Here is a 567,034-nt window from a genome sequence, read left to right on the forward strand (position 1 = left end):
GGCCTAAGAAATATCGGAATTACCGACTTATTTTAATTAAAATCTTTGTAAATGTATAATTATATTTCGCATGAATGGCTACTTAATAAATGTTTTAAAAAATGGTCTATCTACCTCCTTCCATTTTCAAGAAGGAACTTTCAAGAAAAGCTGGACATGGTTAAGAAAGTTATGGCAGTTGATAAATGCAATTTTCATAAATAATGTTGCGCTTCTATGAGATTGTTAGTGATGCTTTTGTGTGTCGCAGCTGTAGCTGCAGAGTAAACAGACTTGTGCAGATTTTATTTCTTCACAAAAGGCATTCATTCTGGCCATACAAGTGTCTGTCTGGAATGCAACAGCTCTTTATACTTTTTTTCTTCTTAATAGTTTCTTTAAATTGTCAATATGTCACTCTTGAGGAATGATTGACTCCACACGGTTCTCATTCCTGGGAGTCAACGACTGATGCTTCGTGCTGGTGGTCCGGGTTCCATTATTGTGTGTCGATCATTGATATAATTGCGAGTCTTAATTTGACATGGCTGCTGATTAAACGCTGGTTGTGTTTTGTTGTTTGTGTTGACTTTACTAACTTGCGATGCAGGGAGTCTGTATGGTTGCCATAGGAACCACACATACTCGTAGTCGGAGTGATATTTTCAGTGATGCGCTGATGTTTGTTTGCTCATTTGATGATGCTCTCAACATCTTATTGACCTTATTGAACAGTTCAAGGTCGGATGTACCCGGTGTATAAATAACCTTTATTGATGGATTCATTCAAACGAGCATCACTGAAGGCGTATATGTGAAATGCACAGAAGGCCACTGCATAATACCATTTATTTTTTCCTGTAGGTTTTTCCATCATAATAAAGCCACTTTAAAATTGGGTACTGCTTTCTTTCGGCTCATAACGGTTTACATTGCATGATCCCTTAGGGAAAACCCACCTATGGTTTAGTGTGAACGCATTCATCCGAATTGGTTTCACAGTCGCATGAAAAAAATAGGTTTTCTTTTTATTATTGTCTTTAATTGTTTTGTTGTGAAAAATGTGTATCTAATGAAGCAGCATATTGAACTCTGTCTTCCACTTATTTGTTGTCGCCGGTTTCTCCCTTAAAAGACTCTCCCTGTTGTTTCACCCCATTTTACTGCTGGTCAACTTAATGGGCCTCTAACCTAGTGTCAGTGTGCTGTGAACACCCTCACCGCGACTATTCCCTTTCCAATTATGCCTGTGTGTGTCCAGGCCGGTGCGAGTCCCTCTGAAACGTAGCCCGGGGTTCTCTCTCCGCGACTGCCATTATTGCGGTTAATGAGCAAGATAATGAGATTCACACAAAAGCAAACATGTGGCATCAGATTGCCCATCGCGAGCACAAGCGTGAACATGATATTAAAAGATATGACAATCAAACGTTCCCACGGGGGGGGGGGGGGGGGGGGGATCCCGGAGTTCCAATCAGGGGGATTATTGGTGACTTAAGAGATTCCTTGATTTGATACCGCGAGTCTCTTTTGTGAGGTGCTGATGCCGGCGCGATATTTATCAAATCCTCTTCAGTCGCTGGATTTTCTCACCACTTAAGTCATCAAAAATCTTTTTTATATCATTATATTATGATATTATCTCTTATATAGTCATCTTCTTCTCTTTAGTCTTCTCAAGATACAGTCTAATCCAACTACTAGAGGCACGAGACAAAGGACCCTGGATTGTCTTAAAATAATAATTGTATAAAGAACATGTCATGTATGATTCGTTAGGATCAGGGTTAGGGTTATGTTTAGGGGATGAGATTTAGGGCGAGGTTTAGGGTTATGATTAGAGTTAGATTTAGAGGTAGGTAAGGGTAGGAGTTGAAGTCAGGGCTTGATAAGGTAAAGATATAGGATTAGTGTTGAAATCAGGATTAGGTTAAGGGCTACATTAATGGTTAGTTTTAGAGTTGGGGCTAGGATTAGGGTTGAAGTTAGGGTTAGGTTTAGGGCTAAACAAGGCTTATGATTAGAGTTAGGGGTAAAATCAGGGTTAACGTAAGGGTAAGGTTAAGGACTAGTTTTAGGGTTATGCTTTGATATAGGGCTTGGATAAGATTTGAAGTTATGGTTAGTTTTAAGTCTACGCTCAGGGTATATGTTTAGAGTTAGGGCAAAAATTAGGGTTGAAGTTAGGGTTAGGTTCAGAACTAGGTTCAGGGTATATGGTAAGAGTAAGGCCTTTGATTAGGATCGCCGTTAGGTTGAGGTTAAGGGCTAGGTTTATAGTTGTGATTAGAGTTAGGGCTAGTATTAGGGTTGAAATCAGGATAAGATAAAGGCCTTTCTCAGGGTTAGTCTTAGAGTTAGGGCTAGGATTAGGGTTGACGTTGGTGTTAGATTAAGGGCTAGGTTCAAGGTTATTATTATAGTTGGGGCCAAGATTATGGTTGACGTGGGTGTTAGGTTTAGAACTAGGTTCAACCTAATCCTAGGTCTTACTCTAACCATTTAGAGTAAGACCTAGGATTAGGGTTGACGTTAGGGTGAGGTTAAGGGCTAGGTTTATAGTTATGATTAGAGTAAGGGCTAGGATTAGGGTTGACGTTGGTGTTAGATTAAGTGCTAGGTTCAGTATAAGAGTTGGGGCCAAGATTATGGTTGAAGTGAGGGTTAGGTTAAGAACTAGGTTCACCCTAATCCTAGGCCTTACTCAAACCATATATGGTAAGGGTGAGGTTAAGGGCTATGTTTATTGTTATGATTAGAGTAAGGGCTAGGACTAGTGTTGAAATCAGGATTAGGTAAAGGGCTAGGTTCAGAGTTATGTTTAACTTGGGTAAGGGATTAGGGTTGAATTTGGGACTAGATAGGTTTAGAGTTAAGATGAGCAGAGAGTTCTATAGTTCCAAATAGGTACACCCTGAATTGAGTAAAATGAAAAATCAAGTTTAATCCACAGTGTTTCTTCCACATATAAGTGTTTTTAAAATTAAGATTCATCTTAATGTTTCGTCTGGTGTGGAGTTGTCTGTTTGTATTTTCTTTGACATGGAAACTCCACCTTTCGCCCTATGTTGCTGGGATCGGCTTCACCCTATCCTGGAATTTGTGAACAAGAGACACAAAACATGAAAACAAAACATTGTGAAACTGTACATTGCATTGAAGATTTGAAAATGTAAAATTTTGAAGAACATCTACCCTACCTTTGAGCACGGAACTGTTAGGCGAAGACAGTGTGGCTTATCTGCCGAGTCAGTCCTTCCCGCGCCGTGAGACGCTTTCACAGTTTGGAGAGGAACTGACACTGCAGCATTCACACACTCAGCCACTTAGTCTCTGTCACATCCTCTCACGAAGTGCCCGCGAACGCACACATCTTCAGCGCCACACAAACACACGTCGACAGCGACTGTCAATCTTTGCAAACACTTTTGTTTCCCCCTTCGCACGCTTTAAAAATCCTCGCCGCGGCGCGTATAAAGACCGAACTGACAAGTTATTATCACATTGTGTTTTGTAAATTACAGACGTTAACAAGAGAAGGCAAACATCAGGAAGATGGAGAGATGGAACAACCAGAAAGAGAGGGAGAAGCGGCTTCTCAAGACTATTTTTTCAACGTAAAATTAAGGGAAATTGAAGCGTGTTTACGTTCACGTGCCTATTGTGTGCTTTTAATTTGGGGTCAAAGATAAGGATAGCGAGGAACGGAGCTTTCATAATTGGAGGAAGTGCTGCTGGCGCTGATCAGACAGGTGGTCTTTGTGAGCTGGAGACAGACAGAAGAACGAGTCGGGATGAACAATGGGAGCAATTTGAGCAATCAGAATAACATTTGCAGATGACGCACGGAAGATATTCATGGGAAAATGCCAGGAACGCTTTCGTTATATAGGATGTTTAAACTCATTAGTTTTCTAAATAGAACTACTTATGTGCCGTTGTTTGTAAAAAACATGCAATTAAATGTTATTTTCTCATTGAAAAATATTTATTTTCTCATCCTTTTTATGTATATTTTCTGTAGTTTAATTCTGAATTAATCTTTTATTTGAGGGCTGAGGTTCAAATAAGGATTTTCTTTTTTTGGTTTAGGGTCATGTCCAGGGCTAGGATCGGGGTTAGGGTCTGGATTATGGGTTCATATAGGGTTAGAATTATAGGTTAGGATTATATATTAGGGTTAGGATAATGGGTTTGAGGCAGAGTTAGGATTATGTATTAGGGTTTGGATTGGGGTTTAGGATTATCAATTAGGGTTATTGTATAAGGGTAGGGATGGGATTAGAGTTGGAGTTAGGGTTACAGATAAGTGTTAGGATTATGGTTTAAGGGTTTGGGTTAGGATTGCGGGTCAGGATTGTGGGTCAGGATTAGAATTGTGAGTCAGGATTAGGATTATGGGTTACATTTATGGTAAGGGTCAGAGTTTGGTTATTTTTTATAGTCATGACCAGTTCAATGATAAGAGTTGAGATTAGAGTTAAATTTGGGACTATGGTTAGATTTAGTGTTAGGGTAAGGGTTAGGGTAAGGGCGAGGGTAACGTTCAGGCTAAGGAGCATTTTAAAATAAATTGTTTTACGTATAATATAATCATATATACAATTTTAATTGAAATTGAATTGAATTGATGGCAGATAGCAATGTTTTCTTATTTTTTCTTAATATTATGTTTAGATAATTATTATTTTTTTCATTCCATTATACAAATGTATATATAAATATTAATTTATTATGTTATAATCGATAAAACTATTGGCGCACATATAATAACAAATTCATATTTTTAGTTTTCATTCATTTTAATTTGACAGACAAGAAATATTTATAAAAGGAAGAAAAAAATATGGACAACCCAAAATAATAAAAAGGTAAAAAAAAATTCCTGTTAGTAAAGTCAACACTTGTAGCACCAGCGCCTCATTTATAATTCCAACCGAAATATGCGAAAGCTGAAAGACGAATTTTTCTATTTTTCAATCGAAGCAACGTTTTAGTTTTTGTTTATTAAAATAACTAACACAGTGACAAACTGTTTTGTATTGTCTTTTAATGTCTTTTCTTGGACATCATTGGGGGTCTGGTCTTCGACCTGCTAAAAATAAAAAGCTCAGACGTCTTCCTAGTCGCTGGTGGTCTCTTATTGAATCATTTGGAAACTTCTTGGAAACCATTTAGTTATTTAATTATTTATTTTTTATCATCAACTGATATGGCATCAGCGGAAGTCGTAATGATTGTGAGAGACCGAAAAGTCTTCTTTCAACACTCTTTTATCTGATCAATGATGAATCTACAAGGAAAGACTAGTTTGACTCACACATCCTAACTCTAAGAACAAAGTATTTTTATTGTGACACTGAATAAGCCAACGTTCCTCATTACGCGTCCTCAATAAATAAAACAGCGTCAGCGGCGGATTTAATTTGTTCACAAGCGCTGATGCTGATTGGTGTGAAGAATATTAAGGCACGTTTTCACCCGTGTTAACGCAGGAGTTGGCCGAGGATCTTCGTGTACAGATGAGCTGTAATGTGTCACAAGTGCTTTCAAAGAGAGGGGCAGGAAGTAGAGCCCAAATAAATCAACAGCTAAATATCCAAATGTTTCCATCTGCACTTCAGATCGTCAGCCCGATCCCGTCTCTGCCAGCTCGTAAAAGAAGAGCCGATAATGAGCAAGTAGTAGCGACGCACATCTGGAGCAAACATATGGACGTCTCCGGTGATAGCGAACCGACAGACCATAATTCGCCGAGACTTTCAGTGGTGGCTAAGCAACAGCTGCGGCCAGTGCACACAATTGTCGTCGACTCCAGCAATAAAATACAATTAACACTCACACTTCTGTCGCTTTCATGGAAACAGCTGAGAAAACCTTCCACAACCTTTTCTGGTTTTACGACCTTGACTTGTTGTAGTTTGTTTTGAATTTATCTGTCAGTAGTTTCTTTAAAGAATTGACAAAAATAATCATTTTGCAACAGCATCACAGATTTTTAATAAATATGTACATGATTAATACATGAATGATCCTCTCTAGATTTAAAAAAAATTAAACTTCAAAGAAAGAGAATATGAATTAAAATACTACGGTTACCAAATTCAAAACTGTCAAAAGTAGGTCACATTGTCACAGACATGATCACCGACTTCCTGTTCCTGTTCCTGTTTTTTTGTTTTTTTTCTTCACATTTGATAACCTGAGTTTGGTCTGTTCGTTGATGTTGTTGAGTCATTGTTTCCTGGGTCAATGTACAATACTTATATATAGTATTAAACTGGAATATGACGTATATTTCGTGCTGTCTGATTAGTAACCAGTAATCGAATATTTTCACAATATTGCGGTTTGACCTCCGAGACAACAGGTGGCACTGTGATGAAAAATTTGAAATGCAGCGTCAAAATGTATTTGTTAGCCGACGATGTATTGTTGTTCTCTCCACCTCACGACATATCACGACATGTCAACTCTTGGAGCCTCATAACTCATCCTTGAGATCTTAATGCAGGCCATTACAGAGTTTATTTCACTTTGAATTAACACAAATTTGACTTAAATACGCTAAAAACCTTCATTAATATGGAGAGACTGACATAAATACAGACACAATCATTGGTGATGGTCTATGATAAAGGCTTCATTCAGATCAAGCTAAATAAAAAAGAAACCAATAAGACCATGAAAATAATTTCATACTGTATAATAAAAACTAACGTGCAGTTTTACCTCTGAGTTAAAGGTACTTGAGCCTCTCAACAAGGATTTTATTCTCTATTAATGAAGAATAATAAAAGCAATTGAAACGATTAATAACGAGCCAATAAAGAACAGTCTAATAAGAATCATATAAATTAGCTTTAATAATAAAATATGTGTAAAAAAATATGGTTTAACTCAAATAAACGCTTTATTCTGAGTCGATTATCGACTTAAAAATGTTAGATTTTCCCCGCAGGCTTCCCCGTGACTCGGCACGATGGGACGATGAACATCTCATTCACCAGAGAAACGACCGTCTGACTCACGGGACGTTAAAAATCATCTCCTTTCAGCCCTTTTTTATGCCACAATTGGGGTCGTTACCTCACATTTTGGGACATACGCTTCCACCACCGCGGTGGAACTACAGGGGCTTGAAGAGTTTATGACGGGAGACACTTTTACTGCCTCTGTCATGTTTCCAGCACTGTTAGATTTTATGTCCGACCTGACAGCTTAACAGGGTGTTCTGATCTATGGACTCCCTGCTGTGCGGCGGGTCTCCGTGAATTAAGTGATGATATTCCTGCAGAGATGGAAACATCAGACCGCCGGAGAAGGAGGAGCCCCCCCGTGACACCCTCTTTTAAGAGACTTCACTCTCACTTCTAGACTGTATTTGTCCACCATGGAAGTCTCGTTGTCCTTTGTTCTGCTGTTACATCCTTCAGACTATTCCCCTCCCCCCCTTGATATCACCTGATATCAGCAGATTCCTGAACTTTGTTTTTCCTCATTCCACCACACAGGCCGTCTAGCTTTGTACTCCCCCCCCCATCCTTTCTTCCCTCCTCCTCCCTCCTTCTTCCACTTTCTCATTTTCTCAATTCGTCTCACTGTGTCCTTTCTCCTCACTGTCTCGCCAGAAAGTCACAATATGTCTGCTTCTCCAGCGCCGCATCGACCAGTAACCGGAAACAAAATCATTAAAGTCCCTTTGGTTTGGAGCGACAAACGTAACCAGCGAGTGTCTCTCGTGTCCTTAACTGTCAGCAGGGCAGGGAGGGGGGAGAAGGATTACAATTGCAGATGAAGCAAATACACGGGCCGGTTTTTAGTGTTTAAATGTTGATGCAGAAATGTCAGGGTAACATGATTGTGTTGATGCTTCTCCTGCCTCTGGTATCTGGGCCAGCAGCTGTTGTAAATCTGGGCTAGTTTCAGGAGCTGGCCGTGGTGCTGATTTTGTCCAAGCAAACAGGATGATTGCTGCCGCTGTCCAGAATCTCAGTCATCGATCGCGACTGTCCTGAGCCTCACATCGAGCACATTCAGCCGTGTTGCTGTTTTTTTTTTCTTCTAATAATTATTTTAAAAGGCAAAGAATTTGAAGACACAATTTTCCTGACTCGCTCACATTTTAAATGTTGAAGTCTTTCTCTCCAAGATGCAGTAAGTCTCTCATCATGACCATGTTTTCAACTAAGTACTTTAGAAAGTACTCCCCCGTCTGAAATCTCAGCGAACTAGAGGTTACGAGAGCGGAGTCCATTATGACGTAATAATGGCTTCACGCAGCCAGCTGTAATGATGCCCCGCTTTGATTATACGACGAGTGCCTAGGAGTTGAAGACTTCTGTAATTGATGGGAATTTTTTCAAAACATTTCAATATTTAATATTTAAATATTTCAATGAAAAGAGAGTTTTGTACAAACAGACACATACTGATGATACAATAGAGTCCAACATCTATTTAAGAAACACTTAAATTAACACATTAGTTGAGCTTTAAGGCTGTAAACTTAGACAGAAAAAAAGGCATTAGAGATCGTAAGCCACAACTATTTTACTTGCAAAGAGAGTTTAATACAGAACCTTCTCATCGATTGTCCTGTTTCTACTCAAAAGACTTTCATCGATCCGGTCACAATTTATAGTCCATCGTAAGTTATTGTACATTCGACAGATGAGGACGATATTAAAACTAGAACAACACAGACTGGAATAAATTACAGCTGGACTTCAATGAAGTTTAAAAGGATATTGTGTCTCGTCTTGTCTCGGTAAAGAAAATACGTGTCATTCGCAAAATTCTCACACATTTTATTTTCAACGGAGACCAAGCATTGTTTTAAAAAAACAAGCGATGATTAACATGCAAATATCTTTGGTTAAGCTAATTTGACAACACAATAGCTAAGACATTTTCCATCTACGTTGAACAGTTATTAGCTACCATAAGCTAACCCTTTGTACGTCCTCGATTAGAATCTCGCTGTTCCGCTTCATAACGCCGTATGTGAGGATGGCTCCGCCCACCGTGAGTAGGAACCAGGGCTAGTAGAAACACTACACAACTGGGTCGAAGTGAGAGGAGTATTGTTGGAAATGTGTTGCTGAAAAGCGCCATTAGTCCTCCTGTCAATCTGGGAGGACAATCTTGAGATCTCCACAACAAAGACCAGATCAGAAACACACTATAATCGAACCTGGACGAGAACACAGCCGCGACACGTTTGAAGAAAAAGCTTCAGAAAGATCCACACACATAGTTACCTTTAATCCACTTCTTAACTTTGATGGCAGCTGCTGTGTGGACTATTCCTGTATCTAGGTCAGGTGGCACTTAGTGAGTCACCTCATGACTTTGATTGCCAGAGGAGAAAAGGCCGTTGATCACCATCCTCGTTTCATTCAATCCATCATCGGAAAATATCGGCGCTGGAGGGACCTGCTGTTAGAGATGGCAAATGTTCAGGAGGTCTGGAACTCTGTGTCTCTTCAGGTGACACACACACACACACACACACACACACACACACACACACACACACACACACACACACACACACACACACACACACACACACACACACACACACACACACACACACACACACACACACACACACACACACACACACACACACACACACACACACACACACACACACACACACACACACACACATGTTTTTTAATTTCTCTCTGTTGGCAAAGAAAAAAAACTTTAGAAAAACAAAACAACTGTAAAAGGAAAAGTTGATAAGAAAGTAAGATATTGTCAAATGATATTGTCGCTAAACTGTAATTACATTTGTGTTTTTTAATATTTTATACATTTAACCAATTGCTTGTAAAACCTCCATGTGCTGCTTTTAATACTAAACTACAGTGGCCCTGAAGGTAAAAAAAAACAAAACATAAAATGACTTTACATTTATTGACTTTTTTCTAAATCGACTGACAAGTTTTTGTTTTTTACTCACTAGACACTGATGGGAGTAGGCCGTGATGCGGTGCCCCGCCATCACATATCCGGACCTGGGATTTAACCTGCAACTTTTAAGGATAAACGCTAATCATTTTTACTAAGTATTTTCGATAATATGCAAACTTATATAGAAAAATAAAAATACTTTCATCTGATCCAGGTGACAGAAAGTAGTCACTTTTGAATATCTCAAGACTCTGCTAGAGTTATTGTTCAGCTGAATCTCAGAATCAGTGTCAAAGAACCACACTTCCCAGAGTGCACCAGCAGCAGCAAACCAGCTGCTTAAGTCATTGGCACTAATGTGCAGCATCTGTGAACTTTGAACTCATGGAGGTTCTCAGTCAGTCAGAAAGAGAAGACGCTCCAAGTTCACAATGGCTTCAGTCCAAAGACGCCAATGGTCGGTGAAATGTTTTATTTACTTTGATTGTGTTTGAAATGCTTCTGAGATGTTCAAATTTATGTTTAACTGCAGTAAATATTAGTGAAGGAACACATTGCAGCATTTACTATATGGATGTTGTGATTAATGGGTTTTGCTAAAATAACATTTCATTTGAGTTTGGACAATTCATGAAATTAGATTTAGTGCTTGTTGATTCATTTAAAATATTTGAATATGTTTAAATTAATCTAAAATATTAGAATGTTTAAATTAATTCAAAATGTTTGAATGTTTAAGGTAATTTAAAATGAATTTAGAATGTTTAATTTAAATGGATAATTAAAATGTTTGAGTCGTCCTTGTGTCCTTTGGAACCTGAACAAGAGGTGGACTTGACAAACTTCATAATGCCAGAAGTTGAGAACCCATAGGTGGCGCTAACTCTTACTTTACTTCTAGATCACCAGTCTCTGAGTTATCTGAGGATATCTAAACACAAGTGTAATGAAACTTATTTTGTATATTTGACTTCATTTCATTGTAATTTTGGCCTTTGGCAGGGGTTTGTGCCGTTTCAATGCTAATTAAGAGCTAACAGAAATCGGGAGAATATTCATCTCATGGTCTTTTATCTATTTTTAAACCGCATTAATTAATCCGATCTACTTATAATCCTGTTCTTACACGTTTCATCTTAGCAATACCTCTGATGTCACAGCTCCAATCGTAACTCAACACTCTCCTTCCAAAGGTCATAGAGTTTGGAGATGACATACAGGTATAATAAGACTGACCTTTGTTTTCCACGATGTAAACTTTCTGAAAAATGTTTTCTTCATGCAGGAAATCCTTCTGATCAGAACATATGTTCTCTTCATCTCTTCAAGATAAACCTTGTCTCAGAACCAGGCAGAAGAAAAACGAGGAAAGTCGCACGTTTTTTTTTTCCTCTAATAACATCGATACATGTTCTGTCGTTTGTGGCTCGACAACTTCACACAATCGTGTGTTTTAATTTGAACACTCGCTTGAATTAAAGTGGAAATCGTGTTTGCTTTTCATGCCGAACATAAGTTAATATGTATTTGTAATGTGAGGCAGAGGAGCTTTAACGCAGCCTCATTAGATCTCCATTAATGAGCCACCTGCTGTTCTTTTCTTCGTCTAATGTTCGGGAAAAAATGATCCTGAAAGTCTTTTTGTTCTCAATGTTTTTCTACACAAAACAATGTTTCTATGGTGATACTTCAACAACACCAGCCTAATTACGGTGTATTCATCACTGTCGGAGAACAATCTAAACATCTCGTGAATCAGCCGAGCGCGAACGCGCCATCGAAGATCCGCTGGAATATTTTTTATTTTATTTTAAAGCATTTGCGATACTAGAAGAATAAATCAATAGCATGATTTAATCACTGCAATTATTCATCTTGTCAGGCCAGGATGAAAAGAGCTTCAATCGTTTTCTTGTTGGACAGTTTCTGTGTCACAAACATGTTATTAGAAGAAGCCCAAATGTTTTTGAGCCACTTCTGGAAAAACTCATTTTACGTCTTCCTCTCACTGTGTAGCTGTTTCAAACCAATAATAAACTGGACACACTTGACTCACATACAAGATATTACCCCGACGACCCGAAAACAAATGTGTTTGTCAAATCCCTTGTGTCGTCTCAGGGTCAATATGACCCGAAGCCCTGACAAACAAATGTGTTTGTGGTATCCCTTGTGTCGTCTCTGTGCCTGGGTGAAATCGATTCAGTGGTCGTTCACCTTGACCCTGAGACGACACAAGGGATACCACAAACACATTGGTTTTTGAGGTTTTCAGTTTTATCTTGACCTTTAAAGTATATACTTTATTGAATATTGTTTTGATTGTTTAAGCGCTTTGTGACCCTGGTATGGAAAAGCGCTATATAAATAAAAATGACTTACTTACTTACATACTTGACCCCCATCGAGGACTTGTTCTCGCCTGATCCTGTTTTTCATGGATGTAAGGATGGATAAAAACTAGATACTTTTTTATGCGTAAATAATTCTACTCTGGCTCGAGAACATCTTGGAGATGCTCGTTGAGACATCACTGGGAAAATAGATAAATGATTATTAATTGCAATACATCCAAGTTTGACATCATCATGATTTGATTAGATTTTTTATTTTTTATTGACATATATGTTTTTAATTGAAATCTTTTTTTTTTTACTGTTTCTACATAATTTAGGCATTTCTTTTTACAGTATACAGTATTATATTTTGTTTTAAAAACAGTCTCATTTATATATTCATATTTTTATTTTTTGTTTGTTACGTTAATGTATTTACTGTATATTAACCCTTGTGTTAAACTTAATGGTAAATTCCCCAAACGCCATTTAATAGGACGCTTGGCTTTCAATTTAAATAAACGCTCGGCTTTGAAGTCAAGAGAATTGAATCAGTTGAATCCTTGTAATCCTTTACGATCACAGTCTATACTGTTTAAATCCATGTTTGCTAATTATTTTAAAATTATTTTTTAGTTAATTCATCTTTTTTCTATATCCATTGATCGCTTAAAACGAATTAAGATTTTCCGCCAATTGAAACTTTTGAGATCATTAAATATGGCAGGTTAAATATTTTGAATATATAGATTGAAAATTAAAACATAGTATTTCATCTATGACTCTTATGTCGTTGTCAACAGGTTTATGAAGCTATAAATCAATATTCATCCACAATCGATGACTGCCATAGATCTAGAGGATCTAGACCCACAAAATATCACAATAATTCAATATAGACTTGTTGAGAAATTAATAATTAAATCATATATTTTAACTTAAACTTCATATGTGTGTCAAGAATGCTGATGGCATATGGAATAACCAGTAGCCAATTGAATGAGTTTCTCTTTTGGGTTTATTTACTTGTAAATCTGACACTTAAGGAGTCAGTGCCTCACCAACCTCACCGCACTGGTGTTATCTCAGGGTCAAGGTGACCCGGTCGGCCAAAAACAAATGTGTTTGTGGTATCCCTTGTGTTGTATGCACATATTTGTTTTTGTTTTCAGGCCTTTGGGTCATCTTGACCCTGACATAACACAAGGATTAATTAATTAACAAATGTAAAACGACGCATCACTGTTTTTTACTATACGAATAATTGTATTTATTATGTTATAATATTATACATTTTTTTGCACATAATTGTAAAAGGTTAATTGACACATACTTTCAAAAACTGTTGGACATAATAGACATAAGAGTCTTTTTCTGTGATTATTTCCCATAAAAAAAAAATCAATTTTAACACTTTCAGGTCAGCGATGACACTTTAAAAACCATCCTCAGTTCAAGGTTAAATCCATCAACTCGTCACTAAAACACTAGATAACAGAGATTTAAGAACAAATGAAGAGCGAACACTCGCGACTAGTCGTTGTGAAAGTGTTTCTCGGCCACTGCTGTCAGAATACATACAGTATATTTGAACTGAGCTGAAATTGACTTCAAATTAAAAAAGCTAATATCCTGCACCGGGGTTGCAGCTCCGACAACGAGGCGACGCAAAAAACACGTGTTCTCCTTTCATCCCCGTGAATTGAAGGGGTTACGGTTTGATTCCCGCCAGAGAAAACTGTTGCCAATTTTCTCCCTCCGTGGCTTTTAAGTTCCTAATAGATAATTCTCTCAACTCTCAACTCATCATCCCGCCGACAATGTCCAGTCGAGCGGCAAGCGCTCAAACACAAAAGGGCAAATCCATTTTCTGGCGAAGAGAGTGTCGGTACGTTCCGAAGGACCATCGCGGCGGAATAAAAGCCTCTCCTTCCTGTTGTCGTGGCGGATGTCGATCATCGGTGGGAAAAATATGCGACGGTTATCTTAAGAGCACAACGGTAAAGTGAAGAAAGTAAATAATGGATCAGCGGGTTTTCTTCGGGAAGATAAGTCACGGAGGGTTTGGAAATGAGTCGGAAACATCGTGGCGTTAAATGAAGTGAATACAATTTCCACTGCTGACGCCGTGAGTTACAGTGTGAACGCCCGGAATGAGTTACACTGGAATTGACTCGCCGTGCATGACACGAGTCATTTCTGTCCATTAAGTAACTCAGTGATCAGTTTAGTGAATTCACTTCAGTCGATGTCACAATTTTCTTCAGGGCCGGCGCCAGGTGACACACACACACACACATGCACACACACACGTGCGCGTCGGGCGTCAAGCTGAATAAAGTGCAATGACAGCTGGGTAAAATTGCAGCGATAAATCATTTGTCAGTCGGCTCTAAATTCTATCTGCCAGCCATACATGCATCTGTCGCGCCGCCTCACACACACACATTCATATTCCTGGATGGATCTGTCACTGATATTGCCGCCACACTGACACATTCTCCCTCATAAACACGTTAAGTCAATTGCTCTGTTTTGGTGGATGCACAAAGCTGCTCGCTGAGCAAGTTTCCTTGAGAGAGAAGCAGTTTTTTTTTAATGTATTTTCGCCATTTTTTGTTGTTGTTGTTGCTGCTGCTGCTGCTGCTGGGATTAATCAAGTTGAATAACATGTTTAGTAATTAAACTCTTCTAAATATTAGGATTTAATTAAAGTTTATAAGCGTCAATAGAAAATGTTCTAAATGTCAAAATTTAATTTTTGTTCTTATTGAAATGGTTGTTTGACTTATTTTTTGTTTTAATAATTGAGTTCAATAATATGTAAATATTGAAAGGTGAAATTCCGTTTATAAAAGTTGAATTCGGTTTTCTTTTTAAATGTAGTATTTTCAAAATGGTTGAGTATTTTTTTTGGAGTACTTTGATGAAATATTTGATAAAGTAAAGAGGTTTAAACATTTTGTTTTTCAAATATTGTAATTAAAAAATTGAAATCTTTTAAAAATCAACATTTTTTTTATTTAATTTGATTCCAATTATTAAAAAAAAAAGAAGTTTAAATTCAATATATTTAAATTAATTCTCTTTTAAATTTAATGTATAATGTTGGAGCCACCAGTCAGTACCAAACCAGTACCGAGCTGCTTGATCAAATTTTCGGCCAATCATGCGATGCGCAGACGATCATGTGACGCCGTACAAGCCCTATTACACCAACATTTTATATTGAATTTAAAAGGCTAAATGTTTTTAATTAATGAACTTAGAACATTTATTATTGAATTATCTGAATAAGAATATCCAACTCTATGTGTAAAAATAAATTTGTTCATTTTGAAAATATAATAATATAATTAAATTATTAAAAAACGAATTCGAAATTTCAAATTATTGACTTCAATGATTTAAAAACATAAATCAATGCTTAAAAAATGTAAAATAAATGTTAAATTTGTTGAAAATTCTGATGGTATATAAGAGGATTTCTGTTTCCATCTGTCCAATAAAAGAATCACTGAAACATGGAGGTGTGATATGGTCTGGAAACATTTGTCTCCAGTAAAAGCAGAGCGATGGGGCTGAAAGCGCCGCCATCCATCACAGGGAGCGGCTGGTAAATGGCTGATGTAATTCAGTTTCACGTGAGCGGCCATTGAAGGGAGTGTCACCGACAACATTATCTTGATATACACAGCGGGATTCCAGAGCACGCCTGTGCAGGACGTGTCTTTAGGAGGGAAAGATGGCGTGTTAGCACCGCAGGCTAGCAAGCTAATGCTAGCTCGGCTAAGCTACGTTCAATTATTATATCTTGATAACTCAAACTTTTCAAGAGTAAAACCTTAATCGAAAAGATTCTATTAATTTATCAAATGTTTTATATAAGATAAATGAACAATATGCTGAAAATGATTAAAAAAAACAACATGATAACTAAATACGAAAATAAAAGACAATAAAAAAGGTTTGTAAACATAATCATCAATCATGTCCTATTATTATTATTATATCATTTTTACAAGTTGTCTTAAAACTATTTAATTATTGTATAGAAATAAAAAGGTTCAGCTTAATGAATAAAGCCCTACGTTTTTTTTTTTAATTCAGTTTTTTTCATAAAATGGAAATTGAATGGAACTTACATTAAAATAATGTAAGTTCATAAATTAAATTAAATTAGATTATTGATTAATGTAAAAATACATTTTAAATCTATTTCGTATTTATTCATTTTAGATATTTCAATTTCGAATAAAATCTTTTTTAAATTTTATCGTCATTTACTGTTTTATTGTTTTATTTTTTATTAATAATTGTACTGCTAGTATCAGTAGTGGTAGAATTGTAACTAGCTGAAAACAAAAACAACTAAAAAAAATGAAAATATAGAAAAGTAAAAAATCCAGTTTACTTTTGAATATGACAAATAAACAACGTTAGATACATTATTTGTTTTCCAATAAGGTGAGATGAATGTTATATGATCACATACGTATCTGAAATCTTATTCTTCACGATAATCAAAAAAAAAACATAATTCAATTTGAATTGTTTTTATGGGTCATTTCTTAATTATTTTTCTGAAAATATTGGGGGATAAAAAACAAAGTACAGAAAAGACAACAACAATAATTATATAAAATACATGGTTATAATAAAGAATGAATAAAATAAACTTTTTTTTTTACTACTGGGTCTTTAGTCATCACTGAATGTCGCAAACAAAACAAAAACGGAGAAAAGTGTATGATCTGAGTTTATACAGTGTATGATCTGAGTTAATACAGTGTATGATCTGAGTTAATACAGTATATGATCTGAGTTAATACAGTATATGATCTGAGTTAATACAGTGTTTGATCTGAGTTAATACAGTATATGATCTGAGTTAATACAGTATATGATCTGAGTTAATACGGTGTTTGATCTGAGTTAATACAGTATATGATCTGAGTTTATACAGTGTATGATCTGAGTTAATACAGTATATGATCTGAGTTAATACAGTGTATGATCTGAGTTAATACAGTGTTTGATCTGAGTTAATACAGTATATGATCTGAGTTTATACAGTGTATGATCTGAGTTAATACAGTGTATGATCTGAGTTAATACAGTATATGATCTGAGTTAATACAGTGTTTGATCTGAGTTAATACAGTATATGATCTGAGTTTATACAGTGTATGATCTGAGTTAATACAGTGTATGATCTGAGTTAATACAGTGTTTGATCTGAGTTAATACAGTGTATGATCTGAGTTTATACAGTGTATGATCTGAGTTAATACAGTGTTTGATCTGAGTTAATACAGTATATGATCTGAGTTTATACAGTGTATGATCTGAGTTAATACAGTGTATGATCTGAGTTAATACAGTGTTTGATCTGAGTTAATACAGTATATGATCTGAGTTTATACAGTGTATGATCTGAGTTAATACAGTGTATGATCTGAGTTAATACAGTGTTTGATCTGAGTTAATACAGTATATGATCCGAGTTTATACAGTGTATGATCTGAGTTAATACAGTGTATGATCTGAGTTAATACAGTATATGATCTGAGTTAATACAGTATATGATTTGAGTTAATACAGTGTTTGATCTGAGTTAATACAGTGTATGATCTGAGTTAATACAGTATATGATCTGAGTTAATACAGTGTTTGATCTGAGTTAATACAGTATATGATCTGAGTTAATACAGTATATGATCTGAGTTAATACAGTGTATGATCTGAGTTAATACAGTATATGATCTGAGTTAATACAGTGTATGATCTGAGTTAATACAGTGTATGATCTGAGTTAATACAGTGTATGATCTGAGTTAATACAGTGTATGATCTGAGTTAATACAGTATATGATCTGAGTTAATACAGAATATGATCTGAAGACGAAACACTAGAAAACAACATGAAAAGACAATAAGAAGAGGTTGAAGGGATTCAAAAGTAAGAAACTGCAGTTGTTTTCTACAAAAGGAAGAACAATGAAGACGAACAACAAGTCTTGAGATAAACTCTCGGCTCGGTGCCAAAGCTGTTTGCTGGGCGACTGCCAACCGGTATGTTTATGAAGACATGAGTCTTGTAAACGCTGGATGTAAACGGAAGAGTTCATGTGAGCGAGCGGAGGTGTTGACCGAGCGTTCACCTTCTCGAGGCCAAAAAACAAACAACCAAGAGAGCTAAGAACCAACTTGAACCAGGGAATGCATAAAGTTATTCTGGTTTATTGAATATCTAAGGTATTCCTCTGATATTCACACTCCACCTGTGTGTTGTTTTTGTTAGCTTGTTAGCTCCTTAGCATGTTAGCATGTTAGCTTATTATTAACAAAATAGCATTGACAAAAAGGACTTTATTCTTGGGTCCATCGCTAGAAGTGGCTACTAAAATAAATTAATTCATAAAGTGTATGATGTGAGCAAGTAAACAAGCTTTATTTTATTTTATTTTCCATATTTTGCTTTAATTTCAGCTAGCTTACAATGATACCACTTCTGCTGCTACTAGTCACAATATTCATAATAATTATTAAAATGAACAGTAAATGGCGATAAATACAACAATAATAATGCTTAAAATATAAAAAATATATATATATAAAAGTATGTGAAATTAAAAGATCTTAAACATTAACAAAATTTGAAACTTTGTTTTTTTTTAATTAATTATCTAATTAAATTAAATGTATTATCTGTGTTTGTCTCTGTGTTGTCTTGACCTTTTAAGTATATCTTTTATTGAGTATTGTTTTGGTTGTTTAAGTGCTTTGTGACCCTGGTCTAGAAAAGCGCTCTATAGATATAAATTACTTACTTACTAACTAACTTATATTTGATTGAATGTAATTTCCAAAAAATAGTTATTTTATAACCAAAATATGAAAATAAAAAAACAATTTTGTTGATAATAAGTATTAACCTTTAGGGCTACATTCATTAATATTTGTTCTATAAAAGAATTAAATAACTTAAGACAAACAAAATTAAATATGATTATTAGCTAATGAGTCAAAAAGAGAAAACTTCATTTATAAAGTCGTGGCTTCTGAAACAGGAGACTCAACCTCATCAGTTTAATTGATTTATTTGTTTTAACTATTAAAGGTAAACCATTCCCTCAACATAAACTCACTGAGACAGTGTTTCCTGTCTGTGTAGCATGTTAGCATTTTAGCTCCTGCTACAAACAAGCTTCAAATATAGACTTGTTTCTTTTTTCTAGGAACAATTTCTCATGTCGAGGCTTTAATACAAGATGGATGTTCCAGACGAGCAGTTTGGAAGTGTTTGGATGTTTTTAAGTGTGTGTTTTTGAAGATGAACATGACAACTACTGAGCACCAGTTGCTACATTAAAATAAACTTTCCCTTTAAGATCAGGAACATCCTTTTTCAAGTTTGACATGATTCACTTTGCTAGAGTTCAAAAACCACTTTATTTGTTTTAATTCTTGTTGGATACGCTTTTTAAGAAGCCGTGTTTCTTTTCTCCTGCCTCGCGAGTTCATCGACCTCTGATGCAACTATAATAAATAAGCTGGTTTCACTTCAATCAATTAGCTTTTATGTTTTAAGTGCACAAGTGCATTTTCTATTCATCTGTAGTTCTTATAAGCACTTTCATGTCTGCTCTTTGTTCATTTGTGGAGACGCTTTTTTCAGAAGAAAATGACCTTTAAGAACCTCCATTAGTGAGAAGCAAAATCTTGACAGTTTTTCACTAAACACAAATATCTGTTGACTTGAGCGAGAACGTGACTTGTATAAAAGGCATTTTGAGGTTGTTTGTGTAAAAAACATAATGAACTATCAAAGATGGTCAGACTCAACCACCATTAAATTAAAATGTTTTTTTGAAAAGATATAATCCATTTTTTTTTCTAAACCCTGTACTTGATGATGTTGCCAAATCTTAGCAGCTTTTCCTTTGAAAGGAAAACTGGGAAAAACAAGTTTAAGAAACAGAAAATGATGACGAAGTAAAAAGAAAAAGTGCTTCTGTTTATCATTTTCAACTATTTCTTTTAATGTTTTGTTGATTCAAAACAAGCTTTGGTTACTAGTTGAAGCGTTATTATTTTATTACTATAAAAAAAAACTATTAAGCTAAGCTAATGCTAATTGCTAAGCTAACCTTTTCCTCTTTTCTTTCTTCTCTTGTTGTGACCTTTGATGATTAAGAACTAACATACGTTTATCTTTTTTTTAAAACTTTTAAACATCATTAGACCCATATCCAGACCATTAATGAGACTTTTTTAGAAAGAAATATGACAACAAACTTTTATGCGGATGGTTCCTTTATTACTTGATGAAAAAGTGATTTAGTCACAGTTTTTAGTGGTTTAAACCGAATATTAAGCCGTTTTTTATCAGGCACTTTAAGTCGCAAAATGATCATAGAATACTCTTAAAATATCCAAAAAATTCAAAATACATGACCACAAAAACATTTAATTTATTCTATATTTATTTATTCTTTATGTAAAAGTTAATAACATCAATTATTTAAAAAATAATAATTCAAATTACAATAAATACTTTAGATTTAATAAGGAAAGAGATTTAATAATTGTAAAATAAAATATTGGCTGTGAATATTTTTTTTAACCACAATCTTAAAGCCTCAAAAACATGTCTGCTCCAAATTCCAGAATCCGTTGCTTCCGTCCCAGAATATAAATGACCGCGTGGAGTTTGACTTCTGCTCAAAATGAAAACATACTCTGCATATATTTATATTTTCAGAGAGATTTTTTTTTTGTTTGAAACTTTGTCCAGGTCAACGTATTCGACCTCGTTATCTTCCCCTTCCACGAGCGATGACCCCGGCAGACGTCGGCAGCTCTCGAGTTTCTGCATCTTCAGTTCCGACTTCCCGATCCCCGTCTGAGACCTTCTCTTGAAGCAGGAGGGATGAGGCGTCTCAGAGGATCAGAGCACCAAAGCTGTCGAGCGCCTCGGTCAACGAGGTCGCATTACCATGTGAACTCCCCGAGACACTCTGGGAAAAAAAGTTGAGAGATGTTTCTCCACTTTTTGTTTTTTGAAAATCAATGATTCATCTTTTTGTAATTCCATCGCTGTAATCACTTTCCCATCTCATTACGGAAAGCTGTCCGAGTTCATCCAGGGAAAGGGCTTCTGTTGTTTCTTTTAAATCGGCCATTAGACGACTCACCGAGAAATGTCTTATAAAGTCGAACTGTTGCTTCGGTTCTTCTTCTCCAATCGAGCAGGTCACGGATTAGCATCTCCGCGGCGTTGCTGACCTCGGCACGACTGAGTGGGATTTTCCGAGCTTCCGTTTGAATCGCTGGTGGGCAGCGTTCGGGTCGTTTCGTTTGACTCGGTTTTGTTTTTTGAAATAATAACTCTTTTGCTTTGTAGGTGTTTGTAGGTTCGGATCGCCAGAAGCTAACAAACGCTGGTCGAAATTAAAATTTTCTTTTAATCAGATGCTTGAATTCTAATCAGAGATTATTTTTTTTTAACAGACGGTCGGAGCGAATTATTATTTTTTTTCTTCCTCCTCCCACTGACTCCCCATCTGTCTCGCCCTCGTCACTCTAACCCCATGGTCGCCCGGAGAGACTCGGGGCGCCTCTGCCCACGGTCGGTCCTCGCGGCCCGGGGAAAGGTATCCGTGACCCGCATCTCTCCCGCCGCTCGCCTCTTGGATCCACATCAGATATTCCAGCGTTTTCATTTGTTGGCCCTTCACTTTAAAAAAAAAAGGGGGAAAACTTACTCCCCCCCCCCCAGTGGCGTCACAAATCGCCGGCTCATTTCTGAGGGTTCACGAGGAGAAGCCATCTGCTCCACAAAAAAAAACGCCGCCGCCGGATCGAGGACGACGAATGCAAACCCGTGCGCCTTCGTATAGTGTGTGTCGGAGGTGTTGTCGGAACATCTGGCTCTGATTTGTCGTAACATCAGCGAAGCTCTGGCTCGTCTTGTCGGGTCAGTTTGACCTGCCAAGTTTAGAATAAAAGCTCGAGCCGCCAGGAGGAGAGAGAGAGAGACTTTGCTGCCAGAATTAGCGTAGCTTGTGTAACACAAAGAATTTGAAGCTCAATTAATGTGAAAACCCAACTCTCCTGACTCACTCGCATGTTTTAAATGTTGAAGTCTCTCCAAGATACAGTAAGTCTTTCATTATGACCATGTTTTCAACTTTAAAAGTTATAATTATTATAAAGTTCTCTCCCGTCTGAAATTTCAGCGAACATGAGGTCAAAATTCTACTTTGTTTCTGCTTTGTTTATACATCGAGTCCCTTGGGGGTGTAGACTTCCGGGACTCATGATACTTGTTGTTACTGTTTGACCAATCACAGCAGAGTGGGTGTGGTTATTGTAAACAAGATTTCATCTCCAGAAAAACAAAGTGTTTTCTAGTGGGCGGGGCTTAAGTAATTACTAATCATTGTAAATCCTAATGTAAATATTACAATAGAGTACACTAGAGTCAAGCATCTATTTAGGACACACTTGAATCAACATGTTAGTTGCTCTTTAATAACAGGTTCTTCATTCTTCATTCACTTCAGTTCAGATCATAGATTCCAGGCAGTGGATTTTAAGCATCGTCTGCATTTTCTTTGAGAATAAGAATCGATCTGTTCCTCTTATTAATATCTAAAAAAACCATCTTGTTTGATCAGCAAAAATGGTAATAGTTCGATCATAAATTAAAAAATGTTTAATTATAGTTGAAAAAACAGTTTGATAACAGATAAAAACTGTTTTATTTTAGTTGAAAATGGTTTGATTATAGTTTAAAATGGTTTGATTAAATATGAAAACAGTTGAATAACAGATGAAAACTGTTTTATTTTAGTTGAAAATGGTTTGATTATAGTTTAAAATGGTTTGATTAAATATGAAAACAGTTGAATAACAGATGAAAACTGTTTTATTTTAGTTGAAAATGGTTTGATTATAGTTTAAAATGGTTTGATTAAATATTAAAACAGTTGAATAACAGATGAAAACTGTTTTATTTTAGTTGAAAATAGTTTGATTACATATGAAAACAGTTTAATAACAGATAAAACCTTTTTTATTTTAGTTGAAAATTGTTTGATTACAATTAAAAATGGTTTGATTACATATGAAAACAGTTTAATAACAGATGAAAACAGATTTATTTTAGTTGAAAATGGTTTGATTAAATATGAAAACAGTTGAATAACAGATGAAAACTGTTTTATTTTAGTTGAAAATGGTTTGATTATAGTTTAAAATGGTTTGATTAAATATGAAAACAGTTGAATAACAGATGAAAAATGTTTTATTTTAGTTGAAAATGGTTTGATTAAATATGAAAACAGTTGAATAACAGATGAAAACTGTGTCGATCAAAGTTACAGTTGAATCTTTTCATACTTAAGTTGACAAATATTTAATTACAGCTAAAAAACGTTTCATTAAATTTGAAAATTGCTTGATTTGAGCTAAAACATATTATATTACAGTTGATTATTTGGTTGGAGCTCAATCTTTTAGGTTGATTTTTGAAAATTGTTTGATCAAAGCTTAGGATTTTATACTATAGTATATTGTATTTGAAAATTGTTTTACTGCAGTTGCAAACTGTTAGATCTAAAGTTGAAAATGTATGTGTATAATAGATACGACACATAAATCATTCCACGTGTCAAGCTGTGTGAAGCAAATATACTGTAAACCGAAAGCCACTTAAAAAACGACTTCACTATTCATTGACTGAGTACAGTTTTCACAGCTAATGCACGACTTTTCAAAACTCACTCGGGAAAGTATGTAATTGAATTACTGTGGCTGGTCCAGTGAATCAAACATCAGTATTTTCCTTCTGTGCTGCGAGTGAAGCCGTGAAGAACCTCCTCCATGTTCTCAAGAAAACGTCTGCTGCCATTTTTTTAAAAAATTTAAGAGCCGAACACGAGCGGCTTAACGTTGTCAAACACCATCAACCTAAAGAGTGGAGAAGTAGTTGAAGCTATAATCTGACACTCGTGGCCTTTGATCAAAGCAGAGAAAAACGTCCATCAGCAGTTCAGCAGCGACGAGAGATAGCAATAATAAAGAGCGGAACCGGAGAAGGAGGAGAGGAGAAACACATGGAAATAGAAAGCGCTGACAGTGACAGGAGTGAGAGACACAAACTGGATAAACGTAGGCAAGAGGAGGAGGAAGATGAAAGCAGTTAGCGGCACGACGGAAGGAGGACAGAAAGGAGAGAGGGAACCGATTGGAAGTGACAGGAGGAGAGAAGGCGAATCACAGGCTGGAGGAAAGCTGAGACTCAAACAGTGAAATACAGTGAGCGGCGACAAGGTCATCGACGCTGAATCAAAGTTTGGTTAAAAAAAAAAAAAAAAAGTGTCACGAATCACAAACAAACGACCGAGGCTCAAGATTTTTTTTGTTGGCTCACCTTCACAAATCCTCCCTGGCGAGGAAAAAAAAGCTTGCGACGGTGAAATTGTTTTTCTGCTCCGCGAAGGGCAAGTAGCATAACGTGGGTTAGTGGAACATTCACAGGTGTTTCCATCACTTCAGAGGACACTTGGTTTTTATTAACATTCCATCTAAGATACACAGACTTAGTCTCAGGTTTATCTATCTTTAAAACTCAATTACACAATATGGAATTTTACTTTTTTTACTGATGTATTTACAGTAAACTCAAATACAAAAAAAGAGTTTATTTTAATGTATTATGTTAACTTTTTCTACCTAATGGGTTTTTTTCAGTTTATAATAAAAGTAAGATAGTATTTTTATTTTAAATTTTAAATTAAATTAAATAAAATTAAGATTATTTTATACATAATTGAATATTATGTCAACTTTTACCAACTGATTTAAAAAGGTAATTTCAGTTTAAACAAACATAAAAAATAAGACATTTTATTTATTTTAAACTAACAACTATATATAGGCCTACACTAAAAAAAAAGCAACTCAATGAAATTAGGATTATTTTATACATAATTAAATATTATGTCAACTTTTCCCACCTGATCTTAAAAGGATATTTCAGTGTAAACAAACATAAAAAATAAGACATTTTATTTATTTTAAACTAACAACTATATATAGGCCTACACTAAAAAAAAAGCAACTCAATGAAATTAGGATTATTTTATACATAATTAAATATTATGTCAACTTTTCCCACCTGATCTTAAAAGGATATTTCAGTGTAAACAAACATAAAAAATAAGACATTTTATTTATTTTAAACTAACAACTATATATAGGCCTACACTAAAAAAAAAAGCAACTCAATGAAATTAGGATTATTTTATACATAATTAAATATTATGTCAACTTTTCCCACCTGATCTTAAAAGGATATTTCAGTTTAAACAAACATAAAAAATAAGACATTTTATTTATTTTAAACTAACAACTATATATAGGCCTACACTAAAAAAAAAAGCAACTCAATGAAATTAGGATTATTTTATACATAATTAAATATTATGTCAACTTTTCCCACCTGATCTTAAAAGGATATTTCAGTGTAAACAAACATAAAAAATAAGACATTTTATTTATTTTAAACTAACAACTATATATAGGCCTACACTAAAAAAAAAGCAACTCAATGAAATTAGGATTATTTTATACATAATTGAATATTATGTCAACTTTTCCCACCTGATCTTAAAAGGATATTTCAGTGTAAACAAACATAAAAATCAATATAGTATTTTATTTATTTATTTTAAATGTACAACTTTATGTAGGTCTGCACTCGAAAAAATTGATACTCAATAAAAAAGCGAGTTCACTTGAACATTTTATATATAATTGAGTATTTTGTCAACTTTTTCCACCTGATTTTAAAAGGTTATTTCAGTGTAAAAAAATAAAAAAATTAAGATGTTTTATTAATTTATTTTAAACTTACAACTATATATAGGCCTACACTAAAAAAATGAAACTCAATAAATTAAGATTGTTTTATACTTAATTGAATATTTTGTCAACTTTTCCCACCTTATTTTAATAGGTTATTTCGGTTAAAAAAAAACATAAAATCAAGATGGTATTTTATTTATTTTGAACTAACAACTATATATAGGCCTACATTGAATATTGTATCATATAAAAAGAGTTTGGGACGCGGGTGTTGGATCAGCAGTAACCGTCAATCAAAAATGTGGTTAAAACGATCACCTTTCTCTGAGAACCCACAAGATGGCCGCCCTGGTACATACTACACATCCCAAGATGCATCACTCACTCAACAGGTGCAGGTGGTTAACAACTGATTGGAAGTTTTTAAAAGGTGTGGTTAAGACAAGATCCCATGAGAGCAAGAAGAAGGAAATCATCAAACCGGTGAGTACCTTTGTCGTTCTTCCTTTCAAAGAGAACGTTTGATATCTTAAAGGCTTGTTTAAAGCTTATTAAAACACTTTTGAAGACACAATAACACCATGAACTATGAACTATTATGACGGTTCCCTTGAAAGGCGTCATCAGATCTTCAACTTTCAACTCTATCTTCTACTTTAATACTTCTTAAAACTTCTGATACTCATCCAAAAATGTCCGCCCTGTCGTCTCTCCACCCGTCCAAAACATCCCCACCAACTTGAAAACTTTTCCACATCTTTTCCCTCTTGCATGTTCCTGACGTACTTCTTTCTTGTCGCTCCCAGTGGAAGTCTCTAAAGCGCCGTCGTTGAGCTTCCTTCTCACTCCAGCTGCGACTCTTATGTCACAGATCAAACCTCAAACGCTCGTTTGCAGGGAAACGTGTCGAGCAACAGGTGATTAGATCTTCAGGCGAGGAGCTGGAGTTCCATCTAGATTTAAGAATACCTGAGGGACCTTTGAACCTCTGACGGTTGCCTTAAGAACCAGCAAAAATGAATTTGGTGTCTGAAATGAATCATGGGACTTTTTATGTAACCCCCGTATTCACCTTTACCCCCCCTTTTTTCTTTGCACGTGTAATTTGTTACGTTAATCTTGTAAACTAAAGTATTTTAATACGTTGGCACTTTACTGCATTAAAAACTTCATTGACACAGTCATGGAAGCCTTTATTGTGAAGGTCCAGCTGATAGAGATAAAAAACCACTGGACCCATTTCTGTCGTAACATCTGTCCATTGAGTCGGAAGCAGCTGTCAATCAAAACAGCTGACTCGACGTAGGGTCACCAAAACGTGTGAATTATGAATTCAAAGCAATTGAATGACTGCAAATATGGTTTTATTTTGAAAATGTACACAATTCCCACTGTTCTCTCACTTGTATCTTATTTTATGTCAAATAAAGAAAAGTGAAATGAGCTCCTTGGCAGAGGTATGCAAGTAGTTTTCCAGTTGTAACTCATACATTTAAATTTAAATTACATTTTGTGAATGAGTGCACGAATGTTCCTTCCCAGGTGCAAAACAAATAGACTCAAGGACTCATTCATTCCTCGGGCTATTAAATTGTACAATTCTGAGTTCGGGGCAGGAGTGGAGTGAAAGTATCTGGATGTTCTGTTCTATGTTAGTCTTTGTATCCTTTGTCTTTGTTGTTTTTCTTTCTATGTTCTTTGTCTTTATCTTTAGACTTGGATTGTATCATCTTGTCATCTTGTTCTTTCTCTATGTTCTTGTTCTTATTTTATTTTGATTTATTTTTTATCTTTTATAAAAAATTGCTGTATGTATTGGCTATTGGAAAAAAACAATTTCCCGAAGGAGACCTCCTGAGGGATCAATAAAGTTTTACCTTACCTTACCTTACCATACCTTATATTTTTTCTTTTGTTTCTCAAATGTCACGCCATCTTTTGCTTCGAGTTATTCATGCTAAAACTGATGCTTTTATTTTGTAGGAAGTAGTCTTTTGGTTTTCCTTTTATAAATGGATTTTTAAAACAATTTTCTGCTGCAGTATTTATTATGAAAGCATGTTTTTTTATGACACATTTTAGTCATCAACTGATTCTGTTGAATCCCTGCTGTCCTGAAGAGAAAAGGCCGGCCAGAGGAAGGGGCGTAGACGCTCAGGTCGTAGTCTGGGCGACCGTCTGCTGCTCCACGGCGACTGCCAAGACCCTCTGCTTATTTTTTTTTTCGGGAGCTCCCCTCAGCGGGATTTTCATTATTTTCGTTGGCTTGTCTTCCAACCACACGCTGACTCCAGATGAAGACGCTTTGTTCGTTTTCATTACGGCGTGTTTGTGCGCTCCGGTCCACACCAGATTGTTGTCCTTGTTAGGAGTCGTCACGCTTAATTTCCTGGCTCCATAATAAAGACCCAGCGGTAGTTTTTTTCTTTTTTTTTTTTTTTTTTCAAGGGCACGTTTTAAAAACCGCAGACGAATCATCACCTCTTTGTTATTAAAGTATTTGCTGAAGATGGGGGTCACAGGCGCTTAAAGGTCGGAGCCATTAATGGGTCATTCCACCAAAACGGTGTCTTTTTTTTTTTCTCCTTTTTTTAATGACTAGTAATTTATTATAACCTCCCTGTAATGGAAAAGATACGCTTCATTTAAGACATAATGTATTTAATCTTACGTTTCCTTGTCATCTAAATGGGATTGATTTGCTTAATGGGAGATTTAGAGGATTTAAATTTGAAGATACAAAGTGTTTATGATTTGTTGCTTTTATATATTAGCTTAGCTTAGCATGAGTAGCATTCATGATTTTTTTTTTTTATTAAAGACCTTTATTGCCAGTGATGTAAAGATAACGTAGGGATGTTTTGTGCTGACAATACAGAATGAAAGGATGACAAAAATAAAACGCACACAAAATAAGCAATAGAAAAAACTAAACCATGCACCAAGGCTCGACTATGCAAAAAACAAAACAAATTGAAGCCTTTTCGATTCAATATTAATTTTTTTAAAGCCTTTTATAAATTCAATATTAAAACATTTGAAGCTTTTTGAATTAAATCCTAATTTTTTTTAAAGCCTTTTAAATTCAATATTTAAAAAATTGAAGCCTTTTAAAATCAATATTAAAAAACTTTGAAGCCTTTTGAATTCAATATTAAAAAATGTGATGCCTTTTAAATTAAATATACAAAAATGTGAAGCCTTTTAAATTAAATATAAAATAATTGAAGCCTTTTGAATTCAATATTAAAGAATTTGAAGCCTTTTGCAGTCAATCAAATTCTTTAATATTGAAAGGATACAAAAAATATTGAACTATTGAAATTAAAAATGTATAAAGTCAACCTTTCAATATTATGATGGCACTGATGCACTTCACAGAATCAAATTCCTTGCCCTTTAAACTCTATTAAAACTTTTAATAAACCTATGTTTAATAACATTATCTCTAATCCTTCATCTTTTTAAGTCACCATTTCAACATGAACATTGATCCGTTTTGATCTAACCGCTCGGCCGGTCACTTAAAATGACTTGGATGCCCCAAATTGGCCCCAGGACCATGAGTTTGATATGTACTATATAAGGGATTTCCTGACATTAGTAAATGTTCTCTCCTATCGAGCTACAAAAGGTATATCTAAATACACGTTTGTATTTTCAGTGGCTCGTGAAATGGACCGAAATACCTGATGTATATATGAGAGCAAATGAATATTCTCAATCTCAATGTGAAACACATTTGAACGGCGACACGAGGAAAATAGTTCCCACAGACGTTTTCACGGCTCATTGACTTCCTGTCGCAGTGTTTACGACTCACTGTGTCGGACACCGGCTAAAAAGCTCGGAGCACCTCAAGGGCATCGCGCTAATCAATACGGGCAGAAGCAGACTGTAATAATCCGGCACTGACATATTCTGGGATGTTTAATTTGTACACGAGTGCACTGGAAACCTTGCCTGGCGCGGCTTTAATTTCATCATGTTGACAATAGGTGAGGCTGATTAGATCACTTGTTCTCTGAAGGAGGATCAGCGCCGCCTCAAGAATAGAGAACTTTAATATAGGACGTATTTTTGTCTTCCCTCCCGTTTCTGCCGCCGCAATATGGGAAATGATTGAATTCTACCGTCACTCATAATGGCGTCGACAATCAGATGCGCTTTCGCTCGCTTGTAATAATGCAAACCGGCATCTCTGGATCTTCTTTGAGGACAACAAATGAGTCGAGGAAGAGGCTGTTGAACATGGTTATTACAAAACCGCTCGCAAGCTCCGAGGAGCTGTTGATTTGATCGAAGTGTTTGGGTGGAGGTTGCAAACTTGTGTGTTCTTGAGACGTCTTTTTACTATTGTCAAAATCATACTAGTGTCTCCAGTTGGACACATTTAATATTTTACTAAACTGTCTTTGACAAGAAGTATTACTATCAATTTGTTGTCTTTAAAACCTCAGTTTTACCGTCATGGGAAGTCTCTGTGTGATGGTTGACATCCACAATCTCTGCTCCTTATCTTATCTTAATCACTGACATCTTTATAGGTCACAGAGTAAGATGTCATGCTCACACATTGAAGTGAAGTGAGATGAATGTAAATTTGGTTTTAAAAAGATCATTTTTGCCAAGCTAAATTTAAAAAGAAATCCAGAAATTCTCAGTGTGGAACTTTCATTGATTGAGGAAATATTGATTTGGATTGAACTGTGAAGTTTATTTGAAAATGGAAAAGAAAATAATCTGTTGAATCCACTAAGACTGTCCAGTCTCACTCAGGATATCAACATTGATCGTCATCGATTCCAAGACACAGTATGAGCTTGTCTTGACTCTAGTGGGTTGTGTATCCACATGATTCCTACTCGCCATCCAACATGGCGCCGCCAAACTTTGAGGCAATTTTAATAATAATAATAACAATAATACATTTTAAGTTAAAAGAAAAACAAGGGATGCAGACAGGAAGCACTCTGGGTAAGTACTTCCTGTCTGCATCGTTTGTTAAAACCCTTTAAACAATGTTCTTAAGCGTGTCTTTTTAGACGAAGATAACGGAGCTCCAGTCGCTACATTAAAATGAACAAACATTAATGTCTATAATAACAGGAAAAGCAACAGATTACTCTGAAATTAATCTCAACCTCTACATGAGTAGAAAATGAGTCACTTTTGGGTGAACTACTTTAAGTTGCAGTTGTTTAACAAAAAATTGTGTATGAAATCAACTCTTTGGCAGATGTATGCGCTGTTTCAGTGCCTTTCATGGTGTATAATGATCGTTGCGATTTGGTGTCTTTACCCTAGAGTCGTGGCTGGATAATAACTTTACTATAGTTGCACATCTTTACTCCTCTTAACGGAGAAAAGTATCCTCGTGCGGTCGAGGAAGTGGAAGCGCCGACACAAAATGAAAAGCCCGGTGACAACCGTGATGCAGCGTCTCCTCGCTCTGCAGGGTGAAAATGGGCTCCGTTTAGCCTTTTTTTTCCCCCCAACAACAGGAAGCACTTAGAGGGAAATGGTTATGAGTAGAAACTGCAGCGCAAATGATGGGCTGCTCCAGGACCGGCTCCTGACAACCTGGCATTGAGCCGCTCAGATGATTCATATTTACGCCTCAGAGGCAGATGTAGAGGAAGAAGTGCAGCTTCACTTCAGTCCAATAAGAGACATGGAAGCGTCTTTGGGAGCCACAGGTATCATTAATTCATGTTTATTACAGGTTGTTCTTCGATGGGATCATGAAAGGAAGAGGACGGTGATCAGAGGTCATCTTGATCTCACCGTGAGTTACCGTGAGAAGAGCCAGCTTTTCTTTTAATTCCTCTCTTTTCTCATCTTTATTGGCCTCTTATTGGTCCTCGGGGGGTGTCTTCGCTTATAACTCGTCCGCCGCACTTTTTTTTATCGCCACCTTGGATTTATTTTGGCAGCGACTCGGAGTTCCCTGGTTTCCTGTAATGAAAAGAAAGATGCGAGGTCAAGCCGTTTTGATGATGAGACGACTCTACTCGCTAATGACGGCGACCAAACCCCGAGGCTGAGGCCGGGGTTCACGCTGAGACACCGGTTTATCAGCGGGAGTCTTTCACTCTCTCACTGTCGCTTCGTCCAACACGACACCAGGGTCTTGGAGAAAGAATGTCTCGGAGAGGTGGGTGGATGGACTCTGGGGTTTTGCTCACGAGTGAGGGGAAGAGTGAAGCTTATGATCTCTAATCATAGAGATGGTTAGATAGATGGACATTATTGATATCTCTTGAGGTCTCCATCGGGAATTTGTTTTTCCAGCTCACAGCAACACAGACGATAGATTCATAAAACAAGAACGAAGTGCAATAAAAAGAAAGTTCAAGACGACACAATCTGAATCTGAAGATAAAGAAAATATATCGAAGAGAAAGTATACAAATATTAACATGGAATATCATCTTTTCACTCCACTCCTGCCCCAAAACTCAGCATTAAACAGCCTAATGGCACGAGGAATGAATGAGTCCCTGAGTCTATTAGTGTTGCCACTAATGGTATTTAACATAATCACTGGGCACATGACAGACACTGCATTTATGTCCCTTATAAGGTCAAAATAAATTCATAAAAGCCTACGTTGTATACATTTTTTGACTTATTTTGGACCTTTTTTAATAATTACAAATTGATCATTTTTATTCATTTCCAATGTATATTTTTCATGATTAAGTTCCTCTTAAAGTGAATTTAAAGAAGGCGAAAATACCTGAAAATTGTGTTATTTTAGCTGTTATTTGCATTTAATAAAATATATCAAATGCAAAACCTATTTATGTCTTTGATCTACAGTATACTTTCTAATATTTGTGACCCTGGTCTAGAAAGGCGCTATATAAATAGAGATTATTATTAATATCCTAATCATTTACTACGGCACCTTTAAAAACAATATATTATGATAAAATAAAGTCTTGTAATTTATTTTTCTTCCCCTTTTACGAGGCCTCGTCTCTTTCAACAACCATGTTATTTGTACATTTGTTGCTGCTATAGCATAGATACATTGACTTTTTAAAAATCTCAGATCTCTAATATTTACGTAAAGTAAAAGTCAAAATGTAACCGTGGAATCCAAATAAAATCTTCGGTATTTAGTTCCTAATAATAAAGCAAACGTCATTCAAGGCTGAAGAACAGCATGCAAGATTAAAATAATTTCTAAAATCTTAATCTGTGACCAATGATATTTGAAACCACTTACACATCCCAAGTTTTATCTTTTTCTCCCCAAAAAACCCTCTTAATTCCAAAGCAGATTGTTCCTTTTAATCTGTGGAGTCTCTGCTAGTCGGAGCTTCTATTAGAGGATCGGCTGAAATGCTGACTCCTAACTCCAGTTTTCCATCAGGCCCGGAATCTTTATTGCATCTCTTATCTTGTTTCCTTCCTGTTAGCGTCAAATGAAGACATAAAAGCCAGACGCATACCACGGCTGGTAAATCTGCCATTTAATCCTTTTATTTATTTATTTTTTGTCATAAAAGTTTCATCAAACTTTCAAATTAAAGATCAATAAACTATTGATTCAAAAGATGTTTGAGGGTTTTATTGGATTCCTCGTGAATCCACGTCCATTAAAACGGTTCCCGTGACGACATCCAGCTCCGAAGGACGACTTTCGTTTTTATTCCTCTATGATTATTCAGTTTATCTTTGTTTTATACACCCGTATTTCTTCATCCCCTTCTTTTCATTTCTCAAATGCTCACGTAAAAATCCTGCCCTCCCTCGCTCGGCGCCGTCTCTCCTCGCGTCCTGAGAGGAGGTAATTGAATTTCTCTCCCAGAGCGACTCACATCAGCGCAGACAATTTAGACATTGCCAAGCAGCATGTAATAGACGTGGATGGCATCACGTCGGCTTAGGACCACAATTAACTACTGCTGAACACAAGATGCTCGGAGCCTGACAAAGAAGCGGCGGAAATAAATACGACGCCGTCGCTCCTGTTCGCTCCTCAACACCTCGTGTTTGACGGAGGAGATGTCAGGAGAAGCTTCTCAGACTTGGGTCCATCATTTGAGATGTTTAAATACTGCTGTTAGGAATATTTTACCAGTTTAAACATTGACTCTAGACTAGACAAGAAATGGTAACTTCTTATGCAAGTACTTCAAAAAGGTTTTATTTTACTGGACGACCAATACGATCATACTGAGAGGCTGTCAAATGCATCATGGGAACATAAAAAAATGGAGACTGATGTTAAAACGTGTAGTCGGAAAAAGGTTTTTGGATCGCAACCCAACCTTGGATGAGCGATGGATGATTGATGGCTGGATTTAAATTCGCAACATTCAGATGAAGTATTATTATTGTTATTTTATGGTGCATAATCAAAGTTATTGGGTAAAATACAATAAATAATACTGGTTTTAAAGTAAGATTTTACTAAAATATGAATTATAATAGTCATTGGGTATAATACAATAATGTTTCAAAGTTAGATTTACAATACATAATGTTTTACATGTTTTAAAGTTAGATTTTACTAAAATATCATGAATAGTCACACTGTAGAAATGATTGGGTAAAATACAAGAAATAATAAATGTTTTAGTTTGATATTTTCTAAAATAGTTATAATACTTATTGGGTAAAATATATTGTTTTACAAATCGATTTTACTAAAACATCATAAATTATAATACTTATTGGGTAAAATATATTGTTTTACAGTTGGCTTTTACTAAAATATCATGAATTATAATATTAATTGGGTAAAATATATTGTTTTAGAGTTAGATTTTATTAAAATATCATGAATAAAACCAGAAATAAACTGGAAAAACGACTTCATCTGACAAGAAAATGCGGGGCATTGTTGTATTATCAGTGTATTTATAAAAAAAATCAAGAACATTCATACAAAATATGCATCTTTTGGTACTGGAAAGCTCCAGATCAACTGCCACATATGGCCCTCAGGCCACACAATTTCTCGACATGCTTGGATCAAAATACACTAGTGGCCACAATAACTGGACCAAACCAAATTTATATCCTTCGTTTTTTGGGGCTGATAATAATCCATCTTATCTTAAGCACCAACACCTTTTATAGTTAAAAATATCAACTTCAACAATTGAAGCCAACCTTGCAACAGACCACAAAGAAAACCCAAGATTTATTTGCAAAAACTTTTGAGACACTTTGTTTCCAAATAGTGACGAAAAAAACAGCAAAAACTTATAATATAAAATCTTGTAAATGTTCTCATCCCATAACTGCAGGAGCAATCTTGTAATTTTTTCCTGTTCTGGTGAATCATCGATTGTGAGCTTTTAAGGGTCGACTCTGAAGTAGATGAATCACGAGCCTCAATACTAACGTCGGGGCGGAATCTTCCAGCTCGTGAATAAATGCTCTCCGAGGCATTTATGGATGAAGCTGCTGCAGGATGTAACACGCCTCCCGCTTCTATTGATCCCGCACAAGTGGAAGAAATTTTAAAACAATTGCCATCACTGACCTGATTTGCATTGATCAACTTTGAGAAGCAGATTTTTTTTTTTTCTTTGAGCTCATCTGTTGATGAAAGTAGTGACGCGTTCATGAGGATCCTGTTGGTTAATCATTCAGTTTTGAAGAAGAGTTTGTGTTAATAAAGTTCTGCTTGAATATCTTACTAAACTGAGTTAATGAAGTCGGTCTCCTGCGATGCATGTTCCTCCTGATGGGAATAATCATCTGCTGCTACTTTTTTAATTCCTCACCCTCAAAACTCAAAGTTCTGACTCAACAAATGAAAGAAAATCACTTTTTTTTTGTATTTCAATTGTGAGTTTCCACCCGCAGAGAAGCCAAGGTATCGTTTTCTCCCTGAAAAGTCTTTACGTGAAACTGTATTTCCCGGTAGGACTTTGGGAAGCGAACGAGGAACGTTTATGAAAACGGATGAAGGGAAGTGGGTGTGTCCAAATCGAGTGAGGGGCAGCGGAGGAGGGACCAGGTGGGTGATGGAAGTGGAATTACAGGAGCGTCTACCGAGGGGAAGCGCAATTCTTTCCTTGTGAGAAATCGATTGATTGTGTTTTCCTTTTCCCCGACTTGAGGAATGGTGTCGAAGAAACGCAGCCTACAGACGAACCAGAGTTTGTTTTTTGATGCTCAAAACAAACTTAAACTGTCATTAAAAAGGGAATAAAACCATTTATTTTCACTTAAACTCAACCGCTTCACTGTCGATTGATTTTAAAACCATGAAACAAAGGCAACGTATCAAAGATGATTCTTTTTTTTCCAGTACCTGCTCCCTGCTGGTGTTCCTACAACAAAAAAAACAGGTTGATTCAGTCGAGGTATTTTTGTTCAACTTCTCGTCTGCTTTGATTGATGAAAGTGTAACCTTGTAAAACAAGAAAAGAACAAAAAACAAAAAATGTTGGTTGCCAGATTGAAGATGTTGCAACATAAATGGTTGGAAGCTGCTGCTTTTTTAACGATAAGACTTTAGAGATTTTACAGGACATCAAAGTAACTTCAAAAAATCATGGAAAAGCACAAATAAAAGTGTCTTAAGATGTTTCTTGAAGGAGTCAAACACAAAGGAAGATCGTTCCAAAGTTTAGGAGCAACAGTCTGGAAGGATTTCCTCTGGTCCTGAAGTGGGTTCAGGAACCATCAGTAGATTCTGATCCACAGACCTCAGAGCCCGAGCTGGGGTGTAAGTCTGGATCAGATCAGTGATGTAAGGAGGAGCCTGACCATGAATAGATCTGAAAGTAAGAACCAGAATTTTAAAGTTGATCCTGAAAGAAACTGGAAGCCAGTGAAGAGATTTAAGGATCGAAGAAATGTGAGTTCTTCTACTAGAGCGGCTCAGAATTCTCGCTGCAGAGTTTTGTATTAACTGCAGGCGAAGCAGATCCTTCTTGTTTAAACACTAAAATAAACTCTTAAAAGAGTCTAAATGACACAAACACATGGATTACAAGCTCCAGATCATGTTGTGACAACATTTTCCTAAGTTTAGAGTTTTTTCTCAGTTGAAGGAAACAGTTTCTGGATAGTTTTCTGCAGTGTTGAACTAGATACTTGTATTTGATTACAGAATAAACCAAACAATATGTATGTTTTATTGTTGTGTGTTTATTAATTAATTTTTTTTTTAAGTATTATAGTCTAAAAAGAAGAGTTTAATAGTTATGAAGGAAGAATGTTACATGATTGAAATAACGGAAGAAAAAACTATTGATTTGTTTTCGGTTTCACTCAGACAGAGTCTAAATACAGATGAAAATAAAAGAGTTAGAAAGGTCAGAGTTGAAGATGTCTTCAGTATCAGAAATCAGTTTCTACTCCCACATACTGTGAACATAAGCAGCTCAATTATCCAGAGATTGAAGACGTTTTAAAGAAAAAAAGTTTGAATCAACGTATCTGGAAATGATGGAATCAATAACCTTTTTTGGCAAAAAGCAGTTTTCTAGATTGTAAATGTGTCTCGGCATCACCTCGGTGTCATCAGGGGTCCCTCCTCGGCACAGAGGCGTTATGGAAATGTAATGTGTGGGGTTTGTGGTCGTCTGGCTGGAGCAGAGACCATTCATCATTAGAGTTTTGACACTCGAGTCCAGCACAAGGACTGACGCGAGGCACAGCAGACGGTGAACTCCCTGATGTTTGGAAAACACACACACACCTACACACACACCTACACACACACACACACACAAGGTACTTCAGGTGCAAATGCATTTAAGCAGAGATAATGTAAAGGAAAAGACTCCAGGACTATATTTATTGTGATAATCTTTCAACTTTATCCTCCAGCTCTGAGACTGTCGCCAGGACATGGTTCCCTCGTCACAGTGTTCCCTCGTCACAGTGTTCCCTCGTCACAGTGTTCCCTCTGAAGAGAGCAGGATGGAGTCAACGAGCACTTTGTCTGGTACAACATGATTCATTATGTAAACAGAAGGTTCAGCTCCTCGATCTTTATTTATGAAAGTATTAGGATTTGAATAGACTCATCCAGACAAGTTGCTGTTTGATGATCTAAATATGCAACTTTAACCTTCGCCTGAAGAATAAAGAAATAAAATATAAAGCAAAATTAATGAAGGGTTAGACTACATAAATCAATATTCACTTTTTAACAGTGTTTTTAAAAATTAATTAAATTAAAATAAAAATACATTTTAAATAAATTATGTTTTCGGTGAAGTATTTCATATAATATTCTGAATGAAATTAGTTTAATTTAATAATTGGTTGTAATTATTATCTATTTTTTTTCAGCTCTCGCTCAAATATATATGTACATGTGAATGTATTTAGTTTGCCAAATATTTGCTAACAAGCCAATGATAAAGTAATGGATCCCCCGAAATTCAAATTCCATTCATTTTCTACTCACCCTCACTACTGCGATTGAAAACACTCTCTTCGATTAGAGATGATTTGTTTTCTTCTGACCATGTAGACCAGACGTTACTCACCGCTTGTTACCGTGAGCAGCACTCAGGGCACTGAGAGATACTGAATATGCTTTTTAAAGAAGTAACAAAAGTTAATTTCTGTGTTTTGCTAATGCTCAGGATAATGTTAAACATGTCAATTTTTTTTTTTTTTACAAGTTAATACATTTTTAGTGTTATAGGCCAAACGGATGTTCAAATGGCAGAGCTCACTTTTCTTTTTCCGAGAAGACGAACTTAAAAACATCCAAAAACTTCCAGAAATATTTCAGAAAAAAAAATGCAATATGTCTATATTTTAAACTTTTCGGTTAAATATGAGCAAAAATTGAATTTTGGGTGAACTACGCCTTAAATCAAACAAATAAGAGACTACAAAATGCCCGATAGTGATGCTTCCAACACATTCAAAGCAACTTTTAGTCCTGGAAATGTTACTGTTGAATAATGTTGAATAATAGATGGATGGATAGATACATGGATCGATTTATTATTTTTCGTAAAAAGTGTATTCTCTTCCAAGATTTTGTGGACGCAGATGTTGGCAGGGATACAAATCCATGATGGAATAGCTCCTTCAGAATAGTTTTATTTAATTATTCAAGAAAAACTGCATTCACTTTCACAGAACTTTGGTCGGTAAAACCAACTCATCTTTCAATACAAATAGAAATCCAGGCTTTCCAGGAAGTCAGGGAAGAGTTATTTCTCTAGATGGACGGATAGATGGATGGATGGATGATGGATAGACTATAATTTGATTTTAACGTTTAACAAATTGTAAATTAGATTCTAAAGGTGAATCAACAACCCAATAATATTGACATTATTGCACGGCTTTATTTAAAAAACCCAAAATAAAATAAAATTGTGGCTTTAAAACTTAAGTACTTGTCAAGGCACAGACACTGTTTCTGGTCAACATTTGTATTGGTTTACAGTTTACACGGGTTGTGGGACTAAATACATTTTTATTTCATGTTTTCAAGATCTAATGTTTGAGCCATTTTCATAGTTTTCTTTTGCTCATCCACTGATGGCCCTGAAGAAGACTCAAAGTATGGTTCCAGGCGAAGAGAAATTGACTGATGCATCTCCAGGAACAAATAAATAAACGTTCATGTGCCGAGTTTCTCCTCTTCCACTCCAATCATCCGCTTGAGTCCTGGCCGACACGCTGACCTTTACTTACATTATCTGCCATCATTTCTCCATAAAGCACAGATTTATCACTGGACTGAATGCCAGGCTCCTAAAAAATCCCCTTCTCTTAGTCATTCTCTTATCTGTCCTTCACCATCATTTCCCCCTCTCCTCCTCATCCCTCCATTGCTCGCCGTACTGGTGCCAGGAAGGCGTCCGACGGCGGAGAAGGTCAGAATCGTTAGCGGCGCGATAATAGACAATGTAAATTAGTGGCTAAATGGAGAATTAAAATATAACTCAATGTCATGAGCTAATGTAAATTGTCCTCCTGCATATGTGCTCGGAATAACTCGGGTTTTTTTTGCACAAAATAAACAAGGGACGTGTGCAGATAAGAAACATGGAGTGACGAGAGAAAAAAAAAAATAACGTGAAATTCAGTTTTCTCTTCGCACTTTCAGTTGATTTTAAAGGCAAGCAGGAGCTGAAATCCAATAACTGGTGTTGAGAAATGAAAAAAAACCCACAATAAACTTCCACGGGATGTTTAAAAAAAATGAATAAAAAAGTCATTTGTTATAACTGGTTTTGCTTCTTGGTACGGAGGTGATTTTACTTTAATGGCATCAACATTGTTGCTCAAAAGGTATATTTGCAAATAATTTAAAATAAAATAAAAACTATAGATCTACAAACTTTGGGTGAAAATATTTGCATGTAAAACATTTACTTAATATGTTTAAAATAAACAAATTGTATGTATCTGATGAATAAGCTAAAACTTGAAAAAAAAAAAGATTGAAATTGTGTTTTATTGTTCAATTTATTGTTTATTCAAATAACCTTTTAACTGTTGTATTTAATATTAATATGTATTGTTGAGGGAAATGTTTGGAAAGAATGTTAATTTAATTCCTTATTTTTAAGTATAGTTTATATACTATATATTATTTTCTTTTAAATAACTGCAGAATTTTTGTTATTATCGTTCTATAGATCTTCTAAACAAGAAAGAGCCGTCTCGCCTGCAGTTTATACAAAACTGCAGCTAGAATTCTGACCCGCTCTAGTAGAAGAACTCACATTTCTCCGATCCTTTAAATCTCTTCACTGGCTTCCAGTTTCTTTCAGCATCAACTTTAAAATTCTGGTTCTTACTTTCAGATCTATTCATGGTCAGGCTCCTCCTTACATCAGTGATCTGATCCAGCCTTACACCCCAGCTCGGGCTCTGAGGTCTGTGGATCAGAATCTACTGATGGTTCTTGAACACGGATCAGGACCAGAGGAGAGAAATCTTTTCAGGTTGTTGCTCCTAAGATTTGGAACAATCTTCCTCTGTGTTTGATGATCTACTGACTCCTTCAAGAAACATCTTAAGACATTTTTATTTGTGCTTTTCCATGATTTTCAGGGACTCCTATGTTTGTCTTATGTGTCTTGGCCTTTTATAGTATATAGTATTGATTTTGATTGTTAAAGCGCTTTGTGAACCTGGTCTAGAAAGACACTTTACAAATAACCTTAACTTACTTACTTACTTATTAAGTACAAATCTCTTTTTTCTTTTCTAAAGGTTGTGTTTGTTTTATTTATATTCTCTTAATGCAGTATTTCATGTTTTCATTCCTAGTAACGGCTGGTCTGTTTTTTTTTGTTTTTTTTTAATTGAAGCCGTCTTGCATTTTTCAAATCATCCCCGTAGAGCACAGACGTTATCAATGACCTTTAAAAAATCTCGTCTGGAATGCGTTTCAGCGCCACAGATCAAATTCACCTTGAATCAAAAAAAAAAAGAAAAAAAGTCTGCGACAGCTACTAAAAAAGTTAAAAAGGAAGTTGATCAAAGTGGTTTTATGGGCGTCTCGGCATCAATCTGTGCGCCGTGAAATCAAAGGTTGCATCTCAAGTGGACGGACACACGTGTCGTCTTGTTCGCCCGTAATTGAAACATGTTCGCTCTTCCCTGCAGTCGGAGACTCCGTTCATAACCTTGATTAATGAGGGACAAAGACGGAGCACGATTACATGCATATTGACTCTAAATCTCCGGCATCAGGCGGACCTCAGCTCTCCTGATTGAAAGTCATTTACAGTAATTAGCGCTGATGGTTGTGCAGAGGGGAATGAAACGGCTTCAAGGGCATGCAGTCATATTTTTATTGATTCCTCTTCTGTCTCTTATTTATCAACCGGATGGTTTGCTTGTGGCGCTGAGAGGCTCATGAGACGCTCAAATACTGGAACTCTAGACTCTCTGTGTTTGTACCTGAAGCGCTGACGGTAGCTCGGGCAACGTAGGTCTTTGTTGCCGTTTCCACTTTTATTACGACAAAAAAAAGAAGGTATATTTACCAACAGGAAGTTCTTTCCTTCAACATCAGTTCTACTCTTATTTATATGTGTTTATTATCTTAATAAGTCACCACGTCAACATGAGCTTTATACCATTTTCATGTGATCCATAAAGTTTATCCTCCCATGTTAAGCCAACAGACGGGCCATGAAAAATGACTTGTAAGGCCAGAGTTTGGCCCCCAAGCCATGACCTTACATAGGTTCATGTGTTTAAATACACTGTTTTGGAAACGTACTTTATATCAAGTTTCCTTTTTTCTTAATATAAATATATAAACAAGACCTACAAAGTGTTAGAGGATTAATTTAACCTCAGAATCTACTGTATCTACTCGCTAAGTTAGCAATAATACTGTTTAATTTTAATGTACTTCTCTCAATATAACTCCGGGACAGACAAAAAAGTATAGTGTTGTATATTATGGTTGTAAAAACTTGTAAAACTTAAAGTATTGATACTAAAATTACACTTAAATTGTACCCCGAGACCATACTCGTTTTCAAAAGTATCCATAACCTCAAACGATTGTTCCAATTGTTATTGTTTATTTTATTCAGTCCATTTTTTTGAAGTACCTCAGAATAGTAGTCACAGTTTCTTTTTGCAAAACTGTTTTTTATTTTGAATACATGACCTGTGTTTCTGTTATTTGATGTTGTAACAGAGGTTATTTTTGCATTTCTCTTGTTATAAACATTTTAATTTTAATTAATTTTATTCTTGAATGATATTGAGTATCTAATATTTTCCCCAAGTATCAGTATGAAGTTAAACATTTTTACAATGAAATTGAAAAAACATTGCTATTTCTATATGAGATTTTCTAAACATGGCAAATTGACCATGTTCCTAGTAAAGTATACATATATATATTATTATTATTTATTGTTTTTTCAGAGGTCATGACCTTAATTCTTCCAATCCATAGTAGAATTATCATGATGTCAGTAGTTATTAATCTTTTTGGTTGAACCTAAAATCTCACTTTGTGTCCACTTTTGATATTTGTTTTCTTTTTCTTCTTCCATTCAGAGCAGTAGGGTTTAAACTCTCTGTGACGAATGGTGTTAAAGATAGGATGGCTCAGTAGGAAGTAAAATGGTGTCAACGAGTGAGGGACTTAAGCATGAATATGTCTGTGAAATAACAATAATAATCATATATTTAACTGCACTTTATCCGACAGGCTTGAGTTTGAAGATCCAGTTTAAGTGTTTCTTCTCCAGCATGAGTTAACAAGTCAGGAAAAAGAAGAACACACTGATGCACAGCAGGAAACTGATTTAGTGTTGTCGGGAACAATTTGATATGTAAATATTTCCGCTCACTTCAAAAGTGCTGACAACCTGCTGTACGTGCGTTTCACTGTCTTTGAGGAGACGAAAGTGTTGTTTAAAAAAAAATTGCAATTGTGTCTCCAACTTAATTAACAGATTCCACTGACGTGCAAACTTGACTGTAAACACGACACCGTGTTGGAAACACAAAGAAAATCTAATTAGAAAATGTAATAGAAAAATGTGATTGTGCTTTAAAGTGGAACATCATGAAAGAAAAAAACCTTTGAATTTTTAGGCGCTGCTTTAAAAAATAGCAAAATAAAGTCTTTCTTGCTTCCAAAATAAAGTCGGCCAGTTCAGCCAGTGAAAATGCAGCGTTCTGGAAACTTATTGTGATGAGACCACGCCCCTTTTTTGCGCATTAAAAGGATCAAAAATACCATTTTTCATTCGGTTTAAGTCAATTTATTTGTTTTTTGGTGGATGTGTACATGACTTTCAAGTGGACTCTGAACTCAGAGGTAACATCCTAGTTTTAAAAAGTCAAATCCATAGTTTATTTTGTGACATCCTGTACAACTTGGGGCTAAAAAAGACAACCAGTAAAAACACAAAAAAACACAAATGCATCTAAGAACAATCGCCAGTTAAATGGTATGTTTTTTTAGACTGTGGGAGGAAACCAGAGTGCACAGGCGCCACTGGGACAAGGACCCAATCTGGAACCTCCTTCGTGACCCTTCTTTCAATCACCAAACCCATCGTTCGTCTCCTTCTCTAATCGACTTGTACGACTCAAACATCATGACCAGAGTCCACGTGTTCGTCTCAGTGTCATAGAATGAAATTTAAAACCTATTAATAAAATACTCGCCCGACAATGACGGATGGAAGACATGATGGTCACATTATTGGAATCCACGCCCGTCAAGATATAACCCCTGATTTAGCTCATCGCCACAGATCTGTTACACATCCGACTTCTAATCTCTTCAATTTATGTCCCTGCTTTACTTCTGTGTTCTTGCCCTCTAAACCCCCCCCCCACACCCACCCTCTGTTGCCTGCGTCTTCCTCCACTTATGGACGTCTGCATAATGCATGAGTCCATCTAAGGAGACGGACTGGAGGTGCTTAGCAGCGTGATTAATTCTGGACTTTATCAAATTACATTCCTTATCAACTCTTTGCTGCGAGACAGATCTTCAGACCAAAAACACGCACAGATGGAACACACAATCATGCAGCTTCCTCTTTTTCCTTTTGTGTGTGTGTGTGTGTGTGTGTGTGTGTGTGTGTGTGTGTGTGTGTGTGTGTGTGTGTGTGTGTGTGTGTGTGTGTGTGTGTGTGTGTGTGTGTGTGTGTGTGTGTGTGTGTGTGTGTGTGTGTGTGTGTGTGTGTGTGTGTGTGTGTGTGTGTGTGTGTGTGGATAACAAGTACACAGATAACAAATCCAAGAATCATCCATATTGTCAAAGGCAAGTAATCAAGCATATAATATGATAAGGCCAACATTTTGAGTGATGTGGAAACCTTTTTTTTTTTCTTCTTTTTTTTACTTTAAATTTGTTTTTTTGTCTGTTTATTTAACATTTAGTGAACCAAGAACAGACATCACAGGTAAAAATAATACAAGTACAAACACAAGACAAAATAAAAGATGGTACAAAACCAAAGATTATGAACAACAATCTCTGTTAGTCCAATTTACTTGTCATATTTATTTAATTTATGTCACATTCGTGTCTAAACAAGAAGGATCTGTCTCGCGTGCAGTTAATACAAAACTCTGCAGCAAGAATTCTGACCTGCTCTAGTAGAAGAACTCACATTTCTCCGATCCTTAAAACTCTTCACTGACTGCCAGTTTCTTACAGGATCCATTTAAAAATATTCCAATTTATTTTCTTGTGTTTGTTTCTATGTTTTCTTCGCCTTTTAAAGTATGCATTTTATATTTTTGTTTTTTTAATATTATGTTAAAGAGCTGTGTGACCCTGGTCTGAGAAAAGAGCTTATAATTTCTTACCTGCTTACTTGCATATATTTATTCTCCAATTTTCCTGTGAGTTCCAGCTTTAGGAAAAGGTTAATTTCCTCCATTTGGTGAAACTCCACGGTGCGTCCACGCTTCCCTAATGATTTGTTTTTTTGTTTAGTTTTTTTGCAGAAAGTGTCAAAACCTTGAATATATAAACATTACTTTTTTGAAGGTTTAAGGGAATGTGGCGTAACAAACATGAGGGTCTCTAGAGAATTTACTACTGAGGATGTTTTCTAGTGCGTTTATAACATTGACCTGGAATAGTTGAACCTTAGTACGAGTCCAAATTACACAAGAATGATTTCAAAATTTCTGACCACATTCTCTCCAGCTGTGTTGCTGCTTCCCCTAATAGTTTACCCTTGGAAATCTGATTAAAACCAAATTCCCTTCCATTCTATGCTGGGTTCATGGTGCTTTTTTAAAATTTAATTTAGCTTCTCAGGGCCAACTTTGTCCAACCCAAGAGTGATATCGTTTTGAGTGACTCAGACATTTCTCCTTATCTAACTAGCTTTCTTTCTTTTAACCATAACTAGTTAGTGAGCAGCTGATTTTGTGGGATTAAAGGTTTAAATGTACAACTCAAAGAAAGAAGCCAATGACTTCAGTGGAGGTTTTTCCTCCGAGTGAATATGACCCGGACTAGCTGTTCCTTTGACTAAGCTTTGTTTAAAAAAAGATGGATTGACATTCCTGCAGAGAAACACTTTGAATTGATCATAGAATACATCTGTATAATCAGTTTAACTTAAGTTTTCTAACTTGATTTATTATTAGAAATATCTATATTTAAGTATTTGCCCTTTAAGAACAATAATCTATGGATTCAGGTTTGTTTTTTTACTTGATTTAAGATGAATTATTGCTAAAACAAAACCTCAAGTATTTCCCCTCAATTAAATAAATTCTTAATGATCAGGCGTTAGCATCATAATCCAACCTTTCCGCATGCTAACATCAAAACACACTCTTGCTGTATATTAGCTGACTTTTTGTGGTTTACTTTTCCTACTTGTTTTTTTCTTGACTATAACTGTTGTTTTCCTCTTGACTGCATCTGATTCAAATATTTGTGGTAAGCTAACCTCCTGAAAGCTAAGCTACGACCTACTAACACGTTAAGCTAAGTTGCTTACATGAAGAACTCTTCATTGTTCAGTCTAGAGTTATTAAACACTGGTTACTAACAATAAAGGCGACAAACTTTATAATTAAAATGTTTATAGCTAATTCTCAGTTAATTATAAAGTTAGCTATGTTACCTTTAGCCAACTTGCATAACTGTCGCTACAAGTTTGTTAGACGAAGACAAAAATATGTCAAATGTATAAAGTCACTGCAAATGTCAAATACATTTTTTTTTATAGCAATATACAACAAAGTATCAGTAAATAACCTTTATGGTCATAACAAAGCTCTCAATTTCCTGTTAAACTGGACGAAAATATTTACCATTTAGCATAACATTTAGCTTTTCTGAGTCAGATACGATGTTGGTATGATGTCACTATTACAAAATTCTTTGTTTTTTTCATCACCAAATTTGGCCCTTCCTAATATTGCATCATTATTTCATGATTATTTACTAAATAAAGTTTTGACACATTTCTTTTTAAGATTAATAGGGCATAAATATAAAAACTAAGAGACTTTTAACAGTAACCAAAAATGTCTGCAAAACACTTGTAAACATTGTTATTGTTGGCATGGTTTAGACAACAATAGTTTTGCCAAGAACCCGTTGGTTCAATCCCTGCTCTGTGCAATACGCTGCGTCGCGGCCTACTCCCATCTGTGTGCATGATTTAATGACACATGTAAACATGTGAAGTACTATTTTAGCAGAGATGGCGACCATTTGCAACGTATAAAACTTTATTTAGAGGGAAAGGATTGTTAAAAATGTCAGATGCACTGAGAGAAACTTGTTTTATTCAAACTTTTAATTAACCAGTTTTCCAAATTGGTGGGTGTCCCTTTACTTTAACACCAGCCTTGATACATCGTACAGTACGTTTGTTTATTCTACTACTTTTTAATTTCCACTGATGGGATAAATGATGATGAGAAATACTTAAAAAAAAGAAGCTTTTTCCCAAACTGAAGAGATAATTTAAAAGCCGAATGATGTCGTACGCCATAATTGAATATAATGAGCCACCAGGCTTCACACTCAAGAAGCCACCGATTCTAATGCGAACCGATTATCAACACCACTGGCAGGAATAGTCAAGTCCTCGCCAAGAAATCTTCACAGCTCGGCTCCTTAATTTTTTTTTGGTTGCTAGGTAACATGCATTCGCTGCGCCGCGATGTCGAGTGAGCAGTGATATGTATTTGTAATACTTGTGCCTCGTAAGTATTGGCCGTAAAAGATGATATTTAACCTGCAAAAAAAGCCCCTTCTGTGCTGATTTATTTCAGCCTCTTGTGTTTGTTGATGTTCCGTAAAAGCACAAACCTCCACTCGAATATCTCGGTTCTACTCCTGTGAGCGTGGAACGTTGACTTTGGAAAAGAGCGGTAAAAACCCACTAGAGCTGAAAATGAGTTATTGTGCATCACAATTTCCTCTTCAAAGTATTTTGGCTTTAAGCGTCAATAATTAATATTCCCCATTTAAAGAGGTGCCAGGTTTGATTTATAGCTGTGAAGGTGCAGCGAGTGAATCTATCCGGGTGGCATTTCTGTGCATTTTCACTGAAGCTCTTTTTCGTTTCATAAAAAATACAATGTTTTACTGACACAGTTTGATGCAACAAGAAACGGAAGAAATAATGAAGTAAATCTTACAACACAAAAGATGGAATCATACAAATTATATTCTTTACTATTCAGTAATTCAGTGTTAGAAAGTTTGAATCCCATTATTTACTTGTATTCCCTTTTTCAAAAGCCTGGAAGGTAGCATCTTGACGTTGGATCTATTATAACTGCCTCTATCTTAGTGACCTTAGAGCAGTGATTCCCAACCTGTGGGCCGTGAAGGTATTGCAAATGGGCCACACAATTTTTTCCAAAAAGGTAATTTTTTTGTGGGAAGGTGGATGTAATTATATAAAAATAAAAAATACATATAATGATGTTTTAAATGTTGAAACTTGTTAAGTTAAAAGGATATTAAACATTTTCAAAAATGATTAGTATTATACGAGTATTATTCATGTGACAAGGAAATGAGAACGCATTATAATACCTTCGTATTTATGGGGTCGGAGGTGGGCCGCAAAGGTTTTTGAGACTTAAAAGTCGGCCCTGAGTTGGAAAAGGTTGAGGAACACTGCCTTAGATGATGCTAAACTGAAGATACGTGCTGTGTCTCAAATCACATACTTGTGTACATAAACATATTTTTTTTAGTGCATAAGTGAGTCTCAATTCTTAGTTATGCGAGATGTAGTGCGCCATGCACACTAAACTAGCGTACTCAAACGCCAACAAAACTGAGTATGAATCGATGGACACGTTCTACACTAAACAGCCGCCATCATGGTGACGTTGAAATTGTAAAGGGAAGTTACGTCATATATATATATATATATATATATATATATATATATATATATATTACTGTATATACACACACAAACATAGTCGATAGTGTTCCTACAGCTGGTTGAAATCATCCTTAAATAGTAGTAGAAGAAGAAGCTGTCGCGTTATTTCCGGTTAGTGTGTAGCGGCAGTGTTTGATTTGAGACATACTATCTGTGGAGAATTAGTTACTAGTTAGTACGTACGCTATCTTGATGCATACTAACCGCCAGTGCACTAGCAAGAGAATTAGCGATTTGAGACACGGCAACGGTTTTCACCAATCGAAACAAGTTTTCAAGTTGTTTTTCATTGTGTTATTACTGTTGTTTTGTGGTAAAATTAGTGTTTTCTTGAGACATTTACGACGGTATCTGCACCATAGACTGGTTGTCAGTGACGTATCTTCCGTTTAGCGTCATCTACGTCACTAAGATGGCGGCCGTTGAGGGTGGAAAGTGTCCATCGATCCACACTTAGTTGTGTGGGCGTTTTAGTACGCCAAGTGCATGGCATTTTCGCACACTGCTCAATGTGGATGCACTTGTGTATTCGAAATATGAAGTGTGCGCTTGAGGACACACTTCAGTTAATGGCGGCCATTTTGAGCCGAAGAAGAAGTGCACTGTCTACATATAGATGTATAAAAGATTAAATTAAACTTGAGCTAACGCAAAAACGGACATATTAGCCGAGACATTGCTGTCGAGTCACATCTTTGATTCCATTGCTTTAAGATTATTTGAGATCGATTCTAAAGTGTTAACTTAAAACAGTTGAGACATTTTCGGTGGAATGTTGTTGTTACACCGAGAGGATCTAAACGTTGCCCCCACATCCACTCCCCAAGTCCACCCCTTTTTTTTCTCCTCCTGTCCTCATCCGTGTTATCAGTGCGGGTGCAGGCACGAGGACCGCCTGCGAAGACGAGCACACAGGACTTTAACTGCCAGCCTTCCCTTTCCCCCTCGCTCTCCTTTCTCTCTGTTCTTTCAGCTGGAGGTCGAACATCATCAGGGGGTGCGATTCACTGCGATAAATCGTCTCCGGCAAACAAAAAGGGGTGCGCGCACACTTCTGAGCCTCATCTCCGAGAAAACACATGAAAAGTCGTCTTGAAGAATTTGTCACACATTCGCGGCTGCTGACATTTTCAAACACTTGAGTCTCACTGACGGGCGAGGAAACCAAATCCAATATTTTGTTTAGTTTCGAGTGTAGCTGCTGTCTTTTGCCATCACGGGATTGGGGATTGTGCGACTGCAGGATTATGGATGAGATTCTTCTGTTTCCATGAAATAAAGTTTAAGATGTGATTTAAACTTTTTGTTGAGGTGAATAATAATTTATTTTGAGCATTGGTAACACAAAGTTTAGCAAAACAATTTCAGGATTCTACCCTTCCTACCCACGCTTAAGCATCGAGGGACCGCAGTCCTCGCTGTTAGATTCAAAATTATTATACACTATACGTATACGCCATACTTAAATGAATGCTAAAAAGATAATCAAAATATAAAGTATAAATTACTAGCTTCATCTAAAGGCTTAAAAGTTTGAATACACATTCAAAATCAACATTTCCCTCAGACTGATTTGCACTGTTTTCAAGGCAAGCTTGGAACAGACGTAGAGTCATGACAACGGTTATTTGAATGTCTTTGTCTGCCTTGGGTCGTGGATTAAAAGAACGAAACAGGGACACACCTGTGAGGGGGGGACTAGGAGACAGAAACCCCCACCGGAGAACATTTGAATGATTAGAAAAGGAAACAAAGTAGAAAAGACTCTCCACAGGATATCGTGACACAGGGAGTTTGAAGGAACCAATAGGGCGATAGGGGGAGGACCTCCCGGCCCGGAACATTGCCTTAAATATAGCGATCTTTCTATCGTTCTGGACCGTCTTTCCCGGAGCTATTGACCTGTAGAGCTGCCGACAAAGAGCGCGTCCGATCGATCGTAAAAGCTTGTATCTTTGTTTGTCTTTCTTGCGGCGAATAAACGACCCGTTACACTCTGCATTGACCTTTTCTCTCCATAAAGCAAAGTATAAGACCCGGACGTGACGTCGTGTTTGAGCGACGGAAACGGACTCAGTTTTAATCGTTTTATCGCCAAGCAGCTCTTTCATACCCACCATGTCGGATCAAAACAGAATTTTTAAAACATTACATTCTTAATGACACTGTAAAATATTATAACAATAAGGTTAACGGTTTAAGTTATAAGTTCATGGTTTTAACACGGGTTAGTGCAGTTGTCAGGAGACTGATTCTGATTGGATGTGCTACAGGAAGTGTTTTATCTGGGTCAAAGTGAGTTGCTTTGGTTGTTAAAGTTCAACTAATGTGTTGATTGAATAGATGTTGGACTCTATTGTATCATCAGTATGTGACTGTTTGTATAAAACTCTCTTTTCATTGAAATATTTACATTAGAAATGATCTTAAACCCCACCCACTGAAAAATACTTTGTTTTTTTGAAGATAAAATCTTGTTTTCCATATCCAGACCCACTCTGCTGTGATTGGTCAAGCATCGAGGTTTGTCACTGTGCATCATCAATCCTGGAAGTCTCCACCTCCAAGGAACTCATTGTATAAGCAAAGCGGGGGCGTGATTACAGCTGGCTGGTGGAGGAGTGAAGATTAAACTAAACTAATAAAAATGTGAAATAATGAGCAAATAAACAGACTTGAGCTATGATTGACCAATAGAGACTTGAGCCGTGAACATATCAAACATGTATCTGAGTGAAGAAATATTAAAATGATAAACAGTGAAACCCACTCCTGTGACTAAGACGTAAAAACAGATGATGTGTTGGAAAATAAGCGACCACTTTTCTCTTGGTAATCACCTTCCAATTATGCTTTGTTGTTGGTCCCTGTATTCACGGGCGATTATGGAAATGAACCCACTGTAGATGAATAAGAATCAACGGCAGGATCGACGTAATCCTGAAAACAACTTTACCTTAATCGTACATTATATTTTCTCCACATGGAATTGTTCTCTTGTTGTTGGAATTGTTCTCTTGTCTCGGTGGTTTTGAATATATAATCATTGTGTGACATTACGGTTTAAACGTCGGTTAACAATGTTTTTACATACATTATACCTTGTATGAGAATTGAAAAGAGCGAGTTTGTTCTGAGAACACAATGTTCAAGTGTGTGTTTAGAACATGTATCTGTTTTCCTATTACACTAGAAAAGAAAAACACTGGTTAAAAAAGAACCCGATTGAATAAATAAGTCAACTTATCCCAGACTTTCAACAGTGCATGTTACTTATTTTTAATTAATTGATTTTAATTATTTATCTTTAGACTTGGATTGTATCACCTTGTTCTTTCTCTTTATTTATCTTTGTTCTGGTTCTTATTTTTAGGAATTATTGCTGTGTCTAATTGGAAAAAAAAACTATTAAAATTAAAGTTCTACCTAACCTAACCTAATTATAATGATTTTAAAAAACATTGAAAATGACACATGACCTGTTGAGAATGTCTCTCTCGCTCTTGCAGTACAAACTGAAAATGCTTGTGAAGCAGATAATCGAGTAAAGTGATTAAAAAAAACATGAATATTTGCCATTTTTAAAAGAATCTGATCTTGATTCAGTCACGCTGTTTAGGATGGAACATATGGTTCAGAGGAAGTGGAAAATCACAGTCTTAATCATTAAGAACACAGATTTGAAATGCACTTTAAGTCCTTCCAAAATGTCCCCCTTAAGAGAAACGTGTTTGTAGCACAACATTAAACACTAAAAGTCCTGCTAAGTGTGTTACGAATGAGGTTCTGCACCGACACTGTCTCGTTCTCCGTGATGGATGATTTGCTAACTCGGACCATGATCACATAAGACCAGTGTTATCCTGCCCTCAAGAAAAAAAAAAACCCTCTCCAGGAGACGTCCATTTTTAATGATCAGCCTCATTATGTCATAAGAGTGTCCAGAACACTGAGTCATGCGTCTGCTGAAGCCTCCCCATCACTCACACATGTTATAATCTTATTTTTAAATCAGCCTTTTTTTCATGCTCGTCTGCTAAAAACCTGCTCTTGTTTTCCGCGGCGGTGGTTTTGTCCCCAGGATATTCCTGTACTATATTTCTGCTTCTTTCCTGAACCAGATGAAAACCGTCTGCTTTCTTTTTTCAATGGCGGTTCTGTAGAATGAGCCACATTCGTGTCAGCACAAAAGCAGCTGACATTTTCACTTCAACAATCCAAGATCTTTGACTTGTCTGGCAGCATAAAGAGGATACTGTTTGAGCCCAAGGATATGTTTTGTCGGGTCCAACTATAATGCATGTCTGGTCAGATTCTATAACTTAAATTGCAATTCAAGACTTAAGAGATCTGTACGAATCTCTAAATGTATTATAAAATAAAATGAATAAAACACTATACAGATAGAGTTGGATAACCAGGTAATTTGGGTCATTGCTGTTGTTAATGTCAGATATAGTTTGACAATAATGAGCTTCCTGTTTTAGGAATAGTCTTATTTGTCACAAAAAACTGTACACAAAAAAACAAAATAACAAAAAGTACTTGTAGGAAAAAAAAACCCACATGAACCAATAAAGATGAAACCTGAAACCAAAAACAATCGGAGGATGAAATGCACCAAAAATATCTACTAAATACAATTCAAAAGTAGTTGTAACAAGCATACGGCACAAAAACAATTGCGTTATTTAATAATGAATTAATAAGTAAGTAAGTAATTTATAATATGAGACCGTTACGAGCATAGGAGTAAGGACAATCCTGACACTGCGGACTGGAACCAATTGCATTAAAATAGCTTGTGGTCTGGATTATTGATTTGAGATATTTTCTTTTAAACTGTCAAGTTAACATTCGGGGAGGATACGATGCAGGAGTGACACAATGAAAGTAAACACAAACATGGACTATTACATCAAAGAAACTTGCATTTTTGGACAGACCCTGAAGTCATCTTTGTTTGGAAACGATTTTAAAAAATGCTATTCTGGAGGTGAATCAATGGTGGAACTGTACTGTTCTCTTGCCAACTATGGAGTACCAGGACTAGTTTATAAAAAAAATGAAAGGATGAAAACCTCCCCATTCATGTCTTTGTTTTGGTAATGAAAAAAGCTAAGGTCAAAATAACACAGAAGTAAAGGTAAAAACTGACTTTGTACCGATTTTTTATTTCAAGTTTCAAACATTGTTGTGCCGACAATACCCATCATTGATTTTGGGGGGAAGCTGGAATTCTATTCAAACATATAAATGGAGAAAGATTTCAGAGAATGTTTTGGGGAATTTAAGTTTCTAAATGAAAACCTATTGTCCCTGGTGGACGCCTGGTTGGGACGGACGTCGGCTGTTTTAATATCTAACGCGCGAATGTTCCTTTCAACTCTACAAAACCCCAAAGGTTTAAATCATGACTTTCGATTGTATGACTTGGTTGCTGTGTCAGGCTTTGGTGACCTTTGACCCTGAAACAGAGTTGTAGAATTAACTTTGAATCTCCTTATTTGAACATGGATTATCGTCGTATGCTGGGGTCAAAGGTTACTAATTAACTTGTGTGTGTTCTAGGATTGTGTTTGCCAAGGATACATCTGTAAAATCACAAGATTTTGTTTTTATTGACTTTTCTTTTTCCTTTTGACAATTTTTAAAAATCGTTGTTTTACATAATACTGCTTGATTTCTATCATTAGGGGGAACACAATTAAATAATGTGTTATTATTTAGTTGTTATTGGCTTCATGAAGAATTCTCCCAAACTTTTTTCCTCTTATTTTGAATCATCTTTTTAAAGGACAGATGTTAGAAGAGCTCAGATTGGTGGGGTGCATCCGGGGGTACCTGCCACTCGTGTGTGTGTGTGTGTGTGTGTGAACCCCACAGAGGGAAAACTGCACTTTTAATTGGTAGTTAGAGAAAAGCGTCCGCCTGGTAACCACCGCCAGAGAAGAAAATGTCTCTTTAACAGCCAGGTAGACGACTCTCCTGATCTCAAACTCTGATTCATCAAAGCAGCCTTCAGAGACAATAGCACCTCTTTACTGGGTCGCCTTAAAATGCGCGACTGTAAATCGCGATTCTCAGGCACTATAAGTGTCACGACTAAATATATACGTCGGGAAAAAAGCCTCTGAGATTATCCGTAGAGGAAGTAAAAGAGCAAATCTCTCACATTTGTTTCTTGTAGACTCCGACAATTCAATAAAAACAACTTTAGATGAATTCATTTAACCGTTCAGAGGCTTGGAATCAAATAAAAAGTTAAATCCAATTAGTAGCATCTGATTAGTTATTACAAGATGTTGTTCAGGAAACTTAATTCAATTGTCTAAAACCAAAACGATTCTCCCACGGCTTGCTCGCCACTAAGCAAAGGCAGAAAATATTGCAACAATAAAGGGATTTATTGTCTCTGCCAAAGGGTTGCAGAGGTCGTTCTTGTGGACGCACAAATTTGTAAATGGATTGTCATGACGTTTGTAGGATTCGGGGACAATCAGGATGACCTAGAAGGGTTTTTTTTTGGTGTTTTTCGGTGGATTTCTGTATTTTCATTATGTATTGTCAAAATCCATTAATGTTGAAAGCTACTTACACTCTGCTTTTGTCGAAAACAACAAAATAAATGTAATACAAATAAAATGACTTAAATGGTTGATGGTCAAACTTCACTCATTTTCTACATAACATGTCGACTCAGGGTTGGAATTATTTTCTTGAGTAAACTATTACTTTATTGAATTATAGGCAAACATGTTTGATCATTTTAATGTAGCGACTGGAGCTCAGTTGTGATCTTCTTAATCTTTGTTCAAAAACACAAACTTAAAAAAACCTCCAAATACCTCTATACTGCTCGTCTGTAACGTCCATTTTGTATTGAGGCCTCGACATTAGGAATTGTTCCCAAAAAAATTAAACAAGTCTGTATTTTAAGCTTGTTTTAAGAGGAATTCTGTGCACTGACACTTGCTATTTGTTTGAATGAGGAAAGATGTAAGGCAGCAGATGAAAGACTGGGATCTTAAGCTGCAAATAAACTTAAAATATACAAAATTATTCAATTATTTTCCGAACAATTCCTAATGTTGAGGCTTCAATACAGAATGGACGTTACAGACGAGCAGTATGAAGGTATTTGGATGTTTTTAAGTGTCTTTTTGGACGAAGATTAAGACGAAGACAACTGAGCTTTAGTCGTTACATTAAAATGAACAAACATTTGTGTTTATAACTCGGAACTAAAGAAGAGATTACTGTGAAAATAATCCCAACCCTTGGTTGACATGAGGGAGAGTAGAAACTATCACTTTATCTTTCATGTTACTCTGATGATCAAATGTGTTGATGTCGATACATCCTAGAGGTACCATTTGTAAACTTACAATATAGAACCATATACACAGATTTTTTTTCATTTGATTATATTTTTTTTATGTAAAAAGTCAGGTAAAAGGACCACCTTGGCAGAAGTATATGCTGTCTTGGTTGCTGTTGATGTTTTTCAATAAAAGGGATTCTATGATTGTTTTAATTCCATGAAATGCTCATAGTTTAGTTAATTTTAGTTAAACTTTTTAATATAGTTGTAGTGAATATTTGCATTCATGATCTCGGCTCTAGAATGTTAATCCATCTAAAGTAAACTTTAGAGTAATGTTTATTGCCTGTCATTTAAAAACTGTTGTCGTCCCAAGTACGTACTGCACGGGCAGAACATTTTTGTTGTTGCATTTTTAAGACGGAAAACACTAGACTATTGCGTTTTTGGATTCACCTGAATTGACTTGATATCAATGCTACCATTTGGATGAACTAGGGCAACAATAAATCATCTGACTTTCATAACAGGAAGTCGAGTCTAAAGAAGATCACCTAAAGAAAAATAAAATGACATCCTCAGATTAGCTTTAGTCTTCCATAAAAAATTCACTTGTTTATCATTCATTCCAATACATTTTTTTTTTAATATTCCAAAGAAAAATATTTCTATTGCTTTACCATTTTAAATATAATGAATGAAATGCAAACATTTATTTCAAAGATATTTTTGGCATTTTTATTAAGCCATAAAATAAGTTAAAACTTTCATATTATTTATTATTTTTGTTATTGATATAAAAGCACTACAAAAATACATGACAAATACCCATAACATGATAGAAAATTATTATTATAATCCGTATTACATTAAATTCTTATTGATATCCCCCCCTTAAGCCAATATTGACTGAATAAATGTCTATCAAAGATGGCTCTTCAAGACTCATCAGTGGGTTAAATGAATGTATTTATAAATAAATGCTAAGTTTGTGTCTACCTTGGTGTTAAACGGACTCAATCAAACCTGCTGTAACCAACTCGACCTCACGCTTGACCCTGTGTTTTTAGGGCGATTTTATTCATGACCCACTTTGACACTCGCACTGTATTTTCAATTAAAGGCGGGAGAAACAATGATATCGATTTTCATTGCGGATCATTTGAATTTCACCCTCCAATTCTCCTCCTGCAGAATCTCATCTTCCCGCGATGAACAAAAGCATCCTAATGCGTTCAGGTTTCCACATTAAGCTGCTTCATTTAATACCCAGGGTTCATTTCCTGCACCCGATTGTAGAAGCCCTTGTTGCTCGCACCACCCAATTTGAGTTTCCCTATTAATGCGACGCCAGTAAATACACATAATGTAATTATTCTGAATAATGAGTGGTGTTTGCATTTATTTGTACTCCCGTGTACATTTATCTCACGGACGCCGCCTGTATAGATGCAAATATGACTTTAATTTTCTGCCGCAGTGGCACACTCCACTTTTTTTTTTCCTTTTCTCCAAGCCTTGAAAAGACTGCACTTGTGCTTTGAATTAGCATTTTTGTGAATGCTCACTATTCGCCAGCCAGCAGTAGAAAAAAAAATGCAAACTCTGTGGCATTTTCAATCAGGGTGGAGATGTTTCATTACTGTTGCGTTCTGTGTTTATCGCGACCGTTAAGTAGACAGAGGGGATGGATATAAATAAATAAAAAAAAATTTGTTCCAAATGTTTCCTTCTATTTAAAAAAAAAAGATTCTTGTCGCAACAGTTATTTGACAACCTGCGAAATAAGCGGACAGTTTCGTATTAGTCATGAAGTGTCTTTGCTCTCGTGACGACTGAAGTGATGCAATTCCGTACAGTTTTTTTTCTTCCCGAGGGTGGATTCAGTAGGAGAACTGTCATGGTAATTTCCATACAGCAAACAAACATTTTTCTTTGTACCCTCCTCGGTAATCTGCACTACGGAGATATTGCATTCGTAATATTTCCTGGTTTCTGTTGCCGATTTTAGTAAACAAGCCAGACCCCTCATCACATGAATATCAAAGGGAATTTTCAATCGTATGCAAAAAAAAAAAGAGGTGTCGTATCCAGAGCCTCCGTATGTAAAATGTATGACATAAGTGTAATCAACGACTGCAATGGTTTTGTATTGCAAAGTGTCTGATTAAATGTGTTTTTAAGAAGTACATGAAAGCTCTGCTTATAATGGGCATGTCAAATGAAGTGGCAGTGATGCCCAGCGGGGGGTGAAGGAGGGGTGATTACTTTTCTTCTTTTTTTTTTTTTTTTCCTGCATGTTGGACAAATATGTGTACAGTATGAAAATCAGGTTCTTCTGTAGTTCACACAAGTCGGTGCCGAAAAAGAAAACTGCAACGTTTGCAGTCCGTCTGTACTCTAAACTTGGATATGCAGACTCCAGAACTGGCTTGATTTAGAAGCGCCAGAGTTCAGAAGCAAGTTTTAGATGCCAACTTTGTGAATAGTGGCTCAAATTAGTATTTTTTTTCTAAAGGGAGTATAGACTTTACTTTGAGATGTGAAAGAGTCGCTAGCCAGTATAGATAGGGTCTGGTTAGTACCTCCGAGGTGGGTCTATTCCAGATGTGTGTATTGGCAATAATCTGTTGATGCGTAACGCAATACAGGAGCAACAAAACTATATTTTGTGATACAATAAAAAACAAGGATATTGTTCTAGTATCATCAAGTGCTTGACTCTGGTGTTGTGGGATTTACAGACGACATTGACGAAGTCGTAACTGTTTTCGAAACCAAAATATGTCCAAATTTGGCTGTATCCTCTTGTCCTCAGTCCCCACCAGGATCTCACGGGATTTCAGTCTTTCTTAAGCTCGGGAGGATGGATTGATTGTTATCCAGCGGCCAATGTTTTAGTTGTAACACAAATAAACAAATGCTAAAAATAGTTGCACGTTAATTGTAATTTAAAAAGAAAATTGTTATTATTTTCTATTTTATACAAACTTAATTGAAATACAAACTATACAACAACTGTGACTAAAATTAATATAATAATAATTATAATAATATGAAATGTATATGCGTGTATATATTTATATCCGAAACTTAACTTTAATTTCTATATGCATTTCCTGAAGTTTAGAAACTGAAATGTTTTGCATTTTTGAACTCCACCCAAGGGTTCATTTTTCATTCAAATTGATAATTTGCCAAAAATTAAATGAATTTTGTGCAGGACAAAAATTAAGTAAATATAACTCGAGTGACTTTGAAACTGAGCATCCCAGCATGCATTGCGGGGCTAAATGCATCCAATGACCTACTGTTTGTACTTGTTATCCATAACATTTGTGATGTACTAAGTGTATTATGGAGTAAAATCTTACTTATTCTTAGTATTGTAGTGTTTTAAAGGGTAGTGGTTTAAGTTAAACTTGATTCTCAGCCTTTTTTTTCTGTGTTTTATGTTAATTTTCAAGCTGAACTGGTGAGATTTCATTTTAAATGCTGTATAAAGATATTACATCGAAGCTCGACTCCTGAATCTGCTCTCTAGGTCGAGTCACACTTTTTCCGCGGACGTTATGTTATGGAAGAAGACATTTATAAATAAATAAAGAGAAGTTTATATCGCTCTAAATGTCAGGATGCTTGTAACCGATGGGCACTCGGTGTCACTTGTGCATTCGTCTGGAGAGATCGTCGCTGACACAGTGACAGACGGTGTCACCAGAGCCAACCTTTCTCATGTGCCATGTTGCTCAGCTATGCTGCTGAACATGTCAGAGCTTCCATCGCTTCGCTTATGTGACACTTGCTGCTACTTTGTGTGGAAGCGTGTGTGTGTGTGTGTGTGTGTCTGTGTGTGCGTGTGTGTGTCTTCCTCTAATAGTGACAGTGTGAAAGTTCATGGCGACGTTGGTCAAGCACTGACAGTTTTGAGATTCCCTTAAGAAGCTCATGCAAAGTCTGACACTTGCTGGAGATTCTTTGATGCAGTAAAATCTTCTGTGGATTTAAATGTATGTGGAATCTTTGTATGGAACAAAAAAATAAACCAAACGCCTTCATGTATTTACAATTCCTTTCAAGAAAAGAAAGCAAACACAAGTAAAAAATACATTTGATTTCATCCACCGTTGGTTTCTTTGGTGCATTTTCTTATAGATGAAGATCTTTGATTTATATCTTTAAAAAAAAAAAAAGGATTATATTTCAGGCTGTTCACAAGTTTTTCTTTATACCTGCTCGAGGCGTTGGATGAAAAAAAACATGATTTTCTTTTTTGTTTTTAATCTTCTTAACAGGAGTAAACAACACGCTTGAGGTATATCTTTGGTTCATATACCAGAGAGTTTCCGTCTACATGATGTGAATTATTTTATATTTAATTATTCATAAGCGTCAACACAACATTAAATTCTCTCGTTTCTCCTTCTGGTCTATAACCCGGCGAATAAACTGTCCTTGGTTTATAGTGATTTCATGGTAGAAAAAAAATGCCGGAAGGCGTTATTTGTCAGTTCCATTCTCTGGTTGTGGTCAAAGACTTTCCATACTGGGGTCTCTCCAGGGAAATTCCCTCCTGACAGGTGTGCATCAGTGGATCCACTCATATGGAGACGACACTCGCGACGCAGGATTGGTTGACAAGGTCGGGCCGTATTCGCCCGTAGGCCTCGCGATACGTGATACAAAATGCATCTCTGCCTTCGGTTGTGGATATTTTGAAGGTCTAGCTGTTGACTCGATAGTGTTAGCGCTTGCTAATAAACAGTAAGAGCAATATCTTCATTTAGATTTACATATCAACTTCTTTATTTTTTAAATACCAATTTGGTATATATAGAAGTGTTAGCATGGAAAAGAAAAACTTACTTTCAGCTTTTAGTTTTTGTTTTGAGGATCATTTTAATGGTGAAATGTATAGAAAAAAAACACATTATTACTGCCAAGTTTCAGGCTTTCAGTGATATAGTCATACAATCTCAGCCATTCTCACACCACACTACACACTTGACATTTCTCACACTTACATTTACCCAATAAATGCTTAATTTATCTCATGATTATAAACTTTTGTACTTCAATCCAGCCAATCACGGACGGCACCAACCAATATAAACCAATCAGAAGCAACACAAGGCGAGTCTTGGCGCCACATCGTACTCAAGCTCTTCGTGGTTCGGGTTTTTTCAGTCATGATTCGCACAATCTGAATGTACTCTTTAAACTTCACGATAAATTCTCAAACGGCATGCAGAAGGATGAAATTAACTTTAAAAAAATGTTTTTATCAAGAGCGTGGCAACAGGGCAACGTTCTGTCTGCCATGTAATCTATCATTGTCGCGGTTATACTGTATATTTTTTGTTATTATTCATTTATTTATCTATCTTTCCATTGTTTAAAACCAATTTCTGCTTTTTAGTAGGTTTCAGAAAGTGCAAGGGATGACAAAGTATAAAAAATGTTGATCAAAGGAAATAACACAATGAAAAGGATACAAAGGAAAAAGGATACAAAGATTAACATAGAATAGAATACATCGTACCTTCACTACTAAAGAAAATAACATAACATTTATTTTGTCCAATTTTATAGAAATTAAGAGTTAAAACGTCACATTTTAGCCCTGACTAGTATATCTCATTGTTAAAGTTACAATCAATGACTTCAATAGATTTCTTCCAGAGGACATGGGCTATTATCCCAGAGACTATCATAATTTAAAATGGAAATTTAGAGAAACTGTTGATTAAATAATCATTTTATCCATCTTGGTCATACGACATTGTCAAAGATGATGGTTTATTCTGCTATAGCTGTCATGGAGGTGAGAAAATCAGTCTTGCAAATCATATGAATCAACATTTAGAAAGGCCAATTTTTATTTTTTTGCCGAGCAAGTTATGACGCTCAAATCTCACTCTTGTCATTTTCTGAAACTTTTCATCCCTGTCATTATCGTAAAAAAAAATACTCAACGTATTGTAGTGGAGTTTGTACCTGTCTATGAAGGAACAATTTCAAATATACACGTGGAGACAAAGTCACAAGTTCATTTTTACGTACGCTCTCCTGAGTGTGTACTCGAGGACCAGCAGTGAGTCACAAGATTTAACATTTGAAGAACGAATTGTTCGTCTCTAAAGTAAACAGAAAGTGATCGGAAGGGGAATCGTGAAACAGACGCAGGAGAACAATATGTTCTCTGCTGATTAAATCCCTCGACTTACTGTTGAGCCTCACTTTTAATTAAATATATACATAATTTTAATCATAATCACTAAAGGTGTCGCATCAAAGGGCTTTATTTTCTTGATACTAATGTGACGTCTTGTCCACAGCTCTTTTCTTCTATGTGTAAAAATGCAACATAATTGATGGACCTCGATGTCGGTTCATCTGGTCTGATATTGTGAATTCATAAATGTATAACACGACACATTTTTAGATCAGACGTTCTTCAGTTCTTCAGCCGCTCGACTCTGTTGAAACTTTAACCTGTTTCTGTGATGCAGAGCTAATTTCTATTTTGGCAGCGAGCACAGCAAGTGGGAAGTACATTCTGACCTGTTTGGTTGATTTCACACTCGGCATGAGTGTTCCCTTGATGTAATTGGATATATTACGCTTATGTTATGAAATGTTCTTATGTTGGATGAAATCATTTCTGTTTAATGAAAAAAAAAAAGTGTCAAAGGCCTGAATTTATCAAATAGTTTTGCCACAAAATAGTTCAATCCACCATGGATTCTATAATTTATCGATTCATTTTCTCTGCCAAGGAGATTTTTTTGAGTTATTTTGCTAACTGACAAACACTGGCAGAGTCTTCTGATGGGATTGAAACGTAGACTTTTGATCAAGGAACCTGAAATTTGAGTGTGTTCTGTATTTATTTCTGTGATTATGTACGTTTTGAAGGTTTCACTTTTCACTTGTATGGCTGCTATGCGCTGCTGAATTAAATTGGCTGTACAGGGCAAAACTTGGATGTGACTTTACTAAAATTGTTCAATCAGATTTTATTTGGCGATACAATAGTTATTCTGATACAGGGACAATATAACTATATTGCCGTAATGTAGGAATAAAGAAATTAATTCGTAAATTCAAAGCATTGTTTTAAAACGAAAATATGTCATCGGTCTCAGTCATCGGTGGGATCTCGTGGTATTTCTTTGTTACTTTAACTTCGGAAGACATAATGAGTGTCGCCATCGAGCGGCCAGAAGTTTTCAACACAAAAAAAATGAACAAACGCTGTGAATATCTGTATTTTTAATTGTGAACGTACATACATTATTAAACTGTAAACCTTTCAAATAACTATGATAAAAATAAAATATTATTTGAAAACAAATAAAAAGAAGATTAATTAATACAAAAAAAAAATCCAATACCGTGCTGTCAAATATCAGAACAGTATTGTGGGAAAAAAAATGCGGTATATTGCGGCGTCCATATTTTCTAACACCCCTACTGACAGCCCAAATTTTTTTTTAAGATACAAGGTCGTTGGCAGAAGTATGGGCTGTTTTGGTGCTTTTCCATTTTTAAGAAAGACAAATATTCCAGTGCCAGCCTTTTAAAACTAGCATAACTTGGACCAACATTTAACAAAATCATGTTTAGTTGCCCCAGATTGTATGACACAAACTCAAATTATATTGAGGGTCGTGTTGGTTTCCTGAAGTATAAAGTTGGCAGTTATTAAGATGAGGAACAGAGATTATAGACAAATATAAAGAACATTAAAAAAGGTAAAATTGAGGTAGATGGGAATTTGATAATTACTGTAAAATACAGTTTATAAATATCAAATTTCTTCTGCCACGCGACCAAGGGTATTATAAGGGTTCCCATTAAACATATAAACATACTCTGTTCAGCTACATCTTGTCTTTGTCTTAGTTCTTTAGACTGCAGTGACTAATTCGTTCCTTTTTTTATCCTGGAACCTTAAGCATTTTTAACCCTTTTGTCTTTTTCAAGGAAACAATTTATGTTTTTGATTTGTTTCAAGGATATATATTCCTTTAAAGCACGCTATTACAATTTTGCACAACAGTGACTCTTAGTAACATTTATTCCCACATTATAAACACACATTATAAGTCTTCACCATCTCAATGGTTTCCCATCCACTTAGACTTGCTCCAAATAAGTAACTTTCCTGACGCACAAACTGAAAGATGGTTGAGGGCAGCTGTCAAGGCCACTGGCGCTTTTACCGAGCCTGATAAACACTGCAGTCATTGACTTCATGATTCATTCACATAATGAATTGGAGACCTTCAAGTCAATCGGCATATTTTTTTTTTGCTCGTCGCGGTAGCTGCAGTCGGATTCCATTTGTTGGTCGACCACCGCAGGCACATTTCTGATGGCAACACAAACTGTCTGACTGTGAGCTGGAAAGGATTCTCAGATTCCAATATGTTTCCTCTGTCACATTAGCAAATCTCCAACCAGTATCTTTTCCAGTCAGTGGGATGCATAATCCTTCCATCTGGTCCTCAGTCTGTCCCTGGTCTGGACACGCATGGCAGGTGACGAGACGCTCGACTTATTAGACGGACAAATTATGTCCACATGAATCACCGACATTTTCACGTACGTCATTGACTCGAACCCTCGATATCAAGGCAGAAGCTTCAACTTCCACCCAACTAGCCATCAAAGTATCTAGTCTTTCTTGTCAGAAATGCACAAGACAGGCGCAAAGAAATATTCAAAATAGAATCCATACCATTGATTGGGTTTGAAGCCTGCGGGCGGTGTGTCTTTGTAGGGGTGACGATTTACACTTCAACGCAGTCGATCAATAGTTCCGGTCGTGACTTTTAACATTTGCTCTTAACGCCGACTGCATGTCTCCTTTTAACTGCCTGACTTTCTATTTTCGGATCATGCACCGTTTGCTTGAACCAGCGTCATTTCTGGTGTTAAACAACAGTTGCATGTGACAGTTGCTAAAACAGGTTAACATCTTCACACTCATTTAACAACAATGTCCAACAGTTTCTTTTCTCGTGTCAAGAAAATAAGTTTTGTTTTACAGGCTGCATCAGTTGAGGGTGAGCGTAGGGCTGCTGACTCTTTGATTTAGAGTCTTCAATACCTTCTCACATACTCAGTTATTCAACTGTTGTCTGCGGTTAACACTACCTTGCATGAATTCAGGATTGTGCACATTTCTTTTGTACAAGGATTATGTCGTTTCAACCTTTTTAGTTGATTTTATAGTATAAACCATGTTTTCAGTGTTTACCTTAATTTAAAAACAGGAAGACTACTTAATCAAGAGAGTTCACGTTTTCTGAGTAATATATATTGTATGTATATAAAGATGAATGGATAACTGAATGGATGGATGGCTAGATGGATGTATAGTTAGATGAATAACTGGATGAAGGGATCAATAGTAAGAGGAATAGCTAGAGGAAGGGATAGCTAGATGGATCATTGGATGAATGGATGGATAACTAGATTAATAACTGGATGATTGGATGGGTAGCTTTAGGAATAACTGGATGGATAGATAGCTAGACGAATAAATAAATGGATCAATATCTAGATGAATAACTGAATGAAGGTATGGATAGTTGGATCAATGACTAGATGGGTTGATGGCTAGATACTTTGATGGCTAGATGGGTGGATAGCTAGATGTATCATTGGTTGAATGGATGGATAACTTGATTTATAACTGAATGAATGGATGGATACTAGAGGAAACATTGGATGAAGGTATGGATAGTTGGATCAATAGCTAGATGGATTGATATCTAGGTGAATAATTGGATGGATGAATGGATGGATAGCTAGATAATCATTGGAAGAATGGATGGATAGCTAGAATAATAATTGAATGGATGGATAGCTATATGAATCGTTGGATGAATGGATGGATAGCTAGAATAATAACTGGATGGATGAATGGATGGGTAGCTAAATTAATGATAAGATGGATGAATGAATGGATGGATTTTTAGATTAATAATTTGGAGGATGGATGGATGGATGGATAGTTGGATGAATCATAGGATAAATGAATGAATGGATAACTAGATTAATAACTTAATAAATATGAATAATTTGAAGGATGGATGTACAGTATATCTAGATGAAAAATTGAATGGATGAATGGATGGATAACTGGATGAATGGATGGATAACTGGATGAATGGATGGATAGCTGGAGGGATGGAAAGCTAGATTTCGTTTCTCTTTATTTGTTTGTTCTTAGAGCAGGTAAAAGCTGAATAAATTACCTGATGAACAAAAGAACAACTGAGATCTTAGCAGAAATATTAACCTTTAATTTGTGGAGTTGAATAATAGATGCACGTTTTTTAAAAACAAAATTTGTGTTAGCAAACGTGTCAAGGAAAGCCAAGGACTTTAAAAACACTTCAACAACCATGTTGTTGAAAAAACAGAGTAATTTTTCTTAGTCATTCCCATCAATTGTAAACTTCTTGAAGCGCTATTAAGGTTGCACTCCCACCAGGAAAGGTTGATTAAAGTGTGTAAAAAGCGCCAGCGTCTCCTCCCCACTCCGCCACTGGCCTGCACTCATCCACTCTGAATCTAACAGAATAATTACAGTAATGTCCTGAAGTTGGATGACATCACACCATCTTGAAGCGGAGAACAAAAACAACCGAATGATAAAATCAATCAGGAGGAACTTTGGTGAACATTTCGACTGGTGCTCTTTTTTTTGTCTGAAATTTGTAGGATTAACTTAGTGGACCATGTTTGAAGCGATAACGGTGCAGAAGAGAGATTTTAACAGGTTGTTACACACTTCAAGCGTCACTCTGCCTTACGTTTATTACTTATTCTATTGCTATTTGAGAATTGGCACCAACATACCGACAGTAGCACTGATTGAGGCGGTAGAAACAAGACCAAAAGTGCCAAATTTTGGGTTATTTTCTAGCTACCCTGCTAAAATAAATGTTTAGAATCAGAAAATCAACATGTATCTAAAAATACAGTCATATCATTGATTTGAATAACTTGCACTACGCATCCGGACCTAAATAATGCATCCTAATGTATACACATAATTTAGCCCCAAAATTGTACTTGCAGAATGCAACTCAAAGTCTAATGCACTAAATCGTAAGACAATTCTTACCGAACGCAACTGAGTCAATGGGTATTTTTGAAGCATCGTTGTGTACTTTTGGACAAAACGATGCTTCAAAAATACCTATTTGATGACGATATCAAATTAAAAAGCAACACAAAACTCATCTCTATTGATAACACAACAATGCCAATTGGTCGACGTCGACTTTACAACCAGCTACACGCACACGACTTGATATCACTTTGTTAAATTGAAACTTTTCCATTTTTCAATGACTTTTTTCAATGAATTGGAAGCTATGTTTCCCTCTAGTTTACTTTCCTGGTCTCACTCCATCCCGAGAAGGTCCGCGAGCAAGTATTATATATTTCCATGTTTATTTCTTCTCGTCCCTGGTTTGCATATCTTTAGCCTCCAGCCAACTGTTGTTAATTAGGTAAACAGGTAATTCCCTGAACAACCCAAATGATCCGCCTTTTTCTGCATGAAATTGTGCACGTTCATTTACGCGAGGCAAAACTCCAGCGCGTCCTCGGCATAAACCGGAGTGTAGGTTTGACTTCCTGCGACTGTTGGGATCTCAAGAAAAAACAAATAGACGCGTGAGGAATAACACACGGTGAATTAATAGATAAAGATAAATTCAAGAGGAGCAGAAAACGCCACATTCCCTCTGTGTGTGTCGGGTTCACTGGTGTGTGACATGTCTGTCCCGGCGGAGGCATCTTCCCCTTCCACATTTTCACCGTTCTTTCTCACTTTGGTCTTATATCGTCGACTTGCTGAGCTGTCATTTCCACCCTTTCTGTCACCCGCCTTTCTATAAATACCAGCCTCGCTCCCCTCAACACTGACTGATCAGCATATTCAGAACGTTGTTCCAATAAATCTCCACAATTCTATCTTCTCCAGTATATACTTTATCTCCACCGTTCACTACTAGGTGTATGTATTTTTTTTTAGTATTGTCGAGTACTTGACTTGAGTTTACAGACCACATGACTCTTGATGAAGTCGTAACTGCTTTAATTTGTTTTCTAATTAAATACTCCAAACATCAGCTTCAAAAGCTGCCAAAGTCAACTGTATCCTCTCGTCCCCAGTTAACGCCAGGATCTACTGGGATTGTTACTTTAGCCACAGTGGATGTAATGACTGCTGCCATCTAGTGTCTGGAAGTTTAATTACAACACAAAAATAAACAAAAGCTGTGTTAATTGTGCACTTTTAAAAATTCAATACATTGCTGTTGACTATCAAAATAGTATCTTGAAAAAATATTGCAATATCTTTTATTTATTTATTTACATACCTTCACCTGTGACAAAAAGAGAGGGAGGGGAAAAAAGTCACGGGGTAAATAAGTAAATAAGAAAGTACTTAATAAAAGTATCTTGACCATCACATAGTTTCAGTAAAATAGTTTCAGAGATTTTACAGTTTTAGTCAACTATTACTTTTCATCTTTATGGTTTTACTAGCAAGTATTTACACGGTTTGTTCATTTTCGTGTAGTAATTAAACTTCTGGATGCTAGATGCTGGCATATATTATGTCCTCTGCAGCTAAAGGAACAATACAAACCTGAAAAATCCTGGAGATTTATATTTCAAATAAGTGTTTAAAACTAAAATAATTTAATTTAAATTTGTTTTCTAATTAAATATGTCCAAACATCAGCTTCAAAAGCTGCCAAAGTCAACTGTATCCTCTCGTCCCCAGTTAACGCCAGGATCTACTGGGATTGTTACTTGAGCCACAGTGGATGTAATGACTGCTGCCATCTGGTGTCTGAAAGTTTAATTACAACACAAAAATAAACAAAAGCTGTGTTAATTGTGCACTTTTAAAAATTCAATACATTGCTGTTGACTATCAAAATAGTATCTTGAAAAAATATTGCAATATCTTTTATTTATTTATTTACATACCTTCACCCGTGACAAAAAGAGAGGGAGGGGAAAAAAGTCACGGGGTAAATAAGTAAATAAGAAAGTAATTAATAAAAGTATTGGGTTCGTCCAGTGATGATTTTCAATTTATTATTTTAAAAAGATTTAATGCGATTATTCATTCACTCATTCACTCAAATACCCCAATATTTAAGTGTATCAACATTTTCTTACACCACTATTCACCACTATAACTAAAATAAATTGTTGATTTAAATGTATTTAATGGATATTGTGGAGGTTAAAAAGAAGATTTCATCAGATAATAATAATAAACAACATGTCAGTATATTAACATTTTTAAAAATACAGCAGCTGGTGTTTTTTAATTGACATAACATTTATATTTGTACGTATAAATAGCTTTACTTAATCATTTTTAACTTCAAATAATCTACAAATACAAACCTTCATTACTTTTCTTGTCGTACTTTGATTAAGAAAATCCGATTGAATGATGCCAAGGCTGCAGATGTTCTACAAGTATTAATAGTTAAAAAATTTAAAAAGGAGTTATTCATGTACTTTCTCCCAATGTCATCCAATTATTTTATTTTTTTAGATAAAGTATTTACTGATAAGAAAATGATCTTATCTGAAAAAAAGAAAAGTTAAATTAAATATGAACATCATGAACACTAGTCCGATCCTTCAGCAGAGTATTGATCCATGTTCATCCCCGAGATGTGAGGAAAACCTTTTAGGACGTTTTAATCGGGTGAGAAAAGGGTTGTGTGAGGGGAGGCGACGAGTGGGAGGTCCAGGAACAAAGATTTTAAAAATTCATGACCAAATCCGTCACCGTCTCTGTCAGACGGACTTTCAGTCTTCTTCAGCTGAAAGACGATAATGCGGGTGATCTTCAGAGGACTAGATTGAAGCCGGCTGTCAATCATCTCTGAGGAGTCGCTGAAGTCTTCCTTCATGTGCTGGAATACTCTTTGACAACTAAACATCCTCACAAGAGGATTATTGGAAGACTTTATCACTTACTCGCTTAATCTGCGTCACTCTGACTGTAGGTGTGTAGTTGTGTGCGGCACTACACTTCCCTTTGTGTTAATTCGCCTCTTTAAAGTTTGTGTTATTGTCTTGCGACTTTTAATGGATTTATTTGCTTCTGTGTCGAGCTGTAAGGAGTTGCAGAAGAATGAGATAATCTCAGATTAACGTGAAAAGAAGAAGCGGTGAAAGATTATGTGGCGACATCTTGACTGATTAAATATATTCATTCTTGTTTACAGCTTCAAATCTTAAATCTCCAAAATGCTGAGAGATTTTCCCTTCAAATCAACTTTCTATAGTGTTTCAATGGGATTAAATAACTATTTAAAATCTCCTGAATTAGTGACTTAACTTAAAAAAAAAGACCCAATGTTTGTTTTTCAACAGTCAGATGTCAAGAGTGGCTTTGCTTCAAAACTTAAAAATTTGTGTTTAACAAGTTCTATTCAAGTTTTACAAATATTTTTCCATTAAAATGTGACAATCCTACAACATGTTGATTTATTCTTGGTTTAATCTCACCTTGAATTGCTTCTTGACCATCACATAGTTTCAGTAAAATAGTTTCAGGGATTTTACAGTTTTAGTCAACTATTACTTTTCATCTTTATGGTTTTACTAGCAAGTATTTACACGGTTTGTTCATTTTCGTGTAGTAATTAAACTTCTGGATGCTAGATGCTGGCATATATTATGTCCTCTGCAGCTAAAGGAACAATACAAACCTGAAAAATCCTGGAGATTTATATTTCAAATACGTGTGTTTAAAACTAGAATAATTTATTTATATTAACATGCAAATATTCACAATTATTGTCATTACGTCCTCCACAACTGAAGGAACAATGAAATGAATGGGCAATGACTGAGGACGAGAGGATACAGTGACTCCAGCAGCTTTTAAAGCTGATGTTTTCACATATTTTGGTTTCAAAAACAAATGAAAGCAGTTACGACTTCTTCAAGAGTCATGTGGTCTGTAAATACTGCAACAGCATAGTCAAGTACTGGACAATACTACAAATATATCATTGTTCTTAGAATATCGCATTTCATTGTGCTATTTTTTTGATGTCACTGTATTTCATACCCCTGTATCGTGATGTGTTTTTGTTGTAAATAAAACCTTCTGAGAGATTAAACTTTAAACTTTGAAAAAGGTTTCTGATCTTTTATAGTCACTATAAGTGATACATTTTAGTCCATCATAGTGTGAGGTTGTGTTCAGTCTCTTCTTTTTCTCCATCAGTGAACATGAACTATAACTATTCAATGGAGGTTTATCTACTTTAAAGTTTCCACTCAACACATTTTTAAGATTTCTTGTTTATGTTTTACTGAAAGTGACTTTAACAAAATAATTATTCGTGAATATTATGATATTAAAGTTTAATTGGCTGTCTTTAAAGTGGGAAATCTTTGAAAAAACTCTCATAGTTATATCTTTAATCATAGAATTCTGAGAATGGGAGAGAAATCTGACAGTAGGTTTGACTTTACTTCTAGAATGACTTAAATTTAAAGTGAAGGTTCTAAGATTTAAGAGGGATTCTGGAGAAAGTGTGAGTGTATAGCTAGACTTTATTCTTAAAGTTATTATTTCACTTTCTTTGCTCTCAGAATCACTTCAGAATCTTAAATCTTAGAATCCTCACTATAGATTTAAGATATAATTTAAATAAGTAAAGTGACTCAAGTGTGAATTTTGTAAAGATTCATTTAAATTATTCATTTAAATTTTTAGAATAACATAAGAACTTTGTTCTCGGAATTCACACATTAAAGTATTTATTATCTGAGAATTCTGAGAATTAAGTTAGAATTCTGACTCTAGACTCTGAGATTAAGATAGTTAAATTCTGAAAATAGGTGAAAACTCTATTACTAGAGTTGAGAGTTTTAGATTAGAGTTTGGCGGCAGTAGCCAAGTTAAAGGATAATGTTATTCTATGTTAATCTTTGTATCATTTTCTTTGTCATTTCCTTTGATCTATGTTCTTTATATTTGCACTTTGTCATCCCTTGCACTTTGGAATTTGGAATGCTCCTCTGTAAATACAACACTAATAGACTCAGGGGCTCGTTCTTTCCTGCTGCTATTAGACTGTTAATGTTTGTATCTTTTACTTTGCATCATTTCCTTTGATCCATGTTCTTTATATTTGCACTTTGTCATCCCTTGCGCTTTGTTCTTTTTTATTTGCACTTTGTCATCCCGTGAGCTTTGTTCTATTATTTGCACTTTGTTCTTATGAAACTATCGTCTGCTGTGCTCCGGAAACCCTCTATACCAAAGGAGATCTCCAGAGGGAATAATAAAGTATGTCTAATCTAATCTAATGTAATTAAGTTAGAATTCTGAGATCTTTTTTCTTATCACTGATTCTAACCCTATTTTATATTAATTAATGAACTTACTACCTAAACTTGAATACAATTGTTTTAGGACGATTTCAATTAAAAAAACAGTTTTGCATTTGTTATTAACATTGCTATTATCTTATTGCTAAATAAACAATAGAATAAATCCGAGCCTATTTCCTAAGACGTGCGGCAACAGAAACGCGGTTGAGAAACAATCAATTAACCCACCAGCCAGTGTAGCAACGCTGCGATTGCGGCTCATCAATCTCCAGTCAGCGGGAGATTTGACAGTCCAACCATAAAGTGCAGCGAAGGAGTCGTTGGGAAAAAAAAGTCTCTCGTTATCTGGACACACAAACATCTCCGCGGGCCGGCCTGAAGGACGCCTGATTGTGGACATGAAAAATGAGTTTCTCAAGGTTAAATACACAAATGCCCGAAAAAGGAATGTGTGCACGACCAGCGCGGAGGCGGGACCTGGAGGTGACCAGATGGAGGGGGAAAAAAAGTTTTTTTGCCAAAACGTGATCACATTCAAGTAGTTTTTTTTGTCAAGAAGTGACACATTTATAACAGGGACAAATGCAGAGCTCAGAACACTGCTGTCATGGAAACCAACCCACTCACCATATTTTTCCTCCGTCTTCACATGTTGATATGCTCAGGTTTAAGCATGTGCTAAAAAAAAAGAAAAAGAAAGGAGTCATTGACTTCACCATGGGCTTCATATTTATAATTAACCGACTCGGATGATATGGTTACCATAGTAACAAGTCATTCTCGCAGCAACATGGCCATTAGTGATTCTGTAACGTATTATTTTTCTCATTAACAATCTTGTTTAAATTTAAACCACTTGTAGAGATCAATCACACCAAAATTCAAACTTCACTCATTTTCTACTCGCCCTCATGTCGACTAAGGGTTGGGATTATTTTCAGAGTGTTCCTTTTTAGAGTTATAGACCAAGATGTATGTTTATTTTGATGTAGCGACCGGAGCTCAGTTGTCATGTCCAAAGAGACACTTAAAAACATCCAAAAACCTTCGTACTGCTGGTTTGTAACGTCCACTTTTTTTGAAGCTTTCAAGTTAGAAATTCTTCCTGAAAAATACAGTTTAAAATAAAAGTCTATATGTTAGGATTGTTTTTAACGTATGTTGCTAGGCTAGCTGCTAGGCCAGCTTCATCTTTGTCCAAAAATACACTATTAAAAACATCTAAAAACCTTCATACGTCTGTAACATCCATCTTGTATTGTTGTAGTTTTTTCTGGAAAAACTTCAACTTGTCTTCATTTTAAGTTTGTTTGTAGCAGAAGTTAAAACAATTATACGCAACACAAACAGGAAGTACTCCGGGTGAATATTGCTAGCACTTCCTGTAGTCGGTAGACTTGAAGCGCTTGTGATATCTACCCAGAGTACTTCATTTTCATGTAGCATGTGTCTTTTTTAGAAGAAGATGAAGCTGGCCTAGCAACAAACGCTAAAAACTAGCTCAAAATATAGAGTTGCTATTTTATTTTTTTCAGGAAGAATTTCTTATGTCAATACAATACAAGATGGACCTTACAGACAAGCAGTATGAAGGTATTTGGATGTTTTTAATCGTGTCTTTTTGGACGAAGATGAAGCTGGCCTAGCAGCTAGCCTAGCAGTATATGCTAAATACTAGCTCAAAATATAGAGTTGTTTATTTCATTTTTGAGGAAGAATTTCTTAAGTCAAACCTTCAATACAAGATGGATGTTACAGACGAGCAGTACAGAGGTATTTGGTTGTTTTTAATCTTGTCTTTTTGGACGAAGATGTAGCTGGCCTGGCAGCTAGCATAGCAAAATACGCTATAAACTAGCTCAAAATATAGAGTTGTTTATTTCATTTTTGAGGAAGAATTTCTTAAGTCAAACCTTCAATACAAGATGGATGTTACAGACGAGCAGTACGGAGGTATTTGGATGTTTTTAATCTTGTCTTTTTGGACGAAGATGAAGCTGGCCTGGCAGCTAGCATAGCAACATATGCTAAAAACAAGCTTAAAAGATAGACTAGAAAGAATTTCTTATGTCAAAGCTTCAATACAAGTTATTTTGAAAGTATATTTTTGGACAAAGACAACTGAGCTCCAGTCACTACATTAAAATGAACAAATCTTTTCGCCTTTAACTCTAAAAAAGGAACAGATTACTCTGAAAATAATCCCAACTCTTAGTCGACATGAAGGCGAGTAGAAAATGAGCGTAGTTAGAATTGTGTGTTAACTATCATTATCAGATGAAAAGTTGCAAACAATATTTGCACGAGTCATTAAAAACGTCAACTTTTCTTGCATTATACATCGGAACATGATGGAGGGAACTATGCGTTGAATAAATGAAGCAGTTGCTAGTTTCAATTATTTATACGTACGATGATGATAATCAAATTTATCCTCCACTCCGGCTGATTGCAATCACTCCAATGCCTCGACATTAGCTCTTAGACAAATGCAACAGGAATCTAATGGAATGTCGTCGCTAGCTTTACACGAGACGCTCCACTTTACCGACTCCACTTCTGCGTCAGCTCGTCTCTTTCTTCCTTCCGTCCATCCTCAGACGTTCCTTTTTCTTCTTTGTAGAATCCCAGCTGAAAGATATTAAACGTTGTCCTGGACCACTTTAATCAACTAAAAAAAACAAAAAAAAACTCAACTACTCTTGCAAAGTGGTCGAAAATAAAGTTTCCGATGCGGAATAACGCTGTCATTTAAAGAGAAAATGTGATTTAAAAAGTATTCTCTAATTTTTTTTTCACTCTCTGGAATTGAAAGGATAATGTCCCATAATGATCTACAGAAGATTGACAGTTGCAAGTAGATCAGGAACATATTCAACTAACAGTTACCTTTTTTTTATTTATGTTTGGCAATTCATCAGTTACCTCCAAACTATTTAAACTGAAAAAGTGCCTAAAGAAAACTTTTTTTCCTCTTCAAAATAAAAAAACAAATGTTTCACTTTGAACATTTAAACTGAATTGTGACCTAGTTGTGTCCCGTAAGTTTTATTTTGGCGCTAAAATTTGTTCCATTCTAACAGACTTTGTCACCTTCTGTCAGTTTAATTTTGAGGCTAAATTGTGAGCAGGAGGAGGCGAGTTAAAGATTGAACCAAAATAAAACATAATTTGTGTCTATATTTTTACATTTTTGGGGGGTTTATTTTGAATGTGAAACATCTTTAGTTATTGGTAACCAAACTTGAATTCAAACTTTTGACGCACGACATACGTGTATCTTTTTTTCCCATATTTTCTAAAGTGTTCATTTTTGGTCGCAGGGGCAGCACTCTAAGAAAAGAACTCTGGATTCTACTCTACCCAGAAACCTGGGTAAACAGATGCGTAAAAAAAAACAAAATAAAAATTTGTTTTTGTTTTTTTCTTCAAAATAAAAGCATTTGTTACACTTTGAACATTTGAACTCCATTGTCCCAGACTTGGATTCAGCCGCGTTCTGTCAGTATAATTTTGGTGCCTAAATTTTTAAAATTTCAACAGATTTTGTGTCACATTCTGTCAGTTTACTAAATTCTGTGAATACAAAATGGCACGCCAGACGAATAAAACATAGTTTGTGTGTATAGTATTGAATATTTGTTGGAACTGATTCATCAACCCCTGACTCTATTGTCTGATCTCAACTTTATTGAAGTCATTGAAGTCATCCTTAATTAATTACATTTAAAAAAGTATTTTATTTCAAATTTTACCCTGAAAGAAATCTTTAGTTATTGATAGCCAAACTTGAATTCCAACTTTTAATTGACTGAAGGTATTTTTGACGTCACTCCAGTCAACTGACGGTCAATATCCTTATATACACGAATACAAAATGGTCATTGTTGCTTTGAACCATATGTTGTTCAAAACAAATGTCGTCAAATAAAATGTTAAAGTTAAATGTACGAGAAGAAGTCTTGAAGAAGAAGAAGAAGGAGGTCTTGTTGCACTTTTAAAATTGGATACATGTTTTTCGGGCGGCGACTGAACTGCGGTAAACACGGCGGCGCACGTGTGAATGGCGTCTATAATTAAGTGCAGCAGCCAATAACTCTCACAATTACAACTGTCGTCGAATGCATCCATTACAACTCAAATGTCAAGCGTATCCTCGGGGCTTCTGAGCCTCTCGGGAAATTAACATTCACTTCGATAAATCCAGACGTTTGCGATTTTGACAAAGATACACTCGCGACTCGTATATAAATCACATGGTTACGAGTCTATTTCCTGTCAGGGTGAGGGCACGCTTCCTGTTGGTGGAAGAGAGGAGGTCAGAGGTCAAGAGTCTGGTTCACATCACCAACTCTCTTCTACTGTCACTGTGCAACTTCTCTGTGTGGAAACCAGACTTTTTTCCAAGATGTTTTTATCTCCTCGGGCTAAACCACCATCATGATGGAGTAAATCAGTGGTCCCGCCTTAAATCAAATAAGTAAAGTAATAGATTATTAAATGAAGAAATGTAGAAGAACTGCTGGGATCTATCTTCAACTTCCTCCATGGACATTCCTAACTTGATTTATCTTTGTCAGAATTATATCTTGACTATGACTTGACTTATGTGATAGATTGTGGAGAAAAAAAGGGGTTTTTCACTGCTTCATATCCAAGTATATGGTTGAACAGTTGTTCCTCTCACCACTATCTTGTGTTCATGTGCCTTCTTATCTCCACGACCTCTGAACCTTCAACCTTCTATGTTGGCGAGCGCAGGCGTGTCCAGCTTTCATCTCCACACGGGTGTAGAAACGCCTTCGAGATGTTTGTCAAGTGATCATTAACGGAGTTTTCTTCCCATTCGAAAAAATCCATTATTGTAAGAGATACAAGAAATGTATATTTGTATAATTAGCTTTCTTTGTTCTGAGGCAGATTTGTTTGGAATTGTGGTTGTTTTTTATTGGGTAAACCTGATTATTTCTTTTTTTTCATTTTGTAATATGTACTTATTAGTGTGTAAACTGCTCTTATTAAACTGCACTTATTAGTGTGTAAACTGCTCTTATTAAACTGCACTTATTAGTGTGTAAACTGCTCTTATTAAACTGCTCTTATTAGTGTGTAAACTGCTCTTATTAAACTGCACTTATTAGTGTGTAAACTGCTCTTATTAAACTGCACTTATTAGTGTGTAAACTGCTCTTATTAAACTGCACTTATTAGTGTGTAAACTGCACTTATTAAACTGCACTTATTAGTGTGTAAACTGCACTTATTAAACTGCACTTATTAGTGTGTAAACTGCACTTATTAAACTGCACTTATTAGTGTGTAAACTGCACTTATTAAACTGCACTTATTAGTGTGTAAACTGCTCTTATTAAACTGCACTTATTAGTGTGTAAACTGCTCTTATTAAACTGCACTTATTAGTGTGTAAACTGCTCTTATTAAACTGCACTTATTAGTGTGTAAACTGCTCTTATTAAACTGCACTTATTAGTGTGTAAACTGCTCTTATTAAACTGCACTTATTAGTGTGTAAACTGCTCTTATTAAACTGCACTTATTAGTGTGTAAACTGCTCTTATTAAACTGCACTTATTAGTGTGTAAACTGCTCTTATTAAACTGCACTTATTAGTGTGTAAACTGCACTTATTAAACTGCACTTATTAAACTGCACTTAGTGTGTAAACTGCCCTTTTTAGTCTGTAAACTGAACTTATTAGTGTGTAAACTGCTCTTATTAAACTGAACTTATTAGTGTGTAAACTGCGCTTATTAGTCTGTAAACCGCACTTATAAGTGTATAAATTGCGTTTAGTGTGTAAATTCCACTTATCAGTGAATAAACTGCATTTATCAGTGTAAAAACTGCACTTAATAGTGTATAAACTGCACTTATCAGTGAATAAACTGCACTTATTTGTGGTTATCGTAGTGGTTTTCAAAGCAAGTCAGCTGGACTAGAGTTCTAGGAAGACGTTCCACGTCTCATCTGACAAGTTTCTTCAGTTCCAAATAAGCCTGAGTTTCCTAATATTTAATTGATTCTTGTCCTGTTCTTCAAGACTTTAGCTACAGTGATTTTATTTTTGGTGCCAATTGTGATGGAGAGTTGTCAGTGTGGAAAACTTACCATGTATTGATACTAAATAGGTTGTTTAAACACACCATATATTGCATTTAATACAACCCAACAAAAATAACTTTTGAAAATGTAATGATGATTACAAGCCAAAAACATATGGAGGTTTGTCTTAATATCCATCTAACCTCACGGCATCTGCCTATGAAGCCCCGACACCAGGATAATAACCAAAGCTGTAATTATACGGCTGCTCCTGTACGTAGTATCAGATGAGAACCACGTTGTGTAATCCATGGTATACATGGCAGCGATGCCTTCAGGTCTTCTCCGAGCTTTTTTCCAAATGAGTCTGGCTGCTGCCGGGACGCCGTGCACTCTGACACAGATGCACAGACTGTCGGGCTGAGTCACTAGTCTGGTCCTGCGAAGTGCTGATAACAGAATTCGCTTCGGTCCCCTTCGGAGAGAGAGCGTCCACGCATGTGTGCGCTTGTGTGTGTGTGTGTGTGTGTGTGTGCTTTGACCTTCACGTACACAGAGGCAGTTTGGATATAATTAGTGAAAAGTGAAGGCCGGAGACGTTTCGGAAACTGGGCGAGGATGCACACGAAGCGTGTTTCAGTAAACATGTTTTGCCTCGTGCGGCGCTGGGAGGGCTAATCTTTTAAGGGGCTTGAGAAGCTTCGGATCCGAGGACAGAAGACGCAGGTGAAGCGGGGATACAGATGTTGGTGAAGAACATCTTTGTCTGGCGTTTTCTACATGAAATGTAGCGAGTTGAACCATTTGTTGCCTTTTAATTTCAGTTTCCTAGACGACGTGCTCAAAGTTCGATTTGTAAGCCGGTTGAGATTCTGCGATGTTAGAGTTCAGATCTGGAAAGAAAACAATTATTTAGTTTCTTTTCTTGGATTGTTTTTCAATTTAGGAGGATTTTTTTGTGTTGTGTTTGTGATTAGGACTGGGTTTCACTTTCTATTTCGATTCCTCAGGAAAGAATTTGCGTACAGAATCTGATCATTCATTAGTTCATTTTCTACCGCTTTATCCTTAACCGGGGTCTATGGGGAACTGTAGCCTATCCCAGTATCATAGGGTGAGAGGCAGGGGACACCCTGGACAGGATGCCAGTCTGTCGCAGGGCACACACAAAGACAGACAACCGTTCACTCATATCTATAGACTATTTCCCAAAGTTATCAATCAACCTCTGTATGTTTTTGGACTGTGGGAGGAAACCGGAGTGCCTGGAGTAAACCCACGCAACACGGGGAAAACATACAAACTCCACGCAGAAAGGTTGACTCGGCCTGGAATCGAACCGGCAACCTTCTTGTTGTGAGGCGACCGCGCTAACCACCGTAATTACGAACATATCTCAAATCTTTTACAACGTACTCCCACCGTCCCCTAAATCTTAAACAGCAGTTCTACTTCATGCATGCTCTGCCCTCTATGGGATCGTCACTATAGGTTAGCTCCTGAGGCAACCCTTAGAAACAGCCTGTAGAGGGCAGAGTATGCATGAAGTATAACAACAGTTCTAAAAGTCTAAAAGTGTACTTTATTGTCGTTGCTTTTTACTTAATGAACAGCTGTTTGGAGCCTTCGTTTTCCACTCTCGAGCAATGGTGTGAATTGTCATCCTGGTTGTCCGCGGAGAATCGCCTGGTAACCCCAGTGAATTCCCTCTTTTTTTTCCTTTGGTTTTGTCCAAGACAGCTGGTTGTCGGAAACCTTTTTACCAAGTGTGTTCAATTTCCTGTCCTACTAATGACTATATAGGGCACACGGTGGCGTAGTGGTTAGTGCAAACCGCCTCCCAGAAAGAAAGTTGCGAGAGCAATACCTAACTGCAGGCACTCCGGTTTCCACTGTCCAAAAACAACAAGAGGTCAAAGGAGAAGGCAAAAATTGTCGATGAGGGTGAGTGAAAAGGGTGTCTCCATGTTTTCATGCAACAGATTGGTGACCTCTCCAGGGTGTCCCCCGCCTCTCGCCCCCACAACCCCTCTAACGGGAATCGGTAACGTCAGTCAAAGCAATTACACGAAAAGTGGAAGGCAAAATAGAACCAGAGCCATTCCAGACAAGAAAGATCGAATGAAGATAAAAGTGGATGAAGTCCAATAAGAAGAGTTTCCTTTGGGGAAAAAGTGTCACTGAACCGTTCTCGATGACTCCCCCTGTAAAAAGCGCCGGGGCCGTCTACTCCGGACCGTCTGCCATTTTTACCGGCGAAGGTTGAGCCCAATAATTCATCTCGACTCCCCGAAGAATTGTCAGTCACTCACGCTTTCAGCACCGTAACATACCAATTTGTATGAATGGAAACTTCAAAACTACCTTTTTTTTTCCGTAACTTTCTATCTCCAAAAAGATCCATAAAGACATTTAATGCAATACAAGGGAGTGTTTCAGCTTCTTCTTCTAGGGCCGGCGACATTAATCACACCAAGAGCCGTTCAGGACTGAACATTCCTACGAATCCTCGCTTGAAGTTGCAAACTTCAGAACGACTGGTAACGTCTTTTTCTTCACTTTCCGCTAATTTTAATCACATTCTATAGACGACCTGCTGGTTTCTCATTAGCCGGGCTCGCTAGTAAAATGCAAGATCACTCCGTTTAGTAATGAAGAAGAAGCTTGTGCCTTTAACATCTGCTATTTTCATAACGGATAATTGCTCAGAGGAGGATAAGAAAGTGTGGCGTTGCTTTAATCAGCTGCTATGCAGTGAGGTTTTAATAACTTTCCTGATGGATAGCATTGACGTTTTTAGAAGTTCCTTTCTTTAACTGACCCCTACACTGTAAATTAGAATAAATCCCATTACTCTAACATCGAATATTAACTTCTAATTTAGGGAAGATATGCCAGAAAGTTGACCACATTCATTTAAATTACCCTTTTTTTCCCACTGATGACTTAAACTGTTTGTAGAAAATGAACAGACTTAACATTAGTTGAATAAATCATTTTTTTTATTTAATACACTTTAGCCTTTTTTTAAAATATATATTAACAACGCTGTCAGATCAAAACTTATATTTACCAAACTCTCCGTTATAGTAAGTGACTTTAGTTGTCATGTAATATCTTTGAATTTAATTTTTAATTATCTGTGTTTGTCCTCGTCTATAAAATATTCACCTAATTCCTTTCTTTCAGCATCTTCTCTTTATAAATGTCGACATGTTCCTTATCTTATCTCATTGTAGTCACTCTAGATAACAAACGTACTTTGATGAGGACTTTTTTTCTTTCTTTTTCCTTTGTCCTTTGTCTGAATATGTATCTTTATCAATTTTCATTTGTTTTATTATAATAGGTTTGTAACTATATTTATTGACATTATTAGTTTGTTTTATTTAAGTAAATGCATCTTTTTTTTATTCCCACCTCTCCCTCTTTTTTACTGTTTTTTTGTCCTTGTATATATATTTTTAGTTATTATAATCTTTTATTATATTTTGGCTCATCTCTCTTTTAGCTCTTGACGGCCCCTCATAGCAGTCACAGCATATAATGTGGCCCCCGGACTATATATAATCTCCTACCTTTTGCTATAAAAGTTCAAACAAAAACTAAACGGAATCGCATTTATATTGGAATCTTATGAATATAATTTAGAAGTATTTCTTTCGCTTTGAAAATGGTAAAACATGGAGTAGTCTTTTGGTTTTCGACACGAAAAACCTGCAGTCTTTGTCTTTTTATTTCTGTGTAAATTAAAGTAAGAGCACAATAAAACTTTTGTCTTGACCTTGTATCTCATTACAACTCTTTCTTCAAACTCTTTGGTTCAACAATTTATATGTGCAGTAATACCATGTTTAGTACATATTCATACACATATAGTCCTGCACCGTTGATCGCACACAAACAAAAAATACATCAAAACCTGCAGCTCGATCGGACTCGCACTGCTATTGTTTTTCTCACCAGAATATAAGTATTTCACGACGTAAGTCTGCGTTAAATTTCCCATAAGGAATGAACGGGACAAGGTCGATAAAGTTTTTCAAAAATCTCCTGCTCTGACATACGTTCACGTAGAATCACCATTTTAACTTTAAAATGTAGATAAAAGTCCAAATTATCAACGTGTGATTTGACTCTTTTGTAACTTTTGTAGTTTTTCCGTCAAGGGACAAAGCGCTCAGTCCATTGTTGCGATTTTTCCCCAGCAGGGAATTGTCTAGTCTATAATAATAATAATACCTACAAATACGTTTGCATTTTTTCAGACTCACACAGTGTCATTTAACTCTGTTAAGTCGCTGCAACTAAAAAGCAATTTTACCTTCAAGATTCATAAAGTATTCCTGATCTGATTTTTCTCCTCGACCAACAACTATTGAATAAGACGCTGGTTCTGATCCAACCTGTTGTGACCAAGACATTGTGAAAAGTTCGGTAATAACCAGGTTAAAAAAAAAAAAACGGGTTCGTTATTTTTCTCCACCGCTGCAATAATCTCTCACTTAAAGACTCTTATGGACTCAGAACTCGCCCTCGTGTGAACCGTATACGTTCTCCGATGCCGGCGATCTTCTTTTCTTCCGAAAAAAACGGACCCGAAACCTACGAGCTGAATAAATTCACTCGGCCTAATTCGGCATGACTCAGCAGTGGAGCCACCAAATTTGCCTGATTCCTGAATTCCAAAGCAGCGGTGCTTTTCCACTTTGCTAAAAAGGCTCCACGGATACACAGCGTGTTCTCTGATAACCAACACCCTCTTCTTCCTCCAGGCGGAATGGGTGAGAAAGGGAGAGAGCAGAGGGAGGAGAGAGAGCCAGGCAAACATCCAAATGTGTTCTTCTGTCAGCGCCAATGAAAGAAGCCCCATATTCTTTGATCACACAGCCCGTGTTAGATTTTTGAAATAGCTCAAAGCCTTATCTGTTCGTGCACAAACATACACATCCTGGCAGCAGTGTCACAGACACACAAGCGTGTGTGTAAATAAACATTAAATACACAACATTAAAAAATACTTTAGAGTAGATTTAAATGGTCTTGAATACTCGAGAAATATCGTCTAAAAAACAACTTGTTCCGTCATCACTTCATGTCTGACTTCTGGTTTTAAGGTGAGAAGTCCAGGATCTGGTGAGACTTTTAAAAAAAGAGCTGCACAAGCGTCTGATCCCGGCTTTGTGTCGACTGCTGACTCTTTCTGGGTCGATGTGTTTTTTTGTTTTTTTTGCCGGCCCCGGATGTTGAGACTCAGCAGAGGCTCGTTCTGGTTTCTGAGTCAAGAAGTTGCAGCGACAAGTTTTTTTGGTCTTTTCAAAACGGGTCTTATAGAAACTGAAAGTTGCACTTTAAGGATCACATTGAAACATATTAAAGAGACATGATCCTTGTTTATAGTCGGACTCATTCGCGCTGTGGAAAAGAGAGACTATGGTTTTTGCTGTGACGATATATTATTAAAACATACACTGTTTTATTTGTTTTCTACTTCCTCACACTTTCTTCTACTGTTTATTGTCTTTATATTTATTATTATTTAAACAATTGTGATGTTTCTGTTTGGAAAATTCTAATTTTACAGGGAAGAATCCAGGATAATTAATCATAACTAGTATTTAAATTAAATAAATATATTTTTCAAATGTATACATTGAATTTAATTTTAATGTAATATTAATTGCTTTTTGTGACTTCTTGTTGTCCTTAAGTTACAGACTCAAAATTAAAATAAAAAAGTTCTGACTGCAAATTAGAAAAAGTCTTCAAAATGGGAATTAATCATATTAAAAGTACTGTGAAAGTGCAAACTTCTGCTAAGGATATTAATTAGGGGTTCAAGAAATATTGATATGGCGATAAGATCTTGATATTCTTTTCCATTATTCGGTAAAGATCCACAGGTTCGACAGTATTCTATCGATTATTACATTTTACTTTTTAAATTATGATATTTTTTATTTGGTTTTTGGCTTGAAAAATAAGTTACCATCATTCTTTTATGGTTTATAGTTCAATACATTTTGTAAAATAAAATCGTTTTTACAACGAATGTTCAAATTTTCACAGCGTCTGTTCCTTTTTGTGTTGCAATTTATCTTTCGGTCCCTAGATGGCGTCAGTCTTTACTTCCTCTGCAGCTAAATGAACATTAAATCCGGCGATGACTGAGGACGAGAGGATACAGTCGACTCCAGCAGCTTTTAAAGCTGATGTTTGGACATATTTTGGTTTCAAAACAAATGAAAGTAGTTACAACTTTGTCAAGAGTCATGTGGTCTGTAAATTCTGCAAGACCAGAGTCAAGTACTTGACAATACTACAAATATATCCTAGTTCTTACAGTATTATAATATATTGTATTGTTGCTCCTGTATCGCAAAATGAATGCCGATACACCTATCTAATCGTACTCTGAGGAATTTGATTGAATCAGAAAATATTGTACATTATGTTTTCAAATGTTGCCTACAGTGGGAAGAATGGCCAAAAATAATGAGACAAGATTTGGGACAAATTTGTTGGTAATAAATTACGAAACCGTTCGTGGAGTTTAATGACACGTGTTCGTGTTCGGCCACAAATCACTGACGGTCTGAGAGTTTTTTTTCACTCTTTGTCGCGTCGTTTGAGGAGTCATTGGACTGATGTGTTGATCCGTCCAAGAGAATCACACACACACACACACACACACACACACACACACACACACACACACACACACACACACACACACACACACACACACACACACACACACACACACACACACACAAATAAGTCGACACAAGGACGGTTGTGTAGCGCTCAAATGACCGTGAAATCGTCATGACTGGTGGGGATGAGGAAGTAGGCATTAAAGCGAGAAGGTGGGAGTGAAGAAGAGCAGGAAAGGGAGAGAGACCTGGAGGGAAGCGATGCAGTGAAAGACAACAGGGAGAGTGGAGGAGGAGGAGGAAGTGGGGAAAGAGAAAGAAGGAAAAAAACCACCGTTTATGACGGTGAGAGGGAGAACTCTGTAGTGTGGCTCCGGGCACCAGCGTTCTGTTGGCATCTTTATCTGCTAAATGCACTTTTGATGTCACGCCACACATGTTCGGGAAATTACTTTTAAAAGCCGTTTTAGATGATGAGAAGAAAGGGACCGAGATAGGGGTTCTATTTTTAATGATGGAGCGGCCAGATTTCAAGGGTGTGCTGCTTGGCCCAGATAAATGCTCTTTCTGCCACTTATTGTATTCTATCTTTTCACGCTTTTCCCTCATTACTCAACTTTCTTCTATTCTCTGACCGGGCTTCTCTGTCTTTGGTCGTCAGACTCTTTTTGTGAATCCATCTTAAGATAACGTGGTTGAACCTTGACACGGGGGCTCCTACGTCTGTCACACAAGGGGTCACAAATCTTTAGTCCTTTGGTCATAGGCTGACAAAAGATTGACGAATATTCTTTTTATTTTCCTCATCAAATTTCTTTCCTTTAACCTCAGTTTTAGTTGTATTGGAATTCTCTGTTTATGGACGGATAAACTTTTTTAATTTGAATTTTGAATTTTTTTTTATTGTAATGTTTTTGTTTTTAGTAATTTAATTCAATAATTTCTATCTTGAACGGTTTACTTTTTTGGTATAATTGAATAGAAAATATTTCCAAAAGTCCTTAAAATTTAAATATTTTAATTCCAACAATTATAAAATACATTTTCTATATACTGTATATATATATATTTTTAATTTCTTATCAAACAATCATTATTTAACTATAATCCAACAATAATTTTCAACTCAAATAAAAAAATGTTCAACTATAATCCAAAAATGTTACTGAAACCGTTCAGATTTCAACTGAAATCCAAAAATGTTCAACTATGATCAAACAATTTTAACTGAAATCAAACAATTTTCAACTGAAATCAAACAATTTTCTCTGAAATCCCACAATTTTCAACTGTAATCCAACAGTCTGAAAAAGCTCTATACAAATAAAAATTACTTACTTACTTACAATTTTCAACTAACTCAACTTTTTGAATTAATATTTTGAATCTTGAATTTTTTTAATTGTAATTTTGTTATTTTCAGTAATTGAATTCAATAATTTCTATCCTGAATAGTTGACTGTTGGGATAATTGAATAGAAAATATTTTCAAAACTTGCTTAAAATTTAAATATTTTAATTCCAACAATTAAAAAATAACTTTTTCTATTTTTTCTGCCAATCATCATGTAGGATCCAAAGCAGTATTTACTGGTGACACTATTATACGCTCATGATTGTATTGAGTTCAAAAGTAAAAAAAAAAAAAGGTTGAGTTAAGAAAATGTAATTTTTAATTACTGGAATTGGAATATATACATAAATTAAGAAAATATTTGTTTTTATTTTTTATATTCAACCGTTCAATATTAGAATTATTGATCCAATTATTTAAAAATATATAATAATTGAATTATTAAAAAAAAAAAAGCTATAAAAAAGCTTTAAAAAATCAATATTTCAATAAAAAAATTAAAATAAAAGTTTCAACATTTGAGATGTTAAATCCAAGCATTCTATATTATGATTACACTGAGATAATTCCACATCCGTGCCTTAACTTATCTTAACATTTGGCATCTATTGAGGTCAAAAGCATAAACATTCATCTACTATAACTTTCATAAAACCATCCTAACCACATAAAAGGACCTGTTGAACCCAATTTGGCCCCCGGACCTCAATACTTACAAAGACAACCAGTTATTGATGACTTCCTGAATCCCGTTCTGTCAAGGTTTCTTCCCGAGGCAGGAGTTGTGTGTTGTTGCACAGATGTTGCACACTGTTGTGGATAAAAGCTACTTGATAAGCAGCCTCAGGCAGAATGATTGAAGAATGTATAAATAACCTTTACACACATTACATTCTCACATCTGGCAGATCCCTCTGGACCAGAACCAGCAGACACTCGAGAAGCATCTTCTCCTCAGCCTACACGTAATGAACATTTAATTGCACCACCTTTGTGGACCACGCGTGTTTATACATATGTAAATATAATGTGTAGAAATGTTGTTTTTGTTCCTTCATATCCCTTGTGATCTTGCCTTGTTATTCCACTTGTCTTCACACTGCTGTGAGGATGAGTCAGGAGCATGGTTTTGTTGCTTCAGAAGAAGAAAAGCAAACAAACTAACAGTTTAAGTCATTCACGTGTCGTACACGTCAGTCACATACAGATGTAGAATCTTATCTAGTGTAACCACAATCAATTTAACTATTGTACACTTGTGTCAGACACCATTTTGTTTTAGTTATTCAAACAATTTCCATCTGTAATCCATCAATTTTCAACTGAATTCCAACAAGTCTCCACTATAATCCAACAATTTAACTGAAATCCAACAATTTTCAACTATAATCCAACAATTTAACTGAAATCCAACAATGTTCAACTATAATCAAACCTTTTCAACTGAAATCCAACAATTTCCAATTTTAATCCAAACATTTTCAACTATAATAAAACAATTTTCAACTGTAACCCAACAATTTAACTGAAATCCAACAATTTTCAACTATAATCAAACAATTTAACTGTCATCCAACAATTTTCAACTATAATCCAACAATTTAACTGAAATCCAACAATTTTCAACTATAATCAAACCTTTTCAACTGAAATCAAACAATTTTCAAATCTAATCAAACAATTTTGAAACCATAATCCAACAATTTAACTGTAATCCAACAATTTTCAACTAAAAAAATACAAAAATTTCCAATTTTAATCCAAACATTTTCAACTATAATAAAACAATTTTTAACTGTAACCCAACAATTTTCAAATCTAATCAAACAATTGTCAACCATAATCCAACAATTTAACTGTAATCCAACAATTTTCAACCATAATCCAACAATTTAACTGTAATCCAACAATTTTCAACTATAATCAAACCTTTTCAACTGAAATCCAACAATTTTCAAATCTAATCAAACAATTTTCAACCATAATCCAACAATTTAACTGTAATCCAACAATTTTCAACTATAATCAAACCTTTTCAACTGAAATCAAACAATTTTCAAATCTAATCAAACAATTTTCAAATCTAATCAAACAATCTTCAACCATAATTCAACAATTTAACTGTAATCCAACAATTTTCAACTGAAATCCAAAAATTGTCAACTGAATTCCAACAATTTTCAACTATAATCAAACCTTTTCAACTGAAATCCAACAATTGTCCACTGCAACCCAACAGTTTTCAACTGTACTAAAACAATTTTCAACTAATCCAGCAGTTCTCAGACATAATCCAACAATCTTCAGACGTAATTAAACAATTTTCAACACTAACCCAACAATTTTCAAATCTAATCAAACAATTTAACTGAAATCCTTCAATTTTCAACTGAATTCCAACAAGTCTCCACTATAATCCAACAATTTAACTGAAATCCAACAATTTTCAACCATAATCCAACAATTTAACTGTAATCCAACAATTTTCAACTATAATCAAACCTTTTCAACTGAGATCCAACAATTTTCAAATCGAATCAAACAATTTTCAACCATAATCCAACAATTTAACTGTAATCCAACAATTTTCAACTACAATCAATCCTTTTCAACTGAAATCCAACAATTTCCAATTTGAATCCAAACATTTTCAACTATAACAAAACAATTTTCAACTGTAACCCAACAATTTAACTGTAATCCAACAATTTTCAACTGAAATCCAAAAATTGTCAACTGAATTCCAACAATTTTCAACTATAATCCAAAAATTTCTAACTATAATCAAACCTTTTCAACTGAAATCCAACAATTGTCCACTGCAACCCAACAGTTTTCAACTGTACTAAAACAATTTTCAACTAATCCAGCAGTTCTCAGACATAATCCAACAATTTTCAGACGTAATTAAACAATTTTCAACTGTAACCCAACAATTTTCAAATCGAATCCAACAATTTAACTGAAATCCAACAATTTTCAACTATAATCAAACCTTTTCAACTGAAATCCAACAATTTTCAAATCTAATCAAACAATTTTCAACCATAATCCAACAATTTAACTGTAATCCAACAATTTTCAACTATAATCAATCCTTTTCAACTGAAATCCAACAATTTCCAATTTGAATCCAAACATTTTTAACTATAACAAAACAATTTTCAACTGTAACCCAACAATTTAACTGTAATCCAACAATTTTCAACTGAAATCCAAAAATTGTCAACTGAATTCCAACAATTTTCAACTATAATCCAAAAATTTCTAACTATAATCAAACCTTTTCAACTGAAATCCAACAATTGTCCACTGCAACCCAACAGTTTTCAACTGTACTAAAACAATTTTCAACTAATCCAGCAGTTCTCAGACATAATCCAACAATTTTCAGACGTAATTAAACAATTTTCAACTGTAACCCAACAATTTTCAAATCTAATCAAACAATTTAACTGAAATCCTTCCATTTTCAACTGAAATCCTTCAATTTTCATCTATAATCAAACAAATTTAAACTGAAATCAAACAATTGTCAGCAGTAATCAAACCAGCAGAAAGTGCAATATTTTTCATTATCAATTCTACTGTGTATTTCTACTTTTCTATTATTTAAATGTATCTATGAGTCCATCAGATGAATTTGGGAGACGACATAAGAGACATTAAGATCAGGAGGACACATAAAAACACAGGATTATATCGTTGACTAAATAAATGCTGACACAGACGAATGAATCTGATCTAATAATCTAATAATTAATATTATCATTACATTTATTGGAGGTTTTTTTTACCCACCTTTGCGCCCCCTTATGATTGGCTAGAGAACTCTCTATGTTTTAGAAAATATATAGACTATATATATATATCAATGGGTACATTGAAAAGTCCATTCTTTCATTCATACACAATAACAAACGCACATAATTTTAGAGCTAATGTTAGGATTATAATAACGTGATTGTACGCGGTTAAATGCATCAGCGTGTAATTTCATTACGGCGAGCTTTTAAGGGAACAATCTAATTCTGATTTCATTATGTTGCCTTGTAACAAATGTTTCTGAGCACAGCGATGCCTGAAAGTGCTTCAGCCCCTCAAGCATCACACACACACACACACGCACACACACACACATGCACAGCAGGAGTGTCGCCATCGTCGCCGCGACGACCAGCTTCCCTCCATCTGCATGCGGACTCAGCAACATGGCCGTCACTTAAACCTCTATCCGCCATCTTGAACGGGCAATAACGGGGAAAACTTTTTAATGGCCTTCCCGGATCGTTGTCTCGTTCACCACACGGTCATAAAGAATCGCAAACACAAGAATGTACACGCCCGGTCCAGCGGCAACTTATCCGTCAGTCCTGACCTCGACCACGGATACACACTGATCACCCGCTAGTGGAAAAATCCAGCAGCTTCTGGCTGGTTGGTTGATAAGGGGGTCCCATGTTGGTCTTGAATCCGGGCTCCTCCAGGAGATGGTTGGCAGCACAAGAAAGAGGCTTCGTTACACAACATGGACACATATTATTCCCTGTAAATAGTCACAAAAAACAAATACTGTCCCATTGTACCACAAAAACATATACATATTTAAAGACTGCGATGTATAGCAGGGGCGACGAACTTAATCACGAGAGTTGAAAATACTTTAGTCATACTTTAACAGGAAGTAGGAGCCTGATTGTGACGTTGTATTTTTATTTTTGGAGACTATGAATATCTAGTACTTTTGTTTACCAAACACATATTCAACACCAGTTTAATCCTCCAAGTCATACTTGTTCGTGACTGTTTTTGTCATCAATTATCTTATCTAAGCCATGATTGTCATCATAACAATAATTGTTAGTCACATTTTATTTGATTGGCCATTAACTTATTTTTGTATATGATTATTGTTGGACAATGTATTATTATCTTGCATTTATGCACTTTATTAACGTGTATAACAAAGCATTTTTACGTTTTAATTTATTTAATCTCTAAATTCTAATCAAAACATTTTTTTATCTGTATTTTTACAATAATATGTATATTCCTAGACACATTTCAAATGTTTTCTTCTTTTAAACACTTGTGTTTAACTGATGTCAAATAATTTTCAACTGAAATTAAACCGTTTTTAACTGATATCAAACCATTTTCAACTGATATTAAACCATTTTAAACTGATATCAAGCAATTTTAAACTCCAACCCATGAACTTTCAACTGTAACCCAACAATTTTCAAATCTTATCAAACAGTTTTCAACTATAATCCAACAATTTTCAACTGAAATCCGAAAATATTTAACTATATTCCAACAATTTCACTGAAATCCCACACTTTTCTACTGAATTTCAACAATGTTCAACTATAATCAGACAATTTAACTGAATTCCAACAATTTTCAACTGTATTCCAACAATTTTAAAATCGAATTAAAAAAAAATCAACTATAATCAAACACTTTTCAACTGTATTTCATCAATTTTCAACTGTATTCCAACATTTTTTCAAATTGAATCCAACAATTTTCAAATGAAATCCAAAAAATTTCAACTGAATTCCAATTATTTCCATCTATAATCCAACTATTTTTAACTATAATCCAACAATTTTCAACTGAAATCCATTTCTGCCTTGTATTCATACTTTTCTATTGCTCTGAACTGAGTATTTCCTTCATTCTTAGACATTTATATAAGTTTCTCTCCACATCTGAGGGATTTTGTCGTCAAATAAATGCTGACACAGAACTCAACGTATGAATCTCATGTATTCGTTATTTTTTTCTTCCTCTAAACACACATTTATCACATGGTTTTCCACCTGATACACTTTTGCTCGTTCATCTCTGTCAACGTTGGTGTTAAAACGTCCTCAGATGTTCCTTCAAAAAAACACTTTTTTAGCTATTTTTACATTTGAGGCGACGTCTCTCCTTGACTCTGCCGACACACCGGGCCAGGAATCCGGCTTTATAGGTAGGAGGAGACTCTTCTTCTGGTGGTTCCGTTACGTAACGCTTGCACGACCCTTTCATCACATTGACTTTCACTTTGCAGAGCCGCTATGTCAAATGCAAGTGTGTGGAGATCGATTTCATCGCAGGGATGTAGAGTTTGCCGAGTGATTTTACATGTTTGAACTCGTTCCTTCTTTAATCATGCGTCTGTATTTAAGATAAAAATACATTTTTCTGTGCATTTCTATGTTCCTTAAGATGTTTAAACGTGTCTTTAGGGAGGAGCTGAAGGTTCTAATGGTAGCATTTATATGAGGGTCTGTTACGAAATCTATTTCCTGTTTTCGTACTTTTGTGTAGCTGCTTTGTGGTCGATTGAAAATGACTAGTGATGTGTTTTAGTCGCCGTTGTGATCATCGAGTGGAACAAAAAGCAGGAAATGAGAATAAGTGATGGATTTTTAAGTGGGCGAGAGGTTGTGGGTTCAACTCCATTTGCGGTGCTGTGTGAGCGAAGAAATAGGGAAACATTGAAAGATGTTAATTTCTTCTGGATGCTAACACGTCAGATGTAACTAGCTAAACATGCTAGCACGTGGTTTATGGGGACCATATTGTAATGTAGGGACTGTGTCTCTGCATAATACTGTAGACCAACTTTAAACAGTTGCATGTGAGATGTTGTCCCTCTTAGCAACACTCTGTAAAGGTGACCCGAAAATCAACATGACGAGCTCCCATAAGGCTTTGCTGCCCAGCCATCCCATTACAACTGACGATAGCTCCAGTATTTACTAAAGGTGTTATCAAATATTGATACAGGAATATAGTGCACTATAGATATAAAATATTTGTATAGTATTTTTTTTGTACAATAGCGTCTATAAAATGAAATCATTCAATCATTATTTATTTTATACAATTACCATGCAAAAACTCACAGCGTTTGTTCATTGTTGTGTAGCAATAAAACGGGAGGATACAGTTGACTCCAGTAACTTTTAAAGTTGATGTTAAGACGTATTTAAAACGAATAAAAGCAGGAACAACTTCGTCAAGAGTCATGTGGTTTGAGTCAAGTACTCTGAAATACGACAAATATATCCTTGTTCCTGCTGTAACGTATTGTATCGTTGTCGTTGTAACGTGATACGTATAGTATCGCCAGATTATTGTTCTAGAATTTTACCAAACAAGTTCAATGGTTCAGATGGAAAGTGGTTCTAAATGAGATTCTAAAGACTGTACTACTCCAGGGTTTCTAATGTTTGTATGACTTGTAGAGAAATATTACATGGTATTTGTTCATAATCTTAACATGAATAAGGAAATATTTAAGATCATCATTTTGTTACATGTTTTTTCTTTTCATTTTGTTGTTGACAAAACAACAAGCCTGGTTAAAGTGATGGTTCACCCAAATTTCAGATTTCCCTCATTTTCTACTTGACTATAAATTGGGATTATTTTAAGAGTACTCTGAGCATTGTTGTGTATCAATCCAAAAAGGAACAACTTCCCTTGCCCCAAAAAGACACTTGAAAAAACATTGAAATAGCTCCATACTATACAGTCCATCTTGTTGAGACATCTCAACGAGAGGTTTGCTGCCTGTTAGCATATAAGCCTTTTAGCTTCGGATATTACACGTTTAAAATATTGAGGGAAATTTTGAAACAATTCCCCATGTCGAGGCTTCAATACAAGATCGAAGTGACAGACGAGTATTATGGAGGTATTTTGATGTTTTAAAGTGTCTTTTTGGATGAAGAAAAGTGAGAATTGAGCCAACAATTACTCACCAATGAGGACTAATAGAGCATTTGTATCGGTGAACTATCACTTTATCAATCCTTTTTAGGAATTCAGAATTTGGTCACCCTAATGTAGCTGCAAATGTATTATTCATTTATCAGTTTTTTTGTTGTCGTTACGTCAACAACAACACTTTGAATATCCACCTGATTCAACTCGGGTTGCTTCGTAGATGATGTTCAAACGGCAGCTGAAAGTACCGCAGGGTATTTTATGAAGTGCTCACGGGTCGACAGCTGACATGAACCTTAACCTTACACCTCCTTTAGAATTCAAGCAGACTCACACTTGTGCACGCACACACACACACACACACACACACACACACACACACACACACACACAGAGTGTCAGGGGCCACGGACACGCCGTCTCTCGGCGTCGCCGACACATGGCGATGGCGCTCTTTGAAGAGCGGAGCAGTTGCCAGTAATGTAATGCAGGGTCCCGTTAAGTAGCTGCAAACTGTTTGCTTTCATCTCCGGAGGAAACAGATGAGGAGATAGAAAGATGTGAAAAGGGAAAAAGAAACATCAAGACAAGTCTTATCTCCAAACCGCCAGGTTTTCTCCAACTGTTTTACCAACTGTTTCCACCCAAAACACAGAGCGCCGCATTATCTATTGACTCGCAATCATTTCTGCGAGGGAGGAGAAAAAGAAAAAATGCTTCTATTATCCCGAGAACATCATCAAAATTGAGGAATCGCGCGAAAAAGAGGCGTCGACGGAACGTGGATATCGGCGTCTGCAATAAGAGTTGACGACCTTGATTGGTTATCGATCGCTCCGTGGCACCCGCTTGCTTGAAGTCAAATTTATTATGGATTAAAGTGAAAGTATTCACCTGAGAAAACCTCCGAAAAAAGGAGATGTTGAAGATTGGACGCCGTCTTTAAACAGGCAACAACAATCTCTCCTGGAATGTCTTCTCTCTGGGTTATCAGTTGGAGTTTCCAAAACAACATGCTCGACCTTCACCACCCGAGGAAAAGCGGCGAAGGAGGCGCAGATGGAGAAATAATCGAAAGGTGACGTTGTCGGGTTGTGGCAAAAAATATCAGACTTCGCTGCTCGGTAGAAAAAAGTCGCAATTAAAAATATCTAAGGTTTCTGATTTGAGTTACAGTGAGACCCACAGATGAAAGTGGGCCAAAGATGACAGTGAGAGTCGTGCGGCTCACCATCTGCTGCTTGATGATGATGACGTTGATGTTTGTGTTCTTTAAACTGTTTAATACAGAGGCCCAGAATTAAACCAAATTTACACTAAAACATGAATCACAATTTCCTGAAACTAATGAACACACTCTGAAACATATTTATAATCTTCGAAACACATTTACAAACTCGTAAACTCATTTACAATCTCCGGAAAACATTTAAAAACTCTGTAACACACAAACCCTGAAAGACACTGAGAAACTTTAAAACACATTTACAAAATCTCAAACACATTTACAAACTTTCAAACACATCTTTAAACTCTGAAACACATTGAAAAACTCTGAAACACATTGGAAACTCTAAAACACATTTACAAACTCTGAAATACATTTACAAACTCTGAAACACACAAACTCTGAAACACACTCAGAAACTCTGAAACACAATTACAATCTCCGAAACACATTTACAAACTCGTAAACTCATTTACAATCTCCGGAAAAACATTTAAAAACTCTGTAACACACAAACCCTGAAAGACACTGAGAAACTCTAAAACACGTTTAAAAACTCTCAAACACATTTACAAAATCTCAAACACATTTACAATCTCCGGAAAACATTTAAAAACTCTCAAACACATTTACAAACTGTCAAACACATTTACAAAATCTCAAACACATTTACAAACTTTCAAACACATCTATAAACTGTGAAACACATTGAAAAACTCTGAAACACATTGGAAACTCTAAAACACATTTACAAACTCTGAAATACATTTACAAACTCTGAAACAAATTTACAAACTCTGAAACAAATTTACAATCTCCATTCACATTTGCAAACTCTGAAACACACAAACTCTGAAACACACTCAGAAACACAATTACAATCTCCGAAACACATTTACAAACTCGTAAACTGATTTAAAAACTCTGAAGCAAATTTACACACTATGAAAGCATTTAAAAACTCTGTAATTGCATTTCAGAGTTTTTAAATGCATTTCAATCTCCGAAACACATTTACAAACTCTGACACAAATTTACAATCTCCATTCAGATTTGCAAACTCTGAAACACACAAACTCTGAAACACACTCAAAAACTCCGAAACACATTTCCAAACTCTAAAACGCATTTACAAACACTGAAACACATTTGCAACTCTTAAAACACTTACTTTAAAACAAATGTCAACACCCTGAAACAAACTTAGAACTTTTCCATCCAACTTTTCGTTAGTTGCTTTCTTCTTCTCCTTCTTAGATTCGAAGGCTTTGCTTGTGCTCTTTTAGCTGTGCTTCGTTGTCCTCTTGTAGCAATATGACACTATGAGGACCCTACGAGACTTATGATAATAACTGAAATCAGACATATTAAACATAAATGATTTAACATTAAAAAATAAAATCAAGGATTTCAGCATTAATACGCCTGCATCTCATTTTAGTTGACATGAAAATATCATCTACTGTGTTTGGAAAAACTCAAAAGTTAAAATGAGGAATAAAATACCAATTTATACCAACGTCTCTATTGTAACATGTTAGTCATATTTGATTTTTTTCCCCCCCAGTCTAAGACAGAAGTGTCGCAGTGGAATTCTAATTATGAAATGACATCATTACCGGACTCGGCTGGAATCACAGTTGTAATTAAGTGTGATTTGGGGGATCCTGGAGTGTTCATGAATTAATGATGATCTAATCAGCAAACACTCGAGGTGACGGCGACGACTCTGACATTCATGAGGAGGACGGAACTGATTTTCATGCAACGCATCTGCATCTGCAGTGGCCTCGAGTGATTAACCGGATCTTAATGACATAAAAACATTATTTTTCTGATTCTATTTTAGACGTACTGAATGTTAATAACGTGGTCGGGTCCCTCTGAATCTTTGCCAGGACAGACCGGCTTTAGAAGGACACACACACACACGGACACACACTATTTCAAGTGGCAGTTGTAAAAGTACAAGAGTATTTCTCGGGGGAAATTCGGCATGAAAGAAAGTGATAGTGTGACATGCTTAGCTCCGACCAAACAGCATTAACCTCTCACAGGTAACACTCACGCTCCTCTCCAGAATCAGCATTAAGCCGCTTTCACACCGCGTGAGGACTTTAATGCTTTTTGACACTTGCTGTCAAACATGTTTTTTATGATTTCACCGGTTGATTCAGGATGTTATCAGACACAACGTCGCCTTGTTGTGATGATGATCAAGATCTGGGCTCATGGGGGAGAAGTCTTCTTTAGAGCTTCAATACATTATGATAGAAATCTTCATGTATTTATCTTTATTTTATGACTTTTATTTATCACGATGAAGCTTCTTGATTCATCAGAAGTATATAAAAAAAGCTTTTATCCCGGCGACGTCCAAACATTGGGGGGTCGTGGCAGACTGTGTGGACAGATGGAGGGCGGATCTCAAGTTAAAGTCGGACTTTAAAAAAAAACAACAAAAAAACATGGCCTTCGTTGGGATCTTTAATCTCTTTAGTCTCGACTAGAAAGCTTTTGTTTCTTCAATCGCTGTTTTGTTTCCTCTGAACATTGTCATTTCATTTTTTTTTTTCCACACATTTTTAAAACTTTCAAAAATGTTGATTGTCATTCCCTGCTGAGCTCCTGCTTGGCTGCCTCCCCACTCTCTCTCCTTAGCTCTGTGTAATGATGTAAAAACTTCTTTTTTTTGGTCTTTCGTATCATGTTGTGAATGTCTGAGCGTTCTCTTGCAACAGCAACAGGAGACTGTAATGATCACACATGCTAATGAAACTGTAATTACACAATCGCAGGTTTGTTTAGACGCTGATAAGCAGTGGAGGCCACACGGCAATTGTGTTGTTTTTACGAGGTAGATGTGCGTGATTTATGGCGGCAATACTCCAGTAGAGAAGCTTCCATTGGGATGTCAGGCTGGACTGTGTAGACCTGGGTTCACCGAACCTTCTGGCAACATGAGAGTGGCCCACGGACTTCGTTCTAAAATGTAAAGTTGGATTTTTTGTTCCTGATCCAGTAAAATCATGTAATTTTTTTTGTAAATGACCAATATTGCAAGGGTCTTAAAACAACAAACAGTGATACTTGGACTTACAAGTCACCAGTCCAGGGTAATTGGCTGTTTCAATCTTTAGACACCTTCCCCCCGTGCGACCCAGCCGGGTCAGACCCTGGCTTGTATCCCCCCACTGATCCCTCCCGATAGATCCACAGCTAGGTCTTAACCCTAACCCCTAACCTCAAGGATGTTCTTGGTGGCGTTCCTCGATCGCAGTACTTTAATTCCAATCCAGTTTAAACACTTGCTGTAGTGAGTGACCTATGGAAAAACTCTCCAACCAACTTCAAAAAAGGTTCTTAGGAACGGGTCTTTCAAGGCATTGCTTTTGGTACTATGGGGTAAACTCCTGGTTTTTTAACCCTCTTGCGCTCACTAGCTTCATCAATCCCATCCTCCCTTTGGACTGTTATTCCCAGTAGCACGACATGCTTGGTTTACTCTGATGTGAAGACCATACCTGGACAAAATGAAGTGGTAGCAATGTTGACCAGGTTCTTGACTTCAAGGGTCAACTTGGTCATGGTAGTCTTGAGTGGTAGCTAGGATCCTACTTTAAGAGTTGGTCCATTGGTTAGCCGTCTGTCCTACTCTGATGAAGAGGGTTGACTGACTGGGAGCGACCTGGGAGTTTCTGTTTTGTATCGTTGTGCAAATGGACAAAGGACAAAAGGAAATGGTTAAAGCCTTTAAGGTGGGTTAAGGGAAAATGCATACAAAAAACAAGCGGAGTTAAATACACTGAGACCCTTCTTGACTTATAATTTCTACCAAAATATGTAACTTTAAAAATATTTTGTAAATGGGTTACAGAGTTTGTAAATGTGTTTTAGAGTTTGTAAATGTGTTTTAGAGTTTGTAAATGTGTTTCAGAGTTTGTAAATGTGTTTCAGAGTTGATACATGTGTTTCAGAGTTTTTAAATGCATTTTAGAGTTGGTAAATGCGTTTCAGAGTTTGTAAATATGTTTTAGAGTTGTGAATGCGTTTCAGAGTTTGTAAATGTGTTTTGGAGTTTGTAAATGTGTTTCAGAGTTGATACGTGTGTTTCAGAGTTTGTAAATGTGTTTCAGAGTTTGTAAATGTGTTTCAGAGTTTGTAAATGTGTTTTAGAGTTTGTAAATGTGTTTCAGAGTTTGTAAATGTGTTTCGGAGTTTGAAAATGTGTTTTAGAGTTTGTAAATGTGTTTTAGAGTTTGTAAATGTGTTTCAGAGTTTGTAAATGTGTTTCGGAGTTTGAAAATGTGTTTTAGAGTTTGTAAATGTGTTTCAGAGTTTGTAAATGTGTTTCGGAGTTTGAAAATGTGTTTTAGAGTTTGTAAATGTGTTTTAGAGTTTGTAAATGTGTTTCAGAGTTTGTAAATGTGTTTTAGAGTTTGTAAATGCGTTTCAGAGTTTGTAAATGTGTTTCGGAGTTTGTAAATGTGTTTCAGAGTTTGTAAATGTGTTTTAGAGTTTGTAAATGCGTTACAGAGTTTGTAAATGTGTTTTGGAGTTTGTAAATGTGTTTCAGAGTTGATACGTGTGTTTCAGAGTTTGTAAATGTGTTTCAGAGTTTGTAAATGTGTTTCAGAGTTTGTAAATGTGTTTTAGAGTTTGTAAATGCGTTTCAGAGTTTGTAAATGTGTTTCGGAGTTTGAAAATGTGTTTTAGAGTTTGTAAATGTGTTTTAGAGTTTGTAAATGCGTTTCAGAGTTTGTAAATGTGTTTCAGAGTTTGTAAATGTGTTTCAGAGTTTGTAAATGCGTTTTAGAGTTTGTAAATGTGTTTCAGAGTTTGTAAATGCGTTTTAGAGTTTTTAAATGCGTTTTAGAGTTTGTAAATGCGTTTTAGAGTTTTTAAATGTGTTTCAGAGTTTGTAAATGCGTTTTAGAGTTTGTAAATGCGTTTCAGAGTTTGTAAATGCGTTTTAGAGTTTGTAAATGCGTTTTAGAGTTTGTAAATGCGTTTTAGAGTTTTTAAATGTGTTTCAGAGTTTGTAAATGTGCTTCATAGTTTGTACATGTGCTTCAGAGTTTATAAGTGCGTTTCAGAGTTTTCACATGCATTTCAGAGTTGTAAAATGCGTTTCAGAGTTTGTAAATGCGTTAGGGTGTTGGAAATGTGTTTCAGAGTTTATAAATGCCTTTTAGAGTTTGTTAATGTGTTTCAAGAAATTGTCATTATGTTTTAGTGTAAATTTGTTTAACAATTCCAGGCCAGTATATTAAACAGTTAAAAAGACCGGCTCTGACACAGTTCATTTTGATTCCTCTTTAATGGCGTCTGGTACTTTTTAGACCTGGACGTCGCGCCTGACAAGCGGGTACAAGTCAACTACTTATTCCCGTCAACTCAGACTTTGGATTTTTTTTTCATTTTTATTTAATAGTTAAAAGGCAAATATATATTTTTTTTAACATAGCAATAAGTAGATCTCTGTAATTGAGCCATTGAAAAATGTTGCTACATTTACCTCGATCGCTTGAAAACACAATTTTCTTCAGGTTTATTGTTTCAAGAATCACGTTTTATAATATTTATTCATGTACAGGAGCCAGTTAATTTGTCAATAACTGATTTAGTGAGAATGAAAAAAATCCTTGACCAGCAGAAGTAAGTCCCTGTGAGCAGTCCGAAACCAGGGAAAAAAGTATCCTCTACCAGACGCTTTAAACTGTCCGTTGATCATCCAAACGATGGAATTCCACTCTGGCGGCAGGGAGGTGTGAAAACCTCACGGAATCGAAAGTGAGCGACAGAATCCGAGACTCGGTAATATAGTCTTCGGCGTGTGCTATTTGTGTGTCATCAGTGTCTCGTCTCTATAAATAAATGAAAACCAACAGCTGTTGACTGATGGCCCGAACACAACTTTAAAACTATTTTAGTCGTTTCTTCTCCTCACTTTACATTTCTGAAGTATTTCCTGACAAAAGGTTTTTGATTCTCCTCGCGAAGTCGTTTGTTGTCGAACACGTTGTCTCTGTCAAGATGCATTGTGTCACCGTGTCTTTTGTCAGCCTTTTAAAGCTGATTTGACGTTTTTCTTTTTGTTTTTCTTTTTGTGAATGCAGCTCAGATGTTGGAGGCTCGGAGAGTTTCATTACTCATTTTGTGCAATTAACGTCGCGGGGAATAAGACTTGGACGAGAAACTTTAATCACGAAATGTATCCAGGATTGATTTTCTTTTTTTTTTCCACATACTTGACTCGCCATCATTGTAGCATTTTTTAAAGCATTGCAGCCATTATTGAATTAGTGCCTTTGTTTTAATGACAATCGTGTAATTCTGAGTTTTACTGCTCATGAGGTCACGCTCGGACGGACGGAGGGATTTTTCAATTTCATTTATTCATGTTCGTCCCCGACAAATCCTCCCGTGTGTGTGTGTGTGTGTGTGTGTGTGTGTGTCCTGGGAAACAATTCAATTTGATGACTCTGATATTTGTCCTGCACATATCTGTCCATCTGCCTCGCTCCGGGTTTTTCTTCATCCACTTTTGCTCTGGTGTTCCTGCCGGCGCGCCGGGGCCATCGCGGGGGTCAGCCAGAGCTTTCTAGGGAATAAGGTTGTCACTAGACATCACCAAACGTCCTGTAATTTCTTTCTAAATCAAAACTGATATGAAAAGACTCATCTTGAAAAGAAAAAAAGCTTCACAGATGACGGTTACACAAAAAAAAAACTGTCTACCTGTGTGTGTGTGTGTCCTTCCCCGCCTCACCCCCCCCCCTCGCCTCTAATCCACTGGAATGGAGCCGGATATGAGATTAGGAAATTATAGATGTGATTATTCGTCCCTCCAGACAGACATGGACTCGCTGATTAAAACAAAAGTGGGGCCATTATACAAGTGCATGAAAAGGTTCAAGTTAGTCGCCCCTGTGGGTGCAACTATGTGGGTGAGCTCATCACCGGGTGTTTATGGCTCCACGGGTACAGAGAGCGAGTCGAGAAGAATCTGTTTCTGTTCCTGCCTGTAATGATGTCTAACCATCGCTGGTGGATACATTGTTGCCTTCACAGGTGACGCCAGGACTCGAAGGGTTTGTTTTTCATGTCTATGGCTTTAGTCATTTGTGCCCATTGAGGTCAGTCCGTGGAGAATCATTTGCCTTCATATTTGAAGCTTAGGTTGGTAACTTTTCTACGCTTTTTGTTTTAAACATCTTGAGAATTAATAAATATCTTTATTATATCTCATGATTAACCACTAAGTACAGGAGGAGGTTTTGAAGGAGATTTTTGTCCAGGTTTTATGTTGATGTTTGAGAAACCAACCCAAAAAAAACAACATATTTTTGTAGTAATATTAGGGAAGTTTAAATTAAAATAAAGAGGTAAAAATAAAGGAATAGATGTTTATTTATTACTCCTAATGCTTGCTGTGTGTAAACATGGCATTAGACAATTTGTATTTTGGATTATTGTAATAAGTAAGTAAGTAATATTTATTTATATAGCGCTTTTCGAGACCAAGGTCACAAAGCGCTTAAACAATCAAAACAATACTCAAAAAAGTACATACTTTAAAGATCAAGATAATACTGAGAACAACACAGGAGTTCAAGAAATTCAAGGAAAAGCCTGAACAAATAGAAACGTCTTAAGATGTTTCTTAAAGGAGTCAGTAGATCCATCAAGCGCAAATAGTTACTATTGATATTACTTATTCAACTTCTTTGACCTTTGTAGTCTTTTTCTTTCTCTCTTTATTTTATTGGTCCTCTAGTGAGTATTATTATAAATTTAAAAATGTTTAAAATATATTTTAAAAATTGTATTTCATATCACCTTGTAAATAAAATATAAGTAGTCTAATAAATTTATACTACGTCAAAAATGTATTACAATGTTTCTGTTGTTACAATAGTTATTTTAAGTTTTTTATGCTTTTCAACACACAAAGCGCTTTACACCCATTCACACACACAATCCCTTACTGATGGCAGTAGGCTGCGATGCAGTGATCCGTCTGCTGAACCATCAGGACAGATTAGCAGGTTCTCAATTTCATTAGGAGCCGGGATTGAACCGACAACTTCTCAGGCCACTACACCGTCAGAGCTTTCTGTAATACTTTAATTTGATTTTTGTGTTTTAATTGTTGCTGTTGGTTCATTAAAAAAACAGCATGCTGTATATTTTCAAACAGGGTCATTTGGTGAATCAATTAGATTGGTTGGTATTGTTCCATCTCGATCCACAATGTTTTAGAAGTGTCATTAGCTTCTAAGTTATGATGCTAACACTCTTGACCTGTTCAGAAAAGTGGAAAATAGAGATTTAAGTACCCGAGAATGTTAAAATCATGTGAATGGTGGTATAGGGGTTGAGATTCTGTACCTTAAGTCCTCAAGATGCGAGTTTGAGTCCCATCGAGGGAATCTATTTCCCTTTTTCTGCAGTGAGCAAAATCAATTCTTGAATTATGACTTGTTTTATTGATTTGTCGTCGTGTTTAGTTATTTGAACTGAACTTCTTGGCGAAGGCATGAGCTCTCTCAGTCCTTTTCCAGTGAAATAACTATCATATAATGTTGATACTGAAGAGGCGGTGGTGTCAGGACTGCAGACTGTTGATCTAGGGCTTCCAACTAGAAAGGTTGGATCTTGTTCTTGACTTGGCTAACCTTTGCTAGCACATGTTTTATGATAAAGACCGGACGTCACTCATGAAACTGGACCTGGGTTTCACGCTTTATCACAAGGGGCCACGGTTGAGTCCAAAGTCTAAAACGTGTCTCAAACATTTTGTTTCAAGCTTCTCGAAGACATTTAAATGGTTCAAGCCTCGTTGGAAATCTTTGCAATAGTTTAGACCTACTTTCCAAAATGGCAGTTTGAGGAGTTTCTGCAGTCGTTTCCGAACATTATACAATATCTTTTTTTGTTGACGTAATGATCTGCTTTTATCCTCCTCAAAGCAAGAGGGCTGTCTATTGTAGTCGAGCTCTTCCGCGCCCTCAGTATTTCATTAGCTCAATCCCACGTCTTCAGCGATCTCCTCCACGGCTCTTATTATCTCCCGGGCTTTGAAGCTCCAGGTGACACCGAGAGGTAACCAAGAGTCTTCCTTAGCGGAGATACCTGCTGTATCTCTGATGCCGAGACGCAGGAAGACGTGCCGCTTGAATTGGATTGATGTGTGACTGGTTCAAAGACTATTTGTGTGTTTGACAAAAAACCCTCTGAGGGTTAGTAAAAGTTGAGGGTGTAGACAGACACAAACAGACCCACTTCATGACAGGTGTAGAAGTTTGGCTCCATATGTATTGTTTATGTCGGGTCACAGTAACTGGAGAAGGATGTAAAGCGTTCAAGGAAGTGCTACACGTGTTTTATTCTCCACAAACCTTTTTGCTACTCGTTTGGTGGAACCATCTGGTCAAAACCTTTGTAGCTAATCTAAGTAGGTAATTCTACATGGTTTTTATGTACTCTGACCGACGAACATCTCATGATAACTCATTAAGAAGCTTAAAGTGAACATCACGTCGGCCATTTCCATTATGTTGATGAATGTGTGGAGAAAAAGAGCGATAGATTTAAACCGTAAGTCACTATGGTTAATTAACCAAAGATGCATTTTTTCATTAAGCTTTCTTCAGTAAAAAGCAAAAGTTTAGCTTTGAATTACATTTTTGTTTGTGTAGATCCAAATAAATGTATGCAATTAAAGTTTTTGTTGTAGTTTGTCCTACATTTTTTCCCACTTAAACATATGGTATAAAAAAATATTGGAAAAATATTGGAAAATAAATGACACTGTACTCCAGAAATCGGCGAGAAAACTTCCAGGCTAACTTCCACTATGACGATGACTGAGCTATTATGCAATGAGTGGTACGAGTTCATCATGGCTCTTCTGAAGACCAGGGAAGGACATTGTGTAGTTTTTTTTTTTTCTGATAATAGTATCGAACCTTTGACACATTACTGGTGTCTGAAACTATTCCGGTGCAAAAAGAGTGGATTCTATCAACATGGAGATGTATTTTTAAAACATGGCTTGTACTTTTCCAAATGTTAAATCATGATTTTTAATACTAAAAAAATGGAACTAAAATCTTTTCTGGTTGCTCTTGATATACTACCATTAAGGTCCTAAGTATCCGTATCCATTCTTACTGTAAAAGGCTCTTCTTCAGGTGCTTAAGTGAAGGTGAACCACCATCTGGCAATGAAACACTGTCTTGTTAGATAAGATAACAGACTTGTCGTTTGATAATCTTATATTATTGTGCAATTACAGAATTTAATTCCCATAAACAATCCCTCACATTTTATTGAATCCCTTGTTAGCTACGTAGAGTTGTACAGCTTACATTTACAAATTTGCGACTAACCTACGTGCTTTTCTTTTGAGTTGGATTTCTGTGAAATCAATGAGTCCGTCGACGAGCCACGTTTGATGTTGATGCCATTAACACATTTTTCCTAAGATATATTCCACTTCATAGTGATAAAAACTAAAAAAAAAAAGAGCTCATTGTAACAAACAGAAAATCCCACCAGAACCGACTGTTGCAAGTGCTGATCCATATCAAGTGCGCCATATGTTTCTCGTGGAACTTATTGCTTTCGCATTCCCAATAAAGTGGAAGAATAAAAAGGCTTTTACAGGTCCCAGCGGGCGGCAGCGACTTCCACTCCTAGTCGCCGAGCCGTCGGCCTGCTGTGGTGACAAATGGCACCGAGCATATATTTTACTATTGCCATTTACAACACATGATCCGTGGCTGAGGTGCTCAAACCACTGTGCGGGGTCTTTAAAAACTGCATTCGCTGAAGACATTTTTAACTGAATTCAGAGCAAACTTAAAGGCTTCAAATACAAAAAAAAAAGTGAAGTTCATGCCCACAGCAACGTACATGATGGAGAAGAAGTCATTGGTGATTCCAGGTTAAGAGATGTGCGTCTTGTCGTGCGCTACTTCATTTTTATTTACTGCACTAATACAATATTCAGATTCAGAAGGTCCCCTGGTTCCACTTCACATACATGGATGATTTCCCATCGCCTGAAGCGCCATTGATATTTGTGTGCCTCTGTTTAATTATAAAGGTGAAGGACGTTGCCTCCTAAAAAGCCTGGGGTCCTTTTCTGAAAAAAAAAAAAATCTAAAAAGAAATCAAAAGTGTTTACCTCTAGATACGAAGCGATTGGATGATGGGAAAATGTCTCTTCATTTTGGTTTCTGAGAAATAAATCTATTTTTGCAGCGGCCAGATCCTAAAAAAAAATCTGTTTTTTGTGTCATTTCATGAGAAAAAATATCCTCAAAATCTTGTTTATTTGATAGGATCAAATCAGTTGATTGAAAAGTAACACATATAGATGTATGTAAATATATATGGATGAATGGATTGATAACCACATTTAAAATGAATGGTATATTTGCTAGCTTAGCTCGGAGGTTAACATTTTTACTTTTTATTTTTGTAAACATGTTGTAGATTTATACCGAAATTATGTTAGTATTAAACTGTTTCCTGCAATGGATTAGCAACCCATTTCAGGCGTCTTTTTACTAACTAGGATACTCTCCTAAAAACAGAAAATGAATAAATAAGTTCTTAAACAATTCATTGCATTGTTTTCATGGAATGATCCTAGTTTTTCATTTAATACTCAACATTTGCTTGAGTATTAGAATTGATCTATTGTCCAATTGAAAGTTTGTGTTTGAATCTTGTGTTTTAACAATGTGTTGAAAAATAATAATAATATAATAAATAAGTTAAACAGACGGTAAACGCAAACCTTAACAATATTAAATCATATTAAACTCTTCTTTATATATAAACACTAATGTTAGTAAATAATGATGTTCTATGTATGACAGTTGTGCATATATATACATGTATTTGTTTTGAAATATAATTTTTTCATTTTTTTATCACAAGTTTCAATATGTATTTGCATATTATATAGATATATTTCTCAAAAACATACCTAATTCTCAAACTCTAGCAACATTTATTTCATATTTAATATGTTTTGTATAACACAACTATCTGTGTATGTGTATACATTAAGTCATTCTATTTTTTTTTTAAACTGTATTTTTATTTATGTTTAATGTGACACTTATGTACCTAATCGAATTTCTAACTGGTGTAACCTTCCACCAATAGTGGCAATAAAAAGAACTCTGATGTAACTATTCTTTACATCCTTGCAAGTGCGTGTGTGGCCGACAGGGGGCACTCGTCGGGCGGTTTTTGGGTCTCATGGTTGCGCTCGACTGTGCACAAGAGTTGGAATAAAAAAAAAGGTGCAAACGTGTAAAATACCATCAGATGAGCGCGTCAAAGTATGGCTGCGAACATGTCAAAATAAAACCATTTAAAAGATGTTTTAATGGGATGTTTCTGTTATTATGGGATGTTAAGATGAAGACCTGAAGCGGACTTTATTTGACAGTATTTTGGTGTTTATCTTGAAGTGAGCCGGGAGGAGAGAGACGAGGAGAGGAGAGGGAGAAAGTAACCAGAGGGCGGTGGCATTTCAGTGCGTGAGAGACGGAGGGAAGAAGAGGAGAAAGAAACCTCTCAGTGTCCAGACCAGCAGCAGCAGCAGCAGCTCCTCTCTGCGCCTCCTCCTCTACCTGCGCCTCCTCGCACGGACCTGGACTCCCCAGAACCGCAGGGCGTTTGGACCGCTTTTTTTTTTTACGCACCTTTGGTGGTGGAGGAGGGAAAGAAGCTCTGATTTTCCTCCACCCGTGGACCCGTGGGAGTGTTGTGGCGTGTTTCTATGCGCAGCGTGTCATGTGGAAAAGTGGACTGAGAAGTGGAATAGCCCTCGGAGGTTGGAGCGGGGTGAGGATGTGCGCCACGCCGGGACTCCTGCTCCTTCTCCTGGCGCTCACAGGCTCCGGACTCGCCCAAGGTAAGACCCCCCCCTCCCCAAAAAAAAATAAAAAATAAACAAATAAAATGTTGACCCCCCCCTCCCACGAGTGGGACATGTTTTACGTTTGCAAGTCAAGCGCATCTTTCACGGTTTCATTCAGTGGTTTTTACGCGCAAAAAAAAAGCAAAGTGCGCAATGATTCCGCGTCTCCAACCGCAACTTCTAACTCGGTCATGACACACAAGTGGAGACACATGAGGTCTTGTGTGGAGGAGCTGTTGAATAAACCAAACAACTCATCACACACACAAAAAACACGTGGATTTGAGCCCAAAGAAGAAACTGGTTCAATATTTATTTATGAAAGCTTTTATTGTGGTAACAGAAGGAATGGAACTGTTACTAGTGTGGATATAACTTATCCAAATATTCTCCCATAAGTCATTAAAATTAATAAATAAATGTATGAGTAGCTTCTTAAATGAATATTAATTTCTTTATCTTTTCTTGCTGCTTTATTTTAACGACTGGTTTGCTGCTTTAGTCATTTATATAATCTTAACTTCAAATATAAAATAAATATCACTTGATATTTCGCATTTACCGTCAAATCATGACTAAATAAGTCGCTCATAACTCAAGTTAAACCCTAAATAAGCAGGTTTCGAGATCATGAGCCATCACTATTTTAGTTCAGTCGCCACGTCCCGTAATAATAAAAAAACAAAACCCCAAGCAGCCACTTCACAACATGACGACAAACAAAACAATCCGCAACAAAGTCATAATCAAACGTTTACTTATGTAAACATTTTTTTCCAATATAGCATCCGCTGCCGCCCAGTTTTCCAACCACCCGCTCCACTGTTGACCAAGTATATGTTTACGACCTAAAGTGGCTGTCAAGGGTTAAACTAGCATGATGGCTAATGTGTTTTCCCTGTCGCGGCGGCGGTAAATAGACGAGTGACACGGAATCTTCCAGCAAGTCACAGGGTCGAACCGAAGGTCTTTAATCATCATTATTTATTTATTTATTTGATTATTTAATTCTGTCTCAGAGCTTCATCTTCAGTCACGACTTCATTAATGGTTCCAGTGTCTGGGAGCGAGGGCTTGATCTCTGAGGTTGACCCACATTATCCCACGTTTGACCTCCACTGATTTACTTATTCTTCGCTACCATTTCATTTTTTTTTTTTTTTTTTTGGAAAACCTCCAGAGGTTTCCTCGTCTCCTCGGCTCTAAATTGGAATTGATGTTGCTGATTGGCCTGAGGTTTTTCATGCCGAATTTGGTCAGTAATTGGACATGAATCCGCCGCCGCCGCACGTGGCCCCTGCAGGGGAAGCTTCGCTTCAGCCCCCGCCGGCTTCATATCGACCATTTCTTTTATGGTTTACCGATCGATAGGTTGCGTTATAATCCGCAGGCTTTTTTTAATTTTAATTTTTTTTTCATTTCTCAGGAGTCCCGGTTTAATCGGTGAAAAGTGTTTTTTTTTCGGAGGGAAGAGGATGAAGAAATAAAAGCTTCTCTTCACCAGACTCGTCCATTTAGCTTCTCGCGCTGATGCAAACAGCCTGACTCATTGCTCTGAAGTTGTCAGTCTGAGCGTGTGTGTGCGTGTGTGTGCGTGTGTGTGTGTGTGTGTGTGTGTGTGTGTGTGGAGTCGATCCTTTAGTCGCCCTGTTGAATGGGGAAGATACACAAACACCATGTTCTAACTGGCGGGTGTTTTTTTTTTGTGTGTGTTTAGTTGAGCCTCTGTGCAGCTGCGCGTCCGTCACTTTACAACCGATTGGATTGACGTCCACGACCCAAAGCTGCTTTGGTTTCCATTATTTCTAGTTCAATAATTGTTTGCAGTTTTCTTAAAGAATACGTCTGTTTGAAGACTAGTGATGTTAACTAAAAAAGCACTGAGACGGGGCATAACACTGCCAAGGAGCTAATTAAATCAGATCTACAGAGCAATTTCTATGATGAATGTATTTGACTATATCCCGACCAGGAGTCAAACTTGAGTCAAAGTTGTCGCGACAGTCAGACAGAAGTTGATTTATTTTAGTGGTTCCATTGTAAGCTGTAAGCTTTTATAGCAGCTAGAAACCATACATGTTAAAATAAGAGATAAATCCAGATGGGACCTCGGAACCTTGACCTATTATCTCCATTTTCTGAAAGTTAAACCGACTTCCACTTTGGATCCCAACCAGACGAACATGACAATCGCATCATGAGTGAAATATTTTCATTGTATCATGAACTAGAAATTGTGTTTGTAGTTTTCTAAAAATACATGTTTAGTTTAGAACTTGTCAAAGTATGGGTTGAGGGCCAAATGTGATCCTCTTGAAGTCGGATAAAACATTAAACCTGATGTAAAAAAGTTTTGTTGAGAAAGCTAATCAATAATAATCTGAATTATTATCCATTTTTCACGCTCATCCTTTTATTTAAAGCAGTTTTTCCTACAAATTAATAAAAATAAACCATTTATAGAATTAAAAAAAGTGCCTATATATCATATTTTTCATGATCCCCTATAGTTATTTATTGTATTTTACTCATAATATTTAATACAATTAACATAAAATGAAAAAATATACGCTAACATTTAAACTTAAGCATAGTTTTCTCAAATCCTTTTGAGTTCCCATGATTATAAGAATAAACAATAGTTCCACAGTTGTATTTTAAACAGTTTTGGCATTATGAGAATAATAATATTTGTCCAAGTATTCAACCAAAAGTCAAAACATAATAAAAAAAAATCCTACTAAACTTTGTCCACTGTTCGTCTCTATCTTTTCGTCATATTTCGAGTGCAAACAAGTAGCAGAATTCAAATCAAAAGTATTTCACACATCACAAACTGAAACTAATTCAGTGCAATAAACATTGAATATTTTTTTATGGTGCATGTCGGTCCGTTTAGGAGTCTCGCATGCCCTCACATCGAGACAAGGGTGTAAGTGGAGACCCTCTAATGCCAGTCTGAGTGCATGTATCGGCCTTCAACATCAGCCCCCCCCGCCCTCTACTCTCCCGGCCTGTTAAAAAGCTATTAGCTAAGCTCCTCTCCATCTGATCCACAATGAATTGAGTGTGGAGATCATGTGAAAATCCTGAAAGTCCGATTGTTGGTGATTAAGCCCGAGCTCGGGCTCAAGCCCGGACTCCAGCACTTCAGCTGTTCCAGGGCGACGCTGGAGAACATTTGGCAGTCTCGGCCATTACCTTCCCGGTCACTTGGGCTTCTCGGGGTCTGGTTACAAGACATTAATAATCCCGCAGTTTACAAATTAATCCCTCTGAGAAAACGGGGCTAACTGAAGGAAGAATGTGTGTGTGTGTCGGCAGGTTTTGTAGGTGGGTGTTGGATTGTAGGTGTGTATGTGTGAATCTTGTTGTGCAGAGGTGTGAAGATGAGCCGAGAAAAAACCTTCCTGTGGGTGTGATGTGTTCGGATGATTCCCAGTGGCCTCCTGTGGGTGCCAGCTCCTCTTTACACGCAGAAGATTGTGATGCACGTGTGCGCACTTGACATTAAGGGTGTGTTTTGGGGCAACGGTACGATTATATATCGTCATAGGAACAAGGATGGTTTTGTAGTATTGTCGAGTACTTGACTCTGGTGTTACAAACCACGTGACTCTTGACGAAGTCGTAACTGCTTTTGTTTGTTTTGAAACCAAAATATGTCCAAACATCATCTTTAAAAGCTGCTGGAATCGACTGTATCCTCTCGTCCTCAGTCTCGGACTGCTTATTTGCAACACAAACATGAACAAACTCTGTAAAGCAAATTTCATACAGTGCTGTTGACTATCGATTCAGTATCCTGGAAAATAATATTGCGATGTTTCGGTGTATAAATATTTTCTCACACCCCCACACCTCCGCACACAAGTAACGCATCAGGTCAGATCAGGTTCTTCTGTGTCTTGGTGTTGTTGTTGTCGTTGTCGATACATTGGCAACAATACGATATATCGTGATACTGTAGTAACAAGGATATATTTGTTGTATTTTCAAGTACTTGACTCTAATCTACGAATCGAATCTCGAATCTACAGACCAAATGACTCTTGCTTTCATTTGTTTTGAAACCAAAATATGTCCTAACATCAGCTTTAAAAGATGCTTGAATTGACTGTATCCTCTCGTCCTCAGTGGACAAACTATGTCCAAACATCCGATTTAAAAGCCGCTGGAGTCTACTGTAGCCTCTCGTCCTTAGTAACTCCCGGGATTTCGTTGTTGCTTTAGCTGGGGAGGACATAATGACTGCTGCCATCTAGTGGCCGAAACTTCAAATCCTGTGTATTTTATACACACTTTATTAAAATATATAAACACAGTAAATACAGTGCCGTTGGCTATCGATACAGTATTGTTGAAAATAATATTGCAATATTTCGGGGTATCAGTATTTTCCTCGCACACCAGCGATGCCCCGGCGCAGATCAGAAGGTGTCGTGCTGTGTGTTTGTGTGTCAATCTGTGTGCGTTTGTGTTGTGTTCATCTGCCATTATACAGCCCGCGCTCCCATGCTGCCTTCCATTCTGCTCTGATCCTGCCCCATGATGCACTGCAGTCCTTCAGGGTTCAAAGCCGGTCGGGGTGAGAGGGGGGCGGGGCGGGGCGGGGGGACAGCTGGGAAGTATTGGAACCAAAAAACGGGGCCCCTGTTCCATCGGGTTCCTCGCACGGGGTCAGGGGGAAAAAAACAAAAAATATGATTGGTTGTTTTATTTATACTAACACGTTGGGACGGATGTGTCGGAGGTTTGTAGGAGGGATGCGATGAAACGGGTGAAGACGTGGGAGAGCGAGATCTCTCTGGGTGGTTCGTACCGGCTTTGATCACTTCACTTGGACTCGACGGGCTGACTGTCGTGACAACGTTCGCACACACTGTCACACAATAGTGTGTTGCCGCATTCTCACAATTCAGTATTCCGTGTGTGTGTGTGTGTGTGTGCATGCTTGGGCAGGAGTGTGTGAAAGGAAGTCTTTGACTGTGTCTCTGGAGGTTTTGTAAAAAAAAAAAGACCCTCCCGCTGCTACTAGACGCCCAGTGATGGCAGATTTCCCTCACCCCTCTGCGCCTCACCCGCTCTCTCCATTTTCTCTCCCCCGGCCCTTGCTCGCTCGCTCGTCCAACATTTGCCAGACTTACCCTGTGACCAATAAAGCAACATTTTCTCTTTTCTTTCTGGTCTATTTCTTTAAACGGAGGCTCCTCCAGTTCACTCCGAGCGGTTAAAGAGATTTGTGATTCCCTCTCCCTGACACTCGGCTGCACTTTATCCCGCTTTATTCGTGTAGTTCTTTTGGAAAATCTTTCCGGCAAAAAAAAAATAAGAGAAAATTTGTCTATTTGAAGGCCAATGTTCTGTTGAAGGACGTTTATTTCTATAGAAAACTACAAGTATTTTCCCTCCTCTGTCGGTCTTTTGCTTCATTTTGGAGACATCGTGACTATTTCTATATTTTAGTTTAGAAATAGGTTTTATATTCAGTCAAACTTTGTCCATTTCTTTTAAGGAAATGAAAAAAAACGGAACTAAAATACACACTTGAATGTAGTCGTTTTCTTCGTGTGAAAAAACATCAATTAATTAAAAAAATAATTAAATATGTAACTATAAGTCCAGAATATAGAAATATAAGTACAAATAAAGCTTAAAAAGAGGTAATTTTAAAAGGAAGTTAAAAAAAATCTCTCTCTATATATATATATATGTATTAATTTCTTACCCCTTTTTAACTGTTGCAAATTCCAAAAATATTTCTAAACCAATATTCATATAAATACATGATATACAAGCACCTATTTAATACATACTCCTTCTACATAATATAATATCTATTTAGAGATATACATAAATACAATAATAGTACATAAAAATCCATATAAAAAGACAATTCATCACAGCATTATATCTTTCTACAGTACATCTTTATTATTACATTATATAACATGACGCATATGCATTTATTAAGCATTTTTATCCCCGTAAATAATGTTGCTAACTTAAATAAACAGATGATGATGAAAGTCAAAAATAAATTAAAAAAAACATTCCTTTCTAAAGAAAAATTGTTATTGTAAACAATATAAACCTCATCATTGTCCTTTTAAATAAATAAACTGAAACTGAATCAGGGAAATTTTAAATCAATAATAAATGAGCAAATTTCAAGTAAATACGGTTAAATTCTAAATAAAAAAAAGTATGAATAAAATGAAAAAAACAACAACCACAAAGTACATTTCTGTATGAGGTAATACAGAGTTCTTGAACTTATGGCACTTATAGTAGAAAATAAATAATTAGCTTTAAAAAACGCTGCATGCTAACTTTAGCGTAGCTAGCCTCCTCTTGTGGTCGGTCTTTTAGTTCTGGAATAAACTGTTTTTTTTATTTTTATTTTCAATTAACCTTTTAGTTGGAGAAGTGTGTCACTTTTTCTTTTACTCTTTATTTATTCAATCAGAGTTGGAGTCAAATATTCCAGCTAGCCGGGGGAATTAATTCAGCATAACTCTAGCTTCAAACATCTGTGTAGCGCATTTTTCTTTTTCGATTTCCGCCCTGTTCACTTCGCTTCTTTAGAGATTTTATTTTCCCGGAGATCGGGAAGTAAATAGAAATAAAGGCCACGACTTGTGCTCTGCAGTGTTGGACCGTGGGCTGTTGGAAGTGTATAATAGGCCATTGATTGGAGGAAATGGCATTCTGTCAGACAAGCCTCACCACGGGCACAAATAAAGACGCACAAACATCCACACACACACTCACACACACACACACACACACTCACACACACACACTATCTCGCTAAGACAAAAGGGCTGGAAATGAGAGCCTCAAATGAGGTTTTGGGTTTCTCAGGCCATGAAAAATTCATAATTCCAGATCTTAACATGAAACTCTAGAAGGAATTAGGCCTAACGGCGGGAGACGCTGGGAATCGGTTTCAGAACATTTAGCTCCACTTCTCTTCCATTACACCCCAACACTGACTCACTTATTGACACAAAGACACAAATGCATTCTCAGAGTTCACGTTTGGGTTTATTTTTTGTATTTGTGTCCCAGAAAACTGCAGTGAAAGAAGCACTTTTTAGTAGGAACATCACCATAATGCTAGAAGCTAATGAAAAATGCTATTGTATTTTTTTTATTATTTATTAAATTGATGCAAGTGTAGATCGCTGAGACACAAAATTCAATACACAACTTTAGCACAATACACACTATAAAAGGGGTGTAAATGGGCCAATAATGAATCCAATTCAACTTATTTTTATAAACTTTTGGATATTTGTAGCATGTTAGCATGACGTTAGCATTGACTCTAACAAACCACAGAAATAGATTTTTTGATATGATTCATACATTGCAATAACACAAGCACTATATTGGAGGTTTTAACTTCTTAACATTGTCAACAAATATGACACAATTATCTCAGTTCAAATATTCAATAATATTTAGAAATATGTGATGGTTAATCAGGGACATAAGTCTGATTTAAGGTGTTTGATTTAAGGTTGTGAAAATTGTTGCAGTACATTATGGGACAATCTTCTACAAACTGATGAGACTCAAGTCATTGAGTTTACTCCGTTCCTAGAGTTGAATCTCAAACATATTTAAATAACAAATTGATATTAAGCAGAATCAGTATTTGAATCCAGTAACATCAAGATTTTAGAAAAATCGTCTGGATCCACTTTGTTTTTACATTGTTTTACTTAAGATTTATACCTCAGAATTTGGTGATAAATAATGAATTGAAGTTATTTTCAGGAATATGGACATTTTCTGCCAAAAAATTCGAAAAACGATAATAAACCAAACCGAATAGAGATACAAGTAAATATATCTATTTTCCACTTGCTATATAAATTATAAAATGATCATTAATTTTTTCTTTTCTTGTTCTTATTTTTATTATTTATTTTTATTTAATTATTTTTATTTTTTATGAATAATCGTCTGTATTGCTGTGTCTAATTGGAAAAAACAATTTCCCGAGGGAGGGATCAATAAAGTTCTACCTAACCTAACCTAATTTGTTAGTTTTTAAGTTTTTAAAGTATTTATTATGAAAAAATAAATATATTATCTTGTCTAAAGATGAAAATTCCCAATTTGCCAACTATGTGGTTATATTTGCAAAAGATCGATCCACCTTTAAATAAACTTATTCCCAGTATATTTAGATAAAGAACACCATCATTTATTTGTTGATTTTTTTGTCTTGTCTGTACTGATTTATAATGATTATTCCATATTTTAAATTGATGTCACTTCCCATGTCATTTATGGAACGTGGCCGTGAAACAAACGTGCCTCAAACCCGTCACACACAGAGCCTGTAAGAACTATTTTGGTTCCACCGGCGAAGTGGGTTGAGTTGGATCCGTGCGTAGAGTAGACGCCACTCGGTGCCAGGGAACAGACTCACAGTCCGTGGATCTGTTTCACTCTCTTGTCCATTGTCCCCATTTTCGCTCTCCAATTTTCTTGGTGTCCTGCTTTTGTCTGCCATCTGCTATCTATTCTTGTGGCGAAATCCCTGCTCGTATCTTGTTGTTTTTTTTTTTTCCAACCCGCCATCAGTTTTTTTCCCCCGACAAAAAACCCCGAAGACACATTTGAGCCGCTGGACCGGCTTATGAAGCAGCAGGACGTGAATGTGTTTTTATCAAAGACGCTCCATGTTAACCAGGCCGTCACCCCGGGGGACACCATGTCGCCCCCCCACACACACACACATGATACCCCAGAAGACAGACGAGTGGGTGACAGGAAGACAGGTAGATGGATTGACTTTCTCGACGACACCAGCTGGTTCGCAGACGGACACTTCATGGTCAATATCGTCTTTCATTCGCTTCTTTAAAAGCCTCCGCAGAACGAGCGGCGAAAAATATGAATTACTTTGAACTTTAGGAGGTTCTGTGCGAGGAAATCTACTTCTGCCGCCTCAGCTTTATCTTCAGTCCTATCTCGTACGAGACACTTGGTTTGGATTCATGCCAGAGAAGCAATCTGCTGCACTTCCACACTCTTGCTTCAGGCACTCGTTTTTTAAAAAAAAAAGAAGACAATTTTATTAAAAGACAAACTTAAAAATATACTTAAAAATAATGTACTTTTGATTTAATTATTCTTTGTTTCTTATGATTCTTTTTATTGTTCCGCACTTTTATTTATTTCTATCGGCTGATGTTAGCGTCTAATTAAAACTCAACATTTATTCATAATTCATGTTGGTTAATTCCAGCCCATTAAAGATGAAGGCTTGTTATTTATTTATTTTGTTTTAATGGCGCAACATTTGGAAAGTTTTGAAGCGAAGGAAATTCATTCTTAATAATGGATTATAAGGATAGTACCATGTGTGTTCATTTTTTAATTGGTTTCATTCTCATTCTCAGTGAATTTGTTTTAACAGCTACAGCTACATTTTTTTTTTTAACTCTAGACAATTTGTTTTTTGTCTATTTAAACAACTGTGTTTTGTCAAGAATCTGGGGAAACTTATCCCGATACTTGTGTAGTATTGTCGAGTACTTGACTCTGGTGTTGCAGTATTTACAGGCCACATGACTCTTGACAAAGTCGTAACTGATTTTATTTGTTTTGAAACCAAAATATGTCCAAAACATCAGCTTTTAAAGCTGCTGGAGTCGACTGTATCCTCTCGTCCCCAGTCATCACCGGGCTCTTACAGGATTTTGTTAAGCTGCGGAGGAAGTAATTGATGCCCAGAAGTTTAACTGTTACATAAATATGAAAACACGAGAATTAATTTATTGTATATAAAATAAATAATTGAAATATTGTATTTTATACACACTTTATTGAAACATAAACCATAGAATATTCATGGTTACACACAAAATATGTGAATACAGTGCTTTGGAATATCAATACAGTATCGTGGAAAAGATTAGCGTGATGTATTGCCATATCTATATATTTTAAAACCCCCACTTTCAAATGAACCAAATTATTACCTGTAATTAAACATTTCTTATCTTTATTTAAACTGTTGTCAAACGTTTTTACACCGTAAATAATCACTATATCTCCGCAAATATGGACAAAACACATTTATATAATATAGGTCAGTATATTGTATTGAAGTTATTTGTTTTTAATTAAGCAAAATTCACTAATAATCTGATGGTATATATATAGTTATTTGTGTATTTATGTATTGAATTTAGAGATTATGCTTTTACAAAGGCAACACTTTTTCTAGTTTAATATGAAATTGTTACCATTTTAACACTGAAAAGTTGAACTAATCGCATGTAAATGACTGTTTATTTATGTGGAATGATGTGTTCTTGAACACACACTTATAAACTCTATACACTCTACTATATACTTCACGACAATGGGGGGAAAAAGCAGTAGGTTTAAGGGCACACGCGACGAACAGATGGTTTCTGGGTGTTTTTGGCCGAGCGCGTTGTTTGTTGGAGTCTTGTGCTATCATGAATTTGTAATTAAGCCTCTTGTGTCGCGACACGACCGGGGGGCTCACGGGCTCGGACCCCGGGTCCCTTTTTTATTTTTCTGTCTCCGCTGAGAGATGTTTGTGTACATTGTCTAGTTGTAAGGGTGAGGACAAAAAAAGGGGGGAGGCGGGGGGAGGGACAACAAAACAAAGTGAGTCAATGTGACCAAACTTGGACACAATGAAAAATGGAGTTGAGAATGAAGTGGAGGGACGACGTCTGAGGAAAGGAATGAATGGGTTTTTTTTTTTTTTTTTTTTTTCCTTCTTGGGCAATTTGACTTTCACGCTCTTTTTTTTAATGGGAGACAAAGACACACTGTAAAATGTAAAAGCCCTTTCAACTTGTGGTTGAGACGAGGAGGAGGAGGAGGAGGAGGAAGGTGTAAGCAAGGCTGTGTTTGCTAGGATGAGACTCACCCCTCTATCTTTCACCGCTACCTTCTCTCCTCCTCCTCCTCCCCCCTTCGCTCGCTCTCTCGTCTTACATCTCCGTCCTTCTCCTGCCCGACTCATTTTCTAGCCCGTCTTTCTCTCAGCGCCCGAACATATTCTGGTAATATCACGGTCCATCTGAGGCTGGATGTAAAAACCTGAAACCATAATTGCTATAATCACCACTGTAACGTTTTACCTCCAAGGCGTCCATTTGCACTGTACACACTCGCAGACACACAATGTCTAGCTTTTCTTGAAAGACTACTTTGTAATTTGCTACCTTGTGGGGGGAGAAACGGATTTAGAATTAGCTGAAAAAGTTTTTTTTTTGTTGCTTGTTCTGCTTCTGCTGTAGACATGATGTAATGTTCTGTACCGTAGCTCTGGAAAAAGTTTCACAAATATAAACACAAACAGGAAAACATGATTTGAAGTGGTATTACTCGCTCTAATGTCCACTAAATTGGGATTATTTTCAGAGTATTCAGTTCTTTTATTCCCTAGTCGATATGATGGTGAGTAGAAAATTAGGGGAAAATTTGAATTACTTCAAGGATCTCTCTAAAAACCACTTGGAAAGTTTTCCAAGGGTTATAAAAATATATATATTATCTATTGTCACTAGTATCTCTGATTACTAAGCACAAATGACTTCACAAACGACAGTAATAGGTAAAAAAAAAAAACATTCGCTGGAAGGGGTCTGTATCCTCTCGTCCTCAGTCAATGCTGGGATCTTGCAGGATTTCAAAGTTCCTCTAGCTGCAGTGGACGTGATAAAAGCGGCCATCTAGAGGACAGAAGATAAATTGCAACACACAAATGAACAAATGCTGTTAGAATTACCATGTTAATTGTCAATTTAAAAAAATTGAATTATTTTATCTTGCGTAATAGAAAAATAGAATAGAAAACATAAAATATCTACAGTAAGATGTAACATATGATTTACAAGCCAAAAATAAAATCTAAAAAGGTTATTGCGACCGTCATGAGTGAGTAAAGAAAATTAGGATTTTTTTTTGGTGAACTATCACTTTAAGAACAGCTTAAAAAGTTTTAAAGGTTTTATCTGTATTTAATCTGTCACTAGTGTCTCTGATGACTAAGCACAAATGACTTCACAAATGACAGTAATAACGACAGCTGGAGTACAAAAAAAGATTCCTGTATCCTCTCGTCCTCAGTCATCCGGGATCAAACAGGACAGATTCCATCTAGCGACCGAATATATCGAATTGAAACACAAAAATGAAGAAACTTCGTATGATACTTTTTTTTTTTGTTTTAAATGTAATTATTTTATTTTAAATTACACTTAATTGAACTGTAAACAATAAAATAAATAAAATAAATGTCTCTATAAATGTCTTAGACCATTTTTTAAACCCTTAAAAAAAAGTGTTGTTACCGACTTTCACTAATGTCTCCGATAACTAACCACCATTGACTTCACAAACTACAGAACCAAATCAAAAAGACAACAAAAATGTGCCTGACTAGCAACTCTTGTTCATCTAACTCTTGTCTTGAGAGGTTTATCGTATTGAACCGGACGAGAGATCGGAAAAAGATGCTGAGTCATCATGGGAAAGTCGGCAATAGACACACTTAAGGTAATTTTTCTCGACTGAATATCAATAACAGGAAAACATTCCGCTCTCCCCGATGTGTTAAATCTGTATTACATTCCAAAAGTTTTAACTCCGTCAGATTCCACACAAAAGAACGTATTGACAAATAAATCCAGCAGAGAAATGTCTTACTTTCATGCACTTCCTTATTCTCTTTTCTTCTCCCCCAGTTTAAAAAACATATCCCAGCCTGACCTGGTGTGAGGGATTGGACTGTGAGTCAGAGTATCTTTTATTTACTCTCTCTGTATCGCCTCATGAAAAATGCATCGCTGTATTCTACAAGGGTTTACTGTTTACAAAAGTTGCCTTTAAAAAAAAGTTTCTGTTCTGGGCCACAAGGCTGGGCGTGATTTCCTGACAGTTTTGTCTCGACACATTTTTCGCACAACTGAGGTTTTGGTCTTTGGAAAGAGTACAATAAAAAATGTCTTAAATATTTTTGCTGTTTGATTAAACGGTGTCTGGTGCTGGATTAGTAACAATGTTACTGCAAATATTCATGTATAATGTTTGTATTTCTAATGACATAAATATATTGTACATTAAGGACAATCATTGTAGCACCCAAACTAGTTCAAACCGGTTTGTTCGCAGTGTTATCAAGACGTATCAATAGGAACTTGTATGGAAAGTGTGTTTTGGAGGATAAAAATGTCAAATATGTACCGTCTTTTTCTTAGCTCTTTAAATGATACGTATTTATTTTTATGTTTACTGTATTTTTCGGACTCCAAGTATTAATGACAATGGCTCGTTCTTAAGGACGTAAGAAGGCTCTTAAGAAGAGTTTGGCTAAGATGCGTTTCCCTGGTGGGTACCTTCTTAGCAGAACCTTAAGATCAAGCCAAAGATCCTTCGTAAGAAGCTCTTAGTGATCTTCATAAGGTGTACCCTCTCTGAGGTCGAGACAGATATTTGTTTTGAATTGAACAAGAGTATTAATTAATAAAAGACATTTCCTTGACCCCACTTTATCACTAAGCATTTGGTCGCTAAGAAGGCTTTTAAGAGAGACTTTTTGAAAGATCTTCTTAAGCTAAGAGCGACTCTGGAAAGTACATCCTTCTTTCACCGGGTTATAGTCTATTGAATGACGTACTATTGATTCGTTATTGTTAACCAAAATAATATTTTTAGACTATACTAATCCTTCCTCCATTTCCATACCATTGATTTATTTATGTTGAATTATCTGGCAACTGTTCAAATCCTACGTTTTACTGCTTAAATAATGGCCTTAATTTAGTAAACTGCTTCATTATCATGTCAGTCCTTGTACGGGCTCAGATATGCTGATACTTATACTGATTTTTCTGGAGTAATATTTCGGAGCCTTACGTCGTTATAGCTTACCAAAGTTAAACTATAACATTTTTAATGGTTTTTAAGTTCTATATATCGCATAAAATGGGTTTGAGATTAGTAATCATAACCAGAATTAATTAATAAGATTCAATGGATTTTATCGCATATTGACGATTTTTGAAAAAAATCTTAAATTCCGAAAAAAAATGGTACTTTCTGAAATGATGGCTTGTATCGCATGTGTCTCCCATGGTTAAAAACTAGAATAAACAGAATTCTTTATATAAACTTTTTTTTAGATTATCCGCTCAATCTTAGTAACTCACTCGCAATCTGTGGTCCAGCCCACCACACTACACCACTCTTCTATACAAACTTAGTAAATCAGCCCCTGAAAAGTTTTCAAGAAAGAAAGATGGTGGATGGTTCCGATGAAACATAAACATACCTACGAAGTGATTACAACGGGAAGATGGACGCGTCTTTCTACAGCGAGCCGCATTTGTCGGAATTATGAACGCCGTAACGACCGCCTGGACGGCGGAGGTGAGTCGGGAGACGGATATTATCGACATAAAAGTCCCTGGGAAAAAATGGTCAATGATGACATCGATAATTTGAAATGGCAGCGAGACTGGAGGGAAGAGCAAAGAGGGAGAAAATTACAACATCAAACCAGAAGTCGAGGCTGGAAATGGAGTCTTGACATCCATTAAAGAAATGACTTCACGTCATCCCGTCTTTCTCATTCTGCCATTTATTGCAAACAAATTCAGCTGAAAGAGTGATTTAAGCACCGGGGAGGTTGAAAACCATGTGTTGTTAAAGTGACATATGAATATAAGACGCCGGCTTGAAGTTGAAAAATAGCCAAAAAGTGTGAAGAATTATTCATTTTCTGTTTTGTTGTTTTGTGCTTTTTAATCTCCTTTATTCTTTCTCTGGCTTTTGATTGTTTGTTTTAGAAATGAAAATGTTCATTAAACTTTAATTAAAGAGTAACTAGTCAACAAAAGAAATGGATCAATTCATAAAATCGTCTGACATGGAAAATAAATGAAAAAAAACAAGTTTTAATAAAAATAATTTGTAATTCCTAGTATCAACCCGCGCAGCTTCACGGCTCTTTTAAACGGCGTATCTAAGCGCTTACACGATTCTTCTCCGGGTAAACAAAGCAAACGCTGAAGTGTGACCAGATAGCTGCGTAAAAAATCGCTTTGGATTATGTTGTGTTGTTCACCAGACATTGTGTAAAAAAGTGTTATTGTCGCTGCCCAACAATGTAACTTTACAGGGCATCCATAAAAGTAGGGAACAGTATCCCATTTTCTTTTGTTATTATGATGTGTTTTTTATCTATTTGTCTTCCCCGGCTGCTTGTGCGCCGACAGCCTGTTTTGTTTTAGTGCTTTTCAGCTGTTAGAAAGAAATGCTTTGACTTGATTTCATGTATTTTTTTCAAACAAAAATCTGATTTTGCACGCATCTTTTTCGAGGATGAATAGTGTATTTTGTTTTTGATACATTTTATATACTGTACATGTATATAAATATGTTAAAAAAAACGATTTTTGGGCCTTCAGATGATATTTTATTTTCATCATAGATCTATTTTGGTTCATTAATATTCATCTAAATGTGTTTACAATATAAGAATAATAATGTGTTTGTTCAGTTTTGTGTTATAATTAAACTTCAGGCCACTAGATGGCAGCAATCCTGCGAGATCCCGGTGATGACTGAGGACAAGAGGATACAGCCCACTCCAGCTGTTTTAAAAGCTGATGTTTGGGATTATTTTGGTTTTCAGTTCTATTAATTCAACCAAAAAAGAGTGGAACAATCACAAGATGTCAGTAGAATTTTGTGAAATACTAAAATCGTGTATGAATGATTTCACATTGAATCGTATCGTGAGCTAAATACATCGTACGAAAACATATTGGGAGCATTTGGCTACAGCCTTTACTATCAAACATCATCAAATTCAAACTGAAGGTTTCATGGATCATGTTTTTTTGGGGGTAGAACTCTCATATCAAATTCATTTCATCACAGGATCAACATTTGTTTGAATCAAAGAAAGTCCACGGCAGACAGACGTCTCATGAAATTCTAAGACTTTCAGATTATAATCACTTTTTTTTCTTCTTTTTTTTGCCTCCTGCTGTGATCTGAGCGCTGATGAAATCTGCATGTAACTCCACATGTTTGATCTGAAGACGAGCGATAATGTCGCAGGATTAAAAGGTTAATGGATTGTTAAGTTACTTTTTTAATCGCTGCGATGTTTCAACGATCTCTTTAAAGGCAACTTTACTTTGTGTCGACAGGATCAAAAGGTGGTTTTGAAGCTCAGGTAACCTTTCCAGGAACAATTTTTTAGTTGATGTATATTTGAGTTTTGGTTATCTTTTACACGCTCCACGAGGAGACCCGTTGCCAGTACATTGCGAGAGCCTAGTTTCCAAAATCTGGTGTTGTTTGCCTTCATTTTCACGGGCACATTAACTTCTATAGCACATCTGGTTGAGCGAGACAGTTCGTGTAAACTGGCTCCTGGTTTGAGCGACATGTGGTGAAATCTGCCTGCCAAACTGGGCAACTTTATTCCCTGTTGAACACCGTGACACGAGGGGTTTTCGGCCACGGCTGCCAGAAAAGCTTCAATGAGTGCATAATGGGTGTTTTGGCAGTTGTTTCACCGGAACGCAAAGACACCTCGTGTTTGTAAAGGCTTGTAGCCAATCAACGGAGAGATATGTTCCATTCTGATTAGATTTAATGGAGTGGTTTATATGAAGATTTATTTTTATATGTTAGGAACTAAGTTTTTTTTTTTTTACCTTGTTTGTGTTTTACCGCCCACTATAAACAGTTATATTTCACCTTTTTATCCAGAGTTTTCTACTATTTATTTAAAAAAAAACAATTGTTTACCCCAATCACACCCATTTTGCTTTGATTGTTCAAGCACCAAGGTTTGTCACTGTGCGTCATAAATCCCGTAAGTCTCCACCTCTAACGGACTCGGTGTATAAACAAAGCGGGGCGTGATTACAGCTGTCTGGAGGAGGAGTGAAGCCATTATAAATCATAATGGACTCTGCTTTTGTAACCTCTCCTTCGCTGAGATTTCAGACGGGGGAGAACTTTATAAAGTAATACGTTCAAAACATCGTCATAAATCCTCACTATTAAAAATGATAATAAAAACACTTAAAATCTATATATATTTATTAGCTGTTAATACCCACCGGTGAATCCGGTTAATAGATTGCTTTAGTAAGAACACAACAAAAATTACTTGAATGAAAATTGACAAACATATACATATAAAAAGGATGATAAAAATAATATATGTTAAATGAATAATCTAAAGAGTCTTTGAAGAGAGAAGGGGAGGAAATACAGATGGATTATTGATCTAATCAATTTCAAAAAGGGTCTGAATGATGTCAAATGTTCCTTATTTATGTATTAACTATGGAACACATTTAATAAAAATTCAACATATATATTTACTACATGGAATCTTGTTTTTTTTATCATTATGTTGCTACTATTGGGCTGTTTTTAATGCTGTTTTTAATGTTCCTTGAGACACTGAATTTCTAAACGGTGCTATATAACTACAATTATTACTATTGGTATTATAAAATTTTCACAGGGGTCTTCAGACTTACGACTATTTTCCAACACAAGTTTTTATAGTGTTTTTCTGCGCCCCTTCTCCCCTCTTTTCTATGATCTGATCAAGTTTCCATCTCTCATAAAATCGCTTCAGTGAGAGGTCTGTTGTCTACATGCTAATCTTTTAGTCATTCTCTCAAGCAGTACGAGACTCTTCATACATGTGCACATGTCTTCGTCATATTGTCTTCATTGAGATATGACGTGGGAGGTTTTCGGTTTTGGTCCTGGTCCAAGCTATGAAAGTCGGTCTTAACTTAAGCTCCCGCTCTCTGGATGGTTTCATCGCGCGGCGTTATTGTCTTCTTGTGGTCTCTGTGATGTGTTTGCTGTGCTCGTCTTTACTCGCTCACATTTTGCTTGTAAATAATACAGTGGAATTCCGGCAGCTGGATACAATTTCATCTTCGCTGGATGTGTCTCCACGAAGCCGTGAGTGCACAACAAACCATGTGCCCCTCATCTGTGACTTGTATGTGAATGATGTCATAATTCCGCGGTGAAGTCTCTCCGTGGGTTTATGAATCGGGAACATCTTAGGCTTCAGAGTCGCAGCAGGGTTATTCCACCACATCAAGAGGACATGAAGTTTGTTTCTCTTGGCTTCGCTCTGTTGTTTTTTCCCTCGCTTTGTCTTTCACTTTTGCACAGTCAGGTCCATATCCTCTTTACAGCCTCTCATCTTTCACGATTGGTGCCAGAACTCCTTCCTTCCTCCCCTTGTCGTTCCCGGGGTAAGCAGAGATTCCATCTTTGAACCAAAACCTACACGGAGGAAGGCTTTGTTCAACTATTTGAAGTCCCCCTTTTTCCCCTCCATTTTAGTTCTGAGAAACATCATCCGCATCCAAGCCAGAGTTTGAAAAAGTATCTTCAAGCAGCGACTGAAACCGAACAATTCCCAGAGCCTCCACCGGCTCCTCGCTATCCTGGTGCTGTTGCATGGTTGATTGGTGTGTTTGTGTTTTGTGTGTTTCTCTGGGTGTTTGGTGGATCACAGGCCACTGCAGGGGGTCCTGTGTAAAAAAAAATGAGAGCAGCAACAATAAGAGGTTTTAGTCAAATCAAGACTGACTTCTTGATGGGGTTTCAAAAATGGCTCAGTAGACGTGTCGTTGCCAAGCGGTTTAACTAGTCCTTGGAGGACCTGGAAGACTTTCTGTGGATAATCACCACACTAGAGGAGCGTATCTATACATTCTGTGCAGGACAATAGTTGATGGTGCCAAGACTACTCTAATCTCACATTACCTTATGACAGGGCTGTCAAACACTATCACAAAAGGCACCAAAATCTCAAAGGGGTAGTTTTACCTGAAAGCAAGTAAGAGTCTTATGATTTTGATATTGTCTTTTTATTCTTTTGGGCCCAATTTTACTCAATTATCTCTGTGTATGTTCCCTTTCTCGAAACAAAATCCTTTCCCTTTCAATATCAGTTTACTCTTTTGGTTGGCATCCATAATCTCTGTCCCTTATCTTATCTTAAATTTACTGAGAAAAATCTCAGAATTTAGGAAAATGGTGTCAACACGATTTAAATCTTATAATCCATGCATTTTTGTCTTCTGGTTTAGACTATTGTAACAGTTTAGTTTCTAAACAAGAAGGAGCTGTCTCGCCTGCTGTTAATACAAAACTGTTAATACAGAATTCTGACCTGCTCTAGTAGAAGAACTCACATTTTCCCGATCCTTAAATCATTTCACTGGCTGCCAGTTTCTTTCATTATTTATTTAACTATTCTGGTTCTTACTTTCAGATCTATTCATGGTCAGGCTCCTCCTTACATCAGTGATCTGATCCAGCCTTACACCCCAGCTCGGGCTCTTAGGTCTGTGGATCAGAATCTACTGCAAGTACTTACAGAGGAGAGAAATCCTTCAAGACTGTTGCTCCTAAGCTTTGGAACGATCTTCCTCTCCCTTTCCCTTTACTTATTTACTTACTTACTTAAACTACATCATTTTTATAGGTCAACATGTCAACATGAATAGTACATTGATACTTTGATTTACAAACAATTGTCCCTTTTTTTCCAACTGTTAACTACTTTTTTTCACCAAGTTATTTCAGGCACTTTACCAGTTCCTGTGTCTGAATTAACATGTATTATCGCGACCACTCAAAGTCACCTCGGAATCCGCAGTCTCTACATTCGTCGGATAATTAGGCTGAAACCGTAATCCAGAAATATCCCATCTCCCCTTAGGTCTGACTTGAAGGGATGTTTTCCTGCAGCGTCTTTCTTTCAGGATTTTGCTTTAGTTCCTTATCACGTCCGAGTCAGATGACATCAGTTTACTTATATATGTGATTTTAAATGTGATCATTAAAGGCAATTATGACCAGTTCTTATAAGTTGTTTTTTTAGTTTAATGCACTTTAAAACCCCCAAATCACTTTAACTGACGCATTAAATAATTAAATTCCTGTTCTGGAGGCGTGGCCTATGGGGAGAGTCTAATGAAAGTTGTTGAATTTTCAAGATCACCCAGTCGGACTTCGCCCTTTAGGCTCTTTCCAACCGGGACCCTTAAGAACGAGGTTAAGTTTGGGGAAACGAGTATCTAGAAACTGTCTTTGGGTTTTAGTGTGTGTCTTAATTCAGAGCTGCTGGTCCAGGTACAGTTCGCTAACATCGCCCGAAGTCGATTCTCGCAACGAAGACTCTTTAATCTGGCGAAACAGAAACAGAGCGTTTGTGACCGACAATCAATCCTGTGGCAGATATTCTCGTCCCCCAATGTCACATAGAATAAGTTAATAAAGCAACACACAGACCCACAAAGACACACGCTTACACACCATACATCTGCTTAAGTGGACATTTAATCATCGGGGACCTTTCCCTCTCGCCGGCTCCATCGAGTGGGTCAGACGGGCGTGTGCACACACCAGCAGAGGCCCGCGAAACACTATTGATTCTCGGTGTTGTTTTTGTGCCGTTCGTTAAACAAGACAGTAATAATGGAGCAACATTGTTTAGTCCGCTTATTGAACCGTGACTCACTAACATTGATTGTTGTCTTCAGGTGTGTGTGTGTGTGGACAGTGTTTGTACTTTGTTTGTGTTGGACCATTGTTGAGTGTATTAGTGTAGTATCTCACATCTTTCATGAACCTCTACATATCATGGTGTTCTGCTCATTATTTCAGACCATTTAAGTGAAGAAGCAAAATATGTGTAGAAACCCATTATCTTCATCTTTAGTACTTCACAAGTACTTAAGGTACTTGTATTATTATCCACTCAGCTAGTTAGTCTTTACAGCTTTAATATTTCTCACTCAATTAATGGTGTCTACAATCCCATATGTTAGCAGTGTGGTCATACAACACTTGGGCTTTTGCATTGATTCCGGCTTAAAGCGAAACTAATGTGTTCATTTAAGTGAGTCTTAAATAGATTTTTGACTCTATTGTGTCATCAGTATGTGTCTGTTTGTACAAAACTCTAATTCATTGAAATAGTTACATTAGAAAATGTACTTGTGTACTAGCTCACTGAAAACTGTCTTCCAGGAAATTGAATCTTGTTTACCATAACCACACCCACTCTGCCGTGATTGGTCGAGCATCGATGTTTTTCCTCGCACGTGATCAATCCCTGAAGTCTCCACCTCAAAGGGACTCTTTGTATGAACAAAGCAGGGTGAGATTACAACTGGTTGGAGGAGGAGTAAAGCCATTATTGCGTCATGATGGACTTCACTCCCGTAACCTCTCATTCGCCAAGATTTCAGACGGGGCAGAATTCTATAAAGTAAGAGAACTTTATAAAGTTCATGATGAGAGACTTACTGCATCTTAGAGAAGAAGACTTTAACATTTAAAACATGTGAGTGAGTCAGGAGAGTTGGGTTTTCACATGAGTTGCTTTTTAATGTGTATTTCTTTCTATAATCTCAGAGAATGAGTTCAGTTTGATGTTCCGTTGACTGGATTCTTTCATGATGTTGCTGTTGTCATTAAAATATAATCTTTTTTTTTTTTTTTTAAACACTCCACTTCTTACCCGAAGTAGCTGGGATAGCTTCCAGCCCTCCCTTGACCCCAATAGCGAAATGTAATTGAAAAAGGTTTTATAAACTCCGTATCCACGGCAGAGGTGTCAAACTCAATCACACAAGGAGGGAAAATATTTTAGAACTCGATTCTCCATACTGTCTTTAACGGGGAGTATCAAATTCCCATCAACCTCAGTAACATCTACTGTCATCAAATGACTTGGCACGGCCACATTTGTCTTCTAGTGACCGTTGAAACCTTGATGTCAATGTAGACATTTTCCCAGGCCTTGTGCCTGTGATTCTATTCTGGGTCCTGTCGGTCCATGTCGGCTGCTTTAGAAACAGAAAAAAAAAGCCTGAGGTAACCCATAAATTAGACGCAAGAATGGTCGCTTAAATGATCATAATGAATCATTTCAGAATGTGGTCGTAAGTGTATGTTTACTCCACTTGTCAATCATGAAGTTCCTTTTTTTTCCCAAAACCACATCAGACTCGGTCCAGTACAGCAGCACATTTATAATTCAAAGACGTGTAGAAGTCTTATAGCCATTTGAGGTTATTAAACTGGAAAGTACACACTTCAATCTATTCATCAGACTCAATACACTTGTGTTTTCCATGATGTTACACAACATAATGTCATTTAAAAGCTGCCTTGCCTACAGTTCCACATGCAGCCATGAATTATTCATCGGGGCGTAATATTGAAAATGGGCATTTGTTACCGTGCCAGACTGCGTTTGAAAGAAGTCGAACTGAATGCTTTGGCATCTGCTGCTGAATTATCAAGATGTTGTTGAATTGACACTGAGTGTTTCCGATTTTAGCTTCACTTAATGTAGTAAACAGGGACTTGAATACACTGAGGATGTTTAAAAACAATTGGGTTTTTTTCTTGGATTAGCAGGCTTCGTGGTGTTTTTTTTTCTTCACATTTGCATATTCTGGGCTTTTGTAAAATGTATTTATGTTTTTTTCAGCTTTTTGTATATAGTGTACAAACAGTGATGCAAGTAGTGGGAAGTATGGGCTGCGATGTAAATATATTCACAGTTTTCACTGAACTGTAATGTGATTTTCTCTTGAGCACTTGCCAATAAAACTATGTATTTATTTTTTTCCAACTTGAAATAATACAACAGCTGCCTCTAAAAGAATCAGACTAGACTGAAGACTTGCTTAGGAAAATATACTATCATTTATAAATGTAGTTTTACAGTCTAAGGTAAACAAGTTGTTGTTTTTAGTGTGTTTTTCTTATTCTTACAATGCAGCTTACAAACCAAAGTTCTACTTTTTAATTCAATTTTATTTAAAGTATCATATCATAGCAAAGTTATCTCAAGAAACTACAGTTTAGGTAAGACTATATGGGGGAAAAGAAAATATAGAAAAATGGATAGATGGAGATCTCCTTCAGGAAATTGGGTTTCTAGTTTACAGCGAATAAATAACAATAAGTGACAGTGGTGTGGAAAAACTTAATTTTAGAAGGCAGAAACCTCAAGCAGAACCAGACTCAGTGTTGATGGCCTCCTGCTGTGACCGGCTGGGGGGATGCACAGGTAGACAGTAGGATGGAGAAAAGGGAGAAGGGAAATAAAGGGAGAGAAGAGAAGCAGTAAAGAAGTAAAAAGTACTCACTTTAACACCACCAACTATAACTCAACCATAACTACACCAGGTAACTATAATTGTTAGTAGTAAAGGTGACGAATCTCTTATTAAAAGTTTAATAATTAATCTAAATGTTTTTCTCTTTCTTAATGATAATGACTAATAAATGTCACAGTTGTGAGGTCGAAGGTCGCAGGACTGATATACTGTATTTACAATAAGGAATAAACGTAAAAATAATCCCAAATCACCCTTGAATAAGAATATTCAGTCATTTTTTTAAATTTGTCTTCGTAACCTGGAAACGAAAAGTGCAATATTTCGATTTTACCTACAATTTTTGTGATATTTTTTCCTTTATTCCATAAAGGGGTGTGTGTCTATTGCCGTGTTGTGTGTCCAATTTTTTTTACTTACTTACTTTTTCCCCTAGAAACTATCCTAACTATCCTATGACTGGGATTCAAACCCCAGACCTGCCACATGGACTGTGTTGCAACAAAACCCCTCAACATGATGAGCTTAACAAAGACAATAAACCTCCAACAGTCGCCCCCTTAACAGCTCCAAACATCCAAAACAGCATCGGCGTGTCGTCGGCGTACAGACTTACAAACTAAAAAAAACGCCGAAGTCAGCGCTTCTCTAACAAGTTGATCTAATAACCATCCCTCGCCGAGACTCCGTCTCCGCATCCTCGGTCCTGCAGCCACGCCGAGGCCACGGGCGACATCTCCAGAGAGGATGTTGTCTGCGAGAGTGAATATGCAAGAAGTGTGTGTGTTTGCGCGAGACACGCCGCAGATCGCATGTACCCCCCGTTCTTCAAACTCTCTAATTGGGACACGGCTTCTGTCTTCGCTGTGCACAAACCATTTTGATGCCGGTCCCACATGAGCATGGCTGTAAATCTTGATAATGGTATTAAGCTCGTCCGGGCTGGTCTGGGATTTGGGCCTGTCGTGCGTGGAAGCATATAAACACACTTGTTATGTAGTTGTGATGTATACTGTTCGTTGTGTTACAGCGAGTTCTGAACTTATGTTGTTTTGAGCTGATATAATTGAATTCAGCACATGATCAAAGATGGTTTTGAGCTCACTCTAGCGCGGTAACTAATTTATCTTTGAGTCAAATTTATAATGACACTGGTGCCTTTGAGCGCCGGAACATGTTCTTTTTGGTGAAGAGTGACACAAACATGGCTATTGTTCTGTCATTAGGCAGATGTATGGAAAATTACACTTCACAGAGACGACTTTCATTACATGCTGCGGTATTAGACATGACTATATCGACATTAATATTTAGTCACCATTTTTTGAAGACTGGAACAGCATCAATACAAACATTCAAGTTGTAAAACCTTTAAAAAACTATGAAAAAAATCATTGCTTCTCAAAGAAAATGCAACTTGTAGCTACTTTGCTGTGCAATGTTTTAGTAATCCACGCTCTATGCTCTATGTGCCTCAGTTCTATGCTCTATACTACCCATGCTCCATCCCAGGTGTGTGAGGGAGAGGTACCGCAGGTCCTTCCTCCCTGCTGCCATCAGACTCCTCAACAAGAACACACCAAGATAAATATTTAACTGCACCTTTCTTGTTATTTTTGTAAATATAATTGTGAATATATAATATATTGCAGATTTATTTTCTATTCTATTTAGATTTTCTTTCTTTTTCTTTTTATTATTTTTTATTTCTGGGTGTTTTATTTTCTTGGTATATTGCTCTGGCTGTTGTTGAACCGAATTTCCCCTCGCGGGACAAATAAAGGATTCTGAATTCTGAATTCTACTGAATATTTTATCGATTAATCCAGTGATCTGATAGATTTTTGTTGTTTTGTAGTTGTTGTTTCTGGGTCAAGGTGACCCGGAGGCCTGAAAGAACAGATGTGTTTGCGGTTATTTTAGGGCGTCCGGGTCATCTTGGCCCCCAAATAACAAGAGTCAAAATATACCAAATTTTTTTATGACAAATGACTTGGAAAAAACACAGATAACTCAACATCTGTCCAGTATTTATGAGCATAAGGAGTGAATCAAGAAAAAAGGAAAACATTCATCTCAACTTGACCATCGTATTTACTTGGTTTCAAAGTGGATTTTAAGAAATACACCGTATTTTCGGACTATAAAATGAAAGTTTTAAGGCACTACATGAACAGATGGGTCTATTTTCGTACATAAGCCTTTTTTAAATATTGAATTCTTTCACAACTGCTCTATTCCCATGTTTTATAGAGTTTGAAATCCACTTGAAAGTATTTCTGTAAAGAGGTGCTATTTTGTCCTTGAACACACACTGTTAGTCTTCTTAGCTAATCGAAATCATACCAAAACATTTTGTCATATTTTTAAACACCTTGTACCTCCTTAAACTGGTTTCAGGTCAGTAAGCACAGCCAGTATTAATACATAGGGTCACTAGATAACAAAGCACAAAGACAATTTAAAGAAAATTGAAGTAGAAAAATATCGTATTTAAAGTGTCCTGGAAAAAAAACGAGATGTCTCTTTAATGAGGGAACTTCCTCAGCGGCAATTTAAACTTAAAAATAAATCAAATACTCCTTTTTTGTTACCCAGTGTTACCCAATGTCAAAGTGTCATATGGTTTGATTAAACTCGCTATTTAATTTTAAATTGAAAGAGTTTGAGTTCCTCACAGGTCTGTGTCTGAGAGACGGTGTATCGTCTCCAGCTCTGGCAATTACCTTCAGTGAGGACCATGTTCTCTCTCTCGTAGATACCTGGTTTAGCATGTCAGGCCACGTGGGCGCCTGGGAAGTTGCTTCTGCCAGCAGAATCAGTGTTGCCTGTCGGGGAAGAACGATCGGAGAGAGAAGGTTAATGTGGGATTGTGCGAGAACAAGATCCCCTCGTGGAGCTGATGAGAGGTTTTTTTTTGCTCCTGGAAATGACCGAGAATCTGTCACGACCCCCCTACTGTTCTGCAGTTGCATGAGTTAATTCACTACCACCGTTGAAGCTCCTATAGTATCTTCGATAGATGATCCGGAGGGAAGAAGACGCGTCGGTGACGGGACTTTCCTCAAAGGTTCTTGAGTTCAATCCCTTTCTGACGGGGTCACAGACAACCCAGCCGGTCTGACATTTCCAAGTCTTGATTTCACATCCCATTCCAGACACTGGCTGTAGATATTGAAGTTTTTTTCACTGCAGTTTGAATCGCTAAAACAATGTATCTGAATTAAAAATAAAAAAAGAATTCATCTGAAAATCAGTACAAAATAATCATTATAATGTAACGACACATTAATTGGTTGGTTTTCTCGACCACTTTCACGCTCTGAAGTCAAATAATCTGCCGCCGCTGTCACCTAATCTGCCTGAAAATTGCCAGATATGCATTCCAAGTCCGTATACCATCAGACAACACGCTCATTTTCCAGTGCATTAAAAAGTCAGTGGGCTGTTTCGCCGCATCGCCCTCGGCACTCCGTCTTCTCCACTCGCGGCAAATGCAAATGTTGTGCCAGCCAAGTGCAGTAAAAGCTAATGAGAGTAATAGTGTCTTGTGTACTTCAGTCAGGAACTCAACATAAAGGGGATTTGTGGAGGTTAGGCGCTCTGTAATAAAGAGGAATAGATGCCTCTGGCTGCTCTGGCTTTGGCTCACATTATGTCTCTTGGAGAAAATGGAAAATGTTATGATGCCGAGGCAGAAGACGACACCCGGACTAATGGCTACAGGAGAATTACTAAGTGACATTCTCAACGGGAGGGTGGAGTACGATGGATATGTTGATACAATATAGATTTTGCTCATTCTAGTGGAAGAAAAAACATATTTTTTAGTTAAAAGAGAAGTAGATGGAGTGCACGAATGCTCCTCCCATGATGCAACACTAATAGACTCAGGGACTCATTCATTCCTCGTGCTATTAGGAGTGAGTGAGAGTATAATGTATTTTATTCTATGTTAATCTTTGTATCCTTTCTCCTTTGTATCCTTGTCTATGCGGTATTTCCTTTGATCCTTGCACTTTTTCATTCATTGCACTTTCTTTTTTTCTTTGCACTTTGTTCTTGTTCTTATGAAACTTGCCGTACATAACTGGAAACCCAATTTCCTGAAGAAGATCTTCACAGGGATTAATAAAGGAAATGAATTTAGTGACACTGTTACCAGTCATTACTTTAACCATCAGAACAGTTAAGAGTTTTGTAAAAACTACTTAACAACGACATGTAGACATCTGTAGACGTTAACATTAAAAAAGTTATATTTTTATAAATTCATGAGAATCAGGCTCCACAACAAGAATAGAAAACAATCCCTGTGGAATTTAACAACGATGTGAACTGATTTATGGTTGAGTCAAGAAATGTGTTGAATAAATACATTATAAAACATCAAATCGATTAAAAGAAAACATGTAACACTATAAAATATTGCAGGTCATCAATAATCATATGAAAGTCAGCAACATGGATCCACATTCATACTTTTTCAATTAGTTTACAGTATAAATCTCATAATAACTATTATTTTCTTCAATCCTTTCAAAAGTATTTTAATCATATTGCAACAAAATGAACAATGCTTGACCAAACCCAAAATCAAGGTAATGCCTAAAACGAAAAGTTTATTTATTTATTTTTTATTACCGTTGGATTTGTGGTTTTGACTTTGTAAATTATCATGATTATTATTTGGACAGAATAATAAATAAAATGAAGTTCAAAACCAATTGTTTTGTTGTCAAACTTTACTTATTACCTTGAAGATACCACAATATTTTCTCTGTAGGCATAATATAATTATTTATTAAGAAAAAATGGTCAACTTTTTGGTGTTAAAAGTATTTTCGGATGGAAATGTAAAATGCACTAATATTAAAAAAAAGACTAAATTACTGAAGCTTCATCAGGAGAAATTGAAACATTTAATTGAATCATTAAAACTATTTTTTTTGTTTCTTTTTACTAAAATGAAATTGACCCAAATGAACAAACACCTCCAAGATAGAAACACTTTCCAATATAATGATATTTTTGGACAATAACGTTGTCATCTCACTGTTTCTAGTCTGGATTTGATTTAAGGTTTATTCAACTGGACGCTGTGATAAGGCTTTAATAGATGGTGCAACCAAAGATACAAGTGAACGGCATCATGGGACAATTTTGTCATCGTAAAAAGCTTTATTCATAAGAAGTAGAGACGACACAGGAAAGTCTAGCCCAGCAGCACTTCTTACACAACACCTATCAGCTACTGCGGTAATTGCGTCTTATTAGTGTCAAGCAACTTAAAATAAATATATTTAGTTTTGCTGCACAAACACTATCCCGGAGTATCTTTAAATTGCATCTCGTGTGGTTATAAAAGCCAGTGTGAGAGCAGGAGAAGCGTTTTACGAAGGCAGGCACTTAACCATGGAGATAAATGCACACAACCTTCTTGCAATTCTCCGTAATTCCTCTCCTTAACAAATTGTCAGCGAGTTTAGAGTTTGTTAGGGGAAACGAGGGGGGATTTAATCGTTGTGACACCAGGAGGGGAATCTAATAAGGGAAACACCGGTGGGGCTTGTTTAATGATTTTCTCCTTTAGCCTTTTTCAATTAGGGAACCTTGCTGGGATTTTCTGCTGAGTCGGAAGTTCATTTCTCTACTTCTGCCTGAACTGTAAAGGTGATCCTGAAGTTTTGGTTTCACGTCACAACATAATCGTTTCAACCGAACCTGGCGTTTGAGAAAAAGCCTTTCAATGTTTTCCAGCTGAATTGACCTTCTCGTGACATTTGCGTTTGACTGTAGTCGCTTCAGACGCCACCGTAGGCTCCTAGACGTACAATATAACGTCGGGAGTGTTTTGTGTCAATATTTTAGGATTTTTTTTTAGCTTTAGCCTAAAAAAAACCATCAGAAATAAATGTATTTTTCTGAGCATTGTATAGGAAAAGTTGTCTTATGAGCTCAGACACCTGGCAGGTCTCGATTGGTTCCATTATTGTTACTGTAATTATTATTATTATTATTATCCACTATTAGTTCAATTATTTTTACAATTGTTTAATTGTAAAAGTACATTTAAAAAAATAATTTTAGCACAACAATTTCTCAGTCATTATTGTTACGAATTAACAATTTTAAATGACTCCTTTTTTTTTTTTTACATTAATCTTGTATTTAACTTTGTGAAGAATTGACATTGCCATTCGTAAATTGATTTTTTTATATATATTCACAGGGTACAATTTAGGGATCAAATATTAAAATCACATTATAATAATATTCAGGTAATACAAACTTTTTATGGTGTTCATTTGATGATTGAATTTGAAGCCGTCACAGTTTTAGGGCGTTTTCAGTCAATATGGCGAGAAATATAGATTTTATTTTTAAATAATTGAATAAAATACTTTCTATATTGAAAATTTGAATTACTTTGTATTGAATAATGAATTACATAAATTGAATATTTTCAAAATTAATATTTTTTTGTTTCATATTGTTGGGAAATTACAATTGTATTGTATTCAATCATCTAAAATAAGCAGACATTTCAAATAATCACTTGATTAAAATGTTACGTTTAATATTTTGCTGAATTTAAATACTAATTCCAATAATCCAATAATAGCTAAACGTTTGACCAAGTACTTTTGCTAATGTCTTGTGGCAACGATATACCCGCATTTTATATTATATTTTAAAAGGCTTGACTTTTAAAAATAATGCATTTAAAAGACAATAAATTAACATAATATATATTTAAAAGTCTATACATGTAATAAAAAATGCATTCGTTTGTAAGATATTGGATTTTTTAATGAATTCAACTATTCAAAAGCAAAAACTAATGTATTTGTTAAATAAAAAAAAATGAAATATGCAAATTATTGAATTAAATTATTCAAAAACAAATAATTGAATACTCCAAAAAAAAAAAAGGAATGTAAAATTCAACCATTCAATCCACTGATGACACTTCATCCTTGTTAACGTTGATAAAACACACTTTTAAGGGGAAATAATGACTCGCACATCGTCACAACATGCTATGCTAACATTAAGGAAGTATTTATTAAACTCCAGAATTCAATAATACTTTTAATTTATGTTTTTTTTGTCTTCAAATGAGACAATGAACTACTTTCCTATGGAACATTGACCTTCTGTTGTTCTCTAGGTCAAATGACTTCTGGCTCACTGAGCAACTGGTACTTGCCACGGCCTGCTTTTACCCCAGCAACACCACCCCCCCCCCCTCCATATGTAGCCCATACCCCGAAGACGTGGTCGACTTGCGTGTCTAGACTTCAACTCGTATACGTCTTCCTCCGCTTTACTTTAGGTGACAGGACTCTCCTGCATGTGTGGCGAAGAGAGACTAACCAGGGGGGGTTTTATTTATTTTTCCTCTGCACTGAGGAGATGCAAGGAGTCGCTGTAGGACAGAAGTTTGTTTTTAATGTCACTAATGCGAGAATAGTTTTAGGTGGAGAATAAATAACAAGGTTGGAACTGAAAAGGAGAAGGATGCTGTAGTGTGTCCTGGATAAAAAAGGGCAATGGCTCGGAGACAAAGACGGAGTAAAGAGGCACTCAAGGATGAAGGAGGATGCTCTTCTCAGGAAAGAGCAGCGCCGTCTAACAGTCTGCTGCCCTAAATTACTAACATTTCCCCCCAAATTATCCAACCCTTTTCCCTGTTGTTCTCTTCCGAGAAAAGCAAATGTCAAAAGAATAAAATGACCGCTTTTAATATTTAAAAAAGTTTCAAGAGCAGAGAAGGAGAAAGTGCTGAGACTGACTTTATAAAATGCATTTCTGCTGATCATAAAAGTAGAAAAAAAAACTATGATCAACCATTAGCTGGTGTCAGTCAGCAGTGGAACGACAGTCAGAAGATCGATGGTCTTCACTGATGAAGAAGGAACTTTTTTCCTGAGACACGTCATCCAGTTCCTCTCCGGTCGAGGTTCTCAAAAACAATAATTGAATTTGGTTTCATTAAGCCCGGCTTGTGATTACATTTGTATTTTCTATCCAGTCTTCAAAATACCTTCCATGTTGGAATAAACAAAAACAAATCACCCAGGTTAAGCCATTTGAAAGATAAGAGATACAAGCAAACTAATTTTCTTTTTTCTTTTCTAAACCGCAGGAATGAATTATATTTTGTATTATCCTTTTCTGACCTTTTCTGGTGTTATTTTCATCGCAGGATAAACTGCATTTTAGGAGTATTAATAAATAATATATATAAATGTAGAGTATTTGTTTTTCACACTTTTTTTGTTTTTCATTAAAGAAAATTCATCCACTTTTTATATATGATATATTTATACATCGTTTTTTCTTACAGTAACTATCTCCAATATGCAGTAATTGCACTCGAATTAAAAATACCGTCTTCTCTCTATTTTCTATTTTTACCGGTTGCCAAGCAACTGCCTTTGCGTTACCTGTTTTTCACTATTGTTATTTTTCTGTGCATTGACGATAAAAGAAAGTCTATTTATGATTTTTGTTCTTAACTTTTATAATTTAATTGGAGATTGTTATTTTGATTTTGTAAAAAATCTACTTCAAGTCTAGGATCAAGTCTATACTTAAGAAAAATAAAAGCTTTGACAGTTTTGTATAAAAAATATTTTTGGATTATTATTCTTTGTGCAATTTTTACCGACACTGAAAATTAGTTTATACATCAGGGGTGTTAACGTCTTAGTCGTGGACCATAGAAAATAAATGACTAAAACTTTCTTTAACAGGAAGTATGAATCCGATTCTGCATAATCAATACTTCTTAAAATCACAACATCATCAGTTTAATTCTCATTGCAATTCTTTGTATAATCCTTGACTCGTTCTTTAAACTATCTTTATTGAACTAAAGATCTAAAACGTTTCTGTCCGGTCACGATAAAAACAAAAGATTTAGCTTCTGGTCCTGGAGGTCGACCCATGATTCACGGTGACATTGAAACCTTGGTTTCGTAGACTGACCCGTTGACGTCCTTCCTCAGGGGGGGAGCGTCTGGTCTTGTGACAGTTTTTCTCTCTGGTCTCGTCACATGAAAGTCGCTGAAATGTAAGACCGTGTTCTACAAGTCGTCCCCTTTTTATTTTTTTCTCGCTTTTTTGTCCGCCTGTCGACATATTTCGTTCCTCCTCAGTCCAGCCTCCCCCTGAATTCAAAGGGAAGGGTTTGGGCAACAGTTAGTCAATCGTTCTGTTCCACAGAGGGAGTGCGGAATAACGAGCACTGCCGGTGGATAATGGTCATGATTTAGCTCCGCAGTCAAAAGGTTACACCGCTCTTGCCTGGGAATGAATGGACGTAATAAGATACCCCCTCGGATAAGTGAGTCTCACATGGACTGCAGTGCTCCTGAACCCCAAACGCCTCGTTGTGAGAGTTATTTTCACTTCCAATGGGAAGCTCAGTTCTTCAGGACAGGAAACGATTTCATTGAAGGATACGCACTTAAAAAGACTCACTGGAACTTTCCAGCAAAAAAAAACAAAAACCTACTGGATTGTAAAGAAAACTCTGATTTCCCTTTAAATCGAATCACAAACGTTAAGCTGCAGAGTCGTTGACCGGAGTTTTACGAGCGTCCTGGGAGGCATCGCGAGAGGAAGGTGAAGACGGGAGTGTCGATGGCTTCCTCGGACGCGCTCGTGGCTCATCTGGGAATGGATGGAAACTAAAGTTGCCTCCTGTGGCGAAGAGAAGAAAGTTTTGAGAAATCATCAGAGTCGAATAATCTATAGTCAATCCAGAATAATAATAGTCAATCCAGCCAGACTCCGCCCCCAAGGGACTTGTTGTATTAACAAAGCGTTTGTGATTACAACTGGCTGAAGAGGAGTGAAGCCATTAATACGTCATAATATACTATGCTTTGGTAACCTCTCATTTGTCGAGATTTCAGACAGGCTTTGTGACCCTGGTCTAGAAAGATGCTTTAAAAATAACCATTACTTATTAAATTAAAAGGGTTGCCCTGCAAGCAAAACTCTGGTGATAGGAGCTGAGATCGGACAGGTTGAATTGGGCGATGAACACTGGCTCATCATTTAGTCTACAGAGGCTAGTACGTGCTTTCTTGTCCAACAATTCCACCAAGGCCAGTATTTTGCTGGTTTACAGGAATATAATCAAAAGGTACAGTGCAGTGTATTGTGTGTTCTGATAGTGAAATTAGAGTTTGAGACCCAAGACTTGAGTTGAACCTGGCTGTGTTTGTGAATTCCGTACTCTGTAGCCAGCCTCTAGTGGACACTCGAGGAACTGTTTTTTCTACTTCCACATTGGCTCCACTTTTAAATACCAGATGTCATACCTTAGTGCCATTTCTAGCTAGCGGCTCTTTTGTAATAAATATGTTAGCTGTTATTTTATATAAGCGTTAGTTAGTTCACCCAAAATTCTAATTTTATTTTCCTCTCACCCTAATGTTGACTTAATATTGGGATTTATTTGGGAATGTTTACCTGGAATACTTTTTTCTGTGTAGAATGTTGGCCAAAACACATAATATAGTCCAGTAAAAAAGGCTAAAATATAAACTTTACTGATTTTTCTAGCACAATACCTCATGTCGAGGCTTCAATACAATAGGCGTTACAGACGAGCAGTATGGAAGTAATTAAGTGTCTTTTTGGACAAAATTGAAGACAAAAGTAACTGAGAATCAGTAGCTACATAAAAAACTCATGCATTTTTACCCATAACTCTAAAATGGAACGGATTACTTGGATTACTCTAAGTAGAACTAAATATATAAATATTATTCTGCTTATCATGACGTTGTCATCGGAAACATGACCATATTTATTGTAACCTTTTACCCAAGGACTGAAGATAAAAACGTACAAGGGTTGACAAAGACACAAAGAAGAGATAGCGTCAAAAGTACTTGGATGGTTTTTGGCCCTGAATCAAAATGCTGACTTAAGATTGTTTTGCCTCCAGTTTGAAAGATACGGTTTGCTGAAGTCAAGCCATCAAAGTAATTTACAATACAGTCAAACTACCTTTTTCTATAGAGCAAGCTTAATGTAAATGGCTTTAAGTTGTCAAGAAAAGTTTATACCTCCTTCTTTCAGTTCATCCGTTGACTTAAGTGCTAGTACTTAAGGTGCCTTAAATCTTGACGTGAACGTCTGAGTAGTTTTCGGCCTCAGTCTTTGAATATCCAAGATCCCTCTGGCTCTGAGCAGGACGTGAAATAATATCCAAGATGGATTTCCATCCACTGTTCTGCATTCTACCACTAATGACCCCGTCTAAGTCGTCCAGGTGTGTCACTCCTGGTACTTCCCCCGAGCCTGAAAAACAACTGGGTGTAGCTCGTCTTGACTAATATTCGGGTGACTCGCGTGGATTGGGAGTGTCTCACGAGGGAATACGTGTAGTTAAAACATATATAAAGTTAACGTTTCCCCTCCAGTACTTGAGCAATAATTACTGTTCTTCATCTCTAAGCTCCTGCTTTTATGGACCCGGTGTGCAAAGCCGCCCTCTAAACACTTACCGGTCCTCCAGCCTCAGAAGTTTACGCAGGAATAACACGACGCGTGCCAATAAATGTGTAAGTTGCAGCCGTAATCAAGTGGAAATCCAATCGTGTCCTCCAGCTACATGTTGAGTCGGGTTGTTCGCCCATTGATTCCATTAGCTATTTCTGTGTGTTCCTGGCTCGTGTGGCTTTACACGTCTTGTATTTCCATCCCGTGTATGATTTTTGTGTGTTGACATGCGGTAATGATTACATGTATATTTCCGTGCCGCTGTGCTGGAGTTTGTTATTTGAAACACATGTTTTCTTTGTCCCTCTGTTGGCTACTGTGGAATCTGAGAGGGTGGTACAGTACACACCCACCCACCCACACACAAACACACACACACACACACACACACACACCCTTAAACACGATGGTAGCTTCTATGGAGTCAACCCTAATTAATGCCACATTATATATTTCCAAGCCGACCTCTCTGACTGTATATATATACAGTACATACGTATATTCTTTCCTCAGTAGCTCGCTGCAGTGCAATCGAATTTCCTTCATGACTCAAAAAAGAAATGCAATTCAACGCCAATTTGTGGTATTATATTGCAACATTGGGGACTTTGTGTAATTGAAATAATTTCATGACTCCATCTGTTATGCAAAACAAACTTTTTTGGGAACAATGGAGAATCGAGGAAAGGCGTCACACAACCATAACAACATCACATTGGCAGGAACAATAGGCAGAACATAACAAGAGTGAGTCAAACTATTGTGTACAGTAAAGCTGTGGCGTTCCAAGATGTCGGAACAATTCCAGGGGATTTCGAGCGAGACACACTCTATCGGACTTTAAATCAGTCTATGCTATATTATTGAATGTTTTTCTTAAAGAAGTTTTGAGTTATTATGAAGGGCTAACAAGCTAATATACGAAGAAATAAATATATCTTACTCAAAGTTCCCAAGTAGAATGATGAAACCTTTTTTTGGGGTGTTGGGGCTAAACTGATGGAAGTAATGTCTGGATCTGTTCAACTTGGTTCGTTCAATGACAATGTAATGAAAAAAGTAATTTAATTGGATATTCTTTAACTAAAACTAATATAAATAGCCCAAAAACATATTAATGTCGTCAAATGTATACATAAGGAAATGATGATTGAATAGTGAATAGTATTAAAAATATTAGTGAAGTTTTGACTTTATAAGAGAAGAACATTCTAATGCTAATGCTACGATAACTCCATAACAAGCTAATGACCCTCCATGTGGTTAAGACTCTGACACTTAAGCGATGGGTCTTGATCAGCCAAGATTTTTTTTGTTTGTTTTTTTTGGTAAGTGAGCCTAAACAATTTTTCAACCATACTTGCAACAAACATGCATTTAAGGTTTTCGGTAAGGTCATAAGGGCATGATTTAGTCCCAAGTTTCCTTAGCCTTTTAGTGTATTCGGATGTCAATTACTTTAATGGACATTTGAAGATTTATTTTTTATTTGTTCCATAAGACTCCACTGTGGTATTTTTGTTTAATTTAACCGCTAACTGTGCTCACAATTTAAACTGAAAGTAGTCTGTTTCTTTTTAGAGTTATAGACAAAAATGTTTGTTTATGCTAACGTAGCGACTGGAACTCAGGTTCATTTTCGTCCAAAAAGACAAACTTAAAAACATCTAAATACACTCGTACTGCTCGTTTGTAATGTCCATCCTGTATTGAAGTCTCGACAAGAGGAATTTAAAAAAAACAAACAACTTAAACAAGTATATTTTCAGCTTGTTTGTAGCAGAAGCTAAAAGGCTAACTTGCTTCACATACAGGAACTACTCTGGTTAAGTATCGTGAGGACCTCCAGTCTACTGTAAACACTCTTGTCTACTTGAAGCGTTTATTTTTCTTGTTTTTTACGTGTTAAATTGTTTATCGTAGCTGTTGAATAAACTTTACAGTCAGTGAACCCAACAGTTGACTCTGCTGGAGGGGAAGAAAAAGATAAAAGATGTGTGATATCTCAGCCAACTTGATGTCAGTGATGTTAACTTTATGGACTTTAATATGGTGCATTATTCATCGAACATTTCTTTTACTAAAGCAAAATGAAATGTAAAAGAGCGCCTTGACTAAAAAAAAAGTACAAGGGAACGAGTGGAGAGGTTGAATAAATCAATCACCACATTAAGGATGAAAAACAACTTCAGTCGTAACTTTCAAAACTTCAATGACTTTTTGCTTCACTTTTGCTTCACTTTCTCAGTTTACGTGTCGGTTCAAAAATCCAAACTTTCTCTTCTCTCATCTCTCTTCATGTCATTTATTGATGCATGTTTGAAAACACTTTGACAAGATCAGCTGCCTAGTCAGACAAAATGCAAATATCTCCTCCCTCCATGTGTCAGCGCGAGTGTTGGAGAGCGAGCCGGAGACATGTTTAGGATTCAAATGGGCAGCCGGTGCTGATCCAATTAGTCCGACTGTCTTCTCTCCTTTGACATTTTTCTTCATTTCTCACATTCCTTTTATGCTGCGTCTCCCTCTATCTCTCCCTCTTATATATTTTCAGCTACCAGCTTAAAAAAAAGCTTTCATTCATAGACTTTCTCCTCAGTGTAGCTGTGACTCATGTCTTAAAAACACTCTTCAAAAACCTACTGGCCGCGGATCAATCTTGTCTCAGAACTCGGATGGAAGTCGATCTAAAGATTAATCTTCGCACATATTGCTCCCCAGTGTTTATTTCTGATCAGCATCCGAGCAAAGTGCTGCTTCTAATATGCAAAGAATCGAGTATGCATAAACATCCCATCACTGTCTTCCCAGCGACTCCGCCGTACAGCCCGGGTCCTGTCACATGATTGACAGGCCAGACAGCCAATTATAGAAGCCGAGGAAATGAAGAAAACATGTAGCAGCGGGGGGTTCGTGTCGCCTCATGAATAAAACATCAGAAAACTGCTGTATGTTTTTTATTTTGTTTGTGTTTCTCGTTGGCTTGTTTCGGCATGTCTTAGACTGGCTGACAAACAAAGGGGCGGAGAGGTTGTTCAGAAATCACACAAGACAGTCTGGCAACGATATAATAAAGGAAATAATTTAATAATTTATTATATTATTCTGCAGATGCACAAAGGCACAGTGGTAGCGTTGGGGAAGCCAACGGTGCAGATGGGATAGTTTAGGGATGTCAAACTCAATCACAAAAGATGCCAAAATCTTTTAGCACTTTTGGGCGCGGGCCCAACTAAATGGGTATTAGGATTCTGGTTTTCATATTTCCTTTTCAGTCTTTTAATGATCAATTTATCTTAATTATCTCTGTTTGTCCTTCACCAAACACATTCCTAACATCAGTTCTTATATTAAACAGAGACATGTTTATAGGTCACCATATCAACACGAACATTAATCTACTTTAATTCAGAGTAAACCATCAGGTAGGCCCCGCTAATGGACTTGTTTTTTCATGGGGTGAACATAGTTGGCCTGTTGGGTAATGTTTGACTCAGCCCTGGATATGTCAGAGTGACTTCGTACTGCTGTAAGGATTTGTATTGTTTTGCTGTTTTTTGATTTCAGTACAGTACTTTCAAAAACACCGGTCTTTGGCTAGGCACACAAAGACATACAACCATTTACACACAAACTTATACCTAAGGACAATTTCCCCAAATTCCCAACCAACATCTGTTAGTTTTTGGAATGTGGGAGGAAACCGGAGTAAACCCACACAACACAGGGAGAACATACAATCTCCACACAGAAAGGTAATTTTTGTGATGCAATTAGACGTCAGGCCACTAGATGGCAGCAGTCATTACGTCCTCAGCTGCTAAAGGAACAATGAAATCCCAGCGACGACTGAGAATGAGAGGATGCAGTCAGCATATAAAGCTGATGTTTGGACAAATAATGGCAAGATGTCACTAAATCTGAAAACTATGCAATTGTATCAAAGTATATCTATTGAATCGTATCGAGCACCGAACATGTTCTATTGAATAGTATTGTTAGCTAAATATACTGTAAAGAATCTAGAGATTAGTGTATTTCTACAGCCCTAGTTAGAACTAGGGTTGGGTAACAAAATTCAGTTCTTTCGTGGAACCATCCTTCAGTTGTATCATTGCCACATTTCGCTACACAGGCATCATCAAAACATGTGGATTTTTTGTCATATCTATTGAAAAAGGTTTTTTTTTTAAAGAGTCATGCAAGCGGTATTAGTACTGTTATGTAATATATTGACCCCCTGCCATAGTCAGACGTCAGTTTTAGACTTCCCTACTATCAACGCCTACAGTTCATGTAAGTTATCTATCTTGCATACGCTAAAAAAAAATGATAGCTGAAGTCATATTTATATAACAATGTTAATTCAATTTCCAAAAATAGAAATTCGATATCACACCCGGCGCGTCACTTTCACTTCTTAACACTCCCTAATATCTGTTCTGTGGAATCCTTTGATGCCTGTAAACTGTTCAATGCCATCAACACCTTCTCTGGAGGCGAGGCCAAGACTTAATTGTAATCCAGCCGTAAAGATGAGACGCAGCTGGGGAACTCCGCACCAAATAACCGTTAAGTGAGAGCTCAAGCAAAGGAAGGAATGCTTTGGAAGAATGTCTGAGATCACTCAGCCACAAACCACAGGTTTACCAAAGGGGACAGCCGCCTTCACCCAACCTCCTCCTCCTCTTCCTCCTCTTTCTTGCTCTCTTTCCCGCCTGTTGTTCCTGCCTTTCTTCAACATGACCCCCACATCCAGGCCACTAAAAGAGGGGGGACTCAGGACACACACCAGTGCTCATATGGCAGCACTTAGTTGGCCATTTGAAATGTTACCCCACCCCAAGGGCAGTTCCAGTCAAGAGTGCCCACACAGAGTGGACCTTAAAACAATTTCGTGAAAAAGTTCGAGCCCTCGGGTGCTTTAAAAAAAAAAAGACCCACATTATCCAATGTCAACCTTCTAGAGTGGACAAAGGAGAGAAAATCCGCTCTAGATATTCTGATTTAGACCATTAGAGACCTCGAGGCGACTGATATTTAGTGGACGATATGTTTATCTCGGTCGAAGCACAATTACGAAAGAAAGAAGTGACTCTACATGCAGGAAAAGTCTTGCCCTTGATGCTTCTGTCTTGGATGATTCTGGAGGTGATGGACGTCTGACTTGAGGTCCATCTGTCCCCGTTCATCATGGACCACTTTCCCCCAAGATGCAACATTTATAGACTCAGGGACTCGTTCATTCCTCGTGCTATTAGACTGTAGTTCCGGGGCAGGAGCGGAATGAAAGGATGATGTTACTCTATGTTAACCTTTGTATCCTTTTCTTTGTGATATTTCCTTTGATCGATGTTCTTTATACTTGCACTTTTTTTGTTTTATTTGCACTTTGTTCTTGTTTTATGAAACTATCATCTGCTGTGAACTGAAACCCAATTTCCCGAACGAGCCCTCCAGAGGGATTAATAAAGTATATGTAATCTAATCCTAATCTAATCTAATCTGTACAATGGGAAAATGTTATCACAGCATAATCTGGAGTTTATAATCCATGCGTTTGTGTCTTCTCGTCTGGACTATTGCAACAGTTTTCATGTCAAAACAAGAAGGATCTGTCTCGCCTACAGTTGATACAAAACTCAAAAGTAGAAGAACTCACATTTCTCTGATCTTTACACCCCAGCTCGGGCTCTGAGGTCTGTGGATAAGAATCTACTGATGGTTCCTGAACACGGTTCAGGACCAGAGGAGAGAAATCCTTCCAGTCTGTTGCTCCTAAGCTTAGGAACTATCTTCCTCTCTCTTTGCGCTTGATGATCTACTGACTCCTTCAAGAAACATCTTAAGACCTTTTTATCTGTGCTTTTCCTTTATTATCTGAGACTCATGTGTTTGTCTTGGTAGAGTCTTGACATTTTAAGTATATATTTTATTGGGTATTTTTTAAAAAATCTTTTAAGCACTTTGTGTGACCCTGGTCTAGACAATGGCTCTACAAATATTACTTATAGTACTCTATACAACAATAATGGAAACGGATTATTTGCAAAGCATTTACCACCAGAAATATAATTTATATTCTTGGTAATTGTCCAATTTCTCTTCTTTAACTTTTACAACCAGAAACAAATCACTCTGCCACACTAGCAAGTAAGACAAAGTAACTGACCTGTAAAGATTTACTCGTACAGCGTAGCCGTGCTTGCTAACAGCTATTGCGGCGGCGGCGAGGAAGATGGAGACGGGGTGTCCGGGTGTGCAGGAGAGAGAGACCAAGCAGGCGGAAGAAAACGCAGGCGGACTGAAGCGAAGTGTAATCAAGAGAAAAGAGATAACTTACACGATGTTATCACATAATACCCCATTATGGTTTTACTGGTCATCTGTGAGAACCCTAATCAGAACTTCTGCCACATTTATGTCTTTACTTCCTCTTCATTATAGTAATAATACATGTTTTATCGACATGCTGATATCTTCCCCTCTCAGCAGAAAACCATTCACGAGTGTTATTTCATTATTTACCCCCCTGTTGCTTGGTAACCGATGCAATATAGACAGTCAACAGTTCATTGCTGTCAAGGGTTTCTCCCCAAAAAACTGCAGTCAAGTTAAAAAAAAAGAAAAAAGGGAGATGTTACGAAGCTTCAAGGACGCAAAAAGGAAAATGGGTTGAAGGTACTTCAGGGATTCGATTGATGATAACAACACTTTTTTAGTGGAGAATTATATTCCCAGATACAGAAGTCTTCATTTAAACACGCCCGACAGAAACGTAAACTCTTCACCTCTTTAACTATTGTTCTGCGCATTGTCTTCTGTCTCCGTTTAATCGTTTCATCGCTCGCTGATGATTTATTCTTAATAAACGTTTCCGTTTTCCAGTCTCCCCGACCTGGAAATAAGATGGATTAAGTGCATCTTCCGTTTGTATTTTCTTTAAACCAGTAAAACATTCATATAATGACTTCTTCTCTTCACCGTCTCGCTAATTCCTTTACTTTTTGTGTAACTTCCACCTTACACGACGGCCTGGTCGTAACGTTACGAGGCTGTCGAGCTGGATATTTTTAATCGCATCGTCACGACGCTGCCACTTGAAAATGGGTACAAGAGCACACATGGGGATTTGGAAAGTGGATTTGGACATTTGCTCGTCTTCTGAGCACTTAAAAAAAAAAAAAAAAGGATTCCACAAGGAGAAAAAAAGAGCTGAGAGAAGGAAATGGATTGGGATACAGTAGAGGAGGGGGAAGAGGATGATGCATGTGTCTGTGGAAGGATGCTTGAAGAATTGTTCCGGTTGCTGCTCATACACTTTTCTAGTCTTGCATAAACTACTTGAGATCATTAAATCTCATTTTTTCTTCCGCCGTCGATGATCAACCCATGCTGCGATGTCCCCGTGGGTTAAGCGAGAGGGCATATACCAGTTAATAAATCTTCGTTTCCTCTTCTACATCCTGCTGTGCTCCTCAAATATTTCCACTTGTATCTCAGAGTGAGTTCTATGAACATAACTGGCATAGCAGTGATTGTTTGTGAGCAAAAACATGAGCTAAGCTAACTATTTCTACGCAGTCTTTGTGTAGATGGATAAAATATCTTTACTTCTGTTTTTGAAAGGTGAATTTTATGATTGATCTTAAGTGCTTCTCTATGTCTGAGGCTGTGGTTCTTAGCAGGAACTCGAATGGAGAAGAATTTATCTTTAACAATGCTAAATAATAGCAGCTACGTAGCTCTATTGTCGCTTGTCACTAGCGAGGCCCCACACCCAGAGGTTGCCATCAATTGCGTTTATGAAAGATTTTATAAAATGTCTAACGTTCTATAATTATGTAATGTTTTGAAGTTGTTGCTTTAAATCCGTCTGAAATATGGGCAAACGAGAGGTTACGAGAGCGGCGTCCATTATGATGTAATAATGGTCTTCACTCCTCCTCCAGCCAGCTGTAATCACTCCCTGCTTTGTTTATACAACGAGTCCCTTGGAGGTGAAGACTTCCGGGATTGATGACGCGTGGTGACAAAACTCTATGTTTGACCAATCACAGCAGAGTAGGTGTGGTTATGGTAAACACGGTTTCATCTCCATAAAAATGAAGAGCTTTCAGTGGGCGGGGCTTAAACACATTTTCTAATGTATATATTTCAATGAAAAGAGAGTTTTGGAGAAACAGACACATGCTGATGATACAATAAAGTCCAACATCTATTTAAGACTCACTTAAATCAACACATTAGTTGACTTTTAACAAACAGATGATATTCTTCCTTTGAAAAACGAGGCACATTTCGTTCGGAAATGTCTTTGGCCTCTGAAAGTGGATCATAAATAGGACATTTGTGATTATTTTGCTCGTAATTCAACACAATTTGAACCTTTACAACATGTCTAGGTCATCAATGGAACAAACTAACTTGAAATATTTTCAATATATTATCTAGAAGTCGATGCTTTATAAACGAGTTAACTGTGTACTAAAATCTTTAGAGCAACATGAATCTTGTCGGTTTCTTTCCTTTTTTCCCTTATTTCTTATTTTTAAGAGGAATCCAACACTCTGTTCATCCCCAGCAGGTGTCGAAACAATCCAGGTCCGGCCTGAGATAAATTACTTTTAATTTATTTATGTATATTTTCCCTTTTATGACCATATAGCACTAGTGTCTCCTCCCGACGTGCTGCAGTGCGGGGACGGAATAATGAACCTCCATATGTTCAGATAAATGACAATGACATACTCGCTCATATTTTTAACTGTCGGAGCGAGTCTCTCGTCACACCTCTCCTCTTCATTTTCGTCTTCACTGATAAGCCGGAGCCACCACCGGCGCTCTCTTCTCTCCGACTGACCTCCTATAGGCACAAACGACACCGAATCCTCGCGCTGTGCAGCAAAGAAATCTCCTTCCATCGGCGCTCTCTCTACACACTTAACCCCATTAGCTACCCTCCAGTTAACTTGTCATTTTAAGTTAGCGCTCACACGCCCGCTCGTCTACACGCTCTCTAGACGTCATCCAACCTGACAGGTGGACGTCGATGAATATTTATCTCCACAAAGAAGAAACCGACTCGATCAAAAAGTTCTCTTTACGTGTTTAAAGTTAACCACGGCAAACAACACACCTTTAAACCGCTTTTTCTGATTCTCGCCTCGCTTCGAAACTCAACCCCCGAGAGGAAACGTCCTCCTCGCATTTGAAAAAAAAAAAGAACATTTTTATCATCTCTTCCTGCGTTTTTCTTTGACATTTTCTAAAGTACTTTTCTGTCGAAATAGTGCTGCAATATTTATCTGCTCTGGGGAGACATTTGTCGCTCACAATGGTAGCGCAGAATGGAGGTTTGGAAGCCGTGTGATGTCCCCCGGATACAAAATAACGGGCATTTCTCACTGGCGTCGAAACCCACACCGGAGACGGGACCGGCCTCCGCTCAATCTGTTTCTATTGACGGTAACCATACACTTCAAATAATGGCTGCACATTCATTGAATGGATTCCATTACAGATTGAGATGATAATGTAAAGGATGGTGGGAATACAGACACGCACACAAGTGTTGTGCGAGTGTAATTTATATCACCGCCAGAGGAAAACGCACAATCGCAGCAGCGGAATCACATCAGGGCTGACAAGGTAATACAGTAGAATCTCAGAAGAAATACATGGCGACGGCCGTTAGTCCTCGGAAGGAAGCGGGAGAAACACAAATATTTATTACACTAAACACCCATTAGTTATTGCTTTTATCTGATTTACACAAAATATATATTGTTAACACATGGTATACCACACACATTTATTTTCGAGCCACCGGGTCATCTTGACCCAGAGACAACTCAAGAGGTACTACAAAAGCATTTGTTTTCGAGGCACCGGATCATCTTGACCCATAGACAACACAAGGGATACCACATACACATATGTTTTCGAGTGACCGGATCATCTTGACCCAGAGACAACACATGGGATACCAAAAACACATTTCTTTTCGAGCCACCGGGTCATCTTGACCCAGAGACAACTCAAGAGGTACTACAAAAACATTTGTTTTCGAGGCACCGGATCATCTTGACCCATAGACGACACAAGGGATACCACAAACACATTTTTTTTTTCGAGCCACCGGGTCATCTTTACCAAGAGACAACACAAGGGATACAACAAACACATTTGCTTTCAAGCCACAGGGTCGTATTGACCCAGAGACGACAAGAGATACTACAGAATCATTTGTTTTCGAGCAACAGGGTCATCTTGACCCAGAGACAACACAAGGGATACCACAAGCAAATTTGTTTTCGAGCCACCGGGTCATCTTGACCCGGAGACAACACAAGGGATACCGAAAAACATTTTTTTGTTCAAGCCACCAGGTCATCTTGACCCATAGACAACACAAGGGACAGCAAAAACGCTACACTAAACATCGGATTTACACAAAATATATATTGTTAACACATGGTATACCACACACATTTCTTTTCGAGCCACCGGGTCATCTTGACTCAGGGACAACTCAAGAGTTACTACAAAAGCATTTGTTTTCAAGCCACCGGGTCATATTGACCCAGAGACGACACAAGAGATACTACAGAATCATTTGTTTTCGAGCAACAGGGTCATCTTTACCCAGAGACAACACAAGGGATAACACAAACACATTTGTTTTCGAGCCACCGGGTCATCTTGACCCAGAGACAACACAAGGGATACCGAAAACAATTTTTTGTTCGAGTCACCAGGTCATCTTGACCCATAGACAAGACAAGGGATACCACAAACACATTTGTTTTCGAGCCACCGGGTCATCTTGACCCAGAGACAACACAAGGGACAGCAAAAACGCTACACTAAACACCCATTAGTTATTGCTTTTATCGGATTTACACAAAATACATATTGTTGTTGCTCTTTAACACAAGTTTTGTTTGTGGCGTTTTTGTCAAAAGGGCGATGGAGTTGAAGTTTTCCTAAATGTAATCAAAACTTAATTCGGTGTTTGCCGCGTGAATAAGGAGAGCGAATGTTTCTTTATGAGCAAAGTAGTTTGGTTTTTATACACCGCATCGGAATGTTGGGGAATAAAGAAGTGAGCACGGTTAGCCAAGAAGGAATAATGGGATTTCTGTACTTTTTTTTATACTTGAGTGTTGATCTGCTGTGCAGGGAGTTTTTTTTTTGGCTGCGTACGATTCCACAAGGATATCTTTAGTTTCTTAGCTTACAAAGACGGCTGGAGTCACATCCAGGGCAGCAATAGTTTTCACTCACATATATTAAAGAAGGAATGTATTTTTCAAAATTCTTAAAACCTAATTATCATCTCTTTAAAGTAATGTTTGAGCTTAATAATCGTAAAATTAGCTTCTCTCCTAAAACTGATGGTTTCCGAACCATAACAAGCCTTGTATTTAGAACATTTTTTTGTTTTGAGTTGATGAATAAATAGTGATGGAAATGTTTTTTGTCGCAGCTCACCTTAACCTGACCTCATTCAATCTTAAGGTGCATACATTATAAGGTTCATACCTCTGCCAAGCAGCTCATTTAGTTTAGTACAACAGCTAAAACAATCAAATGCATTTTCCCATAATTATGGAATGTTTTGGTTTATAGTAAAAAAAACAAAACCACACAGTTGGCACTGAAGGTTTAATATTTCTCCCAGCATGATAAACTTAAGATTTATTTCTTTAACCCTATTATATAAGGGTCAAGGTGACCCAGGCTTCCAGAAATACAGATGCCGTGGTGGAGGTCATTCACCTTGACCCAAAGACAACACAAGGGATACCACAAACACATTTGTTTTCAAGCAACAGGGTCATCTTTACCCAGAGACAACACAAGGGATACCACATACACATTTGTTTTCGAGGGACCGGGTCATCTTGACCCAGAGACAACAGATGGGATACCAAAACACATTTCTTTTCGAGCCACCGGGTCATCTTGACCCACAGAGAACTCAAGAAGCAATATAAAAGCATTTGTTTTCGAGGCACCGGATCATCTTGACCCATAGACAACACAAGGGATACCACAAACAGATTTTTTTTCGAGCATCAGGGTCATCTTTACCAAGAGACAACACAAGGGATACAACAAACACATTTGTTTTCAAGGCACCAGGTCATATTGACCCAGAGACAACACAAGAGGTACTACAGAATAATTTGTTTTCGAGCAACAGGGTCATCTTTACCCAGAGACAACACAAGGGATACCACAAACACATTTGTTTTCGAGCGACCGGGTCATCTTGACACAGAGACAACACAAGGGATACCAAAAACACATTTATTTTCGAGCCGCCGGGTCATCTTGACCCATAGCCAAGACAAGGGACAGCAAAAACGCATTTGTTTTCGAGCCGCCGAGGCATCTTGAACCAGCGACAACACAAAGGATTCCACAAACACATTTGTTTTCAAGCCGCCGGGTCATCTTGACCCAGTTACAACACAAGGGTTATGAAGTTTAAATGTTCTCCAGTGTTTGTGTGGGTTAACTCTGAACACTACAGTTTCCTGTACACATACAGAGGTTAAAGAAGTACTTTCAATTTTCTAAAGATGTGAAAGTGTTTAAGTAGTTTGTTGTTTCTGGGAGAGGGTGGTGCCTCTCGCCCTAAGTAGCTGGGATAGAAACCTATTCAAAAGAAAATAAACAAATGAAAAACAAACCGGTTCTGATCCATTTGTGTTATCTTTCTTTTTATTAACAGCGCTGTTGTCATGTTTTCCATCAGAATAGAAGTACTTTTTGAGACGGATTCAAAAACACTTACTATTGTTGAAGCACCACAAACATGGAGGTAATATCATCATTTTTCTCAGACAGTCGACCTCAAGTCCTCCCCGTCTGGAGCGTTCATAGAGACGTATTCTCGTGAGCGAGGCTTCCTGATGAGGCCTGTCAGTGCGAGGCTCATTTTTCTGCTCGGACCAGAGACGGTGTCAGGTGAGATGATCCTCTCAGCGAAGGAACAGCAGGTGCAGAGAATCCATGTGGGCGTCGGGTAGAATAACGTCTTGTGCGAACATAAGAGCCTGATCCGTTGATACCTCAGTAGACGAGTAATATAATCAGTACTGGCAGCTTCTGAATACACGTTTAGCAAAGACGTAATGATAATTATCACAACAGGTTGTTTTGTATGAATGTATTTTGGTTCCTTGAGGTTGAAAAGTAGAACAAAAAATGAACAGTGACACTTTGTTATGATCAGGGTTGTCTTAAGACCCGATACTTTAGTACTTATAACTGGGTTTTTGTCATTTGTTTGCACATTTACAAGACAATCTATTCAGTTTGTTATTATACCTGAAGGCTGCTTAAAGTACTGAATGTTTAATAGTTGTTCGATATGTTTTTTATTTGCGAATATTTAGGGAAAGAAATGTTTTCTTCACCACCTTTTGAATGTTAAATATTCATTTTTTTTGTTATTTAATTGAGTACTTTTCTTTAAACTTTAATATCCAAAGGTATGCGTTTGGGTCTTCTCGTTTAGACTATTGCAAGAGTTTATTTTCGTGTCTTAACAAGAAGGAGTTGTCTCGCCTGCAGTTAATACAAAACTGTGCAGCGAGAATTCTGACCCGCTCTAGTAGAAGAACTCACATTTCTCCGATCCTTAGATCTCTTCACTGTCAATTTCTTTCAGGATCAACTTTAAAAAATCTGGTTTTTACTCTCAGATCTATTCATGGTCAGACTCCTCTTAAATATCCAAAGTTATCAAAGTATTGAAACAAATTCTGGTATTGGATCGAATACTGAAATGTTAGTATCGCGACAACCCTAATTACTAACACGAAGAATGAATGCAACACTAATAGACTCAGGGACTCATTCATTTCTCGTGCTATTGGATTGTTTAATTCTGAGTTTGGGGACAAGAGTGGAGTGAAAAGATGATTCTATTACATGTTAGTCTTTGTATCCTTTTCTTTTATCTATGTTATTCATACTTAGATTTTGTTATCTTGCGCTTTGTTCTTTTTATTGCTTTAACTGTCGTATCTTATGCATATAAAGATACAAATAAATGACCTACAATATCTGTTTAGTGGTAGTTGTGAGATCATATCTTTGGTTAAATAGTATCTTGTTAATAAAAATAGTTTGTGTAAGAGATTAAAGAAGCCAGAATGATTTGTATTTCCATGTCATCGGCCTCTTCCTCACATTTGAACTCTTGTTCCTTCTCACTGGGAATTTCTTCTTCAAATAAAATGCCATCTGGATGAGTGTAATGATGCATTCAGCCGCCCCGACACCAGGCTACAAATTTCCCTTTGGTTAATTGCCATAAACTCATTTCTTCATTCCAGTCGTCCATTAGTGTTCACTGTATCTGATTCTTTCTTCTTCTTTTTTTTTTGCTTCCTCCCTTATTTTAGTGGAGTCTAAAATGTTTATTTGTGTTTGCTTCCCGGGGCCTTGACTTTCTTGTAATTGGTTTGAACTGATTCACGTCGATGTTTGGCCCTCGAATAGAATTGATCTGAACCGAAATGATGTCTTTCATCTCCGTTTATATTGTTTTCATTAAATGTTTCTACGTGTAAATGACAATCTTTCCAGGAGGTCTCTTTGGTTCAACTTGTTAATTTTCGGCTCAAAGTGCAGCTGAAACAAAAAGCAAATATTCATAGACTTTAAAAAAAAAATAGAAGTAGATACTGTGTCTAGACCACTTTAGAAAGTACCTGGAATGAACTCTGGTAATGAAACCTATTGACTGCGTTACAGTGTAATTCTACCTGTAGACTGGCAGGTATTATTCAAAGATCGACACCAACCGATGTGAAACACGTGGGGGGAAAAAAAGGAAACTTAACAATAAAATGAAAAGTCAAGGCGAGAGAATGAAAGTTACAGAGCAGACGATTCATCAGATCAATATTTTTTACGTCTTTCATAAAAAAGATTTTTCTTTTCTTCTTTTTTTTTCCCATTTCGATCCAACAAAAGAGACCTTTATCTGTTACAGACATTTACATCATCCACACCATCTCGACAGCTGCAGACTCTCAGGCTGATTTTGCTATTTGGAAGGAGGTGCAAAGAGAAGGACCCCCTAAAAAAAACTACATTAGGTCAAATTCAATGAAATGAAAGCCTATTTAATACACATTAAAATAAGGTTTCGCATCTTTTAGCAAATATAAGGCACATAATCCACTTGATCTTCTTGCCTCTCTCTTCCTCTGCCGAGGTTTTTGTTTTATCATACATTTTTCTTTGTTATTTATATGTTTGTTTGAGTCATTTCTATTGTTTCCTTCAGACTCTAACTTAAGCAGACACCGGGTACTTTAGCTGGTAGCTATAAAACTAAGCAGTGTTGTATTTTAAAGTGTCATTTTTTTTTACACTGGTTACCTAAATCTACATTTGACGATTTTATTCCACCATTATTTTGGACAAAACGCAAATCTACGATTGTCTGAGCAACATTTGTTTGAATTAATGCGACTTTTAGGATAAGATCATCTTTTATTTGTCCCACAGTCGGAACATTTTTACAATATGAGCAGCAAAAATCTTTGAATTGAATTAGGTTTATCTTTTTATTGCAATAATATTGAGACCATCAATTACATTTATGTGATTTACTGAACCAGGAGCAAAGAAGTGAAACGACCAGAAAAGAAAAAGTGGATAAGAATCAAAGAATTGCAAATTCTGGATAAATCTTCTGAAGGTAACATTTAATAATTAATCATGAACCTCAAAGGGATCATAATCCTTTAATTTTCAAGATAAACCTTGTTTTTCTTGCTCATTTTTTAAGCTTGTGAATCAAAATATCACAGCAGAGAAGCTAAAGTCTCAAATATTTAATTCATTTTGCTTCTCATGTCCTCACCAACAAAGATCTGCCGGTTTGATATTTACTTTATGCCGTCCTCATCCTCCACACTCTTTTATTTCGGCTTCTCGCAGAATACAATAGAACGCTCATCTCTCAACAACCTGTCTTCACGATAAATCCTCCTAAAAACACTTGTTTGAAGATGACAAATTGGCATAATTATCTCTACAAATACATGTTCTCCCACCATCTTGTATAAAATCTCCTCCTCCTCTTCAGACGGTAATAGTTAGAAATAAGTTTTTCCAAGTCTTTTCTTCCGACGAGCCATTTGCGAATTCTCCATGAGACAAACATCAAAGTTCTTCTAAACCACTTTACCATTACACGAGAGAAGAAGAAGAGCTTAAACAGAGGATCCATGAATTCACTTTAAAGTCTGAGAGCTCAATAAAACATTTGAACTTTAAGATGCGAACATATTATATTATTTTCTGTATTTGCTGTCTTTGAAAGAAACCGTTGGATTATTTTGGTGCTTATTGTGTTGCCCTCTAAGTACATAGAGAAGGGAATTGAAAACTTTAACTCATTACGATCTATCACATGAAGAGTGATGGATTAAACCCACAACATACAAGAGACGAGATTGGTTACAGGATATTACGATGTATTTATACTTTCATTTACTTCCTCCTATTACCTTAAATTTGTCGCGGTGGCTGGAGCTAGACGGGACCGGTCATTGGTCTAACACACGAATCACAGTCGCAAACTAAACCCCAACTCGTTTAATTTCTACCCATCAACTCACTTGTTTACGTCTTTTCTAAAGATTACGTCGGTTTTGTCCGATAGGTTCGTCTGGTGCGGCGCCAGCTGGTTCATTTTCCATACATCACCTCCATAATGAGCGTTAAAAACCAGTGTCCACATGGGAAATCCATTTTCAGTTATAGTCTCATTACAATTCAAGTTAATACCCGCCTTGAACTGAGACGTAATGAGCCGCTGACTCGCAAAGATAATGGATGTTTATGAACGACCACTAACTGAAGTCGCCTGCAGTCGAGCAACTGCGCTTAAATGTGTAGATTACTTTTTTTAAAACGACAAAGCATTAGGCGATATTTTATTTCTTTTTAAGGAATTGCAACTTTTGCTCACTTTTTACTTTAATTTTCCTTTTCGTATTGTACTTTTCCCCGAAATTTGAGGGCAACGTAAACATTTTCAGTGAAAACCAGACCTGATTTTTAAATACATTTAAAATAAATCCTTGTGCAACAACATAACATTGACAAATAATCACAGGAAAGGCACATGTTTCATATAATGACCCCGTTGCCTGTACCACAGAAATGTCTTTGTTCATTCTAGCTTGGATTCTCCTTCCTTTCTGACATTTTCTTACACAAAAAACATTGTTGCCCGGATAATGATGAAGCTGCACACGGATCAGTTTCTTTTGTCTGTTTCTTTGTTGTTTAATTCTATTTATACAAGTAAAGTCGTGACAAACCTCAGTCCAGGGACACGATAAAGACCTTTTACTGGTTGGAAAATTAATCAATTGGCTTTTCTATTTTCATTCAGCTTCTGTCATTGCTTAATAATTTCATTGGCTCAGTCAGCTCTCAATTAAAAGAGTTTTGAACATGGCTGGATTAAATGGATGAAAGGTTCTGACCTAAATGTGCGACGGCCCACCAGGTTTTTGCCCGATGGTTCCAATTACCGGTCCCGCCCCGCGACTCTGGACCTTCAAAATGTAGCTTTTTTTCATCCTTGGTTTGAAGTAAGTGAAACGAGATGAATGTGTTTGTATAATTATGCTGGTTATGAAGTGAATTTTGACGAGTTAAAAGTGAAAATTTACCTTTTTTTTTTTAGCATAAAAAATCTTCTCTGGTCCAACTTGACAACTTATCTTTATCCAGTTTAAAGTGCAACTAATATGAAAACCCAACTCACCTCACATGTTTAAAATGTTAAAGTCTTCCTCTCCAAGATGCAGTAAGTCTCTTATCAGGACCATGTTTTGAACTAATTACTTTATAAAGTTCTCCCCCGTCTGAAATCTTGGCGAACGAGAGGTTACGAGAGCGGAGTCCATTATGACATAAAAACGGCTTCACTCATCCTCCAGCCAGCTGTAATCCCGCCCACTTTGTTTATACAACAAGGCCCTTGGAGGTGGAGACTTATGGGATTGGACAAACCTCAATGTTTGACCAATCACAGCTGAGTGGGCGTGGCTAAGGTAAATAAGATATAATCTCCAGAAAAAAAGTGTTTTCAGTGGGCTGGGCTAAAGCAGATTTTTTTTAATGTAAATATTTCATTTAAAAGGGAGTTTTGTACAAACACATACTTTAAGAGAAACTTAAATCAACACATTAGTTGCCCAAGTGTCGTTTCAATAGTTCAAAATGTTGATTATATAAACATTAAAATACCAGGAGCAGGATTTATGTGAGTACTTTGTGTGAAACAGTTTGAGATTTTTGCTAAAAAAAACACCTCAGTTATTTATCTCAACTTTTCTAACGGCACACTTTTGCATCTGGCTGTGACGTTGATATTCGTACGCGTCTGACTTATAGCATACTTTTACATTTAATGCTTCCCAGGCCTTTGGTCGGATGAACAAGCGTTTATCTGGAGTGGCATAAAAAACATTATCCTCGATGTATCTTTCACCCGTGAAAGTGCCCGTCTGTACCGACTGAAGTGGAATGAGTGAGTTCTTTCATCAGGTTTTTAGAAAAAAACATCCTGGCTTTTGGCAAAAAAAAGAAGTTTTTTTTGTGTGTGTGTATTCAAGGGGTGTGCGGTGAGGGTGTAAAATAAACACAAACTCACTTCTTATTTAGTTCTGGCCCGCCACACAGGGCAGCCTGCCCAAAGTCAAAACTGGAGGCAAAGTTTGGTTGTTAAAGCATAGAGTGAATACACAAATAATAACACGGTGGACAGAACCTCAGTGTTCAGTCACCCGGGCCTAGACGGCACGTCCTGGTCCAGTCGCAAACCAGCATATCTGTAAACGACACGAGCTTCATGACCGGTTGAGATAATGAGCGCTTCCATGCGACGACCGGGATCGTACGAAACCAAAGCACTCTAATTGGGCTTTTCCATAAGTTTCCCTGCAGCCTGAAAAAAAAAAAAAAAAAGCCAGAAGAAGACTTTCTATTCCAGGGAGAAAGGTCACTTGAATTGTCCAAATTAGAAGTAGAATGTCTCCGAGCGTGGTTTGATGTTATCGCTGAAGACCGTGTCTGACTCGACAGGGTAACGCACTTCATGCACCACAACACAATAAAAAGGTACCGGGTGTGCAAAATGGCCGTAATTGGCCTCAAAGCAATTACCAAGAAGCATAATTGGCTTCAGAGCGATCAACAAGGCGGCTGTCATTAAGTGCGAGCAGGCGCCAGCACGCCCGCGACACTGCTTATCTCTCGCTTTATCTGATGCCTCCGACCCGCCGTCTGAGCCGCCGTTACGAGGCGGTCAACGCGGTACTGAGGGTGCGGAGTTGGTTAAAAAACGTCTTCAATCACTTTAACTGGCAAGTATTTATTTTCTTTTGATGACGATTTACTTTATTAATTTTTATGATTGATTCTAGATTATAATGTCAAATAAATTTTGATTTAAAGAGTACAAAATATCGTAGTTGTTTTTTCTTTGTCCTCGACGAATCGTCCAACCGTCTGACTTTTAACAAGGGAAGTCCAAACAAACAGAAGCTGAAAATATAAAGCATCCATTTCTTCAACCAGTTCAACACAACTTCAGAGACGTCTTCACGGACATACAACAAAAAACTATTTTAGTATTTAAGAATTTAAGGCATTTATTAGATTCGTTTTGGATTTTACCTTCTTTGGTTGAATTATGTCGTTTAAAATGGATCCAATAGACCACATCAAATCCTCTAGAGGGCCACACTTGGCCCCCGGGCCGCACTTGCCTGAATTTCTTTATCTCTATCTCCAAATTTCTTCATTTGAAATGTCTACTGTATCTAGATAGATGGATGGATGGGTTGATGGATGGATGGATGGATGGATGGATACCTTGTTCTACAGGTTTTCAAAATATTTTTCGCTCAAAATAGTTAAACAGGTATTTGTTTTTTTGGAGGAAGTTCGTCAATTTGGCTCAAGTCGCAACATTAAAATTAACTATTTTCTATAACTATATATATATATATAGACTATAACTCTAAAAAGGAACAGATTATTTTGAAAACAGTCTACATGGGTTAGAAGTTTGGCTGAACTATCCCTTGAACGTGCATCTTGGTTACACAAAGTCGGAGGAATACAGCGTACCACCCTTGGAAGTGGACAAAGAACAAGTTGTACCTGTGATATACTAGAGACGCCACATAGCTCCACTCGTTTATAAGTGTGACCGGGAGAAGAAAAAAGGACAGAAGAAATGCTATCAGAGGGAACAAAAAAAAAAAAGAAAAAAGCAATGTCGCCCCCTTGATCGAGTTCAAACAGCTGATTTCCATCTCTCGCACTCACGACTCTCTGTGTGCGAACTAATCACAAAAGTGACCCGAGGGGGAAACATTCCCAACACGGCTCACCCTCGTTCTACCTTTCAGTCCCCACTCAGGTCGTTCGAGTCAATGTATGCACACTTACAGTTCCTGTTTTTGTCCCTTTGAAATGAAACTGCTCTGCTTTCATTCTCTGATGTTCCACCTTCTATAGGATTTATTCTGCTTTTGTTTCCATAAAAGTCTTTATCTCCTGCACCGTTTATCAGTAGGATCTTGGAAGAGGTTGGACTAGTGTTTCTTCTAATGACTAATCAATGTCGCCACACAAAGTACTATGTGCTTTCAACTACTCCTTGGTTCTTCTCTATTCATTTTTATTGCAATAAGTTGCTTTATTGCGTTATTATATGTCCTTATTCGTCACTTAAAAGAAGATTTCATTTCAACTTTATAAATAAATAAAAAAAACTGAACCAGGAAGAGAGCAGAAAGATTTTTCTTGCCTGGGATCAGATCGTGATCCCAGAGGGATTCTTGCTAAAAAAAAAAAAGGTGGAGAAATAAGAGACACAAATAGTAGCACTAAAAGACTCGCAGAGATTTCCCTCCGGGGAAGAGGGATGTTGAAATATTTAGAGGTACAAGGGGCAGCTCTGTCACCTCCACTAGCGTTCTAGACCCCCGTGAATAGTGGTCAAACATGGTCTTGTTCCCCAGATGCTTAACTTCTGCTCGCAGATGTACAAATATTTGGTCAGATATTTACCATTTAACAAATCTATAGATGTGCAGGTATATATTCTCTAGATGTATGAGCTGATTTCATACCGTATTCTAAAATTTCCAACACAATAATCAATCATGACTATAGGAAGACATTTTAGATTTCTTCAATTTTCCTCAACAATATAACAATTATTGAATATAATTTCCCATAAAAAACATTGTTTAGATATTGTAGAGACTTTTATTTCTATTACGAAGCAGTATATCAAATAAAAAAAAATAAAAATAACCTACCTCTGTGTCTCTGAGGTTATTTCGGTGACAAAATAACCTTAATTTTAATAATTTAGTTTTGCTTTGGTCGACTTCCTGTGTCATCTCAAGACAACTAAGAAATAATTGTTTGATGCTTTTATTGAAACAGTTTGATTGTTAATGGTCCAGTTTTAATCTAGTATAAAAAAAAGAATATATCTAAGGCTGCATTCCAATTCTCGTCTTAGCCCTGGATCTCAGCCCTACCCCTCCGTTGCCGGCGTGCCTGTGAAACGCAGGGGTTTCCCAATTCTCAATTGGATGAAGGGGGAGGGATAAGACAAGATAAAGTTAGAGCTCGAAAACGAGGGAGGTTGAAGGCACACTTGAAACAGAGGGGTATGATTTATCCAAAATGTATCCATAAGTGTGGTAGGGCTGTCCCGATTAACCCTCGACAGGAAAGGGTTAAGAGGTAGCGTGAAGGGGTAGGGCTAAGAGGGAGAATTGAAACTTAGCCTTAATCTAGTATAACATTTCTTTTACTAACTCCAGAATGACCAATAGTGTTTAAATGAATGATTATATTTTAGGTGTATCATTTGTTCTGTGTTGAAAGTAGCTATTATGAGGTCTAATTTCCCAAGTTTTTCTGTAGTCTTTCCCTTTTGCAAATCCCTCTCATCGTTTATATTCCCGTGCTCCCCTGAGAGGCTTACTAAAAAACCTGCTGTTTAGATACCATTCCAGCAGCACGTTGGTTTGATTGACAGTTTGGCTGACAGAACGTGAGTCATTTTCATTATCAAGCGACTCTTTTTGTTGTGGGTTTTTCAGGGAGCGCTGTGTACTTGTGTTTTTCTAAGACAATTCAGACAAAGGGAAGATATAAAGTGTGTTTTTTCTTTATTGCACTAATGAGAATTAGATTATTCATCAGTGGATTTTGTTCAGAAGTGTCCATTGTGTCCACAATATAAAGCAACTAAGTTTTAAAGTGCCTGTAATTCAAATACATTTTTCATCATTGGTTGGAAATAGAATATCGTAGTTTGGCTTCTAAACGCTGCTGCTAATGCGTCCAGCTATGATAACTCATTAAACACTTTAGACTTAATCATGGGCAATCTGTTCCGCCAAGTCTCAGTTTATGGTGTTCTTAAAATTAAATTATACATCTGTTAATTAGATTCTAATAACAGACGGATTGGTAAATATAAAATGTCTTCTTGCCGCCACTAGGAGTGCTAAGAGATTTTGGCCTATTGATGTGATTGAGTTTTATATCCCTGCTCTACACTTTATAAATTGATAGCGACACGATGTCAGATACAAAACTCCAGAATGCATCACAGCTTTAAACCCTAGGGTGCAAGTTTGAATCCCAGCCCAACAACTTACAACGTGAGCCAACACAACTGCTCTGGTTTTTCTCAACTTTTTTTTGTTCATCATATTACATTTTTAGAGAAGTATTTTTGGTCAGTCCACTTGGATTCTACCGACTTCTGCTAGAAAGGTTTACAGAAATTGATAGTTATGTTAAGAAACTTTCACTCGTGGTTTCATAAATTCCTGTTGTACGTTTATTTTTTTCCTCTTCAATGGAAGAACCAAGAGTCGTAAATAGATATATATCTCCACAAAGTGAAGAATGTCTACACAAGATCGTTTCAAGATTACATGAACTTTCAAGCCCCCGGCCCGTCAGACCTTCCAGCAACTCAGTCTACAGTGTGTGTGTGTGTGTGTGTGTGTGTGTGTGTGTGTGTGTGGTTGATTGCGACAACAAGCCCTTTCATAAAGGTCCTGGCCCTCCATCTACCTTAGGGCAGTGACTGTGGCCTGCCCCTGGAAAAAAAAAGACCTACGTCTCCGTCTCTTCTACCTCGTTTCCTTTTCCACGGCCGTTTCTTTTGTCCGCTTCTTTTCTTTCGACACGATTCATTTTGAAAGCCGTCTTGACATCTCCCTGACCTTCCTTTTCATATTATTCCGTGACCTCCGCGAAAGTTGTTTTGCTTTGCCTTTTTAACCTCTCGTCCTTTCAAATACTGGACATTGCAGCAATGTTGTCTTGTTCCTTTCAGATCATGTCTTGTGTAGATGCACGGATTATTCTATGAAACGGCGAGAATATATATATATTATATATCTGTTTAAAACATGGGTTTATAGAGGTTGAACATTTCAAATGTATTCAAAACATGCAGCTGGACTCACTTTGTTATTTTTCCACGTATAAAGGATGAATTTTGAACTAAGAATTTAACCCTTCAATGTAGTGTGTGTTAGCATATGTGCCTGTTACCTCCATGCAAAATCAAACTCTTGCTAATTTGTCACCTGTTTTAAGGTCTTAGAAGTACCAGCCTTGTGGTCCGGGTTCATGCCGCCTCAGAGGATTGTGGGTGCGACTCTTAACCTAAAGCAACTTCTGTAATATAGGGTGCGGGGACTGATGTATAGGTATTGTTTAAGCATTTTTACAAGACATAAATAGGTGAATTACAGGCTCTTCAGACTCCTACTATTTAATACAAAACACAGCGAGAATTCTGACCTGCTCTAGTAGGAGGACTTGCATTTCCCGATCCTTAAAACTGCATTGGCTGCCAGTTTATTTATGTTATTTAACTCTGTATGCTGATTCACTTCCAGGCCGCGCCAACTTGAGACCTTTCTGTGTTGAGTTCGTATGTTCCTCCCGTGTTGCGTGGGTTTACTCCGGGCACTCCGGTTTCCTCCCACAGTCCAAAACATACAGAGGTTGATTAAGAACTTGGGGGAAATTGTCCATAGGTATGAGTGTGCATGTGTGAATGGTTGTGTGTCTTTGTGTGCCCTGCGACAAACTGGTGTCCTGTCCAGGGTGTCCCCTGCCTCTCGCCCTATGATACTGGGATGGGCTCCAGTCTCCCCGCGACCCCGGTAAGGGATAAAGCGGTACAAAATGAATGAAAATGAATGAATTTTGACCCTGGTCTGTAAAAGCAGCTTTACAAATAATAAATATTTACTACTACTAACTATTTATTTTGTCTGATATATGTGAGGATGACGACCAGAAGGGCTCTTTGAATATATGAACTTTTCCATCTCCTGTTGATATTTACTGAGGACACTCTTGTCAGACAAGTGTAAGAAGTCGCTGGAACATTAGTGCTAAATAATCGCCGCCGTGAGTCACCAAAACAAGGAGCTGACCTGACAATTATAGACAGAAACGTACTTCAACAGCTCATTGCATCAGCGGTGAACATTATTCAGCATCTCCCGTTAAACTTGTCTAATCTGTGTCTCCATCACTCAACCTTTCATCCTGCAGCCATCTCTCCTCTCCATCTATAACGTCAATTTTCTTCTTTTTTTTTTTTTATACTGCTGTTTTCTTCCCTCCCTCAGTCCGTCTCTCATTCACCTTCAGGTTCTCCATTATGGCTTTTAGCTCAACAGAACGCTGAGCTTTCAAATATCGTTTTCTTTTTTTCTTCTATGTTAACCTTGGCGGTGGAAGATTTTTATTTTTGAACGGTAATAAAAGTATGAATAACGTAGCGTTTATGTGCAAGTGCTGCTTTAAGATGCGACTCCAGAGGCTTCGTGATTAACTAGGATTACCTCATACGTCTGCCAAGGAGCTCCTCGTGTCAACACAAAACCAAAGCCATAACCGTTTCAAACTTGCCAGATTGACTTCACGGCTATTACGTCGTGAAATTCAGTGAAAAATGATGTCGATAGAAAATTGAATTGGGAATATTTAGCGTGTTTAAATGTGTCTCAAAGGGTTACATTTCGAGGATTCAAGGATCGGTATTGGCAAATACTTAAGCAAAACAAAAGTTTTTGTGAGGCCTAACATACTAAAAGCAAAACGGCAACATTCATGAACTATAAAGTAACAACAAGTAACTTTGTTTTCCCGAGAGAGAAGTACGTTTAATGCTACATTGCTAGAGAAGTGGAAATGACCTTTACGGTAATCATAGAAATATTTAAAAACCTCATTACTGCTTCAGAACGACGCAATTTGGAGTTTTTTATTGTGCATTAAAGAACCAGAAAGAGATAACCAAGTTTTTTCTATCTTTTTCTCCTCATTTCTCTAAAACAACTGCTATAGTTGAGGCTCGCTAAACTTTTTACCCGAATTTTTTTTTGATGCATAGCTTTTCACCTTGTTAAGTTGTGTTTAATCCATCAGACATCACTGATCAACAAATACTGATTATGTTGAATACTTAAGTCAGTGTGTGTGACACAGGAGAATAAGATGAAGTAGCTTCATTTGCTACATTATTAAGGAATAATGTTATGAAGAAATACGTTTTTTGTGGCCAAAATAATCCATAAAATAAATCCGTAATAAGTAGAAAAGACACACACGGGATGTAAAACATTGAATTAGAAAGAGATTTACTTTTATCACATTAGATTCCTGTAAAAAATAAAATAAAAATAATTACTTAACAGGTACATTTATCGTGGTTGGACAGGAACATCATTGCTATGTTGAAAGTGATCCACAGCTCTGATTGGTTGTCTGGGCGGCAAAGCATTACTGAAGCTGTTAAGGCCACTGGGATAATGCCTTAAAAGCAATAGTGAGTTTGTAAGTCCAATACATTTTGTTCATTTAAACAATAATTCTTTTTTTTTTTTTTTAAACTCATGCAGCTGCAGTGATGAGTTCAATGAGAGGGAGTGAGATGAAGAGAGAAGAGTGTTGGATAGTGTTTGGTTAAAAAATGAGCCGGAAGGTGATTTGGCAGTTGAGTTGTTTTCCTGTTTTTTCTATTCAAAGAGAGGCAGTCGTGAGTGAAGCCGCTCAGTCCTTCCAAACACCTGGATCAACTATTGAAAAACGAAATTATACACAAGCAAAATAGTAGATTTATCTTCTTCCCAAGTATAAATAGACTGTTAATAGTTAATAATATTTGCCTTTATAAGTGTCAAATACCTTTTAATTAAGTGTGAAAAAGCTGCCACTTTAGAATAGGGAACATATTCTCAATAACAAGACTTATTTTGATTAATACGTTATTCATATCTTTATGGTATTTGCATCTAATATAAAGGGTTGTTGATAAAAGTTAGTTGTCATCATAGTTAACCTCTTATTACTTCTTTATACCTTGTGTTTAGTCAGTAATAAAGGTGTTTTTCTCTTAATAATCATGCTATTAAGGGTAGAATATCGTCACAATGAACAAGGTGTGAGTTAGTACCTAATAAAAAACTAATAATAAAAATAAAATAATAAAACTCTTCACTGGCTTCCAGTTTCTTTCAGGATCAACTTTAAAATTCTGGTGCTTACTTTCAGATCTATTCATGGTCAGGCTCCTCCTTACATCACTGGTCTGATCCAGCCTTACACCCCAGCTCGGGCTCTGAGGTCTGCGGATCAGAATCTACTTATGGTTCCACACACACGGCTCAGGACCAGAGGAGAGAAATCTTTTCAGGCTGTTGCTCCTAAGCTTTGGAACGATCTTCCTCTCTCTTTGCGCTTGATGGATCTACTGACTCCTTTAAGAAACATCTTAAGACGTTTCTATTTGTTCAGGCTTTTCCTTGAATTTCTCGAACTCCTGTGTTGTTCTCAGTATTATCTTGATCTTTAAAGTATGTACTTTTTTGAGTATTGTTTTGATTGTCTAAGCGCTTCGTGACCCTGGTTTCCAAAAGCGCTATATAAATAAATATTACTTACTTACTTACTAATATTGGTTAATAAGTGGCTAATTTGCAAATGAATACACATGTGAATAAGTAGCTTATTAATAGTTATGTGTTCCCCATTCTAAAGTTTTACCAAAATTATTTATATAGAGTTTGTGTTTCACTCATTTTCACTAGATTACAGGTTTATTTTATTTAAGTAAACTTTACTAAAACTAGCATCCTGATGTGTCAAGATCCACAGGTTAAAATACTATTTTCTTCTTCAAATCTTCTTAAAAACTAAATAATCAATAGAACAAACTGAGAACATAGAGTCCAATGATCATACATTCCACGTACAAATCTCAACTTTTATTCACTAAAGAGTCGGATACAAAGACTAATCACCATTTTTAGCAAAGTGTGTAAATGTAGACGGAAGATACTAACTGCCGGGATGACTGGGTTGACAAGAGAGGATGGAGATACTTACACATGTTGCCACTGATGTATCACCGAATGACAAATATCAAATAAAGGGATAGAAAACTCCACGTGTAAATATGTACATTTCCTGATGAGATTGTTGATTTGGTTTCCGACCAAATGTTTAGTTCCACTAAATAGAGATCCGGGAAGGTTTGCTCACCACACGTTTCGAGCCGGAATCGGAAGATGCAGAAGTATTCCCAAACAATAAACCTGGATGACCAGAAACGTCAAACATGTCGCTTTAGGTTCGTGTTTCCGTGCGTGTGTGCGGTTGTTGCAAAAGTGGCTGCGGGCGACTGGATTGGTTTGTCATGTTGCTGAGTGGAGGCTTCGTCAAATCTGCAACTCTGCAGCTGGACCGGATACAGAACGTCACTCTTTGTTATCCTAAAATGATTGAGTTTTTCTTCATTTGTTCTTATGATTCATGGTCGTTTTTTTTATAGAGACTCAATGAATATTTAACTATAGACTTTCACTTCATTCATGTTTATTCAGTCAACCTGATTCTGGCCACTGGATGGCAGCAGTCATTCCGTCCCCCGCAGCTAACGTTGAAATCCCTTCGAGATCCCAGCGATGACTGAGGACGAGAGGATACAGTCGACTCCAGCAGCTTTTTTAAGCAGATGTTTGGCCATATTTTGGTTTCAAAACGAATGAAAACAGTTACGACTCCATCAAGAGTCATGTGGTCTGAAAATTCTGCAACACCAGAGTGAAGTACCCGGACAATACTGAAAATATATACTTGTTACTACAGTATACTATCCCTGAAAGATGGTCTGAGCCAGTGGAAGTCTACCATGTTGTGAGCATTAGTTAAATGAGGTAAAACTCGGTCATCACAGATGTTATATAGTGTGAGAAACACACAATAAATCGTGTATAATATGACGACAATATCTGCAGTGTGTTCCATCAAACTGCCACTGAACAGTCTGCACGGCGGAGCACGAACCGCCGGCGTCGCTCCGTCATTCGTCATGATCGAGCCTCTTCTCTTGACTTCATCCGACACCCTTTGAAGACCCCGGGGTCACCAGCTGCTGCTCCTCGTTTACAAATGGCCGTCGGAACAGGTGGAGAACGGAGTCGGGTTTTTTTTTTTCGTCGGGACTATCCCAGGATCTCGTAAACATATGGACGAGGTGTTGCGTTTCATTCCAGTTTCCATATGTAGGTAAACAAAAGACGTGGGTTCAGATTTTAAATATTCAGTTTAAGCCTTTTTTTTTTGGAAGGTTTCTGCTATTTTTTTGATACACCTTGCCATCCCCCCTGCTGTGAGCCTAGCGATGTGCACAAACACCCCAGTGTGTAAATATCTCATTAGTGATGGAGTTTTTTTTGGGGGGGGTGTTTGCTCTCCTGCCCTGGTGTGTGGATGTACGTCCTGATTGATGGGGTCACAGCATGGTGCCAGACCTTCTAAACCACCACTTCCTTTACCCTCTTCCCCTGCTCTCCCATCCCTCGCTCCCGTCTCTCTGTTCCATCCTCATTTATTCTGGCAGCCGAGGCGAAGGAGAGCAGGAGCGGGTGTCACCAGGGGACATTGCTCATCTTCAAACATCCCACTCATGACTCTTTTCCCCTCTCTCGTCACCTTGTCTCTTCACTTTGCCCTCACTCGCTTCCTCCTCCCTGACGTTTTGTCTTCATTTTGACTCCCCCGCCTCTTTTTTTTTCTTTCTTTCCAGACACAGCTTTTTTGGTCTTTTTTTTTTTGCATCACATGCAATCTGAGATTTTCTTTCATCACATGTTGTTTTTAAATCAAATGTACTTTTGGGAAACTTTAGTGTCACCTGCTTTTTGCAAAAAGTCCCTGCAAATAATAGCTTTTTATTGCCATTAAAATGAGCTTAAATAGTCAAAACAAACTGTCTCTGTTTGCTCGGACAAACCTAATAGAATATGCATGTATTTAACCACCTATAGTGTATTTGTATTATAGTACTTTTACAACTCTAAGGCGCACTGTGGGGCCCTTTATCAAAGAGTATTACCATGAGTCCTCACATAATAATACCACGGAAAGTCGCAGAGTTTCACCATGGGTCCTCACATAGTAATACCACGGAACCTCGCAGAGTAGTACCAAGGTGCCTCACATAGTAATACCATGGAACCTCGCAGAGTATTACCAAGGTCCCTCACATAGTAATACCAAGGTACCTTGAGGAGTAATACCACACAACCTCACAGAGTAATACCACAAAACCTCCCAGATGAATACCATGAAACCATACAGTGTGATGCCAGAAAAGCTCACAAAGTAAAAACACAAAACCACACAGTGTATTACCACAAAACCTCACATAGTATTACTACAGAGCCTCAGAGTATTACCATGAGTCCTCACATAGTAATACCACGAAACCTCACAGAGTAGTACCACAAAACCTTGCAGGGTAATACTACAAAACCTTGCAGAGTCATTTCACGGTACCTTGCAGATTTATAGAGTGGTACCACGCAGAGTATTACCATTAAATCTTGCAGAGTAATGCTACAAAACCTCACAGAGTAATACCACAAAACATCACAGAGTAATACCACAAAACATCACAGAGTAATACCACAAAACCTCACAAAGTAATTACCCAAAACCTTGCAGAATAGTACCACAGAACCTCAAAGAGTAATACCCCGAAACCTTGCAGGGTATTACCACGAAACCTCACAGAGTAATACCACGAAACATCGCAGGGTAATACCACGGAACCTCGCAGTATAGTACCACGAAACCTCACATAGTAATACCACGAAACCTTGCAGAATAGTACCACGGAACCTCAAAGAGTAATACCCCGAAACCTTGCAGGGTATTACCACGAAACCTCACAGAGTAATACCACGAAACATTGCAGGGTAATACCACGGAACCTCGCAGAATAGTACCACGAAACCTCACAGAGTAATACCACGAAACATCGCAGGGTAATACCACGGAACCTTGCAGAATGGTACCACGGAACCTCAAAGAGTAATACCCCGAAACCTTGCAGGGTATTACCACGAAACCTCACAGAGTAATACCACGAAACACTGCAGGGTAATACCACGGAACCTCGCAGAATAGTACCACGAAACCTCACAGAGTAATACCATGAAACATCGCAGGGTTATACCACGGAACCTTGCAGAATAGTACCACGAAACCTCACAGAGTATTACCAGGTCCCCCATGTAGTAACACCATGGAGCCTCACTCCTTATATATAATAAGACAGTTATATACAGCATTATATTAGGATTCAATATTATTTTTTATTTTTGAAGAAAGATCATTTTGCCCTCGAGTTAGAAAAAAAATTGGTTTAGTTTTAGTTCAGAACGTAATGTTTAAAAAGACGATCGAAGAAGACGATCGAGCTAAGAGGAGAACATTTCCACGTCCTGTTCTAAAATCAACACTCGCACGTGCACCTGGAGGCAATCCATTAACTTGATTAGTACGTATACAACTTAAGTGTGTGAGTGTGTCACTTGTCACCGTGTTGATCCCTTCGACACTTGACCTCCGACCCCTCACCCCTCAGGAGCCAAGTCAGTTTATTAGCTCTCCATCCTTTGACTCCGCTCAGTCCAAACAAACAGGCTTTTTTTGGTTTATACGTCTGCAACTGTTTCCACTTCTGACTGTGTGTGTGTGTGTAGGTGTGTGTAGGTTTGTGTGTAGGTTTGTGTGTAGGTTTGTGTGTGGGTTTGTGTAGGTTTGTGTGTGTGTGTATATACTTTGCTGGCATGTTCTCGCGTGACCTCAACTCTGTTTATGTGTGTTTCCTGACGGGGGAAAAAGTGTTTTTTGATTGTCTTCCTGCTCTGGTATTAAACCGAAGCCCGATGGAGACGCTGAGGATGTGAGACGCAGACAAGTGGACTCTGACTGAGAGACAGACAGGCCGGCTGCAGCTAAGACTTCTTCCACAGACGGGTCGGAAAGTGCTTTGAACCGGTCGACGGCGTGTCGAGCTATGCGAGTAGTTTGAAGTACACAGCGATAAAGCGATGATTTGAGAAGCGTCAAATAAGTTTTCTTTTTTCTGTTGTTGTTAATGTTCGACTCGACAACGTAAATGACTCAGATTCGTTCTACGGTGACATTTAGAGCCGCAGATGAACCGCTAAACAAGATGTGTTTTTATGATATAACGCTGGAGTCACAGCGTCTTCACTCCACCTGTGTGTGTGTTTCACGGAGAAACTAATCATTTTCTTCCAACCAGAGCAAGACCTGGGTTTATTACTCTGTGAAACTAATAAAAATGCAAAGGGTAACTCGGGGAGTAGAAGATAGAAGGAAGGCGGTGTTTGGTACATGAAGGATGGAAAGAGAGGGAGGATTGAAGATCTATATTTAGGATGCCGAACAGGAAAAAAAAGGTTTGAACGTGACAGTTGTCAGAACTGGTTGATGAAGGCGACACTTCTTTATTCTTGGACTGAGGAATTGTTGGAGATCAGACATGGAGCCGCCATTTTTAAACAGAGAGTCACAATAAAGCAACAACGGAAGTGACCGGAGGGTCAAGTGATGAGATGGAGCATTGGAACTCAAAGAAAGACCACAAGTTTTGAAAAAAACAACAACATTTCTGTTTAAATGAGTAGGTAATTTGTATTTATATAGCGCTTTTCCAGACCAGGGTCACAAAGCGCTTAACCAATCAAAACAATATTCAATAAAATATATACTTTAAAGGGCAAGATAACACTGAGAACACAACAGGGGTTCCAGAAAATCAAGGAAAAGCCTGAACAAATAAAAACGTCTAATGATAATAATAATAATTAATCATTTAAAAAAAAATCGAACAAACTCAAGTTGAGGCCAATGTTGACGATAACAACACAAAATAATTATGTGAAAAGGTTGAAAAACGTTTTTTCCTTTTCCAAAACTTAATAAAAAAGGATTTTGTTTTAGAAAATATAGAAAATGAATCAAAACAACAACCCTCCAGTTGAAAATGTTTAAAAAAAAGAATACACAAAAATCAAGTTTAAGCCATGGTATTTCATTTCCATAAATGTTTGACAATTTGATATAAATAAATATTAAAATCTTGATTTTTTTAAAATAAAAAACCTGAAAATATATTTAAAGTATATTTAAATACAATGCCAAAAAAACTAATTGCAATACTGAGTCACACTAATCGATGTAACTTTAAGACCGACGACTAACGAAAATGCAACTTCATGCAGTATTGACTCAAGTTAATTCTCTATCCATTATATTCATGGACTGTGGGAGGAAACCAGAGTGGCTAGAATAAACCCACAAAAGCACGGGGAGAACAAACAAACTCCACACAGGAAGTACACCAGAACCCACAACCTTCTTGTAACCACTTCTCTCCTGTGGATTCCTTTACTTTAACTTACTTTTCTAATAGAAAATCTTTAATCTGAATTACAGACACAAGTGACAACATAGACTTGTTACTTGTTCGGTTGTGTTGTGCAACACAAATAAGTGAAGACAAACAAGTTTATGTGAAATATTTTGGACAATAAGTACAATGGCAGCGTATACTTTCTAAGTGGAAATGTTTAGTACCAGTATGTCATTTAATTTGGGAAAAACACGAATCTTACTTTAGCTAATTATCAATTTCATCATGATTGACCGGTTTAGAAGTTCGTCTCCGTATGAAAATGAAATCCTCTCTTCTACTCTCCGACCTCAACACGCTCCGACCGGTCTGCAGTGAATCCCTCGCAGACGATCAATAATACTTTAATTCTTCGCTCAAAGATAATTTCATGCTCTCTGAAGCTCATTGGCGATATTAAAACATCTATTAAAGCACCGAGCGATGAACTTTATATTACTCCAGTCTCAGAGGGGGGGGTGGGGGGGTGCACCGGGTCAGGACCGCGACCGTCTCTGCGTGCTAAATGAGAGTTTAAACTGTTATTAATAACCTCGGTTAGCTTCGCTCCGAGAGCAGCCTGAGTGGCTGATGAGATGCCAGGAGGAGCCGAGAAGACCCGCCGCCTCCTCCTGGGCGCCGCACACACATCCCACTGATGATGTTTAATTCAAGTGTGCGACCGAGACGTTCACAAACAACTGCTTCTGTGACGTTAACCGGTTAGTGATTATTAACTCAACTGCAGGATTAATCGGTTAGAAAGTTACAACAAAATTAAGAGATTTACATCTAGAATGACTCCCACAAGCACCATTTCCATCAATTCGAGGGGCAACACTCAAGATATTTGACATTGCAGTTCGTCAAGTGTCCACTTGAGGCTGGATTCCGAAAGTCTTGTACAGAAAAATATACTTTTACTGCATCAAAAATATATTTACAGCCTTAGTTTTAAACTCTTATTTTACCAAGAGATAAGATAAGATATATTTGTATCCTTACATTTCCTCAATTAATTGGGTCTTTTTTTTTTTTATCCCTGGTCATAGTTCAGTCTGCGTGAACTTTATCTTCTTCACCAGAGTCTGTCTGAACCGAAAGACTGCATTTCCAAGATGGCCGCTGCAGCAAAATGCCTAATAAATATATATATATATATATATATATATATATATATATATATATAATCGTATCTCTGCAAGTAGAGCACAGACCACCTGTTGAGTTTGGCTTTGGATTGTGTTTCTAGTTTACATGAGTATAAATACGGTAGAGATGCTTGGCAATAAAAATTGTGCAGATTTTTCTGGCACGGTTTATAGAATTATATTTCATCCAAAAGCAGAAAGACAAAAAAAAAAAAAGCAGCATAGTAGTAGCATAAATACACCTACTGGTTCTTTAGGGTGTCGGTACCATTTAGGTCCGGGCACCTCCTGATGTCCTGATTTCACACACAGAAAACACTAACTTTAAAATAAAAATTATTATTATTATTATTATTATTAAGTTTAGTGAACAGGACTTGAACTGAGAAAAAACAATATTTTCGTGTATAAAGAAAATATAACATTTTAAATTCTCTAAGACAGTTTGTCTTTGTACAGAAACTGGTTGATTAATTAGTAACAGGGCAACATTAATGCAGATTAATTCTTGTTAAGGAAAAAAACACTTTATTTTTGTTGAAGTAATAGTTCAGTAAATATTCAAACTACACTAAATTTCTACTCGCCCTCATGTCGACTAAGGGTTAAAGAGTAATCTGTTTATTTTTAGATTTGGCAAAACATTTTGTTCATTTTAATGTAGCTACTGAAGCTCAGTTGTCTTCATCTTCGTCCAAAAAGACATTTAAAAACATCTAATTACCTCCATACTTCTCGTCTGTAACGTCCATCTTGTATTGAAGCTTTGACATAAGAAAATCTTCCTAAAATGAAATAAACAACTATATATTTTAAGTGTGTTTTTAGCGTATGTTGCTAGGCTAGCTGCCAGGGCAACTTCATATTCATCCAAAAAAAAACAAATATCCAAATACCTCCATACTGCTCTTCTGTTACGTCCATCTTGTATTGAAGCGTCGACATGAGGAATTGCTCCGAAAAAAAAACTTAAAAAGTACAAACGAAGTACGTTCGTTTGTAGCAGAAGCTTAAAGGCTAGCATGCTACAAAAACAGGAAGTACTCCGGGTATATATAGCACTTCCAGTCTATTGTAAACACTACTGTCTTTTGGGACGAAGATTAACCTGATCTTCGATCGCTACATTCAAATGAACAAACATTTTTGCCTATAAATCTAAAAAGGAACAGATTACTCTGTTAAAAACTTTATTATCCCTTCGACACTTGACCTCTCACCCCTCACCCCTCAGGAGCCAAGTCAGTTTATTACCTCTCCATCCTTACATCCATACATTAGCTGTTCAATACACAATATGTTTATACGATTTATTTCCTGTATCTACAAAGTTAGTAATCCTTAACTGGCTTCATCAATGAGCTTTTACTCTCCTTATTTGAAGCGTTTTAAAAGTTTATTGATTTAATTTTCCTTGAATGGAACGTGTGTTGTTTTATCTTGTTTTACTACTGTGCTGTTTTAATGTCTTGTGTCATTTTTAACTGAAGTTTTTTGCTCAATGTAAAACACTTTTTAACTACTGGGTTATATGAATGTGACTACAATTATTATTTTTTATAAACATGGTTAAATTAGATTCAATTGAATGCTATTTAATCGCGATTAATCAGAATTAATCCATGGAGAGCCAGTGATTAATCTGACAGTTTTTCTACATGTCCTTTAACAACCCTGGTCCAAGTGCGACTCCTCCACTCATGCGACCCCCGTTTTCTTATTTCCAGGCACGTATTCGCCCAGAAGCGAAGTTGAAGCTTTTCTTCCAAAATGGCTACAAAAGTGGCCTCATATCTGATCGCGATGTTATCGTCACATTGTGGAGATAAAGACTAGAAGGAGAAAAAAAAAAAAGAAAAAGAAAAATGGGAACAAAGTCGACGTGGAAGTGCAGGAAAGATAACTGACAGCAAACGTAATGAACGATGATGGATGAGTCAATCCTCGCTGCAGACGATGACAACTATCACTCCTGCGTTGATGCCTTCAGGTCTTTTTTTTTTGTGCGTCTGTTCAGTCCTACAGATGTTCGTAGTGGAAAAAAAAACAAAACTTTTGTGATTGACGAGTGATCGGTAAACACCGACTCATCCGCGGAGAAGTTTTTCAACGGAGGATTTGGGGAATAAACGGTGGTTAAGATGGATTGACGAGTGTTTTTCTAAAGAATTTAATCCACCGAAGCAGACACACACACACGTGTGCTGACGCGGCATTCTGGGTAATAAAGCCGCTGATTACTTCCTGATCTTTGGGACCTTTTTAAGCTGCTGATGACCAGGGCAAAAATTTTCACTCCTAACTACTTCCTGTGGGAGTTGGAGAGCATCGCAGCGCACGGAGAACTGAAGGCCTTTTGTTCCTGAGGTCATTAAACACAATCATCGTACTTCAATATGTGTGTTTCTGCTCAGAGGTCACTGATGCTAAGACAGACCTACCGCCGAGTACACAACGCTGGAGTTGTGTCGACGCAAACCATGACAACGTGTGCGAGTGTAACACACACACACACACACACGTAGGTGATCGATCGGTGAGGAATGTGATGGTTTAGTGCGACGTCGTGAAAGCATGTGTCGGGTCAGAGGCCCGAGTCGACACTTCCTGTTAGCAACAGCTTCTTAACTTTGAGCACAGCTGGATCTTTGTGTCACTTTTTAAACTTCTTTTAAGGAAAAATAAATAATGTTTTGGGTTAATTTATTCAATTAACATAAAATAAATGTAATGTACAAGGACATTTTTCACACGTTTATTTCTTCATTTTATTAGCACCATATACTCGTCAAATTACAAAATAAAATTTGATGCTGAACAATAATTACTCATAAAAATTGACATTTTTTAAGATAACAAATCAAAATCGATGCCTGAACTGCCTTTAATGTTATGTCAGAATATTTCTGGCTGTTACAAAGACACTGTTTTTTTTTATGAGCAGAACAAAAAAATCACCAATTCAAAGTCAAAGTTGAGTTAAAATTAAAAAAAACGTACACAATTTTAATTTCTTATAATATAAGTTCATAATCGAGACCCTTCCTGAAATTGTAAACACCTTCCTTTAATATAACTTATTAGACTTTTTTCTATTAGATTAATATCACTTAACTTTCAACCAAATATATTATTCCTCTTTTTATTAGTCCCAGAATGTATTATTGCAGAAAATATCTAAATAAAAATGCTTTAAAGTCGAGTTGAATAAATAAATCATAATTTGAATTATTTGTTATAAAAAATAAAATAAATCATGATCTGCACCCGCTTTTCCAAGAGCAGATGATTCAAACCCTTGTAGGAGTCAAGGTCTCAAACAGGAAAGTTTCTGAACAATTTAATAGGATTTATTTATTTATTTTAAGTGAGATATGGTCAATTGACCTAAAACTTTTTGCATTTAAACTGACTGCTTTACTTTCTAGTCGATAGTCTGATGTCAAATTTAAAATCTTTTTGACTCTATCTTTACTTTACTTTTATATTTTGAAGATTAAATACTTTAAATAATTATTACATATAATTTAACGTTTCAATTGAAGCTACGAATTTATTCTTACTTCAACTGTATAGTGTCTTGAGATAACTTTTTTATGATAAGACACTTTAAATAAAATTTAATTGAATTGAATTGAAGAACCTTATATAAGTAGAATAACTGATATAATATGGAGAAAAGAAAAGTTCAAATCATCTTTGTCACAATAAAAACGCTGAAAGGCTAAAGTTTTAAACCTGATGCAGGAAATGAATTATAAAATAGTTATTTTTCTGCTTTATTTAATTTCCATCGACACTTCACTCTTTTATTTCACTGTTACCTGGTGAAGGTGACAGAGACGTCAACACTCAGGAGATTTCATATCGAACGATGACGTTCCTGCTGCGTCTCCGTCTCCGCCCGTCGTCGCAGGGAAATCTAAAGTTCCTGCTGCGAGTCCAGCTGTTGTTTGTGAATTTATGCCTGTGTGTCTGTGTTCACCGTAAGTGGTCGACAATGCCTTCCAGCGCACAGTAAAGTGGCTCCATTAAGACGTCCGATGGCAAACAACACAGCAGGACGAGCAGACAGTGAGACGGACACTCGTGCTCTCTCTCTCTTTCTCTCTCTTTCTCTTTCATTCTCTCTCTCTTTCTCTTTCTTTCTCTTTCTTTCTTTCTCTTGAGTCTGTTGCGTGCAAAGCAGTGTGTAACTGTAGACAGGTGTGTGTGTCTGTGTGTGTTTTGTCTTCTGCTGCTGTGAGGAAAGAATACAAACACACAGTGGTCGACATGTTGCCTCTGCCTTTATTAAAACAACTCTTCTGACCACAAAACGTCTACACAATTGATTCAACGACACAAACACACTTGAAAATTCTAAATGTCAGTGAGGAAGTCCATTATATCATTTGTTATTATTATTATTGAGTGTGTTAATAACCACTCGTGAAGCCAGGAGTGTCTTCAACCAGGAATTTATTGTGTTTTATTTTGATTCTTGACGAAAACCTAACATTTTTACATTGATAAAGTTGCGTATTTTACATTCCCAGGTTGAACGCGACACTTTATAGCTGGATTATATTTGGTATATATATTTACCTGGGCCTCACTTTAATCTAAATTCTAGTTTTTTGTGTGGCGGCGTTACAGAATACAAAAATGAAATAATATGAATGTAACAAAAATGGATCAATACAATAAAATACAATAAAATAAAATAATAGGCCATTAAATGACGAATAAATCACAAATTATTAATACAAATAAAAGAATGACGTTTCATTATAACTCGCATTTATCTGCTTCTGTGGTTAGTGACAAAATCAACTGTACAATCTGTATTAACGTCCTGATTAATTATTGACATGTATTTTCTTCTACTAAGATTTCCCCTCATCTAATATAGGACTATTCTTAATCTATAATCTAAATCTTTCCCATTTATTATAGATATTAATTTTCTCCATTCGGTAGGAAAACAACCTGTTGAAAGGCAAATGTAGCAGCCTCACTCGGATGCATGTAAAACAGTGGATGAGGCCATAAGTCACAATTTTAAATGGGAAATTATACTTAAAATAATAAATTAAATCACAAATCAAACATTGTTATCATAGCATTAATATCCATTATAATTAAAAAATTGCATTTGACAGATTTTTCTTCTTCTATAAATTGATTCAAAAAGTGCAGATTTATAATAAATATGTCATTTTAATGCTATTAATGAGCCTTTTAAATACAATTTTAACACTTTTTTTTACTGTCAAGAGCTCATGATATTAACTGTAGTGACCTGTTTACTTAAGGTCAGTTTTCCAATTCAAACGAGTTTAATCATCTGTCGACAATATATTATTTATTAAAAAAGGAATCTAATTTCAAATGTTTTCCTTGCCATGTTCCAGTATTTTTTTTTTTAAATCAGGAGCTAAAAAAGGAGGTAGAAGATGTTCTCCTGTTGCTGCTGACCATATTCTGCTGACAAGTATTCGTCCGTCAGGAACATTTACGCCACGACAGTCTGGATAAGCCTCGGTGTAGGTCATTAAAAAAAGAGCACGAGTGTTGGGAGGCGTTTGAAAGCAGCCGTGCAGAGATGAAAGAAATGCAAGAAGAGTGTTGAATGAGTAAATAAACGGAGGCAGCGTAGGGATTGCACGGGAGGCTGAGAGGGAGGGAGCAATGACATTAAGTGTGAAATATTTTGAGGAGATGAGAAAGGAAGTAAATATTCCGAGGGAGGGGGTGAGAAAGGTGGAAAAAAAAGAAAAAAAAGTGAATTTCTCAGTGTGTCGCGAGAGTCTGGTTGCACAACATTTGTCTCACTTCAGACTCTCGAGTGTTGGACTCGCAGCCCTACTTTCCCTTTTTGTCGCATTATTTATCGGTGTTTATTTCTCTCTCTCTCTCCGCCGTCTCGGAGACGACGTCTGAGTTTTGTCACGAGTCAGACGGAACAATTACCGTCTGTTTCCCCGAAGCCCCTGCGTCTCATCACCCCTGATTGGTTCCAACAAGACGCTCGCCTCGTTGGGTTCCGTCCACGTCCCGGCGAAAACTTCCTCTCGACATGGGGGCCCCCCCAAGATCCCGAAGGATCGGTAGCCGCCATGGATTTTTTCGTTTTAACTCCTTGTCACGGTCCGTGGAGACGCGGTGGTTTATAAAATTGTGCATTGAATTACCTTGTCTCAGTTGAATCTTTTGTTCCACAGTGAATTATTTAACTCGCCGCAGACATGCTTCCCAGAATAGATTCTTCCCAGAGCAGCTGTTTTTCTTTGTTTATGAGAATGAAGTATTCAATATTCTAACCAAATCTCCTCTTTTTTTTCTTTTTTTTTTATCTCGTCTGCTTCCTGTCGCCGCCTGCGTCTGCCTGTCCTCGTCCAAAATCATCAGGTAAGAGATTTATTCAAGAATATTAAAGTTTATCTTCCAGAACGATCGTCATCATGGATCTATGAATGGTTGATGGATAAACTATAATAGGAGAAGAATTCTAAAAGATGAATGCCAATATCTCAATATCAAGGGACACCCTGGAAAGGAGGACAGTACAGTAACCCACTCAGTCTGATACATACACACGATGCAGGTTTAAAATGAACATTTGTAGGTTTTCTAACATGTTCTTTATGTTTGAAACTATTAATCATATGAAAACTAGCACAAAGACGGAGCATACCTCTGCCAAGGAGCTAATTTGACAGTTTTGTAAAAAGGACATAAATGGGAATGAAAAGAGTGTTTTGCAAAAATATATATTTGAGAAAAAAACGTTAAGAACTTGACTGCATCGATTATCTATTAGCTCATCCTTTATGTTTCAAATACTTTTGTAGAGAATCATGATAGAAGTATGAATGGTTGATGGATTGGATGATTGTGTTGAGTATTGATGAACTATAATAGCAGAAGACGCCTGTTAGAAAAGACAATGTTTTTGCCAATATCACAAATTCACTGATCGAGTCACATCAGTGATTCATATTTCTTATTCCCATCACATACCCATTGCTGGAGGCTATTCAAGCTAAATGGTGGTGGTGACCAGGGACACCCTGGAAAGGTGGACAGTACCGACTTTTGCACACAATAAACATTTGCATTCTCCTCATCAGGGTTTGATTAATCAAATATGAAACAGCAGTGAGGCATACCACTGCCAAGAAGCTCATTTAACCCTTGTGTTATCTCAGGGTAAAGGTGACCCGAAGGCCCGAAAAAGAAATGTGTTTGTCGTATCCCTTGTGTTGAACGACCTCCCTGGCTTCCATAAATACACATTGAGGGGTGGAGGTCGTTCATCTTGACCCTGAAGCAACACAAGGGATACCACAAACACATTTGTTTTTCAGGCCTTCGGGTCACCTTGACCCTGAGGTAACACAAGGGTTAAGAAAGTTTTGTAAAAAGGGAGGAAAGGATTTGTCGTAAGAAAGTTTCAGCCTACAGGTGGTTCGCTCAGTTTCTGTCAAGAAAAAAAAACGAATTGGGAAATAGAATGTGTATATATATATATATATATATATATATATACCTATCTCATATATTTAATATTGATATAGTATTTATGGGAAGCTGACCCTAAATCTGTTTGAAATTGTTTTATTGACAGATGTACATTCAAGCACTTGAAAACACGACAATAAGTTTTTATTTTTATTTTTTTAATTATAAAGACAAAAGAAGCTACATTTTCAAAATAAAAGTCACTAAGGGACAGAAAAATAAGGTAAAAAGAAAAAATGCAACAACAATAATAAATCCGTCCCACCCTGTAATACTCAGTCAACCAAAAGACATTTTTTAAAACTATTATTTAATATTTTTTTAACCTAAACTCTACTTTTACAAAGAATAAGATTCAATATTTAAGATAAACTTTTGTCTCCATGGAATCTGAGGGAAACCACAGGATACTTTAAAAAGTCCTCCAGATTTGAAGAATCTTTTATTATTTACTCAAGATAACAAACCGCTGTTGCGTAAATCCTGACCTCCTTGGCAGGGGTAATGCGCCCACTCGCATCAGAGGTGGTCCAGGATCAGCAACACGACTCCAGGGGCTCGAGGAGCTCCGTGTTATTCTCATCCTCAGCTATGCTAAAGCAAAGCTTCCCATTAACTGGAGGCAATATGGCGCCGTCGTATCGGATCCGGAGCGATTGCCGGTGTCTGGAAGATACACTCGTCTGAATCTCAGTCGGATGGCTTTGGACAGGAACAGTAGTTCTCCATCTCCAATCCCCCCGGGGGTGCGTTAAGTTTTTGTTCCAGCTTATCCCTCCATCTCGTCGACTCAATTGTGCTGCTCAGTGAACAGTGAAATGGACTTAGCGGCTCCTCAGTACTGTCAGGTGTGTTTGTTCTCCCAAATAAATGAACAGATGGCTCGCAGACCCGCACGGGTCACCGAGGCTAGAGGTGTGCACGCCGGAGCACGCCTGGATGTCTGCTGTCAATCTGCTTGTATGTTGGTGAAGTTCATTTGGCAGCCGCTGAGTTTTTTTTGGGGGGAAGTCTGGCAGCAGGAGTTCAGTAATGCTGCACCGTAATCAAGAGTGTGTTGCGTCAGGGGTCACACTGACCCAGAGCCGCCATTAGTTATTCACGCTTCACTTAAAAAGGGTTTAAAATTCTCTTTTTTAAAATATTGGCTTACCCTGAATCATCATATGAAGTTAAATCTTAATTTTAATTTTATTTTCGGTCATTTCTCTTCATTTGTGGCACAGCCGGGAAGAAGCCTGTCCCAGCTAGCCAGGACAATTGCGTATTTAGATCAGTAGGTTGACGTTTGTGTGAGGAAACCAGGGTTACAAGAGAAAACCCAAGAATTGTATTTTCCCGCCATTATCAGACAAAGTGCAGCAAACTATTTTTAAAGATCATTGTTTTTGTTTTAACTTTTAATGGGTATTAAGTAAGTAAGTACGTAAGTATTTTTTATTAAATTACTTACAATTATATAAATATAAATATATAAATTACAATTATATATATTGTTCGTCGTGGTTTTATAACATTTATTAAATGAAATGTGTATCAAATCTAATACTACACAATTTATTTTATGGCATAATAATGCCTTTTTATTTCATTTTATATATTTTCTTTTAAATTGTAAAATAAATCAAACTTATTTATAGACAAATAAATTAAGACTATTGGTTTTTTTCGATTTTTTTAAAAGTTTGCTCATCATATTTAGGTTTTTATTTGTACTTCTGATGACCCAATAAAGTATATAAGAAAGTATACAAATATATATTTTGGCCCGTAAATGTAACTGCCCGTCCAGGTTCTATAGTGTGTTTATAAACTTTATTATCTGCAGTTGTGTTTACCTGGTTAAAACTATGTTTTCAAGGTCGGCAGTTTAAAACCTTGGTCAAAATGAATAACAAGTAAATAAAAACAATTAAAAAAAAAACATCTATGTATCTTTACAACGATTACATTGTGAAAAAGGTGTTTATTATTATTGTAAACAAATGTTTTTAATTTGAATTTTTATAGCGTTAACAATAGCGGTAGCTTCACGTTGACATCATGAGAGTAAAAAATGGCCATATTTGGCCCCCGGACCACATTATACCTATATATGTTTAAAATAAAGAAAATAAAAATAATAATTCTACTAAAAAAACTCTTGATACAGGAAAGTAACTCAAAATAAAAGCCTTTGCATCATAGATTTCTTAACAGCCGGAGCAGCATCACTTCAAATAAACACGTGGAAATGTCAGGCCGTCGACTCGCAGACAAGCAGGGGTTGCTGGGAATATTTAGACAAATAATGAGACGCGGCAGAATGAGGGTGAGGTGCTCGGCGGGGGGGCGACGGTGGGCGACGTTTGACGAACGCGAGGCTTCGGCAGATGGAAGGAGGTGAAAAACGGCACCGAACTCTGTCCTTTTTGCTTTCTGACGTGGAATGAGAAGGGACAAGTTGGAGCTCCGACACACATTCTCAGACGAGGTGAACCCGAGGATCTGAGGACAGGAGGACGTGAGGTAGGAGCCGCGAGAGCTGGTGATCCAGACACCAGTTAATTAGAATTTATGTTAATTCAACCCACTTCGCTCTGACGTTACTTCAGCATCGCTGAGTCCTGTTTCATCCAACTTTTTTTTTTTTTTAAAGAGACCGTTCATGGACTTTCTGAAGTTCTACAAGGACAATCATGTAGCTTGTATGTATCCAGGCGTGTGGTCAACGATACGATGTGTTACGATACTGTAGTAACAAGGATATATTTGTAGTATTGTCGAGTACTTGACCACATGACTCTTGATGAAGTCGTAACTGCTTTCATTTGTTTTGAAACCAAAATATGTCCAAACACCAGCTTTAAAACCTGCTAGAGTCGACTGTATCCTCTCGTCCTCAGTCGTCGCCGGGATTTTGTGGGACTGTATTGTTACTGTAGCTGCAGAGGAGGTAATGACTGCTGCCATCTAGTGGCCGGGAGTTTAATTTTAACACAAATGTACAAATGCTGTGAATATTTGCATGTTAATTGAAAGTTTATTTTATTAAACTGGAAACTGTAAAATAAAATAACTTTTCTAAAAAATAAAGTATGATTTAAAAGTCGACTGTATCCTCTTGTCCTCAGTCGTCTCCGGGATTTTGTGGGACTTTATTGTTACTGTAGCTGCAGAGGAGGTAATGACTGCTGCCATCTAGTGTCCGGGAGTTTAATTTTAACACAAATGTACAAACGCTGTGAATATTTGCATGTTCATTGAAAGTTTATTTTATTAAACTGGAAACTGTAAAATAAAATAACTTTTCTAAAAAATAAAGTAGGATTTAAAAGTCGACTGTATCCTCTTGTCCTCAGTCATCGCCGGGATCTTTCAGGAGTCTATAGGTTTCTTAACTGTAGAGTACGTAATGACTGTGGCCATCTAGTGGCTGGAAGTTAAATTTAAACACAAAAATTAACAAATTCCATTAATTTTTGACGTTATTGACCCCGACAAGTATTGAAAAAAAAACATTTGAAAGCCAAACTTTTTTATTTTATTTAAATGGTGATATATCACCTAGTATCCGTGTTAAAAAAAAAGTAAATAAGTAAAATATTTACCTTCACAGACTAACAAATAACCATTAGCTTAGCCACTGCATTAGCATTTTCTCTTGTCTTTAGATCAATTAAATCCATTTTTTTTCGGCTCTCACCACCTACTGTTTTTTGAGCAGCATCTAATTTTCATCTTATCACACTTCAAACATCAGCGGAGGCCCCGGGGTCTCCTCAAACTCCACAAAAAAAAAAAAAAAAAAGGTGTTCAGCCGGGGAATTGGTCTCAGTAAGTGTTTCCTTTCAAGTGTGTGTGTTTCAATTGACTGCAGCTAAATGCTAATATGTATATCCGTGCGTCGTTTGTTGTGTCAGGATGATCAGAGCCGACGATTAGAGACGAGATACTCTCCCTCGCTTTCTCCAGCCGCGTGTCAGACTTTGATTCGCTGGTTTACTTTGTTCTGAAACTTTGCACAGACGTGGCTGTCGACTGCGCCTGTGGAGACTTTTTGAAGCCGAGCAAACAATGACTTCTTTTCGCTGTTGAGAAGATGCTTTTTTTTTTTTCATTCAAGTCGTAATACAAGAAGTTTACTTTTGGCTTCGTTATTTGTTCATCCTACTTTAGAAAAGAGCTTTAAAAAGTATTTTCATGACAATATTGTTCTTTTTATTTTGAAAAAAACCCAAACAATTAAATGAATTTATGTATATATTTATGGAAATATTGAAATATCTAAACGGCAACCATTTAACTTCTGTTTTGAGAACTAGTTGAAAGTTCTTCTTATCGCTCTGTAAACGTAGGAAGTACCCGGACTGAAAGAGATCGGACCGAAATGTTACTTACACCGGGTACTCCAGCTAGTTTTATACAAAACTCAGGAAGTCTTACAGGAAAATTAAACTCTGATGTTGTTGTCGATTGTGTAGAGAATGTTCCGGGGCCTCAAGTAATAACAAAGTTTGAGGATTTTCTACCAAAACCGGACGTACACTCAAATCCAGAAAGTGGTGCACGTACAAAAATATATTTATACGTATGAATCTGCGAGTACACACAAATACAAGCACTTTTCCTTTGTACATCCCAATCAATGTGGAATTAATCGCAGACTTGTTTGTCCCTGTCCATGCCCTAATTTACATATTTAAATCATATTTAAATGAGACAGAGTCCATTATTTTTCTCGATCAGAAAAAGACGAATAAAAACATTTTCACTTGATTAACAATTGATATCCGTTCATTTTAACATTTCTGACATGGATCCGATACTGAAGTTGAAATAAGTGCAAACGAGCTCCTGTGTAAATGTTTATATTTTACATACACAGTTATTAACATGAATACTCCGTTAACAGAGACGATCAGGGGCTTTTTTGAAACGTCTCAAAATGAATTTAACAAAAATAAAAGTATAATTATATACAAATATATCAGTAACTTAAAGCATTGGGTAGTGATGATGATGAGAAGATGATCTGATCGTCTGAGCTTCATATGAATGTGTGGCACAACTGCAACACAAGGATTCTTATTACATTTATAAAAATTGAAGCGTTTTGTTTACAAATGAACAAATCATGTGACAGTGTATTTATACAAGTGGTTTGATCACATGATCACATGAGTTGAACTTGAGCTGCTTTCATTCTGCAGCTTCACTTTGATCAAACGTGATGTTGTTCCACAATGACATCTGTGTCTCTCTTAAAGAAGACTCGAAGTGATCAGTCGCTGATTATTTGTTTGTTATATTATAAATCAAGCTTATAATTCCTTTCCTTTTTTCTGAATTGCATGAAATAGCGCATTAAAATGTTCATTATGAAACGATCAATGTTGTCTTAATAAATACAGATCATCCGAGATACGAGAACATATTTATAAGTTTGTGAATAATTTAATTTCCACTCGTGTAACTACAACAAACTTGTGTGTGTTTTAATTTTTCATCAATATTGATCATTATAATGCAACTCTGACATCATACACACAATTATTCCTTTTAATCTTTTTGGAAAAACCTTGACATTTTTTTTTGTCATTTACATTCTCTGGTAGAGAAAGTACAGTTTAAAACGGAGGTTAAAAATCTAGGGCTGTGATAAAGCAGGTAATAAAAGGCAAAAAACAAATGCATAATAACATTTTTATTAAGTGTTTAAGTATTAAATGCAAGGTTAAACAGTTCTAAGGTCAAATAATGTGTTGATTTAAGTGTGTCTTAAATAGATGTTGGACTCTATTGTATCATCAGTATGTGTCAGTTTGTACAAAATTCTCTTTGCATTTAAATATTTATATTAGAAAATGTGTTTAAGCCCCGCCCACTGAAAACACTTTTTTTTTTTTCTGGAGATTAAATCTTGTTTACCATAACCACGCTCACTCTGCTGTAATTGGTCAAGCATCGATGTTTGTCACCGCTTGTCACCATCTCCAAGGCAATTGTTGTATAAACAAAGCGAGGCGTGATTACAGCTGGCTGGAGGAGGAGTGAAGCCATTGTTACGTCATAATGGACTCCGCTCTCGTAACCTCTCATTCGCTGAGCAGTAAATGAAGACTCACGACCTTTTTAACACTCTTTTCCATATTGAAACATACGAAGTTTGTCATGGAAAAGCATGTCCACACGTTATTTGTATGTACGACCTCTCAGTACACGAGGCCCCTGGTGGTTCTATTAGACCGGACCATAAATAATTGAGCTTCTATTAGTGCGATTCATCCTTTTTCTTCGCCCGGCTGACTTTGTTATTTCAGGAGAGATGAGCCACTCCATCGACACTTGTAGCGTCACACGTGAGCAGCCGTCAGTAAAATCCACGGCGACGTCTTACTTTTCGGCCGAGGTGAGGACGAGCGGCGGAAACTGTTTTGACTATTTATAGTGCGTTGGTTAAGTATTTATGTTGTGTGAAATCCATTTGTGAAGACAAGCCTTTGTGTCCTCGGGGGTGCACTTAAGTTTGATTTAGTATTCACACTCTCAATTAAACGTCGTCGTTTTGTTCCGATATATTTTGTTGGACGATCACGGGTTTTATGTTTTTGTTTTTCGGCGGATCTCGGACGCCGCGACCTTGATTTGTTATTGAGTGTTTGTTATTGATGATCATGGTGTGAGATGTTAATCGTCTCCGTCTCGCTGTCCTCGGACACACCGGGGAAACATTCGTCCACCTTTGAGTTTAAATACTGTGTTTACACTTTACACTCGGATGATGCGTTTGTCAATAAATCCATGGGTTTAGTGTGTTTACCAACACAGCAGCAGATGTGTGTTTCTGAATACACACTAAAGTCCTGTCTATGTTCAAGACAATAAAAAGAAGTTTGAATTAAAGACAAATAGAAATACTTTCTAACAATATAAATGGGCTTTGACCAACTACATGTGATGACATCATACCCACAGTTATTTAATTTAATCTTTTTGGAAAAACCTTGAAAAAATGTTGTGTCATTTACATTCTCTGGTAGAGAAAGTACACTTTAAAACGGAGGTTAAGGGCAGCATGAAAAAATCTAGGGCTGTAATAAAAGGCAAAAAATGAATGCATATTTTATTAAATATTAAAGTACTAAATGCAAGGTTAAAGAAGTTCTAAGGTCAAATAATTTGTGGATTTAAGTGTGTCTTAAATAGATGTTGGACTCTATTGTATCATCAGTATGTGTCTGTTAGTACAAAACTCTGTTTCATTGTAATATTTACATTAGAAAATGATCTTAAGCCCCGCCCACTGAAAACTCAATTGGTCAAGCATCGATGCCACCGTTTGTTATAAACCCCAGAAGTCACCATCTCCAAGGCAACTGTTGTATAAACAAAGCGAGCGTGACTACAGCTAGCTGGAGGAGGAGTCAAGCCATTGTTACGTCTTATTGAACTCCGCTCTCATAACCTCTCATTCGCTGAGATTTCAGACGGGGGAGAACTTTATAAAGTAATAAGTTCAAAACATGGTCATGAGAGACTTAATGCATCTTGGAGAGAAATATTTACAACATGTGAGTGAGTCAAGAGAGTTGGGTTTTCACATTATTTGACCAATAGATAAAAAGATCAGAAGCGTCAGTGATAGTTTGTCTGATAAATCATAGCAGCAGTAACTGAAGCCCCAGTTTCACTAGTTTCATTCGACTCAGCCGCTTCTTAAACTGAACTTCAAGCAAAATCTACTGAGACACCTTTACTCAAACAAACACCAAAACACAGAATAACAATATAATATACATCAAAATATAACTGACACACTTTTGACTGTTGCACCTCCTAGTCCTGCAATGCATGCTGGGAACGTAGGTTCTCAATAGACCTCATTTTAAATTAGTTCATATTTGGACTGTAACTTACAAGCAACCAAGTTATGATAAGTTGTAACTTTTTCCTTTTTTTAGTGATATGTTTCACATGGGGAAAAAAAAACTTTTATTGAGTTTAAAAATTGTATCATTATGAAACTTTTTATGGAGGCTTTAAGGAACTTCGGACGTCAGGGAAATTAACAGTGAAAATTAAATGAAGAACTGCTCTATTATTAATGTACATTTGAAAAATAAGGTCGGATATCATTCAATATTTCGTCCGAAAATAATAGTCAAAATGAATGAAAAATGAATTTAAAGACACAACTGAGACAAACTGGATAAAAATGGATTAAATTCATAACAGTGTCATTGGATTTATTAGCATGTATTAAAGTTGAAGCTGTTGTTATTCTTCCAACTGTCATCTGTGTCACTTTCTTTTATACAAATTAATTATATAATCATTGAGGATATCATAACATTTAATGTTTATACTTTACACAGCATCACACAGATAACTCATCATTGTATTTCTTTTAAAATAAAATAAAAATAAAGATTTGCTCTTCATCAAGTGTGTTGTTAAAGTGTACCTGGATGAATCCAGTAGTTAGTAACAGAAAAAAAGACATACAAAAGTTTTAAAATAATATTTAAATAGTCAAAGCATAATTATGAGTTACACAATAAAATGTGGTGCAACTGGGAAAAGCCCAATAAAAAAAATACAAATTTGAATCTTGCTGTTTGAATAAAGTACAAAATATGAAACTTTGATTAAAAAATCATTTCAAGACACCGACATAAAAAGTGAATTAACAAATGTGATACAAAAAAAGTGCATTAAAAGCTCAAATAAACTTTTAAAAAAAGATTTTAATTTCCATTCAGATATTAGGAGAAGCAATAATCAGTTTGCCGATGATTGACAGCAGCTTTCGTGACCATAAATAACATTAGAAAGCACCGTATTTGCACCTGAATGGGAGAAGAAAAAAAAAAGGGTGTCATAAATCTTCCCATTTCCCAGCCAGCTCGGGGACGCCCGGCTGCACCACGACACACCAGCGTGGTCGCACACCAGTTTGGCAACACACCAGCGTGGTCGCACACCAGCGTGGTCACACTCGCTGGTGTGTTATGGTGTAATTAGCTCTCAGGTTATGATAATGTTGCTTCATCTGCTCACCCGAGCGCAGACGCTCATAAATCACGGCGCGTCCATCCCTCCTCACCATTGTCTATTGTTTGTGTTTCCTCTTCTTCAAACCCACGACCGGAGTGAGAAGACTCCTTTGATCTCTCAATCCCTGGACTTTCCCCCCGGCCCGTTCTTCTTCTGGGGTTTAATCTGGGGCTGATGGGAAATCATCACCGCACTCGCTGTGCTATCATTTTCACAGATGCTTAGCCGCCGCCGCTGCCGCCTCCATCCGCAGCGTCTGGCGATCTCTGCTCATTTGGTGTGAAAGTGCTGAAAGTGCTGAAGGGTTGTGAGGCGCTTCTGCGCATAAACGTGCGTCGTAATGTGCCAGAGATACAGATGCATCCTGGGTTGTTGTTGGTTTTTTCGAGTGTCAGCGATCTGAATAACCACAGATGACCTGATTCTGTCTCGCTACCGTAACTGCAGCTCACGTACATTCAAGTCTTTATTTAGAAAGAGTCTTACGGATTTACTCAAATTCCTCTTTTCCACGGGTCTTGCAGGCTAAATGTGGCCCCTGGAAAATATTCCGTGGCCCTTCCTTCTTTATGTCACATAGGTTCATCATATTAAAGATTAATTGGGAACTTGTGAGTAGGTTTGAGTGTGTGACAGACTGGCTTCCTGTCCAGGGTGTCCCCCACCTCTCGCCCAGAGAAACTGGGATAGGCTCCGGCCCCCCTTATGCCCCCGCGGCATAGAAAATGAATGAATGAATGAAAGTCCAATGTGAAGAAGAGTCTTAAAGATTAAATAATAAAAGTCGATATAATTCTAAATCACGACAAATACCTTTTTTGAGTGCACGAAAGTTCAAGGAAAAAAATCTATGTCTGTCTTGAAAGTTTCTTTATAACAAAATTCGAACCACGTTCTCAGGTTTACCTTCATCCATAAATCTTTTCGTGTACAAATTGTTTCGTCTCAACGAACATACATTGTATAACAGTACGAACAAGCCGATTTTGTGAAATGTGAAATAAATAGACGATAAATAAACAGCAGCACCGTTTTGTCACTACAGTAGGTTTTAGCACTGAGACAGTATTATTTAACGTTGCTTTAGTCAAGAAAATTATCAAAATAAAAAACACTATATGATTATATTCAGAGTAAAGATCAAGACCCCTCTGCTCTCTGGTGTGCGTCAGATTAGGGACAAAAAAAAAGAACATGGACTATCATCCATCCTCACCGTAATGTTTGTCACTGGGACAGAATATTTGTGTTTTCTCAGCACAAGCAGACACTCCTTAAGGGTTTTAAGAAGCACTTTAGGGATGCACAGTTACAGATGTGCACTATAGCTAAAAAAATGTATCACTTCCACTTTAAACCCTGAACCTTAATTAAATCTAAACTTTAAATTCCATTTATGAACTTTAAATGATGCAATTTAGTAATTATCTTTATATTTTTTCTTATTTTAGGGTGTGTTTTTTGCCCAAACATGCATCTTTTAGAAATCTAGTTAAATCTTAAGATTCAATATGAAATAAGGTGTATTGTTCATATATATTTGTTCACAGAGATGAAATCAACGGGTGTTTTAACTAATATAATCTGAATTATTCTTTAATTTTCTTTAAATAAATGTGTGAACAATACTGTCAACATGACCTTTATTTACATAGTTCTTCCTGCAGAGGAGAATCTTCTATGTTTACCAGAACAATGACATGTTATCAATATAACGATTCTTTTTTTCAGTCAATTTAGATAATTGGTTCTAGAAAGATCTTCTTTGACTTTTTCCTTCCGCCACGATGTTCGAATGCTCAACATCTCTGAAGGACGTCCAGTGGATCCTCTAATGTTCCTAAGAATCCAGGAGTGTGCTCAGCTGCAGTGCATTAGCGCGAGCTTACGAGCATGAAACACTTCGCAGTCATTCATCAGCTCGCTGACAGGCAGACCTACTGCAAACAGATGCAGTCATGCAGTGATTCTTGTGTTCGAACCCTGCAACTCTCAACTCCTGACCTCAGCCTTCACCTGCACTTCCACTCGCTCGTCGCACATCTTTATGACGCACACGCACCACACAAGTATCTACTCTTTTTATGGCACTGCTTACTATTCTTCCCACTGAACCTTTCGCACATGAATCTTAATGTCCCAGGAACAGGATTAAGGAGTTACTTATCTTATCATCAGCATTGTATCTTATTTTACCGTGATGTATCGTGTAACGTCATATTGTTTCGTACTATGTCATCGTATCATATCGTATCATCTTGTCTCCTGTGTTTCTCTTATGTGTCTTTATCTTTTAAAGTATATATTTTAACTGTGAATTGTTTACGATTGTTAAAGCACTTTGTGACCCTGGTATAGAAAGACGCTTTACAACTATAAGTATCATATCGTATCATTTTGTCTCACCTTGTCTCATCGTATGATATTGCATTGTCTTGTCTCATCTTGTCTCATTGTATCATATCGTACCGTCTTGTCTCACCTTGTCTCATTGTATCATATCGTACCATCTTGTCTCACCTTGTCTCATTGTATCATATCGTACCGTCTTGTCTCACCTTGTCTCATTGTATCATATCGTACCGTCTTGTCTCACCTTGTCTCATTGTATCATATCGTACCATCTTGTCTCACCTTGTCTCATTGTATCATATCGTACCATCTTGTCTCACCTTGTCTCATTGTATCATATCGTACCGTCTTGTCTCACCTTGTCTCATTGTATCATATCGTACCGTCTTGTCTCACCTTGTCTCATCGTATCATATCGTACCGTCTTGTATCATCTTGTCTCATCGTATCATATCGTACTGTCTTGTCTCATCGTATCATATTGTACCGTCTTGTCTCACCTTGTCTCATCATATTATATCATCTTGTCTCATCGTATCATATCGTACAATTGTCTCATCTTGTCTCATCGTATGAAATCGTACCGTCTTGTTTCACCTCTCCTCATCGTATTGTATCATCTTGACTCATCGTATCATATCGTACAATTGTTTCATCTTGTCTCATCGTATGAAATCGTACCGTCTTGTTTCACCTCTCCTCATCGTATTGTATCATCTTGTCTCATCATATCATATCGTACTGTCTTGTCTCATCGTATCATATTGTCTCGTCTTGTCTCACCTTGTCTCATCATATTATATCATCTTGTCTCATCGTATCATATCGTACAATTGTCTCATCTTGTCTCATCGTATCATATCGTACAATTGTCTCATCTTGTCTCATCGTATCATATCGTACAATTGTCTCATCTTGTCTCATCGTATCATATCGTACCGTCTTGTCTCACCTTGTCTCATCGTATTGTATCATCTTGTCTCATCGTATCATATCGTATCGTCTTGTCTCATTTTATCTTATTGTACCATCTTGTCTCATCGTATCGTATCATTTTGTCTCACCTTGTCTCATGGTATAATATCGCATCGTCTTGTCTCACCTTCCCTCATCGTATTGTATCATCTTGTCTCATCGTATCATATCGTATAATCTTGTCTCATTTTATCTTATCGTACTGTCTTTTTCTTACCTTGCCTCATCGTATCATATCGTAATGTCTTGTCTCACCTTGTCTCATCGTATCATAGCGTATCATCTTGTCTCATCGTATTATATCGTAACGTCTTGTCGCAACTTGTCTCATCGTATTGTATCATCTTGTCCCATCGTATCATGGTGTATCGTCTTGTCTGATCGTATCAAAGCGTATTCTATTATTTTGTCTCATCTTGTCTCATCGTATCATCTTGTCTCACCTTGTCTCATCAATAACAGGACAATAAACATATCTTAACATGAAACAGTTTGTATATCATAAACCTGAGTTACAAACAAATAGAAATAGATACATTTATTTAAAAACATAAGACATTAACACAATATATATACATTTGTGTGTCAGAAAGGCTGAAAAAAAGCCCCAGTGTAGACATATACACATTCCTAAAAGCCTTATCACCTTTGAACCGCTGACCCCAGTTAACTAACTAACCTCCTGCTATTTCCCCAGTTCATTGCGGTTCTTTGTGTGGGGCCCGACTGAAAAGGCCCAGTCATGCAGCACCGGCCGCCTCAGGGCAACTTCAACTTCAGCCCATCAACACAACCATACATCTTTTTTAGCTGGACTGATTCACGTATAAACACGGTGACTGAGTCACTTGTTCACTTGAGATTTGAACTTCTAACCTCGGCCTTTCTTCTGATCGCTTCCCGGCGTCCGCCTGATGGACTTTTTATGTTTGACGGTAATCAAGCAGGGCACTTAAGAATGTGTGTAATCGAAGTTAACCTTGTTATTCATACACAGCCAGGAGTCTGAAAATAAAAACATATACTGAATATGCTATAGATCCTCCATCTGTCTCCTGTTTAAATAGAAGCATATGTTTCTAATGCACGGCTTCCTTCAACAGTCCGACCGGACTTTTTGAAAATCCTTCATCGAGGGCTCAGGCTAAAATTAGTGAGGCGCACCAGGTCGATGTGAACTGAGTCTGAACTTTCAACTGTTGTGCCGCATTACGTCGTGATCAGATTTCTGGCTTCTAGTGGATCTGCAAATACATAATTAACCAGTCGCTGACTCTGTGAGTCTGGGAAATGTAAATAAAGGTTTTAATTTCATCCGGTAAATGTCATCATGCCTTTTCATAACTAAATTAAACATTGTTTTTTTTAAAAACAAAGGTTACATTTGACTTGCACTAGGGGGAGTACACTTCAATGACTGTTGCTGTAAGAGATCGACAGATGGATAGACTGCTGTGAAGTCTCTGTATTGAAAGAGTGTGAAGCTCTAGTTGATTTCCATCAAGAAACATATGTCCTCTGGTTGCCTCCCTTATGAGACTGTACTCCTTGCGTTAAATCTAGGTCAAGGTGACCCGAAAGCCCAAAGGAGGTCTTTCACCTGGACCCAGCGACAACACAAGGGATACAACAAACACCATTGTTTTCGGCTTTCGGGTCACCTTGACCCAGAGATAACAAGATACATTAGTGTTCCAGTTGATCTGGATCATCCACAGATTGACATATGCATTTTCTACTCACCCTCATGTTGACTAAGGGTTGGGATTTTTTTAAAGAGAAATAAGGTCCTTTTTAAAGTTATAGACAAACATGTTTGTTCATTTTAATGTATTGACTTGAGCTCAGGTTCATATTCGTCTAAAAAGACACTTAAAAACATCGAAATACCTCACTGCTCCTCTGTAATGAACATCTTGTAATGAAGCCCCAAAAAGAGGAATTCGTTTGGATAATACTATTGTATATCAAGCTTGTTTGTAGCAGAAGCTAAAAGGCTAATATGCTACACAGACAGTAAACACTCCCCAGCTTGAATTTGGGTAAACTGATCATTTTAGAGATATAAAAGAGAAGCAAGAGGAAATGTTTTTTTTAATAGTTCATTGATTTTTGTGTTGTGGTTAGTGTTGTAACTTCAGTTTTTTTGTGTCATGAAACAGTTTTGTAGTTTTGAAGACACTGTATCATGATACACTGTCTTCATTTTGAAAGACCACTAGATGGCGATCTAAGTTTTACATCCATGCCGGGTTTCATTGGAGTAAGAAATCAGAGACAGGAAGAGACTGAACAGGCTGGTCACGAGGGCCGGCTCTGTCCTGGGCCGCTCGCTGGACTCGGTGGAGGAGGTGGGAGAAAGGAGGACACTCTCCAGACTATCCTCCATCAGGGACAACGCTCTTCACCCACTGCACCTGACCGTGGAGGAGCTGGCCAGCTCCTTCAGTGGCTCAGGCACCCCCAGTGTAGGACGGAGCGTTATAGAAGGTCCTTCATCCCAACTGGTGTCAGGATATTTAACTCTCTACTTTAAATATCCTGATGCTAATCCGTAGTGTGTTTTTCTTCTCGTGTGTTTTTTATTTTTATTTTTTTTTTCCCGTTTTTATTTCTATTTTATTTTTATTTTATTCTATTTTATTTTGTTAATAGTGTTAAATTTCTAATTTTTGTAAATAATTGTATATTCTTAAGATCGTTTTTATTTTATTTTGTATTATCTCTTTTATTATTTCTTTTTCCTTGCACTTTTTTTTTTTTTTTTTAAACTGCGCTGTTGTGAAAGTGTGTTTCCCCTCTGGGGATGAATAAAGCTTTTCTATTTTCTATTCTATTCTAAGTAGAGCTGAAAAGGCAATTGACAAGAATAACTTTACACTCTTAAAATAGGTAATACATATTGAGTATCGGGCATTTAAAAAGCACATTATATATACTATGCACTGGAGAAACACTTTAGCACTCTGCACTTTAATGAGCCTTTTGATATCTAATATTAGCATTTTAAATACTAGCAAAATATGTGTGTTCGACTGACCTTTGGCCTTATGTTTCTTAATCCACTTCATTGGGTTTTTTTTTTTCCTGTCAAATAATGTTTTCAAGGTTTCAATGTTTTTCTCTCTCTGTAGTTCTGCTTGTTTAGTGAATCTCATGTTGATCTTGCAGGTTATCGTGGTCAGTTATGGGTTGTTTATTCTCCGCTTTTCCATTCCAACTGAATCTTCTCTTGAGTTTTTTTTTTCTTTGCATTTTTATTTCAAATGCATGACTTTAAAGACCTTCAACCCCTGACATATAAGTGGAACGTTAATATATATAGGTGGAACGTTGAGAGAGTACTCTGTAGAGAAAAGGGAATGTGTTTATTTTTTCTGTTTTCTTTGCCGTTACATCATTTTTTCTCAAGAGTCTACGACGTTTAACTTGCCTTGAACATCAAGCCCACATACTTGCAATCCCTTCTGCGAAAAAAGCATCATAATAAGAATGTTGTGGTACATTTTTAAACCACCTCATATACATGTAAGTGGTGTCATTTGAATGTTTAATGTAAAATTGTGCGCTATAGTCGAAAAGCTGATGTCAGCGTGGTGCATGTTTTAAATCATGGATGAGGCTCATGTGCTGAGGGAGCAACAGTCAACCAGCAGATCTAAAATACAAGATAGATTTATGTTTGGACTCAATAAATCATAATGTTTTCTTACTGGAATCAAACGTTAGTCGAATGGCTGATGTCGTGGGCAGAATCAGACGTGATTCACGCAGAATTTCAAAGAAATAAAAACTGCTGCCAGAGACGGGTATTAGATCACGAGGAAAATATACTTAAAAGCAAAATGTTAATATGAACATCATAAGTTCCAAAATAAATATTCAAAAATGAAAAAAATACATTTGTTTAAAATGGCATGAAAAGCAAAAATAAATGTTAAGTGCATGAAAAATACAACTTCCAATAAGGCTGAGTCAGCAGGAACTCTGGTTTCTCCGCAACAAGACGGTCTCTAATAGATTTTGTGTTTTACTAGTTTTCTTTAGTTTAAGACTACAAGTTTCATATTCAATCATACAAGTTATTTCAACCGTTTTAGTCGCAGGCCAAATCTTTTTTATATCATTCTTGTATTTATTGTTTATATCTATCATTCTATCTCTGCGTTTTTCTCTCCCAACAAATGTTTTTCCCATGTCAGTTTTATAAGTATAAGTATACAATTTATCAAATATACATGTTAACAAGTATACAAGTAATCAAGTATTTCAGTAGTTAAGCATACAAGTAGTCCAGTATGGAAGTATACAGGTGTAAAGTATACAAGTACACAAGTTAAAAAAAAACGTTTAAATTCTTTTTGACTAGTTTACAGGTTTATTTTTAGACTAAACTTCACTGAAACAAGCATCTGAACGTAAGTAGGTAAGTAAGTAATATTTATTTGTATAGCGCTTTTCTAGACCTGGGTCACAAAGCGCTTAAACAATCAAAACAATACTCAAAAAAGTATATACTTTAAAGATCAAGATAATACTGAGAACAACACAGGAGTTCCAGAAAATCAAGGAAAAGCCTGAACAAATAGAAACGTCTTAAGATGTTTCTTAAAGGAGTCAGTAGACTCCATCAAGCGCAAAGAGAGAGGAAGATCGTTCCAAATCTTAGGAGCAACAGCCTGAAAAGATTTCTCTCCTCTGGTCCTGAGCCGTGTGCGTGGAACCATAAGTAGATTCTGATCCACAGACCTCAGAGCCCGAGCTGGGGTGTAAGGCTGGATCAGATCAGTAATGTAAGGAGGAGCCTGAAAATGAATAGCTCTGAAAGTAAGAACCAGAATTTTAAAGTTGATCAAGCTCCAGATCGTGTCAAGAGTTACAGGATATTGTTACTTCAGATAATGTGTTCTGTTCTCAAAAGACATTACAGACAGTAATAATTATTTGAACAGAAATCATATGAGATATTTTTTCTTTATGAGCAGCTCAGTAATGAATGCCTCATAGGCCAGACCGGGGGTTGAGAACCAGGCTTTATAGGGTACATGGTCACAAGACTTGGCAGTGTGAAGATCTCATTGTCTGGTTTAATCTAGCCTTTGACTGAAAGTCCCCCCCCCCCAATTCACACACACACACACACATTAGGAAAAAAAAAAACGGCCAATTCTTGTTCTCTCGTGCCATCTCTTCTCCGAACACACAGACACTGTGTGTCACTCTCGAGACCTTTGCCGCCATCGCTCTGTAACTACTGCTCTGGTTCCCACAAGTTCAAGCTCAGCTCATTTCAGAAAGAAGCACTTGCGAGAGGAGCGGACCCAAGATAAAAGTTAATTAGGAGTCTGGCAGCCGGGGATCGGGCACGGAGGGGACAAAATAATAGAGTTGGTGTCAAAGGAGTTACTTGACATTCTGGACTTTCTTCCTCATCTGGCTGGCAACATGGCAGAGGAAAATTCTTCATCTGGACTCTCCGGATGGCTGTTGGCGTTCCTCATTAAAGCCGAACATGGCGGGAGCGAAGGGGCCGCCACTGCTGTTGGTTTCGGAACGCTCCGCTAATGATGCAATTTAATGTTGGCTAAAAGAACAAATACTTCTCACAATGGAACACATCCCTGGAGAAAGAGAAAGAGTCTGCCACGGATCCCGAAGGTTGTTAAAGCACATTAAGACCAGCGAGAAAGACATTGGAAAACACTGTGATGGTTTAGAAGAAGAAGAAGAAGAAGAAGAAGAAAGAAGTCACATTCTTAACTAGGGAAGAACTCGGAGAGAGAAGACCTCAGCCAAGGCTGCTCATCAAATCATGGTTCTTTACTTGAAGGAATTCAAAACATTTTCTGGTTCATGAGGGCCACATAAAGACATTCAGCCACATGTGGTCCCCGGCCACTTTTTTCCCATGAAATAATTGGCATTAATAGCAACAACTACACAATAAATGAGAAAAGGATGGTAAATTGAATGGATGGATGAATGGGTATATTGATATATGGATGGATAGATATACCGGTAGATGGATCAGTGGATAGATTTCTAGATGGATGGATGGATGAATGCATAGTTAGCTATATGGATAGATAGATATATGGATGGATGGATACATGCATGATTACCTAAATGGATGGATGGATATACAGTACAGTGTAAAAATAAGGCTAAAAGGATGGATGGATAAATGGCTATATGGATAGATGAATAGATGGATGGATATATGGATGGATGGATAGAGAAATGCATCGATAGATGGGTTGATGGAAAGTTAGCAATATGGATGGATAGATAAATAGATAGATGGATGGATATATGGATAGATGTATAGTTGGCTAAATGGATAGACAAATAGCTTTGTGGACGGATGGATAGATAGATGAATAGATGAATGGATAGATGGATGGATGGATGGATGGCTAAATACACATATGGATAAAAAGATGGATAGACATATGGATGGATGGATGGATGAATACACATATGGATAAATGGATATATTGATGGATAGATGATAAATAGACAGATGGATGGATGGATAAATATATATATGGATAAATGTATGGATAGATATATGTATGGATAGATGGATAAATAGGCATATGGATGGATGGATGGATGGATAAATGGATGGAGAGATATATGGATGGATAGATTGATAAATAGAGATATGGATGGATGGATAAACAGATACATGGATAAATGGATTCATGGATTTATGGATGGATAGATGATAAATAGACAGATGGATGGATAGATAAATAGATATATGGATAAATGGATGGATAGATATATGGATGATAGATGGATAAATAGACAGATGGATGGATGGATAAATAGATGTATGGATAAATGGATGGATAGATATATGGATGTTAGATGGATATATACACAGATGGATGGATGGATAGATAGATAAATAGATGGATGGATGGAGGGATACATGGTTCATTGTATTGAAGTTAAGCATTTGAATATTCTCTTTTAAAAGTGATGTAATTTCTCTTGTTCCTTCAAAACACAAGCCTGACATTAAAGACTCTCCTTGACAAACCTGGTGACACGAACCTGTATAAATAGCAGCTAAAAAAGCTTGTAGTTCAAGTTCGTCGTGGATCAAAACATTTGCTGGAAGAGAAAAACGGACGGAAACACAGAACAGGAAGGAGGTGGCGAGTGCAAAATTAGCAAGTGGACAAATGCCAGTGATGGAGGTAGTGATGAGAGTCGCACTCATGAAAGAAAGAGGGTGTCTTTGGCAGAGGCAGCAGCAGAGTAATGTGCTCAGGAGGAAGGAGTGATGATGGCAGAGAGACAGACGACAGAGAGAGCGGATAAAAAGGTGGGAGAGACTCTAAACCTCCAGATGGAAAAAAAAAAGTGCTGGATCCAATTTTATCTTCAGTTCTGCCAAAGTACGACCGGAATCTCCAAATGAAATAAGCCTGTAAGCTGTTCTTTATCATTGTTGGCCGGGGACGAGCTTAATGATTTGATTCTTCACTTCTGCACCGTGAGAGCTTGAGGGCCAATATTCACTCGGTGTACTTGATGGTACACGATGCCTAAAAATAACTGTTATTTTAGTGCAAATTTGCTGAAAGATGAGATGAAAATGGACAGTTTAAGGGCAATGAAAACTGTCCAGGAAACATTGATGCAGGAAGGAAAGTAGTTTAATAGGAATTAAAAAGGTTCATGTATTCTTGTGAGACTGTGTTGTTTTGAATGTGTGTATAGAAGATTTAAAGAAACATTCGATAAGTAGGAGGCTGAGTTTAAATGACAGCTGGTTCTTGAGTTTTAATGAAGACTTGTTCCGTGTTTTGTCAAACGAAAGGAATACCAAGTTCATGCTTGGTGCACCTATTACAAAAACTAGTTTAAAGAACCTGAAACCAAGAGAATTTGTAAAAATATATATATATATATATATTGTATTTTCTTGTGGTAAATTAATCTTAACATTCGCAAATAGTATATTTGTATAAAAAAAAAACCTCAAATAATAGAAACATGACTTATTGGTATAATGTTTGTCTGTGAAACTATTGTGAAGTTAGACTTGAAAAAGTCCAGTCAACGGATGGATGGGTTCCTGGGTGGATGGATGGATGGATTGATGGATGAATGAATGGATTCATGGGTGGATGGATGGATGGATATGTGACTAAATGTAAAATGGATGGATGGATTTGTGAATGGATGGATTAGATGAATGAATAAATGGATAATTGGATGTTTTGTGGATGGATGGATGGATAATTGAATGAAACGATGGATAGGTGGATGAATTAATGGGTAAATGGTTGGTTTGTGAATGGATGGATGGTTTATGAATGAATGCATTCTGGTTGGATAGCTAAGTTGGTGAATGAATGGATAAATGGATGGTTTGTTGATGGATGGATGAAAGGATGGATTTTAGATGGATGGGTGAACAATGGTTGAGTGGATAGATGGATGGATGATGGATGGATGCAAATGATCGATGAGTGAATCGAATGGATCGATGAGTGAATGAATGGTTGAGTGGATAGATGGATGAATGAATGGTTGAGTGGATAGATGGATGAATGAATGGTTGAGTGGATAGATGGATGAATGAATGGTTGAGTGGATAGATGGATGGATGAATGGTTGAGTCGACAGATAGATGGATGGTTGAGTGGATGGATGAATGGTTGACTGGATAGATGGATGGATGTTTAGATATATAATCAGTCTAGGATAGATAACCCATCATCACAGCTAACTGTAATATATATGACTTCTTGACATTAGTGACACAATAAATTACTTCCTAATCCACAAATGGTTAATTGATTTTTCACATTTCCAAATACAGTAAGTAATACATGAGAAATGTTCTTCAAAACGTTGCGAGGAAAATACACCTGGAATTCAATAGTACATACTATTGATAAGTTTACCTAAACAAAGGAAAAGGACGGTAGAAATGTGGGAAACAATAGAAAAACCTAATGGCAAAGATGGATGTGAAGGCGTGGTGAGGAGCACCAGGAGCACATGGACACAGAGGGGAAGGTAAACCTTCAGAAAGCCCACGATGAAAAAGTGTCTGAGCTAAAACAGATCAATGCGCGGTCGATGGATGTAAAATGTGCCTTTGGGGATGTCGTCTGAAAGACAGACTGAGCGGCATGTGCTACAGTATCGCTCCGAAGAGGAAGCAAATAAAGCAGAACAAAGGCAGACACAAATGGAAGCATCATCGTAAAAAATAACTAGTAAATAAGACGAGGAGGAGACACTGATACAGGAAGCAGCCGCCCGTGATATCAGCCGTCAGCCACCCAGAAAAAACATCTTCCCATCTGTGGTGAAAACGGCAGCGTTTCCTCGGCCGGTGCTCGCCATATTCTAATGTTTTAACAGCGATGATACGATAGCAGCCAAAGCGATGGTCGGCGTTTCCCCGAGGTCTCGGATAAGAGACGGAATCCATCTGCGAGATAACGTTACGCAGCATCTCGCACAAGTTTCCTTCCCACACAAGCGTGGATTGAAGCTATGCATACAGATGAGATGTGTGTACGTCTCCGGTTTAGTGCAGCATAATCCTCGCACATAACAAACAGGTTACTGACTATGAATCAACTTTATTTCTCCCTCAGCCAGAAGCCACTTTATTTCCGCTTTTCTTATCAGTTCCTTCTCTTTTACTAATGTACTGTGTCATCATTTTACTCAGAGTGAGCCTTGGAATCTAAAGTTATGCGACTGTTCTAGACTCCATTGTGGCTTCATTTATCGATGCTTGAAATACATATTTTATTGATGATTGGTAAGAAAACTAAATATAGGAGATATTACCTGTTTATTGTTCACTATTTAAGTTAGGGTTGTTACGATACCAACATTTTAAATTTAATACCAATATTTGGGAAAATATTCAGAATCAGAATAAAAAATAGTATTTTTTTGTGGTGGCAAAAATGAATAAAATGAACGCAATACATGACACCAAAGAGATAAAAATAAATACAAAATAACCTCTGTTAAAACATGTTACAATTAACAGAACCACACATAACTAACGTCAATTAAAAAACTAGAAAGAAACTGATACTACTTTGATAAATGTATAATCCAAACTATTTTTATTTTTTTTTTACAGACAAAATGAATGGTAAATAATTTCCAGTGCAGAAGAACACTTGCTAACAAGTGACAAATTAATATAATTTTACTTTGCCACTTGTCAATTTTTTCTTCAGAAAATTTTACTTAAATCAAGTCTTATGGAAACCTGGCACCGGAAGACAAACCTATGCTGTGTCTCAAAATCGTGCACTACTCTAAGTGCACTGTTTTACAGTACACTATATGAAAGGGAACTTACTTGAACAGTGCTTGAGTTTCGACAGGGTAGTACTGTCTCAAATCATGCACTGCCTGTACACACTTATCGGAAATGACTCGACAACTTCTTCTTCTACTACTTTTTAACCCTACTCACAACAGCGAGTTGAAATAGTTTTACATTTTTTCCCCCGAAATTGCAAGATGAGGGCCTCAGGTGGCCCCCGAGCCTTAGTTCACCAATGTCTGCACTTGCTAAGTACATTAACCGAGCACTACCGGTGAATATTCATTTTAGCTCCAGATTCCAGAAGCAGAATGAAATAATCCCACTCAAGTTGTCGCCTGATGGTGCATCTCTGTGTTGAGATTTCACTGAGAATGAGGGAAAAAAAAGCCACAATAGCTTCACTCATGGTGCGGGTTGAGCGTGGGATCAGATTCTGAATCGCTGCCACGTCGTACCTATACATCTGTAAAGAAAGACGTATTCTCTTGGGAACATTTTCCATTCATTAATGATGAAGGAGACTAAAATAATGTGTGTTTACATGGTCGGCATGAATGAATCTATTAGGATAACGTACTTATTAAACATGAAATGACGGCGTTTTTTGAAAGTGGTTAAAGAGGTTCGCGTGCACGCAGGTGCACAGCCTCGCACGTAACACTTGGCAGCGGAGACTGAGAAAAAATGGCAAACGGAGTGTGCTCACACTGCCTACCTGCGAAACTCCCACTCGCCATCTGCTCCTGTGTTGTCCTTCGCGGATGAGCCGGGGCCCAAAATGTATACGCAGTTGGAAAACGATGTACGACACATAAGTGAGCTTGACATTTCTAATCCCCACCAGGGAGTTGGAGACAACGACTCCATGGTTCTGCGACACAGAGGGAAATGTTTGTGTGAGTCAATCGACATGTTTAGCGTCACGACTTACTGGTCGAGTATTTAAACCATTTGTGAAATGAATAGTATTATATATATTTTATATTGTAAAGGACTGACCTTTTCTATTATTTGGGCTGTTGTTTTCCTGAGAAGAAAAGCACTGAGGGGAGGCAAAGCCTTTAATTTTATCAAAAAACGACAGTGTTCCTTATAATCCGAAGCGCCTTATATATGAACATTACCTGGTGGGTGACTTGTTTACAAACACTTTCATGACTTTGCGCCGACTGAGCCGACAAGCCGTGGGCAGGATTACGCCATCGCGTCATTACGGGGTGGGATTAACGACGTACATCACATCATGGCGGACGGCTGTGGAGTGATATTACTGCCACCGGTTTGAGCGAGTGTGCGTTCAACATGTCATACACGCCCGCTCTAGCCGTCATACACGCGCTCAACTTCGCTGCTGCGCGCTCAACATTTGTCTGCTCACAACACCAGTCTTGCGCGCTGCTGCTTGAAGCCTTTTAGACATCATTTGAACATGGTTACCATGGGAGTGAACGTAGTTGTCAGAACGCTTAATAAAGATTGACTTTATCCGACTGATTTGATGACATTCCCTTTAGCACAGCTTTATTTAGTGGATGCATAACGCGACCCAAGTCAAACGTTTGACTCCATCTTTTATTCCCTGCACCTAATAATCTGGTGCGCCCTATTTATGAAAATACTTCTAAAATAGGTAATTCATTGATATAATCCGGGGCGCCTAATGGTGCGGAAAATACGGTATTCCCTTTGTTGTCTCTGGGTCAAGGTGACCCGTAGGCCCGACAACAAATGTGTTTGTGGTATCCTTTGGTTGTCTCTGGGTTAAGGTGAACGACCTCCACCACTGCATATTGAATTTCAGGAAGCCAGTGAGGTCGTTGAGAAAAACAATGTTTCCAGTGGGCGGACACTTCCGGACACAGTAGCTCCCATGATAATAAAGAATGCTATACACACTTACTTATACTTCTCTGTCTGTTTAAAGATGCATACGACCTACACTTGACAAAACATGCTGGAGGGAACATTATGCATCCGTTGGCCCTAAATAAACACCCTTGATTTGTGTTGTGGCAGACACAAGTTTGAATCCCTGTTGCCATTGCTGGCTATTTAGAGAAGCATTGATCTGGCGCCGGAGGAACATATGCAAAGATTCAGCTCACTGGCAAAGTCACAACGAACTTGGTGAACAGTATGAATCATTGTTAAGGAAGATTCGTACACAAATCTTACATCAACAGAATGTGATTAAGTGTTTATTTTCATCCCCCCCCGTCCTTTTTTTGACATAACAATAACATTTAATTACCTTTCTCTGCATTAAACCAAACAGCACTTTGGGAAAACACAGAAAAATGAATACAAATAAAAAAACAGATTGCTTGTACATTCTGCAAAAATCTTCCAACGTACAAAACACAAACAGATTCAGTTGAACTGATTTTTTCAGGAGTCAGCAATTCCATTTTAAACACTTATATAGATATAATAATATAATATAATCCAAGTCCACATTTCAACTGTATTTCTTTTACGTAATAGAATTTCAATTGCTGCCAAATACAAATATTTTTCTTCCTTGTGTATAGTGTTTTATATATATAACACAGTATTTCAATTTTTTTAAGTTATTATCAATTACTTCATGCACATAACACACTACTTATAAATGTGTATTAATAGCAGATTAGCCACTTATTAACCATAATAAAGAACAAACTCACAACTTGTTCATTGTGAATATATTCAACTCTTAACAGTATTATGTCAAGAAATACACTCACCACACAAGGTTCAAATCGGTGAAAACAAACTCTTTATTCAAAGCACCATCATCATATACTGTCTTTTTTGAAGGAAAAAAATTAATAATATACTAGTATTAATAGCATCCTAATTACTCCAAAAAAAGCAAATTTTTGACTCTTATAATGTAAAAATTAACAGTCTTTTTCTATTGGGGAAAAACATTATTATAATTGTGCATTACTTCTCTCAATGTACTTGGGTACTTTCGTGAATAGAGAGTAGTTAGTTATCACCAAAATTAATTTTAAATTACTTATTTATTTCCTGTTAATAAACATTATTTGAGGTGTTGTTCAAGTTCAGGAGGAACAATTTTATATCATATTACTAAGTGTATAATATACAGTAGTCACAATGAACAAGGTGTGAATTAGTACTTTGTAATAGTTAAAAATACATGTATCAATAAGTAGCTTATTAATAGTTAATGTGTTCCCTGTTTTAAAGTGTTTTGCCGATTCCTCCGACATGGTTGATCTGGTGACAGTTTCCTACTTTTATTTTGTGGTTTGATAAAGAATACAATTGTATATTTACAACCAAATATGGGAAGACGTAGATTGTTGATATGTAACCATTCCTCTGGAGAAATACTGCTATGGAACTTCTTTTCTCATGTTTTTTTTTCCACCTAGTGTGTCGTCTTTCCTTTTTCATTTCCATCTGTTGTTGGTGTAAAAATGAGATCATCTTGTATTTATAGGCCTGAATAACAGTTACTCAGACTAGGTTTTTTTTGTCTCTGTAGTAAAATAAATCTTCCTTTTTTTTCATTACAGAACATTCTTTCTGACACCAGAACAAAATGTTGGGAAGTCAAAAGTGATCTAGTTGATAAGGCGTATGTTTGTACACGATAAATTGGATTCCCGCGTTGACGGAAACTCAGCCGCGTGTTTATCGCCGGCATCTGATCCATCCCTAAGTTCTTCCGCAGCTGCGACATAATCTCCCCGACTAGTGATGGATCTGCCCAGTGGTCTGGTTGCAGCCAGACACCTGGAAAAAACCTCCAGAGGAAGATACGACACAGGGTATTATTACAAGATCAACTATGTCAACTGACCTTCTTTCATGGCGGAGCAGGAGGAGCTCAACGTTGGACTCTCGGGGCATTCCGACAGCAACACGGGACTTAGACTTCAATGCACTTTGGTGGGAGAAAGTCTTTTATGTTTCAGTGAGACACAACTTAAGTCCTGTACGATGAGATGTACGTCTGGATGAGCACAAGACTGCGCATGCCTCTGCCAAAGACCTTTATTAAAAAATATCAACTTTGTAGGCTCGAGGACAAAAACTTCTGGAATTTAACTCGCAACTCTTTGACCATTTCACCTCCAGGAAGCTCTGTCGGTGGCTAAGTGTAGCGCCACATTTGTTGTCCATTTTAGTTTCTTTTTTGATTTAGTGAGTCAAGATTTGATGTTTTTTATTATTTATTAATGTGATAGTTTTCCGAGTAATGCTTTTTTTTGAGTAATAGGAAAACCGTAAGACCAGTTTAATGTAACGACTGGACTCAAAAACCAGCTTCCAAAAGGACACTTAATAAACATCATCTACTGTCTCCTGGAAGTGCTCTCGATATTTACCTGGAGTATTTCCTGTTGTTTTAGCAGGTTAGCATTTAACCTCCCGCTACTAACTAACTGTCTGTCAGTACAGGATTAACACAACTACAGTATTCACACGAGCGTGCTTCAGCAACCAGACGGAAACAATCGATCACAGTTGAGATCGCACCACAGTGTTCGCAAACGTGAACTGACGATGTTTTGACGAATCTCGTTCAAAAATACCACTTGATTGAAAAAACACAAAATTAAAGTAAAACATTGTTTTATCGTGAGCAACGATTGTTTATTTATTTACAAAACACAAGTTTAAAAGGGATTGGAAGATATGACAAACCATTTACTGAACCAGTATATTTATACTAACATTTGAAGTACTTAAGTGAGGAATGACGTCAATTATAAGAATTGGAAAATAGCGGATTAATTCATTATTCAACATCTTTTAACTCCTAATGGTTAATATCCAACGATCATCATGCCTCTCATAATGACACTTAAACAAACACACACACAGGAACACATTTGTTCAACAAGTTTATTTCATATAAATTAATAGATCCCCATCTTGTATCTTATTCATATTTACTTTAAATAAATTGAAGTATAAAGATGTTTTCTGCACACATTTATTTAAACCTACAGCTAAAACTAAAGTCTTTTTTCTTTACTTTAAATTCAGGTGATTTTAATCATTTAATTCAAGGGTTTTTTAATTAAAATTATTCGTAAAAAAAAGGGATCATTCAAGATCGCTACTAGCAACATGTAGCGTCAGTGATCAAAACCATCATAAATAACGTTTTACTTTAAATAAAAACATCGTCAGTTTGTCAATACTGTAATTAAATCTGTACTGTGATCGATTGTTTCAGCCTCGATCGAGTTAAGGAGGACAGTGTGCATGCTTGTGTGAATGTAATTGTGTTCATCTGTACTTACACTTACCTTAAAGTAAATACTTTTTTCCTCTTGTCAAGGAGTGACAACCAAAGGAACATTACGGACGGGCTATATTGAGATTTTCGGATGTTTTAAAATGTCTATTTTGGATGAAGATGAAGACGAATACAACTGAGCACCAGTCGCTACATTAAAATGAACAAACATCTTTGTCTATAACTCTAAAAAAGTAAAGGTTACTCTGAAAATAATCCCTAACCTTAGTCGACATGAGGGTGAGTAGAAAATGAGTGACGTTTGATTTTTGGATGAAGCATCACTTTTTTAATTAGTAATGTGTGATATAATTCTCATATATAAACATATAAAACAATATAATTGATTTTAAAGAGAATCCACACGTAAAAATACAGGTAAAAATGAATTCTTGAAATGTTTTAAATCCAACTAAATCACTTTTGCATCAAAATGCTTTAACATTCTATTGACAACTATCTTCAAACATACACTAACGAAAACATAACCTCCTTGGCAGATGTAATAACACCAGTGAAAAACATTCCAACCATTCTCCAGGTCGGACGACATTCCTGTTGAAAGATTAATTTCACACAATGTCGGCGAACCAGCTGTCGCTGACACCACCCATGTAGACGCCGGAGCTTTTGACTACTCTCTGTTTTCATGATTCGGCCCCTGTGGAGCCGGAGCTAGCACGATTAGCCGCAACAAGATGGCCGTGTTTTCGGGGGTTTAAGTCACGGTCGAACGCTCGGCCATAAATAATCCTCTTTTTAATTAGATTCAATAGTAATCATGGGAGAGCTTAGCGCGATGCTACACCTTCGTGAATCAATATATCGTCCAGGAATAACTGTCTCAGAGTTTGAAGAAAGAAGGAACACAAGCGCCCACTCAGTCCACGCATTGATCCTCCACTTCACAGACATTTGTATTTGGAGGAAACTTGAGGAACTCGTACGATGTAGACTGACGGGTTCGCTTTTCTGCAACACTGGACACTGTTTAAGGGAATTCAAGCGAACCGTTGCAGTGCATGATTGTGTGAGTGATGGAAGTGATTTTAAATGACAAACTATTAGTTATAGACGTTTTAAAATGACATCTTGTTACTTTATAATTCAATCAGTGTGTTTTTTTTAACAATATACATGTATTATATCAATATATCTCGAATATATTTGTTACATTTGTACTTTTAAATGACTTCAGTTCATAAACTAGTTATTTTTAACAGATAAACATTAAAAAAGATGACCTCCTTGGCTGAAGTGATCATGAATTTCCCAGTTTTTTTAAGTCGATTAAAGAAAAAAAAAGTATTTTGAACGTTTACTTCACTAATTAAAGTCGAGTGTTTGTGTTTCATCTTAAAATGAAGCCTTAATTACTTGTTTATTTTTAAAAATGCTGCCAGTTGAGTAAAAAACATTATTTTGTTTTAAGAAAAATGTCTTTATACAAAAAAAAAAAGGTTCTTCTCTCCCTGTTGCTGTTTTAATACTTTCTCTAAGTAATTTACTTTTTCATTCTTATTTTGGTACATTTTTTGGACTAGATATTTGTGACAGTGCATACTTTCATTATCTCACTACTTTAAATGACCTACACACCTACACGATTATTTTATTTTCTACATCGAAATTTAAAAAAAAATGAAAGGGTTAATTTTAAACAGATAAACAAAAAAATTAACCTCCTTGGCTGAGGTAATGATGAAATTGCTTTTTTAGAATCTAAGTCCATTGAAGCCAAAGGGAAAAAAACAAACTATTATCTTGAAACGTCACTGTAATAACTCATAGCTCAGATGGTAGAGTGGTTGCCTGCAGTCCAAAAGGTTGCAGGTTCAATCCCAGCTCCAGACAAGCTTGTGTCGTTGTGTCCCTGAGCAAGACACTTTACCCTGATTGCTCCTGATGGTAGACTTGGCGCAGGTGTGCAGCCTACTCCTATCAGTATGTGTGAATGGCTGTAAAAACCACTACCGAATTTCCCCTCGCGGGACAAATAAGGGATTCTAAAAAAAAAAATAAAAAAAAATCTAGTGTTTGTGTCTCATCTTAAGTAAAACACGACTTATTCCAATTAAATCATGAGATATATTCACCTGAAAATGTGGTTAAATTACTAATATATATTTATATAAAACGATGCAAGTGAAGTAATACACATTTTCATGTCTTCTAAAAACAGCTGTAATGACTTTTGATTTTCTTGTCATTATTGAAAGATTTTTGTATTGATTTGTTTCGTTTACATCCTGAAATAAGAGATCGTTCTAGTTTTGTTTTGTTTCTTCTACTTCAAACCAGACTGTATGATTGGCTCGATCAACACCTCTGGAGTGTATCAATCGATTTCTCATGAGGTGAAATTGCTGTTTCAATCTTTACTGATGATTCTAAAAACTTGCTTTTCACCTCGCATACATCTATACACGTGTATACATGATAACCTTTGCACCCTGGGGGTTGAATCCTGGATATTTCCCTGCATGGTTTTCTACTCGTAACGACCAGCTGCAGGCGTCTGCATCAACGCCGCCTGGCGTCACGCGGCGTGGACAGATATGGATCCTGAAAACATCAGCAAGAGACCACCTCTTTCTCCACTTTGTTCCTTACATTTGCTCAAAGAACCCAACGGAGTCGAACAGGAAATGAAAAAAGAGCAGGACTTCCATGATGTAATCGTATGCAATCTCGTCATCGTCGTGGGCGGTTCCTGGCCCTCTCTGCTCGTCCCAAAACCCCGACCATTGTTGCCTCGTCTCTGTGTCCGATTGATTGACGGATCGTGACGGAGGCTCATTTTTTAGCATTAGCTGATGGCGGTGTTTTGATCCGAGCCTGCAGCCAGGAACACTGGAAATCCCCTGCACATGTATCAAAGCATTAGGTCCTTGACTCCGAGTTTATTTGCTGATATATTATTGTATATAACTGAGATTTATGGCTCATATTCGGAGGGCAGACCTGAAGGCATGGACAGATTTTTTTTTCTTCTTCTCTCAGGTGCAATATTTACCAGCAAGCGTGAAGCAAGACATTGTTCTGCTACAGGCTTGCATTATTGATGGCAGCATTCAGGCGCAGCGTTTATGACTCGTACTGTACCTGTCAGTAATTCACTCTGGTCTGGAGACGCTCGAGGGAAGCAAGTATAGAATCGTCAAAATGCATAGAAGGGAGTGTCGGGGAGAAGACCGGAGCGAGAGCTCGGAGGTAATATTCATCTGCAACTTACTGTAACCCCACTTCTTTTTTTTTCTTTCCCCACCCCTCTCATTGCCGATCGCGTTACCGTGGCGATCAATAATGTATAGCTGACACTCGTGAGCCATGAACGCTCGGGCTGTGAATGAGAGATGAGGGTGGGAACGGGTGTCAGAGACGTGCGGGATTAAACAGCAGGTGTTGGTGTGTGTGCATGTGTGTGTGAGAGCGTGTGTGTGATTTGAATTGAGCTTTAAACTTGAGTTTGTGAAGGTTCTGAGGTGACGAGGTGAAGGACGACCATTGCTATGACCAAAAACAGTGAATAATTTACAAAAGGAACTCATGGATCTACTTTAATTATTATTCAAAATCAGATTTTTGTAAAAAAAACAAAAAACACAGTGTTTCCTATAGAAAAGTAAGAATGGGAAGATAGTCCCTTTTTTTTGCGTTAGTCTTCTATGTCGGCCATCTTGGTTTTGACTTCGATGTTTTTTGGGGGGGTATGCACAGCTGTGACTAAGTTTAATATCAGAAATAGTTCAAAACTATCAAAAGGTTTCATCTATTCGCCTATAATTAACTGCAAATGGATTAAGAACATCAATGTGAACTTTGAACTTTTACAAAAGTAGGAATGGAAAGATAGTCCTCCAATTTTGTGCACCATCGTCTACGTCGGCCATCTTGGTTTTGACCTTGACGTTTATTTCGTGCTTTTATCAAAAGGTCTAATCTACTACACGAGTATTGTGTGTTTACATCTTAGGAATTGTATACTTTGAATAAATAACTGCAAATGAATTAAGAAACATAAATGTTTGTTTTTTTTAATAAAAATGTATGATCATCGTCATCTACATCGGCCATCTTGGTTTTGACCTTGACGTTTTTTGTTTTTTTTTGCTGTGTCCATCTTGAATAAATCAAAGGTTTCAATACAATCAAAAGGTTCTACAAATTGATACTTGATAGTTTTCAATCTGTTTTCTTTAAATGAAAACAAGGAACAAATATTAAGAAATACAATTTAAACATACCTAACACCTTCATTTCCTGGTGGTCAACTCCCAAAACAGAAGCTGGTCGTGGACTTACCTTCACATATCTAGCCAGACTAAGGTTTTGATTCATGTGTCATTCAATCGCTTCTCCTGAATTGAAACGTCTCTGTGGTGCCGAGACGCCTTTCATTCAGGAACTAATTAAAGAAGGAAGAAGGAACATGTTATCTTTGGCGACATCAAAGTGAGGTTCTGCCTCCTCCCTGTTGATGTCTTGTTGTCTCACCTGAGCTGCTTTTAGCTCCAAGCCCACAGCACCAGCCCTTCCACGGAGATAAGAGCCACGACTTCACACACACACACACACACACACACAGTTGGGAAAGTGTTTTTTGTGTTGGTTTAGTTGTGTTGACGTATCAGCCTTCAAACACGCCGACCCTAAAGCTACGCTGCAAATACTCTTCTCGACTCTAATGAGTCACTTAAGCAGAAACTTGGCTCACTGAAGGCGTTTGGCAGAAGTCAAACCCGACTTCTTCTTCTTTCTTAATAGAAAACAAGTGGAAATACCCAACGTTTTCCCGGGTATAAAACAAACATTTCGAAAAAACTAACAAAAAAACTCTGAAGAGAGGGGGGCGAGATAAAACGGAGACCTTCAGGTGGATAATGGTGAGATTGAATCAAATGACTTTATGTGTAATAAGACTAACAAAGTACAAAATATATATCATGCATTATCTAATATATATATTGTTTAAGTTGTCATGTTTGAGTTGTATGGGGTTTTGACGAAATGTGTCTTTTTCAAAATTGGACATATTTGAATTTCCAAGGGGGTCTTCTCCCCCTTTTCCGACAATGTTACAGTTCATGAAAGGGGCTGGAATTCTGCAAATCTACCTGAGTAATTAGTTTGATAAACTTTCATCAAAATCTGAATAATTGTAATTTTAATAGGGGTATTCCGGCCCCCCTTCTGCCCCCTTTCTTTTGACCCAATCAAGATCCCTTAAACCTTCACTGGAGAGGTCGGTAGTCTACATGAAACAATTTGGTCGTCATTAAAATTTGATATATTCAATTTTTCATGGGGGTCTTCTGCCCCCCTTGTTCTTCCCCTATTAATTAATGAAAATAACTGGAATTCTAGAAATCTCCCTCCTTAGTATGCAATAGATTTAATTAAAACTTGAAAAGTTTGAAATTTCATGGGGGTCTCCTGCCCCCTTTTCTGTCTTCTTATAATAAAGGAAAGGACCTAAAATCTTCCATAGTTATTATGTAATTAAGAATGTTTAATTTCATCAGAAGAAGATTGTGTTTCAATTTCATGGGGTTTTTACCCCCTTTTTTTTGACCTGTTCGAGTTACCCTCCCCCCTTAATCTTTCACTGAGAGATCAGTAGTCTACATGCTATCAAAATTCGTCGTATTCAAAATTTTCACTGGGGTCTTCTGACAAAATATGAAATTACCAAAATCTTTCTTACTTTGTACGCAATCAAAACGGTTAGGTCTCATCAACATTGGTGTTTTTATTTTAACTGGGATCTTCTGCCTCCCTTTTCTGCCCCTTAACAATAAAAGAAAATAGCTGGAATTATGGAAATGGTGAAATTTAATTTGGGTCCCCAGCCCCCCTTTTTAGTCATCTTACAATAAATTAAAGGACCTGAAATTCCTAGATTGTCGCATAGTTGGCATGTAATAAAACAAGAATACGTTTTTATCAAAATTTGTTTTGTTTTCATTATAATGGAAGTCTCCTGCCCCCTTTTCCGCCCCCTTACATTTGATGTAAAGAGTTAAAATTCCCCCTATTTACCTTAATATGTATGTAGTAAAAACTGTTGCATCTCCTCTAAATTGGAAATATTTGAATTTTTTCAAATTCTTTTTTTATTTTTATTTTTTTATTTCTTTTTTATTCTCCCCCTTTACAATGAAAAAAAAGAGCTGGAATTCTGGAAATCTCCCTCTTAAAATGTTAGTAAAACAGTTTAATTTCATCAAAATGTGTCCCGTTTAAAATTTCATGGGTTTTTTTCCCCCTTTTCCTTGACCTAAATGAGTAACCAACCCCTCCCCCACCGCCCCTCACTGAGAGGTCAATAGTCTACATGCTAGTTTTTAAAAATACATTTTCTCTTTATCAAAAATAATTAAAAAATTTCATGTGGGCGTTCTGCCCCGTTACCCGCATCCTTACAAATAAGTGATGAAATTCTCCAAATCTCCATTACTTTTTACACAATAAAATCGGTTACATCTCATCAAAATTGGATTCTCTTTGGGGTCTTCTGCCCCCCTTGTGCCCCCTTTCCCTTTATTTGATGTAGTTGCCCCCCTTAAAACCTTCCCTGAGCGGTCAGTAGTCGACATGTTTTCATCAGTTCAGTACATAGCTTTGCAATATTTCTTCATATACATAGTTAATCTAACCATTTGAACCTGTATTTATTGCTACCGCCTGATGTTTTTCTTGTATATTCGGAAGGTGATGGAGGTTAGTTGTTTAATAAATGACTTGCTCGGCCTCGCCCACATTGCTCATGTGCTCGCTGGAAGAAGTGTTTGCCTGGCTGCACTGATGATGAGGCTGGAGGGGAGGTAAAACCCACCCGCTACAAATAAATCTTTGTGTCCGCGTTGGCTTTTATTATTGTGCTCAAGTGCTTAGAGTGCAGGCGGATGAGTGAAATAAATTACTTTTCCTTCACCTACCACCCACTCCTGTAATCCTCTCTGTTTTGGCGACCTTAACATCCTGGCGACGTTCGCTCCTCATGTTCCATTGATTGAGGAAGTGAGAGGGATGAACGGATGAATGAATAATACGCTCAATCCATTCTTTATTCTCTCTCTCTGCACCTCAGGCTTATTACTCCGCGCATTGTTCGAGAAGTTGGTGAAAGTTATTTTTCATTGTCTGCCCCGGAATGATTAATGTCTTTTTTGTAATGAGTTTGAAAACTTTATTCAACACCTCCTCTGGGTACTCAAAGTTCGTAACTCTGTGATCGTAGCCGACCGCATATCCAAAGTTATTCTTCATAAAAAAAATTTTTTATATTATTATTCATCAAGATGACTGTTGCTTTTAAAATGTTCACTGATTCTGAATGAATCAATACGTTTAGTAGCTTCTGCCAAGAAGGTTAGGTTGCCTTGCCCTCCTTTCGCTGAAGTATTTAAAAAATCGTGTGAAAAGTACATTTTCAGGTTGATAGTGGAACAAGAAACTAATGATTTAAAGTTTGTATTGTTCAGTCGTTCCATCTGGAACTAGGGATAAGTTGAAGAATCCTTCATTAACTGTACAAATCTTTCTTTGCCCTGAGTCAATACATTTATTGAATCATTAAATATATTTAATAGATTTTATTGTATGCTGTCTTTGAATGAGTCATTTTAAACTAGCTCCTTGGAGGAGGTATGCTAGCATCTTTATACTTCCTGTCTTATCACTGGACTGTGTTACTCTGCTTGTTAGCTCCATACTTTCTAAAGTTGTGGAGTTCAGAAATAAGTTGTTCTTCTTTAAAAATAAAATGTTGAGCACGTATCGAAGAGTACTTTGTTGGTATATCAAATAACGGAGCCAGAAGGCAAAGCTGTCTTAAGCGTTCAATATATGTTCCTGCCCTCACTTGTGGCCATGAGTTTTTGTTAGTGACCAATATTGTGGTTACAGGAACTAATATAAGACCAACATGATGCAGTTGGTTGACTCGGACATGAATAGTTGATTTTCATTAGCAACAGGCTAGTTGTTCTAGCCTAAGCTATGAGCTACGATAAAAAAGATCCAGGCAATATACTGTATATATATTTATATGTAACAGTACTGATTGGAATCCGGTAGGATCTGGACTCCTACTGAACTGGGATCAGTATATTGATATGGGTTATGGTTAGGGTTCGAATTTCTCCTATTAGAGATTATCCTGGTAGAATTCCCATTTGTCCTAGGACAGATTGGTATTACTATATTCAGATCCCAATACGGTAGTAGGGTTCCAATCTCTCCTAGTACAGATTGGAATTCACTAGTAGAATCTAGAATCCTTATAGGACGGATTGGAATTCCAAGCTCTACTAGTAGGATTCCAGATCCTACTGGATTCCAGTACTGTGACACATATATATATACGTGTGTATATATATATATATATATATATATATATATATACACACCTATATTACCTGTATATTGAGTGAAGTAACTGGTCAGTTTAAACCAAGTAACTGGTCTGTTTAAATCAACATTTTGGACGCGATCTGAATTAAAATGGTAAAGATTAGAAGAAACTAGGCTCCAAAAAAAAGCCCTTTATTTTACATTTATAACAAATGTATCAAAATTAAATGTTACGATAATTGCTGGAAATGGTGATCACAGAATAAACAGATATTTTCAGAATGACATGATTCCAGTTCTTTCCATCTTTTTTTCATTGAGTTTCTCCGTGTCTATGAAGTGCTCACATTGTAATGGGAACACGAGCGAGGTACATCCCAAGGTTTGCAGGGAGGAAATTGTCGTCTTTCCAGGTCACTGATTTGTTGACACATCAGATATTAGGGATCAAACCATGATGCCTCTTTGTCACATGTAATTTAGCCGGAGACGGTTTGCTCGCTGGCGTGGATCACCGACAGATTACCGCCTTGTCAGTGTGTGTGCCGAGCGTACCTCTAATCCGCCCTTCTTCCTCCTCCGTCCACAGTGAGGGACGACGACGACTTCCTCAGCCTGAGCGAGCTCCCGGAAACCTTCCCGTCGGACCCCCCGGAGCCCCTGCCGCACTTCCTGTTCGAGCCGGAGGAAGGCTACATCGTCAAGAACAAGCCCACCACTCTGTACTGCAAGGCCACGCCGGCCACGCAGATTTACTTCAAGTGCAACAGCGAGTGGGTGCATCAGAAAGACCACACTGTGGAGGAAAGAGTGGACGAAAACTCAGGTGAGCGTCTTCTTCTTTCACAGGCCTGTAAACTCGTGTTCCAAGGATCCAACACAATGAAAACTATTCCGGAATACTTTAACATATTTCCTGGCAGCACAAGTCGCTGAACTACTTCTCTCGAGGTTGATTTATTTTAAGGTAAACCGCACAAATGTTGCACATTTATAACCAAATTGTTAACACAGGGTTACTCGCAATAACCTTGGTTCTACGAATGTGTGAAATACCCTCCAACAACCCTTTTGCACATTTTTGTCACTCAGCTCCGTCTCAGTTGAACACAATACATCTAAAACACTTTACTTTCTGGTGTTTTTTCCTCTGAAGAAAAAGTGAAATGAAAATATTGTAAAATACTTTTTTTTTCACTTTAACACTTCCAAGCCGAAAAAAAAAGCCTTAAAAAATAATCAATGGCGTACAATACAGAACAAAAGGAAAATTAATACATTTAGAGGACTAGTTTGATTCACTCGTTATTTAACCGAATAGTTTATATTATTTTTGGTGTTTAAAGTAGAAATTGAACCACTGCCCTAGACGCAATGTCTAGGGCAGTGGTCCCCAACCCCTGGTTTGGGGACATTACCAGTCTTTGAGGCATTAGTGACCGGGCCGAACAAAAAAGATTAACAATTTTTATTATTGATCATTACTGTCTGAAATGTCTTTTGGTTTGACAAAAACATGGTATTTTCCCCACAGTAAAGTTAGCTTGTGGCTTTTGACACGTCAAGACGCTTTAGGTTTAACTCAAGTTTATTTAAAACATGAACCAATAAACTAGAGATGATTTTTTGTTTTGTTTGTTTTTAAAAACTAGTCCGTGGGGCAAAACACGTATGGGACCCAAGGTCTAAAACACACGTTTCAAACTCAAAACCCAATGGTTGCCTCTGATGAAAGTAGATATTTGTTCATCATTGGTAGGTTTACGATGCATTTACCGTGATGCACTGTGTTTATTTTGAAAGACCACTAGATGGCACTCTCTGCTTTAAACACTAAGCTCTAAACCACCGTTTCAATTTTTAAAACGTAAACGAGTACCATCTAGTAGTCTTTAAAAGTCAAGACACTGTATCGTGATACACAGTGTATTCACTACAAATGTTTCATGAGGCATCATAGACCCATTAGAGTCTTGCATTTCCTGGTAAATTAACATTTTGTCTCTCGGTCCAGATTTTGTCTGACCTGAAACCATGCCTATTTCGTTGTTTTCGATAGTAGCAACATTTTAAAATGCAAATGCAAATTTATTTATATTCTACCAGACATTTTTTGTTTTCTGTCAGTATAATTTTGGGGCTAACTTGTGTGTGCTTGAGGCACCATTCATGAAGGGCTTCGAGGGGGGGGAGTGGGGGCTACACATCGTTGTGGGTAAACAAATGAATTTGAAATGAAGCAGCAAACATCTGCTTTATTTGATGCTGGTGCTACTATGGCGGGATCGCTGCCATCGTGGCGCCGAGATGAAAACACTGAGGGACAGTTCATGAGGATTCATGAGGTGACTGTGGTCGACGGCGCTGAGATGATTCACTAAATGATGCGGCAAATAAAACTGATGCAATCGCTGCCTCACTCAGTGAAGATTCCTCCTGAAAACTAGATCCAGGGTCGGTGAAATGGTAAGAAATACTTGACTACAGTATTTATTTATGAAGGTGTATCAACAAGAAACGGCTCAATGACTGTTGTCAACATGTACGACCTGTCACGATACCAACATTTTGGTATTAGTACTGGTACCAACTATTGTATTGCGATACTTTTTGATACTTCTCAATACTTTCTCTTTTAAAGATAATACAAAGAAAATGCCATTGTACCTGTACCAACATGTATTTCGATTGTTTTTCAAATGAAAAGAGATCACAAAAAAATGTCATTGAGCAGTACCAACATGTATTTAGATACTTTTCTATATGGTTGTATACTATTTCAAATAAACAGAGAATGTAAAAAAAATGTCATGGTACCAGTACAAACATGTATTTCGAAAACAAATGTTTCATTTTTCTTTTAAAGAGAACGCAAATAATGTCATGGAGCAGTACCAGCATGTATTTTGAAACTTTTTGATACTTTTTTTTAAGAGAAAATAAACAATGTCATGGTACTGGTACCAACATTCATTGAAATACTTTTTGATACATTTTAATACTTAAAAAAAAAGAGAACAACAAAAATGTCATGGTACCGGTAACAGCATGTATTTTGATCCTTTTTCAAATGAAAATTTTAAACAAAAAAATGTCACTGAGCAGTACCAACATGTATTTCGATACTTTTTGAAATGGTTGTATAGTTTTTAAAATAAACAGAGAACGCAAAAAAACGTCATGGTACCAGTACAAACATGTGTTTTGAAAACAAATGTGTTTGTGGTAACCCTTGTATTATGTCAGGGTCAAGGTGACCTGGAGCCTTTAACGCAAATATGTTTGTGGTATCCCTTGTGTTGTCTCCGGGTCAAGGTGAACGACCTCCCTGGATTCCATACATATGCAGTGGTGAACCCAGAGACAACACAAGGGATACCACAAACCCATTTTTTATCCTGGTCTTCGGGTCACTTTGACCCCAGAGATAACACAAGGGCTATATCAAATCAGCCCCTGGTATACCGAACCACTAATCACCTCCTGGAGCAGCTCCTCGACCATCAGGTCGGGTGTTTCCCTCGCCAGGTCACGCGTCATGTGGTTGTAAACATCTGTCGACTGCTGCTTTACTTCAGCGGCGCTTTTAATGGGATCTATAGTCTGCTGGACGCCGGCCAAGGCGACGCGCTCGACGGCCCTCGCCCTCACTCACGGGGATGATGAACGCCGCCGCTCCGGAGGGAGCACAAAAGATGAACCCCGGCTTTGGCGGACTGGAGACGGACATGAACGGCCCACCTTCAATATGTCGGGGGGGGGGGGTCTCCTGCTAATACATTAGACTACATCTGAACGGCGTCCATAGAGCACGTGCGGCCAGGTAAGCAGAATATGAGCTGCATATTCACCGAGCGCCGCTGTTTACCCGATTAACTGAAACTGGCAAAACAGCAATTATTTTACATAGATAAACCTGTCAATTGGATTTCTTGGCTAATAAAATCAAAGTGCGCTCGTGCACACTCCTCTGGCGTGCGCGCTGAGAGGTAATTATTTCACCTGCCGCCGTAAGTGAGTCGCCGTCAAGTCAGAAGCTAATTTAAGAAAGGTGATAACGGAGCATATACATGTTATAGTGTTAATCACACGATGAGTTATGGCCTTTATTATCCGTTTTTAAAGGATGGCACGACCACAGGAGAAACATAACTGGCTCCTAATGGCTCGTTTTCAAACTCAGTCTTAATGTAATGAATGTGATAATGACTGGAAGAATAATCGTAATTACTTAATAAGGTTTTTACAGCAACTGTTTAGCTTCATATCATTTCAAACATTTCCGCTAAAGGCCACTTTTACTTTTGTCAAACTATTTACAAATGAAATGCACAGGGAGGGGCATACCGCCACCAAGGAGCTTTACAACTCATTCAAAACTCATTCTACCCTATTTATTTATATATTAAAATATTGAAATACATGTTTTATACTGTTACCTTTACATTTTTTGCGTTGTCTTTTAATTTTAAGATAATTAAAAAGTATTGAAATGCATGTTTGTACCAGAAAATAATACATTTGCCTTGCGTTATCTTTTTATATAAAGTAAGTAAGTAAGTAATATTTATTTATATAGCGCTTTTCGAGACCAGGGTCACAAAGCGCTTAAACAATCAAAACAATACTCAAAAAAGTATTTATATAATTATATATATATATATGTGTGTGTGTGTGTGGCCAGTTTAATATATAATTTATTTTATTTATTATGTATCATTTCATTTGTTTTATTTGATCATTTATTGCATATTTTATATATTAATTTAATGTTATTTTATTTTGTGAAATTTATTTTATAATTTATCACCACAAAAGAAAATACCTTTGTCACTACTTCTGTAAATAAAAGTTTTCTAACTCTGATTCGGGATTGTGTTCACAAGTTAAAAACCGATGCTTTTAATTTGAAATTTGAAAGTCTAATAGTCAGTGTTTTTACCTTTTAGACACCAATGATTTTAGCACTGGTCCAAAAATCTCTACCGTATGTTTAGAAAACTGGTTAAACGATAAAAAAAAGTACATCTTTTCTCACCGTAGTTAATCACAGCATAGTTTATTAAACTAGCACTGGAGCACAGAGGCCATACAAGTGAAGGACAGTTCCTTCAAAATGTCCGTTAACACCATCAAAACAATTCATCTGAGACATCATTTTCAATAAAAATATGTTTATTCATTAAGGTTTAGTTAGTTGTTGACAAATAGACAGTTTAAAACCAGCTGTCATTTAATCTGGTGTTATTACAGCTTTTACTCACTCATGTTTGTCACACGTCATCAAAACACTCAACAGCATGTTTGGTTTTCAACCCGCCACAGGTTTGCTGTGTAAACACTAGATCGTCGAGAGAATTACATGTCAACACTCGCGTCCTCCAAACAGTAGGAAGCTGCTCCGTTTTTATTCCAGCTTAACAACCTTCAAAAACACAACAAATAAAAAGTCAACTGGACGCTGAAGTCCAGACGGCAAAGCTCCGGGTCCATGACCTACTTTTAACATCTACAGATGTTTCCTTTGTGTTTAGACGGAGCCGTCACAGTCCTAAACTTTCTTCTTCTGCGCCTGTCTCTCAGCATTCATCACTGACATCATGTGCAGCTGCGTCTCATTTATTAGCCTCCCCTGAGCCACTCATTTGCTAACTGTCGGGTTCCAGGCAGCGTAGTTATGGAAATATGTTCCCTTCAATTAACAACCCCGGCATGTGAGAGCTTGAAAGAGTCGCTGCGATCTTAATCAAAGAGCACGACATGGGAGTTTAGTCAGCCGCGAATGAACGATTGTCTTCGTCTCCAACATTTCTTTCCAACAGCCGCAATAATAACTATCGAAGCCCTTATTTAATTGTGTTTTTCAAGCCAAATTCCCATTTATTTTTCTATTTTCTTTTTTAATTACTTTTTATAGAAGGATACTTTATTAAAGTAAATTCACTTCTACATATTAGCTTTACATGCCATCCTAGTACATTTCCATGTCATGGCTATTACAAAATATCTGTTGCAAATGACATCACTCAAACCCTTGCAGGAGCCAAGGTCCCGATAAAGTTCCCACAAAGGTCTGGTAATCATAACCTTACCAACCATGGATGGATGAATTGATGGATGGATGGAAAGAGCAATGATTGGATAAATCGATGGATGGATGATGGCTTAATGAATGGAGCAATGGATTGTATGATGGAGCAATGGCAGAATGAATAGATGGATGGATGGAAGGATGGATGGATTAATGGAGTGATGGATGGAAGGATGGATGGATGAATGGAGTAGTAGATGGATAGATTGATGCTGGATGTAGCCTTACATGGATGGATGGAGCGATGGATGGATCAATGGAGCGATGGTTGAATGGATGAAGTGATGGATGGATAGATTAATGAATGGATAGATTGATGGATGGATGGAGCGATGGATGAAAAATGGAGTGATGGATGGATACAGTTATGGATAAATGGAGCGATGGATAGATGGACGGAGCGATGATTGTTGGATGAAGCAATGGATGGATCAAAGGTTGGATGAAGAGATGGACAGATGAATGGATAAAGCTATGGTTGGATGGAGAGATGGATTGATGGATGTGTTGAAGGATGATAGTAGGAGGATGGATGGATGGATGGAGTGATGAATTGATGGATGGATGGAAAGAGCAATGATTGGTTAAATCGATGGATGGATGGATGAGTGATGGCTTAATGAATGGAGCAATGGATTGATGCTGGATGTAGCGTTACATGGATGGATGGAGCAATGGATGGATCAATGTATTAATGGATGGAGCGATGGATCATTGGATGAAGTGATGGATGGATAGATTAATGGATGGATAGATATATGGATGGATGGAAGTGCTGCAGGATGATAGTTGGAGGATAGATGGATGGATGGATGGATGTGGTGAAGGATGATAGTTGGAGGATAGATGGATGGATGGATGGATGTGGTGAAGGATGATAGTTGGAGGACAGATGAATGGATGGATGATAGTCGGAGGATAGATGGATGGATGGATGTGGTGAAGGATGATAGTTGGAGGATGGATGGATGGATGTGGTGAAGGATGATTGTTGGAGGATAGATGGATGGATGGATGAAGTGAAGGATGATAGTTGGAGGATAGATGGATGGATAAATGGATGTGGTGAAGGATGATAGTTGGAGGATGGATGATGGATGGATGAAGTGAAGGATGATAGTTGGTGGATAGATGGATGGATGGATAAAGTGAAGGATGATAGTTGGAGGATAGATGGATGGATGGATGTGGTAAAGTGAAGGATGATAGTTGGAGGATAGATGGATGGATGGATGGATGAAGTGAAGGATGATAGTTGGAGGATAGATGGATGGATGGATGTGGTGAAGGATGATAGTTGGAGGATAGATGGATGGATGGATGTGGTGAAGGATGATAGTTGGAGGATAAATGGAAGGATGGATGGAGCGATTCATTATACTTAGTAGATTAGAATCAGGAATTCTTCAATCTTATAAATCAGAATTAATATCAAGTTGAGCTTTTTTATTACATGAAACAACTTAATACTTTGAAATGAATGTATTTCTTCTTAGTTCAGGGTCAACCTTGTCTGTATCTGGTTGGTATACATTTCTGGACAATAAACAAGTAATATTTAAAGGGATTTATGTATAAAAGTAGTTTCTTACAAAACGTAACGAATAACCAGTTTTATGTTATAAAACTTCAATTAACATTTATTTCACAGCCTTTGTCCAGTTTCTTCCAAATGCTGCCCTCAGATCCTGCGATGGAGCCGCGGCGGCAGCAGAGCGATAAAAAAACATGAGTCGGAGAAAAACAAAGATGCTTTTTTTATTTTTGAGTCTGAGGGTTTGAAAGGCCAGCAGATTTCATGGTGTCACACGGAGGAGAAATATGATCTGAATCCTGCTGTGTTGTTTTTCCTTGACATTCTCGCAACAGTCGCTCGCCCTTTCACCTGCATCATTTCTCTAACGTTGGGGTTTTTTTTTGGAGGCAACACAAAAAAAAAACAGAAGCGATCCAGAGTAAAAGTGGTGATTTATCTTCTAACAGATGATTCTGAGAAGGTCACGAGAAGGTCGCGTTGTAGAACAATAATAAGATTCAGGATCCACTAAGTATTAGTAGTAGTCGTGTCCGTACACGCCGGTCCTCGGAGATTGATGACGGCTCAATAAATAACTCTGAACTAAGTTGAGCTCCGGAGGTCGGCGAGGTGAAGGTCACAGCCGACGTGATGAAGTGTAGACGGATGGCCGGAGGTCACCGGGGGTCAAACCCCCCGCTGGTGGGAACAGACGAGTCGTCAGAGTATCTCTGAGAGTCAGAGACGTTTGCTAGGATGAGTCGATACTGGATGTTTTCGACTTGAGAAACTGATCTTTCATCTAAATTTTAAAAAAAGAAGGAAAGTAACGATATAAGAATTGATGTTTATTTCCGACAATACCAATGACCTTCACCCTCCGTCGATAATCTTCAACTCATCCAACGTCAGCGGAAAACTAATATCGAGTATTCCAGGATATGAGTTTTTCCTCCTGGTGTTGCTCAAAACTGATGAAAACAAGAGGGAGCTCGGGTTGATGTCACACTGTGAGCCAGATCTCTCACCGAGTCAACAGTTCTTAACAATACAAGAGCCTTTTCTTTATGCTGAGAGGAAACATCACAGCCACGAAGAGTCTCAACTCTCAGGTCATTCAGATGGTTTTTGCTATTCATGGATGTATCTTAGCGAACATGAATATTCACTTGTTGATTTTACACATTTCAATCTATATATTAACCGAGGTATATATTTTTTAATGTACAGTATTTACGACATTAATCATTATTTTAGAGCTTATATTTAATTCAAAATATTTTATGGAACTTTATTGGTATCTTTAAAACAGTTAGATACCATATGTACATTTAAAAATAATAATAACTGGAGTATATTTAGGTCAGTATGACAAACTATATAACATGCAAAATATTGATGTATTTATCCATATTCAATACGATTCTTTACTAATACTTTATTTATTGATTGATTTCGTGACCAGGTTGTTGATTTCTAAGGGGAAACAAACATGTTTAACAGCCAGCAAAGTACAAGATGTCCTTCTAAAACAAATAGTCTTTTTTAACGATCCACATCTCTTCCACAAAACTTACTCAGTTCCAGATAACTAGTCAGAGAAGCAGGTTTATATCCGAGTAAGTTATATATACTTAAGTAAGTCCAGTTGACTTGTCCTGAAACATTTATACACAAAAGACAAGCAAAATATTCTTAATTTTAAACATAATATATTAATTTATTACCCTTTTGGGTTATCAAAATAATTAGAATTTCAACTCGATTCCGATACCCACGAAAGTATTTGTTACCAAATACAATTTTCAAGTATAATAAAAGACCCCATAATGTAAATGAAGCATGTTTTACTAACAAAGAAAATGCAAAAATAACCACATGTTAAACATTTATAATAAGAAACAGTTTTAAAAGAAGAAACTTCAGTTTAAGGCCTGCGGTAAAACATAGGTTGGGTGGTATCAATACTTTTATTTACTTTTTACGGTATTGTATCCGAACACAGCATTTTAGTAACAACAACTTTTGTAGTTTCAGTGATACTTTTGACTGCGCTAGTTCTATTCAATTGTTTCCTCTTATTGAAAAAACGTAATTTAAAGTCACAAACCAACTGTTTGTCATTTTGATTTATGGGATTAACATTATGTACTTTAAAATAATACAAAAATACAAAGTGTTACGGGGTGGTACATTGTACGTACGTTTTTAACGGGCTAAGCTAGCTAGCTAGCTGAAATGCTAAAGAACCAAACAATGTTATTGAAACAACCGATACATATGCAACATTTTTTATGAATTTGTTCGGTGGTAATCCTATGCATTACTTTCTGTATGTATGTGGAAATTGTTCTAGTATATATATATATATACAGTACACTAACTATATTTACAAACACATTAAACACAAATTATAATATTCAGGACATTTAAATCAAAATATTTTCTCCGTTTAAACACCTTTCTTTTCATGGCCACATGCTTTTGAAATGGTTCGTACACTAGAGGCTCATTTGAACTTCACCTAAACCGTCTCTCGGTAATAAGTACTTGTATAACTTATAAATAAGACGTTGAAAACGGTCTCAGACTTGAACATTTGCATCATGGATGTAGACAAGTGTGTTTGCTTAACAGTAGCCTGACCTCAGTATATCTCCATTAGCCTTGAAGTGTGCTAATGACACATTGTGTACCAGGTTACTTACTTTGTCTCCATTAGCTGGAGTGTGAATTGTTATTAGTCTGCTCGCGGTGACCCGTGACTCCACACACACACACACTCACACACACACACACACATATATTATCGGCGCACCGTATTGGCTGAGGTGATTTGTGACCTCTTTCCCTCCTTCGCTGCCATCTCGCTCCTATTGATTTCCTCGCCCCCCTCGCTAATGTTGCCTTTCCCCTTCTTTCTCCGTCGTCTCTCTGGCTTCCATCCCACTCACCTTTTCTTCCCTTTTTCTTCCAAGAAACATCCCTTTTTTTTCTCTCCGGGGTTTGAAATACAAGTGTCAATCAGAATTGATTCAGATTTGTGTCCGAGGCGTCTGGAGGCAGCGGCGCATTTGCATGTTTATTTCTTGACTGACTTTGCATACTCATCTGTGTCTGCTGCTAAATGATAATGCCGCTTATTTTGTTGTTGTGTGACGTTGTGTTCGTGGGCTTCTATGGAATGTTTGTTCGAGGGTGCAGGATTGTGTGAAATTGACAGTGTTTGCTCGCAGTTCCCTGAAGACTTTTCTCTGGTGTCCTGGAATGTCCTGGTTGACTGTCTCATCAGAAGGTTTCCGGGGAAAGTACGACAGATGCTACATGAACTACGACCAGCCATAAATTGCGGCAGAAGAAGAAGAGTTATTTGATCAAATAGGTGTTGAAATAAGAGCTAGTGGTTGCTATAGAATTAGCTAAGTGTCGTCTCTCCTACATTATTATCCTTAAAGTTATAGTCAAAATTCAATCATGTTCGACTCACCCTCATGTCGACTAAGGGTTTCGATATCTTTCGAGTAATCTGTTCCTTTTTAGAGTTATAGACAACATTTTTTGTTCATTTTAAAATAGCGACTGAAGATCAGGTTCATGTTCTTTCAAAATCATGCCTTAAAAACATCCGAAAAACATTCGTACTGCTCGTCTGTAACTAACATCTTGTATTTAAGCTTTAATAAGATATTCTTCGTGAAAAATAAATTAGAAATCCTATGTTTTAGGCTTTTTTTAGCGTATGTTGCTATGCTAGCTGCTAGGCTAGCTTCATCTTCTTCCAAAAAGACACTTTAAAACATCCAAATACCTTCATACTGCTCGACTGTAATGTCCCACTTGTATTGAAGCCACGACACAAGAGGAATTGTCCCAGAAAAAATTAAACAAGTTTATATTTTTTAGCTTGTTTTTCGCGGACGCCGCTAGCCTAGCAGCCTAAATCCTGTTCCTTTTTTTCGGAACAATTTCTAATGTCAAGGCTTCAACACGAGATGGATGTCACAGATGAGCAGTATGGAGGTATTAGGATGTTTATAAATGTGTCTTTTTGGACAAAGATAAAAAAAAGAAGTCATTGGACCTCCAGTCGCTACATTAAAATGAACTTAAATTTCTCCCTATAACTCTAAAAAGGAACAGATTACTCTGAAAATAATCCCAACTCTTAGTTGACATGGGGGCGAGTACAAAAAGAGGGAATTTGGAATTTTGAACTATCACTTTAAGCCATTTTAATCATTAACTTTTCCTAATTATAGTAAATGCATTAGAAAATCGATGGGGTAAGCTCCTGTGTTTTTGGGTTTAGCGGTCGCAGCCTTAAATCCTAAAATCATTAGCTAAGTGAAATTGTTTTCAAACCCCCCAGAGAGGGGCTCAGAGTGGTCAAACTCTGAACAAGCTCCCGCAGGTTTTATAATGTTCACTGAACAGATTTGTAGTTCAGTGTTTTTTAACAAAAATCACATCTGATTTTTGTGAATATTTTCATCAACTCGACCTTGTCTCTCGGCTTTTAGTCAGACTTTGATGAAGTAATAATCATAGTGATCTTTCTTTTCTTCTCTTCCCCCTCAGTGGAGCATCACTCTCACCTGTCACCAATCACATTCAAACTTCACTGAGCTTTTGTGTTTTCCTTTGTTTGCTCTTTTCTGTTGTAACCTTCATTTTCAATCATATTTAGTTGTTTTTTTGTTTAAGCTTTGTTGTGTCTTTTTCATCACTCATTTTTTCAATTTACTTAGTATTTTAATTCTAGTAGGGAATAAGGGATAAGATCCTGCCTCAGGTGGAGGAGTATACATACGATATACAGTATATATGTATATATATATATATAAAGGATAAAATTATATCTATGTTAGATTCTATACATTTGATAGCTACAATATGTACGCTATAAATGATAGCTACAATACATTCAATGAATACGATGCATTCGGTAGATACAATACATTCGGTAGATACGATACATTCGGTAGACACTATATATTCTATAGATACGATACATTCGGTAGATACGATACATTCGGTAGATACGATACATTCGATAGACACTATATATTCGATAGATACGATACATTCGGTAGATACGATACATTCGATAGACACTATATATTCGATAGATACGATACATTCGGTAGATACGATACATTCGGTAGATATGATGCATTCGGTAGATACGATACATTCGATAGACACTATATATTCGATAGATACGATACACTCGGTAGATACGATACATTTGATAGATACGATGCATTCGGTAGATACGATACATTCGGTAGATACGATACACTTGGTAGATACGATACATTCGATAGATTCGATACATTCGATACATTCGGTAGATACGATACATTCGATAGATACGATGCATTCGGTAGATACGATACACTCGGTAGATACGATACATTCGATAGATTCGATACATTCGATACATTCGGTAGATACGATACATTCGATAGATACGATGCATTCGGTAGATATGCTAAATTCGATAGATAAAATACATTCGATAGATACGATATATTTGATAGATACGATACATTTGATAGATACGATATATTTGATAGATACGATACATTTGATAGATACGATACATTTGATAGATACAATACATTCGATAGATACGATACATTTTATAGATACGATATATTCGATTGATACGATACATTCTATAGATACGATACATTTGATTGAGACAATATAAATACGATAGAAACGAAAGCTACAATACATACAATAAATCAATAGATCAATAAGACATATTCAACATATACAATATATGCTATAGCTATGATAGCTACGATAAAGTCATTAGATACGATAGATACTGTAGGTACGAAAAATACATTACGATGGTTACAATGCGTTAGATACCAGAGATACGATAGACAATAGATACAATGGTTAAAAGTGGCCGAAATGAGTGGCTGGCCTCTCCCATACATAGATGGATGGATACTTTATTAATCTGAAAGAGAGTTTAAATGTAGCAGTATAATAACATAGAATTACAAAGATAAGATAAAAAATGCTTTGAAAAATCTAAGATATAAAATATTAGCAGCAAGCATATATTGGAATAAAGTGTGATTGTGGTCTGGCAGACCTAAGATATCGGGTGAGAATCACGGTCATCCGGGAGAGGCCTGGAGTAGAGCTGCTAATCCTCATCATTGAGAGGATTCAGTTCAGGATTTCTCCTGGCAACTCGCTGATGAGACACGCTGGCCTGGGAACACCTCGGGGTCCCTCGGGAAGAGCTGCATAATGTAGCCATTGGAGTTGAAAGTCCGGGCGTTTCCTGCTAATGCTGCTGCCCTGGCGACCCCACCTCCAGATGAACAGGAAGAAGATGAACAAGAATAAAGAAAAGTATCGCAGTGTAATTGAAAAATCAACTCCTTTATGAGAACAGATGTCATTTTGTCATCATGTTTTTTTTCTTCCTTCGCTTCTTCACGGGTTTAAAAGACACAAACTCCCGACGACTCGTTCCCTTCAGAGCTGACAAGTAAACGTCCTCACAAGACGTGACACGCTCACTCAAATCATCTTCTTTGTATTGTGATTGATTGAAATAATGGGAACAGACGCCTCTTTTTCTTTTTTTTTCCCGGCTCAAACATCTCACGGCTGACAGAGGCAGGTGCCGAGGAATCATCCACGATGGTCTTATTATACGTGGAAGAACTTCCTAGCAAAGATATTAACAGCTTTCATTCACAGCAGGGGCTCCAGCAGAAGGACTTCAACCATCTATCTGCGCTTATTCCACGTGACGTGTCCTGGAGATAAAAAAAAAATGTTGCTTCAGCAGGTAGAACTTTTTAAATAGTACTCAGGAGACGAGGTGTACTATTACTGGTATTTACACCACATGATACTTCCTCTCCATCTCCTCCTGTATTGACTTCTTAAGTGTGTACTTCAGCGCCTGTAAACAGAGGAGATGTTATTGATCGTCGGTGACAGATTTGCATGACAACACCTCAAGATCGGTTTTCACTCGGCGATCCAATTCCAGCGTCTGAACATGTAAACATCCTCTCGGAGGGTTGCGCCGCCGTTGCGTCAGTTTTTCTTCTTTCGAAGCTTGAATAATCATATTAGCCATATTAGGCTTTTCCTGTGAGGTTTAAAGTACATATTTAATGGGTTGTATGTGAGCTTCGTGAAAAACACATCATACCATCAGATCAATAAAACAATTTCACGAATCAAGAATTGCGTCGACACACACTTGAACTAGCGTCTCGAGCTTCAACACACAGGGTCCACTACACAACTAGTGCATTCTAACAAACATTCATTAAAACATGTTGTTGCATAAACAGTTTTTTGTAAAAGTTGTTAAAAAATATATTCATTTTTGTGATTAGATCGTATGGCAAGTGTTCACTGTAGGAAGCAGCGTGAGCAGCAGCAGTGAGAAGCCATACAAGTCAATAACAAAACCTTCCTGAATCCAGATGAATGTTTGGCAAGTTACTTTTAATTAGGAACTTAGTTACAGTTACTAGTTACTAACTCTGTTCCTTTAAGTAACTTACTTGTTACAAGGGTAAATATTTTTTTTTGTGTGGTGAAAAGGCAAATTTGCCAACGTTGTATCCTGTGAGTAAAACCATCTGAAAAGAAAGGATTAAGTTAAAATCAGGAACTTAATTACTTATTTTAGAAGTAACTTTACTTTAAATTACTTGCTTTGTAATTATTTTCCAACTAACTAGTTACTAATAAACAATAAATAAAAGAAAATGATTATGAAACAAGGATTTCATATTGCACATTACGGTCAAATAGTTCATTAATATAGAAAATAGGTGCTAAAATATTTGAAAAAAAACAAAAAAAAGATCGCCTGGAGTACTATCAGTTTTATCTTGCCCTTTAAAGTATATACTTTATTGACTATTGTTTTGATTGTTTAAGCGCTTTGTGACCCTGGTCTGGAAAAGCGCTGTATAAATAAAAATTACTTACTTGCTTACTTACTTATAATAATACTTGAAAAAGAGTGTATATACAAATAAACAAACAATAATAATAAACTATGAAAATATATTTTAACAGTAACGTTGTTCAGTGACATATGTTGAGATAAGAGATTGTCTCGAATTTACAGCAGGTTATAAGTTAGATGGATGGATAGGAAGATAAATAAAAAGATAACATAATAAGGAGATCATGGAAACTTTATTCCTCAGTTATGTAGTTGAAGTAACCAGACTGTTGAGATAAGGCAGTAATTATAAACATGTCACAATTTTTGTCAAAGTAATTACAGTACTTGTGACCTCAAAAGAAACCTAGATACTGTACCACATTGCCTAAAAACCAGTGCTACCGACACTGATCCTGGTGGAACACCAACAAAATCCCTTCTAAGTTTGCCCATTATTAACATATCCGCGATAATTTCATGAAAATATTTCATATTTTTTTATGGCACACAGTCGTGGTTATCACTTCATCACAGCAAGAAGGTTGTGGGTTCGCTTTAGCTTGAAGCAACCTGTGCGTTTTCTCCGGGCACTCCGGTTTCCTCCCACCGTCTGCGAAGGAAAATTGAGTACTACAAAGGAATAAGGGAACCTATTATTTGTGCTTTGACTGGGGATCAGACTTTTACTGCGATTTTAACACGGTTATTAAACCGCATTTATCGCCGCCGTCGCCGCACTGCTCGACATCAGCCGCCACTTTGAACCTGGATCGTGTCTTCGTGCTTTGATCTCGAATCATGTGTCATCTTCCACCGCGACGAGATGCTTTTGTTCTCGTCGGTTAACTTCTTCTAATTGCCTGGACGCCGGCCCGCGTCTTCACCTCCACGACCGACTCGCCTTTCATTTTTAGCGCTTTTTTTCATCGGCTTTGTTTTGCCGTTCTGGCTCAAAATGTCCGCCCTCTAACTGGCTATTAGTCCTTGTTATGTCGCCGCTCACTTTACCTCCTCCACACGCTCCTCTCATCAAATCCCCTCTTTATTTTCCACCAAAAGCAACATCTTTAGAAGTCTGACTTTCCTATTTGGCCCTTTTTTTTATTGAAGCCTCTGGAGTTTCTCGTTAATGCTATCGCTAACCGTTAGCGCACTCTGACGCCGTGATCTCCGGTGACCCCACAAGTGGCACACCTGGACCTGAAGAAAACCACCCCAGCATTTATAATCCATGGCTTCTGTTAACCTCTCTTGGTCTCCATGAATTTATAGCAATATTGACAAATACAGGATTAATAAATGAAATTCAAGGATGACTGAATAAACGGATGCATCCACAATTTAGTTTTGCTTCACACTTCGATTTGTATTCCTTCATTTGTATTCTTTGGCCGTGCCTGTGGAAATACAGTATTTTCAGCTGCTCTCCAATAATTCAATGTTTTTCTACAGATGGGAATCAAACATATGAAAATATAGATGGACGTTGTATTTTTTTTACAAACCCAGGTTTACACCGACGTCCTTGTGTTACGTATTCAAGGCACCTGTCTTTAAAGGAACCATGAATAAGTAAATAAAACTTAATTTTCATACCATTTTTCATACAGAGATGATGCAACTGTCAAGGCTTTTTCGGATGAATATGAAAAGTGTGTTTGTATCGAGCTGACGAGTGACTTTGTGGAACCTTCTGGAGACAAATAAAAATATGTCTAAAGATAAAAAAGTACAGAACTAGTTTTTCTTTAATATAAGTAGTAATTTGATATAATATGTAAATTTATTCTGGAAATATCTTGAGGAAAATGATCTTTAATAAAGTCTGGTGGAATCGATGAAGAATAAGTGGTAATTTAAAAGAATTAACTATTTTTCATCAGGTTAAAGTTTAACATCAAGTGTAAATCATAATTATTATTTCCTCTCTTTTATATTTTGTTATTATCAATACTGTTGTTGTGTTATTTGTGGGAGAAATTGTCTTAAAATATTCCTTAAATTGCATATACATATAATAATGTTGTAAAATTGTTTTTTTAAAGGGTACAAAAATGTTTCTGAATATCTGAATAAGTATGTATGAGGAAGTTTGTTAACTTGTATTGATGAGCGATAAATATTTCAATAAAATAGTGCTGATTGTTATATTGCAATAAACTTAATATATAGTATATATTTCTAGGGGTTATTATGTAATATACATGTTTATATAGTATACTTTATTGCATTATATTATGAGACATTGTGTTTATTTTTAAAATAAGTATGTCGTATAATAACATTCTTATAATTATATGTTTGTATAGATATTTATGTAGTGAATTAGGCATTTGTGTTTTTATGTAATTTATTGATATGTCTATACATTGTGTATTTATATGGTGTATGGATTTGCTACAAACTGAAGAATAGTTTAAAAAAAAAGTGTGGAAAGAAAATATGTCGTGTTTTGTCCGATTTTTTCTTTATTGTTATAAGTTTCTATATATATTAATTTATTTAAAATGTTTAAATAGTTATCTTTGAATGAAATACATACATTTATGCTTAATAAATAAAGTTATCAAATTATCAGATCTAATCATTCCACATTGACCATTTCTAAAACTTTATTTAAAATCTTTAAAAAACAGTTTTTATGTATGTTGTTCAGTGTTAAAACACCTGTGATAATCCAAGAGAACAATGATACATACATTCTATGGTAGAATGTTGGGAGGTTTTACATGAAAGGTCGACTAAATAAAAAGGAAATAAAAAAGGGTGGCTCCACAGGTTGGGGCAAGTATTAGCTAAAAGCGACTCATACATGTCTAAATAATAGTGATGCGTGTTGTATTCCTCCTCACAGTTCACCTCTTCATCCCGAGCGTTCGTCTTCCCGGGAATATCCGTGTTTCAAAGCAATTCAATGAATACGAGGATACGTTTTAATCCCTTGTTTATCTCCGGCGCAGCAGTCGCCCGTCTGAGCTCTCTAACTGCGTTATCGCTCGGGTGCAACTTTTTAAAACCTGCCGCTAAGTCTTCGCACGAGGCCGGCGGAGAGAGAGAGCGAGATAAATGGCGGGAGCGCCGAGGAATAATCATGAAAAGTTTCCACAAAAGCCAGACTTAATCTACACCCGGGTTAATAGAAGCAGGAAGTATTCTATGATTATCGCCGCCGCTGTCGAGCTCAGATATTTACCATGAAAGAGATTTTTACTTTTTACACCCGGAAAACCATTAACCGGGGCGTCGTTCACCCGGAGGGTTGTCCATTCATTTGACTCTGCATTAAATCATGACGTTCGCTTTCTAATCTGCAGGTCTGGTGGTGAGAGAGGCCAGCATAGAAATATCACGTCAGCAGGTCGAGGAGCTGTTTGGACCAGAAGATTACTGGTGTCAGTGCGTGGCATGGAGCTCCGCCGGGACCACCAAGAGCAGGAAGGCACACGTGCGCGTGGCATGTGAGTGCAACACACACACACACACACACACACCACACATACATTACCATCCTCTTTATCCGTCCAATTATTTCTTACATATTTGCTTCATAAGCTTCTCGTGAGTCGACTCTTAATTTGAAATGGTGTGAAGAGGAAGTTGATATACAGGATGGTGTCGCACAGAGAAAAGGAAATATTGATATACTTTATGTACTATTGATTACTAATGTCTGAAAGGGGATTTTTATTCTCTTTCAAGTAACACTTGACACGTCAAGATGCTTTATTTAGTCACGTTTACTCTACTACAAATAAAAATAAACCTGTTATAACTAGTGGAAAATGAGTGAAACACAAACTTTTATATGATTTATTTTAACTTTATTTTCTTGTTGCTCTGTGACGTATAAACTTCAACTGAAAGTTGTAGAAAAAAAATTATCTAACAATTGAGAGAAAAGTTTGGATAACAAACACTTTTTTTTTTAACCCTTGAAACTATTTGTAAAATGTATATAAAAAAATTAAGGAGAAAAATAAAAGGATAATATTGTCAAGATTGTCGTGTACATCTACACAGTAATAAAAGAAAAAGAAGGATTGCTAGTTGTCAAAAAGGTGCAACAAAATTTATCAGGAGGATAAAAGGTAGATATTGAAGATTCTCTTTTAATTCTGATCGTTTTTTTTATGTCCTGACTTGACTTTAAATTGAATGTTTGTGGTTTTTATCCTGTAAAGTAGGATTTGAATAAAACAACACAAGAATGTTGGACACATATTCATTTTTATAAATACTATTAATAAAAAAACTGAAAAATGCTGCAACTCAAGCTGGAATGTATGTATTTTAGTTTCTACATTATGTACTGACTATTGTGAGACGCCAGTTTGTAAACAAAAGTAAAGGAGGAATTATTAAATTATGAAATAAAACAAGTAACAAGTGAGATAGAATTAAATCATTTAAATAAAGATATGGTAAACAAATGATTTGTCATTATATTATTCATTCATTGGGAAAATTCAATTTGAAAAAAAGCTATTGGGATTTAATTAAAGAAAATATTTGAGTAGTAAATATATGGATGAAAAAGATTAAAATATTTATCAATTTTTTCCTATTATTTAAAATAAATGGTGAATAGGAAAGATGGTGTCTCAAAATCGGAAAGAAAATCTTAGGGAAAAAATTGAGAAAAAAGTTACTTACATAATGTTTATTTAGAATTGAGGATTAAAAAAAAGGATAAAGCCTTATTTTGTGGTTTTACTCAATTAAGTGAGGGAAGCTAGAATGTATGTATTTGAATTTGTACATTATGTACTATTGTGAGACGCCATTTTGCAAACAAAAGTAAAGGAGGAATTACTAAATTATGAAATAAAACAAGTAAAAAGTGATGTAGAATTAAATGAGGATATGATAAATGAATGATTTATCATTATATTATTCATCCATTGGGAAAATTAAATTGAAAATAAGCTTTTAACATTTATTTAAGATAGAAAATGTACTTTTATTTCTTTCCTATTATTTAAAATCAATGGTGAAAAGGAAATAAGGTGAAACAAAATAGAAAAGAAAATCTAAAACAAATCTATTACTTGTTTTTATTATTATTATTAAAAAAACGTTTATTTAGAATTAATAATGGAAAAAAAAAATGGAAGTTTATTTTGTAGTTGTACTCGAATGAATGAGCGACACTATGTTAGAGACACAAGGCTACATATATACTTATAACGTTGGTCACGTAGATACTAGGTTCAAATAAAATCTTCTAATTTCTTTTCTTTTCTTAAGACTTCAGACGTGACTCAGACAGAGTCGGCTGCAATCAAATGTCAATTTGCGGTTCGTCTCGTCATCGAACGCGAGCGAGGAAGGGGGTTGATAAGGAACTTGGCCGTGCACTCTTAATAACTGCAGTCCACCATCAGTAACTTCCTGTTATGGTCTGGTGAATAATTTAATAAGACAACTGGGAGTCTGTCGACAAGGTCACCAAAAGAGCAACACCGACCCATATCTTTCAAGCATGTGACGCATGCGTGGTCACCAGAACCTTCTAGGATTTGTATCTTGCAGACAGGTGCTCGGGGGGGCGGGGGGGCGAGCAAAGAGGTTGTAAAAGGGATAAGAATAAACTTTGTTGTTTTAACTAAACATGAGCGGCTGGATTGTTCCTTTTACTCACCAGCGAGAGGGTTGAAACCACAACAGGAGCCTTTTAAGTGTCATTATTTTTGGTCCACCCAGCGAGAGGAGACAACGGGGACTTGTCTGAGTGCTCAGGTGATGAAGAGGTCAGGCCTTAAAAAAACAATATCAATTCTTTAACTCCCCCCCGGATCCCAGTATACCTGCCTCTCCCCCGCCCCGGAGTCTGAGCGCACACTCTCTTCGTATCGTTTTTTAGTCGACAACAGAAAGACATGTTTTGGAAAATCTTATCCTCCCAAGTCGATTGTATCAATGATAGCAGTTGAAATCAATCCTGCTGACTGTTGTCTTTTATCACTTGCCGTGTTATTCGGCTGTAAATACCAGACCTCTTCACTTTTACAGCCCTCGGTTGTTTTATTTACCCTCTTCCTCACAGGGTTTACTTTCCTTCTTAGAGGCAACAAACCCGCGTCCTTGAAACACATGGATAAAAAATGAAAAAGTACGGTGCAGTCCTCTGCCAAGCAGCTCATCGTATGTAACTTTATAAAAGCGTACTTTCAAATCAATAACTACAATAACTCAAGAACTGTGTTCTCACCATATAAGAAGTGAAATCTAAGTCATGTAGCAACCCTTAGACAATATCAATTGATAAGTTAAAAAACAATTTTGTTAACTCAGTACATTCATTTGTGTGATTCTCAGTTTTTTACCATGACCGCTAGTTCTGAACCAAGTTTTAGCAGCAGCAGTGGGAAGCCATACAAGTGGATATAGGTTCTTCCGAACCCTCTTAAATACAGATTTAAATTAGGAATACCACCAAAGTTGAATAACTTTTGTGGTCAATATTTCACAGGCTTTAATTGTAGCATCCCAAACAGATTTTTAGACTCGAAAAATGACAGATGGTCGACTATTATGACAGAGTTTAAAAAAAACGAAATACATTTTCACGACACAAACATCAAATCAATTGAAGTTCCAGTGGCTAAAAGATAAAGTGTATCTTATTCGCTTCTAGTTCTTAACACAGCTAAGAAAATTATTAAAAAAAAACATATTATAATAGAGTGAAGGTCAAATAAAAATATATCTCACCACCTTCCAGCTAGGAACTATATCTAAAGATGAACAGCAATAATTATTTTTTAAATGATTTAGCCCCAAAAATGTGGTTCATTTACACTTTTCTTTGTTATTTTATACCTATGTATTTGAGAAATAACTGCCTGTTTGTGTTTTTGTAAGTTTTATTAAATTATCCTTTAGGTATTTAGCAATATATCACTTTATGTGGTCCGCCGGACGGTTGGCTCAAAAATAGGTAGATGAAAGTTCATGTTGAGATGTTGACGTTTAAAGATGCCAGTGTTTAAGATAAAATAAGGAAATAGGATTATAAGAAATTATACAGAGACTTTAAATGAGATTAAAACTGATTAAACTGAAATTTGATGATGAAAAATTAAAATAAATCGAGCCAAAGAATTAAACAAATATCAGAATCGGACTATAGTTGTTGTTTTTTTCGCCTCTTGACTAAGTGTGATAAATAATCTCGGCCTCCGGTGTCATTGCGTATCCAACACAAAAGTATTTTTTGAAAACAGGTCATTTGACAAAACTATGGAAAAAAACATTTTCAGGCTCAGCTCTAAGAGAATGTTTTGTGTCCGTCTGTCATCCATGACTTAGTGCTTCAGTCGAAAGGATCCGTTTCCCCTGCACTCATAACACTCTGGAGTGGAAGCGCTTCCACCTCTGGGTGCTATGAAAGCTGCGTAATGTGCTGATTTTGGCGAACACTGAGTGTGATCCATGCTGAGAGACAGATGTCGGCGAGCGTGCGTAAAAATGCAGATGTAAAAAAAAATATCTCAGGATCTAAACTCACAAAAGAGTTATTGAGATGTCAAAAAAAAAGTGGTCATTTTGTCTCCGCCTCCCCCCCACGTCCTTCGCTTTCCCCTCCCTCGGCAGCAGCAGGGATTTTTTCCTCTTAACCAGATCTGATTACCCGTCGCTACCTTTTGCGATAACCTTTTACTTCAAATCGACCCAACCTCCTGACCTACCCCCGCTTTCCGCTCCTATTTGGATCTGGCGTTGTGATTAAAATGCTTCCTGGCAGCTCGCGCTTGCTGAGCGCTGTCTTTTTCTCCCGCCCTCTTCCACGCAACAGCAATTCAGCACTTCTCCTTCGCATCTTCTCTTCCCTCGTTCTTCGCCTCGGATCCGCGTCCTCGAAGACGTCGCCGCCGACGACCGGCCGAGGCCGTAAACGTGCCGCCAACACAATCAAAGATATTAAGATGGCGAGTGATTTGTTGACGCCGGAGCGAGGAGAAGCACTTAGGCTGAGTTACGACGGGGCGGCTTAATGCATGTTTATAAAGCAGGTGATGCAAGTCGCCCCCAATCAAACGCTTTCGTCGTGCACACACCGTGAGGCGTAGGAAAAAAAACACTGCTGACACACACATGTCATCTGTGATATCAGTTGAGGGCATTATTACCGTCATGGTCGCACGCTAACACGATGGAGATTCGTTCTAGCCACGCTTCCCCTGAAATGTGTTGGAATCAAAACGTCCAAAACGACGCTCGAGAAGAAACAGTGTCAACTGGAAAATGTTTGTGACGTGATAAGGATGGAAGGGAGATAAGAGCCAACAGTGGTAGATTAACTGATTAGAAACAAGTTTGTAGCAATGATTTCCATGCGTTTACGAGGGACTCGAGCAACACTTTGTTCGTAATGGAAAAGACAAAAACGTCACTGACATTTGAGATTCCAACCTTTTTTTTCCAACATCCTGCTTTTCCAGCCACATTTCTTTCCTGCTCAGCATCTCTACATTTTGGTTGCATTGGCTCTTAAACAGTCATTATAAAGAACATTTCCAAGTGTTATAAGTTACAAGTTTAAAGGTGTTTGTGTAGTTTTAAAGTGTGTTTTTTTTTGTTTGCGTTGACTCCATATGTAGTTAAGCAAAATTGAATTTTGAATTTCAAAAGGTAGCAACAGTCCAGAATAGGGGTGTGTATTGGAAAGAAACCAGGCGATACGATACGTATCATGATACAACGGCAACAATACAAGATACTGTAGTAACAAGAATATATTTGTAGTATTGTCGAAGTACTTGACTCTGGTGTTGCAGAATTTACAGACCACATGACTCTTGACGAAGTCGTAACTACTTTTATTTGTTAATTTGAAACCAAATGATGTCCAAATATCAGCTTTAAAGCCTCTGGAGTCAACTGTATCCTCTCGTCCTCAGTCATTAACAGGATCTCGCAAAAAATACAGTATCCTGAAAGAAATATGCTGTACTATTTAAGTGTATCTATATTTTCTTTCACCACTGTTTCACAATATTACGTAGAAGCAGATGCTTAAAGTTGTTTTCTTTAATTTTGTACCATAATTTCAATTTAATAAAGCATAATTCGCTGATAGTTCTGTTCAAAAGTGCAAACATTTATCTTCGATCAGATCATTTTAGAGATATATATGTAAGATTTAAAACGGGTAATTTTCATGGCAAACCAGTTAAATAAGAAATACAAGTCAGATATCAAGCAATTTAAATTCTGCTGTTGGGCATCCATTTATATTTCGACATCTATAACTTCTCCAAGGAGGCCATGAATAGATTAATCATTTTCCAGGAAATGTTGATTATGGCACAAATGGTTTCTTCAAGGACCCTCTTAACTCTGCACGGCTACTGCAACAAAGGCCTGTATGATTTTTCAAATGCTAAAAAAAATGCATCAAATTATATGGATGAATTAATGTTTTAATTGACACAATTTCATTATAAAGACACTCTAGGAGTGCTTTTTTACATGTATTATTATTATTATTTCTAGTACCCTGATACCTACTAACTATTAAACCAAAATAATGTTTTTTTCTCTGTTATCTAACAGCAAAAATGAAAATGTTGGATCATCAGGATTGTTTGAAAATTGGTGATCTTAGAAGTGATTTTGTTTTTGTGCTGATCTGGATCAACGACTTGATACATAAAGCTTTTGGCGGCTTTTCAGTGTTTTTTTGATGACTGTTTTAGGGCTAATAAAAAAAAATAGCTGAATTGCTGATTCAAAATTTCGACCCACTGCATTTTCGAGTTAACTTAAACAAAAATATTGTCGCGCGAACCAACATTTTTTGGAATGAAGGTCTGCAGCCACTGAGTGGCTTTCTGGTTTTTACATGAATTTTATCATCGACTTAGTATTTTGCATTTTATTCCATTAAGTATAATAAATGTCAAAATCATTTGATCTCTAAATTTGGAATCATTATTGGATAATAAAGTGTACTTAATTAATTATTTTTCCAACATTTTAAAATAGAGATATATTGTATTAAACATTATTAAATACATTTAAATTTTCAATGGAATCACTGGAGAACTTTCCAGGGTGTTCCACACCTTTTGCCCAATGTAACCAGGATCATTTCCAAAGTAGATGATGGATTTAGTTGGTTATAGTTTATTAAGTAGCTCTAATATAAGCTTTGTCTCTGTTCCATCACTTTATCATGAACATCAAGTCCTTTAACTCTGATTGGTTTAGAAGTCAGCGTGAACTTGTTCGGGGTTAAAGCAACACTCCGGGAAACGCTGATTTAACGTGAGCGCGAGCGTTTGTTTACCCATTTGGAGCTGAAATGGACATCAAGTAATAGTTTTGATCACCGGGTGCCAAGTGTGAAAATGACAGGGTGGGGATGTTGGATAAAACCGGGGAGTGGAAACAACAAGTCAGTGAGAGAAAAACAACTCGCAGCGAAAATTACTTCTTCACTCGGGCCTGTTGAGTTCCAATTCTGAAGCTCACTTTTGAAGATCGCTGACACAAATGCGCTACTGCTTTGTTGCCATGACAATAGTTACGCTTAAAAACCGATACATACATCTTCAATTTAGAGCTGAAGTGTTCCATCTTGAAGTCATTTTGCACTTAAAATAGACAATTTTAAATCATGAATTTAACTAAAACTACATCATTATAAATTGTATATTCGGTGACCCATTAAATTATGCTCTTCCACCGCAAGTAATGTCGTAAAAGAAAGGGTAAAAAAGGGAACTTTAATAGGAATAAACTGTTAAATTATTGCATCACAAGCAGTGTTGGTGGTGAAAGTGCCTACCCACAATGCACCCTGAAACCTAAATGTTTGAGTCCAACAGTTTCTTTATAACAAAAGTATTGTTTTACTAAATAATATCATAACTTTTCAATGTATTTTCCAATAAAATCGATGTATGTGTACATACATATTTCGAAGTATTTTTCTGTGAATAAAAACGTAGAAAACACACAAACAAATTGTGTGTTCGGTGCATCTGTTAGTTTGCAGTGGAGATGTATCTATCTGCCACGATAAGGGTTGTCACTGTTTGTGATTAATTAATCATCATGCATTCGTGTTTGACTGCAAATGAGCCGCGGCTCGGATACATGACTAGCTTTGTTTGGAGCTGCATCTCAGGACAGATGTCAGAGCGAACCTCGTTCTGCTGAACCAGTTCCTTTATTAAAAGCTGCCAGGATGAGGCTTTGACGGATCTGACAGTCGTGTTCACCTATTGCTGTGAGGAACCGTCCCTCCACCGCGCTAGTGAAGCGTTACCAAAGAACCGACTTCTTCTCATACGAGACGAAGGAACATCTTTGGGAAAGAATCAAATGATGAGCATGATTAGGGAGAAACATATGGTAAGTATTGGAAGTGTAGTAGGAGACGAGAACTTTAATATTTTACTCATCAAATACTGCTTAAATCCGTGGACGAATGGATGCAGGGATTCATAGATAGATGGATGGAGGGACAGATAGATCGATAGAAGAAAAGAGGGAAAAATAGAAGGGGATAGATGGATGGATAGATGGACTGACGGAGGAGCAGAAGGAAAAAAGATGGATGAATAGAAGGATGGATGGACAGATGAACAGAGGGAAAAAGAATGGATGGATGGGTTGATGGATGGATGACGTATGAACAGATAAACAAAGGGTCAAATGGATGGATGGATGGATGGATGGACAGACAGAGAGAAAAATGGAAGGATAGATGCATAGATGGATGAACAGAGGGAGGGATGGATGGACAAAAAGAGAAAGATAATGGATGGATGGATGAACAGTGAAAAAAATGGATGGATGGACGGATGAACAGTGGGAAAGATGGACGGATGAACAGTGGGAAAGATGGACGGATGAACAGTGGGAAAGATGGATGGACAAACAGATGGAAAACGATGGACAGATAGACGGGGCACAAATGGATAGGTGGAATGAAGGATGAATGAATAAATGGATGGATGGATGGATGGACGGACGGACGGACGGACGGACGGACGGACGGACGGACGGACGGACGGACGGACGGACGGACGGACGGACGGACGGACGGACGGACGGACGGACGGACGGACGGACGGACGGATGGATGGATGGATGGATGGATGGATGGATGGATGGATGGATGGATGGATGGATGGATGGATCCTTTAGGTAATACCACAGATATAAAGAAATGATTTTAAGAAAAATGAATAATCATGTGCTTTACATATAAGTAAGTAAGTAAGTAATATTTATTTATATAGCGCTTTTCGAGACCAGGGTCACAAAGCGCTTAGACAATCAAAACAATACTCAAAAAAGTACATACTTTAAAGATCAAGAATATTGTCACAGATACATGTTTTCACAGACGGCAGTATTTAAAAGTGATTCATCAGAATCTGAGGAGAGACTGCTGGTCATGAACGAAGGTTCACAGCAACAAGACTCGTATCATTAGACAGTCTCTGTCGCCACAAGCTCTCACCGAAGCTGATGTTTTTCCACTGAGAGAATATTTCACTTGAGGCTCGTCTGACATTATTAGGTCCTTATATCTGGTGGAGGGATGACAACAGGGAACGTGTTGGAATCTCCTCATAAGAACCTGCTGACATGTCGAGACACTGCTGGGACAAATAGTCAAGGAATGGTCCATGTTTTGAACAAAATATGTCACGGTGCAAAAGTTAAATATCATATTTTCTTGGTCATTTCTTTGCTACACTCTTCTTGTTTATCGTGAACACAATATAATATTATGATGGATGGATGGACTGATGGATGGATGGAAGGGCAAATGGATTGATGGACAAAAATACACATGGAGGGGTGGATGAAGGGACAAATTAATAGTTAGATGGACGGAGGGACACATTGATGGATGGATAGATGGATGGAAAGATGGAAGGGCAGAGAGATGATGGATGGATTGTGGGACACATTGATGGGTGGATAGATGGAAGGGCAGATGGATGCATGGATGGATGGATAGAGGGGTGGAGGGACACATTGATGGATGGATAGATGGATGGATGGATAGAGGGATGGATGGATGGATGGATGGATGGATGGATGGATGGATGGATGGATGGATGGATGGATGGATGGATGGATGGATGGATGGATGGATGGATGGATGGATGGATGGATGGATGGATGGATGGATGGATGGAGGGACACATTGATGATGGATAGATGGATGGAGGGACACATTGATGGATGGATGGATGGATGGATGGATGGATGGATGGATGGATGGATGGATGGATGGATGGATGGATGGATGGATGGATGGATGGAGGGACACATTGATGGATGGAGGGACACATTGATGGATGGAGGGACACATTGATGGATGGAGGGACACATTGATGGATGGATGGATGGATGGATGGATGGATGGAGGGACACATTGATGGATGATGGATGGATGGATGGAGGGACACATTGATGGATGATAGATGGATGGATGGAGGGACACATTGATGGATGATAGATGGATGGATGGAGGGACAAATTGATGGATGGATAGATGGAAGGGCAGATGGATGCATGGATGGATGGATGGAGGGATGGAGGGACACATTGATGAATGGATAGATGGATAGATGGACGAACGGATGGATGGATGGATAAATAAATGGATAGACGGAGCGACAAATGAATTAATGGATGGACAGAGTGACAAATTGATGGACAGAGGGACAATTTGATGGATGGATGGAGCAACAAATGAATGGTCTTCCAAAAGTTTGGGACTGGGAGAAGAGAAGAAAAGAGAGGAAAAGAGGGGATAAGGGAAGAGAGGATGAGAGAAGGTGTGCAAACGAGACTGAAGTCAAATGAGAGGTTTATGCAGCAGAGGTCAGTCATTTGAATAGTTGCTTACTCTGAGGAAAGTCTCCGGCTCTGCCCTTTGTACTCCTCACCCCGAGCTCACTTGCAAGAGAGTCTGCTGGAGCCTCTGATATATTTATGAGGATAATGTTATCTGCCGTCTGGGAGTGAAGTGGGGTCACAGAATTGATATGACACAGCTGTCCTCCTCCCTCCGGCGCACATGCCTGGGAAAAAAAAAAAAAAAAACTTCCGTCGATGTGGATATTTGGACGCTTGGCTTTTTCTCACTCCATCACGTTCAACACCGACACAAAAATGCATCCTGGCGACAGAAGCTGGCAGAAGTGTGTTCGCGGCTCGTCCTCCCTTCAGCGACGCTTCGCAAATCTCCGTGAACGTGATTTACAGTCTTAACGGAATTAACAGGTTTTATGTAATTGAGGCTCAGGAACGAGGAGGTGTTCAGTGAGTTCACTTCCTGTGTGTCGCCATGTCAGCGCTTTTTTCTGTCCTTGTTGTGTAGTGTACTTGTTGCTTTTCTGTGTGTGTGTGTGTGTGTGTGTGTGTCTGTCCTAAATCTTTGTGAGACGTCAACGCTGTCATGTTCCCCACAGGGATCCTCAGATTAATGAAGTCAACATCTCAACACAACTGTCTTCCTGCGACTCACTTCTGCCCACACGGCTCAGATATTATCACAACACAACGTTGTTGTTTTTTTTTAAGGATATTTTCACACCCACTGTGTGTGTGTTTGTTCATGTAGGTGTTAAATCGATTATTCTTTGTATCACATCACTTGTTTTTTTAAAACATTTTGAACTACACAACTCAACTTTTATCAGACGAAACTTTAATTTCACGTAGAAATCAACACTTTAAAAGCTAATGATCAACAATAAAATGTTTATTATGATCCATGTTTAGATAAGAAATGAAAACACATGTTAATAATACGATGATATACAGCTTAACAGAATAAACCAAATGATTACAATACTAAGTGAAACATTTTCATGTCATTTCTATTTTATTTGTTTTATTAAGACTAAAACAAAGATCTGTATCATGTATTTCAGTGACTACTTAATTACATTTTTACACAAGTATTTTCTGTACATCATTATTAACAAAATAAAAGCCAAAAATAAAAATATTTGGTTGAAATAATAGCTATTAAGCCATTAAAACATTCTGTAATAACAATGGCGTTAAGTGAGATCAAGCTACACAACTATAAAATGTCCGCACAAACATTTTAGTTACACACAGGATTTTTTTTTTAGGGGTTGTTTTAGAAGAACAATTACAATTACATTTTTTCAGGGGCCACATTTAATATAGAGGCTCCTGTGAGGGACCATCAAGCAAAAGAAAAGGAGGGAAAAAAGGATAAAATCACAAAAATACTATTTTTCTGTATTTAATAATACATAAATAACGATAAAAACAAAAAAATTACAATAAATACTCACAAAAATATAATAACTACTCGCAAACAATACAATAAATACTCACAAGAAATGCAATTAATACTCACAAAAATAAAATAAAAACTCACAAAAAATAGAATAAATTCCTTACAAAAATACAATAACTACACGCAAACAATACAAGACATACTCACAAGAAATACAATGAATACTCACAAAAATACAATAAAAACTCACAAGAAATATTCACAAAAACAGAATAATTACTCACAAACAATACAAGAAATACAAAAAAATACGCCTTTTTTTTAGGGGTGACATTACAAAATAAAATGATACAAATAAAATAAAGGGAGGTGAATAGAATACAATGTATTGAATAAAAGAAGAGACATTACATGTCAATAATAAAAAACAACATATACAGCAGACTTGATGTTCTGGTTCGTATCGATCTCTTTGTGATAAAACAAGATATTCATTGATTATGTCGTCACTGGACTAAGATTTATTCATTTTCAAATAACACTTTGGTTGGATGAGAATTGAAAACAATCCTTCGCTCTCTCTCTCTCAGCCACATGTTCTTTTCATCCCTCGTAAATCCTACTTATCAGCGCCGTAAATAAAGTCAGTGGCTCAGTCCTGCAACATCGCCACCGTCTCCGGTTACATCCCGCTTTACGAGCCATTCATTGACCAACTAATCACTTTCCCATGTGTTTGGCTCAAAGGCACGCGGGTGCTGTGTGTGTCTGAACCACATATCAAGTGTGTTCTTCTTCTTTACCTTCTCGCTATGTCACCGGGATTGGAACCGTCAACTTCTTGTCAGTCCAGTCCAAGTTGGTCAGTAGTTCGACTCCCGAAAAGAGAGTTTGAAGAGCAGACGAGTCGTAACACACTGTGTGTAGGATTGTGTCGAACAGACACGTTTATTGACGACAACAAATCTGTCCGTCTCGCCCACGACCGCCATTGTGTTTCCCATCGTCTCTGATTCATCCGCGACACTCTGTCGTTTCCATATTTCGCCACTTTTAAACGCAGATGTCAGAAGCTCGGACGCCTCGTGTGAAACACAGCGCCACGCTTTTCACCAACGGACCTTTAATGTCGTCTGTTGCTGTCAATCATCTGTTAGGTCTGAGCTCCAGGCCACAGATATTAGGTTCGTGGATTAATAATCCTGAAGGTTCATCGTGATCCTCACGCAAGGTTTGGAGGAACAATTACAATCAGATTTCCTCAGGGGCCACGTTTAATATAGTGGCTCCTGTGAGGGACCGTCAAGCAAAATTAAAGGAGGGAAAAGTATAAAATCAAGTCATAAAATCAAGCGTTATATGCACAAAAATACCATTTTATTGTATTTAATAATACATAAAAACAATAAAATAAATACTCACAAGAAATACAATAAATAGTCGCAAAAATACAATAATAACTCACTAAAAATACAATATTTACTTGCATACAATACAATAGATACTCACATAAAAAACAATAAATACTCACATAAAATACAATAAATTCCTGGGAGAAAAAAAGACAATAAATTCCTGGAAAAAAAAATTACAATAAATACATAAAATACAATACAAACCCACGAAAAATACAATAAGTAGTCACAAAAATACAATAAAAACTCACTAAAAAGACAATAATTACTCAAAAAAATACAATAATTACTCACATACAATACAATAAATACTCACATAAAATAGAATAAATACTTGCATAAAATACAATAAAAACTCAAGAGTTACAATACATTCCTGGAAAAAAAATACAATAAATACTCACATGAAATACAATAAAAACCTACGAAAAATACAATAAATACTAGCAAAAAAATAAAATAATTACAAAAAAAAAATACAATTAAACCTCATGAAGAAATACAAAAAATACTTAATAATAAAAAATTAAAAATATAATAAAAACTCAGAAAAATATAATAAATGAAAAAACGAAATATTCTATAAATACTCGCAAAAACAATAAAATAAATACTTACCAAAAACAACAAAGCCGACAATAAAAGTCGTAAAAACAAATTCTTTACTTGTGAGACTGGTTTGAGAAAATATTGATACACCTAAATATCCCTTTTTTTCTTTATATAATTCATAATATTAAGCACTGCATCAATTTCTTTTTCCTCAAAAAAAATTAATGAATAAATGTATTTGTCTGTCTTTTTCAAATCATCTTTTATTTTATTATATTGTATTATTATTGTTTGTATTTAAAAAAAAAAAGAATTTTGTTAAATAAAATGATAACATTTGATTTATTAACAATCAGAATCAGAAGACGTGTATTGACCACTAGGCCACCCGGCCACTAGACGGCGACATTTGTCATATGTCATTACATCCGCCAAAGCTAAAAAGTAAATCCTGGTGATGACTAAGTATGAGAGGATACAGTCGACTCCAGCAGCTTTTAAATCCTTTTGTACATATTTTGGTTTCAAAAGAAATGAAACTTTTCTATGAAAGCCTTGAGATATTTAAGCTGAAGAGTTTCTCCTCGTCTCTGGTTCACAGACCTGAAGAAGATGTTTGAGCAGGAGCCCCTGGGGAAGGAAGTGTCTCTGGAGCAGGAAGTGCTGTTGCAGTGTCGCCCACCTGAGGGCATCCCAGCAGCAGAGGTACGTGCATCACCTCGGTTTCCAGGACCCCAACAGTTCTTAAGCACTGAAACCTCAGTGTCTGGAGAAACAATCCATACATTGAGTCTGCACAAGTTTTTTTGTCTCCACTCGTGATTGAAGTGATGTTGTTTTCCTGCTCACATGTTTTGAACTCAAGTTCAGGCTTTACACTTTTTAAATCATGAAATAATTCTTCTGTACTGTATGTGGATCATGTTCGATATTTTGGGTCATGATCCATATTATCCACATGTTCAACAATCTCAGTAAAACTTAAAAAAAAAAAAAAAAACGTCTAACACGTTCCAAACAAACATCTATTTGTCAAGATTGATATGTGTCTTACATCAGTAGTCATGGTTGTGAGACCCTTAAGTACCAGTGTGACCTTCAAAGAATGACCCACGTTTGTTTCCCATGATTCTTTGTGTTCACTTCTCTCCCATAACTTTAGCTATATTTGTAAAGTGCATACAATTGTGCAAACATTGACTTATACACAATTGTGGTTATGTATATATTTTATATATCTTTACAACAACCGTACATTTTGGAACTGTATTTTAACTATTTCAACTATAATCAAACTATTTTCAACTTAAATCAAACTATTTTCATCTGTTATCAAACAAGTTTCATCTGTAATCAAACCATTTTCAACTGTAGTCCAACAGTTTTCAACTATAATCAAACAATTTTATACTTAAATTAAACTATTTTTATCTGTTATCAAACATTTTTTAACTGTAGTCCAACAGTTTTCAACTATAATCAAACAATTTTCTGCTTTAATCAAACTATTTTCAACTATAATCAAACTATTTTTAATTGTGATCAAACAATTCTCATCTATAATAAAATAATTTCTTATAATAATAAAACAGTTTTCAACTATAATCAAACAATTTTCAAATATAATAAAAAGAAAAATCAACTATAATCAAACAATTTTCAACTGTAATCTAACTATTTTTTCAAAGGTCAAACATTTTTCAAACTAGTTTTAACTGTAATTAAACAATTTTCAAATATAATCAAATAGGTTTAAATTATAATCAAACCTTTTCCAACTATAATCAAACACCATTTTAAATGTAATCAAAAAATGTTCCGCTTTAATCAAACTATTTTGACGACTCATTTAAATCTTCATCAAATCCCATCTCGTCTCGACATTTAAAGCTCAGTGAGGTTTTCAGGAGCGTCAGAAACAAGAGTCTCTAAAGTTCTTCTCTTCTAAACCTGATGGTTGTAATGGTCATAATGGAGCGGCTCGACGTCACCTGAGGTTCACCAGACGAGCGAGCTCGACAGGGAGACGCCAGATCCGGTTCTAACCGGCTCTGAGACTTTGATGCCGGATTGTCATCGTGAAGAAAGTCGGCGTCGGAAACGATCACTTGAAAGCCGCGGTGAGGCTCAACTTTTTCTTAAGATCCCGAAAAAGACTTTAACTTAAACGTCTCCAGAGACTCAATTTAATTCATGGAGAAGTTGGAGGGGAAAGTTTTGGGAGGGATTATGGGTAATTTGATGCTTTCCCGACTGTACCTGCGGAGACGCGGAAGTGGATTCATTAGTGATAAAAACCAGGGCCGGCTGGTACGTGTCTCATTAGCGGAGATGCAGGAGATCCACTGAACGAATCAACTGCTTACTTAACTGAACTAGACCAGAGTTCCGTGGTCTTCTGGCCTCCAGACGCCAACATCACGTCGCTTCACAGAAGATCCTCTTCCTTCATCGCATCGTCCTGAACCGTAAACGCCTTTAAAGAGCCACTTGTCGTCCCCCGGAGGACCCGAGTGAAGACTATCATTTGCTATTCAGATTGTTCTTCATTTTCCCCCCTCTTTCATCCTGCTGTTTTCTCTCCGAGTGGGCGAAGAAGAAGAAGAAGAAAAAAGATATCATTTCATTTAGTGTGTCACCAGGGACGTGCAGCGAAAACACTTGCCGGGGCATGAGAAGTGTCGGAATCAGGTTTTTTTTGTTCCTCAGGGTTTGATAGTCGTTTTCAATTGAGCCGGAGCGAGAGATCCCTGGAGAGAACGACAGAAGCAGAGAGAGAGAGAGAGAGAAAGAGAGAGATGGTGTCGAGCAAAGTACAAACTGATGTTTGGTGATTTATGTTTAATGTCAAGATTTAGATGACCGTGATTTTTTAATGACATTTTTTAACTTTGTTTTTTTCTGCCAAGTTGGTTAAATTCACGTGACTTTTTCATTTATTTTATCATTGAGTCACGAGTTTAGTTACATTCAAATGTTTTTTCTTATAATATTTGTATTTTTCCAGTATTAAGGTAACTTCATTCATTTATAAAACTTTTTTTTTTTCTTCAGTTCTTCGATGGAGTATTTTTTCTTTATTTTCCAAAGTATTTTTCACGTTTGTACCTTTAAAGTTATATTTTATTCTTTTTTACGGTTGGAAAATCAACATATTTTTTTCTTTATTTCTTTTTTTTTTAGAAAATCCCCCAAAAATATTTATATTGAAATGAAATCACTGTAATAATTTCTCAATTTTAAAATTAATATTTGTATATACATAAATATATTATTACCTGTATATACTTATTTTTTATTTTTTAGAAAATCTAAACATTATTTTGATTCTATAAAATAATTTTTTTTTTCTTTTATATCATTTTTATTTTTTATTTTTTACTGTTAGAAAATCAAATTATTATATATTTTATGTACTTTATTCATTTAATTTCTAGAAAACCCAAACGTTATTTTTGACTCAAATGAATCTGTGTAATTATTAATCTTTAACATTTTTAAATTAGTCTTTTTTACTCTTTGGAAATCCAAGTATTCTTTCCTTTATTTCTTTATTTTTAAGAAAGTCCAAAAAATATTTATATTTAAATGGAATCACTGTAATAACTTTCCATCTTTAAAAGTATTATTTTTATTTACATCAATTTATTATTTCCTTTATATATTGTATTTCTTTATTTTCCAGCTAATCAAAACAGTAATTTCACTAAAAATGTAATCAATAATAGGTTTCAATTGGGGTAATTTTTCACTCTTTAAATTCAATTTAATTTTAATTTAAGTTTAATTAAAACTTAACTTTCTATGAATCTGATATTTTTAACTGAGTTAATATTAATTGAGTGATTATTTTTGAACAATTCAAAGAATTGTAAAATGAATGATTCCTTTTTCTTTTATTTAAAATATTTTCTAGGGGCCTTGACGCTGGACTAAAGTTGGGGAGCCCTAATCAGAATCAGAATCCTTTATTGTCCCGCGAGGGGAAATTCGTTTTAACAACAGCAAGAGCAATATACCAAAAAAAAATAAAACACCCAGAAATAAAATATTAAAAAGAAAAGAAAAAATCTAAATAGAATAGAAAATAAATCTGCACTATATTAAATACACAATCATATTTACAAAAATAACAAGAAAGGTGCAGTTAAATAATTATCTTGGTGTGTTCTTATTGTGAAGTCTGATGGCAGCAGGGAGGAAGGACCTGCGGTACCTCTCCCTCACACACCTGGCATGGAGCATCCTATCACTGATGGAGCTCCTCAATGCCCTCAGTGTGTGCTGGAGAGGGTGAGATAAGTTCCTCCTCATGGAGGCCAGCCAAAAAGTTATTGTGGACTAAAATAAGTTGTTTTGACAAGAAACTAAACAAATATTATTAACACTAAGTAGATAGCTGGGAACAAACCGGAGTTCTGGAAGTTAATCACACATGAGGAAAAACAAAGCTGTGTTTGAAATCACAAAAATAATCACCAAAATCAAGTTTTATTCTCCCGACCAATTAGAAGATGTAAGAAACCGGACTTGTTTTTTCCCGACTCTCCTGTTAAGCAGCATTTTTTTCTAGGGCAGAGATTCAAACCTTCCTCGCACACGCGTGTATCTCTGTTGTGCTTCCACCTCGTCCTCCTCTTGACATAATGGGATCTCGGTGAGTGGATTGCTCTGTCTCTCCCGTCAGCCTCGGCAGATTTACAGGGATTTAAGTCTAAAGCCTGCTGATGACCTCGGGTTTTTTTTTTTTTTTTTTTGATTTTTACCTCCGAATCCTCGCCGACATCACGCCTCGGTGCCAGACCCCGGAGCGTGACGTTTATGTTAATTCACCGTCGGGGGAAAGACGAGCCACCGCCGGGTCCACGCCCGTCTGGAGAAGTCGCTCTATATTTGGAAAAAAAAGTTCGACCCTCGGGGTCACGACGGGTATTGATTGACACCGATGCAGACGGAGAGTCGGACTCTCGGAACCGAAACCGGGTCGAGGTCAAACCGATTTCCAGAAGTTGTGTAGACACCAATCAAGTCGTCATTACTTCCCTTGTCAGCGGCGGCTCTTGTCATCAGTCGCTTCTCTTCCCTGTTTTCCTTCGGCTCCCCCCCTTTTCGGTTCTAAAGCCCCCGAAGAGACTCCATTTTCGACATGGCGGAATCCTTCAGAAACATCTATATCTCTTAAGTCGCTGATAGAAAGCCGTCGAGAGCTGATGGGAAGCCGCTGGAATCACGGGGCGAGTTCAACAGTTCAGCCGGAGAAACTGCAGTCTTCCGTGGACTGAGAGTTTTTCCCGCTGCCATTTGTACTCCTTGAAATATCAATAAAGTTTTATCTAAATACACACTTTTATTTATTGACAAACTTCCTTCACCGGAGAGTCTGTCCTTCTTATCCGGCTCTGGATCTTTATGGAGTCGCTGTTTATTTTGCTTGACTCCGGGGCTGACCCCTAAAAAAAAAAGTAGCTCCTCCGTCACATGTGTAGATTCCTATCTTTATGTGTGTGTGTGTGTGTGTGTGTGTGTGTGTGTGTGTGTGTGTGTGTGTGTGTGTGTGTGTGTGCGAGACAGCGGGTGTCCGCATGAATATTTGCAGTGTGTCTGTCTCCATCTGTCGCTTTGAGTGAGTGATGGACCCAGCTGCAGTGAAATAAACACATCAGTGTGTGGTGACAGGGCTCGCACGTGTTCAACCTTAACACACACACACACACACTCACACACACACACCAAAGAGTCACACTCGCACACCATCGTCCGAGACTGGCAGCGTCAGACCAGACACTGGATATGCGTCTGGACCCGGGTCAAGTTCCTGTCACATTCCCGACCACTCAATCGACACCCTTTTTTTTTTGGTGTGTGTTGCTATATTTGCACACTTGAGTTTTGTGATCCTCTGGTCGTTTGTTGTGTTACCGTCATGAACCTCTTTCTATACGACCAGAAAAACATGTAAATAAACCACATTTTAAACCACTTTTTTGACTTAATTCAATACACTTTGCGGGTCTTATTTCCAGGATAAGTTACTTTAAAATAGTAACTTAGTTACATTACTAGTTATTTATTTTAAAAGTAGCTTGGTTACTTGAAAGTTCTTGTTACTTTCAAAGTAACTAGTTACTAGGAAAGACAGTGTACGTTTTTGCTGTTGTGATTAATCAACTCAGACTAAAGTTAAGAACAATGAATTAAATCAACACAAATAAATAAAACAAAGTAAATTAAAAGTGCATGGATCATCTTTTTTGTAGCCAATTTTTGAGAGTCTAAATAGATTCTTACACAAAAGTAACTTTTTCTAATATTTTACTAGTGATCACACAAACTTTTACTATTAAAAAAATAAATAAAAATGAACAACACTGTATTAAAAACGCATAAAACTTAAAAGTAACAAACAATATGAAACTAAAAGTATCAATAAATTAAATATCTTGAACAATAACTTCAGAAACATCTGCATTTCTGTATTATCGACTAACAGATAATTTATGTGTTTTTTTGTTTTGCTTTAAATTAAAGCTATACACTGTAAAGTTATAGTGTCTGGCTTTTAGTTCGAAAATATCTTACGTTCTTGAACGCACCATCCCATTGTCGTTGAATGCATCATTGATGCGTGTCGAAGAGAAAGTGAAAAGACGTTGTGTTTACCTCATCCACGCATATATATATATATACATATATATATATATATATATATATATATATATATATATATATATATATATATTTAAAAAGAGTAATAACATAAGCGTCTTATCTATTAATGCGAATATAAATAGCCTCTTAAAAAATAGCTTCAGGCGGGTCTCGAACCGCCAACCTTTCGCAAGAGACTCTGTTTCTCTGCCGAGTGTGATAACGGAAATGAAGGTTGAAGCCTGAAGTCGTTGTTTGAGTCACACTTACGTTTAACGTGTTACGGTTTCAGTCGTTACAGTAATAAGTAAGTCAAAGGTTTGTCTATGTAAGTGAAGAAAAGGGGAAATATAGAACTTAATACATGTGTGTATTGGCAAGACGCTGGCGATACGATACGTATCACGATACTGGTGCAACGAATGCTATACTGTACTAACAAGTATATGTTGTGTTTTTTTCCAACAACGTGATTTTGGAAATACTATCATAGCAGAGTAAACACACAATGGTTTATATTTGTGTGAGGTTTAGACTAGAGTGATGACAAGTGCTGATGAAAACAACCCAAACAACAGACAAAAACTAAAAGAATCTACATTTTTACAACTACAATAGGTGTTACAATAGTTTAACAAAAAACAAACACAAATCTTAAGTGTCTATATCCCTGTCCAAAGGGAATTCAAAGCGCACCACAAGTCGGGCAGAGAAAAAAACAAAAGTAGACAGGAGGTGACGATTATAATCTGGCGCCTGTTGCTGCAGGAGAGTTGGCAGCTGCTGTCAGAGCAACAGGCGCCGTTGAGCTCAGGAAGGACAAACAAAACAAGATAAATAAAATCATGACAATTTGATTGTAAATTGTTATCTAAAAAGATCAATAGAGTACTAGAGTTGATATTGATGTGGTGACAAAATTCTATTGTGATATGAAAGTGTATTGATGTTTTTGTTGACACCTTCTTAACTGAAATATAGATGATATTAAAAATGTATTAAGAAACATTTAAAAAGAGAGAGAGAGGGGGATGAAAATATAAATATGGTTCAGGTGGATTATCTGCCTAATCGGCTTAGGGTTTGCTTGAATTTTTGAGGGGGTCTTTTGACCCCCCTTTTGGGGGAGTAAAGGAGCTCAATTTCAGGAAATCTCCCTTTAGTTAGTTGTTTATTACATATGGTTTAAACTTCACCCAAATATTTTGTATTTATATTTATCAGGGGGTATTTTACTTCATAAAAACCCAGTTATTATTTAGTATATCTAACATATTTGAATTTCGTGGGTGCCCCATTACACTTGGTGTTCATGATCATTTTTAGAGCTGTTTATAAGATTAGGACGACACACACACACACACACACACACACACTTAGACCATCCATTTTGCACATGCATATAGATTTTGGCATCTCTCATGGTGACATTATGATGTTGATACGTCGCGATGCATTTTTTACCCTTCAACGTTTCCCTCAAGAAAATGGAAACGAACGTGTCGAGACCACTCGAGTGTTATGTCACCTGACAGCTTCCATTTCCTCACAGACGGAAAAATTGCCGTCTAATCTTAGCCGGTAACGTTTATGGTCGGAATGAAGGGAACGTCCCGAGGAAATGAACTCTCTTCAGGGACCCCCGAGGTCACGCTGGTTGTGTGAGCGTGTGCGCTCGCTCGTGCGCGGATGGGTTTTGGTTTGATGCAAATGGAAGCAGGCTCTTCTGTCAGACTGGATCAGTGGCGGGCCGAGACCAAAGGGTTGGCGGCTACTTCGCTCTCACACCCCGGACACGGCTGTGCGTTTGCCGCTCGCGCTCACGGTCCGGCTCAGCTGTGCAGCCGTTAATGTGCCACATGATGGGGTTTCCTCGGAGCTGCTCTTTGACAGCAGAGGTGACGGAATGATTTTTGGAGTTTTTCCCCCAACGTGACATGTGTTCATGACCTTCTACGTGTCCAGAGTGTCATTGATATTATTCACTGTAGACTCAGGTCGCGATTCATTTTCCACATTAGTTTGTTGTTGGATTCTTTTATGCTTTTTAAATTAAAAAAATGTGTATTTATGTCGATAGTTATGAAGATAAATGGTAGCGATTTGAATATAAATAAATGTAAAGCTTTAACAAGATTGTAAAATAGAAAGATAATGTTTCATTTGATATTTTAGTTTGTGGCTAACACTTAATTACATTTTTTAAATAAATAAATAAAAAAATTAAAATATATGTATAATAATATTGTTCACTTAACTACTATTCGAAGCATTTTAATTAAGTCAAATAATATACCATAATATAATTGTTTTTATAAATCCATGAATGAGAAAAAATATTGAAAAGAAAACTAGATTTTATATAAATATATATTTAATTTACTTTTCTAATGTATAACTTTATTGTTTATTTTATTTTAAACTGAAGAAAAATACCTATAAATTCCATCTTTTAGTGTTGCAAAGGTCAGTGTCTTCTCTAGCATGGTCTAGACCAGGGGATTTTCAAAGTTGTAGGCCACCAGGGGGCGATTGTAGGGCCTCAGAAAATTGTAGGGAAGAATAGAATTTAATATAATATTACATTATATGAATATATTTATTTTTGAACCATTTTCCCTGAGCATACAACAAGAAAACCACCTTGATATTTGGATCCTCAAGTTTCCAATCGTACCTAAACACACCCCCTGTGATGATATCGCGTTATATGTCAACCTGGCTGTGACAAAGTAGCTTGTAGCTAGTTAGCGGGAAAAAAAAGAACAGCCCTTTCAATCTGCTGCTAAAGAAACTCAGATTATGACCATCTAGGATATGAACGTTTAAGCCTTAACAAGTCAAACAATGAAATGGTCATGGTTTCCGGGAAATGCTTAACAAATAATACATTGTATAAAGTAAATTGAAGTAAGAAAATAACCTTAATAAAATGATGTTTTTCGTATGTTTTGAAGCATTTTCTATGACTAGGATAAAGGGGTCCCCTGTGTCTTGGCATGGTGATGTTTAGGAACCTCTGGTTTACACTTATTAACATTCTTGTTCTTAAGTGATCACTGAAAGGACCTAAATATGTCTCGTCCCACAGAGACGCTCTAGAAGAATGGAATCCATTCATCCTCTCTGGGTAGTTGACGGCGGCCATTCTTCGTGTGCGCACCATCATGTGGGTGGTTGTGTTGGCGGGTGTGTGTGTGTGTGTGTGTGTGTGTGTGTGTGTGTGTGTGTGTGTGTTTGGTGTTTCTGGGGCACAAAAAAACAATTTATGTAATGCTGCTTCCCCCAATAGATCCTCACCTTAATCCTCTTTGAGCTAGCATGGTAAGCCCCACAGCTCATCTCCCATCACATTTTACCTTAATCCTTAACCTCTGTCAGAAATCATCACCGTAATCCACAGATTAGTCAGCAATCCCTTCTTCTTCTTCGTACCGACCGCCTCGGTGATTTATTGAAATGGTGTGAAGATTATTAAATTGCTTTTAGTGATGGAGTGCGGAGTCATTTACAAATGGGAATGTTGTTGTTTACTCTCATCATATCACGGAGCTGGAAAGTACCCTGTTGGCTTGTTGATGATGTTGTTCGGGATTATGAGTATTATCATCTGATGAGTGGCATGAATCTGTATGAACACATCAGTATTCTTCCCAATTGAGGTCCAAACTATTTAAAAGATACCGGAATGAAAGAGGCGCAGACCTCTGGCAAGCAGCTCATATCCATCATATATTTTGACAATCCTTCAATCGTCGTATTTATATAATTCTATCTATTTTTATATATTTCTATATATATTAAATGAGCTAAAAGGGCCAGCAGGGGGCAGTAAACTCTTTACAAACTAGTAGTAAATGGGAAATATTGTTGTTACAGTGGCCCCGCAAAGAATCTGCAGGATCCAGATGGTTCTGTCACTCGTTCCACATCCTGAAAGTTTCAGTTTATGTTTTGAGTTATTCTGCAAACAGACCAATAGACGGAGGTATCAAATGAGTAGTTAGTGACCTGTTAAGATATCAATGGACGTACAGTCAGTAGAAGGTAACTAGGAAAGATAACCTCTCTGTTAACGCACCAGTAGATTGAAGTATTAATCAACATTGCTATGTTTTCAGGAAACATAGCAACATCAAAATGGCCGCCAAACCAGCTGTGTCTCGCTCCGGCCATTACGACATAGATTGAATGCAATTCCGATCAATTCTGGAAGTTTGTTTTGCTACCATTTCTTTCACTTTCACTCTTTCTTCAGGTGTGTGTTCCAACAAATATACAAGTTCGCCAAAAACCATGGCTCTAGAGCCACATGTGGCGCATTAACACCAAACGAAGGGGAAAAAAATAGAACCTTGTAGTTTTAGAGTATAGTTAGTTCCTTCACTGACATTTAAATGAAACTTTGTTTTGTGTGTGTGTGTGTGTTGTTTCTGGGGAGTAGAAAGTTAAACTTTCAGAAAAAACAACATTTCTTTGGCGATTCTTACAGACCTATTTAACTTTGGTTCTTTTGTGGCAGTATCGAAATACAGTATTTTTCGGTGCCAAGTTTCGTCGCCCACGCGTGATCAAAACTTGATAATATCCGGACTTAGACTGGACTGAAGAAAAACTGATAAGTGATGTCGGCAGTTCATCAGATTTGTGCTTTGTTAGCAAGTGTTCTTTTGCTCTGGAAATGTCTTTGTTGTTCAGGGAGTTTAGATTTTAAAAATCTGAAAAGTAGAACTCGAATTTGTAAGTTTTTTTGTATTGTAATTGTATGTTTAATGTTGTTTTCATTTTTCTTAGAATTGATCTTATTAAATTGGTATTGAAAAAAGGGTGGTTCAGGAACAGGTATGGAAGTGAAAGTATGAGTGTCTGTAGTGGTTTCGCAAATTTTCTATCAATACCAAGCCCTAGCTATGCTTTCTTCTTTTCTCTTCAATGCAGTCTTTTTATTTATTTATATAATTTTTTATTAGAATAGATATCCTTCCTAAATGGATGGTAACACCAGAAGATGGCTTTCTTTGCTAAGACTGCTGCCCCCACGACCCAACGGCAATTGATATTCAACATATATACAACATCTTTAAGTACTTTTATCCGTTATGACCACTACTGTTGGGTTCTACCAGTTCCACTCAGAATATATTTAAAATATAAAGTCGTAACTCTTGTGTAAACAGCACATTAGCTACACAATCATTTATCTCATTTAATTTTTCCGACATCCTCTGATGCATTCGTTACACAACAACACAATAACTATTTGTTCCGTTGGAAGCCGCTGTTGCTGAATCCACTCAAACAATCAATCCATTCACTCTTTCTCATTCATGGCTCCAGCATCAGTGGCGTTTAGTTCCAATAAGTATTTCATGTAAAACTTTCTAATCATTTATTGTTGTTAAAGAAGCTATTTTCATGTTTCCTCTCTCTTGTGTAATGTTGCGTTCAAAGTGCATGAATTTGCTTCGAGTTTTGCTCGTTACAAGTCAAAGAGCCCACATGTTTATCTTGGCTTCCTCCCACTAGTGCAAGAATGATTCTCTTCTCGGGGCCCACGAGCATTTACTGTTCCTCTGGCCCGGGTTGTTTAGAAACTATGAATTACATTTCAAAGGAAGGAAGCATCTCATTAGCATTCTCGCTCGTATTTCACTTTCGTAACCTCTGGTACTTTTTTTTTTGTTTCCTGCTCCGAGAGGCCGGATCACTTGTTCATTTTACCTATTTTCGCAAGTCGGAAGTTTGCCTTAACGGGAAGAATAAAAGATAAACAAAGGATCTGTTTTTATCCTAAAAAGTTCCGTCGAGTTCCTTTTTAAGAACCTACTTGAACTTTGAAGGAGAAACTTATGTGTCGCTTAAAGATTTGTCTCCTACTTTTCAGTCTTTTTTTTTTTATGGTTCATATTTCGCCTTCACCTGTCTCACCGTCAGTCTGTCGTCGTCTCTGGCGACGCCGAGACAAAGCGGCGGATTGACGGTGACATGACAGTGCGGCGTTGTACTGCATCGTCAGGCTGCTACCCGGGCTGCCCTCGGCGCTCCTGACAATGTTGTCATAGATGAATGAGCACAGTGTTTTGACACCGGGTTCAACAAAGTCGGGAAAAACAAAACCATTTCGAGTTGTCACTTCTCCTTTTTTTCTTTTTTTTTTTTACTCCACCTCTAATTCTTGCAGGTCTTTTAGGACAACAAGGAAAACTTTCTTAAAGTGTAAAAAGTTCGCACTGAATTCTTGAAGAGAAAAGTTGGTGTTTCATCTGATAATAACTATATATTTATAGTTAATTATCTGAATAAAACATATATATAATAATAAACAACATTATAAACATTATTGAATTATTATTTCTTTATTACCAGAAAATACTGGAGCTTATCCCTGGCTAGTTAGGGCGAGAGGCGGAGGGGACCCTGAACATGGCAGCAAATTTCGAATGAACTTGTGTATATTATTTTGGATCGTGCAAAAAGTGGCAACAATTCCAGAAGTTGCCTCAATCTGGACTCAAACTTGCAACCTTTTGCTAAGGCTATAACGCAAGGGTGGGCAATTACAATTCTTCAGGGGCCACATTAAATTCTGTGAATGTTGTTAGGGGCCGTCAAGCAAAAAGAAACACGAGAAAATCCCTTAAAACAAATGTAATTCGGCCTTTAAGATAAATAAGATGCAATTTTATTCTTGTATATATGAGGGTTTTTTAAAAACATTTCTTCAACCAACTTTAAAATAATATTTTGAGGGATTAATATATACTCAAAAAATGACACACATAAAGGAGGGAAAAAGTAAATAAGTGTTATGTGAAAATGTAAATGAATAATAAATACAAAATACACTTTTTAATGCACTAGAACCATTTATACATGATAATACTTTGCCCAGGTCTGCTATAACGCTAACCACTAAAGCAACATGCTGCACACAGATTATATATAGCTCTTAAAATGTTATTGAGCCACTAGGGGGCGCACACATGCTCTGTTCTTAAACGGTAAACTATGATCAATGCACAACATTTTGACCCTTTTGGCGAAAAGATAAACGTTCGTTGCAAAGTTCAAATGTAATAAAGTATCACATAAACAATATGAACGCTGTTGCAATGCATGCTGGGAATGCTCCCCAAATCTATCAACTAGGCCGGGATTAACTAGGCTGTGATTCTATTCCTTTATTTTTTTAATGACATTTTCAAACCCTTTTTTACATCCTTTCCTTTTTTGTTATTTGTACAAACACAAGCTTTGATTGAGCGTCTGCCAGGAAGACTTCTGGCCCCCGGACCAATGTAGTCGACGACCCTTCGGGTGTAAATGATGTTGTTTATGCCGTCGTTTTCCACAATGAGTTTGTTCAGCGGAAAAAATATGAGGTTAATAAACGAGGACGCCGAGGTTCCGCTGTCGTTCAGCTGAACCAGCTAATAAAGCGCCGCCGCCGTTGTTATTGGCTGGTCTTAATTACACAAGATAGGTGGAGAGTCAATTAATGAGGATTACCCCCCCCCCCTCCTCACACACACACACACACACACCCCCACACACGAACACACACACACCTGTGAGCCCCGAACTCCTTCATGCTTCAGTGATTCAAGTCATGCTGCATCAAGAAAACACACACATGTATGTGAACACAAACGCAGCACTTTTCAAATAGCAAACAAGGATTTAGAAATAAAAAAAATAATAATAATAATAGCAAAATAAGCATAATATTATATGCAAATGGAAAAAAAAGAGAAGCAAGAAGATTTTTAATGCATTTATAATAAGGTAGCAGTTCTATGTGTCCCCTATGATGGACCCCGAAGAGAGAATTAAGCAACACATTTTAAAGTTGTTTATTTATGTTATTTTATATTAGCTGTCGTTATTCTATGTTTTAATCAGGATGCTTTGCTTTTTAAATGCTTTTTCATACATTTCACATAAAGATTTGATCAAACAATACACATTTATTTCTGATAATATATTTATTTTAAATGATATTTTAAATAATTATTAGAAATTGCCAACATACCACAGCATTATTAAAAGAAACAATATTTATTTTTTAATTGACATACATTTTATTCGAAAATTATGATTGAAAAGATATATATACTGTATATATATATGGATTTATATGGATTTAATATTTATATATATGGATTTTTATTTCCCTGAAACTAACCCTATATAATAGTTGAAATGATTCAAATTCATATGTTATTTCACCGAAAATAATTTGGTGTTTTGAGGGAAAAACTAAACTTCAGTTTTTTCTTTGACTAACTCCTGTTGTTGTTTCTGCGTCTCTTTCATTTCTCCTCCTCCTCTCATCTGCTCTTGTCGTTATCCGTCAGTGAAGGTTCAGCAGGAAAAAGAACATTACTGTCCAGAGAACCAAAGAAAACCGTCGCCTCGACACGTTCACAGTCCTGAACACGACTGTTTTCTCAATTAACGAGCCGTCAATCACTTTCCACTTGATCTCCTGACCGTCAGAAACACGTTTAAACAACGGACAGAAGTTCATGTCGAGGAACGTGTTGATATATAGTTGCTTCCTGCAGTATTTACTTCAAGGTGATTGTGTTTAACTTTGAAAGCGTCTTTTAATGAAATTACATTGGGACCTCCAGCTGTGCCGTGGAAGTGGTTGTTTAGGAGAACGTGAAGCTCTCCGGGTGCGAGCTAATGGCTACATTTGGATTCTCATCTGGCCGTAATGGTTCCCTTCGGGGTCGCATTTCATCCGCACGACAAAATAAATCTCGTACAAATCTGTCACTTTTGTTTGCTTTTCTCTCGGCGCCGCCGATACATCTGCTCAACGTGTCGCTCGACATCGTGAGAGAACCTCTCGCGCTCCAACGCTCGTCGACGTCGTACGTCTTTGAGACACTTTTTTGGTTTGGAAGTCGACTCCCAAAAAAATCCTCCTTTTTCCTCCTCATTTTTGTTCCTGTGGTGACGAGAGATTGAACTCTTGCTCTGAGAACTTTCTCGTTGATGTCGTTTAAGAGAAGTCGACTCAATGAAATGTTTGTGAAAGTTTTTAAATCACATTTGTTTTAGGTTTAATGAAAAAGAAACGTCATATTTAACTATAATCAAAGCAAACTCTTATGTCTTATCAGTAAGAAATTATTATCAGATTAGATTTAATATTGAGCTACATTCAAGACAAAAGTTGACGCCTAAATTACTTGTATAAAGTTTTTAAAAAGTTCTACCAATGCACTTAAAAGTGTTTTATTACAAAGTATACCAATTCTATGTCATTTTTGTCTTTCATTTTCTTGAAATAATATGTTTTTCTGAACCTGTCAGACAGTTTTAACTTAAAAAACAAACAAAACTGAAACGCATAGATTTCAGTTTTTGAAGGACTGATTATTAAGGTAAGGTAAGGTAAGGTAAAACTTTATTGATTATTTTTTTTACCAATAGCCAGCAATTTATCATAAACAATAAAAAATAATACATAATACATAAAAAATAAAATAAGAAGAAGAACATAAAGAGAAAGAACACAATGACACAATCTAAGTCTAAAGATAAAGACAAAGAACATAGATCAAAGAAAAACAACAAAGACAAAGGATACAAAGACTAACATAGAACAGAACATCCAGATACTTTCACTCCACTCCTGCCCCCGAACTCAGAATTGTACAATTTAATAGCCCGAGGAATGAATGAGTCCCTGAGTCTATCTGTTTTGCACCTGGGGAGGAGCATTCATGCACTCATTCTGCTTCTCTGCTCACTGATGACAGTGTTCAGAGGATGACTGTCATCATCCATGATGGACAGTAGTTTGTTCAATGATCTCTTCTCAACAACTGTCACCAGTGAGTCCAGCTTCATGCCAAAAACAGAGCCAGCCTTTCTGATCAACCTGTCCAACCTGTTGACACTCCTCTTGGACACATTTCCACCCCAACACACCACAGCATAGAACACTGGCCACCACAGACTTGTAGAACATGCAGAGGAGCTTCTTGCAGATGTTAAATGATCAAAGCCTCCTCAGAAAGTACAGTCTACTCTGAACCTTCTTATATACATGGTCTGTATTGCAGGACCTGTCCAGTTTACTGTCCATCCACACACCGAGGTACTTATAGTTGTCCACTATCTCCACCTCGTCATGGACACTGGACGTGGCTTTGTCCTGGACCTCCCGAAGTCCAAGACCAGCTCCTTGGTCTTTGAGGTGTTCATCTGCAAGTGATTCCTCTCACTCCAGTCCACAAAGTCATGTATCAGACTCCTATACTCGTCTTCGCTGTTGTCCCTGATGCATCCAACAATGGCAGTGTCGTCAGCACACTTCTGGACGAGACTCAGCTCTGAGTTACCTCCCCCAAGGAGGAAAATAATTTAACCGATTTACCATTCACTTTTGGTTTCTATGTGATGCTCCTGGGAAGAACTATGGTGGCCTGGAAGTGCAAAAATCAAAAAAGCTTGTTAATAAACATTTTAAATGAAATACATTTAGTGCTATTATGTTGACAAAATGTGTTGTTATTATTTATACATTATTAAGAATATTCTTATTCTTTACGGTTGAACCAACTAAAAAATTTAAATCGTGAAAGTTGTGTTTCAGAGTACTCAGTACTCAGTGTATTAAATTAGATTAGACTATTAATTACTCTCTTTCGGGAAATTGGGTTTCCAGTTCACAGCAGACGGTAGTTTCATAAGAACAAGTGCAAATAAAACAAAGTGCAAGGGATGACAAGTGCAATAAAACAAATATAGTTATGTGCAAATATAACAACATGGATCAAAGGAAATACAGAAAGAAAAGAGATTAACAAAGAGAAACATCATCATAGAACTGTTGGACGTTGTTTCCATCTTTAAAAAATGAACTTTTAAGGATGAGCGCTGGTGTAAAATTGCCGAATCAAGTCTTTCCATTTCCAACCAATGAGAGTAGATTCACATGTGTTGTGTGTTGACACATGGGTAAAGAAAATAAATAAATAACTTCCCTCCCTCCTTCTTCTGCTAATTTGCTGCATCGTCTTTTCCCCTCTCTTTCTTCACCACATTCCTCCTGGAACGCAACTTTCCTTCTGCTGTTTTCCCAGGTGTTGGTGTAATGGATTACCCTCCGTATATCTTCCTCCTCCTAGTCCATCCTCTCGCTGCAACCCTCCTCCTCCTCCCGCATTCTTCCTGCTCTAATTGACGCCAGTGCGAGGGATTTTTTTCCGAATCCTCCTCTCCTCCGTCTTTTTTGTCTCCTCCACGTTCATGCTCCGGTGCTTCATGTTTCTTCCCCCCCTCGCATCTTCTATTCCCCTTTTCTATCTCTGTGTTGACATTGTTAACCCACCAGCGTTTTCCTCCTCCTCTTCCTCTTCCTCTTCCTCTTACTCTGTGATCATTGTCTCCAGAATCCCTTTTTTTCTACACCGGACCCTCTCTCTCTCTCTCTCTCTCTCTCTCCATCCATCCATCCATCTCTCTCTCTCAGTCTCTCTGAATGTTGAGGGCGAGTCTAATAGATCACTGTGAAGCATCTGCACCTGTGTTAACTCTCAGAGGTAACACTGTGTGTGTGTGTGTGTGTGTGTGTGTGTGTGTGTGTGTGTGTGTGTATGTGTATGTGTATGTGTATGTGTGTGTGTGTGTGTGTGTGCGTGCATGCGTGTGTGTGTGTGTGTGTGTAACGCAGACTTCCTTATTCAGCACATCTGTGACCTCCTTTAATGCAGAACTACTTCCTTTCCACCTGCCCTCCGTTGTTCCGATCCCACTCTCCTCGTACTGCTTTTGTTGTCCCCGACATTCCATTCCATTCCATTCTGTTACAAATGTGATGCAGATTCATGCGACACAAAAGTTTGTTACATCACAAGAGCGCCGCTGCTGAGTAAAAAAAACAAAAACACCAAAAAAAAAGACTCATGTTCCATCGGCCGATGCATCATTTATTAAAAGTAGGTTACACCAAGGTGTGCTGGAGGTAAGTTATTAATAGGATTCCGTAGGCTCGCTCCAGACTCGCCCGGCGTCCTCTCGTGTCCCAGATCTGTGAGTGTGTGTGTGTGTGTGTGTGTGTGTGTGTGTGTGTGTGTGTGTGTGTGTGTGTGTGTGTGTGTGTGTGTGTGTGCGTGTGCGCCCGTCACCTTGGAGGGCTTCTTGCTATTCTTTACATTCCACCGTGCATGAGAAGACACACACACACACACACACACACACACACACACACACGATGCCCATGTTAATACTGAGTTTCTTACGCTCTGAGAATCTCTTCCATCTCCTGCCTCACGGCCTCAGAGACTCGGTCCCCGGTTGTTACCAAAACCTGATCCCAGAATAGTTTGTACGGATTCTTTTTTTTTTTTTTTTTTTTTTGCCACCTTTACATCTTGAGAAGTAGAAGAAGAAGTTTGTTTATTCGCCAACTCACTTTGTCACTGGTGGTCTGGTGGTTGAGATTCATTCATTTTCTCCTAAGCAAAAAAATAGGACGAAATATTTGTCACGAAGAAACTAGTCCAGGACTCTTGCTGACTCAGCATTATGTTGAGATGCATTTTTAAGTAGACACCACATCTGGTTTTCCTTCAGGTCGTACCATTTAAGCCGTCATTGAATCGGTTTGTTTTGCAAAACGCTTCGGAAAAACCCACTTTCTGAAGATTAAAAAATACTTTTTATTTCTTCTTAAATGTTTAGTGATCAAGCATATTTTATATTCAGATATCTGGAGATGTTTTGCCTTCCATGGTGTTCCAATTACAGTTGTACACATGTCATAGTGTTTTATGATGCTTCATGATGCTTCATGATGCTTCATGATGTTGCATTATGCTTCACTGTGTTTCATGATGCTTCAGGATGCTTCGTGGTACTTCATGATGATGCATGATGCTTCACAGTGTTTCATGATGCTTCATGATGCTTCATTATGCTTCATGATGCTTCATTATGCTTCATGATGCTTCATTATGCTTCATGGTACTTTATGATGTTTCATGATGCTTCATGATGCTTCACGCGTTGATGCTAATTTAAGATAGAATTCAAGCAGACTTGTCCATATAAACAGAGTATTAGTTTGACGTAAACAAGTTGTCTTTCATAGTTTATTTTAATAGAACATACTTTCCAGACGTAGCATTACATCAGAGCTACTTTTCCAGGCCTAATAACGGGTCAGAAGTCTCGTGTTCTGAAACAACTCCATATTGTCAGCTGTGATTGAGGTTCCTGAGAAGAGATCCCAGATTTTCTTATGAACCCTGGAGGACATTTATATACATAGACTGAACAACAGGCGTCAGAAAAGAATGAAACATTATCTCTACTTTAAACCACTTGTTTATAAGGAAGACAAAATCATTTTGTCATATTAAGAGGGAAAAAATTAACAATACAACAAAAAACCTGGAATCTTTAATCTTAACAGTATTACCTAGAATTTCTACCCTTTTTTTACAAAAGTTTTATACTGATTAAAATGTAATAAATGTCTGTTAGCATGTTAGCAATAATGCTAATAACACAACCAAGCGAGTGGAGTTGATTCAACTATTCCGATGAATCGTTTGTAACAAAATATCATTATAAAAGGCACCATTTACCACGTAGAAAAAAAAAGAAACACAACTGACCACTGATTGTCTCTTAAAGAAAACTGGTTCTCAAAGCGTTTTTTTGGCGGCGTCTGGAGAACATATGTATGTGGGTTGATTGTTGATGGCCAACCCAGTTATGTCAGTGCATTTAATTGGCTGTTTATGTCACTCGCCTGGATCTACTTAATTAATCTGTCAGAGAAATCCCATGTCGGGCCGACACACACACCACACACACACACACACACACACACACACACCACACACACTCTCCTGCATGTCCGCTGCATACACACTGACCTTGTTTTAACCTGTGCAATCTGGCTACTCGGCGCTGCCGCTCGCGCTATAGTTGTGGGTGTAGCTAATTCCCCGCTGTAGTATCTGGCTGAAGGATTGTATTAATCACCTCTGAAGTGTGAGAGCGACTGCAGCCGGAGACGCGCCGACATATGGCCAATTAAGAAAAAGTGTGGAAAAAAGTCTCCACTTACATGCTTGAATAGTTGTCCGAGTTGATATTGTTAGACAGTGTTTTTCTTTCACTCGTACGACCGCGAATCACCAGTGGGTTTGAGTGAACTTTGGTTTTATTTACTGTCAAAATAAACGATCGCTCGCGTGTGATAATGACCTTTAACTGTGTTTGGTTTTCGTGGTTATTTAATGTTTAGTAACTTTTAAGTCCAAAAAAATATACTTTATAGCTCTCAAATGAATGAATTGTCCAAGAAAACACTAGGTTTTATGTTTAAATAAATAAATAGTCCTTGATCAAATTTAGAAATTGTAACATTTTGTTCCATGTACTGTTTTTTTTTCGTATGTTGTCATAGGTATACATATTTTTATTGTAATTATTTCTTTGTTTTTGCTTTTTCTATAACTATTATTTATGATGTATTATGAAATACACTCTACACACATTTTATTTGTATTACTACTAATACTATAATCTGTGCTGTTGTTAACCGCTGTGACTGCACTTGTTTTAAGAGCTTTACATTAGATGTGTAATAAGAATTATTATTATTTTTGGTATTATTTGTATTAGTTCAACTAATGTGTTGATTTAAGTGTGTCTTAAATAGATGTTGGACTCTATTGTATCATCAGTATGTGTTTGTTTGTACAAAACTCTCTTTTCATTTACAGTGCCTTGCGAAAGTATTCGGCCCCCTTGAACCTTTCAACATTTCGCCACATTTCAGGCTTCGAACATAAAGATATACAATTTTAATTTTTTGTCAAGAATCAACAACAAGTGGGACACAATCGTGAAGCGGAACGAAATTTATTGGATAATTTAAACTTTTTTAACAAATAAAAAACTGAAAAGTGGGGCGTGCAATATTATTCGGCCCCTTTACTTTCAGTGCAGCAAACTCCTTCCAGAAGTTCAGTGAGGATCTTTGAATGATCCAATGTTGTCCTAAATGACTGATGATGATAAATAGAAGGCACCTGTGTGTAATCAAGTCTCCGTATAAATGCACCTGCTCTTTGATAGTCTCAGGGTTCTGTTTAAAGCGCAGAGAGAACCATGAAGACAAAGGAACACACCAGGCAGGTCCGAGATACTGTTGTGGAGAAGTTTAAAGCCGGATTTGGATACAAAAAGATTTCCCAAGCTTTAAACATCTCAAGGAGCACTGTGCAAGCAATTATATTGAAATGGAAGGAGTATCAGACCACTGCAAATCTACCAAGACCCGGCCGTCCCTCCAAACTTTCATCTCAAACAAGGAGAAGACTGATCAGAGATGCAGCCAAGAGGCCCATGATCACTCTGGATGAACTGCAGATAACTACAGCTGAGGTGGGAGAGTCTGTCCATAGGACAACATCAGTCGTGCACTGCACAAATCTGGCCTTTATGGAAGAGTGGCAAGAAGAAAGCCATTTCTCAAAGATATCCATAAAAAGTCTCGTTTAAAGTTTGCCACAAGCCACCTGGGAGACACACCAAACATGTGGAAGAAGGTGCTCTGGTCAGATGAAACCAAAATCGAACTTTTTGGCCACAATGCAAAACGATATGTTTGGCGTAAAAGCAACACAGCTCATCACCCTGAACACACCATCCCCACTGTCAAACATGGTGGTGGCAGCATCATGGTTTGGGCCTGCTTTTCTTCAGCAGGGACAGGGAAGATGGCTAAAATTGATGGGAAGATGGATGGAGCCAAATACAGGACCATTCTGGAAGAAAACTTGTTGGAGTCTGCAAAAGACCTGAGACTGGGACGGAGATTTATCTTCCAACAGGACAATGATCCAAAACATAAAGCCAAATCTACAATGGAATGGTTCACAAATAGACGTATCCAGGTGTTAGAATGGCCAAGTCAAAGTCCAGACCTGAATCCAATCGAGAATCTGTGGAAAGAGCTGAAGACTGCTGTTCACAAACGCTCTCCATCCAACCTCACTGAGCGCGAGCTGTTTTGCAGGGAAGAATGGGCAAGAATTCCAGTCTCTCTATTTGCAAAACTGATAGAGACATACCCCAAGCGACTTGCAGCTGTAATTGCAGCAAAAGGTGGCGCTACAAAGTATTAGCACAAGGGGGCCGAATAATATTGCACGCCCCACTTTTCAGTTTTTTATTTGTTAAAAAAGTTTAAATTATCCAATAAATTTCGTTCCACTTCACGATTGTGTCCCACTTGTTGTTGATTCTTGACAAAAAATTAAAATTTTATATCTTTATGTTTGAAGCCTGAAATGTGGCAAAATTTTGAAAGGTTCAAGGGGGCCGAATACTTTCGCAAGGCACTGTATATATTTGCATTAGAAAATGATCTTAAGCCCCACCCACTGAAAACACTACATTTTTCTGGAGATTTAATCTTGTTTAACATAACCAAGCGCGCTCTGTTGTGATTGGCCAAACATTAAGGTTTGTCACCGCAGGTCATCAATCCTCGAAGTCTTCACCTCCAAGGGACTCGTTGTATAAACAAAGCCGGGCGTGATTACAGCCGGCTGGAGGAGAAGTGAAGCCATTATTATGTCATAATGGGCTCCGTTCTCGTAACCTCTTGTTTGCTGAGATTTCAGACGGGTGTGATCTTTATAAAGTAATAACTTAAAAACATGACTCACTGTATGTTGGCGAGGAAGACTTCAACATTATTTTAACATTAGTTGCCCTTTTATTATTATAATATAAATTATTATTTAAATGTAGTTTTTTTTGTTGCATAAATTCTGTTACAAAGTACTTCTTACTGACATATACACAGACTAAATAATCACGAGCAGTAGCTTTAATATGAATATGATTTTTTTTTAAGGAACATCATCTGAGCGTGAAGCCTGAGCTGGATTCAATTATTCCCTCGATGACAGTGACGTGTAAGCGAGCACCAGATGTGACGATGAAGGACATTTTTAAACCGTCACATTTTTTTTTTTCTGGTCGGAGACAAATGTCACGCCATCATTCAACATCATTAGAGCGCAGAAGAGTGGAATGAGAAGATCTCACCCGCGGTCAGCAGAGTGGCACTCGGCCAAGCGGAGCCGGTGGAGAACATAAAGTTTCTGCAGGAGGTTACGAACTTCACTTCGACTTCCTTGTAGAACGGCCTAAAAAAACTGACAGCAGTGTGGGTGTGTGAGCCGGTAATGAGACAGAAAGGAGTCTGACTTGAGAATAAAATGTACTGGAAGTCAAATAAGTAGCATAGAATGTTCTCAGGATACTTCACCAAGTCAGCGGGTTGAAATAACTGATCATCTCCTGATATGGTGGAGAACTTGGATAACAACGATTCAAAGTGTAAAAAGAAAAAATGTGCACAGATCACGTAATGAAGTTGATCTGCTACATATTATTGAGCTTTTACAAGATAAAAATTGAGAAGAGGACATTTTGAGGAAAATAATTTGTACTTTTTGTTGCCGTTATTTTGCTCCATTTATCACGTTTTCTCAGGGACCACTTGATATACGGTTATCAGGGAACATTTAGCTAAAATGAAAAATTAAGAAAATATTTTTGATATAATATGGAAAATACTTTAGTTGGAAAATCAATCACAATTAAAAGAAATAAAAATTAAAAAAATGCATGTATTGAAGTATTTGTTGTTTTGTAATGTATTGTTTTATTTACCTCACATATTATTGAATTAAAAATCATTAAATATTGACAAAACATTTTTCTTATAACATTAAATTAACCTATTTCAAATAAAGTGTATTTTTTTCTGAGGTGAAAGAATTACTCGCATATATAAAGAAAGAGAACATAGAAAATAAAATAAAGTAGTTGAAACTAACTTTATTTGGAATCTTTTTTTTTTTTATTAAAGAAAACATGAGTAAAAATACACAAATAAAAAAGTAGGGAAGTGAAAGTTTTAATATAATATTTTTTATTTTATTCAGTAATAAAAATCAAATAAATATATCTGGACCACAAAGTGATAAAATAAAGGAAATTATATTAAGTACATTGAATGAGTTTTCTTCGGAAAAAGATTTTGCAACAAATAAAACAAATGAAAACATAGAATATAAAATAAAGTAGTAAAAACAAACTATAATGTTTTTTTTATGTGTTTTTTTTCCAAGAAATTTAGCTTCAACACGATGAAGGAAAATACACAAATGGAAATAAAAGTTAGAAATCATAAAATATATCTGGACAAAATTCTTTCTTTTAAAATAAAAGGAAATTGTTTCAAATAAACCCTTTTTTTTCCTGAGAGACAAGAATTACTCACAAATAACCAGAAGGAAAAATCAGAAACTGAAATAAAGAGTAACAAAAATATATTTGGAATCTTTTGTATCAAGAAAAAACATTAGAAAGCAAAGGAAAAATACACAAATGGAAAAAAGGAAACATTGCAAGTAGGGAAGTCTAAATAGTTTTTTTACTATAATATTTTATTTCATTGACAAATTAGTGAAATAAAAAAAGCAGAAACAATATCCAGACAAAACGTTTTGTTCGATAAATTGATCAGTTTTTCTTCTGAAGGACGAGAATTACTCACAGAAGGAAACAGAGAAAATAAGTGGTTGAAACAAACTATATTTTTTGAATCTCATGTCATTATTCTTCTGAAACGGTCCGTCAATAATCACAAATGTGCATGAAGCGCTCGATCAATGACCACAAATGTGCTTCTGATCGTCGTGATGAATGCGACGTCGGACAAGAGTCTGTTTTTTTCTCTCTCCACTTCCACATCTGTAATTGCCTGGCAAACACAGCGGCGGCAATCTTTGGAGAATCACCTCGCCACGTCGAGATAATGGTTTTTGTCTCACCAGCGACGCGGGGCCCAGACGCACGCCTTCCAATCTCGGGCATATTCATGCGCACCGTTGGATTAAATTTCTATTAGCTCTCCTCGATTGAGTTTGAAGATTGTTGATTAGCCAGTAATGGCCTTTGTTATTGTGCTAATGAATAGCTTGATTACTCTTCTACTTAGCTCCACATCAGGAGGTAGACGATGGCCAGACACACGGGAGACATCTGTGTGTGTTAGCCTCTGTTAAAACACACACATTAACGTGCGGTGAGGGAGATGGAGGGATGGATAGGAGGGCTGGAGCCAATTGTTTGTGTTGAGGGAGCTGATGGCAGCAGAAAAGAAAGATGGATGGCGCTCTCTGCCAAAAAACGTGTCTTTATTCTGCCTATTCCTGCATGTTTTTCGACCACATGCTCCGTTTCGTTTGTTAAGGCAACGTCATCCCTCCCTTTTTATTGACCTTTTTCTTCCTATTTTTCCATCACTTGTTCCTTCACGGGTGTTTTCTATCTTTGATTTAAGCTCACAGCGCCGTCAGGATAACCACACACACATGTGTGATGGAATAAGACAAATAAAGAAGTGGTCCCTCGTTTATTTGATGTCGCAAACTCGACATTGTGTACAAGAAAAGCGCTATATAAATAAAAAATACTTACTTACTTACTTACAAGGTGCCAAGAGTTCCGATGATGCTTTGCCGCCCAGCCAACCACTCACAGCTGATGATGACTTTTGACAACTTAGTAAGTAAGTAAGTAAGTCATTTTTATTTATATTGCGCTTTTCCAGACCAGGGTCACAAAGCGCTTAAACAATCAAAACAATACTCAACAAAGTATATACTTTAAAGGTCAAGATAAAACTGAAAACACAGCAGGAGTTCAAGGAAAAGCCTGAACAAATAGAAACGTCTTAAGAAAGGTAAAACTTTATTGATCAATAAAGTTTTACCTTACCTTTACTTACCTTAAACACAAGTATTGTGGTTCCCTCACTAAATAGAGCAGTGTGTAGAAAGGCATCATGGGAACTCACTGTTTTGTCGGCTCTATAACTAAGGTGGGTGTGGAAATTATTGCCTCCTACTAAATTATTTGGTTATCGTGAATTGTATCTGCTGTTTGAGTTTTTCACTTTTTTGTGTGAAAGTAGACAAAAAATGTTGCCATTCCTGATTAAAAATAAATATTTATATATGCAGTACAGTACAACAAATATACATGTAAACCATGGTAAATAAAACATGACATTGTGATGGACAAAAAAAGGTGTCCAAAATAATGAAGGAATAATGGAATTCACATTCCCCAATCCTTAAAGGTCTTCACTGGCTGCCAGTTTCTTTATCCACCATTACAGTGAACACAAATTTTGCTCAAAATGGAATTCTTATTTTTATTTTGGATCTCATTGAAATTAGACACATTTCTGTTTTCACGGGGGTCGTCTGCCCCCTTACAATAAGTGGAAGTATCTTCCTCATCACATATGGTTAAACTTTATCAACATTGGACATATTTAAACAACAAAATTAGCTTAAATTCTGGAAATCTCCCTTATTTTTGGATTTAATTAAAATCGGCCATATTTGGAATTTTCATGGGGGTCCCCTGCCCCCTTTTCAGTACAAAAAAAATATACATGTAAACCATGGGAAATACAACATGAAGATGATGGTGATGGACCATTGCACAAAAAAAACTGTCCAAAATAATGAAGGAATAATGGAATGTTGAGAATTCTGACCCGCTCTAGTAGAAGAACTCACATTTCTCCCGATCCTTAAAACCCTTCACTGGCTGCCAGTTTCTTTCAGGATCAACTTTTTTAATTCTGGTTCTTACTTTCAGATCTATTCATGACCAGACCTATACTTACTTTCTTACTTGAATATTGATGAAAGAATGTTTTATACATCAGAGCTAATGGCTACAAAAAAAATCTGAATATAAAGTTGAACTTCCACTGAGAGCAGTTCAGGGACGTCGTTTTATGTTCACCGTCTCGAGCCTCTGTGATAATGTACTGGACTCGGATCATCTTGTCTCTCGTGACGTCTCCTCTGTAGCGTTATTCAGCGTTCATGTGTGTTAACGCCTTGTTCTCCTGCTCATACCGATGAATTACAGTAAAAAAAAAAAAACATGAGCCCGTCATATTCTCAGTACTTGCTCACACTTGAAAACCAAAAAAACTTGTAGTTCAGAGAAACGAAGCCAGAAAGAGCTGCTGCTGCTGCTCCAGGCTGCCACTCACAGATGTTGCCTGCAAACCAGCTTTCCAATTACGGAGCCGGCTCCTTGTTGACACCGAGAGTGATATTGTCTCCGGCGCAAACATGCCGCCTGTTATTTAATGAGTATGAAGAAGATATTAAACGTATGTACATAGTGAGGTGTCAAAATATCATGTTGACTATAGTACTGCGAAGGAAAAGAACAGTCATTAGGCGAGACTCTCTTGGTTTAGTGCTCGTGTCGTCGGCTCACAAGTTTCCTACCATAGTTCGGAAAAAAGGGACAACATTGAATCCAAATGAGGAATAAAATGGTGGTGTATTATAGGATGTACAATTACTGACAATTTGGAAATCATCTTTATTTTATTTTATATGTATTTGATTGGAATTGGATATATTTGAACTTTCATGGGGGTCATCTGCCCCCCTTACAGATTTACAATGTTTCCGTTTTCAAGCAGTTTTGCCATCAATGATTTTTTGAATTTGAATTTTTATAGGGGATCATCTGCCCCGTGTTCCCCCTTACAAATTTACATTTTTTCAGTTTTCAAGCAATTTTGTCTCTATAAAAAATTAAATGAATCAATCAATGATTTTAATTGAAATTTTAATTTTAATGGGGGTCATTTGAACCCTGTGTGCCCCCTTAGAAATTTTCCATGCTTCAGTTTTCAAGCAACTTTGTCTCTATGAAAAATTAAATGAATCAATCAATGATTTGAATTGAATTTTAATGGTGGTCATCTCCCCCCCTTGTGCCCCCTTGACATGACCAACTTGCCCCTCCCCTATAATGCCTGCACCGGGAGGTCAGTAGTCAACATTCCAGTTTTCAAGTAATTTTGTCTCCAAAAAAAAAGAAGGGGGTTTTCTGCCCTCTTATCCACCATTACAGTGAACACAAATTTTGCTTAAATTATGGAATTCTCGCTTATTTTTGTTGTGGATTTAATTAAAATTCAACATTTGTCTTTTCACGGGGGTCGTCTGCCCCCTTACAATTAGTGGAAGTATCTTCCTCATCACATATGGTTCAACTTCATCAAGATTGGACATATTTAAACAACAAAAAGAGCTTAAATTCTGGAAGTCTCCCTTATTTTTGGATTTAATTAAAATTGGCCATATTTGGAATTTTCATGGGGGTCCCCTGCCCCCTTTTAACCCCCCTTACAATTTAAAAAAAAGGGGACGAAATCACAGTGAGTAGAAATAGTCGCCCTCCCCCCTGAAACCTTAACTGGGAGGTCAGTAGTTTACATTCTAGTTCATAAGCAAATTTGTCTTCATCAGAATTTGCCATATTTTACTTTTCATGGGGGTCTTTTGCCCCCTTTTCTTCTCCTTAAAATGTATGAAAGGAGCTGAAATTATGGATTTTTTATTTTATTTTATTGGTGTTGGTTTAGATTCCATTGAAATTTAACATATTTCACATTTCATGGGGGTCTTCTGCCCCCTTTTTCCGCCCCCCTACAAGTGGAACAAAACTTCACTCAGAGGTCAGTAGTCTACATGTTTTATATTCAATTAGTTTGCGATACATATTTATACTTTTTTTTAAATATATTTTCTGACTTCCTCTGAAACTTGTCCCAATTCCCACATTTATTTAGATTTATTTTAATCACAACATGTCCAAACTTTTTTTCTGGCCACCGTCTGGCATTTCTTGTCTCCACGGCAACACAGTTTTTCTTGGATTCTTATGACTTTTTTTTATTTTTTTTATCATTTTCTACAGGAAATGTAAGAGCCTCACGTGAAGCTGTGGTTGTATAGACGTCGAAGCCGTCAATCACCTGCGCGTTGAGAACTTCCTCAAACACTCGCCCGTGATCCGCGGTGAACCGACCGTAGGCGGACGTGATTGCTCGAGCACACTCAAGCCCCGCCCACGCGGCGGTAGACTAATCATGGCGAGGGCTCTTTAACCCACTCACGGTGACCTTTTCACGCACAGATATTGGATCTAATCAAGAGCCTCCAGTTCCGTCTGTATCCGTCCAACGTTTGTATTTCATTTCACAAAAAAAAAAAGAAGATTTAAAAAGTCGTGCGTGAAGGTTTGAGACCTCGATCCCCCGGCGAGAGCAAGTCACATATTAGCATTTGTCACAGAGACGCTCTTTCTTCTGCCATTTGTTTTGCTGTCTCACAAGTCACAGTTTTGTCTTTGTGAAAGCAGAATGAAATGTTTCTCCGGCAGACGGGCGCCACGACAACCGTCAGGAGCAGCATCTCTTGTGCGGCAAAAATGGAAGTCTTTATTTTTCTCCTGTCTTGGCCTACTTTCATGTGGCGCAGCATGCTGCCCCAGACTCTGTACCTTCTGTGTGGCACCAACAAATGGATTCTCCTCGCGTTGTTACCGACGTCAGCGCTTTTTTCTCTCTAATCATTTGAACGCTAGTATCGAAATTCATTTGTAGATTCCAAAAAACCCACATGGCAGATGAAGTTTGAAGTCTGCAGAAGCAAGATTCAGCTAAATATGAGGAGCACTGAGGCAGTTCATGCTGTGCCTCTGCCAGTTAAAGAAAAACGATTCAGCATGACTTTATAAATTGAAGCGTACACTTCATCACATCAATCAAAAAACTCCCAGGATTGAAGAATATTTTTGGATATTACATTCTGATAATCGCAAAGTATTGTCGATTTCATTACATTTATTTGACATTGCAAACTCAACGTTGCAAATAAGGTGCCATTCCTGTCACCAACAGTTACAATAATGCTTTGCCGCCCAGACGTAGAAATTAAATACAGTATTGTAGCGAGCGATCCGGCTTCAACAAATAAAGCAGTGTGTAGAAAGGCATCATGGGAGCTCACCGTTTTTTATATAAGTAAGTTGGTGCCTCCCACTAAGTTCTCTGGTTGTCCTGAATTGTATCTACTGATGAAGTATTTCCTCTTTTTGGTTGGAATATAGACAAAAATGTGCCATCTTTATCAAAAAAAAAGTTTTATATAAACCGTACCGTGTTAAAAAAAAAAAAAACTCACGGAGACCAGGGTACATAAACCATGATATGGCAATGGACCCATGCACAAAAAAAGAACTTAAAAAAAAAAAACTTAGAGCAAAGTATGGTCCAGGGAACCGTGTTTGGCCCTTTTTGCTGTTTTCATTCGGCCCCTCATGAGGTCAAAATAGAAGCTCAAACTCAAGAAAATTGTCAACTAGTTTTATTTTGTGGTAATTATAACTAGTCTAAGTCTAAAATTTAAATGATGCATTAATGTCTTTGTTATGTCAAGAAATACAGCTTTAAATATAATGTCAATTATCATGATTAGTTCTAAAAATGTAAGCTAACTTGTTAAAGTTCTCAATTGCTAAACAAACCCAATTTTGTATTTAGCTATTCTTATTTGTTAGTATGACTTGTTTTTGTTTTTTTGTTTGTATAAAGATCTTTAATATTAAATGTACATGTCAAAACTTCATTTTTTGTCAATATAAATTTATATTATTATTATATATTTATTACAATTACAGTCTTATTTAAAATAGAGGTCCTTCACATCTTTAACCCATTAAGGCATAAAAAAAATGAGAATATTCCATTAAAAAAGTATAATATAGAGACAATATGGAATAAAATAACACATTTTTGCGTATTTCTATTCAATACATTTTTTTTAATATTTTGTCCTTCTTACTTTTAGTTTTATCATTATATTAAGTCATTTTCTACCCAAACCTTCCTCTACGATTTATTTATTGTATGGTTTGCAACGTCATATTATGTCAATAGTACTTCACAATGTATAAGCAGTGGTCATACAGTCCATACAGGTGAATATAAACAGCTGTTAAATGCAGATAAAACCACAGATAATATGTTCCCTCGTCCCTTCAGCATTGCTAAAAAGCAACCGCATCTGTTTGAAAAAAAAAAAAAGCCCAAGTTTAGTAATAAAGCAAAGCCAGGATAGTCTTACTGAATGGGTGGAATAGAAAAAAAACAGAGGGAAAAAAGAAAGCTTGTAATTGATCAGACAAAGCCTTTATTCCTTTGAAAGGAAACCCATTTGATTTCTTTGTCTCGGGGAAAGAAGAACGCACTCTTCTTGAACCGTTTCTTTCTTAAATCCAGTTACAGTTTAAACAAAGGGCAAGGTTGCTGCACTGAATGTGGAATCTCTCTCCGAGCGAGCGACGGCTCTAAAAAGTCCTTCTCCGTGACGCTATTACTTAATATCTAAACCATGACAACACAGATACGTGTGAATGTGTGGCCTGGTGTCGTGGGGGGATAAGAGACGGTTGTGTGGAGCGAGCGAGTGGGTGACTCGCACACTTTCTTCTTCCCGTGGGTTTGTCTTGATTCAATCAGCCTCACACTCCGGCACACACTCGCACCAGCTGTGGCTAATGATCCGATAACTGAGGCGGCGAAGCTACCACATGTGGCCTCTTTGTCTCGTACGAGCGTCTCACCGACAAATTCGCTTCGCAAACTGTGCCCGTCTTTCATCATCGCGCCGCGGTGTGTGTCACATTTTATTCCACCACAATATTTCAACCCCGGCAATAACTTTCTTTACCAAACTTTGTGTGAATGAACCAAAGTTTGTGACGTAGAATCGATATATTTTTGATGTATAGACGCGTTAAAATCCTTCGAAATAACATGATGCAAAACTAATAGACTCAAGGACTCATTCATTCCTCGGGCTATTAAATTTTACAATTCTGAGTTCGGGGCAGGAGTGGAGTGAAAGTATCTGGATGTTCTGTTCTATGTTAGTCTTTGTATCCTTTGTCTTTGTTGTTTTTATTTGATCTATGTTCTTTATCTTTATCTTTAGACTTAGATTGTGTCATCTAAGGTAAGGTAAGGTAAGGTAAAACTTTATTGATCCCTCAGGAGGTCTCCTTCGGGAAATTGTTTTTTTCCAATAGCCAGCAATTTTTTATAAAAAAATAAATAAGAAATAATAAGAAATAAATAAATCTTGTTCTTTCTCTTTATGTTCTTCTTCTTATTTTATTTTTATTCATTTTTTATTGTTTATGAAAAATTGCTGCCTATTGGAAAAAAACAATTTCCCGAAGGAGACCTCCTGAGGGATCAATAAAGTTTTACCTTACCTTACCTTTTCCTTTACCTTATGAAGATATTGTGGATGAACCAAATTTTCGGCCACGGAAAATCATCGGTAACCGAAGATTGGCCCAAAAGCGACTGAAACAGGACGTACAGTTTAGAAGATTGTTCCAACAATTACCACAGTTAGTTATTTCTGTGTTTCAGTTTTCAGCGTTGGTTTCCTGGTTCCCTGTTTTTCGGCCCAAAAAAAACATTCATTCCGGTGTATCCCAGGATAATATGTTCAATCTAGAAAAAGCACTCATCTCTGTCAAGCTGCTCCATTTAACCTTGTCAGTCTGAAAAAAAAAACACTCAAAAGCAATCATCTGTTTTTTTGCCCTGTTATCATTAATCCTTAAAAACATAATTGGAATGCGTTCGACCATTTTTGGTAGTAGACAAACAGACACAAGTTAAGCAGGTAGTTTGGCTGGAAAGCATTCAATTAAAAAAATGTTTTCACTGAGCATAACATTTACATTTTTTTTTTGTTATGCGTTATGGCCTATTACCAAAAACCAGGTAGTATGTGAAGTTGTGTTTTTATATGGGACCCGGTTTTATTATTTATAATTGCATTTTATTCTGAAAGTTTTGCGTTTGAGATCCTTCGTAAACATGGCTTCGTCTCAAATCGTCCACTTCTCTATGTGCACTGCTTTACAGTACATTGTAAGAAAGTCCTCAAATTTCAACCGGGTAGTACTGTCTCAAATCATGTCATCTGTTTAGCGTTATCCACGTCACTAAAATGGCGGCCGTTGTTTTGAATTCAGTATCGATATTATTGCCATATTTTTTCCTTCACCTAAAAATTTAGCCACGTGCACGCGCAGTCAAGAGCATGACCGAGTACTGTTGGGGATTTCCAGGGGTTTGGAGGAGGTAAATGATGTGATATTTCCGTGCTTCATTGCCTGCATAATCGTAGAAAAATATCACTTATAACGCTCAGTCTCACGGGACTTGCATCGAAACTGAGCGACATCAGAGAGGAGCCGCCGGCGCGTCGTGATATCATCAAATCAATTATAAATCCCACCTCCTTGTACACACACACACACATAACAGTTGATATATAAATATATTTTTTTGCAAAATGTATTAGAAAGACTGAAACGACAAAAAAACACACATAATGTAGAAAGATCAGTTTCCAGATATTTTTATCTATGAACTTCGTTGAGCGCTTTAATTTGTCAATTCTTAGGCGGCAGTGCGGTCGCAGCGAGGTCACCCGCCGAGTGGACCAGGTATAAATTTAGTATGCCAGCAAAACTTGCCACTCTAAAGGCAGGAAATAACGTTTTCAGATCGCTGGATTTAAAAAATGTTCATACATAAAATGGGATCGAGGTCAGTTACAACACCAGAATTAATACTTATAATGAACCATTTTTACGTTTGCCTTATAGTCAGAAAAATACATATGTTAAAAAAAAAAAAGAAAGAAAGAAAACGTATTAGTTTTTCGCTGGAATAGTATTTAATTTAAAAAATATTGAAACTTTCGTTTTAAATAGTGAATTCTGAATGAATATTTTCAGTGCCAATTAAATTGAAATATATCTGCACATGTGAAAAGGCTCATATTGTTGCTTAAAAGGACTTAAAAGTGTAGATTTATACTTAAAATACCATCAAAACATTCATTATCTAATTGACAACACTTCAGTTAACAGTTTTTAAAATACATTTAAAGACATTTTTACATATTAAGGAGCAAATTAAACGGGTCAAGCACAAACTGGTTTCTGATAAATACCATAATCTGTTTCAGGTACTCAGGTACTACATGGAACTAAGTAAGTAAGTAAGTAATTTTTATTTATACAGCGCTTTTCCAGACCAGGGTTACAAAGCGCTTAAATAATCAATAAAGTATATACTTCAAGATAAAACTGATAACACAACAGGAGTTCCAGAAAATCAAGGAAAAGCCTGAACAAATAAAAACGTCGTACATAGTGTATCCAGCCTTGATTTTTCCTTGTGACCATGTGTTGTCCTGGAGCCTAAATGATGGACTGAGCTCCACATCCACACATTGATTTTATCGTTGTACAACTATATCACTCAAGTGTAGACGCACTGACGTCGTCCTGTTGTTCTTGAACCTCCACGATGACTCGTACTCTCGTCTGTTTTTGGGCGAAACATCGCTAGAAACTGCAGGTTAGTTGTAAACGTCAGCAGAACGGAACCACATGTTTGCCGTAAAGAAATGCACATGTGCTTGTTTTGCAGAAGCACCTGTGTTAGCAGGTTTGCTAATGGAAGGTCCGCGAGGTTAATTGGAAACGGACATGAAACGGCCCCATGGAAGCAGGTGGACATGTTTGTTCGGCTTAATTTTGCTGACTGGCAGTGGTGTGTATATATATATACAGTATATATTCGAGCCGCCGTCACTGACGCACCTCCAGGGTAAAATCACGACGGTTCTCATTGAGGCGTCGACTGGAAAAATGAGCGTTTAAGCGACGCGGGACTTTAATAATGGCGGTTCAAACGAATCCAGCAACATATTTTAATGAACACATGATGACACCGAGGGTTTGAGACGCTTGTGTGTGTTTTGTTTTATTCATGAAATGGAATTTTCGTGTCGGGTTTCAAGAATGAAAAGTCTCTGAAGGAGGCAAATGTTTATGATAACAAGACTGGATGTTTCACTTTGTACTTCCTGAACATGAAAATACTCTTGTACTAGTTCGGAATGTTCTAAAGAGCAAATGTCAAATGTTGAAGTCTTTCTCTCCAAGATGCAATAAGTGCCTCAACATGACCATGTTTTGAAGTTAGTACTTCATAAAGAAGAAATCTCAGCGAAGGAGAGGTTACATGAGCATAGTTTATTGAGTATTGTTTTGATTGTTTAAGCACTTTGTGACCCTGGTCTGGAAAAGCGCTATATAAATACAAATTACTTACTTACTTACTTACATTATGACAGAATAATAGTAAGTAAGTAAGTAAGTAAGTAATATTTATTTATATAGCGCTTTTCCAGACCAGGGTCACAAAGCGCTTAAACAATCAAAACAATACTCAAAAAAGTACATACTTTAAAGATCAAGATAATAATGATAAATAATAAATAAAAATAATAAATAAATATAATAATAATAAAATGGCTTCAATCCTCTTCCAGCCAGCTGTAATCACTCCCTGCTTTGTTTATACAACGAGTCCCTTGGAGGTGGAGACTTCCAGGATTGATGACGTGTGGTGACAAACCTCAGTGTTTCCAGTGGGCGGGGCTAAAGCAAATATTATAATGTAAATATTTCAATAAAAAGAGAGTTTTAGGACACACTTGAATCAAAACATCAGTTGAAGTTTAAGTTAAGTTTGTTTTTAAGTGTAAGAAGTTCCACTCAAGACGTATCGACACGAACCCTTTGATTAGTTTCTCCCGTTGACTTCATCCTCGGTAGAGATTATAAAGTCATAGATCTACAAAGGCCCCGGCTTAGATCCTTTAAAAGCGCCGAGTCAGCGCGAGGATTCACACAGAGTTGAGTCCTCAAGTTAACTCATCAGTCGAGCTCTGACTCCTCACGTGAGGGATAAGTTTCCTTTGTCTTTGTTGTTTAATAAGCTTTTCCACTCACACGTCCTTCTCCCAGGACTGTTGACTGAAGTGGCGGCTTCATCACGGCCAAAAACACTTTCTACCTCTTCATTTATTCATTCTTTCACTCTGTATTTGTCTTCCGCCGCAACTGTTGGATCCAGACGAGTCGATCTCTAATGAAAGGCTCATCGCGACACCTTTGGTAGCAGATGAAACGTCCGTTCTCCTCTTTATTCAAGAGTCTGAGTGAAGGTCAGCTTCTCTGGCTGATCTAAAGATACTTTGCTTGTATAATACAGCTTTAAACATCTCAAGGAGCACTGTGCAAGCAATTATATTGAAATGGAATATATGGAGTATCAGACCACTGCAAATCTACCAAGACCCGGCCGTCCCTCCAAACTTTCATCTCAAACAAGGAGAAGACTGATCAGAGATGCAGCCAAGAGGCCCATGATCACTCTGGATGAACTGCAGATAACTACAGCTGAGGTGGGAGAGTCTGTCCATAGGACAACAATCAGTCGTGCACTGCACAAATCTGGCCTTTATGGAAGAGTGGCAAGAAGAAAGCCATTTCTCAAAGATATCCATAAAAAGTCTTGTTTAAAGTTTGCCACAAGCCACCTGGGAGACACACCAAACATGTGGAAGAAGGTGCCAAAATCGAACTTTTTGGCCACAATGCAAAACGATATGTTTGGCGTAAAAGCAACACAGCTCATCACCCTGAACACACCATCCCCACTGTCAAACATGGTGGTGGCAGCATCATGGTTTGGGCCTGCTTTTCTTCAGCTGGGACAGGGAAGATGGCTAAAATTGATGGGAAGATGGATGGAGCCAAATACAGGACCATTCTGGAAGAAAACCTGTTGGAGTCTGCAAAAGACCTGAGACTGGGACGGAGATTTATCTTCCAACAGGACAATGATCCAAAACATAAAGCCAAATCTACAATGGAATGGTTCACAAATAGACGTATCCAGGTGTTAGAATGGCCAAGTCAAAGTCCAGACCTGAATCCAATCGAGAATCTGTGGAAAGAGCTGAAGACTGCTGTTCACAAACGCTCTCCATCCAACCTCACTGAGCTCGAGCTGTTTTACAAGGAAGAATGGGCAAGAATTCCAGTCACTCGATGTGCAAAACTGATAGAGACATACCCCAAGCGACTTGCAGCTGTAATTGCAGCAAAAGGTGGCGCTACAAAGTATTAGCGCAAGGGGGCCGAATAATATTGCACGCCCCACTTTTCAGTTTTTTATTTGTTAAAAAAGTTTAAATTATCCAATAAATTTCGTTCCACTTCACGATTGTGTCCCACTTGTTGTTGATTCATGACAAAAAATTTAAATTTTATATCTTTATGTTTGAAGCCTGAAATGTGGCGAAATGTTGAAAGGTTCAAGGGGGCCGAATACTTTCGCAAGGCACTGTATATATATAGTGACATAATCGGAGCAAAGTTATCTCAGGACGTTTTATAGTTTAAATAGCACTTTATTAGTGAAAAGAAAACAACAGTGGCGAGGGAAAACTTACTTCTAACAGGCAGAAACCTGGAGCAGAACCAGATTCTGGTAGGGATTAAACAGAGATGGGGAGAAAAATTGTGAGAAATCCTCCCCAAATTATATTCTATTAAAATATTATTCTGAACATAACAGCACGCATTGCTTCATTAATTTGCTTTGGAGAGCAATACTACGTACTGTTGCTGAGTAATACTACGAAGCCTCTCGGCTTTTCAGAAAAAAATAAAGGGATTTGAGTTGCTCCTTATACTCTGAAAATGTGGTAGCTTAGGTCAGTACCTTCTTCCCCAATTATCATCTGATGATAAACAAAAAAAATAGAATCATTAGGATTTAAGAATCTAAAAAAGTATCCTTTTTTTAAAACTTTGAAAGTTTTTTGTCTTAGCTTTCTTTTTATCCTTCTGTAGCCCTTGTGTTTTCTCTGGGTCAAAGTGACCCAAAGGCCCCAAAATAAATGTGTTTGTGGTATCCCTTGTGTTGCATTTGTTTTTTCTGACCTTTGGGTCACATTGACCCTGAGGCAACACAAGGGATACCACAAACACATTTGTGTTTTACTGACCTTTGGGTCACGTTAAACCCTCAGGCAACACAAGGGGTAAACTTTAAACTGTGTAACAATATGTTGTGTCTTTGTAACTCAGTATATACTTTAAACTAAACTAGGTATAGGTTTTTCTCGTATAGATTTTACTCGTATCTTATTGTTTTTTATCCACTTTGCTTGGCGAGACTTTCTGCCTCATTTTCATCCTCAGCTGTGGCTCAAGTGAAACACAACGAATCAATAGCAACAGTCAGCGGAGACACAACACCTGCCTATTTGTACAGTACAAGCAGAAACTTTTCACCCGTCTGCCTCCATTTGTTTTGTTTGTTTCCCTCCTTTTTTTTCTTTTTTTTTCCTCTCTGCAGCATAACCTTTAGTTTGTGCTGTAAAAGGTCGGACAACATCCCGCTTAAAATTGCGAATCCAAAGTTACATGAGCCCGGAGGACACGAGGCACTTCCGAACCTCTCAAGATCAGCGAGAGCAGCAGGTGAAACAACACCGACCGAGGGAAACGACGCCACGTTTTTCCCCCGATTCCTGCGTCTCATGTTTCCACTTCTTAATGCGAAAGAAGACGGGAATTAAAACTGTAGCAAGTGCACGGTGCGGCCGCGACGTTTATGTGACGGCTGTAAAGTGCAGACGGGCTGGATTTACGAGGGGCTGGGCCAGTAAATACAGCACTCAGGAAATGTGATTAGCCTCGTAAACAGGGTAGTTTCCCACCGTCCTACCCTTCACCCCGAGCGCCTCCTGAAGGCACGCGTTCTCCAACCTCTTAGTGGCGGTTTTCAGATCTTGCTGATCTTCACCAAAGCCTCGAAATACACGGATGAAATCAGATTTCAAAAGGATTTTTTTCCGACAATTAACGTGGCTTTAATGGAATTCCTTTTGCTGTCGTTCAGGTGGAGTGGCTGAAGAACGAGGAGATCATCGATCCGGCCGAGGACCGCAACTTCTACATCACGGTGGACCACAACCTGATCATCAAGCAGGCGCGACTCTCGGACACGGCCAACTACACGTGCGTGGCCAAGAACATCGTGGCCAAGCGACGCAGCACCACGGCGACTGTTATTGTCTACGGTGAGTCACAACACTGAGGAATACACTTTAAAAACTTGTATGAACCTCTATGAATTTACTTAAAGGAAGGGTCAGTAATCTTAGGAGATGATTGAAGAACATTTAAAAAATGATAATCCAAAGAAATCTCTGGTAAGGCTTATTGGAAAAAGGATTCAGGAAGATAATTATAAAAAATAATTTGAGTTTGATGGAGGTCTCAAAATCCATTCCAACATTTTGTACTGTAACTTCCTATGGAGGAATAGAAGTGAGAAAATGAAGTAAATAAAAAGGATAATAGATTTAAAATGTATCATTAAATGTTATTAAATACATATCTAATTAAATGGAAAAATTTGTGATAAATATTTAAATGTGTTATTAAATAATGTAATTTTATAAATAAATATATGTTGTTTTTTTTATGGTCCAAGGAAAAAAAAGTTGAAATTAAAATACTTAAATAAATAAGTCATTAAAAAATAGAAGAGTGGAGTACAATATTTAAATGTGTTATTAAATAATAGAGGTTACATTTTATTTAAATAAAAATGTTTGTTTTGGTTCAAGGAACAACATTTTTTAAAATAAAATACCTAATTATTTTTAATTTTACTTAATTTATTTTTAAATAAATGTGTCATTAAATAAATAAAAGTGGAGTGAAATATATTAAATGTGGTATTAAATAATTAAATGCTAAATACTTGTAAATTAATAAATTAATACTTATGTTTATGTCATGGTCAGTGGAAAAAAAATAATGTATAATTAATAAATATTTAACCAAATAAATACAAGTGGAGCGAAATATTTAAATGTGGTATAGAAATAATAAAAAAGCTAATTTGTTTAATAAAGAAAAATGTATGTTTATTTCATTGTACATGGAGCCAAAATAAATACATTCAAAAATAGAAGATTAAAATTTTTTAATAAATGTGTCATTAAAATTTTTAATGTATTTAAATATGCTGATAAATGGATTAGTTACATTCGGCAATTTATTTTCATATATATTTTATACGATTTTAAAGGATTTTTTATTATTATTATAAAAGGAATTCACTTTGTCATTCCTAATTCAAGCTCATATTGTTTTTGGAGGTTCAACACTGATCTCCCTCCAGATAAGGTGAAAATAAATCTCCTTATTAAGTCAGTGATAATGAACGTTTTCCTAAACTACTTCATTAATCTCTCCCATAGCAAAGATTAGATTTGTTCTTTCCCTTCCTTCCTAATTGGAACAATGCTTTAAGCTGCCGGCGACAGGGTCAAACGGACACAGCTTCTAACTGTCAACCCTAATAAAATAAACTATTAGTGACTAACCTTGTGTTGTTTGCCAGCATCTGGTCGTCTTGATGTTAAGATCGTAGTCGACCTGGTTTGAATTTTGCCTTTTTAACTGATAAAACCTGTTTCATGAGAGAATATAACATAAAAGTCGACTAAAACTTTTCTTTTACACCCTAAATGCGTCACACGTTTTTATTAATCTTTATATAACTATTTAAATATGTAACATGATCTGGTTATATATGTATTAGGGAGTATAAAATTAGATTAGATTAGATTAGACAGACGTAATCCCTCCTTCAGGAAATTGGAATCCAGTACGCAGCTGAGGATAATTTCATAAAAAACAAGAACGAAATTCACAAAAAAAGAACAAAGCGCAAGGGACAAAAAAGTGCAAATATGAAGAACATAGCTCAAAGGAAATAACACAAAGAAAATGGTACAAAAATTAACATAGATTAGGGCCACACAGATAATTTCATTTACTTTTAATATTTTGAGATTAATGCCATATATATATCAACATTTAATCTGATAATACGACTATAATAAATCTATAAATATTTTTCACAGCGGCAGTGGATTCACCCATTGTAGCATTTAGCAACCGCTAATGGACGACATTTTATTTCAATGTCATTATCTGTTTACAAACGCGCTGTCGGTTAACGACTTTATTCTCTTAATATCATCGACATTTTAATCTAAATTTTTATCCTCTTGGTATTTAAACCTCTAAAGGTCAGTGGAGTAAATCTTTTAATTCGGTAATATTTAATAACAGATATTCTGTGTGTTTATAATTTACTGATACAATAAAAGTCACACTTTGTATGTGTTTTCTTATTAAGATACTCTCTCCAGCTGGATAATTAGTAAAGTTGTTCAGGAAGTATCAGTCAATTTTATCTCTGCCAAAATTCCAAGTTTAGTTAAAGTTTTCTTAAATTTCTAGAAGCATATATCGGACTCGAAATGAGGATTTTTTTTTTGTTTTGTACTTTCCTCTCAAGAAAAGTTTGCAATCCTTGTTCCTTGGAAGCGAGGTGCCAACAATAGGATTGTTTTTTAAAAAAGCTTGATGGTTTATTTAGTATAGAAAAGTGCAAATGTTTGAGAAGGAAAATCTTCTCTGCCTTTGTCTCTCGTCGAGAGAAGCCACATCTTGCACGAGCGACTCTTCATTGTGTCTGATTAGCAGCGCCGAAACTCCCATCTGCCAGCAGGATTTAGTTCCTTTTCAATGCCAACAAACCACTTTTTTTGGACTGGTTTTGGAATCACCACATCGCCCGACACCTCAACCAATGAGATTCCACCGACCCGTCGCTAATACATAAGCGTTTGTCATCTGCAAAGAGATAAGTTTGCTACTTTTTTACCTGTCTCTCGGTAAAAGCGAAGGATGGGAGGGGGACATTTTTAGGTGCAACACCATCAACTCAAACACTCGCACAATGGCTCTCCGAAATATAACAGACTATTTTGCTGTGTGAGTGTTTCAATCAGAAGTAAGTGTGCATGTGTGCGTGCGCTCAGCGCAGACAGCCGACGATGGAGTAGTTTGACACTGATGTATCCTTGCAGAAATAGATTGTTCAATCTCTGGTTCAATCTCCTCGGCTTCACAAGAGCCCAGCTGACACCGTTTGACAAGGTGAGATAGCTGCAGCAGAATCAGCCGTACAGAAGGAAGGAGAATGAGGCAGATATAGAAGGTGAGGGGAACGGTGTCAGCACATGCAGGTGGAGGAAAAATAATGTTTCTTTACCAGAAAAGGGCAAAAAAGAAGATTTTGATTCGGTTCTGGTCTAGTGTTTTTTTCGATACACACATAGATTAGTTTAGTTAAACTCTTTTATAATTTCTCTTTGTGTTTGCGTGCAAAACTAAAGTTTTATTTAAAGATTTCAGAAGTATAAATGTGTGTACAGTATGTAAACATATCATTTTATTGAATACATTATAATGAGATGTCAGATTTAATTTAATCTAATCTAATCTAATCTAATATAGTCTAATCTAATCTAATCTACCTGCCTACCGACCGACCATCCTACCGACCGACCTACCTAACTTCCTAAATTCCTACTAACCTACCGACCTATCGACCTACCTACCTTTCCTACCTTTCTACCTTTCTTCCTACCTACCTACCTACCTACCTACCTTCCAAACTACCTACCTACCTACCTACGTACCTCCCTTTCTTCGCTTCCTAACTTCCCAACTTCCCAACTTCCCACTGACCTACCGACCTATCGACCTGACTACCTACCTACCTACCTCCCTTCCTTCCTTCCTAACTTCCTAATTTCCTACTGACCTACCGACCTATCGACCTACCTACCTTTCCTACCTTCCTACCTTCCTTCCTACCTACCTACCTACCTACCTACCTACCTACCTACCTACCTACCTACCTACCTACCTACCTACCTACCTACCTACCTACCTACCTACCTACCTACCTACCTACCTACCTACCTACCTACCTACCTACCTACCTACCCTACCTTCCCTTTCTTCCCTACCTTCCCTACCTTCCCTACCTACCGTTCTACCTTCCTACCTGACTACTTACCTACCTACGTACCTACTTACCTACCTACCTAGCTACCTACCGTTCTACCTTCCTACCTGACTACCTGACCTTGAAAATGATCTTAAGCCCTGTCCACTTTGCAGTGATTGGTCAAGCATCAAGGTTAGTCACACGGCGCCATCAATCCAGGAAGTCTCTACTTTCAGCGGACTCGTTGTATAAACAAAGCAGAAGCGGTTACAGCTGGCTGGAGGAGTGAAGCCATTATTATGTCTCGAATCCACTCTCGTAACCTCTCGTTCGCTGATATTTCAGACGGGTATTAAAGTGCTTCACAAACATTTACAACAATGAAGAGTTTGAATTTACAAACAAAACTAAATATATAATGATTTTTTGTTCTCCTTCGTGATGTGTCATCAGCTCAAGCATCTTTTGACAAATCCTTATGAGGCTTTAATTATTGTATTAGCTGATGAGAGTGTCAGACATGCTCTTAATTGACTACTTACACCTTTATCTGGGATCTGCTATTAACGTGTAATTAGAAGCCTCGTCAACAGCCGCAGACCTACATTAGCTCGCGTGAGATGAATCGCAGATCAGACGACGGTAAATTGGCTGCGTTTATGTAGCGACGCGTCTGCAATCGCGACACTAAAGCGCCGTAATGTCACATCATTTGCACTTTCTGGCGTCATTATCTGATGTCTGCAGCCATCAAAGCTGCCAATTAGACGTTGAACGGAGGTCTTTGGTTCGACTTCCAGTTCAAGTGAGTGAAAGTCATTGTTCTAATTGAAAAAAAAACCGCTTTACACGCATTTTTGACTTTCTGATTGCGGTTCACACAAGGAAATGTAAAATAAAATGGCCTGAAAAAAAGTTTTGTTTGAGTTTTTCCAAAACAACAACAAGACGTTACAGGCGAGCAGTATGGAGGTATTTGGATGTTTTTAATAGTTTATTTTTGGACAAAGATGAAGCTGGGCTAGCAGCTAGCCTAGCAATATATGCTTAAAATAAGCTTAAAATATAAACTTATTGAAGTTTTTCCTGAACAATTTCTAATGTCGAGGCTTCAATACAAGATGGACGTTACAGACGAGCAGTAAGAAAATATTTGATGTTTTTAAGTGTATATTTTTGGACAAGGATGAAGTTATGGAGGTATTTGGATGTTCTTTTTTGGACGCAGATAAAGACGAAGACAACTGAGCTACAAGATTTTTCCTTTGACTCCCAGTAAGAGTAAAACTCAAACCAGGAATTTGATGAAAGCATTTGATAAAAGTTATAATTCAGCCTCAGAGAATAAAGAGACAATATTGCGATTCATACTTCATGTTAAACTCCGTTTGGTAAAAGTAAGAAGTTTATTATTAATTTACTTTTTTGATTGAGTTTGAATCGACGTATTTGAATCCTTGACTTCCATGAAACAAAAACACAAAAGTTAGTGAACCATTTTTAAGTGCTGAAGCATATACAGGTACATGTATATATGTATATATATGTGTATATACTGTACATGTTGAGAATTCTGAAAACAACACTTTTATTTAATTTAACACTTGCATTATCTCTGGGTCAAGGTGACCCGAAGCCTCCCGAAAACAAATGTGTTGTGATATTGCTTGTGTTTTTTACCCTTGCTTTCATAAATACATATAATGGAGGTTGATCAACTTGACCCAGTGGCAAAACAAGGGATACCACAAACACATTTGCTTTCAGGCCTTTGACCTCTCTTTTGTCTTGAGTTTAAAACCACTACTGGACAAGGATCTTCTCTCATGGTCTCTTATGTGTCTAAGCTCCTCAGTTAAGGTGTCTACGTTTTCAAGTGCACAACACCAGTGTTCCGGCTGAAAAGCACTAGAGGGAAGATTAAGAGCTTTTGCAAGAGAAAAAAAACATCTTGTTTTCAACAGCAATAATTTGGTTGAAATCATCTGGTCTCGCTCCTCAGTGAACGGCGGCTGGTCCACGTGGACGGAGTGGTCGGCCTGCAACAGCCGCTGCGGCCGAGGCTTCCAGAAACGAACGCGAAGCTGCACCAACCCTGCGCCCCTCAACGGGGGGCTCCCCTGTGACGGACAGGCCATCCAGAAGCTGCCCTGCACCACCCTCTGCACAGGTAACACCTTCAAAATACACCTCAGAAATCCACTTCATTAAATCCATGAGGTGCAATTGATGATGACTCCTCAGTTGTTTTTTTAGTACTGATGTTACAGAGGTCTCGTACATATAGTATAAAGAATGACCAGGGTATTCAGATATTCTATTCATAAAATACCATCAGAATAAAAAGGAAAAAGTTCTGTAGATCTTTCAAAACAGAAAAACTGTCGCCTTTATATTTGACTGAAAGTGATCAATGTCAGATTTCAAGCACCTTCCAATGTATCATTTTCTGTCATGGATTGGTCACCATGGATACGAAACACGTTCAAAATGTGGCTGGAATTGGGGTTTTTTTTTTTTTCCTGCAGGTGTGTCTGACTTTCTCTTCATCAAATACGAGATCTTGGTGAAAAATGTATCCGACACTAGAGAAATAAATCTTGTGGTATTGAGGAAGTGTATTGAAAGAAATCCACGGTGAATGTAACCAGAGCTAAAGGCGGTCTGATGAAAGTGCGACTTCTTTTTTTGTTTTTTCTTAGGTGGCCACTTTTTCTTTTTATGGCAAGGCATTGTGGGTAATATTGATCCTCTAATTCAAACGGTAACTGTTGCAGTGGATGCACCCTCGAGAGTTTTTGTTTGAGATTTTTTTTCCCACTTTGAATAAACAAATCTAGCACGTTATGAGGTTAAATCTTCACCAAGTAAACATAAACAGTTTTTTCAGCCAGCATTTCATCACCAAAAGAACCTGGCAAGAAACAAGATGTTCTGATGACGCCAAACAGGATTTGTATTTCCGTAACAGAACATGGACGCAGGTGTCCGGTTTAGTAGCTGATTTTATTCCAGACGTGTTTCCCCAATTTACACATTTGTAATGTGCAGTTTAGTGACGAAAACAAGACTCAAAGAAACACAGCTTTTGTTAAATAAACCAAATTAAAAACTCAAAGCAGTGGTGTGTTCGAGAGCGTAGGATATATTGTAACAAAATGTACTCTTAAACTAAACAGTTTTCTGAATTAATTAAAACACATAATTCCTGTATGATAATTGATGTTTTTTCAGCTTATTTTTTATTTTTATTAACGTTTGTGTCAATTACTTTTAATTATGAATTATTATTTGTATTATTTGACAACTATTTATTTGTGCGCCGTCCTTCTTGTAACAAAAACCCTCTTAATTCCCTCATATATTTTAAAACGTTATTTATTTATTCTGTTTATACTATATTGCACTATTTTTAACTTATTTATATTTATACTCTTCTATATACATTCACTCTGCAACATGAAACTTCGTAGCCAGTTTCACTGCTGTGTTTTTTGTGCAATGACAATAAAAGAAAGTCTAATATATCAGGCCATAGAAGACCAGCTCCACTAAGCTTAACTTTTGTTTTTATGAGAGAAAATGTTTTACAAATCACAATTTTGTGGTTTCGTTTCACAGCCAAACATTTAGTTTATTGATTTTTTTTTACTTGGCATTTGTTGAAATATCAGTGTCAAATAAATATTAATATAATATTGTAACTGAATTATTTTTTTAAGCATCTGAAACAATCACAATGCCTTGATTTTGTTTTGTTTTTTCGGACAATTATTTTTATTTCCATGTTTCCATTTAGTTTTTCTCTTAACCTCGAGATTGGCGCTGGTTTATCTTGAATTTCTTTCCGTGCTCCTCACACTCGCAGTGGACGGTGACTGGACGGAGTGGAGCAAGTGGTCGGCCTGTGGCACCGAGTGCACCCAGTGGCGGAGGAGAGATTGCGGAAATCCGGCTCCCAAAAACGGAGGGAAGGACTGCGAGGGCCTCGTCCTTCAGTCCCAGAACTGTACCGACGGACTCTGCATGCAAAGTGAGTTGAAGCCCGAAGAGAATCCACCGAATATTCTGAACCGGATGCTCAACAAAATCATGGGCTTATTCAATAATAGCAGCCTGACGTCACAGTGACGTCTCAGATAATCATCATCATATACTGCAGTTACATTCATACAAGCGCCATTTATAGAGGAGAAACTCATAAATAATGTGTTTTAAATTGATCCTAAATGAACATCATCAAGAATATTTAAGGAAATTAAACAAATATTAAATAGATTCATGAAAAAAAAGACTTGCTAGCCATGCTAATATTTTACATACCGACTACCATCAATGTTTTTAGATATTAAACCAAACTTCACATTAAGATTGTGGAAAAATTGTACTTAAAGAACCTTTCAAAACATGTTCAAAACACAAACTAATTCAACTTTATTCCATCGCCATCATTTAATACACTTGGAACGCTTCACTTACTGGTTAGCGTTAGCATGCATTACCTATAATATTCGCGTACCCTGCTATTACTCAAGTCTGGAAGCATAAAGTGTAAAATGTGTCGCCGGCATATACTTGACATTTAACGTGCAAATAAAAGAAGAAACAAAAAAAAAAAGGTAAAACTGTGCTCGTTTTATATTTACAAGCTTCAGAGTGGAAGGGGAAGCGAACGGGAAGGTTTATAAGACAGTCTTGAGCAGCCATGATGTATGTTTGGAGACAGAAAAGACACCGAGGTTGTCATTGGAATGAACAAGGTTAGACACGAGTATATCAGAGGGACATTTGGAGGCATTGCAGATATTTTTGGACGAGTGGAAAGGAGGTAGAAGGAAGGAGAAACCAGGGAAAAGACATGGGTGTGATAAAGGAGGACATGGGTGTGACTAGATAATTACAAGTGAATAAATACCTTTATAAAGTTACAAAATCTCTTATCTTCAGGTGACACAAACATCATTTTAACGAGATAAATAAGAGATTTTAAGACGTGATTTCCTTCTGATTTCGACAAAACTAAATATACTGTTACAATCACATTTATTCCAAATATCAAATGATATTATTTAACATCGAATCCCTCCTTCTGAAGTCGTCTCTGACCTTCTTAACCGTCTGTTAAATGTCAGGCGTTATTAAAAGTGCTATAATTTTTAATAAAACCTTAGGAAAAGGTGGTTTAGTTTCAGGGGTTCATATTAATTACACCGTCATGTGTCGACAAAATAACACACATTTTTTGTTATTATTTCATATGAGGTTGTAGCGAGAGAGCCGGAGTGTCATTAAAAGAAAGTCCATTAGTAGATTTTTCCAAGAAGCGATAGTTCATTCGTTCCACTCGCAGTTTTTCTCACTTCATCACCTCCTCCTTGTCTTCATAATGGATCATCACCGTGGACGGATCTAGTTAGCTCTTCAGCTAACTGGATTTTTCGTGTCACCTGTGTGCGTCAGTTGTCATCATCTCCGGGTTCAAAGGTCGTGCTGGTCGTGGATGGGATGTTGATAATGAGCTGCCTCCGAACATTTTCCTGCTTGTGAAGAAAACAATGTGGCAGGTTTGAAGATGGGCCTGGAAAAGGTAGACTGAGTCACGACGGAACAAATATAGCAACAGACTTTTTTCTTTTTTTTTCCAGGGTAGAGGCAATTATATTTGTTGACTAGTCGGAATTGCACTCACTACACCTTCTGCTGAGATTAATTGGTCGACGTGTATTTGGCGTTAGAAGTGAAGATGGCTCCAGAAACAACAGGGAGAATAAATGGTGTGTGACTTTCCCTGGAACATCGTATAAAAGGAAGAATTTGGGGGTTTTGATTGGTGCAAGATTGTTGGCTTGAAATAAAATCGACTCTTTTGAGTCATAAAATGTGTCTTGATGGTGATTATACAAACACTGTCAATGAAATTAAAAAGAAAAGGCCATTTAAAAAAACAATTCATCACTTTAAAAAATATGTTGGCGCGCCATAAAAAAAAATGTTTTATTCATACAAGCTTTTAAAATTCAGCTGTATTTGTTGTATTTTACAAAATAAAGTGTTTTAATCAGTGCCTACTTCGTAACTGCTAGCATAAGCTTTGAAAATTAAAAACATTTAGTTGCAAAAAATACACTTTTTACGTTCTTGTTTTTATGTGTACTCAACTAATTCTTTAATTAATCTAAAAAGTGCGACAACTACGTTTTTAAAAGCCGATTTTTGTATTTTTATTTAAAGCAGCATATGTTGGATTGAAAATGTTGTTTTTGGCTCCCTCTGGTGTCATGTCAGTGTAACTGATCTCCCCCTTTTTAGAAAGTTGACCTTTTACTGAAGCAGCTTCAACATTTAAATAAATCTTTTAAGAAAATATCAAAACAAAAATAAAAACGTGAAACTTTGACTGTTGATCGAACTTAATTGGTTTATAATAAAAAAGCAAAGGTTGCCATAATTGTTTATCAAAATAAGAAATTAATTGAGATTATAAACACTGTAATTACAAGTTAAAACATGATTATTATTGTTCATTTACAATTTAAATTATGGTTTACATTATAAATGAACATAAATATATTAACACATACATGAAATAAATCAATTAACAAAAATGATAGCAGATAAAACATACATACATTTTGTTCACTAAGATTATATAGTGCCTGTTAGGGACGTAAGAAGATATTGATATGGCAATACATCGCAATGTTCTTTTTTTCGTGATACTGTATAGATGTTCAAAACACTGTTTCTGTATAAGTTTTTTTTTTTCCTTTCAAATTATACTTTATTTTTTAGAAAACTTATTTTATTTTACAGTTCAATAAAATAATTAGATTTTTAATTTTCAATAACATGCAAATATTCACAGCGTTTTTTCATTTGTGTTAAATTAAACTCCCGTCCACTAGATGGCAGCAGTCATTACCTCCTCTGCAGCTAAAGTAACAATAAAGTCCCACAAGATCCCGGAGATGACTGAGGACGAGAGGATACAGTCGACTCCAGCAGCTTTTAAAGCTGATGTTTGGACATATTTTGGCTTCAAAACAAATGAAAGCACTAACGACTTCGTCAAGAGTCATGCGGTCTGTAAATACTGCAACACCAGAGTCAAGTACTCGACAATACTACACATATATACTTGTTACCACAGTATCACAATATATCGGATTGCTGTCCCCGTATTGTGACACCTATCATATCGCTAGATTCTTGCCAATACACCCCCTTTGTGCTTTTAATAAATATTGCAGAGTTTGCAAAATAGTATATATATATATATATATATATATATATATATATATATATATATATATATATATATATAAAGCCACGTTAACGATTATTAGCTTTGAAGCTAAAATATGAGCCATGACTTGACACAAGATTTGTTTGATGTCTAAATTATTATTTTTCACTTCCTAGAGTGAACTGAAAGTGTTGATACAGTCATTGTGTAAATATGGCAGCGGTCTCGACATCATTCCGACAGTGTGATGTGTCTTGAATGTTGCTACTTTCTTTCGCACTCCTCCTCGAACCGCCGTCGTTGCACGTGAAATGCACTCAGCCTGGAAGTGTTGTTACGTCGGTGACATCTCTGGCCGAGAAGAGTGATGGATCTCCGCTCCTGAGTTATGAGAAATTGAATATTATTAAATAATCCCTGAGACGGTTTTTACCTCTAGGCTTTTTTTTACAGACAGAAAATGAGAGTATATGCAGAGCCTTCTCTTTCTAAAGAAGTACATTCCACTGTGACGGCGATCCATCAAAAAGGATTTACAAAAGCCTGTAAGCTACAGCCACAGATTCTGGGACCAAAACTAGAGAGGGTATAGATCCAGGCTCATTTCCCCTGATTGATTTTCTGTCTCTAAAATGACTCCACAGACGTGGTTTTTATGTCAGCACTAATGTTTCAAATGTTTCCTGTACCATTAACAGGAACCCATAAACCCGTGTGTCTGTTGATGGGTGCGATTGTGAGCTTCTGCATGCACAGCATTTTTTGTATACTTTTATTTACGATTGTGGATATATTTTAGCTTCCGTGGTTCCATACTCGGATGGGAATATCTGAAGCATTGTTTCGTAGACTTGTATTGCCGGTAGCTATTCACGTCTTCAGCACGCCTGCCTACACTAGATTGTTAATGTTTCGATTGGTTCGGTTCTGGTGCTCGATATGAATATTTCTGTCGTCGTGTTCTAAAAACACCTCCATCCTTAAACTGAGTTCACCTCTCCTCCTCAGTTAATCCCTTCCTCTTGTTAAAGTCCATTTTTAGCCTCACTTTTCAACCCACAGTCTCGTGGTTGTCTGTTTATTCTAGAAGAATGTTTTTGTCTCTGAATAGATGTGTGTATTTTTTTCTTTTGTTGAGTTGTTTACGTCGCCTCATATCTTTTGTTCTCAGACAAATATCGGCTGGAAATTTATTAATTTATTCACTGGGTTTTTTGCCTCAAAAGTTTCTCTTGTTTTTTGTTTTTTTTTGTGTCCATATTTAAGCGGTAAGACACTTTATGAAAGGAATAGTAGAAAAGAGTAAATCGTGGATAACATTTAAATGAATACATTTTCAATACTAAATCAAATTGTGGTGGACGACCATTTTAATTAATGTTGTTTTAGCCATTTAAAAAAATAAATGCAGCCTCAAAGCACGTGAAAAAGAGACACTAATTATCAAAAGGCTATTTTAGAAAGAGCAGGAAAACACAAAAGCGTATTTAGTATTTGTCTGAAACTGGAAATAATACCACAAAATGAGGATCCCGTTTGTTCTTCACAGGACAGGAAAAAGGACAACAATTGTGTGTTTAGCATTATTAGCTCTCGTCAAATAAGCACTTAATTAACACGCTCCATTATTATGGGGTTTTTTTTTTTTTTATATTTGATTGGCAGGTTGGGTTTAAGCCAGCAGTCTTGCTTGAAGGTCAACCTTCTAATGAGAAATTATCCATCCGCTGCTTCCCTCACTTCCTCAGGAATGATGTGTCATGTTATATACATCAATATAAGAACTACTCAGTCGTCTAACGCTGACTCCCGCGACGCCTCCTTTGTCTTCAGACACTGTCGTCCGCACATCATCTCAAACCCGTGACCTAGTTTATGTCACCTGTCCAATGGTTAGCTCAAAATCAAAGTAGATTGTTGTTGATATTTTGACCTATAAAGATGTCAGTGTTTACGATAAGATAAGATAAGGGACATATAGGTTATGGATGTCAACAATAAGAGTAAAACTAATGTTGAAGTTATGGATATTTTTTTGGTGACGAGAGACAAACTCGGATAATTGAGCCTCAAATAATATGAAAAACAACATACTTCCTGTGATGTACATTTTGTTTGGCAATTTATACTTTAGACTGCTTATATATTTCGTATGATCGGGCCTCCCTGTCACATGTTATCGCAAAATTACCTAATTTAAAACAGTGATTTGGGAAACATCGAACCAAAGTTACAATTTTCAAATGGATAACCAAAGTTTGACTAAAAAAAAAAAAAAAGTAAACATTTATACTTCACATTTGTGTATGCATTAATACTAACTAACGCTTTTATATATATATATATATATATATATATATATATATATATATATATATTTATTTTTTCATGTTGTTCGATTTTTCCCTCGTGGGCCTTAAAATCGTATCTTATTGTCCGTAACAACAAATAGATAAATGTCATATACTCTGCAACCTTGTCTATGCCAGGCTGTGGACGATATTAAAAGTTTGTTTTGCATGTTTTAACAATGTCCAGTCAGTCAAAACAAAACATTGATGTTTCCATGTTTAATATTTAGGTAAGTGATGAAGGGAAGTGGAGGGAATGGGGCTCACTTTTTTGGTTAGCTAGCAACAATAGTACTCACTTAAACAACGCTAAAACTATAAACTATCAGTTTAGTCTGTTAAATGTTTATTTACAGAGTAAAAAGTAGATCACAAATTATTTTCTCAGCATCAAAATCTTTTTTTGTTTAAGTAAGCGTTGCTGCTAATGCTAACAACAGACCACAAACCTACCAGAAAACGTTTGATCACTGAATCTCTCTAGCTTGGTATCCTGGGTGTGGAGTGATGGTCGCTCCAGCAGGGTAGGAGGGTAGGAGACGAGAGATAGTTTGATGTGTAGGAGGCTGGCAGACAAAGAAAAAAAAAGAAAAGTGTATCTCGCTCCTTCAATAATGGATGGAATCAGCTGGACGTGTCTGGAAACTTCCTCGGGAAGAAGACCAGGTGACATATCCCTGGAAATAACCAAACTACCTCACTAGGATATTGATCCATGTGCTTGACACAAAAAAAAAAAAGTTTTAACGTCCGGACTTAACCCTGAGACGACTTTTATGATCTTGTCCTGTTTAAGTCGTATGGAAAAAGGCAACAGTAGAAACTAGTGTAACATGTCTGCATGCGTTATATTTGTGTGCGTCCGTCTGATGTCTGTCCCATTTTACTTAACTCATTTGTTTGCTTGTTGTGTTCCTCTCCCCCTCTCTGTCATTGCATCATCGCCTTCTGTTCTCGTCCCAAGGTTCATTGTTTCAGAAGTCCACTGAGCCCAAAGAAAAGAGTGATTTGGGATTCACATGTAAGTTGATGTTTATGTTTTTTGTTTTTTCGTCATCCTCCAGCCTCTCTCGCCTGTCTCATCGTTGTTTTGATTTTTTTTATCTTTCTTTTTTTTCTCGTGCTGATTGAAGATGGCTGTCTTCATCTTTGATTTCCCCTCTTTACATGTCACTTTGAGTAGCTTGAAGAGTGCTCTGCTCTTGTCAGAAGATCTCGACATGAAGTCTTCTGTGTTGTGCCGATCAAACAAGCGACCTCAGATCTTAAAAGTCCTGCGTCTTCCACCGCAGAAATAAATATTTGCTCCACTCATGGCTGCGGTTTTAACTTGAAAATGTGCGTAGGATAAGCTTGAAATGGTCTTTTATCGATAATTACAGTCGTGATTACTTTACTTGCTAGTATGTAGAGCTAATGGTGTTTCAAAACCCTGCATGACATCAGTCAGAGAAAATATGTCAAACTCCTACAACACCATTTTAAACTGCCTGTTGTTAACAGCTACTGTTGCATTCTTTAAGTGCTGCCAGAGATGGTTAAATTACTACCTTTGAGTCCACAGACAAAAAGAAGTTGTTGCTTTTCATAACTGCAATTTTAATAAAGCCTCTGTGCAGGGATGGGTGGATGGATAGAAGCATAGATGGATGGACAGATAATGAATGTTTAGGAGCAAAGAAAAATGGGTGGGTGGGTGGGTGGGTGGGTGGATGGATGGATGGATGGATGGATGGATGGATGGATGGATGGATGGATGGATGGATGGATGGATGGATGGATGGATGATGGATGGATGGATGGATGGATGGATGGATGGATGGATGGATGGATGGATGGATGGATGGATGGATGGATGGATGGATGGATGGATGGATGGATGGATGGATGGATGGATGGTGCAGAGATGGAAAAGAAGGACTTGGATGAAAGGATAATGAAAGAAGCAAAGAAGAATGGATGGAATAATGGGTAGAAGGATGATGATTCAATAAAGTTTAGCCATCTATCCATCTATCTATCCATCTATCCATCTATCTATCCATCTATCTATCCAATTATCCATCTATCCATCCATCTATCCATCTATCCATCTATCTATCCATCTATCCATCTATCCATCTATCCATCCATCCATCCATCCATCCAACCATCCATCCATCCATCCATCCATCCATCCATCCATCCATCCATCCATCCATCCATCCATCCATCCATCCATCCATCCATCCATCCATCCATCCATCCATCTATCCATCTATCCATCTATCCATCTATCCATCCATCCATCTATCTAGATACAGAAGAATGGATATAAGAAAAGATGGATGGATGAATTGAAAATGAATGGGTAGGAGCGAGAAAGAATGGAATTGAAAATTGGTTGGATACTGTATATAGATATAAGAAAGGCAGGATGTTAAAAGGATGGGTAGGAGGAAGGAAGAATGGATGGATGGATGGATGGTGGCTAGAAGAATGGATAGAGGAATGGGTAGAAGGATGGATGGGGGGAATAGATGTATACACTGACAGATGGGTAAATGAAGGGCTTAGCTGGATGAAAGGATGGATACTGTTTATGAATAGAAGGATGATAGAAGGATGGATAGAAAATTGGGTCATAGCAAGGAAGTATGGATAGAATAATGGATGGATGGATGATGGGTAGAAGAATGGATAGAGAAATGGGATGGACGAAAGAAATAATAATGGATGCATAGAATATTGGGTAGATGGATGGCTATAGTGATGTATAGAATAATGAATGAATCGATGGAAGGATGAGTAATGGAGGGATGGAAGAAGTGCACAGTAAAACAGATGCACTCAGACTGAGGCGCGACGTTGGTCCCAGTCAGTGCTTCGGCTGCAATGAAAATGCAATTTGAACAAAAACAATCTTCCTCTCGTGTCTCTCAAAACTCTTCCTGCTCCAAACCAGGACATGTAATAACAACACATCCCTTTAATCGTCGCCGCCTCAGATTCAGCAAAGAAAATATGTTTAAATAAAACGAATAAATCAGCAGTAAACAAAGCTGCTTCATAACTGATGATATATTTAACATCTGTGGCTTATTAAACCGGGATTCGCTTCACAGTCTGGAGTCTCATCGAGACATTTTAAAGGAGGGATCGTCTCCTCTGAGGACAATTAAAACTTTTTCCAGCCCAGTTTACAAGCATATCTACTTTTCATTCTCAAATCCTTCAACTATGAAACGACCACAAAACACTCGGATGTCTTTTATTAAAAGTCCGTTTTATTTTTTCGTCCAACAAAACATCGACTCTCGCAAAGAGCCGATGATTAAAAGAGTTTTTGTGTTTCACGTTCAGCTGCCGGAAAGGATCAGGGAGGTCGTCGGGGAAAAAAAGAAGAAGTCCATTCATCAATTCCATGAGTAGCTGCACGACACACTGCACTGCTGCTCCAAATTTATGACGCTTTAATGACTTCAAAACGCCGCGTTGTTTTTATTTTACATCATCAGAAAATATATTGGACCTCAAATGACTTCGGTTAACGTCGCACTTTAGATGCTTTCGAAACAAGATGAAATTGAGGTGGGATTAAGAGGAGATTGTCTGGACGCGGAAGCAAAAGTGAGTGAACAAAAAAAATGGTCGGAGATTATCGTCGGAAACATGATTCATAAAAAATCATCGCATGAACTGCTTTTCTTCACTGAGGCTGTGGATGTTGGTTCAACTCCAAACCATGTAGAATCATACGTGTGTGCGACAAATCCTGCTGCAGTATTTCCTTCCTCATTCTGTTGCTTCTGATTTTCTTGTCTTCATTCTCCCTCACACACACACACACACACACACACACACACACACACACACACACACACACACACTCACACACACACAAACACACAATCCATATTATCCATCCTACTTGCTGTCAAGACATCACACACACACTTACTCAAACCTCCCTCTTGTGTTCTAAACGACATCGAATGCTGCCAAGATTTGAACGATGTTCTCGATCGAGCTGCGCTTTAGATTAATAGTTAAATTAAAAGTTAAATATGAATGAAGACAAAAGCAGTTTGAGGGTTTAAAAGAGTTTAATCAATCGACTAAAGACTGTCCATGATGAAGCTATTGACTGCGTTCGTTTTCTCTCGCTAATATTTCAATATTCGAGGGATTAGAAACATAATTCCTCTCTTTTTTTAATTTAATGCAGAAATACTGAGCATTAATTATTGTATTTTATAATATTTAGTTTATTATATTCTCGTATTTACGACTACTATAGTGTTACTTATACTTTAAAGTGTTGAGATAACTAGGTTGTGATCTGACAATTTAAATAAAGTTGAATTGAAATACTAGTATTCTCTTCTGCAGGTTCAGACATTTATTTAAGTTGCTCTGTCCTGAACAGTGGACATATTTAATAGTTGTTTTTTCTCAAGAACACGGTCAAGAACAGCAGAGGAAGATGATATTAAGCTTCATGTGTAAAGTTTCACCCAGAAATATGAAGGTAAAAACGCCCAGAATTTAAGCTAGCTCTGTGTTTGTTTATTAGCCGACGCAAGCTAACAAACAGATCCTGGTCTGGAAACCTTTTTGCTTCTCCAAAACCTGAATTTTTAGCTCAATATATGTGTATTATAGGTGTGTTTTTGTAACTAACTTATAAGATAGATGAATATATGTTTAAAATTTAAATTAGGCTCATATAAATCTAACGTAGAAAACCGGCGCTAGCTAGCATTAGCTAATAAACAATTGAGAACTAGCTTAAACGGCACATTTTTACACTCATATTTCAGGATTGAATTTTATAAAAGAAGCTTAAAACCTATATTTAATGTGTCAGTATAGTTATATTTGTATGCGTGATGGACATTGTTCAGGTTGTGTGTGTTTGACTTTATAACACTAACTAATGTAAACCCTCAGTAATAAATGACATCAATGAGATCAAAGTGGAGTCAAAGATGGTTCCTGGCGGCTCCGTGCAGCTTATCAAGACGTGGCTCAGGCTGGGAGGAGATTTGGATTTATTTCTATATCAAGCAGGTGAAGACATTTGGAGGAGATCTAGCTGCCGTGAAAACTGACGGACAGTGAAGATCATCAAGACTCAAGGCACACAAACGAATGAATCAAATCTTATCCAGAGAAGTTGTGGAACTTTTTCTGAAGCAACAAGATTAACTTTTTCTCAGCGCAGATAAAAGTGATGATGATCGTAATTAATATCACGACGTCGCTATAAGAGGATTAACTGGTTCGATCCCCTTTAGCTAACGCCGGGACTTTGATGACTTGTTCAAACAGTTGAGATGATTTTTTTTCATTTTGGTGATTTCCAGCAGCATCAAAGCAGAATTAGTGCCAGTCGACGCTAAATAGAAGCTATTTGTTTGACATGTGATGCCAAAAATGTGTAAAAAAAAACAAAAAAACAGAAGCAGGTGCTTTTATTTCTTTCATTTAGTTTTAAATTACACGTTAAATTAACCATCATTTTAGAAACTAAATTCATCAATTGTTTAATTTGGCCACATTTTAAACAGTGGGGCCATTCAGCAAATACTAAAGTGGGATAAATAAATAAAAACAAGACAAAACAAATAGAAATTACTTAAAAAAATATTTAAAAAATCAAGCTGAATATGCTACAATTACTATTTATTGTATTTTATATGACTTATTTTTTTGAATCTCATATATAAGCTTTTTTTTCTTCAAATAAACCTTCATTTTTTCTTATATACTTTTGAGGTAGAAGTGAATACTGGCAAAAAATTGGACAAAAAGCTTAAGCCAAATAATCAGGGGTCACATAAATACAGTCAAAGGTCCGCATGTGGCATAAAAATACTACTAGAAATATTCTCAAATATTAATCATAAAATAACAGTTCATGTTGTTTAATCAATTATATCCAGTGTTAGAATAAAAAAAAAGTCATCTTGAATTCTCAACCTGTTTTTAGGTCTTAACTAATTTGATTCAAGAATCTTTATTTATCATTATACAGCATTTAAAACTACACATATTTGTTGCAAATAAACTGTTACAATAAACTATTGTAACAGTTTATTTTCGTGTCTAAACAAGAAGGATCTGTCTCGCCTGCAGTTCATACAAAACTGCAGGGAGAATTCTTACCCACTCTAGTAGAAGAACTCACATTTCCCCGATACTTAAAACTCTTCATTGGCTGTCAGTTCCTTTCAGGATCTATTTTAAAATTCCGGTTCTTACTGGGACTCATGTGTTTGGCCTTTTAAAGCATGTATTTTAACTGTATATAGTTTTTGATTGTTAAAGCGCTTTGTGGAAGGCGCTTTACAATTAACCTTTACTTACTTACATTTTAAGTAAGAATTCCTGGATTAATTGGTACGCAAAACTAAAAGAGTATCTAGAGTAATCTAAATATAAAAAAGCTGATACATCTGGTTAGCTTTATTCACTGGAATATGTTGAATGCTGACTCGTTAAAAAAAAAAGTGTGCACTGATGGATCATGTGTATTTTCTAAGGTGGGGATGCTGCCCTTTGACCTTTTGTTACAAACTAAACTTCATTTCCAAGTGTATTATCTCACTTTCTATACTCTGATCAGCGGCTCTCTGGAAAGTTCCGGCAATTCTCGTAAAACAAAGTATCATTTATTAGGCTCTTTGTTACGTCCGGAGTTCAATTAGGGATTTGATGTCTTGAGTGTATCAAAGTGGCTGGTAGGAACCGGTGATCAAACCCACTTTTCTCCCCCGTTTTCTTTCTCTCCTTCGCCCTCACGGCTTCCAGTGCATGAATTCATTAGTCGAAATAGTCGCGGCTGCCGCTTTAAAACTCTTGTGTGCACCACAAGTCTGCCACTGTTCTCTCTGAAACCCCATTAAAGTCTGAGCTGGATTGAAAGTGAACGTTAGCGCCCTTGTAAAATAATTAACAACCTTATTACGTTTTAAGAGGGGGTGTTTTTATGAAAGCGTCTGTGCCTCGGTCTAGACCGAGAACGGCGAGGCTCTGGCCCGAGGGCAGTTTTATTTGAAATAGAACGTTGAAGAGATTACCTGAAAGAAGCCGTTGAACATAAGTGCTAAAGTAATTTGAGACTCTTAATGAAAAATGTTTTGTTCAAAGGATCCTTCCCCGAGAACAATCTGTGTCGATAACAATGTTGAGAGTTGAACTTCTTTTTTTTTTGTGTGCGTTTCCTTCCCGCAGCCGCTCCGAGCACCGACGACGTGGCGTTGTACGTGGGCATCGTCATCGCCGTCATCATGTGCCTGGTCATCTCCGTCATCGTCGCCCTCTTCGTCTACCGCAAGACTCACCGCGACTTCGACTCCGACATCATCGACACGTCGGCGCTGAACGGAGGGTTTCAGTCGGTCAATATCAAATCGGCGAGGTCAGGTAAGAAGAGCTGAGACACGAAATATCACATCAATTATACAGAATACAGAATTTACTAGAATACAACAGGATTTTGCTTTTAAAATAAATATTTTCAAGCCAATAATATAATATTTTATTCTTTTAATTACCAAATTCATTATTTTCCTTTTATTACTTTTTATCATTATTATTATTTATTTAGTGTAAAGTGGTAATATGAATGTATTATTCGTCCTTTTCTCTTGAATTGTGAAGAAAAGCCTCTAGAAGAACCACTTTCAAAACTATATTAGGTCCCATAATGCACTGCAACAGTCAAATTATTAAGCTTGTTAGTATTTTTTCCATGTTATCTGTAAAGTTTTTTAATTTGTCGAGCCAAAACATATTATTTAGATTGAAATAATTTATTATGTTGTTTTTCAGTCCCTACATTTATTTGTAGGATGTTTCCCCTTCTTTTTCATCCTCAGCTTCTCTTTTCACTTTGTTTTCATCATCATCTATTTTTCATTACTATTTGTTTGAGTCAATGTTTTGATGTCTAGCTACTGAAATTTTCGTCACTTTCTCCGGCCGTACAGATGACAAAGAAGCAGTGAAAAGTTGTGTGCGTTTGAAAAAGAGACTGATATGCTTACGTTCTACTGCATTTATAATACAGAACTTATGCTTTGGTTAAAAACATGCGATTAAATGAGTGTTTGATGATTTACTTTTTAATGATGCTAACATGCTAATGTTGCTCATGTGTATAAATACCGTCATCGATTAGTGGCAAATAAAGAATACACACAATAAAAGCATTAATAATTCAGTAACATAGAATTGTAGCTAAATTATGTCAATTTTACACAAAAAAAATAAAAAGGTGAACTAAATGCTACGTTGCTAGCTTTGCTAATTGATGAAAGCTGCAGTCATTTTAAAGGGGAATCCACTATTTGGATATTTGTTTATTTTGAATATAAGAAGCTAAAATCCAGATATCTCAGTTTAAGTAATAAAATATTAATTTCTAATATCAAACTATGGATTTATTTTGCCAGAAAAACATTGAATTTAACTTAATTTTCTTCTGAATGTAGAACCTGACACAGGAAAAAGTAAAATAAATATACTGCTACTACTAATATTTATGCCTGATGTTGATAAAGATCTATACGATCAACAACGTGCGACAACATCTTTTTCCTTTCATGTTTTTTTAACGACACACTGTCTCTTCATTATCAACGTCGCTCTCCGCCATAAAACATAATCTAATCTCATCAAAAAGCCGGTTTCATCGCGTGCGAAATGAAATTAACAATAAACGGCGAATCTCAAATGTCAGGACAGTTAAGCGCGGCTAGCAAGGACGAGCAAAGGCACGTTCGTGTTTGACATTTTACGGATGAAATATTGGGATGCTTGTCACTCCGCTTTGAGGGACCGTCGCTGATTGCTATTAATTCCGATGATGTGCTTCCTCTTTCTGGGCGTCTTTCCGCCTCTGTCTCCGCATTTCCAGCTCAGTGTTTTTTTCCTTGTTAATTAGATTCCAGCGGGGATGGTTTGGCAGAAGTACCCGCTGGCTTTAAGGGTAAACAGCCTGGTGATGGAGAGAGGAGGCGAGTGATAGGCGTTGAGGGATAACACGTTTTTATATTATAATTAATGGGCTGCTGCAGAATTTTTAAGCCATAAAAAGACAGAAGCTAAACTGTTAGCAAGTAGCATATATTTTAAGTCATCCTACGTACAAGTGTTTGAAACAGAAGCTGAAGTATTTCTGTCTATACGATTATAAACACAGATTTTTTTTAACCCTTGTGTTATCTCAGGGTCAAGGTGACCCAGAGGCCCGAAAACTTATGTTTTTGTGGTATCCCTTGTGTTGTCTCTGGATCAAGGTGAACGACCTCCATGGTTACCTGAAATACATTGGCCAAGGGCGGAGGTGGTTACCACATACATATTTGTTTTCGGGCCCTTTGGGTCACCTTGACCATGAGGTAACACAAGGGTCCATATCCATGTATTTTGTTTCTTTTTAATCATATTTATTTTTTATCATAGTTCTTTTATGGTTCATATCTCAATATAGTGTGTTTAAAATATAAAACATACATTTAATTTGCAAATAAAATGCAAATATTGAGGGAATTTGCTTGTTTATGTGTTGTAATTAAAATGATGGCCGCTAGATGGCAGCAGTCATTTCATCCTCAGCATTTAATGGCTACAATTAAATCCTGCGAGATCCTGGCGTTGACTGAGGTACTTATATGATTACGTGATAAATAAATAATATTTTAATACTACAATGATTACTCAATACAACAGAGAATACTTCAGTACTACTGTAAGTAAGTAAGTAAGTTATATTTGTAGAGCTCCTTTCTAGACCAGGGTCACAAAGCGCTTAAACAATCAAGACAGAACTCAATAAAATATATACTTAAAGGTTTAAAATAATACCGACTGTTTCTACTTTTAACTAATTACAATACCTAAATAATACTTTATACTACTAAGAATACTTAAATGCTACTTTGATTACTTTATACCTCTAGGAATACTTCAGTACTTGTTATATGATTACTTTATACTACTAAGCATACTTAAATACTACTATGATTACATTATACCTCTAGGAATACTTCAGTACTTTTTATATGATTCATTTATACTACTAAGAATATTTAAATACTACTATGATTACTTTAAAGCAATAGGAATACTTCAGAACTTGTTATATGATTACTTTATACTACTAAGAATACTTCAATACTACTATGATTACTTTATACTACTAAGAATACTTCAATAATACTACGATTACTTTATACCTATAGAGGAATACTCCAGTACTTGTTATATGATTACTTTATACAACTAAGAATACTTCAATACTACTTGATTACTTTATATCTATAGGGCTACTTCACTACTTGTTATACAATCACTTTATACTACTTAAATACCTAAATACTTCAAGGACGAGGACGAGAGGATACAGTTGACTCTAGCAGGTTTTAAAAATTATGTTTGGACATATTTCGGTTTCAAAACAAATCAAATCAGTTACGACTTCGTCAAGAGTCATGTGGTCTGTAAATTCTGCAACACCAGAGTCAAGCACTTGTGAAATACTACAAATATATCCTTGTTCCTACAGAATCACAATATATTGTATCGTTGCTCCTGTATCGTGAAACATATGATTTGTTGGAAATACACACCACTATATATTTTATTCGGCCGATGTTTCTTCAAGCTCCTTTACTGCAGCTCTATCTAGTTGTTCATCCAGGTCATGGCCGCGTGTCCTGCAGAGCGTCTTCCTGACCACTGATACCTTATCAGCAGCACGGCTCGCTTGCCTCCCCCTCTCTCCCTGCACTCTGATCTTCCATGTGGCTTCACCCCAGATCCATCTCACACAACTGTGTGTTGTTCAGAAAGCACGTCCATATCCTCCCCACTGTTTTATTTTCTGTATCGATATCATGTTGTTCAGTCATTTTTAATTTTCCAACCCTCCTCATGTCTCTCCTCCCATGTCTCCCCCCCTCTCTGACTCCAACCTGTAGCCGACTTACTCACAGATTTGACAAACGCCGCCGCCGTGTACGGCGCCCCCGTGTACGGCGCCCCCGTGTATGCCCTCCATGACGTGTCAGATAAAATCCCAATGACCAACTCTCCGCTCTTAGACCCGCTGCCCAACCTGAAGATCAAGGTCTACAACTCGTCCAGTCTGGTCACACCGCAGGACGAGCTGGGAGGAGACTTCACCTCCAAACTCTCCCCGAAGGTACAGTGGCTCCATCGTTCCTAGTCCTGCCTCAAGATGCTGAAGATTCTCAAAACTGATGCCGCAAAAAAACATGAAAATCTCACTCAAACGTGTATATTAAAAAGTGGGGTAGATGTTCTTCAAAACGGTGTTAGTTCAAAGTTCAGTTTTTTTTGTTGTCAGCCTTAAACAAATTCATAGTAAGAGGCTTGCAAAGGGACTTCGTGCAACAAGGCATTAATTGATGAGGCTTCATGAAACATCTGATGATATCATGATAAGATGTCTTTGTTTAAAACACTACTAAATTACATTCTTTATTTTATAATATCTACTCATTTACTAAGTTAATTAAATGGAGACTGCCATCTAGTGGCCTTTCAAATTAAAGACACTGTATCATGATACGTTATAAGTGGTTTTATTAGGCCTCACCTCTATTGAAAAGTCTCCCAAAAGAAAGCACATTTATTTTTAAATGTTATAACTTTGATTTTAAAATTGTTATTCTCTAAACTACAAATACATTTCACTTTTTTTTTACCCATGCGGTCAATAAAAATTCTGTAAATATCTTATTAAGAAAAAAATCTTCTATTGTCAAAATTAGAATTTTTAGTTTAGATTAAAATAAAATAAAATAATAAAAGTATGTATTAATATTCAAATAAGTACATTAAATACAGATATATTCTATCATCAAAGTTAAATAAATAAAATGTACGATTATTTGTGAATAATATGGGAAGGGATAGCTATTTAACAAAAAATGAACAAAATTATTGGAATAATAATGAAAAAATATCTTTATATTTTGTATTTTTAATTTTATTTTTTAATATATATATATTTTTAAATATTTTCAATGTTACAACATATTTTTTATAAATGTAATTATATAAAATGTAGATAATATGAGGAAACTGTGTTTACAAGTGTGTTGTTTTTTTTGCTATTTAAAAGAAAACTAACAAAATCGAATGTTAAAAAAAAGTCCTTGAATTTGTCTTTCTGCTACTGGTGGTAAAAAACCGTGTTGAATAAGTATTTCTGTATCAAGTGTTATATTTCAGTCACAGTTTAATGGTAGACAACTGATGCCGCTCTGGTCCTGGAAGTTAATAACTCACTTTAAAGAAAAGTTTAGAGACTTAAGGTTTATGTATCTTGGAAGATGCATCTAAGTAAACGCCCCCACTTTCCTCTGCGAGTTCTTTAAACAACACGAGTCACTCAGCAAAAGTCACTCGTCGCACACGGAGATGAAACCTCTCAGTTTCATCCCGGCAAACTGTCCTGAGGCGATACCAGCTCTGAACTGAGGATCTTTGTTTTCCTCTTGATTCCTTCGAGAGCCTGTGTTATTATTGGTGTTTTCTCACCGTGCTCCGACCTTGCCTCCACCGTTGAAGAATAATCTTAGATTTGGTGGTAAATTATTCAGCTTTTTTTTTTTTGTGTGTCTGAGTCTAGCGTCTGTCCTTGACACATCGCAGTGATTCCTTGTCTGCCGTGGTTGACGTAGGAGTAAACCGCGGAATCTTAATTCATTATTTTACATCTCGCCGCGGATGTGAAAGACCGTGAAATGCAGAGCAGACCATATTTTAGCCTGAGGTTATTTCTAATGTATAATGTGATTCTGTCCTTCGGCTGTTTAGTCTTATGGCGCAGCACACTGTGAGTTCTCTGGCTCCTGATGCGTTTAAAATTGTCATGGAGACATTTGAAAATGATGTGAGATGATAGCGTAAATTCTCTTAGTCGTGACGCTCTACAATAAACCTTCAGTATTTTAGACTTTGACTATCAGTTAGAACCAAAAGTTGGACTTTTTGTTGGATTTTATTCCTGCTTCTCTGAGCCACAAGTTGAATTTCTTTTTTTAATCATTGGTTTTTTTAGGGTCAACGGGGTTCAAAAGAATAGCGTTAGTCAGGTTTTACTACACATGAGACCAGAAAATAACCAGAAACATTTATTCACTTTGAAAATATCTGGTAAATATTCAGTTTGATCAATTTAGCCTCATTTAAAGAAAAACTAGGAAGTGTTTGACATTTATATTTTTGTTGAAATTGCAACTCCTCTTCTCCTTTCATCTTGTAACTAAACAAGTAGTTCAAAAACAAAAGTTTTTTTGCCAACTATCGTTGTCATTGTAGTCATTGAACTGTACATCGTTATTAAAAAAAAAAAAACCTAGTGAAGAAATAAGGATACGATAGATGGATAAAAAGTGGTTGATTGTAAAAAAGAATGGAGAAACCAATCAGAGAGCAGCCTCAGGTCACATGCTTTCCTGATGCTTTGGCGTCCTACATAGCCTGCTAATAGACACCACAGGCGTGTAACGTCATTATTTTTATACACATTACGACGCAAATATACAAACAGCCAAATGAGTTTGATGTGTTATTTGAGACACAATGACCTGGAAAGTAAAATAATGAAAAAGTGTTATTTAATTTAAGTGTAATATATTTATTTTTATTAAAAATCATTTCGTACTGAATGTGTTGTTTTTTTTACAGATCACTCAATCTTTATTGGATAACAGTGATACGATGAACCTCCGGAACCAAACCTTGGCCCGCACAAGAGACCCGTCCTGTACTGCTCATGGGTCCTTCAACAACCAGGGCGGACACCTGATTGTTCCCAATTCTGGTACCATCACACACACACACACACACACATACACACACACATGAAAACAATCACACACGCTCACACATGCACACACAAAATCACACCATCACACGCACGCCATCACACACCATCACACATGCATGCCTTTACACACATGCACACCATCACACGCACACCGTCACACACATGTGTACAACATCAGACACACACACACATGCACACCGTCACGCACACACTTTCACACGCACGCCATCACACACACGCACACCGTCACACACATGTGTACAACATCAGACACACACACACATGCACACCGTCACACACACACTTTCACACGCACGCCATCACACACACGCACACCGTCACACACATGTGTACAACATCAGACACACACACATGCACACCATCACACACACACCTTCACACGCACGCCATCACACACCATCACACATGCATCCCTTTACACACATGCACACCATCACACACACGCACAACGTCACACACATGTGTACAACATCAGACACACACACATGCACACCATCACACACACACCTTCACACGCACGCCATCACACACACGCACACCATCACACACACGCACACCGTCACACACATGTGTACAACATCACACACACGCACACCATCACACACACGCACACCATCACACACACGCACACCGTCACACACATGTGTACAACATCAGACACACACACACATGCACACCATCACACACACACCTTCACACGCACGCCATCACACACACGCACACCATCACACACACGCACACCGTCACACACATGTGTACAACATCACACACACGCACACCGTCACACACATGTGTACAACATCACACACACGCACACCATGACACACACACACACATACACCATCACACGCACACCATCACACACACGCACACCATCACACACATGTGTACAACATCACACACACGCACACCATGACACACACACACACATACACCATCACACGCACACCATCACACACATGTGTACAACATCACACACACGCACACCATGACACACACACACACATACACCATCACACGCACACCATCACACACAAGCCTGTTTATAAAACAAACACGACATGTTTTTTGCATATATATAAATCTTTGAAGACATCAGTGCAGAGTCTGTGGTCATTAATATGGTAAAGAAACGTGAAACAAACATATTCAATTTCATCTGAGTTATTGTTTTGAGAAGAAAAAAAAAAAAGAATCGTAAATATTTGAGTTGTAAAAGTTGACACTGTGACTCGGCTAATGGCGCCGAATTACTCTTAACAAGCTGGTTTTGAAGAGGGAGTCAGCACATGTGTGTCAGGATTTAAAAGCAGCGGGTCGACGCGAACAATCAATTATGTAACCTGCCGAGAGGAAGCAGCTCTTAGCCGCCATAAAACACTACAGCACAATTCAATTAGTGATATATGCAGCAGAACTTTTCATCAGTTTTCTCCACAAGTCATTATTCAATTATTAATCATGCTGACAAAGAGGTAATGGTACTTGACGATTCATAATTCAGCGGCGAGCGCAGGGATAAATAATCCGCTAATGAAAAGCTCTAAACATGTCTCTCCTGTCGCAGGTGTGAGTCTGCTGGTGCCGGCCGGCGCCGTCCCACCGGGTCGGGTGTACGAGATGTACGTGACGGTGCACAGGAAGGACAGCCTGAGGTGTGTGTGTGTGTTATCTTCTCAGTGACAGTCTTTGCTAAAAGTGTAGCGTCTTCCACCCACCGGCCAAGTTGTCTGCCTCGAATATTCTCTGGAGTTTCCTCCTGCCCACCTGGGGCGGGCGACTCTTCAGACCTGCTTTATGGATGCGTCTGGATGTGACTCACCCACTGTGAATCGTTGATGATAGAAAAAAAAAAAAGATGTTCTCATTCAAACATTATTTTCATGGTTGGAAGAACAAATCACAGCAGTTCTGCTTCACTTCCTGGAATGTGCGTTTCTCTTTATACGCGACATATTTATCTCCACTGATGATCGTTGAGTTTCCTGGTGGTTAAAGAGGGAACAAGTGGGAGAAAAGAGAGTGATGGATGGAGATAAAGGGAGGAGAAGAAGAAGAGAGCGCAGGCTGGGTGGGACACCTGAAGAGTTGCAGCTGAAGTTCAAACTTCATGAAATGTTTGGTTTAGAGATAAAAAGCAGAGATAGAAGAGGCTGAGATGTTTGAAACTCTTTGGTGCTTTTTTAATCAAGGCATTCAAATGTAGTTACCGCTGCCAAGGAGGTTATTTAAAAACAAATTGTAGGAAAAAGTTAAGAAAATGTTCATTGAACTGTACAGAAAACGTTAATACAACAAACCCTTGTGTTATCTCAGGGTCGAGGTGACCCGAAGGCCCCCAAAAAATGTGTTTGTGGTATCCCTTGTGTTATCTCAAGGTCAAGGTGAATAACCTTCCTGGTTTCCATGAATTTATATGCATTGGTGGAGGTCGTTCACCTTGACCCAAAGGCAACACAAGGGATACAACAAACACATTTGTTTTCCGGCCTCTGAGTCAAATTGACCGAGATGACACAAGGGTTAAAACATTGTGTTATATTTCAATCTTTTTTTGTGGTTTATCAGCTCAAATAATCCACTGTACACTTGAATTGTTACGTACAGCTGTAAGAACAGGAAGGAAACCGGAAAAGTTTGACTAAGTAAAAAATAATGTACAATCATATCATGAGAATATAGAAAATTGTATGGGTTTGCTCACTGCTGTGTTTTAGAAAACAAAACAATTTCCACACTTTTTTTTATGTTAGTTTTGCATGAGCAGCATTAAGTAAGAAGTCATACCGGTAACATATTTAAAACCTTTAAAAATCCAGATTAAATCATATAAAACCACCAACATAATTATCCATAACCCTAGTTTCATTATCAACGCCTCAGACTTTCAAAGTCTTCTTGGCCGAGGTAATACAACTTTCTTCATTCAAACAGGTCGCCGCAATTTTTTTTTTTATATAATATTTGTTTATTCAGCAGTGAGTTTTGTTTCCTTGACTTTATTGTCTATTTATATAAAATCAGGTGAAATGCGGTCCTCGGCAGGGGTATGCTCTGTTGCAGTGCTTTTCTAGTGAAAATAAGAATTCACCCGGATATTTTCTTTCTTTTGGATATAATGAAAATGATTTCCTATCGTTTTGAAATAAAATGTGAAAATAAATTTAGGAACCTTTTTAAATCTCAGGTAATTTTGTATAATTCTACTCACAGAAAAGCCCCTAAAGCAAAAACGTAAGTCGTGTACCAGTTTAGTTTGTGGAGTTACAAAAACAAGACAATATAATACATTTTCTAAAGCCTTTTTTACCCTATTTGTTGTTATGTTTGGATCCTTTGTGTGTTCCTCTGCATCAGCCCTGACACCTTAAGTACCATCCAAAAATCTGCCCCATTATCCCCCTCCAGTTTTTATTCCCAAACAGGAAATTGCTCTAAATCCTTCAGCTGTCACTCTCTTTGATAACAAAAATATAATAATATACCATTACCAAGATCATCAAATAATCCTGCTCTTGCCTGCCAGTGGAGGAAGAACGGATCCAAAAAAAATATTGTTTTCCAATCTCTAACGATGATTTGGATTATTAGCAAGTGCATTTGGAAATGAGGTGATGAACGGTCTTATCTCAGAGCCCCTGATGATGTATTGATGTTTTAACTACACATCCCCAGGCAGCCACGACGACCATCGACACACACATGTACACAAGCACACAAGCATGAGGAAACACAACACCCTGTGATGAAACAATCAAATGTTTGACTTAAATCTTGGTTGATTTGATTCTGAAATAATGAGAAATTAGAAAAGCACTAAGAGAATGAGTACCTCTGCCAAGGAGCTTATTTCACTTCTTCAAAAACAGATTCAACTCAAAATGATGAAAGGTGGAGGAGTGAAGCCATTATTATCATGATGGAATCTGCTCCCGTAACCTTTCGTTCGCTGGGATTTGGGACGGGGGAGAACTTTATAAAGTATTAAGTTAAAAACATGGTCATGATGAGAGACTTACTGTATCTTGGAGAAGAAGACTTCAACATTTGAAACATGTGAGTGACTCAGGAGAGTTGGGTTTTAACATTAGTTGACGTTTAAGGAATAAACGTATAATTTGAAAAAAAAAAAAAAAATTCTGTTGTATTGGTTATTACTGTCTGAACTGCGTTTTATTTCTAAAAAGAAAAGGTGAAAAGTGCCATGAGCTGGTCACTCTTGACATACCAAGACATTTGTCATCAGTCAAGTTAACTCAAAAATAAACTTGTAAACTAGTCAAAATAACACACACACACACACACACGCGCCTACACACACACCATCACACACGCACACCATCACGTACATGTGCACACCATCACACACACACATTAACACACCATCACACACTAACGCCATCTCACACACGCCATCACACACAAGCACACCATCACGCACATGTGCACACCATCACACACACATTAACACACCATCACACACACACGCCATCACACACGCACACCATCACACACGCACATTAACACACCATCACACACTAACGCCATCTCACACACGCCATCACATACAAGCACACCATCACACACACACACCATCATACACAAATCACACACACACTGACACAGCACACACACACACACAAACACACACACACCATCACACACCATTGAGACATTTTTGTCAGTCAAGAAAAAAAATAAACCTGTAAACTAGTCAAAATAAAACTAACAATCTCTATGGAACCATCTAGTTGGAGAGAAACAAGCCCAGGGTTTTCTGCTGATTCAGCATTTAGTAAGAGGCATTTGTTATGCACTTAATATTTTTTTGGCCGGACATACCATTTTATTCTTTCCTTTTTAATAATGTCTACTAGTTAATGGTGCAAAAATGTTGCTAATTCTAAAGTCAAGTTTTGAGCAGCGGTGAGAGGCCATACGAATGATACCTTCTGTTAAGCAATTTTAAAAGGAAGTTAGTAAGTTATGGTTGTTTCTAAAAAGTATTTTCCAATAACCAAGAAGAAAAGGTGTAAACACACATTTTGGCATTTTTGCACAATAATTCCTCTCCATGCTTCCAAACACTTATTTTTTAATCAACAGATGTCAAAAGTAAATTGTGCTCCAACACTTTTTGGAAACAAACCTTCCTGTCGTCCCTCTGAGTCAACAGTTACATATCTTTATCGCCTCAAACTGCTCATTAGCAGCGAGCGCTCGCATCACACGTGGATCCTGAACGTCACGGCGAAAACCGCAGAAGAAGAGTTAAACCTCCGCACGGCTTTAATTGACGACGCGGCGACCCCTACATCAGAGGTCACCGATGCACTTTTAGTCATCGCTTCGCTGTGTTTTTAAAAGGTGCGAGTCTCCCACCCATGTGAACCCTTCAGCAGTCGATAATGGGCGCCAGGGGCCGGATCGATAACGCTGCCGAGGATTATGGCCCCCCCCCCCTCCCGCTGACACGAGGTGGGCTGAAGAAAAATCTCGGTTAAATTTGAGATTCATACCTACTAGTTCACGCTGGTATCACCAGCCGGAGCATAACAATACACAGTCATCCGTGTTTATTTCCGCTCGAGAGGAGAATTATTGAACCCGTGGATAGAATAAGACAAACTTTCCGTGGTGGAGACACAGAATATATCTGTATTATGTGGATATATTATACAAGAATGTTGTTGTTGTTCCTCTGTTCACGGAACTGCTGACATGCTACGTTAGCGCTTAGCTAAATATTTCCTCTGCCAATGAGGTCATGCGTCGTTATTCGTCAGATTCCGAAATATGTAAAAAAGAGTTTCTTTAAGAAATGCTGAAAATTACCATCTGGATCCAAAAAAAAAAAATTGTTCATCACTATTTGTATTACAGAACAATCATATTTCAAATACAAAGTAAATGAGAAGTAAACTTCAAATACACAAGTGACAAAAACGTGCGCCAACCTTTTTATGCTAGCATGGTAAAATTGTTTCACTGACAGTGACTCGTAAAAACAACGCAATTTCCAGACAATTTTTTATCTTCCTTAACGTTTTGAGATACAAATCGACAGTAATAGTCTTCCCTTGAAAATTACTGCCATCTAGTGTTGGGAGGTTTTTTTTTTGTTTGTTTTATCTAAATTCTGTTGTATATCTCTGTTCATGTGAATGCTAACATGCTACATTAATACATCATTAGGATTTTACAGAAATCCTGATAATGGCCAAAGATGAAATTACCATCAATTTACACCAATGGGCAAAAACGTTAAACATGAAAAAAAAAAGGGCAACAACTTTTAGATTATGACTATTTTTTTTTTTTACAATTTCTGTTGTATATCATATCTTCTCATGGAAATGCTAACATGCTATGTTAGCAGTTAGCTACATTTTTCTTTCTGAAAAGGAGGTTATATTTTTCTAATAATGTCTCTGGAAGCAAAATAACTAATAATAGAAGATTATAAAAATACCATCTGGATCCAAAAGAAAGGTTAATCACTAATGGTGGTATAAATGGACTGTACTAGCTATGGTGTTTTCTAAACATTTGTTGGTCAATGATATCTAGTGGTGGAAGGGGATCACTTATTGGGTCAAAAATTCAATTAACGTGCTATGTTAGCGGTTAGCTCCAATTTTCTTTTTGTAAAAAATTGTCTGATAGCAAAATAACTATAACAAGGTTTAATCAATGTTTTTGAAAATTTTCAGAAATGCTGTTAATGGCTTAAGATGAAATTACCATCTGGATCCCCCACGGAAAAAAATAAGATCACTCATTGCGGTTCAGAAAGTAGAAAAAAGATACCGCCACCTGATGTCAGTTTAAGCTCGTAGCTTTTTTTAATATTTTAAGAGGTATAAAGTGATGCAATTATATCAGTTACGCGTTTTAAATACAACGTATACTTGTATCAACTTCAGTTACAAATGCTATCATTAAATGGCAACAACCTTTTGATTATAGTAAAATTGTTACACTGACAAAAACAACACAGTTTCCAGTCATTTTTTCAAATCTGCCTCTGCGTTTTATGATACATATCAACAATGAAAATATTCTCTTTAAAATGTTAATCACTGCCATCTAGTGGTGGGAGGGCATCACTAATTATGGTTCAAAAATTAAATATTGATATCGCCCTTTTTTTCCAAAGTTGTTTTAGTTGTTTTTCTTCCAAGCAATGCAAATAAGACGTTGAATAAATAAACTTCTAAACTAAAGTTCAGTTAGTTGCCAACTCATCTTCTAACACTCTTCTATCCACTGTGCTTCTCGGATGTCAACATGGTGTGAAGCTGAAAGATTCACTATCGATCAAGGCTTTGCGCTCTCTTAACGCTCATCTTCTCCCAGCCGACGGTGTCATCTCCCTTCAAAAGAATCGTTTAACCTCCGTCTTATCGGCCCTTCTGCAGACCCCTGGTGGAGGACATCCAGACCGTGCTGAGTCCGGTGGTGAGCTGCGGACCCCCCGGAGCCCTCCTGACCAGGCCGGTGATTCTCACCATCCACCACTGTGCCGACAACGTCCAGGAGGACTGGCTCATCCAGCTGAAGAACCAGCTGTCTCTGGGAGAGTGGGAGGTGAGAGATCTTGATCCCAATTTGTCCTCAGCTGGATCTTTATATTTTTCTATTGTTGATTTTGGCAGACGGCCCCTTATAACATTAACAGTATATATTATGTAAATGTAATTGCCTCCCACTTAACATGCTAATAGGTTCTTAATAATACTTAATATTCTCTAATACAGCTGGTTCTTTGTTCACTCATCCAACATTTAATGCATATTCCTAGAATTTTCAAATGAACATTTTGCAAAACATTTAAAACTCTCCCACTTTAATGGTCATTTTCTCAACTATAGCATAAGTGTAATTATTGTAATTTAGGGGGTTTTATTCATATATTTGTTTATTTAAATATATAAGATGAAATAAGATATTCCTTCATTTGTCCCACAATAATTGAGTTATTTCAGCAGCAATTGCACAAAAGAAACAGTAAAAGAAAAACAATTGAACATAAAAACACAAGTTTGAACACACAAGTTTGAACACACAAATACAAAAACCATGATGTAATAATATATACTATTATAATATAATCAGAATAAAACAATGACAGTATGGTAATATAAGTAGTAGTGCAAATAAAAACAACAATACAACAATAAGCAGTAGTAAAGTGCAAACACAACACAGAAGTGTGAGGTTTATTTGCACTTTTTTCTCTATAATTCTGAGGTACTTTGTTGGTATATCTGTCAGGTCAGATGCTAAACATATCCTAGCGAGAGCGCTGGGGACGACGGTCATGAAGTCCTATAAACGGACCGTCAAAAACAGCAGAAATAAAACAGAAAATTAATTAAAACATTAAAAATACATCTCACCATTATACTGAATCAGCAGGAAACCCTGAGAGTGTTTCTCTGCAACAAGACGCATATTTATTTATGAAAGCGAGGGAGGTTGTTCAACACAAGGGGATACCACAAACACATTTGTTTTCAGGCTCTTTGGGTTACCTTGACTCTGAGATAACACAATGGTAAAGACTGCTCAGAAGAAATAAAAATACTGTCGGGATAAGTTATGTTATAGCATAAAAATTGGATTTATATTGTATATGTCACAGTAGAGTAGAGTCTGGAACTCTACTAGTAGAGATTGGAATCCCATTACTTATGAAATGGTCCCACATGGAGTTTGTGTTTCACTCATTTTAGCAAGTTTATAGTCTTATTTTTTGAGTAAGCTCGACTAAAATAAGTGTCTTGATGTGTCAAGAATCACAGGCTAATGTTATTTTGTAGAAAATTGCCTTTAAAAGAATAAAAAAAAACACCTTTGAGGATCAGAATCAGACAGAACTATTCAAAATAAAACAAGACATTATATATTTTCTAATGACCCCAGCGGTTGGTACGACTGCTATCGTGGTTGAAATGCATCTGAAGAGGACACTTTTAAAACCCCAAGCTGCCACGTTGACGCACATAAAAAGGACTTGATTAGACACATGCGAAGTAAGCGGGAGATAAAAGGCTAGAATAGGACAGAACGTTTAGTAAATATGAAAGAGCCCGCAGGCGAGGAGACAAGCAGGGGGTTGAAGACTCCTATCAGAAGCAATTTGTTCTCATCCCGCCGTCCTCCTCCTACTTTTCTTTTTACCATTCCATCGCTCAATATTTCAGGATTCCTCCGGTCCTCCCATGTCTCGCAGCGTGTCGTCTCCACCTCAGCAATCTGGTGTGCGTCCGCCTGGATGTGTGCGTTGTGTTTGATAAGCTTATCGCATCACAATTAGTCGCGCATAAGATTGTGTGCGATTGTGTGCGAGCGGCTTTGTGCGTCGGCCTGCCAAGTAAACAGTGAAAATAATAAGTGCAATTTCATCAGGAAGTCGATTTGTCTTCCTCTTATTGCATGGGAATGTCCATTTCCTCTCTCTTTTAAAAAAAAAATGCATCTTCCAAACCAGGGAAGCTAATGGAATCCCTCTCCCCTCAGCGGGAGGCCAGGCCTCCGCTGTGACTACAAGTTATCGCGGATTCACGCCAGACCTGCTTTTTCCTATTTCTTTGTATTGATCGAGCTGCGCTGTAGGAGCACAACTCCACATGATCCAGAGCTCAATATTTGTGCCGAAGCCGCATCAATACTGTCGCACTTACACGCGGTAATAAGTCAGCGCCGCTCACTCTAACATGTGCACAGAGAATTGAACATCACTTGACCGGGAAAAAGTCGCTCAAGGATTTACTGTGGCTCATTATCGGAAGGATCATCCAGTAGATATTGAACGTGTTTCTTACGAGGAGGTCCGTTCATCTAGCAGACGTCACGTGTTTCAGACGCTCGATGTATTTATGATGGAAATGTATGGAAGGTTTTATCTGATTTAATATAACAGACGCGGTTTAAGCTTCATTGTTATAGCGTCCGTGTTCGAGGAGCAAATGCAGATGAAATTCCTAAGAGAATACGTTATATACTGAGACACTTGTAAGTGGCTGTGATGAAGACAATAAATATCAGAAAAAAGCTTCAGGAAAAACAACAACATAATTGTGTGTAGATCCTATAAATGACTAAGAAAATCAATAAACATCCATAAACATGTGGAATATTGTTGGGAATTGTTTGTTGTCACAGCAGGACATATTAAAAACAACAATATGAATAATGATTATTATAAATTAAACAGTAATAATGACAAAAATGATGATCACGAAAAACAGTCCTTACAATAACCACAAGTGCAAAAATAAAACAACATACAGTAAAAGTTTAACAACGTATAGAAGTGCAGAAGTGAGGGATTTATAAAACACAAGTTGAAAGGTTAATATGAAATGTGATCTTTTGTTTTGTGGGAATATGATATTTGATATTAAAAAAAGAAGTACTAGCAAATTAAGTCCATGGTAATATTATTTGTGGTTAAAAAGAAGGAACATAATAATGTAATCTTTTTACCCATGTTTTATCCGAGGGTCAGGGTGAGGCCTGAAAACAAAAGTACTCCAATACTGCATATGTATTTATAAAAGCGAGGGAGGTCGTTCACATTGACCCAGAGACAACACAAGGGATACCGCAAATATGTTTGTTTTTGGGCCTTTGGGTCACCTTCACCATGAGATAACACAAGGGTTAAGATGGCTCATAAGAAAATTAAAAATGTAAAGGATATACATTTAGCCATTAAAAAAAACTGCATGGATAACAGCATAAAATCATACTGACACAGCATTTTATTTATATTATATATATATTAAGATGCTCCTCAATACATGACTTGCCTGGTTGTCTCGTGACCATCAAACTTCTTCTCAGACAATGTTTTTTACATCAAATACTGAACGTCATAAGAGTCATTATCGTTTTAACAAATCTTGTTATCTTTTGTTAACAAATGTACAAGCAGTTCGTGGCAACAGAGGTTCCACGACAAGTTATATTGTTTTTACTAAAAAACTATCAATCTTACGTATTGCTTCTTTAATCATTAATAGTAAAATGACTTTAATATCTACTTATGCTATCATTTACTTATGAATATAAAGTAATAATTAACATGTTTCATAAGAGATACAACGTATAAACTTGGTATGAAAGTAGTCAAAATTTATCTTTTTATATGCAGGGCTTTCAAACATTTATTAATGTTCTATTTTTAACAGTTGTGGGGAAATAAAAATAATTATTTAATGAAAATATTTGACATAAGTTAAACCAAAGTGTTGAAGATATAACAAAACCACACGTCAGTAAAAAAATTGTTTATTAAAACAAATATTTTTATTTATGTTCAACTATTATATTCCCTAAACCTTCTTTTCAAAAATGGTCTGTGTTTGCATGCAGGGAGACTCTGAGTCCATGCTTTATTTCTGCATCAATACTCTGCTGGAGGATCAAATCCCACTCAGTCCAGATTTGAATTCCAAACATCGCCACACAATTAATAAAACCTCCCTCTTCGCCACCGCCAGTCAGATTTTTATTTAAAAAGTGATTAAGACTGGCACTAACCATAAACAGGGCATTAACGGACTTGGTTTGGGGATATCCTTTAATTAAAATTGCAGTTAATTTACTTTATCGCTCCAGATGTTTTATCATCAAAGCCAGACACAAGAGGGACCATTAGTCCCCCAAAACTTCTGCTCGCGTGTCTTACAGTGGAACAGATGGAGGAACTGTTGGAGTCAAAAACCTGCTGTTCCTGACATGGACAATACATCGGGATTATTTACAGTTGAATGTCCGGTGTTTGTTTGTAGTCATCATAACAACTATTGGACTCTGAAAAGAAAGCGACCAACCCTAAGAAAGTCTCTTTAGAAAGGAAATATACAAGAGCAACCGTTTTCCGTTTTTTTTCATATAGAAATTTGGGGTTTTCCACAAGAGGTCAGAGGTGAAATCACATTTCTGTAACAAAGAATGACACTTAAGCTCCAAAGAGACTGAGCACTGAGCAAAAGTCCTCTTTCTAAGAAATGGAAAGCACTCGGACTGACCACTGACTAAAACAGTGACGGGTCACTGGTACGGATCTGTGAGACATTTGTTAACCCTTAACCTTATGTTATCTAAGGGTCAAGGTGCAAGTATTTATGGAAGCCAGGGAGGTCATTCACCTTGACCCTTGGATAAACACAAGGGGCTCTACAAACACATTTGTTTTCGGGCTTGACCCAGAGACAACACAAGAGTTAACGGCAAAAAGAAAGAATTCATATCATTTATGTTATATTAATTAATAATGACTGGTATTTGGTGTTTTGTTTAGAATAAATCACAGATTTTGTCTGAAGTAGCATTAGCCTGTGGTCAAGACGCTCGTTTCAGCTAACGCTAGTTAGCAAAATCGCTAATGCTAGCTTTGATTATCAAGTTTACGTCATAAAATAAACCAGTAGACAATGAAGTACAAATGAAAACGATTTAATTTTACAGTTTTCTATCTAAACATTGAGCCGTTAAACACTAGCTCTTGACAAAAAAATATATATATTTTGTCATATTTTACTTTTTAATTCGGGGGGAGAGAGATCGTGACTATAAAAGAAGTAGAAGACAAAGAAAAGGATATAATATTTATTTATGTTTCCACGTCCCTTTCTTAAATATTTATGCAATGCCCAGTTAGTATCAAAGTCCCACCTCTTTACTTTCACATTCATTTCATCTTTATATCCTTTTGTGTCATTTTATTTAAATCATTAAAAAAAAAAGATATTTAAGGGCAGGACTTTGACATGAAGGGTCAGGGTTTATATAGTAAAATTGGCGGGGAAACTAGTCGAGCAGTTTTATGTTGCTTGATAGTTGTATTTTCTTTTCTTTAATCAATTCATCATGATAACTTATAGTACTCATTTAAATTCAGGATCCAAAATCAAGATTGTTTTATTATTCAAATTGTTATAAATGTTCAGAAAAATGAAATAAAAACAAATAGTCTCGCACATCATGGTGGCCAACTTAACCCAAGCAAAGGGCCACTTATGGCCCCCGAACTGCACTTGAACTGGTCTAACTCAACTTTTTTGTTGTGTCTTTCTGTTGAATTAAATTAGTTTGTCTTTAAATATAAGATGTGGTTCTGAAATATCTGGATGAATCTTCACTTTTGGTTCTTATATTTCAACGACATTTCTCTGACTTAATCTCACAGTTGTTTTATGATGTTTACTCTTTTTTAAATATTGTTATTCTTAACTGAAGTTTGTAGCATAAACACAATTTATTCCAAGAGTATTTAATTTTATTCAGTTTATGTTGACGTTCTGAATTAAAAGGTTATTAAACACACTGAGATTGTTCAGTGAAGTATTCACGATCATTTGTAGATGTTAGATAAACATGAGTAAATTGTGATGTCATCAGCGAACGCACACGTCGAGGCTCGGGTCACTAACCACCGTGTGTTTCCCGGCAGGATGTGGTGGTGGTGGGCGAGGAGAACTTCACCACCCCCTGCTACGTGCAGATGGATCCCGAGGCCTGCCACATCCTGACCGAGACCCTGGGGACCTACTGCCTGGTGGGACAGTCTGTCGGCAAGGCTGCCGCCAAGAGGCTGAAGCTGGCGCTGTTCGGACCCGTCTCCTGCACCACGCTGGACTACCACATCAGGGTCTACTGTCTGGACGACACGCAGGACGCCCTGAAGGTACGAAAAAAAAAGCAGCAGAAAACGCTTGAATATAAACATGAGTGCCGTGAACCCCCCTGTCCTCGCTTGAACATCCAGTAAACAGGTCATGTACTCGGTTCAAGGCTTTGTTTTGTTTTTCAACTCCTGCGAGGGATTATCCTTCATTTACACAGGAGTTTGAATCCCAAATATATATTAGCGCTGCGAGGGAAGTGATTGTCACGAGTCACACGGAGAGTTTCCTTCACCTCTAGTCCTGTGGAAATGAGCTGAGAAGCAATAAACAAAACAGGGTCAAGCAATGTCAAAACAGCGGATGCTTTAAGAATTTCAACAAGTCCTGCAGGGAGCATCAGATACGGCAGATTAACATTAGTAATTTATGCATGCAAGTGATGAATCAAGTGTCGGCTCGGCTCTCAGCACACACACACGCTCACTCTTTTAAAGCCGGCTATAGCAGCATAAAACAAAGTTCAGAGGTGGGATTATTTATGATGAAGCCTGTGAGCTATAATTGATCAACCAGAGCTTCGACGACAGAGCCGTATCTGCAGCTGCTGCTCTGTGGATGATGGGAGTGGGTGTCGTCGAGGCGCTACCATCACGATACAACAATACCATATATCGCTGCAGGAACAATGATATATGTGTAGTATTGTTGAGTACTTGACTCTGGGGTTGAAGAATATACAGACCACATGACTCTTGATAGAGTTGTAACTCCTTTCAAAATATGTCCAAACATCAGCTTTAAAAGCTGCTGGAGTCGACTGTATCTTCTCGTCCTCAGTCATAGTCATAATCTTGCGGGATTTAGTATTCCTTTAGCTGCGGGGGAAGTAATAACTGCTGCCATCTAGAGGCCAGAAGTTTGTTTGCAACACCAAAATATATAAAGGAACTACAGATTTTTTTTCTTTTAAATATTGAGACATTGCCGTTTATAGTATTGGAAAAAATAATATTACGATATTGCAGACTTTTCAAATTTTTTAAACAAAATTTGTGTAACATTTCTATGTGTTCACATGATCCGCCAGAACTTTGTTTTCTGCATCATTTTTTCCTGCATTTTTAGCAACTTAGATGTTTAACAATGTATTTGTTCCTGATTTTTGAGACTTTATAAAAATCACCATTAACGGTTTTACTGCATATATTTCTATTTTTAAAGATTTTTATTTTTATGTGTTTTTTCAACTGTTTTAATTGGGGTTTTTTCCTTTTTCTTTCAAAGTTTCTGTAACATTTCTTTGTTTTCACATGGTCCACCTGGTCATGCACTTACTTTGTTGGCATTTCACCCCCATTTTTTGAGCCGTTCATTTTTCGGGGCGTTTTTTTCAACTTTTTTAATTAAAAGAAAACCTTTTTTTCCCGATTTTTTTTTAATTATAATTTTTTACTTTATAAAAATCCCTTTTTTTGTATTTCTCTTACATTTCTTTGTGTTCACATAAACTTTGATTTTGTGGCATTTATTTCCATTTTTTGGATACATTAGTTCTGGGACGTTTTTTTCAGCTGTTAAAAATTTACGAAAAAAAAAAAGATTCTCAAATTTTTGAAAACTTTAGAAAATTTTGGAAATGTCTTTGTTTTCACATGGTTCACCAGATCATAAACACTATTACTGCAGTTTTCTTTCATTTTCATAAACGTTGAAAAAACTACAAATGTTCAATACACTGCTGTTAAACACTATACGGTATTGCTCAAAAGATATTGCAGTATTTAAGTGTATGGATATACTTGTAAAGCCCTGTTGGATGTCAAGTTTAAAAAAGCAGCCGGAGACACTGATGAAGATCTCTGCGGTGTTAACCACAGCGGGCGTGTACAAATGTGCGCTCGTACGCCTGTAAATATGTTGTTATTATGGATATATGATTCATGCTCGCAGGTGTCTGTGGGACGAAGATACTTCTTCTGAGCTCTCCTGGCGGGAACTGGGTTGATGCGCTCAAGTCAATTTGAAAATGATGAGCTGAAATCCCGGCAGGATTATGTGCGCAATCTGTTACAGCAACAGCAGCTGCAGCGGGAGAGCGAGAGAATGACTTCATTTTGTGGAGAGGATGGATCCAGAAAAGAAGAGCAAACATGTTTAAATCAACGCCACCTCCTTCACCTCCGGGGCGACTATTGTGTTGGACTGTTGAATCCTCCTGACATTTGTCCTTTGCTGTCAAACACATCAGCTCTGGTCGCTCTTAGTCACGGGAATGATGCTGAGTTCTTAGCATAGCATTAGCTTAGCATACATAAGTTAACCAAAGGCCTTGTTGAAATAAAAGTCATTTGTTTTTATTGTTTTGGTTATAATTTAGCTGATAGTGAGTTTGCAATAACGGTTGGTTAGAATGATTATCTGAGGAATTTATGTTGTTTATGGTTAAAAACTGGTTACAGATGCTCTATGTTTGATTTAAACGCAACATTAGAAACTTTGTTATCAAGCCTAGCATTGTAATATAACATCTTACTTCTACTACTACAACTACTTCTACTGTACCGCTGCCTCTACTTCTTCTTCTACTTCTGTTACTACTACTACTACAACTACTTCTACTGTACCACTGATTCTACTTCTTCTTCTACTTCTGTTACTTCTACTACTACAACTACTACTAATTATTTTTCTACTACTACTTCTACTAATTATTTTTCTACTACTACTACATTTAATTTCTACTTCTATATCTACTTGATTAATATTTTTATTTCTACTACTACTACTACTACTACTACTACTACTACTACTACTACTACTAATTCTGCATAGTCATAGAAATTATGTTTTGCGCAACACCCTAGCTTTGCCTAGCTTTAGAATCTTACTTCTACTACTGTTACTACTTTTACTTTAACTTCTTCTATTAATACTATTTCTAATTTGACTTCTACTACTATTACTACTTATACCCCTACTACTACTACAACTACAACTTGTTCTACTACAAATAAGCGAGTCTTTGGTTCAATTCTTGGATGCTACGTTTAGCATTAAGCATCTCTACTGTATTTTTGTGTCAAAATACATCACATTTTTTATATACTTATATCCCATAAAGCCATTAAGTAACTTTTTGTAAGTAAGTGTTATTGCTGTTGCGATAAATAAAACAGCTTCTCCATATTTACAATTCAAATTGTATTAGTTTAATTAAAAAAGTGTTTTTTGATAATGAAGTCATTTCCTGTTTGTCACAACAGCGGTTTGTGTTACATTATTAATCGTCGCTACTTCATAAGCTAACTTAGCTTGTAGCTTAGAGTAAAAAGCGTCGCACAAATCCACGGAACACGAGCGACACTCCCGGTGATTTCATGTATTTTCAAGCCAGAAAAGAGGAAATGTTAAAGAAAAAAAAGTTCTCATTTTTTTGTGTGTGTTCTGGTGTAGGAGGTACTTCAGATGGAGACACAGATGGGAGGGAAGCTACTGGATGAGCCAAAGACTCTGAACTTTAAAGATAGCACACACAATCTGAGACTGTCGATCCACGACGTGCCGCACACTCTGTGGAAGAGCAAACTCATCGCCAAGTATCAGGTGAGAAGCTACGTGAGGAAACGATGAATAACCAAATGATGAAACCTTAATGACTTTTTTTATTTTTTATTATTATTATTATTTGAGAGCCTCTTATGATACTTCCAGAATGTAATGTGGCTCCACTGGGAATTTAACTACCGCCCTTTATCCAGAGTACAAGATATTGAAAGAGGTGAATAGGAGAGTGCAGACGGGGTAGAACGTGTTTAGCTGGTTGATCTTGTTATGAAGTTTAGTTCAGAGACACTAAAAAAGAAGGAGAGTTAGAAGAGTCAGAGTTAAAGATGCTCAGACCTTTATTTAGTCTCACCAGTAAGAGATGTATAGTATAGAGTATATCAGTGCCTTCAGAATATTGAGTGGTTAAACATTTAAAATTACATTTATTTTTTGGACTTTTTAGTTTTTTTTATTGAAAAATTTCAATTGTTTTTTAAGCATTTAATTGTATTTTTGGTGAACTGAATTCAATTATTTCTATATTGAAGATTTATTGTTTAATTTAATTCAATAATCAAATATATACATTTTTGTTATTTAATTTTTATTCTTTTTTGCATCATCCTACCAACATTTTTACATTATATTTCTATATTGAAAGTTTGCTGTGTTTTTTTTTTTTTCCAAATAGTTGAATTAAATAATTGGAATATATATATATATTAATATTGAATTTAAAAGGATGATTTGAGAAATGAGTCAAAAATGATCATTTAATTTAAAAAACCGAAAATTTCAACATTTAAAATTATAAATTAAACCTGTCACGGTCATGGATGTGGAATAATTGTATTAAGTTAACAATGTATTGCTTATACATAACTTTATATATAATAATATTATATTCACTATTCAGAAGTGTATTCTACCTTTGTAACCATGATTTTAAAAATATTTCATTTGGAAAATGTATTTTTGTATTTATAGAATTAGAATATCAAACTATGTATGTACATTTTTTTGAATCAGAAGCATCAAAACTTGTTGAACCTATTATTATAAATGTATAAATTAATGTGTACTATAAGATGTATATATATAGTATTAACCAATAGACATTATTGAACTCAATTATTACACAATATATGTATATATCGAAGTTTTCATATCTGAAATATTAAAACATTCAATAGTCTGATGTCACTGATATCCTCCCATAAGAAAAACCCAACTTTGTATTTCAGTGGGTGTTGAATTTTTTAGCATATATATCTATATATTTTGCAGGAGATCCCGTTCTATCAGGTGTGGAGCGGCAGTCAGAGGAGCCTCCACTGCACCTTCACGCTGGAGAGGCTGAGCTCGGCCATCACCGAGATCAGCTGCAAGCTGTGTGTGAGGCAGGTGGAAGGAGAAGGACAGATCTTTCAGCTCAGCAGCACACTGGAGGAGGTGCGTCCACACACACACACACACACACACACACGTGTGTTACATGTGTTTGTTTGTGCAAGATTGTCAAAAAGAAAAGCACATCTTACTGCGACTGTGTTCAAAGATTGATGGCGAGGCCACAGGTGACAGATTTGATTTTCCCGCTCAGGATCTCGTGTGTGTGTGTGTGTGTGTGTGTGTGTGTGTGTGTGTGTGTGTGTGTGTGTGTGTGTGTGTGTGTGTGTGTGTGTGTGTGTGTGTGTGTGTGTGTGTGTGTGTGTGTGTGTGTGTGTGTGTGTGTGTGTGTGTGTGTGTGTGTGTGTGTGTGTGTGTGTGTGTGTGTGTGTGTGTGTGTGTGTGTGTGTGTGTGTGTGTGTGTGTGTGTGTGTGTGTGTGTGTGTGTGTGTGTGTGTGTGTGTGTGTGTGTGTGTGTGTGTGTGTGTGTGTGTGTGTGTGTGTGTGTGTGTGTGTGACGATGGTTTCACGCTCACACACTGATTTTCTGGGAGGGAAAATGAACCATAACGAGTGGACATCATCGGTAGAAGGAGGGAAAGGCGATGCGGTGCTGAGGTTTTTATCCCTCAGCCTGACAAAGGTGTTGGCGCCGGAGCAGCTGCAGGTCCGGGCGACCGACCCCGGGACGCTGACGGCGCCGCTCGCTCGTAATGAGGACAGTGATGTACAATAACAACATGCTGTTTGGTTGAACTCGTGCGGTCGGAGGCTCCGCGACCTGCTGGCTGTTCGGACGACTCGGTTTGAAATGTGTCCACGAGCTGCTGCCACAACTTTTCTTTTTTACGAGTCACAAAAAGTAGCTAAAAGTAGCTAAAAGTAGCTAAAAGTAGCGTGAACTTCTGGACGAGTCGAGGAACAGGAGTTCAATGTTAGCGACGACACGTTAGCTTTGATGCTAACATTATCACACATAGATGAGCCTCAGGTTTCATTTGTTGTTTGTTTGTTTCAATCATTTAAATTCAATATTGTTTATATTAGTATCATTTAGTACATTTTCAACTTGACCACGAAACAGCGCTATGTTGGTATAAAAAGAAATAATCAAAAATAATGTTTGCTGATTAATGTACACATTACAACAAAAACATTTCTAAATTCAATATTTTATTATTTATTTTATATTTATTTTATTTTATGAAAATTTGCATTTTCTAAATATGTATGTTTGTATATTACATTTAAAAGGCTACAAATGGAAAATGTATTTATTTTACATTTTTATTTTTTAATTATCTGAATTAAAATATCACTCAATATGTAAAAACTATTTCGGATTTTTTTTACTGAATTATTAAATTTAAAAAAAATTAACCTTTTCAACATAATTCTCTTCCTCTTCCTACCGATTTATACTTTTATATACATTAATTCTATGCAATATTTAAAACGTTATTTATTTATTCTGTTTATACTATATTGTAGTATTTTTAACTTATTAATATTTATATTTATACTTTTATAAACATTCACTCTGCTGTGTTTTTAAACAGTTGCCAAGCAACAACATTTCATTACCAGTTTCACTGATGTGTTTTCTGTGCAATGACAATAAAAGAAAGTCTAAAGTCAATCCCTATATCATCAGCAAACATCATCGTCCACAAAGATCCCAAATAAGATGTCAAATGATATTAAAATTCTAACTTAAAGATTTTGTGTTAATACATTTGGAATATTTTATATATATATATTTTACATTTGGACGTCATTTTTTGTTTTTGTCGTTGTTGTATATATTTTCTTTTTTAATTCAGAATTTTGCTGTTTTTCGGCAAATATTTTAATAATTTATCTATAAACTGTTTAAATAATAAATAAATGTTCTGTAAATTAAAAAAGATGCATATTTAAAGGTTGTATATCATTTTACTTATATATTTCATATAGGTTTTGTAATTTTTTCACTACATGGTGTCTGTCTTTCCAGGAGCTCCAGTGCATCGACACGTCCCTCATGGACCCGGCCAGCAACATCACGACCCTGGTGGGACCGAACGCCTTCCGCCTCCCGTTGTCCATCAGACAGAAACTGTGCGGGAGTCTTGATGCGCCGCAGACCAGAGGCAACGACTGGAGGATGCTGGCCCACAAACTCAACCTGGACAGGTACGTTATTGTGTGTTCTGATGACGTCACCCTTGTTAGGGAGATGTTAAAGATATTCAAGGATGTCGGGGAGGATTCTAACCAACAACTGTTACAGAGAGACGGAAGCAAAACTATTAAAAATGTCCAAACTCTAGTTTTCTAGGTTCTGTACCAGGAAATACACCTTTCTGACACTAGGGGGAGCCAGATACTCTCTTTTTAAATATGTTTTTCGCGTTTAAACGTAAGTAAGTAAGTAATTTTTATTTGTATAGCGCTTTTCCAGACCAGGGTCACAAAGCGCTTAAACGATAAAAACAATATTCAATAAAGTATATACTTTAAAGGGCAAGATAAAACTGATAACACAACAGCAATACTCAAAATAAACACTTTATTATTAATACGTATCCATGAATAAAAGTGTAATTCTTTCAATATTACAAACATATCAACTTTGATGACTGTATAATTGTTGATAATTGTGCTTTTTATCCCTTTTTTCTAAGATAATTTACATTATTAATCAAACATTACAGATTGTTTGTGTGTTTAACAAAATATTAATGGAGACAAACACAATTTTTGCCTCATACTTTGATAAGGACTAAAAGATAAAAACATCAAGCTGAGATAAAACATCTCATAATAAATAATTAAATGATGAATAACAAGTCAGTATTTCTGACTTTCTCAACTTTTTTCCACAACAAAAACATCCTGTTTTGTTTTTACAACACTAGCAATAAAGTATTGAATTTAATTTAAACTTTTTTAATGTTTTTTTAATGCTATTATGGCAGTTGTGTTGCATATTTTCTGGTCCTACAACACAAAAAAAGTTTAAATTAAATTCAATACTTTATTGCTAGAAAATATGCAACAAAACTGCCATAATAGCATTAAAAAAAACACTTTTTCCACTCATTTTCTAACTCTCTTTGTCTCACTCCCTCTCATTAAACTCATCCATGCAATGGAGATCGCCTCCACCACTAACATGCCTCACTAGCGCTTGTTATTCGCTCTCGGAACCGTCTCTAAAAGTGTGGAAGTGAAGCTGAAAGCGCGATTGTTAACTTCAGCGACACTTGTTTGTGTTGCACTGATTATTCCTGAACACGTGTCGACAAAGACGCGTCTTCTTCCATCAGAGCTTTGTGTTCGCGAGCAACGATAACGACGCGTCGCTTCTGAGACGCCGTTATCGTGCATAACCTGCCGTCTTTTCTACGGAATAATGGCGCCCGCGGTGAAAAGCGCAGCAGAATCCCACACTGAGAGGATAATTGGGTACAAGTCCGAGTCCCAGCAGGAGCCGAGACCATGTTTTCCATCTCAGGAGGAGGATCCTGGTGTTGGTTTAGACTCACAACGCTGGCCGTGGTCGTCCCTCTAGTGGCTGAGATTAAAACCATGGTCATTACCTAAAGATCGAACCAGTTTAAGTGTTGTTTTCTCATTTGACCTTCTTTAAAAACTGATTGTTGTAAGGGACCGTCAAACACACAATCCATCAACTACTTTGTGAGTTTACGCTGCTTACAAACAAACGCTGGTGAAAACATGAGCTCCTTGGCAGAGGTAATGAAGATAAAACCTCGTATTTCTTGAGTTACACGTCAAAAGGATACATTAAAATATATTTTTTAAGTTTTTAACTTGCCTTCAAACTAAAATAAAAATCTAATTTTTAACGCACTGCTTCCTCTGCTCACTCCCCCTCAGTGAACTCATCACTGATGGAGAAATACTACCCAAAGAAGCTTTGTTTAAAAAAATGTAATCTACTCAACTATCATTCTTACTTAAATAAACCTTTTTTTGTTTACTTACAGCTGTCTGTGGCTCACTCCCTCTCAGTGAACTCATCCCTGACATGATATACTCCAAGAAAACCTCTGTTAAAACGTTAAACAACGTAACTCTTGTAGCCTTTTAACTCGAAAAAAAACTCTCTTTTTTTTCTTTCTAAATCCCTTTTTTCTTCAGCTCACTCCCTCTCATTGAACTCATCACTGACTGAGGAAAAAACAAACATTAAAACTACATTTTTGTCCCTAAAACATGTTTGAGCATAAAGTCAGAAGACAGATTGTGTGTTTGTGTTAGTGTGTTGTCGAGTCAATAAAAACAAAACACAACTGCACAATTTAAATCACAGTTAAAGTTTTAATATTAATATTAATTTTACTGAATTTATTGTTTATGAAAGATCTTTTAAATATGTTTTACAACATCAAGAGTTCTACTGCTTTTTAATCATATTTGTTTTTGTGTACTTTTTAAGTCTCAACAACACCTGATACATAAATACACATGTTTGTTTTTCTATCTGTTTATTTGATCATGTTGTAATACATTTTAAAGAATTATTTAAAAAAAATTTTTACAGAAAAACGATTTTATAAGTTTATCAGGAAACTTGAATTAATGATTTTTATTTAGAATACTTTCTTATTTTAGCTCATTTTTAATAATGTGGCATCATTTTCTTTTCTTTTTTTTGTCTTTAGTTGTTTTTTCTCATAATATTACAATGATTTCGCTTGACGTTCCCTGAATAAAATATATCATGTGGTCCCTCAAAAAAATTGTTTTTAAAAATGTCATCAGGATACTTTATTTAGACTATTTTCTTATTTTTATCTTATCTTCTTTTAATCTTGTGACATAATTTATCTTTCTTTTTGTCTCTTTTTTTTATAATGTGACGATTAATTAACTTGACGGTCCCTTACGAGAAGATATAATGTGGTCCCTCAAAATGAATTTTATAAATTTTAAAAACATTTTCAAGGTCACTTGAATCCAGTAATTTATCTTATTCTCAAAATGTCATAATTCTACTTTATTTCTATTTTTTTTTAACGTTTCAATAGTTTCACTTGACGGTCCCTAACTGAAGTATATATCATGTGATCATCAGGAAACTCTTGCGTCTCGTCCGCCTCGCCTTCACTCTCCTCCTCGCCTCCCTCACCACCTAAACCCTCTGTTCCTCTCCAGGTACCTGAACTACTTCGCCACCAAGTCCAGTCCGACCGGTGTGATCCTGGACCTGTGGGAGGCTCAGCACTTCCCCGACGGCGACCTCAACGACCTCGCCGCCGTGCTGGAGGAGATGGGTCGCCATGACGGCAGCTTCTCCTCCGTCGCCTCGGAACATTGACAGCCGTCCGTCAACCCTGTCGGTCACGTCGGCATGGTAACCAGGTGACTCTGGTGTTTGTTTTTTTGTTTTTTTAAATCTTTCGTGAGCATCGATGTCTGTGGCTGAAGAAAAGAGAGAAAAACCAAAAAAAACACGTGTCTAAAGAAACTTCTCCGGACAGGAAGTGGACGCTAAAAACCCGGCTAGCTTGCGGAGCTAACGGCGGTGTGAGTCCGCGCTGAACACGTTTGTTTCCCAGGGAACGCTTTGTGTATTTTCCATGTATGTGTGGATCATGTGACCTGGCGACTCAGTTTGACGCCCGGATGAAACTGTTCAAAAACAGGAAGAGGAAATGAAAACTTTTTTTAAAAAAAAGATCCCAGTTGAATCATCTGTTCGAGTTTTTGATTTCAATTCATTTCTTTCTCTGCGAGATTGCGAGTGGAACTCTGGCACCATCTAGTGGCCGCTGAGTGTTTTTGTAATCTGTACACGTGTACATATATTCTATTATACATTTGTTTAGCGCTTTTATTTGGGTTCTTATAACTTTGACTTGTCGTTTATTTGCTTCACTTTTTTTTTAATCAACATTTCATGACAAGAGCGACTTTATAAAGGTTTACAAACTAGAAAGAAATGTTTGAATCAAAAATGGAAAAAGTCGATAAACGTGAGCTGACGAAGTTATAAAAAAAATCATCAAAAGATGATTTAACTTTATATATAACTTGATAAATTGAATCATTTATTAATTCAATGTTTAAATAAAAGTCAGCTCACGTTGGAACGTGTTTCAAGTGCCTGTAAATAATTTACTAAGTTCATCATCTTGGTTTAAAACTTTGAAAACCTTTATAAAAGTGAGTCTTTTTGTTTTTTTATTTTCATTTTAAAAAAAACAAACAGACCGGATCATATTTTTTTGTCAAACCTCAACATTCCCATTATCTTGTCAACAAAAAAATGTCATTTATTATCATTTTTATGTTATTTTTCAAGACGCCTTACGTGAGTTATTTCAACAGGAAGAAGGAAACGTCGAGGACTTTAAGGAAAGACGCCATATATGTATCTGGGCTTCAGGGAAAAGAAGAGAAAAAAGTTGATGGAAAAATCCCTGGAAGTATTTTTCTAAGAAAGGCCTTATTGAGTGAAACAAACAAAAGAGTTTTAAGAGGAAGATCTTTCCATCTCACCAGGTTATTCTTATGTTCAGATTGTACAGTTGTGTTCAGTCCAGTGCAGTAGATACTAGTCGAACCTTCTTCAGTCTTTCTTTTGTGTTTCTCACCCGAGCGCAGTGTCTACTATGCAAACCGTCACCATGATAGCAGTCGATATCTATAGTCGTGCTTGTAAGTGCAGTCTTATTTTACACCACCAGGGGGCGCGCCGTGAACTCTGGCTTCTGCTCTCGCTGAATGCTCTTCTTTGTTTTCTGTACAAAGTGTAAGAAAGAATTTTTAAGACTATTAATAAATTATATTTATAAGCAATTCTGAAAAAGTTGTAATCCGTCGTTTTTTTTTCGTGTGTGTGTCCAGTGTTGGTTCTTCTACACTCAGTGTGTTGCGTTCAAAGACACAACAATGTATGTGAATTACAGGTCAAAATCCCACATTTTTATTACAATAAAGTTGTGGTTTAATCAAAATAAAGAGGGTCAGACTATTTAGAAAGAGAAGTAAATAAAGTGTATTATTTTTCTTTAATTTGAACTAGTTTATCATTAGTTACAGTTAAAACATTAATAATTATTTTATTAACAATCATTTTCTCGACTGGTCCCTTTTTTCTACAGCAGTGGTTTCGGAGACGGCATTTGCATTAATTTCTATTAAAGCTTCCAGGAAGAGAAAACCAAAACAAAAGATTCTTCGTTCGTTTCCGAGATAGTCGCGGATGGATTTTACACTTGCGACGTTCTAACGCTAGGGGGAGCCAGAAACAAACATGTTGAATATTTTCCGATGCAATGATATTGGGTTGGATGAATAAATTGAGGATTGGATTAAAATGAGACAGCGATACCTCTGCCAAGCAGCTCATTTCCCAAGTTTTGATCAAACACATTTCATGATTGGAGATGCTGTGCGAAAATATAGATACACTATATATATATATTGTGTATTTCCTTTTTTTTATGATACTGGTTTCAACAGAACTGCATCATTTTTAACGTATTTTTATTTATTTTTAGAATTTTGTTTTGGCTTTTAATCATAATTTACATTTTAAATAAGGTTCGTATGAACAAAAAACATGTTAAATGTCACAACAACTGTGTTTTTCATTTTTGTGTTGCAATTTAACTTCGAGCAGTTATTACATCCTCTGCAGCTAAAAGAGCAGCCAAGACTGAGGACGAGAGGATGCAGTCAATTCCAGCTGGTTTATAAGCTGATCTTTGGACTTATTTAAAACAAATGAAAACAGTTGCGACTTCAAGAGTCATGTGGTCTGTAAATAAAACACCAGAGTCAAGTACTCGACAATACTACAAACATATACTTGTTACTACAGTATCACGATACATCGTATCGTTGCCTCTGTATCGCGACACGTATCTTGACAGTTCAACACATCATTAATGCACTTGAGCGTCAAACAAACAGTCGATGTAGAATTTATTTGGACACTTTTAATCTTACAAAGAGTTTTTGACACGGAGACGACACTAAGTGATCCATAGATTCCATCAAAGCCATCAGATCCATCAAACCATGACAGGACCAACATGTCTTCAGTGAAAAGACAAACAGCATCAACGTTTAAAGCCTGGACGACCTTCAGCTGCTGCATCTACACAACAGTGTTTCAGGAGAACAACAAACCAGTGGTGAGTGTCGAGGTCGTCGCCTTCAAGTGCGTCTTCTATCACTTCATCTACAGGTAGATCAGCTTTCACAGAAAGCACAGATGTTCCCGCGCCGGAGCGTCTTCGTCTCCGAAGACCGGATTGTACGACGAGGGGGGGGGGAGGGGGGGGAGTCGTCCGGAACCTGCCGCTCACAACTTGATGTCTTGCGATTCGGACATTTTGGCAAGTGTCTTTTTGACCCGCAGGGCTGTGAGGCGCGACGCCGGGTTGTGAGCCCAGCACTCTGTCATCAGCTTCCCCATCTGCCTCAGACACTGCACACATGGAGAGTCAGCTTTTATTTTGAAAACAGGAAATGGAAAACAAAACTCTATCCTTTGACCATGAATTCTTAAATTTAAAAAAAAACACACAAATAGTTAACTTTAGTGGTGATCAGTAGTGATGAGGCTTCATTTAACATCTGGTGATGCATCATGATACATTTTGAAACACCACTAGATGGCGCTCTCTGCCTTATAGTCTTTGGCTCTGATCTACTGATTCAATGACACCTACATGTATCATCAGTGTCATCACAATATTCAATGTTTTAATTGAATATTACAAATGTTGAACGTCTAAAAAAGTTTTAATTTAATTATGTATAAGAACATAATTATAAATATCGATTAAGAATTGAATTCAATCATTTCTGTACTGAACATGGAATTAGTTTTATTTTAAATATATATATATATATATATTCAATATTTTCTAATCAATAGTCTTTTAAATTCAATATAAAAATGATGTATAATAATAATAATAATAATAATAATAATTAATAATAACAATAATAATCCACCAGACAAAACTGTTGCTTTGGAATAAGTCGTCATGTGATCGTCTCCGCGTCTCTTGATTGGCTGAGAGTTTGATGAAGAGACTCGTTTAGTAATGTCTGATGTTACTATTATACCAACATGTTTATATTGAATATAAAAGAATATGAATTCAAAAATATTGAATTTAGAAAATATAGATGTTAATTATTGGAACAAGACTTTTAAACTCTATGTTTAGAAAAAAAAAAAAAATGTATTACATTTTTTTTAATTCAATCTAATCAAATTCAACCTTTCAAAATATAAATTATTGAATTAAACTATAAAAACTCTGCAGCGAGAATTCTGATTCGCTCTAGTAGAAGAACTCACATTTCTCCGATCCTTAAATCTCTTCACTGGCTTCCAGTTTCTTTCAGGATCAAATTTAAAATTCTGCTTCTTACTTTCATTGTATTTCTATATATTTTTTTTTTCTTTTTTAACTTTCAACATTTTAAATGTTAAATTCAATATGTTGATGTCACTTCCATTCATCTGCCATCTAGTGGCCTCTCATGTAAAGACACTGTATCATGAAACCTAGTCACTAACGTTGATGGATAGATTTCTGTGTCTTTCAAAATAAAAGCGTAAAACGTCTATCCTCATCACTAGTGTTGATGGGTAGATTTCGGTTTCCTTCAAAATAAAAGCGTCAAACGTCTATCCTCATCACTAATGTTGATGGGTAGAATTCTGTTTCCTTCAAAATAAAAGCGTCAAACGTCTATCCTCATCACTAGTGTTGATGGGTAGATTTCTGTTTCCTTCAAAATAAAAGCGTCAAACGTCTATCCTCATCATTAATGTTGATGGGTAGATTTCTGTTTCCTTCAAAATAAAAGCGTCAAACGTCTATCCTCATCACTAGTGTTGATGGGTAGATTTCTGTTTCCTTCAAAATAAAAGCGTCAAACGTCTATCCTCATCACTAGTGTTGATGGGTAGATTTCTGTCTCCTTCAAAATAAAAGCGTCAAACGTCTATCCTCATCACTAGTGTTGATGGGTAGATTTCTGTCTCCTTCAAAATAAAAGCGTCAAACGTCTATCCTCATCACTAGTGATGATGGGTAGATTTCTGTCTCCTTCAAAATAAAAGCGTCAGACGTCTCACCTCGTCGCTCGTCCATCTGTTGGGGAAGGACGGTCTGAGTCTCTTCAAACAGACGACTTCTCTCATGTCTTCGTACGAGGGGTCCGTGGGCACCAGGTCGTGGTACGGCAGCTGGTACTCCTCCAGGATCCCTGCAGGGGTCACAGCTGAGGTGAGTCGTGGGTCGAGGACCCCAGGACGGTGGCGGCGGCGGCGGCGTCTACGTTACCTCCCGACACGCAGCGCCGTGCGATCTCCCACAGGATGAGGCCGAAGCTGTACATGTCGGCCATGATGTAGGACTGGAAGTGACTCCGGTTCAGGGTCTCGTCCAGGACCTCGGGGGGCATGTAGCGCTTGGTGCCCACCCTGGTGTTGGGCGGGATGTCCACCTCGTTGGTGTCACTGCGGGGTGAGGGGGCGGAGTCAGCAGGTGCACGAGGAGGCGAAGGGGGCGGAGCTTCTCACCTGATGAACTTGACGGCCAGGCCCAGGTCGGCGATGCAGCAGGCGCCGTTCCTCTTCACCAGGATGTTCTTGCTCTTCAGGTCCCGGTGGGCGATGGCGGGCTTGCCCTGCGTGCCGAAGATCTCGATGTGCAGGTGGCACAGGCCGGACACGGACGAGTAGGCCAGACGCAGCATGGCCCGGTTGTCCAGCGTGGTGGACTTGAGGTAGTCGTACAAGGAGCCGCTCTCGTGGTAGTCGGTGATCAGGTAGAGCTGCGTCCACGAGCCCGTGCCCTTGATGTCGGCCGCGATGAAGCCTGGACCAGAACCACAGTCTCACTGATGGAGGACTTAACAGACGTCCCTTTAAAGAATCTCGAATGTCTTGCTTTGAGACTCGAGTGTCACATGGTTTTTTATTAGTGTTGTAGAGACGCCGGGTAAGGGACCGTCCTCAAATTATCAAAGTGTAAAAAGGGAGTGGAAATGTTTTGTTATGAGTCACAAAAACGGCTAAAAAAAGGACATTTAAAAAATATATTTCACATCTAGTCTAAATATAGTTACATAATTGTAGTACATAAGTTTTGAAATGTTTTGTTAATACTTTTATATGTCACCTGTAAAATACATGTCTGTGATCTTACTTTAGATAAAAAGAAAATAATTTGATTTAATCTGGTACTTTGTTTCAATAAGATTTTGAAGTAACTTTAATTAATTAACATAATTAATGATACATTTATTCATGTAGAACATTTCAGACATCGGTGACGCAATATAATAACAAACATAATTTGTTTAAAAACGGTGCAGAACATTAAAAACAGCACAATAGTAGCTAAAAAAAACAAGAAAAATCATATTTAAATTATAAAAGATTGTTAACATTTTAGGTAAAACCACATTAAATTATATATATTTTTTTTAAGTAAAAACTCATTGACAAACCAATTTAAAAGTTAAGATGCGACATCACATAAAGCAATACGTCTATAAAAAAGTATTTTTTAAAATAGACCCTGAAATAACACAAGGGAGAAATATTTTTGTGGAATATTCCTTTTAAATACCTGAAAATCTTTGTAGATATATTTAGATCAATAAACTCTAGGACACAAAATTGACTTGATTTTGATTTTTAACTGAACCTTTCAGGTATTTTCGGGTATTTTCAAAAAACTGTGAAGTGAAGGTTGTTGTTGTATCCTAGATGATAATATCTGCAGCGAGTTCTTACCCAGAATGTTCTCGTGCCTCAGCAGAACCGTCTGGTACATCTCGGTCTCCCTGAACCAGCTGGCCTCCTCCGTGGTGAAGAACACCTTGACGGCCACCTTCTCTCCTCTCCACCTGCCCATCCACACCTCGCCGTACCTGCCCTTCCCGATCTGCTTCACCATGTGGATCTGCTTGGCGATGGTTCTCTGCACCTGGAGGCGACAGGCGTCACACACCTACGTACTTCTACGTTCCCTTCATTGGCACTTTCTCACCAGTAGAGGGAGCCCCGAGCCTGAGCCTGAGCTCTGCGACTGCTCGATCAGGTCCTTCAGAGACTCCCCGGGAGGGATGTAGGTCTCATCCTGCTCCAGACCGATGCTGTACCGAGGGCGGGACTCGTTGCGCTTGTACCTGCAGGTGTGGAGGGTGGAGTTGAGGGAAGAGAGGTTAGAACAAAAAGCTGGTTTGGATGGAGTTTGAGCAGAGTTTGATTCACCTGAAGTAGCAGAAGAATATGAAGGCGGCGAAGAAGATGCTGCAGATGGACCCGGAGATCAACAGAGCCATGTTGTTGATCTTCCCGTCGGAGTACACTGACGGCAGAGATAAAGAAATACTATCAACAAGATGTTACTTTAGAAGAAGAAACAATTTTGAGTACTCAGGAAGTGCCATGTACTCTCGATGCGTTCATGTACTCAAGAGACGTTCATGTACTCATGACGCGTTCATGTACGTTCATGTACTCACGACGCGTTCATGTACTCATGAGGCGTTCATTTACTGATCACACATTCATGTACTCACAAGGCATTCATGTACTGACGAGGCGTTCATGTACTCACGACGCGTTCATGTACGTTCATGTACTCACAACGCGTTCATGTACTCATGAGGCGTTCATTTACTGATCACACATTCATGTACTCACAAGGCATTCATGTACTGACGAGGCGTTCATGTACTCACGACGCGTTCATGTACGTTCATGTACTCACAACGCGTTCATGTACTCATGAGGCGTTCATTTACTGATCACACATTCATGTACTCACAAGGCATTCATGTACTGACGAGGCGTTCATGTACTCACGACGCGTTCATCTACTCACAACGCGTTCATGTGCGTTCATGTACTCACAACGCGTTCATGTACTCATGAGGCGTTCATGTACTCATGAGGGGTTCATGTACTGATCACACATTCATGTACTCATAAGGCCTTCATGTTCTCACGATGCATTCATGTACTCAGGAGGCGTTTATGTACTGATCACACATTCATGTACTCACGAGACGTTCATGTACTGATGAGGCGTTCATGTACTGATGAGGTGTTCATGTACTCATGAGGCGTTCATGTACTGATGACACGTTCATGTACTGATGACACGTTCATGTACTCACGAGACGTTCATGTACTGATGAGGTGTTCATGTACTCATGAGGCGTTCATGTACTGATGACACGTTCATGTACTCACGAGACGTTCACGTACTGATGAGGTGTTCATGTACTGATGATACGTTCATGTACTCATGAGACGTTCATGTACTGATGAGGTGTTCATGTACTCATGAGGCGTTCATGTACTGATGAGGTGTTCATGTACTCATGAGGCGTTCATGTACTGATGAGGCGTTCATGTACTGATGAGGTGTTCATGTACTCATGAGGCGTTCATGAACTGATGAGGTGTTCATGTACTCATGAGGCGTTCATGTACTGATGAGGTGTTCATGTACTCATGAGGCGTTCATGTACTGATGACACGTTCATGTACTCACGAGACGTTCACGTACTGATGAGGTGTTCATGTACTGATGATACGTTCATGTACTCATGAGGCGTTCATGTACTGATGATACGTTCATGTACTCATGAGGCGTTCATGTACTGATGAGGTGTTCATGTACTCATGAGGCGTTCATGTCCTCACAACGCGTTCATGTACTCATGAGACGTTCATGTACTCATGAGGCATTCATGTACTGATGATACGTTCATGTACTCACGAGACGTTCATGTACTGATGAGGCATTCATGTACTGATGACAGGTTCATGTACTCACGCGGTGGTTTGAGAGGCGGCAGCGTCGGATGCAGGTTCTTGTTACAATAGTCGTGATCCGTGCAACACTCCAGAGACTTTCTCTGACGGAATCGCCAGGTTTCCTGCAAGACATTGAAGACTGAGTTGAGACTGAATGACAGTATTGATGAGATAAATATAAATAACACATAAAACAAAAAATGCAAGATAAAATTCAAGTGGGTATTTGAAATATAAATAACTAATTAATTAAATACAATTCAATTAATATAATTTAATTTAATAATATTCATGATCCAGACCGCAGACCTGTAGAACGAGTTCTTGAACCTTAATGTTTGGTCAGGATTGATCTCAGTTTAGTGCATGTTCTGATTTATTATTTAAGATGAAATGTATTAAAATAAATAAAAAACACAAAACATTGCATTACTTGACTCTTGTGTTGCAGAAGTTACAGACCACATGACTCTTGATGAAGTCATAACTGATTTAACTTGTTTTGAAACCAAAATACGTCCAAACATCAGCTTTTAAAAACTACTGGAGTCGACTGTATCCTCTCGTCCTCAGTCACCGCTGGGATCTCAACGTCAACTGCCAAGGGTTGTTATGATTTCTGCCATCTGGCGGCCGGAGGTTTAATTGCAACACAAAAAATGAAGAAACGCTTCAAATATATTTCCATGTTAATTGTTAATAGAAATTATTTATTGAAATATAAACCATTAAAAAAAACTATGCTCAAAATGTATCATTTTTTAAACAACTAGTTAAAATATAATTATTTAATTAAATAATTTTCATGATCCAAAAAGATAGACATAAATAGATCTCAGTAAACTGACTTTTTAATGTATTGTTTAAGACCAGACATATTATAATAAATACATTTTTTAAAAATTAGAAATATTGCCTAAAAAAATTGTATGAGCAAATAAAAAAAACATTGTATACATTAAGTAGTGAATCCTTCTCAAACAGTTACTGATCCTTCATTTGTGGCCGAGTCTCAACGGTTGATTTGGAGACCTCTGAGTTAATGCCTACAGTATAAAAAAGTGGGTTTCGTTTCTCTTACTCTACATTGAAACTCTGCCCCGGCGAGCCCCACGCAGCCGGCCGTGAGCACCGGCACGTCTCCCTCTTCCTCCACCATGGTGAAGCAGGCGCCGTCGGTCCTTTGAGCAAAGCACAGTGAGTCCAACTATCGCGTGATGGCGTCGCCACGGCGTCGTACCTGCAGGTGTTGTTGGTGGTGTCGTCGGGGCAGTAGTGGTAGCAGTGGCACCACAGCAGAGGAGGCGGGGTGGAGGACGGAGCGGCGCCCCCGCTGGTCGCCTTCCCCGAGTCCGCCGCCTCCTTGCTGGAGGACTTGAGCAGCATGCTGTCCAGAATGTTGCCTGGAAGACGCAGAGAGAGAAGTTCAGCATCTGCACCGTCGCTCCCGAATTGATTGACAAGTTTGTGGACTCGTGAGATTTATAACGAGTCTCTTGACACACGTGTGTTTTTTTTTTTTCCGCTCGGTTTCCTGCTGATCATGTATCAAAAGAGCAGCTGTCGAGGAGGAACCAGGAGGTTCAGCCCGGGCTGGTTCATCTGCACTGAATCCACCCGTCGACGCAAATTTATGTCCTCGACAAAGACGGATGAATCAGAGCCGTCGTTCATTCCAACTCCTTGTTCTGGGTTTAAAAAAGAATGTGATCTCGGTCTGATGTCATGTCTGCAGGTCCGAGGGAGACCGAAGTGAGTCACTGAGGAGATCGAGCGAGTCTTTGTGCTGCTGCCAGATAAATACAAGTGAGAACCAGCAGAGATTAGACCTGGAATAAAGTCTATTGAACGACAAATATCTGCGTATGGAGGAAGAAATATATTTGTCACTGCATTTAAAAACAAGATGTATAAATATTTGACACAACACTAAAAGTCTAATAAATGAGTCACAACTTCACACATTGAAATGCATTTCAATGACTTAAAGATGGTTTAACACAAATATAATTCATCTTAATCATCGTGTCTAGAGTTTAAACACCTCAATCAACTCTGGGAACTGTTGAAAAAACACCAAATTAAACTCGTATTTCACTACATATTCAATACAAAAACTAAGATGAAACACGATAAATAGTCGCAGTTATGTTGGTGTTGATTAGAGTAATTGTATTGATACATATTTAAAGAATAACAACAGTTGGAAAAAGAGAGGAAAAAAAGGAGTAAATAAATGTTTATATTTATTATTTATTTTAATGTACATCATGGGTCTCAAACTTGCTCATACGTGAGTCCCCAAAAAATAACAATTTTAGTCTGATCCATATCAAAATATACATTCACATTTTTCCATTTATATATTTGACTGTGTTTTAAATTGCTTACAATAAAGGCTACGACAGTGTATTGGTAAAAAAAATCGTGCAATCAAGATACAGTTGAATTGTGATACTATAGTAACTAAAATATATATTGTAGTATTATCGAGTACTTGACTCTGGTATTGCAGAATTTACAGACCACATGACTCTTGACAAAGTCATAACTGCTTTTATTTGTTTTTAAACCAAAATATGTCCAAAAATCAGCTTTAAAGGCTGCTGGAGTCGACTGTATCCTCTCGTGCTCAGTCATCGCTGGGATTTTATTGTTTCTTTGGCTTCAGACGACACAAATTCTGCTAGCGGACAGAAGTTTAATTGCAGCACAAAATATTATATATAATAATATGTTAATTGTAAATAAAAATAATTTTATTTTAAACCCACTTTATTGAAATAACATTACTATGATAAAAAATAAAATGTAAAACTTAAAAAACTTACATTTAAATTGATAAAGTAGTATTCAATATAAAAAACGTATTGTTTAAGATATATTACTATACTTTTAATTATTTTATTAGAACCCTAATAAAAGGCTATAATAATTAAACTGAATAAACTGAATTTTTAACAAATATTTTCTCACAGTTGCCATTATTTTCCGACACTTTCCGAACCGATCCTTCCTTCGGTCGGCGACGCCTCGACAGAAACGAGAGGTTCATAAATACACGTCCATCATCCTGCGCAGACAATGCTCGCGGAAAAAGGGACAGTGGGGTTTAAAGGGGTCACATTAACAATCGAGCGTTCGGAGAGAAAAGGGAGGAAGAGTTGGAGGGAGGGAAGAAGGGGGGATTAACAAACGAGAAGTGACAGAGCTGCGGGGAACTGGTGGGCAGTGTAGCAGCACAGAGGGACGGAGCAGAGGCCACTGGCCTTTTCCACCCTTTTCTCTCACCATCACCCCCTTTTTTTTCTAATGCTCACTCACATGAGGCGCCTCCTCCTCATTGGCCTACTTCTCGCCCGTCATACTTCCACCCTTCGTGTCTGGCCCCGAGAAATCGCTGAGCTGTTGACACAACATCTTCCACCTGCACCTGCGATTCCTCTCGCGCCAGACGAGCCAGGAATGCCAGTCGGAAATCAAAGGTTAATTAATGATGGCGGAGGTCGCTTTGGTCCAAGGCCATTTTTTCCGAATTTTGCAAATGTGCTCATCGAAGTTGAAGCGGGAGACGAAAGAAAGTCGTCAGAAGAATCGACAGAAGGTTTTATCTTGTTCTGAGCTTCCTTTCAATTATTTTCAGCCGCTAACAAGACTAGCTTCCTCCTGGTCATAACTACGTTTCTAGGAAGTCGGGCTTCTCTTGTTCGATGACGTCAGAGCACAGACTAGATTGATGGCTCACGCTGGTGTTTTACGAATCTATTGGTGACATCATCAGGGGGATTACGAAGTTATGCAGGCGTCCACACTTTCCTGACTCACGCTAGTTTGTCGTCGTCACTCCGATAATAACCTGAGATCACTTCAATTTTAAATAGTTCTTAATTCAACGTAACATGTAATTTGTTTCTTACGTAGCAATTTTTTTTTTTTGAAAGTGTCTATTTCAGACCTTGGCTCCTGCAAGATATTACTCAAGCCACTTATAGAAACAGGGTCTTTGTAATAGTCAGAACAGGGAGGTACAACTTTGGATGTATTTTAAGACTTTATATTAGAGATGATTATATTTATAATAATGTAAAAGTACAGTTACATTATGGAATAGATTTTTTCCTGTGTAGGGGGAGGTGTTGTCCACTTTCTTGTATACAACGTTTTTGGAAAATACACACGGATGGATGGATAGATGGATGGATGGATGGATGGATGGATGGATGGATGGATGGATGGATGGATGGATGGATGGACGGATGGACGGATGGACGGATGGACGGATGGACGGATGGACGGACGGGCGGGCGGACGAACGGACGGACGGACATATGGATAGATAATCATTATGTCCTCTGCAGGTAAAGGACTGAGGACAAGAGGATACAGTCGTTAACATGTAAATATTCACAAGAGTTTGTTCATTTTCGTGTTGCTAAATGGCAGCAGTTTCATCAGCTGATAAAGGAACAATGAATCCGTCTGTGCATGAATACATATTAAAAAAGATAAATAATTCAAATGTCGGCAACAAGAAGTCAAAAGTGCATGTCAAGCATCAGGGAGAGAGAAGATGCATTTAAAACTTAAATGCTCACGTAAATGATCTTCTTGTAAAGTAAACCAACCAACACTCAGGCGTCATCTTGACGTAAAAGTGTTTTTTCTTCACCGTCACAGTCCTGCAGACATCATGAGCTCTCAGGGTTCTCCCTATAGATTCTTTCCAGGGCCTCATGGAAGAATAACGGGGGCGACTGTCAGCCCAGAATTAAGGATGGCTGCACCTTAAAGGGGCTTAAAAGCCTGTTTTGCTCCAGACACAAAAAGGGGCGACAGGTATTTATTATTTACAATGAGAGGAGGGTAGATATGGAGCATGAAGATGGAGGGAGCAGATTCGGAGGAAGACAAAAGGACAAGTTCATCCGTCATCCCGTGGCTTACGTCAAACAACCACCGCCGGCGTAAACACGGCGCTGCACTCAAGCCCGTCTCCGAGCGGCCGTTCGTCTTGCCGGTGTTTGACAGAAGCAGAGGAAGAATGGTCGGGTCAGAGGTTCTCCTTCTTCTCTTTACCTCCTCGCGTCAACGATGAGAAGAAGCATCCCACGAGTGCAGGAATGTCTCAATGGACGTCCTCCGCCCGAGGTTCATGTGTTCGTCCGACACACGGCAACAAAGCTTCTGTGTTCCGGGCTTGATTGCGGTCGTCTTGTCTTACCGGACTGGCACACGCTCCGGCTAGAAGGGTAATTATGGTCTGTTTGGTGGAATCGCTTTTTTTTTTTTCTTCTAAACACCAGCGACCAGCTGATGAAATATTTCTTCAACCCAGTAGTTTATGAACCTTCTGGGCTTTTAGTGAAGGATTTTTTTTGACAAAATAAAAGCAACATTTCTTTGCAAGACTTTGACAAATGTGTTCGTATTAATGGTAGTTTTGAGCAGGAGCCTCCGAACTCCTGGGAAATATATCGCAGCTGAAGGAAAGGATTGATGCTCCAAACACCTTGTCGCTTACTGGCAGTGATATTGTGTGTGTGAAGTAGAAAAAAACTCTCAAAACTTTATCATCTAAATGTTTCTAAAGGTCTTGACGAAGGATAAAAACAATATTAGACAGATCTTTAGCAATTAGGATTTTGTTTCTCATAGTCACAAACAATGACTTCTAACTAATGGTGAATAACTAGAATTTACAGATACTTTACTTTAACTTTTTTCTTTAAAATATGAAATCGATATTCAACAGCATTGTATTGGTTAAGAAATATACATATATATATATATATATATGTTTGTAAAATCATATTTTATTTGTATCATAGCCATATTATTAAAGCTATATATACATATAAATGTTCATGGGATTTGTTCATTTTAGCATTGAAATTAAACTTCCGGCCGCTGCATTGCGGCAGCCATTATGTCCTCCGCTGCTAAAGGACTGAGGACAAGAGGATACAGTCGACTCCCAGCAGCTTTTAAAGCTGATGTTTGGACATATTTTGGTTTCAAAATGAAAACTGTTAAGACTTGATTCAGACTCATGCGGTCTTTAAATTCTGCAACACCAGAGTCAAGTACTCGACAATACTACAAATATATCCTTGTTACTACAGTATCGCAATTGATCGTATAGCAAGATTCTTCAGTCAAATGGTGTTTATCTTGTCAAATTGCCTTTGAAAAAAATCATATTTTATATGTATCAAAGCTATATTATTAAAGCTATATATACATATAAATGTTCATGGCATTTGTTCATTTTAGCATTGAAATTAAACTTCTGACCGCTACATGGCGGCAGCCATTATGTCCTCCGCTGCTAAAGGACTGAGGACAAGAGGATACAGTCGACTCCCAGCAGCTTTTAAAGCTGATGTTTGGACATATTTTGGTTTCAAAATGAAAACTGTTAAGACTTGATTCAGACTCATGCGGTCTTTAAATTCTGCAACACCAGAGTCAAGTACTCGACAATACTACAAATATATCCTTGTTACTACAGTATCGCAATTGATCGTATCGCAAGATTCTTCAGTCAAATGGTGTTTATCTTGTCAAATTGCCTTTGAATGCCTAGAAAAAGTAGAATAAAAGTTTTGAGGGGAAGATAATATGCCCTTTTCATGTTCTAATGTAAGTTACGAGGATTTAAAAGAGAATAATAACCCATCAGAATTAAATCTAAAGTAGAAAAAGTGAAAAAAAAAGTGAATCGAGTTCGTCTCCATCAGATCAACATCAACAGCAGCAGGCTCGTGGCATCGATGAATCACATGAATGATGCAGCGAGAGTTCCTGTTTTCCACTTTACATCTGTCGTCTGCCAGGTTCGTACTGGAACCAGCGGGTGGTGGTTGGGTGGGGGGGGGGGTGGTTTTTCTTTTTCAGGAAATGATCGACAGATATACAAGAGATCCGGAACTTGGCGGCGAATCTGGGCCCCTCCCAGGAAGAGCAGAACATGATGAAGTATTCCACGCGGAGAATGTGTGCGAGGGAATCAAAGCAAATGAGAGCAGCTGGGTTTCTTTATCAGCAACTCCTTTTCTGAGGGCCATCTGTGAGCTCCTCCTCGCCACAGCCCACATCCATCCACCGGCTGGATGCCTGGGCGCTTCATCTTAAACAGGTGCTGAAAAAAACCTCAACACGTGACCTTCCTGCTGGACCGTAGACATGTTCCAAAAAATCTTTTGAACAATAAAGCAGGTTGAAGGCGTGACGGGTTTACGTTCGTCAGGCGTGATCCGAGGAGACGCTTCTCATCCGTTCTGTCGTTCACTCCAGCTTTACGTCATTAAAACCACGGCAGGCTGATAAGGTATCAGGAGAACACAGTAGTTCTTCGACTTTCTACTCAAACAAGGTCAAACCTCTGACGTTCTTCGGCAGATTCTACATTCTTGACACTTTGTGAGAAGGCCAAGGTTAATAATGGAATGTTTATCCAAAGTTTAAACCTTGTAGAAATGACTTTGTGTATCCCATGATGCACTGCAACTATCAGACCTCTGGCAGAAGCTAATGCTAAGATAACTACTGTTAAAATTGATGTTAATTGAAACAGTTTTTTGGCCGAAAAAAAGTTATATTCAAGTGGTATATTGATACACATTAATATTACAGTATTTATTCCTGATACCATAGTTTACATTTTTGTCGATTTTATTTTCAACATATACTTTATTGGGATTATATTAGATTATGGTTTGTTTCCATTTCCATTCCCATTAGCTCAATCTATAATAAAATATGATATAAAATATATAAATCATTTTATTAAGGATATTTTATTGATATTAAACAGCACTGAATAATTTTAAATATTATTATATTATTATTATTATAGTTGTTGTTTTGAAATTATTTTATTGTATCCATTTATTTACAATTAACATTTAAATATTCACAGTTTGTTTATTTTCGTGTTGCTAATTGGCAGCAGTCCTTACTTCATCAGCTGCTAAAGGAACAATTAATCAAGACGAGATCCCGGCGACTGAGGACGAGAGGATACAGTCGACTCCACCAGCTTTTAAAGCACATGTTTGGACATATTTTGGTTTCAAAACAAATGAAAGCAGTAACGACTTTTTCAAGAGTCATATGTTCTGTAAATACTGCAACACCTGAGTCAAGTACTCGACAGTACTACAAATATATACTTGTTACTACAGTATAACAATATATTGTATCATTGCCGCAGTATTGTGATGAGTATTCGCCAGATTCTGGCCAAAACACACCTGTATTCATGACCTTTATCCATCAGACATCAGCATCAGAAACGACAGACAGACAAATACTAATTGAAGTAATAAAGTAACAACTACTAAGAGGAGAGATGAAGTGATGACTCAGCAGGATGCTCTGCTAAAAGGGTATTGAATGGTCCAGAGAGTGCTGCTGTAAAGATCGTCCATCATGTCTAGACACTCTCAGACTTTCCAATCAAACAGATGAAAAAGAATAAACAACTAAAAACTACTGAGAATCAGCTTAAACAACAGTTTCACTGATACCTCGCGAAAATACTCAAGATTACTAGAAAAAAATAGTAAAATAAGCATCAATACCAGGATGGAAAACTACAATGAAACTGGAAAAATGTATTTAAAATATGGTAATAATTTACCTTTGTCCTGAAACCAAAAAAAACAACGGTAGACTTTCATAAATATAACAAAAAACCAACAACGTCACACATCGTAAAAACTATTCTCATTGACATGCTATTCCTGTTACAACATCATGTGACACATGATTCCGTCTTTACCGCTAAACCACACTGATAAACAATAGCCACACACACACACACACAAACACACACACGCGCCGAGACAAATGCTGGCAATAACACATTTAACCTGACTAATTATAGAACTCAGGATCGTGACTTGAGCTCCGGCGTCGTGTCGGAAACGTCGCATCTAGCAACACACGGACGTCGGCGTTCAGAGGCGAGTCGGTCGAATGGAAGCAACTTTTTAAAGCTTTTTCGGAGATGGATTACTTTTGATGAATCTTTTGAACTTGAAAAAAATACAAAAAAAATGATTATTGAAAAATGCACACCAGCAATTTTTTTATATTTAAAAAATATATGTATTTATATTAATTAACTAATCTTTTGAAATAAATAAAAATACAAGGTATTGTTAAAAATACATAGACAAATAAATAGTATACAAACAAAAACAATGGTTTTCATCTACACGACATAAAGAATAGATAGTTTTGCCTTTTTTTAATTTATAGATTAATAAACATTAACATGTGATCATGTTCGATTCCATTCCCAGATCCATTTATAACGTTAATACAAAATCAGAATCAGAAAAAACGTTTTATTTCCAGCAATTTTACCGAAAAGTAGGATTTTTTTTAGGTCAGTGTAGAATAAAATTCTATAATAATGACATACATAAATAATTAGTTATATAAATCCAGATTGACTGACTGAAGTATTCATGTAGATCAACACCAACAATCCTACAACAAACAGATGAATATTTAAGAGTTTTCTTATTTTCCCAGCATCCACCTCTTCATCCACAGGCTCACGTTGCTCCACAAATGTGTGTAACTGACACCAAACTCCAAACCGCCCACGAGAACATTTGGTTTCACACTTCATGACTCTGCACGCACACAAACATCTGTGCCGACACACAATGGACGTCTCTGCGGCGACGCACCAGCCATGAAAGTATTGTGTACTTGTGTTCTTTGAAAACATGTCGATTTTTACAATCATTCTGTTCTTCTCAGGATGGTTGGCTTTAGATACTTTAATATTAATGTTTCATGTTCATGACATATAACGATGACAGTTCTTAAGATAACACACTTAGTAATAGATTGTGTGTTTGAGTTGATATGTTTTTTATATATATATAAATGTTTGAATCCATCCACTCAAGCTGCCAAACATCCATCGATCAAACTGTTTGACAGACGGATTCAAAAGTTATTAAACCGTCACAATTCATGGAGATAGATTTACACGTCAAGCTGGTGTGTAGAAGCATATGTTGTGTTAACATTACAGCTGCTGTGTGTTTGTTTTTCCCCAACGTTCCAGCCTGTTACGTCTCGGTCGTCTTCATCCACGCAAACAGACATATTGTGTTGTGTGCATGTGTGTGTAGGTGAGTGTGTATGTGGATGTTTGCTTGTGCATGTGTTTGTTTGTGTGTCCATTTGTGTGTGTGGACGCTTGCTTGTATGTTTGTGTGTATGTGAATTTGTGTGTTTGCATTTTGTGTCCATTGTGTGTGTATATGAGTTTGTGTTGGTTTTTTAAGTGTGTCTGGGTTTGTGTGTGTGTGCGTTTGTGTATGTAAGTTCATATTTGTATGTGTTTGTATATGTGTGTGTGTAGGTGAGTGTATATGTGAGAGTATGTTTGTGCACATGTTGGTTTTGTGGGTCTGTGTGTTTGGATGAGTTTGCATAAGTGTGCTCGCATACTTGTTTGTATGTGCATTTGTGCGTTTGCGTTTCTTGTCCATTGTGTGTGTATATGAGTTTCTGTGTGCTTATGTGAGTGTGTGTGGTTTTGTGTGTGCGCGTGTGTGTGCGTTTGTGTATTTAAGTTCATATTTGTATGAGTTTGTATATGTGTATGTGTGTAGGTGAGTGTGTGTTTGTGCACATGTTTGTTTGTGCGTCCGTTAGTGTGTTTGGATGTGTGTGCATGCTCGCATTCTTGTGTGTATGTGCATTTGTGCGTTTGCGTTTCTTGTCCATAGTGTGTGTATATCCTTTTGTGAATGTGTGTGTTTGTATGAGTTTGTGTGTGCTTGTGTATGCATTTGTGTATGTGTGTGCTTTTGTGAGTATGTAGGTTTGTGTGTTTATATGTGCATTTTTATGTGTATGTGCGTTTGTGTATGTAAGTTCAGATTTGTGACTGTATACGTGTGTGTGTGCTTATGTGTACGTGTCTGTTTGTATGTGTGTGTGTGCTTATGTGTACGTATCCTTTTGTACATGTGTGTGTGAGCATCAGTCGGTGTGTAACATCGACACTAGTGACACACAGATGTGAGCAGTACATGTCATGAACACAAATACCCCCACTGTGTGTAATCAGTGTGTCAGTGCCGGCTCTCTCTGTGCGACTAAGTGTGTTTATAATTGTGTGCGTCTCGCTGTCTCCACTGTGTGATTAGCTCGCCATTAACCAAGTCAGCAGTCGCCCATCAGCGGATCTGCAGGCCTTTCACTGAACTATCTTGGTGGACACGCACATATCTCACAAGGATATCTTTATTGTCGCGCTATTTGAAGAACGTGTGCTTCGGTTCGTACCATCCAAGAGAACTATGACAAAAAAAACAACTTAAAAACCTGCCGAGTCATGTTAAGTAAAGGTCATAATTTGTCCCCTCGGGGTCACATGGTGCCAGCTTAATTCATTTACAAATGGTTAAGACGAGCTGATGAAATACGACATCGACGGGAAGACTTTGACAACAACACAAGTCCAGCCGCGAACAGTAGACGACAACAAAGAACGCACACTCGCTCCATAAATTGTCGCAGGAGGGGTGAGTGCATGGAAAAACTTTAAGCCCGTCTAGTCCCAGCACACCGGGGGCTTTGACAATCAGCTTTGCACTTCACCTGTTATCTGTCCGTCATTGTGTTGTCCTGTTCGACACTCACGGCAACAACACAACCAGGCAGTCACAACAACATCACAATACATCCTCATGTCATCGGCCTTACATACATCAACAATTATATCATGTACTTTTAAGTGAAATGTGGATAATTCGTTGTGATACTGTAGTAACAAGGACATATTTGTAGTATTGTCGAGTACTTGACTCTGGTGTTGCAGAATTTACAAACCCAGTGACTCTTGACCAAGTCGTAACTGCTTTCCTTATTAAAATATGTACAAATATCAGCTTTAAAAAGCTGCTGGGAGTCAACTGTATCCTCTCGTCCTCAGTCATAGCCTGGAACTCAATGACGAAATAACTGCTGCCACATCTAGCCGCTGGCAGTTTAATCGCTACACGAAAATGACAAAAGACAGTGAATATTTGCATGTTATTGTGAAGAATAAAATAAATAGTTTAATTAAATACACACTTTATGGTAATATAATCAATAGAAGAACCATGATAAAAACAAAGTATGATTTTATAGACAATTCTTTTTAAAAAACAACGTAAATCAACAGTGCTTTTCAACAGTATAGAGTAAAAAATATATAGTTTAAGAGTATTAATATTCTATTTTGAGATACAATATTTGATATAGCGCGTTCTGCTTCTATTGTGGGTGTGCGAGTGAGTCGGGGAAAACTAACGCCACCTAGTGTCTCATTAAACTCATTGCTATGATGAACGATAAATAAGGTTGAGAATCATATACGTCAATCATAAATTATCAATCAATTAAATGTAGTAAAAGAATCGGTTTAAATGAGTAGCTCATCTAGTTAAACCGAACTTCTTACTTGCTGTTATTTGGATTGTTGCAAGGGAATATTCCAACTAATAGTGTCATATTGCTAAAAGAAAAGTAGTGTTTATGATATATTTTGAACTAATTTACTGGAGCAGAAAAGGGACAACGAAAGAAGTTTAAGGCTTTATATCAGAACTGAGAGACGGGGCCACATTTGTCTATCAAGAACTCAAAACTAGCAAAATAATGACGTGGAAATTAAGGTTGATTTACTTTTTTTAACAACTAATTCTTACATTCTTTGAGTATTTTCGGCCTTAAAATATACTGGAGAACCTTTTTTTTTTAATATTATCCAGTTGTTTGATTCTAAAATGAGCGTTTGTGGGATTGTTAAAAGCGTTTTACAAACCACAGCTACTAACAAAGACAAAGTCCCACTAAGACCACTGGAAGTCTCATTAGAAGTCGGTGACAAAAGCAAAGCAACTGGCGGATCTTTGACCATGAAAAGTGATACAGCAGTGATTATTTCCACCAAGGACAATGAAACGTAAGCTATCACGCTCACTTCGCACTTCTCAGAAGTCGCGGTGAAGGCTGCGAGTCTCGCGGAGGTGGAAGGTTACACAGGATCTTAGTGTGTGATTTATAATGTCCAGATAAGCCGGTGCCTACTTTTACACTCTCCTGAGAGGAGACTCCAGGCTCACGGACACATTAAGAGTTTAAACTTTGTGCTACTGCGAGAGAGGCGTGAGGCCTCGACTAAAGATCATAAAAGTGAAGTTTATTAAGCCAGATGTCATGTGTAATTAATCGTACAAGTTTCATATTTAAGGAGGAATGACTATTTATAATATTCATTTTTGTGTTATATCTCTCTTGAGGTTACACGAGTAAAAATCATGGTTTTACTTAAGTGTTTCTTATAAATTTCAAGTCTTTAAAAACTCAAGCGTCTCTTTAACGTCCAAATCTTCCTCTGGTGTCTCATTTCCTGTTCTCGTAGGACTCAAATGAAACACATAAGTTACACAAAACGCTCAAAAACAAAACACTTTGTGAAGCCATGAGATCTTGAGAATCAAACCAGGAGTTATGTTGAAAAAAACTTGAAGCTGATGCTACTTTCCTGAGCCACCGGTCATCTAAGACACTCAAGATCATGTGAGTACATTCATCAGATGATCTATTACTATTATTATTTATTTACTTTAGAGTGAGTTTCACTCAATGACATGCTGCAGCAGTCGGAGAGAGACCATCAGGCTGCTCAGTAACACCACACCAGCTCCAAATAAACATGTATAAAGTAAGAAAAAAAATGGAATAATTCAAGTCCAAGATTGTGTGTTTAAAAATAGTGACATTTATGTAACTGTATTTACAAAGTCAAAAACTGACACCTAGAAAACTGAAAAAAAAGAGGCTTAGAAAAACTCATCACTCAAAGAGTCGTATAAATGAATGTGAAAAAAAAGAAATCTTTTGTTGAGCATAAATAATAAATAATAATAATAATAATAACAATAATAATGACAACCAGTAACAGTCATGATGTGGCAAATCATGTACTAATATATACTTGGATACTACCCAGTTCAAACTGTTACAAGCCGGATTTATTTGAACAGCAGATCATCTTAAACAGAACTTAGTGGGAGACGCTAACTACTGCACCTACCTTACTTATGATGCAAACAAAACAGTGAACTCCCATGATGCCTTTCTTCTCACTGCTCTACTTAATGATGGTGGCTATAATACTCTTAAGTAATAAGTAATCTAAAGCTGTGTCGGTCGGCTGGGCGGCAAAGCATTATGGGAGTTGAGGAAAACCTTATATGCAATGTTGAGTTTGTGAGTTAAAATACATTATAATTGAATCCTTGCACAATGTTACCTCTGCAGTAAACAGGGATTACTGTATACATGTGTAATTGTGTGGAGTTAAGAGGCATCAAAAATTATAATTAAAAATTAAGTGGATTCAGAACATCGTCTAAAAAAAATCTTCTTATCTTTCCGAGTCACTTCGTTGACGGACTGAAACCAGACCAAAAGACAACCCTCCTTGGCAGGGGTAATAAAAACTTCCATGTGTTTTGTCTCTTCTGTGGAACACCCAGTTTTACAAGGTAATTATTAGGTGTGGAAGTGATCAGTTGGACCCGTCTGAGCACGAGCTCCAACTCAGCAAGAAACATCTCTCCACTGATACATGACTGTTTACACTGCGACAATAGATGTTTTTTTTAAATAACTTTTCTTGTTCTTAGGTAGACGTTTCAAGAACAAGACAAAAAAGAAAAAAGCACATAAACCTGGAGAAGGTCCAAGTTCATGTCATGAGTTCACAAATGTCTCCAGCAGCTGCTCAGAGCGTGTGGTGTTAGCATGAATCTGAAGCATTCCAGTCATTTTTATGTTTGTCTTGGTGTGCGCCACAAACGTTCACGGCATGCACCGACCAACAGGTTATTCATCCCGGTGGTTTTATTGACGCTTCCAGAAACAAGAGGGAAGGGTGAGAGTTCAAAGCTCGGCGCGGACTCTATAAGAAGAAGAAGAAGAAGAAGAAGTCGACTCCTGTACAATGACAAGCGAAGACGGACGAGGCGGAGGGTGACGAGGCCACCGAAGGCCGCCGGACGACCTCAGCACATAACACGCAGCGTGAAGCCCGAGCTGTTGCTGGCTCCACTTCAGAACTCCCAGCTGAAACAATCCGGGCTTGACTTTAAATAGAGGCGACGATAAAAGGAGCAAAGAAACGTCGCGATGGGACGGCGAAAACAAAAGAGAAACCAGCGGAAGTTTGTGTAGAGATTGATGGATTTGTCAACTTTTAACCAAGATTTTTCCACGTTTCTAACCTACTTTACTCATTCTATATGTCGGCGTTACAAAGATATGTGTCGGATCTAGGTGTAAATTCTCGACTAAACAAGTGGAAAATCAATTTAACGGCGAGACAGGAGCGCAGAGAAGCAGCCAATGAGGGAAGACGACTCACCATGTGCCAGAGTTTGGAGAGAAAACAGCCCGAGCATCAGCAGAGGACTCCGGCTCCAGACACAGAGAGACAAGCGACGCTCCAGCTTTCCTCCCTGCGCTGGCATGGTGGGAGTCTCTCTCCCCCGCTTGGGTTTTTCGCCGTCACCTCGTTCCCTCTACTCACCGGGGAACCCCGACAAGTAAACAGCCGCGACTTCTCCCGGGACGGTGCACAGCTCCGGTGTTGAATCCCCTCCAACGAAATTCCCAACAGTAGCGGTCCAGAAGGGAGACTAGAGGGAGATTGAGTGAGTGAGGTGGAGGAGGAGAAGAAAAAAAAAAGGGGGAGTTTACTTCGCTGACCCACTCACACAGACTTACACTGGCAGGGGGGCAGGGGGGAGGGAGGTGGAGAGATGGGGTTCAGTTGTAGGTTGGGGGTTGATTATGTGATTTAACAGCTTGAATCTTAAAAATATTGTCCATTTTACACTAAAATCATTAAGTTTAAAGAGTGAAACTATTTCTTGAAATCATTCAAATCCTCAGACAAATTAGGATTCTACTTTTGAATAAAAAAAAAGGTCAAACCGAAGTGAAAAGTTTCAGGTTACCAACTTAAAAAACTGTGACAAGAACACAACTGGATGATCCAATTGGAGAGAAACTGTCAATGAAAAAAAGTTATTTAAACTGTCTTGAGATCACCATCATTTTACCACCAAAAATCAAGACACATTCTTCTCTTTCTCAGCTCATTTTCTCCACCTTTAGGTTTTTTTAACTCAATCTGAAGAAGTTCTAACCCAAGTAAGTGGTGTCAGAACTCTAATCTTCCACTCTCAGGAGTCAAAGACCCTTCAGAACCGTCTGGATCGTGTGCTTCTCCATCGCCTTCCCCTCTTCCCCCCGGACCGGTGGACCAGACTGTCATCTCGAGCATGTCTAACCGCGGGAAGCCTTTTAAAAAACTGTGACAGCATTTGCCCTCAATCCCCTCTCGCTGTGAAGCCGTGTGTGCGAGAGAAAGTGTTTAATGTCGCCAGTAATTTTCTCGAGGAGGTGATATCTCGCACGGATCCGAGTGGAAGGAGCTCCCTTTTTGAAGACGGTTACTGTAAGGCATTGTGAGCGTTGGAAGCCTCCTCCTCCTCCCGCTCCCCCCTGAACCCACACATTATTCCTCAGTGTCACCCTCATGCTGGGCCCATGATGAATGGCCGAAACTGTCAGAAAGCGGAGGATGAGCAGTTAATCTGGAGGAGAAAGACGAGTGAAGAATGGATGACAAAAAGAATGGGAGAAGAGTGATGGTCTTCCGGGTTCAGATGGGAAAGAAAAACTAGATGAAAAACGTGAAGGTTGATCTGGGGAGCAGCGGGGAGGCATCAAAGTCAAACTACAAAAGAAGATTGATTCACTTTTTAAACCTCGTTTTATTACCAGCATGAGAAAGAAACTTCATGTTTACAAAAAATTCCGTTTTATCGCTTTTGTAAGGAGGAGAGTTTTAGACACAATTTTAGTTGTTGTAAATGAAAAATGTGTCACTAAATTATGGAAGTTTATCAATGTCATTAGAATATTGAATAGTCGAATTTAACATTTCAATGTTGTTGTTTTAACCATTTAATTGTTTGAATCATTTAATTCAATGATTTGTATATTAAACGTGTATTTTTTTAAATTTATTAATTAAATAACATTAAATGTTGGGGGGGGGGGTTATGCAGAGTTTGATATTCCAAAAATTAAAAATATTAAATTCAATATTTTTTTTAAATTGTAGGTATTTAAATTCAATTATTAAAATTAAAAAAAATCAACCTTTCAATGTTTTGATTGTTTAAGCGCTTTGTGACCCTGGTCTGGAAAAGTGCTCTATAAATACAAATTACTTACTTACTTACTTACATCATTGAATTCAATTATTCAATTAAAATATATTCAATCATTTCTATAGAAAAGGTTGAATTTGTTTGTATTGACATGTTTAATAAAAAACAAATTAAATAATGAAAATGATTAATTTATTTTTTCGTTATTAAACTAACTTTTTTATATTTAAGTTAAAGGCAGCAAATTGAAAAAAATGGATTTAGACGTTTTTTCTGCAATAATTATATTATTATTATTATTATTATATGCAATTTCAATACAGAAATATTGAGCAGAAGAAGAATGCTTGGATAATTTCCATACAAAGTTTCAACATAGGAAATTGAAATTCAAGCATTTAATATTCTTATGTCATCGATATACTTTTTACTAGTGCAGTCACTGCATGAACACTCGAGGAAATACAATCATGGATTTTAATTGAAAATGAAAGTACTGATCTAACCCTGATTAAAATGTTAAATCAACATGTTTTTTTTAATCAATTTTAACAACATCCTTCAGTCACTTTTGTTTTATCTGTTAGCATCTGCTAATCCTCTGTTAAACCATCTGTTTACTGTCAACAAGGACTAGTTAACACAAATTAGCTCAGCTGTCAAGATCCACTCACACTGCGTCAGAGGATCAGTTCTACTTCCTTAAAAACATTTCACCGTACATTAAATCAATCCAACGTATTTAACTGTCGCCCCTGCTCACTTCTCACAAGCTTTTTACCAACACTTTTCTTCCTCCTGATGTGTAAAGGAACTGTCAGTCGCTGGATTAAATCCATTTTAAAGGAACACCTCAGTGGCCCAGCAGCACATCTGTTAATCCCCCGCCATTCACTTGAGCGTGTCTTTATACTAACAAGCAGTTTAACATAATCTGGTCTAAGCTTGTCCATTCACTCCCGATTAACTGCTGCATTTACATAGCAATCCTTTCTGGCTCGACGCTCCTCGGGCAGAAAGAATCGGGAGAGGAAGTGAGAGAGCGGCGGAGATGGAAGTGCAGAGCGCTGCTGGTTTTCAATGGAACGTAACCACAGGAGAGAAGATTCAATGGTAGAAGGAATCAAAGAGGCGGTGATTCCACCGATGTTCAAAGTAGAAAAGTCATGCCTATGATACATACATTTATACGGAAGTAAATGTAAACCATCAGACCTGGAATATTAATTTCTAACACGGATTTTCTTTACACAATCTCAATCAAAATAAATAAAAAGTTAAATATCCAAAACCATTGAAACTCAAATACCATTTTTTTTTACGCGTGAATGAATAGATTTGTACAAAAATATTCAGTGATAACAAAACGTTGCAATAAAAAGGATGTCAAAATTAAATGTAAAAAAAAATATATATAAATTATTTCTTATAATTCAGTGTAAAAATTCAGTGTCAATATCCAGGCATTGTTCGTACCATATTCTTACACTGAATTTGTTTACGTTGAAATCATTGACATATCGTTCTTTTAACATTTAATTTTCAAATTACAGAAGAACATTTTTTTTTTATATTTGATTGTTTTAGAAATGTAAAGTCTCATTTTGATGCGTTAAAATTTGGTGTTAAAAAATCATATTTAAACGTCCATAGATTTAATTTATTCTATTCTGTACTTATGACCAGAAAACAGGATATTTTGTATTTTAACAGATTTGGGAGACTAGATGAGTGAGAGAAGTATTATAACATGTTTCAAACTCAACATTCTCCAAGTACAAGTCTGATCTGATTAAAAATCTGATTAAGGATGTACTTAATTTTCTTGCTCATTAGTTGTTTTATAACAACGGTCCATCATGCTTATAAAATATTTGGTAAAAAGATCCTAAAACATAAGTTAAAAAAATATATAAAAATTCCCAAGACAATCATCAAACATTACAGTTCAAATATACTAGATGAAAACTCCAAATTTTACATCAACAAGACCATAATCTTACGGAACTCAGCAAACCATTCCTGTAAAGTATTTTGGGCTAATATACAAGAAAAACCTAGAAAACTACTGCTTTGCTGATGGAATACCTTGAAAAACATATATAAACCTTTTATGTATTTGTGTATTTTTTCTGAAACATGAGGAAGTACAGCTACGAAGGAAACGGACAAGTATTCGCCTTTTAAAAATGCCTTCTTTGAATCATTTGTTTATTGGATATTTTTTTGCCCGGATTGTAAATCAATTTTAGTCCTGAGGACATTTGTAATGGGTTTTCTAAGAGGTTGCGATATTTATTGAAATGTGCGATATATTGGATGTATATTGGGACAAAGTATTCGACTAAATTAAGCGATTATTGTTATTGTTGTTTACATGCCTATTCTGTGCATGTAAATGCGGCCAATGAGGATTCAGTTATGGTGATGGTTCGCTGAGGCGGCCATTTTGGTAAACTAAATACGTTGAATCAATAAACTCTATAACACATTCAAAGTGTATTAGGGGCCTCTTATTATATTATCTTTATGTATAATGTGTGGAGGAAATCAAAGTTGGATATTATGTATTATTTGAGTTGATGTTTGTTTGAAGTTCAGGAATATTTTTGTACATAAATCGAAAAAGAGGATTTCTTGATCTGGGACGTTTTTTTTAAAACCAAGGGAATGATAACCAATCAAAAAGGAACACAGTTGTTGTTTCAAATTCTTTAAGGAGACAACAGGTTGATCAATGGAGATAACTGAGACTCCAAGATGGAGTGATGTTCCAAGTGCCTACACTGGGACACCAGGAAGTTTTAAACTTGTGTCAAGATCATCCGAAGTTGTGAAAACAAACATCACATAAGACATTTATTTTCAGCACTTAAGTGAGTTTATCAGCACATTTGAATCTTAAGACAATCAACAAAGTAAAAAAGGTGGAAAAGAAAAAAAAACTGTTGAAGTGTTGAAAGAGAAGTCAACCTCTGACCTCAGCAGCGATTTGTTCTTGATTGACCTCTGACCTCTTGGGGAGTAAAAAAAAAAAAGTCTCGGCGAGGAAGGGTAGAAAGGGGAGGAGGCGAGAAGAAAGAAAGACTGATCGCTGAGTCACTCACTACAGGATAGGTGTAGAAAAAAGATGGAAGCATCTCCACACGTGTGCGGATCAACACACCGCAGGCCCTCCTAACCATAATGAAAAGCATAATGACAGGTCAGGAACGCCTTTTAAAAGCCATCATTGTCACCGTTAAAGCAGCGACCGCATCACTTTACAGCGGCAGTAAAAACACTGACATGGATAGGTGTAGTCTGTAATCCTGAGAGCATAAATATTCCAATTACCATCAATTACTTTACAGTAGCTGTGAAAATAATCCCACGGTTTTTCCCTCAGGCTTTTTTTTTTTCTTTTTAGCAAGTATTCGCCAGGAATTTAATGGGACCATTATCATGTTACGTCCCGGGGAGTCAGAGAGAGGACAAGGTACGAGGAAACATGGAGTCCCAGCATGTCGGTTGGGTTGTAGTAAATAATTATAGTTTTTGCTCTTTGGTACTTTATTTTGGAATATTTATTCAAGATAATTCAATCCAGAGATACAGTTAAAAGTGATTTGCTGATGTGTGTTGATTTAAGTGTGTCTTAAATAGACTTTGGACTCTATTGTATCATCAGTATTTGTGTTTTTGTACAAAACTCTCATTTAAATTTAAATCATTAAAATATTTACACTAGAAAATGTGTTGAGGCCACACCCACTGAAAACACTTAGTTTTTTCTGGAGATTAAATCTTGTTTACCATAACCACACCCACTCTGCTGTGATTGGTCAAACATAAAGGTTTGTCACCAAGCGTCATCAATCCTGGAAGTCTCCACCTCCAAGGAACTGGTTGTGATGATAAAGCAGGGAGTGATTACAGCTGGAGGAGCAGTGAAGAACATTAATATGTCATAATAGACTCAACTCTCGTAACCTCTCATTCGCCGGGATTTCCGACGGAAGAAGTTTAAGTTCCAAATATGGTCATGATGAAGGACTTACTGCATCTTGGAGAGGAAGACTAAAACATTTGAAACATGTGAGTGAGTCAGAAGAGTTGCAGTTTGAAATGAGTTAACCTTTGAAAAAGCTAACGATGACCACCATTGCAAAGAGCGCCACCATTAGACAACTTTGTATAGTATCTGTAACCAAGTGTAGTCAGCAGAGACAAAGTAAGTTAGATTTTGGTCACATTGATTCACCAAAACATTCAACACGTGTTTATAAATATATAGTGATGACAATGACTTGCAGCACTCTTTACCCCCCAAATTACTGACACAAAGAAAAGTATTTAAGTCGAAAAAAAACAGGCTCTACAGTTATACTGACAAAACCCTGCGTGTAATCCTGTAGAAACACATTGAAATGTATTTAATATTATTCAAAAATTGGAGAAGAATCACTTCATATATTAGGATTAGGATACCAATTCCTACTTGTAAACAAGGCCCAATGTATATTATATCCTTTTTAGATTGAAAATAAAGTAAATTAATAACTAGGAACAAGTTATAGTTCACTCAAAATTTGCGCCGTTTCCCGTCTGTGTAGCATGTTAGCCTTTTATCTTCTGCTACAAACTGGCTTAAAATATATAGACTTAATTTTTCAGAGAAATTCCTAAAGTTGAGGCTTCAACACAAGATGGACGTTACAGACGAGCAGTATGGTGTTGTGTGGGTTTACTCCGGGCACTCTGGTTTCCTCCCACAGTCCAAAAACATACAGAGGTTGTTAGGGAACTTGAGGAATTTGTCCACAGGTATGAGTTTGGGTGAATAGTTGTGTCTTTGTGTGTGTAACTGGGATAGACTCTAGCCCCCCCGGCGACCCTCATTAAGGATTAGGCGGCAAAGAAAATGAATGAATAAACGAAAATGAACTACGAAGGTAAAATGGACATACATTTCTGGCTATAACTCCAAAAAGGACCAGATTAAAAAAAAAAACCCTTGGTCGACCTTAGGTTGAGTAGAAAATGAGTGAAATTGGAATTTGATCAATTTAAAGTATATATTGTTTAAATGTGAATTATTCTCACTCCCATTCGCTGATAAGTTGGATCTTGAGGTCTTGTCAACATGAAAACAGATCTTTTCCTAGGACATTAAAAAAAAAAACTGCCTCATATTAAACGGTTTAGTACACATGACTGGCCTGTAACTGGCGTTGAATGGACCAAAAAATAACTGGATCCGAACCTGCTGGACATAATTGAAGGTGCTGGATGTTTGTTCTTTTTGAGGGAGTCACGTCAGTGATTGTCTTCTTTTACAAGATAAGACGGGAACGAATCTCACTGGGGGCAGAACAGCAGGAACTAACAACGGGTGGCGACCAGCAGCAGGTGGATTCACAACAATGTAGTCGTGCCTCAGGTCGTCTCCTGCAGTGGAGCTTCATCCATGTCAGGAGTGACTGTGGAACACTAACTCCACTTCATGTGTTCTCGGAGCCACACAATGAAAATTGTTGTTCATGATTGAAAAAGCGAGTGCATGGTGAAAAATAAAAACAGAGGAGGCTGAGATCTTTGCACTTCTTCAAACAAGTTCAACGGAAGTTCAGTGGGTCGTGGAGGAGGCACCGCTCCGTTTTAAAAGGCTGTCAAAACATATTTTTTTCTTCCGTAATTGGAAAAAAGAAAAAAATCCTCCGAGCTGTAATTACCGATGATTAGAAACTCTTGTTGGCTGATTAAAGCGTTACATTTGTGTCTGACCACTGTTTTAGTGGAAATGTTGATGGTGAGATTCTCTCCTGCTTTTGTCTCAACCTAACAAAAGTTTGAATCAGCCGTTTGATTCATGTTTTACACGATTAACATGCCTAGAAATGGCAACTTGATTGTGTCAGTGAAGTAACTTGTTTCACTAGAGAACAGGTTTTAAAAAACTGGTTTATGGGTAGAAGAATGTATTAAAGGGCAACTTATGTGTTGATTTAAGAGTCTGTTACATTGATCTTGGACCTCTATTGTACTCATCAGTATGTGTCTGTTCCACTCTCGTAACCTCTCGTTCGCTAAGATTTTAGACGGGCGAGAACTTTATGATGTATTAACGTCAAAAAATGGTGATGATAGGAGACTTACTGCATCTTGGAGAGGAAGACTTCAACGTTTGAAACATAGGAGTAAGTTAGGAAACTTAACTTAATTTCTTGCTTCTTCCCTGTACATCTATCAAGCTGATTTTACACTGTATTAAATCGGTTTTAAGGTAGAAAATTTAAATGTTTCCAACAAATGCGCAAGACTTGTTTGCTTGTTTGGAGTATGATAATCTTATGATCTGAGTTGATTTTTTGCCTATTCTGGTCTGTAAAACCTATTTCTAGACTATAAAAAGTTTTCTAATAACAGCGAATTCCTTTAACATTAACAACTATATTGCATACTACATATAGTTATTATGTTTTAATAACATCTTAAATATTTATATGTTGCTGAAAAGCAACCTCTACATGGATCACAGTTCACAGCTGTCATCCTTTATTTGATTTTATTTTAAGTGACTGCTGAATATAATTGTCGTCATTATTGACCTTAAAAAATAGCTTTTTAACACATAAGTAGCATCATTCAGTTTCATTATTTCTTTACCCCTTGAGTTTTCACTGGGTCAGGGTGACCCGAAGGCCCCCAAAACAAATGTGTTTGTTGTACCCCTTGTGTTGCTTCTTGGTCAAGTTGACCCAATGCCCGCAAAACAAATATTCTTGTGTTATCCCTTGTGTTGCCTCTGGGTCAAGGTGAATGACCTCCTTGCCTTCCATAAATACATATGCAGTCGTGGAGGTCGTTCACCTTGACCCAGAGACAACACAAGGGATACCGCAAACACGTTTGTTTTGCGGGCATTTTGGTCAGCGTGACACAAGAGATAACACAAGGGTTAAGAGAAGCAAATGCTACTGGTAAACTCTTCAAAACAGGTGGTCATGTTTGTGGCTAACAAAGACCAGCAAAAACGTATGCAAAGTTTTGAATATGTTGAAATCGGAAGCGGATATCTTCCAATATCACATATATTTCAGGTGAAAATCTTTTTTTTAAATGCAGGAAACTTGAGAAATATAAGCAACATATACGTTTAAAAAAAGATCATAGAGCTCATGATTTTGATGCTGACGGAGTTGGACAGGAAGGATGGGCGACACAAGAGGGGTGGGGGGGTACGGGTGGGGGGGGGTCGCACATAGTTAGGCAGGAGTCAGATGATGGAAGCGATTGAAGCGAGGCGGGTGTTGGGGGCGCTACAAGGGGTGATCGCCGCGCTGGGATGAGAGCGTGGGGAGTTCATGCCCCCGCCTGGCCTTTTTCGCACTGCATAAACAAAGAGATTACAGTGAGAAGGGTCTCTGGGCCGCTAACAAGCAAGTGGGTGCCTCACACACACACACACACACACACACACACGCACACACACACACACAGAGATAGAAATGCACATGAACAAGGAGACAAATGTCCCTATGCTAACACAACATGAACACAATATACTGACAAACACAACAATATAGTGGCGCCACCTGTCTCCTCTTCACCAATTAATGAGGCCCGAACCCCGGCATGTCACAACGAGGTGGCAATTAGCAGACGGGGGTGGGAGGACGGGGGGGTGAGTTCAAGGGGGAGGTAGGGGGGGAGATGTCGACAGAATGTTGTGCAGGGACAGCGAGTGAAGATGGAGAGAAAAGGCACAAGAGGAGCTCATCTTTTTGCACAAGATTTCGATTGTTTGGATCAAGGGTTTTTATTTATTTCATCTGTTGATGTCGGCACTATATTCACAGAGCGACCGTCACATAAAAACAGTATAAACAAATCACATAATTTAACTTATTTTCACTTATTTACAGGTTTATTTTTTGAGTGAAATAAGTGTTTTGATGTTTCAAGAGTCATCTAACTTTAAAATGCTATATGTTTTGTAAACAAAACACATTCCAGACATTAATAATCGATCGAATAGAAATCATATAAATTGGGGGGCAGGGGGGTGTTTATGGGCGGCACAGCAACCAATCCCTTACGGTACCAGTCCAGGTCCGAGAACCTAGTTTTAAAAACTACTGGTGGGAAATTTTATTTTCTCAGGGGCCACATTTTCAAAAGTGGCTGTTTGTGTTAGGGACCGTCAAGAAAAAATAAAGGAGCAAAAAGTAAAATATAAATGAATAAAATCAAGATAAATATTCTTAAGTTGTTATTATTATATTGCATTAAAGTTCTTTTTTATTTGATATTAAAGGACCTTTTTCCCAAATATTTTTTGAGTACACTTAAATCTTTTGAGGAGCAATAAATACTCACATAAAGCATAAAAAAAATACTATATAGTCAAAGCTAGAGACTAGTAATGAATAATATAAATAAATACAAAATGAAATGGTTAGTTTCTAAATTATCTTTGACTTCATGAGGGCCTAATAAATACAGTCAAAGGGCCGCTTGTGGTCCCCGGGTCGCACTTTCAACAAGTCTGGGTTAAGTTGATTCATATGAAGATAGTTTGATTGAATTTAACGGTATTTTCTATTGTTACATTTTTGGTGAATACATTTCCTCTTTCCTGTCACTCATAATGTTTCTTGACCTAAAGGCCCTCTGCAGTTACAGAATGTGGCCCCTGTCTACCCTGTTTAAAACGGAACATGTCAAGTAAACAATGTTAAGCTGTGAAACATGTCTATTTCACACCATATCAATCTTTTGATTATCGTCGCATCCTTTTGTCTATTCATCCGTCTCCTTCTATAGACTCCGCTTTGTTTGCCACCTGACAACAGGCGCTCATTCACATCCCTGCTCGACCCCTGTGACCCCCGAACCCTCTCAGCTCTTAATGCAGAACTTGGTCACACGTTTGTTGACAGGGATTCCCCACCATTTCCTGATGTCATCACTTTTTACTAAGGGGTGTGTATTGGCAACAATCTGGCGATACGATACGCATCGTGATACCATATATTGCGATACTGTAGTAACAAGGATATATGTGTAGTATTGTCGAGTACTTGTCTCAGGTGTTGCAGGATTTACAGACCACATGACTCTTCACAAAGTCGTAACCACATTAATTTGATTTAAAAACAAAAATATTTCCAAACATCAGCTTTAAAAAGTAAGCAAGTCATTTATATTTATAGAGCGCTTTTCTTCACAAAGTGCTTAAACAATCAAAATACTCAAAAAAATATAATAAAAAGCTGCTAGATTCGACTGTATCCTCTCGTCCTCAGTCAGCAGGATTGCCATCTAGTAGCCGTAAGTTTATTTGCAACACAAACATAAACAAACACTGTGAATATTTCCTATTATAAGCCAATTCGAAAAAAAAGAACATATAAGTGTAAACCATAAAAACTACAATAATATAAAATATTATATGATTTCTTGTACGCAGAATTTATACAATTTTTTTTTAATCCTTGATATAACCTGAATAATGACGAACAAAGAGTGAGTCATGAGGGAAAACCTGCAAAACTATTTTTTGTTCTTTACTAATTTAAAGATTTGTGTCCTTTAAGTTCAAAGAAAAATAAAGCTTATTATAAAGAAAACGCTTAAAACTTGCTATAATTGAACTTTAGTTTCAAAGGTTATTGAGGCACAGAGAAGGAGGAAAAACTGTTGAAACAGAAGTTGTAGTGTGTGTGTGTGTGAACACAGGAATTATACAAAAGGACACACACACACACACACACACACACACACACACACACACACAAAGACCGCACATACACACAAGGGCAGGTGTGGGGTCATTTTTAGGGTCAGTGGCCTCGGTCCAGCTCCCAAATATAGAGCATTCACTATGTGTGGATCCCAATGTTCCGGTTCTCATATGACCACCAAGGAGCCTCTGTGCGGCGAGAGACACAGACATACCTGCGACACCACTTTCTTTCATGTCTTCGGCAGCGTCGGGTTGTGTGTTTGCAAACACACACAACGGACATTAACCCAGAGCAACCCGGTGTCTCTAAGATCGCTATCGGTTTAAATTAATGTGCGGACAGTTTCGTCTTCCTCCTCCTTTTTCCGTCCACTGTCCCCGTCCGTCTGAAGATACTGTCGGCTCTGTCCATTCAGAGGATCCAACAGAGGATCCTTCTGTGGCTGAAATGTTAGACCCACACTTTGACCTTCGACACCGACCTCTGCACCCCGAGCTAACGATTCTGACACGTAGGAACATACTTCTCTTGTGCGTTTGCTAGCATGTGGAGGACGTCTGCTGAGGTCGCACCAGGGTGGGTTGTGTGGAAGATTGTGTCGCGGACAGAAAAGTTTTAAGAAAAAGAATTGTAGATACAAACGCACAACTAAACCTCTTTTTTTATGTTTAAATAGCTAGCTTGCGTGGCGCGGAATATGAGGTGATAAAAATTGTGTTGTCCTACATAAATTTTAGTATTAAAATAGATTTTGTGGTGTTAAAATCTTTCTTTTTGTTCATATATATCATCCATTCGATCTTAAAATCCAAGTACACAACTCCTGTTCAGTATTGTGTCTCACTAAACCACACGCACTCAAGCGACTGTTGCCGTTAGCTAAAGCTACAACAGGTCCACGTTTGTTTGAGGACCGATGACCAGATGATAAGGGAATAACACACACACACACTAACACACACACACACTTACACACACAGTCTTTAGATGGTTATCGTTTTTACATGATCATTAGTTTTGGGTCACAATCTGCGTGATTGTATTACCAGCAATTACAGGCTCAGAGATATTATCATAAACACAACCATGCAGGAAACTTATAGCTGGAATAATTTGACCTTTAAAAAATTAATATTTTAGAACAAGAACAGGATATTTTACCGTTTATTTATTTAGGATTAACGGCAGAAAAAATGTTTAATTAACTTTTTATTCATCTATTTCCTAAGCTTTGTTTTTGCTTTCGTTACAATAAAGGTTTTGAAATTCAGCCAACGTGCTCCCACACATCGCTCCGAAAGTATTATTTCACAAGTATGAAAACATCTCCGGCCAGACACACCTTCCCCCAGGGTTTAAAGGAATTACTGCCACCTGAAGCGGAACCTTGTCCATCATGAAGAGGCCCCTGAAGCCCCACAGGTGTCCTTTAACATGTCCAAAGGTCCCTTCCTTCCCCCCCCGGGGGCTCTTCATGTGGCCATTCATCCGCCTGCAGTGGAGCACATCAAAACAAAACCCCGGAGGGGAAAAAAAAGCTCCCGGCTCATGGTGCACATGAATTACTCTGCGGTGGAGGAACAGTAGTGGCAGCTCTTCACAGCCGCGACTGCTTCACTAGAAGATGAGAACGTTTATCTCTCTTCTTCCTCCAGGTACACACAGGTGCAGGTAGAAATAGAAAACATTTCAAAAACATTTTGAGCAAATGTCTGTTCTTCTCTAAAGTTGCCCTTAAGAGACAATCATTTTTTTTCAATAATTGTTAATAACGTTTTGGGTATTTTTCACACTAAATGTGCGAAATACTATTTTTTTTTTTTGTTATATTTAGTGAGACTTTGGGTGTTTTAAACCAAGTACAAGGTAAGAGGCGATGTTAAAAATGTTTTCCGAAAATGTGATTTACAGGGGTTTCAAATGAATATAGTAAAATATATTTTAATAAATTACTTTATGAATCTTTACGTTTGTGCATTTAGAGGCAAGTTCTTTGGCCACGCCCCCTTCGTTGTCATTGGTCAAGGGTGTCAGGTAAAAAAATTGACGCAGAAGTGGGGAGACAACGTATATAAATGTAAAAAAGAAAAAAAAAGGTAGTTAGAACCCCAGTAAATTAAAAAATCTTCCTAGTAAATAGACGTTGGGCGGAAGTATTTAAACATTTTGTGATGTCTCACCCAGAAAACGGGTCAGAAATCAAGACTTTTCTGGAACTCCTGTTGTGTTATCAGAGTTATCTTGACCTTTAAAGTATATACTTTATTGAATATTGTTTTGATTGTTTAAGCACTTTGTGACCCTGGTCTGGAAAAGCGCTATAGAAATAAAAATTACTTACTTACTTACTTACTTACATTACAACTTGAATTATTAATTAAACAGGTTTTTTCATCTATCATACAAAAATTCAGCCATATACAGTACATTTAAATTGATTTAAGGAAAAAATAACACTAAATACTGCATATAAAATGATGAATAAATATACAAAATCGGAATTATTGTCAAAGGTAATATTAAAAAATGTTTTTATTAAATTTTAAATTGTGTATTTGAGAAAAGTCCTTGAGTTAGCAATAAAATAATGTTTACAAAGTTATCATGGTCAAAGATGACATCCCTCATAGCGGGACAAAAACAAAGTCAAACTTCCAGACTCAACATAGAAACTCGCCCAAGGAAGACATTCTTCCTTTTGATGTCTGGTCACACAAACATCCAACACCTCCTCCACTCTCAAGGTCACAGTGCGTCGACTCGACTTGTGTCGATGACGGACGGATGTGTGTAACAACGTCTCCGAGAAACCAGTTGTGAGATACCGAACCCCTCATTCCTGAGTTAAAAAAAACGTTTGTTTCTTAATCAATATGTGAGAAGAAAAGTTGAAAAAGCTCAAGGATGGATCTCGACGCCCACATGTGCGACGCACAAACGTTGACAAATACACTGTGTGCGTGTGTGCAGGTGCACGCGTGAGCGGATGAAAAACACCTCCTCGTGTTTCACCAGTAATTGCTCTGCAACAACATGTGTCACACTGTTGATGGTTCCACATGCCACAGTTATGTTTCCTCAACAACTGCTCAGTCACTGAGGGCGCTGCTCAAAAATGCTTTGACGGAGGAAATAACTAAAAAACCCTTCAACAGGTTAATAATAAACAAAACCTAAATTCATCCCTCGGTTCTAAAATGCATTGACATATTAATGGCATGAGTAGTTTGAAGCATTTAGCTAGTCTTAAAGTTGATTGACAGGTAAATTGAGGATCGGCTCAGATGCAGGATTAAAACCAAATTGACGTTTTTACGTACCTTTAAACACAAAGTTCTTCTTCTACGGGACAAAGAACTCTTTACATGCCTGCAAAAGAAAAGGAAACATATTACAGACACAATACAATTTTTTCTTTGATCAGATTAGTTTATTTCTGTGCTTTTTTTTCAGAGTATCAATTGTTTTTGTATTTTGTCAATCACCGTTTAAAAGGGTTGATGATGTGAAAACACTGATACAGTACTTATACTAAATTTATTTACTTTTTTCTCCACTTATATACTTTTTTTTTTGCATAAGGTGTGATAGTAAATAGAACAGCCACATTGACGTTGTATGACTATTTTATGTCTTCTTATACTTTTTAAATTCTCCTTTTTAAAAGAAAATATTTCATGTGTTAATGGTTAATGTTTCATTAAGATATGTAAATACTGTATATACTATAGGCGACACAGCAAATAATATTTTTCATGATACTGTATTGGTATTTGACAGCAATGTACATGTGTTTTTGGCTTCAAACCAAATTAAATTGTTTACCATATTTCCAAAATGGTTTACAGATTAAAAACAGGTTTAAAATAAAATAACTTGATTTGTTTTTTATTTTCAATATATATATATTTTCAATAATTATATTTATATTTACAGTGTTTATTTAATTTTGTGTTGCAGTCAAACGTCCAGCCTCTAGATGGCAGCAGTCACTAAGTCCTTAGGGGCTAAAAGAACAATACAATCTTGCAAGATTCCAATGATTACTGAGGACTAGAGGATACAGTCGTCTCCAGTAGCTGATGTTGGGCAATACAGTATTTTGACACCAGTAAAAAGACAATAAATTAAAAAGAAATTTCTAAATAAAGGCCCAAGATTAGGTTTGCTTGTCCTACTACTTATCTTACCATTAGTAGTCAACTTGTCTTACTTGATGGACCAAAAAATAGACTATTTTGCATTAAGCACTATTCTTTAGATCTGAGTATTTGGTAATGTGGTCTGAAAATTCTGCAAAGAGTGTATCGTCAGCTTCTTGCCAATACACACCACTATAATATACAGTGTAACATTTAAAAAATATATAGAATTCTTTTTTGATGTTAAACACAATTCACAAATCACATTTTTTAAAGTTTCTTTTTCTATTAATCATCAAGTGTTACTTTTTATTATCCAAGTCAGCAAACAAATACAAAATATTGATTGACCCTGACAAAAGTCAGTTTTTTCCCAATATTTGTGATGTTTTGTCCTTTTTTAAATTCAAAAGCAGACGCTTTTCTCCAAATAGACCGTCTTGAATAACTATGTGATATATAAAATAGTACAATCTACCCACTCGAACACACACTGACGGAGTTAAGCGTCTTCCTCAAGGAAACAACAACACAGTGTTATCAATTGGGGATTAAACCCACAACTCTTTCGGCCACGAGTCAACCCCTCATGTGATTATGTTACTCTGATATACGAGAACTAAAATAAGTTCAGTAATTCCAAGAGAAATAGAAAAAGGTCACATTTGAATTTTCAATCCAAAAATCAACACATCGATGTTACAACTGGACCACCAAAGATCAACACGAAATCCAAACATTTTTAAACCTACATTAAATCCCTTAAACTCCAACATGGCACACACTCTTGCGAACATGGCCGTGCACGATGATTTTATTGCCGACTAATAAACCACTATATAGTCGCCAGCACTGTGGCTGTTCAGCATGTGGTGTCTCCCAAAAGTGGCCAATTCATATTACTTGTCAAAAGCGTGTCCCGTCTATTAATCACGGCCGTAAAGATGTCATTCTTCACCCAAACTCACGTTAAATTTAACATTTTTTAAACAGTGCAGTATTCACCAAGGGGTGAGAATAGAAATCGTGGCATAAAAGTCACCCGCGGCAAAAGCAAACAAATAAATATTCGGGTTTAAAATGGTCACAAATCTGTGTCATTTCAGCACGACGTAGTCGAGCTTGTGAAAACACAGTCAATAAATGAGTCACTGTTGTTCTAAGATGAAAAAAAAGAACCAGTTCCAGCGGTGATTTATAGAAGGGAGTAAAACATGCGGCAGTGTGATAAGTCAACGTAACTTTTCGGCAAAGGTCATTAACTTGAGTTCGGAGCTCCTGTATGGACTGAATTAAAATAGCGAACACTCTATGTTTCACGCAAGGACTTGTGTCGTGCATTTAATTCACATTTAAAACTTTTTTCACGTAACAAACATCAGGGAACAGTCGGTAAAATGTCTACGTTGCCTTTCTCATGCTGGTTTGAGATTTGAGGAACTGGACAAGCCCACAGTAAATGTAAAGCCACCGACTTATAATGCGCCAGAAAAGTTGGTCCCAAAACCGTGGAGGATTTACTGTTAACCATAGTGGTGGCTGCTGGACTTACATCCTTGTATCTTGGACAAGGAAAGGAATGAAGTTTAAAAAAAACAAAGTACACGTAAAAACCCACAGTTTTAAAATACAACACAAAACATCTTTAAAGCTGCTAAATTGATAGTTTTGATAAAATGATAAACTCACTAATTATTACATTACATATGTTTTACTTCCATTTTAAGCATAAATGTTAACCATTTTTACACATTAATTCAAAAATTTAACATATAATAGGATCCTTGAAAAAATAATTTAATAATATAGTACTTTTAAACATAAATGTTAACTATTTTCAAACATTATTTCAAGGGCTTATTTAAAAGGTTTGACATATAATAGGATCCTTGAAAAAATATTTTAATATTATAGTACTTTTAAACACATTTTCATAAACTTTATTGGCAAAACAATTCCTTGATGGATCTACTGACTCCTTTAAGAAACATCTTAAGATGTTTCTATTTGTTCAGGCTTTTCCTTGATTTTCTAGAACTCCTGTGTTGTTCTCAGTATTATCTTGATCTTTAAAGTATAAACTTTTTTGAGTATTGTTTTGATTGTTAAAGCGCTTTGTGACCCTGGTCTGGAAAAGCGCTATACAAATAAATATTACTTACTTACTTACTTACTTACTTTCGTTCTAAGAGTGTAAACGTCTAAATGTTATCAAATCATTAACATTTAGAAAAAAAAATCAACTTTTATTTATTTCCTCTGCGTTCATTTCTCACCACTAAAAACAATGCTGTTTACCAATAAGACGTGGTGTCGATAAAGTTCTGAGACTTTATCGACACCAACAATTTATGAACGATTACTAAAGATATACTTATACAGGGTTCGTTATCGTTATTACAATAATCATCAGATTTCATCATTCAAAACCTTTGCAGGAGCCAAGGATTCAAGAAGGCAAAAGTTAACCGGTTTGTTCAATTCATTTAATTGATTTTAAATGTACAATAAAATGAAGATCATTTAACTAAAAATGATGTTATTGCTTCGCTCAGAGGTGCAATAATCCACCAGTGTTCCTCCATCACGCTTCAACTTGTTGTTGTCATAATAATCCTAAGTATATTTTTTTATTCCACCGCCTTATTAAAAATCAAAAGTATGCTGAACGATTCGCGCCAGCTCTTTCTCGTAATCACTCCGTCTGGGGAAGAGACTCCAGCCGGGCTGTGTCAGATGAGGTATGTGAAAAACACAGAATGCCACAGTGGGAGTCAGTTTTCAGTCGAGCCTTCAGGTATCAAAAGCAGGCGTGTCAAGGCCGGAGCCAGGCGGTGTGCCAAACAGTTTGTTTAAACCAAAAAAAAAAAAAAAAGCAGGATCAGGTGGATTACAGAACAAATTCCCTTTTTTTCACAGAGTGCATTCAAACTGTCATGTCTCAGTGTTGCTACTTAAATAGCAATAAAACACTGAGGGATCAGATAACTAAATAAACACAGAAGCAGATGCATGATTCCTTTACAACCCAAATCTTAGAAGATCAGGTTTAAGAATTAAAGATGACAAAGAAGAGACTAAAAGTGGACTCGAGCTGCACTTTTTTAGCGTCTGATCTCGATCACAAACATCTTAAGGTCAAGTTTAAGGAGAATAAACAACGTATTTATCAAGATCTTTGAGTTCCGCATCGACAACAAACCTCACGCACTTCTGATACTGCCTCGCAGTTTTAGGTAAATCCTAGAATGCCATTTAAAGAAAGCACATGATCAAATTCATGTGAGAGGGTGAACCGAGAGACGTCTGAAACAGAAGAGCGATTCAGACTCACGGGTAATGTGGTTATCGCTCGGTGGAGTCTTGGCTTCTCGGAGGCACTTCTGTTTGAAACACACGCACACACGTGCCCGAAACCGACAACCTAAAGCTTTCATCGACACAATCATAACTCGCACACGTTAAGCTAATGGAGCGCCTGTTGCCAACAACAAAAAAGAAAAAAAAAAACAATGAACGACGATAAATCAAAGCAGGCGGGATCTCGCTTTTAATTAAAGTTTCGGCCGTAAATCTTTTGACACTTTCCAGTCGCTCCGCTCGTCGCCCACGTGTCATAAATCTTGTGCGGTGTGAAAATTAGCACGCATTTCTGCTTTTAGATAGAAATCTGTGGATCCTTGAGAGCGACCCGGGTCACCCTCAGGTCTGCCACATGTCCGAGGTGTCAGCTGACCCACAAATGAGTGGCTACCTTTACTTTTATGTGGACTTAAAAAACATCTTTATAACAACATTGATCTGTTCGGATCACTCTTGGAATGTGCTTTTTATGAGTCAATAAAAGGTGACCATAAATAAAGCAGAAAATACATTTGTATATAGAGAGTTTTTGCTCAATTCTTTGCTGTAAAAGCCAGAAAAGGTGTTAATAACAATAAATTGTTGTTCCTACAATATCACAATATATTGTACTGTCACAAATGTATCGTGATACGTATAGTATCACCAGATTCTTGCAAATACACAGCCGTAGTTCGTAAATGACTGAATAAATATCGTGTGGCTTCGTAGTATTGTCTCGTGACACGTGTTACTAAGGAGCATTGCAGAAAAATACTACGTTTTTTTGACTGTTGTTTTAGTGCCGTGTGCCACATACAACTAGGTCCAGATCAATATTTAAAACTTATTATATAAGGGTTATGAGGTGTACTGTTGATTTTTGAGAAAACCGAAAGAATTTTAAGTACGCACATATTCCAAAAAATACAGCTAATGAAGTGATGTGATTTATTTGTTCTGTTGGATATAATTTAGTACCCATTTGATTGGGGTTTCAAAGAATAAATAATTTGTGTGTCACAAGTACTCGAAGGGTTTTGCTGTAATGCGATTAGAAATGGCTGGTCGGTATGTACTGCGTGTAACCAGTTACACATCGGTTACAAGCCTCGATTACACGCCTACTTAAATAAACATAATAAATAAATCAAATGATTACATACAAATAATTTTCATGGTAGTTTAACATACAAACCTGTAAATCCAGATGACGTAATTCAAACCTTTGCAGGAGCCAAGGCAAAAATACACCATTTTGTTCAAATTATTTAATTGATTCTGTATTTTTGTGGTCGTCACATTGTGTCGGTTTAAACTTCTTCTTACCAAGCGTCAGAAACTGCATTTGTTTATATAGAGTTAAAAAAAAGAGATATTAATATAAATATAACCTGCAACATCTTATTTTAATTCATTAAATCTTTGGTTGAAAACTAAGGCTTGTGATTAAAGCTTTGAAATATATGTAAGTGAAAGTAAGTAATCCTTAAAATATAAAGTATATACAAATAATCGTTTCCCCAATGATTGGATTCATTCGTAAAAGGTTGAAGTCTGAACATTTGTCAAGTGAGATTTCAGAAAGTTACTTAAAATGTATATAACTAATCACATCTGTCAAACTTAAGTGTAATTAGAAATTAATGTTCAAGTCGATAAAAATACTTGATAAAAATGTACAAAAAGACAAAAAGTTATTGATGCTAGATTTAGCATCTGATAGCTAAATAACATCACATTGATACAAATATTAACTCTTAAATAAGTTCCAGTTACATTGGGTAATAATTAAATTGAGTTTTAAATCCATGTTCTAGTTGTTTTTTTTGTGAATTAATCTGTGATCAATGGATCAAATAGTCTCTTTTTTTTAATTGAACTTGAACTATTTTAGGTGAAAAAAAGTGTCTTTTTAGACATTTAGTTTCCACCAACAACCAAAAAATAATGATATACAAATTTAAAACATACTAGCAGGTCTAAATAAAGTTAAGTTTCAACCGAAAAACTCATCAAAGCACAATAAAATAAACTACGAGATTAAAAATATATATTAATCAATCCATCTTTTGACTCCCCTCTTCAAAAGTCAGCTCCAACAAGGCCATCATTGGTTTATTTCACCTCCAGCCAGACTTGTTTTTATACGCCATATAAAGTCAGCGGGCGTGAGGAATAAAGAAAATAAGCTGTCAGTCAACGTGTCGGGCCACCCATGACGGCCGCACCTGCCAGGAAACACGCTCTTGTGTCGCCGCGGTGACGTGATGTGTTTCCCCTGAAAACACCCCCAGAGGTGTGAAGTACAGTGGGGAGTCAGGAACAGGTGAGCATGTGTGCCACGGGGGCCACGTTGGGGCGTCCATCAGCGAGAGGTGGACGCGAGCGACGGGCGTTAATTTAAAGAGGTGTCGGAAGACAGAGGGCAGTAGCTCCCGAGGATATGACTCATTAATAACTTGATAAACTCGCTCATTATGAAGCGTTTCTCCCCGGAGACGCCGAACAAGGGACAAATCCAGTTACCTGCCAGATTAGCAAACGTTTTTTTCCGCCTGCTGGCTGTGGAAACTCTCTGCACGGAACCTTTTCCCAGGACTGGGTTTGTCAACACGGTCACGCTGAGGATATATTTTAGAATCTCACAAACATTTCACCCTCGAGCCAGAAAACTGTTTTTTTTATTTTTGAATATTCATCTCAGAAGGAAATAAAGTACAATATAGGTCATTGATACTTAATTAGAAAGTTCTTTAAGTGGGTCGTGAGAATTTTCAAGGCAAACCTTTTTGTTTTTTTCCCTGTAATTTTATACGTTAGGTTCATAACACATTTTTTGTCTTTACAATATCAGTAAATGAAGCTGAATTCATCTCCTGAAAGGGATTTCCCAACATTTTTCTACGTTTGATGACGTGAGAAAGAATTTTTTTCTTAAACCATTTAGAAACAACATTGAAAACTTTATCACGGTGGGAAAAAGATATTTAAATTTTTATGGAGGACTTGGAATTATCACCCATGATTCCACTTTGTGGTTTCATTCGACTCATGGGATGTCATTGACATTTGAAAATATTGATTATTTTACAATTTAAAATGTTGGAAATTTTACATTATGTGGTTGAATAACACAGTGGATTAACATTCGTGTTATAAAGAAAAATCTATTTTGGATTAATTTAATCTAATTGACATCCGTGGAAATATTTACTTTAGGATTAAATTTAAGAATTAAGAAAACTGTTGGGGTTTTTATCACCTTATTTCAGTTTAAACAGGTCATGCTAACAGTATACATTATTATTTTATTGGCAAATTACAATCGCCTGGACTAAAATAGACATATGAAAATAGTTGTAATATTTTCTGAAAAAAGTTTTTTTATCACTTATGGTAAAAGTAGTGTTATTATTATTATATTATTAGTACTAGTATAAGTAGTATAATTATTGTCATTATTATCCTCATTGTTTTAGTAGTAGTAGTATTATCATCATAGTAATTATTATCATTATTATTAGTACTAGTAGTAGAAGTAGTAAGTAAGTAAGTAATATTTATTTATATAGCGCTTTTCGAGACCAGGGTCACAAAGCGCTTAAACAATCAAAACAATATTCAAAAAAGTACATACTTTAAAGATCGAGATAATACTAGTATGATTATTATTGTAGTTATTATTATTTCTACTACTAGTAGTGGATGTTCTTACTAGTATTAGAAGTTGTGTCATTGTTATTGTCTTTATCTTATAATTATTACTATCATTATGTTTTTATCATTTCATCATTTTTAATATTATAAGTAGAAGAATAAGTTTCATTATAACTGTTATAATCATAGTCATCATCATTATTAATATTATTAGTAGCAGAATAAGTTTCATTATAACTGTTATAATCATAGTCATCATCATTATTAATATTATTAGTAGCAGAATAAGGGTCATTATAACTGTTATAATCATAGTCATCATTATTATTAATATTATTAGTAACAGAATAAGTTTCATTATAACTGTTATAATCATAGTCATCATCAATATTAATAATATTAGTAGCAGAATAAGTTTCATTATAACTGTTATAATCATAGTCATCATCAATATTAATATTATTAGTAGCAGAATAAGTTTCATTTTAACTGTTATAATCATAGTCATCATCAATATTGATATTATTAGTAGCAGAATAAGTTTCATTTTAACTGTTATAATCATAGTCATCATCAATATTAATATTATTAGTAGCAGAATAAGGGTCATTATAACTGTTATAATCATAGTCATCATTATTATTAATATTATTAGTAGCAGAATAAGTTTCATTATAACTGTTATAATCATAGTCATCATCAATATTAATATTATTAGTAGCAGAATAAGTTTCATTATAACTGTTATAATCATAGTCATAATCAATATTAATAATATTAGTAGCAGAATAAGTTTCATTATAACTGTTATAATCATAGTCATCATCATTATTAATATTATTAGTAGCAGAATAAGTTTCATTATAACTGTTATAATCATAGTCATCATCAATATTAATATTATTAGTAGCAGAATAAGTTTCATTATTACTGTTATAATCATAGTCATCATCAATATTAATATTATTAGTAGCAGAATAAGTTTCATTATAACTGTTATAATCATAGTCATCATCAATATTAATATTATTAGTAGCAGAATAAGTTTCATTATAACTGTTATAATCATAGTCATCATCAATATTAATATTATTAGTAGCAGAATAAGTTTCATTATAACTGTTATAATCATAGTCATCATCAATATTAATATTATTAGTAGCAGAATAAATTTCATTATAACTGTTATAATCATAATCATCATCATTATTAATATTATTAGTAGCAGAATAAATTTCATTATAACTGTTATAATCATAATCATCATCATTATTAATATTATTAGTAGCAGAATAAGTGTCATTATAACTGTTATAATCATAGTCATCAACATTATTAATATTATTAGTAGCAGAATAAGTGTAATTATTACTGTTATAATCATAGTCATCATCAATATTAAAATTATTAGTAGCGGAATAAGTTTCATTATAACTGTTATAATCATAGTCATCATCAATATTAATATTATTAGTAGCAGAATAAGTTTCATTATAACTGTTATAATCATAGTCATCATCAATATTAATATTATTAGTAGCAGAATAAGTTTCATTATAACTGTTATAATCATAGTCATCATCATTATTAATATTATTAGTAGGAGAATAAGTGTCATTATTACTGTTATAATCATAGTCATCATCATAATAATTATTATTTTTACCACCTCAACATAGACGTAAACTGGTAAAACAACTGTTTCAAAATAAACACATCAATCAAGCTTATTGAATCATAAATAACTCAATCATGGTGAATCAAATCATTTGTTCAAGTTATGAAATATGACATTTTAACACGGGGATGATGATCTTGGAAGGAAACATTTAGACGATATATTCAAAAGTGGTTGCAGGTCCACGGTACCTGGAGCGGGTCTGCAACAGAACATCAAAGAGCTTCTGAGAAATGTCCAAAACAACAAGTCCTCCAGTGGACCAGCCAGGACTCCTCCTCCTTGTTACACCCCGTCGACAACAACAATAAACAGGCAGGAGTTTGAACACTGAGGTGGATCCGAGCCAGGGAGGATCACATGCTCCTCCTGAGCAAATGATGCTCTCGTGTCTCACATCAGCGACACACTCAAATGTTTTCCAACAGCAAATCACTTCCAACATGAACTCATGGTCTGAACCTTCAGCTTTTTTTCTACTTTGAAACGGTCGTCTGCACGAATATACAAGCATCAGACATTTTTCTCATTATGATTTACTTGAATCATAGACCAGAAACCATTAGAGATGTCCATACATAGTATTCTAATAGAGTGTACACAAATATTTAAGAATATGTTGAAATGCATTTAAAAAGATCACATTCTACCATCTATGCTTCTCTTGATGAATAACAAAGTTAACCCCCCTAGTATGATGTGGCTCTTACAAAGACACTGTTTCTTTAAGTGGAAACATAAAGTCTGTAACCTCAAAATGTGTTTTTATTTACTTGTCATTTTATTTTTGTTAATCCAACCTTCAATTTAATTCATTTAAAAAAAATTGCTCTTGAAGTTTAAATGCCAACTCCCAAAGACTTACAAGATGTGGCTCTTACAAAGACATTATTTCTTTTAGGGAAACATCTAAATGTCAGTAAAGTCACATACATGTTTTTAAAAAAAAAATTTAACCTTCACTTTCTTAATCTAAACTACAATTTAATTTATTATTAAAAAGATTTACACACCACCCCCGAACACTTGATGTGGCTCATACAAAGACATTGTTTCTATTAGGGGAAACATCTTAATGTAAGTAAAGTCAAACAAAATTGAAAAAAGTATCTTTATTTACTTAATCTAAAGTTAAATTTAATTCATTATTAAAAAATATACCCTTTAAGTTCACATACCACCCCGAAAACTTAAACGATCTGGCTCTTGCAAAGACACGGTTTCTTTTAGGGGAAACATCTTAAAGTCAAACTTTTTTTGTTTTTTCTTAATCTGCACCTAGAATGTAATTAATTATTAAAATCATCCCCTTGATGATTAATGCCTGAACACTTACATGATCTGGCTCTTAAAAAGACACAGTTTCTTCTAGTGGAAACACAGATAGCAGATGCGATCACCTCTTACCGGAGCCAAGATCTCAAGCAGGTAAGGTCCCTAAAAAATTGAAATTATAGAATAGGTCTCTCTGGTAGTTAGGAGTCAGTAAAGTGAATCCCACACACAGATGTTTCTTTTTTTTTCTTTTAACTGTGATTTAAAGTGAAATATATTGTTTTAAATAAATGTTATACCAGTTATCTTCACTAGTCCATTGAAGTGCCAGCTGCAGTCAATCTGAGATGAAACAACGCGTAACGAAAAGTGTGCAAATCTCCAAATAACAAACCTTTAATTTCAAATTAAGATTATTATTTTATGTTATTTTTGTGCCATGGAAAGTTCATTTTCTTATTATTTTATTTCTAAATAAATGTATGCATTATGTCTGAATTGAGTGGAATATATCAGGGTGGTAAAATTACCCCTTGGACCCAACAAAAATACTGTATTTAGAGGTAAAAGAACTATTGTTTTGTACAAAAAAAGAAAATCAACAGAAAGGGAAACAAAAAGTTAAACAACAGCAGCAAACCTTTAAGATAAGTGTCCCTGAATCATAGAGCAGACACAGAAGAAAACAAGAAGTCAACCAAACACCACCGGGAGAGGAAGTTCATGGAGCACCAGGCAGACGTGATCCACACTGGATCCTGAAGAACAGCCACTTCACCCTCCTGTGCCTGTCGGCAATAACTAGAACCCAGAGAGCTCAGATTATCCTTAATTTCCTGCAGAGTGGAGATTGCCGACGGTGCGGCTTAAGCAACTTCTCGATGCTTAATTAGTTGCAAAAGGGCACAGGGAGGTTTTGAACTCGCGACAGATTCCATTTCCCTTGAGCAAGACTTTTTCTAGAAAAGAACGCGCTCGGGAAAAATACTTTTAGACGCCGATGGTGTCGTTGAATTCGAGATGCGTGTTGGATTTATTGATTTTAAAAGATGAGATTAAGGAGAATCCTCGTCAGGACGCGACGGTAGGTTTTGACATCGGCGCTCTCATCTCGCCGTTCCGCCCCCCCGACTCTCCATCTTACACCATCTCAGACAACAAAGAAAAGCCCGGGCGGGTTGGATTGGGTTCCCCCTCTCTCGCTCCAGGCAGCTGCAGGTCTCATAAACGGCTCCAGACGCGAGGACTCTGTCGGCCATCTGACAATGATTAGGTCGTGGAATACGAGGAGAGGCTGCCCCTCTCCATTCCTGCGACGCACCTTCGGAACAAACCCGAGACCCCAACAAGCCACCCGCGACTTTAAAAAAGAGAGAGAGAGAATAGACAGATCTTGCCGTAAACAACAAATCTCAGGTCGACGGTCGACAATGCGGGAGCGGCGACACACACACACATGAAAAGTGTGTGTCCATCAACTTGTGTCGTGAGTTTCTCCCTTTGCTCGTTCTCACATCTGAGAGTGATTAGAAGTGAAAGTCGTGGAGTGACTTCAGAACCTCTGACACCATTTGTTCATCAAGTGGAATTAACACAATACACACAGGAGAACACACGGCTGCCGAGAGACTTGAATCATAAGGCAACGAGGGGTCTCTTCCTCCCTCCATCCTTGTGGCCCCTACAGCAGACGGGACCCTCATCCCGCCCCTCCAACCCCCCCTCAAGTCTCCAGTCCACTGGAACAGAACAGTCACGGCTGTGTGCACCCTTGATTAGCTAGAACCTAAACCCAGGGGCGACACCGCCGCGCTCCCTCTTTTTTTTTTCTTCCTCTGGTTCTGTTCACTTCAAGAGGAATGAAAGTCTTGTGAATCCCTCCCTTTTTTTTCACTTTTAAGGATTTTTCAGATCATGTTATGATTGTTTGTCAAACCCTTGCAGACAAAACTAAAAACTAAAAACGGTTAATTTCTACGATCTTTAGTAGAGGTGTGAGAAGTTCACAATACCGTATTGATATTCAACAGCACTGTATCGATTCCTTTTTTAAAATTAAAATGAATAAAGTTTAGTCTTTTTTAAGGACGGGGCTTTTGCTTGATTATTCCAATAGTTACTTTATGGTTTACATTCAATAAAGTGTTTATATATTAAATATTCTTTATTTACAATTAACATTCAAATATTATCGGCATTTGCTCATTTTTGTGCCGTAATTAAACTTCTGGCCACTAGATGCCGGTTAATTTCGTCCTCCGCAGCTAAAGCTAACAATGAAAACCCACAGGATCCCAGCAACGACTGAGGACGAGAGGATACAGTCAACTCCACCAGCTCTTAAAGCTGATGTTTGGAGATGATTTGGTATCAAAACAAAAAAAGGAAGTTACAACTTCAGTGACTAGTCATGTGGTCTGTAAATTCTGCAACAACAGAGTCAAGTACTCGACAATACTACAAATGCAAACCCAGAGTCGAGTACTCGACAATACTACAAATGCAACACCAGAGTCAAGTACTCGACAATACTACAAATGCAAACCCAGAGTCGAGTACTCGACAATACTACAAATGCAACACCAGAGTCAAGTACTCGACAAAACTACAAATTCAACACCAGAGTCAAGTACTCGACAATACTACAAATGCAACACCAGAGTCAAGTACTCGACAATACTACAAATGCAACACCAGAGTCGAGTACTCGACAATACTACAAATTCAACACCAGAGTCAAATACTCGACAACACTACAAATGCAACACCAGAGTCGAGTGCTCGACAACACTACAAATGCAACACCAGAGTCGAGTACTCGACAATACTACAAATGCAACACCAGAGTCAAGTACTCGACAATACTACAAATGCAACACCAGAGTCAAGTACTCGACAAAACTACAAATTCAACACCAGAGTCAAGTACTCGACAATACTACAAATGCAACACCAGAGTCAAGTACTCGACAATACTACAAATGCAACACCAGAGTCGAGTACTCGACAATACTACAAATGCAACACCAGAGTCGAGAACTCGACAATACTACAAATGCAACACCAGAGTCAAGTACTCGACAATACTACAAATGCAACACCAGAGTCGAGTACTCGACAATACTACAAATGCAACACCAGAGTCGAGAACTCGACAATACTACAAATGCAACACCAGAGTCAAGTACTCGGCAATACTACAAATGCAACACCAGAGTCAAGGACTCGACAATACTACAAATGCAACACCAGAGTCAAGGACTCGACAATACTACAAATATTTCCTTGTTCCTACAGTATCACAATAAATTGTATCACAATAAATTGTATCGTAATACGCATCATTTTTACCAATACCCCCCGCCCACCTAGTACTACTTACTTTTTAACTGCTGATATTTGCCGACTTTAAACAGAAGATAAAAATGTAAAAAAAATAATCCCACCTTAACTTTACAATAAGACTTTGATTGATGGGTGTGAGTAAAGTAAAACTATGAGATAATTTGAGGCCAACAAGTCATTAAAGGACGAGTACAGAGTAGAGACCATATATACTTGCTTGGATTATTTAAGTTATTCAAGACTCTGGTAGATACCAAACATTGTGTAGTTCGTAAACCAAGTAAGAAACACGACTTCACTTCAGCAAGAACGGATTCATTTTAAACGAATAATACAACTTTAAATTATACTCCAAATTCAAATCCAATGTTCAGTCAATAGGTTAGCGCCTCTCAAACTGCTTCAGCTAGTTTAACAGAACTCGTAAAAACGCTACATGGAATATAACCCCTGATAGTTAACCCAATCTTAACAGTGGCCGAGAAGATAATCCCTCACTAGTCTTGACAGCCGAATGGGGTCAAAACACGCCTGCAAACATAAAATCTCTCATGAACCTACCTGTCTTTTATTTGATTCATTCTCTGCTTCTTATTAGACGGAGGTCAATGATGTGAATAAAAGCGTAGCCTGCGTGGGTGCAGGGATTTTACATTCAACAGGAAACTAAGTGGACGTGGTTCAGAGGTTCCGTCTTGTAAAAAGCGTTGCCTTCAGCATTTCACGTTGGTTATTAAACTGGAGAGCACGCCGCACACTATGGGATGCATGCGCCCGCACACTCGTGTGGAAGTCTATGAGGGAATGATTCCATGTCTTGAGTTAAATGTAAACTGTATATTATAAAAAATATGATATAAACGGTCAGTATTATCAATCACTACTTCTTTTATCTAATTAAAGCAGCACTACGTAACATTTTGACTTTATTTTTGTTTTATTTGACTGGCAAACTCTTCCTGAGAATTTTTATAAATGTCACTTGACCACTTACTTGATCATACTTTTTTAACAAACCAGGAAGTTGAAAAGGACAGTAAGTGACTTTTTATCTGACGCAAATTTTCTCTACCGGTAATGACTCCGATAACTTCGGTAATCCCGATAAACTCCTGAACCACTTTCGAATTTCAATATTATAAAATAAATTCCAACAAATTGAAAATTAAATTACACAAAGTACAAATCTCAAGTTAAATTTTTCTGCTTTTGCAAACATTCCTACTCCAAGATATTTTCTCAATTTCAGTGCAAAATAATAAGTGAAAAAAACTATACTGATGTTCCCCCGCTTCGTCATTTATCAGTTTTAGTTCAGAAAAATCGACACTTAATAAAGTTTTCGATCACACGTGGGTACCAAAACTAATTGTATTGTAATACTTAGCATTTCAAGGAATTTCGTTCAGAGCCACAAAAGAATCGAAGTTCAACACCAAGCCCTATTTTTATCTCAATTTGGGATTAAATGGACATGTGTCAACGGCGCAAAGGATGAGCCAAGACACTGCAGTTGCACGGATCTGACATTAGGGGGAACAATACATAGAATGTCAAATTCTTTTTTAAAATGCTTGTTTTCACTTAATAATTTAAAAAAAGTTTCCACACATCTGGCTGAAAAAAAAATATCGCCCTTTATGTTTGTTTTTCAAATCAACCTCACATAAAACCCATCAATTTTGATGGACAGAAATGTCTTAATAAATTCTTAAATTGTAGTTTACTGTGACATTAGCTGAAAAGTGTGCCTAGAGGAGATTTGGGCACTAAGTTGTGTGTAGATCACATTGTCCTGACGAGCCCCTAAAACCAGTAATCGAATGAGACGTACGAGGATGTTTCTCTTGATCCTAACTCAAATGTCAATAACAAGATTTTTTCTGGCTGGGAAACGATGTTGCGCAGAAATTACCTGCAGGGATGTCTGGTCCTCTTTTATTGAACCGTGTTACTCTGGCTTTTATCCGCACTTTGGATCACACTGTGCTGGTGATTTAATGATGTGTATCTGGTTAAGGCCACATCTTTCTTTTATCTAAAAATGTAATCTGCAATACATCACTCTTCCCTCCAACTGCCTTGGATTATTCATGAAACATGTCTGGGAAAAAAAAAAAATACATCGACATGTCAGCTGTTCATACAACAGACGTTTTGATGTCACCGAAACACGCATGAAGGATTTCCCGACATCTTAACTCACGGTGTCGTCTCCCTGTTAAAAGCATATTTGCGTAAAAACCAAGCGAGAAGAAACAGACTCTCGGAAGATTTGATTTTCACGTGCATCAGATTCAATATCCGAGAGGACAAATCAAATTTGATATCAATCAGATGCAATCATGCTGGAGAAATGACTTCGGAAAACACATCGAGGATCACGTCATGAAGTTACGACCCATGGGGGAAGGTGGCGCCTGTGCTGGAAACACTGATGCGAGCTCCGGCCAAAAGTGTATCTATAAGGTGACCATCTGCGAGGACTCAAGGCGGGAGGACGGACGGACGGACGGACGGACGGACGGACGGACGGACGGACGAGGGCTGGGACGTATTTTATCAACACGCCAGAGACACGCCAGTTTCTGCGCAACTCGAAGGAAGCTATAAATCATCCTCGACTTCATTTCGTGTTCGACAAGAAACTCGGAGCAAATCAGTGGAAGGAGAGCGTCCAAGTCGAAACACATTTCACCGTCGACTCGTCTTCGTGAATAAGGTTCGACAAACAGACGGATCCGATTTTGATCCTTTAAACCGCCTCCTGCGGACCATTTCTAGCCCGACATTTGAAATAATGTGCCCCCCCCCCCCATTAATGGTCCGAGGGTGGAACTCATCCTTGCAAAATGTCTCATGGTAAACCCTAACAATAAAACAAATGTGTTTGTGGTATCCCTTATGTTCCCTTTGGGTCAAGGTGAACAGCCTCCACCACTGCATATGTATTTCTGGAAGCCAAGGAGGTCGTTCACCTTGACCCTTTCGGGCCTTTGGGTCACCTTGACCCCGAGATAACACAAGGGTTGAGAAATAAACACCATCATTATACAAGATATATTTATATCAACATTTTTATTATAATTTACGATGACTAAAGGGTTAATAATAATTTATAAAATGGCCCCAAATCATAGTCCTTCATGGCCACAACATAGAAGCCACAAAACATTAAATAGTTGACTTAGAGACCTATGTTATAAGTCTTTACACTACTTTTTCTGAGTTTAAGTTGAAATTTTTTGTCGCTCTGAACCCTGCGGTAATAAATGATAAGCAATATGACGATAAGGACGATAGAAAAATGTATTTCGCACAATTTATCTTCTATCGTTTCTATCGATATTATATCAATTCATGTGAGTAATACAGTGTAGGCTAGTGGTTCACAAGAACTAGACTAAGGCACCGATTTGTTAAAAACACGCAAATACAATACAGCTTGTTTCGGCGCTGCAAGTCCTGTTATTTATTTTATTATTCAACAAATATTTCAGCCTTTTTCACTTTCACACACCACAGCAGTTGTGGGTTTTGTTGTTTATTTGCACATTAATAAGAAAATGTTACCACCCTTTGAATGTTAAATGATTGATTGTTGGTTCGGTTCTTTATTAAAGTGGTGTACAGGGTTTTTATTCAAATCATACTATAGAAATGTTATACAAGTATAAACCAATTGACTAGTAGTGGTATCAACTACTAAAAATTGTTGGTATCATGACAACAAGGTTTCAAAATAAAGGGAGAGAGACTAAGCAGTTTCTGAAATATGTTGGAAAGTCTGTTTTCCAGAAGAAGAGATGATGTGATTCATCATTCAACATTCACTCTAAGCGTCATACAAACATGTGATAGAGCTTTAAAGCTAAAGGTTATCGATCTGGCAGTTCATGAAGGAAATAAAGATGAAGTGAATCAATGACTTTTGGAGACGGCAGCGTAAAGAACTGATTTCATTTCAAAAATACCAAAAATGGCAGAGGAGGAAAGTGTCAAGAACTTGACGATAACTATTTTGACAAGATTCACCAGACTAATCCATGTCGCCTTCAGGGTGGGATTGACCTTTTTATTTTTCACACTGACAACCCAATCAAAACAAAAATGAAAGAGAGGGATAAAACATTAGATTTAAGCGATTGAAAAACGATTTGGAGTGTAACTTATTAACCGTGATGAATCATTAATAATAGCTTGTTCTTGTCATCAGTGAATCAAAGCGGAGACATTAGGGACGGCAGCGTAAAGAACACTGGTTGAATTCAAAAAGACAAAAATCAAAGCGGAGTAAATCAAAGCAGATGTCCGGAACTTGACAATAACTAGCTTTTTTTTGGGTCAATTTATTTTCAATTTAAGTGTTTAACTGCCGTAAAGGCTAAGACAATTAATTTTAAATTAAAAATAAATATTTTGTAAAGGTTTCTGTGTACCACCTGAATGAGTTATTCCAAAAAATAATGCTCATTCCTTACCTTAAATACCTAAAGTATTAACTCAGGGAAATTAATTTAGCCCATTAAACAGCATTCAAGGTGAACAACCTGTACCAAAAGAATCCAATGTAACTCTAAGAAGACTTGTATAAATGCATAAAACTAAAAAGGCTACACTCAAAACACACACCTTTTTATGAACCAAGGCTGAATCATGTATTCAAGGAATTCATTGAATTTGATTCAATTGTTTTGAACATTATTCAAATCATGACAAATAATCAGAACGATTACAAAAACACACAATTCAATGCAGGAACTACAGTTACATGACTGTACGAGCTACAGACATTATCTCAGCAAGGATTAAAACCACAGCTTTCGTTGACAATGTTACGTCCCAGCACAGCAACCGAAGGCCACAAGGGAGAAATATTCAACCGGTGTTACGCACATCAAAGAGTGACTCATCCTGGAAAAGAATAACGTTGGGTCTTGAAGGACATCAGGTTTACGCTCTCTTGCCAGAAGAACAATGATGAACATAAGCAGATGTCTTTGAGGAGTGTGAAATATTTTAACCTTCTCACCACGTTATTAACCAGTGAGCACATCATCGTCACACGACGGGAGATCCATCTGCTTTCATGTGGGTCACAAGGACCGCTCGGACTCTGTGAAGTGCTACAGGATTTATGAATGTTCTCACCTTCATTTCTTCAGCTCTTATGCTGCGTTACTTCTGGTTACATCACAGTCATGTGTTGTTATTGTGGTCGCTTCCCAACTAAAAAAAAGTCTGGTTATTAAAGTGCCCACATTTCTAGAGCTAAAAACTGTGGGCTACACCAAATCAATTCAATCCGACGTCATTCATCCGATCCCTCCGCAAGTCATCGGCTCGTCTCTTTTTGACGCACTTTGACCTATTTACATCGGGGAGCGTAATGACTGGATACGAATTCTTGGCCAGATTGAAACCACCTGTGAGGTTAGCCGGTCCCGTTTTTTTTTTCCGCTTTTTCATTTGACTTCGGACATGTTGAAAATACAAGCGTAAACTACTTGTCTGCTTCACAATGACTCACTCTAGTCTGCAGGAAGTCGTTTCCCATCACTCAGACTGACTTTTGACCTCAGGAACATTCTTGAAAAATAGCTAATAATTGCATTGGCCGGTGTGTGTCAACGGAAAAAAAGAATAGATTCAGTCAATAGGAAATGTGGTAACTCGAGTATTTACAGTTTCTACAGTTGAATAAAGTCTAAAAATGGCTTTTTAAGAGTTTGAGAATTGACACTTGCTCTTAGGCAAATACTGTCACTGATGGAACGGCACCTCAAAAGGAGGCACCATGAAATTGAGGGTCTCAGGTTTTTTTGGGGGGGGTTGGGGGGGGCAGCACGGGTGAAATTATCTTAAAGTGCATCCAGATGGTTATCTTTCTTTCCACACTCTCCTCTCCCCCCACATCAACCCTCCCACTCATCACTCTATATCACTCTTCAACCCCCCCCCCCCCCACCCCCCCATTGAACTGAAGAACCGGTGACCACTTTTGTTCAGAGCGAGCCAAAGCAAACACACAGAGACAGAAATATAAAGTCTTCAGGGTTCAAAGTGAAAGACGTCGTTAATTACCTCGAGAGGATAAACACGATGGCATGAGTAAACATTCACTTTTCATGCTTTTCACGACTGATTTTTGTTCAAAAATAGTCAGTCGAGTCATTTTTATGTGGCACTGCCGGATAGATGTCTCAAATCAAAGTAGATTAATGTTCATGTTGATATGGTGACCTATGAAGATGCTAAGGTTTAAGATGAAGAACGAAGCTTATCCATGTCAACTATTATACAAGAGACTTTCAATAACGTTTAAACCGATGTTGAATCTATTGTTACCATTCCTACAATGATACAGGATATATGTGTAGTATTGTTCGAGTACTTGACTCTGGTGTTGTAGAATTTACAGACCACATGACTCTTGATGTAGTCGTAACTGCTTTCATTTGTTTTGAAACCAAAATATATATCAGTCCAAATATCAGCTTTAAAAGTTCCTGGACTTCACTGTATCCTCTCGTCCTCAGTCATCACCGGGATCTTGCAAGATTTCATTGTTGCTTTAGCTGCTGAGGACGTAAAGACTGCTGGAAGTTTAATTGTAAGCCAAAAATTAACAGTGTGAACATTTGCATTTTAATTGTAAATGTAAAAAAAAGATACAATTATTCTATTTTACACACACTTTATTGAACTCTAAACTATCAAAGAACTATGATATCACATAAAATATGATTTGCAAGCCAAAAATAAATATCAATACAGTATTGTGAAAATGAATATTGCGAGACATATTGGGGGGTTTTTATGTATGCATGCATCGTGTCGGATCAAAAGACTGATACATTAGATCAAAAGCGTCTTCATAAAAATGAATGCAATGAATGGCTCAAGTGTTGTTGCAACCTTTAGTTTTCCACCAACAGATCTGAACATTGACTGTATGCGTCTTGTGACCCTGGTCTAGAAGGGCGCTTTACAAATAACCTTTACTTACTTACTTACGTTTTAATAATTGGAAAATAAAAACCAAATCAGGTCTATTTAAAGTGTTGCTAGTTAACACAACCAATAAACCTAATATTATAAGAGTCACCAGACCATCAGTGTCAACTACAGGGTGTGACTGACCTTCGTTTTCACACTGACAACCCAAGCATAAAAAAAAAAAAAAAACAGATTTCACCAAAAGAAAACTTTCAGATAGAAACAATAAAGTGAGGGATAAAATATTTCATTGAAGCGATTAAAAACAATTGTAAGTGTAATTAATTAATGGAAATTAATCATAATAAAAAGGCTTCTTCTTCTGATCAGTGTTAAGGATGTATTTTCTGACATCATTCAGTCCGAGAGAATATAAAAAGAGGACTTGAAAAGAAAAAACACATCCGCACAGTGACCTTGATACGTCCTCTGTGTGAGTGTGAGATACAGCAGCAGACAAAACAGACAGAAGGAGAGAAGAAACGAGTGTGAATTATAGAGCAGGAGAGAATAGTTCAATCATGAGATCAGACGCTGGCTGCTGCTGCGATCTGACGCCCCACGTCTGGACCTGAACCTCCAGAGTCCGGGTCCGTCTAATGAGCGTCTTAAATCTACTTTTTTTCAAAACCACCTTTTTATCTGACAAAAAAAACAAGTCAAAAAATACAATCGAATCCAGTCGTCAGGTGCCGGGAAGGAACGAGGGATTGCCGGAGGAGGAGTGGCTGAACTTTTTGCGCCCCGAGTGAATTATAGAGCAGAGGGAATATCTCCATCATGACATCAAGACTTTGGACGTCCACCCCGAGGCGGGCAGGAGGGTAAGATTAGGATAATACACCATGATCTGTTTCTCACATAGATCTGATAAGCATGTCACGTAAATACTCTCAAGGTGTATCTGCTCATCTACAGACAAATTAAAGACTTGCTGAAATAAATCAGGAGCTGTTGCATGGTGGGAAAAAAGAGGATTAGTAAAAAAAAGTTCCTCAGGGGATCAGTATTTAGGAATAAAACTCTTTTTTTTCGGAGCAAGACTAGGTGATAGGAACGGTTTAAACGAGGAAATCCCTCCTGTTGTTTAATCTATTGACGACTGGCAACGGCTCATTAAAGGTTGACGATAACAATTAGTGAAGTAAAGACACCGTCGTTCAAGCTTGTTTATTCACAACGTGTTGAAGCCATTCAAGGATTAGCCAGACGTTTAACTAAAACTAGTTTACAACTACTATTTTTCAATCTTATCTTCTCCTTTAGTTTGGTTTACAATATATTTGTTGATTTTATATCATTGTAAACTTCAGATCATGTGAAACTTTTTGTTTTGTATAAATCAAACAGGACAATCTTAGTTTTAACTACAACAACAACAAAAAATTAAACTGTCATCAATAGGTGTGGCAAGAATCTGGTGATACGCTACGTATCACGATACAGGGATAAAGATAAGATGTATTGCAATACTGTAGGATAATATTTGTAGCACTGTCGAGGATTTGACTCTGGTGTTGCAGAATTTACAGACCACATGAATCTCGACCCTGATTTAGTTTGTTTGTAAACAAAATATGTCCAAACATCAGCTTTAAAAGCTGCTGGAGTCATTGTATCCTCTTGTCCTCAGTCATTGCTGTGATTTTCCTATAAATGCGGAGGAAGTAATGACTGCTGCCATTTAGCGGCGAAGTAGAATCGATACAGTGCTATCGAATATAGATACAGTATTCTAGGGTCTTATAATATTGATGCGATATATAAATGTATCGATATTTTCTTATCACTAGTATTAAAACTATTTTCAACTTTTATCAAACTATTTTTTAATCGCTGAAATAAAACTGTTTTTCGTAACCAAACAACTTCTACTGCAATTAAACCATTTTCAGCTGATGATCAAGATTTATTTTTAAAGATCGAAAAGAAATAAAAATATAAAAATAATATATAAAATTAAATTAAAAATAATATAAATATATATTGTTATAATCTAACTGATGTGAAAACAAACTATTTAACACCATAATAAACAACTCCTACATTGCCTACAAACCTTTTTAATTAAGATTTTATAAACATATTTAACAGATGTTTAAATCTTAGCTTAAACAGTTATAGGTTCTCAGTTTAAAAAAAATGTTTAACGGCCATAAAAGACATAAGATTCCTCCGAACTCGAATCATTGTTTTCTATAAATAAGAGTTGGGTGTCATGATTTTGAACAGCCTGTAAGCAGAGCCACGTGCATGTGTGGCCGACACATGTGGATCTTCATCATCATCATCATCATCATCATTCAAAAATCAAGCATATTGTGATCACAAGTATTCTAACAACATATTTGATAAAACCCAGCACAGCTGAAGTGAGACGATCACGGAGACTAGAAAGAAAGCATAAAGTTCAAACTTGAAAAAAGGGTATTAAGAACTTCTCTCTTTTACCACATCTTCAAAATTACATAATGATACATCTTAACAAGGCAGAGAAAATGTATATGAGGTACTGCTGGTGAAATAAACATCAAAGTGTTAAAAAAAAACCAAACAAGTTGCTCGATGACCAACAACATGTGTTCATGTGTAGATCATTTAAAGGACGAATTAAACTCATCATGTCCATTTTAAGTTTGATCAAAACTTTTGATCAACTATTTGCAAGAAAGAAAAGCTCAACTAGAGACGTTGACCTGAGGCTACATTCCCATCACAATAAGTGCAACAGGTTGGAAGTCGAATATCATGTCGTGGCGTTTAAACAAGTCTTTAAGTATCTGATCCTGGATCTTTTCCAGAACGTTAAACATGTTATGTCACAATAATAAGACTTTATGGAGCCACATATGAATGCAATTTAAAGAATCGCCACTAGATGTCCCGTGTTTGTCCTTATTTATCTGTTTATAAAAGAATGTTACTGACGTTTCAAAGCAGGTGAAACGTTTAATGGATAATACATCAGGCTGACAATATAATTAACGACGGCGGATGTTTAAGAAAGAAAGAAAAAAGCCTTCTGGCTTATCAGCCGCTGATCTTTATCAATCCCTTCCTCTTCAGGTGGAATCACTGGACGCAAAAGCTTTTCCTACTCAATAGAAAAACACTTCTATAGGATTAAACCTGTTGACAACACCTTGATTTTGTTGTCATATCTGAAGTAAACGTTTGATAAAGATTCATGTTAACTTAACCAACAATGAGCTCAGAACTCTTACGATGCAAGTGTTGGATCCTCAACATCACAGATGATCAAACACAAGTAAACATTAAAAAAAAACACCCATAAATGATCAAGCAAACTTCAAATCTAATGATCCAACCTTCAGCCCAACGATGATCCAAACAGACCCGAACACTATGGACCTCAACACCGGTTCAACTCTAGATCAAGGTCAGGAAACTAGACTTCCTGAGGGTCCACATTAAGATAAGACAAGATATATATTAATTCCTCCGACATTGGGGATATTTATACCGAGGTGTTGTCAAGCCCTGATTAATGAACTGAAAGGGGGGAAAAAGAGGCTTAATGTGATTGAAATTATACTTAAAATCAGGGGTCCCCAGAGGTTTTCGTGTGAGGGCCACATAACTTGTCCCTTCTCTGACGGGAAAAAGAGGAAAGACTAAAAATGTGAGGCCATAAAATTTAGATATCAGCCTTTTTTTTGCATTATCATGTAAACCTTAGAGAGAAAAATGAATGTAGGCAGGTGTAGAACAAATCAAGAAAAACATACATTCTGGTATTTAGTAAGTAAGTACATGCTTAATTTAGCTATTCTAAAAAAATAATGTACCCCCTAAAAATGTTACACACAGTCTATGAAATATACTGAATGAATAACTACAAAGGGAACATATAATTATGATAGAAATGCACTTTTATAATTTGTATTTTAATTTCCTGTTACGTACATATAGTAATTCTATAAAGAATAATCCTTTATTTTGTAATTACAAAATAATAATAATAATTATTAATAATTGTAGATAATATAACAATAATTGTTTTCTTTCTGAAACATTTCTACATCAGTTTTATAGTTTGACTCTGAATTCATGAGTGTGTGAGTTATTAATGTATTCAAAGGGCCCAATGTAGACCGGAGCCACACTTGAACACTACCAAGCAACATTGGAGACATAAAGCTCACTTCCTTTTTTTATAGGTATTAGGTGCACAAACCCTCTACCTGAACCTCCTTTATAAAGTTTCTCGGAGTTGTATTAGTTAAGATATGCAATTATTAGGGTTGGCAACGATTTAAAATATTACTACATGTATATTTGAGGGTTGTAACCGTTGCATAACCGGTTAGACGCAGTTTCGCTAAACCACTAAACCATTAGAAAAGCCTGTCTGCAAAAAAAAAAAAAGGTATTCCATAGCAGCAAAGCCCTTCCAGTAGTTATCAGACACAAGTTAATATTCCGCTATGATCTATAGTATTATCTAGCATCACGACTCGCGGTGTTATACTACGAAGCCACACTATATTGATTTTGTAATTTAATGAGCTCTAAAGTACAATAACACTTGTAAATGAATACAATTGTCGTATCTTTTTGTTCATTCACAAGTCGTCAAAGTATCAAAACTTTATCAAAACCAAAGTTCCTGCATCACATGACCAAAACACACATTGATCAAAAGCAGCTCCACTTTAAAGCCCTCCTAATAATATTAATATACAAAATACATTTGTTTTTCTGAATGATCTGTTTTGTTTCCATTATCGCCAAGAGATAAACAACGACTTCTATTCCTGGCACGCACGTCTAACCGGAGTGATTCTGATGTCACATCTTCATCCGTTTGAATCTCAAATCTCTCATCACCGAGAGAACAGATCCATAAATCATCTTCACAAGTCTCTCTGGTTCAGCGGCGGAGGCTCAGAGAGAGAGACTGTGTTTACAGCAGCGACGTGAAACTCAATTACACAGCCAATTGAAAACGTGGCTGCTGCTCAGATTTGCATCATGTGTTCTTGACCTGGATAACATTGGCGCTCCTGCTTGAACCCGCGGAGGAAAAAATAAAACTAAAAAAAACTGCGTACAATTACTTGAGCGACAAGAGAAGTGGGAACACACAAACACACAAACACACACAAACATCTACACATCTGGATCTCCGCTTCTTTCATTTCATTTGTGTTTGCGGCCCCAAGGACCCCTCGGATGAGGTGAGGTAAGATTTTTTTGGGACTCCACAAAAAAAATGATGCCATCTGGTAACACATAGACACAAGAGACGCACACACTCAGATATACTCCTGTCATAACACACTCTGACAAACACCTGGACCTGGTTACTGGGCTGCGAGTGTGTGTGTGTGTGTGTGTGTGTGTGTGTGTGTGTGTGCATGCCTGAGTGTGTGTAAGTAGTTTGGGGAATAGTGGACTGTGCTTCACTGCTGCAGGCAGTATTGAGGCTCACTCCGTTCTCAGGGGTCCTCGGAGACTCTTATTCAACTCCTTGAGTTGAAAAAAAAAAGAAAGTAGTCGACGTCTCAAAAGTCTTGAACCTACAACTTTATCCAGGTACATCAAATCTATTATTATTTATATATATTTAATTTAATAATAATAATAATAATGACAATAATAATGACAATAATAATGACAATAATAATAATAATAAATAATTCAACATTTATTTATTACTTTTTATTTTTATTTTTTGTTAGCATTCCTCGATTAGCATAGCATTCGTCAACAATTTCCTAATACAGTTCGACTTCAAATGTGTACTTTTCGAAATGTATTTTTTATTTATTTATTCAACTCTAATTTTGAACAGATTCACCGAATAAACAAAAAAAAACAGTAACAATATTATTTATATCATTTTATAATAAAGCTGTGAATTGAGTCATAATTAGCTTCGTCACAAATTAAGCTAGTTTTTTAAGCTAGTAGTATTTACACCAATTATTAACGTTAACCAGCTAAAGAAACAACTTAAATAAAACTATATAGTATCGTCTGAAGTGCTTTACGTATTGAATCATGTATTTTTTTTAAAGAAAACTAACAGTTGAGAGCAACAAACACACGTGTGGACGAATGTCAACACACACCGCGAACACACACACTTTTTCTACACACGTAGAAAGTTTCTCACCTCGGACTCAGGTGAGCTTCAGGTGGTTCTTCAGGCGCAGGAAGACGTCGACGACTGGTCGGGAGTCGCGAGAGCAGATGCGAGTTGTTCCTCCGCCAGCAGCGCGAGATGAAGTGAGTCTCTCCTCCCTCTTTCCTCCCTCTTTCCTTCCCTCGCTTCCCTCTCTCCGGAGCTCCTCCAGATGTATGAGGGGCGATTCATGCCACAGCGTGGCTTCTAAATATTAACGTTATTTGTTCAAGTTTATTTGTATTTTTATTTCGATTTACTGTTGGAGATCGTTGGTTTAAATCCACAACAATAATCTTTTTGTATCATTTTTTCTTCCAGAGAGAGAAATGTGGTTTCTATATCAAACTCCCGGCACAGGGGCCAAGTTTAAACCGCCGCATAATTTAATGTGGCCCAGCAGAGGAGGATGTTCTATAAAAAGTATTGACTGAAAATTGAAATCTCTGACAATTAATCTAGATTTTAAAATGATTAATCGTATCAATCATGCTTTTTCCATTTGTTTGTGGTGTTGGCAGTTTAGTTCCCATTAGATTTTTGAAAAAAAAAAAACTAGAACTTGATAGAAAATGATAATATAACAAAATAAAATCCTCTAAACTATTATTTCTTAGCCTGATTAATGTTAAACATAAACAAATGATCATTCAAATAAAAAACTAAATGTCATGCCCCTCCATCAGTTTACAGTCCAAGTATTTTGAAAGTACCTCATCAATATAAAGAAACACAACAACATGATCTGGACTTTATAATCCATAAATTTGTGTCTTTTCGTTTGGATTATTGTAACAAGAAGGATCTGTCTCGCCTGAAGTTAATACAAAACTGTGCAGCGAGAATTCTGACCTGCTCTAGTAGAAGAACTCAGATTTCCCCGATTGTTACTTGAAATTACCTCATCAATATAAAGTAACACAAAAAAAGCCAAATGAACAAACGTTGAACTTTTTTTATTTGCCCAGAACAAAAATAAGTATTTCTGATACACAAGTGCACATTTTCTTGCAGTGTGTCGTCTACATACAAGCTTGTGTTGCCACTCAAAATACACAGAACACTTTTTTTCAGCATTAATAATGATAAAAAACATAAAATATAAACTTGTGTGTGCGTTTTTATCAGTGGTCCCCAACCCTTTTTCGTTTGATGTAGACATTCTATTCACAGAAATAAAATTTATTTAGTTAGTGTTAGTTTAGTTTCATTTATTTTCAAGAGTTTATAGGTTGATATTTTTTTTAGTAAACTTTATAATCTTTATAATGAATAAAACAGAAATGATATCAACTTTTTCTCTGACCAGGGGTCGGGGGCCTCTGGTGTGAATGACATCATACAATTAATGTGTTCAATAATAAAGATTTAACCATAACCAACATGGAAAAAAGTGATTTATGAAAAACTAAATATGTTGTAACCCAGACAGCAGAAGTGATCGACTCGTGTACGTCTTAACAAATAAAACTCTCAATCTTCACCCAAACTGAAAACAACAACATGAAAAATATATTTAAAAAAAACATCAGCTTGCTTTTAAATTACTTTTCCTCTTATTGGAGTAAGAAGAAGAAAAAAAAACCCAGCAAAAGTTTCAGGCAAATACATCAAGTCCTGGATGGAAGTCATTACGAGCTCAATCAGAAGCACATTCCTGCTCACGGCTGTTGGGGTTTTATTAAAAATCCGTGGTTCAACGGAGGCTCCTGCTCAAGATCACTTGTCAAGGTCACACAGTGTCATATACGAACGTTATTAATGGAAGCGTCGCGACCACGACGGCCTAGAAACGCTGACGCGGACGCTGACGTTAGATCTTCAGGCTGAAGGCGTGTTTCTTGCAGAGAGGTTTGTCTTTCTTGGAGAAGAATCTTTGACCTTCTAGAGAGTTGCAGCAAACCTGAAACCAGACCAGAGAATAATTGATATGACTCAATATATGCATATGTGTATCAGCGGATCTGTTGTGTGGAGTCCCTCAAGGTTCTCTTTTGGGTCCTTTATTTGTACTTGATTCACCTGTGTTGAGTAAGTACTTGGTGTGACACTCAAACTGAGCCTGAGAAACCTGGGTGTTGTATTCGACAAAGACATGTCTCTAGTTCAACACTGCAGAAAACTGACCAAAAACTTTTTCCTTCAACTGAGAAAAATCTTTAAACTTAGGAAAATGTTGTCACAACACAATCTGGAGCTTGTAATCCATGCGTTTGTGTCTCGTTTAGACTATTGTAACAGTTTATTTTCATGTCTTAACAAGAAGGATCTGTCTCGCTTGCAGTTAATACAAAACTCTGCAGCGAGAATTCTGAGCCGCTCTAGTAGAAGAACTCACATTTCTCTGATCTTTAAATCTCTTCACTGGCTGCCAGTTTCTTTAAGGATCAACTTTAAAATTCTGATTCTTACTTTCAGATCTATTCATGGTCAGGCTCCTCCTTACATCACTGATCTGATCCAGTATTACACCCCAGCTCGGGCTCTGAGGTCTGTGGATCAGAATCTACTGATGGTTCCTGAACACGGTTCAGGACCAGAGGAGAGAAATCCTTCCAGACTGTTGCTCCTAAGCTTTGGAACGATCTTCCTCTCCCTCTGTGTTTGATGGATCTACTGACTCCACTACTCTGAATAAACTCATGAATAAATCATGTTTGGATAAGAAAACTTTTACATTTGGATGGAAAACGTTCTTGTACGGACAAGAAAACTTTAACATTAAGATGAGAAAACGTTCATTTTCCTGAATCACTGATGGACTCACAGCGCAGACGAAGCAGGTATCGTGCCAGGTGAAGCCCAGAGCCTCCAGAAATCTGTCTCCGGCCTCTATCGGGAACTCACAGCCGTGGCAGCAGGTCCCGAACAAAGTGTAGAAATCTGTCACGAACACATGATGACGGAACATTAACAGACGGATTGACGAGAGATGACAAGAATCACATGAAGGTTGTTTTCTGTAGCACCTGATGATGATCATTTCACTGAACTAAACTCTTTTCTCTCAACTTATGAGCATTTCTGCTGTGATTTTTAAACAGTTTATAGAAAGGATTTGCTTACTTTTATTACTATAAAACATGATGTTCGTATACATTTAAATGTTGAACCTTTTACAATTTATTTACTATGCACATTATAATGCTTTTCCTTTCTCTAACATATATTGATTATATATTAAAACATGTTATTTAAAATACATATTTAATATAATATGCCTAGATATTGTCTTTTTAAATGTCTCCTTGGGGGAGGTATGTCCTATTTCAGTGCAGGTTTAGTTTTTCATCGTTTTTACTTCCTAATAATTTATTATATTTTAAAAATACTTTTACTTGAGTTATAAGTTCTTCTCTTAATCATGTTCAACTACTAGTTTATAGCGAATGATTAAAGTTACCATAACATAATTATCGTTTCTTCATATTTATTGAATTTAAGTTAAATATTTTAATTAAATATATAATCATTTATAATAATACAGGCTTCTTTTTACATTAAATTCACATTGTTTTATATATTTCTCTCTTTTTTTTTCATTTTATTGAAATTGATTTGGATTTATTAAAAAAAAAAATCTAATTTTAATTCACATTATATTTTAATTTTAATTAATTAAATTACCGTTTTTTAATTCACCCCCAATGAATTAAAGTTTACAATTTTGTAGTGATTTTTATTGATTAATTAATATACTAAGTAAGTAAGTAAGTAATTTGTATTTATATAGCGCTTTTCCAGACCAGGGTCACAAAGCGCTTAAACAATCAAAACAATATTAAAAAAAATATATACTTTAAAGATCAAGATAACACTGAGAACAACACAGGAGTCCCAGAAAATCAAGGAAAAGCCTATATTGACATATTAATATGAATATATTGACATATGCTCCACTTAACATCAACTTAAAAACCTGTTAAGAAGCAGAACTTCCTCACCTTGCTCACAGTACGTCTCCCCGTCTTCCAGGTGGAAGGTGTTGTTTCTGATGGGCTGCTCACAGGAAGTGCAGGTGAAGCAGTGGACGTGCCACGTCTGCTTCAGGGCGTTGATGACCTCCTGAGCGGGGTCACAGACAGAAATGTAGGTTTCAAACTATTCTGTATTAGGTCACTTATAACACAATAATGTCTCCACAATCACACATGTATACTTTATTACTGAAGAAGAAACAAGGTTTTGAGTTCATATAACGTCCCTAAACATGTCGACCATTATGTTTTCACGCTTCCATAGTAGAACCACATGACCCGCTTTAAGACTACTTTCCCACCCAGTACGACGTGGAGGGTGGATCGGGGGGGGGATTAGACGGGCGAGCGCGAGAAAACAGGTTAGAAGTTAAGTTGAGGAGCTGTAAGCTGGTTGAAGAAGTGTGAGAAAAGGAAAGGTTGAAAGGGATTGTTAGGAGAAGAGGTGAGAACACACATGGGATAAATGTCACGACCGTTACGGGGCGCACGGATCTGAGCTCGTTCGAGAAACACTTGAGGGCACGAGGCCTCCCGAGAAGGGCCGAGATAAAAGTCCAGGTTCTTAGTAAGTTCGAAGCACACGTGACCAGAACATTGAGGGGAGACTCACCCCCAGGATCTTGGTCTGGCATCGGGCACACGTCGGCGCCAAGAACTCCTCGTAGCAGTGCTCGCAGAAGACGGATCCTTGCTCCTCCACGAAGCCGATGTCCGCCAGAGACGTGCGACAGTGGACGCAGTTGAACTCCTCTTTGTGCCACGACTTGCCCATCGCCACCAAGAAGGGCCCCCTGCAGGACGCAGAAGGAACGACGACCATCAGAGTTTAAACTGCTGAGTCACAACTTCAGTCGTGACGAAAATGTTGTCACTTTTTATGAAACTTTTGAGAAATAAGAGGACAGAAAGGAGTTTTCTAGTTTCATCTAGATTAAGGAGGGTTTATAGGAATCACCATTAATCTACTCTGCTCAAAACTAGCAAAATAAATGACTTTATTCAACATGTTTTGACTCAAAGAAATGCTAACAATTACCTTTTTTATTCTCTTATTTATTTGAAAGTAGCTTTATTTCATTCTATACCATGTTTGTTTTGTTTTTAATGTGAAATTAACCCCCTAGGGGAGGTATGTGCCGTTTCAGCACACTTTTGCTTCTTCATTCATTTTTACTGTTCTTTAATGTTTTTTTTCTGTTTTTATAAAAATGTGAAATTATCTCCTTGGGGGAGGTATTGTATGTGCAGTTCCAGTGCACTTTGACTTCTTTTCTAACTTCACTTGTTTTTTTAATTAAATAAATTAAAGGTTTGTGCTTGGGAGAGGTATGTGCGGTTCAAGTGCACTTTGACTTCTTTTCTAACTTCACTTGTTTTTTTAATTAAATAAAAGCTTTGTGCTTGGGAGAGGTAGGTAGGTTTCAGTGCACTTTGACTTCATTAATTTGACTTGCTTTTTTGTCATTATTCAAGTGAGAAATTATCCCCTTGGGAGAGGTATGTGCTGTGTCAGAGCACTTTTGCTTCTTCATAAATTTTACTTGCTTACTTGGTTGTTTTGCAAAAGTGAAATCATCTCATTGGGAGAGGTATGTACACTAACATTACCATTCTACTTTTTCTGTTTTTTTTGTTTTTTTCTATTTGAAATTTGCTTCTTGGGGTTGGTATGTGCTTTTACTGTGGACCTTTATTCCTTTATTGTTTTTCTTGTTTTTTTACTACTTGCTTTTTGTTTTATTATTTAAAATGAGTTCCTTGGGGGAGGTATTTGCTGTTTTAGTTCACATTTAATTCTTCTTTTTTTTCTGTTAATGCTATTTACAGTGTTATGAAAAATGTGTGAATGTGTGATTTTCCTTTATAAATCATTGGTGGTTTGGATAAAAAATGCCAGTTAAATATATCTTATAGGAGACAAACACAGTGATATTTGAGAAGTGAAATAAAGTTTATATGATTTACAGAAAGTGTGCAAGAATTATTTGAACAAAATTAAGCATGTGCATAAATTTAGGCATCACAAAAGAAAAATTACTCAATATTTTGTGCATCCTCCTGCTTCAGAAATAACAGCCTCTAAACGCATCCTATAGCTTCCAATTTGGGTCTGGATTCTGGTGGAAGGTATTTTGGACCATTCTTCTTTAAAGATCTTCTTCAGTTCAATCAGGTTTGATGGTTTCCGAGCACCGACCGCCCGCTTTAAATCACACCATACATTTTCAATAATATTCAGGTCTGGGGACTGAGATGGCCATTCCAGAACGTTATACTTGTTCCTCTGCATGAACGCCTTAGTAGATTTCGAGCAGTGTTTAGGATCATTGCCTTGTTGAAAGATCCAGCCCCGGGGCAACTTCATCTTTGTTACTGATTCCTGGAAATCTGCCTATATTGAGAGGAATCCATGCGCCCCTCAACTATAACAAGATTCCCCATCCCTGCACTGGCCACACAGCCCCACAGCATGATGGAACCACCACCAAATTTTACTGTAGGCAGCAAGTTCTTTTCTTGGAATGCTGTGTTCTTTTTCCGCCATGCATAACGCCCCTGGTTATGCCCAAATAACTCTATTTTAGTGTCATCAGTCCACAGCACCTTATTCCAAAATGAAGCTGGCTTGTCCAAATGTGCTTTAGCATACCTCAGGCGACCCCGTTTGTGGCGTGTGCAGAGAAAAGGCTTTTTTCCGCATTACTCTTCCATAAAGCATCTCCTTGTGTAAAGTGCGCTGAATAGTTGAACGATGCACAGTGACACCAACTGCAGGAAGTTGATGTTGCAGGTCTTTGGAGCTGGTCTGTGGGTTGACTGTGACTATTCTCACCATCCTGCGCCTCCACTCCGGGCCTTAACTAGAACTGTGCCTGTGGTCTTCCATTTCCTCACAATGTTCCTCAAATTTAAAACTGAGAGCTTAAATCTCTGAGATAGTTTTCTATATCCTTCCCCTAAACCATGATGCTGAACAATCATTGTTTTCAGGTCATTTGAGAGTTGTTTTTTCGAGGCTCCCATGTTGAACAAAGTGGAGAACACTTACAATTGGCCTCCTTAAAAACCCTTTCTCATGATTGGACTCACCTGTGTATGGAGGTCAAGGGTCACTGAGGTTACCAAACCAATTTTGAGTTCCAATAATTAGTGCTAAAGGTATTAATCATCTTTAAGTAGTCATGAATCATTTTCCAAGAAAGAGATCCTGATGTTTGTATCCAGGAGGTCCAGCTTCATCACGACGGTGTGTGATGTGTGACCGACACGATACATGATCATGTTACGATCTAGAAACTTAAATCCTCTTATCTTCTCGCACGCCGGACATGATCACACGTAACACCCTGAGAATGGCCGAGTTCATTATTTTAAGTGCCTGATTGTTGCACTGAATCTTCAAGTTCATTAACTTAAGTGACTCGTGCTGATCTTTCAATGTCCAGATGAATTATGCATCCAGACACATCCAGGCAGGTCGAAGGCATGATATCAAGTGTTAAACTATATCTTTATTATCTTTTTATCTCCTTTTATTTGAGATGTTTCCACTAAATATTTCATTTTTTTCTACTTCCTCCTCACCTGATGACCAGGTTGCAGTGGGCACACATGGGGGGGCGGGTTCCAGCTGGGTAGTGTTCCGCCATCTGGACCAAGGTGTCTTGATCTTTGGGATGAGGTTGAGGCAGAGGTCTGGCCGGTGCGGGACCCCTCGGAACGCCGGCATTCCCGTTCCCCTTCACGCTCAAAGACGGGGCGATTGAACCTGACCGGGGGCCCAAACCTGTCGGGAGTCGAGAGGGGATAAAAAAACGACAGCTGTGGTGAGGAGGAAGAAGAAGAACAAAAGAGACGATGGAAGTGAAGTTTAAACGGTAACACACATGTGCAGGTAAATGAGTTGTCGTGACCTCTGGCCTCTGTCTATTCACCCAGCAGGTGTCTGCAGCCGACTGACTGCTGGAGTCACAACCGTGGACTCGACGCATCAATCATCCTGAAGCTTGAACTCACCGGACGACACGTTTCCATGATCCGTGTTTGAAAACATTGAGACCACCAGCACAGGCTGGATGTTTAGAAACGACAGTTTAAGAGTGGAGCCAAATTATTAGAAAAAATATGTCAAGGTTGGAATTATAATGGAAAACTATATTTTTATAACTATTTATACACTAAAAAAATGTTTCATTCACTTTAAATAATCACCTGTATCTTCCTCTCTCTCTGTGTTTGATGATCTACTGACTCCTTCAAGAAACATCTCAAGACATTTTTATTTGTTCAGGCTTTTCCTTGATTTTCTGGAACTCCTGTTGTGTTATCAGTGTTATCTTGACCTTTAAAGTATAAACTTTATTGAGTATTGTTTTGATTGTTTAAGTGCTTTGTGACCCTGGTCTGGAAAAGCGCTATATAAATACAAATTACTTACTTCCTTACTTACTAAGAACAATTTTTTTTGCAGTATTTATTATTGTTATAATTAATTAAAGGGTAATTCCTGATTACATTTTTTTTTTGTTTTGGGACGCTTTTGGTAAGCAAAGTAGCACATTAAAAGTTATTTTATATTTCTAAATTGTCATACACATTGTAGAAAGTGTTTTACTACACTTCCATTTCAATTAAATGGATAAAAAAATTAATGTGAAAAATCAATGAAAAATCATTCCTTGTATTAAGCTTGTAATTGATTGTCCGTATTTCCTTTGGTTTGAAGAAAATTTCTGCACTATTTAAAGAGTTAAATTTTATTTTCATTCATGTTTAAGATTTAATTTTGATGTTTGCACTTCTGTACCGAAGAAAATGGTGGAGCCCTTCACTAACAATGGCAATACAGTAAAAGGTAAATCAGATTCTGATCAGCTACTTATTTATGTTTTAAGACTGTACTGAGTGTAACTTTTATTTTATTGATGATAGAAAACATTTTAAACATAAACATAAAAAAACAAACAGTGATCCAGAGAATCAGTCAAGTACATTCTCTTTTTCTAGAAAACATATAAAGGATTATTGATGATTGTAGGTGTCACCCATGGTAGCTGGGACATGCTCCAACTCCCAATTAACACTTAATATTATATCAATTTAAATGAAAACAAAATATAAAAAGTAAAGTCAAATTTTGGCTTGTGTTTCGGCAGGAATCTGGCAATTACGATACATGGACAAAGATACGATGTATTGCAATGTATTACTATACTGAGAGAAGAGAAGATCAATACAATGAAAACTAATAGAACATTTGCACATTAATAGCTAATTTAAAGAATCTATACAGTGCTGTTGAATATTGATATGCTATTGTGACAAGAAATACCACAATATTTAGCATTATTGTTTTATTATTCTAAATTAGCTCCTTGGGGGAGGTATGTGCCGTTTTCAGTGCACTTTTAGTTCTTTAATTTGTTTTTTTGTTTAGTCTTTTAATGTAATAATGGTAGCTGGGGGAGACTCCAACTCCCTATTAATATTATTATTATTATACATTGAAAGTAAGAAATAAAATGTAAAAATCTTAGGGGTGTGTATCGGACGGAATCTGGGGCAGCGATACGATGTATTACGATGTATTACTATACTAAGAGAAGAGAGGATAATACAATAAAAATAAAGATAATATTTGCAAGTTAATAGTTAATAGTACTGTTAAATATCTATACGCTATCGTAAAAAGAAATATGGCACTATTTGAGTGTATCAATATTGTTCTTGCAGCCTATGTAAATTACTTAAATAAAATAAATAACTTAAATTAAAAAAGAGTTTACTTTGTGTGTTTGCGGATCCCTTGACCATGGTCTTGACGACTGCAGAATCGTGGCTGTCGGGTTCTGACTCCTCCCCCTCGTCACTGCGTCAAAAAAGAGAAACATGTTTTCTGTCAATTCATATTCTATGAAATAAACAGTGAACATATAAACACCACACTCTCAGTGTCAATAAGGAACGAGGTTCTGGTGATTTACGGTGTTGTGATTTCGAACCGTCGTCCTGGGCTCAAACAAAAAAGCGCTGAAACACCACAGGACGCATAGTTTGCCTCGGCAGGCGAAGGACGAGCGTAACTTCAAAAGGAAAACAGTGTCACTGTACAGCAAAACATAATCCAGGCCAGCGAGCCGCTGACAGAGCACAGACGAGGAGTCTACCGAACCCCAAAGTCAGACTTGAGTCGCAGCCAGAGCAGAACCTGCCGGTGCAGACCAGAGCTGCAGAAGATGTATACACACCAGGAGATACGCGAGATAGAAGGGAAATATAAACGCCGGTGGTGACACACAATCCTCACATACGTTTGAAGAAGCTGCAGCTGGAGGAGTCGATATGTCGGCGGTTATCTCAAGGTCTGATAAAAAGTCGTGGCCGCACATCTTCCCTCGGGTCAAACTGTTCTTGAAAAGCATCAACATTCACGTCTGGAATGTGTTTTTTAATGGCAACAGAATGAAGTATTCTTAGAGCGGGATCGAATAATGTTTGTTTGTGGCACGCCGACAGTTGTTCTCACGTCTCAAGTGTTGTGGCAACTGCGCTCATGGTTACAAAGACGTGGAAAAAAGAAGGTGGACGTCGGCCAAGTGTAGTGAGAACGGAAGAATGCTTCAGAGAGTTCCACGACGGAGACACACCTATCGGTGCGAGATGTGACTTTTCTGCCAACGACTCGTTTAACCATCGATTTTGGAAGCAGCGATTTATGGAGGTGTATCAGTGCCATCGTAATATTGAATGGTTGAATAACTTTTAGTTTCTTTATTGAAATGCTTGTTTTCTTTATGCATTAAACTATTCTTTTTTTTTAATAATTAATAAATACAACATTTTTTTATATTGAATGGTTTAAATAGTTTTTATTAAATAATTATAATCAGTAATTCATGTTATGAAGGGTTACTTTTTTTTAAATAATTTAATTTTTTTAGAAATCGAGTATTTTCAAAATTACATTTTTAAACACAGAGATTAATATTCCAAGTGTAAAAATTCAAAGATACTATTTCTAAATTCTACATGTTTTAATTCCTAGCCTTACCCTTAATGTTAAATGTTAAAAAAAAAGGTTATACCTGACAATGCGCCAATCATTGAATTTAAAAGGCTAAGAATAAAAACACTAGAATATAGAAGATTTATTTTGGAATTTTTGGAATTATAATATCAAACTATGTGGAAAAAGAGATTAATTAATTTCGAAAATATTCAAGTAATTTGTTTAAGTCAAGTTTACCTTTTTTTCAATTCATTAATTTTCTTAAAAGTACATTTAAAAAAAGTCAAATTCAACTATTCAATATCCCGATGGCACTGATATTCTTCCATTGGAGTTCGACAGAGTGGCTCCAAATAAATGTTTATTTTAATCGTCACATGTTGTGATGAATGCACCCACGCGGTTGCATAAGCATCGATTCCTGCTAAGCAGGGTTGCTGGTTCACTTCTAATCTAAGTGCTCTGGTGGACAGGAGCCTGCCAGACTGCAAACCTTATCTCTTCGTTCTCATTATCAGCTCGGCAGATGCACGATGGCCACCTCAAGTCGGTCGAAAATGAATTTTAATAACCTGCTCTGGTGCAAATCTGATGTATCTTGGATGAGAAAAATACTTCATCCAAATTGTTTTGGCAGTTCTCCCAAGTATGTGAAAAGGAAATTAATTTGAAAAGGATTTATATTTTCGGGACCATAATCTACCTCAGAAGCAGAACGGTGCCGTCATGCTGAATTTATAAATATTCATTTTGAATGAAATGAAGTTAAAAAGCAGAGAGAATACAAAACACCACCACAGGAATCTGATATATTTGATAAGAGTTTGGAATATAATTGACAGCATTAGTTTGATAAGATGGTCCATGAAATCAAATTAAAGGGATAATAGGTGGTCAGGAAATCACAAAACAGTAGTAGTGAGGAGAAAAGTTGATGGATTGCGACATATTCTATAAAAGTATTTGTGAATCCCAATGGTAAATCAGAACCAGGTCACACCATAATCAACTCCAAAGATTTATTATTATTTTATCAGGAGTTATTTCCAAGGTTGCTGATTATTACATAACCTCTTTTACCTCAACCCTAACTCCAACCCCTCTAACTCTACCTCTCACTCTACCATCAACCTCATCTCTAACTCTTCCTAAGCCACTAACTCAACCTCTACCTTTATCTCTAACCTTATCTCTAACGCTACCACTAACTCTACCTCTACCTCTATCGCTTCCTCTACAACTACCACTAACTCTACCGCTACCTCTACCACTACCACAACTTTTACAACTACCTCTACCACTAACTCTATCTTTAACTCTATCTTTAACTCTACCTCTGAGTCTACCTCTGAGTCTACCTCTAACTAACTCTACCTCTACAACTAACACTAACTCTACAACTACAACTACAACTAACTCTAACTCTACCACTGCCACTAATTCTATCTCTACCTCTAACTCTAACTCTACCACTACCTCTAACTCTACCACTACCACTACCACTACCACTACCACTAACTCTACCTCTACCTCTACCTCTACCTCTAACTCTACCTTTACCACTACCTCTACCACTACCACTACCACTAACTCTACCTCTAACTCTACCACAAGCACTTACCCTACCTCTAACTCTAACTCTACCACTAACTCTACCTCTAACTCTAACTCTACCTTTACCACTACCTCTACCACTAACTCTACCTCTAACTCTACCACAAGCACTTACCCTACCTCTAACTCTAACTCTACCACTACCACTACCACTACCACTAACTCTACCTTTACCACTACCACTACATCTAACTCTACCACTAACTCTAACTCTACCACTGCCACTTTCACTAATTATATCTCTAACTCTACCACTACCACTACCTCTACCTCTACAACAACCCCAACTACAAATATACCTCAACCCTAACTCTTACCCTGACTCCCACTCTAACCAAAACTCTACCTCTAACCCTAAACCTAATTCTAACTTCATCTAACCTTACCCCTGATTCCTACCTTAACCCTAACCTGAACCTCAAACTACTAGTTTCTCCAACCTACCTGTAGCCCTTACCAAAACCCTAATTCAAACCAAACTATAACCTTTACCTTAATACCTTTTTTTATTTACTCATACTTTTGTTTTTCTTTTCTAATGTTGTTTAAAAATCTTCTGTATATTTATTTGATCATTTCTAATTTAATCTGGTTTCAATCAATGTTTTCCGAGACGATTCTTCATTCCTGACGCGACACTAAACTGCTGATCTTCTCTGTCATCAGTTCAAACCATTAGCCAGCGAAGATCATCCGTCCACATTAAATCATTAGCAGAACAACAGGTGACGGTCGAGGAGGAAGTACGAGGCTCAAACTATTACCCATAATTACCGGAAAAACTGATGAATGTGATCTTCTGATATCTTGATTTGCCCTGAAGAAGAAAAACATCTGAACACAAGCAGCTTTTCAACGGTGGTGACTTTCTACATCTTCTTTCTACCTTTTTTTATCTTATCGTTTTATTTTTACGAGACTTTTGTCTGCTGGCCATAAAAGATAATGAGGCAAAATGACAACAGATTGTCACCACCAGCTGCTTCCATTTGTGTACGGACCGCTTTTGTTTTGTGCTACGAGCAGAAGTTATGTAAGGTACCTCGTAAATATGTTGGCTTAAACGCCGGCAAATGTGTTTAATATCACCGACTGCTACTCAACAGATGGTCTCGGACGCGGCGCCATGTTTTTTTTTTTCGGGATCGATTTCAATTCACACAATGAAACGCCCAATGAAACAAAGACGGCCATTTATAGAGTAATGTTTATATTTGGAGGCAGTGGCCTGGTGATGGTCTTCTTTGAGACGCTGCCAGGTTGTTTCGCACGAGTGTTGTATTTTGGTGTCTCCACGGAGACGCGTTGTGTCGTTTGGCTCGGACAGACGAGGGTTTTCCACGAGAGACGTGTTCGGTAGCCGCCGTGTTTATTTGAGAGAAGTGGGTTCATTTTTAAACAATCTGTGAAATATTGTACGTGATATATATGGCTGCTTATTTTGCTTTCTGACTCGGGGGTCAATTGATACCCCTCGTAGTTCACGGGCCTCCGGGAGGGGCAGCTGAAATGTATTAGCGTCAATCAAATGTGACTCGGTTAATAAATCTGGAGGTACAACAATTCAACAAAGTATATGTGGAAGCGCCAGGTCAGAATATTGAATGTTTGACTTTAACCAACATCTTATATTGAATTAAAAAGGTTAAAAAATAGATTGAATTCAGATAAACACGTAATTATTAAAAGTAATATAGCAAATATGTGCTATATGTGGGGAAAAAATCGGATCATTATGATGTGATTATTCAATTAATTCAATTATTCGAAAAACAAAAGCTAAATCCTTGAAAAAATATATAGTTTTAGATGTTGAAGCCAATTGTTTCTGGTTTGGAATACATCCAATCAAAAACATGCAATACTTTCTTAACACAAATATTGAAAATAAATGACTAGTTATTTGCTGCCCTCTAGCGGTGATTGTACGAAGCTGTCGAGACGAGACGAAAGCATGCAGACAAATTATTATTATACATATTCATACATTATTACAACCTGGAATGTATTTAGCTATAACCACCTTTTGAAATGTCTTGAAGTAGATGCGAAAAGTAAGGAAACTTCATAATGTTAATTATATGGGCTCTTTTCTGAAGTAGTAATTGTAAGTAAGTAATTTTTATTTGTATAGCGCTTTTCCAGACCAGGGTCACAAAGCACTTAAACAATCAAAACAATATTCAATAAAGTACATACTTTAAAGATCAAGATAAAACTGATAACACAACAGGAGTTCCAGAAAATCAAGGAAAAGCCTGAACTGTATAATTTTTCACTATTAAACTGAGGCCTTATAATTCATCTTTGGTCTCTTTTCAAACATTTACCAAACTGTCATTTACATTTTCCACATTCTTACACAGTTTATACACACTCGAAAACCTTAATAAAAAAAACTAACTATGATAACATGAAATTGTTATTAATTACAATTAAGTAATTACAATTAAATCAACAACATTTATTTGAAGTCACATATGCTGTAATGTCCCTCTAACCAACCCTCTCAGTATAGGTTACCTGAACAGCTCCCATAATGCTTTGCCGCCCAGCCAACCAATCACAGCTGTCGATCACTTGTGACATGGCAACATGGATGTAGAATTTGAATACAGTATTGTTGTGACCCTTAAGCTGTCTATAAATAAAGTGTGTAGACAGGCATCATGGGAGTTCACCTTTTGTTTGTAGTAGAAGTTTGCTGGTCAAATAAATCACTTGTTTGTAAGAAAAACAACAGGGATAAGAAGTATTTGCACATGGCAGCTGATTTATGATAAGAAGAAATTGATGTTTGCGAACACTTTTTTAATAAATCTTATAACCTTTTTGGTGTAAACCACGTACAGCCCTTTAACACATACTTAATTTTTGGTGTAACCTTGGTCAAACGTACGACCCAATTTTAATTCAAGAACATGCACCAAGACCTAAATCCATGCATGTTATTGGCATGAACTACGAAGACATTTAACGATAAACCAGGGAAAATAGAAAGAGACAAAGAGAGGTGGAAAAAAAAGCAAGAATAAATTCAGTCACTTTATTAGCAACAATATTAAATTCAAGAGGTAAATAATGGGCCACACAAATACGCCTTTATCTCTACATTGCCACACAAAAAAACGGGTGAATATTCCTTGAAAAGTAAACGTTTGATTGACATAAACAAAAAATAATTTACATTTAACCCTTAATAATGATTGTTTTGTACAATATCCCCTTTTTCTATTGTTCTGCTCAGTCTGAAGTCGAAACACAAAAACACACCGAAGAGAAATCTCAGCAACACATGGTTATATTTTCCAGCAGCTTCACATCCAAAGACGACCGCTTCAATCACACTTCATTACGGCTTATTTTTTGATGCCACGACCTTTGAACTACACAGATGAGTCACCACTCACGGTGATGAAAAGCTCTACGGATAAAGACACATCAAGTCAAATATAGATTTTCTGTGTGAAAGAGTATTTGTTTGTGACAGAGAAGAAAGAGGAGAGAAAATATGTCTCTTACTTTAAATGCTTTTTTTCACTTGCAGGGCCTTTTTTTCAAAACCTTCTTTTTCCAAAACCCCCCTCAACACAAGAGGCAAAAACAAAACAAAACAAAAAACGCACACACATCAACTGACATGTTGCACTCGTCAACACGGACACACACGGAGAATCTCTACTGGACGTTGAGTGTGCGAGCAGACACCCCGTGATGCCAGTCTCTCAGCTCGCCATACTTGGGGCCGATCACCAGCAGAGCGCTGGTCTTGTTTACTCTGTCGTTCCAGCACCAGTGGAAGAAGAAGGAGAAGAAGAAGAAGAAGAAGGGGAAGAAGGAGAAGAGATTTTAGGAGAAGGACTGAACGGAGTCACGACATGCTGGCTGACATCACTCAAGCCGTTATTATGACCGCCAGGAAGAGCGGGATGTTATCGGCATGGAAGTGGATGAATTAGAGGAGAAAATGAAGGAGGGAGGAAGAAATAATGATCGTGATTATAATGAGAAGCAATGAGTTTCGTGTGATGAAATAATGACAGGAAGCAGCAGTCAGATGACAACGGACAGAGAAAACAGCTTGTATGTGCTTTTTAGTTACCCACAGATGTCTGGGATTTTTAATTTAATGAGCACTTTTCTGTAGTCCCTGAAAACTTTGTTTTTCTGGAGATAAAATCAATTTAGATTAATGGTTATGTTGATATGTTGACCTATAAATATACCAGTATTTTAAAATAGATAAGGGGTCATGACATTATAGATGTCATCAATACAAGACAAACTGGAATTTGTTTAGTGAAGGAGAAAAAACACAGATTATAAGTAAAAACTGAGCCTCAACAAATGAAAAGACGATGTGAAAAACCAGACGTCCTGTTTGGTAAATAAATATTTAAGCTGGACTAGATTTTGGGCCGTTGTGTTATTGTGTTTGACATGTCTCACTATTTATTTTACTAGTTAAGCGGCATATACTTATGAGCTTATAAAAATGGTTCAAAATGTATTTAAAATAATCAAAAGTATGTTTTGTAGTATAGTGAATTACATAATAAATGTCATTGTAAATATAAAACTACTTTTAATTTATTTTCAACTAAGACAATCTCTACACATCTGGAAAGTGACACTTAAAAGTAACACATTAACAATACATTTTCATTATAAAGAAATGTGTTAGGGATATTAAAGTATGTTTTTAAGCAGGCAGGCATGTTCCCACATTAACAAATAGCTTTGTCTAGTGGTTAGACAGGTTCTATTCTTTCCAACTGTATTCTAAAGCGAAAGACATTTTAAACTGAATGGTTTACAAGCTAGCTTAGCTAGTTAAAAATAGTGTCAGCCACAGTTATTTTGAGGTAAATTTTTACTTCCTTGTAATGAAGGGATTAGCGAGGAGATGAATGAATAGTCGAGGAAAGGAGTCATGTTGAAGTCAAACAACATGGCTAAATTTATGTACACACACATGCTGCCGACTTGTGTCTCCGCACACATCAACACTGCACATCGAAGGGAACCAATCACAGGCGAGGATAAAACCACAGACCAGCCATGATCGCAAACAACACTGTATATGGTTTCACAACCAGCGACACCACAGAGACACTGTGACCAAGATGCAAACCGGGCACCACAACCACCACAAAGTGTGTGTGTCCAGACAAAATCTCATGTTAGGTTTCCATCAAAGCTTCACACACACAGCAACATTGGTGTTAATTGTTACAGACTTACTTTGTTTTCTTTGCTTTCTCAGCTTCTTCTTGAGCTAAAACCAATTGAAAAAAACATTATTTTGATGTATTAGAAATTGAATTATTCATGTTCGGATTCGGCACATACCACGCTCGGTGCCGGTGATCTGAGCCAGGATCCTGAAAGACCTGGACTGGGTGGTTCCTGAGCGTGGGCGCCAGTCCTCCGTGTCCTCCATGATGCGCTTTCTGCTGGCGTCAGCATGAGTGGGCACATGGTAGAAGTGAATGTCCGTCTCCACGACGTGTCTCCTGGGCACACTGTGATGTGAGAAAATTGAACAAAAGGTTTTAAAAAACAAGGTTTCAAGGGCGTTTTTAAATCTTATGACCCAGAATAAGTCACTAAATGTAGTCGATCAGAAGCGGCATGCTGTGTCGAGGCACCACACTTAACAGATGTAAGGACTTTCTTTTTAAATCTCAACTCAAACATGATTTATTGCTGCTTAAGCCTCATGCAAGATTTTAATCCTTGTTTAGCTGTAGAAAAAACAACTAAAAATAACCAACTCTCCATTATGTTGTCTTGGCTTAGTCAAACATTTAAATACACACGGCGGGTGGAGGCCACGGGAAAATCTGCGTAACCTTTCATTCTGTTCGGTCTGAGTTTAATAACAAGCTCTTGTTATGACAAGAAAGCAGGGCTGAATGTTTTCTTTCATTTCAAATCCAAATCATGAATAGAATTATGTCCGTCTGTGCCTTTTTTAGTTGCTATTAAAAGTGCAATAAATATGTTAACATATTTCATTTATTAAAACCCTTTTCTTCATTAATTTTATCTAGATTTGATCCCTCTAATTTGCTACTATTTGTATTTACAATGTCACTGAGTTATGTCATATGTCAAGGTTTTTTTTGTATCATTCAAAAGTAAAATAAAGATTTTTTTATTCAATGTATTCAAGAATCAATCAATTCATATTGTTTCATCATAATATGCAGGAATGGCAAACAGGTTATATGTCGATAATATCCATTGTTGTGATGGTCATACGATACAATTACTTGCAAAGTATTAAAACAAAAAGTGTTATACTGAATTGCAATAACAATATTGTTTTAAAAAATGCAATTAGAAAAAGATACAGCCAGTCAAGAAAGAATTAAATAAAGATAAACAAAGTGTTAAAATGCATTTGTTAAGTGGTTCACGATGTTTCTACACAGCACACAGTTTATTTTAAAGTAGCTTCTTGTCAGGATGTGACCCTGATACCTTGGTGGTGGAGGTTTTCTTTTGAATTTGAGTGAATAGAAATAGAGAACGAGGAGGAAAAAAAAAGGACAAGAATCAAATACTGGCATCATTCAAAGAAACAAAAGCGATATAACTTACTTCAGAACAGTTGGAGGGCCACTTCAGGATAGAGAGAAAAAGAAGAAAATGAGAATCCAACATCAGAAAAAAGAGAAGTGACAGTCTCCACGCGCATGCATACAAGTAGATGGGCCACCAGATGGCGCCATTGAACTATTTTGTGAGTGAACGCTGCCCTCAACTTGTAAAAAAAAAAAATTGGAGTTTCGTATTTGACAGTTAAATTAGACTAAAACTCCATGTGAAAACGTGTGTGTTTTCCTCAGCAAGAGATTGACGACAACCTCTCACCAATTAGCCTCCAATAAATCAGAAAGTGATACACAACTGTACACACAGAGGCAATATATACTCTGGCATCTATAAATACATCCTCCATTCTCTCACCTCGCCGATTGAATGGCCTGATTTATGTGTGTCCCTCCACACGTCCTGGTGGCAGCAGCAGCTATGTGTGTGCGGGGGTGTTGACAGCTTCATGAGAGCCCACGCTTACAGTGGAAATGATTGTATCATGGGCGAGTGTTGCCAGAGAGAATGAGCAGAGTGCTCCACACGGATCAATATGTGTGATTAGTCAATAAAAATAAAAAAAATCCCTGGTTAAGTAAAGCTTGTGGAAATCAATTGCGGTAACATGCTTCATGGACTAACTTTGTGAGCCGAGGAGGACCGGCTGTCGTCTGCGAAGAAGGATAGAAGGAGAGAAAACAGACTTTAAATACGATTCTGCTGCAGACTGTTATGGTCGAGCACGTGCTATATATTCACAGCATGCTAACATCGTGCAGGAGGAGACGTGCAGAGATGTGTTTTCAACAAGAGATGGAGATGAGAGATCATTTAAAGCACTATTTGACTGTAAATTCTGCTTTAGTAAAAGTTTTCAGGTGCATCCAAAAATCCTGTTTTATGACGCCTCGCTAAGTAAGCGAAGTATGGCTCGCAATGTGGAGTTTTCAGGATATTGACACGGATATCATTACATAAAAAACGAAAAAAGTACTGATGTTTTCGACATCAAACTTATCGTCCATTTTCTTTTCTTCCATTATTATTTTTACACTCACATCAAAATCTTTAGCTAGTAAAAGTAATTATAAGTCAAATGTATTATCTTATCTAATTTATCTTCCCTCAAAATGAACAAAATATATAATTTAAGGGGTTGATATTATAAGCCTTACATTTATATAGATTTTTTTGTTTAGTTTTCCATCTTATTCAGGCTTTTTCCCAACTATCTTCTGACATACCCAAATATAAGTCACGGTTTATAATGTGGCCCCTTGGGAAACTCATTTGCCTCGTCCTGACATAGATGATTTATTATTTGGTAATAAATGGCTTTTATAATAATAAGTCCTTCAAATGTAGAGCATCTTGAGAAGGTGCTAGTCCATAAGAACAGCACAAAGCTGAAGTTAAAGCTTCCTTCATCCAGGGTTCAAAGACTCTCCGTTGCCTCTGCAGTGAAGAGAATGTCACGCAGCTTTAGTTACCCTGACAGGTTTTATATATATATATATATATATATATATATCTACAGCATCATCACAGAGTCATCCTCACTATGCAACTGGACAGCGAAGAGAAGCTCTGGAAATAAAGCATAAGGCACCGTGGCAGTGTTCGGACTCACACGGATAAACTTGACATTACTTTTAAAAATTAAAATTTTTAGTCAAGCTCTTTAAATTTGCCACGCTTAGGATGTTAAACCCAGTCTCGTCCCTATGAGTCAATTCATGTGTTCCGCTAGATGGTTGGCTCAAAATCAATGTAGATTCATGTTAATTTTGAAGATAACGGCAGTGTTTACGATAAAGGATTTTCAATGGTAACTTTTATACAGAAGATAAATAATAACAAAAATAAAAATAACCCATAACTTAGTGGGAGGAACCAATTACTGCACACACTATTTAGTGACGGCTGATTCGTCGCTAGAATACGGTATTTAAATTCTACATCTGTTGCCGTGTCAACGGTGATCACCATCTGGGATTGGTTGGCTGGGCGGCAAAGCATTATGGGATCTGTTCAGGTCATCGTTACTGAGAAAGTTAATGGTGGCACCTCATGTGCATCGAGTTTAAAATAAATGTTGTGAAAATATTTATTTGGTTCTGCCTGCGACCTTGAAAGATTTGGGCCCTTATTTAGTTTGACGGCCCTTCTTTAGAGGAAAAGTCTCCTGAGACCCGCACTCACCCATTAAACTGCACTGGCAAGGCTTCGCCCTGACTCTCCAGGAGACCCCGCCTCTGTCCCATGGCCACCTCGCAAGCGTTTTCAGTGGAGTACAGGTTGATGGGAGTGTTGTACACGGAGGGGTGAGGCGGCAGGAGGCCGGGCGGCGAGGTGGAGAGGGCCGGGGGGGGAGGAGGTGGCGGAGGCGGACTGACGTGGGGGGAGGCGGGCGTAAAAGCCGACAAAGGGGACGGGATGCAGGTGGCGAACGACGGTTGTAATGACGGAGAGCCGTATGAGTGGAAGGATCTAAAGGTCTTGTTGGTGGGGACGGTGGGAGAACTGGACGAGTTATGGTGGGACATGGGTGGAGAGGGTGGGGGGTGCGTGAGGGCCACTGGTTTAATAACGTCTGATCTGTCCACCTACCGAGAGCATGCAAATACACAAACGCACACTTTGAAATCAGAACACAGCACAACAAACTCCATCCTGATGCTTCTCAAATCATATTTTTTAATTTGTTTGAAAGATACGTCTGTAAATGACTGAAGGTTTGCTTCAGTCGATCTTAAGGTGAGGAAGCATCAGTATGGATAAAAAAAAAAAAACACTCCATGCATCTAGTGACAACATCTCAGGGGGGTAAAACAGAAACAAACACAACAAACCTGACGTTCAAAATTAGTTTTACAACCTCCAGAGACTTGTTACTTTTCTTAACCTTAATCATGTTTTGACTTTTTGTTACTTCGACATTGATGGAGAATACTTGCAGCGTTTAGTAGTAATTTTATACCATACACTGTTTCGTGTGGTATCATCATTTAAAACAAAGGTTAAAAAAAGGCCAAAAGATGATGTCTAAGGAGGTTAAAGGCCATCTTTTATACCATTTTTTCCGTATTTTATTTGTCATTTTAACAGTAATGTACCATGAACTAAAGTCTCATAAGTGTTAAGTAGTAAAATAAAATAAAAGGTTGATAAGCATTCTTTTAAACCACTGTAGCTCTGTTGTTTTTTTGTTTTTTTTATCTCATTTTAATTTAATTTAATTTAATTTAATTTAATTTAATTTAATTTAATTTAATTTAATTTTATTTAATTTAATTTTATTTAATTTTATTTTTTTTAATTTATTTTATTTTATTTTATTTTATTTTATTTTATTTTATTATTTCTTTTTTTCCATGCACTTTATTCTCATTGTCCTGCTGCTGCTGTTGTAAAAGTGTGTTTCCCCTCTGGGGATGAATAAACGTTTTCTATTCCATTCTATTCTTGTGACAGAGAAATGTTCTTAGAGACTTTCTAAGCACTTAACGCATCCACACTAGTGAAATAATTATTACTATAAGAACGCAGAAGCCAAGACCCATTAGGTTCATCTTCAGTTTAATGGCAGCAGATGCTCTTCTCAGACGAATATAAAAATGATAAACTAAAGTGAAATAAAATTTGCCATATATCGATATTTACTTACACCCCTATTGTGCCGTATCAATTAATTGATTCATTCATTCAGTACTTTTTGTCTTTTAAATCACATTTTATTACAGTTATTTATGATTAAAATTCCAATAAAGTGGGTATAAAGTAAAATCATTATTAATCACAACTAATACAAAAATATACATGCCATTTGTCGCAATTAAACTTTCGGCCACTGGATGGCAGCAGTCATTAGTACTCTGCATCTAAAGCAACAATAAAATCCTGGGAGATAATAATAATAATAATAATAATAATAATAATAATAATTATGTCTATTTAAAGCGCTTTGTGACCCTGTTCTAGAAAGGCGCTATATGACAGCCATTCACACAGATCTCAGCGAAGACTGAGGACGAGAGGATACAGTCGACTCCAGCAGCTTTTTAAGCTGATGTTTGGACATAATTTGGTTTCAAAACAAATGAAAGCAGTTACGACTTCGTCAAGAGTCATTTGTTCTTTAAATTCTACAACAGCAGAGTAAAGTACTGGAACAATACTACAAATGCAAGTATCACAATATATCATATCCTTGCCCCTGTATAGTGATACGTATCGTATTGATATTGCCAATACTCACCCTAAAAAATTATCCTCAAAACAAATAGGAAAATGTTGAGTCTTATTTATAATCTCTTGTTGCCGTCAGTGTAAAAATGAACCATTAACCCGGTTATTTTGAGGAATGATACTTTACCTTTGGTGCTACAGGAGGTGGTTTCGGGGCGCTGGAGACCCTGAAAAGACACATAAATGGTATTATTATTTAATTAAATTGCACTCCCCAAATTTGTATCCTTAAAAGCGATTAAAAAAATTCTTCTAGGGACTGATATTTATGGCTCTAGTCAAAACTCCTCAAAACAGACCTCTAAATTATCGTGTTTTTTTAAACCTGATCTCCCTAAAAACACCCGTAATTCCATCACAAGCTGCAGCAGAATCCAAAAGGTTTGGTTGTTTACGGTTTGAAACTTGTGAAATACGAGCCACTCGAGCTCAAACGTTTTGGACTAAATGTAGATGTGCTTTTTTTAAGCAGCTGTTTTGAGTCTACGAAAAGCCTTCATCCACCTGATACTGCTGCTCTTTTGTACACTTGGACACACGTGCGCCTTCAAAAGGTCAATTGAGGAACATACCTATCCCCGAGTATCATCTTTTTCATTTCACTGGGATCACCTGAAACCTTTCCCAACTGACCCAGTTACTAAATGAGTTAAGATAACTGGATGTCATGTTACAAATTCCTAAGATACCTGGAGTTCCTTTTTTGAATTTGCTGTGGGATTATAATGATGCATGACATTGGATATATGATGTATTGTTTAAATATTAATATAAATTAAATTAATATTGATATAATTTCTATTGCGCTAAAATAGTTAGTTAAGCTGACAGTTTTCGTTAAGCAGTCTATGCATCTTAATGTATGGAACCCGATATGCTGCAAAAACACAGCAGTTATCAGAAGGTAGCAGTTATATAAGCTGTGAAGTAACAGAAGACAAAACTGTCAGCGGCCCGGCATTCCTATCAGAGCAGACCTTCTCGAAAGGGTCCGCAGGGAGATCTCATGTCCTTCACGTCTATAAATTTAAACCAGAACTCTTAAAGGCGTTCAAAGCTTCAGCTGCCTTGTAGTACCAACCTCTACCTCCGGGCTCTTCTTTTACCATCACGCACACACCAGATAATGTTGGGAAACAACACATGAACCCCCTTGTTCTTGGGAGAGCCTTAATTTGAGGAGTCGCATCACATGAACATCACATTAAGGAATCCAAAGTCGTTGCCAACACAACTCCAAAGATCAAACGAGGAAGAAGTCTGAGATTTATCAAGTCATCCACATGGAATAGATCTCTTAAGTTCCTTTAAACTGTTTTTCAATTGTTACTTTCTGATCAATTTGCCCCTGGTCAACCGAAGATATATGACTAAAGTGTAACTTCAAAGTCTACAAATTAACTTTTTTTTTTAAAAAGCCATGTTCAATTTTGCCTCCCACTATGTCAGTGAAAATGCACAGAGAAACACAAGCGTCTGACATTTGTCATATACTTAGACGGAGGAATGTGTCTCCATAGCTCACATGTGTGAAGTTCAGAGGGTAAGTGGCTGCTGTAACAGACTGTGTCAACATGATCTGGACCGACGACCATGTTTAATAAAGTGCACATGGCAACAGACAACTCCAAAACATTATATTTTCCAATTTTAAAATAGCAGTAAGGCAGATCATGCCTCCGCCAAGGTCTTGATTTGACATTGATTTATGAAAACACAGCCGCGGTCAAATCAATATCGAAAAAAGTTGGTTCCTCAGGTACACCACTTTTAAATCCAGTGACTTTATTTTGTTGAATTCCCTTCCCTTCTGTATCCCCCTCTACAGGTTAATGACAACCAACTGGAACCAATCTGTAACCAGTGTCCCTGCAGCTGATACATAAACGTCCTGGTTCCAGTCCGTGGTGTCAGATGGTGCTTGTTAAGTTGACCTGCCTATTTTTTTCATGTTTATTCGATTTTGACATTTTCTTTTTCGAAAAAATATATTTTGTTTTCCAACTGCAGGACAAGGGGCTGCTGACTCGGTCTGCATTATCCCGGGATCCATATAACACAACTATCTAATTGCAATGTTTAAATGACTAAAACGCACATTTTCTCAACATTGTTTAGGTGTGATTATTTTATTTAAGATTACATTGTATGCCGTGTCTTATGAAGTCAATTTTAACTTGTTAAAATGTGTTGCAATTCAATAAAATACATATAAAAATACCTTATTTCATGTGTCTGAAGAAAAACTACAAAGGTGACAAACTCAAATTATAACTCAGACCTCATTCAATTTGGATGTAGCTCAAAAAAAAATTGGAAAATATGTGGACTTGCAGGTCAGATCACAGCCGCTGGTTACCGACTTTTTATTCCTTCTTCACTACGTTCAACTAGGCTACGTTCAACCAGGACCAGAACCTCTTTCTTACCCTCAGCAATAACGCAAATAAACTTGTGAAAACACACACAGTTAATGTCTTAATAGAGTAAATAGTTTAACTGTTTTACTTATATTTAAGATTGTATTTCATGTTTAATTTTGCACAACACTACCGAAACAAACTCCTAATGGTGGTCGCACTGATAATGGCAATAGAAAGAATTCTAATTCTGATGCTAGCACATACTTATGCTTGTATCTCTGTACCTTCTGGAGAGAGCTGGGACAAAAGAGCAAGAGGTTTTGCTTTCAGGCTCCGAGCGTCAACGTAAACTGAAACAGACCAACATAACAAGAAAAGGATGCCTGGCCTGAAAGATCGTGCACAGTGACTGGCAGGATTATTGCCACGTGTGGTTCCCGTGTTATGTTGTTAGGTTGTCTACTCTAAATAAGCCGTGTTTGTCGGAGGTTTAAGGCTTTTTTTTTTAGGAAAGACACATGAAACAAGAAGGGGTCATGGAACAACGTAGCAAAATAAGGTTTTCCCGAAATAATGATGTAAGTGAGTCAAGTGTCATTATGAAACAACCACTTCACTTCATAGCTGCTACCATCTGATGTCAGCGACAGAAGTCACAGGTGAGTGAAGCTTCACCTTCAAAAGTCATAGATGTATTTAAAAAAACAAAAAAAAAACAAAGCGTTTCAAACAAAGATGTAAATAATCCATTCAATTTCCATGAAACCTTCGATTACAAGTTTCAATATTTACGAAGAAATACGTATATTTCAATGTTCTGCAGACTGGACACTGTAATAAATCGATCGAGCCGATGATCAATCCTCTCCAAACCAACACAGGAGCTTCTCTTCTAATCCGTCTTGAGGTAATTGACACCGTGTGACAATGTGCTACTAATTTATGGCATCCAAGTCCATTCCTGGTGAGTGAATCACCTGCTTAACAAGCTTCCATTCTGGCGACTCTTCGTTCCCATCCTGGAATCATTCTTCTGTTTACTAGTCTTGCTCCAAAACCGGGAATAATCAGCGAGTTCTCATCAGGAACCGAACCTTCTGTTTGAACGGGAACCATGTTTAGTCTTCATCTTTGATTACTGGAGGCTAATAGGTCGGCATCACGACACACCAGGAATGAAGAGGTGAGTAATGGAAAGCAACAAATTCCCTCTAAAGATGATTTGATTTGAGTTGAAAGTGCATTTTGAAGGTTTGTCTTTATTTGCGAAGGAACAAAATCCAAAGCAACAGTCCATCAAAGGGAGATGCCAAAATGACTTTTGGCTCCTGAACTCGGCACTCTCGAGACATGCTTCACAAACCCAGCTGGAAAAGGAAGAGACTTTCATATTCACGATCTGGCCTGTAAATCACTCGTGGGGGTTCAAGGGCATTAACATTTAAACTTCCAAGCATCACTCTGTTCTGTTTCCTTGACTCCTGCTGCTGTCCCAGCCGGGCCCAGTCTGTAGTGAGCTTCCTGTAACTGACGCTCAAGTACATGCCAACAGGTTTTTTTACCAGAAGACTTGAAAAATTTGGACTAAAAAGACTTGGATTATTCGGATTTATTGACAGCAACAGTTGTACAACAGATGTACTTTACACTCAAAAGGCAAAATTTGATGTTTATACTGTTAAATGTTCCTCTTTGAGTCTTGCTGACACCCTCATACACATGGTCCGGGGGCAAAATCTGGAGCACAAATTCACTTTATGTGGCCCGCCAGATGGTTGGCTAAGTAAATGAATGTTCACGTTGATATGGTGACCTATAAAGAAGCCGGTGATTGAGACGAGATAAGCAACAGAGATTAAGGATTTCAAAAATTATACAGTGACTTCCAATACCAGTAAAAATGAGGTTGAGCGAAAGGAATTGATACTTGCTGTTAGAGACAGTTTGGTAAATTTGAAATTAAATTTTATTTTCAGATTATTTATTTTAAATTAATTGTGTGTAAAGCAAAACAATTCAAATTATGTTTTTTTATTTACTATTGCAAATATTCACACCATTTTTTCATTTTGGTGTTGCAATGAATCCTTTGGCCGCTAGATGGCAGCAGTCGTTATGTACTCAACCGGTAAAGGAACAATAAAATTCCACAAGAGGATAGTATACAGTTGACTCCATCTGGTTTTAAATCTGTTGTTCTGGCATATATTAAGTTCTAACAATTCAACCAAAAGAGAGCGGAACAATTAAAATATGTCACTAAAATCCCGCAAAAGTATCCATCTAAGATTGTGGTAAAAATGCATTTTGTTCCGTCCATGACCTTGATTTCTAAAAGATTTTGGCCCCTGGTGTGATTAAGTTTGACAACCCTGCCCTAATATAATACAATATTCATCATTATTACTTAAGGTTGTGAATTTCGTGACACACGAAACCCTCCTCTTGCCGTAATAACAGTTTATTACAGTCTGTTTTCATAACTGTTATTTGAAGTGCCACAAAACTTCACGTCTCTCAGGCTTAATCATAGTAATTGCACAAAATGATGAGTTATTATCATCCCTTTATAAAGTTATCTTTAGATTTTGTCAAAGAACACCCAGAGATGGATAAGAGAATAATAGCGAAAACTGATTCACATAAAATATTGTTGGCTTCAAAACATACGTGACTCAATTCATCCACTAATGATCCAATAGTTTGTACTTTTTGGAAAGTGAAGGACGATGACTGTTATTATTAATATTAAGATATCACTTGCGAGTAAAAGCCAGCGTTGTTTTAGTTGGCGATACTGCAGACCAGTGAGTGACGGAAACAGGTGAAGCGAATTTGGCGCCTTAGCTTTGAATGATCTTTGGCAAATATCGGAGGCCGCTAAGATATCAAGGCGACTGCACGTCCAGAGTTCCCGGCTCTGATGAGATCACGTATAATCTGCTCCAAGTACATTCGTTCGCACCTCAATTAGAGGGTCTTTCCAGAACGATTCTGTTCCTGAGATGACAGCAGAGTTATCTTCACCGACGGCTAAAAGTCATACCGTTAAATATTTCCGCTAATTCTCGACATGTGACACAAGTTTTGACGCAAGATCAGCAAGTTAGAATAAGTTCAGCCTTTTATTTTTTTTAAATCAGCCTCAAGGATACATTTAGCCCAACCAAGACAGAAAACTATAAACAACAACTATGAGCATGAACTCTTAAAGAGCCAACTAGAAAATAAGTCAATCTCATCTTTTACCATTTTCATTTGTAGCCGCTTATCTGTGATTATACACATAATGTGATGTTCCTTCTTAAGAGTAAATGTTAATCTGAAGCCTGTGTTTTTATATAGTTTTTTTGTGCCCAGAACCTTGAAAGAAGGGGATTTTTAAATGTGTAAATGCTAATGTATGGATGCAGTGTAACCACACACGGTACATAGTCTTCCTCCTCAATGTTATGTAACATTATATATATGGTCTTATGAATGTGGGATTAGCTCAAGGGACCCTGAGTTTCTAAGAATAAGTTGAAGAAAATTGACCAAATATTTAGTTAAGTAGTAACTTATTTAATGGTGTTTCACGTTAAATACCCAAAAGTGTATTTAGAACTATTTTTTAAAGGCCTGCATAATTAAATTCAGGCTTTTTTTTTGGTCAAACTGCCACTAATAAATGTCAGCGACACCACAGATGTAGCACGTATTAGCGATGGCTCACATGAAAGGTCAGACCTGCTAACATCAACAACGAATATAGAAAAAGAGATTTATAATAATCTAGCAACGCAAGCTACTGACAAACAATCTAAGAATAACTAACTTATTGCTGGGTGTGAAATTGACCATATTTCTATTCTGAACAACCCTTTTTAAAGATCTTCTACTACATTAACGACCTATAATCTATTACTTGTAATAAAGTAGTCACAGCTCAGTATCTAACAGATTGTTTGCTTTATTGGCAGAAATGAGCCGTGGTGTCGGAGAGTGAGGTATTTTGTTCCGTTTAAGCTGCTAAAGCTAGGCTATTTTCAACTGGCTGTTCTTGTTACAAATGAGTCAGTTCCAGGTAAACATCCAGTCCATTCGTGTTTCCGCCACCTTGTCACATTTCACACAGGAATACATCACACATTTCCAGGATTATTGAGGGTTATCTAAGAGCTCCATGGAGCAGCAACCAGGTAGATTCAACAAGCAAAGAGTCAATGAAAAATGTGCAAATAAAAAACTGCAAAAAAAAAGGAACACTTGCAGCCGATGTTTATCGTTGTAAGTCGACAATCTATGAAAGTACAATCCAGGGATTTCTCTGACTCTATTCCAAGAACAAAAGTGTAAACAGATGCCCCAACCCTAGATAAACTTTCCTCACAGAGGCCCTCGTCTAAATCTTGGAGCCAACTTCCCCACTCAAAATAACTCAAGCAGCTGTCAAGAGAAGCAGAGACGGTTCAGAAACTGTGCGTAGTGTAGCTTCGCAGGTGTGTTTGCAATTGATCATTTAGACCCATCAAAATGTCCGAGTGAGACTGATTGTCTTTTTGTGTCAAGCTTAAATACCACTGCGATCATTTACAAGCATCATTTATTCATTAATTTATCTTCTTACTCTTGGTGAGACAAGCCAAGAACCTCGACAATGAAGCAATCTTTCAGACAAAACTGGATTTAAAGTCCATACAAAAGCTCTCTAAGACAAAAAAAAATACTTGTATTATATTTATGAACCATCTGGAGTTACCATTTAAGCCGTGTCGATCTGAAGGACCACACTGGCCAAAAAACATATACAAGTTAAGGTGTTCATCACGCACACTTTAAATAGATTTTGAGTATACTTTAGGTTATTGATCTTTCATGAAAGAATTAAGATTAAAAATCCATACATTAACCACACTTTTTAGTCATTTCACTTAATATTAGGGTGAAAATAATTTTGATTAATGGAAAATGATGGACATGGATATCCAATTTGTTTTACTTTTCAACACTACCACACATACAATGAGGTACATTTTATACTAAAACTAAAATGCATTTAATTCAGTATTTATTTCCCAGACAAACCTTTCCCTAATGGTGTGTACCTCTAAAATACATTCCATCTTCACAAATATTTACGCACACAAATAAAACGCATCCTTAAGCACTATAAAAACTGTGCAAAAATTCTATGCCGGCCACCTAAAATGTAAGAGCAGGGGTGGGGGGGATAATTCATGTCTATGCACTGGGGTGCTGTAACAACTCTGGACATTCCTTCACTTCCCTGGTCCTTGGGATCCCATTAAAACATAATTGAATGGCTGAATGACTTGAGAACCCCAAATTACAAGCTCCCTCTTAATCGTGCAAAGTCAGAACACCAAAAATAGATTTAAATTTATTGTTGACGAAACCCTGCATGAGAAAGCGAAGGTTGTCTAAACAACAACTCGTGCTGCTGCCTAACAATTTAACCACACACAGGGAGGTTTAATGTGATTGTGTGTACACCAAACAGATGTGTTGCCATTGCTGTTTGTTGCAAGAATTCTAAAGACCACCACAGTACAAAAAAAGTTGGTACAACAATGGTACCTTTGGACGCAAAGCCTTCTGTCAAACACGTCCAATTATCTCCCTTCAGCTCCTTTCGACTGATAAAAAGTGATGTGGAAACAATTATCTCTGCAGAACAGGAGAGCCTCCCTTTCCTCTGTGCTTATTTACAGTTTGTTTCTCATTTGAACCTTTTGACTGACTGACAGACACGGCAACAATCGAACTGTATCATGAGATACGGTTGTGTAAGAGGCTCCCTTAAGAATCCACTGGCATGGAATGGTTTTAGCAACAAAGAAAAATGTATTGTTCAATGCTGGAAGAAAGAAGTTTTCACATGTGGCTTATGGAACCTTCAAAGACTCTTTACATTCACCACGAACAGACACGTTAGTTGGATATGGCAACTTTTCCTGGTCCATTTTTTTAAACAATGGACTCCTAACAATTTAATATTTATTTTGTTAGAATGCAAACGTCTCTGATTGGATCATCTAATTACTTATTGTTTTTTAGTGCTTATTTAATCTAAGATTAAATACAGTAATAAAAAATAAAAGTATCTGAAAGGAATTTTTAACTGAATTTTTGTGATTTGTTCATAAATGTAAACTTTGCTATCCACATGCTTTAAAAGTTATACTGCTGGATGTTTCCTTTTCCTCTTCATATTTTCTTGATCCAAAGTGAAATAATATAGTAAAAAATAGGAAAACATGAGTAAAGGGTGCATTTTAAAAAACTTGTTCTTATATAAAGTCACAAAAAGGTAACGGTCATAATCTTTACTTAATATGAACTTGTATCGACTTTTTTTGTTCATCCAGCTTTACTTTACACGTAATACATTTAGCTAAACACATTTTTTATCACCAATTCAAAGCTTAGGCCAAAACCATTTGGCCTTCGATAAATCTGCCATGTCACTTCACACAAGAATTAGAGAGAACAATAAGAGTAGCAGACAAATTCAGTTTTCAATTTAATTTTCTCTGCACATCTGCTGCTCATCTCTCACATCAGATCTAACGCCTTCTAAATCATTCCTTTATTTGGCAAAAGAATAACAACCTGTCTCCTAAAGTACACAGAGAGAGACCACATGGTCGAGCGCTGCACTCACCGCTTCTCTGTGATGTTATTGGGACTCCATGAAAACCACATGATAAAATCTTATGCAACATTTAACGGGACATGTTCGTACTGGCAGAGGCTTGAAGTTGAATCTTACTTTTCGACCTGCACTAGTTTCTACCTGCTACCTCAGGATGGTTATGTTGGAGAGACCAGCCGGCTGTTATCATTCCTAATGCTCTCTTAACCGGCGACAGGGTTATAAGAGCAGGCAGTATAAAGAAAGAGGGCGAGTGACGCATTTAAAAACTAACAAAAGAGAGGGACTAGATTTGTTCTTTCCATTACTCATGTAAACCTATTAAAGTCCAGATGTTGACCGAGGACTGACACTCTTTGTCGACTTGACTGCGCCAACAAAAGGCCAGGCAAAACCTGAACCTTGGGAATCCGATTGAAAGACTCTAGATGGACTTCTAGCCGTCTTCAAAGATTGACACCAAAAAAAAAAAAAACCTTTCGGCCGGAGCCAGAAGTCTTGTTGCGGCTGAGTGGACACGCAGCGTTAGCATCATGACGCTTCCTCCTAATAAAACAAGTGCTTGCACGTGTGGCGAGTATGAAGGAAGCGCAGGGAAGAAAATCCTTGAACTAAAACTTTAGAAGATCAGTGAAGATGGTGCCAATCTTCAAAAAAAAGATTTAAATTGTTATATATCAAAAAAACAAATGCAAAGAGATCCATTTTTCTTGTATCCATCACTTCACTGAAGCATTTCCTTTTGGATGGAGAGTGCCGAGTGTTTCACACAGCTTCTCACAACGCGGCTTCATAAATCAAAAGGTACTGTCGGACAAGCGCTCCACTTAAAGTTGAGGAGTTGGACCTCGGGGAACAAGGGTGGTCCACGTGTGGGGCTCTCGCTGCGATCGTTCTCATTTCTCTTCCCTACAGGGAGCGGCAGCTCCAGCTGAACTCCTGCGCGACCGTGTTTGTGGACGAAGATTAACTTCTGCAACAACAACCGAACATCTGCACCATGTCAAAAGCAGAACGACGGACTTCCAATTTAGTTGAGTTGGCCCGCGGAGCCGTGTCGCGAAGATGGACTGCATGTCTTTCCTGTGTTCACACGTTAAATCACCGCTGAGGTCACAGACTTACTTTTGCAGGGTGAGGCTCAGGTTTCCGGTGCAGCTCTTGATCTTGTTCTGGGCTTCCAAGTGGTTCATCCCCTCTGTGGCGATGCCATCGATGGACAGAACCATGTCGCCGACGGCGATCCCACCTTTGGCCGCCTTCCCACCGTCAGTTAGCTGTTAAACGAGAAGAGCCACAGACAGCTTAGAATCCTCCAGTGCTCACGGCTGACATCATCTTGCGTTGAGGCAGTGAAAAATTAAAAGGTTCGCTCTGTATTTATCGTAAGATTTATGGAACCATAACTGGGAGATTTAGGAGAAAACCTAATGAGAGAGCAGCGTCTCTACCACAGAGCAGTAATGGATGTCTAACTGTACAAAAATCACGTCTTACTTATGAGATTTTGAAAATATCTCTTGTGGAGACTCATGTGTAATTCAGCCAACTTAACTGCACTTATTCCATTTCAGGGCTTAGTGATATATTTAATTAATCCTTAATTATACAGGCCAGGAGGTTGAATGCTGTATTCTGGGGGTTAAAACGTTAAGATGTACTGAACCTCCAATACCTCTATGGATAAAAGACATAACATGGTTTTTTTTGCACTGGAAAACCTTGTTTTGTCATGTACAGTACGTCAAGTACTTATCTTATTAGAGGGAAGGCAGAGAAGTTTGGGAACCTTTTTTAAATGTGTAAAACAATGGGTTGCACAGCAACATACTGCAAAATAATACATATGAAGTTATATGAATATATATGAATAGGAATTCTAATGTGGAATATGTTTTCTTAAAAAATACGTTTTTATTATTTAAATAAATTATAGTTTTTGTTTGTCTACTGTAAACGTCTAGATGATATAAATAAACAAAAACATAAAATTTAATGATGTTAAAAGTAAAAATAGAAAGGTTTACTTCGAATTCTTAAACCTGGAAAACGTATAGACTTAAGAAAGGTTTTTGCGTTTGAAAATAATGTAAATGCACTTAACAAAATGTTTTCAATGGCTATATTGATGAATTAGTTCAATAGTTGACCATTTTTAAATCCCATATATTTTACTTTGCTAAGAAGCAAAATCACAGTTTTACTTAATCATGTCATTTGCTAGAAAATGTAAATTCCAGTCTATCACCCCTTGTAACTTTGTCAAAAAAAATGTACTGCAATTATTGTTAAAACGTTATGTTACGGACCACCTAATAACCATTAATACAACTTACTTATTTACTGTCTTGGTTAGCATCCAAGGGTTAATAACGTGGCTTAAATGCAGCTAATTGTATCTTCTTAGTGCTAATATGCTTCTTTGTCAAAGGTGTTACGATAATAAATGTATTGGTTGCTAAAACAATGCCTCTTTATCAGCACTGAAGCATTCATGAAGTTCAAGTATAAATGAATCCAGAGCCGGTCTGAGATTATCCCATTATTCCCGGCAGACAAGCTCCAAAAGTGCCCGACAGCTAATGAGACGTTGTATTTATTGTGAGGACGGGAAACGGCGATTACAAGCCACATGTTGTTTAGCTGAATGCATCATAAAACGTAGACACCGAGATTAGAATTTGTTTCATTTAATTTCTGGTTGCAAGAACGAGTACATGGAGAACCTCAGGAGAAGGAAAGTGATAAAAAAAAAAAGCTGTTAATTGATAACATGTGGATGAAAAACTGAACGCCGGCTAAACACTGGGCTTTTATTTTGGCGGACACATGCAGAAAGGGAGTGTAAAGATCAAGTTGAGGAACGAAAGTTGAGATTGCTGAGGAGTGGGAAAGGAGGAAATTGAACAGAACAAAAACGACAGGAATTTTGGATTTGGAGTGTTGAAAACTTCCACATAGTATTTCAACTCTCAGAATATGGAAGGGTGGAATGGTATGACGATATTAGGGATGAAGAGTAAACAACAGTACAAGCTTAATTAAAATGTATTTGTTTACTTGTTCCTTACAGTTAAAAAAGTAATTTATTGAGCTTAAATAAGAGCGTTTTCAGAAGCTTTTTCATTCACACACTGTATATCATCCAACACACTTCCTTTACTCTTCCTTTTTCTGATAACTGGAAAAAATCTCCAACAACAGAAGTAAAGTACAGATAACACAGTTATGCGTTTTCGTAGATATAGGGTATTTCGTCTTTTAAAAAAGGTAAGTAAGGTATTGAAATGATGGGATGAATTCATGCTACGAAAGTTCAGGAGGCTCCTCAAGATCTACACTAAGCAGAGACGTTCTTATCTGCAGACTAACAGAGGACGGTGACAAATCTGGAAGCGTGTGTGGGATGTAGCTTCGCCGCCTCTACTTTTCCCATGACGTCGAAAAACGAAATCTGGAGGTTACCGTGAGCTCATATCCTCTTGTTGGACACACCAAGATTCATCAAAGGCACGAGTCCATGACTCGTATTCACTGTGTTTGTATGGATGAAGTCGTTTTTTTGGGAGATGCTGACTAGTCTAAGAGGAGGTGAGGTCATTTGTTACTCCAGACCACACGTAAATTAAACTCTGCAAGAACACGAAGCACCACAACACAGCACTGTTGACATCCTCTGCGTTTTAACTCCTGTCCTGAATCCTTCCCTCACACTTAAAGACACAGACGGTGCTAATAGGAGTCTGTGTGGTGGGATTAGCGCTAAGGCTCTGTGGCCCCAACCTTTTATAGTCATATTAAGCCAACACACGCAACATCTCTCGGCACTGTTTCCCAAGCACAAAGAAGGGTTGGCGATGATGAAACGGTGAGTGAAAAGAGGACAGAAGGAAGGAAGTGGTGTGCTACTGCTTGCTTCTGAACATCCCTTCGCACACAGTGAGTGACCACTGGTATTTATATGAATCAAACCACAGTCATTTATTATCTTCCCGACTACTCCCTAAGGGTCTCCACAACAAATAAAAACAGACGTAGACGCTCCCTGAACAACTGCATGAGAAGACTTTTTTGCAGTGAAAATTACATATTGTATTTTTTGATGTCAGTTCAAAAATAAACTTTTCATTGTCACATGTTATTCACAGCAAACATATCCATTTCCATAAAACTTCCATTAAATATTTTGAATTTTTTTTTTACATTAAAATAACTTTTACATTAAAAGTAAGACTAACAAAGAGCGTAATAAAAAAATGAATACTTTCCAAGAACAATACTTTTTATTTTAAAAACTTTTCCTCTTCATACTTAATTATACTTTTTATTCAATTAATTTTTTTTTAAATGGCAACTAATGTGAAAAACCCACTGACCTACTCACGTGTCTCTCCAAGATGCAGTTTCTCATCATGACAATATTTTTAAGTTTTTTCTAAAGGCCTCCCCCCTCTTAAAATCACGGCGATTGAGGGGTTACAAGAACAGAGTCCATTATGATGTAATAATGGCTTTACTCCTCCAGCCAGCTGTAATCACTTTGTTTATACAACAAGTCCATTGGAGGTGGAGACTTCCAGGATTGATAACATGCAGTAACCTTGATGCTTGACCAATCACAGCAGAGTGGGTGTGGTTATGCTAATCAAGATGTAATCTCCAGAAAAACAACGTTTTTCAGTGGGCGTGGCTTAAGATAATGTAAATATTTCAATGAAAAGAGAGTTTTGTACAAACAGACACATTCTGATGATACAATATAGGTACAAGATCATTAGTTGCTCTTTAATATACATTTTGATCCCTCTCTAAAAAAAAAGGATTTTAAAGATTTAAAAAACTATGAGTAACAATGGCCTGTTCATGTACGTTACCGTCGCTCAAGTCACCGCTGAACAAAACCACACACGCCAACAAACACGCACGACTGGCAAAATGTTTTCAGGCTGCTTTATCAAACACAATCTCTCACTGACGCAAAAAAACAGGGCATCCGTTAACACTTAACCACAATTTCTAGAAACAATCTCGGAGGAATGTTGAGATGCTGAGAGTGATATATTTGTCACAAAGTCAGCAAAATCAGACGCAGCACAAGAGCAGCAGGTTTTTTCAAAATAAACAAATATCACTTAAATAATCTATTTTGAATATCTTTTGTTTCAAATCGGGATCTGGACTTAAGACACATAGGTCAGATATATATGAAGTGATTAAAAACATACTTTTCACTGCAATAATGGAAGGAACTTTCTTGATACATTTATATATTCTTTATAAAAATATAACCTGGTTAAAGATCAGCAGTCTTGATGATATAGATGCTAGCAAAGTCATTCATAGATACTCATGCATAGACCAAAAAATAGGCATTTCAGGTCCAAATCTATGGAGAAAATACTGATAAGAAAACACAAGATGCGGTGTGTTGGTCAGCCAGCACTACATATGAAAGCTTTCAGCAGTTTTCAACACGTACCTTTGGATTGTAGATCTGTGAGAAGTTTTCAACACATGCTAATTAAAGCATTCGTGAGGTTTACACTGTGCTTTTAAGAAACCTTTTGTTGAAGAGATGACAGCTGAAACACTTTGTATCACGCAACCAATGGATAAGTACGGGCAAGAAACACTTGTCTGTTCAATATTGCTACAATGCAATACTGATCAATGATTTCATCTTTTAAATCTGATAAAATATTTGAATGTCTTCCTCAGAATTGACTGAATTTACTTCATACAATAAACTAAAACGTGAAGAACAACTACACCTGCTTAAATTAAAGCAGTACTCTAGGAAGTTCTGGTTCAACATAAGTTTCTTATAATCACAGCGTGATCTTGTATGCTAAAGATACAGACCATAAAAAACAGCCACATCATATTTTGTTCTCATAGAATACATCCCTTAGTTGTAGATGCCAAATCCACACAGCATATTGAAAAGATTATATGCAAAGTTTAATACAGGTTTGGGAGTCTGACCAAAACCTCGCAACACTCACACACTGGTAAACAGAGGAGCAGACGACCATGAGAGAACACAACACTGTAGAACATTCATACTTGGTCAAGTTGGTTTTTCTACATCTGCTCTGAGATGCTTTATAGGACAAGAAAAAAGTATGTGTGACGATAAGCAGAGTTCATTGACATCGTGTGCATTTTCTTTTAAAACTCTTTTTGAACTACGACGGTCGTAAAATGCCGACTTCATTAAACAAGCACTTTCACTTCGACATATGGCAGAAATATTATTAAACACATTCCCGACACGGATCCACATCAGGTTTTTGTGTTGTAAAACATACCAGTGCGGCGTTGAAAGGAGAAGAAAGCCGGCGTTTAAAACCAGACTCAGCTGCTGGACGTGATTGGAATGTTTCATGCCACCCTACAAAACATGATTTTATTTTTCAAGTACTGGTTTATTTATCATTCCAATGTTTAATATGAATTAAAAGGAGCCTGTTTATGTATAAAGAAAAGATAACCCTTTTTTTTTTTTTAAATAATTAAAGATATCCATCAAAAAGTCAATAATTCAACTTAATAACCAATTTATCATTAAAAAACTATAAAACAAACATTTTCTCCTCTGGAAGATGTTTATTCACTTTTAAGATAAACTAATCTGAAAAGAACTTAATCTGCCTGACATTCATTTACAAGGAAATAATGATTTTAAAAGCTTCTCAACACATTAAATACATCATTCACATTCATTTACACTTCATCCCTCAAACTTTTGTGCCTTGAAATCCAACAAAAATGTTCATGTTGATATGATGACCTACAAAGTTGCCAGTGTTTAAGATAAGTTAAGGACGAGAGATTACAAATGTCAACAATTATACAGAGACTCTCAATAAGAGTCAAACTGATGTCGGAGGAAAGGAATTTTTGGTGTTTGGTGAAGGAGGACAAACACTGCGCTAGTTAAGATCACAATCGGACACATACGTCCTGCTAAAGACAGTACGGGTAAATAGTCATTTTTGTTCAGGCCGTGACCTCGACTGCACAAATATTGTTGACCCTTATGTGATTGAGTTCATCACTCCTGCTGTAAAGTATGACGAACTATAACTACAGACCAACAGAAGTGTTGTGACAGGTTTACTTAACCATCATTTAATATAACATTTAAAATATAGTTTATTTTGGAGACCAGGAGGAAGTTACAACATATATGTATGTCAAATAATAATTATTATTATTATTATTGCCCACAATATAAATGTGCTTATCAAGAGAAACCTCATAAATCATATTAAGTGTGAATAGTTCCAATAAGACTGGCTAGAATAGGTTGAAGGCATCAACAAAAACAACCGCTATTAAACAAACCTCTCATAGGAACCGGACTTCTTATACCTTTTTTTTTGGTTATAGTTGGATAGATAAGAAGCTGGATGAATTTGTTTTGTGAGCCGACCTGTCAAACATCTATCTTAAGTCTACTAATGCACCTGTGTACTCCCCTGTGGTTTTACTAAATCGGTGATTCCTGAAAATGGCCAACACTTTTAGTAGCGACCTTGATCTTCTACAGTTCCAGGAACAGTCAATCGATTTTATAATGGATTTTAGTAAGTCAAATAGAATTTAACACGTGAAAGTGTTGCATTTTTTAGTGATCTACACGCTGCTCTAATCCCAAACATAACTGGACTCAGTAGTTATAAGTCATACAATTGAAATAGGATTCATTTAAAAACATTCCTCAATCCAGATGGTGCAAAACACCAACACATTATAATTTCCTGTTCCATGCCACCCACGTCTTCAACCTAAAATTGTATTTTTGCTAACGGACAACAAACACATCTAAATCCATGCACTCCACTTAAATATGCACGCTGACATCTATTCAGTAAAGGCATCCATGTTCACTGCCCTATATGCAATTATGGACTGTATTCTGAGACCCATTTTGCTTCACTTCCAATAAAGCCTGGGGTCACACTCGGCGAAAGCAAGACCATTGTCAGACAAAATATGGGGTTTCACCTTCTAGCAGCAACATTGTGGGCTTCATCAATGGAAAAACACAAGTACTACTTCTTAGAATTTGTGTTTTTCATTTCGCTCCCTGTTTAAATAGAAAAGCAACACAAAAGTCTAAAACTATGGAGAAGTCTGAAGACGGAGAGAGTTAATTAGACTTTAATTGAGAACATACCAAACTTTCTTTTTCCTTTTGAAGCTAACAATGTCACACCCAACCTCTGATCAACAGAACTTTATTAAAAGAAAAATGCATTTCAACACAAATGATTTAATTTCATCTAATTATGCTAGTATTTTCTGGTTCAGCCGTTGGGGCCACATGTTTCCTTTTATGGTCTTCACTTGTTGAGGTGGAATTAAAGAAAATGGTCACACTCTTCATGAAGTTTCCACCCTGGTTACAAAGTTCATGACGCAATTAATGAATCGCAAGATTGCCGGTGAGGTTACGACTCGTGCCGTTGCAAGTACATAAGAAGTATTCATAAAGAGCTTGGCAAACGCAGCTGTCATGGTGAGCGGGGTTTGGCCGTTGGCCCTGCATTCTTTAATAACGCCGTGGACTTTTCTGAGAACGAGATCCACAGTTGTTACAGGATTGTGCTTTTCACCCCCGTATGAGTGACGTCAGTGAATCATGTCCTTCACTGGCATGTCTCAAGGATCGATAATGAAGACGGTGTTCTCTATACTGTCCCGGGGGTATCTTATCTTTCACTTCTTAACCTCCACTGAGCCAAGAACTAGTCCAAGAGATGTTCGGGAGTCATGGTCTAACAGCTGTTGGTAAGTGCCACTCAATTTGTTGGTCAGATAATTCCTTATGATGTCATAATGAACTGCTGATTCAACACTATTTTTAAAGTTCCTGGCAGCCCACTTACCACCTTCCTGTTCTGAAAAAAAATCATAGACAATGTTGCCATATAAACTGGAAGGTTTTTTTTTAACATTATGTCCTTATTACTACTTGACTGTGTGTATCGTAAAAGGGATAGTTACCCAAAATGTCACTCATTTTTCTGCTCACCCTCATGTCAACTAAGGGTTGAGATACTTTTCAGAGCCAGTACAGTCCTAAATGTTTGTCCATATGCGGTCATGACAGCCTCTCACTTTTCTTCGACCAAAAAGACCCACTTAAAAACATCCAAATACCTCGATACTGCTTGTCTGTAATGTCTATCTTGTATTATAGCTTTGAATGAAAAAGCGTTCTGAAGAAAATTAGATAAGTCTGTATTTTGTGTTTGTAAGTGTGTCTTTTTTGGAGGAGGAGAACCAAAAGAATTGAGCAACGTTTGCGACTGTCCAAAACTCTCAAAAAGACACAGATACTATGAAAGTTCTCCCAACACTAGTCGACATGAGGGTGAGTAGAAAATGAGGAAGGTAAGTATTTTTATGAACAAAACATCCAATGTTTTATTTTAAATTAATATATGCTTACCATTTTTTAATTTTAATTATTTTGTGCTCAGGTTTTAGGTAGTTGTGTTGCAATCTACCGGTATGTTCTCTAAAAGTAAAAGCCTTCTTCTCCAGTAAGACGCTAATAAAGGTATTCTGCCCATCTTTTCTCAGCAAGACTATTCGTTGTCTAAAAAAAGGGTAATATGACTTAATATGTAACTTTCTCTCACATGTTAGTGCTGAAAAATTCATTTGAAATCTGGTATTTTTTGTTACCATGTGAGCCTTTCTAACAGTGTTTTAGACCAAGCTAACTCGCTGTGAATCAGTCTTTTAAAATCTACAGGAATAAAACATTGACAAGGAGAGACATGAATATAGTTATCAGGCCTGTTGCTGAACCTGTAATTTAGCTTCCAATAGCATCAAATTTAGAACTAACTTTGACGTGACCAAGATTAGATAACCGATTCCCCCCTGATATCAACAGACCAAACATACATTTACCTTAACTGCACTAGAATTTCACTGACACTTTGGCAAACTTGGAAACTAGTTGCGGTGAACTCCTAAAGTGGGATGCAGAAAACCCGCAGCCAGTTTTTTGTCAGTGTGTGTGTGTGTGTGTGTGTGTGTGTCTAAGAGGGGGAATCTGCTCTGATCAACGGAGACACACCAAGTCAAATCTGGAAACAAACAGGAATCCACATGGCCTGTGTTAGTGGGAAGAGGAGCCAAGAAACAACATAAACCAGCTTGAAGGAGCATGGAGTGAGGCTGGCACTGACCCTGGCACGCTATCTGTCATCAGCTGTAACACTGACCAAACTGTCAAAGCCCAGTCACTTCATCGCACGTCTTAACAAAACCGGTTCAACTCTTAATCGAGACTTGGGGCGGGGGGGAAAAAGAGCGGTACTTCTTGTATTAAAAGCTCATAAGTGTATTCTTTTGTGAGGTTTAATTCAAAGTCCAACAGTTGTGGTTACAGGCAGTGGATCTGCACAATGACTTGATGTACAGGATAAGGAGGCACAGATATCATCTGGAAAAACCATTGAGCAGCTGCCAGCTGATGATGGAAGGTTTTGCATGTGTGTAACGAGATAAGGCAGTAACAGTAGTTCCCGGGAGATTTGGAGACATTTTCTGCGAGGACTCAGCAGCAATTTAAAGTGTGTGAGTGAGTGTGTGTTTCAGCTTACCCTGGAGATGGCGAGGGGCAGGTTGAAGTCCTTCCCACCTTGCAGCCTGAAGCCCCAGGGAGCCGGTCCCCGGAGGTTGACGTTGTAGTTTTTGCTCATGTTCGGTCAATTTTTATTTTTTCTTCTTCTTCTTTCAGGACGGCGACGAAAGGCAAAAAAAAAGTCCTGTCAATCAAGTGATTAAATCATTAAAACAATAATGAAATCGGTAGCAGAAAATTGATGAAGATTGGGATAAGAACTTGGTCAAAATACTGAGTTTGTAATCTCAAATAATCTAAATTAGCATTTGAAAATATTACAAAATCAAGCAGTTTTTATCCTTCGATCAGTATCGATCTAATGTAAACACAGTACCTTTATTCCAAAAATAAATCCCTGAAAAGAGAGGTGGACAAAATAATCCCTTTTATCCCCTGGACTATCCCCTTCCTGGTGAACACATGGAGTATGTGTGAAAGAGGCAGAGAAAGATGCAACGCTCTTATATACTAGCTAATGAAAGAGGGGAGGGGAAAGGTGGGTGAAGGAGGAGGGGGAGGACAAATGGGACGAGGTTTGCGATTGAGGGGGGAGGAGGAGGAAGGGGGTGCGAGCGATGGGCGGAGATGAAGGGGAGAAACAGGGGAGATGATAATGTCCCGGGCTGGAGAAGGGGGAGGAAACAGGAGTGTGGATGGATTAGGAGAGTAAGCGCTCCAGCAACACAGACTCGAAAAGAGGGGGAGAGATAGGGAACGGTTTGTCTTTCATTCAGATATTTTGGGAACATGGGCTCATGGCTGGACACCGCTCGCTTTTTAAGGTGGAAGCAGCCAGAGCCCGGATCGTGTTTTTGGAACAAAGATTAATGAGCCCTGGAATAAAAGGTTATCTCACCGAAAGGTCAACTAAAACAGGGTCCAACCTTATTTAGATTTTAATTAGCGACAACAAATGAAAAGTAAAAGTTGATTATTGCTTTAACTAGGTTATAATAAGACACAAATTCAATTTAAATAAATATGAATACAACTCAGTTTCCTGAACTTTTCGCCTGAATTTATATCTTAAAATATTTTTTCTCTTAGACAGTGTTGTGGTTTACTGTCCGTACATTTTAGAGAATTATTAGTAAAAAAATCATCATCATCGAAATATTTTAAAGGTATAGACGCTGGATGTCATTCGTTACAGCACAATTCAATTATATTATAAGTTTAACGACAAAAATACCTCAATTCTAAATTACTTTTATTTGGTGCAAAACTAAACAAAATTATACAATTTAAATATTATAGTTATGGATTAAAAAATAAATAAACTCAATATTATTTTCGCTGTAAAAGTCACAAAAAAGTTATTATAAAACATGTTGACATAAATCCAACTTGTCCTGATTTATTTTTATACTATGTTAGATTGTAACAAAATGTTGAAACATGATGCTCCAAATATTGTAAACGTGTATAGATCAAAATATTACTTATAAGTTATTATTAGCTTTTAAAATGTAGATACTGATCTCTTTGTCACCCCCTTCACTAGAGACCCATTAAAAAAACATTTCTTCTTTCAAAAATATTCCTTCTGTATGGATCAATAATTAATAATCCAAATATAAGGAGCAACAAATATAATATTGTGGTTCGTGATAGCAACAGAATTGAAAATAAACTTTGATTAAGTCTTGAGGTTCTGAACCAACAACAGGCATTTAATAATCTTGCCACAAAAAAATTGGGTCGGCTCGGACAGATTCAGGGGGGGCCGGGGCCTCGACTCTGACATCTGTGATATTTTGGACATGTTCTTGTGGTCAGTTACCATTTTTGTGTTTTTTTTTTCTAGCACCGCAGATGTTGTTTGAAATTCTTTCAGTTTCAGTGTGAAACACAATCACACGAGGGGCAAAAAATCCTTCAGCGGTCTGAGTCGCGGTCGGAACAAAAATCTTTTATTTACCAAATCACTTGTCAAAGTTATGACTGTGTTAATTCTCCTTCACCAAACAAATCCCTTTGCTTCAGTTCTACACTCTAATTGATGTCGACATCCATCATCTCTTTTCCTTATCTTATCTTAAACACCGACATCTTTTTAAGACACCATATCACCGTAAAATGACATTTTCTTGATGAGGATCAAAAAGAAAAATGGCGTCTCTCACTGTACGTTACACACTCATCCATTACCATGTACCTTTATATTTTATAAATAAACTCTTCATGATCAGGTTTCATTGAGTCACATACTCATTCACTTAAAGCAATCTTGAAATGCTTTTGCACTGGCAGGCTTCCATTTGTTTTTTCCCAGCACAGACGGATCAATACTGACTTTATTAGCAGCTGATACACACACGCACATGCACTAGAAAGCAATAGAAGAAAAAAAAAGCACATAGTTGGCAGAAATGAACTCCTCCTGTGTGTCTAATACAACGAGTATGTGTTTCCCTGCAGCCGCCAGACTGAACAACACTGACCATCAAGAAACCGCTGTGGGCTCGAGAAATTCCAAGACTTTATAAGTCCCTGTGATTAAATGGATTGACAGAGCATTGTTTAATCGAGAAGAATGATGGTGTATTTTTATTTTTTAAAAGTGTGAATAACTTTTAGGGAATTAAATTACAACCTAATGAGTTTTCTTACATATCAACGAGCCTGAATGTTTACCAAACACTGATTCGTACAAAGCTCATGACTTACCATGATTTATAATGATTAAAGTCAATCATTTAATTGACAAATCATTTATTTAACTGATAAGGATCAATTAGAACTTTAGTGTGAATAAGTCAAACTCAAGGCCATGGAGCAACATTAGACTTAAAATTAGATTCATCACCAAAACCAGGTCACTTCTTATACAAGTAGTAGATATAGTCACCTATTGGTGTTCAAGATATTTTGTTTTGAAATACTGTTTCCTAGAAACGGGAGTACATAGGTGCCAAGAATAAATAAATAAAAACTAAAAACTATGTCGAAAGAGGAGAATTGTTATTTGTGCTTCAATGATCTTAAATGTGCTAAAAGAGTTTATACATTTATAAACTTAAGATGAGCTTTATATGCATTAAGACTCTCGATAAAGTAGATTCAATTCTTCTTAATGTTTTTGTTTTGTGTTCTTAGATGTTTTTCAGAGGTGGAGGGGGTTACGGTTCTGCCTGCAAATTGGGCTGCATTTTAAATTTATGTCCACTTCTGTGATTGATCTTGAGAAAACCTTGTATTTTCAAGAAAAATAAATAAATAATTTCATAAATAACCCCCCATTTACTCCCTGTGTGTGACTTGGCGTCTAACATCTAGTCTTCAGGGTCCCATAAAGATATGGTTTCAAAAATATGACCCAACAAATCACCCCCAACCTTCGCATCACGGTCTCAGCAAGTCTGATTAATTGAGTGTTCTGTCCTGATGGCCAGCAATTGTGTCAGCGAGTAGAAAGCAGAAGTGTGTGTGTGTGCATGTGTATGAGTGTGTGTGTGTGTGTGTGTGTGGCATCAATGTCAACACTAACAATAGAGAGTAATGCTCCGTCCTAAAACCCCAGACTCTCTTCCAGGTCTTTGTTCTGTCACAGAGTCTGTCCCCATATGCTCACCTCTCCACATGCTTAATGATCACAGCTTAGCAGCCTGCAGCCAAACAAACACACACACACACACACACACACACACGTGGACACAAGACACACACTAAAACCAGGCCCCGCCCCCTGGTGGAATGATAATCTGGCCCTTTAAATGACTTTTAATGCATCATTCATCTGATCAAGCGGGGGTGACACCAAAACCACCATTATGCCAGCTGCCCCCTCGACACACACACACACACACACACATGACCAGGTTCTGACCCAGAACCCTCATGTTGCTACACACAACCTTAAATTGATTCAGCAATTATATGCAATTCAGAAGGTCAAGCGAAAATATAAACAGAAAAAGGGTTGAAAACATAGATACAAACCTCAATAAATGTAATTTACGTTGATAATATGAAATAAATACACACTAAAAATTGGGAAAGATTTTTACTGTAATGCTTGCTGGTCATCATCAGTCTAACCCTCCAGACCGATATAATCCCTTCTAATCCCTGTGTGCTTCTCTGCAAGTACTCCTCTGTTAAATTAGTGGCCCATTTTGTCACAGATTAAGTATCATAAACAGCGGGGACACTAAATACCCCCGAAAAAACCCAGAGGAGTCGGCAAAATATCACTTCAAGAGAAACACAATAGATGAACAGCAGCTTTTAATTTGACGTCTCCAAGTAACTCTGGAGTCACTTGAGAAAGAAAGAAAAAACGGTTGCTTTAGGAGAGAAGACTCGCTCTCACAAATATTTGTACGAAACACTGACGGCATGTCTGGAATCAGGGGATGAGCTTATTATCAGAACCCTGTATCTCCTGTGTGTGAGCTCAGTGGCTGTTTATATCTGCAAGTGGAAACTATTTCTCCACAATTATCAGCCAACCAGACGGACGGAGACTCACTGACTTGCAGGCTGGAGGGACGGACGGCTCGGTCCTAAAGATTGCTGTAGGGAACGTTCATCCTCAAACTCTCACACACACACACACACTCACACACACATGCATACACGCACACACACCACAGACACACGTATGTTTTAATGCTTACCCATCCTTCTGAAAACACTTTCAGCTTCCTTTTCAGCCCATGTTCCTGAAGTTTCGACAAACAGAAAATGAGTAAAATTAAACGATAAGAAAAAAAAAAGTCCTAATCTACTCAAGTTTATAAAAAATACTTTAATTTCATCCAATGTTCCTGAAGTTTTAACAAATAGAAAATGAGTAAAATTAAACAATAAGAAAAAAAGTACTAATCTACTCAAATTAAAAAGAAATACTTAAATGTCATACAATGTTCCTGAAGTTTTAACAAATAGAAAGTGAGTAAAATTAAACAATAAGAAAAAAAGGCCTAATCTACTCAAATTTATAAAAAATACTTAAATTTAATTTAAAAATTAAGAAATCTAGCTCCAAATCTTCTCACCTTTATACAAAAAAAAACATTTATCTTAAATTAAATCCAATGTTCCTGAATTTTTAACAAATGACAATTTATGTTTTAATTATAATAATAAATGAATAAGAAAAACGCCAAAAACTAGCCTCAAATCAACTCAACCTTTTAGAAAAACACTTTAATCTGGATTTTAATCTAAACAATGTTCTTGAAGTTTTAACAAATAAAAAAAAAGGAGTTATATTAAACAAAAACACATAAAAAGCTAGCTTGGCCCTCATATTTACAATTCTAAATACACCTTTAACTTTAAAGCACAAATAAACTGCGTTGTAAAATACTTATTTTTACATATTGACAGTTTAAAAATATATTGAATATATAAAACACATTTAAAGATCTTAAATAATGTATAAATCATGTCCGTTTGAGTGCTACTGACGTTAGCATGTGTAGCATGTTGACTGTGTGCAGGTGACTCTTGTTAGCATGTTGACTGTGTGCGGTTGACTCTTGTTAGCATGTTGCTTCAATTATAATATAAAATAAATAATAAAAGTTAGTTAACATGTCAACTAAAATAAACGATTGCAAGGTTTAAAAAATACTGATTTCAAAAGTTACACAAACCTCCTGCGACGAAACAACTCCTGGTAAAGATTATTTGGTAAAAACATATTGACAGTTAGCTTGAGTTGCGGGAGAGGAAGATGAATTACAAAATAAAAGCACTTTATAAAGGTCTTCCTGTTTCTAAACGAACTATTTTAACATTAATAATTATAAATAAATAATTATAAATTATAAATAATTTAAATACAAGATTGAAATGTTGTTTTTAATAATTTAATCAGTTAATATTATAGATATTTGTATTTAATCGGTTGCTTCATTTACATTCTTACTTTCAGAGCTATTCATGGTCAGGCTCCTCCTTACATCACTGATCTGATCCAGCCTTACACCCCAGCTCGGGCTCTGAGGTCTGTGGATCAGAATCTACTTATGGTTCCACGCACACGGCTCAGGACCAGAGGAGAGAAATCTTTTCAGGCTGTTGCTCCTAAGCTTTGGAACGATCTTCCTCTTTCTTTGCGCTTGATGGAGTCTACTGACTCCTTTAAGAAACATCTTAAGACGTTTCTATTTGTTCAGGCTTTTCCTTGAATTTCTCGAACTCATGTGTTGTTCTCAGTATTATCTTGATCTTTAAAGTATGTACTTTTTTGAGTTTTGTTTTGATTGTCTAAGCGCTTTGTGACCCTGGTCTCGAAAAGCGCTATATAAATAAATATTACTTACTTACTTACTTACTTACTTACTTACATTTTAGTATTTAAATCGTTTATTTTCCTGAATTGCTTAATCATAGTGATTTTAAATGTTGAAATTTAAAAATGTGTCGTTGCCAAAGAAAGGGTGAGATCATTCTGAGGGCAGAAGAAAGTGTTTCATTTGGATTGTAATCAACAATAAGTGCATAATGCTCTTAAAAAAAAAAAAAATGATCCAGGACAGCTGGGAAATGTAAAATACAGTTTGGATGGTGTTGCGACAGCTCCGTGAACTTTATGGAAAACAAAAATGTTTCAGAGTCCTGGAAAAAAAAAAGAAAAAAGCGGTAACCATCCAAAAAACGAAAATTGGCAGTAGCTGTGCAAAATTGTGGTGTTATTGATGTGAGGGTGCATGTTTTATTTCATGTTGTGTGTGTAAACAAAAGTTAGGAAACTATGGAGATGAGTTTCCGGTGGGAGTCCAGTTGAAGAAACACCAAATGCATGAAAGATGAACAGATCATTAAAAGAGTGAGAGCTGCAACAAGTACATATATCTTGCATTTATTTGTAAAACATCTTGAATATTAAAAAGGAGGAAACTGTGGAGTTAAATCGTTGATTTTTAAGTTTAGAAACCCAACAAAAAAAAATCTTGTTGTTAAAAACCTTTTTTTTTCTTCCCTTTCTCATCCAAACCACAACAGCTGTAGAAAAATTTCCGCGACACAAAACTTCTGTTGCCCTTGAGTGGTCCGTGTCGGTCCTGAGGGTCACTTAGACCTGTTCTGGAGGAAGAGTTACATAAAACACGGCGTCTGGAGTGGGTCAGAAAATGAAAGGTGGACGTTAGAAATGCAGAACAGATGGTGCGGAGGAAAAACATTGAGAAGATACAGTTGTCACACATGAGCTGGATCGACTCTCAAAAGAACAAAGACTCTTGAACGTTGAAGCCATTAATGGTAATTTTTCTATTGGTCATAATCTAATGTTCTGTTCCTGATAATCTGCAGGATTTTGTTCTTATTTTCATCCAGAAGAAGTGTTATTTACTGGAAGACGAGGAGAAGCCAATTAAAATGAGCCGACATGTCACGGTCGGAGGCTTTTCGGGGATTTATTATGTGCGTTAACGTCATCACGCTCAGCTGTCTTTGTGTGTGAGAGTGTGTTCGCTCATGTCAGCGACAGAAGGTCGAGTGTCGACAGGGTCTCGGGGGGGGGGGGGATCCATTCTTCTGCCCGCGGCCGAAAAAGATCAATAATCCAGACTTCCATTGTCCTCGTACAGTCACGTGTGTGCAAACATGAACTCGACAAATCCCTCTCTCGTCTGTGGAGAAGAAACGATGCATTAAAGGCCAAATCTGTAGTATATAGAACAGTGTTTTTGGCTCCCCCTAGTGTTGGAATTTAATTAATTAAAATGCTGTTATTTGTTAGGTCACTGCACATTTTCCGCTGGTACATAAAAATAAATAAAGAGAATTACTTTTTGTTTTCTTTTATCTTCCTGTAAACTTATTGGAAAATACTTTATCTGATGCATCACTTTAAAGCAGTTTGGGGGTCACATGACACGTACTAGTAAAATGTTAATGAAATTAAAATTTGAAGAATTTATTGACACTCATCTCGTCTAAATAGGTGAATAAATATCGAATAAAAGTCGCTTTAACCAAAAACAAATTAAAAAAAATAATAATTTTCTCTAATGCAAAAAAATATCATCATTAAAAATAAAACTTTTATTTAATAGATAGATAAATAGATACTTTATTCATCTCACAGAGAAATTGACGAAATAATATTGAAGAAACAAAACTACTTGCGTAATTAAGAAGTAGCAAAAAGAAGCAAAAACGTTAGCATGTTGACTGTGTGCGGTTGACTCTTGTTAGCATGTTGCTTCAATTATAATATAAAATAAATAATAAAAGTTAGTTGACATGTAAACTCAAATAAACGATTGCAAGGTTTAAAAAATATTGATTTCCAAAGTTTTACACAAACCTCCTGAGACGAAACAACTCCTGGTGAAGATTCTTTGGTAAAAACATATTGATGGTTAGCTTGAGTTGCGGGAGAGGAAGAGGAATTACAAAATAAAAGAACTATATAAAAGTCTTCCTGTTTTAAAACTATTTGAACATTTAAAATAATTTTAATTCAAGACTAAAACGTTGTTTTGAATAATTCAAAAGAAGCAAAAAGGAGTGAAGCTCATCCTGCTGATGGCGGCTCTTTAGCCTTGTGTCATCTCAGGGTCAAAGTGACCCAAAGGCCCGGAAAAATAAATGTATTTGTGGTATCCCTTGCGTCGTCTCTGGATCAAGCTCGATGGTTTCGACAAGATGAGTCTTTGACAGCATGGGGACCACAGTGGGAGGAAATATGAGGACATAAATTGCAGATACTTCACAGGAAGTGACGTGTCAAGCTTCAAGTACAATCCTCCAGGGCAACATTGTGTGTTTATGACGTCATCAAGTAACGACACACCGGCACATCTGTCGCTATTCTGCTCTTAATCTCTTAGCCTTGATAAAAAAAACAACTTTAAACTTCTGGAAGAAACAGATTAACGAGGTCGTAAAGTTCCTGTTTAAACGTAAAGCAGCAGGTTGGTAATCTCGCTGTGACTACTGCAGGCCTGACGTCACCCACGAGCAATGCTTGTAAACTGGTAACTGTGGAGATCCAGTTTCACTCCTGCACTGGTTTCAATGCGACTCAACTGTGACGTAATGATGTCACGCACACGCGCTCATACTGAGCACACGCGTAAATCATAATGATTCGCTACATTTTTGCTGTGTTGCCTCCCTCTAGTGGGCAAATTAAGAACACTTTTTTTTTCGTCTATACTTTCACTTGTTTTTTATATATATATATATCAGTAGACGTGCTATTTGTGTCAGAAACCGTATTTTAATTTAAAAATATATATCTTATTCTAGGGAGCAAAACGATCCAACCATGACAAATGAAGAGCCTGGTATATCTGGGTCAGATTTACAAAATGATATTACGTAACTTACAGACGCAGACTTTTGTGCCACGAGTTCATCGGATTGATGAGCAAGTTCAGCGTTTTAATCTACTTTTGTGTTTCTGTGTCAACTACAAAAAGATGCTGTGATTATCCAGATAGTAAAATAAAATAAAAATGAACTGGCTCTACAAACATATATATTATTAAATACACGGACGTAAATATTAATTGCACACAAAATACATTTGACAAAATTGAAATTGTTTATTTATTTCTCATTCTCACAATATGTATTTCCATTGTTGTTTAAAATAAAATATACTTATTTGAAATTATCAGACTTATTTTTTCCATCCATGCAAACAGCAACTTAAAATATACCTTCAAATATAATAATAATAATAATTATGTCATTCATTTCATAGACAATAACTACAGCAAATTAATTTATTTTAAATAATTTAATGTTAAAAAATTAATGTTAATGATGATAATAAGATCCAAATACTTGAAGGTTTTTAGTATTTACTCTGCAGAATCTCTCTCTTTTATTCATGTGGGAAGAAAAAACTATTGTAAGTTTGTAAAAGTGATTATTATTTATATCACCTTTATTCTTTTTTTATTTTAAGTATTTATTCTTCAAATGATTTAATTCTTATCACTCCATAAATATAAACTTTAAAAAACAGCATCAAGTATTAATGAATAAAATTAATATTTTATTATTTTTGTAGAATATTGGACAAATGTTTGGGATATTAAACAACATTTGTCATAAAAATGATGTTTAATTTAAAGATTTTTCATGTTTTTTCTACACGTTTCTTCTCTCAGTAGGTTAAAAAAAAAGGGTCACACACACGACCCCCTAAAAAAACTCATCAGCAAGACGCCGACTGACCTGAATTTTTTTGTCATTGTTGTCGTCGGCAATAAATGTCCAAAGATGTTTGTCATTGAGTTTTAATCCTGAGTGTTGCACAATCACAGCGTGAGCGACAGAGTTGACTCATCAGTGTACTTAGACCGGAGGGTTATAGGTTCAGATCCCCTGCTGTCGCATCATCTGGATGAAAGTATCCCATTAATGAAAATATATCCCCGAGTCGGGAATCAAAGCATCTGGAAAAAAAACAGTGAAGCTTGAACTGTGTAAAAGATGTTCCGGTAGAAATAAAACAAGTGAAGCTTGAACACTGAGAGAAGCGAGCGATGAACGACAAATCTTTGGTGTTTACAACGGATGGAACAGATACTGAAAGGTCACAACAAAGTAGCAAGTGAACAACAATGTGTCGCCATTAATGTCATTTTAAATTGAGAAACAAATCAACAACACTGATTATTTTCTAGTGACTGTGGAAATGACATTAGAAATGGATCAATTAAAACAAAACGTGACTTCATAAAAGCAAACCCAAGATAAAGATGTAGATCCCTTAAAGTCACAATTATAAAGAAAAAACAAAATAACTACAATTTTATTGAGACTGTGATGGTGACAAATGTTTTTATCTACAAGAAAATGTTCTTGGTTCTCCAGCTACTTATCACCAGAGTAGAATTAATTCAAATAAAAAAAAAAATTTAGCCAAACCTTTTGCAACCCTTTTCCCACATAAAAAAAAAAATGCTTTTGTTTTATACGTTTTTTCTCTACCTGGTAGGAATGGCCTTGAAATGGAAATTTTTCAGGAAAATTTGTTTGAAAAAATGAACTTACTTAAATATGTAAATTTGCAAATGGAATTTTGGGGGTTTTATAAAAAAAATCAATTCTCAAGTTGCTCTAATAACCACGTCTGAAGTTGTCACAAAAACTTTTAAATTTGATCCCAAAGTTACATTCTTTCCAGAAATCGTAGCTATACTTGTCCTTCTTTCTAAAATTCTCCTTTTTACGCCTCAGCAGACAAAAAAATCACCAGGAAAAAAAATAATTTTACTAAACCATTTGAAACCATTTTCCCACATTAAAAAAATATTTTTGTTTTTTTTCTAACAACTCTTATATCCTTTTTTTCTCTACCTGGTAGGAATGACCTTCAAAGAAAAATGGACATTTTCATGAAAATTTGTTTAAAAAAGACGCTAACTTAAATATGTAGATTTGCAAATGGAATTTGGGGGATTCTTTCTTTATTAAAACCTCAAGTTGCTTTAAATTTTATCCCTAAGTTACATTCTTTCCAGAAGCTATTTCGTAGCTATACTTGTCCTTCTTTCTAAAATTCTCCTTTTTACGCCTCAGCAGACAAAATCACCAGGAAAATAAAAATAAAGAAATTTCGCTAAACCATTTGCAACCATTTTCCCACATTTTTACAAATTATTTTTGTTGTTTTTCTACCAAGACCTATATCCTTTTTTTCTCTATGTGGTAGGAATGGCCCTTCAAAGAAAAATGGAAATTTTCATGAAAATTTGTTTAAAAAAGACGCTAACTTAAATATGTAGATTTGCAAATGGAATTTTGGGGGATTCTTTCTTTATTAAATTCTTTAAATAAGTTGCTTTAATAACCTGAAGTTATCAAAAAACTTTGAAGTTTGATCCCTTAGTTACATTCTTTCCAGAAGCTATTTTGTAGCTATACTTGTCCTTCTTTATAAAAATTTTACGCCTCAGCAGACAAAAAAATCACCAGGAAAATAAAAATAAAGAAATTTCGCTACACCATTTGCAACCATTTTCCCACATTTTTTAAAATTATTTTTGTTGTTTTTCTACCAACACTTTTATCCTTTTTTTTTGTGTCTACGTGGTAGGAATGGCCTTTTCTCAAGATGCTCTCAGAACAACGTTGTCACGGAAACTTAAAAATAAAAAACAATTTGCCAAAAATCGTAGCTATTCTTGTCCTTCTTTCTAAAATTGTACATTTATCGCCTCAGCAGACAAAAAAAAATAAATGAATCATCTGGATTTAGAAAATAAATAATCAATAAACATATATTGTTTTCTTGCTCACGAATAAATAAAGATACAAAAGGAACACGTTTCGAAGTAGAAAAGTCCGGGTCACAGGGACATGTTTTTTTGGGTCACGACACGAGCTCCACCGCCTGAAAGACCTGGGCTGAGAAGTCCATGTCGTCCAGAGACAGGCCCGGGCCGAGGCTGTCCTGGTGCAGCAGGCTGCTCTCGGACGTGGGGGAGACCACGACTATACGGGGGACACCTGGAGGGACCTCGGAAGAGGGGACCCCCAGCAGGGCCAGGGAGTCGTAGGAGCTGCTTCCGTTCCTGCCGCCGCCGTCGTCGCGGGCTCGCGACAGGTTGTGGGTCAGACTACGACTGCGCATCCGGGTAAGAACTAGCAAGGGGAAAGTGGCGGTGGTGAGAGAGCTAGACACCAGATCATGCTCGCACGTGCTGGATGAGTCGCTGATGGAAGATGGAGGCTGACGACAGAAGCCCACATGCATTAAGTTTAAACACGACTGTGTGCGATGGAAACTCGCCTCACCTTGTCACATCTGGGGGCGTAGAGACTCCTTCGCTCCGACGGTTTCCTGCAGGACTTCTTCTTGCTGGAGTGAGAGCGAGAAGAGACGCTTCGGAATGAATTGCCGGACCTCCGACCTAAAGCCTCCATCTCCACGTCCTTCAACACCTGAACACCAAGAAAGACAAGGTTCTCAAATTAGAAAAATAATCTCTCCTTTTATACCATAATTTAACCCAAAAATGCAGAAGGAATCAAAAAAACAATAAAACACAATAAAAAAATCGGTAGAAATGAGCTGCTTGGCGGAGATCTGCTCTTACTTTGTGCTTTTCTAGCTCGGTTTTTCTTTGTTCAGGTTCATTATGAAATTGTTTACTTTTAAAATGGAATGTTGTTCCTGAATGGTATGAACGTATATCTCTGCCAATGGAAAAAATAATGGTCGAAATTTCCAATTCAAATATTGAAACTTTTAAATGTTTACTTCGTTTTTAAAGCATTTAATTTTTTATTTGTTTTATTGATGCATCGAATTGAATCATTTGTACATTGAAAAGTTGTATAAGATTCTTTTTTTTAATAATTGAATGCAAAAAACAATCGAATATCTTTAAAATGTATTCATATATTTTTAAAACATAATGTAGAGTTTGATATTCTAATTATTTAAATTCAAGATTTCTTTAATTGGAGCATGTAAAAAATGTAAATGTTACATTTTAATATTGTATTTAAAAGGCTACAAATAAAAAAATGTCAAATTTAGAAAATCAAACTCTATATGTAAAAATTAATAAAGTAACTAAAAAAAAGTTGATTCAATTACTCAATTAAATAACAAATTTCAATTTCACTTTCAATATAAAAATAAATGAATTCAACAGTCGTGACTCAGTAGAAATATCCATTATTTTAACGATGCTCGACCTAACATGGCCTGGACGACTTATCTGTGAGTGTCATGTGACCCACAAACTGCTTTACAGCCGTGGGTCACAGACAATCTTTTTATACAATCTTTTTGAAGTTACCAGGGATCATAAACTTGAAACTGACATAATAAGAGCCTTTGTGTCGTTTTTTAACGAAATACACTCAGAAATTTCATTTTACTGCATTGCAGTTACACTTTTCCGAAAATAGGGGACGCCAGAAACGCTATTTTAAATCCTACAGAGTTTAGCTTTTTTTTTTCTAGGCAAGAAACGCCTTCATTTATTGTAGAATAATGAAACTCTTCTAACAAGTGTGGTTCACCCACAGTGTCGGAGGTCTTGGACGAGGTGCTCATGAAGTGGGTCCTGGACATGGAGGACTGGCGACTGACGATGGAGTCCCTGTAAGAGGACTCGCTGATGGAGGAGGAGGCGCAGTCCTTCTGACGGGACGGGGCCAGGAACCCCAAGCAGGGGATCTTCTCCGCCAGGGTCATTCTAACAAGAGGAGGAACGAAGATCATAAACAACCGGTTTATCACTTTGTGAGGACGAGAAAGAAGACTGAAGGAGGAGAGGACGGACCTGTACTTGTTGTGTATGATGGCGTAGATGAAGGGATTGTAGATCGCGGAGGATTTCGCGATGATGGCAGGGACCGCTTTGGAGTACGGCGACAGGATATTGGAATGCCTGGAGGAGACGGATCAAGATAATGAAACGGATGTATTGAGTTTTAGTTTTTAGAGACGTTGCTGTTGAGCCGAATAACAAGAGAGAAGACTTTTCACCACAAACGTGAATGTACAGACTCTGAAGAGTTTAGAGTTCACATTTTAGATTTATAGTCACGTCGCGTTTTGACCTTTCCTCGCATCAGTTGCTTGTACTAAAATGAAACGTTTGATAAAAGTGAAAAAGGGAAATTTAAAGTTGTAAGTTTAAAGTAAAGAAAATGCTTTTAAAAATATGTGAATTTTCAATGAAGAATGAAGAAATTGATCATTTAAAAAAAAAGAATATTTAATATAATAATCATTATTACAAATAACATGTATTTTCTAAAAAAGAAACAACATAGTTAAAACTTTCTTATTTGTTTTCGCTAATAAAAGTCATAAATCATGACGTACGCCTGTCCAAGAGTTTGATATAACACATGTCCTAGCTATGACGTAGACACTGTTTTTTTAAGTGACGGAAAGCAGACTACATCTCTTAAACTCTTGCCGGAGCCTAGGTCTCAAACAGGCAAGTTGCCTGACAATTAATTTTGTTTTGGTCTGTTTTATTTGTGGCTTTCATGTCATGCTTTTATTTTGCTATCCCACTTCCTCTTTCTTCTCCACTGAACAAACACCTTTTACATTTCCATATGTTTAAACCATGCATTTTTTTCTTTATCAAACATATATTTAACTTAATAACTATTAATTTCTTTCTTGATTTGAGTCACTGCTGGTGTAGAAGCACAATAATTGTATCTGAATTTCGACACAAGCGAAGCTCGAGACACAAGGGTTTCAGTAAATAAGTAGGTTAGCGAACTCCTGAGGACAACAATCTGAGCTCAAGTAAAATAAATCTTCTATCTTCTTTTCAAAACAACGTCACAATCCTGGCCTCCATCCTCGGGCTGTTCACCACGAATCACCAACGTGACATTCCTCGACAAATTCACATGAACTCGACTGTGTTTGAGCACATGACCCCATGACTGCAAGTCTTTTAAACTGAAAGGTCGTCAGTAGTTTTATAGCAAGATTGTAAGAGGAAAACAAATTGAAGTATTTGACCTACTTTTCTAAACGATACTGTCAAGATGAGCACTACTGTCAATTCTATATATTTGTTTCTGGCTCCCCCCACTGCCATTAAAGTGAAACTGCAACGGTGCAGTCGTGAATACTGAAGCGTCTCCAGCTCCTCTGCCAGATGTGTATGTCTGTTGATGTTTATTTTTGGAGAAAAAAAATCTGGAAATTCAAAAAGTCCTCTGAGCACTTAATGGCAATGAATGCAACTGCCACCTCTGACCTAGTGCCGTGGCCCTGAGTGGCGGTGAAATTTGAGCCGAAAAACCCTTAAAAAAATGTGCCTCGACCAGAGAAATCCAGCGTCAAACAGATGCAACAAGGAATTAAGTGGATTTGTCCTCACATTCAACATTTGACACAGATTTTAATCACCTCAAATCCACCACTCAACCACGTCTCCACTCGAATGAACCCGCGGGACGACCTCGGTGCTCTTACCCGGCCCAGGAGATCAGGGTCACGCAGGCGTACGGGGACCAGGACAGGACGTAGACCACGATGACCACGAAGGCCACCTTCGCCAGCTTCCACTCGCTCCTGATGGACTTCTGCTTGATGAGGGTGGATCTTCTCACCTGCGTCCCGAGGCGCTCCACCTCCCTGGAACATCAGGTCAGGTCATGGACATGGATTCAGTGATGTATTGCCAGGATTCTTTCATGATACTGTAGTTTTGAAGTTTTTTTGGGGGATCTCAAATCATTGATACAGTATTTTATCATTGTTCTTGTTTTTTTATATACATTTACAATTAACATGCTATTGATTTTTGTGTTGCAATAAAAACTCCGGCCGCTAGATGGCAGCAGTCATTCCCCCCTTCGAAGCTAAGCGAACATTGAAATTCCGCAATCTCCCAGTGATGACTGAGGACCAGAGGATACAGTCTGCAATTTGTGGTTTGTTTTTCAATAAAGTGTGTTTAAAATAAAATGTTTTTTTATATACACTTACAATTAACATGCTAATATTCCTGGAGTTGATTTTTGTGTTGCAATTAAAATTTCCGGCCGCTAGATGGCAGCAGTCATTCTGTCCTTCCAAAGCTAAAGGAACAATGAAATTCCGTGAGCTCCCGGTGATGATTGAGGACGAGAGGATACAGACTACAATTTGTGGTTTGTTTTTCAATAAAGTGTGTTTAAAAAAAATGTTTTTTTATATACACTTACAATTAACATGCTAATATTCCTGGAGTTGATTTTTGTGTTGCAATAAAAATTTCCGGCCGCTAGATGGCAGCAGTCATTCTGTCCTTCGAAAGCTAAAGGAACAATGAAATTCCGTGAGCTCCCGTTGATGACTGAGGATGAGAGGATACAGACTACAATTTGTGGTTTGTTTTTCAATAAAGTGTGTTTAAAAAAAAAAGTTTTTTTTATATACACTTACAATTAACATGCTAATATTCCTGGAGTTGATTTTTGTGTTGCAATTAAAATTTCCGGCCGCTAGATGGCAGCAGTTATTCTGTCCTTTAAAGCTAAAGGAACAATGAAATTCCGTGAGCTCCCGGCGATGACTGAGGACGAGAGGATACAGTCTACAATTTGTGGTTTGTTTTTCAATAAAGTGTGTTTAAAAAAAAACGTTTTTTTTATATACACTTACAATTAACATGCTAATATTCCTGGAGTTGATTTTTGTGTTGCAATTAAAATTTCCGGCCGCTAGATGGCAGCAGTCTTTCTTTCCTTCGAAAGCTAAAGGAACAATGAAATTCCGTGAGCTCCCGGTGATGACTGAGGACGAGAGGATACAGACTACAATTTGTGGTTTGTATTTCAATTAAGTGTGTATAAAATAAAATGTTTTTTTTTTCTATACATTTACAATTACATGCTAATATTCCTGGAGTTGATTTTTGTGTTTCAATTAAAATTTCCAGCCACTAGATGGCAGCAGTCATTCCGTTCTTTAAAGCTAAAGGAACAATGAAATTCTGTGAGCTCCCATTGATGACTGAGGACAAGAGGATACTGAAGTTTGCTCATATTTTGGTTATAAAACAAATGAGAGAAGTTACGACTTTGTCAAGAGTCATGTGGTCTGTAAATTCTGCAACACCAGAGTCAAGTACTCAACAATACTACAAATATAAACTTGTTACTACAGTATCTTCATATGTATCGTATCGTATTGCGATATGTATCGTATTGCCAGACATTCTTGCCAACAGACCCCTAGTCCTGAACTATCATATATTTAGAAGAACATCTACCCCTCCTTTGAGCCCCACCTGGTGGTCGACCGGATGGCGAGGAACATGTGGAGGTAGCAGAACAAGATGACGGCCAACGGAATGAAGAAGACGAAGCAACACAGCATCATGGTGTAGCTCCGGTTCGCCAGCGTGAAGGTGACGTAGTCCCACGTGCATGATGTCATCAGACCCTCGGGGATGTACGAGCCTGCAAGGGAAGAGTTAGTATGATGTGGATGGAAGTGGATGATCAGGTGACGTTCTTCCAACTCACTCCAGCCAACCAGAGGAGCCAGACTCCAGGCCAAGGAGTAGAGCCAGACCAGGACGATGGCGATGATGGTTCTTCGTTTGGAGTTCCAGTTCATGGCCTTGAGCGGCTTGGTGATCACCACGTAGCGGTCGATGGAGATGGCGAGCAGGTTGATCATGGAGGTGATGCCGAACAACGCGCCGCAGAACGCGTACATCTTGCAGCCTGGAGGACATTTTGAATACAATCAGATCGTCTTCGAGGATCATCGTCACGAGAAGGTGTTTCGTCGCCCACCCATCTCTCCGAACACCCACTCCTTGAAGAGGCAGTTGATGAAGAAGATGGGCGACTGCGTGAAGGCCATCAGGAAGTCGCTGACCGCCAGGTTCATGATGAAGTAGTTCGGCAGGTTTCGAAGCTTCTTGTTGCTGCGACCACACACAAAAAACAAAAAAACAATTACCACAAACTTCAATCTTTCTCTGCCTACATGTTGCCTTCTAGCTTAGCTCATTTTCACAATGCTTGATTTGATTTACAGCATTATAGTTATCATGATCAGGGCTCTCAAACTCAACTGGCCCGGGGCCACCAGAGGTCCTAGTACATTTTGTAGTTGTTGTATAAGTTGTTGTTGTTTGTTTTGTCGCTTTTATTTGGGACATTTTTGTCTAATTTTGAGTGTTATTGCGTTACTAGTATTTTCACAAATTGTATTTCTTTTGAATCCATCTTAACTTTATAGTCTAAACCAAGGGCCTAAAACATGTACGTAGATTACATTTCTATACGATATTATAGGGCCTCAGATACGTAATATAGAGTTTGTGTTTCACTTCTTTTCACCACTTTACAGCTTCATTTTTTAAAGTAATCTGGACTGAAAAAAAGCATCTTGACGTGTCAAGAGTCACATGAGAAAATATCATCTTTTTCACCAGAAAAGCACCTTTTTGAGCGAAACAATGAATGGAACAGAAATTACATAAAATATGCTTTCTTTCTGTGAGACCCCATAACAGTTAGCGGTCCCCGAACCGGGGGTTGGGAACCGGCCGCAAATGGCCTACAGACAAAGATATTTAGGCTCAAAGACTGAAAAAACAATATCATAAAATCCACTTCCTGTTATTTATTTGGGAAATGTACTTTCTTTCTGTGACTTAATATGTTAAAACATTTTCCAAGTAAACACATTCTCACGGGTTTAAAAGGAATACATTCGATCCATTACTGTCGTCAGTCTGTTCGGCTGCAACTTTATTAGTCCCAGTTCGACTTGTTTTTTACGAGGCAGACGACCACAAAAACAAAACCCATCAAGCTTCTGTGCGACGGTTGATGACATCACGTGAACTTTAACCTCAGTCCCAAAAATATAAATAACAAGAAAAATTAAAATAGTTTCAACGTAATTTGTCTCACGGGCATTTAAATGAATAGAATATTAAATATTAAATATTAAACATTAAACATTGAACATTAAACATTAAACATTAAACATTCAACATTAAATATCAAATATTAAATATTAAATATTAAATATTAAATATTAAATATTAAATATTAAATATTAAATATTAAATATTAAATATTAAAATATATTAGTATAAAATATAAAACGTAAAATATTAAACATTAAACATTAAATATTAACTATTACATAGTTAATATTTAATACTTAAGTATATTAGTATTAAATATTAAATATTAAATATTAAATATTAAATATTAAATATTAAATATTAAATATTAAATATTAAATATTAAATATTAAATATTAAATATTAAAATAATAAAATATTTAAATATATAAGTTTTAAATATAAACTGTAAAATGTAAAATATAAAAAATAAAATAATAAAATATTAAAATGTAAAAAATAAAAAATAAGAATCGGAAACTTTTATTGTCAATGTTGTAAACACAACATAGGAATGGTTTTGTGTTGTCAGTACAGAAAAAAATAATTAAATAAATAACACAAAATATGCAACAGAAAAATGTTTAAGAAATGTAACTTTGCTTGGTTTAAATAAGAGTAAAATATGTTTAGACTAGTAAAACTGTATTGGAATGATAGTTTCCAGAAATATATATATATTACATTTTTGAAAATTTTTGCAATTTTCTAAGAAGTAGCAGCAGCGGGTATACAAGTGAATGAAAAACCTCCTAAATACAGATAAAACTCCAGAATAAACCCAACATCTAATCATCAGTGCTTTGTACCTTTATTAAACATTCCCTGTAAATGGAGTTAAACCTAATATTTGAGTTGAGAACACATTGACAGGTAGGACAGTAGTAGTCGCCGACCACGACTCATGATGAGATCCACGGTGGAGATGTTAAAAGGCTTTGAATGGCATTTATCCTCCTGCGCTCGGACAGTTGTTTCCTCACAAGGATAACGTGGACAGATTAGAGGGCGAAGTCATCAAAGCCCCTCGGCGAGGGAAAGCCTTAATCGGCAAACTGTGCACATGCATGTGAAGCCATTCTCTCATCTCCCCGGAATAAGTACTTGATGTACTCAGCGTAAATGTTCACATGGAACACGTCTCCCGACAGAGTCTCTCCGTTAATCACTTCTATGGACCCACAAAATGAGTGTTTAAGTGGGTGAGGAGTCAGTATTCAGGGGCCACATCACCCCCCACATGGTGTCAATGAGATGTTCCTGGAAAGCATGTGACTCGGTCGATGCTACCTGTAGCACAAAAGGATGAATAGCTGTGATGCTGACAACACCTGTGGATCGTCAAAGACTTTTCACAGAAACCCATCGCTCCTGTTGACTCCAGGAATCACCCACGTAAACACACACACCAGGAGGTTCAAAACCTGTGGTATGTGCACATGGATGGTGTAAGAGCACACACACACACACACACACACATACTGACCTGAATCTAGTTCTATGAATCCACTGAGTCAGAAGCACATTAAAGGATCATTACTGCTGAGTTTAGATTATTTACATTTACATTTCTCACTGAATTCCGGTTTAAAAAATCTTTATTATGTGTTAAAATATTGTTGTAGTTAAATCTTGAAATCTTAATTCTCGATTAAAAATCATTTATCGATGGTTATGGATCATGTTTGGCCACCGTCCACCTGTCTCTCCTCCATCTATCTAGTCATAGTTCTGACCTAGTTAGTTTACTAGGTCACGAGGGGCTGAGGTCACAACATCTATGGATTCCTCATTTGAAGGCGTTTTTTTTTGGTCACTCAAGGACAGGGTCAGGTCTAATTAACCCCAGACATCTGGTGACTGTTCAGAAGAAAAGGGTTTGAAAAAAAACAATATTAATGAAGTCAAAGTAACTGCAAATGGATTGAGTTACAATAAAACAAATGTTTAAAAATATATAACATGACCCTCACTGATGGTCAAAATCATGGAACTGCAGAAATGGTGAGAATAATCTGAGAATCAAAAACTGTTCAAAATGAAAGTAGCTTTGAATTGTATCAAAAAGTGTTGACTAGTCGTTGCATTATCAAAAATGGTTGGATGGAAAAAGAGGATATTCTTTGGAACATCCTGTTCCATAGATTACCTTTGTGAGCCACAGAAACAATATTATTAAAGGACCAGAATTTAGACAAATAAATGTGTTTTTTTTTCAAGTTTTTCATTGAATTTTGGTTTAAAAAAATATTTTATTATGTGTTAGAAACAAGTAATAGTTCAACCTTTAAATTGAAACCATTGATTTATACTTTTTGATCATGTATGGCCACCGTCCAGTCATCTTTGCTGCATATATCTAGTTATAGTTTAGACTGTAGTTCTGACCTAGATATTTTTCTAGGTCACGAGGGGCTGAGGTCACAACAAATCTATGGATTCCTCATTGAAAGCATTTATTTTGGTCAGTCACGGACAGGGTCAGGTCTTATTAACCCCAGAGATCTGGTGACTGCTCGCTAGCAAATGGTTTGAAGATGAAAACATAAGAAAAACATTTTTAATGGAGTCAACAAAACTGAAAATGGATTTTAAATAAAAAAGTTTCAACATAGGTCAGGTGTCACACGAAGCTGAGGTTAAAACATATCTATGGAAAACCTTATTTAAAGCATTTATTTTGGTTTGTCGTGGCTCTTTAGGAGTTTTAGGTTTGGTAAATCTGAGAACTGGGGTGACCAAAAAGTTTGGAAATTAAAAATTGCATAAGAAAAGATGTTTTATTTTTAAATGCAGTCAAAATCACGGCAAATTGATAATAAATAATGATGTTTTTATTGTTAATTGATGATCATTTATTAATTCAAAACCATGTTTAATCCACAATTTATACAAATTATGAAAAAAATGAATAATTCCTCCTAGTTTTGAATGAAATAGTTGCAACATTCGCGCGAAATCCAACAATCACTGCTGAACAAAAAAAAAAAAATGACGCATCAAAAAGTGTTGACTAGTCGTGGCATTATCAGAAATGGCTTCATGGAAAAGAGGATATTCTTTCGAAACATTCAGTTCCAGAGATGATCTTCGTGTGACGGAGAAACTACGACGCTAAGATTATTTTTTTCCCTGGTAATCACCAGCTTTTTGCAAAAATCCCTGTGATCCCACCATGAGTAATGCACGGTCTCTCACTGTGATTGGCAGGACAGCAAAGAGCCTTAAAGCTGAGCCCTTAAAAAAAACAACAGCTAAACATGAATTGCAGTTTTGGCTCATTTTCGTAGAACTCAGATCCGAACCATCATGGATTCATAGAAACTCACCTGTAGAACGCGAACATGACCAGAGCGTTCCCGGTGATCCCAAGCGCTCCGATGACGAAGACGAAGACGGCGACGACGTAGTGGACGTGGTCGGGCACGTCCACCTTGCTGAAGTAGGCGCTCTGGGTGTGAGCTCTCTCCGGCTCCATGCTCTCAGTGGACCACATGGTTCTCGCACCTCCTGTGGATGGTCGGGCTGGAGGGACGAGTTCGGGATCCCGATCGGCAACTACCTTCCCTGTGGTCCGGAAGACTCTTCATTTTTTTCGAGACGGATGACGACGACAACGGACGGATCTCTAAGGGTGAGGAACATCACAGATCTTTAGCCTCATGGTCGACCACGAAATCTTGGCGCCGAAGTTCTCCAAAGTCCATTCCGACGGTCCCCCCCCCCCCGGGGTCTCAAAAAGCTGGTCCTGGTCCTCGTGCGTCGACCCCGATGTCCACTTTGCGCCCGATGCACATGGTCGTCACAGAGAGTCGGAGCCTGCAGCCTCTTCACCCGTCACACCAGCTGTGCTCTGATTCACTGGTCTGTCTCTGATAATCTTGCCATCCCAGCCATCTCTCTCTCTCTCCCTCTCTCTCTCTCTTCCTCTCTCCTCCCTTGTTACTCCCCCCCCCCTCCACTCCATCCCTCCATCCTCTCATTCCCACCCTCCATGTATTACAGCCCAGGCCCGGAGCTCTGGCCCTGTAACTACTACAGCGTTACATAAGAGACTAATGTTCACTTCTGCTGCCATAATCAAATACCCTTTTAAGTCCAGACGTGCTTTGGCGTCGAACACAAGATATGCCACATGTTCCGGCCATCATTAAAGACAAGATTCTTTCACACGGATTGTTGTTTGGAAACCCGGGGCGTCCGTGGACAGTGGCCTCATTATGAACGACGAAGTGGAACATCTCTGTTGTCCGATTTAAGACGAACGACACTGAACCAAACAGTTCAGTTCAGTCTCTTTTAGACGTTTTTTATCTTGCAATATGCTGAGAGAACAATAACTGCTGTTAAAGTTAATCTATAGTTCAAATTGAAAACAATAAGTTCAAGTTAAAAATATACTTGAAAAGTAGAGTAAGCATCCTCAACTTTGCTCATGAGCCTGAGAAGTCCTTTATCTTGGCTGATGTTACCTCAGCCAAGGAGGTCATGTGTTTGTTAGCGTGTATCTGTAGGTGTGCAAAATAATTCTAAGAGTTCTAAATAGATATGAACGTATCATTTCTTTAAAAAAAGTGGGCGACAAGGAACTGATTATTTTCATTTTTGTGGAGCACATTTATTAAGGGATCCTCACTTGTATGGCTTCTAACTGCTGCTGCTGCTCTGTTCACATCAACAATAACAACAGCATAATTATTTCAACAAATAGACAGACAGACAGACAGACAGACAGACATACGGACGGACGGACGGACGGACGGACGGACGGACGGACGGACGGACGGACGGACGGACGGACGGACGGACGGACGGACGGACGGACGGACGGACGGACGGACGGACGGACGGACGGACGGACGGACGGACGGACGGACGGACGGACGGACGGACGGACGGACGGACGGACGGACGGACGGATGGATAGATAGATAGATAGATAGATAGATAGATAGATAGATAGATAGATAGATAGATAGATAGATAGATAGATAGATAGATAGATAGATAGATAGATAGATAGATAGATAGATAGATAGATAGATAGATAGATAGATAGATAGATAGATAGATAGATAGATAGATAGATAGATAGATAGATAGATAGATAGATAGATAGATAGATAGATAGATAGATAGATAGATAGATAGATAGATAGATAGATAGATAGATAGATAGATAGATAGATAGATAGATAGATAGATAGATAGATAGATAGATAGATAGATAGATAGATAGATAGATAGATAGATAGATAGATAGATAGATAGATAGATAGATAGATAGATAGATAGATAGATAGATAGATAGATAGATAGATAGATAGATAGATAGATAGATAGATAGATAGATAGATAGATAGATAGATAGATAGATAGATAGATAGATAGATAGATAGATAGATAGATAGATAGATAGATAGATAGATAGATAGATAGATAGATAGATAGATAGATAGATAGATAGATAGATAGATAGATAGATAGATAGATAGATAGATAGATAGATAGATAGATAGATAGATAGATAGATAGATAGATAGATAGATAGATAGATAGATAGATAGATAGATAGATAGATAGATAGATAGATAGATAGATAGATAGATAGATAGATAGATAGATAGATAGATAGATAGATAGATAGATAGATAGATAGATAGATAGATAGGCGTCAAACAGGATGTTTTTCTTTTCTTTTTTTTATTTCATCAACTTGGAAATAATTTGTCATGTTCAAGGAGGTAAGATAAAAGAACACAAATACCTAAGACAGATCCTTGTGGTACACCACAGGCAATATTTATCAAGGATTGAGTCATTGAGCCATTTTTTTTCCTTTTTCTAATCTTGGTGGCGTCCGGTCAAGGTGACAACACTGACCTGGCCCTAAACCCTGGGCTCTAAGTGGAGTTCACGGCGAGAACAAACGCGACGAGGCCTCCAGATGCTTATCCGAGGACGCAGATGTGATCCGACAACACATCTGTCGAATCCCAACTTCTTCGGCCTAATCCACGGGACGACCTTCGGAGGAGTGGAGCCCACCACTGGAGCGTCTTTGCTATTTATGGTGATAGAAAGAGATCAGGAAAACAGGAGGGAGGTGAAGAATGTAGGGCTTAGAAAGAGATGCCATCTGAGACTTCCCGGATACGTACGTCGGGAAAGATCCAGGATCCGTTTTTGATCCGCTCCAACTTAAAACGTGGAGTAGGTTGGACTGAACATATTCATATGTCGGGATTTATTTATGCTAACATCACACACGGCAGATGTTTACAGGATTAAGATCTCAGAGATGAGATGGACCCGAGCGATCCTCGTGTTGTTAGAACAGAGATCACTACTACAGGTTATTATTTTAAATAATCTTTGATGTCAAAATAACAGCTTTGGTTTCAAAAATGTTTTTAAGGACATCTTGATAAAAATGGGAAAAGGAACAAATTCAACTGTTTTTCTGGATTCGTGGAGTCCAGACTAGGACCGATGTCTTTTCCAAACAATTCAACACAACACATACTAAAGTGGACTAAAGAGTCCAATATCTCTAAATGTCCAAAAGTTAAAAAAAAGACAAAAACAAAGCCAAACGAGGTATAAAACAGGAAACAAAAAAGTGTAGGTGTCTTGATTTCTGATGAGGTCCAGACGTCTGCCATCCGTGGACTTGGAGGAAATGGACGAAAAGAGAACAGGAAGTGAGAGCACAAAATAAAACCAAAATAAAAGAGAAAACGTACCATGTTTCCAACATAGTAAAAACAAGACAGACAGTTTGTTGAGTTGCAGTGGAATAAAGTGTAGGATAAAATAAATAAAAATGAAACAAGATGAATAAAATATTACAAAATAAGTTGCTCGTATGTTAAAGTACGCTTTAAAAAAAAAAAATAAAGAACCAATTTAGAACTGTAAAGAACCAGGTTTACATCGGGTCAGATTTCAGTACGAAGTTTCAGTGATGCGTTCGTGGTCCAGACGATTCTTTTTTTAAAGATTTTGTCGAAATGTACGAAACTAGTTTAAAGGAATAAAGGAGGAATCCTAATGAACTAGATCATCAACTATCTTTCAATGAACGGGTTTAGACACAACACCTCTGTCTAGCAAACATGTGTCAAACTCAAGGACTAGAAAAGTCAGGAGAACCAGGAGCAGATTTTTACACTAGAAGTTAGCGAGATAGGCTCAAGTGTCGATTAACGCTGATTTCGTGGGCCTTAAAAGATGGTGGTCTTTAAGATAAGATAAGGAACAGAGATAGTGTTTGATGAAGTAGAAGATTAAAGCAAGTGATACAATTTAATATCCATAACGAAGTTTCAAATTCACAAAGAAGGAAAAAAAATACCCATTTAAAACACAACAATTGCACAATTTCCGATAGTTCCCCATTGGTTCCGATTGCAAGAAGGAATAAAAATCTCCAGATACTCTGTAAAACAAAAAATAAAAAGTAGAACTCTCAGAATAGACACAGGAAGGAAAATAAACTGAACTAAACGTTGAAGGAAAAACAAAAAGATCAACGTAAACCAACAGTAAGAAAGAGGACAAGAGTTGAAAGTCTTGATCGTACCTTCAGGTCAAACACTCGTCCAGACGTCTTAAGAAAAAACAGGTCCAGTGATCATGAAGCTCAGGATTAACTCAGTGTAATTAAAGTTAAATGAGAAAGAGAAGTGTTCATGACACCCGGGGGACACATTTGGGGCCTGCCAAATCATATTATGTGTCCCCGCGGATAGTTGGCTCAAAATCAGTGTCGATTAACGCTGATGTCGTTGGCCTTGAACGATGATGGTCTTTAAGATAAGATAAGGAACAGAGATAGTGTTTGATGAACTAGAACAAACATGGAATTAACATCACGATCAAACTTGTACCATGAGCTGGACTGGAACTCATGATGTCCCGTTGAACTCTGACCTCTGATGATTTTAACAGCTGAAGAAAGTGTCTAGTTACGTAGATACATTAATAAAAACTACAATAATAAAAGGCAAAATTCTAAATATTTGTACAGGTACTGACTATACAAGTATTCTAGTTTTGACTATAATACCTGTTTGATCGATGAGTGGTTGTTCGATGACGGCTGACCAGGACCTTTTGAGCAACTTTATTGAGTATTTTAACATAGTTTTTCATTGCTGGTTTTTTAATAAATTTAACCCTTGCGTTATCACAGGGTGAAGGTGACCCGAAGGCCGGAAAACAAATGTGTTTGTGTTACCCCTTGTGTTGTCTCAGGGTCAAAGTGAGCCGAAGGCCCGAAAAACAATTGCGTTTGTGGTATCCCTTGTGTTATCTCAGTATCAAGGTAACCCAAGGGCCCCAAAACAAATGTTTTTGTGGTATCCATTGTGTTATCTTAGGGTCAAGGTCTACCCGAGGCCGAAAAAAAAAAATTGTTTGTGGTATCCCTTGTGTTATCTCAGGGTCATGGTAACCCGAAGGCCCGAAAACAAATGTGTTTGTGGTATCCCTTGTGTTATCTCAGGGTGAATGGGTTGTCAAGGTGAAAAGCCTGCACCAATGCTTGTGTATTTGTGGAAGCCAGGGAGGTCGTTCACCTTGACCCAGGAAACAACACAAGGGATACCACAAACACATTTGTTTTCGGGCCACCGGGTCACCACTCGGGATTACATAAGGGTCAAGGACATATTGCTAAATGACAATCTTTTGGGGGGGATTTTCTCGTGTATATACCATAGTGTCGACCCTAATATTTAGTAGAAGGAATGACATTTGGCTTCATCTGAGAGAAAATAAAAATGCTGTGTAATGGTCATTGGTCTAAAATTATGAGTATATCTACAAGTTCGTCCAGTGTAAAAGATTTCTGGTCTTAATTTTTATTAGGCCAAAAAAATCCTCAAAGGGACAAAGTTTGCATGTTTTACTATCTTTAAAAACAACTTTCCTGGCACAGTTTAAAGACAGGAAGCGTTTCAAACCCTCGCCAGTAAACACATTCTTAAATATTTGTATGATTGAGCTGCTTGGCAGATGTCTGCATTCTTTGTATTTTTAGTTCTTGATTTTTCCCAAAACTAGGCAGAAAACCTTTTCGCATCAATATAGTGATTGGAAAATTTCTTCGGAATCCTGTCATGTCTTTTTTTGTCTCAAGAGATAAATCAGGTCAGAGTTTTATTTTGAAAGTCAAGCAGAAGATTGAAGACAGATGAAAGGACGTCGGTCCCTCGCGCACAATAAAACAAATAAAAACAAGTATCTATGTTCGGCTCTCGGACATTCCTGGAATGTACTGGACAAGAAGAACATGAGTATCTGGTTCAGCTTCCACTCCTTTGATCTCACAAACACACCGGCCGCTGGAGAAGCCTGCAAACCCTAAAATGACACCAGAAGGTTGGACTCGCTCCAGGTGCGGCTGCTCGTACTCAGCGCTGTGTAAATGTCTGCGGTGGAAAAAGAGAATAATTGTCATTGAGTGATGCTGACTCTGTGACGAGCGCGGATCGATATTTTAGCGCCCGAGGCCAAAAGAACAAGTGGAGCATAAACTCAGACCCGACATCACAACCGGCTCTGTTTTCTACTGGTTTTTCCCTCATTTACACCCAGAACATTTCCCACATCAGTCGATACTGGCAAGAACATGATCGGGTTTATTGTTCTTCAGGTGCCATTTTTCATCACCTAGTAACAGACAGAATTTTGTAAGACTTAACCCTTGCTTTATCTCTGGGTCAAGGTGACCCGAGGGCCCGAAAACAAATGTGTTTAAGGTTGAGTCAACACAAGGGATACCACAAACACATTTGTTTTCGGGCCCTCACCTTGACCCTGAGATAACACAAGGAATACCACAAACACTTTACCCTTACTTTACCTCTGGGTCAAGGTGACCCAAAGGCCCGAAAACAAATGTGTTTGAGATTGAAAAAACACAAGGGATACCACAAACACATTTGTTTCCGGGTTTTAGGATCACCTTGACCCTGAGATAACACAAGGGATACCACAAACACTTTACCCTTACTTTACCTCTGGGTCAAGGTGACCCAAAGGCCCGAAAACAAATGTGTTTGAGATTGAAAAAACACAAGGGATACCACAAACACATTTGTTTCTGGGTTTTGGGTCACCTTGACCCTGATATAACACAAAAGATACCACAAACACATTTGTTTTCCGGGCCCTCGGATCACCTTCACCCTGAGATAACACAAGGGATACCACAAACACTTTACCCTTACTTTACCTCTGGGTCAAGGTGACCCAAAGGCCCGGAAAAAAAACATGTTTGAGATTGAAAAAACACAAGGGATACCACAAACACATTTGTTTCTGGGTTTTGGGTCACCTTGACCCTGATATAACACAAAGGATACCACAAAAATTTTTGTTTTCTACCTCAGGTCACCTTGACCCTTAGATAACACAAGGGATACCACAAACACATTTTGTTTTCAGCCTCAGGTCACCTTGACCCTCAGATAACGAAAGGGATACCACAAACACATTTGATTTTCGGGCCCTTGGGTCACCTTGACCCTGATATAACACAAGGGATACCACAAACACATTTTCTTTATCCTTAGGTCACCTTGACCCTGATATAACACAAGAGATAGCACAAACACATTTGTTTTCGGGCCCTCGGGTCACCTTGACCCGGAGATAACACAAGGGTTATTGCAACATTCAAAATTAGTTATCTCATCTTTTTTTTATTATTTTAGAAATTATTGTTTGTTTCTTTTAATTGAGGGATTTACAGAGTAAGTTAGCTTTGTATATTTTAGTGTACTTATATCAATATAACGGTTGCATCATAGCACCAGACAGGGATTAAAAGGCTTGTCCATGAGATAGTAGTCATAGAGAAGTGCTTAGTGTGAGCTCCTCTATGGTTATAAGACTAATATACACAATTATATTCATTATTTTAGCTAAAAAATTGTGTTTTTCCTTCGTCTTGAAGGATTTTAAAAGATGGATTAGAAGAACGATCTTAAAATCCTGTTGAAACTGGATCAAACAGAGGGTATCAAAAGCGAAAAAGGTTAATCCAGACGACCTGTTGTTAAACAGTGTCTCTGGTGTCGACACAAACAATGAGGCCGATTGTCGACAACAGCGACTAAAGGGAGTCGGTCGGCCCTCGAGCAAGGCACCGCCACAGATGAAACGAGCGTGAAAACGGTTCCTCGGTGCCTGACGGAGTGAGAACGGACTTCATGGAAACGAGGAGCGCGACAGGAAATGATGGATTAGATCCGAGAGTCGAGGTATAGAGCTTTAAAGCGCTTCGTTTATCTGGACTCCTAAGCCTCTTTACGTGCCCGCAGAGGTTGTCAGGCGAAGCGCCGGGTCCTGGCCCGGTCAAACAATGTTGGGAAATCAGGTCACAACATACTCTTCGATAAGTGGAATGAGTGACGGTCGATGGAAACAAAGCCAAAGCCAACCTTTAGTCCCGATCCATTTCATCTGTGCCAGACTTCATCCTCGTTTCTCGGAAATCTCAGCGGGACAATTAAACTGATGCGACGTTCGTCGATGCGTCTCACTGCACTTGGTTAAGATGCTGTGGCTTTATGTAAAAATATTTGATATTGGAATCTTTCGACAAGTATTTGTAAAAATATATTGTAATATTTTCAAACAGGAGCCACTTCATGAGCACTTTTAATATGAATCTAAGTAAAAACGTAAGTTTAAAACTGTTTATTTAATGATGTACTTTATATTATATTTTTTTAAATACAAACATCATTTCTTATATAAAGATATTGATAAATGTCCGACCTGCAGTTTGACTGAAGGATTTCTTGTTCTGGAAATTACAAAGACACTGTTTCTTTCCCCACGGACAGCAAACACAGTTTAACGTCATTCATTTGCGTTTATTTCTGCAGTTAGATAGTGTGTGTTAGACTTAGTCTGAGAAAATATATAAAACAATTATGATTCATATTGTTTCAACTACGGAATGCTATATTAGCTAGCTTAGCTTGTTGCTAACGGTGCTAGCTGCTAATTTACACTTATATTTTTAAGATTAGACTCTGTTTATATCTAAAATCTGAATGTAATTTTTTTTTAAATGTGTTTAGAGAGTTATGCTTTAGGCGGGGAAATATTTTGGCAGGTTATTTATATCTAAAATAATGTTTAAAAACAAAAAAGTTAATTGAACTCAAATAAACGCTCAAAAATAAGAGTTAGAACCTTTTTTTCTCTTCATATTTTCATTAAGTTAAAATCAAATGTATTCCTTTAATTCATATTTATTGTAGTTAACATTATGACATATGTTGTTCATATATATAATCTAAATTTAATCTAACTTTTTGTATATTTTACTTTTAATTTAATGACTAATCTTTTATTTCTAATATCATTTTAAGATTTTTTTTTTGTCCAATAAATACAAACTTTACTGATTTACTTTGTAATGGATAAAATGGCACCAGTTTACAGTAAACCAGTAATAATTAGAATAATAACAAAGAAGTCTTTACTCAACTGAAAAAAATGGAATATATTCAATATATTATATTTTACCGGTATATTCAGGAATTCTTAATCAAAGAACAAGAAATAACAAATGTTAGATTTTTCAAAATAAGACAACATTTGACACACAGTCGCCTTTATTGAGAAAGACTTAAATAGAAGTGAATCCATTGATAGTTCATCCTTAAATGTTCAGCACTAACTTCTATTACTACATCGATGACTCAACATTGACCTGATATCGGTCTCACTCCATCCTCACTTGTCTAACTCGCCCCGTAGGTCGCGACATTAGCCCAGTACTGAAAGCGAACCCAGCAAAAGGACGAGCAGGACTCGGTTGCCGAGCAATCCATCAGTGGAGTCGGTCGCCAGGGCAACAGCTCCGGGGATTCCTGCCGAGTGGACGGTCAAAAATGGTCTTTTCTGCGTCTCAACAAGTCCATTAGGAAAGTGGTTAAGGTGAAGAGTGGAGCTTACCTCGGGTCAGCGTCTTCGACCTCACATTGAGCCAGTAAACAGAGCGTTGCTGGGCAACCGTGGCCCTGAAAAAAAGAAAAAAAAAACTCCCATAATGATGTTTCACCTCTTGAATAGTATTGTGTGATGTTGCTGCACTTCAGATCAATAATACTCCACGTTTATAGTACTAAATTTATAGTACAATTTAAACTTACATACATGCAAGTATTTTAATTTATATTAGGTGTGTAAGAAAATATTGATACCCTTAAATATTGCAATTTATTCTGTATCGACACCCTTTTATAAATTAACAATATATATGTAGGCTATTATATATATATTTATATAATCAATTTTGTTTTTATTTTTATCATAGTTCTTTAATGGCTTCAAATTCAATAAAGTGTGTATACATTGTTTATCATTTTTTTTTGTTCATTTTGGTGTCTAAATCAAACGTTCCATCAGGGAAATCCCACAGGATTGCAGCAGACTGAGGACAAGAGGATACAGTCGACACAAAAAACACTGTCAAGCTAGTCATGAGTGTGGGTGTGAGAAAATACTGATCCAAGCATATATCGCGATGATTGTTTTCATGATAGAGCTCTGTATCGTTTTGTTTGTTCTTCTTCAAATTAATTGATTTTTTACCAGTTATTTTATGGTGTGTATTTAAACAAAGAAGGTGTTAAAAAAAATTAAATAACAATTAACATGAAAATATTCTCTGTGTTGGTAAATCCTTGTGTTTTGTGTTGCAAATAATCAGCTGAAAGAACAATAAATCCCAGCGATGACTGAGGACGAGAGGATACAGTCGTCTCCATCAGCTTTTAAATATGCTTGGATCGATATTATACATATATTATATATATATATATATATACACACCCACACTAATGACCAGCTAGACAGTGTTTTTGTGTCGACTGTATCCTCTTGTCCTCAGTCTGCAATCCCGTGGGATTTCCTTGAAAGAACGTTTGATTTACACACCAAAATGACATATTTTGGTTTAAAACAAATGAAAGCAGTTACAACTTGACTTCAAGAGTCATGTGGTCTGTAAATTCTGCAACGTTAGAGTCAAGTACTCGGACAATACTAGAAATATATCCTGGTTACTACAGTATCTCAATATATATATCGATACCTATGGTATCGGCAGATATTCTTGCAAATACACACCCCTAATATAAATAGACATGTATCTGTATTTTGTGAGAACCTTGAAAGAACTGCGAGGTACGTACATGAAGTAGATGTTCGGGGGGGCGCTGGCGGGAGGCATCCAGCTGTACACGGTCATGTTGCCTTTGAGGTTGATGTTGGAGTGAGTCACGGCCGACATGGTGTTTCCCGAGCACTGTGGACGTAAAGCTCTTATTGAACGACGATCGTTGTTGAGCCGCGAAACCGTTACTCAACGTGACAGACGAGCGATGGAAACACATAATGGACCGAACCGCCGGTTTCAAGCTTGTTAGAGAAGGTGACGACTGAGCAATAAACACGAGAGGAAATGAGTTTGGATTGAATTAAAAGAGGGTAAATGCAGCTGCGGCCCGTCACTAGGGGGCGCCACACCTGAAGTCAAGTAGTGATTTCAACCCAACATCCTTTTTTTTATGATTATGTAATGTATTTTTAAGAAGACTGTTAGAATTCAAGTGTAAAATACAAATGACACTTTGAAGCTCCCTGAAAGTCACATGACTCATCTGTGGCCTGAGAGGGGATTTCCTGAGATCCCCAATTTAGACACAATTCTCATGAGAATGATAAACATCTTTCTTTTTTATTCACTTTTTTGGGGGTTTAATTGTCAAATAATCTTTAGAGCTCATTCATTTTGAATTCATATTGAAATATATTTTTGTTCCAAACACATATAAAGGACATATATTGAGAGTATTTTGGTTTTTATGGAGAAATAAATATTGATAGTTAACAGAAAACTGATTTTCTGCCAGTAGTAAAAACAAAAAGGCAAGAATGTTAGCGATGTGGCATTAAAGCTCGACATGCAATAAGTAGTCATTAAGAAATTGAGTGTTAAAATTACTTTTAAAAGTGTTAAAAGGTTTTTTTTTGTTTGTCTTCTCAAAAAAAAAAAAGTTTCACAAAGAATACATTTTTAATCAATTAAGTCTGTCTTATCTCGGATCCTTTGAAAAAATTAACAAAAAAACAACCAAGTCATGAGTTCTAAAAAGTCAAGTCAGACTTAAACATAACAAAATATAATTGAATTAAAAAAAAAATGTTTTTTTCGAGGACTGACCGTGAGAAATTTGGTGTCAGGAGGAGGGTTTTGGAAGCTCCCCAGAGCCTGGACCATGTTGCCGGTCCGAGCCTGCAGCAGAACACCTCTGTACACCGGTCCCACTATAGCCACTGTGGAGAAGATCACGAGGCTTGTGTGAAGAGAAATTGTACGAAGTCGTTTTAAGGATCATCTCACCTGTCACCGGCTTCCCCGGCTGGTAGGTGGCGCCGTTGGTGAGGAGCGAGTACGGAGGCTTGGAAGGCTGAGGCAGGACGCCGGCGTGACGAGGCATCATGTCTTCACAGGCTCCGGTGGGAGCTCCGGACGGGTATCCATGGACCAGGCTCAGAGCTTGGAGCAGGATGATTGACGCCAACATGACGACGGGGGCGAAGAAACTCAAAAAGTGATGTCGAGTTTCCAGCCGCGTCCTTCTATAAAAGCCGAGTCACTCGCCGTTGTAATCTGGATTTCATGCTTTTACACAAGCATGAGAAGTCTGTTATACAAAAATCTCTCGTGATTGTTGCTCAAATGTCGGCAGCTTCTAATCGATGATTTCTCGCCTCCAGGACACAATTATTCAAGAGTCTATGACTTTAAGTTCCAGGAAAGTCGAGAAGATACATTGTCTGAGTTCAGGAGTCGATACATCAGACGAATACTCTTGTGAAGATGTGAAGATTTTGAAGTATGATTTAAGAAAATACGATTTACTGGGTTCACAGGAATGATTAGCAACAACAGTAGCGAACCGCTAGCTTGCAGCTGTGCAGCTAAGTTTTGTAACAAGTGAAAACATTTGTAATTTCAATGTATTACGACATGTTGTCCTAGTTTAACTAGAGAACTTAAGGATTCAAGCATTCAAACCATCTTAAAAAAACATGTTTTCTAGAGGTTTTGTGTGTTAGCAAAAATCTGTCGATAGCATATGTATAAATGAAAAGCTAAAGATTTATCGTGATACTGTAGTAACAAGTATATAAATATAGTATTGTCGAGTACTTGACTCTGGTGTTGCAATTTACAGACCACGTGACTCTTGACAAAGTCGTAACTGCTTTCATTTGTTTTGAAACCAAAATATGTCTAAAAATCTGTATCCTCTCGTCCTCAGTCATCGCTCTGGAATCCGGTCTGATTATTTATATTTTGCACACACCTTATTACATATAATTCCATCAAAAGCTATGATAAAAATAAAGTTATGATTTGAAAGTTTGTTTTAACATGAAAAGAAAACGTGTATGATTTAAAAAAGTTTTTAAAACGTGTTACATCATCTTGACAGTGAAGGAAGTTCCTTCCAAAGTTAGAGGTTTTTTCCTAAAATAATTGAGCAACCATTTGAATATTTGTCCAGCGCTCATGAAGTCCCTCTCAAGGTATTCAACGCGATCACAGAGACTCACTGTGTCTCAGTTAACGTCCATGTTTAATTGAAAAGGTTCTGCTTCTGCGACACTAAAAGCTTGTTCTTATCACCTGAGCTCGTCTTACGTCTTGAATTATACATCCTTCTCAGATAATGGGCTGTTCTCTCTCTCCACTTAACTAAATACTTTTTTTTTATTCCTTTGTCTTTGTCACGAGCCTCCCAGACGTTAACTTGTCGCGCTCTTATTTTTATCCTCCTCGCAGACAGACCCGGTTCCTCCAGAATCATTGATGCCCTTGAATTAATTCAGCCGCAGAATGTTCTGTTCTTTATGGTCATTCATATTTAAATTTAATTATCATTTACAGCCCTTAGTTTTGAATAAATTAAACACATAATAATTGCCTATTGTCTAAGTGTAGGGGGAGTTATTATCGTATTGTTGTTTTTTTATTTATTAGGTTTAACGTCCAGGGAGCGTTGCTCATATTAAAATGTCATCGTGGAGGTGGATAAGTGAGCTGAGCCAGAAGACAAAGCCCTTCTTTTTCTGGTTGCTAGGGAATGAGTCCCAGAAGATAAGAGAAAGGTCCTGGAGCGCTGCCTCCACGACCCGCCCTCAGAAAACGAGTGTGTGACTGAACTCTTAAATCTGACCCAATGTTTCAACTGCTGACTCTAAACTAGCTCAAAGAATTTAAACAAGGTCCTATATTTTGGCATAAAAACCTTCTATTTATTCATAAAACAAGATTTGTTTTGGTTTGCTTTAATATGAGACATGTTTCCAATAAATCCGCCGTGATTGATTTATCTTCTACGGTGAAATGTGATTAAACTAAGCTTGTTGACATCAAACAGCAAACACACTTAATCCTTATTTTTGGAAAATATTCTTTAAATGAAGTCAAATCCTCAAGAGTCGCAGCTGCTTTTTAAATGGATCGGACTTAAAGTCAACATCGCGGGTGTTAAAAGGTGGTTAAAAATCATGGATTTCAGTGTCGGTCTATAGGAGTCGTCGTTGTGGGTAATAAAGGGAATATTTATTGGTGATGAAATAGAATTTGGTTTAGAGAATCAAATAAAAATGAGTGTTTTATTCACCTTCGGAACATGCTACCACTGCTTAAACAGTGATTTTAATCAAATAAATGATTGTTTTATTTTGTAAATAAAACCAGACATTTTGAATTAAAGTATAATTAAGCAAAATAAAAAAATAAAAGCATGAATAAACAAAGTTTGGAGAAGGTTTGGTGTGTAACGAGCGTGTGAGTCTAATGGATTCATCAGCAGCACTAACAGTGGTGTCAGGACTCGGGGCAGGAAACCCAAATGCAGGAAACCAAGTAGAGAGAAAACTCGATGAAATATTCCACCGAGCATCAATAACCCGCTCGTGTGTGTCAGAGTCGTGAACCAGATGGTGGGAAATCCAATGGCATGAAAAATGAGCATTTTAAATCACTTCTAAAACTCAATGTAGCGTTTGTGTGTTTAATAGTAGTGTCTTCATACTAGATTTAATTAAACATTTAATAAACTAGAATGTCATTATTTTTTTTAGATAAATAACAATAATAAAACATTGATAAGAAACTATTAGTTTAAATGATATAGTGAGTGGAAATGTCATTATAAAGCGTAGAATTATAATATACCTCAGTTGTTTCAATAAAGATAAACCGATTAAAAAAATACTTAATAATGGTAGGATAGAGAAACGAGAAATGGTCAAATTAAATTTAAAAAACATGAAATAAAATAAGGGATTTGATCTTTATAGAAATACTAATAAATACTAAGTACTAATAATAATTGTCTGATACCGAGCTATACATGTGGATATAATAATACATAATTATCAGTGTGAGTGTTGATAATCCTTAAAATAGAAATGCCATTTGTTTAATATCAACAGAAACTTGAAAACTATCAGAGCATAAAACACAAAACATCTACTCACGAGTTTGTCAATGTGTTTCCAAGTTTGTAAATGTGTGTCAATAGTTTGTAAATTTGCTTCATGAAATTGTTATTTTGTTTCAGAGTTTGTTAATGTGTTTCAGAGTTTGTAAATGTGTTTCAGAGTTTGTAAATTTGTTTCTATAGTTTGTGAATGTGTTTCAAGAGTTTGTAAATGTGTTTCAAGAGTTTGTACATTTGTTTCAATAGTTTGTAAATGTGTTTCACTAGTTTGTAAATGTGTTTCAGAGTTTGTAAATGTGTTTCAAGAGTTTGTACATTTGTTTCAATAGTTTGTAAATGTGTTTCACTAGTTTGTAAATGTGTTTCAGAGTTTGTAAATGTGTATCAAGAGTTTGTACATTTGTTTCAGTAGTTTGTAAATGTGTTTCAAGAGTTTGCAGATTTGTTTCAATAGTTTGTAAATGTGTTTCAGAGTTTGTAAATGTGTTTCAAGAGTTTGTACATTTGTTTAAATAGTTTGTAAATGTGTTTCAAGAGTTTGCAGATTTGTTTCAAGAGTTTCCTAATGTGTTTCAGAGTTTGTTAATGTGTTTCAATAGTTTTTTCATTTTTTCAAGAGTTTTTATATTTGTTGAAAGTGTTTGTGAATGTGTTTCAGAGTTTGCAAATTTGTTTCGAGATGTTTGTAAATGTGTTTCAAGGGTTTTTAAATTTGTTTCATAGTTTGTACATTTGTTTCAATAGTTTGTTAATGTATTTCAAGAGTTTGCAGATTTGTTTCAATAGTTTGTAAATGTGTTTCAGAGTTTGTAAATGTGTTTCAAGAGTTTGTACATTTGTTTCAATAGTTTGTAAATGTGTTTCAAGAGTTTGTACATTTGTTTCAATAGTTTGTAAATGTGTTTCAAGAGTTTGCAGATTTGTTTCAATAGTTTGTAAATGTGTTTCAGAGTTTGTAAATGTGTTTCAAGAGTTTGTACATTTGTTTCAATAGTTTGTAAATGTGTTTCAAGAGTTTGCAGATTTGTTTCAAGAGTTTTCTAATGTGTTTCAGAGTTTGTTAATGTGTTTCAATAGTTTTTTCATTTTTTCAAGAGTTTTTATATTTGTTGAAAGTGTTTGTGAATGTGTTTCAGAGTTTGCAAATTTGTTTCGAGATGTTTGTACATGTGTTTCAACGGTCTTTAAATTTGTTTCAGAGTTTGTACATTTGTTTCAATAGTTTGTAAATTTGTTGAACGAGTTTGTGAATGTGTTTCAGAATTTGCATATTTGTTTCAGAATTTGCAAATTTGTTTTGAGATGTTTGTAAATGTGTTTCAAGAGTTTGAAAAATTGTTTCAAGAGTTTGTACATTTGTTTCAATACTTGTAAATTTGTTTCACAACGTTTGTAAATGTGTTTCAAGAGTTTTTAAATGTGTTTCAAGAGTTTGTAAAAAAAAATCTAGAGTTTGTAAATTTGTATCAAGAGTTTGAACATTTGTTTCAATAGTTTGTAAAAAAAAAAAGAGTTCAAGAGTTTGTAAATGTGTTTCAAGAATTTGTAAATTTGCTTCACTCTGTGTTTCACTCTGACCTGATGAGGCTGAACTTTTCTTGAGTCTGCTTCTCTCTCTCTCTCTCTACCTTTATTCACCTCTTCTTCACTCCTTAGATGTCATTCCTGATGAGAGAAGTAAGAAAGTTACTGCTTAGTTTGTTCGTCAATAAAACACAGATCTTCAGTCATTTATTATTAAATGCTTTTATTACTCAAGACTTGACACTTAAAAAAAAAAAAAAAACGCCACAAGCATCGACTGACATTCTTCTTCTCTTCCCCTAAAAAACAAAATGGCTTCTGTACCGACGGTCTCTACTCTAAACCCCGACATCGCTCCCGACCACAAAGAAAAAGTGGGAACATTCGCAGAATATCCCTTTTTAACGTTGTTCCGGGCGTGTCTCCGCCTCGGATTCACGTCCGCCGCTCTCGTCTACAGTGTAAAGAAAAGCTTTTTAAATAAAAAAAAAAGCAATTTCAAGGCTGAGGTGCAGGGATTGGAGTCTCAGTCATGTGTCGACATCAGACCCTCATGTGACGATGAATGAAGAGGAGCGTTGACTACAACCAGAAGGTAGGAAGTGAAACTAGTAAAAATAAACCTACACTAAAAAATAAACGGCTGCCTACGTCACCTGAAAGTACAAGAGCACAAAACAGAAATCTATGGTCCAAACCAAAAACCCTCTAGTAAAGAAGTCAGCTGCTCAGTAGGGGGGGGGGTGATCCCTGCTCTGGTCTTCCTGCATCCCAAACATGCAGAAAGATCTGAAGTCCTCCTGTGGAAAAATTTTTAAATCCCAGAAAACCCTCATTAGCCAAAAAAATGCTACTTCCTCTCTTTTGGTTTAAAACTTCTTTTTTTTTTGTTCCTTCAAGTGTGAGGTTTTTGTCTCCATGAAGTCTAGTTGGTGCAGGTGTTGATGTTCTTGCCGTCCGCCGCGTCCTCCACCAGAGCCACATGGAAGTCCGTGGAGAGAGTGAAGTGGGACACGCATCCCAGGAGACCCCCGACGTACTGCCTGTTCGTGTGCAGGGCCACTTCCTTCATGCCGCCTGAGCGTGGAAACAAGGGTTGAAAGAGCAGGAATGAGGGCGAGGATCAGGCTTGAGTCCACTTACCCACGTATAACGGTCCGTTTATGTTGAGTTGCCTCATCTTGCCCTGTGACCTGCTGGTTTGTGCGCCGTAGTCGTCCACGGTGAGCTTCCCCGACTGTCCCTCCCTGCAACACCATCCAGAGGTTTCACAACACGTCGAACTTTGATGTTGCACTAATCCATGATTAAACAGAAGATTTGTGGGTCAAATCTGACAACGTCATAAGTCCACTCCATGTTTACATCCACATGCTTCCACAGCAACACATTTCCATCACATGCTACATCTAATACACAGTGAAACGTAAATTCTTAGGAGCAAAAACCAATTTCTGCGGATGCCATACTCCATATGACCACGAGATGGCAGCATTTCACAGTTTTAACAGTTTAAACACAATCTTGAAGTGACTAAAGAGTTCAGGTACTTTATTTTGGGTTGTTCTACTAAACTGGTGTCTTTTGAGTAAATAAAGGAAATACTAATTTTGTTAATGTGTTTCAAGAGTCTGTAAATGTGTTTGAGAGTTTGTAAATGTGTTTCAATTGTTGTACATTTGTTTCAATAGTTGGTAAATATGTTTTCAGAGTTGGAAAATGTGTTTCAATAGTTTGTCAAATATGTTTCAATTGTTTGTAAATGTGTTTCAAGAGTTAGTAAATGTGTTTTACAAGTTTTCAAATGTGTTACAATAGTTATTGAATCTGTTTCAGAGTTTGTTCAATTGTTTTAATCATTGCAAATATGTTTCAATTGTTTGTAAATGTGTTTCAATAGTTTGTAAATGTGTTTCAGAGTTTGTAAATCTGTTTCAAAAGTTTGTAAATGTGTTTCAGAGTTTGTTAATTTTTTTCAAGATTTTGCAAATGTGTTTCAATAGTTATTTAATGTGTTTCAGAGTTTGTTCAATTGTTTTAATAGTTTGCAAATGTGTTTCAATGGTTTGTAAATTTGTTTCAGAGTTTGTAAATCTGTTTCAAAAGTTTGTAAATGTGTTTCAGAGTTTGTCAATTTTTTTCAAGATTTTGCAAATATGTTTCAGAGTTTGCAAATGTGTTTCAATAGTTTGTACATGTGTTTCAAAGTTTGTAAATGTGTTTCAATAGTTTGTAAATTTATTTTAGAGTTTGCAAATGTGTTTCAATAGTTTGTAAATTTCTTTTAGAGTTTGCAAATGTGTTTCAATAGTTTGTAAATTTATTTTAGAGTTTGCAAATGTGTTTCAATAGTTTGTACATGTGTTTCACAGTTTGCAAGTGTGTTTCAATAGTTTGTAAATTTCTGTTATAGTTTGCAAATGTGTTTCACAGTTTGTAAATGTGTTGAATCAAATAGTGTTCTGTGTCAGAGTTTGTGAATTTGTTTCACAGTGTGTTGCACTCCTGTGCGACCGATCAGAACATCTCAACAACTCTTGTGTTTGTGTTTGTGTTGTGTTTGTGTTTGTGTTGGTGTCACCTGACTGCTTTCACTCGGTGCCACTTCCCGTCACTGAAGGTTCCGTTGACCAGGATGTTGGCTGGACCGCTGCCCAGGTTGTAGCTGAAGCAGCAGCAAGGAAAACACATGAAGATATCATAGAACTTCTCCTCCTCATCCCAGGACTGGTTTACCTGAATATCAGTGCGCCGTCCTTCAAGCCCAGAGACAGGTAGTCACTGTTGGGTCTCATGGGACTGTCGCCCCGCCACAGCAGCAGCCCGTCCTTGGCTGTGCTCTTGAACCTCATGAAGAGGTTGGTTCTGGCTCCAGAGATCCTGGATGAAGATACATCATCTCAACTTAAGAAACTTCACAAGAGCCTCGTTGAAAAAGAACATCATCTTGAATCTCCTCCTCTATATTACACACCTTGAAATACCAACCTTTTGAGAATATCTCTGCCGTCGTACGTCAGGTAACTTCTGCCGATGAACTGCGGGATCTCGATGGCCTCAGTCACGGCTGCGGAGGAAATCGCTGTTACTCCATGTGGCCACGAGATGGCAGCATTTGAATTGAGCTGAGCTATACTTACTGTTCAGACAGTAGTTTCCACATTCTGGACGTGACAACACAAACAAAAAAAAACAACAAAGTTTTGTGTTAGTAACAGGTACGTTATTTTGGGTCATGCTAACTGCAGCCTTATGAGGAAATTGTCAGGTATTTAAATGTATTTTTACTTTCTGTGTATATTCTCTTGTTTTGCATGTATACTCTTTATTGAACTGTTATTATTATTAATAAGGTTTTTGTAATTTCTTATTATTATTATTGGAATTTATTATTATCTTTTTGTAGTTGTTATTTAATTGTTGTTATTATTATATTGTGATTTTTATTTTATTTCAAATATGTGCTATAAAACTAAATTTCTCACTAAGGGATGAATCAAGGGATGATCTTATCCATACTTGTGTACATGAAAGTGTACTAATGTTGGTGGTTAATATATTTATCATTTTGTATTTATTATTGTGTTTATTTTTTTATTTTCATTTTACTATTATTATTATTTTATTTTATCATCAGTGTTATTTATTACGATTTTTACATTAAAAAACTGTGAAATACTGTGTTTGTACGGTTTATCCATTTATATAAACTACTGTCGAATCTTAAATTTCCATAATGTGGGAAGAATAAAAGTATAAAGTTATATCATCTTATCCCAAAAGTATCAATAATGATATTTAAAGTGCTGTCAAATTACTAAATTGACATATAACATATTTTTTAAACAACATGGAAAATTACACCATGTTTGGAATAACCCCAATACCTGAAATATTAATTGAAATTAAATACAATTATCCAATATTTCATTGACATTAATAAAGAGTATAAAGAGTATAATAATACATTTATTGATATATTTATAGTTGTAGAAAGGTTAAAGTCATCATAATTATTTTTAAAAATCTCGAAAAAAAATGTTTATAAAACTTGAATCTCCTTATTATTATTTTTTAATTATTATTTTAACTTTAATCTTCCAATGAAAATAAAACAAGAGTGGCCCTAATCCTCCATCGTAAAAATGGCATCAGAATTTATATCATATAAATAATCAGAAGGCCTTACAATCACGATGTAAACATAAATCCAGACACAGACTCCAACAGACCTTTCTGACAGTTCCTCCCATCGTACCCTAGGGGGCAGTCACACTCATACGTGTCCCACTTGGGCCTGCAGGTGCCGCCGTTGGCACAGGGTCTCTCCACGCACGGGTGAGCGGAGTTGGCCACGTTGACTCCTCCGGCGGAGCCAGATGTTATGGGCAGCGTTCGGTCGTTGAGGATGAGCTGAAGAGAAAAGCCATATTTGATTCGCTTCACAGGCCAAAACGCATTTGACCTTCGGAAAGGCTCTGACCTTCTGAACGACTCCGGTGAAGGGCCTGACGACGCCTGCCGGCTTCTTGGTCCGATCGTACTCCGGTACTCCGCCGATGTAGACGGGCGAGCTGCAGTTTATTTGGGTGAAAGCTCCCTTTGGAGACACTTTTGTTAGTATAGTTTTTAAACATCTATTTGAATAGATTAGTGGAAATGAAACCTCGGTAAATCCCTCCACCGGCCTCTGGTCGTCCACTTGGAGGATCCCGCTCTTCGCCGTTCGAGACACCCTCAGTTCGTGCCAGGCGTCCAGACCGATCTGCTCCTGGCTCCTGAGATCGACAACGTATCCGGGGTTTAAAAAACTCCAGAAAAGAGGCACCAGGTCAGCGAGTGAAAACCGAACCTCAACACGGCGCCTCCGGAGCCACAGTCGAACCTGAACTCCACGTATCCGTCCACCATGTTGATGGCCAGGAAGTCTCCGCTGCCGGAGTCGTCGCTGTAGAGCAGCGTCCCGTCGGGCGTGGACGGACGGAACGTCAGCTCGAATTCCATGAAGGAGAGGAAGCTCTGGGACAACTGAGGCCAGGGGATCACGGCGTACGAAAACACCGTTTCGTTGAAGAGCGGCGAAGACAGCGAGAAACCTGACGAAGGAGAGTGAGAGAAAGAGTGAGACGTGGCGTTCAAATTGAAGGAGAAGATCCACTCACTCTGTTCACACAGTTCCCCCCTGAACCCCAGCGGGCACAGACAGATGAAGCCGTCGGCACGATTGGGGAAGCAGACGCCGCCGTTGGTACATGTCACCAGGTCGCACACGCTGTCGCTGCACTCGCCTGAGGCGGGGGTGCAGGAGGAAACATGGAGGCACAGAAGATTTGTTTTGTTTATACACTTTCTTATGAATTGACTCGTGTTTTCAGCCACGTGTCTTATTATTTATTCTATTGACCTTTATTTAAATATAAGCCATAAAATAACTATAGAGAAAAAATTGCAAATGTGACAAAAAGTTCTTTAATTTCTGTTTTTAAATATAATTTTGTTTGAGGAAATTGTCTTTTGTTTTTAGGAAATTGTCATTTTGTTTGAAGATATTGTCATTTTGTTTGAGGAAATTGTGATTTTTTTCAGGAAATTGTAATTTTGTAACAGAAAATGGTCTTTTTTTTATCAGAAAATGGTCTTTTTTTTATCATAAAATTGTCATTTTGTTTCAGGAAATTGTTTTTTGTATCAGGGAATTGTCATTTTGTTTCAGGGAATTGTCATTTTGTTTCAGGGAATAGTAATTTTGTTTCAGGAAATAGTAATTTTGTTTCAGGAAATAGTAATTTTGTTTCAGGAAATAGTAATTTTGTTTCAGGAAATAGTAATTTTGTTTCAGGAAATTGTCATTTTGTTTCAGGGAATTGTCATTTTGTTTCAGGAAATAGTAATTTTGTTTCAGGAAATAGTAATTTTGTTTCAGGAAATAGTAATTTTGTTTCAGGAAATTGTCATTTTGTTTCAGGAAATAGTAATTTTGTTTCAGGAAATTGTCATTTTGTTTCAGGAAATAGTAATTTTGTTTCAGGAAATTGTCATTTTGTTTCAGGAAATAGTCATTTTGTTTCAGGAAATAGTCATTTTGTTTCAGGAAATTGTTATTTTGTTTCAGGAAATTGTCATTTTGTTTCAGGAAATAGTAATTTTGTTTCAGGAAATAGTAATTTTGTTTCAGGAAATAGTAATTTTGTTTCAGGAAATAGTAATTTTGTTTCAGGAAATTGTCATTTCGTTTCAGGAAATAGTAATTTTGTTTCAGGTAATAGTAATTTTGTTTCAGGAAATAGTAATTTTGTTTCAGGAAATAGTAATTTTGTTTCAGGAAATTGTCATTTCGTTTCAGGAAATTGTCATTTCGTTTCAGGAAATTGTCTTTTTGTTTCAGGAAATTGTTTTTTGTATTAGGAAATAGTAATTTTGTTTCAGGAAATTGTCATTTCGTTTCAGGAAATTGTCATTTCGTTTCAGGAAATAGTAATTTTGTTTCAGGAAATTGTCATTTTGTTTTAGGAAATTGTCATTTTGTTTCAGGAAATTGTCTTTTTGTTTCAGGAAATTGTTTTTTTGTTTCAGGAAATTGTTTTTTGTATTAGGAAATAGTAATTTTGTTTCAGGAAATTGTCTTTTTGTATCAGGAAATTGTTTTTTGTATTAGGAAATAGTAATTTTGTTTCAGGAAATTGTCTTTTTGTTTCAGGAAATTGTTTTTTGTATTAGGAAATAGTAATTTTGTTTCAGGAAATTGTCATTTTGTTTTAGGAAATTGTCATTTTGTTTCAGGAAATTGTCTTTTTGTTTTAGGAAAATGTGATTTTGTTTCAGGAATATGTGATTTTCTTCTTAGAAAAATTGTCATTTTGTTTCAGAGGTAGTAAATTATTTTCAGGAAATAATGATTTTGTTTCAGGAAATAGTAATTTTGTTAAGTACATGTGAATCTGTTTCACAGTTTGTTGATCTGCTTGAGTAAATTGACAAAAACACTTATTCTGTTCTCACCTATATCAGCTCCACTCAGAGCCCGACCCAGCGGCCAGGGTCTGATGTCTGTGACCTTGTTGTTGACGGTCAGACTCTGCATGCAGCCAACAAAGCCTCTATTCGTCCCTGTGGCCCTGGCTAGCCAGTACGCACTCGGTGAACCTCCAACGTAGAGCGGGGAGCGGAAGGTGATCTTTGTGTACTGGCCCTGAAACACAAATATTCATTCATAAGAAGTTTTCTAACTGGATATAATCACCGTTATGATAACATATCCGGTATCAGCTGGTTAACGTTACCTCGGAGCGTCCGGATATCGGGTTGTCGTTGTCCATTCGCAGCCAACCGCTCATGCCGTCTCTGAAGACGGTGACCGTGTGCCACTGACCCACGACCATCGCACTTTCACTGATGATCTGAGCAGCTCCTGTTCCACAGTTGAACCTGGAGGGAACACCAGTCCATCTTTCACTTTCTTTACTTGCACCAAGTAAAAATTGATGCTCTACAAGAATCTGGCGATGTGTATCATGATGCAGGGGCTAAGATACAATACAATACAATATACTGCTATACTGTAGTAACAAGGATATATACAAGGATAGTATTGCCGAGTACTTGACTCTGGTGTTGCAGTATTTACAGACCACATGACTCTTGATGAAGTCGTAACTGCTTTCATTTGTTTTTAAAACCAAAATATGTCCAAACATCAGGTTTAAAAGCTGCTGGAGCCGAGTGTATCCTCTCGTCCTCAGTCATCGCCGGGATTTCAACAGAGTCCCATTTAGCTGTAGAAGACGTAATGACTGCTGCTATCTAGTGGTAAGAAGTTTAATTGCAACAATTATAAAGTTGAATTGTAAATGTATTTGATTGTATACACACTTGTCATTATATAAAGGAAAAAGAACTAGAAAAATTTAAAAAACAACAAAAATCAACTCAGTGTCGTAGGATATCTATAATGTAAAACTTTGCAATATTTAAGGGTATCGATACTTCTTACACCCCTACTCTGAGGTAGTTGACAAAAAGCTCAACTTGGTTCTGTATTCCTCGTTAAATAAGTAAGTAAGTAAGTAATTTTTATTTATATAGCGCTTTTCCAGACCAGGGTCACAAAGCGCTTAAACAATCAAAACAATACTCAATAAAGTACATACTTTAAAGATCAAGATAAAACTGATAACACAACAGGTGTTCCAGAAAATCAAGGAAAAGCCTGAACAAATAAAAACGTCTTAAGATGTTTCTTAAAGGAGTCAGTAGATCCATTAAGCGCAAAGAGAGATAGAAGATCGTTCCAACACTTAGGAGCAAATAAAATGCTGTTTATTCAAAAAACTTATTTTTTCCTACTTCTCTATGTGTTCCTGTACCTGTAGTGCAGCTTTCCTCGCACCAGCGCCAGAGATATGAAATCCCCTCGTCCGTGTTCGTTCTCGCCGCAGTACAGCAGCAGGCCGTCCTCAGAGTCCGCCTGCGCCGGACACACACTGTTGCTGAGTCAGGTCCATCACGAGCGCTCGGAACAACGGGAATTTTAAATCACCTTGAACTCCAACGTGATCTGGAAAGTCTGGTAGGAGTTCTTCAAGGGTTCGAAGGTCATGTGGGAGTAGCCGTAGAACCTGGGAAAGGTCACGCTCAGCACTGGACGAACGGAGAGAAGAGAAGGTTATTTTTTAAAGTTCGAAATGAAAAAGAAACGACACGATTCGCTCACGGTCGGAACAAAAGTCTCCGCTTCGTCCGAGGTTGCAGTGACAGCGTGAGCCGCCGCCTTCGTAGTCGCTCAGACAGAAGCTGTCGGGGGGACACACGGTGAGGTCACAGGTCAGGTCGTAGACACGAGGGGCATCTTCCTTCCACTGGGACAGTGCCGGGGGGGTCGTGGTGGTTGGGGGCGAGCTGGTGCTGTCGGTAACAGATATTTAATCGTGCTTTTGTTATGAAGGAGGACAAACGACACAATTATAAATCAACACATGTATCTTTAAAAATGACTAAATTAACAAATGAATAAATACATAGAGGTTTGAATAAATACAAGAATGCATTTTGATTTATTCTTCTCAGTAAACTGGGCCATGATTGCACCAGGAGAACCAGAGAAAATTGATGGCAATTTTTGCAGTTTTGTCTACCTTGAATAAAAGGAACGTTTAGCTTTTATCTGGACGGTCATTTCCTTGTTCGTAAAAGGCGTTATTACCTCCATAAGGAGGGCTATTGGAAAAAACAAAACTACTCAAAAGGCGGTTCAACAGATTTTTAAGGACATTTTGAGGTCATGTGGATTATGTGACGAAAGACGTACAGTAGTTATATTTTAGTGCTTCTGATATTGTGGTTCAATTTTAATGTAGAATCTATCTTTCCATCCATCCATCCATCCATCCGTCCATCCATCTATCTCTATCCATCCATCCATCCATCCATCTATCTCTATCCATTCATCTATCCATCCATCCATCCATCCATCCATCCATCCATCCATCCATCCATCCATCCATCCATCCATCTATCTCTATCCATCCATCCATCCATCCATCTATCTCTATCCATTCATCTATCCATCCATCCATCCATCCATCCATCCATCCATCCATCTATCTCTATCCATCCATCCATCCATCCATCCATCCATCCATCCATCCATCCATCCATCCATCAATCCATCCAAGTGAACTCCCAGGATGCCTTTCTACTCTAATATTTAGTGACTGCAGATTTTTTTTTTTTTTTAATTATACACCTTAGTTTCTATGTCAAAAGCTATTTGTGCTGTGATTGGTCGACTGGGCGGCAAAGCATTAGTAAAATATCTTAGGTTCACCGTTACTGAGGGGTTTTTTAAGAGGAATATTCAGGGAATTAACAGAAGATACCTTGTGGTCGTGGGCGGTGGTGCAGCTGTAGTCGTGGAGTCCATCGTACTCCTCGGGGTCTCCGGGGTCGTTTTGAAAACCGGGCTGGTGAAGTCCAGCGGGACGGAGGTGCTGGACGAGGAGACCGGGGGGGCGTCGGTCACGAGGCCCGGAGCGACGGTGTTCATGCGGTAAACCACGTTCTGACCCGACGGGCCGGAGCGCGAGCGGAGCTGAGACTTGCTGTTGTCTTGATTGATTCCCGGGAACGGCTTCAGCTGAACGTCGTCACAAACGATTCATTCAGTCATTTTTAGGACGAGATTTTTCAAAAGCGTTCCTCGACTTACTTCCTCGATGAAGATGTCGTAATCCGAATCGTCGATGTCGAAATCGTCCTCGTCGTCCTTATTCCTCATGTTGGTGTAGTAGCGTCCGTAGTCAGCGCTGCCGACCTCCGAAGGGCCTGTTTTGAAGTGGATCAAATGATGTCAATCTTCCAGAACTGATGTCGTTCAAAACCTTGTCAATAACATATGGAGTTATTTAATTGAGTTATGTTCAATTTTAAGCCTCCGTGATAATGAACAGACTGAAGTATTCACGTGTGTCCTTGACAGAGAAACAATGAAGTTGTTGAGATGGTTTCAAAACTCGCCGAGTCACAGAGTTTATCTGAACCCAAGCTGCACACGCTCAGAATAAAAGCCACGCAGAAATAAAGTGGGAAAAAAACAAACAGGTGATAAAACAATCACTTCCTATTTCATCTCCAGGATCCAAGTCACAGAAACACTGATGCTGATCAAACATCTGGTTTGAATAACAACAACATTTTTAAACATATATTGGAGTTCGATCTGATTAGACTTGACATACAAGACATAAATACGTCTATTACAAGAATTCATTCATATATCTCACATTTACTATGAGATTAGAGGTTTTATTATATTACAAACTTGAATAGGTATTACATTAATAACAAATATATTTATTGTATTTTATACTTTGTGATTAAAGTCGTACAAAAGTCAAATGTTGAAGTCTTCCTCTCCAAGATAAAGTCTCTCATCATGACCACGTTTTGAACTTATTACATTATAAACCTCTCCCCCGTCTGAAATCTGAGCGAACGAGAGGTTACGAGAGCACAGTCTATTATGCTGTAATAATGGATTCACTCCTCCTACAGCCAGCTGTAATCACGCCCCGCTTTGTTAACACAACAAGTCCCTTCACAGATTGTGGTTACGGTAAACAAGATTTAATCATCAGAAAAACATGGTGTTTTTTAAGTGGGCAGGGCTTAAGCAAAACAAAATTATGTAAATATTTCAATTAAAGGGAGTTTTGTACAAACAGTACATTTAAGACACTTAGATCCACACGTTCAATGCACATTAATACTAAATTAAAATGCAAAAATGTTATTTTAAAAGTGTAAAATGAAAGTAGCACAGTAGTTTTTCCTAAAATTTGTTCAATCAAATAACTATTTTTTACATGCATTTGATAAATGATGGCACAACTAGAATGACTTTTTAAATGAAAGCAGATTCATGTTCATGTTGACTTATAAACATAGGAGTGTTAAAAAAAAAGATAAGGATCAATGTCAAGAGCTCAAATAATAAAAGGAATAAACACAATGATACTCATTCGTCCTTTTGGGTAAAAACACATTTTGTTCGACTGCTAAAAATTTATTTTTAAATGTGACGCTTCACCATCTTTGTGACCAAGAAAACCTTTTTAAACGAACCATCAATTCCTGCTTCTCCCTGTTGATACACAGAGCCTGTGTTTGTCTTCGCTTGTCAACAGTTGTGTGATGTGAAACAATGAAACGCTTTCAATCCGCAGCGCAAATGAGATTGAATTGTCAGGAGGATGAAGGGGCTAATTAGAGCAGCCTGATGACATTAATTCTGCGATACTGAGCATACGAGGAGGAGGACGGGGCGTACGGGGGGGGGGGGTTAAACCCCCTAATCTGCTGTTGTGTAACAATCCCCCCTCAATCTACTTCAACCCTTCAAAACAAGCAGAAACACTTGTCTGTGTTAGACGGAGCAATGAAACCGAAGCTGCTCTTCTGCGAAACCCGTCAGATCTAATTGGCATCTTAAGCCACGCGGCGTTCAATTAAGAAAAGAAAATAAAACGAGTTCATTATGAAGTCACAAAGAGAACATTGTGATACAGTGAATGAATCACAAAAGTAATGTTGAAAATGGTGGCTTACGAGCATCAATATCGTGATTTTAATCCTTCGGTCGTGTCTGTATTAAAGCACACACACTCGCGACAATGTGTGTGTGTGTGTGTGTGTGTGTGTGTGTGTGTGTGTGTGTGTGTGTGTGTGTGTGCTTTAATATCAATCAAGGGGGTCGACCGCCTGCAGCCCCTCCCCCCACGCCCAACATCAAAATAATGGAAATGACTGTTTTGCTCCACATATCCATCATGGACGGCTGCAGGGGACAGGCCTGCCACACACAGACAGGTGCTGTCCTACATTCCAGCGAACCCTGAAAGACGCTCGTGTGCCCAAACATCGGCAAACAAAAGGAGGAAAAAATAGCAAACTACAACAAGGAAATTGGAATGTAAGTAAGTCAGTAAGTAAGTAATTTTTATTTGTATAGCGCTTTTCCAGACCAGGGTCACAAAGCGCTTAAACAATCAAAACAATATTCAATAAAGTATATACTTTAAAGGTCAAGATAACACTGATAACACAACAGGAGTTCCAGAAAATCAAGGAAAAGCCTGCATGTAGAGGTGATATGGTAATGAAAAGTTAAATTCTCAGCTTTGAAAAGTATTTCTACAGACAGTTTTACTCGTGACCGCTGATTTAAAACAGTCAAAAGGGCCGTACTTTTGAATAAAATGCGTTGTTTACCACCAAAGAATAAAGGATATGTAGCTACAAATTCTAAGCAAATGTTGCCAACGCTATCGATGTATTTAAAAGCACTGAGAAAGCGCATACCGCTGCCAAAGGCCCTCATTCCACATGAGTTCAAGACTGTTTTGAATCAAATGAATAAATCAACTTCACTTCAGTTAAGAATTGCAACTCGCAAAAGGTCATCTTAAAGGTCATCCCTTCAAGTGTTATCATTTATAGCTTTGATTATACAGTTAATATGAAGCAGATTATAGATACAATTAAACAAAAAACGCCCAAATTCCCAGTGAAAACACCCCAAAAAATCTGTGAAACTTTAAACAACAAAATGTGAAACAAATGAATCACAGACATTATGGATGATTTAAAGTCATATCCATCCTTCAGCCCAGTGTGGAAAATAATTGACCTCTGGTCGACCCCCGACAAAAGATGGATGAATAAGAATAGACACATGCTGTGTCTCAAATCGCATACTACTCTTAGTATACTAGAAGTTAGTATGCATCAGTTTAGTGTACATACTAACTAGTACGCAAATTCTCCACAGATAGTATGTCTCAAATCAAACTCTGCTGCTACACATTAACCGGAAATCACATGACAGCTTCTTCTTCTACTTCTATTTAACGATGTTTCAACCAGCTGTTTGAACGCTATCGCCGACACCTGCTGGCAGCACGTATTGCAACTTTGGAAAAAGAAATAAAGAAAAAATATGAGAATCTAAATAATCGCGAGATATTTAAGCTGGTATCAGTAGCGAAGACGTGTTTATCCTCCTACTGCTGCGGAAAATGCACCTGTAAGTATATAAATATATGTATATATGTGACGTAACTTCCGTTTAAAACGTCACTAAGATGGCGGCTGTTTAGGGCGGTTAGTGTCCATCGAACCATGCTCAGTTTTGTGGGCGTGTTAGTACGCCAATTTAGTGTGCATGGCGCACTAAATTTCGCATACTAAGAATTGAGACGCACTTATGCACTAAAAATACTAACATTTAGTACGCTAGTATGCGATTTGAGACACAGCAACAGTCTTCACTTCTTTCTTTTAACTCTGGCCAAAGAAGCGATTAAAAAAAAACAAAAAACATTTATGTCAACTATCAGAATCAGTGTCTCAAATGTCCCACTAAGAGAAAACTGTTACTGAACAGGCTGGTCACGAGGGCCGGCTCTGTCCTGGGCCGCTCGCTGGACTCGGTGGAGGAGGTGGGAGAGAGGAGGACACTCTCCAGACTATCCTCCATCAGGGACAATGCTCTCCACCCACTGCACCTGACCGTGGAGGAGCAGCTCCTTCAGTGGCTCAGGCACCCCCAGTGTAGGACGGAGCGTTATAGAAGGTCCTTCATCCCAACTGGTGTCAGGATATTTAACTCTCTACTTTAAATATCCTGATGCTAATCCGTAGTGTGTTTTTCTACTCGTGTGTTTTATTTTAACTTTTATTTTTTGTTTTTATTTTTATTTTATTTTATTCTATTGTATTTTGTTAATAGTGTTAAATTTCTAATTTTGTAAATAATTTGTATATTTTTAAGATCGTTTTTATTTTATTTTGTATTATCTCTTTTATTATTTCTTTTTTTCCTTGCACTTTATTTTTTATTTTTTGTAAAAGTGTGTTTCCCCTCTGGGGATGAATAAAGATTTTCTATTTTCTATTCTATTCTAAAAGCAGAGAAGGGTTTCAAGATCTGAACAAGAGTTTAAAGCCCAAAAAAACAACATAAAACCTCCCTGACAGAATAAATAACAATTCAAAGAGTTCAAGAGTCAACAGTGAGACACAAAGATGATATTTCTCAACACAAACATGTTTGAAAAGAAGCCGATCAAAGCTACGTTTGGTGGCATCACTCAGTCTTACCGAGGGTGTGCACGGGGCTGTTGATGTGGCTGGGTGGGCTGGCTCCGTGCACGTTCACCGCTCTGATCACGAACTGGTACTCGGTCTGTGGCAGCAATCCTTTCAGAACCATCGAGTTGGTCTCGATGGGCTCTCGGATGTACGTCCACTCCGTGTCCATCTCTGGCCTGAACATGACAAAACATTGAAAAAAAAGACTTAACTTATGACGGTATCTGGTGTTTTTTTGTTTTTTTTTAAATGAGTTGTTCTCGGAGGTAAGAGATTTTGCTTCCAGGGATATTTTTGTGTAGAGATAAAAATATGCTTAAAAACAACAATTATTTGTTCTGTTGCAGGAAGTGACAGCTCTTGTTTCCCTTTGTTCAGTCACAGCGTGTTGTGATGAGCGAGTGAACCCGGGCGTACCGAGCAGCTGCTCCGACGAATCCCAACCAGTGATTTCGGTGTGTTTGTTTCATCTTATATTCATGTTTTTCTTTGTGCTCAGTTTTTTATTTCTGTTTTTCTGTTATTGTTTCTTAAGATATCACAACAGAAGTTTGTTGTTGTGCTCTCTGTCAATAAAGAAGTGAGACAAGACCTTGAATAAGAAGCTGAACAATAAGAATATAATATAAATTAGATAAAATTTGTGATCAAAACAATGGAATGCAACTCCATGATGTGGTTTTTACCTCGCAATTTTAAATATTTATTTGAGGAAAAAAGGGAATCAAAAGGTTTATCTAGATGTAACAATTTATTAATTATTAGAATTTATAATTTTAACAATGGATTTTCATCGTATAATTTTCCCATTAACCTTCTCCATATGTCTTGATAATCCCTCATAGTCACACCTGTTCTCCTCGTCTCCTTATTTACCTCATCCGTGATACTCCTTGCTGAGTCTAAATCTGCAACATTTTTAAGCCACATTTTCCTCTGCCTTCCTGTCCAAACGCATCTCGACATTTCTTGCTTTTCCAAAAGTAACAATAATAAAAAAAAGTTGTATTAAATATTTTTTTGTGCTGCTTGAAAAAAGGGGTGTATTGTAGCAATATTGTCTAAAAATATAAAAGAACCATTGAAAATAAGTGTGTATTGTGACAATATTTTGTAAAAAAAATAAACAAGAACATTGATAACAAGTGTGTATTGTGACAATATTACGTAGACATATTAAAAAAAAAAAAACATTGATAATAAGTGTGTATTGTGACAATATTTTGTAAAAAATAAAGAAAAACATTGATAATAAGTGTGTATTGTGACAATATGTTAAAAATAAACAAGAACATTGATAATAAGTATGTATTGTGACAATATTACGTAAAAATATAAAAAAAAACATTGGTAATAAGAGTGTATTGTGACAATATGTTAAAAATAAACAAGAACATTGATAATAAGTATGTATTGTGACAATATTACGTAAAAATATAAAAAAAAACATTGGTAATAAGAGTGTATTGTGACAATATTATGTTAAAAATAAACAAAAACATTGATAATACAGTAAGTGTGTATTGTGACAATATTACGTAAAAATATTAAAAAAAAACATTGGTAATAAGAGTGTATTGTGACAATATTATGTTAAAAATAAACAAAAACATTGATAATAAGTGTGTATTTTGACAATATTACGTAAAAATATTTAAAAAAACATAGGTAATAAGAGTGTATTGTGACAATATTATGTTAAAAATAAACAAAAACATTGATAATAAGTGTGTATTGTGACAATATTACGTAAAAATATTTAAAAAAAACATTGGTAATAAGAGTGTATTGTGACAATATTATGTTAAAAACAAACAAAAACATTGATAATACAGTAAGTGTGTATTGTGACAATATTACGTAAACATATTTAAAATAAATTGGTAATAAGTGTGGATTGTGACAATACTATGTTAAAAATAAACAAAAACATTGATAATAAGAGTGTATTGTGAAATTTGATGTAAAAAATAAACAAAAACATTGATAATAAGTGTGTATTGTGACAATATTATGTAAAAAATAAACAAAAACATTGATAATAAGTTTTTATTGTGACAATGTTATTTAAAAAATAATAAACAAAACATTAACAATAGGTGTGTATCGTGGGAATATTACTTATAAAAGAAAATAAATTGTGTGTGTATCTTTGCAATATTATTCAAACAAGAAAAACCAACTTGAAAATATGTGTGTATTGTACTAATATTTCTTAAAATAAGAAACAAAAACATTGAAAATGTGTGTTTATTGTGGCAATATTACTCTAAAAATGAACAAAAACATACATGAACCATTTACTATCAATTTCTAAAGGTGTGAAAAGATAGTAACATTGCAATATATATTGTGATACTTTGACCTCACACATAAAAAAGATTTATTTTGTAAAAGTAGTAAAATAATTGTGTTTATTGTTTGGAGTTGAATTCAAATACGAGTTCCTCCACAACTCCACTTAGGTAGAGGGCGCAAAAGTTTTTTAAATATAAGTAATTTAAAGTTTAAATTGACCCACACTTTTAGGCCTTAATTTGATTCCCCCCACTGACCTGATGTATGCGACCAGGAAGTGAAGGACCGGTGAACTCCCCTCACTCTCTCCTAGTTGCCATGACAACGCCAGTTCGGTGTCAGAGATGGCCATCACCGCAGGTTGAGTGGGGGGCGACGGAGACATGCACACTTCTGAGAGCGGAATGAGTCAGTTTCAGTCGGAGTACAAACACTTGTATAAGTGATAAACAAAAGGTTTCATCAAAACATCTGCTACCATGTGCGGCGGTGCTGACGTCTCTCGGCATGCTGGGTCGCCCCTCGCCGGCCCACCCGTACGCACCCACACTCACTCTGTACTTGGTGTTCACCTTTAAATTACCGATGTCAACGTCCTGATGAAGGTTTCCGGCAAAAAAAAGAGGGAGATTAGAGAAGTTAGATAAGCGTGAGGAAGAATGAACAAACGGGCTAATGAAAAGGGGGAATAAAGTGGGGGGGGGACAAAAGAACGAGGGTCCATTAGAGACAGAAAAACCTTTCAGAACCCTGAAAGTGTCATCAACACATGTCGGGGGTTGATAACAGACAAATGAAATTCAAGGCACAGGTTTTTACTTTTATCCGGAAAAAAAAAAAGAGACTTACAAAGCTGGCTTGTCCATCAAATTGCCCCTGAGAGGAAACAGAAGTGAGTGAGTGCAGGAAGTTAATGAGTATTTCAACATTTACAAAAGGGGATGATAATGAAACAACAGAAAATATATCCATCGTACTTTTAAAAGAAAATTGAATTTCCCCCTTTGTATCTATTTATTCCCTACACTCACTTGCTACATGTCAGACAAGAAAAGAAGTGATGATCAGAACTCACGGTCGTCAACATGTCCAGGTTGAGAGGAACTTCCAAAAGAGAGGCCGTGCCCGCCGACCGACTGTTCTTCACCTCCGTGTAAAACACCTAAAAAAACAAAATAGACAAAGTGCGTTGAAATGTGAGCAGGAAATATCAACCGAGAAGAAAAGGATCTGTAGTAGAGACAGGTTAATAACAATCTTAGATCAAGATCAACGATCGTAACGGGCAGAAGATGTTGAGCTCAAATCAACAGAGATCAATGTTTATTTTGATATTAGTGACCTTTAAAGAGTTTTAGGGAAAATATGGATTATAAATGACAACAATCAGACTTCTTCAATGGTTAAACTGATGAGAGTGTTAAGTATAGGAGGAAAAACATAGAGATCATTTAGATATATCCTATGAAGATCCTTTTCCTCGACTTAAATAGTTCTCTGCAGAATTAACTGAATAAAACTGGATCCGAACTGGAACCCGGACTCCCATCAACCCAGGGATCCCTGCATTTTAAGATAAATCACGTTGAATTCTCTTTAAGTTTCGCCTTCATTATTACAAACGGTAAGATACAGATTATTCTTCCTCTCCGTCTCACAGGTGTCAAACTGGTCCAGAAAAGGGCCGAGACGGTGCAGGTTTTGGATCCAACCGGTCGAGCACATACGGTTGAACCAATCAGGCGACTGACGACACTAATCAATTAATTGTCAGTCAGGTGTTGCTTGTTTAAGCCGACACCTGATTGGTTAACTCATGTGTGCTTGACTGGTTGGAACAAAAACCTGCACCGTCTCGGGCCTTTTCTGGACCAGTTTGACACCCCGGCATGTTTCCATTATCGAATATATTGGATTAGATTACAGGGGTCAAAACAACTCGAACTTGAAGATGACGGACAACAATTGTTTTATTATCTGAAGTACAGCCATAGGTGAGGCTGAACAAGAGATTATATCAAAGAAATGATCGGAGGAAACCGGATGAATCGTGGACTTGAGAATGGATTGGATACGTGAAAACACCGTGGGCAGTGGGGAGGTCAGTCGTAATCCTCTTAGTGAGGACATATGGTCCCAAAATCACAAGTGCACACTTTTCCAACCCATCCAGACCGCGAAGGGTTTTTCTTCTAATAAAACTCTAGAGTTGGAAGTGGGCGACAGACGGTCTGCGACCAGTGCTGCGAGGAAGCACATTAAATCTAATGGATGTCGGCACTGAAAACAAAGATTGCCGAGTGTCGTCCGGAGAGCCTCGGCCCTGGTGAAAGCATGAATCAAACCCTTAAGAGGTTCCATCAAAACATCAATATCTTGGAGATTTCAATCTGGACCTCAAGGTTGCCGCGGCGGACAGGTAGTTTTAAGACTCTTTGTCGGGAGCTTCTACTGCAAAATGTAAGTAAGTAGAAATTATCCAGGTTTTTTTTCCAGGAGTACCAGCAGATTTTGCCTTCACCGTGAAGAGGCCATCGTCTTTAGAGACGGTCAATAAACCCTTGATAAAAAAATTATAATTGACATGTTTTTAAAGCACATAAGCTTAAACAAATTAATGCTTTTTTAAAGTACCTTGTAGCCGGTGATGGTGCTGACATGTCGCCGCGGCATCTTCCATTGTACACGAAATGCCGTGCAGTTGATCGTCTCCAACTGGATGTCCAATGGTGGACTGAGACGATCTGAGAAGAAGACATAAAAAAGAAGATTAATTTATTGTGAAATCAACTTTTTTTTTCCACCAATTTCTACATCCGACCATTAACATAATCACAAACCCAAATTAATTAACTCTTGTTTTTTTAAATAATACGGCTACATCTGGTTTGCCACAAAAAAAATGACTAGTTGACACTTTTCTAAGGGTTAAGGTGCTTTTACACAAAATTCTGCACCATATCTCAAGATTCAAGACAAAAATTAAACAATTATATGTGTTAAAAAAAACGTTGTTGTAAGTTGCAAACATGTGATCACAACCTCTATTCAATTGTTTATTGAAGAAGCGAAGTGGGAGTTTAAATAATGCTAATTTCAGAATTTGTCAATGGCTGACACGGGTCTGTGAAAATTGGGTGAACCTTTGCTGCGTGGGCTGAGGTTGTAAAGTGCCCCTCTGGTTTTAACTGCCGTAATTATCGACGATCTCGTTGATCAAAGACACTGTGATGCTTGAGGAACAGGTGACATATCACGAGGCATCCATCATCACGTCTTGTCGTCAAGAGGATGATGGTAAGAAAAAAGACCTTGAAACAGGCACCGAGGGAAAAAATGTTGAAGTTTGAAAGCGAATAACATATTATGAACAAATGGCACAACTTATTACTTTATAAAGTTCTCCCTCATCTGCAATCTTGGCGAACGAGAGGTTACGAGAGCGAGAGTTCATTATGACGTAATCATGGCTCAAATCCTCCTCCAACCAGCTGTAATCACACCCCGCTTTGTTTATACAACGAGTCCTTTGGAGGGATTGATGACGTGCGGTGAAAAATGATAACCTTTGACCAATCACATCAGAGTGGGTGTGGTTATGGTAAACAAGATTTAATCTCCAGAAAAACAAAGTGTTTTCAGTGGGCGGGGCTTTAATTCATTTTCTAATGTAAATATTTAAATGAAAGAGAGTTTAGTACAAACACGGATGAGTACATAAGAGGCCCAGGATCTATTTAAAAAACACTTTGGTTGTAGTTTATGACAAGACAAGAAACAGTGGCTATTATTGTCAACGATTAGAGTAAAACTCATGTAGAAGTAAAGGAGTATGTTTGGAGAAGAAGAGATAATTAACATGAGTGCGATAGATGAACGTTAGATGAACGTTTAGTTTGGCACCGAGACTAGATGAAAATTGGCGTATTGCTAATTAAATCATATTAAAAACTCTGCATCATAACATCGAATGATCTTCATCCCAACATATTAAGACCCAAGATAACACTTATTGATGATATTCTGTACTAGTATCTGATAAAATGTCCTTGTTTTGCTCCTCATTTGTGAAACTAGTGTAACTACCTTATCGTCTAAGGTAAGGTAAGGTAAGGTAAAACTTTATTGAAATTGTTTTTTACCAATAGCCAGCAATTTTTCATAAACAATAAAAAATAATACTATATATAATATTATAATTAATAATATAATTATTAATTAATTATTAATAATTATTAATATAATACTTAATATAATAATAATAAGTAGCAAGTCTACTTGCTCTTGCATCCGTCTTTACTCGGTCTTGTATCTACAGTCATCGTGTTCTTAAAGCTCCTCAGGCATTTTATCGGCGCTCGACTTCTGCTCGTCTCCAAATTGTCCGTGATTCATCAATGTTACCAGGAAGTGGGAGAGAATGCCGCTGCGGGTGTACAGTGCTTTCACCTGCTGATTCATATTTCCTTGTAATGTTTTTCGCATCCACGCATCCGCTTTAACACGACTTTACGAAGTTTACCTTTGTGCATCTTTCACATGTTTTTTAATTCATCGCTCTTTTTCAATGGGCCATATTCTATATGCATGTGCACGGACAATGTGCTGCAGTTACTTTAAAAAAGATGGCTGCACCAGATTTAGCCCCAAAGCTAATTTCCATCTGTAGTCCTCAAGTGGTTTCAAACAGGTGTGAAGCGGATTTCAAAGAACAGGTGCAGCAGGAAATCCACTAACCATTAAGTTCTTCAGGTTCAATAGAAGCTATAGAATCTGCATCCTCATCTTGAGTACCCGGGTTCTTACATCATAGGCTTCATATGTCCTTTCAATACCCTCATCAATTTTGAGAATTTTTGAAAATAAATAAAAAATTGAACAACCAGGAAAACAACTTTTTAAAAGAAACTGGAAATCAAATTTTAACGCTTTTTTTTAAGATCTTAATTTGAAAATTAAACCTTTTATGAATCATAAATGAATGAGCGGTCCATCTATCTATCGATCAATGTCCAGAAAACGTTGTATTAATAGACTCAACCATACAGTATTTCTCTTTTATTTTGGTAATATTATGTCTGGTCACTTCCTGTTTCCTCTAGTTCTCTCCCCATTAACTTGATCAGTATAACTGCCCTCGGCTTACAGACCAGTGTGCCGGGTCAAAGAATCCCAATTGATGGTAAGTAAGTAAGTAAGTAAGTAATATTTATTTATATAGCGCTTTTCGAGACCAGGGTCACAAAGCGCTTAAACAATCAAAACAATACTCAAAAAAGTACATACTTTAAAGATCAAGATAATACTGAGAACAACACAGGAGTTCCAGAAATTCAAGGAAAAGCCTGAACAAATAGAAACGTCTTAATGACGTCGTAAATGACTGTGTACCTTCCTGTTGTATTCTTTATTCCCCTGGGTTTTGGTATATTGTATATTTTGTATATGTTTTGTATTTAAGTTGTTTGTTCCTTTTGCAAGTGTTTCCCTATTATCTGTTCTCTTATACATTCAAATTTTTATACGTATCATTTTCCCTGAATTGGTTGACGTTTTGGTTTCGGACATACCATGAGATATTGGACTCCTTTCCTTCATTCTATCCTGAGATATTGGCCTTTTTTATTGTAAATGAGATTGTGGACTCTGGTGCTTTGTGTTTTTTGGGGCTTGCACCTCAGTTCCACAGCATTCAGACCCGGACAAATGGCCCAAGTTTATCACCAAAAACTGGTCAAAGAGACGGGATGAAAATTGAAACTTTAGGTTTCACTAACCATGTCCTCCTTCTTGTGAATCAACTCAACCCACTGTGTGTTTTTTTTTAATCACACACACACTTAATTCCAGGTGGAGGACACAGGTGAAGATAATGTATTAAAATATGTTAAACACTTGTCTTATTAGCTTCTATTAACGTAAACGGGTCAGCACCGAGGATCGACTGATTTGCATATTTCTTGGCGAAGGTTGAAGGTCCGACGCCTCCGTGTGGGGCTGCCCCAAATTACTTTTTTGGGGTCTGGACGCGAGCAGTTCAAACTGGCCAAACCTTCAAGTGAAGAACACATTTATTTAAGGAGGCAGAAGCAAAAGACAAACAGATGTGGAAATGCAAATCCTCTTCTAATAATAGAATAATTCTGACCAGGAATGTTTAATTTACATATCTATTTTTAGTACAAATTATTCGACAGGTTAAAGCTTTCAGCTTGTTAGTCTTTGATGGCTGCATCAGGAGATTTCATTCTTAAAATGAAACAACAAGCGTTATGAAGATTGTTTTGAAAATATACATATAAAGAGTTAAATACATTGAGACCTCATTATTAATCAAGAGCATAACAAGAAATATTCATGGTCTATTAATCATTTTCCTGATTTAAAAACACTAATCTCTCCCAAACTACTATAATATAATTATTAATAGAGCCTACATTAAACCATTTATCTTGTTCATAAGTGAGCACAGCAATATGAATAAAACATAATATTTTCTCCACAGAGAAATACATTACGTTTTTTCTTTGTATACCCCAGTAAGTACTTCTGCTTCTAATAATAAATATATAGTTTGATGTGTTTTTTGTATTCAGGGAGAAACTGATGATTAAAAGTATACAGTTTGCTCAATTCCAGTTATAAAAGAGATTTCACAGGTTGAGGTTTCAAATGAGTGTTCAGTGTGTATGAGTAATTGTGCATACATTGCAGCAGTGACTGTAGTGAGGAAGGGACTCAAACTTCCTTTATGCTTATGAAAACAAATTGCATAGAATAAACCCAGAGAATATATTACAGTTGGAATTGGTCCTATTTTCAAATGTGGCGTTGGAGGTCCTAAATTCTGCATGAAACCTGAAAATTAGTTTTTTTTAAATACATCTTTTTTTTTGCTATTTCTCCAAACTTGCCATGGAACATGCAAACTCTGATTCAAATGTGTTTTTGTATTTTATGTATTTTAATACGTGCTTTATTTTTTATTTTTTAAGTTGACAACTGATGATATTTCCATTAATACTATCTGGTCATAATGTTATGGCTAATAAATCTTAAAACACAAAAGAAATACTTGACCGGATCACTATTATCTGAATCAGTTAACTTTTTGTGTGGCACAATGTTTAATGTTTACATTATTAAAACAAAACACCTGCTTGTGTAAGACTTTTGTGTTTTTCTCAGCTAAAGAATCCTGGTTTCTTATTCATCCTATTCAAAAATGGCTCTTGGTGTTAACTTTACTTAAGAAGAAAATGGGTTTTATAGTGCAATGACTCAAGTAATGGCCATAAGAACCTGAAATGACGTGTCATCAGGACTTCATAAGAGGGGGGAGGAAATAAAAAACAAATGTCAAGGATGGCCAGGAAGGCAGAACTGCTGTCTTCTCCGGTCGCACACTCGTCACAGCTGATGGACGGACAAAGTTCCTGTCATGGCTGACAAAGATCAGCGCGGAACAAAGTGGAGGTACTGATGGAGAAGAAGGGATTCTGAAATCATGGAAGTTGTTTTATAAATTTGATTTTTATTGGAGATAATTGAAATTAGGTATTTGGCAAAATTCTATATTTTTAAATGAAGTTTTTTTATTCAGTTTAATTTCTATTTAATAGACACCAAAATAGTCTCTTAGCCCCAGCAAGTGTCTATTTAGTGAAACACATTGGAATATTTAAGGCTGATAGCCTGATATCAAGACAAGAGAGCTCGGCCACTACATTAGCATGAACAAACACTTTTGTTTTGAACTACAAAAAGTAAAAGATTACTCTGAAAACAACCCTTAGTTGACATAAGGTTGAGTAGAAAATAAGTGTTTAAAATTTTCTTGAATAACTCGAACTCAGTCTATATCAAAACTATTTAAGATCTAAAATGTTTTTAAAGATAAAAACTTTAAATGACTGAGCTGCACAACAACACACTTGTATAAAAAAATAGTTTTCCTAAGCCCATTTAAGTTTCTGATCCTGTTGAAGTCCACTAGAGGGCGCGGTACAAACAGGAGCACATGTAAATTTAGTAGTGCTCTTTAGCTCGTGCAAAATCTAAAAGGTTGGATAAATGAAAAAAAATTCAGTGCTTAGGGCAACCCTAGAGAGAATGAGGAATACATATTTAAAGAAGGATATAATCGCAGTGCAATGTGACAGAGGTATAAATACATAAAGATTGATAAATGTCAAACAAAGTCATGTTGATGATGCGGGATGAGAGGCTGGTATATGGAGGTTTATTATTATTATTATTATTATTATTATTATTATTATTATTATTATTATTATTATTATTATTATTATTATTTAACAATAGGTTAAAAATCAAGAAGCCAAACAAACGTATTTTTAGAGTTGTGTTGTTATAAAGTGTGGAATTAAAGGGCATTTAAGTTCCTAACAGGTTGATTTAATTTCAAGAACCCGATCGATCGATCGAACGAGAATCAATCACGTCAAAAGAGAACCCTAGATGTAAAGTCAAAAGAACTCACCAGACCTCCGAACGTTGGACTTTCTGGCACAAAAGCAGACGCTGCTCAGACAAACCACCAAGACAATGGCGCGCAGAGTCTTTCCTTGAGATGCAGATTCCATCTTTCAAACCAGCTTCGACCCTTCACGTGTTCAATCCACCATCCATGATGCGAGACATAGATTTAAAGTAAATCAGTCACAAAACAATAAATAATAATAATAATAATAATAATAATAAAGAGAAATCTTACGCGCAACTGACTCAGGATCAGTCCAGGAGGCAGCTCCGGGTTTGACACTGATAAGATTACTGGTACAGGGTCAGTGGGTTGGATCCATTAATGCAGAGACAGACAGACAGACGGACTTCTTTTTTCTTTTTTTTTCTTTCGAGGGTCGACGGTTCGATCACGCGCTGCTGCCGGTGCGCACGGGAGCGCGAGGGTTGTGAGCCGCGAGCGGCGGAGGAGGCGCGTCGTCTTTACGCATGGATGTGGTTCTCGTGTGTCACGCTGAGGAGGCCGTCAGACGAGATGAGTTGTGAAGTGAGGCAGCGTGGAGCCCATTTAGAGATAAGAAGATAATAAGCGTCTAATCCTCGCAACACTGGCCACAGATGGAGAGCGTGTGAGAGCAGCAACAAGTGCAGGCAGTGTGGGACTATTAGAGGAACAACACCCGGAATACACACCCGGGATCACTTCAGAGAACACAGACTCAGGATAAAACGAGTGTTGTTATTGATATAGAAATGGATAAAAAGTAAACAATAATAACACAAATAAATTTAGATTATTTGTTATTTGTTGCTCTACATTTATTTATCGACACTTTCTGGATTCAAATGTGTATTGAGCTATGTTGTGCTCAATATTGTATATAAATATTAAGGTAGTGTAGATAAAAAAAAAGGTTAAGTTCAAGTTTAGAAGATATAGTTATGAGTTTAACCTTCACTTTACTTTTTTGAGAAAAGAAAACGTGATGAGAAAACCTGCCAGAATTTAGAAAACAAAAACAATATTTTGACTTGAAGAAATTGCAAGTTTATTGCAGCTTGTTTTAATTTGTACCGTTTGTAGCTTTTATCCTTATCATATTTCATTATTCGAGTATATTTTAATTAAATTACCTATAGCACAATATCTTTTTTTTTCTTGCTATGTCTCTTGAAACCGGTGCTGCCAGTAATTGAAAATCTATCCATTAATAGTAAAACACAACCTTATTTGTTGCTCTACATTTATTCTTCGACACAATTTTAATAACACTTTCTGGATTCAAATGTGTATTGAGCTATGTTGTGCTCAATATTGTATCTAAATATTAAGGTAGAGTAGGATTAAAAAAAAAGGTTAAGTTAAAGTTTAGAAGATATAGTTATGAGTTTAACCTTCACTTTACTTTTTCTAGAAAAGAAAACGTGATGAGAAAATTTGCCAGAATTTAGAAAACAAAAGCAATATTTTGACATGAAGAAATTGCAAGTTTATTGCAGCTTGTTTTAATTTGTACCGTTTGTAGCTTTTATTCTTATCATATTTCATTATTCGAGTATATTTTAATTAAATTACCTATAGCACAATATAGTTTTTTTTCTTGCTATGTCTCTTGAAACCGGTGCTGCCAGTAATAGAAAATCTATCCATTAATAGTAAAACACGACCTTATTTGTTGCTCTACATTTATTCTTCGACACAATTTTAATAACACTTTCTGGATTCAAATGTTTATTGAGCTATGTTGTGCTCAATATTGTATATAAATATTAAGGTAGAGTAGGATTAAAAAAAGGTTAAGTTAAAGTTTAGAAGATATAGTTATGAGTGGATCCTTCACTTTACTTTTTTTAAGAAAAGAAAACGTGATGAGAAAACCTGCCAGAATTTAGAAAACAAAAACAATATTTTGACTTGAAGAAATTGCAAGTTTATTGCAGCTTGTTTTAATTTGTACCGTTTGTAGCTTTTATTCTTATCATATTTCATTATTCAAGTATATTTTAATTACATTTCCTAAAGCTTTCCTATAGTTTTTTTTCTTGCTATGTCTCTTGAAAAGCTGTACTGCCAGTAATGTAGAATCTATCCATCAATAGTAAAACAGTTTATGCCATTATATTACATGTTTATAAATATCACACTTCAACACAGTGCATGGTTTATGTGGTGATTATTTTTAAATAAAATGTGAGAGAGGATACAGAATAAAGCACATCATGGGCATCATTAAAAAACCATTAAGATGGTTATGGGTAAAAACTGGAGCTGGTGCTGTCAGCTCCTTCTGCACTAAAGAAAGTGACACATCTTGGAATGATTTGTTGATCCAGCACCAGCAACATATCTAGCTATCACCTGCTCCTTCTCAAACTACCAACATTTCCTGAAAATTAAAATCCATACATCAGAGTTATTTTGCCAACAGAATGACAGAAAGTTTAGTATTTTAAGATTGTATTTGTTTTCCATATGATGAGTGGATCCACATGCAACACCTGGGCTCAAAGTTCAAATAATGTGTTGATTTAAGTGCGTCTTAAATAGATGTTGGACTCTATTGTATCATCAGTATGTGTCTGTTTGTACAAAACTCTCTTTTCATTGAAATATATACATTAGAAAAATATGTATTCTGGATATAACCACACCCACTCTGCTGTGATTGGTCAAGCATCAAGGTTTGTCAAGACACATCATCAATCCCAGACCTCTCCAACTCCAAGGGACTCGTTGTATAAAAAAAGTGGGCGTAATTACAGCTGGCTGGAGGAGGAGTGAAGCCATTATTACGTCATAATGGATTCCGCTCTCGTAACCTCTCGTTCGCTGAAATTTCTGACGGGGGAGAACTTTATAAAGTAATAACTTCAAAAGTGTTGAGCAGATGAGAGACTTACTGCATCTTGGAGAGGAAGACTTCAACATTTGAAACATGAGAGTGTGTCAGGAGAGTTGGGTTTTTACATAAACTGCCATTTCAAACAAATAATTATTTATTCTCGAGATTCACGCTCTAAAAAAGAAAGGACTATATGAGAAATGACATGGTGCTTTTATCAGAGAAGACATGTCGTTCTTGGTTATCTGAGGAGAGACACCCGCTAATGACCAAATGTTGTATTAGAATCTTTTGTCAAAGACGATGCGAGTCATTCAGAAAGCTGACAGAGAGACAGTGTTCCTGTCATAGCTGGTGGACACACAAATGGTAGACGGTAGATTAATGTCAAGGAGCTCCGTCTCCGACGAGACCACGCAAACACAGAATATATATAACCAATGGCAGAAAACTGATGATCTTCTCCGCCTGGGTTATTAATTTTGTTCTGTACAATGATTTCCCTCCCACCGATCCTATATATACCACTGACCACTTAGTCCAAGGGTCTGTGGAGTTCAATGCAACACACTGCAATAATTATTAGCATTTAAAAGAACTTCTATTTCAACAAAAATCAAATCAAATCCAGTTTATTTCAGAGACTGTATAAAATGACCTCCTATACTTCGGATGGACTCAAGATCGTCTAAAGAACTCACTCATGGCCCCAGGGGCCAAATCTAGCCCAACAAGTCATTTTATGTGGCCCACCAGATGGTCGTCTCAAAAATGAAAGTAGATTAATGTTGATGTGGTTACCAATGAAGTAGTGATGTGACTTACGGCGTTAAAGCATGTTTCAAGTAATCCAGGAGGATTTTCGTGAAGCGGTGACCGGTTCAGGATGAGCTTGCGGCTTCCCTCGAAAAATTGTTAAAATAGGTGTCATCGAAACGCAATGGATCTCTCCTCAAATCTTTTGGATTTGTCGTATTTTTTGTGACCGACCTTTAGTGCTGGCAAAAAAGAGTAGATTCTCTCCTGTGTGGCAGCATTCTGAGCTGTTTTCTCCGATATAATGATAATAATTCTGTTATATATTTTGAACTCCACGTGAAATAATCTAAAAAACTAGTAAAGTTGTTCAAAAAAAATTATCAAGTGTTTCCCCCCAAAAAAATTATTCAAGTACATATTTGTTAATTATCACAATTATTTAAGCACAAACTATCTCAGGGCTTCACACCTATTGTCCACTTGATGGCGCAGTAGAGCAAATGAAGCCTCATGAAGCTTTGGATGAACGACTAGGATGGAAGGCTTCAGTGGTTCATGTCGCTTCATCTCATCACCAGCACCATTATAGAGACGTCTAAGATAAGTTAAGGGTCAGAGATGATTGATTCTACGATGGAGACGTTTGGTGAAGAAGGAAAGACACAGAGATGATCAAGATAAACTGAGCCTCAAAGAATGAAAACACAACATCAACTTTATTAAAGATGGATATATATTTGTTTGGTCGATGACTTGGACTGTGAAAAAGATTCTGGCACCTAGTGTGACTGAGTTTGACGCCCCTGGTCCAGTGGGAGGAAGGAAAATAGCCTTTCTTATCTCCCTGGGTTTAAACTTATCAAACCAACACACAGAATAAGTTTATATGTATGGACATGATCAAGTCCATCCATCATCAAAAAACTCACAGTAAGACCGTCACTTGCATGAAAATCATTACATTTTCATGCAAGACAACCATACAAAAGGTGCTACAAATGTAAAAAACTGAACCTTTTAGTCATGCAATCCATGCCGGAACATCTCAACACAAGAACACATTTCTGTGACACGCTTTAATCCAAGACTGACACCATGACGCACATGTCAAGCTATTGAACACAATCCTAGATTAAATAAAATATATTATTCAATTTTCATGAGGAATTGGATTTAAAGGTCAATATTTTAAAACCTTTACACGAGGTGATGACAGACGTACTTTTTATTCTATATTCTTTTATATTCTCCCCAGATAATCAAAGACCGGTTGAACAAACCGAGCTCTCTGTCTCCATCTGCCGGACATTATTATCATCATCGAAATAAACGCAACATTTTTAAGATACTTGACGAGATAAACATGATGCTTTGTACAGTTTGTTTCATGTGAAACTGGAGAACAAAGTCTATTTTAAAAATTGAAATTAATTGAATATTTTAGTTTTTTTGCTCAACTTGATAGTGGTAAAGTTAAGTGATACATTTATTACGAACCGTGTATTATTCAGTCATATTCAATGTAATGGACAACATTGTCCAGCTCGAAAACATGAATTTCCTGCTGAAATATTTAGTTATATTGTCGCACAACTTGACCCGACCTACAGTGAAAAGTGTTTTTCTTACTAATGCTCTTTTTACATAATTCAACCATCTGAATTATTCATAAATACATATATTTACATTCTCCGTTGTATTATTCCAGATAAGATAGTGTACTTTTCTGCAGCACAGGAACCATGTTGACCAATGTAAAACTGAACTAGTCATGAAAACCTTTATTAGTTATTAGTAGATGGGAAAATATCGTTACACTCGTATATCACAATATTTTTTTCACAATACTTAGCAGCTCTGTATTGATTGTTTTTCTTTTGGCTTTTAAATCATATCATTTTTATACCGTTTATGGTTTAGATTTCAATAAATGTTTTAATTATTATTATTATTATTATTAATTAACATGCAAATATCCAGAGATATGGTTCATGTTTGTGTCGCAATTAAATGGCAGCAGTCTTTACGTCCTCGGCAGCGAAAGGAACAATAAAATCCTGCACAATCCCAGCGATGACTGAGGACAAGAGGATACAATCGACTACAGCAGATTTTTATGATGTTTGAACATTTTGGTTTAAAAAGAACGAAGCCATGTAGTCTGTAACTTATGCAAAGCAAGAGTCAAGTACTCAGACAATACTACATTTAAATTGTTGTTCTTAACTTATCAAATTATATCACAATATATATCGTTTCATTTCATTTTGATCGACGACCAGATTCTTGCCAATTCACACCCATAGTTTTTAGTATCCACTGATAGACCTTTATTTTTCTTCCATCTGAAAAGTAACTTTACCTGCACACAGTTTCCTACAGTTTGTAATGGACCATCACAAGACCTTAATGATACATTTAGTGTAATCTTGAATATTATGTGTAACTGTACGAATAAAAACATTGGGGTTTTTTGGTTAAAGCTCTGAAGATCTGAGGTTAACTCTAGCTGTCAGCTTTCTTTTCTTTTTTTTTCGACAAGTGATTTGAGTGTGAGCGATTTCATGTTGTTGCCGGCTAATGGGGTGCAAAGTGACCCCCACAATTAGCCCCTTACATGCAAGTCAAACGCGCCCCCTGAACGGCGAACAGATTGAATTGCAGATAAGTTTCAGATTACCGCTGCTGTGCTGCACATGTGGAGATGAACATCTGCTTTATATTAAACAACCGCTTGGGTTTAATTGTCCTGAGACTCACTTCATTAATACAGTGCAAGATGCCTTGGCTGAGAGAATCAAACCCACGTCAGTCTTCATTACTTTACAGTTGAATTGTTGCATTCTTGGAAGGTGATTTGCATGTTGGGAGACTCTAGATGTGCACCGGGAGAAAATAGAGAAAACCATGTAGATAAAAACACATATAACACGTACTGCATCTTTTGTATATGTTTCCAAATATTATTTTGTGTTCACTTGTATAAAACAGATTCTCCTCTCGCCAAGGAGAGTCATAAAGAAAGCCAAAAATCCCAAGCACATTGTTATTCGGGCAGAACAAGCAGAAGCAGTTGTTCATTACCAAAGGATTCCAGCAGCTGCTACCAAAATGGCCGCATGATTAGGTCCAAAGAGGAACAGAGAGGAAGAATTCACCATAAACAAAAAAAAAATGATGCAATGTTACATTTTAAAGCATGAAGATGAAAGAGAATAAGATGCTTATATTTATAGATTTAAAAATATGGATAAAATACATGAATAAAAGAGAAGTAAATGTTTCATAATGCATTTTTTTCAACCGCATGATGTTCTGATCACACATGGGGCCAAATCTTTTTGAGTCCAAGTCTTGGACCAAACGAAACATATGTACAGTTTTCCTAGAACGTAGAAGATTGATTTTCATATTGTCTTTTCATTTTTTGAGACTCAATTTATCCTAATTATCTTTGTGTTACCCCCTAAAAAAAATCCAGTTTTACTTATATTTCAACCATAATCTCTACTTAATATCTTATATATATATATAATAGACATATTTAAAAATCAGAATAAAAACTTGAAAATTACTGTATCTTAATTCTGAGCCAATCATCTTGTGGGCCACTTAAAATGAGTTTGACACGTGTCCAAAATGTGTTTCTGCTTGCCCCATATTAGTAATACATCTACATTTATTCAATGACATCTTAAAGGGAAGCTTGAATTTATCATCATACTGCAATTCCGGCAAAACATTTTCATCTCATCGTCTCCTCTGTTTTGGTCTTCTTATATCTACTGAACTGTATCGGCTTCGGGATTGGTAAACAAAAGTGTGGATTACAACGAGAGTCTACACACGTTGTGAAACGAGGCACCTGCTCGTGCTGGTCCTGGTTATCTGCAGCTTTTGCACTGGATCCACAGGAAACATCTGGAGGAGGAACGGATGCCAGATTCCTTTTCTCCTTGTTTGCTGTGATTGTTCTATCAGCGATGATGCCAGATAACAAGTCATCCACGAAAAACCTGCAGGGATTAAGTCACAATCTAAAATTAGCATTTTTTTAATTGGACAAATATTCCAGGCTGTACTACATATTAAAATAAATCTGTTTATTGCTTCTAGTGTAACTGACCCGAGCTTCCAATCCTTATTCGTATATCTGTTTCCTGGAATCATTGGGTCCTCAGTCTGCAGACCATCCTGGCAGACTCATGAGAAACAGACCTTTCATCCAACATCAACTTCATTCAGACTTGTTGTGGTGGAACTATTGCAGACGGAACTTTTTTCTTTCTCCTTTCTTTTTTCTTACATCAGATCTCAAGTTCCATTGTGAATCTGGAGCAGTTCCCTTCTGGCAGGTTTTTCTGGATGGGTGGAGATCCAGGGAGGTTGGACCGGCAGGCGTCACCAAAAAGATCTCCATCCTGCTGCCCAGTCTGGATCTGAGAGGAGACAAGGAACGAGGACTACTTTTTACTGTGCGATTCTTTCATCGGATCTTTATTATTATTATTATTTTCGTTTAAGTTAAAGCGTCGGTGGATCTTGGATGATGCGTAATGACGCACCACATGCTGGATCTACAGACCTCGACGTCAGATGATACCTGTTGGTTTTAGGTCGAGTCATGTTGCCCGGTTTTGGGAGCGAAGTGGACCATGAAGTTATGGGACAGCCTGGCCATTTGTCTGACACTGCTGTGCTGCGTCCACGCACGCCCTCCGCGGACACGAGCAGAGGAGCCTCCGCCGGGGCTTCCGTCCGTTTCCTCCCCGGGAACCAGGAGCGACAGGTCGGACTCAGGAGGCTGGGAAGAGCCGCTCGTTGAAGGTGAGGAATAGACAATCATTTTAAAGTTTAAAGCGTGGAAACACGTGTTTTTTTAACGTTGCATTTAAGTTAAAGTGTCTGTTATTCGTCCGGCGTTTTTAGTAAACAAATAATAGTGTAAATAATCTTAATATTTTTTTAATCATTTTGGACGCTTTAACAAACATTAACCAGCACGTTGCACTTACACATTTAACGTGTCTTTCTTGAACTTTTTTTAGAGTCTTTTAAAGAGCCTGTTGGACGAAACTAGTGCTTTTAAGCTAATTTAGCAGGTTTTTTTTATTAGCTTAGCAATTTAGTCCCACGTGACCCGTGACGTCACCGCCGTGTGGCGCTCACTTGTGATGATTGACGTTTACTTTTTAAGTTATTTACGGGTTTTTTTATTAATGAGAAAAAAAGTCTCAAAAAGTCCAGGTGTCACGTGATGAAGTCACAAAAAATAAGCAACAAGGTTTACCTTTTTAATCTAAAACAAACTAAAAAAAAAATACATCCCATATGTAGTTTGGGATTCTCTCTTTAGCGTCCAGAGTTTTTAAACACACAATGTCCGCTTTCACAAATACCTATCCTATTATTTTTTATTTACAAATTCGATTGTCTGTATCGTTCAACTCAATTTAAAACAGAGTAACTAGAAAAGCACTTAGACAGCACATACCTCTGCCAAGGAGCCCATTACATGTGATTTTATGAAGGATGTAAAAAGTATATAAAAGCATAGCATCACTAAATCTATATATAAAAAAAAGCTTCCAAAATATAAGAATCCTTTAATCTCATAGAAACAAAATGAAGAAAACAACAGTTTTCCATGTTTTCTTCTAACTGTAGCAAAGAGTGTGCGCAGCAGCTGTGAAGGGCCACACAGGTCAATGTTGAAACTTTCATGAAGCTGAATTAGAAAAGATAATAAAAAAAATAATAATTAAAAACACACGCCAGCTGTATCGTACTTTATCTTTCTCGCCGCCATCTGGTGTAACTTAAGTTAAAAGTAAGTCTTTTTCGTCTTTGTTTATTTCTGTGGTTGTGTTTACATTTCCTTGAGCTTTTGAAGCGACCGGACGAACCGAAGCTTGATTGCGTCTCGTGGAAAAGAGACTTGAGCCGATCTTTTTACTGTCGGTTTCACTGACAAACAATTGTGATGTCAGGTTTTTAAACTCGGAATATTAAGTTAAGATAATCCTTAAATTGTGGGAACTTGGTTGGAATGTTGTGGTTCCAGTGTTTTCACATCTTTATCTTTCAGGATCTATGGAGCAGCGTTTATCTGCCGAGGCTGCGGACGTTTTGGACTTTATTAAAGTGACCCTCAGAAGATCCACCATGTCTTCCTTCACCTCGACCTCTAACTCGACCGGACGGACTCGCCTGAGAAGGGAGAGAAGGAAAAAGGGATCCGACGCCACAGGACTTCAGGAGGGCAAGTGGAGGCGAGCCGGCGGGGGGCGAGGACAGGGATGTGGGCTCAAACACCTCCACCTGAACGTGTCGGACCTCGGCCTCGGGTACCGCTCGGACGAGGAGATGATCTTCAAGTACTGCTCCGGCCACTGCAGGAAGTCGGAGACCAACTACGACAAGATCCTGCACAGCTTGACTCAGGAGAAGAGGTTTCCTCCCAGAGACGCGCCGCCTCAGGCCTGCTGTCGCCCGGTGGCGTTCGACGACGACCTGTCCTTCATGGACGACAACTTCGTCTTCCACACGTTGAGGAAACACTCGGCCAGGAAGTGCGCCTGCGTGTAGGATTCCTTTTTCGTGAACCCATAATAAGACAAGGTTTGACACTTGAAGCGGTGACTTCATTAACTTATTGATATTTATTTCACTTAAAGGACAATTCAATGTTATTTATTGTTTATATATTTTCTAAATTGTGCCAAATAAACACAGTGAAGGAGGTATTTTTGAATCGACCTGAGCTTCAGTAGTTTATTTTGTGTAGTCGTGTACATGATGAAAGAGAACAAAGCAAGAAAAGTCAAATTCATTAGTGAGATTTTAACACATAAAACATTAATTCATGGGTAGGTTTTGGCAAGAATCTGGATATAAATACATATCACAATACAGTGACCACAATACAATATATTGCAATACTGTAAGAACAAGGATATATTCGTTGTATTGTCGAGTACTTGACCCTGTTGTTGCAGAATTTGCAGACCATATGACTCTTGACAAAACCAGAAATACTTTAATTATCTGGAGTTTAGTCATCAGGCATTGCTGGGATATCCATGTTCCTTTAACTGTGGAACAGTAATGACTGCCGCCATCTAGTGGTTGGAAGTTTGATTGTAACACAAAAACGAACAAACGCTGTGAATATTTGCATTTTAATTGTGAAAACTATATTTATTACAAACTTTATTGAAATATAAACCATTACGGATCTATGTTGAATAAATAAATACATATTTTCTCTTACACCTGTAAACATTAATGAAATGTGAATTAAGTAAAACTTCAATATTAAGTCTCAAATATTTAGGAATGTTTCTGTAAAAAAAAAAAAAGATCTAAAGCTCCCTCCCTCTCGTATCTTCCTCTTCGTTCTTTGATTGTTATCAGACATGGAGCATCATTCCTCGAACTAAAAGGCTCTCAACGGAGTCCAAAGCGGTGTTTTGGGAAAAGGCGTTGGTCTCGCAATAAAACCTCAGGTGGTGTCAAAATGGTTTTGAAAAGCTTCGAGAGGGGGAAGCGTGAGAAAAAACATTTTGGCAGATGTGATTGAGAGAGAGACGGAGCTGAGGTCAAAAGATAAGTGTGGAAGTAAAGGTCTGTCACGGAATATTAAAACACCACATATCTTATGATGGCATTGACATTTTATTTTATTTTTATTTAATTATTTAATAATTTTTTTCAATACATTTAGACATTGATTAAAAAACAAACGTTGAATTTTACAGGTTATTCGTTCATGCAATGGCACAAATTGAATTCCACAGAAAAGGGTCATGGACCGAAAGATACAGATAAGTCACTGGAAAGTTAGCGTCATTCATTTGTTTGTGGGTTCAACTCTCTGTCCTTCGCTTCTATTTTCTTATAAAGTGCTCAAACGCTGCAGTTATTCTCTTCCGTCCGATCGTGGATCAATGCTTCTGAGGACCTGGAAATGAATTTTTAATGTAGCCTCGGTGTGCCTACCAGACCGCACTCAGGGCAAAGTGACTCTCAGGGTGCCTTTAAGAAGCTGGATTATTTCTTTCAATCGAGTCGTGTGGACTGTTGAGTGTGAGTGTGAGTGTGAGTGTGAGTGTGAGTGTGAGTGTGAGTGTGAGTGTGTGTGTGTGTGTGTGTGTGTGTGTGTGTGTGTGTGTGTGTGTGTGTGTGTGTGTGTGTGTGTGTGTGTGTTCACTTCAGTAAGATGATCCACCGCAGAACACACTGCGATGTTGTCGAAGTCTTTAGGAGTTCATCTCGGCCTCTGACTTCAATAATGTGCTCCACACATGCGAGTGGAAGCGAGAGAAGGATCTCCGTGTTGTTTCTTCATGTAAAAACATCAATGGCAGCCAAACTCCAGCGGTCCAAACTTGTCCCACAGCGTAATTGACTCCAGATTTCGACGACAGGCTGCAAACAATTGTCTTTTCACTCTTGAAACGAGAGTGAACCGTCATGTGATGTTTCGGAACCAGCGATGCCCGGCAACGGACTCCCACAATCCTCTAGTGTCCGAATCTTAGCAACACTAGTGGACTATAGACAATAATCTAGTCCAGAAATGTATATTTAAGTTATTTTATTAAACACAAATTACATTTGCTGAGGGGCCACATTATATACTGTGACTGTTGTGAGGGGACGCCAAGATAAAAGAGACGAAAACAAAACAGTTAAAACAAAAACGTCAACATAAAATAAACTTAATATCCCAATAAAATATTCATTAAAAAAAAACATGATCTCAATCTGTCAAATAATAAAAATAAATATTGACAAAAAGGGGAAGAAAAAAAAATGACAATATACTTTTAACGTATTTGTAATAGTATTAAGAATTTCATTAAATTATAAATATATATATATACAGTATATATAAAATATCTCAATATTCACTCAAATTAATTGGAGGGGCAAGCAAAACAAATCCTGAATAAACAACTTAAGAAACATATTTATATAACATATAACATATTTAGTTAATTGAATAGAATAGAATAGAGTTAATAGAATAATAAATGTAAATGAAACGGTCAGAAAGGTTTCCTACATGTTGAACTCTGACCTCATGAGCGTAAATATTTTCCAAAATATTTTCAAATAAATATTATATTAATTCCTCTGGGTAAAATCATTCAGAGATTTACGGATATTTCTTACCACATTTTTGCTGATGACATCCAGCTCTACTGCTAATTTGATCCAACTGAGCCCCAGAGGCTGAACATCTTAGTCAATTGTTTGCTAGAAATCAACAATCTCCGAGTGAAAACACTTTGCAGCTAAATGTGGACAAAATTGAAACACTGGTGATTACTCCTGATGATAAGGTTCCAGGGTTGAGTCAGTACTTGGGTGACTTAAGTCAGTCTGTCAAACTGAGCCTGAGAAACCTGGGTGTTGTATTTGATAAAGACATGTCTCTTGTTCAACACTGTAGAAAACTGACCAGAAACTGTTTCCTTCAACTGAGAAAAATCTCTAAACTTAGGAAAATGTTGTCACAACAAGATCTGGAGCTTATAATCCATGCGTTTGTGTCTCGTTTAGACTATTGTAACAGTTTATTTTCATGTCTTAACGAGAAGGATCTGTCTCGCCTGCAGTTAATACAAAACTCTGCAGCGAGAATTCTGACCCGCTCTAGTAGAAGAACTCGCATTTCTCCGATCCTTAAATCTGGCTTCCAGTTTCTTTCAGGTTCATTTTAAAATTCTGGTTCTTACTTTCAGATCTATTCATGGTCAGACTCCTCCTTACATCAGTGATCTGATCCAGCCTTACACCCCAGCTCGGGCTCTGAGGTCTGTGGATCAGAATCTACTGATGGTTCCTGAACACGGTTCAGGACCAGAGGAGAGAAATCCTTCCAGACTGTTGCTCCTAAGCTTTGGAACGATCTTCATCTCTCTCTGTGTTTGATGATCTACTGACTCCTTTAAGAAACATATTAAGATTGTATTTGATTGTAAAAGCGCTTTGTGACCCTGGTCTAGAAACATCTTTACAAATAACTGTTACTTGTTTTCTCTGCAACAATCTTGCGTTAAAGAAACTTGGATCAGACGCTCACAGTGGACACGCACGGAGAGAAAACTGTCCAAACATTCAAGTCCAGATTCCGCTCATGTCTTATTTAAAGAAGCTTTTAAAGACTGAGTGATTTCAGGGAAGAAAAAAAGCAACAAAGAAATCTGCTCTGGGTTATCTAGAGAAGGTTTAGACCCCAAATATTCAAAGTTTTTGAGAGGAAAACGTATAAAATAATCTGGAGAAAGTACTATATTTCGATGTAAGAAAAAAACGCCGCCTCTGGAAGTTTTCACGGCTCATAAAGTTTAACTTTCGTAACCGTCGAGCCGTGAGCCTCGGACAAGAGAGCGTGGAGAATTCCCCGGTCGGGGGTCAGCGTTCTTTTTTCTTGTTCTTCCCGCGCAAACACGTCTGGTCCACATGGACGTGGAGAGTGTGGACCATATGGGAGAACTTAGCAGAAGCAGAGGCCAAATCCCCGTGTCACGTTAAACCCTCACCTCCGTCTGTCAGGTTCCTCCGCGTCAAGACCTCAAGCATGAAACTGGACCAGCTGTGGGTTTGAAGGCTGTTGTGGCTACAATGACCCTGGGCTTGTGGAGACCCTGAGAGAACGTTGATACAAAAACAACAAAAAAAAGCTTTTTCTTCTATATTTTGAGCCTTGAGTTTGACATAAAGAGTTAATTGGTTAATTTACAAAGCAGAAGAGAGAAAACACTGCCGCCTAGCGGTGGGAGGTTGTCAATTAACAGGTGTGAAAAGGCAGATTCATTTATCTCTTTACTTAGTTCTCTGTCGGTTAAACTTGTTTTTTATATTCTGATGATTCATGTAGAGGTCAGAGGTCATGAGGGTCTGGTCAGATCGTATCAATGATTTCATAGTGAAAGAATTTCAACAAATTAAGGTAAAAAAGGTCCATAGTTTGACAGTATCAACTTCAGGTTCTTTAACGCTTTAACTTTAATTTATAAAATATAAAAAAGTTTTTCTAACAGATAGTATTGAAGCTATATTTTAATTATGAAATAAAATAAACATTTTACATAGATATTAATTATTTGAGGGACTTCCTCAACTTGGGGAAATTCTTCTTAAAAAAAGACTAAAAATAAATCTTGAGAACTACATTGATAATTCTATTAAATAATTTAGATTTATATCAACTTATTTAATCATTTTAAATACATTTGGACTCTTTAAATTCTCAGGAGCTCATGAAATGGATCATTAAGTCTGATCCACGCGTTTGAAAAGTCGCATCTTCCTTTCTTTTTTTGTTCTCTCATGTGGATTCAGGTTCGATGTAACGACTTAACATCAGGTATCACATTTCCACGGGCTCTGTCTCTCATCATGGGGGTCCAGGTCGGGGTGATTGTGGGGTCACAGGAAGGCCACGCAGGTTAGAACCGGGCTGGGTCACGACGGGTTATGACCAGCAAAGATTCAGAGTTGAGTGAGCAGATGTTTAAAGGCTGCACTTAAGGAAGTGAATATATTTTCAAATTTAAGTTCGTCATGATTTAGAATCACATGAACAGTTTTGGACTCGAACATACCGAGATGTCTGCGGATCATGTTGGCGAGGAGCAAAGAGACGTGGTCCGGGGTCTGGTTTGCCTCTTTGGGGTCACACGCCCGAGTGTTTACAAAGGGGATTAGAGCAGTTCCAGTCTGTACCTCGGTGTAGCAGAGGTGCTTCGCAGCCATGTGTGTGAACCGAGGCAGGAATGTAGCAGAAGCTTCATCTGGACGAGCAGGAGACGCCGAGAGGTTTTCCAGTTTGAATTTTTCCACTAAGTGTGTTGAAGCTTCACTTTAAGTCTCCTCTCGAACATGTTTGAACAGCCTCCACTCCAGCAGCTACAACTACGGAAGAATATCAGCAGAATATGAATTCAATTTAACATTTCAAATGTTGACGTTTCTTACCATTATATACATAATTGATTAATATAATACGGAATTATTTTTCAGAATAATTGAATTAAATTATTTTTATTGGATATTTGTTTTATTAAAAAGGTTAATTTATTTAAAAAAAACACTTTTTAAATGTATACATAGATTGTGACATTTCTATTCCAATAATTTAATAATTCTCAACATTATCGTTTTATTTCAATATACACATGTTGGTATAGAACATTCTATGTATATATATATATAAAAGAAAATGTATAAGGGAATTTCAAATATTTAAAAATTGATTCATTTTTTTATACATATTTTGATATTCAAATTTCAGTAATTGAATAAATTACAAAATCTTTAATGAATAGCCATTTAAATTCAATATAAAAATATAAGTATAACGGACAGAAATTCAATCATTTTGAAAATATTCTAAATGTCTTTATCAATTATAAAACAAATCAATAACTTGTTAAATTCGATTTTTCAGGAAAAACAAAAAATAATTGATTTCAATTATCCAATGCTTAAAAAGAACATTTCAATAAAAAAAGATTCATCAGAAGTTTCATCATTTGAAATGTGACATTCAACCAAATCCTCTGCTGGCACTGATACACTTCCACACCCAGCTCTGGTTCTGTTGTCACTAAATTCAAGTGGACTTGTTTAATCTGATAATAGCTGCTGTAGAAGACGTTGAGGCTCCAGGAGGTGCCGAGTTCCATCGCCATCGTCTTGGCTCCTGATTGATGGAACGATTTCACGGTGGAGGCAGCTCCATGTTTCCAAAGTTATTGTATTCTAAATCAAAAACCTGGGCAGTATACACGAGCACTGGCCTGTAAAACATGACATCTTAAAACATTGCTGGCTCCATTCTGGACGCCAGCGTCAGCGAGGCGACATGTAATGTGAAAAATATGCTCCTGGACTCGAGGCGACTGCTTCCAGATCGTTTTTCCAGCGTCAAAATATTTGCCACCATCAAAAAATGTAGAGCAGACAAAACACCACGCCTCATAACTGAAAAAAACCCAAAATGCATTTAATTTTAACTTCTTAATGTACATAACATTTAACCAGAACAGGTGGAAGACTGCAGCATTGTTAACTTCTAGCTAAGCTAGCTAGCATTACGCTTAAAGATGCTTTTACGTCACATTACTGTTGAAAAATACTGTAAATATGTCAGCACTTGGTATAGTATCATCAACTATACCAATCGGACAAAAAATGGCCCGATTTCACACAAAATCTATGAAACATGAAATAACATATTTGTCAAACATGCACAGAAAGAAATAGCTGACGACGAGTTTTACATCCCAAATTCATTTTTAATTTAATATAAAAAAAATTGGCCTAATAGACCGTTAACGAAATATCAATTTGAAAAAGTTATTCAGTTGGAAAAAAATAATAATAAGGAACATTTAGATATTGAACAAAAACAGTGTTTTGCGTCTTGGATATAGTTTGGTTTTCTTCTGCTTATTTTCTAGTCAATACTGACCAACGTCAGACACACAAGCTTGTCTCAGTAAAAAGAAAGACCAGCGAGGAGGATCGATGCAGGAGGACATCAGGGGACAGATAAATATTCTTTGAGGAACATCGTAGAGGACGAGCTGGATTTTCTAGTGTTCATTGGACAGGTTTGTATATTGTGTCTGCATGTCAGCAGAGATGACGGATCATTGAGTGCGAGAGAGAGAGAGAGAGGGAGGGAGGGAGAGAGAGAAGAGCTGGAATCTGAAGTCAAAGCTTCACGATAACCTGTTTGAGGTTGAGCAGCACACCACCTTAATCCCACCTGCATCTGCTTCTTGTTGCAGACTTCAGGAACTCTGACATTGCCCTGGAAACCCAAAGTTTGCATCAATTCTCGTTTCTCATTGGCCAATGAAAAAAAACTTCTCAGCGACTCATCGCGTAGACGAGCATGTTAGCGTGACGGCGAGTCACTCGTCCGTCTTGTAACCTCACACTTCAGGTAAACAAAGCTCTCGTGACAAGCTCGTCCAACACGAGTTCACGACACTGGCCTGCACTGATGAAGGTGTTCAGTGACAGTTTCTGGTTCCCTCCGTCCACCGGGAGATGATTGTGAGGACATTTCAATCCTTACTCTTACTGTGATGGTTCCAGAAACCTTTAATTGCATCTTCATCCCTCTTAGCGACGCAAAAACGATTCTAGAAATAATGATTTAAAAGGCTGCCATCTAGCGGCTGAAAGCGTACATTGCAGTTTGACAAGAGATAAGATGACTTAACAGTTAAACATTAAAAACAAAAAAAAAAGTAACTTAAAACACAGACATACGATTAATTAAAAACTCCAATTATTTCACACTATTAACCTTACTCTTAAACTCATTCAGTAATTCTTTCAGCTTCTTAATTGAAGAATTGTCGTCCTCCACGGCCTTGGAGCAGATGTGCTTCACCCGGAGGTGAAGATCCTCCAGACACTTCTGTGGGACGAAGAAACATATCATGAGCTCAGATCATCACCAACACATCTGTACTTGACTCAGGAACAGATTCAACAAGTGGATAAAAAAAATTAAAACGATGCAAAGTTCCATTGAATTAGTAAAATAGAGCCAAAGATTAGAAGACAGTGCCACCTAGTGGTCTTTCTCCAACAGAACATTTCACAGTCACATCACATACTTCAGCTCCTCTGTTCTTAGTAAAACGTATTTATCAATAAAGTTGTGCATGCAAAATGAGGATACCTCTGTGATTGACAGGTGGTTGGCTGCCGTGGTGAAAACCGACGCGAGGTTGTTGGCGACCGTCCGTCTCTGCTCGTTGGTCTCCTGCAGCACCAGGTGGTATCTGAAGAAAGCCGTGCTCACAGTCACCCGAGACGCCGGCGAGCGGTTTGGTTGCGTCGCGACTTACTGCTGCTGCGTCGCCTTCAGCTGCTGGACGGCCTCGTCGTAACCGAAGTGGACCTTCTTCTGAAGAAGTTTCAGATTGTTCTCCAAGTTCTCAATCTCCGCCGCCCACTCCTCCTCCACGCTCACAAACTCCTGCATGTTTCCAAACAACGATGGCGTTTATTTTAACTCTGGATCGACTCCGACGTTACGCGACACAAACTAAAAGCCGCACCTGCATGTCCGCCTCCATCTTCTCGTCCAGCTTGCGCCCGAGTTCACTCAGCTGCTTCAGGTCATTGGTCTTGTCCAGGATGTTGGAATTCAACTTTGGGTTTAAAGAAAATATTCATAAAACACTCAGGTTTAAGAGCAACACTGAGCTGTCGTGTTAATTATAACCGTTGAATAAAATTACTTGTTCACACGACGCGTCCAGGCTGAATTTAATGTTGGCCGACCTGCTGATCTCATCCTCCACGTCACTCACCAGCTTCCTCAGGAGGATCTGGGAAAATAACCGAGAAAACATCGTCATAATCCTTCATTAAAACAAAACATTTGTTTTTAATTGAGCAGTGCTGAAACCTTTTTAATAATACAAAAATCAACATCTTGATTCAATAGAATGCACTTTAAGTGCTGAGGCTCCAATAATATTTTTAATAACTCGACTCCAGAGTCACGTCAACACCCTTTCAGTTTTTTTCCCTCTAATAACTAGATTTAAAAGTGTAAAAAATGTGGCTACATAGTCCATTCGTGGACAAAAGTTAGTTAAATTCCTTCTTTTAAAAAACACACTTTTACAGACTGACTTTGGTGTGACAATTCAACCCTTAACCGGGTTCATCAATGGGCTTTTTCTCTCCTTTATTTTCAGTGTTTTATCATTTTATTTAATAGTATTTTCCCTGATTGGAACGTGTGTCATTTTATCTTGTTTTATTACTGGGCCGTTTTAATGGATTATGTCGTTTTTAACTGTAGCCGTTTGCTTTTATGTAAAACACTTTGTTACTATGGTTTAAAAAGTGCTATATAAATAAAAAATAGATTATTATTTAGAAAGATATTTTGTACATTTAAATCAATAAAGAATACGCAGGCCTGGCGTACAGGGAAGGAGTTTTATATGTTGACTCTAAATGGTTGTGTTGCTCATGCCATACAATGACTTGTAGTGTTGCCCCATAAATACATATAAAAGGCTACATGAAGTTCCTGATGCAATACAGATGCACATTTTCATTTAAAACAGATGTTACAGTAAATCTACACTTGGAGCCATTTTAATGAAAAAGATGAAGCAAACTTTGTTACCATGTGTTAAACGAGGTTCATTCCACGCACACACACAAATACCTGTATCTGTGATTTACGCTGCATGGCGCTGGCAGGTCCATTTTCAGAAGATTTGATCATAAAATCCCGACCGCAGGCATTCTCGGCAGAAGCTGGGATGAGTTGGAGTTTACGGGCCAGTTTGTTGTACTCGGTCACCTTCAGGTCCAGCTGCAGTCGACACGTGAGATGTAGCATTCATGGGGTTTAGTTGCGGGAATGATTCTCGCACCTTCTCGTTGATCCTGGCCAAAGCCATCTCGTCGTTCCACTGGTGCTGTTGGGCATCTTCTAGAGACTTGCTGAGGTTGTCGATGTTCTGCTGGAGCTCCTGCTTCTCCCTGTTGATCCTCTCCACGTCTGCCGGAGTGAACTTTTGGTTCCGCAGGAGATGCTGCAGCGTATCGCGTTCATGTTCAAGAATTTTAAGATGACTGCCTGCAGGATGAGCATGGATGAGTGAACAGTTCTCACACATTCTAGTGACGCATCTTTATTTCATTCTTTTGTCATTTAAATACTGTCAAGTTTGTTTTTTTTGGGTCTGCATTGGAGGACATAGTTTTCTCCCTCTTGTCACTTACCAGTGTTCTCAAGCTCCTCCTCTGTTTGGGCAGATTTGCTTTGAAGGTTTGTTTCGTGCAACTTCAGGCTGTCGTGGTAAATCTGTAGCTTCTGAAGGTCGGGCTGCAGCTTCAGCATATCCATCCTCTTGGACACTAAACGATCCTGACAGAGGAAAAAACATGCATTTATCTCCCAAATGGTGATTAATTTACACTTTATTTGATGTTCCTTTGGCATGAAATGACAGAATAGCCATTTGGTTTGGGGGGAGAGGATCATCAAGAGGGTTGCATCAAAAGGGCGAGATCAAGCTCCAACAAAAGAAAAAATGAACAATGCAATAAAAAAGTATGCAGCTTTAAATGCCACAGTGATGACAGATTCAACAGGTCAGACTTGTGCGACAACACAGGCTTCCTGTTGAACACACTACATCTCCACCATGATGTGGGGCACAATAAATGAACTACGGCTGAACAATTTGGTGAATAAAATGTAATGTCTTTTTTTTAAATAATATTGCAATTCAGCATACAAGACATTATATAGTATTACCAACATACTGTAACTCCCTTAGCCGGGTCTGCATATGATGATGAAAGGAGATAATAATTCGGACCCGACACAAAAACTATTAAATAACAATAAAAGTGAACAACACTGTACTAAAAACAATACAAAAGTTTTAAATAAAATGAAAACAAAAAAATAGAGCAGACAACAGCGAACTAATCAAACCCACCATGTAAACTTCACTGATCACTTAAAGGCATTTCTGCCTCATCGCCGGATAGACAGCCCCGTTTTTAGCTCCGTCACCCTCTTGGTAGAGCCTCATATTACTGCCATCATGGTTGACAGACTAACAACAACAGAGTTCCATCCGTCATCCTGAATGATTCTAAATAGCAACTTCAATACTAATTACGATAAGCGGCAACGATAAAATATATTACGATATATTGCGAAACTAAGGGAACAAGGAAATATTTGTAGTATTGCCTCCATTTTTTTAAGCTGCAGATGACTTAATGACTGCTGCCATCTAGCGGCCGAAAGTTTCTTTTAACATAAAACAGAACAAAGTGCCGTTAAATATCAATGTTTCCTTACACCCCTAACATATAGAAATGTATAAAATTGTAATTTGATTTTCACCTCCTAGAATGTTATCGTTTCCATAAAATCCCTTCCCATTCCAGGCCATCACATTTAAACCTCTTAAAACTTAATGGACTAATGAACAAAAAGTTGCGCCTCTCACCGTTTGACTTTCTCTCTCCAGTTGGTCGACCTCATCAGTTAATTTTTGGTGCGTCTCCTCCAGTTTGGCGAGCAGGGCATGGTCAATTTTATACATCTTTTCTGCAAAAAAAAAAATTTAAAAGCCAATTTATATCCCAGGGAGAAGACAAACATAAATTTTCGACACAGGTTTGAAAGAGTTTAGGAAAGCTGTCCTCACTGAGCTTATGCTGAAGCATGTCATCGTCGTCGTCAAAGAGGTCTTCGCCCTGCATGAACTTGGAATAGGTCTCGGCTGTGTAGTCCAGGACCAGCTGATGCAAGACAAAACAACCATTGAGCAGTTTGTTCAATACAAACTTATGGAAGTAAAGAGCTATTAGAACCTTCTGGTATTTGGCTCCTTCTTCAATGTTCGACTCGTCGTCTGGGAAGTCACTGAACACCAGCTCCTGCTGGCTCAGGCTCCACTTTATCTATTTTGAAAAAAGAGAGAAAGACAAGATGCATGTGAGCAACAAGAAAAAGTTAAGCATATTTTTAAACGTTACCTTGACTTTATCAATCAGCCAGATGAGGGCCCCAAGTGCCTGAGGCCACGTATGCGGAGCTCCGACGGAAAATATAGAACTCTTTGAGAGGACAAATGGATACCTAAACACAGACATTTGACAGAAATTAACATGGACAAAAAGGATAACATGAAAGAAGATAGACTTTATTAATTCCTCGAGATCTCCTTGTGGAAATTGGGTATTCAGTTCACAGCAGACATCATAAAAACAAGAACAAAGTGCAAACAAAAGGACAAAGTGCAAGTATAAAGAACGAGAGAAGGAAATAGAATCATCTTTCACTACACTCCTGCCCCCAAACTTAGAATGAAACAGTCTAATAGCACGAGGAATAAATGAGTCCCTGAGTCTATTAGTGTTGCATCATGGGAGGAGCATTCCTGCTCCATCCAGCCCTCCTAATCAAACTGTCCAACCTGTTGAACCCCTTGGACACATTCCCAACACACCACAACAAATTAGAAAAAATCCAGCATAACATTTCAAAGCTGAAAAAGCACTTCATTCAATACCTGGAGGTTTTGAGGATGACTGGAACCTCTTCTTCAGCTTTGGAGTTAGGCATTTGAAATGTGGGGTCCAGCTGGCGGTAGATGAACTCAAACATCTTGAGGAACTCCTTGGTGGAAGGGGACTGTAGTGTCTTGGATGACAGAGTCCCTGAGAATCCCTGATCTGTCAAAAACTAATTCCATAAAAGGTGAGAGATTACACAGCAGCTTCTAAACATTATATTTCTTTATAACAAAAAAAATGAACTGTACCTCATGCAATTGCCTGATACACTGTTGGTTGTATGCTTTGTCATGCAGAGGTCGTGAGTCTTTCATTTTCTCAATTCCTCCAAACAAAAAGCTGCTGCGTGGCATATTGGCCCCGCTGACCCTGTAGCCGAAATGAAGACGGCACTGATTATCAGGGAATGACCACAGAATCAATTCAAAATTCAGATGAACCAGTAAAATAGGGAGGAAATAGCTACTTCTTTTTTTGGCCCATCCCACAACACGGGTGTCAAACTGATGGCATAGTGCCAAGTTATTTTATGTGGCACCAAATTAAAGTAGATTAATGTTGATGTTCTGACCTATAATGTTGTCAGTGATTTAGATACGGTAGGGGACATAGCTTATACAGAGACACCAGTAACTGAGGTTGAAGAATAGGGAATGGAAAGTTGATGTTCCCTGTTGAAGACAGTTAGGTAAATAACATATTGGAACGGTAAAAGGGCGGCATATGGGATTGAGTTTGACGCCTCTGCCATAACAGGTTATCCTCAGGTCAACTTACCCATCTTAAGCTTTCTTTTTGTCACACCCAACTTTTAAATTTCCCCATTAACCGAATTAAAAAAACAAATTGGTTCACATCATCATCATCATCTTCCATTACCTGGTATCTTGATGATAGTATGCGTATATTGGCACAAAGCAATACATGCATGACAATACAGGGACAACAATACAGTATTTTGCAATACTGAAGCAGCAAGTATATATTTGTAGTATTGGCCGATTACTTGACTCTGGCGTTGCAGAATTTACAGACCACATGTCTATTGACAAAGTGGTAACTGCTTTCATTTGTTTTCAAATCTAAAATAGTCCAAACATCCCCCACAGTGGAGTCGACTGTAACCCTTTTGTCCGGAGTCATCACTGGGACTTTATTGTTCCTTCAGCTGCAGAGGCCATAATGACTGCTGCCATCTAGCAGCAAGAAGTATAATTACAAAACATAAATTATGCATATTTAAAATAGAATTATTTTGTTTTACAAATGATGTATTGGAGTAAAAACCATGATAATATTATAATAAGATTTGAAAGCCAAAATTACCTCTTTTTTTCACATTTATTTTGTAACTTATACGGGGCTGTTGAATTGATCACAGTATCAAAAAAATGATATACTGGCTTTTTAAATTATTTTCTTTTATTCCTTGTCATTACAGTACAATCAAATACCAAAAAACTGCAAGCGTTAACATTTCGATTTCTGAGTTATAAATATGAATTCAAATGTACATACCTGGGGCCAAAGAAACTGGTTCTTCTTTCAGCTGTGCCAGTTTGTGGTCTGGGAATATTTAGCTTCCCAAATGAAGGTTGTTGACTGCAAAATAAATTAAAAAACATTCATCATTTTTTAAACCTATACTTCGATATACTTTTGAAGATCGATTGATAGGGTTGGTCGAGTAACTGTTCATTATAATTCATTGTGAAACATTTCTGGTCAATCATGATCCACGGTCAAAACCAATTTTATTGATTGACAACGCCCCAGCTCTGGCCACCAGAGAGGTAGACGTGTTCTGAATCTGACAGACGAGAGCGGCATTTAAAAACATTGGATTCAAATTCGGTTGTCGCAGCAGGGATTTCTCTTAGAATCAAGTAAATGTATCAAACTAAACAACAGCAACAAAAACTTTTACTTGTTTTGTTGTTCTAGTTGACTGTTGTATTTTGCTCCACTTGTTTTCAAGTTTACATTATTATTTTATTCAGGGTTCAGGCCAGCGCCATTCCAAATAGGGGCCCCCTGGGCTGTGATTTTGATCCCCTACAGTGTGAATTGGGCCCCGACGCCGTGTCTCAAACGGCATATTGTTCTCCCTTTTACGAATCGTGTCATAATCGCAGGTAAAACAAAATGTAAAAAGCTCTGACTTTATCTCACAAAAGGTGTCCCTGAAAATGAAGGAAATAGCATTTCAGAGAGTTAAAAAAAAGAGATCAAACTAGGGGTACAAGTATATAATAAATGTTATTTACCTTCTTGGAGTTGTATACATGCTCATCCTGTTCGTGTCTTGAACTCGCAGTGGTAGGTCCGAGGGTCTGCCTGCGTTCGCTCGACTCATGCGACCCCTGGAGGAGGTTGACAGTGTTATTTACAACTTTTGACAGCTTCAATCTGATGGTAAAGCTAAGCTGTAAACACCGACGATAAAACCCTCACTTCAGTGAAGTTTACCCAATATTTGGCAGATTCGATCTTGTGCTGTATTGAGTACAAGCGCTTTTGAACCATAATATTCCGTCGTATTGATAAAATACACGGAGCTCTAAGGGAGTGACACTGCGTTTAAGGGACCGTCCTACAGCCCTTGTTCCTAAGCGATAAGTTAACGGAAATAACAAAAGCAAACGTGTTATTTTGCCTTTTTTTTAAACAACGTGTACCATTGTTTGAATGTATAGAAAAACAAAGATTAAATGAAGGTATAGCGTAAATAATGTAGTGTAGCTTAGCAAGTTAGCTTATTTTTAGCCACTCGACATGAATTTACGCTTCAAGTTTTACGAAGGGCTTAATTTTTACAACACAATCTTTTCTTCTCCGAATATAAACATTAAAGATTGTTTAAACTGTCAAAAGAGTGAGGAAACCTACCGCTCCATGATTCCCGATAGCTGTTGTTTTCAAGTCAAACGTTTGAAATGAACTGTTCGCAAAGACCGCCAAAACAAACGTCATCAAGGTACGGCGAGTCGTAGCGTCTAAAAAGGGGGAACCGCGGATCCAAACTCCGTTCAAATCTCGTGTTTTTAGTGATGCGTGAAAAAGTTCAATTTATTGACATATTTCATTTAGTTCTTTGGATCTTACACTTCAATCGTAAGTGTACAAGCTATACCATGTAACGTAGATTAAAAAACTTTAAAAAAATGTTTCACTTTAAACTTTCAATAAGTACTTTTTTAAGAGTGGAATATTACTTTTGTTACAAGCTTATTTGGAACGATGAAAACAAATATATATTATATAATATATACTTTCAAAATGTTCTGAACTCCCCCCCAAAAAAAGTACACGATCAGTACTACTACAAATCCTTGCAAAATTTTAAGATAGTTTTGGGTTCGGGTCGATTCTCAGTTAAATGCATGACATTTTAACAGTCTTAGAACAAAGTTGAGTTTATAACAATATATTAATCAAAATAATTTCCCAACAGAATTATAATCAAGGCTATGGTCATAATTGTTCTGTATAAATGTTTAGATTTTTTATCCACATCTATTTTTATTTTAAAAAATCTAGGAAAAGCTGAAGTACTGAATTCTTCTTGGTGTTAATTATCCAAGAATTTAAAATACAAGTATTGTTACGGATTAATTAAATAAGGATTGGTGAGAATGTTTAAAATTGTATTTATCGCAAATTCAATGGTCTGTCATCTGAAGACAAAGTACACGCTGCACAAACCTTATATCACGAGTTGAAAAAAAAAAAGGTGATAAAAGTAAAAAATAAATGATCAGTTTCCATCGATCAATTTAAGTATAGAGATCATATTCACACGTTGAGGAGACCAGCAAAGAGAAGTAGAAAATTTATTGCAGTATTTGTTCCACCAAAAAAGGTTATGAATCCCCTTTCCTTTTATAACTAGGGTGACCTAATACAACAAAATCGACATTTACAAAATATCCTCTTGCAATAGGCCACATGTACTGCATGCGTTTTTTCGAAATAGAATAAATTATATTCGGAGGACTCTGTCATTGAACAGCATGGACAAGTAAGAATAAACAAAAGTTAAAAAAATACTTCTTTTTTTTTTGCATTTTCTTGATTTTCTTTCAAATATCTAAAAGCTAAAATGAAAAAAAAACAGGGTGCTAAAAGCATATTAAACTTCAAAACACTTTAATAGGAACATCAAAAAGACTAATTTCCAACATTCACTTTAGGTTTATTCTTCTTTTTTTTTCTTGTTTTTTTTCTTACAGGTTTTTGTCTTCAGATATATAAACATTTTTATTTTCCATTGTGTTAAACTATCTTACAGTGGGAGTAAAAATGAGCGACTAGGTTCTGCTGCACAACAGCGAAGGAGCTCCCACAACAATGTTGACAAAACATTTTTCCTCCAGGTCTCTTTTTGTGATAACTTTACAGGAATTATCGGAGTGACTAATTCCTTTAATGCCTCCTGGATTCTTTCCTCTGCATTTGTATACAAAGAAAAACAGGAACAGTCCCCTCTGATATAAGAAGTCTTTTCGATTTTTGCAAGAATAACTTATGTAAAATAATGTAGTGTCAAATATTCTTGCCCACAAATTTTCTTACAAAACGAAGAAGCCGGGAGGAGGAATCCAGTGAAGTTTGGCTGTGTTGTCTGAGGAGGCGGGTTGAGGAGGAGATGCAGGAGCAAAAAAGATAGAAAGGGGGGATCAAAATAAACAAAAAGGAGAAACAGGAGCCATTAGCTTGCCCCTCCTTCCCGCGCTGCATACAGAGAGCGTAAAGTCTGTCCTAATTTGTTGCTTAGTTTGTGGTTGCTGGTCAAGGCAATCTTTTTATAAATGATGTCCGACTCTTTGATAGTGTCCACCCAAGGCACCAGCTTGCGGCCCTCGCGCTTCTTGGCCTCCGCCCAGGGCCCCGAGAAGGAGCCGGCCATCCAGTGAATGGTGTAGCCGCCGGGAGTCTTTTGGACGATCCGAGCGATCTGCGGCCGGTCCTTGTACTTGGGACAACAGAGGGCGACCAGATCCAGCGTTTCCAGATTCTCGTTCAAGCGGCCGGGGTCTGAGGGGTCGACTGTCCGTCTTGACCTTTTGGAGGACTAGAAGGTGGACAGAAAAGGTTTTCAAACGTGAATTGGGAGATCGATGAAAATTCATTGCATCGTCAGGGTTTTGTCTTTTCTTACCCCAGGGGTTCTCTCCTCGCCTTCACTGTCATCGTCGTCCGTCTCTGGTCCCGCCTGATTTCGGGGACTGGGTCCGGTCCCCGATCCACCTAGTAGAGCATTTATGGCTTTGTTTCTCATGTTGGCACTAGCAGACGCCGCCTCTCCTTCCTCATCCTCCTCGTCGGGGTCCAGATGTTCCATCAGAACTTTGAACTGTGAGGACAAAGTGAAACAAAATGATGTCATGAGGTAAAGGCAGGGAGATGTAAAATACGACTCATCTCTGGATGGATCAGATTTGAATGGGGAATCAAATGAGTCTTTCATGCAAAGAGTGGAGGCGACTTCTATCCATACAAGCCATTATTTAGTCAAACTTTAAATTTGATTAAACAAACAGCCAAGATAAGAAACAACAACTGCTGATTTTTGAGGTCAATTCCTTCTTTTTGATAGTCAAAAAATGTAAAATCTTTATGTCCTGCACCTTCTTTAAATAAGTATCGGTTAGATTGTTGTTTTTTTTTTAAAACTACCTTTAGCATTTGGTTTATTCCTTTTCTCCCCAACTTATTTGGTGTCTCTTCACATGATTTCTCAGTTGATGAAAAGGATGAAGTAGCATTTGCTCAAACATGTCAGATCAAGAACATGTTTTATTTTCTTAAACAGAGAAAGACTCCTGCTGGTTCCATATATAAATCTAATAAACTAATTTATTACTTATGCACAAAATAGTCGGTGATTTAATTATTATTTTTAAAATTTAAAACTTTACTGAGTATTTCATTGTTTTTTTTTCTCTTTAAATTTGTGGTGTCGTTATAAACAGTATTTTAGTTATTTAATTTGTTTGTGTGATCATAATAAAAATCAGTATCGGCCAGTATAAAAAACGAATCTGTATCAGTCTAAAAGACAGTTCACTACAGTGAGAAGGAAACTGATCTAATTGCTACACTAGCCTAGAAATATTTATGCAATTCTCATAAGCAATTGAGCAAAAATAATGACGCTCCTAGTTCAGAATATCCTACATACACAAATACGCAGTCATAGTTTGAAAATGTGATTAAATAAATAACAAGAAAAAGTCAAATGAGGGAAAAGTTCAATAGCGTTGATGAATAAGCCGACAGCACTCACATCAAGGTACTGTCTCACTATCCGCTTCTTCACATCGTTGGATAGCGATGCCCGAGCCATGTTGTTGGAGATGTAGTCTAGAGTTTGACGAGGATGAAAGCTGGCGTTGCTTTTCCTGTTCACTGCTTTATCGTACACCTTGGCCGATTCTGTTGGCGAGTACTTCTGAATTTTGCTGTTGAGAGACGACAAAAAAACAAATGTTGTTCCACCGTAAATATTCTGCATTTTTACTCTTTTTAAGCTTCTTACCCGTCAGAGAATCCGTACTGGTTCTTCAGATGCTGTTTGAGCACGAGCAGCAGTAAGATGCCTTGAACGGCATTGGCGAAGTCTAAAAGTCCCGGAGCATCTTCGGGGACGAGCCTCATCACCTTCTCCACGTCCTCCACGTCTAAATCCTCCAGGTCGGACTCGGACTCGGAGTGCTCTGCATATGATATTTTGGCCTTCTTGGCCTGCCGTACCTGGTCTTCATTACCATTCTCTCCTTCACTTCGCGGAGAGTCATAGTTCATTTTTTCTTCGTCATCTTCTCCTTCTGACATTTGCTTCACCTCCTTTTTCACCTTCTTTTCTTTCCGCCTCGGTTCTTTCAGGAGTAGCTGCAGCGACGGGGAAAAAACATTTGCGGTAAGACATGATGGAAGAAACATCTTCTTTGTAGCCTTTGTAACTCACCTCTCTAAATGTTTGTAAAAGGTTGCTGCCAGACACGGAGAGACAGATGTCGATGTGGTGCATTATGAATAGAGGCTCTTCCTGGCTCTGGTACGGGAAGCAGGAAAGGTTATCTGCTATAAATAGCAGCATATTCACCTCCGTTCTCTGTTAAAAAAGAAAGTTTTAATTTGATAATGTCGCCACACTTGCGCGAGCTGCGCGGCAGGATTACTCACAGAGCTGTCGTCGAAGAGGCTTAGCAGAGAGATGAGGAAAGCTCTTCTGTGCTGCCTGTTGGTCCGAATCATACTGTACAGGTGCGCGCACAGAGCTGAATTTGTCTCCTCTGTTCTGAAACCTCTTATGATGTTCTTTCGAGAGAAATGAATGGCTTGTTGCAAATTGTACGACATCTTCATCCCAGCAACGGCTTTCATCTGTGAACCCGCGGAAAAACAAAATTACGTTAGAAGAAAATACATTACATGGACCACGAATTCAGAAAATGTGACCATGTCAGTTTACTTTTCCCAACTCTATACTTTCAGTACCAAAAAAAAAGAGAAGAATATCGTGGCAGGTCTTTTATTACCTTAAGCTTCCTTTTCACCGTTGTTCATCTCCCTTCACAGATTATCCCGCTCAAATAATGTCTTGATATCTGGCTATAACTGATTCTTAAATATTGATTACTGATGATCTAAAACCTGAACTTCAAATTAGGTGCTGCCAAATCTTACACACCTTCAACATTATATAATTTAAATGACATGGTAATACTAATTTAACTTGACCTAGGTAAATGAAAAGGTGGAGGAGCATTTGACTGGAATTTAAGAAATGTTCTCCGACTTACATGGATGAATCCCGTGTATTTCTTGTCAATTTCCACTAGTTGCTGATCCGCTTTGTTCCTCATGGTGGGCTCTGGATCTGTTCCCATGGCGATGAGGTAGGGCACACACTGCGCAAGGATGATTTGGTTACAACACACACATCATGTAGATCTCTTAAAGAATCTTGTAGATCAAAAAGAATGTTCATCCAGTAATTATGGAAGGTTTGGGCTTTATAGAAAACAATCAAACCAGCGGCTCTTTTTTGCTTACCTGCACAGGATGAATGAGACCCTGGTTGAGTGTGAGAGCAATGACGCTGAGGGCGAAGTGCCGCACACTAGACTGTGTATGGAAAAAGGCCTCGAGAACTTGTTTCAAATAAAGCTGCATGATGGAGCTGCTCATTCCAGAGGAGATGTCACCCATCTCCTTCAGGTCTTCCTGTTTGGACAATTTCTTCCCTGCAAAGTGCATGAAATGTAAGAAGATAGTTTAAAAAACGAAGCCATTTTCTTTTGATAAAACTATAAAACCTAAAGTACATTTTATTCTACTTCATCTATATTTTCCTCCACTTTCACTCAGATTACTGAATCCTCACTGATAGTATTTCATTAGGAGCTTTAACTTCATTCTTTCTCTCACTCAATTCATGATTCAACTTTAAACCGACTACCTTTCCTTCACGTGTCCAAAAACCTTGTTAGCCTTCCTCCTCTTCCTTCACCTGGCAGTGCGAGTTACAGAATCCCTCTCTTTATTTTCTCCTCATAACCCTCAGCTCACCTCACTAGCCTTCTCAGTCCTGCCTCTCATTCTGTGTGAAAATATACTGCAAGCAATTGAATGAAACGTCAGTGAACAACGACAACTATAGCATACATTCTCTGTCGGCTTCCTGCATCCTGGTGTCCTCCTCCTGGAGATAGGTCTGGAGGTTTTTCAGGATCTGGATTTTAAGGTTGATGGAAGAGTTGGCATCAGCCAGGATGCCATTGTACAAGTTCTTGACATCCGGTACAAACATTTGGCTGGGGTGCATAATTACAAGGAAGCCTGAGGAAAGAAAAAAAACCTTATGATTATGCGATTACGTTTATAGCAAAACATTCAACATATTCAATGATTTTTAAAGCATATTTGTATTTTGATTGTGCTTGCCTAGGCCGATGATGGCTTTGGTCTTAACCTCTTCATCCTTATTTTTGGTGAAGTAGAGCAGCAGCTCAAGAACCTTCTCCTTGATCACAACCTGGACATAAAAGGTTGACAATTTAGGACATTTTCTTTTTCCTTAAAACAAATTATTTATTTCTACAAGGCACTCATTTCAATCCCACCTTATTGGGGCCCTTGAAATCCTCCAGATCAAAATCAAAGTGTCTTCCGAGGGCACCGACTGTAAAGAGCGACCGCAGCAGAAAAGGTTTGTTGGCTACCATCGCTGTGCAGTTTGGATCGTCCTGGTGCTGAGTCTTTATCTTGTCAAGTGCACCTGAAGGAAGAAAAACAACAGTTGAATGTATGAAGAGCCGACTGTGCTGAGAATGTAGAACTCACCATAGAACTTGTGGAAACAGGCCCAAACGAACTTGTAGTTATGCGTGACTTTGTTGACCACTGCGCCGAGACAGCTCACACAATGCTGGACCACCTGAGGAAGGCAAGACATCGTGGTCAGAATTAATTATATTTTTGAAAGAAGAATGAAAGTAATATAACGCCACCTACCGTCATGCCATATTTAATGATGAGTTTCATAAGGTCCTCTTCGATTGTTGCAAGGAACGTCTCGCTGGGATGTTCCATCAACGGCACCACAAGCTCCAGGATCTTCGCCACATTACAGATGACCATGAAGTCATTGGCAGTCTGCAGAGATTCAATTAGGTTACTTAACACACTTGGATGACGGCATATTGCAGATTTCTTTTCCCCATACGGTATAGAAAACAGTCAGGAACGTCATATATTCTTGACATTTGTCACATTGTTACGAAAAGTTGATTTATTTGAACAGCAGATGAACTTCAACACAACACAGAAATTAGGCAATACTTACCCATCTTGCCAACAAAACAGTGAACTACAATGATACCTTTATGCACACAACTAATTAGTGCACATGTGTCAAACCGGTCCAGTAAAGGGCCAGGGTGGTGTAGGTTTTTGTTCCAACCAGTCAAGCACACATGAGTTGAACCAATCAGGCGTCTGAAGACAGTAATCAATTAATTGTCAGTCAGGTGTTGCTTGTTAAGCCGACACCTGATTGGTTAACTCATGTGTGCTTGACTGGTTGGAACAAAAACCTACACCACCCTGGCCCTTTACTGGACCGGTTTGACACCCCTGAATTAGTGCAAACAGAAGTTTGCTACCAAACTGAATACAATTTTTAGGTGTGTAGTATGTCGTCAGTAAAAGTAATTCACATCAGCCATATTAGATGTAGAGAAATATAATTTACTCAAGATTTTTTAAAACTCCAAAAACATCAGCTTTAAAGCTGCTGGACTCTGGTGTATCCTTTCTTTTTCGGTCATCGCTGACATTTCGCCGGTTTTGTTGTTACTTTGGCACGGAGGAAATGACAAATGTTGCCGAAGGGTTAGTTGCAGCACATGAATGAAAAAACGCTGTAAATATTTGAGTGTTAATTGTAAATTTAATACACACACTATCGGAACTATAACTTAAATAACTATTAAAATTAAAAAAAAACATTTTTAAATATGGATACAGTGCTGCTGAATATCTATACAGTATCGAGGGGGAAAAATATCACGATATATCAGTGTATCTATATTTTCTTACACCCATAGTCATGACTTTGTGGATTTTGTTCAATGCAGGGGGTTTCATATCTCTTTTCAAAACATACCCCAACAATAAATGAGGGAGCACTCTAAACTGGTTGTGTTTATTACTCATCATGGTCATATTTGCTTGCTGTATTACCGCTCAAACATTTTACTGAGAGCAACATCAGAAGCCAAACACATTAGTGAGCATCAGTTTAATGCAGACTACTTACGTTACACTTGGTGGTCAGGTACGGTTGCATGGTCATGGCATGCTTGACCATGAGCTGGGCCCTGATCTTGCTGAACAGGTACAAGGTGGTGATGCAGGCTACCAACCGTGTTGAGTTTACGCCTTTGTTCTCTTCAAGGAAGAGAAGAAAACCACAAGAAGAAGCCTTTAGGAAAATTGCAACACAAATTACATTTTTGAAGCATCTAGAAGATGACGTACCTGCAAGAGACTCCTCGTACTTGAGGATGTGCTCCACCAGATTGTCTACAAGCTGGACACAGGCCTTCTTGGCTGGCTTGTATGAAGCATCCTCCTCAGACTTCAGAAGCTATACAAGTGAAACAAAAAAGTTCAAGAAAGATATCCTATAATAAAAAATATTAAAAAGCAGGAGAGTCAAACTTTATCACACAAGGGGGCACATTTTTTTGCAATCTTAGTCACAGGCCTGACTAATTTTATATTTACCAAACTGTCCTTAAGAGAATACATCTCCCAGCCAATGATTGGATGTTTTTTATCTTAATCACTTGTATCTTTAATAAGTCACCATATCAACATGAATCTACTTGCACTTTGAGCAAACTCCTCGGCGGGCCAGATAAAATGACTGATTTGGGATTTGAGATTGACTTACATTTTGAAGAAGCTGCTCAAACCAGTCGTAGCCGGTGTCCTTGCATGCGGCAACCTTTGGAACAAGTCATTGAATGAACGAATGTAACACAAAAACATCCCTAATGACGCATTATTGATCAGCCTTTTACTTACCACATCAGTGATATTAAGGATCTTTCTGGTCATCGTTTCTTTGTCGTGGTTAGGAGTAGGCGTAAACCACAACTTCTGGAATGTCTCATTCACCAGTTTCTATTGATGATACAAGTAAATATTTTATGCAAAGATTTGTGGAAATATAACCACTTATACATGAAGCCTATGGACAAACTCCTACCTTGATGCCTTCCTCGTCATTGACTCTGCGGATCATTCTCACGCACATCTCTGTGATCTTACTGAAGGTTGGCTGCTCCAGACAGATGTCTCTCAGGATTTTTATCACCCGTTTTCTCACACTGATGCCTGTGTCCTGTAAAGATTTAATGTTGTTAGAATAACAATCAACAGTAAGCAAGTAAGTAAGTAAATAAGTCATTTTTATTTGTATAGCGCTTTTCCAGACCAGGGTCACAAAGCGCTTAAACAATCAAAATAATGTTCAATAAAGTATATACTTTAAAAGGTTAAGATAAAACTGATAACACAACAGGAGTTCCAGAAAATCAAGGAAAAGCCTGAACAAATAAAAGCGTCTCAACAGTGAGAGAACCGATTTAATATGTTCTTCAGCTTCTCAATTAAAGAACAAAGTTGTGAAATATAAACATCATTTTTAACTAACCAGTATTCTCTCGATAAGCATGTCGTAGTACTGCTCAGTAAGTTGTGGTCTGCTGAGAACAAATTTTCCCAGCAGCTCTACAGCTGCCTCTCTCACACTGGTGGAGTTGTCCATCAAACGACCGTGGACGCCACGCTGCATGTCCGACTGAAGGGAAGAACACGTTTCATGTGAACAAACGGTAAATGAAATGCCATCAAATGACTGTATCTTTTAGATGCACACATACCCGCGCAAGAATGCTGGGATCCACAGCCACCACCTCAGACAGACATTTCATGGCTTTAGTCCGAACAGCTATGGCACTTTCTCCAAGGACTCGCAAGATCTAAAAATACAAGATGACAGAATTGAATTAGCAATGCTTAAACGTGAACTTTATATCCAATTGTGAATTCGTTTAAAGGGTAATTAATGTGTTGATTTAGCTATCTCTTAAATTGATATTGGACCTCTATTGTACTCATTAGTATGTTTGTTCAAAACTCTTAATTTTAAATATATACATTAGATTGGTCGAGAAATCGAGGTTTGTCACCGCTCATCATCCATCCCCGAACTCTCCACCTCTAAGGGACTTGTTGTTTAAATAAAGCAGGGTGTGATTACAGCTAGCCGTAGGAGTGAAGGCCATTATTACGTCATAATGGAGTGCACTCTCATAACCTTTTGTTTGCTGGATAAAAGTAATAACTTCAAAACATCCTCCTGAAGAGGGATTTTATGCATCTTGGAGAGTTAGACTTCAACATTTGAAAGACGCGAGTCATGGAAGTCGGGTTTTCACATTAGTTGCCCTTTAAGAAGATGTTTGTGCTTCAGAAACATTAATTGAAAATAATGGGAAATTTTTACCTGTGTTAAATAAATATCAAAGCTCTGTGCAAACGGCCTCATGGAGGCCAAATAACGCACAATCAGACAGGAGTCCTCGTAGTCCACAGTGTCAGAGTTCATCCTAGAAGAGCGGGGAAAGTCAAATTGAATTAATACATAGAAATAGAAAATACAGTCGATTGTCTGTGTCTTGATAAAGCTACTTACTTAAGAGTGGCGAAATGAGAGGGAGTCGTCTTGATAATGTTGCGAAGGAATTTCTTCCGCTTTTCAGCTCTCTGCATGATTTCACCGGTGGTTTCCACCTCCTTGGCATGTTGTGGTCCATCTGAAGAATCGTCGTCCTTTGGATTTGGATTCCTCATGGACTTCTCAGCCTCTGTCGTGGAATCCCGGAACCATTGGGCGATGTAGAACTTTCTAGCAAACTTCAAAGAAAAAAAAAAAAAGTTGTCTTGAGTAGTTCATGAACAAGGAAACTTTATATACAACAAAGTCAAAATTAAATTTACCACAAGGGAAGCGTCCGTTTCAGCGTTTTCTTCCAGGTAATCTAGAAGAGCTTTCTGCAATTGCTGAGTTTCATCAGTACCTTGACACTACACAATTGACAAACACAAACATTTGAAATGGACTTCTTTATCATCTTCGGACATTTTGGGATGCGTTTTTTTTTTTACCGTTAGCAGAATGCGATCAATTGATTTTTGATCCATCTTGCTCGTGACCGCATCCTTTCTCAGACGAGCAGCAACCGTACCCAAATAGTCAAGTGATGCCACTCTGAGAGCCATTTCCGTTTGCTTATTACTGAACTGGTGCACCTGTTGGACGAAAGTGAAAAAGGATAAAGAAAAGAGTTAAGGGAAAACGGTAATCATAAGATCGTCTTAAAGAGTGAAAATATTGATAATCTTTACCAGTAGTCTACCCAGCAGACTGAGCAGCAACTCTGCTGCAGGCCACTCTGGCTTATTCACAGTTGAGAGCAGATCCTGGACAAAGTTCTCAAACAATGGCCTGTAATCTTCTTCTCCCTGCTTGCTACCGCACCTTTGTGGGAAATTACAAATTATGAATTATACTAACAATAACATTCCAAACGGCATCAGGATATTAAATTAGCCTCTTACAATAGAGGAATCATTTCATTTAGTTATGATCCACATTGTCAACCAGTTATTGCATAACGAAACATGCACAAACAGAGTAAAGATATAAATATGAATATATATATACATACTTTTTGAGGAAGACAGAGAGGAAGTTCTGTGCTGTTCTCATTGCAGTCTCATATGAGTTTGTGATCAAAACATCTTGGTCCACCTGCAGTGAAAAAACAGTTGTATGATTTCTCTGAGGATAAAATAATGATAGTACTTATGTTTCGATGTCTTTGTACCTTGTTGTCGTATTCATCAAAGGAGTCTCTGTCGTTGGGAAGATGAACGACGCACTGGATGAGCTGCAGCACCAGAGCGGTCACCATTTGGATGTACATCGGTTCGCCATCCTGGTCTGAGCTGTTCAACCTTAAAACAACATTACAACATTAGTGGGGATTTGAAATGTCGCGTATTCATTTTTTTTCATTTACTCATAAAGCATTATCATTTGTGAAGATCAAAGTCAAGTCACCTAAAGTTCCTGAGGGAGCGTTTGCTAGTGGGCAGTCTGGCTAAAGATGTGAAGATTTCCTCCAAAATCAGCTGTCGATGCTTTTCATAACGCGAGAAAACCTGAGGAAAAAAAAGTTATTAGCATGTTGTCGCACAGGAATGCCTGATAAATAGTTAAGAAATTATACTTACTGCTGTTACTAACTTAATAGCACACAGCTGCAGTTCACTGACGTTTTCCACAAAGAACGGTGTGATTCCCATTGACGAGACCTTTATCAGGATGAAAACAAGAAATGTGACTCTGTTGACTGTGAGCAAAGGTAGTTGAGAATTTACCTGGAGGATAGTGGTATCCGTAAGGAGCTGGATCTCAAGGAGCTCCGAGATGTTGCTCACAACGTCGCACACTTTATTGTACAACATGATGATCACACGTTGCTTGTGTGTAGAGCATTTAGCACGTTTTGCCTTGGAGCTCAACAGTCCACCTACAGAAAGTGAATCATAGTGAGTCATTTTTCCCACAGTTAGATTTGTTGGTTGACAATTACATTTTACAAACTACCGATTGGTCAAAGTCCAGATACAAGCATTCTCACCTCCATGTGGGTCAACTCTGTAGACGGGGTCATATTGTGGATACAACGTGTTCTGAAGATGGAACTTTGTGTATTGTAGGACACGCTCGATAACATCCTCGATGTACACAGCCTTTGGCATGTGGGATGACGTCATAATATTTAAAGCAGTAAGGCAGGAGTCCGCTGATTTTGTGACTCTCTCCATTATGAGGTCTCTCCACAGCCTCTCCTCATCCTCACCGTCATGGTCCTGAGGACCAAAAGAAAAAGTTAATATCATAAAGAAACATGTTCAATACCCCTCTGGTGAGCTTTAACAACGTAAACCAGTAATGAAAGAAATGCAACGTACGTTATTGATCAGTGTGGACAGCTTGGCTCCGTCCAAAATGTTTTTTTCTAGAATGTTCTGCAACTTCACCAGCTTTTCTGATGAGATCTGTAGACAAGACAGCGTTAGTAACATACTTTCAACACATGCTCTCGTGAAATTCAAATTCAACATACCCTGCTAGATATTCCCATGGCCTTAATTTTGGCAGATTCGCTGCTCAGGTCACTCAACTGATGTTTTCCAAGCAGCAATTCCTGAGGTATTTCATCGTCATCAACTGTATTGAGATATGACCAAAAAAACAGTTTAATTACACACTAAACAACTATTGAAGGTAAGCCACAGCTTCATGTTTTTAAAAAAAAAGGTAGTTACCCATGGTAGTGAAATCGACATCCTCCAGATTCTCCAGAATACTGTCGATGCTTGCCACAAACCGCTTAAACGTTGACGAGTCCATCAGTTCTTCCTGAGTGAGCTTGGGTTCATAAGCCTTTCGCTTCTTCTGCTTCTGCTTCTCCTTCATTTTTCTGGCAACTGAGAGAAAGAAGGATTTTAAGACCCTCTCATGGCATATGGTTTAAAAACAACAAACCTTCACTCATGCTTGGTGGAGGCGAATCCTCGTCCGAAGAGTCCCGGTATCGACTACCGGAGCCTCTTCGACCATCTCGCTGTCCACTTTTCCGATGCTCGCCCGAAGCCCTCCGTTCCCTCTCCTCACAGTCCCAAGCCTTGTCTTTGTCCCGCCGCTGACGCTTTCGAGCAGCTGTGATTAAAAAAAAATAAATCTGCTTTTAAAAGGGATTTTTAATGTGCACGTTTAGTTTAATAAATATGAAATAAATCCATATTTATATGAGCTATAATTTAATGTATATTTATATAATATATATATATATATATATATATATATATATTTTAAATATTTTTACTTACATTCTCCATTTGCCTCATCATCGGAGCTGACTTCTGCATATTTGGGTTTCTCATTGACAGAGATTCGTTTTCTCTTGTTCATCTTCACTCGCTCACAAAGCGGCATGGTGGACTCGATCTCAGCAAGCAACTCTGGAGGAAGCTCATCCAACACAGCAGGATCCATTCCACCTAAGAGAACCATTCGGTCAGTGGAGGAGTCAACGCGAAAATGGTTTAAGAAAGCTTCTATATACACCTACTTTTACCAGACTTTCCCGAAGAAAACCTATTTTTTCCTGACTTGCTGTGCCGAATAATTCTCTGGATCTGGTCTACTGAAAGCTTCTTCAGAACCACGACTGGTTTTGGCCTCTTCTCAAAGTCCTTTACCAAACCCAGCCTCTCCAATTTGACCTTTGGCTGGCTCCAAAATGAATTTTCTGTTTGACCACTCTCATCCATATCCGGTTTGATCTGAAACGAGGAAAAAAAACATTTTACGTGGATGCATGTATTTGTATATCATATTTAAAACATAAGCAGGGGTTCGAGAAGGCTGCGATCGTGCTCAATGCTCACCATAAGAGGAGGCCGACTGGCTTCATTTCCAGCTGCCGTGGCCTCTTGCGGGGTCAGTTTGCCAGCGTTTCCTCCTCCAGTTGTTCCGCTACCAGGGGCCCCGGTGGGACCACCTGGTCCGCCAGCTCCAGGTTCCAGGGGAAAAGAGTCTTGTTTTCTCTTCTTAAGAGGTTTATCTGTCAAACCGAACAAAGAACATAAAAAATCCAGACACAAAAGAAAAAAAAAATCTAAGCTCAAAATAAATCCATACCTTTGTCCTGGACTTCTTTAGAACATTTCTCACTTGCTGCCTCCCGTTCTATCCTTTCGATTTCAGCCAAAGCGTAGAGCTCAGCCTCATCATAAGGAGAACTTGGATGTTGGAAACCAGCACCACCTGCTTGCTGTAACCGTACGCCAAGGTTTTGCTGAAGAACTGGTACTTGCTGGAAGCCAAGTTCAACCTCCATATTGTCAGAGTTCTGTTCTATGCCAGGCACATCACCACCTGCAACATTATAAAATAAAAAGTCAAAAAGAGCTTTTGTTTCGTTAGCAGCAAAGCCATAAATTAAAAACAGTACCTGGAGGATCAGACTCGTTTGACTTGACCCTCGACAGCTTGAGGGTTAGCTTGGTCGAGTCCTTATTTGGCGAGCTGACAATATCGTACATGTCTTTCTCTTCTTTCACCGTGGGAGTTCTCTGTTTCTGCTGCATTTGGAACTGATGCTTCTGCTCAGGTCCCCTATCATAGGGAGGAGGCGACTGTAAAATCAGCGGAGGTCGGGAACCAGCTGCAAGAAAGAAATAATTAGCATCAAAAAAGCTTTTTAAAACATGTTCAACAGAAAAAAAGTATAGAATTAAACACATTTTATTGGTCGAATAAATAACGATACATGGTGGCAAGAAAATAAAAATGAAGGATTATGAATTAAATTAAAGCGTGACAATACTACAGCATTGCTTCTAAGGTGGACTTACATTTGGGCGTTCCATCACTCCCTGCCGGAGAGCAGCCTGACTGTGGAGACCTTAGTGGAAACGTATTCCTCATGGCTGGATCACCATCCTGCATGAAGCATACATAAACTATAAGCATAATGATTGGAGCCCTGACCAATTGCAAAGAATCGTTGGCAGAAGAGAAAATATTCTATTAAACCTGACTAATGTGTTTTAAATACTAATCCAAATATTAATCAGTCCTGGTGTTAATGTGGTTTAAATTTAAGTGATGCACCATGAGGATGTCTCAGTTTACTTGTTCCGGTATCAAATTATTTATTCCAACTACCCTTCACCATCAACTATCAGTTTTTAATTTAAATGTTGTCTTGCTCTTGAGATTGACGAAAGAATTGACTCCCTTTTTCTACACTTATTGTACCTCGTTGCCTAGTCTGTGAACAATGCTCATGTAGTCCTCCGCGCCATGTCTGTCTGAGTTGTGGTTGGCCAGTACCTTGCCTTCATGGATATTTCGAATGCTGCCGGGGACCATCGGGCTAGCCACTGACACAGAAAAAGAAGAGTCATTGTCATATGTCAAAAAATAGAATCCTTTTTTTTTTTTAAACAACCTGAGTAAAATAGAAATTTCAAATCATGCAAAAATATGAAAACAAGTGCCTCACCTTGCTGTATCTGTTGATGTTGATTATAACTGGGCGGTTGTTGATGAGGATACTGCTGAATATAACCAGGGGCAGGGCTTTGAGGAGTGTAGGGACTGGGGACTGGGCTGTTTTGCTGACCCATATATCGACTACTGGAACCACTCTGAGGACTCACAAATCGGCTAAAAGGGGAGAAAATTTATATTAATAGTGTAATGCAACAATAACAACCATACCATCAGATCATTTAGTTAACACACCTTGGTGGATTTGGAGAAATTGCTGGCTGGAAGTTTGCAGACTGGGCTGGGCTATGCATGGAATTTTGAGTGATTTTGTACTGTTGTTGTACCATTGGCTGCTGCATAACATCTGCAAAATAGATGCACACAACACGAGGAGTTAAATAAAAAATCCATACATAGCCAATGTGTCCAACAAGATAAACAGAAAGCTCTTACTTTTCTCCCTGAAGATGCCAGGGTTTCTGGCCAACATGGTCTGTAGAAGCAGTGGAGCGTCTCCCTCCGGTTCATCACTCCCCAGGTTGTCCTTTAGCTCGCTGAAAAGACATGTCTTTTTTATATTTCCCTCTTAAATAAAAAAATTAATAACAACTTTGTTAAATACCTATAGACATAAGTCTAAATAAATGATTTTAAACTGTTGACATACATCTGAAAATATGACCGGTTTATTTTTTTTCTATAAAATGCAATAACATACATTTAGTTGAGAACTTAAAACTCACATGTGCTCAGTGGAGACCTGGTTGAGACCATGAGCTAACTGGGAAGCCAGACTTTCGTCTCGACAGCCCAGTAGACAGGTAACTTCCTCTGCGATTCTCCCATTGTACAGAAGACTCTTAGTGGTGGTGGCCGGGAGAGGGGAGGGAAGAGGCAGCTGGTTCAACACTGGAAGAACAAAATGCTGCTTAAGATACATGCTTTTCAGTAATGAATACATTCTGTTTATGATCAATTAAGTAAGTAAGTCATTTGTATTTATATAGTGCTTTTCCAGAACAGGGTCACAAAGCGATAAACAATCAAAACAATACTCAATAAAATGTATACTTAAAAGGTCAAAATATTACTGTGAACAACACAGGAGATCCAGAAAATCAAGGAAAAGCCTGCACAAATAAAAATGTCTTAAGATGTTTCTTGAAGGAGTCAGTAGACGCCATCAAGTGCAAAGACAGAGTTTAAGAGAGGGATTTTGAGTTCTTTTGATTGACGAGTTACAACAACTTGTGCATGGACAAGTCTACATGCTATGTTTGTACTGCTCAGATAAAACTTGAGCAGAAAACAAAAGTTTACATTTTGTTTTAAGAGAAATTAAGTTACTAAACCTTATCTTACAAAATTATGCAAGCTTTTCCTTGAAGGATGCTAGTAAAAAAAAAATCGATTGACAATCCTAGTATTTTAAACTTTGCTTGGCTCAGGTAGAAATACAAATCAGTGTAAATAATTGCATTGTTAATCATTTGATAGTAACATAAGACAATCATTCAATAATATTTTTTTGAAAACACTTTTTGCTACTCACAGTCTGTTAGGCTAGCAATCCCAGCAAGAGTAGTGATGGGAACATGAGGCATATCCCCATTCATGCTGAAGGTGGGGGTGGGGGTGTGTAGATACACAGGTAGATCAGGGGGTCGATGGGTGACACCCGTCCTCACATCTCCTGACACCTAGATGAGAAGTTCAAGTGTATATTAGAAAGCCAGAATTTAAAAAAAGAAGGTCAAGTTAAAAATAAAACTCCTGTATAATTTAGTATAAACATTGAATTGAAATATTCTAATGTGAGACTACTTTGTGACAAGTTATTGAAGTTATTCTATGGTAAATTATTATCACGCTTAAGAATACAAAAATGTAATAACATTTATATCAAGTTTGGATGCTTTTTTAATTTAGAATAAAATCATTCAAACAAAACATGTTAGAAAAAGAGAGGCAGCTATATTTAATCAAACATATTTTGATTTACCTTTTTGAAGAATTCTGTGCAGCAGGTGGACTCACTGACATTTCCAAAGAAGAAGCCCAACACATACAACCTGTTGATAAAAAAAAAGAGAGTTGCTCATATGTATGTAACCTTCAAGGTGTTTAATATTAAACACAGAGTATTAACCATCATCAAAAATATTAAAAGGTCCAAGAATTGCAGTTAAACCCTGCATAAGCTCACTGGTGTGTATAACAAAAACCACTACCGATGTGTTTCACCTTTCTTCTTGTGCCGCCATCTTTCCTTTTACTGACCTTTATTAGTGCAATAGTTTATTTTGCTTTTACTAGTCAAACTCAATTCCTTGTGAGATTAAAAATCAAAGTATTTTCTGAAATTAAAAAATATATATTCAAATGTTTTAATATAACATCAAAGTTAAAATCGACAAACAATAAAGAACTTTTACGGTGGAGAAAAATAGGCGACTGATGGAGAGAGTTCCCTTTAAGAACCAAGGATCAGCTTTTCAGAAAACAGTTTGATAGATGCAGATAGACAAAGCAATAATTGTTTATATACAATTATTAAGTTTGTGACTTGTTTATTACAGTTATATCACAAGCACTACACTATGTTTATACATATACGTTTTTATTGTGTATTAATGTTTTTTTTATAAGAGATAAACATGTGGATTGTTGTAAAATTTCTTTTGAAAAGACAGTGGTTTCTTAAAACACATCACACGGTGTAGGGGACAAAAAGGTACAATCATTTACCAAGTCAGTCAAAAATCTGTCACCACCTTCAACATGGTGACAGAGGCCTAACTTTGAGATAGGCTGAGAAGTTTTATCCACTGGGAGGTGATAAAAAGAGAGACCGCTCTACAGCCTCAATTAAATAGTTTAAGATAAGGTAGACTTGAGCGTTGCTGTGCAAGCTGCACTTACTATTCAAGCATATTCAGGGAAAATCTGGGTAAAATGAGTCCAAAGATTATTTTATTTAAACCAAAAGCGTTTAGCCCGATCATAAATTGTACAATCAAACTTCAGATTTAATACCATGCAAGTTTGCGAACATACACATTCAACTATTTAATTTGAAATTGTTGCCAACAAGCAAAAAAGGACCTACGTTAATTTTCTTTTTTACAATAGCTGAGCAGACTTCAACAAAACATCTTTAAAACACAAAGTTGCACTCATTACCCTAAATCATATCAGATGAAACCAGTATAAAGCTTGTGCAACTGAAGCATGTCTTTTCTAAGAGCTCATCTTACAGTTTTCAGGGGTTACACACTGACAGCTGTGAGACTGACAGGCAGGAGGCAGCACAAAGGAACAGATGCACGCTGGTGCTGGCTCTACTAGCAAGGGGTCTGCATCACCCGGACAGCGCTTGCAGCACCTGAACCCAATGGTCCAACTATAAATGTCTACAAGTGGCGAAAGGTACAGTAGACGAACGATAACATGTGCATTAAGTTCTAATTTCATCAGGTTAATTGAAAAAAAAAAAACTGGCTGCTCTCTGGACTCATTGGAGGAGATGGACGATAGGAGGACCAAGCTGTCGTCCACGATGGTGAACCTGTCCAACCCCCTCCAGGACACTTTGATGGCACTCAACAACACCTTCATTGCCAGACTTGTACAAATGCACTGTAGGATGAAGAGATTCTCCTTTATCCCCACAGCAGTCAGACAATTGATTTTCATATATAACATTTTATAAATCCAGTGGCACTTCTGTAATGTGTGCATTAAACACTTTTTAAATGTGTAGTACCGTTTATTGTTGTCGATATATTTAACTTTAATGTATATATAGTTGTGTTTATTTAGCGTTATTGTTTTGGTTTAATTATTACCATTATTTGTTTTTGTTATTGATTTTAATATATGTACTGTATCTCCTAATCTAATCCAATATAACGTGTATGTTTGTGTGATCTTTTGAACTGCTGAAACAATTTAAATGTTCCCCCGATGAGGGAAAAATAAAGGTGAACCATTCAATCCATTTATCGATTATCAACTATAACAATCTACGATGCGCGACCCAAACAAACCAAAACATTGCCAAGTAAAAACAAGTGGCTAAACCTTCCATAACAACACGCTTCTGTGTGTAGCAATTGTGCAAAAATGTAAATAACAAATGCGTCTGCGATTAAAACACAAACCCACGCCTAGAAGTTGTCCACTTCTATCCTTGCAAAGCTATGATACCTCAGCTGCAAAAACATTCGCTAGCAACAATAGTCGTGTTTTCACGTTACAGCTAGTTATGCTAACTGGCTCAGACTGTTGTTATTTAGCATCTAACCAGTGTCGCTAGTCACGGGTAGACGAATGTAAAGACGCGAAACTTCACGGAAAAGGTGTTAGTTCAACTCCACGCAGTTTAGTGAAACTGTAAAATAGCTTTACTGTGAAGCTATCCATGTAGTTTTCGCAGCAAAACGGCCCCGAATCCCCGGGGCTGGAGAAATGACATCCCGTCGAGGCCGAGCGCTTCAAGCAGGGCAACAACATACCTAGCTAGTTCGGCTGGCTAGCTTCCGCTAACGACGCTTAGCATCGAAAACGACGTTCCGTCTTATTCCAAAACTAAAACATGGCTCCAGCGGGTGAATAAAAACGAGTGCGCGCGGATGTATTTACCTTCGGATGTTGCGCCCAAACGAGAGGGGAAGGTTTAAACCTAGGTTTGTATCTCTAGCTCCCCCTTTCTTCTCTCCTCCAGAAGGAACTTGCCAGCTAGCTAACTGGGGCTAGCCTTGCTAAGCTAGCTATCAACAATAATCCGGGTCGGGGGCAGATTCAGTTCTTCTTCCGTCACTCGCGGGTGGATATTGTCACGTACGTCCACGGGAAACGTTCCTCCGTTGTGTTTTGAGTCCCGCCGGGCGGGTATGAACGAGGTGTACTCCAAAATTTCGAAAATATGACGATTGTTGCGCCGATCGAGAGGCTCTCCTCTCGTAGAACAAAATGCCGACCGGAAGTTCTGCCGACTGACTGACCAAAGAGCTCAGGAGTGACTCCCTCCATCGGCGCCAAACAAAATGCCAGGCGACGTTTCGCGGTCCAGCCGGTGGAGAGTGCTGTTCTGTTTTTTAACTATTTACTTAGTCGTTACATAATAATGGACTTATTAATGCAGCGTTGTTGTCTGATTTAAAAAGGCGCCATTTTTTAAGTAATAATAACACATTCCTAGATATTCGTGAGTTCAAATAAACTCTGATAATTAGTCAAAATAACATGAAGAATATCACCAATTTCAAAATGTTCAATTGGACACATCTAACTTTCGTGATGCCTTTTATAAAAAATATATTTTAGATAACAAACACTTAGAAAACATTTTTACTGAAAAAACAACAACTTTAATACGTTTTTCACTGGACTTTGGATTTGAAAACTGATTTCTTTTTAATTAAAAAACAATGAAAACTTCGATTGATCTAAGCTAATTTTAAGGGGATTTAGAGATTTTATTTGTTCAGGCTTTTCCTTGGTTTTCTGGAACTCCTGTTGTGTTATCAGTTTTTACAGTGCTTATGTCTTTGGTGCAAAAGCGATGCCAAGTTATTTTCTGTCGAAAAAGTAAAATTGCATTTAAATGTTATACAAGGATGAAGTCACTTTACTCAGAATTCATTTTTTTGAAAATGTTTATCAAATCCTTACCAAACAAATAGCACTATCTGGAACTCCTGTTGTGTTATCAGTTTTATCTTGACCTTTAAAGTATATACTTTATTGAATATTGTTTTGATTGTTTAAGCGCTTTGTGACCCTGGTCTGGAAAAGTGCTATATAAATACAAATGACTTACTTACTTAGTTAAAGAAAACAGTAACAAAAAAGAAAAAAGACTTAAGTAATTGAGACACACATGTTCTACCCATAATAATAATAATATGGACCAAACCCGAGAACGGATTACTTAAATCAAAGTAATTAAGTAAGTAATTTATATTTGTAGAGTGCTTTTCCAAAAAACAAGGTAATGAAAAAGAAAAATGACTTCAAACCTTGTTTTACTTTAATCAGAAATAGAACGATTTCAATTTATTCAAGCAACTTTCTTGGGCATTAAGTTATTCAGATGTTCTGCCCATATAATGGGCCAAACAGAAAAAATATGACTTCAATCAAATAAAACTTATTTTATTATTGACACAAATAAACACATTTTAAATAATTGTATTTATTTTTTTATTGCAGCAAGTTTTTTTCAACATTTGCTTCATTGAAGTAACTTTTTATTTCAATCTTAAAGAAAGGAATGTACCTCAAAATAAAGCATTATGGGTTTTTTTTCTAATTAATTTTCTGGCAATTCAGCTGAACAGATATAATCAAACATGTCAAATGGTACGACTGAGAGCCAAGTCTCAAATAATTGAATGACTGTAATAGTATAGGGTTGGTTAAACATTAAATCAAATTCAAATGTATTACAGTGCTTACTATGTCTTGAAATATAGAAGCATACCTTTGGTGCAAAAGTGATGCCCAGTTATTTTCTGTCAAAAAAACATTTGATTTAAATGTGATACAAGGATGAAGTCACTTTATTCAGAATTCAA

The 567,034-nt window shown here is 37.2% G+C and overlaps 9 protein-coding genes across 13 annotated transcripts; 2 read left to right on the plus strand and 7 right to left on the minus strand.

Moving 5' to 3' along the window:
- Window positions 1-108,336: 108,336 nt before the first annotated feature.
- On the plus strand, window positions 108,337-346,381 carry LOC148087847 (netrin receptor UNC5C-like). 3 transcript variants are annotated; one of them, XM_087791789.1, is made up of 18 exons: window positions 108,337-108,691; window positions 221,923-222,159; window positions 240,212-240,355; window positions 254,722-254,825; window positions 293,590-293,770; window positions 299,576-299,743; window positions 301,442-301,606; window positions 308,135-308,191; window positions 314,389-314,580; window positions 318,141-318,364; window positions 320,881-321,016; window positions 322,611-322,698; window positions 328,465-328,633; window positions 334,512-334,745; window positions 338,140-338,289; window positions 339,520-339,684; window positions 341,618-341,796; window positions 344,788-346,381. In XM_087791789.1, the coding sequence occupies exons 1-18, from the start codon at window positions 108,571-108,573 to the stop codon at window positions 344,948-344,950; spliced, it is 2,877 nt and encodes a 958-aa protein (XP_087647915.1). In that variant the 5' UTR covers window positions 108,337-108,570; the 3' UTR covers window positions 344,951-346,381. The 3 variants fall into 3 exon arrangements, with proteins under 3 accessions (XP_087647915.1, XP_087647923.1, XP_087647932.1); XM_087791806.1 differs by having other exon boundaries at window positions 108,338-108,691; window positions 318,264-318,364; window positions 344,788-346,380; XM_087791797.1 differs by lacking the exon at window positions 308,135-308,191.
- Window positions 346,382-347,569: 1,188 nt separating this feature from the next.
- Window positions 347,570-411,123, minus strand: LOC148087848 (bone morphogenetic protein receptor type-1B-like). Its single transcript, XM_087791865.1, has 13 exons — window positions 411,040-411,123; window positions 383,777-383,825; window positions 368,907-369,180; window positions 354,690-354,852; window positions 354,531-354,630; window positions 353,469-353,571; window positions 351,893-351,989; window positions 351,669-351,807; window positions 351,413-351,605; window positions 350,192-350,489; window positions 349,953-350,128; window positions 349,745-349,875; window positions 347,570-348,073 (listed from the first exon to the last, which is right to left on the minus strand). Exons 3-13 carry the CDS (start codon window positions 369,010-369,012, stop codon window positions 347,948-347,950), a joined length of 1,632 nt encoding a protein of 543 aa, XP_087647991.1. The 5' UTR covers window positions 369,013-369,180; window positions 383,777-383,825; window positions 411,040-411,123; the 3' UTR covers window positions 347,570-347,947.
- Window positions 411,124-412,016: 893 nt separating this feature from the next.
- Window positions 412,017-454,608, minus strand: pdlim5a (PDZ and LIM domain 5a). 3 transcript variants are annotated; one of them, XM_087791886.1, is made up of 15 exons: window positions 454,512-454,608; window positions 454,155-454,319; window positions 444,649-444,800; window positions 434,630-434,669; window positions 430,897-430,925; window positions 430,261-430,281; window positions 430,141-430,158; window positions 429,004-429,176; window positions 428,896-428,929; window positions 420,815-420,897; window positions 418,614-418,815; window positions 415,639-415,819; window positions 414,993-415,113; window positions 413,816-413,931; window positions 412,017-412,951 (listed from the first exon to the last, which is right to left on the minus strand). In XM_087791886.1, exons 2-15 carry the CDS (start codon window positions 454,251-454,253, stop codon window positions 412,862-412,864), a joined length of 1,359 nt encoding a protein of 452 aa, XP_087648012.1. In that variant the 5' UTR covers window positions 454,254-454,319; window positions 454,512-454,608; the 3' UTR covers window positions 412,017-412,861. The 3 variants fall into 3 exon arrangements, with proteins under 3 accessions (XP_087648012.1, XP_087648004.1, XP_087648020.1); XM_087791878.1 differs by lacking the exons at window positions 430,141-430,158; window positions 430,261-430,281; window positions 430,897-430,925 and adding an exon at window positions 432,457-432,860; XM_087791894.1 differs by lacking the exons at window positions 412,017-412,951; window positions 413,816-413,931; window positions 414,993-415,113; ... (1 more) ...; window positions 418,614-418,815; window positions 420,815-420,897 and adding an exon at window positions 426,684-427,429.
- An 11,867-nt stretch (window positions 454,609-466,475) lies between these two features.
- On the minus strand, window positions 466,476-477,033 carry LOC148087850 (melanopsin-A-like). The gene is made up of 9 exons (XM_087791908.1): window positions 476,847-477,033; window positions 472,388-472,521; window positions 472,112-472,315; window positions 471,874-472,045; window positions 470,073-470,234; window positions 468,403-468,510; window positions 468,144-468,315; window positions 466,901-467,047; window positions 466,476-466,835 (listed from the first exon to the last, which is right to left on the minus strand). Exons 1-9 carry the CDS (start codon window positions 477,011-477,013, stop codon window positions 466,476-466,478), a joined length of 1,626 nt encoding a protein of 541 aa, XP_087648034.1. The 5' UTR covers window positions 477,014-477,033.
- Window positions 477,034-486,277: 9,244 nt separating this feature from the next.
- Window positions 486,278-489,137, minus strand: LOC148087851 (putative defense protein Hdd11). Its single transcript, XM_087811115.1, has 5 exons — window positions 488,954-489,137; window positions 488,774-488,886; window positions 487,743-487,855; window positions 486,502-486,566; window positions 486,278-486,416 (listed from the first exon to the last, which is right to left on the minus strand). Exons 1-5 carry the CDS (start codon window positions 489,135-489,137, stop codon window positions 486,313-486,315), a joined length of 579 nt encoding a protein of 192 aa, XP_087667241.1. The 3' UTR covers window positions 486,278-486,312.
- Window positions 489,138-494,520: 5,383 nt separating this feature from the next.
- Window positions 494,521-519,142, minus strand: egflam (EGF-like, fibronectin type III and laminin G domains). Its single transcript, XM_087798342.1, has 25 exons — window positions 519,040-519,142; window positions 513,174-513,283; window positions 511,615-511,701; window positions 511,389-511,415; window positions 511,018-511,135; window positions 510,797-510,932; window positions 508,251-508,417; window positions 503,800-503,915; window positions 503,471-503,727; window positions 502,306-502,496; window positions 502,132-502,232; window positions 501,959-502,059; window positions 500,876-501,020; window positions 500,595-500,784; window positions 498,758-498,883; window positions 498,448-498,691; window positions 498,262-498,373; window positions 498,079-498,195; window positions 497,828-498,008; window positions 496,736-496,759; window positions 496,584-496,662; window positions 496,332-496,475; window positions 496,177-496,260; window positions 494,739-494,842; window positions 494,521-494,672 (listed from the first exon to the last, which is right to left on the minus strand). Exons 1-25 carry the CDS (start codon window positions 519,140-519,142, stop codon window positions 494,521-494,523), a joined length of 3,216 nt encoding a protein of 1,071 aa, XP_087654468.1.
- Window positions 519,143-526,761: 7,619 nt separating this feature from the next.
- Window positions 526,762-529,347, plus strand: LOC148087853 (glial cell line-derived neurotrophic factor-like). Its single transcript, XM_087798356.1, has 2 exons — window positions 526,762-527,449; window positions 528,711-529,347. The coding sequence occupies exons 1-2, from the start codon at window positions 527,278-527,280 to the stop codon at window positions 529,208-529,210; spliced, it is 672 nt and encodes a 223-aa protein (XP_087654482.1). The 5' UTR covers window positions 526,762-527,277; the 3' UTR covers window positions 529,211-529,347.
- Window positions 529,348-535,626: 6,279 nt separating this feature from the next.
- On the minus strand, window positions 535,627-544,693 carry ndc80 (NDC80 kinetochore complex component). The gene is made up of 17 exons (XM_087798366.1): window positions 544,625-544,693; window positions 544,003-544,098; window positions 543,254-543,337; window positions 541,984-542,104; window positions 541,732-541,904; window positions 541,196-541,298; window positions 541,031-541,120; window positions 540,865-540,958; window positions 540,664-540,764; window positions 539,417-539,561; window positions 539,065-539,270; window positions 538,854-539,003; window positions 537,907-537,996; window positions 537,724-537,816; window positions 537,511-537,641; window positions 537,342-537,444; window positions 535,627-537,074 (listed from the first exon to the last, which is right to left on the minus strand). The coding sequence occupies exons 1-17, from the start codon at window positions 544,630-544,632 to the stop codon at window positions 536,943-536,945; spliced, it is 1,920 nt and encodes a 639-aa protein (XP_087654492.1). The 5' UTR covers window positions 544,633-544,693; the 3' UTR covers window positions 535,627-536,942.
- An 857-nt stretch (window positions 544,694-545,550) lies between these two features.
- On the minus strand, window positions 545,551-565,530 carry nipbla (NIPBL cohesin loading factor a). Its single transcript, XM_087791921.1, has 49 exons — window positions 565,098-565,530; window positions 562,456-562,525; window positions 562,006-562,153; window positions 561,197-561,362; window positions 560,907-561,007; window positions 560,706-560,817; window positions 560,464-560,627; window positions 560,217-560,341; window positions 559,811-559,898; window positions 559,408-559,620; window positions 559,095-559,331; window positions 558,842-559,017; window positions 558,523-558,736; window positions 558,281-558,451; window positions 557,937-558,110; window positions 557,717-557,878; window positions 557,515-557,618; window positions 557,360-557,446; window positions 557,026-557,257; window positions 556,763-556,914; window positions 556,616-556,696; window positions 556,443-556,543; window positions 556,207-556,336; window positions 556,048-556,130; window positions 555,725-555,857; window positions 555,485-555,628; window positions 555,317-555,403; window positions 555,012-555,232; window positions 554,823-554,925; window positions 554,197-554,295; window positions 553,968-554,114; window positions 553,521-553,655; window positions 553,337-553,435; window positions 553,203-553,256; window positions 552,785-552,893; window positions 552,564-552,694; window positions 551,258-551,398; window positions 551,087-551,180; window positions 550,867-551,021; window positions 550,688-550,778; window positions 550,409-550,582; window positions 549,797-549,987; window positions 549,544-549,651; window positions 548,924-549,124; window positions 548,706-548,852; window positions 548,277-548,629; window positions 548,025-548,199; window positions 546,897-547,091; window positions 545,551-546,809 (listed from the first exon to the last, which is right to left on the minus strand). The coding sequence occupies exons 3-49, from the start codon at window positions 562,067-562,069 to the stop codon at window positions 546,447-546,449; spliced, it is 6,987 nt and encodes a 2,328-aa protein (XP_087648047.1). The 5' UTR covers window positions 562,070-562,153; window positions 562,456-562,525; window positions 565,098-565,530; the 3' UTR covers window positions 545,551-546,446.
- Window positions 565,531-567,034: the final 1,504 nt, after the last annotated feature.

Source organism: Callionymus lyra, chromosome 1 (assembly GCF_982586985.1).
Source record: "Callionymus lyra chromosome 1, fCalLyr1.hap1.1, whole genome shotgun sequence".
Taxonomy (NCBI): Eukaryota; Metazoa; Chordata; class Actinopteri; order Syngnathiformes; family Callionymidae; genus Callionymus; species Callionymus lyra.

Coding starts and splice junctions, on each gene's coding strand:
- LOC148087851 (XM_087811115.1), bottom strand. CDS start 489,137: ATGTTGGCGTCAATCATCCTGCTCCAAGCTCTGAGCCTGGTCCATGGA. Junction 488,887..488,953: donor GCCGGGGAAGCCGGTGACAG/GTGAGATGATCC, acceptor TCTTCTCCACAG/TGGCTATAGTGGGACCGGTG. Junction 487,856..488,773: donor CTGACACCAAATTTCTCACG/GTCAGTCCTCGA, acceptor TTACGTCCACAG/TGCTCGGGAAACACCATGTC.
- LOC148087848 (XM_087791865.1), bottom strand. CDS start 369,012: ATGCCAGCGCAGGGAGGAAAGCTGGAGCGTCGCTTGTCTCTCTGTGTC. Junction 354,853..368,906: donor TCTCCAAACTCTGGCACATG/GTGAGTCGTCTT, acceptor TGCGTCTTCCAG/GCAACATTCTGGACAGCATG. Junction 353,572..354,530: donor GGGCAGAGTTTCAATGTAGA/GTAAGAGAAACG, acceptor AATGTCTTGCAG/GAAACCTGGCGATTCCGTCA.
- ndc80 (XM_087798366.1), bottom strand. Junction 543,338..544,002: donor ATGTATACAACTCCAAGAAG/GTAAATAACATT, acceptor TTTATTTTGCAG/TCAACAACCTTCATTTGGGA. Junction 539,562..540,663: donor TGGAGAGAGAAAGTCAAACG/GTGAGAGGCGCA, acceptor TTCCTCTGTCAG/GATCGTTTAGTGTCCAAGAG.
- LOC148087847 (XM_087791789.1), top strand. CDS start 108,571: ATGTGGAAAAGTGGACTGAGAAGTGGAATAGCCCTCGGAGGTTGGAGC. Junction 301,607..308,134: donor CGACGGACTCTGCATGCAAA/GTGAGTTGAAGC, acceptor TCTCGTCCCAAG/GTTCATTGTTTCAGAAGTCC. Junction 322,699..328,464: donor CACAGGAAGGACAGCCTGAG/GTGTGTGTGTGT, acceptor GCCCTTCTGCAG/ACCCCTGGTGGAGGACATCC.
- LOC148087850 (XM_087791908.1), bottom strand. CDS start 477,013: ATGTGGTCCACTGAGAGCATGGAGCCGGAGAGAGCTCACACCCAGAGC. Junction 468,511..470,072: donor ACCCTGATCTCCTGGGCCGG/GTAAGAGCACCG, acceptor CGTCTCCTCCAG/GCATTCCAATATCCTGTCGC. Junction 466,836..466,900: donor ACGCCCCCAGATGTGACAAG/GTGAGGCGAGTT, acceptor TTCTGTCGTCAG/CCTCCATCTTCCATCAGCGA.
- LOC148087853 (XM_087798356.1), top strand. CDS start 527,278: ATGAAGTTATGGGACAGCCTGGCCATTTGTCTGACACTGCTGTGCTGC. Junction 527,450..528,710: donor GGAAGAGCCGCTCGTTGAAG/GTGAGGAATAGA, acceptor TTTATCTTTCAG/GATCTATGGAGCAGCGTTTA.
- nipbla (XM_087791921.1), bottom strand. CDS start 562,069: ATGAATGGGGATATGCCTCATGTTCCCATCACTACTCTTGCTGGGATT. Junction 558,111..558,280: donor TGATGAGGCAAATGGAGAAT/GTAAGTAAAAAT, acceptor TTTTAATCACAG/CTGCTCGAAAGCGTCAGCGG. Junction 557,258..557,359: donor TGTCCACACTGATCAATAAC/GTACGTTGCATT, acceptor TTTGGTCCTCAG/GACCATGACGGTGAGGATGA.
- egflam (XM_087798342.1), bottom strand. CDS start 519,142: ATGGAATCTGCATCTCAAGGAAAGACTCTGCGCGCCATTGTCTTGGTG. Junction 508,418..510,796: donor TTCCTGGTCGCATACATCAG/GTCAGTGGGGGG, acceptor TGTCATGTTCAG/GCCAGAGATGGACACGGAGT. Junction 498,884..500,594: donor TCTGAGTGGAGCTGATATAG/GTGAGAACAGAA, acceptor CCCCCGCCTCAG/GCGAGTGCAGCGACAGCGTG.
- pdlim5a (XM_087791878.1), bottom strand. CDS start 454,253: ATGAGCAAAAACTACAACGTCAACCTCCGGGGACCGGCTCCCTGGGGC. Junction 434,670..444,648: donor CTGAGCCTCACCCTGCAAAA/GTAAGTCTGTGA, acceptor GTGTCTTTTCAG/GGTCTCCAGCGCCCCGAAAC. Junction 432,861..434,629: donor CACCTCCTGTAGCACCAAAG/GTAAAGTATCAT, acceptor TGCTCTCGGTAG/GTGGACAGATCAGACGTTAT.